Source organism: Peromyscus leucopus, chromosome 13 (genome assembly GCF_004664715.2).
Source record: "Peromyscus leucopus breed LL Stock chromosome 13, UCI_PerLeu_2.1, whole genome shotgun sequence".
In the NCBI taxonomy this organism is placed as follows: Eukaryota; Metazoa; Chordata; class Mammalia; order Rodentia; family Cricetidae; genus Peromyscus; species Peromyscus leucopus.
Genome location: NC_051074.1, coordinates 6117659 through 6615574, shown reverse-complemented (window position 1 = coordinate 6615574; position 497916 = coordinate 6117659). Strand labels below are relative to the sequence as shown.

Genomic DNA, 497916 nt, shown 5'->3' with positions numbered 1-497916 from the left:
AGACCCTGGTCAGAGCACTGGCCTGTGGATAAAAGGGATGGGGGATGAAGGTCCATGGTGGGTGAGGGGCCCAGGAGACAGAACCGGATGCACTGAATGGACTTTTGGTGGGAGTGGAGGGTGGCCAGATGCTGGGCGGCTGTTACAAGTTCATCTTTCTCTGTTACAAGCCACCCCGACCCCCGTCCTTATTTGACACTGAGTAGATCTTGCAGGAAAAGCAGCATGAATCGGAAGGAAGAGCTCAGAGGAAGAAGCCATCTTCACAGAGGCCAGCCTTCACGTCACCCGTGGTCACACTGGCTAACCTTCAGAGGTCTTGCTTTCCTGGAGGGTTGATGATGATGTTTAAGTCATGTGTTACCATGCCAGCTGAGCCACCTGGCAGCCTGCTTGGGACCCAGGTGCTCAGGCCACCGACTGAGTCCCCCTCCTTGGGCAGTTAACTCTCTCGGAGCCTCACGCTTCCCATCAGCACCTGCTGGACTGATGTAAGCAGAAGTATGTAGAAGAGGACGTACAGTGAGTGTTTGTCAACAATGGGTAGTGTTTCTACCGTTATCTTCGCAAAGGCTGGCTCTGCGGCTGCTGCAGACAGAGCAGAAACCAGAACTTGGTGAGACATTTCTCCCTGGCACCGCGCCCCCCCCCCCAATCCGTCCCTTGTAGAGATGAACTGGCTGGTCCTCTTCACTCACTTGGTAGACAGATCTCAGGTCCTGCCCCTTATACTTTCACACCAAGAGCTTGAGGTGCGGTGCGTGTAGGTGGGGGACTGCTGGGGCTGGGGACACAGTGCCTAAGGACAGGTCAGTGGGATGGTGGCTTACCTCTTCAACCCATAAAACCACCTCCGTCCAGGCTTTCCTTGTAGAACAAGCTCACTCCCCCACACATTATCTCACCCATCCTGTAGAGAGTCTGAACTCATTTAGGGAGCAAAGTATGGGGATGGGAGCTAGTCTGTTGGCATCTCTCAGTGAATGTGTAACTCCAGTGAGAGGGAGAGACTTCATCCCAGAAAAGCCTCGTCACACCTAATGTTTGCACAATTCCACGGGCCCTCTCGTCTCCCTGCAGAGCTGTCTGGTGGGTTATTGAGAAAGCTGGCGGGAACCCAAGCATGGTGAAAATGAAGTTAGGAATTTAAACATTATGCTGTCGCCATCCTTAGTCACAGAGTCCCCAAACCAGGCAGGAGCCAGGCAGACACATCATCTGGCTTTTCTGGCCCACTTAGATCAGAATGTCCACACGTGCAAGTGTGCAGTGATTACATTTACACACTTCAGGTGCTGGGTCATCTTAAAGGCTTCTAGTGGTGTGTTCAATAGATTTCCATTCTCCATGACTGTGGCCAGAATTTCCTCCCAAATAATTTTCATATTTCATAATGTTGAAGGCTATACATTGCCAAAAAAAAAAGAGACTGATAATTGCCCATCTTGGAATGAGAAATTGTTAATTTGGGATTTATAAAGGACTTTCCTTGATGAGTAGTAGTGAGGATAGATCTGCCTTCCTGCCTCATTTTGCACGGTCACATTTGGATAGTCAGGAGGGTTCTACAAGGGAGGTTCTATCCTGGAACCAGGTTGGTGCACTGTGGTAACACCCTTGCCTTCTGGGATTGGGAGGGTGGTAGCCACATAGCTTTCCTGGAAGCTGTCTTCTAATATGACAATGCCAACAACATGCAGACCTTTTCTTCCTGAGTTGACGACCTTGGAGACAGGACAGATTTTACGGTATAGGAATGTCCATGCATGCCAGAAATACCCCAGTCATGTGATAGACCAAAGTGTCTCCAACGGGGCAAACATCCACCCGCTGGCATCAGAGACCCACAGATACCTGAAGAAAGACAGTGAGTAGTGAATTCCTCCAGTGTTTGAGGACTAGCGTGGCCTAAGGTCTGTGGGAAAGTGCTCCATGTCATCAGTGTTTGGGGTGTGGCCTAAGGTCCTTGGAAAGACTCTCTATGTCCCTAGCCAGCAAGAGCAAGAGGCAGGAACAGCAAGTCTGCTCTGAATAAGGCCAAAGATGAGCAGGCATTAATGCCACCAAGCACAAGCTTTTTCCATCAGCTTCCATGGAAGACTCTGGTAGAAGTGACTCCACATCTCTGTGGCTTTGGGTCAATACAGCAAGGTCTGCATCCAGTCCCCACGCATTCAGATCGGCCACCTGAGACTCAATGGCATCCTGCCGTCAGGGGGTCACTGTTTCCTCTACTCAATGCTCCCTCAGAAGCCTTGCCCTGTCCTGTTAGCCATGGGAACAATCTCATCAGATCTCAGCAATCACATTCCACTAGAGAGATGCCCTGAGGAGGAGACAGATCTTGGAGTGCCTGGGCTTTGGAGTTGACCCTGGACATGGGGCAGTTCCTTGTGGCCAAGTCTGTCTAGTTCCATTTCAGGAGCACCCCTTCTTTTCCCAGGGCACCTCCCTACCTAAAGCCTAGGAATTTTATAAGTGGTTCACAGTCTCAAACCCTTGGGTTTATTTCTAGGAGCAGAGAGCTTCCCTGGTGGCAGCCTGGAACTTCTGAGGAGCCTGGGGTGGCCATGCCTTCCGGTTGACCACTCGAACTTTAGGAAGATCCTCTCAAAAGGAACGAATGAGCCATGGGGATTGATCATTGCTCTTTCCCCATATACATAGTCCCAGGCCCTGGTCACCCAATGGCTAGCAGAGGGAGGGGCCTTCCAGTCCAACTTGGGGATCAGCACCGTCCAGGTAACAGTATACTGAGCCTACAGCCTGCCAGTGCCGTCTTGAAATATTCACCTCCTGAGTATTTGCTCCCTGGGTTGACTTCTGCTTGCCGGGCTGTCTGTGTCGTGAGACCTGAGTTAGTAGGAGCAGCCCCTTGCCCCTGGGTCTTACCCGGGCCCCCAGCACAAGCTGGGATCTGCTCTTCCTCCTCCTTCTCCCTCACAAGCTGACTACCCCAACTGTGCTGGGCCCTAGGAGGAGGCTGCAGGCACAGAGAACTCAAGTGTGCTTGGCTGGGGACCATGAACATGTCAGAATCCCAGTGGCTCTCTGGGACTTGACTGAACAGACCAGAAGCACACCTGGGAGAACAGGCAGAGATGGGAGTTGGGGAGTTTTGAGAATGGAGGGTGCTTGCTTTCACAGAGCGAATGCCGACCTGAGGCTAACAAGCACTCTCCTGGACACTTGACACACTAATTAATGGAATCGTAACCAAATCTTAAGAGGGGGATTCCATTTCACAAGCCAAAGTTAATGTTTTTGATGATTCGGGGCCCCACATAGTACAATTGTGAGGCAGCAAGATGGCTCAGCAGGTAAAGGAGCTTGCTGCCAAACCTAAAAGCCCCGAGTTCAATTCCCAGGACTCACGAGGTAGAATGAGAGAATGACTCTCACAAGCTGTCTTCTGCCTTCCACACACATGTGCTGTGCATAGGCACACACCCCCCATCCCACACCCACCCACCAAACAAATAAACGCCTGCAGGAAAAGAAAAGAACAGTTCCACATTCTTCCTTGCATCTCATCAGGCTGGCCACTGGTAGACCTATGATTTCAATCTAGGAAGGCTGAGGGCCAGGCGTGGTGACTCACACCCTTAATCCCAGTACTCAGGAGGCAGAGGCTGGCAGATCCCAGTCAGTTTGAGGCCAGCCTGGTCTATATAACAAAGTTCAGGCCAGCTGGAGATACACAGTGAGACATGTCTCAATTGAGCAAAAAACCAATCAACCAACCAATCAGTCAATCAATCAATCATCAATCAATCAACCAATCTAGTCAAGTCGAAAGCTGCAGAGCCTATGCCTTGAGACGGCAGTCCACAGCTGACCCCTTACATTACTCAGGAGCAGCCTCTCCTCCACAGAAAAGTGGTATCTGTGATAGCTTATGGAAAAGGAAGCAATCTGTGATTTGGAAAACTGGCTAATTGGGAGAAGGACAGAAAAGACTGCACTCCTCTGCCTGCCACGTATCAATTACAGATGGATTAAAGAGTTCAGCGGTCTAAAAGAACCCTCCCAAACGCATGGCCAGGATTAGCTTAGTCATTATCCGCCGGGGTGGGGGCACCGGAAGAGATGAGATGAAAAGCTGTCCACCTGGAAACTGAAGCTTTGTTCATTAAAAATTCATAAAGTGATGAAAACGTAAGAACAACCAGGGAAACACTTATTGGGGTCATAAGGAGATGTACTAGTTAGTGTTCGTCCATAGATAGACCATAAAGAAAAACAAAATAATGCCTGGGGCGGGGAAGGGGAAGAGATGGACAGAGGACTCATGGGGGGGGGGGAGGTGAAGAGGGAAATCGCTGCTCCAGTACTTGCCAGATACTTGGAGCTGAAGCAGGCCCTGTATGGGGACGAGCAAAGGACATGTGCCATGAAGACTTGAGTGACAGGAAGGACAGACAGTAAGGTAGAGGAGGGAAGGGGTGGGGAGTGTGGTCCTCTCTTGGAGGAGGAGAGGGTGTAAGAAGATCTGGGGAAAGAGTTTTCCATCCTGAAGTACAGGCCAGAAGAGGAGGGTGGGGCTGAGGGTTTGGAGACAGCCAGGAGCTCAACCTTGGACCTTGGAGAGGATGGTGGTGAATTGAGTTCCAAATGATACAGGAAGCCATTGGAAGAATTAGGGCAGCTGAATGAATTTTTATTTGCCAATAAATAAATATATTGTTCACACTCAAAGAGGCACAATTGAAAATGAACTAAATTTGCAGCACCACATAGACACTCATGAGGTGCAGTTCGATGGACATCCAAACATAGCTTTACCAATAAAGATCTTTACCAATAAAGATCCTCGGGCCAACAACCATCAGCCAGACAATCTTTGAGGTCCTAGAGGCAGCAGCGGGGGAAGGACAGAGGGATCCATGTGGGAGAGTAGGACAGACATTTGTTTCTCAGCTTGTTGTGTGTTTGTTAAGCAAGAGCTGTAAACTGTATTGTCAAAACCAAGACTAGGAAAAGCAACATTACCACTGTAATTAGAGATCCTTGCCATAGCAGTAAGGCAGGAAAAATATGTAAAATACGTAAAAATATGTAAAAGGCATAACACTGAAGAGGGTCAACGTCAAATGGTCACCCTGAAAACAAGCAATATGATATGGACTCAGTAGGTTGTATTTAGGAATGTGTGTGTGTGTGTGTGTGTGTGTGTGTGTGTGTGTATACACATATATGTATGTAACAGCAATTAATGAAAAAATAGGCCACAAATTTGAAAGAGAGCTAAGAGAGGTACATGAGAAGGTTTGAGAAGGGGGAAGAAAAGGGGAAGATGATGTAATTATATTATATTCTTAAAAATAAAAAATATTTTGTTGTTGGGGGTTTTTGCTTTCTTGTGGGGGGGCTCACTACCTAGCTCCCAAATAAATCATATACTGAGGCTTATTCTTACTTACAAATGCTCAGCCTTAGCTTGGTTTGTTTCTTGCCAGCTTTCCTTAACTTATCCCGTCTACCTTTTGCTTCTGGGCTTTCCCCATTCTCTTACTTCTGTAAATCTTACTCTTACTCTGTGTAGCTGGGTGGTTGGCCCCTGGAGTCCTCCTCCTCTCCTGGCTGCTAGATCTTCCATCCCTCCTCCCTGATTTCTCCCTCTATATATTCTCTCTGCCTGCCAGCCCTGCCAATCCTTTCTCCTACCTTGCTATTGGCCAGTTCCTTATTAGGCCAATCAGGTGTTTTGGACAGGCACAGTAACACAGCTTCACAGAGTTAAACAAATGCAACATAAACAAAAGTAACACACCTTAAAATAATATTCCACTAAAAAAATATTCCACTACAGTATTTTTTTTAAAGAAAGATGCATTTAGAAACAAAGCTATGCAGCTAGAGAGATGGTTAAGAGCCCTTGTTGCCCCTTCAGAGGACCAAGTAACTCCAGTTCCAGAGGATCTGATGCCTTCTGGCCTCTGCATGCACCAGGCATGCACGTGGCACACAGACATGCATGATACATGTACCTCTCTTAGCTCTCTTTCAAATTTGTGGCCTCTTTTTTCATTAATTGTTGTTACATACGTATATGTACACACACACACACACACACACACACACACACTCCTAAATACAACCTACTGAGTCCATATCATATTGCTTGTTTTCAGGGTGACCATTTGACGTTGACCCTCTTCACTGTTATGCCTTTTACATATTTTTACGTATGCTCAGACACATATTTTACACTCAGACACATAAAATAAACCTGAAAGAAGAATTTTGCAAAAATTTGGCATGATTCTAGTCAATATGTCATCAGGATATTTGAATAATTGGGGTTAAAACTCTCTTTGACGTATGTGAAGAGGAAGGTGGCCAGAAGGACCAACATAGATCTATAGGATCGATCCTAGAGCTCAGCCTCGGAAGGTCTAAAGCCTGAGGGAAGCCACACTGAACAATGAAGTCAAAGAGAAACGGAGGAGGAGGAGAACAGCTTGGGTGTAGATGTGGACACTTGCTTTATGACGGAAACTTCGATTCTTTCTCCAGAGAAAAGGGAGAAGAAGTAGATATCGCCTCCACACACACCACATACAAATGTACAGGCTAATAAGTTACAAATATCAATAAATAATTAACATACATTACAGATATTAATATAAACATTTTAAAAGAAATTTGCAAGAAAATGTAGATGAGTGTATTTTCCAGGGCAAAAGGTTTCTTTCTTTCTTCCTTTCTTTTGTTCTCCCTTTCTTTCTTTCTTTCTTTTTTCCTTTCTTTCATCTTTTTGAAGGCCTCTCTATCTCTGGCTGTTCTAGAACTTTCTATGTACAACAGGCTGGCCTTGAACTCACAGAAATCCACCTGCCTCAGCCTCCTGAATGCTGGGATTAATGGCGTTTGCCACCATGCCTGGCTCTGGGCCAAAGACTTCTTTAAATATCATTTATGAGAGCACTCTTCATTGGGAGGGGCTGACCTCACCTTGCTATATAGCTCAGGCTGGCCTTGAACATGTTGGAATCCTCCTATGTCAGCTTCAGAGTAGTGGGATCACAGGTATGAGCCATCATGTCTAGCCTCTGAGAACATTTTTTTTTTTTTTTTAGCTTCAAACTAGAAGACATTTTTGAAAGAAATTGGTATTAAGAATAATTTTAAAGTGGGTGTTTACAGAGGAGGAAACATGACTCATAAGTATACTAATTAGTATATAATTTTATCTCCTTCATAACCAGAGAAATCCAAGCAAAGGTCACAATGCAACATTTTACATTTCTCAGACTGGCAAGGATTTAGAAGCCTGGCAATACTAGTAGACACATCAGGAACAATGCAGACCCCTTAAATTCCCTTTCATACACAGAACAGGAAGTGTGTGCCAGGTTTGCAGGATTGCATGGGGAAATAATTTAGCATTATACTGTGAATACATGCATCTCCTATCACATGGCAACTCTACCTTCCTGTATCATGTTATGTTAATTCTTGTCACCATGAGCTATAGCTGAGAAAAGCATCTTTAGAGTGTTGTTGTTGTTGTTGTTGTTTAAATCTTGGCTCACAAGTTCAGAGGTCATTTCACAATCCTGGGCTCTGTTGACTGTGGATCCAGGAAAGCAGAGTGTCACAAGAGCGTCACAGTCATAGGAGCATATGGCCAAAGCTACTCACCTTAGGATATACAGGAAGCAAAGAAAGGATGAGAGAGACAGCAACACACCCCTGACTGACCAACTTCCTCCAGTAAGATGCTAGCTTCTAACACTTCCGGAACATCCTGAAACCATCCAAGGAGCTAGAGACCAAGCTGGAAACGTGAACTAGGGAACATTTTATGCCACAACCTTAGCGGGCAGGCATTGCACACAGTGGGTACCAACACAGTTGTACACGATGTCTTTCGGAGGAGTTGTGAGAAACGATGGCTTTCAAGATTGTGTATTTCAACTGCATTTCTCCAGTTCCTTCCCGTTCTCAAGTCTTCACCCTCCTTCCCCTTCCTCACACGAAGCATCACGCAGGACGTAGAAAGTCCAGGCTGTCACACACAGACACAGTAGGCTACCAACCCTAAGTGGGGAAGAGTGAATGGCTGGCCGTCGCCTCATAAATCAGCGAGGTGAGCAGTTTCCAATGACACCCAAGAACGGATGAAGTTATCATTAGACCAACCAGTCATTAAAAACAATTTTAGTATTTAGAGAAATGAGGGCACAGGAAGTTAAGATAAATTAAAAATTCATACCAGGCACATTTTCCATTGCAGACAACTATAGCCAGGTGATCAATGAATGGTTTTTATTATTTTAAAACTCTCTGACGATTCTGTACATATATTTGGGTCATTTCTCACTTCCCACCGCCCTCCCTCATCCCTCTCCCATTCCTCCTCAACAAGGCCCCTTCCTGTTTCATGTCCTTTGGTTGTTTGGTGACCCACTGGATTTGGTCATGGTGGCTTGCCTGAGCAGGGGTAGGTGGGTTTACTGGAACAGGCAACATCATTGGCTGTGCTTCTGAAGAAAGTGACCCTTCCCTGCCACCACACACACCCAACTAGGAACTGCCGGCAGCTCCTAAGCCAGGGGTGGGGTCTCCCAGCCCCTCCCCCATCATAGAATGTTGATGGCCCCATCCTGTGTAGGTGGCCACAGCCGCTATGAATGAGTTCACGAGGGCCACGGCTGCACATCTAGAAGCTAGTGCTTCACGGCTATCCTCCTGATCTGCCAGCTCTTAGATTCTTCCAGCCCTCTCTCTTCCATAAAGTTCCCTGAGCCTTGGAGGAAGTGACAGAGATGTCCCATTTAAAACTGGGCATGCAACGGACCCTTATTCTCAGCACTTTGACTGGTTCTACGTCTCTGCATTGACCACTGCTGACAGAAGGCTCTCTGCTCAAGCGCCGGAGCAGAACTAACATGCCTGATGATGATGCCGATGATGCCAGCCGCCCGCCGCCGCCGCCGCCACCGCCACCGCCGCCGCCGCCGATGATGATGATGGTGATGATGATGGACTGTCTTGTGTTCCTTGCCTGCTGCTGGGAAGTCCTAATTTTTTGTCTTGTTTTGTTTTGTTTCATTGAGGTTCTTCTTGTTTGATTACTTTTTGAGACAGGGTCTCATGTAGCCTAGGTTGGCCTTGAACTTGCTAAGCAGCTGAGACTCTCTGACTCCACCTCCCAAGTATTGGGATTGCAGTCACATGCAGCATCATGCCTGGATATTTGGGTAAAATGTGGGGAGATGTGAATGAAAGCACAACTTTAAGGGGGACATGGAGTGCTGTAAGATATCAAAGGTGTGAAGATCCCGTTCACGGGGCTCCAATGTTGCGTCACTGCCTGCCACTGCGACATTTGTTTTTTTGTTTTGTTTTCTGTTTTTCCAGAGAGGGTAACAGTCCTGGCTGTCTTAGAACTCGATTTGTAGACCAGGCTGGCCTCGAACTCACAGAGCCTGCCTCTGCCTGTGCCACTGCCACTACCACCCAGCCACCATGAATGTCTTAAAGGGAAAGATTCATCTTGACTCAGGGTTTCAGAGGTTTGCATCCGTGGACACTTGTTGGGTTGCTGTGAGATTGGTAAGGTAGCAGGGCAGAGCTGCTTGCCCCTGGTGTCCAGGAAGCAGAGCCAGGAAGCGGCTGGGATCTGAGTATAATCCCCAATGGACACATTGTATGACAGACTTTCCTTGGGGACACACAGCACACAAGTCCACTCACCCCAGATAGGAAGCCCAGGACAGACCAAACTACAAATACCACCACAGTCCAGCTTGACGAACCAATGAATTTTAATGGGGCTACTTACAGGGGTGTGGGCCAGGGGTTATTTACAGGAGCAGAAATGACTCAAAGACAGCCACGTCTCCAAACTGACAGATCACAAAAGCTGGGGACCTGGAACACACTGCACAACCTACAGGCAGCTCAACAGGTTGGAGAGTGTCCTTTCCAAGTGACTCAGCTGGTCTCTGTCTCTTCCAGGCACCTTGACTGGTCTCAGTCTTCTCGGCAGTGTGGCTTATCTGACAGGAGCTGTTTGTATAGTCCTGTGGTGGGAGGAACTTAGTGAATCTGGTCGGTTTCAGGGACTTCCTGAAGCTGTTTGGAGTTGTTTACCTTCTGGGGTAAGGAGCTTCCGTGCAGGATGGAATATTAGGTCAACTACTGCAGGGCAGTGACAATGGTTGCCGGTGACCTATGTCCTTCAGCTGAGCCCACCAGCCAAAGCTCCCAGCACATCAGAAGATGGCAGCTCTTCAGCTGGAGAGATGGCTTAGCAGTGAAGAGCGCTTGCTGCTCTTGCAGAGGATCTGGGGTCTCTTCCAAGTACCCACATGTAGTTGGTTGATCCCAGCTGTCCAGAACTCCAATCCATGAGATTCAATATACTCTTTTGGCCTCTGTCTCTGTCTCTGTCTCTGTCTCTGTCTCTGTCTCTGTCTCTCTCTCTCTCTCTCTCTCTCTCTCTCACACACACACACACACACACTAAATCTGAAGTGCCACCAGCCGGGATTGTCTTTTGACTCCTGAGCCTGTGGAGACCTTTCCTATCCAAACCCTTGCCGCCAGGGATTTTGTGCTTCACTGGACAGGTTTTTAAACTCTGCAGCTTGAAGAGCCGTAAGGCCTACCTGTGCACTGGAGGAGGCAAACATGTATTTACGGAGATGGTGTGGCAGTACATCCTTGTAATCCCAGCTGCTTCTGAGCAAGTTCGAGCCACTTAGCGAGCGGAGGCTAGCTTCACGGATAATTTAAATAGGGGTCCTGGGAATGTAGTTCAGTAGTGAGACACTTACCTAACATGCTCAGGACCCTGTTGGCGTGTGTGTGTGTGTGTGTGTGTGTGTGTGTGTGTGTGTGTGTGATATGCACATATGTGTATATATAAAGATATGCATTTATTAGCTACTAACCATTAGATTCAATTATGCTTTACATATTTGGCAAAATTACCTGCTTTGTATTCCTTATAAACTGGAAGGGACACGTAGAATACAGTGAAACAAAATTTCCAAAAAATAAAAAAAAAAACCCTAAAAGATGTAATTGTTTTATTTTTCAGTGCTCATATTTACAGTGTGTCAAAATTACATCTTTTCTAATTATTAAACTTACAAGTTAAAGTACTTCAACTTTATTATTATTTTTTTTTACATTTAATTCACTGGTTACTGTGCGTTTGTTTATTGCACGCATGTGCACACGGTGGCCTGTCCGTGGAGGTCAGTGGACGGCTTGTGGGAGTTGGCTGTCTCCTCGCACCACTCGGGGTCCAGGGCTCCCCCCAGGTTGTCAGGCTTGGCAGCAGGCACCACCTGATGGATCTTCTCATGAGCAGAGACTTCAACTCATCTGCAGGAGGATCTGTGTTCCCCCATTCTCCTCGGGAGCACGGGAGGGCAAGGTGGAAGGGACGAACCTGGGGAAGCTTTCTCACACTGCCAAAGTGGGCGAGAAGTGTAATGGCACCCTGAAGATAGGAAAAAGGGGGACTCTGAGAGCAGAAGGGATTTATTGTGGCACATTCCAGAACTGAGCAAATGAATGGCCCCTGGTAGCATGATGTGGACAAGTTCTAGGAAAATCTGTTGAGAGGAGATAAACTAATTTCGGTTTTAGAAAGTTCAGAAGCAAGCAAGCCTCTTATGCGACTTGATTTTTTGAGGTGGGGCGGGGCAGGGTAGGCCCAAACTGCCAGACTCTCTACTGAGTTGAGAAGGACCTTGAACTTCTGCCCTGAGTGCTGAGATAACAGCCATGTGTCACCACGCCCAGTGTATGTGGTGCAGGAGATCGATCCCAGTGTGTGTTATGCCTACACCCCGCAACCCTTTAACTATTTTTTGGGGGAAGAGAAGTTGCTACATTGAAAGCAACAATTACCCCTAGGGGAACGGTCACTCTGGGATGTTGGTGATTTCTGGCTCAGAAGTGGGCCGATGAGCTAGCTCATCAGTCACAGCCACAGCCTACATAGTGTATGCTGCGTTGCGTCCCGCCTGGTCCAACCTAGCCCTCATCTCTTACGTAGAAACTTTTCAAGATCCTAGAAAAGTAAAACCGCAGAGAACAAACGTTGTGCACTGTGCCTACGTTCCTCAGCTCCCATGGTTTGTCGTCTGACTATGCGTGTTTATCGTTTTATTTATTATTTGTATGTGTGCACATGTGGGCACGTGTGCCACAGCAGGCATGTGGAGGTCGGAGGACAACTCCATGGAGTCAGTTCTCTCCTTCTGCCTTTATGTGGGGATCACTCAGGTCACCAGGCTTCAGCAGCAGGGGTCTCTACACACTCCATCTAGCAGGCCTGCATGCACATATTTTGAGGCTAAAGCCAGCGGACTCTATTATTCTGCGACTGATGTCTACCTAAGAGAATAAACAGTAATTCTGAAACAGATTTCTTATTCAGGCTACATTCATTATAGAATTTCCTCACTCATCTCAAATTCTTACAGCTGTTCAATTGAGGTGCATGAATTATCTCTTGATGAAATTATGAATTTCAGGCTTATTCTAGAACAATGCCCCTTTCGTGACATTGACCTTCTGAGGGCTGTGCGTCAGTGTTTACGCGTTTGCCTTGTGGAGCTGGGGTGGGACCCTGAGCCTCGTGCACTCTGCCGTAGAGTGCCGTGCGGTATCCCGTGTGTGTTCTTGCAGACGCCCTCCCGACCACACAGCCCAGCCCTCTCTGCTTCAGCCTTCCCGCGTCCTGCTGGTGACGCTAGGCTTGATCTCTTGATTAAAGTGCTGAGGGGGAAACAGCCTGTAAGAGAAGACAAGTGATGCATTTTATTGTATAATTTTTATGGAGTCGAATCTGTCCATTTTTCTAAGCTTTTGATTTTTATGTCTTGATGAGGCAAGCTTTTTTCTGTCCATTATTATAAAAATATTCCTCGTTTCCTAATGTCTTTCTTCTTTTTGTTTTACATTGTATTTTAATTTGTTGGAGTTTATTTTAATCTATATAAGTTGTTCTAGTTTCTTCTCTGTTGCTGCGGTAAAACACACACACACACACACACACACACACACACACACACACACACACAGAGAGAAATTTAGGTGAGGAAAGCAGGTCTATGCTTAGCTGCCTTTCTCACATAGTCTAGGACCACCTGCCTAGGAACGGTGCCACCCACAGTGGGCTTGACTCTCTTACAATTAATAAGACAGTATCCACAGACATGCCTGCAGACCAACCTGACCTGGGCAATCCCTCCATTGAGACTGCCTTCTCAGGTGACTCCAGGCTATGTCAAGTTGACAGTTACAACTAACTAGCAGCCAGTCAATGGTGGCACACTCCTTTAATCCCAGCACTCAGGAGGCAGAGGCCTGTGGATATGAGTTCAAGGCCAGCCTGGTCTACAGAGAGAGTTCCAGGCCAGCCAGGGCTACACAGAGAAACCTTCTCTCAAAAAAAAAAAAAAAAAAAAAAGAAAGAAAGAAAGAAAAAGGAAAAAGAAAAGAAAAAAAAAACAAAAATTAGCTGGGACAGCAGTGAGAAAATAAACATGTTCCCAAATGGTCGGCCAAATGTCCATCCCTATTCATTGAATATTCATTAGATACTCATTGATGGGAGAGCTGTTACTATGGATCAGGAACTGAGCTCTCTCTTGGTTCCCTTCCTTCCATGTCAGTCACACAGCTTGAGTTTCTACAGTCAGTGTGTCAGCTGGTACCTTAAGTCCTTTCTCATTGGTCTCCATGCTCAGTTTTTCTTAGATCATTTTCTTCTCCAAAAAAAGTTTTGGAACAATCTCCGAGTTAATTTCAAAACCCATTTGGATTTCTGTCTGCCTTGAATTTATAAGCTACAGGGGGGTGGTATTATTATTATACACTGAGTTTTGTCAGTCAGAATCATGATCCACCTCTCCTGCTCTCCAGGACTTTGCTGGGCTCCCTTTAACATTTAAAATTTAGGGGCTTGAGCGATGCTCGGAAATTAAGAGCATTTGCTGTTCTGGCTGAGGACCTGAATTCAGGTCCCAGCACCCATACTGGGTGGCTCACAAATGCCTGTGACTCCAGCTCATGGGAACCAATGCCCTCTTCTGGCTTCCATGGGCACTTGCAAACTCCCACATGCACACACAAATAAAAAAAACAGCATAAATCCTTTAGAATCTGGGGGCTGGAGAGATGGCTCATTCATAGGGTGCCTGCAGTTTGTACCCAAGTTCAGATCCCCAGCATCCATGTTTACATGGATGTCAGGCCTGGAATCATACACGTGCAACCCCAGCTCTGGAGGTGGTGAGGTGTGGAGCTGGACTCCTAGAGCTGATAGCGAGGCAGACTAATCAACTGCTGAGCTCCAGTTTCAGTGAGAGACTGTCTCAACTAATAAGGTGGAGAGAGATAGACGAGGACACCAGATGTCAACCTCTGGCCTTCACAGGCACATGCACACACACACACACACACACACACACACACACACACACACACGGGAGATTTAGAACTTTGGAGGAGTGATGGATAGTATAGCTTAGTGGTTAAGCCCTTGCCCGGCAAGATTTAGAAGTTTCCTTATCTAGGCTTCACTTCGACCTTCTTGGGTTAATCTCCAGGTATTTAAGAAACAGGGTTGGAGAGACGGCTCCGCAGCTGCTCTTGCAGAGGACGTGGGTTCGAGTTCCAGCATCCACATGGTGGCTCACAACCATCTCTAACTTCAGTCCCAGGGGATCAGAAACCATCTTCTGGCTTCCTCGGGCATTGCACACACGTGGCACACAGACATACACGCAGTCGAGATACCTATAAACATTAAATAAAAATGCAAAAACAGAGAAACACTAGTTGTTATTATAAATGAGAACTTTGTGCAATCAACATTTCTAGTGGTTTAACCACATATGATCATAGTGCGGTGCTGGTTATGCTCCATTGGATCCTTTTATTCCAATGTTTGTGCTTTGTGGCTTGAATGAGACCAGCCCCCATCTGTCTGAGTGCGTGGTCTGCAGTTGGTGACCAAGGATTAGGAGGTGTGGCCTTGATGGAGAAGGCGAGTCACTAGGGTGGGCGGGCGTTGAGGATTAGAAAGCCTACACCGTTCCCAGTTAGCTCTCTCTGCCCTGTGCTCGTAGGTCTGGATACAAGCTTCTGCTTCCGCTCCATCACCACGCCTGCCTGCCTGCCGCCGTGCTCCCTGCCATGACGGTCACGGAGGACTCTAACCCTCTGAAGCTGTGAGGCCCCAACGAACACTTTGGCCTTAAACTTCCTTGGCTGTGGTATTTTGTCATGGCACTAGAAACCCTAAGCCATGCTTCCTTTTCATTCTTGTCATATGGCACTGGCTAGACAGGCCAGTAGAATAATGAACGGTGTGGTGACAGTGTGCGTCTCTGAACGCTTCTGGCCTTGATGGTGCGTGTTCGAAGCTTGGGCCCCGGAGTTGTGCTGTTTATTGGGAGGTGGAGACTTTGAGAGGTGCAGCCTCAGGGGAGTGATATAATCCGAGGAAGGGACTCAGTCTCGGAACCCTGGCTGTTTCCTCTTTCTCTTCTGTTTCCCAGGCATGAGGTGAGAGGTTCTGTCCCACCACATGCTGCTGTTGTGATGTTCTGCCTCACCAGAAAACCAAGGCAGCAGAGACACTTCATCACAGAGTGAAGCCTTGGAAAGAGCAATTCTAAACAAACCCTTTATCAGTCGACTTCCTTGGGCAATACCTTCGAATAAATGGTAAGCGAGGGGGGTTTCTTCCCATTTTCAAATCCATAGCCACCTGGGGTTCAAGTCTACAACGGTATATACAGACATGCCCCAAACCAAGGCTCTCCTAGGGGCAGCTAATAATATCCCTGAAGTGAGTTCAGACCTAGACTAAAATCCAACCTTTGCCTTTATAAAATGGTTTCGCCTCAGGCAGTTTCCTGACCTGTCAAGGGCTCCCCCCGCTGCTCTGTAAGAGCTGAGGGTGTGAGCCTCTCCATGAGGACCGCTCCAGAGCCAGCAGGCACGTCTGTCTGTCCTGTGTCAGTCGTCTTCGTCTTTACAGGGCATGCGCGGAAATTGAGAGCCTTGCTGCCTCGCAGACCATGTGAAGGGAGACCAGCTCACTGAAGGAATGTCTGCTGCAATCACAGCATGGCCATTTCCAGGCACCACTCTTGGTTCACCTGTGCCCGATGGTGAACTCTCTTGCTCCTGAGATCCAGAGTCCTGGACAAATCCACTGGCTACCCAATCCATTGTCATAGTGCCTGCTTGAAGTGGAACTCAATACACCGTTAAGTGGAACTCTCTCAGGGGGCTTCAGTAGACATATGTGGCCACAAGGTCTTTTGGGATGAAGGCTACATGGAGCAGGTGTGTTGATAAGGACTTAGAAGTAGAAATGTGCTGATTTACGGTGTGTGCCAATGTGCCAACTTATGTCTCCTTTCTTTTCCTTTTCAGACAGAGTCTTGTGTCCCAGGCTAGCCTCAAACTTGTTATGTAGTTGAGAATGACCTTGAACTCCTGCTCCTCCTGACTCTACCTCCCAGGTGCTAGGATTTCAGGCATGCATCACCATGCCTGGTGTGTTTACCAGCTTCCGTGGTATAAATATCCAACTTGAGGCCAACATTCAGGCTAGTCTGGTGATGTCAGCTGAGCCAGCGTCAGGAAGACTCTCAGGATCCTGCCTGCTCCCAGCTCATGACTGCTCAGATAACGGAAGTCTTACAGGACCTTGCTGCCCAAGGAGCCACAGTGACACCATGTACTGTGCCCAGTACAGGTCACGGGATTCTGTTTCCCTGTGTTGGTATATAGAAAGGAATATGGACGTTAGCCATGTGCTCTGTTTTACACTAGCAAAATAATGTCATTCCGCACCCTGACTTTGTGTAGTTAATATCTTCTTGGTATTTTCTCCATCACCCGATCCCATGGAAAGGCCTGTGTTGTGTGGACAGCAGTCAGGCATATTGTGCTGGCGATTGTTTGCCTGGCCCAGGCGCTTCTTAACCAGCCCCCTGCTGTTGTGTGCTGCAGTGATTTCCAGCCTGGCCTGGGTTAGCCAGGCCTGCAGGAAATAACTGCTCTCTCCAGATTCCTCTTGAGGATCCACTCAAGGAAGTAGGTTCCTCCCTCTTGCTCTTCTCCCAAGGACGTCTGCAGCGTGGCTGTGAATGAACCTTCTCCGGGTGTTAATGCCCAGTAATGAGCTACAAGGTGCCCTTGGCCAAGCTATTGGTGCTGCCCCCCTCTCCATGCACACTCCTCTGTGAGGCCCATGTGCTCTCAAGATGCCTTCACAGCCCCATCCCCAGGGCCAACTGTATGGGCCTCTGCAGAGCATCCATGCTTGGAGGAAGGAGAGAGAAGATGGTGGGGGTGAGGGGTGGGGTCTTCTACAAAGCTACGACACAGAGTAGGATGTCCATCCTCTCCCTTGATGGTCACACCGGCGGGAAATGACAGATGTGCAGGATAGGTGAGGCCACAGCAGGTGCAAGCATAGTACCAGTCTTTCTTTTTTTCCTTTTCCCCTTGGTTTGTTGAGTGAACAAATGGTGGACAGCCAACCAGTGTTCCCAAGTAGATCCAGCATGGCAATGTGGTAGATCCCGAACTTGGAAAGGATGTGATGGCGGAGACCACCAAGGTCCCCAGGACCTACCCTTCCATGATAAATTGCTTTGCTAAGAGAAAGGCTGTAGCTGAGAGCCCCCCTCCTCTGCAGGCAGGAGTGTGAGCACACGGCCCGTCTCCTCTGCAGGCAGGAGTGTGAGCACACGGCCCGTCTCCTCTGCAGGCAGGAGTGTGAGCACACGGCCCCCCTCCTCTGCAGGCAGGAGTGTGAGCACACGGCCCGTCTCCTCTGCAGGCAGGAGTGTGAGCACACGGCCGGCCTCCTCTGCAGGCAGGAGTGTGAGCACACGGCCCGCAGGCAGGAGTGTGAGCACACGGCCCCCCTCCTCTGCAGACAGGCTCTAAACAGTTCAAGGTTATTGGTGTGTCTCGTCGAGTCTGGGGACCCTGCAACCTTTTGTCTTTTCTTCATCCCTCTTCCTCAGTCTGCTGTGCCTTAGTCCCCAAGAATCAGAGTCACACTCTAGTGATGGGGACCGCTGGGTCTGATGTCACTCAGAATCCTGAGGCTGGCTCTGGATGTGTAACGTGTAACATGGTGTGTAACAAAAGCTGCGTCTGAATTCCAGTTGGGTGGTGCTTTTCTGCATCCTATCTGAAACTTAATGAGGAAGCCCATGAGGGGTCCTGTCCACCCCTGACCCTGCTGCACAGGGAGAACCATGAGAGATCCCAAGGACCCTCTTGATACCACAAACCAGGAACAGTATGAATGGGCTCTGCATTGGACTCTTTAAAGTGTGAGTGCAGTGGGCAGCTACAGTTGGAAATGAGCTGTCTGTACAAGTGGGTTCCTGGGACAGCAGGTTATATCGGGAGGGATAACGGATTTCTGCTCGGGGAGTTACCCTTGAGATGGACACCAGTACTTTGAGGTCTGGGCACCCCAACACCTATTCCCAGCCTTCTTTTTTCTTTCTACCCACAGCAGGGAGGCCAGAAGAGATTGATGCTGTCTTCTACAGACTCTCTTGCAGGTAAATTTGCTCACGTGATCAAGTCACAGGGTTAAAGTTTGATCAAGAGTGTTAGAGAAACTTTTTTTTTAACTTACATAATCTATATAATTATGTAAAAATGCACACACATGTGCACGGCACACACACACACATACACACACACACATACACACACACACACACACACACACACACACACACACACACACACCATACTGCATGTGGAGGTCAGAGAACAACTTTTTGGAATTGGCTCTCTCCTTTCACTGTGAGGGCTCTGGAGACTCAAGAGGGCTGGGAGGTGGGGACAGGTCAGGCTGGGAGGTGGGGGCAGGTCAGGCTGGGTGGCAAACACCTTTGCCTGCTGAACCATCTTGCTGGTCCTGTCTTGACGCCTCTCACAGAAAGAGAGCCTCGGCCAATTCTCTGCTATTATCCCAAGGTTCATGTCCAGGGTAGGAATTAACTGTCTGGAGGTGGGGGGCAGTCCCCTTTAGACTTCGAGGGGACAAAACTGCTTGTTAATGACAGTGGAGAAATATGAAGTTCTTAAAAAACTAGCACTAGTGAATCTCGGGCCAGCTCTGGGCTGCCGCCTCTTAAATACCTTGTTATGTGTATAATTAAGTCTTTAAAGATGGATTCTGTATTCTGCTGTTTGCAACTTACAGCATTCCTAAGTGCACAGCAATACCTACTCCTTGTGGATGTGAGATGTAGAATACAGCTGAGGCCCAAGGCAAGAAACATAAATCAGGAAGCCAAAGGCAAATGTGGAAATCTCTTGGACTAGCTGAGTTTATCCACCAAACCCCGTGGGCAGGAGAGACAGTAGGGGGACTGAGTCCTTTGCCCAAAATAGATGGGTGCAGCAAGTCAAAAGATAAAGGATGATCAGAAGGGGCCAGAGAGGAACAGCAGAACATGCTGTGCCTAGGTCTGAGCATGCAGCCTGTGATTGGGACTCATGGGTTATATGTGTACAGGCTTTTCTGCAACTTGAATTTTCTATTTAACAGTATGTGGTGAATATCTTCCTGTGCCGTACACATATCAGGTCACATGATCCTTCTTAGTGAAAAATTCTAGTCTGTTGTATGGGGCAGTCTGTAATTTATGTGTTATACATTGAAACCTGCTTCTGGGCTTGATGCAGTGGCGCACATCTTTAATCCCAGGAGGGAGAGACTGGTGGATCACTGAGTGTGAGCCCAGCCTGGTCTACAGAGTGAGTTCCAGGAGAGTCAGGGCTGCCCAGAGAAACCTTGTCTTAAAAAAAAAAAGGAATAGACAGAAAGAAAATAAGAAAAAAGAAAGAAAAGTGCTTCTGGAGGGAATGGATGATGGTCAACTGGCTGCTTTTACAAACGATCTGCATTTGGTTCTCAGCGTCCGTGTAGTTGCTCACCGGGGGATCTGATGCCCTCTTCTGGCCACTGTGGGCACCAGGCACACATGTAGTATGCAGACAACCTACATGTAGTCAAAACATCCATACACATAAATACACGAGCTTTAAAAAGAAAGAAAAATACTTCCAGTATGAATGAAAATGCCTGTCATAGGCTCAGATATTGAAATATCTGATGCCCAGTTGGCCAGACTGTTTGGGAAGGATTAGGAGGTGTGACCTTGTTGGGAGAGGTGTGTCACTGGGCTCGGAGGTGTCTAAAGACCCCCACCGTTCCCAGTTAGTGCACCTCTGCCTCATGGTTGTTGTCTCAAGATGGAAGCTACTGCCCCAGGGCCGGCCTGCCTGCCTGCCTGCCTGCTGCCATACTTGCCATCATTATGGTCATGAACTCTGACCCTCTGGAACTGTGAGCCCCAAATTAGACACTTTCTTTTATAAGTTGCCTTGGGCACGGTGTCTTATGACAGCAATAGAAAAGTAACCAAGACCCTACTTAGTGTTCTTTTGGTAATTATCTATTTAGAAAAAAATAAATGGACAAGGACTGAAAGCTGTAATAAAGTACCCTGAAACGATGGAGTGCCCTAGAGAAATTGACTTTGCATAATCTTGGCAAAGAAGAACGTTTTAGGCTTGGCAACGAAGGCAAGAGCCAGATAGGCAGAGACCTATTAAGCACAAGTTGTAGTTCAATAGAAGAACTTAGCATGAACAAAGTCCTGTGTTCAAACCCCACTAATGGAAGGAAAGAAAAAAAGAAAGGAGAAAGAGAGAGAGAGAGAGAGAGAGAGAGAGAGAGAGAGAGAGAGAGAGAGAAGACTGACTGCTTTGAGGGCACAGGGTAAGAAAGAGGGTGGATTGAAAAATAAAGGTGGCCGGAGAGATGGCTCAGCAGCTAAGAGAATACACTGCTCTTGCAGAACTGGAATTCAGTTTCCAACAGGCTAGTCACATCTCCAGCTTCAGGGGATGTCGCCCTCTTCTGGCCTCTTCATGCACATGCATGCATGTGCACACACACAACTTACAAAATAAAGTAGATCTTAAAGAAACACTAGCAGGTTAAGATGAAACGGGAGCCTGGAACAAAGCTCACAGCACATCACGACATGGAAAGGGTGACTACCACCTGAGTTTAGACCCTGATAAGAACAAGGCAGAAAGCCCAGAAGAAGAGCGAGTGAGGAATCAATATACTCCAGACTGCTTTTGGGAGAACCATTGCACAAATCAGAACCTGGTCCCTGCAGGTGAGTGTTCAGTTAGCTCTGTTGTCACTTTTCATGTGGAGAGTTGCCTGTGGGGGCCAGAGAGATGGCTCAGTGGTAAGGGCACTTGCTGCTCTTGGAGAAGATCTGGGTTTAGATCCAGCACCCATCAGAGGGCTCACAACCATCTGTTACTCCGGTTCTGGGGGAACTGGCGCCCTCTTCTGGCCTTGCTGTGTATACCTACAAGAAACATGCATGTTTTATTTTTTTTAAGATTTATTTTTAAGATTTATTTATTTATTTATTTATTTATTTATTTATTTATTATGTATACAGAAGAGGGTGCCAGATCTCATTACAGATGGTTGTGAGCCACCATGTGGTTGCTGGGACTTGAACTCAGGACCTCAGGAGGAGCAGTCGGTGCTCTTAACCTCTGAGCCATCTCTCCAGCCCAATAATAAGTTTTAAAGAGTTGCTTGTGTTACGTTTAAAGATTAGGTAATGATGACAGTTTAGGGCTCACTGTGGCTATGGATTAGCTCCTGGACAAGGGGAAATCAGCCGTGAAAGGGCATTATTCTGACAACTGAAGCAGCTTGCACACTGACCACAGATGGTGTCACAGTGGAAATTCTGGGGTGTCACTAGGGAGAAAATCCTAAAGTTTAGTTATTTATTAAGGGAGAAAAGTTGGTCATTTGCATTTCAGTGTCGCAGAATGGGCTTTTAAAAAGATTAATTTTTTTTATTTGAGTGTCTGCATGTGTGTCTGTGCACATGTATGCAGTGCCCACGGAGGCCAGAAGAGGGCATCAGATTCTCCCTTGAACAAGAGTTTCATATGGTTGTGAGCTGCTGCGTGAGTGCTGAGAACTGAACCAAGGTCCTCTGGAAGAGCAGCCAGTGCTCTTAACAGCTTAGCCATCTCCCGTCCCTCTTTTTTCTCTGTTACTCATCATCATGGGGGTGGGAGAGGGAGAGGGAGAGGGAGAGAGAGAGAGAGAATGAAAAGACAAAGAGAGCTTTCTAGTATGTTAAAACATTAGCAATGCAGATATGGCATTGTCTTAGTTAGGGTTTCTATTGCTGTGAAGAGACACCATGAGCACAGCAACTCTTATAAGGAAAACATTTAATTGGGGTGACTTGCTTACAGTTTCAGAGGTTCAGTCCATTACCATCATGGCAGAGAGCATGGTGGTGTATAGGCAGACATGGTGCTGGCTATATCTTGATCAGAAGGCAACAGGAAGTGGACTGTGTTACTGGGAGAAGCCTCAGTATAGGAGACCTCAAAGCCTGCCCTCACAGTGACACACTTCCTCCAACAAGGCCACACCTCCTCCAGCAAAGCCACACCTCCTAATAGTGCCAGACCCTGTGAGCCTATGAGGGCCATTACATTCAAATGACCACAGGCACCTTTGGGTGTTCTTGGATAGATATTCTATCTTCCAGTTCCTCCACAGACTTAGACATTTTTTCTTTTTCTTTCTTCTTTCTTTTTTTTTTTTTGGTTTTTCGAGACAGGGTTTCTCTGTGTAGCTTTGTGCCTCTCCTGGAACTCACTTGGCAGCCCAGGCTGGCCTCGAACTCACAGAGATCCACCTGGCTCTGCCTCCCAAGTGCTGGGATTAAAGGCGTGCACCACTACCGCCCGGCTTGACTTAGACATTTTCTTTTTTTTTTTTTTTTTTGGTTTTTCGAGACAGGGTTTCTCTGTGTAGCTTTGCGCCTTTCCTGGAGCTCACTTGGTAGCCCAGGCTGGCCTCGAACTCACAGCGATCCGCCTGGCTCTGCCTCCCGAGTGCTGGGATTAAAGGCGTGCGCCACCACCGCCCGGCTTTTTTTTTTTTTTTTTTTTTGACTTAGACATTTTCAAGGGCCCCCTGAGGCAGCAAAGAAGATTACTGGTTCTTGTCCCCAAAACCAACAAACTGAGTTTGAGTTCTGGTGCCCACATGGTGGGATGTACCTCCACACCCATCCTTATACATAGAATATATAAATAGAATGTAAATAAAAGTTAAAACATTCTTGGGACTGCCCAAGGAAGCCGGGGGCTTGATTTGTGAGCAGGGCCCTCCCATCTCCTGACTGCACAGGCCCCAGCAATGGCCAGTCTGTCCTCGGGCTGCAGAAGTAGCAGAGAACACAGGGTAGCCCGGATGGCAGCCTGTGTGTGACGTGGGCTGGGAAAATACAACATCTTGGCCTTGACAAGCTGCCTCTCAGACCATACTCCTCATCCCATCTGCAGAGCGTTCCAGAACTTGTATATGTGTGCACCCTGTATGTATGTGTGCACACTTGTATGTATGTGTGCACCCTGTATGTATGTGTGCACATTGTATGTATGTGTGCACCCTGTATGTATGTGTGCACACTTGTATGTGTGCACCCTGTATGTATGTGTGCACCCTGTATGTATGTGTGCACACTTGTATGTGTGCACCCTGTATGTATGTGTGCACACTTGCATGTATGTGTGCACCCTGTATGTATGTGTGCACCCTGTATGTATGTATGATGGCGGTTCCTCTCTCATGTAGTAAATGAGGGTTTTCTTTCTCCCTCCAGCGTTTAAATTCAACAGATCTTGCGAGCTAGTTGCCAAGATCGGTCAATACCATATGCAAATAAATAAGTGCTAATTGCCTGCAGTGTCTTTGGGTGTCAGGTGCGGTTACTGGACCACATTTATGGGCCAATTAGGCGCCTTACCGGACTTTCGCGGTGATAAATTGTGGCTTAGCCGCTGCTTGGAACGTGCTGGAGACAGCGGGCTGGGTGTAACTCTTTCTGTTCTTGTTGGTTCAGACCGGGAAGCTTTCGTCCAGAGGCAACTGTGCAGTGATCTGTGAGGCCACAGGACACACCGGACAGGGCAGGCTGGGGGTGGGGGTAGGGCAGTGGGACCCTGGGGGGGGGCAGACACCCATGTAGATGGGCAGGTGAGACCCCAGAGTCTTGTATATCAACAATGGTGTCTCGGTGCTGGGGGCTCCCCATGGTTGAAGCTGGGCTGAGGTGCTGAGGGTCACGGGGGAGGAGGGTAGTGAGAACCACAGGAGGACTCTCCCCAGTGCGGGGCAGATGGCTCTCAGCATCATCTTGAAGGGCTGCCTCTGGACCGGTTTCCTTCTCAGCCCTGCCGCAGCCACACTTGAGGTTGGTTTCCTGAACTGACCTACACGGAAGGGTTTCTGTAACTGGACGCTCACCATGCGCATGTTGCAAGGGGGCCAGAGGCTGTGTTTGCCTCTCCTTCCTGTGCCCACGTGGAAACACGGGCTGGGCCCTGGCTCCCAGGATGGCCCTGACAGACTGGCTTCCTGGGAGCTGACAGGAGGTGCCACAGAGGACTTGAGACCTCGTGAGGGCTTGCAGTGGCAGGTTCCAGAGCTCCGTGGAGGTCAGGTCACTAAGTGTCACCTTTGAGGAAGAGCCATTTTATCTGAGACCCCCTCAAGGTAAGGCACTGGCTGGCAGGTGGGGCCTTCCAGGGTAGGAGAAATGGTGGGCAGAGGGTCCTGAGCCGCAGACCCAGGGTGTGGGAGGGCCGGCCAAGGACAGCCAAGCAAGGGGCAGGGAGAGGAGGAGGAGGCTGTGCGGAGGTGATGGAGCTTGTGGCGTTAAGACTTTGGGACGGAACCATGAAGGAGTTTCCAGTAAGGAGAAACCAGGTTAGATGCTCAGGACAAGAGAGAATAGCTCTGCAGCCAAGCTGTGAGGGGCAAGGGTGGCCAGGGCGGAACATTCAGAGCCAGCCTGGGGCCCTGTGGGAGCCGAGGAACTGGGAGCAGGGAAACGTGTCCATGCACTTGGATCCAGGTCCAGGGATTGAGGAGGTCCCTGGCAGGCCCATGGTTCTGGATGGTTCTGGCCACATGCTGAGGCTGCTGTGGAGGTCAGATGGAGCCTCAGCCCTTGGCTTAAGCTTTGCCCCTCACCCTAATGCCTCCTAATTCCTAATCAATTTGTTTCCGTAACAAAATAATCAATTAGCCAATTGGCTCTCCAATCTCAGCATGAGTGAACAGTATATTAGTAAACAGTCCAAGCGCTTTCCTCACTGCGGGGGCAGCCAAGAGCTTCGGCCTGCACTGAAACTCTTCAAATGCCTTTGGAGAGAAGGATAAAGGAAAGAACTTGGAATTCAGAATACTCAGAACTCCGTCAATGTTCTGAATCCCCCAATAGATTAAATGGTTATTTACGGAGTTCAGTCTTAAACATACCTTGCGCCCTTCGTTTTTATTTATATTACTCCCTCGAGTGATAAACACACTTTGAGGCAGGCTCCCAGGTGGCTCAGGTTGGTTTCAAGCTTGTTATGTGGCTTAAGATGACCTTGAACTTCGCACCTCTGCCAGCCATCTCTGAAGTGCTTGGGATCACCGGACCTTGATACCTACACCTGGGGTTCAAACCCAGGGCCTCATGCATGTTAAGGAAGCGTTCTACCAAATGAGCTCCATCTTCAGCCCCAAGCTCTCTCGTCTCTCTCTCTCTAATGTGTTTTGGGGGGTGTGTGTGGCGGTGGTGGCGGCACTGGGGTTGAATCCAGGGTCTCATTCACACTAGGCAAGTACTCTATGTCTATATCCCAGGCCCCCAGGCCCCAGCCAACCGTGCCATCCTCATTCCCCCCTTTATATGTTGGCCTGAGAGTTGGTCCAGTTTTCTTGTAAGGAGCACAGTGATGAGCACCTCACATGCAGAGGTCAGAGGTCGTCCTCTCCTAGGATTCCCAAGTGGTAGATTCAGTCAGCTCTTCTGCATGCTCTCGGCTGGACCCACAGTGACAACCGTGTGTGTCGCCTGGATCTGTGGTCGAGGGAAGAGCTGGGGGACTCTCACATTCCGCATAAAGTCCCTCACTATTTGTACAACTGTTTGCACGAGGGCCTGAGCCTTGCGTGGGTGGCTGGTGGGCCAGGGTAAAAGCATTTGCTATGTAAGCCGGACACGAGGAACCCAGGTAAAATGATGGTGGTGGCCTGCCTCTATAGTTCCAGCTCCTGTAAGACGGGAGACAGAGACAGGGGGATGGCTCTGAAGCTCTCAGCTAACCTGGAGCAGATCTTCGTGCATTAGTGGCAAGAAACAAGAGACCCCGCCTCAGCCGGGTGGATGGAGAAAACCACCTCTCAAAGTTGTCCTCCAGTGTCTGCACACACCCTGTGGGCCATGGGTCTGAACGTACAGACAGGCCAGGCTGGGACTCAGTGGCAGGGCACTTGTCTAGCATGGGTAAGGCCCAGGATGTGATCCCTAGAACAAAACAAAACAACAAACAAAAAGCTTGCCTCAGTATCTAAACAGGGTTTTGCTTCTGACCCTAGAGTATTTCCCAGAGCACTGTCCTGAAAAGGGGGTTCAGAGCCCACCTCTGGGGCCCTGCAGAAGCTGAGTCCTCCTGGGTAGGAGACCTCTCTGAGGTGGACCTACAACTTTGGAGCACTGGGGACAGACAGGTGGGAGGGGAGCTGGTGCCGCCTGCTCGCAAGGCCTCTCTGGAGGAGTATACTCTTTGGACCACAGGATGAGTGTGCATGTTGGCTGAACAAGAATGGGATGGCAGAGACCATGGCAACCACTGTACCAACCACACACCCTGGCCCTCTGTGGGGTCCTAAGTGACCAGTGGTACAGACAGAGCCACGAGCGATGATTTTCACTGTGCTCCGCTTCCATCTGGAAGGCATCCTTGAGAACAGCATTCTAGACACTGCGGCTAACAGTATCAAATGACTGGGGGAGGCCAGGCGGTTATCTGTGAGGAAGAGGGAACGTCTGTTTACTCATGCCGTTTTGTAAATCTCTCATGGGAGAAAAACCCAGCGTGTGTTGGAGCACCTCCTGAAAGCCTGTCTTTATTTCCCAGAGGACACGCTGCCCTAGGAATGGAGTCACAGGCTGATGACTGGGATGGTCCATGTGGCAGCCCAGTACCACAGGCAATTCAATTGTGCCGTGGGAAAGGGTCCAAAGACAGGATTCTCACAGAGGCACCTGTGGCATTCCTTACCTGGAACCTGGTGCTGAGGGCTGGGCAGGTGTGCAGAGGGTGGGTGTGTACGGGATGGGTGTTCTTGCTTTTGTAATGTGTGAGTGATGATATAATGTATTTTGTGTGAGAAAGCTGTAATAATACTTTTGACAGTAGTCACATTGATAGTGCAGGTCCGAGCGAGATTTTTCTTCTAGCTGTCCACTGCAGCCCTGTCAGTCAGGTGGGGAGGGTGGGCAGGGCAACACTGAGACACACAAAGCATCCGGAACTGCCACTCACTCTCTTGGGCTTTCCACTCGTGTTGGAAGATATGGAGGAGACGCCTGTCCAGCTTCATGGGTCCCACTTCTGGGTCTCTGGCTGCAGGCTGAGGGACTGGTTCCCTCAAATACGGATGGTCTGTCTCTAGGACGTTTCCCTCGGGCAATCGAAGCCCCTCTTGTCTGATTTACCTTCCCGGGAGTGAGAAACCAATTAATTGTGACAAACTGCTACCAAGAAGACACGTCACAGAAGCCGTATATACATATTTTCATTTCTTTATTAGAAAGAGGTCTCTACACTATAACCACCTCTCTCCATTACTTTACACACTTTTCCTTTGCTTTTCCCCTTAGAATACTGTACAGCTGACACAAAATCCCAAGGCAAGAAAATCCAAACCAGCAGATTGAACCCGAACAAGGTCGCATGAACAGACGAGCGGAGAGGATGTCTGTGGATGGTTTAATTACAGGACAAACAGCATAAATAAAGCCATCGGTCATCGGAAACATGGAGTTATGGAATGAGGTAATATCAAAATGCCCCAGACGGACCCCCCCCTTCGGAGAAGCCCCCACTGTGCTTCAGCCTTCTAGATGGGTCTAGGCAGGTGAGGTGGCCTTCTTTGTTCCCACCCAGAAATGTGCCATTGGTACCCTGCCTTGCCCTGGGTTTTCTCTTTGCAAAGATGCTCCTGTGGCAAGATGAGGACTCGGGGGACCTGGGGGGAAGGATGGGAAGAGGGCAAGAGAGGATGCCGGGGACTCTGTCCTCTGCAGGTCCAGCCTCGGGCCACTGTAGGGGCCAGCCACCTCCTGTGCCTTCCTGGAGCTCAACACCCTTCCAGTTCTCAGGGCTGGTGGACCAGTTCTCATCTTGAGAACTGATACATTTTAGAAGAAAACTATCACCCCCCCCCAAACAAAACAAAACACCAAACAAAAAACCCCACAATGTGGGGAAGGGAAGGGATGGTTTTTAGGTATAAGAGGAGGGTTATTTTCAATAGGAAGGTGCAGATGTCTTTCTTTTCTGGTCACAGGGACGTTTTGAAAGTATCTTTTGTCTGCCTGTCACACAAAAGCCAGGTCTCCACTCGGCTGCCCTGGGTACCCTCAGTACCACCTGGGTAAGAAAACTTCAGGACCTGGTAGGTGAGCAAAATGTGCGTGCCAGAGCAGGTACTGGAAGCCACATGTGGACTGCACAGCACCCTTGGCCCCTTCTCTGCCCATCCTGAAGAGGCAGGTGGGTCCGGTGTCTTGCCAGCCTCTCAGCTATGGATAGAGGGCTGTTTACAGTTCTGTTCTGGGCTACATAGGTCTTTCTCCTCAATGCCCTCCATTAGTCCACACGACCCACCCAGCAGTTTGCTAAGTGTGTCTTTTTGCAAGCATTTGAGAGCCCTCTCTAACAACCACACGAATATTTGGGCTCCTGTGGCTACAGTCCTGAACCTGGACATTGGGGTACAATGTGATCCTAGGATGGGTTCCTAGGGTTCCTAGCAGCAGCGTGCCAAGGGACTCTCCTCTGGGCCTAATCCCACCCCCCACCCACTCACACCTCTTGGTTCCTTCATCTCACCCACAACAAGACAAAGGCTATGTAATTCCCTGCACACAGAATTCCAGATCAGTCCTCCCCTATGGCAGGAGAGTCCATCCTATGGCTTGATTCATGACCCCCAGGGGGTCCCCTGCAGATGCCATGTGCCCAGCAAAATAAAGACAAGCCCTGAGCTGACCTCTCTCACTCACCAAGGCCACTTGCTGGGACCCAAAGCGGCAGCCTGTGCTGGGTGCCACACCCACCCGAGGCTCACTACGGAAGAGGCCTCAGTTCAGAACGCCTTCACCAGACAGGAGCAAACCCCAAACTAAATACTGCTCTTCTACAGGAAAACAGGCCTCTTGGGGTGAGGGGAAGGGGGCAGCTTCTCCACAGGCCTCCCTGCGCATTGCCTGGGGCAGGGGGTCACCGGGTGGATGGCACGGAAACACACCTGACCTGGGTCTGCTAAAACCGAAGGACGTAAGCTTTGTTGGCTGTTTAGAATCATCTACGATGAAATGTTCTCTCTCAACTCTGACTCAGGGTGCAAACCAATGTCTAAAGAGCAGCAGGCACAGGAACTCAACAGAAATCTTAGCATCTGAAGAAGCCCCACAGGCCAGGAGTTCTGAGCAGGGAGAGACTGTGTCCTGAAACATTAAGGTCCAGATGGCCGGCGGTTTCTTTCCTCCTGAGGATAAGCCCTGACTCTGGGTGCTGGCTTCTCTTACAGATGTTCCAGGGGTGGGAATGAAAGCCTGAGGACCTGGGCTGCAGAGAGGAGCTGGGCCCTGGCCCTCCCTCCCTTTCTCTCCCCTCAAGGAGGAATGTTACGCTTTGGCCCCAAACCCAGCTACCTCAGTGCTTTAAAAGAGAAGGCCCCCAAACAGGCCAGACACAAACAGCTGGATCGCGTGGTTCTCCCGTCCGTCCGTCCGTCCGTCCATCTGTCCGCTGTGTGCCAGCCAGGCCTGGCAGGGGTGGGGCCATTTAGAATCCAAAAGATACAATGGAAGAGAAGGTCGCACGGGATACCAGTGGCCCTGACAGCTTCCGGTGAGTGACAGGAGTGGAATCATCTCCAGCTGTGCCTTCCCAACAGAAGCAGTGGGGGATAAACTGTTTTTTTTTTTTTAAAGGAAAGATGTTCATCGGTGTCACATTTCTGTAAATCCCTTCCCTGACTGCTTTTCAATTTGTTTGCTTCAAAGCCATAAATACAACCCTGACGTGGTTCTGGCAAAGCCTCAGGGACCTTGTAGGGTGTGACCGATGGAAACGGAAGAGCTAAGGAGAGCCCACCAAAAGGCATGGGCTTGCCTCTCAAAAACCTCAGGCTCCCGGCAGCTTGGAGGCCCTGATCGCAAGCCGCCTCCTCCTCCTCCTCCTCCTCCTCCTCCTCCTCGTCCTCCTCCTCCTCGCTGTGGTGCTGTAGGGTCCCCAGGAGCGATGGAGATTGCCCATCTCAGCCATCAAATAGCCTAAATACAGGGAAGGATGGTGGCAACCTCGGCAACTAAGAGCACCGTGGGGCTTGACAGAGCAGGAGGATGCCACAGAGCGCTCCGACCATGCTCTTCTGGGGACAGTTGGGGCAGTGAAGCCCAGGGCCCGAGGTGCTATGATCCTCAAAGTTAATGGGAACAGCGCACTGACAGCGCGCGCGCGCGTGTGTGTGTGTGTGTGTGTGTGTGTGTGTGTGTGTGTGTGCACGCGTGTCCCAGCAGCCTCGTGGGAGCTGCAGGGAGGAGATTTGATGAGCCAACAGCAGAGGGACAAGGCTGGAGGACAGGAGGCTCATTTCAGGCTTGAGTGACACTTGGGGATGGTAGGAGAGCGGTGCTCAGCTCTTCTCTGTAAAGCAAGACAAATTGGGGGGGGGGCTTTCTCAGAAGTGGGGAGAGTAAGGAGGGCTTCACTTTCCTCCCGATACTGTTCACAGGCCTGGGGAGGACATCAGGAGTTCAGCTGAGGTAGCCACAGGCTAGACCACCTCCCCAGGACAGGTGATGGACAAGTCGCAGGCCTGTTTGCTGTCGGCCCCCAGCTGACTACGTCTCAACAAGAGAGGAAATTCGCCTGGAGCACAAAAGCTTGCATGGTTTGCAGGGGGCTTCTCACATCCGTCACTTCCCAGAGGCCCTCGCTCCTGGAGGAGAAGGGGTCTCAGCTCTAACACTGCATCCGGAAGGAGCGTTCCCATGCTCCTTCCCCTTAACCTGCTTCTCTGACTTGTCCCACTTCCTGTCTTGATTTTAGTAAGTCCACCGGACCACCTTCTTCTGACGTGCTCCTTAAAAAGTGTCTCACGCTGAAGGAAGTGCTGACTGTGGCGGAGTTTTCCACAAAAACCCCAACTCCCTTCCCCACACCCCTCATCCTTGTTTGACCTCTGCCTTGGTGTCAGCTGGAAAATGAGAGAAAGAAGCTTGTCATTGAGGGAAGGACTCGGATCCGGAGGGGAAATAGAGGCGCAGGCTAGGCCGCCTCTCTCCTTTATCTGCACAGAAAGCTCTAGAGGCCCCTCTCACCATTCTCTGTTGTCAAGACTCAGGCTTAGGAGAGGTGGGCTGCCTCCTGGACAGGCCAGCCCAGCTCACACTGCAGGGCAGGGGCCGTGTTCTGAGGAAGAGCTGATGATGTCCGAGTGACTGAGGGAAGGAGGGAGGCAGGGAGGGAGGCAGGGAGGAGGGAGGGAGGGGACCAGAGCGAGCAACTGAGCATTCAGGCAGTGGAGGGCGATGTGGAACAAGGAGTCATTCGGGAAAATATCCTATTATAAACACATAAGAATATGTACACACTCATATACACCCCAAGAGAAGCTGGAGGAAGGGTCCCACGTCCTTCCTGCAGTTGGCTCCCCGGTGATAAAAGCACTCCCATAGTGGGAATCAACTACACTGAAATAATTTAAGAATCTCTTTAAACTCTAGCTGTGTTCTCTACAGACGTCTATGGTAAAGGCTACGTGGAGGCGAATGTGGACTGCAGGGTCGGATGCTAATGCATTCTTCAAAAATAGGCAATGACAGCTTGTTTTCTCTATTCACATTTGGAGTAACAACACAGTGGTGGAGAGCAGGATGAAAAACCAGATGGAGGGCTTGTGGCACTGAGCTCAGGAGTCTCAGACCTGTGGCTTTCGCACCTGTGACGTGTTTTTGGACACCGGTCAGTTCCAGCTGTGTTGAGACTGGAGGTCTCCACAAGACACTTACCCACAGAGAAATGCTGTGCAAGGCTTTACTTCTGTTCCCATCTACTTAAATTCTTTTTTTTAAAAAGTGAAAGAAGAGGAAAAACTCTTACAAAATATAAAGTTCAGTATATGAGAGCAAGGAGCCTCTCCACAGGTACCAGGGGTGGCTCTGCCCAGTGTCCTGTCCCCCAGTGTGCTGGCCTTCTCCCCGCCACGCCGCCACGAGGGCTCTCGGGCAAGGCTGCTCCCTCATTTTTTTTTTTAAACTAAATAGTGTCACGGTTTGGTGTTCTTGACCGCCATGCTGAAGGTGGCCCACAATGGCAAACCAGTCATCCTGTTAGAAACAGACGGGGTGGACCGGAGAGTCCACAGGCTCTCAGGAGCCGGCTGCCCCAGAGCGGTCAGCAGCCACTCACAGGGTGCCTTTATGGGGCTGGTGTTCCCCAAATCACCCCTTCTTGCCACAGCCCCTCACTTTTGCTTGGGAAGAGTGGTCTCGGCTCTAAATCCTGGCTTTGGGATGAGGACTCAGACGCTCCTTCCCCTCCCCCCTTCCCTTCCTGATTTTAATAAACAAATTGTACCCCATTTTATTCTGATATGCACCTTTAAAAAAGCTGTTTATCACATTAATGGAAGTGTTTACTGCTGGGGGGCACTTCCCATGCACAATGATCTGTAACCCTCTGATCTCAACTAGTTGCACATTATTAGTTCCCATCCAGCTCAATTTATAAATTAACAGAGGTGCTATTTGTCTGCACAAAAATCAATGCATATTTATGAACTTCTTTTATTCAAATAGATTTTCACACATCTTCTCTACGACAGAAACGCGGGTAACTCAGACCTTGTGGATCGGGAGTGACTGAGGCCTGACGTATCCCTTGTGGTCAAAGGACAGAAAATCTCTCTTAGGGGAAAAAATAGCATTTTCTATATTTACTTAGTTTTGGAGCATACTTGAGAAGCTATTTTCAGCTGGATTCATGATTTCTTTTTGAATTTCCAAGTTATTCTTATTTATTTATTTTTTTTCCACTTTGTTTTTGCACCAAGGGAGGAGGATTGCAGTCAAATAATACCCGGCAACTGATTTCCTCTCTTTGGGCTGAAAAATTAAACAGATACTAAATTATGACAGTGAATTTAGAAAGGAGGGCTCCAAGGGCTGGAGAGACATGTCTGGGATAATATGATGCTTCTAAGCGCACTGCAATCACATCGTGGCAATCACCGGAGCGTGCCGTGTAACTACCTCCTCGGCTAATATGCCTTCTTCCCGGTGATGACTAATCACGTTCTATTAAACAGCGGTAATGCTGGAGGAACCCGACTGTACGAGTGTAATGAAGCCAGTATTCTCCCTGGACAGATTAGCTACAACTGATTTGACACCTACCATCATAGGGGCTTCAGACCTGACAAACTGTGCTTGCTGCTGATTTATGCCGTCAAGCTCCCCCGAGAAGACGTGAAAGCCAAGCCTCCTTTTGGTCGAGGTGAAATGTACTGATGTGCTTAACTGCCAGTTAGGGGAAGCTGCCCCTTCTCCTTGCTGCTACCCCTCGCCCTGTGCTCCCGGTCACCGGAACAGGGGTCCCCCGCCGTGTGCTATCCTCAGAGCCGCGAGGTTCTGGTCCCTCCTGCGCTGCTTCCGGAGTGTGGGGAAAGGGTTCAGTGCTGTGGCCTCCAGCCTCCTCTTCTCCCCTTGAGGATGTCCGGGTTTGGAGACTTCGGGTGGGGTGTGTGAGTGGCAGGTGGGTGGAGGTGACCACCAGGAGGAGGGAGGGAACTGAGGGACTCACGTGCTGTGCCGACAGTCGGTCCGGAGCGGTCCGGAGCAGTCCGGAGCAGTCCGGAGCAGTCCGGAGCGGGCGGGCGGGCGCGGGACCCCAGGTGCAGGGCTGGCTGAGCTCAGATGATGCTGGGCGCCCTCCCACCACTGTTGTTCCTGCTGTTGTTCTTCCGGGACAGGTTGGGGGTAGCCATGAGCACGAAGCGCTCATCCGGGCAGCCGTACTGGAGCAGCACGTCGATGCACTCCTGGCTGGAGGCCTGCCGGGCATAGGCCAGTGCCGTGTTCCCGTGGGCGTCGCGAGCCATGACGTCCACCCCGTACTGTAGAGGCAACAGAGAGCAAGTCAGTGTCCACGGGGTACCGGTGCCCCTGAGGGCAGGCAGGGGGAGGCCCCAGCCTCAACTCCCACGTGTGGACTGAGCTGAAATTGAGACACTGGGGCCGAGGACTGCAAAGGGGATGTTCCGATGTTGTTTAGAACAGGCTGGATAGATTAGGGGGGTTAGGGGGAGAGACCCCCCACCCCCATTTACGTCACACAGACATATCAAAGAGGCCTTCAGGTTTGCTCCTTGTTTTACCTTTCCAATTGTATACCCATGGGGAAGGCAGGAGGATGGCTCAGAGGGTCAGGGTTCGTGTCAAGACTGAGACCGGAGTTTTGTCCACAGAACTTACATTATGAGAGAGAGCATCAACCTCTGCAAGCTGCCCTCTGACCTCTGCAAGACTGCTGTGCCGCATGGGTTTACATGTGCACACACACACACACACACACACACTAAAGGCAAATATTTAAAAGACAGTAACATTTAAAACAATCTCAGCGGCAGCTCCGTTTCACTGCAGAAAGTCTGTGAGAAGCACACATGAGCACTCGAGGAAGAAGTGACTGCCAGCAGTTGGCTGCTTCTTTCTGTGCCCCTCCCTTAGTACTGGAGATGAGCTTCCCGGCTTGGCACACGCCAAGGGAAGACCCACTACTAAGCCACGCCCCAGCCCTTTGTAAGGAGTTTGCTTTGACTCAGAGATAAAACCAAATAATTTGTGCTTTTTTCTTTTACTGAACTGGACTTTGGTCATCTTCTTACATTATCGAAAATTACTCAAAGCATGGCTCCGAATAGCCACGTAACCTCAAAACACCCGAACCTAGGTCAGTTACTCCGTCCTTGGCTGTAGCACATTCTGTCCAAAAGTAGTCACTGGCAGAGCCAGTGAGGAGAGGTTGATCTTCAGCCAGTCTTCCTCAGTAGCCCAGGGAAGGCCTGAATGATCCTGCTGAAGATCAGGCCAGGGTAGTACACTTAGCCACGTGGCACAGGAATGGGGCTGGGGTGGGGTCAGTGCTGGTGTCCTGACCTAGCACTCACAAATAAAACAGCGGAGTCAAATAACGGGCTGGAGAGACGCACAGCGGCTAAGGGTTGCTGCTGCTCTAGAGCCCCAGGTGAGTTCCTGGCGGCCACCCGGGTGGCTTACGACTGTCTGTAACTTAAGCTCCAGGGGATCTGGTACCCATTTTTGGCCCCTATAGGTACCTGAATACACCTAAAAATAAAATAACCGCTGTTCCACAGGGTGTGAATTTGGATCCTAGCGCCCAGGCTGGATGGCTCACACCCATCTGTAACTGCAGCTCTAGGGTACCTGACCCCATTTCCGGCCCTCAGGGGCACTGGTAGATACCTACATACATACACATGAATAAAAAAATGAAATAAATCTTTAAAAAGTTAAAAAGCAACAATCCATAAACACACACCACACACACACTTTTAAGTTTCTTGCTCATGATAAGTGTAGGTTCACACATGCCTGTGTAACTTGGTGTATGGGTGGGGGATGGGGTGGGGTGGGTGTTCAGACACTCAAATAACATGGAGCACTGTAGTTGACAGCTTCTGGCCACCGTGAGAAGGAAATGTGTGCACACGGGTTATGCCCCTCCAATTACTACGCTCAAGTTTTAAAGAGTCCCCCCCCACACACACACTTTAGACTGGGACTCCATCTGTCCGAGCTGAGAAGTCCAGTGTCCTGAAGGAACAAGACACCGGGAGGCACACTCACAGAAGAAACCACATGGGGCCACAGTGAGGTCCTATCTGCTAGCTGAGGAGCAAAGCCTCATGGGAAACAACCCCCCTGGGTGTTTTGATGTCTTTAGCTTCCAGAGCTATGAGGGCATAGTGTCTGTGTTCTGCAGTTTTGTTACTGCGGCCCCAGCCAGCCACACACAACTGTCATCTAGTGACCATGAGGGTGAGGCTGAATACTGAATTAGCCTGACTTAGTACCTGCCTCTACCCAAACTCTCTCGCTGTACTCCAGAGAGCGGATTAAAAACAGGAAGAAAGTGGGCCGAGAGATCCCAGTCAGTAAAATGGCTCATCTCCCAATTTAGAGGACGCGAGTTTGAGCCCTAGAACTATACTGAAAAACACAAAAACCTGAGTGTGGTGGTGCAAGCTGGCACTCCCAGGTGCTGGGGAGGCGGAGACGGGGTTCTCTGCCGCTTGCTGGCCAGCCAGCCTAGTCTACTTGGCCGGCTCAGGGCAATAGATACCCTGTCTCAACAAATGAACAGCAGCAGCAGCAGCAACAACAACCGTAACGTGTCTAACTCATGAAGACCAACACTTGAGGTAGCCTTCTGGCGCATGCGCTCACACACGCGCACACGTAAACGTAGAAATGCCTCCGTCTTCAGCTGTGTTGTATTCCTGTCACCAGAGTGGGGACGGAGGAGAGGCCCCAGGGTATGTATGAGTGGCAGATGTCCCTGAGAGGTGTTTAGGAAGTTGCCTGGGGACATGGCATTAAACATCTCAGCTCAGCCCACAAAGGCAGGGCTTCTCTGTACAACCGTGTTACCCAATTTCAGTTTCTTAAAAAGTTCAAATTCAAATTCACATTTCAACAAATTAAATTTTTTTTTCCAGAGCAGAAAGTCATTAACATAATGCAAGAGAGGCTTGGAGACAAACCCCCACCTCAGACCTCGGTGCCTAGGGCCAATATTCTTGTGTTATGAGAATAAAAATTCAGAGGCTTGGCAAAAGGCCTCCTAGAGGCCGTTCAAGTTATTCATGCCCCTGCCCTCACCCGCTAGAAGATGGCATTGAGAAACAAGTCCACGCCCCCCCCCCCCAGAAGGCTTGACTGGAGGGGCCATCAGAAAGACACTTCAGAAAACTCTAGCAAACAAGTGTCTGTTTCATTTCTTCTCTGTACCCAGAATTCCCTGCTGTTCTATACCCTCCTGCAGGTAAGTCCAGATGGAAAGCTCAAATCCCATTAGGGCCAGCTCCCAGGCACAGTGGTCTTCTACCGGAAGGAGAAGCAGTAGCAGAATGCATTCTGACCCCACAGGAGCACCACCCTCCGTTGGGCATGTGGCGGGCACCCAAGCCACCTACCCAGATTAGCAGCTGAGCCAGGACCACGCTGCCCTTGCGGCAGGCCAGGTGCAGTGCCGTGCGGCCGTCTCCTTCCCCACAGGTCTCATTCACCTCATCCCGGGAGCCGTGGGCCAGGAGCAGGATGACGGCCCGCAGGTCTTCCTCCGCAGTGGCCCGCAGCAGCTGCTGGCCCAGGGAGAACTCTGTACATGGCAGGGGGGCCAGGAAGAGTTTCTGTTCATACTTGGCCCGGATCCATCGTTCCTTCTCTTCCCTGCAAAGGTCACCAGACAGGCACACTCAGGACTTGGCGTTAGAACAAGGCTGGGACCCTCTGCTCTGGCAGCCGATGTGGTCAGGAGGCAAGGGCAGGGGGCAGAGTGAGTCTCCTTTGGGGACAAAGCCCCCTTGGGGAATGCTCCACTCATGGTTTCAGAAGTGGCATCCTTGCTGCCTACAGCATCCACTCCCGATTCCAGTCCGGGGTGTATTTGCAAGTCATTGCTGGGCTCCTGTTAGCCTCTGAGACACAACATGGGCTCCACAGCTCAAAGGTTTGTGCTTTCTGTGAGCAAGGAAGGAAGGGGACACCCCCCCCCCAACAAGACGTGCTTATATTGACCTAAAAGAAAGGCCCCAGGTGAGCGGCCCTTATGCTCTGGGGCTGGCAGGTGACGAGGGGTGGCAGCAGAGGTTTCCTCTGAGGGGCTGGTGTCTCTGCTTTTAACTCACGCACACTCCCGGATGGGGACACGTGTGAGTCCCCACGGGTGTCCCGCCACTTCCAGCTGAAGGAAACACTGGAGATGACACAGGAATCTGGGAAAGGCTTGAGGGGAGGGGCAGAGTGCGGCTTTCTGAGGAAAAGTGTCCCAGGGCCCAGCTCAGGGAGAGAAAGTGGGCAGTCCGAGGCTGGGGCAAAGCTCGGGACAGGGCAGGGTGAGACCGGAAGGATGTGGCTCTGCTGTGTGGCAAGCTCGGATGAGGAGATGGACACAACAGTGTCTTATCCCCAACTCCCAGCACAGCCCGAGTCTAGGAGATCCCGGGCATGGCTCCCACGCCCAGGGCCTATCACTTAGAGAGCACGGCAGAGATGAGGAGGAGGGGGTGGGGCTGGAGGAGGAAGGGAGCAAGAAAACCTCCTAGGACGCTGTGTTTATACTGATCGAGGCAGGCGTGTTGGGAACAGTGGCATGCATGCCTTTAATCCCGGCATATGGGAGGCAGAAAAAGGTGGATCTGTGAGTTCAAGGCCAGCCTGGTCAACACAGTGAATTCCAGACCAGTCCGAGGTACACAGTGAGAGGCTCCTGGCGAGCTGCCTTTAGGCTCTGGAATAGTCACATGGGTGCTGGTTTCTCAAAAACAAAAACAAAACAAAACAAAACAAAACGACAGACAGGAAGTATGAGACACTGAACTCCACAGTCCTCCCGACTCGGCTCCCTGTTAGGAAAAGAGGCAGGGTGTGTGTGTGTGTGTGTGTGTGTGTGTGTGTGTGTGTGTGTGTGTGTAAGAGGATCTGCGATTTCACGAGTAGCCCTTAGAATTTTCCCAGCAGCCTGTGGTGTGTTCCTGAGGCCTGAGCATGGCTTTTTCACGAGGACAATGAAGAGAGCAAGCCCCCCCCCCTCCCCGCCAGACTGTAATAATCTCAGATTCAGTAAGACACTGACTCACAATGATTTCTAAAACCCAGCACCTCTCCCAGCAATAATCAGAGCACACAGCCTGCAGCCGCAGCCACAGGGAAGAACCAAGCGCCCTCCCCAGCCCTCCAGAAAGAAAACTCATTCCATTTCTGCTTCCAAGGCCCAGAAGAAAGGCCTCGTTTACAGCCCTGCACCGTGTTTACATTGCGCCCAGTGACCCAGTGTCAGGTTAACCCTAATCTGTTTTTAAATACTTAGGCAAACAGATTCTTCCAGGAGTAAATCTGGATTAGTTTTGCTTCACTTCCTGGTACATGTGAGTGACCCCCAAGTGACCCCCAACTCTTCATTCAGAGATTTCCAGGACAAACACTTGGCTACAGCCGAGATGAACTGGCTCCCAGAACGGCAGCAAAGTCCTCACACATCCTTACTTAGGCAGAAAGGTGGGGGACAGCCAGGAAAGGCAAGACCCAAACCCCAGTGGTTCCGATTCTATTTTAGGAGCTTGTTTATAATATGTTACACGTTTGTTGATAGAGGTCATAAATCAGGAAGGAGAAAGAGCAAGGCGTGAATTAAATGAGAAGGGCTAATGGTGTAGGAGACGTCCAGACCTCCAATTTCCAATCTGCTAACTCTCATTTTTGGGTAGGCATTAAAATCAGACTGTCTTATTCTGCTCCGGTTGATTTTAAAAGTCATTGCCAGATCATCCAGGGGGAACGGGGGAACTTCACATCAGAACTCTGGTCTTAACTGCAATGATTAAAATTTCATTTTAATATTCCAATACCCAGCCAAAGACTGAGCACAGGTCCCTGCCTCCACCAAGGACAATCCCGAGACCCACTCGGGGTGCGGCTTTCAGCATCAGATGCAAAGGCTCTTTACTGAATCTCCGTACACTTCTAAAACACAAAACCCTGCAATGCCAACTGCTGGGTCCTCTGGCCTTCAATCTCACCAGAAGTCTAAGTGAGGCTGCGGGCTTCGTGCCTGCATCAGATCTGACTTTTTTTTTTTTTTTTAGCTGAAATTCATTTAGTTTATAAACAGAGCCTGGCCCAGGACAGTGGAGGTTTCTGGGTGTGAATTCTGTTGCTCCCACCAACTCCCAAATTCTCCCTGTTGTTCAGAATCTGTCTTCTGTGGCCACTGCCCATCCTAACAAGTGCACGCCCCCCCCCCCCAACATGGGCTTGGTGAGCTTTCTCCAACAGCTGTAGGGAGGGAAAAGGAACCCCATGGGTGCTGGGCTGTGAGGCTTCATTCTCTCCTCTGCGGAGATCTCATGGTCTTAGCACTTGCTTTTCTCCCCCAGACACCTGTTTTGCCATCTGTAAAATGGGTCTGATGACACTTATTAAAGTCAGGGCTGTATAGATACCTGTGTGGTCAACGCACTGGCCACAGCAACCCTTCTTAGCAGCAAACTGGAGAAAACCTATCTCTAACCACTCAGGGTCAGTTACGGTCAGGCACAGCACGCACCAGTGTGGTGTCATGTGATGGGCAAGCAAAGATGCCCGTGCTGTGTTGTGGGTTTCTACTCTGTGGCTGCCTGTCACTGTAAGAGTCCCAGAATTCATCATGTTGAGCAGCTCTTGTCTAGGGGCTTTAGTGATCCCTGGAGGGTGTTGGAGGTCCCCGGATACTCGGGGCAAAGGGTCTTGGTTAATTCAAAGGGTCCCACGACTGTCAGTGTGGCTGGGGCTGAGTTTGGGGTGTGTGGATGCACAGGCCTGAGAAGCCTAAGGCTCCTTGTTGTCATGAGCCAAACTGGTTGACTCCAAGTTCACATGTGGAAGCTGTAGCCACCAGTGTGGCCTTCATTTGGAGACAATGGGAGTTAGGGAGTAGATAAGGTTAATTGGGGACTTTGAGGTGGTTCTCCAACCCAGTATGGCTGGGGTCCATAAAAAACAAGAGTTACTAGCTACCCCTCTTCTCCCTCCATGCACAGCGGAAGGGCCATGCAGGCCAGGAAGGGAGGCCTCCCCAGACAACTAGCCCTACCCACCACGCACCTTGATCTTGACCATGCACTTCCAGTCACAGAAGCCTGCATATGATGTTCTGCTATGGTGGCTCAGCCATCCTTCTCCACAGCTGTCGCCAGTGAGAGAGGACACTCTGATAATAGTTTCTGCTCCATTCTGTCAACACTGCCACCCCAGGAAACCACAGTGCCAAGGCACAGCGACTCCAATTGTTATTCTCAGGTCCCTTGGCCATGCGCTTCATTGTCCCCAAGGAAGGCCAGTTCAAGAGCAGCGGAGCTGGCAGTAGATCACCTCTCCTCGTTCCAATGCCCTGGAGGACCACTGCTCACAGCCTCTGTTAGCTAATGAGCTAAAAAATGAATTATTGGCCCGGCTGCCATCGGCAGGGAGGAGGGGCTGGCCCCTCATCAGGTCTTGGTGCTGACACACCTTTAAATAAATCAACTGCAGAGAGGGAGGGAGGGAGGGGGAGGACTCCGTCAGAAGACAGATACCAACCCATCCCTAAAAACACAAAGAAGAGACGTTTTCAGGAGATGCCCTCTCTTCCCGAAACTGGAGCCCGTTGGGAGTGGTCTTGGGCCTCCCTCTGGCTATGACTGTGAACTGCCTGGTGTTTAAACCACAGGCTAGCAGTGACCAAACCTAAGACTTGGGTTTAGAGAATGGGTACGACTGGGTGGCAGAGCTAGAAGCCCTGCAGGTGTCTCGGTGTCTACCGGGCTCCGCCAAGGATGCTCTGACACTATAGCTTGATGGATGGACACAGCTACTCCTGACCTTAAGGAGTGGTGACTTGGCCAAGTGCCCAGGAGCCACCACAGAAACAGCTGCCTAGTGTCCTGGCTAGTTTTATGACAACTTGACACAAGCTGGTCATCAGAGAGGAAGCCTCAGAAGAACATGCCTCCACAAGATGGGCTGTGGTAGGTAAGCCTGTGGGGTATTTTCTTAACCAGTGATTGATACACAGGAGGAGGGATTCGGCACATTGGGGGTGGAGCTACCCCTGGGCTGGCGGTCCTGGGTTCTATAAGAAAGTAGCTGAGCAAGCCATGTGAGCAAGCCAGTGAGCAGCACCCCTCCATGGCCTCTGCATCAATGCCAGCCTCCAGGTTGCTGCCCTGTTTGAGTTCCCGCCATGGCTTCCTTCATGATGGACTATAACATGAACTCTACGCCAAATGAGCCCTTCCCCCTCAAGCTCTGGCTATGGTGCTTTGTCATGGCAACAGGAGTCCTAATATCCCCAGGTCACGTCTCACTCGAGGCCCGTCAGCCAGAACTGACAGTTGCTAATATGGACTGCCCAGGGATTCCTCCAACTGAGCAAGCGCTGCTGGAGGTGGGATACGACTGACTTCATGGGCCACCGTCTCCTGTGAGTAGAAACCAGAGGTCCCACAGATGGAGGACCACTGACCCAGCGGCACCAGAACTGAGGCGAAATTCATCAGACCTCAGGATGGGGACTGAGGCAGATAGAATCACTGCTACGTGTGAGGGAAAACGTGGAGTGTGAGCGTGTAGAAGACTTTACCACTTCTGTGGAGACCTGGGCCAGGAGCTCTTCACTGTGTGCAGGCTGCACTGTGCTCCATGCTGGACCCCTGGGGTCAGGTCTTCGCATGAGCTTCCTACTGTGTGCAGGTTGCACTGTGCTCCATGCTGGACTCTTGGGGTCAGGTCTTCACATGAGCTTCCTACTGTGTGCAGCTGCACTGTGCTCCATGCTGGACCCCTGGGGTCAGGTCTTCACATGAGCTTCCTACTGTGTGCAGGCTGCACTGTGCTCCATGCTGGACCCTTGGGGTCAGGTCTTCACATAAGGTCCCTACTGTGTGCAGGCTGCACTGTGCTCCATGCTGGACCCTTGGGGTCAGGTCTTTGCATGAGCTTCCTACTGTGAGCAGGCTGCACTGTGCTCCATGCTGGACCCTTGGGGTCAGGTCTTCGCATGAGCTTCCTACTATGTGCAGCTGCACTGTGCTCCATGCTGGACCCTTGGGGTCAGGTCTTCGCATGAGTCCTCTGTGCTTAGTGCAGGCAGACCCCAGCTGGAGCATTCACAGCAGGGACTGTCACCAAGGCAAAGGCAGCCAAGTGACAACACTATCAATGGCTAGGATGGTAATGACCGCGTCTTGTCTGTCCTCAGGTGACTGAAGGTGTGTCCTGAGATGCACATGCTCCCCGCATTTCCAGCTGCCCAACACTGGTGTCTAGGTTTCACTTCCTCCTCAGAGAGGAAACTTGGCGGCAGCTTCCTGACATGAGTTCAGGAGGGCACTACCTCAACAGCACTGGTGACTGGCATGCTCTGCAAGTACATGTCCCCACGCCTGGCTCCTCTGCTGAAGTCACAAGCCCCAAGGCAGAAGATTGGTGTCTTATCTAAGATGCCCCAAGGAGGTGGCTTGTTCCTTCCATGGTGTGAGGACTCAGAACTGAATGTCATCTGTGGGGCAGATACCGCGCCCTCGCCAGATGTCCAATCTGTTGGCACCTTAATCCTTAACTTCTCAGTTTCTAACCCTGAGCAGTACATTTCTAATGTTTTACAAACTGTCCAGTCTAGCTTGGGGTGTAGTTTGATAGCTCGAATGTGGGGGATCCTGGTAGTTTGATAGCTCGAATGTGGGGGATCCTGGGCCCTGTCTCCAGTTCCCACACTTTCCTTCCCTCCAAAATTCTTCAGTCTAAGGTATTTGTTGCAACCATCCACACTAAGACAGACTAAGATCTAACCCCTCTGTATCATCTCCTCACTTTTATTTATATCCAATGAGCCAAGTGGTGGGGATGGGTCATCGGTCCAGGAACGGATGCTGGAACGAGATGACAGGGTCTGAGGGCCGGGTGGGGTGGGGTGTGAATATGATCTCAATAGCTGTACTCTGTTAGGCAGCCTAGGCACAGGATGAGGAAGGCCTCCAGCCGGCCCCCACTGAGGACGCTACAGATCTAGAGTGTCTCTGCCACTGCTGAGGACGAACTGACAATCTGTTCAGTGCCCCCCACCCCAACTTTCTTCCTTACTGAAATCATTCCACAATCATTAAGAGCAACCATTTACAGAAAGAGCTTTAAAGAGAAAGGCAACTACAGCTATGTGTGGGTGTGGGGGGCCGAAGCCACTGTCTGAGGCTGAAGTCCTAGGAGTGCCCAGTCACCTTGCCTGGGACCCTACAGGCGAGGACTGTCATTTGAGCACTGGCAAATTCTTGGCCCCAGAGAAGAGGAAAGCGTAGAGTGAGACCCTGGGGTGAGTAAGAGAGAGGTCTGGGAGACGCAGAGGTCACACTATGCACGGGACACCTTTCTTAGAGAAGGGCTCCTTTCTTCTGTCTTTGTTTGGTGAGACAGAGCTTCATGTAGCCCAAGCTAGCCCTGAGTTTACCACACAGCTGAAGCTAGCCTTGACCTCCTGGGTGCTGGATTACAGGTGTGCGTGACCACGTTTGGTTTTATGCAGTGCTGGGGACTAAACCCAGAGCATCATGGGAGCTAGGGGACACTAACAGCGGAGCCTCACCCTGAGCCTGAGAGTCTTGATGCAATGCCTCCTCTCAGCTCCTGCTGCAAAGACTCTCCCTCCTCTCGGCTCCTGCCGCAAAGAGGGCGCCCTGCTAACTGTCGCCAGCTGTGTTTTGGGTCTGGCGGGGAGGGCGCAGCACACTGCCAAGGGGTAAGAAGGTTAATGGGTTGATTCCCAGAAAGAAAAAGTTTTTCAGAGAGCTTGTGACTGGCTTTCAGCACCATCCTGTGGATGTCTGGGAGATGCGTCACTGAAACACAGACGTGGGGGTGGATGGCCAGACAACCCTTGGTCCTCCAGGGAGCCTGCTGCCCTGGCTGGCCATAGTGTTTCTGGCCTGGTGTGATGAGCTGTCCCTCGGTGGTATGGTCCTCAGCTGTCAGACCTCACAAAGCATAGAGGCTCTGGAGTACCGGGGGCTTTTCCAAGAAGTCTACTCGCTGTGAAGTCCTCTGAGCCCGTTCCTATTTGAAGCGTCCCCACAAACGGTAAAGGAGTCAGCAGTCAGTCTGCATTTGCACACGTCACTTATCACAATGCTCCTTCTGGAAACATCTTTTCTTCCTAAAGCAAGCAAGGGGATTTTTTTTTTTCAGTAGTGATTTTTCTAGGCCATCCTGGAGGAATGAATGCCCTTGGGGCGGGGAGGCGAAGCTGGAGGAGCCGCACACGGTCCTGAACTGGTGACAGATGAGGAGAGGAAGGACAGAGAGGGAGAAAAGAAAGGGGCTAGCAGCAAGGAATGTGTAAAGTGCTTCCTGCCTCAAGCCAAACAGGAAGAGGGAGAAGAGGCATGGAAGAGGGGGCTGGAACAATATGTTCGGGAAAGAGGGGGGGCCCCCTCCCCGCGGGGCAAGCCCAGGCCCAGGGCTAGCTGAGCACCAACCCCTGCTCACATGCATGCCTTCTCCGGAGCTGCGTTGCTAGGGGGTCAGGCCACAGCGCCGAGGATGGCCAACAAAGACCGATGGATATTTATTCCTTAATTACTGAAAGCTTTTAAGAAACTGGCCACTGTAAATCCCACATGCAGGGAGCGGGAGACAACAGACGAGAATTTATACTCATGGAGCAAAGACAAAATAAATATCTGGCCTGACTTCTGATCAATATTATGAGTGTTTTTTTGCCAACCTGCAGGGTATTTTATGAGCATGGGGGAACAGAACAGGATCATTATTAATTAAATAAAGTCAACCGTATTAGGCTTATTACTTGTGGGAGTCACAGTTAACCGTGCTGGGCCATGGGGCTGGGCAGATCTACAGGCAGGTCCAGGTCCAGGCATCGGAAGGTGCTAAGTGCCTCTCCCGCCCGGTGTTCCTTCATCAGTATTATACTGCCTGGTGGAGCCCATGCCTCCCAGAGGGTACCTGGGTAACAGTGTGGTTTTTAGAGGGCTGAGTTGGGCCTCAGCCTGTGCTCTGGCCCGGCATAAGGCTGACACCGGGAGCCCTCACAGTCATGCTGTCTCCACATGCCCGGCTCCTCTCCACACCTGCCCCTTAGCAACCTGCTGGAGCCACTAGAATTAACACTGGCAAAGGCCCAAAGAAGTCTCCAGGTCACAGCTCAGCAGACAGACATTCCTGGAGTTTCCTTGTAAACTACCAGACCCGAGAACCTTCTTCAGCTCCAGCCGTGGTGATTGCCAGGATGTGTTTCCACACAGGAAAACAGCCAGAGCAGACAGCCTGTGCCCAGCCGGCAGAGGGCTGGGGGAAGCAGTGAGGGGCCAGTGGAAAGCAGAGATGGATGGGAGAGGGCTCTGCGTCCTGGCTGGCTCTGCCTCTAACCAAGGCAGTTCTGGTTCTGTACATCAGCCTTTGTCAGAGTCCTAGGTACCAAGTGGCTAAGTACTGTGGATTCCGAGGTACTAACCTCAGAGGCCTGTCTCCCTGGGGACCAGAGAAGGACACGGCGTCTGTGAGAGAAGCAGATACCCTGGGTACTGACTTAAGAGGAACCATGTAGGAGGCTGTAGGAATGAGGTCTCTGTCTGGAACTCTGTTTGGTACCTCTCAAGAGTGCTGGCCCCAGGAGCTATGGCTGGACCCAGTCCCCTGACAGGCATGCTCGGAGCCTCTTTTCTAAGTCCCGGGTACAGGACTCTGGGAGCAGACCAGCAGCTTATATTTCCTCAGTCCTGGGTTCGAATTCTCCCTTAGACTCGGTAGAGTGGTATCAGGTTCCTTTATCTGAAGAAATGGGAATAAAAGTATCCACACAGTGAAAATGGAAAGAGGTTATGTATGGTGTGTGTGGAGGGGTGCAGAGGCCAGAGATGGGGTGCTAGGGTATCTGATGAGGAAAGAGAGCCAAGACCGAGCTCTAGGCTGAGGCCAGGGAAGTCCAGTGGGAAGGTAGCAGACAGGGCCGACCCTGCCTCAGGTGACATGCGGAGGGCTGACGGGCACTGGATTAGGAGCTCAGGGTGATGGACGGGAGGGGGGGGCGGGGGGGCGGGGGGGGCTGGGACCCACCCGGCCAAAGGGCTGTGAGTGACTGCTGTGGGTGACATCTTTCCTTTTCCTGGGAGGCCATGGGGAGCCAGGAACAGGGAGTGACGGAGTCCCTGATCAGTGTCGAAGGAAAGGAACCCCTTCATAGAAAGTAGGACACAAGAGGCAGCAGTGAGCAGGGCTGTCTTGGAGAGGGGAGCCCAGGAGGCCGGGCACAGGGAGCAGAAACCCAGGCTGGACTAGCAGGGGTGGGGGGGTGACGGACACCAAAAACCATTACAAGTGTAACTTCCCAGCAAATGACTTGAGGGAATGCCACCCTGTCAGAGAAAGGAAAAACCCACTTTAGTCCAGAATCAGCCAAGATAGAATGTCAACATTCCCTCTCCTTTCTATCCTACTAGAAAATAACACGGCAAAGCACAGATGATACTTCAAGGACTCCAACCCCAGGCCCACCTCTTTAAGCACAATCTCTCTAGGCGTCTCTCAGGCCTGTGTGTTTGTATAGGAAGACCTCTCAGCTTAACTAGCCACATGCACAGTGGATGCGGCTGAGCCCCGACACCAGGAAGAAACGAAAGAACTGTCTGTTTTAAGGAATAAATCCAGGAAATCTGTGCCAGACGAGAGCGAGCCTGGGCAAGTGGAGCGAGGCAGATCTAGATTCCGTGTAATGTGGCATGAAACGCAGCCAGACCTCGGTGGCCCTCCAGGCTGCCCTGGTGGTGGAGCCCCATCACAGTGAATTAAGTCCGCCATAACAGTGGCTGATGTGATGGGCTTTGGAAGCGACCGCATCATAAACAGATAAGGGAAGAGAAATGGCCCTTTTCCTCCACCCGGGATAATGTAAGATGGATGCAATCCCTTCCCTGGTGTGCACCACTGCCCTTTAAACAGCAGGGAGAGGGAAGCCCAAGGCCCCTTCTGCAGGGAAAGGCCAGGAACAAGAAGAGCCCCAAAGCACAGGCTCCACCCATGGCTTCTGGAAGTGGCCCTCAAAACAGGGTCGGTCCCAGATTGCTAAGCTGAAGCCCATTAGCGAAGTCACAGGAAGTCCTGAGCAATGTTCTGCCATCAGCTGCCAACTGCCTTTAAGAACATAATCCTTGGTAACACTATTTTAAAAAGACGTAAGACTACTGATTTTGAACAATATGGTATCTTCTTAATGTAGCTTTTTTCTTTTGAATCTAAGGGTGGGAAGAGATTCCATAGTCACAGTTACCAACCATAACAATAAGGACACAGGCTTTCCAGGAGGGGAGGCATTGAGAGTATGCAAATGCAAAGACACTTAAAGGTAATATGCGTTTTAACTTTTTCCAAAGTCGGGAAACACGGAAGGTGCTGAGGATATGAACAGGATTAGTAGTCTGGGACCTGCTGATTCCTCCCAGTGGGGACCACAGACAAGAAGTTCCCTAGTGGAGAAGGAAGGCCGGCCTTCCAGCAGCTATACTAGCTGGGACAGGCTCTATTCCAACTATGGAGACCAGATACGGCTTTTTAGAGGAAATCTTACAGGTGAGCAGCTGCTGGTTTTTCTTCTCAACTGATGTCACAGACACAAGCTCACGGTTGGGGAGACAGCGCAGGTAGCAGAGGTCTGTAAAGCATGAGGACCTAAGTGTGGGTCCCCAGCACCTACATAAAAAAAACCAACAGTGCATGCCTGCAATCCCAGCACTGGGTGGGCAGAGACAGGAAGATCCCCGAGGCTTGCGGGTCACACGCACGCACTCATGTACGCATGCTCAAATCCAGACACCCACTAGGTAACCTTTCCAAGTGAAGCTAGCTCTGTTGTGGGGGACCTGGCCATAGAACAATTCATCTTAACGGTAAAAATTCATTCTCTTTGTAGAGAAAACATTATTACTTAACAAGGGCCAATGAAATTCTTTCGTTAAACTCACCAAATCTCTAACTAATGGGATCAGGAGGCAGACATTGGCCAGATACTTCATTTTCCACAAGGGATGTAAACTAACCTCCCTGACGTCATCGCCTCCAGTGGGCAAAGTGAACTCTGAGAGGTGACCTTTCTCATGGAGAGATCTCAGAAGTGGGGCTGGAGCAGATCCTGGTCCTGGCCACAGCATGGCCGCCCAGCTCTGTGGTGGCACAGGGAAGTCGGGGACAGGAGAGCCCTCGTTTTGGGGAGACTCTGCTGTCAGTGCCCGAACTGGACAGTTACTGCTCAGGGGTCCCAGGAGTGCTCCAGACAGTCCCGAACAGCTCAGCTGACCGAGTATCAGCCGATGGTGGTGGAGTTGTGGACAGTCGACCGAGAAATGGCAAATTTAAACTGGAAGATGAAGACTTGGTGAGCAGATTCTGAACCCATCTACCCCACCCTCTCTCTGCGGAGAAGTCCCTGACTGAGATATTCGATCGCTGGCCGCAGAGCTGGCCACAGCCTGTCTCTGTCTGGAGCCCAGGGTCCATCCTCATTGAAAGCCTTTTTATCAAGGCTCTAGAAATAAAAAAGATTTCATTGAGACAGTCATTGTCAAAAATCCACCATGTGAGGAAACAGTATGGCAGTTGTCTGAGTGATAAACCAGAACTACTATATGCCCCAGCACTGCCCCTTGCCAGGAGGTACTAGAACCGCACGAGGAACTGGGACTTCGTAGCTATCCAGGCCCACGGAGACATGACTCACAAGAGCTACAGTGAGGAAGCAGCTTCAGGGTCCATTTTGAGATGCACTCGTAAAGAAGTTACACTGAATATCTTCAATGGCAGGCTACCCACTGCTCCTGCAAAGGACGGAACTACAATGGATACACTCTGAGGACACTACGCTAAGGGAAATAAGCCAAACACAAAGGCCCTAGGAGTCAGGTTCACAGGAACAGAGCAGAAGCTCCTGGTTGCCAGAGGATAGATGGGAAGGGGTAGGGAAGGAGGAACTTGTGTTAAGAGATAGTTTTAGAGGCTGGAGAGATGGCTCAGCACTGACTGCTCTTCCAGAGGACCTGGGTTCAATTCCCGGCACCCGTCAAGTCCAGTTCCAGGGTATCCAACACCTCCTCTAGCCCCTGTGAGCACCAAGCATGTGTGTGGCTCATAGATGTACACAGGCAGGCAAAACATCCATACATATGAAATGATGACAATGATGATGATAAAGACAGTCCCTAGGATAAAAGGTGCCTATGGCTGTATATGATGTATAGCTATGCTTAATGCTAATAATGTAAACTTTAAAAGAGTTAAGGTGGTAAATTTTGGATTATGTATATTTATACTACAGTGCCCCACCCCAAAGACAGAGTCTCACATAGCCCAGGCTGGCCTTGGACTTCTCATCCTTCTGCCTCCATTTCCTAAGTGCTAATATTACATGTGCCACCATGCCCATTTCATATGGTGCTAGAGGCTAGACCCATGGCTTCAGGCATGCTAGGCAAAGACTCCACCAACTGAGCCACCCCTTGATGTCTGCAGTGTGAGCTACTGTCTTAAGCTACTTTTCTATGGCTGTGACAAAACATCATGACCAGGGCAACTTACAGAAGCAAGCGTTTAACTGGGCATGCCGCTTCAGAGGGTCAGAGTCCAAGATGGAGCAAAGGTGTGGTGGCAGGAACGGCTGAGAGCTTACACTTCATCCACGAACAGGAAGCAGAGGGCACCGAGAGTGGTGAAGGTCTCCTGCAACCCCAAGCCTGCCCCTCAGGGACAAACCTTCCCAAGCAGGTCCACCAACTGGGGAACCACGTCTTCAAACACGAGCCTATGGGGCCGTTCTCATTCAAACCACCACAGTTATTGCGAGTGAAGCTGTCATGGAGTTTTACGCATTGTGTCAAGAAAATTTTTTATTTCATTCGAGTACTAAGTAAGTATAAGCCATACAGGAAATATGCATATATCCATCAACCTGTTCTCCAGACTAGATAGAAGTGATGAGCACGATATGATTTTTAAAGTACTATTTGATAAAAACCAAACACGAAGATGATAAAAAAGTATGTTTTAGAGGAAGTGATATCCCTGTACCAGTGTGCTGTAGACTCAGTCCAAGGTGGCCTCCACCACATCCCTACAGAAGGTGGGACTCTCACAGCCACAGCTATGGCAAAGTGTGCTAGGAACAAAAACAAGCAAAGAACCCAAAACAAAAAATGCTACCCAAGGAGAAGAGGGCACATAGGTGTTAGGTGACACACTTGTAAACATGTTTCAAGGGTTTCTCAGTGTGCTTAGGGGGTCACGTTTATAAGGTTGCCGATAACACTTGTGAGACACTCATGTCTGCTGGCTTTCAGCAGAAAAAGGGTGTAAGAAAGGCCAAGAGCTGAGCGGTGGGAAGCATCTGAGTCAGGGCAGGGCCTTTCCCAGCACTGCGAGGGTCCCAGCCCCTGGACGGCTCCGTCAACGGCCTGCTTTTCCATGCCTCTCCCTGTCTCTTTGTAGTCTCTTTGGGGCACATTTGGAAATTATTGAAAAAGATAAAATGACCCTAATCTGTTACCAATTAGAAGAAACGCGAATATTATTTTCTAATTTGTGACTCTTGAGCATCCATCTCAAAACCCCAAGAGAAGTCATTGGAATAATCACAGCCGCTCCTGAATATTCCTATTATGCTCTTGAACTGGGGGGGGGGGGTGACTCTGAGTCATGTGCCCGGGGGCTGAAGGTGTCTGTAAGACATCAAAGCCCTGGCTGTGAGTCACATTGCTATCTTGGCTATGTATTGGACCCCGCGCGGTGGGTACCCTGCTCTGGGCAGGAGCTAGGGGAGAGGAGCTGTGATCGCTGGCAAAGACATGCTCCCCCCTGCAATGCCACCCACTCCAAACTTCCCCATCCTGGGGACTCATTTGTAGCTAGAAAACCTGTCTATGGATGAGCCTGATTTATGAGAGGAGAATATGGTTTTTCCCCTCCTTCCAAACCTAGTTATCCTGCGACTTGAGTGACTACCCCCCGAAAATTGATAATTTCTTGGTGCTTAACAGTAGCAGGTCCACCAATGAGGAGCGTGGCACACTAATAAATTTATAGGGCGTTATAGCCAATTAGAGCGCACCAGCCATTCGACGCCAATCAACTTACCATTCCGCAAACGCACTCTTTATGGCCCACTCTTGCGGTTCCATCCCTCATTTATATGTTTGAAAAGCAGCATATTAATGCTGACGGTACAGGAATCTGGAATTTGCAGCAAGCCTTCTGGGGGAAACATCCTCCCCTTTCCTCAGGGCAAACTTCTCTTTGTTCTTTGGCGGGAGGTGTGGACTTTGAAATGGGTAAGGCATTTGTATGGAATAAGATTCACTGAAGACTTTGGGTATTACCCATGAGTGCAAGCCATATAGGCAACTTCCTGCTGACACCTGGAAGGTATATTTGTTTTTTATATCTCCACTGCATATTCGCTGGGCAGAGACACAGAGTGCAACTGGAAATAGATAGGCTAGGGAAGTCACTGGGTATGAGGAGGAAACAGAAGTGTTCAAGTCCAGTTTTTCTGCAGAAAGCAATGACTGGGATGTTTTGTTATTTCTGTGTGTGTGTGTGTGTGTGTGTGTGTGTGTGTGTGTGTGTGTGTAAGCTGCCCACACGGATTTGGGTCCAATGGCTTGGGTGCTGCCAGTGACGTGAGCAGTCTGGCTTGACCTTTCCCTCTGGACGCGGTGGATGTCCGCGGTGGATGTCCTTCTTGTCCTTCCTGAGGTGTGACATGGGTGCCCCTTCTCCCTGGCTGTTTTCAGGGAGGGCCTTCCGCCTCCCTGCCTGTTTTCCAGTGCTTACCCGTGTTGTCCACCCCGTCTAAAGGAATACCGGCAGGGCGCGCTCGGCACGTGGATGTCACGTGGCATCCACTGGGCCTTGTGTGAGGCTCTGGAACAGGTGGGTGGGGGCAGGCAGAGAGACATGTGTCATAACGAGAGTGACATTGGTGAAAAGAAGTACTGTGATGCACGGGAGTAAAACCAATCAGGAGAAGCCATGGCCTCGAGTTTCTAATATGCAGGCAGCCTGGAATTCATTTACAAAATAAGACCCGGGCCAGGAATGAATACTGCTTCCTTCAGCTTAAGGAACATAAAAGACACCAGCAAAAATTAGGACATCAACACACTGAACCCAGGTCACCAACACAAACCGGTGCTTGCAGAGGCAAGCTCTGTGTGTACCCATCCTTTACCAACCAAGAGTGGCTCACACCAGCCAACAACGTACACTCTCCAAAGTGTTTCCTGATTCACCACAGTAGCGGCAGAGTGGGAACCAAGACTCAAACTCTAAGTTTCCTTATTTTCTATCAGAGCTGGGGTCCCAATACTCTCCCTTGGGGTACAGATGGAGCCCTTACCTTTGCCAATTTCCAAATAAAAAAATACTGATGACTTCTCTTAGCAAGGGTCAGGGGTTACTCTCTGACTAGACCATGACAGGGAGGAGCAAGGCCAGGTGCCTGGGGTCTGGCTGGTTACTTCAAAGTGAAATGCACACCAGCCTTTCTGGAAATGAACATTATCAAGACTGAGGGTCTTTGTTGCTCCAAAGTGAGGTCCTGCCCCGAGTGTATGTTAATATACTGGAGAGATGACCCTTCCCAGGAGGTCAGGGATTCTGAGCTGGCCTTACTGGGCTTCTGAGCCAGAGCTGTGCTGGAGGCTGATGTTAATCCAAGCGGCTACGTCTCCACCGTCTTCACACACTTCCAAGGTGACACAGACAGAGAATACGGGACCCCCTTCTTACCCCCAAGATCTCCGGACTGCCATTTCCCACCCTAGAGCCTCATGGTGGGAGCTGGTGAATCAGCTTCTTCCTGATGGACAGAGAGAGTAGCTGTGCCCTCTGGCAGACGCCACAGTACCGCATATAAACACAGAAAGCTAGTCGAGGACAGGGTGGCCAGGCCAGGACATCCACAGGATTCTGCTCCGAATACCACAGGTGGGCAGATTCTACCACCTCCTTCCCATGCTGCACCCATCAGTTAACAGGGACTGTGGGTCAGGGACAGGCATGTCATGGTAGGGTCACGACAAATGGATGGTCATAATATGCGAGGTAAATGGCCCTGAAAGAGCAACAGCTCCTTTACAGGAAGGGGCAGGGGGACTCTTTCAAGAATGAGCATGGAGCACACAGAACGCCGTCCCCCACCCTACCCCCACCCGGGGCCTCAGCTTCCTCTCATTCCCACCTCACCCCCTAAACAGCACTGGAATGCCCTGTCCCCTGATGGGCTCCATAATGAGAAGTACTGTCAATCACAGCTCCATTAGCCTGGACAGACTTTCAGTTCCTGAAACAATTTATTGGATTCCCAGAAGCAAATGGACCTTCTTCCTTTTCAGCTCTGTTTTTAGGGAGCTATTCAGAGGGAGTGTGTGTCCCCTCTGTCCCTGCTGGGCCGCCTTTGTTCCCTCCATCTACTCATGAAAACAGTTTCCTGAGTCTACCTACCTCCTCTGTCCTGGGTTTCCCCAGTGTTTGCCAAATCTTCTCTCCACTGTTCAGCTGCCACACAAACCCACCAGCTGTTTCCAGCTACTGAACCAGGGAGGCAGCGGGGAATTCTATTTGCAGATTTTTTTTTTGGAGGGAACCAGAGCAAGGGGTGGGGGAAGGGAAGAGGCACACACATGTGAAATTAAACCGAAGTAAAGGAAGAAGGAGATAATGAATGAACGGTAGAGGCTGCCCATCTTGTCCGTAATTCCCAGGTCCCTCCCCTCCCCTTCCCCACCGGAATTTAACAAACTCTATAAAGAATGGGGAAAGATGCAGCTGCCAAACTTTTATCCCACAATTAGCGTGTCATTTGCCTAACTTTGAGGCAGGATACAGCAGCCCAGGCTGGCCTCGAACTCTTGACCGCAGCCTCCAGGGTGCTGGGATTCCATGCATGTACCATTCGAACGCTTGATATTCACAGCGTTTTAAGATCTATGTTGGTGATGGTTAAAGTTACGTTCCGAGAAAATTTTCAAGCAATTAAAAAAATCAACCCAGTAACTGACACTTAAGATCTCCATTCCTTCCTGGCTTCTGAATAGAAGAGGACAGAGAATCACATCTGATAACATTTCTCTTCACTGCTCCTCTGGAAGAACGGCACACTGTGCCTCTGCACCTGAGCAGGAAGGCGCTGCCTTCTAGGCATCAATCATTTTAACTTTTAGCCTGGGAAAACAGGCTGCAGAAGCGGAGGGCTAGGCCTTGCCTTCTGAGGCTCTCAAGTCAATAGTAAATTGGGGGACACCATTGTGCCACGGAGATCCAATCAGGATAAAATTATGCAGTCATGTACGAAATAATATCTATTAGGCTAATTTAATCACCGAATACTTTACAGATGAATTAGAATTTAGAATCCAATTATTTCCAACATTCGGACTGTCAGAGCCTGTTTCTAGGCAGGAGGAAGAAAAAGGAGAGAGAGAGAGAGAGAGAGAGAGAGAGAGAGAGAGAGAGAGAGAGAGAAGGATGATTAGGGCAGTTTTTAAAAATGCAGTCAGCAAGGCTGTGTGGGACCCAAGGGAGGAATGATGGATCTGATCAGGGGTTCACAACACCCTGCCCCACCCTACTGGGCCCAGGACACACAGATTCGGTTAGCCCTGATGGACAGCCATTGTCCTGGCTGGGAACCACACAATCCACAAAGGAGCCCTCCTCCTCAGGGCTGGCACATCACAAAGGCAGCTGGCTGGGCCATATCCTGAGGTAGCCAATGATGCAGACCAGCTCCTGGGCCTGGGAGTCCGCAGTGGGCCCCAGGGGCCACCCCAGGAGCCAGGTGGCCCCCAGGAGCCAGGGTCACCTCCTGGTGATCCTGCCTACCTGCTCCCAGCCCCGGCCTTCTTTAGGGCTGCACTACCTTTCATGGACAGGAAGGTTGTCTGGAGACTGGGACAAGCTGAGGAAACAGAAGAGGCCAGGAGTCTGTGGACCTCTGGGATTGGGAACTTGTTACGCCACGTGAGAGGCGGTTTACTACTTTTCCTGTAGGGGGAACTGAGGCCTGGGAAGAGTGGTTAACACCAGATGCCGGGCTCATCTTTAAAAAATGAAAACTGACTCGGCATTCTTGATTCACTTTCTATGCACGAAAGTATATGTGTGTACATGTATGTGCCCATCACAGGCATGTGGAGGACAGAAGAAAACAGGCAGGAGGCATTTCTCTCCTACCTCTGAGTTCTTGGGCTTGAACTCAGGCCTTTCAGGCTTGGCAACAAGCACCTTAAACTTGTGAGCCATCCTGCCAGCCAAGCTGGGTGCTTATCACTGCAAGAATAAAACTTAACCGTGGAGACTATCCCTCTCCCACACAGAGAACATTCTGACGGTCCAGTTAGTGCTGAGAAGATCAAGGTGGTGGCTTTTTGCTTTCCTCTTTTTATAGGTTAGTTCAGGCAGCAACACATTGTATAAACAACTATTTTAAAAAATTAACACTTGAGTTAATTTCCGAGTTATAAATAGGAATATTTATTTCAGGGTTTCAATTACTTAAATCCCAATAGAGATTTTGTGAAAGAAGATGGCTGAAACACATTTTTTTTTTTTAAATGCTCTATTTTCTTTGGGGAGTAGAAGCATTCAGAGGCCCTCTGCATCCTGGCTCTTTTGCAATTCTTAGGAATCTCCCACATTTCCAACATAGAGTGGGAATGTTAGGGAAAACCCACCACTTAGTAATGCCTTCCAGAATGATCCTTACAATGAAATGAACAAATGAACTATATATGCATTTACACTTTAACATGTCAGCAGGTTATGGAGCTGTTGTCAAGACCCCGACCGAGTACATTTGCTGTTTAAGGTGGCCAGGGAGACCCTTGTTCAGGAAGGCACAGACACAGTTAACCTCCTTGCCAAAGCCACTGTCCAAGGGCCTCCCCGCCCACTGGAAGGGGGAGGGTTCTGGCTATCTGCAGGCCTCAGGGGGTTTATGATGGGGGCTTCCTGCCTGGCTGAACAGAAAGCCTGACCCCATAGACTTTGTGGGTCCTCCTGCTCATTTTCTTCCTCTTGGCACAAAAGGTATCCTTATTATCCCTTTAATTACTGAGCTGGGTACTCTGCTGGGCTCGGCCTCCTGTCCTCAAGGACTTTTGTATGTGCTCCTGGGTGGGTGCACGTGTGTCCACATCTGCCTCTTTTATTCATTTGATTGAGGGCAAGGCTCTGGGTGGGATCTCTGAGGAGGCAGTTCTTGTTTTAGGACGGTTTATTGCACCTTTTAATAACGCCCGTCCAGGGGCTGGAGAGTTGGCCCAGCCGGTAAGAGCACTGGCTGTTCTTGCAGAGGACCTAGGTTCATTTCCCAGCACCTATATGGAGGCTCACAACCATCCACAATTCCAGTTCCAGGGGACACAATGCCTTCTTCTGTCCTTTGTGGATACCAAGCAATCATGTGGTGCACACGCATGAACACAGGTAAAAAAACTCACATACATAACCATCTGTAAATAAACAAATCTCAAACAAAACAAAGAAACACCGGTCTCTCAGCTTATCCTCTCCTAAGTAAATATCAAACTGTGTTCAGTTTCTTTAAAGTCTTAACTTTTTTCTTATGTAATTATTAAGAAAGAAAAGAAAAGAACCTAGGATGTGGCTCAATGTAGAGTGCTTTCCTAGCATGCACAAGGTCCTGAGTTCGAACCCCAGCATGGCAACTACAAACCTACCAACCAACAAAACAAAAACACAAAAGAAAACCTCATTACTGTAATGATAGAAACTTGGCTGGATATGCTGGCACACCTTTAATCCCAGCACTCAGGAGGCAGAAGCAGGTAGATCTGTATGTGTTGGAGGCCTGTCTGGTCTACAAAGAGGAGTTCCATACATAGTGAAATTCTTTGAATAGAAAGAAACTGTACTTAAGAATAGTTATAAAGGGACAGTGAGATGGCTCTTGGGTAAAGGCATTTGTCACCTAGTCTGATTATCTAAATTTAACTCCTGAGACTTTTGAGGAGGAAGGGAGGAACTGACTTCTGCGCATGCCATCACGTACCTACACCTCCACACCAAATAAATGCAATAAAAAAATTAAAAAGAATATTCACATAACCTCTGTCCCAATTTGGGGTGATTGCTTGAGAAGAAGAGGCCTTTTTATTTAAAGCCTGTGTATGAAGGGGAGCCACATGCAGCGTTTCTATATCATTTTGATAGTCAAAAACCAAAGCAAACCAAACAACAAAAAACCCCTGTTTCCTTATGGAAAAGGAAAAAAATCCTTTCTCCTTCCTTTGGGGAAGTTACATGGACAACCTTCAATGAGACCTTGAGGAAGACGTCACCTCGGCATTAGACACTGACCCAGGAACTGGCCACACTGCACCCGTGACAGGTTCACCCGGACATTCCAAGACCAAAGCTAAGGCGGGCCACATGGCGCTGTCTCCGGCAAGCTCGGCCAACCCATTCCAGTGGACACTGGGGCCTCTTGAACTAGGTGAGTTTCACACACCAGGCGTCTCTGCAGGCAGGTTGTTTGCCCCTCAGTAGCCTTCAGGGCCACACCTTCCTCTCCAGAGTGACAGAGGAGTAGCCCTGTCTCCCTGTGACCCAGTGGGCAGCAGACGCTTGGCAGGACCTGGTCGTCAGCTCCCACCACATGCCTAATTAATGACCCTGCTGGTCGCAGCTGGAAGAGCCGAGCTGGGGGTGATTAATTAAATTAGCTGGCAGAGGAAATTACAGTGGAAAAGCCAAAGTTTGATTGCTCCATAATTAACCGCAGCGCAAATAATATCTGCATCTATAACTTCCAGCGATGAGATCAGAAGCCAGTTGAATCTGGCGCTGATTGAAGCTGTAAATATCCTGCGGTGAGAAATGATAGGTTTGTTCTAGAGGGAAAAACTCACAGAAATGGACTGCTAGCAAATGGGATCGGGGAGGAAAGGGCAGCGGAGGAAGCCGCGGGGAGGAAGCCTCACCTTTCATACTGCCTTTGGCCAACATTAAAACAAGTCTTTTCATATTTCCTTTGGATTGGTGGCGAGACGTGCCAGCCTACGTGCCCTAGCTTCACGCTTCCGATCTGACTTCCCATGTGCAGGACCGACACTGGGGTTCCATCCCCACCTTCAGTCTAGGGATTAAAACCCAATTCTAAAATAATTTCATAGGCTAATAGAAGGGAATACTTTCATCTCCCCAAGAAGAAGAGAGGGCTCTATTTGGGCCACCAAATGTGTGCACTGTGGCTGCTCTTCTGGGTAATGGCATTTCGTCTTTGCAGCAATTCCATGTCCAAAATATGGTTTCATTAGCAATAGGAGTCTACTTAAAAGGAAAAAAAAAGTGTTTTATACAGATAATTGCCTTAGGAGAAAAAAAAAAAAAAAGACCTGCAGAACTTTCAGCAGACGAAAGCATTACTTTTTTGACCGCCCATGTATTTGTACCAGTGAGTCATTTTGAGGCTGAAGTAACCATATCAAGGAGGTTCTCAAAGTGATGATGGGTGGCTCTGGGTCATAAGGTCTGGCTTCTGCCTGCTCAAGAACAATTGTCCCAATCTTGATATGCAAGAAGCACTCATTCCAGTGGAGGAAAATACCACGGTCACTAAAATGGGATGCTGTTCCCATGACTCAAACACAGCATCAGACATACATGTCTGGGTGTCTCACCATGGAGCTTCACAACCAGCAGGGTAGCAGGAGGGCAATCTCTCTGGCCTTCATGAAAGCTGAGGCTCCAGGTATGAAGAGCATGACAGGAAATGGCCTAGTATCCTCAAGCCAACCCAGACGTGCCTTTTGCTACCATACAGTGTTGCTAACAACAAAGGGCTGCTCCTGCTGCACCCTCCTGAGATGACCCAGAATAATGAATCTAGATGCAAAGAAACGAGTGGACAGAGCCCCGACTGGTGTGTGTGTGTGTGTGTGTATGTGTGTGGGGGGGATTGACGGCAGGGCCTCGGTCCACAGGAAGCTGATGGCATGGGCCAGTGTCTAGAGGAGACAGAACGATGTGGCAGACACAACACTGGCTCCCAAAGAAGTCTACCCCCTAATTTTCAGAACTTGTGAGTATGTGAAGGGATGCAGACATACTGGAGATGTGATGAGGTCAAGGTCCTGAGGAAGAGTTACCTTAGGATATTTAGGTGGTCCACATGATCCCAAGGGTTCATGTGACAGGTAGGCAAGAGGATCAAAATGAAGAGGTCAGGGTCGAAAGTAAATGGGCACCTCTAGAAGCAGGGGAGGTGGGGCTGGTAGAGTTCCCGGAGGAGCTCCATTGAACAGGCAGGCTGACTCTGAACGTCTAATCTCCAGGACTGTTCGAGAATAAAACTATGTGCTTTCTAAACACAAATGTGTGGCCATTCCCTGTGTGGGCAAGAGGAGTCACACATCCATTCTGTGACAAGGGAAGGCTTGAGAAGAGAATTGCTGGGGTGGGCAGAATATCTGGGGTGTAGTAAGGGTTGACCTTGGTGGCAGCCACTGGTGTCAACACCTGACGACATCAGTCCTCTCGCTCTGTGTGAAATCACTCCCCTTGGCATGGAAATCACACAGTCCTCCCACACTTGCCGGGCCACGAGCCCAAGCTAGCATTGTGGAGGGCTGTGGAGACAGCGACCGCTTTTGTGAGACGCTGCCTGATCCTTGTCCTTCTTCTCGGTGAGGGGCTGCTCTCCAGGGCTCTCCCATGTCTCCGTGTCCTTCCAGCATGGCCGTGAGTGCCTGTGTTCTCCACAGCTTTTTCAAGCGTGGGCGCAGTGGGATAGCCTTGCAGTCCATGGCTTTCTCCGTGACTCGGGGCAGCTGTGAGCGTCGTGAAAGCTGAGCTGGCTCAGGTGCTGAGGTACAGGCTCTGCAAGTGTGAGGCCCTGAGATCAAGCCCCAGAGCTCATGTCAAAGAAACAGGCGAGTGATGGCCTGTGTCTGTAATCCCAGTGCCGGAGCAGCAGAGAAAGGAAGGTGCCCGGGACTCCCTCGTCTGTTAGCCTCTGTGCTAAGTTCTAGGCTGGTGTGAAATCCTGTCAAAAAAAATGTGGACAGCCCCCGAGGAATGCTGCCCGAGTCTGTCCATCGTCTGTCATGTGTGCCTGGACACTCATGCACACCTTTACGCACACACAATAAAAACTTTGGCCCCTGGGCCAGGCTCCTCTTCTACCACAGAACCTACTATACGCAGTGCCCACTGGCCTCAGGCCTCATCTCAATGAGGGAGACAAGGGCTGATACTCTGGCCACTACTTCTGCCTGACACACTTGCCTGCATTACCTGGCAGGGTCGTGTGCCAACCAGGCACCACTGACAGACAACTGGGTACAATTTCAGACCCTTCACACTTGCTTCCTCCCTTCCAATCTCACCTGGAGTATTAGTCTCTAGCAACAGTGAAATGGACATGGCTGAGCTGGGCTAGGGCCCCGTCCCATCTTTGTACAGCTGTCCCGTCTAGGGCCCTGGGTGACTGTCTCAGCTTCCTCTGCTCACTCCAGCCCCCTCCTCCTCTCCCTCACCACACTGCAGTGCATGCACGGGCCATCCAGTAAGCGCTTCTCCCTGTGTGGGCCTCTTTCTTTCTCGGCGCTGGCCTCCTGAGTGCAAATCACACACAGGACTGGGCGAGGCTGGCAGAAGGGATCCTGCTCCACTCTGTGTAGATGCGGCCTATGACGGGGCAGGAATCAGGCTCCCGCTGCTAACTTCCGCCCTCGGCTGAGAACGGGACTGTGGTTTCACTGCATAGGTCTTTCTTCTGGAAGGAAGGGCAGAGCTGGACGTGAGGGAGGTTAAAACAGCAGTGGGCGTGGTCACGTATGTACCAAGAGGGATGGAAGACTGAAGGGTCCGTCTAGGACCAGCTTAAGGTTCCCAAGGGGAAAGGAGTTATCAGGTCCAAGCCACAGGAACCAGGTAGGGGCCAAGCTATGAGTAACAGCCCTGTGGTGGGAAGGGATCTATCTACCCGCTCAGGAGAGAGAGAGAGACAGACAGACAGAGAGAGAGAGACAGAGACAGAGACAGAGACAGAGAGGAGGGGGTCTGTCACATCTGTCTAGGAAGAAAACTCTTCAAGAGGCAGAGCTCAGTAAGATCTCTAGAATGGGATCCTCCGGATGGTTCAGAGCACGGCAGGTGTGATGGTCTATCTCACAAGTCCATGTGGCGGAGCCTAGGGTCCAGTGATGCTGGGGGCGTTGGGTAGATGTGAGGCATGCCATCTGGGCTGTAGAGTTCATGTCCGGGCCAGGGCTTTAATAACAATGGGGTATGAGTGGGCTCATCAAGTCAGTTGAGGGTTCTAAGGAAATGCTGAAGTCCTGGACTAGCCTACTGCATTAACTCCCTCCTGTGGTCTGCTCTACAAAGAGATAAGCCAGTTCTTTCTTTACACACCCTTTGTCCTCTTCTTCGCTGTCCTCTGGAGCAGGGGTGGGGCGGGGGTGGGGTGGGGTAGGGGACCCAGTAGATCTGCAATGAGCAGCACTGGGTCAAAGTGTTAGAATCTGTGTGATCTGGGATGGGCTCCAGGGATCTGGGGCAGCAGTGAGAAAGGACAAACAGATGGGGGGTGGGGGGTGGAGCCATGCTGAGCAAAGATTCCCAGCAGCCTATGGCCTCTTCTTAGGAACCCATCATCCCAAAAGGCTTAGCAGGCCCACAAGGGGTACACACAGGCCTGCCCATCCCAGCACAGTCAGAATCTCAACCTCATCAATTCCAAGTGTTCAGTGTGGAGGTGAGTGATTAGACACCCCCTGCACACATGTTATGACGCCACTGAAGAGAACAGAAGGGAAAAGTCAGAACCCACAGCCTCGGACACACTTGGTGAGCGCTCCAGCTGTGGCTCCCAATGCAGAGCTTCAGAAGACAGGGGAGAGACAGATCGTCTCAGCACCTTGAGAAACAAATATCTCAAAAAAAAAAAAATGTATTATTTTGTTTAGCCTGTAAGTAGGTCTGTGCACCACACGTGTGCCTGGTGCCTGAGGAGGTCACAAGATGGTGTCAGATGCCCCCAAACTGGAATGACAAGTAGCTGTGAGCCACCATCTGATTACTGGGAACTGAACCTGGATCCTTTGGAAGAGCAATAAGCACTCTTAACTGCTGAGTCAATTCTCCAGCCCTCCCAAACATTTTTTATTAATTAAAAATTTTCAGGAACAGTCATTAACACTGAGTCTCTTTATGTCCAGAGCTCACTAGGTACCTTAGGATGGCCTTGAACTTGAGATTCTTATGCCCCAGCTTCTCTACTGCAGTGGTGTGTACCCCCAGGCTCAACTCCCACTGTTTTAAAAATCAGTGTTCAAGAGAAATCTGCATGGAACATGATATAAGAAAACAAACACTGAGTATTCTGTGGCAGGTGTGTGTGTGTGTGTGTGATCAGTCCTGGATATCTCCCTCCCACCCTCCCTCCCCCTCACATACACGCCCCCCCCCCACGCTCTCATAGGTCACAAGTAGCCCTTAGGAAGGGTCTTCTCTACTGCTAAGTCTATTTGGGAAATGCTGCTGAGGCTGGTGATTCAACAACGGGTCATCCCTTACCACCCTGACACTGCACATGCCAGAAAGAAGCCTCTTTCCTTTGTTCCTCTCTCAGTTTCTAGAAACATCTATTGGACTAAAACTCACAGGGATGTATTCAGGTTTCGTACTCTGGCTTGGGCTGGGAATCCTGGTTCATGTGCTGCCATGGTCAAGATGGCTTCAGGAGTTGGGGATCTGCCTTCCAAGTTCACCTCCAGACTCGAGCTCTCTGAAAAGTCCACACTCTATGAAGGGGCCCTGCAGGCAAGGACGGCCATGGCAAGGAGCCGAGTGTCTGTAGGCTTGGGTCCGGGACCCACAGGCTCCTGGCCCCTCCAGGGCATACTTCTCTTGAGATCCAAGCCTCTCTCTCTCTCTCTCTCTCTCTCTCTCTCTCTCTCTCTCTCTCTCTCTCTGGTTTTTTTGAGACAGGGTTTCTCTGTGTAGTTTTGGAGCCTGTCCTGGATCTTGCTCTGTAGACCAGGCTGGCCTTGAACTCACAGAGATCCCAAGCTACTTTTTTATTTTTTTTTTTTTGGTTTTTCGAGACAGGGTTTCTCTGTGTAGCTTTGCGCCTTTCCTGGGACTCACTTGGTAGACCAGGCTGGCCTCGAACTCACAGAGATCCGCCTGGCTCTGCCTCCCGAGTGCTGGGATTAAAGGCGTGCGCCACCACCGCCTGGCCCCAAGCCACTTTTTTAAACACAGGTTTCAGACCTAGAATCAATGGTGGTGGGCCTGAGGGCACAGTGTGTGTGGGCGTGTGTGCATGTGTGTGTGTGTGCGTGTGCGTGTGTGAGACCTAATTATTGTGGGAAGGCTTGTGGAGGTGAATCCGGCAGGTGAAGGGAAGCTTCTTCCTACAGGAGGATGGCACGGAAGGCATGCCTTGCAGTCCACCAAAGACCACCACGTATCCTCGGCATTTCCAGATTGAAGAGGCCTGTATTTATCCAGGAGGTCTTGAAACACTAGGACACCAGGTCTGGGGCCAGATGGCCTGTCCGCTGCGGCTGGGGTCCCGCTCACAGTTATGGCCACGAGGGGAAGGGAGTGGGTCCTTTTGTGCTCTCCCTTTGTGCTGCCCTTCTGTTTTGCCCTTTCCTAGTAAACTGGGACCCCACCCCCTCCAGTGGGGGCGGGCAGTGCTGAGTGCTGAGTCTTTTTCTTCCCTAACAGCTTTATTGAGGTATAATTTACACGCCATAAAATTCACCTGTTTTAGATATACAATACAGCAGTTTTTATTAAGGCCACAGCACTGTGCAAGCATCTTCTGAATATGGTCCCAGCCCGTTCCCACCATTCCAGAGGGTTCCCTGTGCCAGGCCGGGACTGCCGACCCCACACTAGCCAGCTCCCCTGTGCTGTCCGCACAGCTCTGCCTTCTCTGGCTGTTCCACATGGGGGAAATCACACGGTGCGTGAGCCTTCTGTATCCAGCTCCGTCAGGAAGCTCGGCCTTAATATTCAGCGCATACACGTGAATAAGCAGAAAGGGAATTGGGAATAAAAACACACCTCCAAGTGCTTTGCCAAGAAGGAGTTTCTGGTGCCTGCTAAGTTACTTCTGTGAATGATGTATAGGAACTCTACACTTCTATTTAGGTTTGGAATGGACCAGAAACACCTACTATGTTAGGTGCTAGGTTTTATGTGGTCCACTATTTAGTAAGAACAAATAAACATTTTTTTTTTCTGATCGAATAAATCTGAAATTGCCGAACTTAAACTTAGGAGAGTTAAGAGCTGGACAGAAAGAGCATGAACTTGCAGGTGTGGCTGCACACTCCTACCTCTGCTTCTGTCAGGCGGCTGAGGCCGTCCTCCCATTCTAGAGATGCTGACGGACAGACGCAGGAGATGGCCCCCCTTTACTACCTTTTATCCATTCAGCCTAACTCATACCAAAGAAGCATCTACACCTTCCAGAACTGACTATTCAGGTGTATGGTGGTGTAAGTGAGGAGGAAAGTGCAGGGTGCTACAGGTTTCCCACACTTCAAGGGGCTCCTGCTTTTCTTGAATGACCCAAGTGGCTGAGAACTCAAAAAAAAAAAAGTCACTCCGGCTATCTGTGAAGTGGCGCCCTCCAGTGGCTGGGATGCACAACGTGGGCCTGGAACAGATTTTAGGAGAACTCGGTAATGAAAGAAACCACCGGGTTTTTTCAGGAGGGGGCTGCTATTGTTAAGGGCCATCTGGAAGTCAGAAGTCCTGGGGTGTGTTCCCGGAAGCCATCTCCATCATCCTCTGCCTTTTCAGAAGCAGCTCTGACTTCTCTAGAAGTGAACATGCTTCCTGGAACACATGTGCTCCGGAATAGGGGGCCGTGGAGACCAAGCCAGGCCTGGGAAATTTATGTACACAGCTCCAGGGCTGCCCTCCAGAAGGGTGTTTGGATAACGGTTTTGAGGACACTGAGCTGGTAGCTGCAGGGAGCGGTGGGCAGCAGCAGGGTACCAAATGTTTCCCTGGCCACACAGGCCTGGCCCTGGCCGCTGCATTGACACAAAAGGTCTCGGGATGGACTCTGACACTGGTCACGTCCAAAGGTGGGGAACAAGCATGACTTATCCGAAGAGCAGACAGCAGGTCTGGGGGACAAAAACCCAGGGCTTGGAGCAGTAAGTAGGACTCAGGGTATTGGAAAGGCCATCGAGGCATAATCCATTTGCTGCAGTCTGGACGGGGACTGGGCCTTCAAGATTCAGGTGCCGTCATGGACTCCCACTTGAGAGGGGCAGGACCTCAAAGAGGTCTGACTTACAGGGGTGTCACAGGGTCACGAGGCATGGCCCTTCTGAATGAACTCATGTCTCCTCTCCAGACTGGATTAGCTACTGCCAGACTGGGCTGTTATGAAGGGGCCAACACAAACCTTACCCGTGCTAATCGGGTACTCTAATCCCACAGCTGCATTGCGAGGTGGCTGAGCAGGTGGTACTGTCCTGACACAGTGCTCAGATCCATGATGTCCAAATGCTAGTGTCTACCGGACACCCGAAGTGCGGCTAGTCCCACTTCAGGTATGTGCTGCGAACTAACAGACTGTTAACGCAGACTCAATTCAAAAGAAGAATTTAAATAGCTCACCGATACTTTAAATTTATCTATTTATTATTTATTGTGTACCGTGGCATGTGTGTAGAGGTCAGAGGACAACTTACAGGAGTTAGATTTCTCCTTTTACGATGCGCGTCCTGGGGATTGAACTCGGGTCATCAGGCTTGGCAGCAGGCACCTTTACCTGCTTGTTAGCCCTCCCAATACTTTTCTATGGTGATTACAACGTTGGGGTTATCACATTAGCCGAAATGACTTTCACCACGTTCTTTGACTTCCCATGACTACTAGAGAAGCGACCAGTGAGAAGGTAGAGGAGAAAATGCCAGGGCTTGGTAGAGAGCGGGCTAGCACCCAGGAGACCCTGGCATGCAGCATCAAAAGAGAACAAGGAAAAGACAAGACACGTCTGTACGAGGAAATGAAAGGACCACCGGTATCTGTTCCTAAGCAAGCTTAGATATCTCCTGGAGCTGGCCACCATTTGAAGGGCAGTCACCGGGCCTAACAGTGATTCTTACCAAGGGTGCCCAGCTCAGCATCCACTTGTCCAGCAGAGGCCCCAGAGCCCGTGTGCTTCCTACCACCATTGGTTTTTGTGAAAACTGTATCCTCAATTCAGCTCTTCCAGATGAAAAGCCGAAGTCGGCCAGCGGCCACAGGGCTCAGTGTCCCGTAAGTGAGGGTTTCTTTGGCGTGCAATTCTGGGTTTTAGCTCATTATAAACGAGGCTGGGAAATGAGGGGAAGAAGAGAGAGATGCTGTGCTGTCAGGACACAGCCCTCTACCCAGCCAAGAGCAGGGAGGGAACACACGCGCCACTGCCTGCCTGGCTCCCTGCTTAGGGAGTGGCGCTACCCACAGTGGGCTGAGCCTTCCCATGTCAGTGAACAACCAAGACAGTCCCCACCACAGACAGAACCATAGGCCTATTGACTACAGTTTCTCAGCTGAGACTTTGCCCAGGTCAGTCTAAGTCCTGGCAAGGTGACAGTTAAAACCAACCATGACACTGTTCTCACAGCACACAAGCCCTCCCTGTGGTCTGTCTCTAACCACATCTTTTGGAGACCTCAGAACCTCCATGCATGCATGCCTTCAGTGATTCTTGGATCTTTTTGAAAGAATGCTGGGGACAAGATCATGGGTGCCAAAGAAATGAGTCTGAGCTGCTTCTCAGCCTGATGGGACTTGTGATTCCCCCTTGAGATTTTTAAATACTTACTTCCTGTCCCGGACAAAATAGCTTTCTCCGGCCCAACCCAAAACACCAGAACACATTGTTTCTGATTTTTCTCTTCACTGAAAGATTGGCATATTCCTATCTTTTCTTTACTGAGATGCGACTCACACAACGTGTCATTCTGTCAGTTAGTTTGAGTATTTTGCAGTCATGTAACTATATAGAACATTGGTATCACCTCCCTCACCCATGAGCAGTCACTGTTTGCCTCACGCAGCCCATCTGCTCCCTTCCAGAACGCACACCTAGGCCACACTGAACTTACCTGCTCAACAGTTACAAGTTGCTGGTTGCCACTTCTTGGCTGAACCATGTTGCTACACACATTCATACACAGGTTTCCGTGTGAACATGCATTTTATTTTTCTTTTTAAATATTTAATTCTCTAATGTTTTGCCTGCATGTATGTTTGTGTACCATTTATGTGCCTCGAGCCCCAGGAGGCCAGAAGAGGGCATAGATCCTCTGGAACTGAACTTCTGACCATTGTGAGCCACCATGTGGGTGCTGGGTATTAAATCTGGGTCCTCGGCAAGAGCAGCAAGTACTCTTGGCTGCTGAGCCAACTCTCCAGCCCCTGGACTGGTCCTTTCATTCTTCTTGACTCTATACCTGGAGGGGGAATGCTAGGTCAGACTGACTCCTGAGTCGCTCACGGGGTTGTGGATACTGTCACCTTGTGAAAAGGCCTTTAGAATCAGTCTGTGATGGTCTGGATGTGGTCCCACTCCATCTTATTCACAGAGACAGGTGAAGCAGGCCATCCGAAAGCTGCCTTTGATCCTATGACCCACTGAGATCTCATCTATGGGAAGAGTACCTCTTAAAAGAGGGAATAGGTTTGAGGAGGCCAGGGCTCAAGTTCAAGTGTGATGACTCTTCCAGCCTCAGTGTTCTTAGCACAGGCTCCAGCCAGTGCACAGGCAAGTATGCTACTCACCTGCTCACATTTGGTGAGATGTACAGGCATGTCACTCGTGTTGAAGATGTCCCCTGTTCCTCTAAGACTTTGATCTCACAGGCATCTTATACGAATAGTGGCAATTGACAATTTACAGTACATTTACAAAAGGCTTTTGACTTTGTATACTGTGCCCATCTGTCTGTTATGACATTTCCAGTTGCACTGGATGTAATGGGCTAAAATGTCATATTGTATATGCTAAAGGATTATCACATAGAAATAATGCATGTGTTATACTCTAAAAATGTATGACTGAGTAATTGCAAGTATTACAATATACTATGTGACTACTACATGGCACCTATGTATTATATACATAACTATATAGCTGTGTACATATATATTACACTTAGATATGATTTATATTTTACAGAATGTGGCATAGACAATATTTTACATTAAATTATTTTGTATACTGGGCTTGATAAAGTTGTTCAGTGGGTATAGGCGCCTGTGATCAAGCCTGAGAACCTGAGTTTGATCCCTAAGACCCACATGGTAGAAGAGAGAACTTCTGAAAGTTGTCCTCTGACCTCCACATGTGTGCTGTGACATGTTCCCCCAATCCCTGCCAAATAAATAAGTTCAAAAAAAATTAAAGTAAAATATTGCATATACTTCAATATTTATCTACTTTGGAGTTCTGCTTTGTTTAAAGCTTGGCTTTGTAAATGCAGTAATGCAGCAGGATGTTTTGTAGATGCACACAGCTCTCACTGTTCTGGGTAAGTGCTAGAGAAGGCTCTCTGGGTCAGAAGCCACATCGCTGCAAAGGCTGTGGATTATGTTGCCAAGCTTCCAGGAAGGTTCTCAGTTTTTACTCTTACAATCAGTGTTGGGAAAGGCAGAATGCGATATGGGCACATTTCCATGAAGCCTTGGCCACACTAGGGATTACTGGTTTTTTTGGGGGGAGGGGAATGAAAGCACACTTGTCCATTGGATGTTTCACACTGGACTGCAGCTGCTGCTAATTATCTGATGTCAGTAAGGGTTTTTCTTGTTATAGGAACACATGGCTTGCTCTCCTCCTGCTTGCTGAGATAGGTGCAGGACCCATTTCAAAGTGACCTTGAAAGTCCACAACAGCTGTCCCTTGGGAAATGGTGTAGAGTACGCCATGGGGGAACAGTTATTGATCTGCTGTTTCCTTGACTCGCCGTGGCTGGGTCTCACATTCCACGAACCCAACAGGCTGGCCGAGAGGCCATGTTTCTATCCAGAATGGGGAAACAGACCCTCTTTCATTATTTCAGGTACAAGTAACCCTTGGTTTCAGTCCATAGTTCAGGGCATATACTATTTCACATTATTCATTGACAAAGTTATTAAATTCTCCCTCCCAAAGGGAATGGCTCAGTATTAGTTGTTGCTGTAGAGAATGATGGAGTGTGCTGATCATTTGATGTAGGAAATAGTAGTAAATGAGACATACCACATGCCATCTTTATTTCTTATTTTAACTGCTCTTTGTTTACTGTGCATGGGTGCTTTGTCTGCATACATGCTTGTGCGGCATATGCATGCAGTGCCTGGGGGCCGGAAGGGGGAGTTGGACCCTCTGTGACAGGAGTTAAAGGTGGGCCTAAGTTTTCTTACAGGTGCTGGGAATCAAAGCCAGGTCCTCGGGAAGAGCAGCCAGTGCTCTTAGCACCTAAGCCGTCCTTCCAGTCCTTTCCCTGTGATTTCTGGGTTCAGTCTTGGGATCAAACAATCACCTATAGTCGGTATGTGCTCCACCACTGAGCTGTATCAGCACCACCTTCGGCATAACTTCTTGCCAACACGCTCACCCCACACTGCATTCTTAAGCTATGTCTCTGGACTTTCCCCAAGTATCTAATCTATAAAGCCCCCTAGCCCCCTTTTAAAAGCATGTTGATTTTCCTTTAAAAACAGACGACAGTTACATTGAATTTATAGCTTCATTTGGAAGATTAGTCATAGCAACAAGTTGCACATGCTGCTAATTTAATTCTCAACATCATTCTAGCAAAGTAGACACCAGACAAGTCCTGAACTTTGCAGAATGGGGCAGTGTGTCACAGAAACGTCAGACACCCATCCCATTCCAGTACATCCCAGTACTAAGGGCCTGACCCAAGGTGGAACAATCCACCAAGATTCTAGAACCTGACCGACACTTTGGGATGGTGAATGGCTAGGATGGTGATGCAGAGCGCTTCCACACACTCCTTTGTGAGAATACACAAAATGTATCTCTGGTAGATGCACACTCCTTTTCAACCATACTTTTTTTTTTTGTTAAAACATAATTCTTTATTGATTCTTTAGAAATTGCACATCATGCACCCCAATCCTTCTCACCTCCCAGTCCCTCCATATCCGCCCCTTACCACTGCAGCATATCCGACCAAATTTCTGCACTGATGCTGAGGATCCTAACAAAAACAAACAACAACCCACCTGGCTCCTCCATCTTCCCAACACCTCTTCATTCACCACAGTGGCACCGGGAGCTGCAGCGTGTCACACAGGGTACCCCTTTTGTCCAATCAGTCCCACCCACAAAATGTTCACTGCAATGAGTCATTGCTCTGGTTCAAGGCACACCATCATTGCTGGGCCCTCATCAAAACTCCTCCTGTCCAAGTATACTCTTGTAGTTCTAGAAGCCAGGCACGGAAACACTGCTATATCTGATTGACAACTTGCATTAAGAAATGTCTTGGGCCGGGTGGTAGTGGTGCACACCTTTAATCCTAGCACTCCGGAGGCAGAGGCAGGCGGATCTGTGTGACTTTGAGGCCAGTCTGGTCTACAGAGCAAGATCCAGGATAGGCACCAAAACTACACAGAGAAACCCTGTCTTCAAAAACCAAAAACCAAAATTAAAAAAAAAAGTCTTGGGGCTGGGCTGGGAAGACGGCTCAGTAGATTAAGGGCTGGTGGTGCAAGCATGGGGACTTGAGTGTGGATCCTCAGCATCCATGCAAAAGGCTGGGTGTGACGATAGTGGTATTTGCTGCTCCCTTGACCTTGGACTATACAGCCCCAAAGGAGGTGGTGCTTCCTGCCATTGTGTGTGACCTTTGATAAGGGAAGGGAGAAGGCTCACTAAGCCTTTTCCCTGCTCCTGCCTGCGAGGTGGATTCGCTCCTGGTCAGATCAGAGGATGACTCCAGCTGTCTACTCCATTCTGTAATCCTGAGTGTATTTCCTCAATTTATGTCTTAATAAATTCTGTTACCCATTTAATAGACCCATGTGGATTGATACATGACAGAATGTGCCTGTAACTCCTGCGCTGGGGAGGAAGAGAGAAGGGTCCCTGGAGCCTGGTGGCTAACTAGTCTAGACAAACTGGTGAGCTCCAGGGTCGGTGAGAGACCCTGTCTCAAAAACATAAGGTGGAAGACGGCCAGATGCTCAGAGGTTAGGAGCACCTGCAGAGGACCCAAGTTTCATCTCCAGCATCTCATGGCTCACAACTGTCTGTAACTCCAGCTCCAGGGAATCTGGTCCAGGGACTTGCATGAATGTGTATTTACTTATATACAGATATGCGCACACCCATAATTAAAAGTAAAACAATTTTGTAAAAAGGAGACCCACTAAGGAAGACATGAGGTGTTGATCCCAGGCCTCCGCATGCATGGACATGCACATGTGCAGATGTACCCATCACACATTAAAAATTTAAGGGTGTCTAACCCATGGGCAGCATACAACCCAGGATGGCTCTCTGTGCTACAGTATTACATAAACCAAACCTGTGTATGGTTTTGCAAACTGTCAGCCACAGGATGGACACCCCTGAATTTAATATGTGGCTCAAGACATTTCATCTTCATCCAATGTGGTCCCTCAGGAGAAGCAAAAACATCGGACACTCCTGGAGCCTAGGGCGACAGTGAGGCACACTTCCTGTGGACAGTGAGGCACACTTCCTGTGTGTATATGAGGGTGTTTCCAGAGAGTCAGTGAGTGGAAGATCTATCTATCCTAAATGTGGTGGCACCAACCATGGGCTGAGGTCCTCAATTCAATCAAAATGGAAGGGGAAGAAAGAGCCAAGTGTCCCCCCGCATCCCCCTACACCTGCTTCCTGATCTCCTGAGATGTGTGCAGGAAGCTGCTGCATGCTGCCACCACCAGGCTGCCCAACGCCATGTCTTCCCTGCCATGATGGATGGGATCCCCTCAAACTCAAGCTAAACAGGCCCTCCCCTTCCTAAGTTCTTTCATCATATCAACAAGAAAACTGATACACATGCATACCACATGATTCCATTTATAGAGGTTTTTCTAAGAAACTCAACTAACCTGTGCTCTAAGCACCCGATCTGCAGCTGTCCTGAACAGGGAGGGCGAGGAGGAGGAAACTTCCAGGGGTGACGGAATACCACCAATAGGTCCATGAATGCAGGTGTCGAAACTGACGTGGTGGCACACCTAAGCCGTGTGCAATGCACACGCAAACCTGACCAAATTTCAATTTCTATATTCATTTTCAAATTATGTGTTTATGTGTGTCTATGTGTGGGTATTAAGTACAGGTGCCTATGGGTCCAGAAGAGGACATTGGACTCTACAGGGCTGGATTTGTAGGCGGCTATGAGACACCCCAAGTGGGTGCTGGGAATTGAACTATGGTCCTCTGTAAGAGCAGTATGTTCTCCTAATTACTGAGCTATTTTTTCCAGCCCTCAAAACTTTAAGTTTTTTTTTTTTTGTTTTTTGTTTTTTGTTTTTTTTTTTTTTTTTTTTTTTTTTTTTTTTAAAGAATCAAGTAGAGCCAGGCACAGTGGCACACTCCTTAAATCCCAGCAATCAGGAAGCAGAAGCAGGTGGGTCTCTGAATTTGAGCCTAGCCTGGTCTGCATAGAAGAGTTCCAAGATAGCCAGGACTACATAGAAAATCCCTTTCTTAAAAACAAGGAAACCCAACAACAAAAACAAAACTAACAGAATACTCTAGCTGCCCTCAGTGATCCAACCGTTCACAACTTATATCAACAACAAGGATGGCATTCTATTGAATGTTTCGAATAAGGCATTTATATTTCAGGTAACAATCTTGGCATATTCGCTCCAGCTGGCTGGTCAGTGAGCCACATTTTAACAAGGAGATCTGTGCGGGAATGGTGGTCAGTCCTGGAAGGGGACTAACATGGGGTCAACTGGGCTAAGGATATTTTTTGAGGGTAGGTGGCATGCTGGGCTCAGACAGCTCATCCTCCAGGGTGAACAGGGGACTCTAAGGCTACTGACGCAAGCTGGCACCATGGAGCCACTTCCTGAAATCCCAGATGAAACTCTGAGGGGAAAGTCACACTTACTGTAAACTTTATATTTATAGCAAAAGTGATGTCCCAAAGACGAGGAATGTGATGGACAGCACTACGAGATTTCAAAGGTGCCACAATCCTCCACGGACTGTGGATCCTCAGCCTTTCACGTAGCAAGCAGTGGTCTGTAACCCAATGTGAGGTGATCAGCAGAGAGCCCTGTTTTTAAATGGGCTGCTCCAGCAACAACTGGCCCCTTCATCCTTGCCTTTGAAACAGGGTTCCATTGTAACCATGCGTGAAAAAAAGGCACTGTTCCCTTTCCTAGGCACTCTTAGCTCTGTGAGCCCACCTTCAGGCATCACTTGGCTGACTGTGGCCTGGCGAAACTCAGGTCTGATTGATGTAAATCAAATCCAAAGGTGTGCTCTGAATGTGTGCCGCTTAACTCACCTCGGATTACTGTTTTGAAACAGCAAGTGGGAACACTGTGTAACATGGATTGCTACAGTCTTATAAAAAAAGCCCAGAATTCTCAAAAGAATCACAAATGGTTGATAGACATTTAAAGAAATGCTCAATATCCTTAATCATCAGAGAAATGCAAATCAAAATGACTCTGAGATACCACCTTACACCTGTCAGAATGGCTACGATCAAAAACACCAATGACAGTCAATGTTGGAGAGGATGTGGAGCAAAGGGAACACTCCTCCACTGTTGGTGGGAATGTAAGCTTGTATAACCACTGTGGAAATCAGTATGGTGATTTCTCAGAAAATTGGGAATCGATCTACCTCAAGACCCAGCCATACCACTCTTGGGCATATACCCAAGGAATGCTCAATCATACCACAAAGATACATGCTCAACTATGTTCACAGCAGCATTATTCGTAATAGCCAGAACCTGGAAACAACCTAGATGCACATCAACTGAAGAATGGATTAAGAAAATGTGGTACATATACACAATGGAGTACTACTCAGCAGAGAAAAATAATGACAGCATGAAATTTGCAGGCAAATGGATGGAACTAGAAAATATCATCCTGAGTGAGGTAACCCAAACTCAGAAGGACAAACATGGTATGTACTCACTCATAAGTGGATACTAGATATAAAGCAAAGGACAATCAGACTGCAACCCACAGAACCAGGGAGGCTATACAGCAGGGGGACCCTAGGATGACTGTGGCTTATACTAAGTTTTAGTTTTACTCAATTACTGGGCAAGCCTCAATGAAACATTTCACTATTAGGTTAAGATTTTATACTGTATCAAGCTGATATTAGAAAAATAATTAAATAAATAAAAATGAAACAAAAACAAAAAACAAAATGTAGCCAGATATTGGGGTAAAAGCCGAAAGATCAGAGAAACAGAACAAGCCAGCCACAAGTTCTTACCTCTAGGAAATCCTCTAGGAAGTCTCAAGACAGTTCCTGTTTCCTCACATCTTATATTCTTTTCTCTGCCCTGCCATCTTACTTCCTGAAATTAAAGGCATGTGTGCTTCCCAAGCAAAGGTATAAGATCTCAAGTGTTGGGATTAAAGGTATGTGCCACCACTGTCTGGCCTCTATGTCTAATCTAGTGGCTGGCTCTGTCCTCCAATCCCCAGGCAAGTTTATTAGGGTACACAATAGATCACTACAACACTGTTCACAGAGACTCTGCAACGTCGTCCTGAAGCTGGTGGCTTCTTCGTGCCCTGGCAGGGTAAGAATGGTGGCTTCTGCCGGTGAGGTTGTGTCTGCACCTGCTTCACCGGCCGGCCCCACTGTGCTTGCACATAGCACCAGAGGGCAAGGAGGGATGGGGGCCGGGCTTTCTACTGCCTCTCTGCAGCTAGCACCAGGCTCTTCAGGTTCTTTGAAGGCTGTTGGAATCAACACAGCTGTTTCCCTATGTGGCCTTTCTGTGATAGACACATGTGGAGGGTGCCAGGTGAGGACGGCAGCCATAGAGTCTGAGGGGACCTGGGCTCAGGAACTGACTCCAGAAAGCCAGTTAAGGGGGGAGGCCAGATTCTTATGGCAACAAAGTATGACCACACCTGCCCGGTCAATGGCTGCAATCTATAGCTGCTCCCAGAAGCTCGGAGTCCAGGTAGAAGAGGTCTGGGCTGGTGTAGCTCTGTGTAGGCCTCTGGCCACAGCATGAGATTTTTCTGCTGGCCTGTGAGGGAGCACTAGAGGAGAGGAAAGTCAGGGGCTAACAGACCTCGCTGGACACTGAGGGCATAAACCTCAGTGGCATCTCGGCTGTGTGTGGTTCTTGTGACAGTGTGGCTGATGCCCAAGGCTCGTGGAGGTTAGAAAAGGACCAGGGAAAAGAGCAACTTTGCCTTCCTGAAATCCCCCTTTGGTCTGGCATTCTCCACACTAGTACCCTGGGCTCCCTCCGGCTCTCCTGGTGACTGTCGAGTGGGATTGTCCTGCTCTGGGCCTCCGGGCATCCCTCAGACCCTGGAGAGCAGTTTAAGTCACCTGACGTGGGTGCTGGGAACCGAACTCGGATCCTCTGGAAGAGGATTAGGTGCTGAGCCACCCCTCCACCCAGCTAAACGCCTTTTAAACAAGCTCTGGGTCACACAGCAGGCAGCAGCGTGTGCAGGTGATATGCTGGCCTGTTCTGGAAGTCACCATATTCTAAGCAGTCTTCTGCAAGACAGATATTCTGCAGAGCACTTAGGGGTCACCTTAACCACGTGTCAAGGTCCAAATTTAGCTTGTATTTTGGGGGTAGAATTCCATTACAAAGTAATCTCTCAGCTACTAGCTGAGCATGTATCATGTTCTTCTGGAATGCTATAGAATGTGTGACTACTCTTGCCTTCATTTATCATTATTTAGAGAGTTATTAGCAATCTAGAGTGAAAATACATTTGTCTTTCTCAGTTCCTACGGGGCCTCGAGGAAGCTATCTGAAGGACACTGTGGAGTTTTAATGAGAAATGCCTGCCGCAGTACTGGGCATCTGGACACTTGGTCCCCAGTTGGTGGTCCTACTTGGGGAGGTTTAGGTGACACAGCTTTGCTGGAGGGAGAATGTTACTGGGGGCGGGCCTTGAGGTTAACAGCCGAGTTTCGCTCTCAGTTTGCTTTCTCTGCCTGTATGTTAAAGGATGTGCACTATCAACTTCCTGTCCCTGCCACCATGGCTGCTGCCCTGCTTCTCTGCCAGGATGGACTCTTCTGGAAGCATAAGCCCCAATAAATTCTTTCTCCTAGGAGTTGCTTCTGGTCATGGTGTTTTATCAGCTACAGGAGAATAAATAATACAGAGTCAACCACCTGGTAGAGAGCAGATTCTGGATGCTTCTACAGCCACACAGGTTAGGTTTTTGTGGGCTCCTCCTATGGCCCTCAGTAAGGGTACCAAAGCCATTTCTTGTTGCTTAGATCCGTCCTGGGCCTCAGCAGTCTCTGATGACAACTTTTGGAGTTCTGAGGAAGAGTAGCACATGCTCTTGTAATTACAGGCATGTGAGGAGTATGCGGAGACTCTCTGAGGACCCTCAGGTGACAAGTCCCCAAGTTAACTTAGGCCTGGTCCAAATCACAAGTTAGGTTATAGGCAGCTCATTTTCCCTGATGGAGGATTCACACGTGCAATTTCAGTAAGATAACACAAAGCAGTGTGTAAACACTGTGGCTCCCCTTAGGGGGCCCTTGAGAGACTCCAGACAAGACACAATGGCAACGCTTTCATCAGTGAGTGTCACCAGCATTCATCAGGAAGGCTCCAGATACTCTGGACCACTGGATCTCTAAGACTGAGTGACATGTACTCCTGCTCGCACTGGTCTTTTGGACTTCAGAATAACTTTGTTTTTCTTGAGATCAAATTATTTGGTCAGTTTTATAGTCTCTCACATTTCTAGGTCAATTATATTTCTATCAACTTGTCCATTTTTTTTTGTTGTTGTTCTGGTGAAAAGATAAAGAAGGCAGCTATGATTGTGGGAAGGACGTGTGGAATTCACACATCAATTTGGGGGAGCTGCCATCCGAACAATATTAACGTTCCAGACCACAGCCCAGACCCTGACAGCTAATGCTCCTTTGATCTCTAACAATTACACTTTGTAGTTTTCTGTGCACAGGCTCAGTTCATTTTTATGTGTGTGTTTTTTTTAATGTTATTTGTAAATGGAACTGTTTCCTTACTTTTATTTTGGTTATTTACTGCTAGTTTTAGAAACATGATTGAGTTTTGTACAATGCTCTCTCGGCCCTCAATCTTGCTGAGACCCTGCTTGTTAGCTTGTGGTTTGTGATTCCTTAGGATTTTCAACATAAACATTATGGCATCTGCACGTTGAGATGTCTTATTTTTGTCTTTCCTCATCTGGAGGTATCTGGTTTCTTTCCACTGATAAATTCCCTGGCTTGAACTTCAAGCACAACGTTGAAAAACAGTGGGGATATTTCTGTCTTGTTCCTAAGCTGAGGTAAAAGTTGCCAGCACCTTACCACTTAAGGATGAGGAGACGTGTTAGTTTTTCATAGATGTCCTTCATCAGACTCAGAAATGTCCCTTTTACTCTCTTTGTAAAGATTGCTGGTGTTTGGATCACAAAAAGGGGTTGGGTTTTGTCAGAAGTACTTGCTCTATTTCCTGAGGTGATTGCTGTGGTATCTCACACACACATGTGTATGTACTTGCATTTGTTGAACCAACCTTGCATTCCTGGGAAAACTGTCACTTGAACATAGTGTGTGAATCCTCTTCTAGGGGGCAAAGGGATGCTCTGTGGCTGTAACTCTTGCTGGGATGACATTCTGGACATGCCAGGCAAAATTGAAATGTGGCAAAGGATGACAGATGGCTTGGATCTCAGGAAGTACAGAAAGCTGTCTGGAGGCCTGGGCCGAGACAGTCCACAGGCAGGGTTATCGACATTCTGATTATGGAAACATAAGTTTCTTGGACTCCAGCATGTTTTAGAATCACATCACTGCTCTTTACCCCTGGGTGCCAGTTGCACAGGCTTGGGGTGGGTCTTGAGGATGTATGTTTTTAGGTGGTACTGATGCTGCATAAGCCAGTGTACAGATACAGAGTAGAATCACCGACAACATTCTCCATGCTCAGGGGAGAGCAAGCACACAGGCCACCTGTTCCTCTTACTGGCAGCATGCAGGACCCAGGAACAAAGCCCAGGGCACTTTCTAGATAAGAAGGGGCCGAGGAAATTTCATAAATATTATTTTCTTTTAGCATTAACTCCACATGATTAAGTGGGTAGGTATAATGACTAGTTTCATTTTACAAAGGATCAAACGCCCTTGCTTTGAAAACCAGAATCACAGAAGATGCTGAACTACAAATCCTCTGGCCCAGCTCCATCTTTCATCATGTAGATACAAAATGATGGATGGGTGAAGTGCAGCATCCACATTTTTGGCAAGCAGAGGTCAGGAGTTGGGTCAGGGACACAAGCAGAGCGAGGCCAGGTCAGGAATATGGCGTAGGCATGTGAAAATCTTGGCCAGCACCTGTGTTGGCTGGTCAACTGTTCGGGTTCTCGGTGCCATTTTCTGCATGAGTACTTAATGTCGGCGCCAGCTGCAGAGAACGTAGACTCCTGACTCCTGGGCAGAGTACGAGTTCAGGCTGGCCACACGGACGGAAGGAAACAGAAACAAAGGGCACCTCACTGTTCTTTCTGTCTTTACTGAGTGAGGCTCTGGGAGGTTATTAGTGGGAAGACACCGTGGCCATACTCCCATCTACAACGAGCTTACACTAAAGCCCACACGGGACACAGGATGGCTAAGGACAGAGAAACTGAGTGCAAGCTGGGCTGGCCACTGCTAACATCAAAGCATCTCCTGCTGCTGTGTGGATATGATCTTTCCCGAGCTACACAGCCAAGGCGAACAAGTACCACAGGAGAAAGGAAGGTGTCAGGAGTCAGGTTCCGGTGATCAGTGTGATCCCAGACAGGAAACACAGGGATCCCATGCCTGCCTTGTCCTCATTTGCAAAACACAGTCTCTCCAAGCTCAGGAAAAGCACAGGGCACTGAGGACACCAGGTATGTTCACCCTCCTTCCCTTTCATGATGGGTACAGAGAGAGGAACATTTCCCATATGGAACCACAAAACTGCACTGAAAGGACGACCCTTTAAAAGATGTCACGAGAGTCAAGAGAAAGCATTTGTTGGCTCATGGTATGTAATTCAAGCCTAAAACAGTTATCCTCCCTGTCCCCTTCCTTCACAAGATCTCCCCAGAGGACAGAAGCTCAACTGGCTGAGGTGCCTGAGAGACATCTTCCAAGCACGATCAGAAATCTGAACATCCACAAGCCCCTCAACTGTCTCCATGGATACATTTCAGAGAGTCAACAACACAGGTTTCTACCTCAAGACTGCTTTCTGGCAGGGAGGCTGGCTTCCAGCTCCTACTGGCTTCCCACAGCCAACAGATAAATAACCAGGCTCCCGGGTAGCGGGTGGCGTGAGAAAGCCTGCACATCACCCTGTCCAAAGGCAAATGTGAGTGCAGGCAGCCTTTGCAAACTGAGACCCTTTCTGGTTAAGCTTAGGAAGACTCTTCTTCAAAGCATCCTTCTCATGACAAGAGCCAGCCTGTTAGGGCTTTCTGTACTCAGAACAAGCTCCCTGGCCTCAGCTTGGGTGAGGCAGGGCTCTGTTTCTTGTCACAGTAATCTATAGGTATTATTTCTAAAGCAGTGTTAATGTACTCTTCATCTGTACGTTTTCCTAATTGGCTTAATATTTATAGTAGAATATTTGGGATCTGGGCCCAGCGCTCTAGTAAACTCCAGCGTATTTAGCAACGTGCTAATGAGGCCCGTCCAGACAGGAAGGGCTGCACCGTGAGTTACGGCACTCTCGGTCAGATTCCAACTCGGCTGCAGAGAAGTTGCTAAATATCTTAAAGTAAAAGCGGGTCCCCAAGCAGCTGTTGGGCTTGTAGAGCTGTGGATGTATAAACTTTATTGGCAGTAAATGTCACTCCTGCGAGTAGACAGCGCGCCCGCAAAGCCTTGGCTCCTCAGGAGTCTGCCGCCGCCGCTGCGGGGCTTGGGCTGGACACACAGGGGACAGGGAGGGTGGCCTTACTCTGTGGCTGGGGCTGGGGCACGGCTGCCGACAGGCATGCGATGGTGACAGAAATTCACTTTGAGTTGCAATTAGTGGCACTGTCATTTTCGGGGGGCTCCTGCCAATTAATTAAGGCTGTCAAACAGAAAAACCACAGCGCTCACATGGTAATTTATATTGGAAGAGACAGGCCTCGGAAGCAGAGCGGCGTCCTCCACAAACAGCTTTCTCCCTCAGAGCGCTGGAATAAACACGGCGAAATAAGCAAGATAAAAGCTGCGCGCGTGTGCACACGCGTGCGAGGGGGTCTGCGTGGGCAAAGAAGAAAAGTTAAGCTGCCCTTGTTATAACTGCTAACTCTGGTCGCCAGAGAAGAAGACAGGCTGATTAAAACTCGGAATGAGCCCCCAGCTCCCTGAACCCTCTGCGTCCAGGATGATAGAATCAGAGGAGTTTATTCATGCCATTAAGCCCCAGAGAACTTAATTGAAAGAAGAGCACAGCCCGGACCTTGACAAGCGGGAGGTCACAGTAATTGCTGCCGGACATATTTAACATTAAGATAATCAGGCCATTAATTACCCTTCGGATCATTAAATCAGCCAGTTGCAAAATGAAATTTCTGCCTCTATTACTCACTTGAGAGACCACAGGGGTGGCCTTTAATTTATCAGGGAGCTTGAGCTACAAAGGCTGGGGCTGGGGGAGGGCAGCCAGGGAGGGGGCTCCCCCTACACGAGCGCCGTGGCAGTGGTGGCCGGGCAGGCATCAATCCGCCATGCTTGGTGATCGTGGCAAATTAACTAGGTAAGATAACCTCCTCGTGCAAAGGCAGAAGCTGGGGGTATGTAAATAGATGAGGGCAGACAGGGAGCTCAGAGTGTGCACACCACTTAGCAAGATAATAAAGGGAATCATCCTTGATTATCAGTGCTAATTTGGACACTGCCGGTAGCTTGTTATGCGTGTTCTGAGTAGCATTTAATTAATTCAATTGCTTGTTAATGAGGGAAGTGACATGTGGGGAGCAGATGCCACCCAACTGCAGATGGACTCTGGTCAGCCCAGCAAAGGCCTTTTTTCTGTCTCCGACTTCTCCCCCTCCCCATTTTTTTTTTTTTTTTTTAAGAAAGAGAATAGAGAAAGGTGTCCAGCATAGAGAACACTCAAAAGACACAAAACATTGACCCCAGCAGGCCAAGAACTGTTGAAAAATAATCAGAGGAGACAATCCTGGGGCCGCGTGGGCAGTCATGTCCCTGAGGCCACATTTAGAACAGCGCATCTTTATGCCAGAAATTTGAGCCTGAGATTACTATATTGTGATCTTATGATCAAACCTAACAAGACAAAGACTTGGCCAAGTGGGGCTGCTTTTAATATCTCCGAGTCAGCTGCGGGGATCCAATTATTTTCAGTTTGGATACATTTCCCCTTTATCAATATCTCCGTGTGCATAAATAAGATAAAAGTGGCCCTGCGGAATCAAAGGAAGTGGCACTCCTCTCGCCGGGCAGACTGGTGGGGTCTGGAAGTGTGTGGCCAGTCTTCTCCCACGCAGGGTTCTGATGTGGGCCCTGATCTTCCTATCGATGGCCAGAGACAAGAAGGGAGTTTAGGCAGGGAGATGAAGTTACAAATAATGAAAGGAGGGTGGGGAGGAGGATGCTGGAAACAGGAAGAGAGTGCGCATTAAACCCGCCAATGTTCCCTTCCCAGTGGCATCAAAGGGGGAATGGGTGATTTTAGCTCTGCTCCGAGTTTCTCTCCTGAGCTGTTCCTGGAACTGAAAACACAGTTTGGCATTCCAACTTCCTTTGATTTCCCAGCCCAGGGCGGCAGGTGCCAAGCATCGCATAAATAGGCTACCTGCACTAAAATGTAAATAGCGTGGTCCCCGCTGACCCTCCCAGGCCAGACACCATTAGGGAGGCAAAGACAGGAAGCCAGTGGAGTGGGGACAGTTACACCACCAAGTCCCCTGGCTTCGGCCTGGAGGTCTCCGCCCTGTTGGGGGGGGGGAGTTACCTTCACCTAAGCCTCCGCAAGCAGCGTCCACATGGGAGGGCGTGACAAGGAGGGGACAGCCCAGAGTGGTGCGGTGCCACACACAGCCATGAGGACAGGAGTCCCCGGGGTTTGCCGGAGCAGCTTGGCTATGCTGCAGACTCCCAAGCCTCCTTTCATTTCCGGGAGGAGCCAGGTGGTGTGGCCGCCAGGAGAACACCCGACACCTGGGTGACAGTCAGGTGACCCTGTTGTGTGTTGTGCGTGGCATGAGCAGCCATCTGACTCAGTGCCTTCACCCTAAAGGCTGTTTTCTTTTCCTTTCAAAGGGTCACCAATGATCTTGGCACTCTCCCCAGCGACAGTTAATTAGTCTCTTCACATTGGAACCCAGAGCCCCGAGCACCTGGTGGCTCCAGACTCAGCTGCTCCAACTGTCTACTACACAGCATGACACACACACACACACACTCCGAGGATCACAAAGCACACCCATTGCTATCCCCAATTCCAGATAACTCTGTCCCCTGCTGCTGCCTCTCCGACCACCTGGACACCCCCATTTACAATCGACATTTTAAGTGTGTGCTTAAACGGTATCAGTAGCAATGCGGGAGGGGGGGTTCTGATTCCAGCCCAGATGTAGTTAATTGTTACCACATCGATCTCCCCTCTAACATGATTCTTCCTCCAAATCAAACCCCCATTACAGAGGGGTGGAGGGCATCCTCTCCCCTCCTGCGACAATAAATTTAATATCGAATGTACTGGGAAAAAAATGGCAGCTGTTGCAGAATCCATCCAAAAAGATTTTTTTCTTTTCTTCTTTTTTTTTTTTTTTCCTGCTTCCTGGGAGTAATTAAAAGATGCTTTCCCTGACTAATGATCCCCCTGTTTAGGAATGGGAAGTCGATACTGCTTCAGCTGTCGTCAGCTCCGATTGATCACGATGTTGCTCAAGTTGGAACGGCAGTTCTCAGGGCGGCTGAGGATCGCTGGAACCAATTATAGGCCATCCAGAGCTGCCCTAATAGGGGTGTGGGGACAACAGGCAGAAGGCCGGCCAGCTGTGCCAGGCGTCCGTTCTCCCAACCTGCCTGCAGTCCTGGACGATGCCAACGCACGGCTGTTCTGGGGACTGGCTGTTTCTTTATAGAGAGATATGGTGTGGGTGTGTGTGTGTGTGTGCGCGCACGCACGCGCGCATATAAGTATGTCTGTGCACATGTGTGTCTGTGTGTTTGTGTGCTGAGGTGTGTAGATGTGTTGTATATATGTTGGAATGTGTCTGTGTACAAGTATGTGTATATGAAGTGTATATACATGTGTATATGTGTGTATTGGGATATGTGTGCATGTGTGTATGTATATTTTAGGATGTGTATATGCGCGTGTTGTATACATGTCTGTATATGAGCAGCACATTTTTAATTACATTCCACAGTCAGAATGAATCTCCTGAACCATGCTGAACACAGACCCAAGCTCTGTGGGAAAACATTTGGGCCCCTGTTTCAAAGAGTGACATTTGTTTTTTTCTTGAATTAACATCAATATTCATGAAACTATTTCTTTTTGGGATAGTTTCAGGCCTCGCAATGCTTCTAGAACCGGCCTCTATTCCTATGGAGAAGGTGGGAAGCCTGGGTGTTGGGGGGGCGGATAGGCATCTAGGACAGGCAGTATCTAGACTAGATACCAACTCTCTTGGGGTGAATTCCAGACCGATTCTAGCCCAGACTGCCAGGCTTTTGTTTCTATTTGGGGAAAAGGTGGGAGAAGGTGAAGGCGGGAGGCGGTGAAGGCGGGAGGCGGTAGGATCTCTACTGTGTATGGGCTGTGGTATTTCTCATTTATGGTGGTGTCTCTAGGGCTGGTAACCTTCTAGGTGGTCCTTGGCTCAGTCTGTCTTGGTCCTTTCCAATCGCCCTGTTGCTGACTTCAGCGTTCTCGGGAACAGATGGAATGTGGTCCAACACAAACGCAGACTATTCATCCGACCCAAATCCCTCTGATATCAGCCACCCAGGCTCAAGAGCTTCCCAGAGCAAACACATCCTTGCTTCTTGTTCTGAGGAGGTCCAGCCCTGCAGGAGGCACGCTGCTGACCATGTGTGCTGCAGGAAGGACCTTCCTGCCTCTGCCTAGGCTGCCCTATCCTCCTACACCTCTCTCCTGGAAATCAGCCATGGCTATGAACTTCCCGGAGCAGGTGTCCTTAACTGGCCCCCAAAGGGTCCACATGTCAGGATACTCATCCTTTATTCATTCCCCCTCTTCTTAGGAGTGTTTGGTGAACGTTTATTGAATTTAACCAGACAAAAAAACTTCCTGGGATAATTTTACCAAAGACACAAATAAGCCTCCAGATCTCATGCCTATCTGAAAATACAGAAATTCCAAAGTCAGGAGCTGCCACGGCCATCATGCCACATCATTACAGCCCTGGAAAGGATTACTGACTCAGGAAGGCTCTTGAGAATATCCAGTGTGACCCAAGGTGACAGGTTCAACTGCAGTCATCCTACTTGTGAGGGGACGACTCCTCCCACCTTCTCTAGCGTAGACGGCGACATGCGCAGTGCTGGGCAGAGCAGAAAGCCACAGCGCCACAGCACGGGGCACGCAGCGGCCAGAACCGAACACTGCCCACCAGCAGCCACCACTGCCGGGTACATGAGGACAACCACAGATCAGCTTCCGAGTGTTCGACACTCTAAAGGAATAGCAGATGTTCCTAAGGCACACCGTTAAACACAGTCTATAGGTTACTTTTAAACCTAAATGGTCAGGTGCATAGAATTCATTTTTTCTAACGCATTTCAATGTTTTTCTTCATACATTAAACAATTTAACTTCCCATCATCTTTTCATTTTCAGATCGAAATTTAACTACACTATGGGAAAAAAAACCCACAATACTACAAAGCAAATTAATGTTTTAGGATTGAGTGAATAGCCCAGCCGACTTCCATGTGAGTGAAAGATAACAGCTTCTCGAAGGGCAGCGTATCTTGTTTGTGAGAATATCACTAACTGTATTACACAGACTGACTCATAAAATGAGGACCTGTCCCAGCAAACCTCCGTGATTGTAACAAGCACACCTTATCACCTTGCTGGCCCTGCCTTCCTGCCAGCCATACACAAACAGGATTATGGTACGGCAGCGTCACTTCTGATGTGCACCAGAGGGGGCACCACGCATCCATTTTGCAGTGTTAGTGAAATGAACCCAGCGGCAGGTCTCAGGAGATCACTGGCTAGGAACCTGGACGTGCGGCCTAACCACTGGTTTATAGCCACTCGGCTCTCACTGTATCTCAGCAGCGAACAAACAAACTTCCGATGCTCAGCAGGACAAATTCCTTTTCCTCCGGTTACCCTGAGAAGCATGGCAGAAGCAGGCCTCAAGCCGGAGGCGGGGGCGCGACAGTGGGAACACAGAGCACCCAGTACCTTTTCAGATGTTCTTGGTTAGACCAACCAGAGATGAGCTGACCCCTCTGCTACTATGAAATAGGACTTTGAAAATGGACTTTCAGCCACCTCTTGGGAGGATTAAATATGTATGCATATCCTCAAAAATGGTTTATAATCGCTGTAAATGAAAAATGAGAAACTAAATGGCCTCAAAATAAATGCGTTTTTATCCTGGATAACAATTAGCATTAATGAGGAGTCACCATACATTATGCTTAACTGTACTTAATTAAATGTGTTAGAAGTATATTTTAGAAAATAAAATACATTTTCTTCATTATAAACTCACTTGTTGGCAGGAGCAGGTGAGGGGGTTGGTTACCCACAAGATGCTTACCAAGGGTGTACGAAAGAATACAAAACCAAAGAATCAAAAATTTATAATTAGTGTTAGCACAGCTTGTGCCTATTAGAAATATATTAATTAAAGTAATATATTCATAAGATTAGAAGCCTAATACATTTCCAAGAGGGGAGAGGAATCCCCAAGGCCTAAAAATAAACATAAAAAATTAAGGAGTTTGAATCATCCAATCTGCTCCAGACCAATTTCAAATACGGATGCATCTACTCTAGGCTAATCGGCATGCCTATTGGTTGCCAAGGCAACCACTGCAGCTGCCCCTGAGGTCATCCCCAGTTGTGTAGCTGCTGGTGGAGCACCTGCGCATTCCTACCTTGTGGAGTCCAAAGAGGGTTTTGTCCGTCCCTGGCTGCTCTCTTCCCACACGCTGTTGGCCAACTCATTCCCGATGGACGACATCACCTTGATCAGCTCCATGGGCCAGTCATCAAGATCTAGAGATCGGACCCGAGAGAGGTGGGTGCCAAGATTCCGGTGGATCCCTGAGCACTCGATGCACATGAGGGCTCCCAAGTTCAAACTGGCCCAGTTAGGGTCTACAGGAAGAGAAACAGGAGCAAATTCCAATCAGACCGCCACCATTCATTCTCAATGTTCCCGAACTCTCAGGGACATCTGACCAGGCAGTCCGTCCCCCACCGTCACATGACTCGGAGCTGTTCCTGGTGTCAGGGAAAACATGGTATGTTGCTTGCAGCTGTGGCAAATCCAGTTTCCCAGAACTGGTGTTCATTTGGACAGAGATACCTCTTCTGATACTTTAGCAGCATTGTTCGGGACTGGTGCACATTAGAAAAAAAAAAAAAAAAGTCATGTGTGTTGAGATGTCCACTATGGACCTCTGATGATGGAGTAAGAAGCAGAGACAAGGCATCTGGGTGCCACCAAGGCCCAGGTCATGCCTGGAGGCTTCACTGGCCCTCATAACCCCGTTCTGCGTCTGTTAGCCCAGCTTGGTTGTGTTAACAAATTTCAAAGACGGAAGAGGCACATTCCTGTGAGAAGGTATGGTCATGCAAGGGTACCCATTGCAGCGATTCACAGGGTTTCATTGGCCACTGGCAGGTGAGTGGGCAGGTAATACAGTTCTATCAGGACTCAGTTCCCTCAACCGTGACTTGAGGAGTGTATGTTTCAGGCTGGGTTGATAGGACAAGGATACAGTTCTGTGGGATGGTGGGCTTGTGTAGAGAATGGCTGGGGATGGGGGGGTGGGGGCGCTGGGACAGATCTGTCATTGTGTGGTGATGTGTGATGATATCATCAGATGATCTGGAACTTGGGCCCAGGGCTGGCTTTGAGCTTACAATCTCTGGATGTTTTGCAAGGACAGGCTGACCTTGATGATCACCGGCTCTCACTGGTACCAGGAAGAGAGGCTAAACTCACACAGGTAGAATTGGCATTTATTCAAGTCTACCAGAAGAGTCAGCAAAAACTGATCTGACCCCTGGGGAGACTTCCTGGGCTCTCTACAGGGCAAATGACCATGGATGGCTGCATGGTAACTAAGCAAATGTCAGCAAGCCACTTACTTAACATCAGTACAACTCAAGGAGGGGGCTGTTTCATACCCCAGAGGAGGCCTGTGATCTCAGAGACGTTCTGATGGGGAAGGGGAAACCTAGGTCTCCAACAGAAGCAAAGAGAACAGGATACAGAACCATACAGACTGTGTGAAGACGAGAAAGGATTAAGTTACAGGCAGCAGAAGACACGTGTGTTGTGGTTTGGATGTGAGATGCTCCCCCGCAGGCTCCCATGTTTGAACACTTGGTCTCCAGCAGGGGGAGCCGTCTTTGGTGGGTGTGAAACCTTCCACAGGTAGGGTCTAGGTGGAGGAAGTGGATCTCTAGTGGGAGGAGCCTTGAGGTTTGGGGCTGAGCCCCATTTCCTGTGCTGTCTGGGCATCCTGGTCCATGGAGATGGGACCAAAGAGCTGGGCCAGCAGAGGATTCCCCATACCCATCACACTACAGACTCAGCTCCTCAAACTGAAGTCAAAACGAGCCCCCCTTCCTACAGCTGCCTCTTGTCAGGTGCCTGTGGTCACAGAAACGAGAAAAGCAATGAGTGGGAACAGCGTGGAAGGCATCACGGACGCAGGCCGCTGGACGCAGTGGTGAAGAGCTTGCAAACACTTCTCAGCAAGGCTCTCGCCTGGTGTCTGCAATCCCTCAGAGCTGGGCTTCTGCTCTGCTGTCCCCATCAGCTCTGGCCACCGAGACAGGGCTGTCATAGCTGCCGGCCACCTCCATGGTTACAACCCTTCAGTCTACTGTTGGTCTCTTGCCCACTGCCCATTTCCTGATGCTGAACTCTGATGCAGTTGGAGTTAAATGTCTCTTTGGGATTTTCTCCCTAGTTTTAGTCTTATCCCCGGCATTTCCCCCTCAAATTGGCCCACACCTTGGCTCCTGTAATCTCCTCTCTTCTGACACCATTCTCTCTTCCTGGCAAAGCCAGCTTGACCTTGGCTTTTGTGAGAACCCAAACTCTAACAACTGTCAACAGCTCTTACCTCTTCCTCGCTTACCAGCTGAAAAATTCTGTACAGACCCGCCTGACATCAGCTTGCCCCATGATGGTTTCTTCTGTCAAGCTTCTTTCTACCTCTCCCAACGACACCAATGCTCTCCCAGGACCTGGGGAGTCGACCTTCCTTCTAACACCACCCCCAGAGATGCTCTCTCCAATTCAAGCCTTCTTGAACGGAGCCCCCACTCTTGTCCTTGGTGGGACTATCACAGCTCACATCTGTATGTTCATATCCTGACCCCTGCAGGCCACCTCCCAACAGCAGCCATGAAATGTAGCAGGCCCAATCATGTAACACAGCGACTCAAAACCTGCTGTGGCTACCACCTGCCACTGGGATCAAGTCTAACCTGACCTGACAGGATCGGAGCTGAGCCCCACCCCCTTTTCCCTGTCTCATGTGAGACCCTCGCTGCCTTCATCCACCTGTACACGACACTCACTTCCAGCTCCGCCTGGCATGTTGCTCTCTCTTTGGTCTCAGCTAGAATTACCTTCCCCAGGACAGCTCACTTGGCCATCTCTCCCCACCCCCACCCCCAATGTAGTAAGGGGATATCAAGAGCCTTGTCTCTGCTTTGGACAGAGCTTTGTGTGCCCGCTCTTCCTCGTGGCTATGGGCATTCGAGGCTGTGACAACACACTGTAGCTGGGTGCATACAGAGGAGCCCCACCGGAGCAGAGCCCACATCTAAGGGACTGGAGGACGGTAGAAGGCAAGGCTGGTGGGTGAGACAAGATCTCCTGGGAACCGACAGGGCTCTAGCCGGATTGTACGGGCCGCACTGACAATGACGGAGCTTCGTGGACAAGGAGCCAGAGGCTGGGCTGCCTCTCAGCTTAGTCCTGGACGGGCCGGCATATTGGTGTGTGTGTGTGTGTGTGTGTGTGTGTGTGTGTGTGTGTGTGTGTGTGTGTGTGTGTGTGTGTATCCACGCACGTGCGTGTGTCTCCAAGCTCTGGGATTCCCTAGGTCCTTTTCTGGACATGTTGCTGGTGGCTGGCAAGTGGTACCCCCAACAGAGGTTTCCACTGTCAGTGGGTTCTTGAAAGCTAGGCTGAGCCAGGTTGCAAGTTCACTCTAGGGCAAAATTCTCAGATAGTGATGGGCCTTTCCCTGAGAGGTGGATACCACTGACTTTTCCAAATTCACTGGACCAGAATCTCTCTTTATAGACAAGCAGCCGACAGCCAAGGGGGCCCATGGCCCTCTTTGGAACCTATGAGACAGGTCAAGTGTACAAAACGGAGGAGATACTTGGAGATCTGCAGTAATTGTGGCCTTAAACCCCACATGAAATGGCGGGCCAGGGAGACTCTCTAGCAGGGGCTTTACCAGGAGGCACCATGTCTGTTACACCACTGACATGTGTCACCAGTACTTCTTCCCAGCCTCTAGATGTGGGGTGGCCCTGATTTCGGTCCACAGAGTCCTGGAGAGGGACATCTTTAAAGCTGGTGTCTGCTCCTTTCCTGCAGAGACCTCCTTCCTTCCCACTGGGATCCTTCCTAAGGGGAACTGATGCGGTCAAAGGCACACAGCCGTCACAGGCTTAGACACACTGCCCCGACACCCCGTGAACAGGCTCACATCTCACTGCCAGGGTGGGCTATGTGGATCTCATTGCTGGCATTTACACTGGGCATTTACACTTCAAATTCCTCCCTGCTTGCTCACACAGTTCACATTGGGTGCCCCAAGCATCTTAAGGCCTCTGAGGAAGTAATAGGCTGGCGGAGGGTGTGGGCTGAACTGCGCAGTACTGCTTGCTACCTCAGTAACCTGGACAAACTGCTGTAGGCCCAGACTCTTCCTTCTGTAGGCCCAGACTCTTCCTTCCTTGTCCTGTCCTGTCCATGGGCCCATGACAATACCAACTATCACTCTTTAGAACTCAAAACGACAACACATGCGTGGACTGGATACAGCATACTTGGTGAACGGCCTTCAAACCTTCTTTTCTGAAGCTCCCAACTCTGCTTTTACCATCTCTGTCCCATCCACTCACGTGGCTTTGTCTCCAGGCGGTCCCACAGCCTCCCCTTCCTGACCATCCTTAGCATGCATAAGCCCGTCTCTTCTCAGAAAGGACCTGTGACCTCCAATTTGCCACATGCCACAGATTCCCGTGAAGCCACAGATTGGTTTCTTTTTGAGGAATCTCTAGTTGCATGCTGGAAACAATTACAGACATCAATCTCTGGAATTTTTTTTTTTTAAATATGCCTCAGGTTTTATGCTTAAAAAAAAAAAAGTCTGGTTTAAGGAAAGTTTTGGATAAAAAAACACTTCAAATAATGTTCTTTTCTCTCCATCTCACATTTTGAAAGTAAAATTAAAAAATTCAAACAAAGAGAGAGACTTTAAAGCAATGCCCAAAGGAGTCTGTGGAAGAGCTTGCCCTTCCTGCCCTGAGGACGGGCTCCCGCTGGGCTATGGTCAGTCAGGCCGCATGGACAACCTGCTGGCCAGGGCCCTTGGGGGGAGCTCAGCTCTTCCCCTTTGTCCGCAGCAACCCTAGGCCAGTGCTTCCGTGTCTGAGGTGAAGCTCACATTCCACCTGCTCTGACTCAGTCTGCTGTCTTCTCACAGAGTGAGCTGGTGCAGACAGGCAGTGCCTTCCATAAAACAGCACAGTCTCTGCTGTGAGACTCGGACAGTTCACACCCTACAAATGCATAAGGACCTCACCATCCTCCATCGGCACCCACGTATCTCCATCGTCTCCATCCTTTCCGGCCTGAGATGCCACTCATTTTCCTGGCTCACCCAGGGAGGTCTCTGTGAGGCTGCAGCCTCCAGTGACACCACTTTCTCCCCCCCGCACCCCCAACTCTTCCTCAGAGCCCTTCTGACAAGCCAACTCTGGCGGGAAGCTTGCTTTGAAGTAGATGATCTCAAAGACCTAGGTCCCTTGTGCTCCTTCCCAAGGCTGTAGACCGTGTGCCCTGGTGGGTGGGGTTTCCACCTTCAAGACCCTACCTAACAACATGAACGGGCAAAGGTTCCTCAATATAGCTTCTGAGGGGGCAGACATAAGGCAAGGCTTTGTGTCCCCAGGATATAGGAAGGGAACTTCACTCTCAAAGGGAATATTACCTTTTACAAGTCAGAAAGTGTGACATGCGGGGGTAACTCCAAGGGATGCAGTCATTACAATTTCAGTCCTTCACTCATTGCAATGCCCAAGGCTTAAGAAACGCACACAGTAGTCCAGTGTATAAAAGGCACACTTAAAGCACCAGACGGCTATGTGCAGGACTCTATGTACAAACAAAACCCAAATTCAAATATATCAAGCCCTCAGTGCCAGAGCCGACCAAGATCTGGGGGCACCGTGTACTTACTTTGGGCGTCACAGTCCACACAGTGGGAGTTCCCTCTCATGTTCCGGATGGACTGCAGTGCCATGGCCTCGCTCTGGCTGGTGAGTCGGGACTAGGCACAAAGGAAGACAGAAAATACAAGATGTGAGCAGACAGGAGAAATCCACAATCTTCTAATGGTGTCAGAGAAAAACCAAAGAGATTACGCACAGGTGCAGTGGTATGCAATTTCCAAACACTTACTGCTTTTCGGATGTCTTAGGGAAGTTTGTGAGGGAGAGCAAAAGGTCGTATGTCACGATTACTCACTGAGAGGGACTCTCCCTGAAATGAGCCAGGTGCTCAGACCTCTACCATTTGTGAATGAACCAGAGACTGCTACCCAGAGAATGTCGCTGGCCGGTACACCTTCATGGGCATATAGCTACTTGGTATGAAGATTAAAGAGTGAGAGAAAAAGAATCTGCGTATCAGCCAAGGGTCAGGCCTCCATCAACATACATAGAGCCATCTCCTGGTTCTTCATCAGAAAACTCCCAACCATTCCACACATCACGGCCAGGACAGTCTCTCTCTCTCCCCCACGTGACGATCACTCACTTGCTACAAAATCGAAGTCACTCATTGGAGTGAGGTAGGGGTATTCATTTTTAAGCATACTTTACAGTCTTCAGGAGAGATTTTTTTTTAAAGGTCCACCTAGTGCGGCAATGTTAGAAAACATGGGCAAAGACACGAGCATTTATATGCCAGGATTCGATCAGTCAGAGATGCTCTGGCTGGTTTTTCTATCTGTATCTGTGCACACAGGCCCTGCAGGAAAGGCGGATGGGCAGGTATGCATGGCCTTGCAGCTTGCCTCTCCTGCCTAGTAATTACTATCTGTCCACCACTTGTCCCCAGAGCCTCAACCATCATCATTTACGTACATGCACACGAGTCCAGTGAGTGAGTGTACAGCAGGTGCCTTGGCTATGTACTGGACTGCTCCAGGCAGCCTCGACCCTGGACAGTGCTGTAACAGGCATGCTTCCTATAAATCACTACACACATCCCTGACTACGCAGTAAGGATGACATCCCGGAAGCAAAGGGGCAGAACGGGAAAGAATATGCATATTCAATATGCATTTGATGTTACAGTTAAAGCAAAAGCTGCTCAGTTTCAGAACTTAGAATAAATTATTTTGTGTACAAATTCTTCACAAATTGAGGTATCTTGTGTTAGATAGATGTGAAACAATTTATTGCTTGCTACTTAATAGTAAGTTATCATTTATTTATTGCTATTGTTTAATTGGCATTATGTACTAGTGTGATGGGTTTTTTTTAAAAATAATTTATTTTACTTTATTATGTGCATTGGTGTGAGGGTGTCAGATCCCCTGTAACTGGATTTACAGACAGTTGTGAGCTGCCATGTGGGTGCCTGGAATTGAACCCGGGTCCTCTGGAAGAGCTGCCAGTGCTCTTAGCTGCTGAGCCATCTCCCCAGCCCTACCGTGTTTTTATTTCCTTTAGGAATCAGAGAACATTAACAACTTGAATTGGCATCTGGAGGTGTCACACACTCATATGTGGATGGTGGTGGGGGGTCTACCTATCTCCATGTTTCTTTTTCCATATATCTGAAGAATTCTGTGACTCACTGGTTGGTTGCTCTATCTTTCTGGGTCAGTTCTGGATTATCCACCAGGAGCTGAAATACTAGGTACTTCTCTCTCTAATGGAGTCTGGATTTTCCTCCCCAAGTCAGCCATGGTGGGAACACTATGTCCCATTTTACCCTCTCACACCTGGTCAGTAGCTGCCCAGGTGTGTGTGTGTGTGTGTGCGCGCGCGCGCGCGCGTGATGTCCTTCAGCTGCTCAAGGGAACCTCCTCTCAGGGGAAGCCATTTCCACAAGTATGCTTGCCCATGGATACAGAGGGCAGCTTTGGTGAGCTGGCATCAGCCTCTGGTCCTTGACACCCTACTGTCTGGATTCAGAGGAGCAACCTGGAAGAGGCTCTCTAGGAAGTGAAATGGGAGAAGCCAGCACTAGCCAGGGCCTCTGGAATCAAGGAGAAGGGGCGTGGCTTCCGTCAGAACGTGTGAGACTCATTTCTCCCTAACACCTGGAGACGTGCTCGTCTGATCAGCAGCATGTGCCCTCTTACCTGCTCTGAAACCAGACTTCCAAGCCTGCGGATGGCAGGTGTCACCAAGCCCATGGCCGAGGAAGGGAGAGACAACATGGCTGGGTGGGGAGGGAATATGACCCGAGAAATCAGGGAGCTCAGAATAAAAGACAGTGGTTCTTCCCAGTTGGGTATAAACTGTCTTCCAAGAGAGAAGCAAATTACATAATAATAATAATGACTGTGGTCTGGCTTACCCTGGCTCAAGAGGGTAATAAAATAATACATCCTGTCTCTCTGAAAAACAGACTCCCTTCTTAATGACAAAGCTGGCCATACATCACGGGCAGAGGTTTCTTTAAATGCTTATAAATGAAACTGCAGGTGGATGGCAATGTCTTTCTTTGGTTTCCAGTCAGTCACAGTTTGAAAAATCAAAATGCTCACCAAGAATCTCAATGGGTCAGCAAAGCGTTCTGTGTACCTGAGGGTTCAAAGACTGCAATGGAAAGAAGCCGGCTGGGAAAGACAGAGCCACTGTAAGGAAGATCGCCGAACAGTGGCCCAGAAAATGCAGTGAACACACTTTTATTTCTGGCCAAACAACTGCTGGAGAACTCTTTTTAATTACTGAATGAAACATACACCAGACTTAAAAAAAAAAAAAACCAGAAAATTCACGTCGCCCAAACTCCCTCTATCTCCCTTGCGTTTCGTTTGTATCCCTGTGACGTGCGAGACATTGATGAGGGCAGGATAGGGCATCTTTTAAGCCAACGTCTCTTTTTCTGATTTATTCTGCCTCAAACAATAACAACAAAAAAAATAAGTATGGACGCATAAGCAGGCAGAGTCCAAAAGGCTCCGTCGCCCACAGAGAGAGACGAGCCCGTCCCACGTGGCGCTGGCTGTCACAGCAAAGGCTTCATGTTGGACATCCTGCCACACACAGACGGCCGAGCCAGGACACCAACACATGCATGGTGTTTGTAGATACAAAGTGGTTTTATCTTTTCAATTACTTAGTTTTTTTTCTCCTCACAAAGCGTACCTGGGTCTTGTCATCCACACAAGCCATCTGACGCCCCTGTGTCGTCCCCCCCACCCCCCCTGGGGCTCCACTTGGGCCTTCTTTCCCCTTTAATGATCGGCAGCCTTGATTTTGGGGCAGCCTGCTGAGGGCCTTACCTTATTCTTGCTGCTCTCGCAGGACTGCAGGCTGGCTAGGATCTGGCTCTCGATGGCTTGGACCCAGGCGTCTCGCTCCTCGTACGTGGTAGCTTCAAAGTGCCACGTCTGGCCAGTGAGGGACACAATGATAAACTCAAAGTTTTCTTCTTGCTCTGGAACACAGAGGTGGGATGAAGAGCTCACTTTCATGAGACAGCAGCGCCCGAGCCCATCCTGTCACAAGTGCCGCCGCCGGATCCAACGGCACCGGCATGGGGCTGGCGGCACACGCCGGCTGGGAGCGCTGAGATCTGATCCACACACCCGCCAACACTCAAGGCCGGCTTCCAAAAGCCAGCAGCGGTAACTAGGTTTCAATCAATGCTCGGGGGACAGGGAGAAAGGAGAGACAGCGTGGGATGTCAGGGTCTCTGTGTGGGCGCAGACCAAGCAACTTAGAAAAATAAGTTTGCAACTTCCTGCTGGCCCTCGGATCTGCGGGAGGAAAATGGAGTTAGTTCTGCTAGATGTGAAACGGGACTATGTAAGCATTTGAGTATGGATCCAGGTGATCTACCCTGGGAACACCAAGGTGGGTGTCCTTCCAGGGCCAAGTAAATGTCAACGGGAGCTTTAATTCTCATTGTGCTAAGACTTGGACAAAGTGACTCCAGGCAACTCGGAGGACTTCAGTGGATACAGGTCTGGATGGGTGGCCACCGAGAGACACCTGTTTCCAAAGGGGACGAGAGGCCTGTGTCCACACCCTGCGATACTACCTGCCCCTCAGTCTTAGGTAAGTTCTGCTCTCAAGGCTCACTTTCCTCCCCTGTGGATCGGGCACAGGCAGCTTCTACCGAGTTTATCATTAGCTAAATATTGTGCATGAGCACAGCAGTGCATAGCCTGGCCGCAGGAGACTGTGTGCAGTCAGTCAGTCCTTATTCTCAGGGCCTGACTCACAGGAGGCACAGCTTAGGAAAACGCAGCCGGGAGTCAAGGCTGGACCCTTCACATGCCTCACTGGATGAGGAGTTGCTAACATTGGCCTGGAACTGGCTGTGTGGTCATGTGTAGTCACAGGGAAAGAGTAACCCACAGACTTGCTTATCAACGAAGTCATTCCTACCCCGTCACTGTACTGATAAGGGAGCAGCCCCTTCCTTCTGATCCCGGGGATGCCATCAAGTCCCACTCCCAGGACCTGGGACACCACCCAGGAAGGGGAGGCTCTGGTCTTCAATGTGAGACTTCTGAGACCACCACCACCACCAGCCGCCGCCACCACCACCACCACCACCACCACCGCCGCCACCGCCGGTGCCATCACCAATTGCTATGACACACTTATATGGAGTCTTTGTGTTCTGAAAGTAACAAGATTAAGCTTCGAATGTAAGCTAGGTGGCTCTCTCTGAACTTTTAAACTGATGAGCAGGCCTCAACCCGAAGTCCGAACACCACCCGGAAGATGGGCAGGTGAACACACCTGTGTGTAAGCCCCCTAGTTTCTCCCAGACGGAATGAAAACGACAGCTAACAGAAGCGTCCACATCCTCCCACACTGCCAAGGCCCGTGACTCCCCTGCAGGGTGAGAGCTGCTGCATTTCACTCATGCTCTGTAGCAGCGATATGGGTGCCGAGGAGGGGCCAGGCCTGGACCTTACCGCCATGGCTCTGGCCTGTCAGCCCTTTTGGGGCTGAGCTCATGGCAGGGCCACAGTGTGGCCTGAGCTCAACATGACCCTCAGGCAGCCCAAGGAAGCCGTTAGCTTGCTTAACACCGGGCACGTGCGTCTCCCGAGTTCTTTCGTGATCCCTTTGCTTCTCGGATTTTGGAGCTTGAGTCATAAGAGTTCAGAGCGCAGGCGTTAGCCGGGAATGGGACTCAAAAGAGGCCCCTGTCTGTGTGGAAGCAGAACAAGTCCACCTACCGTGTGGAGGGTGGCTGGGGAGGAAGCTCTAAGGCCTTTGGACATGGGAACTAGCTGAGGTTTTCATTAAAAAAAGAAAAAGACTATACAGTAATTTCAGACAGGGTTCTCCACGGCTGGCCTGCAACCGCACCCCGCAATTACCACCCGAGCCATGGCATCTGCGGGCTTGAAAAGACCTGTTCTCTTTATCCATGGGCTTCTATGTCATGATACTACTCATTACAACCTTTACACACAGAGGTCTCAAGACAGCACCCGATTCAGTACCTGAAACTCCTCGTGAAGGGAGAGGTAGGGCAGGGACAGGCTATATAATGTATGGGTAGAACACAGGACACTCGGTCATTCACGGGCGGATGTTAGTTAGGACTGGTCGTTAGGACAGTTGTGCACAGCCTCACATCACCGTACATCTGTGAAACTCAAGTACGGTAAGGCTTCCTCTGGTCGGGGTTTGCTGCCCGTCCAGTGAAGAAATGACAGCCATAAGCCTCGCAGATGGATCTCTGTACATGGCTCTCCCTTAGAGGATTTCTCTTCACGTTTCTGGCCTGAATCATGAGCTGCAGTGTGAGCTAGAAGGCACAGAGCCAAACTGGCTTGAGTGGGGTCCAGGTTGGTCCCGGGGCATTCAGCTACCTCCTTCATTCCTTGGGTGTCGGGGAGGCAGAGGGTGGTCTGTGAAGGACCCTACTTAGCAGGGACATGCACACCCACACGTGTGGAGGACAGAGCGCGAAATGACGGAAATGGCCGGGTACCCGGGTCAAGTGCTACACAGCTAACCACCAAGCTTTCTGCCTCCTTCCGATTCCAGCTTGGGCAGCGGTAATGTTCAGATGAAGCCGCAGAGATGCAGTCTGGCTCTGCCTGTCCTGGGAGCCCTGCCCTCTCTCTCCAAAGGAGCCCACTGTGCCACACGGCCAGTTTTCTGTCCGATGGACAGGTTCCCCGCGGCAGCCTCTCTGCGCTCAGCCCTTCCTCCCCCCTTTCTGCTCCCAGGTGTTCTTCCCGTGGCTCCTCTCTGCTTTCCTCAGGGCTACCTGACATATGCTCTCGGGATCTAGACTTTGGAAGGGTTCCTCACTCTACGCCAAGCTCCAAGCGTCCCTCTATAAATGTGCTGACCTTCCTGTGGGATGTACACCCTGCAGACAGACCTTCCTGTGGGATGTACACCCTGCAGACAGACCTTCCTGTGGGATGTACACCCTGCAGACAGACAGACCTTTCTGTGGGATGTACACCCTGCAGACAGACAGACCTTTCTGTGGGATGTACACCCTGCAGACAGACCTTCCTGTGGGATGTACACCCTGCAGACAGACCTTCCTGCTCCACCCATGCAGCGTGCCACCTCCCACGTGATGGCACAGCCTGTCAAGCAGCCACACATACTCAGTTCCTCATGAACACGGCGGTCGTCTTCCCTCTGGCACCTCACTTCCAGGCCCGTGGAAGAGTGCCCAGTCAGGCCATGGCTCGACGCTCTTCTTACCCTCAAGCCCATCTCTCTGGAACAGCTGGCACTGTTCAACACATCTGCCGTCCCCTGACCTCGGTCATGCTGAATCCACTTGGATGGGAGGAAGGTATGGACTGGGTGAGTGAAAGGGAGCTGAGACAAGTTACACTGAGCAGTGACTCTCTGGAGGCTTCCATGGAGCGCGCCTCCAGCTCTTAAAGCCGGAAGCAGGCTGTAGGACCGCCTCACCAGCCTGTACCTCTCCTTTCACCTGATTCATGTTTTTATCGGGGTTCTGAGTGAAGTCTGTTGGTTGCATTTTGAAAAAGAGGAGTTTTGGGGAGGACAGCAGAGCCCAGAGTGAATGTACTGCGTGAGGCTATAAGGCAATCTGAAATCCGAAACTTTCTGAGTCCTGAGGTAACACTCACACGTTTAATTCACAAAATCTAAGCCTGCTGTGTATCCAGGGCAGGGTGTGGCCCTGCCCTCTCCTCTGGTGGAGGTCACTGAGTGACGCCAGCACACTGCAGCCCGGAATCAAAGTACTAGGAGGCCCAACACCTTCCAGGGCCCGGGCCCAGATGCCTCTCCAGCCAGCTGCATCTCCCGGCCCACAGCTGGATATGTGGGATATTTTTATTGTCTTTATGACCTTTCCCCTCTAAAAAAGGTTTCTGTCACTTGCACCAATGTACGGGTCCTGGCCGGGCCTGCCAGGTGACTGTCAACACTTACTGACGGCACCTCAGAAGACTCCTGACTGGATCCATGCTTGTACTTTGGCAGTGGCCGTGACTGAGAAAGCAGATGACGCAAGGCAACATGCTCCTTCCTCTTAATGCTCAGACACCTCACCAGGTGACACAGTCCCATCAATTCCCCAGTGGCCAGAAGGCTGGGCAACTTTATAAAACGACAGCTGATAATACCAGAGCTTTTTTTTTTTTTTTTTTTTTTTTTTTTTTTTAAGCAAACGGACTTTAAAAAATGACCATACGCACAACTGGCGGTGTGACGCTGGTCGGTCAGGAAGGGCTGAGCATCCTTTATTTATTTACTGGCTTTTGGAGACTGGGTCTCACTCTGTAGCCCTGACTGGCCTCAAACTCATGATCTCCTGCCTCGCCTCTGCCTCCCAAGGAGTGAGATGGTGAGATGACAGCCGTGGCCCCCGCCCCCGCCCCAGTGATAAATGCTTGAACAGTGAGAAGGGCCAGTTCGGGTGTTTCATTCTCCAGTGCCGCTCACAGCTACAAACCCATACTCACGACGGGCACAGGAGCAGACTTCCTTATAAAGAGAGACTCAGGCTGTAGAAGATACTGCTGGCATGTACATTAGAAGTTTGTTCTTAGTTCGAGACAGACACACAAGCACAGAGTTACTCCCTACCCAGAGCAGAAGCCCAAAGGCCACCTCACCCCAGTCTGAAGCTCCAGGCTATGCGCAGTCCTGGTCCCCAGCTCACCAACACAGTGATTGTGCTCCCGGGGGTTTAAACCGTTTTCTGTGTTTAACGGTTGGCTGTGGAAAGGTCCACTATAATAGTATTTTAGAGCCATGAACCTGTCGAGACCAACCTGCCCAATTATTCCCAATGACATTAATAACACCGGATATCGCACTAATTGTGTCCAGTTTCTATGCAGACGAGGCCCCGGGGGGCTAATTTTGCCTCCTCAGGGGCGAGCATCTCAGCCATCAGACCGACTTCACAGGGAATCCCTCCTCATTACACAAGTCTGGGCTGTCAAACTTTTTTTCCCTTAAAGGTTAATGGGCCAATCAGTCATCAATTATTTTTGTGGAATTCCAGCAGACAAAGGGTTAAAGGGCTACAGACAGCTGAAAATAGTTCAAACATGTGGCGGCTGTTTTTAACAGGAGACACCTGATGGGGATGAATACCGAGAAGGAGGATGGGGGAGAAGGAGGAGCTGGACACTTGCAGACACTGGCCTCATAGAGAGGACAGGAAAGAGGGCCTTCACCAAGGCCAAGGCCAAGGCCTCCCAGCCTTTGTCCTCAAAGCTGTGCTCCACATGGTGGGACCAGAACAAGGGAGCTGAGTGGGTTTGTTTTCCAAGTTGAAAGGATGAATGGGCTGCAAGGGTCACTTATGCCAGTTTCTTACTGGCCACATGTGAATCACCATTCTGGTGGGAGAAGATGTCTCCCAGGCTTCCTGGAACCTGGGCTCCTGACCTGAGGTCCACCCAGCAATCCAGCCGTAAGGTGGAGCCTGCTTCCTGCTGCACTGACTGACAACACTTGGCAAGAATGGCATGTGCTTTTGGCGTTGCCTAGAGAAGGGTGTTCAGGTCGAGAATGGCTGACGTGGACGCTGAGGGGAGTGAGCCTAGAGGTATACAGATGGGTACCACCGAGCATGATCAAAGATAACACAGCCCAGGCCGTCAGGGAGGAGGGCACCCTGTCCTCAGCTCCTGCCACAGAAGGATGGGTCTTTGGTAGGGCACACCATACCTCTCTGCTCAACACACAGACACTAACTCTGTCTTTCGCCATGAGTATTAGCAAGGGGTTTCTCCAGTGGGGCATCTACCTGGTGGAGAGGGGTTTCCCTTATACCCTGTTTCATGGGTGCCTGGAAGCAGGCCACCCCACCTCTTTTGAAAGATTCCTGCCTGTGTGAGTGCAGGTACGAGGCCAGAGGGGATTCTCCCGGAGCAGGCAGTACAGTTAGCTGTGAGCTGCGTGGTGTGGGTGCTGGGACCTGGACTTGGGTCCTCCGCAAGAGCAGCATGTACTCTTAACCACTGAGCCATCATCGCGACACCTTTTTGGTCTTCAGCCACACCAGCACTAGCTAGCTAGGGATCACCAGAGCATGCTGTCCCCACCTTCTTGTGGGGACATCCCTGTGATCTAAAGAGGCCACTGGCCACTGTCATTGATGTGAACTGTAGACAAATGGTCAATATTCACAGTTTCAATCTCCAGGTCTCCCACAACCTGGGCCCCATGGGGCCATGTTGAGACAATGCCATACACAGCCTCAGGCTTATACGCTCATTTTTTGAGCAGTACATTTTGTAAAATGTTTCAGCGTGTCTATTTTAAAAGCCCACATTCAGTCGGCATGCAGTTTAGGCATTCTGTCTGATGGTGGAAACCACCCGTTTAAGATGTCGGCTCAAACCCACCACAGCACAAAGGTCCACTTCCCCCTCACATCTCCTCCTTTTTAAAGGAAAAGATGGATGTGACAGATGTGATGTCCAAACATATCTGCGTGTTTCCCGGTGGGATGCTGTCCACGTCTTCCTCATTTAGGGTCCTGGGGCTCCCAGCTGCAGGCACAAGGGAGTGAGCTGCGCTGGGGGGCCCAGGTCTGTCAGGGACTATCACCAGCCCCTTCTGTTAGTCCGGGTGTGCCGAGCTGCCCAGCATGGCCAGCTTCCTTTTCTCTCCATGAAGCCAACAGCGGAGCTTGGATTTCCCAATCTCGCTGTAGCTCCTGTGACGTTAATGAGAATGGACGCCACAAGCTCATGTTTGAATAGTTGGTCCCCAGTTGGTGGCACTGTTTGGGAGGGGTTAGGAGGTGTGGCATTGCTGGAGGAGGTGTGTCACTGGGGGTGGGATTTGAGGTTTCAAAAAGCCCACACCATTCCCAGTTAGTTCTTATTGCCTTTCTTTCCGCCTCATGGTTGTGTCTCAAGATATGAGCTCTCAGCTACTGCTCCAGCGCCATGCCGGCCACCATAATGGTCATGGACTGACTCACTCTGAAATTGCAAGCCCAATGACCTCTTTCTTCTATAAGCAGCAGAGCAGTTGCTGAGACAGCTGCATTAACACACTGCATGCTTGCTTCTGCCAATCTGTCCCTATACTGGCAAGTGACATTCCACGGAGTCTGTAGGTTGAATTTTAGTGATGCAATCAGGACACCACAGACCAGATTTTGCTTGAGCGGCCTGTGCCACACAGTGACAGACCCACTGTGGGTTTCCCTCTGCCTGTCTCTGGACAGATTCCAAACCCACACAAATGGACCTTTGCAGACAGAGGAGGACCACAGGGTCTTTCTGGACTTTGGGCCACTCCTGAGTCGATGGGCTCGGCACACACCAAGCAGAGCTCACTGCTCCCAATCCCTCCACCCTCTGCTATACCCCATATCAGAAGCTCTTCTCTACGTCAAAGAGGCTAAGAGCTGCCAGAGAGTTCCTCTGGTCCCTCAGCTGGTGAGTCCACCTGGCTCTGGCATCTGGGGTAGGGGCAGCCTTATTTACTATGTCACCCTCACCTGGAAGGATACTGTCAGAGGGCCTGTTTTTCCTACACAATGTCTCCTGGCTCCTAGGCACTCTCTCAGAAACATCTGCTACAGAGGCAAACAGTGGAGTGACACCTAACTCAACCTGACGCCTACCCCGCTTCTGCTTGGGCTAGCAAGAAGGCTGGCTGGAGAACCACACCGCTAACAGGCCTTGGACCCTGATATGAGACTGCAGCTGGCTCTCAAGGGTCGATCAGTAACCCTGACGGGTGAAGGAACCACCATGCTTCTTTTCTAATCCATGCCTGTCCTTCTAATAGTCCATTTCACGCAGTCGGGGCCCGTCCACCGTCGCCCCTCCCACACGGATCTGGGAGTGGAGGTCCTGGAGCAGACAGAAGCTCAGCGCATGGTCTGTGGAACTCACCACAACCTCGACTTCCTGTGTGGAACACAATACCTACCTGGCAGGGCACTGAGAGGATCAAATGAGACAATGTGGTCCAGGGGCCAGAAAAGCATGTGTGTCAAAGAAAAAGGCTTCAGTAAGATCACAGGGCTCCAGGCACAGCCTGTCTGTCTCACAACCTGTGTCCCCGGGAGGGTCCCACAACTTCTGAGCCAGACTCAGGCTCCTACCAAAACTTGGGTTTATTAGTTGGTCCCCGTCCCAATTAATAAACCCAATTTTTGTGTCTAGGGAACTGAACTCTGGTGTCAACTTTATTTTTGGTATTTTCTGGGAATCCTTGAATAAATCTATAAAGTAGAGCATTTTAAGAAACACTACATTTCAAGATGGGTACCTTTCAAATTATCTAACAGAAGATAGAATCTTTAGCACACACATTTTCATGAAGGGTCAGTTTACAGCGAGTAGTCATGTGATAACACCATATATTAAAAGCCTGGGATCAGAAAGCTATTTTGATAATTTATGGAACTATATGAGTTCTGTAACAAATTATTCAAAGTTGTATGGAACGAGGCAGGACGCATACACACACCAATGAGGAATGGCCATGTTGCTCAACTGAAATAAATGTAACCACACATGGAACAGCTTACTGTTGCTGGAAATCGGGCAGAACCGGAAGTGTGGTCACTGCCTGTACCCCGAGCCTCATGGCTACCTGTGTCTCAATTCCCACAGCTGCTGCACCCTAATCCCCATGGATACCTGTGGTACTCACTCATCTGGAGGGACCCCAAGTGTGTTGAGCTACTGAGGATTCAGGAGTGGACTTCATCTAGTCATCTTCTGCCCTCTGCCACCTCTAAGTGGCCTCCTGCTCTGAAGCTCTGGCTGCCTTGGGTACCAAGTCCCCTGTTACCTGAGCGGTGAAGACTGAGAAGCCAGGCTTCCCGGGACACCTTAAATGCACACAGTGTCAATCCAGCCCACCAATGTCTTCTGGGGGGCCCTCAACAGGTGATGAGCAGGAAGGTTTAGCCTCGAAGCTATGACTATATAAAGCTACTGTATGGCTTCTCACTGCTCCCCGGTTTTATATGCAATAACATTTAAAGCCAACGTCGCAACTTTCTTTAGTTTTTAAGGAAAGAAGTCATCAATAAAGCTATAACCCACACCATATAAAAGAAAGACACCCTTGACAGAGACACAGGGCAGAGAGATGATACATATCCCAAACCAAACAACCAACTAAACAAACAAACAAAACAAAACAAAACAAAACAAACCCCCCCCCAAAAAAAAAAAACCGTGAGGGATCGAATTGACACCCTTTACGCTCAACAGAAAGAATAATTCTAACTGATGAGATTCCTAAATTCCTGTTCTGTCTGCTCTGAAGGGAGATGTGGCCGGGCCAGGGTATACCTATACCTGAACCAATAACCTCCTCTCCATGAGTGGAAACAAAACTGTGATTACAAAATGGCTCTTTAACAAGCCGCCCTGCGAGGGTAGCTTTTGTTTTGTGCATTCATTTCTGTTCAAGAGCGGGGCTTTTGGTGGTGAAGCAGGAGTAATTGTGAAGGGAAGAGAATGAGGACGGGATATAAATCAGGAAAGGTTAATGACTGGGATGTGAAGAAGGGACTTGTTTACAGAAATAGTGTGCAATTTAAAATTTACAGGAGATTTAATGCCACTACTTGGCAATCGCTAAAATCAACAGCCCAGAAAACAGTGACATTAAGAAAAATATTACAGTTATAATCATCCCCAAATAAGTCAATTAGTGTGAGGGCACGAGCTCGCCATTACTTGACCATTTGGCTTGCACTTAAGTGAAAACGAAATCCCCCCATTATACCAAGCTCGCTGGATTGTGACCTGCTTTGCATCGTGTATTACCCGCCAGCCTCTTTTCCTATACCTGGGTGGATGGCGCTGGTTCTCCCTTGCCTGGTATCAAAATAATTCTGACCCTTGACATTTGTAATCATAAAAAAAAGGCAATTTATAATTGTGTTGTTCAAATGAAGGTGTGGGGGGGGGAATTCAATCTGCTATTATACAAAAGCAATGACGGCTGTCTTCGGTGAAAAAGCAACCCAAGTCAATTTGTGAACTTTGGCACCAGACGACCTTTAGAAACAAAACAATATACGGAATTTACAAGCAATAGCAGCCCATGCAAATGGCCCGGGCCTGCCTGCCTCTGGATTAGAGCTGCAGAGAGCATTATGGAGAATGCTTCCACAAAACAAATTAAGACTGTTACTTAAATGTCACGGCACACTATTGTATTTGGCTACAGATCATTACACCTGATACTAACACTTTTAAAAACTGTAATAACTTGGGAAATATTACACTGAGTGCCCACATGTATAAAGGAAAGGGGGGAAAAAGAGGAGAAAATAGGTTTCCAAAGTAATTTAAACATCACTACTCCACGACGGAAGGGAAAGGTCAAAATTTAAGTAAGCTGAAAGGAACATGAATGGTAAAATAGAACACACAAACAAAAGGATGAAAAGACCACAGGGCCGACTGCAAACACAACACGGAGCATGCGGCTGCGGGCGGGCGGGTGCATTTCCATGTCCGCACGGGGGAGAGGGAGGGAGCGGGGGCGGGAGCCGGGGCGGGCGGGCGGGCGGGGTGCGGTTACCTTCGGTGTTGGTGCTGCTGCTGCTGTATATGTTGCGCAGGCTACCAACACGGTTTAGTTTCCATGCTTTGCGTTTGGCTGCATCCCGAGAGCAGAGAGGGCAGGGGGAGAAAGAGACGACAAAAAGGAAAAGAAAACAAATGAAAAAGGGAGAAAAGAAACGTCAAAGCAGCGCGTGAAGTCACCTGAGTGCGCGGCAGCGGCAGGGGCAGGTGGGGAGGACCAGGGGCTCCTCCACTGGCCCTCCACTCCCCCCAGGACAGCAGAGGTGAGGAGGGTAGAGGTGAGCCGGCACCCAGGGGAGTGCTCACAAAATCAAGGATGTCCCCAGGCCCGTGTGCAGGCGCCCTTTGCTGCGCCGGGGCTGCTTTGTCCAGGGCCAATGCTGGCCTTCTGGCTGCTGTGGGCTGCGGTCCAGAGGCAAGCAGCGTCGGCCTGCACGTTTCAGAAGCAGGTCTTTTATAACAAGAACATCGCTGTCAACTCCTCCTCAACCCCATTTGTGAGATGAACACTGGCCTAAAGCAGAAGGGCCCTAGGACCAGGTGGGCTCCCTGACAGCAGATGCCTCCTCAAACGCCTCACAAAGGACAGATGCCAAGTCACTTCTAGGGGAATGTTGGGGTTAGGAGTACCAACTGGATATAGTACAGCTGTATGCTGCCCTACAGACATGTGATAAGACACTCCAGGGACACAGACATGCTCTCCATTCCATTTGGCCCCTTCCTTCTAGTAACTACCTTGGACAGCGATGTGTGTGTGTGTGTGTGTGTGTGTGTACACACTACAGGTACACACACCTCCCATTCACACACACCCCACACATATGTACATGCGTACACACACACACACACACACACACACACACACACACACACCACAGACATGCACATATGCACACATGAGATACCTGAGGCTTGAAGGACAGTTTGAGGATTCCCTCAGCCCTTGCAGATACAGGTTACAGAACCTAACAAGAGTTGACAAGGTGGCTCTGGGAAGCCTCAGACAAGTAGGCAAAATATTTAGCAGGGGTGAAAGTTACCATGCTCCTGAGGAAGGGCACCATGGGCCATCTGCTTCTCAACTCCACAGCCAGGAAGAGAACCTGCTGGAAGCTTCCAGCACAGAGGGGAGCATGTGCTGGAGAAGGGTCAGCTCTGGTGCGGAGGCCTCCCTGACTCAGGAGAGGTTAACCATTTCTATTGGTGGCTGTGTTCAAGTCACTCAATTGCAGGCAGTGTGGTGTCAGGCCCTGGCTAGGACGTGTGGACGCCGGGTCTCTGATGGGCAGAGAGTGACCTTGGGAGATGTCTAGGTGAGTTCAGTTGCCGGTCACTGTCATCGGGCTTCTTTATATAGATTCATGTGAGAAACCTGAGCTGTCAAGGAAGCAAAGCTCGTTCTGAAATACACCTTATATATTCAGAATGAAAAAAGTGTAATCATGAGAGCAGACAGCTGTGAGTTCACTGCCCATTGATTTAAAATGATTAAAGCTGCTATAATTAAACACTTAAGGCTCACTTTGCAGCGTGAAGACCAAACAAATAATTTGGGAAGAAATGTAATCCCTATCCAGTAAATACCTACTACAGCTCCTGCCTGGAGTCTTCCGCTTATTGTATGTGGACTGAAATTTATCTTTTCATGGTCGGGGGAGAAGGGTAAAGGGGTTTTGCTCATCGCTGGGTCTTTAAGGTCTTGTGTCCATACCAGGAAACACCACATCCGGGGAGGGTTGTTTAGGTATCAGCCAGTACTGATGTCAACTCTGAGCAGTGAAGGAAATCCAACTGCTCACAGTCTTCCAGGACAGTCAAAGGATCGGTGCTCCTCACACCCCCTCAGGTTACACTGTGTTCCTACAGCTGGGCACGGGCTTCATTTTTCACTAGTGCATGCTCCCAGAGTCTTGGGGCATATTTCACAAGTTCTAGAAAGAAGTGGTTACTACAAAGCTTCATGGGGAAGCGGACCTCCTTCTAGACATTTACATATAAATAGGCAGAATCCCGGCTGAGCTCTGCGGAGGGGTAAAGCTCAGCCTGGAAACCTCTTCCTGGTTGCTCTGCACTCTGCATTTTTCATGCTCTGTTCTCCCATTACGGTTAGGATGTATAACCAGGAAGTGAACTTACAGCCTGGGTTTCTATTAACCTATTGATGAAATAATCAATTCCAACGTATAAAATGCCACGGCTTTTTCTTCCTCGTAAACAAATGGTGGTTTTCTGGCTGGTACCACGGTCCTGATGGAAGCATCTGTCTCCTGGGGCATTGACTGCTTAAGTTGTCTTGTTCAGGAGCTTTCCAACAAGAACTACCATCAGGATCCTGGGTAACGTTTCAGGGGAACAGCCACATGGTACCACACTGAGTTCCCAGTACTTCAGCCTGATTCGGTGGGCCGACCATCAAAGACTACCCATCAGCCCCTGGTCTCAGACCTGGCAAGAGGTGTGATGCCTAAGGCTGCCATGCTCAAAAGATGATGTTTTCTGTGTAACCCTTACTTATTCTTCCTCAGAGGGTCTGACCATGCATCCAGCCTCAGGCCACAGACATGCAACATTAGACCCCATTTGGATAATCTCTAAATAAAAATTGAGGGTTTTCAAAAACTTTTATGAACATGTTTTTTTTAAACATTGGCTAACATTTAGATTTTGCTATTAATGTTACTTCTCAGAATTTCACGTGTAGCTAGATAAAAGACAGCATGGTGAAAGCAGGTGGTTGCACTTTTTACCCTATGGCTGTGCTTCTGGGCTAAGCCCAGGTTTTCATTTGGATTAGGGCAGGTAGCTAAAGACACAAGGCAGCAGCAGCAAGGTCTCCCATGTTAGACACCTGCATGGACACGGCATCCCAGAAGACACAATGTTGGACCTAAATACACACCCCGGGTGTGGTCTCTCCCTTTTCACTTCACTTTACAAATAAACCTAAGTGTTCATTTGTAACACACAGCTTTGAGTGCGAAGGACCACGGTCGCCCTCCTAACAACAACAAAACACACACGGTCAACTCAGTCACATAGGGGCTTGCTGCAGGACAGCCAAAGCAGGGGGCCCAAGAAGCAAACAAGGTTGATGGCCGAGTACTTAGGGGAGAGATTTGAATGTATCATCCCTGTATTGAATAATGAATGCCTTTCTCGTTGCTGTGGGGAAACATCCAGCAAGTGCAATGTAATGAAGGGGTTAATTTGGCTTACAGTTGGAGGGCACAGCCCGTCATGGTGGGGAAGACAGCTGGTCACCTCATATCCCGTCAGGAAGCAGAGAGAAACGGATGCTGTTGCTCAGCTCCTTTTCCCCTTGCACTCAGCCCAGGACCCCAGTCTGTGGACGGGTGTTACCCACAGTAAGGGTTACACCCTTAATTGTCTTCCTTCCTCAGTTAACGTGTCTAGAAACTCCACCACAGGGACGCGCAGCTGTCTGTCTGTCTCTAGGGTGATTCTATGTCATATCCAGTTGAGATCACAAGGTCCACTGGCTGCCAAGTTGTTTTCTAAGGACTGGAAGGACTAAAAATTGGAAAAGCTCCAGCTAAAAGGGCAGAGACACCGTTGGTGCCCATGTGCTTCGCCAATGGTACCACTGATTTTCTTTGAAAATATGCACTTCTTAGGAGTACTAAGCTAGACGGAGAGGGCAATCCTTGGGGACTAGGAGATGCCCCCCACACACACACTGGAACCCGGGAAATCAAACCACTAGGAAGGATGAGAGTGTTGATACCCATATTCGGCTGTTTGGTCATTTCTCTCAATAGGCTCCAGGTTGGCTATGAGGTGGATGCCACCCTGTATGTTCAGATCTGTAGAAGAACGCGCCCACGCCATGCTCTGAACATGAGTGACGGGTATAACCGCCATCACAGTGTGTTTGTAAAGTGCCTGTGAGTGAAGAACCCGGGGTCTGTCTGAGCAAACGAGCTATGGCATATTACTCTTGACTCGTGGTAATCACTAACAGACAGCCTCGGTCTTTTCAAAGACAGAGGAAAGAAAAATGTGTAAATTACGGCTTTCTATGAAGAGAGAATGACTGGAATCACTTAGCATCCACAAGTCTCGATTGTTGCACACCACCTTACTCTTGGAAGCTAGCTTTTCATATGGATTTGCATCGCCCTGAGGGACTCAGAACTTCATTTTGAAGTTTCTGTTATTCTGTTTTCCTAAATAAAACAATCACTTCATTTTACCACAGCATGAGAAACAACCAGAACGCAGATTCTGAACCAGGGCTGAGACATCTAAGCAGCTCTTTATAACCAGAAGAAAAATATTCCTTAGTCTGTTGGCATGTTCAAGCCAACAAGGTTTTACCTTCAACTCTTTCTCCATCAGCGCGCCAGGAAGACAGACGGATTAATTAATGTCAACTCTGCTCTCCTTCCGACAGTTGTCTTTGTTGATTAGATAAATATTCCCCGAGCAGCTGATTAAAAAATGATGTAGCTATGAGGAGGTTAGGTCCAGGCTTGCAGGCCATGTTGGATGTTCCAGCGCACATGAATTATATCCTGGGTACACACAGAATGGCTGATGGAATGTGGCTGCTGTAGCCCTCAGAATCAATTCTGAGAACTAGCTGGGGCTTTGTACCTGAGGAAGGGGCTGGGCCACTCACTTCTAACAATGTCTCATCTCAGAAGGAAATGAATAACCTTCTTGCTCATACAAGGGAGCGTAACTGACGCCTTCAGGAGAACTCACCATCACCTCGTCAGACAGTGATTTCTTGTCCACAGTGGACACGTATAAATAAATCTAAAGATGTTACCAGCACAAATCCTATCAGTGCAGAGGATGGCACCTTTGTGCCTCAGTCTGAGGGCTGACTGTGGCACCAGGGCCTTTATGTGACGATCATCTCCCAGGAGCCTCTGCAGGCAGTGTGTGGGTGACACTGGTTTTCTGTCACTTCCAGTATAGTCTGCCCCGTATCTCATGAGCTTTGGTCTGTGGCAACTATGTCCTGAGATTAAGGAGGAATCGAAAGAAATTAGGAATTTCTTTCGTCAGGCTGTGTGAGCATTCATTTGCTCAGACTGTGCAAATGTTTACTTCTTTTATAAACAAGGCAGTAACTCCCCTCACAGGATGCAACCAGGAGGTTGTTAGATTATGTGAACTCACTACTTGAGGTGTGAGGGGGCTTTATGTACTGGCTGCCTCCCAGAGAAGAAGTCCTGGTGAAACAAAAGGGACTTTGAAAAGATTAAACAAAATCTGAGGCCAAGCAGGTGGATGCAGCACACCCATGTTTAGGAGACAAAATACCTTCAATGCGGGCAGCATCCAGTGAGACCCAGTCATCTTCCCAACTCCAAACCACAGGTAGTAAGTTATCCCCCAGAAGGATACTACTGGAACAAGCCATCGATCCTTAATTGGAGAGTTTCAATTTAATTTCTAATAGCTAAGAACACATAGCTAAGAAAAAATAGCGTTCTTTACCACATTTTATCTAGAGCACACTGGCTTTGAAAACTGAGAAAGGCTTTCACATAGTGGGCCTATGCAGGTACTCAGAGAAATGTCACTAAACCTGGCAGACAGAGAGAATAAAGTCAATGAAAAACTCCCTTGATTTACTAGAAAACCAGAAGCTCCCAAGAAGGGGATGGGGGGACTCTTTCTGACCGAGAGATGTACTGAGCTGCAGAGGGAGAGCTCAGGGGGATCTCTAGTCAACTGGACATCCTCCGTCTCATGCTAGAGTATAAATGTGACCTGGGATAACTGTGGGATGCAAGTGTCAACAAGAATTGTCTCCAGGGTGCATTCACAATGTAGATTCTGCTGTCTGGCCCATTCTCAGATTCGAAACTCGGTGGTGGTGGTGGTGGTGGGGGGGGGGGGGGAAACAACGGGACGGGACAGGACGACTGAGACCGGGACCCCATGACCTCTTGGCTTCCATGCTCACCTGGGCCCATGGAAAGAGTGGAAGACAGGACCCTGGAACTGGGAAGAATACTTTACCAAGGTTGTGCCACTGCGTACTGCAGGGCTGACGCCTGGCATTCAACCTGTAACATATACTCATGCACATGTGCACACACATACCATACACACGTACACAGAGAGCAAACAATTCTCAGTTCACGAATGAGGGTTTACCAGTTCCCCAAACCCTATGTGGCATCGGGTCACCAGCCAAGCAATAGCAGGGCTGGAGAGTGGTCAAAGACCCCCGCCTTCCTTCACTTCGCCAACGTAAGGACTACATTACCACCCCGTGGAGTCAGACAGACGGGGGCTGGGGAGGAGGTACAGGGTGCTGGGGCCCCTCAGTGTTCCCGACTCAGAAATGAGTGAAAATGGGAAACAGTCATTCTGTCACGTTCCCCCTCTGGGGGCCCTTCCCTCTCTTCTCATCTTGCCTCCTCTGTCCTCCAACAAAAATATATTGCTGATTTTTTTCTTCTCTTAAACATAAAATCTTTTTAGACAATTCCAGGGAAAAATTGTTTTTTAATAAAACTCCAAATTGTGTTATCATATTTCAAAGCAATGACCAGTTAAGGCAACTAATCAAAGGCATAATTATTTAATGAGCACTGCTCAAGCTTTTGCACAGGGCTGTAATTGAGTGGCTGTGATCACTGGACCACCGGCCTCAACGGCAGCAAACAAGGCCTTGGCATTTGATCTGCTCTCTCTGCGGCCGCGTTCCGAGGGGCGGGGTGGAACACTCCACTCTGGGGCTCCCTCCCACGTGGCATCTGAACCTGAGAAGACTTGCTATCAGATAAAGCAGAGACAGGTCCACTGTTTCCATTTGGGGCCAGCTGCAGAATCCTCCGAGACCCGTTGCTGATGTGTGGCTTCAGGAGACACACGGAAGTCAGTGTGAAAAGACCAGAGAGGAAGAGAAGTCTAAACTCATTCTTCCTGCTCACAGAGACATTTATTCCTTCACACACTAACAATTTCTTCCCATAAAACTGCTTTGACCGTAACGTCAGGGCTTCTTTAGCATGCTCCTTAGTCAATGGCGAATGGTTAAACAAGGTCATTACCATCAAAGGGGGGGCTGGGAGAAGTGCCGCAGTGCTGAGCCATCAAAAGAATAAAACGTCAGCTTACTTTCATTAGAAATTAAAGACACCAATTTGATCCAGGCTTAACCAAGAATGCCTGGGAAGGCTACTTTACTGTTACTGCTGAAGTGAGTTGACTTCCTGTTAACAGCCAGCCTCTCCTTCCCACATTCCCTTCAGAGGGATTTATCACATTGGAAGTGCAGAGCTGAGGTAGGTAGAGACGACTTTTCAACTGAAGGTGCCGGATAAGGCAGCTACTCAAACACCCCTTTATCATAGAGAGCATCTCTAAGGCCTTGGGCTAATTTTCTAGGACCACCAAGGAGGGGGAGGGGAAGGAGAAGGAAGGGGAAGCAGGTAGGTGGGCCATGTCATGTTTCCTATTCTATGCTATGTACATACCATAACTTATTTCATATAGAAACATGGGATCACATATTGAAACATTTGCGATGCGGAGTTTACCCAGGCTAGTGGCCACAGACACACCTGTTTGCCTTGCAGCCAAGAAACCCAGGAGCAAGAAGCGAAGGCAGACCTCAGTCTCTTTTACTATTCTCACACATAAAGAGCCAGGGACATTTAGAGAAAGGGCTGGTTCTCAGACGTGCAAGAAAACTATAAGGTGAGCCTGGAATATCTCATGGTGCCAGAATTTGGTGAAAAAGCATAAAAACAGAACACCCGCACCCCCCACCCCCGATAGGGCTACATTGGAAAGGTCACAGGGCCATTGTAAGGGCCCCTGACTACCACAGCTGGGATGCTTCAAGAGCCAAGTTGGGTTACTAACTAAAACATCAAATAATCGTGGTTTCCAAACATGGTAAATGACTGAATATATTAATAGTAATGAGTGAAGAAGAGATGAGTATTGTCGTGGGAGGATTACAAATCATTTCCGTAGCTCCTCTGCTCTCAGTGTAGGTTGGGCACAGTGACTTCCCTCCAAAAAGTTCATGATGGGGGTAAGGACAGAACAATTCACAGACTGGGGACTTAAGTGTGACAGCCACAGGCCCCATGAACAAGGACAACATGGGCATCAGCAGACAGAAATCACATGGACAGTGTGGGGATGGATGGAAATGGTGCTTTATCTGAGTCTGGAGACACATCAGACTTAAAGCCCCTGAATGGTCTGAGGAAAACATGAAATAAATTCCAGTAGTGGGACCCATCAGAACCCCTCTGTGACCGACAGCTTCCCAAGGCAGTGACTGACAGACTCCCTTGTCGATGAGGTGGAGCTCATCAACAAGGGAGTCTGAAAAAATGCCCCAGGCAAGAGGAGTCTAAGGCGATGGAGAAGAAGGCTACCAACGGAAGGTAATGTGGACCTGGACCAGAAGGACGCATTAGATAAGAACTAAACAAATCTCAATAAAGAATGGACTTTGAGCAGAAGGTATCAGTCCAGGTTCATCAGCTACAACAAATATCACATTAATGAAAGGCTTAAAGGGGAAACTGTGTGTGTGTGTGTGTGTGTGTGTGTGTGTGTGTGTGTGTGTGTGTGTGTGTGTAGGAGTACATGGGATTGTTTCTACTTCATCTTTTTTAAAAAAGAGGATATCTGTCTCACTCGTTTTTCAAACAAAATCATTTTACTATAATCACACAGCTAGTTTAAGAAGCCACTTGAACATGTGCCCATTCCTAAACTCTTGTACATCTCTACAGTTACAAAGTTTATAACTACAACTTTTTTTTTTCTAGAAAGTAAGATCTATTAAAATACTCTTAATGAGCATATTGGACAGGAACATGACATTTCTTTCTTCCATCTACACTGATTATAAAGAACAAAATGTTGGTGGTAATGCTCCTGAATTCAGGGCTACTAAAATCTATGGTTTGAAATATACACAACGTTCCATCTCCTCTACTCAATGAATTTTGCAAGCTGAAGTCAACTTGAGATCTTACGGTATATGCCGAAGTGCCACCGAACCAATGGGATGATGCTGTGGGTCTGGGCACCCGTGACACACATCTGCGCACGTGCATTCCTGGGAGGGCCTTGTGTACTCTTTCTTCTTTGCAAACTGTTTCTACAGAGGGCTTAGGCCTGCAAGCTTCCGAGAGAAGGGAGCAGAATAAGGTCCAGAGACCTGGGGTTAGTTTCCAGATGGGAAAATGACACCCCAGATCAGCATGGTGGGCTCCATAGCATCCTCTCCCAGTAGTGCTGGCTTCCAGGGAAGAGAAGAGCGAGTAAAGAACGACAAGGAGAGAGGACAGGAAGCACAAGCAGTCTGGAAGGGCTGGGGCCCCCTCTGTCAATGGCACAGGTGGCTGTGGATTGACTTGGGGCTCCGTGCCCTTGACCCCTTGTCTGTGCAGGGAGACTCCATCTCACTGAGACACATCAAGAAGACCATATGGTCAGTGCCTGGGGACATGCTGATGCTTTCCTTGGCTGTGTGAGGCTGAGCCCATGCAAGGCACAAAGAGCCACAAAATAAAAGTAATGCAAGGAATGAGAACATTGTTCAAAGAGACACACAGTGACTTTGGGTTCAAAGTTCATTTCTCAGTTAGCTTTTGCATTTGTTCTGAGGACATACCCACCAATCTCCATTCTTTTGGGGAGCAAAGTGGAATAAGAAATGAAGCCAGCAAGTATTTTGTGCAAATCCAGCTGCTCTGGAGCCTTCAATTCTGATACTCTATGGATCCTGACCTTAGAAGTCACTAGTTTTCAAAGTGTACCTGAGATGGCACCAAATGAAACTAAAGAATGCTACAACTACATTTCTCTAATTTGGCAAAAGTCAATGGTTTTATGAAATGCTGTTCTTCAGGGTAGTTCTCATCTCTGTCCATCCTGACCCCTCCAACATTTAAGTGTCCTGTACTCACCTTGGAGGGACAGGTAGGGAAAAAATCACCCTCAAAGGCAACAGCCTCTGGTGGAAAGAAACAGATGCAATTGTTCTTATGAAGAAATCTTACAACAGGCAATGGTTCTCTTGAGAAGGGGGACAGACGGGGATGAGGAGAAGGTTCAGTCAAGTAAACATGCCTCGTGCATAAGCCAGAGGACCCGAATCTGAATTACCAGCACCCACAGAAAAACCGGGTGTGGTACTTGTCTGTGGTCTCGGCCCTGGGGATGGGGTGTGGGTGTGAAGACAGAGACTGGTGTACCCTTGAAGCTCATTTGTCAGCCAACCTAACTGAATTAGTGAGCTCTAGGTTCAAGTGAACCATCCACCAACCAACCAACCAACCAACCAACCAACCAACCAACCAACCAACTAACCAAAGCTGGAAAGCAATGGAGTCAAAGTTGAATCCTGGCTGCCACATGAATACACACACCTCCCCACGTCCACTTGTTGACATTCATGAAGGTTGAGACGACACCGTCAACACACTCTTTCCATATCTCATTGGTTAAAAAAGCAGCATCTGAGGCCATGTTGGAAACACAGTTTGTCTTCCTCTCTTTCTCCCCCTCTCTCTGTAGCTACTGCTTGTTCTGCAGAAGTCAGCTCCCCCTGGCACACAGCTGAGAGAATCTTCTCATTCTCTCCCATGGCATACCCCCCAAGCTTGGCTGTTTCTCATGAAATCCTCACTCCAGATTCTAGGACCAAGCAGCTACACAGCAGGGCCTCAGCATGCAAGCCTCACTTGGGATTGAGAAAGATCAGCAGAAGGAGCGTGTGGGTACTTAGTGATTTGGGTGACTGTCAGAGCAATGGCATTGTCAGCTGTAAACCAGAAGCCTGGCTCAGGCTCAACCAAGGGGTGCTGGGAGATCTTCAGCTGAGCATCTATTACTGACAATGCTCTTTTTTTTTTTTTTTTTGGTTTTTTCGAGACAGGGTTTCTCTGTGTAGCTTTGCGCCTTTCCTGGAGCTCACTTGGTAGCCCAGGCTGGCCTCGAACTCACAAAGATCCGCCTGCCTCTGCCTCCCAAGTGCTGGGATTAAAGGCGTGCGCCACCACGCCCGGCCTGACAATGCTCTTAAGGCAGCTGTCAGTGGCTCCTGGACACCTGCCTCGTAGAACATTAACAAAGAAAAATAGAATTCCATAACATGCCTTCTATATGTATATAACCCAGTTAATAGAGAGAGAATAAGTCAACCTCCACCTCTCCAGGTGTGCCTGCCTTCAGCTCTGAGCCTTCCATCTTCCTGCCTTCCCTCTTCACACATCATGCCCTCCAGCAAGTTCGAGAAGCTTTGCTTCCAAGCCAAAGTGGGCACTCCACCTCTTCTCTCTGCCGTGCCTGCTGGAATGCAGGGATGGTTCCCTGCTCCTGCCCTCCGCAGTGCGCTAGGTGCAGCCAAGTAAGGGACATCTGTGCACCGTTCACTGAATGCAGCAGGATCCTGCCTTGTGGTGGCCAGCATGGAGTAATACCACAAAATGGGTGGTTCAGAACGACATAGATCATTCATCCACTCACAGCTCTGGGGCCAGAGGTTCCAGGCACAGTGTTGCAGGGGGCTGTATCCTACGGAAGGCTCTAGAGGATGGTCAGTCAGTTCCATGCCTTTCTCCTGGCTTCTCATGGTGGCCATCCTCTTTGCCATTGTCTCATAACTGCACCATGCTCATCTACCCATCCTGCCACATAGCCCTCTCCTCACCACCTCTATCTATAATCTTCTCTAGCATGAATAATCACGGTGACAATGACCCTATTTCCAAGGAAGTTGTGTCCCCCGGCCCTGGGGCTAGGACACTCCTCCTTGGAGGGGGTGCATTAAGTCTTTGATACAGAGTTTCAACAGTCCTCTGTGATCTCCACACTCTGCCTTCCTCACTAGCAGCTCTATGGGCTTAGGACCACTCTTGTTTCTTGTCACTCATGGCTCACCTGGATGCCTCCTCTTTAGAGAAGGTCCCCTGACCTCCTCTGGAAGCACAGCTGCATTAATCAGCACCCCCGATGTGGGCACACGCCAACACCCCACCTCTACACTTCCTAAGATGTTGGTGTCTCCACCGTCATCCTTTGTTTTCCTCACTGAACACCTCCCCAGAGGGGACAGGAACACAGGAGGCCAGTCTTGTCATGTTCCTGGTGGTCCTGGCAGAGTGGTCACAGACCTCTTTCTACAACAGGGGCCGTGATGAACCTCTAAGAGGTGGCCTGGAGGGGGATAAGCAGTGAGATGCAGCTTAAAAAAACTAACTAACTTTCTTTTTTCTTTCTCCCCACCCCCCAACTGACTTCTCTTTCTCTGACAGGGTCTTATGTAGCCCAGGTCTTGATTTTACTATGTAGAAGAGGCTGGTTTCAAACTCTTTAAAAAGATCATCTATTTATTGAGTGTGTGTATGCTGGGGGAAGATGCCTGGTGTCTTCCTCTATTGCTCTCTGCTTTAGTTTTTTGCGGCAAGATCTCACACTGAACTTGAAGCACACAATTTTGTCTGTGTTGACTGACCAGTGATCCACTGGGATCCACCCACCTCCATCCTCCAACAGTGGGGTTACAGGCACGTGCAGCCATGCCTGGCTTTATGTAGGTGCTGAGGATTTGAACTCGGGTCCTCTTGCTTTCAGGACAAATGCTCTTCCTCATGAATCATCTCAGCAGCCCGTGGCCTTGCTCTTGGTCCTCCTGTCTCCACATCCCGAGTTCTGGAATTACTACAGGAATGGGCCACTCCGAACACCCTTTCCCTCCCTCAGACTATCTGCTTTGCTATGGGAGTCGTCACAGGTCTGTATTATTTTATAATTGGAAAGATAAAAATAAGAACCTAACATGTGGCTGTCCAATGATCCAGAGACGAAGACTAGCCCAGAGGGATGTGATCCTGACAGACGCTGTAAATCTACAGCTGTAAACAAACTTTGGAAGGATGCAGCAGGCAGGATGATACTGAACTGGCCTTAAGGTCTAACTTCTGACAGTAATTAGGAGCAGGATCAATTGGCTGTTGACTACTGCTAATTCACGGCTATAAAACTCCATCCACTCTTGGTGTAGGCTTACACTGGGCACCCCAAAAGGATTAAGTCATTACATACAAGTATGAGTGAAGTCAGAACACTGCTCTGCTTGCCCCGCAAACACCCCCCCCACAAACACACACTAATTAAGAAAGAACAAAGGTACAGACTCTAGACAACCTCGGGCTCTCACTGCTTATCACCAGCCAAAGTCACATCGACCACCAGACCATGATGACTGTTGTGAAGCCACGGGCATCCCTGCTACCAGCATTATCATCACTGCCACTACCACTGCTCCATGGTCACCGTCAAAGCCACTAATGACTCCAATCACTGTCATCACCACTGCCATCTCTATCGTAACATCCCCACCATCACTACCGCCATCACTCCCACCATCCCCACCATCACTATCACCATCCCCACCATCACTACCGCCATCCCCACCATCACTATCACCATCCCCACCATCACTACCGCCATCACTCCCACCATCCCCACCATCACTATCACCATCCCCACCATCACTACCGCCATCACTCCCACCATCCCCACCATCACTATCACCATCCCCACCATCACTACCGCCATCACTCCCACCATCCCCACCATCACTATCACCATCCCCACCATCACTACCGCCATCACTCCCACCATCCCCACCATCACTATCACCATCCCCACCATCACTACCGCCATCACTCCCACCATCCCCACCATCACTCCCGCCATCACTCCCACCATCACTACCGCCATCCCCACCATCACCACCACTACCACCATCCCCACCATCACTACTACCATCCCCACCATCATTACCGCCATCCTTCCCTCACCAGCATCACTTCACCGCATGACTCCTACCACCATCCCCGTATTACTGATATTAACAACGTCATCATCACCTCCGCCACCCTCCTCCTCAGGATCACCACCAACCTCACTGTCACCACCATCACTAACTGTGCTAAGCTGAGCACAGTACCGAGAACTTAGCACAGCTGCCTCCCATTCCGTCTCCACAGTGAATTGCTCTCCTATCTATCTGCACTTAATGAGGACCAGGCCGAAATCCCCACAGCTTTCCCATGGTGAAGGTGGCTCAGGGCTCAGGCAGACTCCAGAGCCTCTGGGCTCCGCTCCTCTACACTCGGATCCTCACCACTCAAGGGGCTCAGGGGATGTCTAGAGCCTCAGACAGTCCTCCCTCCCGGGTCTCGCCACACACTGTCAACAGCACAGACCTTCCTTATCTCAAATGAAGCCTCTGTCATCCACACCCGAGAAGGGCTGTGACTCGAGGCAGTGTCAGTTATTAGCTTTATTAGCCAGAGCTGATGTCCTTTCCTCCTGTCTGAGCTGGCAGTCTCTTTCAGAGGAAGGAAGGTGATGGATGGTGGCAGTGATCGATCACACTAAACATCCTTGTTTTGCCTATCACAGGCCAGTTCTTCAACCTGTTAACATTGTCAGTTCCTGGGACTGAACCTGGGTGCTATCTTTGCAGGTCCAATTCCCCCACGAGGGGCTGAGATATTACAATTAAAGGAGCACACTAGAACTTGCCATGTGAGATGACTTTGAGTTTGTAGTCACCAACAGTACACGTTTGTTACCGTATCTGGAAAATTGTATGTCCTGGGGAGTTTGGATGGCTTGGAAGCTATAAAGACCATCTTTTCTTAAACAGTAAAGCCTATGCCTTACCAGAGGTTCGCCTGATAAGCCAGTTACCACACACGTGATCTTCAGGAACCAATAGCCAGAGACCCTGGCAGAGCCCTCACCGCGTGTCAATCAAGCTGCAGAGACACTGAAGACATATCTGAGGACAGCAGAGAAATGTCTTTGGAAGTATCAGAAACACAACTCATAGTAATTAAAAAAATTATGCCATGCTGTTTCAAAATCTATACATTACAGTAAAGGCGGTAGCTTGCCCTTCCTTGGGGGCTGCCATCCAGGACCTGCAGGACACACTAAAATGTCAGTAGTAGCAAACTGTTTTTTCTTGTACATAAACAGAGGTGCTAAAGATAAATTTATAAATCAAACAATGCTGACAATAACCAAAAATGCACTGTAATAAAACTGCACTAATCATCACTCTTGTATTTGAGACTACTACTACATCAAAGGAAAGCAAGGTGAACACAGTCACCCAGATTGGTGGCAATGTATGTGATACCTGCGATGGCCCCCAAGGCCACATGCTACTGCGTGGGCAGCATACAGGCCGTGGATCTGCTGTACACACAGTCATTTACGTTTGGGCTAGATAAAACAGGATTTTAATCGTGATGCTAGAAAAAGGGTATAATTGAAAACTTATAAATTTATTACACATGACCCATTTCAGTATTTTCAAATCAAAGAAAGATCATAGATATAGGATAGATACACACTACTGAATACAAATATGCACTCATTTAAAAAATGATCCAAAACCTTAGCTACTCCTCTCCCACCCTCAGTTAGCAGTAGCATTATTTTTTTTTTCCACCAATTACATTTACTTGGGTGAAAGGCAAAAGTTGACAGCCAATGTCTCTCAGTAGTTCCCAGTTTAAAAAAATGCAGATGCCCAGTGGTGGTCACATTTCAGCGGCAGTCTGAAAGGACTGTTTCCTGGTCAATCACTGAATGAATATGTGCTTACTTCCAGCTACACTAAGGAATCCTGGACCAGACCTTGACATCTGTCTTAGTTTGCTCTCTGTTGCTGTGATAAAACACCATGACTAGAAGCAACTTGGAGAGGAAAGGATTAATTTGGCTCTCACTTCTACATCACAGTTCATCACTGAGGGAAGTCAGGGCAGGAACTCAAGCAGGCACCTGAAGGCAGGAGCTGATGCAGAGGCCATGGAGGAACACTGCTTACTGGCTGGCTTCCCATGGCTTGCTCAGCCGGCTTTCGTATATCATCTAGGCCCATGGACTCAGGCATGGCACCACCCCAGTGGGCTGGACTTTCTGACATCAACCTTCATCAAGAAAATGACCAACAGACTTGCCTACAGGCAATGTGATGGAAGCATTTTCCCAACAGAGGTTCCTCTTCCTAGACAACTCTAACACGTCAAGTTGACAAAGTAGCCAGGACGTCTCTGGAGGTCTACCACATAGACCTAGGCTGGAAGCCATGCCACTGTCCTCCTCCATCCTCCAGACACATTAGGCTCTGTGAGGACGGCAGGGCCTGGCCACCACCAGCTGCTGCTGCTACCAGAGTGTTAGGAACAAGAGGGTACCTCTGCAACCAAGGTGGCTGGTGTTTAAATCGAAGGGCAAAACTGTTCGGACAGAAGGTCCAAGAGGTCAATGAAAACTTCCCAGCCATTCGTTCTTCTCAGAGCTGGAGCAGGGCACGCCAGGTGTGGAGGTGCTCACATGCAACCCCATTACCCAGGAGGCTGAGGCAGGAGGACAGTGAGTTTGAGGCCAATCTGGACAACACAGCGAGACCCTGGCTTGAAACATCACACACCAACTACAGCAGGAATGAACTATGTCAGAGCCCAATAATGAGTGTAAGGACTCAAAACATGCATGTCAGTTCCTCACTCTACTCTGCTTTGTGGGTGACAGCAGGTGGTGAGGTCAGACGGTCCATGAGAGAGGAGGGCGGAAGCAGACGGTCTGCTCATGCGCAGGTGCGATGCACTGCCCGGCCAGCAGCCAGCAGCCGCAGCGGCAGCCGCTAACCATGGATGACTAAGTGGCGACGCTCCTACTAATCATTTATTGAATAATGGAAATGACACAACTGATAAAAGGTTTCAATTTTGAGAAAAATGATGTATCATCTTTCAGGTTAGTGGCACCGCTATTTGTGTGACAAACGGCTGGCGAGCCCCCAGTTAATCTCTGTGCATCTCCAAGCCCGCTGCCGAGACTTTGGCGGCGGCGCACACAACCAAACAATCAGGAATGGCTAATGATACCGTTCTGAGGCTGGGAGGGCCGAAGCTGGTCTTTCATCAAGGCTGATCTCCAAATCAATTTGCACAATGGTTTTTGGGGCCCCGGTGAGAGAGAGGAGCGAGCGCGACTGTCCCAGAGGCAGAGACCAGAACCGTCAACAGGATCAGAGTGCAGGGGACTTCCGGTCTGTTCTGTAGTGCTCACCCGTCTCTGTGATGGTAAAATCTGATCGGTAGTGTCCAAGTGACTGCCAGGGCTGTCTGTCCCAGGGGAAGGCAGAGCTGCCGGGCACCGTAAAATGCCTTCACAACCCTTTCTGTGATGGTCTACTTAACTAAAGGCTTAAGTGACTAACAATACTCCAAACACCACGCTTCTTCCACTGTGCATGATGTAACTTGTTCTAGTGTTGGGAAAAAAAAAATCAAATACATTCAGCATGATCTTCTGAGAAATCCATGGGACATGGACTTCTTGCTCTCTTGCCTCCTGTGTGGTGCCTGCATACCACGATGAGAGAAGCTGGGACTGAGTGGGGCAATGTTAGGACCATGGTCAAGCTCCAGCTAGCTAGAGTGTAAACACGACGTACATACACTGCATTCGATGGTGATGGTAATGAACTTCTCGGAACCTAGGGAGGAAGAACACGATTCTGTTCCCCTGTCTCTTGTCACTCAGGTGTCACTCATGAGGACCAGCACCAAAGGCTTCATCTGTATGACAAGAATGAATCCTGAGGTGTGCCTTACAAACTGTACACAACCTCCATCATGCTGCATAAGGATAACAGGGAACGCCTCCATGTGCTATCAACATAAAGGACTGCAGGAAAACACACTGACTAGGATAGATGCCAATAAAAACAGACGGGCACGTTAGGAATGTGTTGTCTTGTTGACAGAAGGAGATAGAACCACACGGTCATTTCAAAGAGCATATTTAGAAGCATGTTTTGTGACCTGGGTGATGTATAAAGAAGCTGGAGCCCAGTCTTAGTAGAGCAGAAGGCAGGGCACAGCCAGCTGGCTGCTAGTGGAAGGCTTGTGTGCCGGCCGCACAGGTCTACTGTGGCCTGCTTTGCTCTCTAGTGTTGTGACAAACACCAGGACCAAAAGCAGCTTGGGAAGAAGGGGTTTATTTCAGCTGACACTCATCATGAAGGAAATCAGGGCAGGAACTCAAGTCAGGAACTGGAGGCAAGAACTGAAGCAGAGGCCATGGAGGAACACTGCTTACTGACTTGCTCCCATGGCCTGCACAGCTACCGTTCTTACACAACCTAAGACAACCTGCCAAAGGATAGTAACGCCAATGGTGGGCTGGGTCATCAATCAAGAAAAAAAAATGCCTCGACAGACTTGCCTTCAGGTCAATCTGATGAAGACATTTTCTCAGTTGAAGTTTCCCCTTCCCAGACGCTTGTGTCAAGGTGACAAGAACTAACCAGGACACAGGGGAGACATAAGGTCCTCACAGCACCCCACCACTGGAAAGCACTCACCCAGGATCTATGCATCTTATGCGAGGATCTGGATTTTAAACTAATGAAGTTCTACTTGCTCACCAGCTATCCCACATGGAAAACGAGTCTCCACAGTCCCCCCCCCCCCCCCCCCGTGCTGCAGGATTAATAACAAAAAGTGGAGTCTTCAGTTGCCCCAACATTTCTTAAGTGTGTCTCAGGACATAGCTCCTGGGAACTGAAGGAGCCAAATGGAGGGCATGACCTCTTCACAGGGCTTAAGTCTGATGACTTAAGATTTCAGAAGGTAAGCAGACTGCATTATTCTTTGAGAAAACTTTTTCATTTCAGGTTCTGCTGGAGTTTGTGTCTGGTTTCTATCGTCGAAAGCCATATTACAGAGAAGAAATACACTAGAAATCACTTTAGCACATCCATGAAGGCCTGGGGAGATGCCCTTCTTCCTCCAAGAGCTGGTATTTGCCAGGCTGCCAGGAAGCACAAGGCTGGTCTATTTCTTCAGATTATCTTTCTCTTCTTTTTTAAAATGTTATTTGAGTCAAGCTTTTATGTAGCATAGGTTGGCCTTGAACTTCCTAGGTAGCTGAGGATGACCCTGAACTGGTCTCCACACTTCTCTCCCATAAATGCTGGGATTATAGATTGTATCACTATCCCTGGCTAGTCTTAGATTTTCGATCTCATAAATGCATGAGACTGACTGTGCCACATACCTAACACAAGGCTGCCCACACAGAGTGACTGTCACCCACACTGTGCGGTCCAATGTGAGAATCCCAGAAGGTCACTGAGCCCCTCCTCCAAAAGGGCCAGGTATTAACTGTGTGCCTGTCAACTGCTGCTGTACTTTACAGCCCCCACTTGCCTTTTAGTGATGTGCACTCTCTGTATTTGCTAACATGATTGTCAGCTACACTTAGTTTCAGGCTATATGTACTGAGAGTAGGAGCCTTAGAGAGACGAGCCACCTCTTCAGGGAAGCAGCCTGTCTGCCCACATTTTTTGGTCTACTGTGTCACAGGGACAAGGCCTCAGGCTGGGATACTGTGGGAAATGTGTGAGGCATCCTAAAAAGTATCAGCTGATGCATTTTTAGTGTATGCCCATCCAGACACCTTTCTTGGCCAGTAGGAGTTGTATGCATACTTGGAGAAACCTGGCTAGCTACATCACCAGGAAATGGAGCAGGACTCCTGGCTGAGGCTCCCAGCCACCCCTGAAAGCATCTTCCAGTCACTGCTGTTGCTGCTGCCTTGTGTCCTGATCTTATATGGCCACCTGCCTTGTCTACACAGGCTGGACCCTCTAGGGAATGAGGAACAGCTGTGAGCAGACTCACTGGTACCTGAATGATAATAGAAAAATCTAGATACTTTGCAATGTCAGCTGACTCACAATTCAAAGCTAACATCACCAGAGACATTCAGAGGACAAGCATTTTCCAAAGCCAGGGCAAAGAGAAAAGATAAAGCCCTTACAGGATATACAGCAGCAAAAGAGAAATTTCTTCTTCAATAGTCTAAGGGATTGCAGAGTGTAATGTCTTAACTGCCCACGAAATGAGATAACCTTGTGGAACGGCTTTCATCATCCAAGTACAGAGAGACAATGACTGGTAGAAGATGCTCACCACCTTCCCAACTGTTGGAAAACTCTGACCTCATTTCCCAAGCTCCAAAAATTATCCCATGTGGAATCAAACTACTTCAAACCTCTTCTGTACCCTGTCTTTTGTTTGAAACTGAGTGATAACATGTATTCCTAACACACCCCCTTGTATGGAATGGTTCTTTGCACCACTTTCTTAAAACTACACAACCTTCTGATTTCTCATGTTGTTCGGACATCATAAATCCTGTGAGTGAGTACCAGTGTCTAGCTACAGATCACGAAGAAAGCAGAGGGTACTGAAAAGGTTTTCATGTTGTCCCCTTAAAAAATGGAGAAATAAGAGAGGCAGACATCCTTTAAAAACATGTCTCCCGTTACATCCGAAGAGGACAGTCACAATACTGAAATGGAGTGAGATGGCCGACCTTGTCTATCAACCTGACGGGCATTAGAGTCACCGAGAAAGACACACCTCTAGTGCATCTATGAGGATGTTTCTGGGGAGCGTATCCAGGGTGCCGGCTAGCTTTTCTGTTCACTTGACACAGCTAGTGTTATCAGAGAAGGGAACCTCAACTGAGAAAACGCCTCCGCCTACTGGCCCATGGGCAAGACTGAGAGGACATTTTCTTGATTAATGATTGATGTGGGAGGAGTCAGCCCTCTGTGGGCAGTGCCACCCCTAGCCAGGTGGTCCTGGGTGGTATAAGAAATGGAATTGAGCAAGCCAGGGGGAGTAAGCCCAGAAGGTGGTACTCCTCCGTGGCCTCCGCTTTAATCCTACCTCCATGTTCCTGTCCTGACTTCCCTGGATGGTGGACTGCACACTAAAATAAACTCTCTCTTCCCAAGTTGCTTTTGGTCATGGTGCTTATCACAGCCATAGAAACCTAACCAGGACAGGCGAGACAACCGACCCTGAATGTGGTAGCAACACTATACGAGCTGGAATCCGAGGCCTAATAAAATGGAGAAATTGCCAGGTTCATGCCTTTAATCCCAGCACTTGGGAGGCTGAGGCAGGTGGATCTCTGAGAGTTCAAGGCCAACCTGGTCTACAGAGCAAGTTCCAGGACAGCCAGGGCTACACAGAGAAACCATGTCTCAACGCCCCCCACCAATACACAAAAGGGGGAAAATTGAAGGGTGCAAAGATAGTTCAGTGGTTAAGAGCACTAGCTGGTCTTGCAGAAGACCAAGGTTTGCTTTCCAGGGTCTAAATGGCAGCAAAGAGCAGCCTCGACTGTCTCACGGGGAGGGAGTTGGGGAGAACAGGTACAAATAAATACCTGGCAGTTTTCCTCTGGTCTACTGCTCTCTTCGCTGTGGGGGGGGGGGTATGTTTGTTACATTTTTAAGACATGAATGTTTACAATTCACGGGGAGCCTACTCACAAGAGCTTCTGCAGTTCCATACTACAAACGAAAAATAAAACAAGGCCAGACTGATGTCAGGAGCAGAGAGAATTGGGCAGTTCCACAAAAAGCTAAAGAGAATTAGCACGTGAAGTGGCAATTCTGCTTCTAGGTATAGGACTGTAAATCCTGAGCCCAGTGATTCACAGGTGCCCCCCTCCCCAGAGATGCTCATCCCAGCGTCACATACACCAGCCAAAGGGAGAAGCAACAGAGATCCACCAACGGTGAGAAAGGATGCAACACAGTCCTGAAGCCCCGTCCACCTCAAGAGGCTCAAAGACGGGAATGTGGAAAGAGGCTCAGGAGAGGGGTGGGAGGGGAAGGAGGGGGCGGGGAAGAGTAAACAGAACCATCACCTACGGCTGTGACACTGTCAAAGAACTCGATGAAAAGAGAGAAATGGCACACACAATGTGACAACGTCTAACACACACGATAAGCCAAAGACACCAGATTCGGAAAGACACGAGTCCCCTTTTCAGGAAATAATCTAAACCAGGCGATCCCCCAAAGCAGACAGCGGAGAAGGGACTGCCCAGGCTGGAGGGGTGGGGCAGAGGAGAGCTAAGGCTCAGGGTCACAGAGTTTCTGCCTGTCCTGAGGCACTTGGAAGCAGGCAGGTGACGCTACAGGACTGTGAACGGGACCAGTGCCACTGAGCTGTACATGCTAAGTAGCCTCAGTGGCACGCTGCCAGTTCCACACTTTGCCATAAGCAAGAGTCAACGAAAAGAAAAGGGAAAGACAGAGAAGGAGGAAAAATAAGTTTATGGGGTACAGATGGGAAAGAGAAAAAAGAGAAACGCGGAACATTTACAGAATGAGGAGAAACCAAGGACAAATGAAAAGCACTGTACGTGGAGAACATGGGGTCAGCTCTAAACAGGATGCTGGACTCAAATGCTGGAGTCGGAGGGTGCGGCCAGGCGTGTGCCCTCAAGTCTGAGCCTTCCCCACAGCGCCGGCTGGGGCTGCCTACTGACAGGGTTTCTCTCCAGCTGTGGCTGGCTGGCCCTCACACCGAGCCCTCCCCATTTCCTACCCAGTTTCTCCCTCTTCCCAGGGGCTGCCCCCCCAGCCCCTGCATCCTGGATGGTTTCCCAAAATCTGGTTAATCACTACAGTTCTCTGTCTGTCTGTCTCTGGGCTAACAGCACTTCTGCAGACCTTGGGAGCTACAGAAAGTAACCCCCAACCAAGTTCTACAGTGTATTCACAGGTTCTGATAGGGAGGAGTATTCGAAGTATTTTTTTTTTTTTTTTTTTTTTTAGTACTTTGAAATGAAAGCAGGAACTAGATCTGGCCTAAAAATCCATGCTTTTCAATTTGCCTTCAACTCTTCTGACAGAAGAGCCTGGGAGAGACCCCACCCCAAGCAAACTCACGATATAGTAACTCTCACACTGGAAGGAACCAAGTTGCCTGTTAAAGAGACTGGAGCCAGTCATGAAGAGATGGCTCCTGTCACCCAGTGGTGGGGTAGGGATGGGGGCGTGGGGTTGGCTGTTTCCTCCCTTCCATGAACTGGAATTCCATGCCATTTCTTGACAAACATGGGTAAACCAACTCCATGTCCCATCCCTGAGCCTAGGATGGCAAGGGAAGAAAGCACATGGACATATCTATCTTCAGTCACCACCCACCAGCAGGGACGACCACATACACTCAGGCATTCAGGAAGACCGAGAGCCAGCACACCACAGTGAGGACATCCTGCAGCCTAGGTGCAAGGCCAGGGTTCCTGCGGCCAGGTGGGGCCTTTACCCCAATCTTCTAGCTCAGATCACATCACTACAGGCCCTGAAAGACTAACGTAATGCCAAGAGGGATCAAGAAAATAGCTAACAGATCTCAAACTGCGTGACTGGGTCGCGGGAATTGCCAGAGTGTCATAAGCTGTTCTGCATTCACTTAGTAAACTGTTCCCTTGGGCCCACCAGCTCTCTATTTCTCTTTAATCCTGGGAACTGGATTCACCCATTGAGGTAAAATAACCCACATTTTGTCCATCTGCTGATACGCAGTCACGGGTCAAATTACGTTTTTGAGGGGTTGGCTATTAACTTATTAAAATGGAGGAGAAACATCCTTTTGATCATCCTTTCCTTGGTATGAACTGAATCCACAAGAGTGTTAGGTAAGGCAAGATCTGAAGGGAAGGGGCAAACGGTCTTCCCGGAAGGGAAGGTCACTGCGGAGGCAGCTGGAAGCAGTACGCAGAGCAGTGGTGCGTCCCGTCCCGAGTGGATCTGAGGTGGCGCTATGTCTGTGGCCTTGAGCAAGTTAGTTAAAGTTTACGACCCTCGGTTTCCTGGGCTATAAAACCAGGCATAACGGTACCTGCCTCGCAGGCTCCCAGGGATTATGACAGGACACACAGTACTCATTTAACAGCACCGCCTGGCACACAGCAAAGTTCAGCAACTATCTGCAACCCTACCGCTAACAGACTGTCAACAGACTTCTCATTTTATGACTGATTGTCTCTGTTAAAGAGGCATCAACGAATCGAAATTCTGATAGGACATTATTTTGCTTTTTGGTGGTTTCTCTCAGGGCAGGTTTGGGAGCTGTGCCTAGAGTACATCACGGCTTTTGCTGGGCTGACTGCAGAGGGAAGCAATTCTCACCTGAGACATCATGAAAGACCCAAATGAAAACCAAGTAAAAGAACAAAGCTTCCAATTTATCTCATTAGGAAGAGTCAAATCAAGTTATTGAGATACCCAGCGGAGCAAGCCAGGGCTCTTAGTTCACACATCAGCTCAGTGACTGGAGGCTCCCTGATACCATGCTTTTGGTGACTTCAGAATATTTTTCAGAATACACTACACTGATCACTTACTCTGAGGTGCTCAATTCTGTTTTCTCTCTCTCTCTCTCTCTCTCTCTCTCTCTCTCTCTCTCTCTCTCTCTCTCACACACACACACACACACACACACACACACCTACACACACTTTCACACACAAAAACATGAAAAGAAAATTTGAAATTCTCCTGCCTGAAAGTTCTAGCATTATCTATGAGCCAAGAATCAGATGTAAGAATCTGACAGGAGGAAGGAAGCAAAATTCTTGGCTCCTCAGTCTCCTAGACATGTGGTGATTTGTTTAACTGCATGCATGATCTTCAAACCAGGCAAACATTCCAAGCTTTCAAATATGCCTGGACCACAAGACAAAGACAGAAAGGCCAGAATCTTTTGGGACAAAAAGCAGAAAAACACATCTCACAGTATCAAGGACAACAACCTCTGCCATCACTAAGGGGCAGCCAACTCCATCAAGAAGCATTTCTCCCATCTTCCTGCAGAGAAAAGCATCTTTGAGTTACTTTTAGGAGAAGGCAGACATTGATCCACAGATCACCTCAACGCTGCGATCTGTCGGAAGGCCTGAAAGAGATGGCCATGTGATTGAACCTATCCAGCATGCTCAACACGCATGCTTGCAGGCAAACACGGTGAGGTGTCCCACATATTAGCAAACATTACATCATTAAGCAGAAATTAGATGGAAAGGAAGGGAGTCTAAAAATTGACTAGGAGTTCGGATGCTCTAAATGGCTAATGCGGCCATTTTTCACCTGAAGCCCTCTCCAAATGCAGTTTTGCTATTAAGCAAAACCCAAAGAAAGGTAATCAATTCCAACTAAAAAGCACTTATCCTGAAGACGGTGTGTGCAAGGCACTTCAAACTCCTGGCTGCCTGCCAAAGCCAGACAACAGCCATCAATGTTCCTGCCTATCCGAGGAGCACAGGGGCCATGCATAATTGACTAGAAGATGGGCTAAAACTGTGCCCAATCAGTGTGTGATCAAAAACGCGTGGAATATTCAGCGCCACTTGATTACACGGGCCTCCGTCCTTTCACTCTCCTCACGGAATCTCTTCAAGGTCCACAGTGCTGTAATAAGATCATTACTGTCAAGCGGTACGAATCGTGGGCAATGAGTCTTGGGATGGGGAGTCATACTTCACAAGCTCCCCTGGTTTCTCTCTCCCTCTCCCTCTCTTTTTGTATTTTACTGCATGCAGAGGCAGCAGGGCGACGAGGTGGCGGATAATGATCATATCACTGTGTGGTAACTAGAAAGGCACTTTTAAGAAAAAGCTGAGAGAAATCAGCTTAAGAGAAACTAAAACATTTCCCTTTGCTTTTTTCCCCCCTTAAAAAATTAAATAGAATTAAACTGTGTGCAGTAGGCACGCTCTTCATGAACTCTGATATAAAGTCATTGCATGTAACCATTTGATAGATTTTCATATTGCACAAAGCCCATTACCCCACAGACAAATGGCCAATTTGCTCCATCTCCTGCATACTGAAGATGGCCCAGTGAAGTGGGGTGCGTGCAGGCAAGGCCTGCTGCTGGAGTTCCACTGTCTTCCCTTCTTTCATGGGAGATACGCCCATGGCGTCATACCTGGTGCTTATTATTTGAGAAAAGGGTGTAGCTGAAAGGCCGGAAGACAGAGTGCCAAACACACTTGCACTTCACCCTGAATCATGCCTTCTCTAGAGGACAGGTAAGACATCTCAGGAACACAAGAGGTCATCATCATCCGCAGACCTGGAGCTAGGGCACACAGGTCTTTGAGCAGTACCTCAGTCAGCAAAGCAGAACTCCTAGGAATGACAGAGGGCTCAACCAATCACTCCACGTCTCCTGCTAACCTCAAAGTGCCCTTGAAATGCTCACTCCCTTCATCCAGAACAACCAAAAGAACAAATATTATTCCACACAAAAACTGATTACGTTTCCGAAGAAACTGCAAGAGAGACCGCCCCCAGAAGTCAGCTGGTGTTTAATCCTGTAGGTTCTAACTGCCTGCAAAGTAGCTGAGCAGTGAACTGGGCCTGTACTTGGATCAGAGAGGGCAAACACATACAAGAAAACGAAATGTTTGCACCCGAGCCAGGAAGAGATCCAGTCTGAGAAGGATTGTCTCCTAGTCTCAAGAGCAAGTCAAGAGTAGAGAGGGCAGGGCCCCTTGGGGTTCAAACAACCCTTTCATGGGGTTTGCCTAAGACCACTGGATATTTGCATTACAATTCATAACAGTAGTAAAATTACAGTTATGAAGTAGCAATGAAAATAATTTTATGGTTGGGGTCACCACAGCATGACAAACTGTATTAAAGGGTCATAGCATTGGGAAGGTTGAGAACCACTGCTCTAGGGCTTATGCCCAAGAGAATAACCACGCACAAAGCCAAACATAGACTACCCTGACCCAGCGGCCTGACGGAGCCTCTGACCTCAGCCCCCATCTATGGGACATAGCACTCACTGCTCTACTGAACCTCTGTCTGCATTTGTAAAACAGGAGGAGCTGCCAGCCCTGCCCACCCACAGGGATGGCATGGTGGCCCCACTGGGGCTTTGTTGGTGGCTGAGGATGTATCTTGACGATGGAGCCCATGGTTTGGGAGGGGACCATCAGGATTTGTTCACAAGTCCCTGGCCTGAGGTAAGATGAGGTGCAGGAAGTAGGTGAGGCCTGGGGAGAAAGCAGTAAGCGGAGGGGTACCACCGTGAGAACCAGCGCTGCCTCTCTCCTAGATGTGACCATGGTCTCAGGGGTTACAGCTTCATCACTGAGTTAAGTGACAGCCATGGCACCTGAGAACGTCAAGGCAGATCCTGACTGGAATGCTAGCAGACCCAGGAGCTCCCAGCTGGACAGAAGAAATCACGGTATTCCAGATTCTTTAGGAGGAGGCTGGACTGACAGAGGTCCCCAGGCGGAAAGAGCACCTCCAAGTATAGGCAAACAGCTAGGTGTGGAGGCTTGCTGCATATCTGGATTCCAAAGTGGAGTCTTGTAACTTGTGTTTGGCAAGGGTGAGTTCATTCTCCTGTGTGGCCGGGGACAGGGAGCTTGAACTGACCACGTGTCCCGTCACACTACAGTCTCCTCAGGACACTGAAAGGGCTCTAAGCCACTTCCTAGGACTGATCTCATTTTCACTTAACAGAATTCCCCTACGTTTGTGCCTTAGGAGAGTAGACGTTCCATGCTCTTTCAAAGGCAATGGGGATACTGTGCCCCTTTGTGGAGTCTCCCGGGCAACCAGGATGTGTGGGTATCAGTAGCACAGCACCAGCCACTGCCTTCTACAGCTCCATCAGTGTGCCCTGCTCTTCTAGTTTCCCGCTCAGTATCAAGCACAGCACTTGGCATCCAGTAGGTGCTCAATGCACTTTCATGGTCCTGAAGCTAAGCCCGTCAGTTTGTGGGGACTTACAAAAGGACCACGAATCCTCTCCTATTGGCAGGTTTGTCGTGGTGGGAATCCTCTGTTCCGGCTTCCCCTGCTGTAACCGACTCATCTTTGTTTACTTCCAACCTGCTGACTTCCACAAAGGATCTGAGAGCACTTACAGCTTGTGTGTGTTTGTGATGGCCGGACTGTACCCCGCAGGATGGCTTTTGAGTCAACTGTGTCCAACGTACAATGTCAACGTCTAGAGCAAGCTCAGCCCTACTCACTTTCAGCAGGTTTGTTCTCTGGGAAGCTGGAGTGACTGTCCGAGGACTCTCTTGGAACAGCCAAGCTGGTGTGTGGTTAGAGAGTCCATCAGGGCCCATGGTGTCTCCTAGAACCCACAGCTTAAGGGTGGGGAGACCCTGTCAGCCTCTGGCAGCCTTGGGCAGAGAGTCAAAACCACTACATTTCTTTTTGTGTTATCTTTGGGAGGATGGTGGAATTCTTGGTTTTTGACATTTTCTGTACAACTCAATGACTCAGGACCCACCGCCCCCCCCCCAGTTCAATACAAGGGAAAGTTCTGGGTTTCAGGCATGAAAATGACTACAGATCATGCAATCTCCATGCTGTTGACCATGGAGACATATAGAGGGCTGGTGAAGTGTTCCCAATGGTGAGAGCGGAAACGGAGTGACAGATGACAGCATGAAAGACCTGCATGGTCACCTCTCACAAGTGCCCCCCCCCCGGAGCTTCTAAACAACACAAAATGAAGTCTGAAAACGCATGTAGGGTGGGATCACATCATTGGTCCTGAGCCCTGACTTCCGTCAGTCATGTATGTCATGCACGTCACTGTGAATAGACACCCACAAGCTTGTCACACTCTCCTAATGGCAGATAAGACCCCCAGCTCACTCCTGACACCCAGAGAGCATGGCGATCAACATGGTCGGAAGGCCAGGCATGAGCTAAGAGCTGTGGGTGCCCAAAGGTTACTTGCTAATAATCCCAAAGAGGGAAGTAACCACATGCCGCTCAGGCATGATTCTTCATCTTCTCCGCCAAGTGCCTTCCACAGCATCAACTTACACCTACCCCAAGGCGACCAAGCTGTAGGAAGTAGGAAGGAGAAAATGTCTTTCCAAGTTGTATTAAGAACCACTGTGTACTAAACACAACACTAAGTTCTACACAGGTCAGAAGAGCTTTCCCTCACACTTATCCTGGGCATGTGGCTATGCCTCTGAATGCCACACCTTTCTTGAGTATGCCTCTGACACCCTAGGGAGGTACCATTTAGAGTTTATGTTTTGAGATATTAAGGGTCTGAACCCCCTGGGGGAGCAAGCAGATCTCAGTTTTAACTCCCAGTGTCTCCAATGTTTCCAAAGCCACTGTGTTTCCCCATGGTGGTTGCTTAATATTTGATGGGAAAAAAGAGACATGATTCATAATTTTAGGGTCTTCTCTGAGTGAATAAAGAAAAACCAAGTTGAAGGTGACCTTTGCAACTATGGAGTTCATGGAATTTGTCAACATGTTGGGCCTCACCTGTGACTGCTCAGTGAGAGCAACTGGGATGAGCAATTCATTTTCTACTGTGACAGAGAGGCCCGTGGGTGACTTACCTTGTCTAGGATAATCCTTTAATAGCCATTCTGAGTCAACCACTCAATGGTTCCTAAAGACCCAGAAAGCGCTGAAGAAATAGGATGAGAAGGATGAAATAAATTCCCGTTGAGACCTTTTACACAAAGCACTGTGAACTTGGGGGAGGTGTGGAGGGGGGGCAACACCAGGAATTCTGCAGTCCCTCTTGTATAATAAGAGTGGGGACATTGAGATGGGTCCTGCATTTTTAAAAAAGATCTTTGCCACACAACTTCTAGATGTTCAGACCTATATGAAAGCCAGTGTCTTTCCGTGGAATCTGAGAAATTCAAGGAGGCTTTTCAGTGTGCTCCACTCCCAGATTCAAAAGCTGTTTCACATAGCTCAAAGCCTCGCTTTCCGCCCGGTGGAAAGAGTCGAAGGCAGCGAATCAAGAGACAGTTCTATCACCTACCAGCGATCTGACCCTGGACAAGAAAGCCACTTAACCTCTCCCTACTTCAGCCTTTTCACTGGGGAAACAGGGAAATTAGCACTTGATGCAAACGCGCATGAACGTTGTAAAACTAACGAAGACCACCAGACTCGGGGCCACAGAGCAGGGCTCCCGGGCTGCAGCTTCCTTTCACCACGGATGCATAACCTTACTGTTGGATGACAGTTAAGAAGGAATCCAGGAGGTGTCCAAATTCAAAGACAATGCCCATGGTTAGTAAGTCGTTAGGGACCTAGAGAATCCTCAGCGCTTTCCCAGACACACACGGGTAAGCCGGTCCTGGAACTCCGAAGATGGTACAGACCCCAGAGTCCTCAACTGTGGCCTGTGGGCTGTGGCCTGACCCACCCTGCACCCCACTGCAGGGCTGGCGCCATCTCCTCTTAGCACTGTCTGGCTCTTAGCTTCCTTCTAATCCAAAGTCATCTCCTTGGGGCCTCCATGCAAGGGTCCCACTGACACTTCCTAGATTAGTCAGGGCCACCTAGCACTTGACAGCCATCTTCCATCAACTGAGCATGCCCTATGTCCCATGTGACTATTCTCTACGTTTCCAGGGCTCCATAACAAGGCGCACCTCCATTTCTATTCTTTCTAGGCTCCTCATTGGTCCATGAATACAGATCTCAATGATACAGGCAATTTCCTCAGTCTATGCAATCCTTCTCCACAAATAAAACTCATCTGAAGACCCAGAACACCACTGGTGTACTCAGTCAGTGCTGGTGATGGTGCGGGGATCGGGACCACGTGGACATGAGTGGGAACAGGTTTCAAGGAGAGGGGACAGTGGCTTCCACTGTGCCACCTGTGGCAAATGTCCTATGCCCAATGCTTTAGTTAGCAGAAATTAAAAAAAAAATCTAAGTTTTTTTTTTGAACAAGAAATCATAGAGAAAAAGTCATCTCAAAAGACCAGCCTGTATTTCCTCCTGGTAACTCAATTACTGGCAGGATGTAAACGTTCCCTGAGGAAGGGTGTCACAGACTTGGGGTGTGTGTGCATGTGTGTGTGTGAAGCTTTCACAGGTGCTGTGCAGGTGGCAAGAACAGATCCGCGCTGTGGGAGACTCCTGACATGTGGCTACTGCGCAGACCCGAGAGCACACAGCAGCACTTAGGCTCCTGTCTGAGGAGTGGCCACGCCCTTCACTGGCTGTGGCTGGTAGGCTCGGGTCTAGGGTCTGGAGACACTGGACATGTGCCCACGTTTCTCAGGGGTCCATGTGTTAAAGGAAACACCACACAATGGGCGAGGGTGAGTCCTCTGTTCTGTCTTGGCCTTACCCACCTCCAAGCCTTCCCAGGGCAGGGTGGAGGATGGGGTGGGCTCTACCTGACCTCCACATCTTAGGATTCCTCTGATGCCCATAATTACTTAAGAGCCTAGGGAAGGGCTTGATCTCCCCAAATCTACACTTAATCACTAGATATGACTACCAAATTACCTTGTTGGAGCCCTAATACCAAGATTTTTTTAAAGTTGTTTCTACTTCTGTAATTTACCATGTTCATTTGATTCATTTTGTGATTAGTTTTTAGGTTAGCATACAATCAACAGGTCTGCACACATAGGTTTTTAGGCTAGTATACAATCAACAGCATATGCACACTTATGTTTCAGTATTAAAATCGTAACAGCTGTTCTACTTAAGCTTGGTAAGGCATCTTCTGTCACACGGTGTAGACTGCATTGGTGTTCATCCCCAAGAAAGACTGGAGCTGAGTGCACTGGAGCTGGAGTGGCTGTTTGTGTCACACTGAGGAACCAGTCAGGCACTATTTCTGAAGCTGAAGCAGCATAAATATTGACACAGTTCTCCAGCCTGCATCTCTGACTGCAGAAAGCACAGAGGGAAACATCCCAGGAAGCCTGTGTGCAGCTCTTGCATGCAGCTGGGGATGGCCCCCCGGGGCATGCAGGGAGTCCCGGGGCTCCACTCATGCACAGCCTACCCCTTAGCTCTCCGAGGCTTCTGGTCTGTGGCATGTGTGAAAGAGGACTACGGGCAGGCTTTCTTCAGGGCTGTGCAAGGGGCCCCGTGGAGCAGACAGGGGGGCCAGCAGCTTTGAGGCTCGGGCCTTTGGCTGTCGGTTCACTTATACTGAGGACAGGGTGGAGGAGATGAGGTCATGGCTGAACTGCACCCATCCCTCTATGGAAGGCCACAGCATCTGCCAGGGACACTTCCCTCCCCAACTCACTTCCTCTCCAGGTCCTTTCTCATGTCTCCAGAGTCCCTTCGGTAAATCTGTACTGACCAGCCTGAGCACACCACCAGCTTTTCCCCTGACTGAATTAGCTATCAATGGGATTTTATCTTTTTTACACTATTAAAATGTTTGATTGTAGTTGTTTATTGCCATCATGGAAAGCGGAAGGCGGAGAGAGCATCCAGCTACCTCACAGATACTTTCTATAGCCCAGCTTCTTACACAGTGGGTCCATGACCCCAGACAGTGGCCTTTCTCTGGACTGCAGTGTTTACACTGTACGCTTATAAAAATATAAGGGACATACAGAAAACAAAGACTTAGTATTTTCCTACAGGCATTCCTCCGAGTGTCCATATCCAATCAGTCTATCTCTGAAAACTGTTAGAATGCCTGGGTTTAAAGACTACCATTGGAGTTGCTGACTTGACTTCCATTAAAAATAAGATCATTCAATGCATTTTTGGCTTAGGGTTGTGACAAATTTTCAAACAATTTTGAAAATGGCCCTACATACACTCTACTATTTTGTAGTATGTATTTATGCAAAGTGGCATTCCCAGCTCTGATGATTATAAAATCAAAACATCTATCAAGTCTGAAAAATGTTGAAGATGCTCTACATCTTGTGGTATCTGACATCCAGCCGAGATTTAATTTTTTATGCAAAAATAAAGAAGCATCCATCTCATGGGCATGCAGATGTGCTTTTGTCTCTTAAAAATGTTGTTTTTAATTTGTGTGTGTGTGTGTGTGTGTGTGTGTGTGTGTGTGTGTGCGCGTGTGTGTGTGTGTGCGCGCGCGCTATGTATATGCAAGTGCCCCTGGAGGCCAAAAGAGGGCACTGGAGCCCTTGGAGCTGGCGCTGTGGGTGGTTGTTAGTCATCTAACATGGGTGCTGGGAACAGAACTCTGGTCCTCTAGAAGAGCAGCAAGTGCTCTTAGCAACTAGGCCATCGCTCCAGCCCCACTTTCATCTTTAATAAATATTAAAAATTATACATCTGCAAAAGAATCATTTTAAAATACATTCATCATTTATTATTTATAGATCTGAATACCTATTTTCTCTCTCTTTATACCTGGGGCTGCAAAACCCTTTTTCAGGTGGAAATGAGTCCCAGAAGGGGGTCAGAAGCCCTGTGCTGGGGCACTGTGTGTATCTCAGATAGCAGAGGTAAAACAGGAGGCCACGAATAGGGGACACCTGAGGGCACCAGCAGTCAGCACCACCCCGGAGTGAGCAACAGAAAACATGCCGTTTTCCTTCTTACATTTTTAAAGAGTTGATTTTTATTTTATGTCCATTTATGTTTTGCCTGCAAGGATATCTGTGTTACTGGAGTTACAGACGGCTGTGAGCTGCCACGTGGGTGCTGGGATTGAACCCGAGTCTTCTGAAAGAGCAGCCAGTGCTCTTACCTGCTGAGCCATCTCTCCAGCCCCCAGAAACATAGTCTCACAACCAAACAGCACTGTTAACAGAAGTGTTTGAGCAACTGGCTTTAATTGAGGGCAACATTGCTTGTCAGACTTCATGTTGTTGTCATCTAAGGAACAGAGAGGCCTAAAGACCACAAACGGCGCGTCAACGGTAGAGTAACAGCACACAATCTGATGTACACATGCTGCACTCAGGAGGCTGAGGCAGGAGGATTGTGAGCTTGAGGCTAGCTGAGGCTCCATAGTGGGACCCAGACTCAAAAAAGAAAAGAAAAAAAAAAAGGGACATTAAAATGTGGGAAAAACATTGTCATAGACTAGATAACTACATACAGGCCTCATAAAAATGACATGCTGGCGGTGGGGCAGGTTAACACTTCCGGGGGAAATTATACAGATGGCTGTATTAGAGCTTCCTTCCTATTAGAAACTGACAGTGAACTGAGGGTAAGTCTCCGCAGACCCATCCAAAACTTCTGAAGATGTGCTGCCCACTCATCCAGCCTAGTTTGAGACACTGTTGTGACTTTCCAATCTATGTGTTTCTGTGGTACCTATATGCTCAGGCATGCTCATGGGGAGGATACAGGACAATCATTCCTGAGGCATTGTACACCTTTTTTTTTTTTTTTTTTTTTTTTTTTGCTTGTTTTGGAAGCAGGGTCTCTCACTGGCTTGGAAGTTGCCAAAGCAGATTAGGCTGGCCTTCCAGTGAATGCCAGGGATATGCCTGTAATCCTGGTGCTAGGGTTATAAACACATACCATTATGATTGGCTTATGTAGGCAGGTTCTGGAGCTCAAACTCAGTTCCCCATATTTAGAAGGCAAGCACTACAGAGTTATCCCCCAAAAGCTGCCATCTGTCTGTCTGTTAGGATAGTCACCCTATCCCAGCTTGATGGCACACTACTGCATAGCACCCACCAGATGACCCCATGAGTTCAGAAAGTCAGCGAAGGTCACTTTCCATATTCCTCCCAACACCCCATTGGCTGAACACACTACTGCTGGATTATCACAGGCTTGCTCTTACAGCTTTAGGCACAGATCATGTGTGTAGGTGACTGAAGTGCATGTGAGCACCTATAGAGAGAACTGGCCTTCAGTTGTGACATTAAGAACAAACACCATTTGGAAACGTGTGACATGTTCTGAGACTTATTTGTTACCTGACAGGCACTTTAGGACACTAGTTAGGGAAACTCTTGCTTGGGTCCCTAGGCTGGAGGTTAGAATGGGTGGCAGTGCTACCATCTTGTCCCAGCCTCTCCTTGGGGCAGGTTGGAGCTGACATCGGCCGGTGGCTCTTGATGAGGTCTCACTAGCTCTCAGCATTTGAGCAGAACCTTTCCAGGGGGAGCTAGAGTAGCAGCATCTAATCCAGTGCCCGCACCCTTCAATATTACTTTCCATGACTGCTCACATGGCAGATTCATCCTTATTTATCCCCAAATAAGAAAACTGGTCTTCACGGCCTAACCCTGTCAGCAGGAAGCTGCTGGGGACAGAACCGGATGAACCTTGGTGAAGGAGAAGAGCTTAGGGCCTTGCAAGGAACCCCAATCTGCGAGGCTCTGGACTCCAGCTTCCTCATGACGATACCCAAAACAACATGGCCCAGCTCAAATGATGGGGCACCCTGCTGAGCCCCACTGGTCCTTGTTGCTTGCTATGTGCTGGGGACTCACAAAGCCTCATTGGGAGCAGCATCTTGCAATCCATACTTCTGGACACAGAAGGAGAATGTTCAGGGAAAAGCTTGGCGTACAAGGAAAGAGAAAGGATCCGAATGACAAGGTAGTCTCTAAGAATGGGAACCTTTGCTCAAGCCAAACTCTGTTACTGTCCATCTCACTAACAAAACATGCTGTTAATACAACAATGTTCTGAATTTTTGGTTTTCTTTTGAGTATTTCTTAAGTTTAGCTCCATTCACACCTCCCATCTTTGTGTGCATGTGTGTGTTTGTATGCATGCACATATCTCCACATGCACGTACAGAATAAAAACATACTAAATTCACTTGCAGAAGCCACTTCAGAAAGTCCACATCTGGCCATTAGGTAAATTGCGGTCTTCACGAGCAAGGACATTTCCGCAGTGCAGACGCCCACCCTGGCAGCCTGGGGACCCTTACCTTCAGCTGCGCCCGAGAGCCCGTCAGCCTTGAAGTTGCTGGTACTTTTCTTCCTCCGGTGTTTCTTTCTGTTGGCGTGGGGGGAGGGGGGCGGGTCAAGCTTGGGGCTGGTGCTGCTGGAGATACTTGGGCTGGAACACACCGAGTCACCCAGCCCCGTGTCTGCAACCGAACCAGAAAAGGCAAAAGAACGCAAAGGTGAGCTTGGAGCACAGAGCAAAGAAAAGGAGGTGACCCCCCACTTGAGCAATGTCCTCCAGCATTAACACATGAGATCTTTCCGTCTTTCCTGAGACACATGCACACAAGGGTGGCTGGGTTGGAGGCCTGGGGCTTCGGCAGGGCACAGATCTAGGCACAGATCTAGGTGACTATGTGCACCTCCCAGCCCAAAGCAGGCACTGGAAATCCTCTGTTTCCGGCAACTGGACTCCTGGAACCTCACAGGCTCACACACGACATCAGGGACAGCCGGATGGCGAACTTTGGATTCTGAGTGTTCCCTCTCCTTCCCTTACAGACCCTGATGTACCAGGAATGAGATACTGACACATACAAACCCACGGAGAGACCTGTCCTGAGTGGGTGTAACCTGCACACAAAGCGCGAATAATTCCTGACTTCCTTCTCTTTGCAGCACTACACGCGGCTGTGACTTCACTTTGTCATCAGTGGGAGGTGGTACAACACGCCACAACTCTCATCAACAGCCTGCAGGAGTGTCTCCAAGCCAGTACCGTACAGCTGCAGGCGAAGAAGAGTCCCTCTGGCTCGGCTCCATAGAGAGGCTTGAAAGCCAACGTGCAAATCCAGTAAGTAATTCCCGTTAAACAAAACTCAACTTGTTATTTACTTTATCTTTACCAAAAAAGAAGGGCCAAAGTGGCACTAGAAGACTGGGAAGAGTCAGAATGCAAGTGCAGAACGGTACACCGAGCAGGGGACAGGAACACGGGTGGCGCACCTCCCCACACGCCAAGTTTTCAGAGTCCCTGGGTCATGATTCAGGAGTCTTGTACCCCCACGGACAGAGAGGCTCACACTGGCTTCTATCTGCTTGTCCGCTTGGCTCCTGCTTTCTGAATACCGCCAGCCCTAGAAGCTGGGGATCCAGCCCTGAAAAACCATTCCGAGACCCTTCGGACGAGCACCACAGCGCTCTCGAATGGATACCGACCACCACCTTCTGGTCTATCCCGACGCTGCCCCCCTTCCACTCCTACCCGGCTCCAGCATTTCCAGCTCACGCAGCTGGTTCCTCTCCCGGGGTGATCTGCACCCCCGGGACAGCCGGCAGTCCCGAGCCCCACTTCAGGCTGTGGGGGGCAGGCTGCTGCAGTGGTGGTGGTGAGGATAAGGGTTGAAATGAAAACAGTGGCCCCTAGCTGGGCACGGTGGCACACACCTCTAACCGAGCACTTAGGAGGCAGAGGCAGGAGGAGCTGAGAGTTCCGGAACAGACTTGTCTACACAATGAGACCCAGGCTCTCTAAAATAACAAAACCTACCTACCTACCTACCTACCTACCAACCACCAGCCAACAAACCATCACCACCAAAACCAAGAAACAAAACAACGAAAGACAACTTCCCAAACAGTCTGTCCCCAAAGCCCCCATCGGATCCCTAGGACAGGTACCAGACTCCAAGATGGTCACCCACTGTGGAGCTGCCCTTCTGCAGCTCTCCCGTGCTTGACAGTGAGCACTTTTGCTCTTCTTAAGCATTTCATGCACAGATCTAAAAAGATGGCCCCCACCCTCCCGCCCACCCCATGCCAGGCCCACTGACAGTGGTCCATGCCATCCTGTGCCCCACCAGAGGACCCACTCATCAGGCAGGGAGGCAAAGCCACTCACTGCTCCTCTCCAGAGACATTGCCATGTCACAGCCCGAGTGTCCCACTGTCCTGTCGCTTCAGCTCTCTGTGACTGCCAGTCATTCTTTCTCCTCGGCTACCAAGTTACATCTCTACTCCAGGGGTCTGACTGGGGACACTCCGCACTTGGCTGTCAGTGGTCTGAAGCTAACTAGAGCTTCTCCAGGGCAGGGGTGGATTCTCTCCCCGGGGGTCCTGTAATGCCCAACACAGCGGGGCGGAGAATTGTTACTAAACTACCGTCTGCTATCCAACACAACACCAACATCTCTGTGAGACGATTAGAGCACACACACGAACACTCCCACACATGGGCTCCAACCCCATCCCTCTGTCCTCTGAGGGCTCTCGGCACAGAGGCAATCTTGAGGGCTGTGGCTCTGGAAGCTTCCTGGGTTGTTATGCACAACTTCCTTAGCAGGTCTCGGTTGTTCGGAACACAAACCTCTACGTCCACAGCTGAGTCACAGTCCTCAGCAGGGTGCAGTTGGGACAGGCTCACACCGCCACTAGCCCCAGTCCACACATGGAGGCTTCTAAGAAGCAGCACTGAGCTCAGACAAAACACTCGCCTCTGTCTCCTAGCCACCTGCTGTAACGAATAATGGAATGGACGTATGAACAGCTCTCCCACAACGTGCCTCTGAACTCGCCAAGGAATAAACGGAGCAAGGGGACACATACCTATAATCCCAGAACCCAGGAGGCTGAGGCAGGAGGAAGACCATGAGTTTGAGGTCAGCCTAGGCCACACAGCTGTTACCAGACCAGTGAAGCCTACCTGGTAAGACCCTGCCTCAGAAACAAAATAAAACAACAAGAAATGAAATGAAAACCAATAAACCATTTTTTTCAAATACTACCCCGGAGGCCAGAGGTACCCAACTTATACAGTTTTGCGAACCAAGAAAAACTAAAGGGGCACAAATCCCAGTTTTTCCTCTTAGTGAATCGTCTCTGTCAAACGAGTCACCTTTTTCTGTGTGCCTGCACATGCCCATTTGAAAACCTGGGCAGGCCTTGAACTCACGGGCACATGGATCAGAATTTTCCTTTCTTGGGACGAAAAGCAAATGTGTCTGTCTCCAGGCAACTTCTTCCCTTCCTTCCACAGAGAGCCTTTTCTAAGATAGCAGGGGGAGCACTCCTTCTCATCTCCAGGTGCCTCAGTGCCTACAGACTGTCATTATTCTGGCAGAAAGTCTTGACTCATGGAGGCGTGGCAAGCGGCAGGTCTTGAGAAGGTGATAATCCTGGCAAGAAATGCCACCCACCTTCTCGAGAGCCCAGCGGGTCAGGGCACTGACTTGCCCTGCACTCTGGCTTTCCCCCACAGGCATCCTTCAGCATGGTGCTTCCGGTCTGTTCCCAGCGTCTCTGCTGGTCTAGCTAGCTCCTTGTTCTCAATTAGAAGCATCTCCCAGGCCCCCATGGCAATGCTGAGACAGATGTGAAAACTGCAGTGAGCAGGGTAGTGGTACTACAGGAACCCCACATCCCGAGAGGTTGGGAAGTGCCCTTCCCAGGACAGCCCCAGTTCACGGGACCCCGGTCAGGACGGTCCCTCTTCCTTTGGACATCCTGACTTACAGGACACTGTCTTCTTGGAAGGCTCGTTCCACTCTATACTCCCTGGAAGCCAGCTCTCCTGGAGACAGGACTCCCACCGTTCACACTGGAAAAGTCGAGGCTCTTTCTTTAAACCTAACCGCCTGGAGCTATGCCGCTGCATGATACTCTACGGATGCCGCGTCAGGGATCCTCCAATTCCACAACAGCTCCCCAGGCTCTTGTGATGCCACTCTACCTGCCCAGGTGAAGTCTGGTCCCCATCCCTCCCCCTGCCAGACCCTTTCCTTCCTGATTCCTCAGCAGCCCCCCTTCCCGGGTGTCCTCAGGGCTCTGCCAGCTACCTCTCCGACTCCCACAGCTCATCCACCCTCTCACCCATACCGTTGGACCTTCATGGCAGGTCCCAGCATCCTTCACCACCGGAATCATCTTTGAAAACTCAGCTTCCCAAGTTTCCCTCCATGGTTCCTGACAGGAAGCCTAACTTCACCTACTTTTCTTTTTAGGGCCATGGAGACAGCGTTATGCAGATTCTGGGTCCCATGTGCCTGGGTCCCATATGCACCAGGACCCCTGCTGCCCTGAGCTTCTCACACTTCAATTAGAAATCCACCTGCCACTTCCCTAGATGCTGGTCCATGGCTTCTCCTATTCCTCCTGCATCCCTCACCTCACTCCAACCCCCACCATCTAACTGAATGAACTTTCCCTCTCCTTCTCTCTCCCCCACCTCTTTCGAAACAAGCACCCCACTTCTCCCCAAGGCCTGGCAAGCTCTGGAACTCCTCATCCTGTGAGCCTGGGGCCCACTCTAGCCTAGATGGTGACTTTGGTCCCAGCATCCATCCCTCCCTGCCGACACCGGACATGCCGGATCCCCTCCGACCTCTTATGGGGTGTCTCCTTCGCCCTCCCTCCCTGCCGGCACTGGACATGCCGGACCCCCTCCGGCCTCTTACGGCGTGTCTCCCTCGCCCACTCTCCCGTTTTACTACTTGGTTTCTGCTGCTCTCGGAAGCCAAGTCCACTGAAGTGCTCCTCCTCACTGCTGGCCACTGCTGGCCTCCCCAGTGCCCCTGACAGGAGCCACTTCAGGGCACAGGCCTCCAGGGGCAGCATCTGTTTCTCTGCGTCTGCTGTGGCCTGCCCCTCCATCCCCCGAGGGGAAGCTACAGTGAGATGTGCATCGGGAGGTAGGGGCACCGCAAAGCACAAGGCCAGCCCAGAACCTGCCCAAGCCACAGCCCCTCCTTACACCATCGACATGGCTCTCCACATGGTGACAAGCGTCTGTCACAAGAACATCGCTGCTGGCTGTGATGTGAGCTTCACGGATGCAGGCAGGACCTGTGTTTTCTCTCTCCACCACGATGACAGCCATGGGGGAATTCTCCCCGCACCCGCCAGTTTGACTGAAGAACCGACTGCCTGAGGTGCAGGCCCAGGTGGGAGAGGACCCGTGGTCCCCAGTGGAACAGCAGAGTGCAATCAACTCTGTCACATCCTTAAAAACTCACCACAAGCATGCTTTTGTGTCCAACACTGTCCTGCACGTTTCCAACCGTCTGGAAGCTATTTTGAGGTGAACGGCTACAGCCATGAATGGGATCTATTGACAGAAAGAGTCTCCCTTACACTCAGCCGATACTTACTGAGCATGCTCTCTGAGCTAGCGACTGTCAAAGAATAAAGGGCAGAAGCCCCGTCCCCACGGAGCCCATTTCTAAGGCCTGAAAAGAATGCCTATCTAATTTCTTGCTTGATGCCTTCAATGAAAGACTGTTCTTCTTGGGGCCTGCCACTGGAGCACAGAATGCTCAGGAGCCCCCACCTGGAGCAGGCACTCACACCCCACAGATAAACAGACTGGGGGGGGGGGGAGAAGACTCATCCCCAGACAAGGACTGAGACTAATGTGAAGACAGAGGTGCCACTGTGTCACGGGGAGCGCGTGGGGAGAAAAGTGCAAGAGTTGTCTCACACTATGGAAGGCTTGGAAGTGTTTTTAGATCTGACCAGTGAGGTGGAAAGCAACCCCGACATCTGTGACCCCTTTTGTTCATTCTTAGACGAGGACAGGAGTGAACCAGGCACTGCTCTGTGCCTTGGGGTGCACAGGGAACAAGACCCCAAAAGGAGGGGCCGTTCTTGTTCATGCAGACCGAGCAGGAGATGACTCTGTAGGTCTGGTCTCTTCTCTTGTAAGAGAAGGCAAAGTCCACCATCTTTCCATCTGCATCTTCCCATGTGCCAATGCCCAAACACTCCACGGCTCAGGGGATGGAATCCACCCCCTCCTGTCCAGCTTTCCTTTCCCACCAGTGGGGTAGGCATCGATGTGGCACTCTAGGAGTTTGGCCTCTTCACCAGACTAAGGGGGAAGTACGGTACACAGCTACCTGAGGGACCAAATGCTGGGCCAGACGTTCTGGGTCAGAAAACAGACCTGCAGCCAGGCTTCGGCACATGACTCCTACGTGGAGACGTGCACAAGGCTGATGTAATCAGGCACTAAGAGGGCGACAGTGACGATGAGGAATGATGGACATCAAAAGGGCGGCAAAAGCCTTGCTCAGAGGAGACAGGAGGAGGCAGGGAAAGCGGCCTTGGCTTGAGACCTGAGTGGGCTAGACTGACAGCCGCCTCATAGACACGGTGATGGGTTTCTAGTTACTTCAGTCTGCACACAGGCACCTGCAGTCCAAGTATTTATGCCCTGACTCCCAGAATCCCCAGGAACTGCCTAATATCCCCCTGATCTAAAATATGAGCAGTCAGTGTGTGTGAGGCTTCTACATCTCACCCCCGACTGCTCCTCCAGCCTGACAAGATGTCCCTCAGCCTCACCCTCAGAGTCCACCACTCGTCCTGACTGCCTATGAAGAACACATTTCATTTTGTATCAATTACTAGGCAGTAAGACAAGAGACTGCCGTCTGTGGCATTAAAATACAGGAGAGAAGCAAGGCGATCAAATTAAAAAAAAAAAAAAAAAAAACAGCCAGTGCCTCATTACTCCATGTTTGAATCTGCTCTGTCTGGTGTAGGGATCCCCCAGATATGGGTTGTTGAGCTAGGAAGGGCAGGCCCATCCTATGCTTTCAATGTTGCCTATTAGTTCTTCCCAATCGGGCATCAATGTTCAACACATACCCCCCAAAATATATAACATGAGCAATAATGATCACAATCTGCAGTCTCTCGGAGCTCCGGCATGTGAAGTATGAGTCCAAGAAGCAGTTTCACTTTTCACTCGGGGAGCTGACAAGCATGACCAGAGGGAGAATAAAATAACATTCCACTCGCATAAATATCAAGCAGCCTGCTCGAGACTGATGGGCCAGGAATGTATTCTTAGCTATCATTCCGGCAGACAGGCCCAAGGACACTCATAACTTATTTTACAATCATTTAGTTTCAGCTCAAGTGGAAAACGTGACAACTTATCTCGCCGACAAGATGCTATATCGAACCTCACAATTAACTCTCCTCCGATTATCTGCCCAGCCGATCATTAGCTGAGCCCATCTCAATGGCCTGTTGTGGGGGGCTCTTCTCGGGAAGTGCCTCTGCCAGGTACACAGAGGGTTTCTAATATCCAGGGGCATTTTCACAGACAGGGTATCAGCTCCTCGCTCCCACATTCCATTGCTTCGGTGGGTGGAGAGCCAGGATGTGTCTGTTGGGAACACCTGAACTCTTCAAGAATTACTCTCACCTCTGTTTTTCACATGTGAGTCCCAAGTCACACCCTGGGTCTTCTAAAGCCCTGGCAGTTGACATTTCAGACAGTATGGGGGATAGGGAGAGCTTCCTGGGGGATATCTCTACCCACTGTCCCTCAGGGGTGTGGTTGGGGGACGGGATGATGCAAACTTGCTCCGAAGAGCCACTATAATCCAGATGAGTGGCTGACGAGACGAGTGGCCATCACCCGCAAGTGTATGAATTACTTTAAATTGGGTGCTCCTCAGAACCACGTTTCCGTGAACAAAAAGGGGGAACACCACCAACAGGAGAGAAGGGAGGAACAAGGGTGGCATGGGCACCTGGTGCTGACGGCGCTCTGGTGCCCACAGGTACCCTCACGCACTTCTTTGGCTGTGTTCGGTACAACACATCGCTAAAATCTTTTAGTTTTTTTTTTTTTTTCCTCCCTGTATTAAAAGAATTCAGGATTTTCAAAGACAGAGCCATTTGGCACTGCCAGGGGGAATCCGCTGAGGGCTAAGGCCTTCCACAAACTCAACAGCAAGTCATTGTGGGAAGTAGAAAATTAAAGGCCACTTGCTTTGATCCAAGGTCAACAATGGGAGACTCATTTGGATCTTTAATAGGGCCTCTGTCCCTTCTGAGGCTCAGAGGGATGTGTCGGCTGGTAAATAAAGAAGCAGCCACCTTTGCCATCGGAGGAAATCACAACATCCCGGGTCCCTGTTAAAAGGTGAGTGTGAAGTGAAGTTCAAACCCTCGCCCGGAGCTTTTGACGGAGCTTTCAGCGGGAGGAGGCTGACTTCACTCCCATCTCTGAAGATGGTTCAGAGACTGCCATTATTGTGTGCTTCCCTTTGCAGCGCGCGCAGGGGTACACAATGTCAGAAGGGGCAGCGGGACGCGGCGGGGGGCGGGGAAGATGACAGGTGTCGGGCGAAAGGAAAAGACAACACAGTGTCAGGCGGAGTGACAAAAACGGGGAGGTGAGGTGCACAATAGGGGGGGCCCGCGCAGAAAGGGGGGCCGGCGAGAAGGATTCCTTCCCTGGCCACTTTCAATTACACCCCGGCTCTGCGGAGGAAGTTCACTTTAGGAGAGCGGGAGGACGGACGGCCAGCTAGACGACGCTCTCGTCACCAAATATGTTTACAGAGCCTCTTAAAAAAGCACCAAGTGGGCTCACTGTTTAGGGCCCAGGGCTTCCCTTCTCAGGTAATGAAAATCTTCCGAAGTTGACCTGGGAAAGGCTGCCGAGATCCACAGCTGCTTTACAAAGTATTAAAGCACACTTCAAATGAGTGAAGTGAGTCACGTGAATTTCACCTACAAAGAAGTAGATTTTAATAAAGAAAGAGAGACAGAGACAGAGACAGACAGAAGGGAAAGGTCATTGTCTTAAATACTACAAATCAATTAAATAAAAAATGCAAAAAAAAAAATCCACTCTGTAGTCTAGGGAGATGGGGTAGGCATCTGAGCTGGGAGTCCCCAAGTGGTTTGGGGGTCCTTGGGAAGGGAGGGAGGGCAAAGACCAGCCCCAGGCTTGGGCCATCAGACTGGGTTCAGGGTAGAGAGGGAAGCATCTGCCAGGCTGGGATCTCCACAGAGGCAGACCAACGCTCTCTCTGCCCGTGGCGGCCCTGTATGTCATGGGCTCCTTTACTGTCCTGCTCCCCTGTGTCACTGCCCTACTGGACCCCACTATTTCTCTGCACTCTGTGGACTTCTGGGGCTCTCTAGGTTCTTGTTCATAACCAGAGGCTTCAGGGAATGTACCGCAGGATGAGGATGTATGGGCACCAAATAGCACCCCAGATTTCTGAGGACCGTACAGTAATCAGGGAGGCAGAAAGTCAGAGGAAGTTGGGGGTAAGCCTGTGCCATGACGGGAAGCGATTGGCTATGTCAGTCAGGATTTGATATTTAAGGGTCAAAAATCAAACTGTTCTCTAGTTGATTTTTAGCTGAATGCAAGCTGCACCAAGTTTAAATTAATCTAGTGTACTTGGAAAGACGTAAAGGCAGGCTGAGCAGGGCTGGGAGGTGGAAATGAAATCATTTCAAGAGATTTCCATTCCCTTCCAGCCTCATCTCTTTTTTACATAATCAGCCACAACCATTTTTCAAGTTTGGTGCTTACAGCTGCTAAATTACAAAGAGTGTGTTTCCCATGGAGGGCTGCCCTGGCTGAACAGGCTAGGGAGAGATCAGGCATGTCTACTAGGAGAAAACTCTAGAAGTTAATTAGATGTATGATTGCTCTTTGATAGCACGATTCCACTCCCTTTCTGAAACTGAGCTGTATCTATAAAAGTCACAAGGATTTAAGAAGTGATGTTCTCAGCAGGGGCTGAAGGCAGGCTAAAACCAGGCCCCAGATGTCTCTGTCCAGGGTCCTGAAGACATCTAGGTTCTAGTTCTGTGCAAAATGCACAAGTAACTTGCAAAATATGCAGATACACCAATGTAGCGGCTTCCTTGCGGCCCTGCCTCTTTACCCGCCACCTTCTGGTGGTAGTCCTGCAGTAGTTTTGTGCAGACCTGACATACAGAAACCCAAGCTTGAAAAAGAGTCAAGCTGGTTTTGACATTTTATCCCAACAATTCAGGGTTAAATGTCATAAAAAATGTAAGTGATCGGATTCATTCTCTTTTTTCTCTTTCAGATCATAGGCCTTGGTTGGCATGATTATTTCCCACTGCTTAGATGGGCTCTAAAGTCATGAATCAACACTCTTGTCTATTTAAGCATTGGGGCAGTCTTTAAGACACGGGTCCAGGAAAACAGCTACTTCCAGGGCGTTGGATGCACACCACTAACCGGTTTACAGAAAAGTTCAGGGCTTTTCCCACCAATGACCTTTGGGGACAGTCAGGCCGTCACACGACATGGTTCCAAAATGAGGGCAGTAAGAGAGGAGGGTCAAATCCAGCCTGGTCCTGCTATGCTGCCGTGGTTCTAACACATAGTTTAATTTCCTCCCGTGTGAAACAGCCAATCCTCAGTTTTGCTCTGGACCTGCCTCATCTCCACCGGGGCCAGGACCACCCCCACAAGTAGTAACACACGGACCTTCTGCCACGTGGCCCGTGAGGTACCAGATGGATGGATGGATGAACAGATAGACAGACTCACTCTCTCACCAGCCATGTTCTGCAAGCGGCTGCAGCACCACAGCAAATAAGATATTTGCTTTCCCCAGCATAGTTAACTTCAAGACGTCCCAATCAGAGCTGTAACAAAACAGACACTGATATGCTGAAGAGTGACCATTTCACAGGGAAAGCCTTGGTAACTGCTGGAGAGGCTTTTGGGCAATTTACTTTTAGAACTGTCACAATTAGAGCTGTGTGAACCACAGTGAGACCACAGCCTCCCAGCTCCAGTAGCCATGAGGATGGGAACCACTTCCCTTCAGTTCTGTCTTGGTCTCAGCCTCCTGTTGGGGTTTCCCTACCCTCCTTATGTTTTCATATCAATTTATGTGTACGATTGTTTCATCTCTCTCTCTCTCTCTCTCTCTCTCTCTCTCTCTCTCTCTCTCTCTCTCTCTCTGTGTGTGTGTATGTGTGTGTGTGTGTCTGCATACAGACACGAACCACGTGTGCCTGAGAAGGTCAAAAGAGGGGCTTCAGATCCCCTGGAGTTACAGATCCTGTGAGTCACCATGTAGGTGCTGGGAACTGAACCCGGGCCCTCTGGAAGAGCAAGCAGTGCTCTTAACCACTGAGCCATCTCTTCAGACCGCCTCCTTTTACCTTGAAACTTCTTTTAATGCGACTATTGTACAGAAGACATCCAGCACCAAATGGATGTTTAATTTAAAAAAAAAAAAAAAAGAAACTAAATATGCCAGGGGCTGTGGAGACGGCTCAGTCAATAAAGTCATGCCTTGTAAGCATGAGGACCTGAGTTCAGATCCCCAACTGCCGTGTGCAGGCTGAGTGTGATGGTACATGTCTATAACCTCAGCACTGGGGTTGCGGAGACAGGAGGATTACAGGAGCTCATGAGCCGGTCAGTTGAACCAAATTGGCCACCTCCAGGGCCAGTGAGAGACCTTGTCTCAAAATATAAGGTAGAGAATGTTCAAGGAACCCAACTTTGACACCCGGCCTCCTCCACATGTGTACATACATATACATGAAAACACATACACACACACACACACACACACACACACACACACACACACACACACACACACAATCTGCAAAACAAGATAAGTGCAGTATGAAGAATGAAACCAAGTCTTTGACTGCAGGAGAAACAAAGATACCCAGTATACCCATATGCAGTAGACTTACGGGTGAACATAAAACCCAGGGCTTCTAACTACCAGTTGATAAATCTGCCTACATGTCTTTATAGCCAGAGCAATGTGGAGAATAAATTGCCAACATATTATGATGATGAATTAGAACTTATTTTCCCTTGGGGGTTACATGCAACCTTTTGTTATGTTTGAAACTAACTGTGGAAAACACCAGGGTATTAAAAAGAAGAAAAAAGAAATCAAATGCCAATTTGTAAAATCCACGCCCCTTGCCCATACTCAAGAAAATATCACCTTGTAAACATCTATGATGAGGCCTGAAAATCTCCTGTGTGATTCCTAAACAGGAAGCAGGTGGGTGGGTCATGAAGCGGGAGCCTCGTGGTTCCCAAGCCTTTGTTGAGAGTGGGTGGCATACCACAGCCAGAAGACAGAGATAACATCATGGTGTCCGGTGCCTCACAGGGCAGGCCTGGCCACTTGAAAGACAGCCTCCGCTCCCCAGCCTGTCTGCCACACCTGGGCTCTGACAATCGCCCCAGTCAAGGGCTGGAGGTGACCCAGTGGGACGGGACACCCCTGCCCTTCAATCTCTGCTCATGGGGAATGCTTTGAAGGTTCTGGTTCCTCTGGGAATTTATCTACAATGACCCTGAACAGACGGCCCTCCAGCTGCAGCAGGAAAGGTGGGTGGGTCGGGGTGAGGCTCAGCTTCAGAGGGGCCACAGCACTGACGACACTCAGGAAGGGCACGTGCGGAAACAACAGAGTTGCTGATTTAACAAGGACAACCCTGTGTCACCCCCTTCCCCCCACAATGTGTGTGTACACACGCGGGTACAGGGCAGCTCTATCTTGGGTCTGGGAAAGCTAGTGCAACAAATCCAAATGACACTATGTTACAAAACTAAAACCAAACCAAACAAGAAGCTGGACAGACTGGCACATGCCTGCAATCTCCACGCTCTGGAAGTTGAGTCAGGAGGGTGGTGGGCTCCAGCCTGTGCCACAGTGAGACCCAGTCTACACACAGAAATGACACGTTCTGTAACATTAACCCCTCACACTAGTACAACCCTGTCCTTCACTGGGAGGGACGGACGGGCAGATGCGGAGACTAACTTTAAAGTATCTCGGCTGATGGCGCTTGGCAAGGTGCCTGCTTTCAACATGTACAATCTTAGAATAATCTAAACAATTTTGATAAAGATACACTCAAAACATCCCGTTGACATTTTGGGGATTTGCTCTATGAAACTGAGAAAAGAGTAAGTTAAGTGGAGACTTCTGCAATGAGCCCTGAACGCCCCACTCTTGGAATTTTGCTAGACTGCGAATGACTGTTTCTTACTTCACACAGGCAGGGGCTGAGGCTGGAGCCCGAGGAGCAGCCAGGTATGCCTACCCCTGCCTCTGCCTCTGCCGCTCCAGTAGCACGTGCACTTGAATAGAGCAGTGGGGAGATGGGGACGTGAGGGTCACTGCACTGACAATTTGCTGTGTTAATGCCAATGCTGTCCTCTGGTGTGCTGGTCCGCTTCGCCAAACGTAACCGAAGAGGAACGCACGGGAAGGTGAGTGCCCTCGATCTCTGAGCTGCTGGATGAAGCACGATCTTCTGAAACGACTCAGTGACATCAGACCAATGTGTCCTCCTGTCTTTCCCACCCGGAATAATAAGAAGTGAGGACACAGAGGGGGCTGAGGAAATGGCTCGGCAGTTAGGAGCACTCCTGCTCTTCCAAGGGACCGGAGCTTGGTTCCTAGCACCCTCATGGTACAGGTCATAACCACCTGTAACTCCACCTCCAAGGGATCTGACACCCTCTTCTGGCCTCCAAGGGCTCTTGCTCCACTTGAAGCACACACTCACAGCTACACATGAAAAATAAAAATAAACCTAAAAAACAATCAGGAGACCGTCCCTAAAATCCACACTAATGTTTAATAACCAGGACTGGGGGGGGGGGCATGTGGCGCAGTGATCGAGGGCTCACCTGCCATGTACAACAATTTGGGCTTGACTACTTTTGTACAGGAAAGGAAGCTAAGGCTAATATCACTTCTGGCAAGGGACACCGAGTAATTCAGCACTCACGTTAGACCACTCAAAACAACTAATGGACTTCATTTGCTCTAGTAAACCTCATCATGTTATTCTTAACACTGACTTTGAAATTTGGGCTTTGTTCTTGGAGGGGAGGGGAGGGGAAGAAAGGGGAGGGGAGGAGAGGAAAGAGAAGGAAGGGAAAGGGAAGTAAGGAAGGAAGAAAGAAAGAAAAAAGATCCATCAAAGTGTTCCAAGAACCAGGGTCAGATTTCTTGGGGTTTGAAACGTTTTCTTCATCATGGCTAAAATTTTGTCAATACACTTCAGTCAGACCTGATGGCTGATCTTTGGGAAAATTGCTTTAAAAATCCAACAAAAAGACAAGATTGTGTTCCAAAACATAATAACTGACATTTCCTCCTTTTTCCTTAAGCAAAAGGCCCAGCCCGCTGTGGCTGGGCAGCAGGGTCAGGAGTGGGTGCAGCAGAGGTGGGTACAGGCTCGCTCTCCATCAAAGCACACCTCATTCCCATTCCTCTCCTCCATGGCTGCCTTTGATCCCCCGGGGTGAGGTTGAAAGCAGAGACTACCTGAAGCCTCCCCAGCCTAGGAGGAACCCCTCTCCGCCTGCCTGCACACACTGCTCCCTGCTTCTGACTGCAGCCCTATTCCTAGGATGCATGACCCTCCTCTGCTCCCCATACCGCACAAGGCTCATTTTCTCTCTCCCGATTCATACCTGCCTACACACCTGGGATGCCCTCTAGCTGGGCCCTCCCTGGGTCCTGCTGATTGGCAGCTTGAGTGGTCTTGATGAGCAGGAGGAACCTCAGTTACCACCAGGTGAGAGAGCTTTCCCCAGCTTAGTAATCTGGGCCAGGTACCAGGGGTTTCTCACTCTGGATTCCTCCAGGTGCACCAGGACTACAAACCAGACCAGATATAGCTGTCCACCATATCGTCCGAGTTCTCAAACTCCAGCACAGATCTTCATCACGATGGTTAATACTGTCCAGTTGACACAACTGAGCATCACTCAGAAGACACCTCTGGACACATCTGCAATACTGGTTCTAGATCAGGCAGAGGTGGGAAGTGACACCCTAAATGTGGACAGCATCATTCCATGAGTTGAGGCTCTTGGACTGAGTTAGAAGCGACCAAGCAGCATTCATCTCTGCTTCCTCACTGCAGATGTCATGTGACCAGCCGCCCCCCCCACTCCTGCCACCATGCCTTCCCCCAAATGATGGACCATAACCCCAAACCATGAGCCAGAATACGCCATTTCTTCCTTACGTCGCTTCTGTCTGGATTTGATCACAGCAGTGCGACAAGTGACTGATGTATTCACACAGCCAGGCAGGTTCCTACTAGCCAAAGACCTCACTTTCCCAGGGAACAGCCTCAAGGCTATTTTTAGCATCTCCCCAGTTGGATCATAGCGACAGGACAGGAGGCATTAGGTGTACATCCTTCCATCCAATTCCTCACCTTCTGCGGCAGTGGGGACTGAACCCACGGCCTCAGCCCTTCAAGTGGGCTTTCTCTTTCCAGATCCCAGCACACCTTCTTCTGGGCAAATACCTCATTATCTTTTGTTTTTTCCCAGCAGAACTTTCCACTGTTCAGAAACAGAGACCCTGAACCCGGGCACTGTGATTGTCAAGGAACTCAATGGGCAACCCACACATGAGGGGCAGGCAGCGGGCAGCTCTGGCTGGGTCTTCTAGGGGGATTTAGGCCACTGGACTAGCTTGTTACAGTTGGTTCTTACTTTATGAGTAGCAGAGGAAATGAAAAACCATACCCAATTGCTGATAGTGCAGAGAGTGCATGGCTCACAGGCTTTATATGGAAAGTGGGCACCTAGGTGTAACCCATGGGCATGCTCAACCTCGACTGCACGGGGGATTCCTGTTGCATCTGCTCACCTGTCAAGAACAAGCTCTGGGAGACAAGGGGGGCACAGCTGGAGATGAGGCCTGGTTGAACGTTTCACTGGATGCCGAACTGCCAGCGTCTGTGACCACCCACTTTGCTGGGCTGTGACTACACTGCTTATAGATTATACTTTAATACATGCTTCTTGGGGGAGGGGGGAAATCTCAATGACACCATCTATGCATGTGTGAGCTTGCTTATAACTGAGGACACATCTGAGCACTTGCAGAAACAAGTCTCTGGACTCCACCAGCTAACGGGCTGGAGAAGGTTCTGGGGCTGCAGTCCTAGCTTGGCAAGTCAGGGTGAAGCTGGGGGTGTGGCTAGGGGAGGAGTGATACTTACTTCACCTGTGGCCATTAATACAAAGCTTGCCATCAAACCAAGGGCCAATAGCCGGCTTAAAGTTGAGTGTCTACTTTTGAGAACTTATGCTTAACTTTTTTCTTATAAAGAAATTCTGTTCCATCTGTAGAAAAAACTCCAGTGCTATGCTTACCTCGGCTATGTGCAGAATCCAGAGAAGGATTGAGAAACAATAACAAAGAAACAAACAACAACAACAACAGAAACATAGCATGCCCACCTAGAAAAGCTAACCCAGAGCTCTGTTAACATGATGAATGCTTTGGACAGCTGTTCACACACTGGTGCCGAACTCTTGGAACTGTAAGCAGCTGTGAGAATCATGGGAGTATGCTTTTACTAAGCCCTCCCCCACTCTGGCTTTGAACTGGCATTAAGATCATTTTTCTGCAAGTAAGTGCGTGTGTTAAGAGATTGAAATAGACAGAGAAACACTTCCGTGCGACTGCAGTAAGATTTTAAAGACCCCACTGCAGAGAAATAATGTATCAATTAAAATAACATTTATAACTAAATATGTTTAAATGCTTCTTCATAAAAAGGCTAAAACTTAACTCATTTTAAATAACCATCTGCTTCTGTGATATAAAAATTTTAGTATCATTGTATAATTAATATTAATAACACTTTCTGTTAATAATCTTATCTGTCAGATAATCAGGCAGAGATTTAACGTAAGATACATCCATTGACAGAAGTTTAAGGATGCAAAGCTACAGACTAGAAACATGAATGGAGACACGGACCTGAGGCTGGCCCCAAGCAGACCCAGCCGTCCTCGGCCTCTGAGAGTCCATGTCCTCCCAGACATCTTAGCTTTCTAACTGCTCTTTCTCATGGCTCATTTCTATTCATTCTTCTTCATGCCTTGTTTTCAGATGCCCTTTAGGCTCGACACAATTACAACTCTAACACAGGAAGCAAGGAGAGGCTGAAAACTCGGATTTTACCGAGGGCTGTAAGGGTAGCTCAATCGGTAAAGCGGTTGCCATGAAAGTCTGAAGACCAGGGTTCAATTCTCCAAACCCATGTTAAAAAAAAAAAAAAAAAAATTCCAAGTGCGGTGGTGTGCACTTGAAATTCCAGAATTTGGGGCTGCAGAGATGGCCCAGGAGTTAAGAGCACTAGCCAGTCTTCCAGAGGACACAGGTTCAATTCCCAGCAGCCACAGGACAGATCACAACTGTCTTTAATTCCAACCCCAAGGGATCCAACAACCTCCTCTGGCCTCTGTGGGTACCAGGCACACACATGGTGTATACTCAAGGCAAAACACGCATAAACAAACAAACACACAAACAAACAAAGTTCTAGCACTGGGGAATATATCTGAGTGAGATATCCCCCATATGTCTTAGGAATTCGAATATCGGGTCCTCACTTGTTGGCTCGAGTTGCTGGAGGAAGCATGTCACTATGGGTGGGCTTTGAGATTTCAGGAAGCCACAGACAGGCCACTCTCCTCAACACTCTGCTTCCTGTTTGCGGTTCAGAGATGTGAGCGCTCGGCTGTTGTTCCTGCCACCTGCTACCCCTACCCTGCCATCATGGGCTGTTACTACCCTGGAACTGTAAGCCAGACAAAGCCTTTCTCCTCTAAGATGCCATGGTTGGGGTGTTTTATCTCAGCAACAGAAGAGTAACTAAGACCGGAAGGTACAGACAGGTTGGCTGGCCAGCCTAACCAAACTGGGGCATGCCAAGCAAAAGTCAGAGATCCCCATCTCAAAATACAATGTGGACAGTGTCCCAAGGAACAACAAATGAGGCTGACTCCCCGGCCTCCACCCACGCACGCACGCACGCACCTGTGGGGCCTAACTTTAGGCCAACAGCTGATGACTGCAGGGGATGGTAGGATTAGTTTTTCACATTGCTGGATTCCCAGATTGAGTTTCTGACCAAACCACAGAAATTCCAAATTTGTATTTTCCAGGCCTAAGAGTTGCACCCAACTACGGGACAAAGTCTTGTCGGGTATGCATGGACGATCATCCAGCCTTCTTTGAAGAAATAACACACGCACTCAACATGCCATTTATGTTTTCCCACCAAACTATAATGGAGGCTCATGTCGTCAACCTTAAACCAGTCACACCAAGCCCAAAAATTCGTAAGTGAAAATACAAGGGCCCAAAACAACAACAACAGACAAAGAACCGAGGCAACTAAAATACAGTTCTGTGTTAGTGAAAAATGGCCCCGTGCTGGCAAATTTTGTGTCAACTCGACACAAGCTAGAGTCGTTTGAGAAGAGGGAGCTGTAACTGAGAAAATGCCTCCATAAGATCAGGCGAGATGCAAACCTGTAGAGCACTTTCTTAGTGGTTGATATGGACGGGCCCAGCCCATTGTGGGTGGTGCCATCCCTGGGCTGGTGGTCCTGGGTTCTCTAAGAAAGCAGGCTGAGCAAGCCATGAGGAGCAAGCCAATAAGCAGCACCTTTCCATGGCCTCTGCATCAGTTCCTGCCTCCAGGTTCCTGCCCTGTTTTGAGTTCCTGTCCCGACTTCCTTTGGTGATGAAGAAGTGTAAGCCAAATGATCCCTTTCAGCCCCAAGGTGCTTTGGTTGCTCTGTAACATAGCTCCTAAAATGGGGACTGAGGAACACCACAAGCTGTGTGACGTTGGTACTGGACCTACAGTCCCAGGAAGAGGATGGGAGATGAGACAAACTGCCCTGCTGTTCTTGCCTTGGGCTCTCACTCCTCGAACGATAACTCACGTGGATTCTGACCTACTTAAAAATGCCAATACTGCCGTCTCCCCGGAGCCATGGGCATATCACTGCCACGTCAGGACTTTCTGTGTCTCGCCCCCACCTGCTGCCCTGATATCCACCCACTGAGCTCCAAGGATGCCTTGTGCCATGTCTCAGTCACCATACACCCCCCCCCCCGCCCGCCCCATGTATATACCACAGGCTCTCAGCCTAAAGAGGTCTTAACAGCACTGAGATCCATGTGCTACCTCTCTCTCTTCTTGAGGACCACTACCAACGTGTGCCAGGGCCCCACTGTACATGGTGAAATGCTTACTGCTGTACTCTTCCCTCGGTATCTGGAAGGGAATGCCGCCAGGATCCTCTGGAACACCAACAACAGTGCATGCTCAAGTTCTTCATACGGAAAGAACTTGTATACATTCTCCCATATACCTGAAGCCCTCTCCGGACCATTCAATACCCCAGAAGCACGGATGCCGAGTACATGGGTGCTATGTTTTGGGAACAATGATATGTCTGCACCCACTCAGTACAGATACACGGTTTCCCCTAAATATGTATGACTGGTATAGGATTCAAACACAGGCACCAGGTCGGAGGGTAGTCTGGACCTGCTGAATGAATGAATGAATGAATGAATGAATGAATGAATGAATGAAAGGTCTGCCTGTGGTCAGTAAAAGCACGCTTAGTAACCAGCGCGTGCAAGCGTGCAGGACGGCCCGATCATGAAGACGTCTCTGACCCTCCTCTCACTTTCTCGCCCCTTGACAAATACATTTCAATTTGTCTCCTCATCGATTACCTGTCGCTCTCCACCCTGGAGAGACTCTGGGATTGTGTGGCTGCTACTCCACTCCCAGGCCCCAGGGTGGTGGGTGGCACGGGAAACCGTCGCCGAGCACTCGTGGGGCCAATGGCATTAGCTGCCAGTTAGGCGAGGGCCGTGAAATCCGTGTCATCTCCTCGAGCGCCACTGAACTCGCCTCTGACTTTCCTCATGACTCACGCACGTCTCAGTCTCTTTTCCTGGTGCTGTGGTAACATATTCTGACAGAGCAGCTCAGGGGAGAAAGGTCTGTCTGGGCAAGCGCCGCAGTCCACCACCAATGAAAGGAAGTCACAGCTGTGAGATGGAGATGCACGGCCACACTGCAGCCTTCGTCAGAGCGAGGCTGGTGCTCAGCTGGCATGCTCCCCACCGGGGCTGCCGAGCGGCCACGCGTTCGAAACCACCGGGGAACACTGCGATGCTCTGGGTCTGTCTCAGCCCACATGAATCAGCTCTCCAACTGTCCTAGAAATTGCTATTTATATATTTAGAGATAGGGCCTCACTCTGGCGGTTCAGAATGGCCTGGAACTCACTATGTAGCCCATGTTGGCCTTAAACTCTTGACAATCTTCCTGTCTCTGTCTTCCAAATGCTCCATTGCAGGCATGACCCAGAGACTTAGGGGTTTTTAACAGTACCCAAGAGGGCCGTGTGCAGGGAGGCTGAGAGCCATTGTGTAGAACAGGAAGGTTGGAGCTCCTGAGGCAGGGGTAAGGATTAAGTTGCAGCCACCATATAACCGCCAGCCTCCATCTTCTACCATGCTCTCAACAACAGAAGAAACTTTCCGAGACTGTTCTGCCTCCCGCCATCTGCTTTCTGGTCTCAATACATCCCAATTTACCCAAATCTTCCTGGAAATGTAACTCCACAGGGGAGCCCGTGGGCCTGGGATCACCCTGCAGACAAGCCATGCTTAACCCCTGCTCCTGACTCAGGGCTTGGCGTCCCCCTTCCCCGCTGTTTGTACAAGGGGCTTGGGGAACCGGAATTCAGGCCATTAGCTCCAACTTCTGACTCATTTTCAGTTCCAGCCTGGAGACTGAGGACTGGGTAACAGCCAAGGCCCATCTCCTCTGCTCTTTGCAACAGTACCAACGGCCACAGACTGCCCAGGTAAGCCCTCTCCTGGCTCCAGGGTCATCCCAGCCCTTGAGAGAGTGGTTCCCCATCCCATACAGCATTCTTGGTGCAGACGAGCCCTACTGGCTAAGGGGACAGCGGAGGGATGACGAACTCAGCATCTCTGAATCCAGCCTGACTGACGTGCTCCCCACCGGTTAGGCTTAGATGCCCTCTAAGTTCATGTCTGCCTCTTGAAAGAGGCCTGCGTGGGCTCTCCTCTGCATCCGCTCCTGCCTCCAGGTTCCTGCCCTGAGTTCCTGCCTTGGCTTCCCTCAATGAACTGTGACTCAGGATGTGGAAGCCAAACAAACCCTCTCCTCCCCAAGTTGCTTTTGGTCACGGTGTTTCATCACCGCGACAGGAACGCGAACTGAGACAGGCCTCGTCAAGCAGGAACTACTTAGTAAATGTCAGGCTGTGCCCAGAGGTGGCGGCAAGTGGATGGCCACTGAGCTACGGATGCCACCATTTCTGCTGACGCAGTCGTGGGAGAAGCCGTGTAGAACTGACTGCCGACGAGGCCCTGTGGTGACTCTCAGGGGAGAGAGTTGGCTTCCATTTCCTCGGAGGAACTCTTACTGATGCCTGCGAAAGTGTGGTAGCCGGAGCTGGAAGGAAACACAGACCTAAAGACCATACACTGTCTCAGGCCAGGCCACTCCTGCTATATGGTTCAGCTAACCCCTGCTCATGAAGCTCTTCTGTGGTGGGGTACTTATCCATTAGATCCCCCTCTTGAACCACTGCTACTATCAAAAATGACTCCAAGCATCCACGATTATTCCCTGGGTGGCTAAAATCACTCCTGGTAGAGAACCAGTGATCTAGAAGATTCTGAGCACGAAGGCTATGATGACCCATGACATTGGCTATCTGTTTCCAAAATTCCTAGACTTTTGTCTGGCAGTGTTAAAAGGCCTGCTGGCCTTCAGGCACAAAAGTCACTGATCCCTGTCCTGGTAGCTGGGGTGGCATGTGGATGTCCTACTTCTCCTGGGTCAGCAGCTACTGCTGGAAATAGCTGAGAGCCGGTACTAAGGAGGCAGAGTACAAAGTCAGCGAGCATTCTGATCAGGAGGGAGAGAAAGCCACCCTTCCTCCTATGGCTGGCTACCCAGGAAGCTTCTGCTTCCCCTCAGACCACATGCAGAGAAGGGAGCCTGGGTCATCCTTCTAATGAGGCTGCCTAGCATGGTATATGGAGCAGACCCCTGCCCTGCAGGGGGCCGAGACAGAGTGTCAGCCTTTGAGATCTGAGCTCACAGGGGCTGAAGGTTGACTAACCAGGGGACGGTTCTCCAGCGCAGGAAGCTTTGGGAGGGACTGACGAGGGTCTGCAGGGTCCATGGGAGAAGAGCAAACACCCATATCTTCATCATACAGGATCTTAAAAAAGTAAGCACTACAAGAAAGACAAGTAGGAGCTGGAGGGATGGCTCAGCGGTTAAGAGCACTGACTGTTCTCCCAGAGGTCCTGAGTTCAATTCCCAGCAACCACATGGTGGCTCACAACCATCTATAAATAAGATCTGGTGCTCTCTTCTGACAGAACGCTGTATATATAATAAACAAATATTTTTTTTTAAAAGACAAGTAATTTGTAGGATACTATGTCTTAATTCTACATGGGAGTCCTGTTTTTGAAAACAAACAAAACCACAGAAGGAAAAGAATGTGTGGGTACTCACTAAAAGTGTGGCCTTAGCATGTCACCGTTCTTAGGGAATGAATGTCAGACATGAGGCATGAAACAGGGTCTAACCCTCCCTCCAATTAAAGCTGCCTAAGTTAACAACTTGGTCAAAGCTAAGCAGTGTTACACTACTGCCACCTTCTGGTCAGTTCCTGGAATTGCCAGTAAAACAAACAACAAATGCCCCCCTCCCCCACACGATCAAATTAAAACACAACAAAGACACTGAAGAAGTTATAGTCTTTATCCACAGTGATTGCTGGAGCCCCTCTGTTCTCAAATTCAAGGTTGCTGACCTTTCTTGGATGGGGAGCAGCAGAAGCTATGAGATAACAACAAACAGCCGATCACCAGAGCTCCGGCGCATTAAAATAGGCATGCAAAATATTTCCACAATGGGAAAAAGACTTGAAAATTAGCAAAACAAGCACTTCCAGACCAGGACACACTGACTAATAACCACAGATCTGAGCAGGAAGGCATACAATTGACTGGAGCCCCACCCCCAGAATCGTGCAGGCACGCGGGTACCAGTACACACACAGAGACATCGGGTTCAACTTCCCTGTAGAAACATAAAAGACCGAATGGTGTCTCTGTGCTCAACACTGCCAAAGCTGCATGAACCCGGGAGCCTGAAGGGAGACCGCGGAGTGCTGAGAAGTCATATGAAGAAATGTGTTCGCCATGGCAGCCAGACACTGAGGCAGAAGATGAACTGTGGGACGGAAGCAATCTGGGGAAGGGTGGGGCTATCAGAACAAGCTGACAGTCGGGGAGGAGGGGTAAGGAGGGCTGAGGCCATCAGCCAGGGCTGCCACTTGCAAGGGATGGTGAGGGTATGGGTATTTGTGGCGGCGGGGGGGAGTGGCAGACCTGGCCAGACACTCCAGAACACCGGAAGACTAATGCACGGGGGCCTTGACATTGGTTCTCGCCCTTGGCACAGAGGTGATGCATCTAAAACAAACATCTTGCCTTGAAGTGGGCGATGACAACCAAGTCCGCTATAGATGGCCCTCCAGGGCCCCCGCTCGCAGCAGGGTGCTCGCTCCTGCCTAACCCTTCCAGAGAAAATTACTCGTAAGAAGAGGATTAATAACAAATAAAAAATTACAGGCTTCCAGTAAGGGCTGAGGAAAGCCTCAGCCAGTAGTTGTTGCAGAGATAATTGTTCTGAATCTATCAATAATGCTAAGTCCTCTTCATTGACTGCAAACACCAATTTCTTTCACCCAGGATTATAAGTTGGTGTTCGCGGGCTCACTACTGCCATTACGGTGATAAACAGTTGAGACCACAACAGGATCTGACATGTAGATCAATTCTGGGTCCATAAAGCGTCTACACAAGAGGTTCCAGGACAGGAATTTACAGCCACCAGTTTTTATTCTCTCTTGCTGCAAAAATTACTTCTGTCAAACACTTAGGAGAGTGAGGAAAAATGTAAAAAAATTAATTTTTCATGTACTCCTGGAACAGCCTTTTCCAGTGCAGAAGTGCAAGACGAATACACTCGGCGTTTAAAAAATTACACGGCGCAGCATGTGGTACTTAGTGGGAGAGGGATCCAATCCCTGGTGCTGCTCGCGAGCCAGCAGACAGCAATTTGAAACCCTGAACAGAGCTGTCTGGATTTTCTCTGAGGGCAGATGCCGGGCTCACGTTAGCAATGCCAAATTATATTAGACGTTTAATTTTAAACCTCAGGTATTTAAATGTAAAGCCCTCCAACAGTAATAGCTATAAAGCAGTGGGGCATTCCATCTCACAGAATGGGTTCCTCTTGCCTTCTCCTCTTAATTCCGCCAGCGCCTCCTTCCTCCAGTTCTACCCACTACAAAGTCATCCATCTAATTAGGAGGTGCTCGCAGCTGCTTAGAGGCAGAAGCCTCAGGGGTACCTGTGTGTCAAAGGGGAAAGATTGAAAAGTTCTCTGAAGCTGAAATCTTAATTCGGGGTGGACGAGAGGGCAGAGAAAACAGACTTCTAGTGCCGGGCCGGAAGACATAAGCCCTTCACTATGCTGGTGGAGGTCAGGTCTACCGCTTCTGGGCCCTGGCTGCACCACTGCCGTGGGGCAGCTGCTGATAACCTTGACACACAGACCAGAGACCAGTGGTGTGCGTGGGGTGAGGTTAGGTGGTGAAGAAAGCGAGCATAAAAAGAAGGGTCTGGTATCAACTAAGTAAACAGAAGACATGATGGACCGCCCACATGCTTGTCTCCTTGGTTACTGCCATGAAGCACTGAAGGGGAGTATTTGGCGATGGGAGGCCTTATTATGCACGCGTGCGCGCGCACGCACGCACACACACACACACACACACACACACACACACACACACACACACGCTTTACGTAAGTGTCCCAGAGGATCCTGTGCTCCTGTGTTCCTTTAAAATGGTGGGGGTTGGGGCTGGCCCCTGATGGATCTGTGCACTCAAGGTGAGACCGTACACACCGGAGGGAGGTGGTACATGGTACTCGAGTGTTTGGGAGCAGCCTGGCCTCCTGCCCTTCTGCCAGCTCCTGGGAAGTGTCTGTCAGATACCCCTTGGTCAGATCTCCTTTCCTGACCTCACTCCTCTCTTGCTTTTGGGCAGTCTGGCCTGGAAGCATCTGCTTGGCCCCGTCTGCTGGAGCACCGTGGAACAGGCAGGAGTGAGATGGTGTTTACCCAAAGCCAGAGTCCTGCTGCAGCAGCTGGTGGGTCCACAGGGAAGACCTGACGTGGAATCTTTTAATTAGAACAAATTATGCTAAAATGACTCTCAAACCCGATCTGATGGATTACATACAACAGAGGGGATTCCCTTAAATACCGGTGAACAGGCCACAGACAGAATGCCACAGGCAAAGTGAGCTGCACCAGTCAGCCCACGGGCACACACTGCATAATTCATGTTGTCACACATACGTCAAAAGGCCGTCTCCAGGGTGCCGCATCTGTCCCCCAAGAAGCAGGCCACACTTGTCAAAAACTGTGGGAATCCAGGAGAGATGATGGCAGAGGGGATTCCCCAGAACTTAGAAGCTACCCCAGGAGCCCTGAAGACTAAGAGGCAGAATGAACTGACTGAGCAGTACAGACGATGTGCAGATGGCGAGACGCTGGCGATTCACACAGGGCAGGAGACTGGCATGAAACACCCGACCCCCCCTTTCCACCTCACTCTATTATCCCTGTTACATAGCCACAGGCGAGAGACACTTGCCCCGTCCGCAGCCTGACCGTCCAAATCTGACCAGTGAAGAGGAGTCAAGGTCTACACCCTGACCAGAGAACGGATGAATGATGGGATGTGCATGAGACAGAGAGCAAGGACAGAGTGCTCCTGGATGACTGGTAAGACATGTGTGCCACGGTCATCGCAGCCCCAGGGCACCCATGCTCCCCGGGGAGCATGGATGCCCCGGGCATTAAGCCCAGCCCGGGGCCTTCACAGAGGCCCTGGGGATGGCCACGCTCTGCGCCCCCTCTTACCACTGCTGATGGCGGAGTTTGCAATGACGGTAGCGTCACTCCACTGGTCGGCACTGGAGACTGAGTAGGAGCGTTGGTGCATGCTGTCGGGCCGGCTGTTGAAGGAGACCAGGCTGATGCCGCTTGCCATCTGAGACCCAGACGCACTAGTGACATTCCCTAGGAATAAACAAGTCAGGTGAACACCACGACGGACTGCGGACCACACAAGCCAGCAGGACCTCGTCTACGGGGCTTCACGCTGGCACACGTACCCGACCTGCGCGCTCTGCTGTCAGCCTGCCCACGCGGCACATTGACGGACGCATCGTACAGCACAAGATTGTGGAAGAAAAGGGTGCCGTGAGCCCCCATGGTGCCCCACTGAGCAATGGTGAAGGAAGACAACTGCCCACAAAACTATGACAGATGGGTGGCCCTACTACCATCTCTAAGACAAGAGAACCAGCCAGTCCAGGGAAAAGAGCCACCACAGGATCAAAAAGAATACCATGGGAAGCTGCTCCTACTAACCCATCCACACAGGCTCACCCACTGGGAGTCAACTGTCTGGTACCAGGGGACCTTGTTCATGGAGCAGCTATCCTGTATGATCAACACACACCCTGACTCCTGACCTTGTAAAGACTGCAGAATAAAAAAGTCACCCCAGTGGCTTCAGAGCTCATACTGACCATGAAGAAAAATAGTTCTGTTGTAGGCTTAATGACCGGATTAAGTTGCTCAACATCAAAATACGTTATTGGTCACACCAATTTTAGACTCAAAAATATAATTAGGTGCTTTTTTTCTAAGGCTCAACCAATCATGCCCACAGCTTGTGAATGGGTCTGTTAGAGAGATATGTGGATCTTTGGAGATACTGTTTTTTTTAAAGTCAGGGTCTCTCTACATAGCCCTGGCTGTCCAGAATTTACTATGTAGACCAGCTGGCCCCGAACTCACAGAGAAGGTGTGCCCAGCTACAGGTGTCATAATTTTTAATTTTCCTAGTTGTTTTGGTTCAGAACCCAGTAAGTACTAAACTGTTTCAGTGGAAAGTTTTCATGAGGTGGGGTGGTTAAGTGAGTGGTCCATTAGTAGTTCCCAAGTCTGGTCAACTTTCAGATTTTTCTCCTTGAAAACCAGGTGCTTAAAAAAAAAATAAATCAGAGTTCTGATTTTGGTGGATAAGGGATAGGGCTGAAAGAATATGCACTCTTATGTACTCACATGAGAATGCGCGCGCGCGCACACACACACACACATACACACACACACACACACACACACACACACACACACACACACACACACACGAGTTAGAGCTCTTTGCTAAGAGGCAGTATGGAACAGCCACTACGATATGCTAAGTGAAGCCTGCACTGATGATTTTTCTCATTGCCATGACAAAACGCCCGAAGAAGGCCACTTACGGGAGTGAAGGGAGGGACTCCTCCTTGGTCTTCCAGGCCCTCTGAGCCTATCCAGTCCTCAGAGACTCCCGCCAGTAAGCAACATGTCAGGACGACTCTGCCTACACACATTCTAAGGCAGCTTTCGGCCCACTAGGCCCAAACACCTAAGAAACTCAAAACGAACGTGTCCATCTTTGGTCCATGATGATGATAATGCTCGCCACCACAGCCTATGTTTCCTCTGTCCATTCTCTAACAAGGATGTCATGATGGTCAGCTGTAATCACCAATTTGACATACTTTAGAGTCACCTGGGAAGGTAGCTTTAGTAAGCGTGGCCTGAAGTGGGTGGCTCCATTCCCTGGCTTTGGGCCGTGTACTGTAACAAGAGTATATGAAGTGTGCAGAACAGTCAGGAGAGCACACTCATCTATCTCTCTCTGCTCCTGACTGTGGATACAATGTGGCCAGATGCTTCAAATTCTTGTCCTGACTTCCCGCCAGGAAGGACTACAAGCTGGAGCTGGGAGCTGAAATAACCCTTTCTCCTTGAAGTTGCCTTCCACCAGGGCATTTTATCACAGTGACAGAAACGAAACTAACAGGTGTCCAAACTTTTGACACTGTCATCTACAAAGTTCACACTTGAGATTGGGGTAATCAAGTCACAGTGAATACACACAACTGCCAAAAGCTTAAGTGATTGTGTGTTCGTCTACATTCATGACCTTCTTCAGCCCCGTGTAACCTGGAAGCTGGACACCCTTGCTGGAGGGTGGGTCTACATGTCACAGACCTATAACCTTCTACCGTGGTTTTCCTGAAAGGCCAAGGAGAGGATTCCCAAGTCTTTGTCACTGTCTACGGAAACGGAGGGACACTTGACTGCCCAGGCGGCCAGTCCTTCTGGACACACAGGAGCACAAAACATTCAGATGGAGAGGTCAGAAGGACCAGCTCAGGGTTGCCCGGGCTCTGTCTGGAGGTTGGACGGCCAACTCTGGAAATGGAAGGCAGGCTTTCTTAAAGTCCACGTGCCACAGAAAGCGCGCGCCTGGCTGCTTATGCACTCCTGGCTGCTGCTCTCAACTGCAGGCCTCCTGCTGTTTGCCAAACGACATTTAAGCACAATCTAGATGCATTAAGATACTGGCGAGGCAGCCCCGGGGTCTGGCACAGAGCTCACCTTCTGAACAGGACGGAGCCCCGGGGGACCAAATGGAACCTTAGGTGACCAAGGATCTCCAAGCCACCCTAGCTGCTCTGAGAAAGCAGGTACCCAGAAGCCCTCGTTTCCCCAGATACCCCAGATCCCAATGGCGAGACTACACTAGAACACAGCTTAAGGTGTATGTGACCACAGTTTTGAAGGTAGAACTCTGAGCTGGGTGCCTAGACCTGTGGCCTGGAGGAGTGCCCAGGCAGTGCTCACAGGTAACATTGTGCTTAGGTACCCTAAGTAGAATAAAATTTGGGAGACTCCGTCTCAAAACGACAACCACCACCACCAAACGGTCCACAGTTGGGGTAGCAATCGGTTCAGCGGATAAAGACACTGCTCTCTGAGGGCTTGAGTTTGATTCCTGAGACACACGTAGAGGAAAGAGAGAACTGACCCTCTCAAGTTGTCCTCTGATCATAAAATGCCCCAAGAAATAAAGAATTAAAGTTTACGGCTTCCGGAATTACTTGGCCATGCCAGTGTCTGCCAGCTGTGGCCCTGGCTTTGCTCCTGGCACAATGAGCTGAGACAGTATGGGCTGACTTACCCACACCACGGCCTGCCCACTGGTTCCCACTCTCTCAGGACTCAAAATTAAAGAGTTTTCCGAACACAGGGGGAAATATGCTAGAAAGCTAACAATTCTGATTCTCCTCCATGGGAGTAAAACTCTGCACTTATATGTACTAACTGATTCCACTTCCACGTGAGTTAAGACTTGTACCGATTGTGACACAATAAACCAAAAACGTTTTCTTTGTAGGCGTGGTGACACACACCTACCGTCCCAGCACTCAGGAGCCAAAGGTAACAGGACGACGGTTGCAGATCTGATGCCAGCCTGGCCTCCAGAGTGAGCTCCGCGCTTTCTAATGAGATCTCATCTCAAAACAATGACAACACATTTAAAAAAAAAAAAAAAAAAAAAAAGATACCCTCAGGGCTGACACAGGAATGCATTTGTCAAACTGAAAATAAGAAAAATATGAACATTACGAGATGACGTTTCTACATCTAATATACAGTTCAGAAGTCCACAAGCAAGTATTGTTTTTAAACATAAATATATAAGGAGAAATGTGAAACTTGGGGGCAAACCACTGTCCGGGGCTGCACAGAACACATGGAAGTGGTGAGCGGGCCCATTAGGGCCAGGGTACAGTTCCCAGGATGCACATTTCTGGCCAGTAGTCACACTTTGAAGCATTTCTATGCCTTCATAAAGTCTGCCAGGCAAAGGAGCCAAGCCTACAATGTTTACAGAGTACTTTATTTTTTAGTACCTATACCCATTTCTAATTGTACCCAGGGCACAATTTCTATTCTTTTTTTTTTTTTTTCCTGTTGCTATAATAAAAGCACACCAACCAAAAAAACAGAAAAAGCAGCTTAGGGGAGGAAATTCTTCATTTAGTTGATAATTCCTGGTCACAGTCCATCACTGAGAGAAGTCAGGGCAAGAACTCAAGCAAGAACTTGAAGCAGAAAGTATGGAGGGACACTGCTTATTGGCTCACAGACTAATGCATGTTTAGTTAGCGTTCTTACAGAGCCTAGGGGATGGGGCTGCTCACAGTGGGCTGGGCTCTCTGATTTCAAACAGTAATCAGGACATCCACCACAGGCATGCCCACAGGCCAATATGATCTGGGCAATCCATCAGCTGAGACTCTCTTCTCAGGTGGTTCTAGGCCCCGTCTCCATGACAGTTAAAGCTGACTAAGGCAGTATCTAATGCTTCTTTTTTCTTTTTTAAGTACACCCACGAACATGTAACATGTAGTTCCATTTCTGTTCCCAAGTGACCATCACTAATTGACCCAATATCACTGTCCCCATGGCCAGTGTTCACAGGGGAATATCTGGCAGGACCTGCCTATGACACCACATAAAGAGCTCACACTTCTGCAAGCACCTACACACACCATGAGCGGCTACACTTTAGATACTTTCATTCTCCAAGCACTCGAGGGATAGGGCTCTCATTGGATGGCAATTCACTTCATGCTGGCGAGTTATTAATTAGGCCAAGAAGCGGGAGTCCTTATCTAGGAAGGATGCTGATGACTTTGACTGTCTGAGAGCTAAGGACCTTGACCTCAAGACCACTTAAGACAGAAGTGTGTATAAGCACCGTCTCAGATACCTTCAAAGCCATGCTGAAGTATGCCAGTGAGGCAGGGGCTGGCTCTGCTCCCTATCATTATGTTGAAGGGCTGGGGACCCTGTAACTATATGGTGCTGATGTTGTTACACAGTTACTGAAACCTGTACCTACACCAGCTATGACTAGAGTATGTTCTGAGCTCTTGCTATCAAGTATTAGAATAGCCAAGTGCATGATGGTCAATAGGACCGACTACAAACTAAACATGCCAGGAGACATGCAAGACACAATCACACCCCAAGCTGGAGCTGCTGGCTCCAAGCTGAACATGTCCATGGCCTGCAGAGAGCCCCAGGAATGCCCAGCAGAAAAGTCTGGAGTGGGTCTCTGTTGAGTAGGCAACCTCTTAAAAGATCACATGCATGCTGTGCTAGACAGCATTTTGTTGGTATGCCTGGGATGTGGAGGAGTTGGCAGCCCCAGAGCTGGTACTTACTGAAAGCCATATTTAGGTTCCTCTTGGATGGTTCTGGGAAAGAGGATGGACCTGTGATCGGTTCTGATGCACCAAGCTCAAGGCAGTCACAGACAAGGGACTGAAAAAGAAGCCTCTACTCCCTGGGGCCAAGTGGCCACTGGTTTCCTTGGCGATGAGTCTGCTGGATTAAGGACATGGGCCTCTTCTCCTCTTGCACCTGACACTCCTGTGGCCTTTCCTCACTTCTGGGCCCCACTTAGTGATGGTGGGCAGGCGGCTCTCTCCGGACCTTGGTCTTCCTCACATCTCATGGGTGTAGTCACCAGCACCTTCTTGTTTTGTGTCATTTTTCCCCAAGGGTGTCTCGAGAGCACACTGGTGACAGGACAGTGTACCCCCAGAGAAGGGCAGAGTTCCTGCCACCTGTGAAAGCATGTCACCTTCTATTGCAAACGCAGGGATGACTGGTTTGCTCCCCACCATAAAAGACTAGGGAACCCTGAGTCTGGGGTTCTGTACTGTAACCCTATGCTATGTGCTCTGTCACCCGGTGAGAACTGGGCCTGGGCTGGTGACAGTGCCGAGCTTTCTGGCTACCGCTGTTTCTGGGACGAGCTGTCATTTGCTCTGGCTCCTAAGTCTTCTCAGCCACTTAACCGGTTGGAGCACAAGGAGGGTGAACTTGACTCCTGTACTGTTCTTGCCCCTGATTCCTGGTACTGGCCTCTTCTTAACATGCCCTGGTCTCATCACACTCAGTCCCTCTGCACCAGGTAAGCATGTCCTTAGGAAACCTGTAATCTGGTTTACCTGAAGGGATCAGACAATCAGAGGGTCCCCCACTCACCGCAGAGACACAGAAGCCTCCAGAGGGTGTAAGGGCAGGGAGCTCCCCCTGCTGGAAGGTCCTGGAAGGCCTCCTTGGAACACGGCAAGGCTGAGTTTAGACTCTGGAGAGACGGAGGACACACTGCGCTCTCTTTTGACTGACTCCTCTCAAGGCAAAGCTCCACGGAACGTTCTAGTCCAGTTCACTTCTCTCGAAGTTCCGCCTCTCCTTTCAACCCCCAGCCCTCACCAAGTCACATGCCCAGAGAGATCCAAGCACGTCTACTCAAACGCACAAAGCTGCTCACTGTGGTTGCTCGTCGTCGTCGTCTCACACTGGATGTCAGCAGCTGTAACCCACTTTCCAAGGGCACGCCACACCAAGAACGGAGGAGCCACTGACCATGGGGCAGGTGACGGCAGGGAGGAGGACTCAGGCTGCCAGGGCTGGGTTCTAGAGGCATGTCCTATCCACGGCATGCCCAGCCAGAGGGGCCACCCGTGTGTGGACTGGGGGCGGGCACAGGAGGGCCACCGGGGCTGCCAGTGCTGACCACATGCACGCTCAGCTGCGGTCCAGAAGATTTCAATTTCTTCAGATATTTTTCGTTAATTAAATAACTAATTTTGTTTGCGTGTGTATGTGTGTTGGTGCGTCCTTGCCATAGTGTGCATGCGGAGGTCAAAGGAGCGAGCGAGAGAGCTAGCTCCAGAGCGACTTCTCACCTTTCACAAGGTGGGTCTCAGGAATCAAACTCAGGTTGTCGGTCATGTGGCAGGTGCTTTCATCTGCTGAGCCATCTCGCCAGCTTGGGCTTTCCACTTTTTACACAAATATTACATCAGTCACATTTACCCTCCTCCCAAAGTTACAAAACAAAAACCACTGCCCTGGTAGTAGTGAGTCTGAGGACATGACCCTGCTCTGAACAGTTTGGGAGGCTGGCGTCCCAAAACGGTCCCTGAAGCACCTACTTGGCTTTTCATTTGGGAACTGCCTCCCAAATATTCCCAAGAAATCCAGGGCTTACTAGCTACCTGGCTAGCTCTGGACTCAGGGAGGGAGTTTCCTGGAAAACTCCCTTCTGGGATCAGCTGGTGCTGGCCTGATTAGCAGGGGCAGAAGCATTACCATGCTAATCCATGTCTCCCCAGCTCCTCTTCCTTGATATGGATATGTGCGTGTGCTTAGCCACCCGTCTTGATGAGCACAAGCCTCCCTGTGTCAAAAGCCCCGATTCTCTCCAAAGAATAATTTTCCTTGTACTTACCTCCTTAAAGTGTAAGAGTTGATTTGAAAAGATACTTACCTCTACCATATGCTATTTTTCTTTAAACAATTTGCATTTCAAAGTGAACATGGCATTTATATCTGAATGAGCATCAGTATGTTGCCTGAACTGATCTCAGACGAGCGTGAAAAAGATGCTGCTTGTCTATTGAACAAGGATGTTTTCATCCCCCAAATGACATCAAAGGCACACTTCCTCTTTTAAGCTATAGGCTTAGTACATTAAAAATAGCCTGCTCTGATTAAAAAAAAATACATACTCTGAGAAGATGGCTTTCCACAGCGTTCAAGTATACATTCATCAACAATCATCCCTTTAAAATACATTTTCATCACCTATTCAATTTCTGTCTATCTTTACAAACAGGATATAACTTTACCAAAGAGTTTAACTAAAGAGGGGTTAAAAAAAAAAAAAAAAAAAAACAAGAAGACTTGGCTTTGGCTTTACTGATTAAATAAGGATGAAACAGTTAATTGCTACAGTTATTAGAGAGATGACCCTGAACTTCCATGCATGCCAGGAGACGGGGTGAGGCCTGAAGAGCCCCTGTAAGCATCAAGCTGGAAACCGAGAGAGTAGAATTCTAACATTAAACCCCCAAACCAAATCAAGATCAGAATCTAGTGGAAGAGAGTCCACTTCTCAACCGGGGCCTTCGCTCTACAGCCAGCCAGAGAACATGTCTCAGGTCCAGGCTCTCAAAGCTGACGGGGTCACTGCAATCACTGTCGGATAACAGAGGCTATTCCAATGGTCACATCACTTCAAGCTAGGCCTTCGCCATCTGCTCCATCCTCTAATTACAAGCCTGAAAAGACTATAATTCACAACACTACCATAAAAAGTGAGATCCAAATGATTTAAGTGCCCAGGAGAGGGGCTGTTCGCTCCAGTATTTGCATTGGAAAGCTGCCCTCCTTTTGGTAACCAGATTTCAGTCTAAGAGGATTTGTTTTTTCCAAGGACATGTTCAGTATCTTTTCTTCAGGTGCCGGAGCCTGGCCCTGCATGCTATGTGTGGCTCCTGTTTTGTAGACAGGTGCCATTCAACATGCTCATTACTAGACCTGAAGCTGAGATTATTTCGCTGTAGGGAACTAATCTTTCTGCTACTATACTTCCTATATTGTGTTTCTCAGAGAAAGAAAAGCCGGTCTAGACTTCAGTGCAGTAAAATGTATCTCATTACCAAATTCTCAGGATGACTACGCTCATATTTCAAAAGCCTAGAATCAGAAAGTTGAGTTGCTCCCTAAAGTCTGCAAATAGATAGTCCTAGTCCGATTTCTCTTTATTCATGATGCCAAAGAAAAATAACAAAAGCCTATTTTATTGCATAAATGCCTTAAAACGAACTTTGCCAGGTGAGTACTGTGAGTTAAGTCTGTTGGCATTGTACCAACCAGGACAGCATTTTACTGAACACATGCAGGTGTCTTCCTTAGCTATCACCATAGGAAAGATATTTTATGTTACACAGCTTGTACAAAAAATTATTGTGTACATGTGTGTGGGCACAAGTGTGAATGAGGGCCAGAAGACAATCCCAGGAACTGAACTCAGGTTGTCAGGACTGGTGGCAACCTTGACCTGCTGAGCCATCTTGCTGGCTCTGTGTTAGACATCTTTGACAGGAACTGTCTTCCTACACTGTCACACAGTCATCATGGAATGTTTAAACCCATACCTTGAGCTTGTTGATTCACTGTAGGCAGCAGGCATTAGTGCACTGCTCGTCAAGGCAGCTCTGGTTCCTTCCTCGGTCTCCCGAAGGACACTGGTTCGGGCTCTCCCAGCATAACTCCCAGAGGGTCAGGACTGGGTGAGCGGGAGATCTTTCTATGTTCTGGATAGATTTTCTTCTCAATGACCAGTGCCCCAAAGAGGACTGGACAATATTAGAACAAGGCGCTCCACAGTTTACAAAACAGATAAAGAACGTGGTAATGATGGCAAGATCATCCTGTGGATAATAACATGATCAAATTATGCAACCAGCCAAGCCTCTGAAGATCTTAGGAGTTAGGAGTCTCACCAACAGTGGGCTTTCCTTTCCCCTAGAGTCTATATACTGACTTTTAAGCAAAAGTTTAAAAAATGGCGGCACAGCAAATCCTTCAAGATCTAGGAGATCTGTGTGTGCTCCTCGCTCGTCTGGTGGCAGAATCTCACTGTCCCATCTGGTGACTTATGTTTGCTCTGGGGTTGCAGCTGGCTTCACTTTACATGAGCTCACTAACTCATCGGATGATGCCACCAGGGAGGCACTCAGCACTGGGGACAACTCAGTGACAGGCTCACTATTACCAAGATGCCAGAGGTCCGGTGATCTCTGTGCTAATGTGGCCAGAGGTGCGGTTTATAAAGGGGGAGTCGAGAAGGGAGATGAAGGTGTACGTGGGACACAAGGGGCGGTAAGGACTGGCAGGGGGTGACAGTGAGGGGAGAGCAGACTAGCCGCTAGCATTCCATCGCCAGTGACGAGTCTTCCTCGGGATGGCTACAACAGAGTACTGGCACAACTCAGGGGACAGTGATGAGCATCTCCCAAGGTGAGTTCCCATCCAAGAGACCTGATTTAGAAATACCTTCAACCCGTATTCCCATGGCAACGCCTGTTTTTGCCCCTAGCCACACCACTCAAAGTTCAGCCTTACAAAGCCTCCATTTTGCCGGTTTTCATCTGCTTACAGAGCCTTTGCTGGGAAAATCCTGAGGGCATTTAAGGAAAACCATCCCGAAGCTTGCTTGGCTCCAGCCCATTTCAATGGAACCACTATATGAAAGGATATCAAAACCTGAGCTTTTTGTATAAACCAACAGCATACAGTCATGTATTCAGAAAATTAGGTTCACAAAAACCTCCCAGGTTATTCATACCAGGCCCTTCTTATCTGGCTCAACTTCTAAAGAACCAAATATGTTCAGTCTCATTTGCCATGCCTAAATGTTCTTCTTTTTTTTTTTTTTTTTTTTTTTAATGTGTGTAAGTGTTTTGACTGCATGTTGCACACCACACGTGTGCAGTGCCTGCAGCAGAGCCCTGGACCGGAGTTGCAGGTGACTGTGCGCTGCCATGTGGGGGTGCTGGGAACCCAGGCCTGGGTCCCCTGCAAGAGCAGTCAGTGTTCTTAACCCTGAGCCATCTCTCCAGAACCCTTGAAAGAAGTCTTTCTCCTTCACGTGATCAGTGCAACAGGTGCCTTACACACAAAAAATACGTTGATTTCACAGGAGTATTTTGAGGGAGTTGGCTCTCGTCGCTCCCCCGGAAGAGGCCACAGTGGCCCTGTGGCTTTACCCTCAGAGGTATAACTATACCTATCTCCCTCTCCCTCTCCCCCACCTCCATCCCTAGCTCTCGTAGAACACATCTCATACCTCAAACAGAATGACATCACAGAACAATAAGCAATAGCGCTCTCATGGGAACTAAGGCTTTCCCCATGGTCTAGATGCGTTTCAGAAAGATAAAACTGTCTGCATGGTGGGTCCACACAGAGCCAGCAGCCAGGAGGTTGGGAGATGGCAAAATGTCAGGATGACTTTCAGTGGCTCTCCTGTGTCAGCTGGGAAGGCTGGCAGACTGAAGACTCAACTCCTACTGAGCTTCTCCCTAGCCCATGCTGAGGTCTGTCCACGGGCTGTTTTTCTAGAAGGCTGCTGGGGCAGCAACAGGGACCACGGCTTCTGCCCACCCCAGGCTCCTCGTACTGGCATGTCCTACAGTTTGGTTAGAGGAAGCGCTGAACCCATGCTTTCAAGGTGAGAAAGTTTCCAGAGCCGCTTTTATTTACTTGCAGGCTCACAGGTTACCATAGAAACGCATAGCTCAGGGCCCACAACATCCATAGCACATCTTGCATGGCGATCCCGTAGAATCTGGCTGCTTTGTCAGAACTTACACAAAATAACACTTCACCGATAGTTCAAGTTTCCAGGAAAGGTCTCCCAAAATTGGAAGCATATTCCCACTTCCTCTTGAATTACACACCAATGGTCTTGAGCAGAGGGTATGTCATTCAGAAGAAACAAACAAACAAAAATATCCCTTCCTCAATATTTATCACTTGTTTCTCACATTATGGAAAAAAAAAAAAAAAAAGCAGCTGGAAGATGAAGAGTGAGAAAAAGCAGCCTCTGCTCCAAAGGCTCAATCTGCCGGAAGCTCAGCGCTCGGAAGCTCAGCGCTCTGACTCCCTGTACCAGCACCCCATGGCCTGGAGACTTCAGTCTCAGAACCCTCACCAAACAATTATTTCTTGCCCAAAATTAAAGGGCCATCACAGCTTATTCTAATAGATCTATTTCCCAGAAGCAAGTATCATATGATAATTTGTATCTTTTTTTAAAGGAAAGTAATTCCCAATCAATTGCTTTGGGTGTCTAGTGTTCTTCCATGTTTCTGAAGGGTGTTTAGCAGAAGTGTCCATTTCCGTATCAAGGGTAGAGTGTTGCAACCAAAGTCCAAAGCATGGGGAATTCTGGGTAAGCAAGCAGCACCAGGAGAGGCCAGGCTGGAGGACCTCGGACCTGGTGCCGTGCTACAAACAGGCAGGGGACCCGCGGACCCGCGCTGCCCACCCATACACTGGAGTTATTAAAATGTTTTCTAGACCATTTGAAACTAAACAAAGAAAAACTTTGTCTCTCTGACACAACAACGGATCTCATTTGGACGCTGTGTTATTATTTTTTTTTCTTTAATAGCTATTACCACTGTAACAGCAGCTTAGCGACTCCTCGTCTGCAGTGTGAGCAGTTTTGATAAACAGCCTCTGCGGGCCACACAACGGGGATAATGTATCCTTAAGTACCGCCAATGAGCTGCCATTCTGCACAGCCAATTACTTCTGTGCGTCTGTCACTCAAAGGAAAAATGACTGAGCCCATTAGATCAAACCTTTGTCACTGTTCCTAATGCACTCTTAGGCCTCATTAATCTCCGGGAGCAGCAACAGAGCCGCCGGTGCCTCGCCGCCTCCCCCGAACAGGCCCACGTGAAGCCTCTCATGTCTCCCCCAAGTGCGCGCGTTAATCAAGCTCTCCTTATTGCCCCGGTCCCTGTCACGGCGGAGAGCGCTCCCTCTTAAATGCTCTCATTATGACCCATCCTTAGAGCCGGCTAAGTGGAAAAAAAGAGAGAGGGAGCGAGGGAGGAAGAGGACGGGAGAGAAAGAGGAGAGAGCAAGTCCAATCCCATTAATATTCATGACAATAATTAGTATTCTAGGTCACTGAATATTCATGCTATTAGTTTGGTTTTTTATGGGTTTGCTGGATGTCCTGATTGCTGAAGTGTGGAGAAAACAGCATGGTTGAGACTGTAGATGTCAACGGCAGTTCAATACTCAAAACACATTCCGTGTCCGCCCTCCCCCACGGACTCAGAGCATCAGCCTAGCCCTCCTGCGGGCTGGCCTGCCTCCAACTGCTGGGGACCTCAAGTGGGGGAGGCGGAGGAAAAGGGGTAAGGGTCCCTCTTATAGGGCTGAGGTGCCAACCTGGGCAGGATGAAAAAAAAATAATTGCAGAAACTCAACCAAGATACCTGCCACAGGAACAAGGAGATAAGCTGTGGTCCCAGAACAAAGATGTCGCAGCCAGAGTCATCCACAAACAGATGTCAGGGCCCAGAGCAGGGGAGAGGCCTCCATGGAGATGGAGAGAAGTCCCAAAGAACACTTCCCAGGCCGCCGAGCACTGCCATGTCAGTAAGGTGTCCAGTGGGGCACAGGATCCAGATATGCCATCTGTCCGTACCAAGCATTTCAAACATCATTCAGCCACCCCTCCCCCAGCTCAATTACTGTCACAAACCAACGAGAGGACTCTGGAAGTCAGGAGGCCAAGAGCACAGAGGTTAGAGTCCGGGGAACTGAGGGAGCTGGGGACAGACCCGCATGGGAGGCCCTAAGGTGCTGTTCAGTTCTCTGTTTCTGCCTGGAGAGTGGCTACACTCGGCTTGCCTACGTTCTACTGAAATATCAAATAACCCTAGGGCTGACAGAATTCTGTCACGGGTGTACCTACATTTGCCAAACCAGGTTGTGGCTAAAAACCCAGTAAAGAAAATATGAAAGGATATTTCAGTTCTTTCTCTGGAAGGATTTTAGGAATTAAAATTTGGGGAGACTCTCAAAATGCGGCTTCCGGTAATTCCCTGTTACCATGGCAACTCAGAGACTCTCCCATAAGCTTATAGAGGAAGAAACAGAAATGAAGCCCCTGCTGGGCATCCTGAGGGAAGCCACCTCTGAAGAGGGAGAGATGTGCCATGCAAGGGATTTCAGCCAGGTTGCAATCATTTTTTTTCCCCTGGATGCTTTCATTTTATCATTTATTTTTGCTGGAGCAGATCCTTAAGTAATTTTTTCAAAAACCTATTCAGACAGAAATATTCTATACCTCCATATGTAGCCAACCAAATGTCTTTATTATTATTATTTTATTATTATTTCTGTCCTTATTGGCTAGTAACAGTCAGGCTTGGAATAGGCTTCCAGGGGTCAGGGTTGTTTGTCCTGAGAAGGAGCACCCACACTGTCCCCCAGCATTCTGCACTGCTCTTAGAGGTCTACAGCCCTGGGCTTCTCCTTGGTTAGGGCTGCTCTCCCATCTCAGCATTTTTTAAAAAGGCTTTTTTTGTGTTGTGTTTGCAGAGTTTTCTCTTCTACCCCCTCAGTGTTTTGGACTTTTGATGGCCCTGCTCAATGGCAGTAATTTTTTCCCCGTAATGTCTTCATCAAAATTGTCTTCAATCATGCTTATTTCTACTTGATAATGTTTTAAACTTTTTTTTTTTTAACATTTATTTATTGTGTGTGGAGGTTGGAAGACAACTTGCGGGAGCTGGCTCTCTCCTTCCACCAGGTGCATCCTGGGAACAGAACTCAGGTCGACAGGTTTGGTGGCAAGTGTCTGTCCCAGTCAAGTCACCACACCAGCCCTATTTATTTACTTATTTGAGATGAGGTTTCTTGTATTTCAGCCAGTTCTCAAGGTTGCTAGGTAGTCAAGGATGACCTTGAACTTCTGATTCTCCTGCCTCTACATCTCCAATGCAGGGACAACAGGTATGCTCCACCAAATCCAGGTTATGTGCTGTTGGGGATCAAACTCTGGGCACCATGTATTAGGCAAGCAGGCTACCAGCTGTGCTAGGACCCCAGAAACATATGAGGAACACAAGGTTAACCAGGTAGCTATCATGATAATGTGCATTTCCTGTTTCCCAAGGCCATGGCAAAGCTGGACATTAAGATTATAACATTTCCAGCATTTTCAATGTGTGACATGCAGTCAACACTGCCATAGGGAAAAGGAAAAAAATCTCTAAATTTAAAGTTACAAAATGCATAAAAGTAAACAATGAACTAGCACTATATCTGAGAAACACAACACATTGATATCCCCAATACAAACGAAAACACAGCCCTGTCTAGGTGTGGTAATACACACCTTTAACCCCAGCACTTGGGAGGCAAAGGCAAGAGGACTCTGCGAGTTTGATGCCAGCCCAGTCTATACAGTGAGTTCCAGGACAACCTGGGCTAAACAGAGAGACATTGTCTCAAAAAAACCAATCGACCAAACAACAACAAAACCAAAACCCTGCCAACAGCAGATGCACTGGTCTGATGCACCGACTGATGGTTGCACTGACCTTAGCTGTGTGCTTATCTCCTGATTCTTTGATCCCACTGAGGCAGTGGGCTCTGGAGGGATAGCCTTGAATGGTTCCCCTCACCCTGTCTTCACAGCATTAATCAGGGCTAGGCACATAACAGATCAAATAACCACAGAAGGCAAAAGAATGTGTCTAAATCAGAAACTGGATGGTAGAAATTAAGTCAGCTCAGAACAGAGTTAGGGATTATGGCATTGGAACTGGGGATACATTTTTGGATTCAACTAAAGCAACTTCGATGACATGGCTGGATACTGAAAAATAAAAACGAGGGGCTTTCTTCTATGGTACCACCTAGATCACGTAACAGAACTCCTCAAAAAAAAAGATCAGCATGGAGTGCCGAAGTTTTTGAAGATGGGGGTTGACAAACCCTACAGGAGTGGAAGGAGGAAAACCACTGGCCAATCCTGAGGGTGTAAAATTAGTCTAAAGAGACCCAGAGAGAACAACGCAGCCCATCCCCTGCAATCAAAACCAATGCCAGGCCCTGGGATTCGGCTCAGTGGGGAGAAAGCCCGCCTGCCTAGCATGCACAAAGCCAGGGGTACTGTGCCCATCAGAACTACATAAGCTAGGTATGCTGACACAGGCCTTTATTTCCAGCACTTGAGAGGCAGAGGCAGGAGGATCAGCAGCTCAAGGTCACATTCAGCTATGTACTGAATTCCAGTATAGTCTAGGCTACATGAGACCCTGTATTCAAAAAAGGGAATAAACAAACAAACAAATAAATAAATGAGAAATAAATAAATGCCAACCAAGATGGGATTATTTGGTGGTGTATGGGGGTGTTTTGAGTCACTACGAGGTTATGTGAAAATAGAAATAAGTAGCAACCAATTGGAAGAGCTGGAGGTATGGGTGGGATGTTCAAGTGTTACACTGCCATACAGAACTAAATCTAGACCTAATACAATGTGGTAGAGTTACAGCATAAGACATCCATAGGAACAGTGCATGGAACAGATTAGAACACCTGGAAAGTGCATTTCGTCACGTGATTTAGTTGTACACAGAAGAGACTTAGAATTAATGAAGATCTTCAACATAAGGACATGTGGCTGTTTAAATAGACAATTTGCTTATATTTCCTATCACATATAATGGATCCAAACAAATCAAAGGTGAATTAGAAGTTAATGATATTTTTTAAAGGGAGAGGATTTAATAAAACAATAATAAAACTTGGAAATAAATGTTACTCAGCTGTGAACAGACTCCAGACCACTAAGGATCTTTGAATAGCTTAATGTAGAAACCACAGACATCTGAGTCACAATTTGAACAAATAGGAAAAAAGAAAAAAAAAATACTATTTGCAAATAAGACCACAAAGCAAAAGTAAATGAACTATTATATTTTAAATTTTATACGTATTAAAAAATACCAATATCTTCAACATATAAAGAGCTTTTCCATATCAACAAGAAAAAGGATCTATTAAGCACATGAGACGCCTGGGTTCACAACTGTTGGGAGAGACTAAACACACACAGCATGAGTTGTTTTTACCCTGTTGGTTCTGAAAATGACAATTAGAAGCAGCATCATGTGGGTATTTTATAGAAAATATTTCTAGACGTTATTTTGGAAATATACACCAAGAAGCTGACAGGCTCACTGGCTGAGCCACGCTACTCATGGCTACTGGCTGAATCAGGAGGCATTGAGTGCAGAGGCTTAGGTATGTGCACACCCCAGGTCAGCCAGATGGATAGATACCTCAGAGGAAGAAAACCAAATAACAAAGAAATCACCAAGGGAACCAAACATTCCCAGCTACTTCAGATTCCCCAAACATCCCCACAGCAGAATCCAAGAATCGAGAGTGTCCTCAATCATCATGTTCAATTATTTGACAAATAGCTTCAAAGAACTATTTTTAGCTCAAGTCCATCCACATCGGCAGAGCATCGGTCCAGTTTTCCATGCCACCACTCTTCACACTGAATGTTTTATGAATAACAATATCTCAAACACAGGGAACTCGACTTTCAGAAGATAACTGATAGGATGAGAATTCAAACCCAGCAAATGTGTTGATTTCTTAAGCAAAAAATGTGTTATTTTAATGTCCAGGTCTAAGAAGTCAATAAATTAAAGTTTCACAACATTTTGGTGAAATAGCCATCTCTTACAGTACTGGACTCACAGTCCTGCCTCATGACCCAGGGAATAGACTGGCAAATACCTGGGGCATGTTCTAGAGGTCTTACCAACTCTTACTAGAAGCAGACAATGTATGCCTCCTGAGGGGGCTGCACTTCCCAAGTATGACTGGACCTGAGACACGATGACTAATGTCACACCCCTACTTCCCTGTTCCACCTGACATCTACAGAGCACAGAATCAACCAGGTGCCCTCGCAGATTAACACAGTAGATGGTTGTCAAGATCCTTTGTCATGAACCTGAGGGACTTGACCATGCAAACGGGTCTTACTCATGCCTCAGACCCTGAATCTGCCCAACAGCAAGGCTTTTCCTGTGAATGAATCTGAGGTGGGGACGCATAGCTCCAGTCCTTAGAAAGATCCAATGTGTGGTCTGGTGTATGTGCCCTTTTGTATTTCTCACTTGGAGAGAAACATTTCCAGCTCCTTAGGACTATCATCATGCAGCACCCAAGGAACTCAAGTCTCAAGACTAAAGGTCTAGAATCTTAACTTTGTGCATTGGTTCTTCCGCTCACCATTACTGTTTCCTTATGTAGGTTTCCAGGAGGTTCCTGTCTCCCACTACCTGGAGCACTTCCCTAAGCCCCGCCTCTCCTTCCAGTCACAGAGCTCTCAGCCCTCCACAGCTGCTACCTTGGACTTCCTGTGTCCACCCCCAACCAGAGGGACAGCCTCCTTACAGTCTGCAGTCTGCGTCCCTGGGTTCAGGAGGGTGGGGAACACTACAACGTTGGGAAGTGACTTCAGTCAGCCACTTAATGTCTACAGAGTGCCAGTCCTGAAGGACAAATACCTGTAACTTTTGTCAATTTAAAAAGAACTTTCAAAGTATTACAGTCCCTTAACAGTTATCGAGCGGGTGTTCTGGATGTTTTCACAAAACTCCCACATATAGGTTTATTAAAAAGGGACGTAAGTAACTGCTTGCTGCCATGAATGAAGGGTGGACGGATACAGTGTGACGAGGTAGCTGGCAGGTGACTGCCATGTACAGGGATTCTGGAGGTCAGGGAGTCCAAAGCCACAGTGACAATAACTTTTGGAACAAAACTGGCCAGTGATAAACATCTCATGACTACATGAAGGGGTGACGTCATGTAATAAAGTACGGAGACTAACTTTCTCTTCACTCCAGAGTTTTTCTTCTTCCTGGGGCACCATTTTCCTCATCATCGTTTTGGGATTGATGGGAACAGGTTGGAGAGCATCAACCTTACCCTTCTGGAAGGCGCTAGTCCTGCCCTTTGGAGAGGCCAATTTTTAGCTTGATTACTGTCTTCAATGGTGCTGACTTGGCCCCTTCTGCGGGGCTTTCTTCTGGCTGTTGACACAAGTAGGCAGCATGGTAAAGACCTGGCTAAGATACCAAGAGGCACTGTCTGGGGGAGCCCACATTCGGCTCTCTGTTACTCCATGTTAGCCAACCAGTCCTTCACAGTACTGGTGGTTCAGAAATGAGAGAGTATTCCCAGAAGCCAATACACACGCTAACATCTCCCGCAGAGCAAGCCCCAGGAGACTGGGCCCAGTAGGAGAAGGGCTTTGTTAGAGGAAACAAGGAACCCTCCCGAGCAGCTTCCAAATGCTGAGAGAGGACTCCAGCTCTTTACCTGGCTCCTCTGAGAAGCCATGGCATGAAGGCCCAAACTGCTGTCAATCACCTACAAAGACACTTCAGGAAAAACAAACACAATGCCAGGTGCTGCGAACACTCGGAAGCTGAGAATTTCCAAACACACCAAATTCTTGCAAAACAAGACTTTCTCTAATCCCGAATGGAAAACCAAACCAAACCAAAACCAAAGTTCTTGGAAGAAGAAGGAAGAACAAAGTTGCTTTAGCGGACGAGAGACGCTAGTGAAGAGAGCCAGGGCAGCTGAGCCGTGCACAGGTCTGCGCACCTTGCTCACAGCTCTCCCAGGACTGTATGTGGAGTTACCAGACGCTCTACCTTTACAGCCGAATCCTCTCCTTACACGACCTCGGCTAGCTGATCCACACACGAAACTGCTCTCAACACCCAGCCCGGGAACTCCTCGGACAGCGAAGCTTGTGCGGCTGTAGCCTGCTTGCTACCGTTCACAGAACAGATGCACGGAGGAACCAGCCCAGGGACGCGGTTTCAAGCCTGCCCGAGGCTACCCCGTCTACCTGCAGCAGGACCTCGCTCCTCAGGGGCACCTGAGGTGGGAGCTTACCTGAATTTGGTGAGATGTGTAAACTGCTCATGTCCTTGGACAGGCCATTGGTTTTGGGACTGGAGATGGGCGCACAGGCTGATGTGGCTCGGGGCGGCCTCTTCCCTGGCACTTTCACAGTGGTTCTCAGGAGGTCAATCTCTTTGCCGTGGACATTCTGCATGTAATCCTGTGTGAATGTCAAACACCCAAGAGAGATTAAGGAGAGGGTGGGCCACAGTGCGGGACACAAGGCCCTACTGATGTCATGAGCTGCAGGATGTGGGTGACATCATTCTCATTGAAACCCGGCTAGGCATCTATGTTCTGATCTAACCTGGGACCATGAACGGGAAGACAAACAGCACCAAATCCTGGTTCTCTGAACTCCTGCTTTCTACATCAGCTTAGGAACCTAGGCTAGTGCTGTGACTTCTGAGTAACAGTCATGGGGTGGGAGGAAAATTCATGAGAACAGTGTCCAAAGTTTAAGGATGTAGCTAAGGTGTGCTGACTAGTTTTATGTCAACTTGACACAAGCTAGAGTTATCTGAAAGAGGGAACCTCAATTGAGGAAATGCTTCTCTAAGATCCTTAGTGATTAATGGGAGAGAGCCAGCCCATTGTAGATGGGTTCCATCCCTGGACTGGTGGTCCTGGGTTTTGTAAGAAAGCAGGCTGAGCAAGCCATGAGGAACAAGCCAGTAAGTAAGTAAGCAGCACCCTTGCATGGCCTCTGCATCAGCTCCTGCCTCCAGGTTCCTGCCCTGTTTGAGTTCCTGTCCCGACTTCCTTCAAGGATGAACAGTGATATGAAAAGTTTAAGCCAAATAAACCCTTTCCTCCATAACTTGCTTTTGGTCACAGTGTTTTATCACAGTAATAGAAACCCTAACTAAGACATGAGGACTGGAGGTGTTTGAGGGACTAGAGGCAAGGTATTAACAACAACAACAACAACACACTCACAAGTGGACACCAACAACAACACATTCACAAGTGGACACCAACAACAACATATTCACAAATGGACACCACCACCAACACATTCACAAGCGAACACTCACAACAACACATTCACAAGCGGACACTCACAACAACACATTCACAAGCAGACACTCACAACAACACATTCACAAGCAGACACCAACCAGGATGCATGTTTCCCTTTTAGCATCAGAAACAACACCCATCAAGTCTCACCAACATGATTGCTTAATTGTGAGCTGAACAAGGAGGACAGGGACAAACGTGCCAGACTGCATGGGAAGAACTACGAGCTCTCAACCCTACACACAGAACTACAGGCATGTGAGGAAGGCCGGGAGGAGGAGAGGTGCCTTCTCCAGAGAAGGGCACACCGATTGGTTGTCCAGTGCCAAATGGTCAGCCCTGGAAAACACGCATACAAGCAACATTGTAGACTTCAAAGATTTTATTTGGGAATGTAGATGCAGGTACAAATACATATATGCATGCAGTCACAACTGATGACAGAAGATGCCAGAAAACTGAAGGAGAGCAGGGAGGGTTTGGAGTGAGGAAAGGGAAGGGAGAAATATCATAATTAAAACACAGTTTCAAGAACAAACAAACCAACCAGAATGAGCGTGCTAGGGCTTCCACGTGAAATGCCCCACAGGCTCATGTGTTTGAACAACTGGTCTCTGGCTGGGAGCGTTGTCTGGGAGCGTTGTCTGGGAGCGTTGTGGGGCCTTTAGGAAGGGAAGGCTTGCTGGAGGGAGCGAGTCACCAAGGACAGGGTGTAAGGCTGAAGAGGCTGGCCTCACTTCCTGTCCACTCTGCTTCCTGAGTGCAGACACAACGTGACCAGCAGCCTCCCTGCTCTGAGGAACTGCCTGCTGGAACTGTCAGCTAAAGTAGAAACCTCATCCTTCCCAAACTGCTGCTCTTCAGGCATTTGGTCACACTTAGACAGGAAACAAAATAAAGCAAATCAAAACCTAGAAACAAATCCATCAGACCCTCGGCCCCCGTGTCAGAAGCCAGCAGCCAACAACTATCAGGGGGTAGCCTAGGCTAAATCATGTAACAACCCATTGCACAGTGGAACCCACACGACCTGGGAATAGCTGAAGGAAGGGGATGGCAGGCCAAGAGTTTGGGTGAGCATCTTCGAAAATGGACCATGTGCCAAAAGCTTAGCTGTCAGGCTGTGGCGCTCTCGGGCGGTAGTGAGATTTTAAGAGATGGGAGCTGGTGGTGGTGGTGGGGGAGTTACGTCACTAGAGGTGTGCTCTTGAAAGGGACGCTGGGAGGCCAGTCTGCCTTCCCTCCCTGATTCCTGCCGTTGTGAGGTGAGCAAGTGTCCCTGGCCACGATGCGCTGCTCCAGGCTCAAGGCAACAGGGTGAAGTGACCATAAGGAAAACTACAAGCCAAAATATAACACTTTCTACCACAGAAGTTGATTGTCTCAGGAGGATTTTGTCACAGTGATTGAAAGCCGAGGAGTACAACAACTGATCCAGGGTGCCGGGGCTGCTGGGAACATGATCCTTCTTCTCCATCATCACCACCACCCTCATCATCACCACCACCACCATCACCACCACCCTCATCATCACCACCACCACCACCACCATCACCACCACCCTCATCATCACCACCACCCTCATCATCACCACCACCCTCATCATCACCACCACCATCATCACCACCACCCTCATCATCACCACCACCCTCATCATCATCACCACCACCCTCATCATCAACACCACCATCATGACCACCACCCTCATCATCATCACCACCACCCTCATCATCATCACCACCACCCTCATCATCAACACCACCATCATCACCACCACCCTCATCATCATCACCACCACCACCACCCTCATCACCACCACCACCCTCATCATCACCACCACCCTCATCATCACCACCACCATCATCACCACCACCCTCATCATCAACACCACCATCACCCTCATCATCACCACCACCATCATCATTGTCACCAGCAGCACCACCAGTACCATCATTGTCTTCTCAGTGAGGCCTCTTACTTACAGACAGACACAGCATTTTACACATTCTGGATGTCACCCCATCACATACCAGAGAAGGATCTATCCTGAATTACTCTTAGGTAAATAATGTTTCAAGTATTTTAAGAGGAAGGAGGACTAGGAAAGAATCGGGAAATAGGATTTTGGGTAGACCCAGAAATTTGTGTTTGTTCTCAGCGATTACATCCAGGTTGGGGTAACATTAGGAGAAGCGACCATCTGTCTTACATGTTGGCTGAAGGGCCCAGCAAGCTGGAAAAGTGAGCCGGTTGTTCTGAGCACCTAAGTGTACAGCGAACAGATGCAGACAGATAACCCATACAAGCAAAATGGGACGGTCAGGGAGGGGCCTTAGTCTGCTGGAGAAGCGCGAGGCAATGCATACGGACGGGGTCGTGTGGGCACAGTGAGCGGCATGGAAGTCATGGCAAATCTCCCAGGGCTCCTGGGGAAGAGGCAGCCATCTCATGTAATCGCAGAAGGATGGCCATGGCCTAGCAGACAAGTGTGGGGAGGCACCTAAGATGGTTAGCTTTGACTGTCACCTTGGTTAGGCTGAGAAGTGTCTAGGAGCAGGATGAACTGAACCTCAAGGTATGCTGTCAGGGAGTTTTGGAGGCTTAGCGGAGGTTGGAGGACTGTCATGGGCACTGGAGGCACTACGCCACATGGATAAAGCCGTTGCGGGATTTACTCTCTGGTTCCTGGCCACCCTGATGTGAGCTGTAGTTCCCAGGCCCCTCCTCCACAATGGAAAGATGTGGATCAAAGATGGAGGGGGTTACCCTCCCTCATCAAGTCAGTCTGAAGGACAGTGTGGACTCTGGTGGGAGAAGCCGGCCACTGAAGACAGCACACGGATGTCCACCGGGGAAGAAAGGGTCGTCAGCCAGGGCAGGTCATTAGAAAAGAAGGCTGCTCTCATCTCCGATGCCGGCTGCCATTAACACCCACCCCGACGACGACGCAAGCCCAAGTTCCCAAACAGAGTCATGCTTGCGAACGGCGCACTCCTTCTTGCACGGTTACTGCTTTAAAACACCAACTTGCTGTAACTTTCTCCTTTAATGCCAATTCTTAACAAATTAAAATACAATAACAGGAGTGTAATTGAGCATTTATTGCTTATGAGTTCTAAAATGAGGCTAATCAGAGAGTGACTAAGCCCCAGCGTGGGCTCTTCTAATAGGCATGTTTTAACATACAATAACCAGGATATTTTACTTAAAATTATTGTAGAAATGTAGAGGCTGCTTTCTGGATCTGAACACGCCAAGGGAAGACATTTATCTTGAGCCCAGCATGGGCTGGCCGATCTGTTTTCTTGCCTGTGTTAGGCAATGCAAGCTTCAGAATTGGCTCGAAGAAACTTGAGCCCCAGAGGCCTGGGAAGATGGCTCAGTGGTAGAGTGTTTGCTGGGCCTGAGTTTGACCTCTACCAGGCTGCCTCTGCTCTCACTGCTGGGGAGGCCTGGACAGGAGCACCCTTGGGCTACCTCCCCAGCCACGTTAGCTGTGTTCCAGGTGGAAAAAAAACTGAGGAAGACACTCAACGCTGACTGTTAGCCTCTGTAGATCTGAGCGCGCGCGCGCGCGCACACACACACACACACACACACACACACACCACCCAACAGGATGGAAAACAGACATTCACTTGGCAATTCCTATATTTCCATTCCGCCTAGTTTCTTCTCCCAAGAGAAAAACTGCCCGGAGTTTGATCCTGCTTCTGCAAGAACAGGGCCTTTTCATCTCTCCCCAGCTTGGTACTTGAGGAATTAAAGCTGCAACCACTAAACAATGTGGTGCCTTCAGAAGCGGACAGGCTGTGCAGACCCTGGGTGGGTGGGAGGTAGGGACCTCGCTGGGTGAAATAAAGACAGCAAGCTTATTTTGATATGCAAATACTACTCAGCCACCCTTCTCCACGTTAGCAGCAGAAAATGCTGATCGAAGATAAAAGGGGAAAAAACCCTTTAACAAGGCATGAGGGTAATTCAAAGCCAAGTACTTTTAAACAGCACTTAACAAGTCCCTGGGGCCCACTCAAGAGCCAGGCCCCCCAGACGTGCCATCTCCTGCCCCTCAACAGCTTGAAAAAGTAGTAATTGCAAACCTATTTGCATTTTTCTCCTCAACTTGTCCACGCTTATCATGCGGATTCTTTTTTTCCAAGCAGGCGCCAGAGCAAAGGGACCTGTTCCCGAACGCGCCAACAGCTCGGCGACCATGCCTTGCTGTCCCCCTGTACCCTGAGCCTGCACCTTTGCCTTCCCCTGTTTTTTACATTTTGCTCCTAATTATGTTGCATCTATTGCCGTACACTTAATTAGCTGCATTAATGTGATTTCTTTTCACATAGTCAAGCAATTAAGAGCTATGATTGAGTTTCATTCAATTAGCCTCAACAAACATGCTAATTGATGTCCCAGATGCAAATGAGGTGCAATGAGAGAGACCTGCTCGCAATTGAGAGCCACATCAGAGACCCAGAGCTTTCAGCTTGCTGACAGAAGCACAGTTTATCGCGGATCCCGCCTTCTGTGGGGGTGGCCTGAGGAGAAAGGCAGGGGCCATTAGCGCCTCTGTGTTCCAGATCATTCTGGATACTGAGAATTCACTGTTTGGCTGCTGTACAATGTGGCCTCACACTTCACAGACAGGCGTCCCTGGACTGGGAGCTGATCCGCTGGGTAACGTTGGGCTGCCGCAAACAGACGGCTGCTGCACAGACCCCATCAGCAGACAGTTACAAGTCTGTCAAGAAATTTCCCCCCAAGAACTTCCAAAGCAATCGCAGCCATCCCCGAGCCCTCTGTGTGCGTGATGGCCTAGATGTCTTCAGTAGAGGGGAAGTTCATCTTCGTCACCTCTGGGGCATTGGGCACTTGAGTTAAGCACAAAATACAGCAATCCATCAATAGTCCCTAAAAATATTCTTAGCAGATCGATTCCGGCTGCCTTGCATCTGGAGGTTCCTTTCAGGCGTCTGTGAAGGATGGTTTGCTGATGCACTCACGGGCTTAGCCGGGGCACTTGACACGATCTGGAGGCTGGAGTGAAATGCACAAACCATGATCCGCACCCCCAAACTGGATCTACCATAAACACGAGGCCCGGGGACCACAGCAGCAGCTCTACTTACTGCAAGTCCAGTTAAGAGAATCAATGAATGCCATTTTTTTTTAAACAGATAATTTTTTAAAAGAATTACAGTGCTTAAAGTCAAATGTCAGACCAAGTAAAGGAAATCATTGTTGCAATTAGATTTTCCCAGGATGCTCTGGCTCCTAAGCATAACATGTTGGTAAAGTTGCTGCTTTACCACAAAACATAATACTTTGAGACAGATAATTTTTATAGACATGTTGAAATTTGTTTTCAATTTAAGATTACATTTATTATCTTTACTTACTTTATTATCTCTCTCTGTGTGTGTAGTTCAGAGGAAAACAGCACTCAGTTCCTCAGGGTCGGCAGCAGAAGCCTTTACCTGATGAGCCATTTCCTTAGTGTTACTTTACTTTTGGACACAGCCAATCTAACTGATCTATCATCCTCTCTATAATTTATCTTAGCAGTCTTCAAAGTGTGATCCTCCATGCCTGTCAGGGGTTCCAGAGGTCAGTGAACAGCTCAAAATAGTTCCAGAAGGTAATCCCCCCCCCCCTTTTTTTAAAGTTTTTAAAGACAGGGTTTCTCTGCATAGCCCTGGCTTTCCTGAAACTAGCTCTGTTGATCAGGCTGGCCTTGAACTCACAAAGATCCACCTGTCTTTGCCTCCCAAGTGCTAGGATTAAAGGAATGTGCCACCACCACCCAGCTAATTTGCTTTTTTATAAATAGGGTAGAAATTTGTTCCGATGTTGCAAGAGTGACTGTAAACTGCAAGAGCAGTTTACCTACGACAAAAAGCTACTTTTCACTTTGTGAATTTCAACTGGTGAATAAACACTTGTCATTTTCTGAGTGCTGTCCCAGGCAGGGTGCATAAAGCCTTCCTCCAGGTCTGACAGTTACTGGGTGCCTCTTTTGGAATTGCCAGCTAAACTAGCCACTTTTTAACAATGTTCTCACCTAACATAACAACTGTCACACAGACTACATTTATCCTTTGGGAAATTACATGTATTTTCATGAAAAAACAAAAACAAAAACAAAAAACAAGAGTCCTTCAAGGAAAATATCAGATAGTATTGGTGACTAATGATGAAACTTGAGCTTCCTTGCAAAGAATAAAAAATTTAAAGCCTTGTTTCTTTCTCACCATGAGCCTAGTATCTTTCAAATACTTTACATTTTCCGAAAAGACTGGCTGTGGTATTAATGAAGTATGTGGATATTATAGATTGAAGGGAAGTGTCACTGTTCGGAAAATCTACACACTTCATTTCAGGAACATCACTATAGAAGTGACCGATGCATGTCGCCTTGTGCATGGATGCAGGTGGCAGGCATGTCTGCATAAAATACACAAAAAGGTCATCCACAGTGCAGTGCAATGGGCATTAATGCATCAGAGAAGGCCGTGGTTTGAGATCCCACAGTGCATTCTGAAGCTCTAAGACGCACATTGTGTTTCAGTGCATCACTAAAGAGCCACACTCAGGACAAGCTGAAATGGTACTTACTATACACCCCTCTTCTGCCGTGCGAGTGGACGCCTTTGTCCTACGCTCCAACAAGACTTTGTCAGGTCTTAAAGAGGTTTGGACGAGTGCAAAAGAACATTGCTACTTCACGGCATTCTTTTGGAATCTCCTCCTTTTGTCTTGTTTGAGCGATGTTTATTGACCTAAGTGGGGGAGGCACATGTGTGGCCAGGAGACGGCTTCTCTAGTGTCTTCTCGCCCTCTACTGTGCGGCCTGCTGGGATCCAACTCGGGTAGTCAGGCCTGGCAGCAAGCACCTTCAACTACTGAGCCATCTCACTGGTCCATGAACTCTGTTTTCATAAAACTATCATCTACATGAACACAGAATGTGTGGGGCCTTGTTTTAAAATGAACTTCAACATTTAAAGATCTTGTTTGAATGTTTGATGTGAAAACATAAGATTGAGATCTTATTTTCACTATACTTTGAAAACATCCAGGTTCAAAAAGGAAGCCTTAGTTCATTAACTTCTATTCTAAAAAAAAATCTCACACAAAAAGTGTATGTAAGAGCAGCCATTGTTAGGTACACTGCTATTCCCAAACTCCATTTAGTATTTTTTCAAAGGAGACTAATCCATAAAGACAGATATAGCACCAGCCATTCACTGAGATCAAGCGCATGTGAGAGCCCCACACGTATGAATGATAAACAATAGACTCATGCATAGTCACGGGCAGAGGAGAGGCACATGCCTAAAAATACCGTGGTGGAAATGCTCAAGGACTATGAAGAATCTTCAGGCCACATCCTTTCAGATCATGGAACTCAAAGACGACAATTTCTCCTTCTCTCCAAAGGGTCCTGGCCACAATAGCAAGGTAGGAGGCAGCTTCAAAGCCACACAATTTCTATGAGGAATAATTTTGTTTCCCAAGACAGCTGACAGAATTCCAGCGCTCTACTTTCATAAGGGCCGTCCTGAAGAAGGCCACTCGTCAGTGCACAGGCGCCTGACCCTGGACCACTGTGGGGAGAAGGCAGCTGGTGAATGAGAATCTATCAGTGACCGGACTAAGGTATCAGTCAGGGGACTGTGTGTTTTCTCTGATGAATTGGGTCTGGGTAATTACGGCACTCATGGTGGCTGGTGGGACATGGCTGGGGTTCAGTGGCAGCACACTTTTCCTACAATTGTACAATGGTGGCCTCACTCCTGCACTTCGGCAGGGCAAACCTCTCCATTCTGTGGATTACCGCAGCCAGCATCCAACCATGGTGGGCAAAAGTCCAACATCAGCCCAGGGGGATAGGTTATTGTAATATAAATCAAAATAGCAGAAAATCCCACAGTGAATTATGAATATACCTTTGGCCCCTTGATTGAATCCGTCCTGATTGACTTACTCTACCCAGAGTCTTCTCATTTGAGGCTCGACTGAATACTACCCAGCTGTAACCCATGCGTGCTCAAACTTAGTCTGTACCAGGCGAATGCTTCCGCTACGTCAAAGACTGTCTGCCTCTTTAGGAGCGGCAGGCACCTCGGAGGGCAGGGCAAATTCTACCACAGCAAATTGAAAGGGTAGGGTAGTGGCCTTTGCTAGTGGAGGACTTTAATATTTAAATACCAGCAGAGCAGTGGGTGATCTTCCTTCCCATCTGTGAGTTCTATAGAAGTGTTCATCACAGTGGTGGCTGGCTAGCCCGGAAGTCTTGAAGACTTCAGACAGTTATGGAATAAACTGGCCTAAAGAGATGCTCCCAAACGAAGAACTGACTCAGGAACAGCAGGCTTTGACAACGGAGGGTACCGCGTCTCACCTGTTACTTGACCTAAGGGGGCACTCAAAGGTCCCAACGGAGGCACGTTTTGCCCACCACGGATTTTAAGTACTTCTAATTTCTAAGCATCCACATAGGCCTGCTTAGAAGGATCTGTTTACATAGCTTTCCAGGTGCTACTTTCTCAGAAGCTCCCCCGCTTCCTTTCCTGCCCATAACGTAGTTTACAGCACCCCAGACAGCTCCAACTTGCATGAGGCACAGTGACTCATGATTTCCATAATCTTATCTCTCGCACAGAGCTATGTTTGGAAGACAACATGGCCTCTCCCTTAACTGGAGCACAGGTCTCTTCTGAGTGGCCAGAGTGACACCCCCCCTCCTCATTTGCTGTGCATGTGGGGCAGGTTTCTTCGGTATCCCGGTCTATGTGTCCACACAGATCAAGGTGCCAGAGCTCTTAATAAATAACGCTCTCACTGCACTTTCCCAGGAAAAACACTGACTTTCTCTCTTCCACTTTATACAGCTATTTCTTGAGCTAAAGGTGTTATTCCCAACCTTAGATAGCAGTTCTGACGTGAAAAGCCATTAGGGGTGACTGTGAATCAATTTTTCACTTTACAGTATAGGGGAAGAAATTCCTTGAAATGCTGACATTTTCTACTTTTTCTCCCCTCCTCTTTTTGGTGGGGGAGGCATGGATCTGGCAGTCAGACATTTTTATTGCAAAACGCTGTCTGGAAAAGATGCAAACTAAAACCTGCTAAAATGCAAGGGCAGAAACCCCCCACAAAACTAAGGGGGAAAAACAAAAGGCCCCTTCCCTTTGCTTATTGAGTTCAGAGGCATAACAGGCTGCACCCTGCAGCAACCGGGAAGCTACACTAATTTTAAAGCCATAAAACGCTATCAAGTGCCCCGCGGGGCGGGAGACTCTGAAGCTAGTGGCACCTAAATAAGACATGGTTCATTTCCTTCGCAGCTTAGCCTAATGTAATCATCAGCGGTTTCTTAGCCTAGAGTTGTTAACAGGCAAGTAGCCGGCGCAGAGGCGGCCCTCCCAGCCACTGAGGGGCCGAAGCTAGATTGCTGTTGATTAGAAAATTTTTCAGTTTTGACAAGCACTTAATGAACATAAATCGCACCTTGATTGGTTTCCTTTCGGGGCCACGGGCACACCTGAGCAGATGGGAAGGGGCCTCGCCGGTGCCACCCCGCCCTACCTTGCGAGACCCTAGCAACAAGCCGGCAATCAGGTTATGAGCCATAGAAGAAAATATTTATAAAATAGAATAATGAAATTCAATTTCGCAGAAGAAGAGGGAGAACATTTGCTACCCCCTCGGCCAGCCTCTCCCACTGAGACCTCGGCGGTGACTGTCACCACAGGAAAACACAGGGTTGTGATTTATCTGCCTTTCTGGGGAATTTCTGGCCACAATTTGTAACACTAAAAGGAGAGAGAGAGAGAGAGAGAGAGAGAGAGAGAGAGAGAGAGAGAGAGAGAGAGAGAGAGAGAGAGAAATTGGGTACAAAGGATGGCCATTGCCATGTGAGCTGTTATTTGGTGTACTGATAAGGCAATGTCTCCTGGAGTCTTCTAGAAGCCTAAAGACTCAGACCGATGAGCCCCACAGTGTGGTCTGTTCTCTCTCTCTCTCTCTCTCTCTCTCTCTCTCTCTCTCTCTCTCTCTCTCTCTCTCTCACACACACACACACACACACACACACACTTCACTTATTCATTTTACTAAAATAAGCAAGAAGACAGTTTTCACCTCAGGAAGCAGCTCAGGTGGAAATCTGGACATCTGTGTTCCGTTTTGACAAGACTGTCCACTCTTCCCCACTCACAATAACCCTCGTCGACATCAAGACAGGATGGATGCAGAGGGAGCGGGCACATTATTTTGGCCGTTTGCATTGACTTAATCTGGTGCGTGCCTGTGTCCATGTATGTGGGCTCACACATACCACGGTATGCATGTGGGGGTCAGAGGTCACCCTCAGGTACACCTCACTTTCCACCACGAGAAAGTCTCTTCTTGTTCTCGATGGCATTGCATTAGGTTGGTCCTCAAATGCATTGGAGGGAGACTCCTGTCTCTGTCTCCATCACATGGAAGCAGCCCTGGATTACGCTGCGGCTCCTGTACTTGGCTTTACATGGGTCCTGAGGATTCAAACTCAGCTTTTCCCACTGCACACAGCATGTAATCTATCCACTGGGCCATTGCCTCAGCCTCACTTTATCTTTAAATCTTAAATGCTGCCCAAGACCTGGAGCAGCATAAACAAACAAACAAACAAACAAACAAACAAACAAATTCCTCAGAGAAAATGAGGCTTTCATGAAGACTGACTACGTGTACAAAGGAGCCTGGGTGTCCTGGGGGCCTGCTTCCCAGTCACAGTTGCAGATATCCCCCAAACACCGACACTGTCACATCAAAGTCATCCCACGGCTGTGGCACAGGTTAAATGCTTTTGCAAGGGATTTGGATGAATGGTAAAACTATTTACCAGGTCACCCAAAGCACAGGTAGAAGGTCTCCCTTGTCCTGGGGGAGACCGTGTGACCATGGAGTGGCTGGAGAGAGGATTCTGGATGGCCAACGGAGTTATCAAACTTCCATGATTTATCATACTCATGACTGAGCCTGGAGAATGTCCCGTGGCTTCTCTCAAGCAGGGCCCTGGAAGGCTGGGTGACTCTACAGTACAAACACTTCTGTAGCTTTCCCACAAGTAGAGCTGAACACTGAATATCTCCAGCTCTAAGGAGTCATTTCCACACTTCTCCCCTGTGGTTTCACAAGTCACTTTCCCCAGAGGATGCATGCATTAACTCAACATGCTCTGACCCTACCATGGAGAACTTGGACACGCCAGCTAAGCAGTCTACCATGGAGGGCCTTAACGGTGGCCGAACGGCCCAGCTGTTATGCACATTTTATTACAATTAAAAAGCAAAGCAAGGCACCCTCCAGCTCCTCTCCATCAATCACACCGGGTCCTCACAGAACAGAGTCTACAGGGACTATGTAATCTTCCTGTTGGCTAAAGGCATCACTGGGTAGATTCTTCTCCTATGACCTCAGGAACTCTACCCCTGCAGACTTAAGGGCAGGCCAAGTGTGTGGGTGCACTCTGTGCCAGCCCATCCATCCATCCATCCATCCATCCATCCATCCATCCATCCATCCATCCATCCATCCATCCATCCATCCATCCATCCTCCTCACCCCACCACCCGCTCACTCAGCCATCCATTCCTCCACCATTGGCTCACCTCTATCAACCAGTCCACCCATCCCTCCACCAACCTATCTCCTTTCTCATTACCTGTCCCCCTGCCCATTTATCCACCCACTCTACCCACCTATCCCTTTATCTACTCTGTCCATTCCCTTTATCCACTTACTCACCCAACCCCACCTGACAGACACGAGAGATATGTTGGTGGTATTATCCACAAGGCCTGCAGCCACAAGTTGCTCCCAGTCCTGTGGAAGAATTTGGTTTTGGAAAAAGCCAAGAGAACAGAGAAAGGACCCCATGAGGCAGGGTGAGGACATGCCCAGAAGGGCACTCCAACAGGTCTGATGAAGGGCATGTCCAGGGGTGGGGGCACAGGAAATGATCCTAGCAGAGGCAACTGCTCCTGAAGATGTGGGGGCAGGAAGACAGGCAAGTAGGAGAAGCTGAGAGGAAGCTCCGAGGTGCCGGAGGCAAGAGGAGCAGGCCAAGCTGAAAACACACTTAGGAGCCAGGGTGCCACCCTCAAGGCTGCGGAGAGCTCGTGTGGTGTGCTCATGTCTGGAGGACTACATGGAGGGAAAAAGAAGAAAAAGACGAGAATTCCACGAGGAGAGGGAAAAAGCCAACACAGAAGTGATGCTCTTCTCCGGAGAGCTGGAGAGCAGGCAGGCTGCAGCCAACTTCACAGCAGGGGGTTACTCCAAGCAGGAGGCAGGAAGGGGGCCTGTGAGTTCAGGGGTGGTAAATGCGACACTTCCTCTGTCCCTGTGACTCCTGACAAGTTCATGTAAGAGGAGAATTGCTTCTGCTCACAATTTCACTCTGGGCCTGAGGGCAGGGCTGTGGGAACATGCGGCAGGGGGAATGGTCACGGCATGATTCTGGGAAGCAGAGAGAGAGAATCAGGAAGGGGCCAGGCCCAATATCCTCTTTCTAGAACCTGACCCCAACGCCCCTTTAGAGGTTCCATCTCTTCCCAATGGAGTATCAGGACTGGAAACTACACCCCTAACATGGCTTTTAAGGGACACTCAGCAGAGCATCAAATGTCACCTGCAGTGACAATATTCACGGGTCAAGGACCTTGAGGTGTGGTCCACCCACCATGGGCCCACAGTCAGGCCCCTGCTAGAACGATGGCATGAGTTTCAGGGAAAACAGGCTTCTGCACATCCAACACTGAGCCTCCATCCCAACACGGAGGGAGCTTTGCCCCACGAGGATGCACTCTTGAGACCCAGAAAAGCCGTATGTCCCTCTGCTTCCTGCCATGCACAGAACTCAAAAGAAGTATCAGTTGTGGTGTGGTCTGTCATTTAGAAAACTGTTCCTGTTCCAAAACAGGTGGTTCAGAGCAGAACAATACTGACTGCTGGCAAGGAGATCCCAACCTTTGATCTCCCACATCTATAACATAACATCCTAATCCAACTCTGGGCGGGCTCTTTGTATTATAATAGCACTTTCAGGTGGTGAGCCATTGTGCTGTGGCTGGCGTGCGTGCGTGCGTGCGTGCGTGCGTGTGTATTTTCCCCACCCCACTAAGTGACTTCACTATGGATCTTACTGTGTGTGTGCACATACTGTGGTCAAAGATCCACATGGTGAGGTATGGAACCCAGGCCATCTTGGAGCAAGGACCCCACAAAGCCACATAACCCTGATGTCCACGCTCTGGGCAATGCTGGCCCCCAACACTGAGCAAGCTTGTGCAAAGCACAGGCCTGACAGATGGCAGCGCATAGCACAGAACCACGAGGTACTTACTCACGGAGAAGCAAGATGAAAAACCCCTAGTCATAAAATCAGTGACACACACTGAAGCAGTGTGTCACCAATGTGACTCACTGACTATGCTTATGTCAGAGACACAGGAAGACTAGCCATTTCCTGTCAAACGGCTTTCCATGTGGGAACAAGAATAAGGTCTTTTGCACCTAGCTTTTCTGATTTCTGCATGCTCTCCATCTCAGGAAGTGGGAGGTCCATGCTGGCACAGGTGGGCTGCTGTGGGAAGGCATGACCAGAGAGTCAGTCTCCTCCAACCCCAAGCCTCCATGTGATGAACCACCAGTGTGCACCACCTATAGGGGGTGCTATAAGAGGAGTTTCTTGCTAACACAGGTTCTTTCCCTGGAAAGATGTCTTTCAGAAGATCTAGTTAGGAACCATCTCAGATCCTTTTCTTGATGCTGTGTTAGTCAAGCTACTTCCTGTCTGCCTGTGAAATCTGGAGCTATTAAAATCTGCACTATGATGACAACTTCCAGAGTCACCGACTACTGACTCAGAAAAGGTCCGAACTGAAGGTTCACAGTACACGTAACCATCCCTTGCTATAAGCAGAGCAACGCAGTCACCAAATTGCTAATGGATCTGTGGAGCAAAAGATGTCCCTGCTTGAGCTCAGTTTCAATTTTGTTTATCAAGGAGAAAAAAACAAAACAAACAAACAAACCCAGGGCTAATCTGGTTTCAAGAGGGTACCAGGAAGGAGGAGAAGGGAATCTGAGGAAGGGGGAAGCAATCCATACACTCCAGGCTGGTCTGAAACACAGGGGAGGGCTGGGTGCAGCTGCCAGGCGGCTGGCAAGGAAGGCAGAGCTGGGCCTGACTGCAGCAGGCTTTCTCAGCCAGGGTCCCATAACGTGATGCCCATGGTTCGCGGGGCTCACTCTTACAGGCCCACTTAGGAAGCCCACCAGACAGAGCCGACTCCAAGAGCAGGATCGTCAGCCATGCACGTGGCTGTTCCCCCGACACAGAAGATGAATAGGTGGCCGTGCAGCGCTGCAGAGCCCCAGGGCAAAGGTTCTTTCTCATTATCCTCTCCAGTTTTTCCATCATGGTGCTCCCTACGGCTCCTATCTAAGTCCACAGAGAGGGGACCTAAAGATCTCACAACACACTGCCCTGCACCCACCCCATCAGGACCCAGCAATGAGTCTTAAACCCATGAGACCTTCAAATATATCTCCTCCTCAGGGCCGCTAAGTGCTCTGGGTCTTGGGAGTCTTAGAGATGAGTGATTTAAATTTCTTTAAATGATTTTATTTCATGTGCATAGGGGTTTTGCCGGCATGTGTGTCTGTGTACCACAAACCCAAGGAAGCCAGAAGAAGGTGCCGGACCCCCTAAATTGGAGTTAGAGATGGTTGTGAGCCATCCTGAGGATGCTGGGACTTGAGTGAGCCAAGGTCCTTTGGAAGGACAGCCAGTGCTCTTAGAGCTGAGTCATTTCCCTGCCCCCAAGATGGAGATCATCATCATCATCATTATTTATTTATTTAAAAACAGAAACTACAAAAGAGCAAGCCATTGAGTCAACAGCCTAAGGCGCCAGCAGGTTTCAGAGAGAACATCCCATGGTGCCATTAGGCTCTCTCTTGGTTGCTTTAGTTTAAACGTCTGGAGCTGTCAGGACACAATCTCCAGCAGCAGATTCGGCTGGTCCGTCTTGGAGCAGGGCAGCGGACTGCCCATGACCCCTGTAACTTCCAGGGCACTGTGTTCCCTGGAAAAGCGTTCATTCTGACTTTGGTTGAGTGTTCTTCCTGTTACTAGCCTGGGTTCTCAATTTTATTCACTGAGCATCAGCTGAGAAAGAAAGAGGAAGGAACGGAGTGGGCTTTGGGGGACTCCAGTTTTAGGCCAAGCGTGTAAATAAGTGATTCCCCTCGGCAGCTGTCATCTTTGGGGAGGGCTTTTCCTTGGCTATCTGACTCCATTAGCTCAGCTTGGTGGAATTTCTGGGTCCCACACCCCGAGGGTTAGAGGCCACCCTGAGGGCAATATCACCAAACTTTACCCAGCGAGTGATGCTCTGGGTTTCCAGAAAAGACAGCTGCCAGCCAGACTCAAGGATACAACGGAGAGCAATGGCTACCAGTGTAGGGTCTAGATGCCAGTACACAACTTCCACCTTCTAGACAGTCCATGCAGACCATGCCGAGTGTTGACCTACCGCGGAACGTGTGGTAAGTGAGGGGGCATTTCCCCAAGCTGGCCTCCAGCTTCAGCATCCGGAGCCCCGTAGGGGCCCTGCAACTATGGTACACACCAGTCTGGAAACCACTGTTTTGGAGAAGTTCGCCATCATTTCCTTCTCCTGTGCCCCTGCCTTCTGCTCTCCACTAATAAAGCAAAGAGGACCAGGGCCAGTTTGGCTCCCAAGCCTTGGGGGAAACCAGGAAAGGTAGCAGAAGGGAAGGGCAGGGTGATGGCTAATAGATCACTGGACAGGAATGTTCTTCTGGAGACACGGGGATCCGCAACAAGAAACTGAGTAGTTCTCTTCCATATATTCCATGAGGACAGAGGCAATATGGTGTAGGCTTGGTTAAACCAGGGCAGAAAGAAGGTGAGCCACCAGCCAGATATGACTTATTACTGGTCACCAAGTCCCAGCTCTGTTCTCTAAGGCACATGATGCACCAGAGCTGATAATGAGGCCTTTGGTTTCTGACAGGACTTGGGGAAGACCCAAGGCAGGGCAGCCTTCCTTGTAGATTGGGTTGCTCTAGGGATGGGGAGGGCCTGGAAAGGCACTGCTGTGTGTGCTTAGTGATGGAATCTGAGCGTGAAGGGACTGAAGAAGCACAAAGCCCCAGAAGGGCAGTTCTGGAAAAGGCATGGGCCCTGTCCCAGGTGGGTCTCCAGACACAGGCATTCAGCAGGGCAGTTCTGGAAAAGGCATGGGCCCTGTCCCAGGTGGGGCTCCAGACACAGGCATTCAGCAGGGCAGTTCTGGAAAAGGCATGGACCCTGTCCCAGGTGGGTCTCTAGACACAGACATTCAGCAGGGCAGTTCTGGAAAAGGCATGGACCCTGTCCCAGGTGGGTCTCTAGACACAGACATTCAGCAGGGCAGTTCTGGAAAAGGCATGGGCCCTGTCCCAGGTGGGTCTCCAGAAACAGGCATTCCATCCTTCTGCCATCAAGGCCATCTGGAGAACCAAATCTATATCCAAGGTAAGCTAGACATAGAGCCACACAATGTTTCATCTAACCAAGAACATCTCTCTACACACGAATACACCTATACCTTTAGAATATACAAGAACCTACGAAGACATCTATCATATGTACCTTGCAAACACAGATGTGCACACGCACACATATCCCTTAGGGTGAGGCTACATACCAATATATCCATTGTCACACTGAAAACACCACAAGTGGGGGACTCACTCAGTAATTCCTCATTCTATGGGATGATGTCCATCTTAGTCTAACCTACCTCAGTCCTGGGCAGGACCTGCGTGCACCAGCCTGCACTTAGGCAAATCCATCTGAGACAGGGTCTGTTTGACGGTCACATGTTGACTACTTTCATCGCTCTGCTGACTATGGTAGGGGGTGTGACAGGATGGCTGTGTGGGAATGCTTTCACCCTGCTGTCCAGCCAAACATCCAGCATGGGACTGCTACAAGTTGACACTGCCTGCAGACTGACAGCCAGGTGTGGCAGGCACTCTCATTAGCACTAAAAGGCAGCCAGGGATCTGGACGGAAGCACGTGCTTTCTAGCGTGGTTCTGAAAGGTACAGCTACTGCCCTAGGCCAAGGGGGAGTCACACCAGCAACAATCCACAGGAGGACACTATGTGTCACCAGGCATGCCGGGGGGGAAAATGTTTTTTTAAGAGGTGAGTGTTCTTGAGTGTTGCAGGGGAAGGCCCCTCACCAGAGGTTCTTTAGGGAGACAAATGTTCATATGGGTCCTAGGAATCTGACAATGGATGCTCAAGCCAGTAACGTCATGGAGACCTTACAGCTCTGAAGACTGATGACTGGGAGTCTGTCTTAGGGAAACAGACAAAGACACAGATATCAGGAGAAAGCCCGTTCAGAGTTACTTATAATAATGGGGAGGGGGTGTCAAATTCATTTGTCAAATGTCGTGTTTTTGTTTTGTTCTGAGATACTGCTGAAGGATTCATGCAGTAGGATAGTGGAATACTATATAGACATCAAAATGGTCCCATGCATTTGCAGTCATGGAGAAATGCATGGGACCTGTCATTAGTGAGGTGAGCAGCCTGTGGGATGTGCTGTGTCTGGGGAAGCACCAAGCCCACACGCACGCAGACACAGGTATCCACACTCCCAGAATTCACAATCACATGGAGTGCTTTCAACTTCTACTCAGTATGTGTATTTTTAACGTTTTGTTAACAACTGCAATTTCAAAGTATTTCCGTTTTTAAAAAGGTAACAGCTTGGTAAGAGTGGTAAAACCCAATGATTAGTGGTGTAGGTTTTAATTCTCAACCTCTGCAGGAGCTCATGGAACCAAAGTGGACAGTCCACCTTAAAGGCGCTCACTGTGGACAGAATGACCAGATTCCGGTCAGAATAACACTGAGTCTGCTTTCACAATCTTATGGACATCTCGAAGGGAAGGTGACATCCTGTGGAGAAGCAGCTTCCCCGCTTTCTGAGCTGGTGGCTGTGCTTTACCTCAGCATGAAAACCGTGGCAAACCACACCTAGGCCCGGCTTTGTTCTTAGCTGCTCAGAGCTGGGCCCCGGGGTCAATTCCGCTGTTGTAGCTTAGGTCTTCAGACACTCCCGTGGCTTCTCACGGCTTGCCCACCTTGCCACTCCCATCTGAAGCTCGACTTCCTATGCACGTGGCACTGTAACCCACTCCAGAATGGGGAGTCCGAGATTAACAGGTGAAGGGGGCAGGAGGGCAAGACACCTGAGCTAAAGGAGCCCGAGGAACTTACTGCATTACAGACACCTCAGGGGACCTAATACCACTGTCCTCTTCGCACGGAGGCAGAGGGCGGGCCCTGGCCCCATGCTCTGTCCCATGTCCAGGTCCCTGGGTAGTGCCAACTGCTCCGCGGAGCTGTACTCACATGTAAACTGGGGTGGTAGGTCAGCACGCCGTTGTCGCACAGGGTGACGTACTTCTTTTTCCACTCTTTGTTCAGCGACTTGCCACTTCGCTTCAGCAGCATGCCCTGTGGGGGAAGAGGGGGCAGAGGTAAGGTCCTGTGGGGTGCAGAAAGGGCTAGCGACACCAAGGGACGGGGACACGAGAAACTTTCTCTGGGATTTGCATTTTTTAGAGGAGATTATCCTTGTGTGTAGATTTAATTTGGGTTTTTCTGCTCTCTGGCATTCAACCCGGTGGGAGATTTGAGAGCTGAACTTCACTATGGACTCTGAAGATCCACCGTTGATGAACAGTTGCGGTGGACATCCTGGCTGTCCGTCAAACTCCCCACAGCACTGAGTCATAGCAAGTGGGAGATGTCTAGTGGAAAGACGCTTTTATTTTTTACTTGTTGGTTTCTGTGGCACTGGAAATTAAAACCACTGTACATTTGAGGAAAGTACCCAACCAATGAACCCCAGTTCCGACCCCGGCCCCGGCCCTAGGAGTAACATATTAAAGATAGACCCCAAGATCAATGATCTTCTCCCCTTAATTTTACAAACACAACGATTTCCTGTTATAATTTCTTCACAGGATTTTAATTTATTCAAACTGAAATTCCATTTGCAAACTTCAGTAACAACATTGGGTGGGTGAGCTGTAATTCACCTCAATCGATTTTTAATGGTGTCCCATTAGTGTCTCTGGGAAAGCTTTCAGAATTGGAAACTAACATATTTTGGAAGTCATATGTGGCCTCGCCTTCCCTGGATAGCTGCTGTGGATGTGTTCCTGGTCTAAGTGCCAAGTCCCAGCAACCCTTGCATCTGTTCCCTGGCTTTCCTAGGTGAGGACAATGGATGGGCAATCCTGCGTAGGGTCAGGCCAACACTCCAGCCTTGGGATCCCCCGCTTCTCAAGCTGCAGCTTTTCTGCCAGCTGTGCCCACTCCTGTGCATTCTAATTCTGTCCGTGTGCAGTGAGGAAACCTTCGGTCCGTCCATCAAGAAACTGCCCGGATTATAAAATGGCTGAGAAGGCATGCACCTAACACTAGCTAACCCAGCCAGACTGACGAAGCACCAAGTTATAGGTTCTCAAATACATCATGACCCCTTGGGGATGTGGAGGCACCCTCCCAGCCCTGCCTTCCTGATCCTGCTCTTCTCCAGGGATCTCCCTCTGTGTGGGAGAAAATCGGGCCAGCCTGCACAAGTGACCGGAAGGAGCTCACATGTCAATCAACACTGTGAGAACACAGCAGTGTTTACTCAGTTATAAACAAGCTTCAAATCCCAGCGAGGGGATCTGGTCCATTAGTACCTGTTACTGGGAGATCCAAACAACCCACAGAGGAACCTTTGGAAGGCCACTGCTCTGTAAGATTTTATCATGTAAAGAAAGCATGTGGCAAAAACTGACACAGGAAAACGTTTATGCTGCACACCAAAGCAAAAGAAGCTCCCCTGAGAGGAACAAATAACCAGGCAACTGTGAGTCACCCCACAGACACAATAATAAACCAACGTCCTTCAAGCCCTCACGTCCCCTCCACACGGACAGCTCCCATTCCTAACCCAGCAACACAAAGCCGCACCCAAGTTCTCCAGTGGGCTCACATTTTCCCATCATCCACTTCAGATGGAATTTCAACAATACAGAGGGCTGAGGGTCACTGCCATGTCACTGGAAGATTAGGATGCTGCAGGCTTCAGAAGGCCATGTCCCTTCCTGCTCAGGCAAGCGCCTGCAGATGGCTAACACGACTCCTCTGGGAGGCTGGTGGGCACTTTCATGAGCCAGCCCCACACTCCTAATTATCTATCCTTCCACCAGTGGAGGCTACAGAGGAAAAGAGGAGAAACTGGTCAGACCAGAGGCCCGCGGAGAGGCCCTCACAGTTATCTGGGGAGCGGAAAAAAAAGGGATCCATTTTTAAAAAAGACTTTTATGTTTAACATTTATTTATTTATTATGTATATATTTATTATGCCACAGTGTGTGTGTGTGTGTGTGTATGTGTGTGTGTGTGAGAGAGAGAGAGAGAGAGAGAGAGAGAGAGAGAGAGAGAGAGAGAGTGGGTGTGAAGGGTGAGAGGCCATGTATGTTGTGTGTATGAGCTTGTCCATGCGTCTGAAGGGTCAGAGGACAATTTGCAAGAATCAGTCCTTTCCTTTCACCATGTGGGACCCGGGGATTGAACTTGGGTCAGCAGGCTTGGCAGCTAGGGTCTTTACGTGCTCACCCATCTTATCTTGCTGGTTCCAGGCTAATCTATTTTGATGCCATGAAAGTAATATTACCAGGAAGGAAAACACGAATGTTGAGAATCATGAATAAATCCTCCTGCTCCTTGGAGGACACCGTTGGCTTACTCAGTTGGATTAGCTCACACTGTGAGAGTAGGTGGGCCTGAAGAACAGTGACCACCTGTCCAAGGACCACCTCTTTCAACATGCCCGTCTTGACCTGCACCCTTCAAGGTTGTAAGAGGGGCTGTGCCCCTCATCTCCTGTTCACATGTCCTGGCTGTGGCCAGCAGGACCTCGAAGACCCCTTCTGTGGCCTAAGCACTGGCCCAGCACCTGGCCTCCCTGAGCACTGATTCTCTTGCTCTCCACCAATCACAGGCCAGAGGTAGCAGAACCAGGAGCACAAGGCTCCCTTGTAGACGAGACTGGCCACACAGGCAGAGCCATGTGGTGCTACAGTGAAGCGCAGGCCTCCTGTCCCTGCCCGTACCCTGGGCCGTGAATTCCGTAGTTCCCAGCTACAGTGAACATCCTGCTCCCACAGCAGAAACTCCTGAGCGTCTCAGCCACGGCCTGGGGCCGCTGGTTCCCCCTTTCTGAAGCACAAATGTAAGGGCTGGCACCTAGCATTCTCAGTGGGCACCTGTGACTGGGGTTCCCTCCAGAGCAATGCCAGATTACATACTGCAGGTAAGCCACCAATTTCACAGCACTCCACAGTTTACAGAGATGTTCTTCAGCTACCAAGAAATTCCAGCTTAGCCAAGGGACAGGACTGGGTGGGGCTTCCTTTTCGGGTTGCCCTGGGGAACCCATCCAACTCTCAAATTTCTACAGAATACAATGTATTCAAGCTGGGCACTGTGGCACAGGCCTTTAATCTCAACACCAGGGTGGGAGAGGCAGCCAGATGTCTAGGAGTCCGAGGCCAGGCTGGTTTACATAGTGAGTTCTATGACAATCGGAGCTAAATAGTGAGATTGTCTTAAAAACAAAAACAAAAAAAGCCGGGTGGTGGTGGCACACGCCTTTAATCCCAGAACTCGGGAGGCAGAGGCAGGCGGATCTCTGTGAGTTCGAGGCCAGCCTGGTCTACGGAGATCCAGGAAAGGCGCAAAGCTACACAGAGAAACCCTGTCTCAAAGAACCAAAAAAAACCCAAACAAACAAACAAACAAACAAACAACCCCCCCCCCCAAAAAAAAACCCATCATGTGTTCAGAGTGAGAAAAAGGATGGCCACCCACTCCCAGCTGCAGAAAATGCAGACACTAGACTGTAGACTGCAGCTGGCTGCAGAGGCAGGCCGGGCTCTGTGGACCACCCGGAGAGCAGGCAGGAAGCATCCATCTACGAACTTTTCCCAGGCAGGAGGAAAACAAGGAGCCCGGTGGGAGTGACTCTCAACCTACAAGCCAACTCAGGAACAGGGTGGACAGGGTTGAAGGAGCTAGACGTCAGCCTCGCTGAGAGACCGCGGCTAGGACACGGCACATCATGTGTTACCACTGTGGGGATGCGGCAGAGATCCCGGAGGGTACGCAGTCCTGTTCCGTCTAGATGTCTCCCCGGTACAAGCAGCAGCACCGGACTTGCCTCAGAAAGCTCCTTCGTTGAAAATATTGGCAACAGCTCAGAAGAGTTTTGCACAGAACACAGATCAGTTTGTCCTGAGCAGGACAGCTAAGGAGGGCTATCTGTTTGAGACTTCTAGACAAGAGTCCTGGCTGCACCAGACACTGGTTTCTTAGAGCCTGGCAGCAAATGTGGAGGACTTGTGAGATAACCCAGTCCAGGAGTGCTGGGAGACAGGGTGAGTCAACCCTGGATTGCAGGCTGCAAGCGAGAGCTGCAGACAAGACACCGAGAGTCACAGTCCAACACACAGCGAGCCGCAACTTCCTTGGATAGAACAGGTCTGCAGAGCACGGAGCCCCAGACAAGGCTCCAGCCTGACAACCAGCCTGACTGGCCATTCGGAGACACCCCTGTGGCCACATCCTGGCCCACGTAGGGCTGTTACTCAAAGGTCTCATACATACAAGCATTTGTGTCTTGAGTGTCACCTGGCCTGGGAATTCTAAAATGTGAAATGTGTACAGTGAGCACTTTCCAGCTTGCAGACACAGGGGCAGGGCAAGGTCGTGGTACAGTGAGGCCAGAAGCGGGCTGAATTACAAAACAGCCTTAAAACCTGTTTTACGAAGAGCGATCTCCTTAGCAGCTCATACAGAGGCTGGAGGAAGACATGATGTGGCTCCTTCCACCTCAGGACCGAAATGTATGCCTGGTCCAGGATTCTCCTGCAAAGCCCCATTTTCAACAAGTCCCAGGACACCTTTTGGGCCCATGTCATCGACAGTTGCTCCCCTGAACTACTTCCACGTTATAAGGCCAAGTTCATTTGATGGGGTATAATTAGAGCCACCAATGGGGCCCAAGTGAGAGCACCTGGCTGTTACATGATTAAAACATGTTTCCTTTTTCTTTTGTCATGTACAGAGTGACAACCATTGTTCCACAATCTAATCAACCAGAAGTTAAACCACAAAGCTCTATGTGTACTAGGAGGGTAAGGTGCAGTCTCTACTTGGGGTCCTCCAGGCTCTACTATGACATGGAGCGGTCAGGGAGTTCCAGGATGGACAGGGCCTGTGGTGAGGCAGGCAGCTCCATGCTCTGCCATCCTGAACTCTCACCCATCTCTAATAACCAAGAAAGAAGCAAGCCAAATAAACGGTTCATTTTAAACTTTCAGAGGACACAAAGCCACAGTCCCCACAGCCAGGAGATGACAGAGGCCGGAAGGCTCCTGGCTGTCTAGACACAGGCGGGCGGCTCCCGTCAGCGCGTGCAAATGGCCCTTATGATTCTAAGTCTCTTTGAGTGGCTGTAACCTGGGGCAAAACTGCACAGCAGAACGTCAAGACGCATCCTTCGCCCATCTTTCAGATGCCAAGCTGGTACACGGGAAGACAATCCTTGCTTTCAACAGTCCTTGCCGACCAGCACAGCCATCCGTTTGTGAAGGCTTCATTTCCCTCTCAGAGGCTGACACATTCATTTGGGTGTTTTAAGTTGCAGGACAATATTGGGCTTCACTCAAAAGACAAGTCTGTTCCCGCATGTGCAATCGTTAGTCTACTGGAAGCCAGAACCCGCGACCACGAGCCTGCAGAAGGCTAGTGAGCATCTGCACATTGTGTGAGTCCATCATCTCGCACTGTCTCTGTGCTGCCCAAGACTGGCTTCAACCCACGGCACCCAAAGACCAGACACTGTCCATGTAGATCTAACACTTGTTATTAAAGCCGGCGAGGAGGCTGGAGAGATGGCTCAACAGCCGAGCGCAGCTGTGCATCTTCCAGAGAACTCAAGTTTAGTTCCCAGCACCCACATGGGATGACTCACAGTCGTCTGTAATTCCAGTTCTGGGGGATCGGACCTCCTCTCCCGTCTTCTGTCAGCCCCTAAACTTACATGCACATACCCACATATGCGTGCGTGCGTGCGTGCGTGCGTGTTTGTGTGTGTGTGTGTGTGTGCCTGCTTTAAAAAAAAAAAAAGGCAGGGCAGCTCTAGCACAGGTGAGCTCTGTATGACTCTGCTTTGTCCTCAACCATGATGTCACAAGAAATGACAAAATGACCGATCTCTCAGATCAGTCCATTCCAGGGTGGAGAATGCAAATTGGAATCTCATACCACTGTGTTTGGAAAACAAATACCCTGTGGCACGGGTGTGGACCCAGTCAGCTGGGAAGCCAGCAGGACTCGGGAATGTTAGCTCTGAGGAGAAGGAGGCAGCATTGCCTGAGGCTGGGCAAGGGTGGCCAGGCCACAGGCCAGCAGAACCTTCAGTAAACCCACAGACTAAACGCCATGCACAATTCCATCATGAACCTGTGCACAGGGCAGCAGGATTTCCACACTGGACGCTGAAAGCACTGCTGGACCCAACTCTGGGGAGAAGAAAGGGCCAAGTGAGTTCCCGAGCAGAAGCAGAAAAGACATTCCCAAGTCCAGACACCAATGTACCCATCACAGAATAGTTCCTCGGTGCCTGCTCCTCCAATGGTGGAAACCTTTGGAGAAGTCCCAGCCTCAGAGCTTGGGTCAAATGCACACAAAGATGGCAGTTAAGACCTGGGCACAAATGAGGGTCTTATGTAAGATGTGGCAGTCTGACTCTTTCTTGAGAACTTAAGAAAAATGTCAATAGCCAGTCAGTTGCCTTTTGTGTAGAACTGGGGAGATAGCGGATAGGTTTCTGTGCCTTAGAATGGCCTATGCCTTGATACAATGAAGGCTAACAAGAATTTAAAAAAAAAAAAAAAAAAAAAAGGTTGTATAATCTTGAACTAAAATGCTAGAAGGTTCAAAAAGAAGCCTGGGGTCTGGACAGTGACTCCTAGGCACAGCAGGAAGGAAGCAGGGGGAGATGGCCACACAGCAACTAATAGAGGACACTTCTTGAGGAAGAGAGAAGAAAGGACCCAGGACTCCCTGTGTCTAGGGCAGGGGGCATTAGGAGCAGGTACCTGGCTGAACCTTCAGAACACCTGTGGGCCAGTTGTAGCCATGTGTCTCCTGTTCCTTTCCACCTCTTTAGAATGCAGGGATCTGCTGCAGTTCTGTCACTGGGCTACTGCTACGTCCCGTGGGTGTAATTCAGCTCATCTTCTGAATCCCTGTCTTAGACAGTGCGGGCAGGTCCAAGGACTTCACTCAGGTGTGCCTGTGCAGACGACCACACCATGAACTTCCAGTCTGAAACCCCGAAGACTTGAGACTTCGGGGATCCTAGGATAGGCTGTGGGAGGGCAGGCAGAAGCCAGAGCCTTCAAAGAAGACCTACAAAACCCCAGCCCTGGTGGTGCGCACACCCCGTGACCCCTGGTTCAATCTACCTCGTGGAGTGTGGTGGGGATCATCTGTGCTAGTTCCAGCCTCAGCCTGAGAGAGCCGGATAACTCTGGCTTTTATGCCCCATGGGATGTCCCGGGACTCTGCCTGAGAGAAGGACGAGGTACCTAAAGGACGACTGTCATTGCCTTCTTACTGACCTCTGACCCCTCCTTTGCTGACACTATACACGTGAGAGAAGGGCTTTGATGCTCCAGCCAGAGGTACCTGTGCTGCACAGAAGAGCCGCTGTCCCCAGGACCCCCAAATACGACACACAACAAGCCACTGTGGTTTTAAACCACCAGGATTTGGTTCAATTACCCAGCACCAGATAGCCAAAGCACCAGGCAGTGACAGAACCAGGCACCGGCGCTTCCGCCCGCGGCCAGAGGCTCTGTTGCCTCCCTGGGAACCACTTCCCCATTAGACCGACTGCAAGGCTCCCACAGCCCCTGTTTGTGGAGGAAGTTTAAGGGCTTCGTGACGGCCTGTATTATTCCGTGGAAGTGGCCAGTGTTGGTCTAATTGCTACACCTGATTCACTGATGCACCACAAAAATCTGTGACTAAAATGATCTACAACCAAAACATCAGGGTCCCAGGAAGGGATGTCTTGCTCTTTGCTCAGGTATCCTCTATGGCACAGGAGCAAAAAGCCGGACCGTCTCCCACGCTGCAATCTCTTTATTCGTCATGTGTACGCTTCTAGTCCCAAGAGGTCATTGAAAGCCAAAAGCAATGTTAAGTGTACAAGCTTTAAATAACTTACTAAGTTAATGTAATGAATGTAAGTGCGATCTGAAATCCATCACTCACTGCTTGCCGCAGCCCCAAGCTGTGATAAAACACCACTCATAAATTTATATTAAAACTCTGCTCGATAGCAATTATTTACCAACAAAGATTTATTGACTGCATTAGAGTCCGGGGGTCTTTCCCAGTCAAATCAGTCTTTGAGTCTCAGGGGCTGGATGGTGCTGGTCCCCGCTCGGAGAAGGACTGTCGTGACAAACAGGGAACATGATGGGAGGCTCCACCATGGCAGTGGAGCACCAGCTGAGACATGGCCACCCATGTAAAGACGGGATGACCAGCCAGCTTGACCAGCCCAGGTCCCCTCCCTCCCAGCAAGGGCCCCTTACCTGGTTAGACATACATCTGGGCTATGTGTGTATCTGGTTTAAGAAAAGCACACACATGAGATTTAACAGGGACAGAAGATGAGCCGCTCTGTATCTGAGAGGGCGCTGACATTTTATCCCCTAATCAAGTATAAAAGTTACCAGTTTGCTAGAAATGCAGGAAGTTTCTACTCATCCAAAACAAGTGAGGTTTATCGGATGGGCTTACTACAGACCCAGCTGCTCAGAAGGCGACATGTGAGTCCTGGGGCACACAATGAAAACAACTCTCAGAAGAACGCAAAACCCAAACAAACACAGAGTGCGGTCTGGGTTCTGTGTAGTTCTAAAGCAATCATGTGTCATGTCTGAACTACTTGAGGAGATTCTCATCACAGGAACTAAAGGCTCCTCTGATTTGCTTCAACGTCTCAGAGAAAAGTGAGCTTCCTCAACTGACATCCCCGAGATCTGCCTGCCAATCACTAAACTGTTGAATTTACAATAGATATTTTTATTCTAACTAAGATTTCCCCCAACATTGCCAGTCAGCTTGCTGTCACCGTGACACATGATGCCGCAGAGGATCACTCCATGAGGAATGCTTACTTCAGCTTCTGGTTGTAGGAGTTTCATTCCAGGGTCTCTTGGCTCCGTTGCTCGGAACCTGTGGCAGTACAGCTCAACACAATGGGAGGTCACAGTGGCCTGCTCACCTCTCAGTGGCCAGGAAGCAAAGAAACAGACCGGAGTGGGTGGATGACTAGTTATCTCCCTTTAGGACACATATACCCAATGACCTAGCTTATTCCATGTTTTCATGGTTCCACCATCTTCTTAGAGTGCCAGAGATTGGTGACCAAGCCTTCCAAACATGGGACTTGGGGAACACTTATACAAACCACAGGATGCATGTTACAACTTGCTGTGAAAACCTAAGAAAAGTGGTGGGTGGATGGAATTCCATTACTAGAAACCTGGCCGGCCGCACAGGGGCCGTGTGGAGGAGCCCCATGTGTAGCGTGTTTAAACTGTCCCTTGCATCCAGAACAGAAATGTCTCCACCCTATTCTATCATCTCAATATGTGAAGCCGCCTCATGCCGGTGACAGTACGCAAGTTTCCAGGGAGAGGCCTGGACCTCAAGGCATAGGAAACGAAGGTGCTGCACCTCTGTGATGGGCTGAGGGGGCTGGGCACCCCTCCTGCCGGTCAATCACTCTGGCACAGCTGGAGTCAGTGCTGATCCCGGGCACCAATGCGTACTTACATCCCGACCCAGATCAACTGGAAGGCTTTCATAGCCTTTATCTGTTTGCATAGTAAGAAATTTAGGTGTTCTGCAACACCTCAAATTACCCCTCTTGTCTTACTCAGAAATGGCCAGGGTTGATCTAATTGCTGCACTTCAGTTACTGATGCACCAGAGAGACTGTGATTGTAATGATCCCCAACTAACACCCACAAGGGTCCCAGGCAGGCGCTTGCATTTTGTTTAAGACTGTCTTTGGTACTGCAGTCTCCTGTCATATGTGATCCTAATTCCTGAATACAGTTATCTTATAGAAATTATCTTCGCATATGCGTGTTTTGCTTGCATCTATGGATGTGTACAATGTGTGTCCCTGGTGCCTCCAGAAGTGAAAAGAGGGCACTGGATCCCCTAGACCTGGACTCATGGTTATAAGCTACCATGTGCGGGTGGGGAGCTGAACTTGGGTTCTCGGTGAGAGCAATAAGAGCTCTTAACCACTGAGCCATCTCTCCAGCCCCCACACATAGCCATCTTAACTGTTTCCCCCAACAAACACACTCTCGGAAAGGGTACTAATGCTAACACTCTATAGGACCATGGCTGGGACACGCCAGCCAGCAGGCCTGGTCTGACCTTTCAACTCTGCTTGTAAATACAGTTTTATCAGAACACGTTCCAACGCACTATATCCTGTACAGAAGAGAGAAGCAATTCAAGACGGATTATTTGTCTTGGTTTGTTGTGATGAACTCTTACCAAAAGCAACTGTGGAAAGAAAAGAATTTACTTCGGCTTACAGGTTACAGTACATCCTTAAGGGAGGTTAGGGCGGAAATGCAGGCATGAGTCTAGCAGAAACCAGTGGCGGGAACCGAGGCAGAGACCACGGAGGGATGCTGCTTACTGGCTTGCTCGGCTTGGTTTCTTAAACAACCCCAGGAGCACACGACCAGAGACGGTACTGCCCACTGTGGGCTGGGACCTTCTACATCAAACATTAATAATAATAATAATAATAATAATAATAATAATAATAATAATAAAATGTCCCGCAGACTTGCCTACATGCCAATCTGAAGGAAGCATTTTTTTCTTATCTGTTTGGTTGTGAGCCATCTCTCCAGCCTGGGAAGTGTTTTCTCAGTCCAAGTTCCCTTTTCCCAGAACTGTCTGAGTTGGTGTCCAATTACCAGAGAGCGAAGCAGCACAACCCCACAAGCTGGGGCGCCTCCCTCCCTCCTGCTCCTTCCAGAGAAGGCTGGCTGGGACCGGCCGCGGGACGGAGAAGATGGAAAGAGCCCAGCAGCCATCTGCTCAGAACCCTAAGACCCCGCCCTTTCTCTTCTCCTTCCCTAGCATCCTATCTGCCCCTTGGCTTCTTCAGGGAGCCGCAGAGTCACAGGCTCTGGGCTTCACAGTTTCCGCTTAAACAAGCAGAGACATCCCCTAGCAGCCGCCGCCAGGGGCTTAGCTGTGCCCACCTCCCAGTCCAGATGTGGGGTCCTAACCCTCAGCTCCCCACAATGCTGACAGGATCTCTGCAGACGCAATTACATCAAAGTGAGGCCACCGTGTTGGGGAGGGGCGCTAATGAAGAGCACAAATGTCCTCATGAGAACAGGGAAGTGGGACATGAAGACGTCCACCTACATACAGACCAAGGGAGAGGCCTCAGGAGACACCAGTGTTTTTGCATCTTGACACCTGACCTCCAGACTGCAGAACAGCGAGGAAAATTTGTTGAAGCCTCAGCCTGGGGGACCTCCACATGTTGGCTTCAAACGATCAGCACACGGGTGTACGGACAGGCTGTGCAGTGTTCCGGGCAGAGACACCGTCAACACTAGACATGGGAGGTGACACACCTCTCTCACCACACACAACACGCAGGCTGCATTCTCTCTCTTCGGTCTCCCTCCCATGAGGAGCCATACTTGATGGTGTGTCTCAGGTTCTTAGTGACAGCCCACTCTACAAGACACATAGTACGTGTGTACTCTGCTTCCCGACTCTAATGTCAGTACCTCACAGGGGTCTGACACTGACTGGCACCTCACAGGATGTGGTAGAAACGCCAAGACCACCGATTCACCATGGATCAAGACAGCTTGTCATGATCAAGATCAAGACGGCTCTTAACCAGCCAAAGGCAATCAATAACAGAGAAACCATTAGCTGTGTGCAGGAAAACATTCCCAATTACCTGGTATTTCCACATCACCCCGAGAGGAGAGCTTCTGGAAGATCGCTCACAAGGTGCTCAGATCTACCTTTGGGTGGATGACGGCCAGCTGACATAAGCTCCACCCCCTTTCTAAATCAGTTCAACTTTCCCTCTAGTTTAGAGTGTTTCCATAGAAACAGCAGGGATGCCTCCAAAACTGTGCTCCCTCCCCTCCCTCTTTCAAGCGGGCCCTGACACTGCACAAGCAGAGGCCTCTTCCCCAGCCTGCCCTGCACAGGGCTCGGGTGGGGGAGGGGATGCAGGGATTATTCTAGATCTTTACCCGGCTCCCTGGTGCCCCCCTCCCTGTTCTGGTTAGTAATATTTCTGTCATTCCGCCGGGCTGCCGGGTACAAAGGGTTACACTTTAATTGAGCTGTCAGCATCTCCAACCATCCTGTAAAGCCCCGATTATGCACGGCGGGGTTAGTGACACACTGGTTATTGTGGATGCCCTATTTGCGAAACCCAAACCTGCACCACGCACAGGTCAGATCACCCGCGCGACCTTCCTGTCATTAGCCGCGTCTATTCCTACCTCACCGCTGAGAAAATCACACGGCATGGGCTTCAAAGCGCAGGCTGGGACTGGCTTCGACCAGGAGCTAATCACCCACAAATCCAGCTCAAATGGCAACAATTGGCTAAACTGCTCCCCTCTCCAGAGCTCAGCAGTAATTTGGGATCATAAAGAAAAGAATTATTCAGCTAACTGCCCTGAAATGTATGCTTTGTGACCGACACACTTCACATTTTAATAATGATGGACAGAGGATCCAATTTAGTACAGTCACACGAATAACGAGACCAGGGACCAGGACCACAGACGTGTGTGTGTGGGGGGTTTGCTGTGCCCCCCTCTCCTGAGGAGGGAAAAAACAAGCTGACCATGAGCGTCGCTGGCATCAGGCTCAGCTAGCGCCATGGAGACTTGGTTCACCTCAAATGCGGATGGCAAGAAGAGGAGAGAGGAAAGAGAGGAAGGAGAGAGAGAGAGAAAGCACCAGCCGAGAAACTGTTATACAGTGCAGTGTAAAAGCAAGACCCCCTGAGAAACCCCCAAACCATGTCATCTAGGAAGCGGCACTTCCCCGCCAGGCCTGGCAAACCCCATATTTATAGTAAAAACCCCATGGGTTGTGTTGCTTTGCCCCTCTTGCGTCCTAGGGTCCTTGATTTGAGTTTTCAGCACCATGGATGCTGTTTTCTGCCTTGGTTGCTAGGGGACACCCCTATGTGTTGCTCTTCCATGTAAAGGGGCACAGGGGCACCTGAACCCTTTATCACCTCCCGCCTACTTGTTCCTCCTGACCACCGTGGAGGCCAGACCCACAAACACAACCAGAGGTTCTTCTGGCAGTCTGCAGACGGACCTCCCTCTCCCCTCCTGATGCTACAGGAAATCATACTCAGCCGCCTCCCTGTCCTGCTGGCCTAGGAAGCACGTGAATGCACCCGGCCAGTCTTACCCAAGGCTACGGTGGGAAAGTCCAGCCCCTGGCAGGAGGGCAGGAGTCTCGCAAAGATGCTAACGACTTTACCAACTGCAATGGCCGTGCCACGGCCGAGAGGAGGCCTGCACACCAACAACAAAATCCTGCTGCTGCTTTATTCCAGCCCCGACCCCTGAACACCGCCAGCACGGCAGGTATCACAGGCGCACAGCGACAGCCTATCGATTCCCGCGGGAACGGCGAGTCTGTGAGCGCCGGCCCCACCTGTTAGGAGTCAAAAGCTAATGTGGCAGGTACGTTATGGAGTTGATTTTTGTATCTGCATAATGCACTTAGTGTCTGCTGCACGGGAGACACGTCCTTTGTGCACAGCTCATGCTTTCAACTACGCAACAGTCTTAGAAAACACCCGATGGCAGCCTTCTGTGGCTCTCCTCCAGGCCTCGGAACTTGTTGTCTGCCTGACTCTGGGGTGCTGCCACTCGTGTCTTAGACCCATTGCTGTCCACATCACACTCACCCCCAGGAGGATTCTGCCTCCCCCACAGCAGGGATCTCACTGTGCTTACCCAAAGGCAGTCATCACCTGCCCCGACTTGGGGATCTGAGTTACCTTCCCTGCTGCTGTGACAACGTAACCCCAGCAAAAGTAACTCACAGGAGAGGAGGGGTTTAGTCTGGCTCAGAGTTCAAGGCTATGGTGTAACCGTAGGGAAACCAAGGTGGTGGCTGGTCACACGGCCTCCACAACCAGGAAGCAGAGGGATGGCGGCAGGCTGCCGCGCATTTTCCTTCCTTCCCTCCCTTGTACAGTCCAGGATCCCAGCCAGGGCACGGTGCCGCCCACGGTGGGTGGGTCTTCCCACCTCAACAACCCTTCAAGATTCTCTCCCAAAGGCATACCCAGAGGCTCATCTCCTGTCTCCCAGGCGACGCTAACTGGCAATGCTCCTGTGAGCCAAGAGAGGAATCTCGCAGGGACGGAGTGTGAGCTGAACTGGACTGGACTGCAGGGGCTTAGAGGTCAAAGGTCACTTTACATATGACTCCCATGTTAAATAAAACATGCCGTCAACATTAACTTCATTTCTTATTCTTCTAATGTAAAATCCCCGGAAAGACCGGGTGGACTGCACACTTCTCTACTCCATGCGGCTGTTCAGCTAGCACCAACCCAGTGGTTCGGCCTTAATCTCTTAAGTTACTGGCTTTCTGGACAAGCCCATTCTCACCTTGCTAATTCTGTACACTCAAAGCCATGCAAGTAAACATTCATAAGTGCTCAATGAATGACTGAATGCTTACAACCACTGTCATGAGTGGGGGCTAAACACTGAGGTCAGAGAAAAGGAGCAGCGAGCAAGAAAGGCCCAACTCACACTGTCTGTGGGCTCCACATACACAGCAACACACACACACACACACACACACACACACACACACACACACACACACACCTGGAAAACACACTGGATCTGATGGTCACCACACATCTGGCTGTATATACAGAGAGTTGCCCATGGACACAGACACAGCAACTTGGGTGCCCTGACCTCTCCTGCACTCACTTTCTATGGAAACCAGGTAACTGCCAAGGGACACATTCCTCTGACAAAAGGAAATGACACAAATATAGGCACTGAGGACTCCCAGGAGCAGGGGACAGGGCCGTTGACAGCCCCTACCCTTCTGGGTGTTTCTCTTACAGACTCCAGGGGCTTCTCCATTAGTTTCATGTGGAAATGCCAGCAAGCGGGAGATCACAACTGACTGCCAGAGTCATCTGGCAGGCTCAGGCTTTGGATAAATAAGCAATGAAGGACCACCAGTCTCCAAACTGTTACCATCAGTGGACAAGTGCCCCAGCCTACATGGACCTAAGGCAAAGCAGAGAACTGCCAGCACACATACACGCTGCAAACCCCACGTGAGGGTCCAGCCTACAGCTAATCCAGGGAAACCTGAAGGTGCCTCACCTCTACCAAGCATCCCTACGAGGACCCCAATGTCCTCCTTGGAGGCTGTCACACAACCAAGTGCTATTGCGGAGGGCATGGGACATGGTTCCTGGTGAAGCCAACGACCACGGTGCCCGAACACCTTACTGATGGAGACACATCTGGACGAGAGAGCCAGAAGCCATCCAAAATACAGCTGGAAGAGGACACACGATTAGACTTCAAGTGCTCAGATGCCCACCCATGGTCATGAAGGAGGGTGGGGTCGCACCAAGCCAATCCCTGGCCTATCACACTCTTAAAAATGGACAGCAATGGCCCTTCTCAAGAAACCGGTTGTTAATCAGGGCAGGCTGATGATGAACAACAGCAAACCTTGCGTCAGCAAGTTAAAAATGGCCTTATTGTTTCCATGTGAGAATCACTTAGTGCACACTGTATGTAGAGACCGCATTTCACGCCCCATTTGATGGAACATATTAGTGGATTCAGTCATCAGGGAGCAAGCGTCCCCTTGCCCAGCTCAGACATCGTGAGGGCGTGGGAGGGGCTCCTGGGTGGAAGAAGAACAGGGCTCGGCGGTCCCCTGGCTGTGCGCGGACAGATATCTGGCCCTCCTCACTCCGTGGACCTGTCAACAGTGTTAAGTGATTGCATGTCAACACTGCGGCAACAAGTCTTAGCAAATCCTGATTCCACAAACATGCTTACTAATTGAACCATTATTTGGTGTGTTGTTCTTCATCTCATTTACCTGAGATTGCTCCAAAAGGACCACTGCATAGCACAGCCTTCCTGCAACTACTTGACTGATTTCACGTCAGCACTGAAAACGTCGGAAATCGTTGTCGGGAGAAACGGAGTGCTCAGGGCACAGGTCTCTGCCAAAAACCACAGTCTCTTAGGAACCCCTCTGAATCTCAGGCAAGGGTCGCTCATCATTGCTGGGCTGAGGAGGGGGCAAAAGAGGAGGCTACTTCCCTGGCTGGATCCCATTTGATTTAATGGTACCTATCTTAGATGCTATTACCAAAGTGTCTACCTGGGACCCGGGACCAGAAAATTCAGAGAAAAGAAGGTGGTCAGAGGCCTGTGTGGCTACAGGAAGGTGGCCTGCACATTGTAAATGCACAACCCACCTGATAAAACAGTTACTTACAACTCATGACTTCAGCTCATTCAGGATGGACCAAAAGGAAAGAGAGGTGGTGCTCAGAGAACGAGTTTTTGAGGGAGCTTGCAATTCTATTGTCCTTTTCACCTTGACTGTCAGGATGCTCAGGTGAGCCACACTTAAAATGACCAAGTGGGTATTTTCTGGGATAATGCTCTTTCCTGTTGCTTAACGCTTAGCTTGCTTATTGTTTTAATGAGTATTTGAGCTACTTTCTGTGGGCGGGTGGGCAGAAGACGAAAGAGAAGATGTAAGGGCTGGCTTAGCACTACTGAGAACCTAAGCTAGGCAGGTAGGTGGTGTGTGTGTGTGGTGTGTGTGTGTGTGTGTGTGTGTGTGTGTGTGTGTGTGTGTTGGGCGAGGGTGACTGTGGGTTGGTGAGCCCAGTCTGGCGCCTTCTCAGGAGACCTGAATATAAGTGTCTGGCTACTGGAGGGTATAGCATCAGGCAAAGACTAGAACCCAAGCCACTGTTCCTCGATACCCACAGGGGCGCTGGTCTGAGCATCACATGACATCCCATCAGTCTTTTGAATCATGCGCGGTGCTGTGAGGTGGGGGGGGGGGGGCGGCAGCTCCTCAGACAATAGTTCAGAACTTATTCAGCAAAGCTTGCTATTTTTTTTCCTTCAAAGGTTGAAGTTTGTTCTGCAGATAAAAGCAATGCCTTTGGGAAAATAACTCTAAGGTTTTCCTTCTTGACAAATGGAGGTGGCTCTGAGAATCAAGTCACCATTGTGCAGGGTTCGGTCAACTGTGGAAATAACAGGAAGGCAGGGGAAGACAGAACTTTTAAAGAAACAGCTCAGGGGGAAAAAAAAGAAACCAAAAAACAGGCAGCTAGGCAGCCGATGCCAATTAGTCCTCCTACCTCAATGCTGGCTGACCCAAAATAGTAGCCAGTTTGTAGAGGCGAGATGCCTCCATTCTGGACGTGGTGGGGACAAAGACCAGGCCTTGCACATGTAGACCATGGGTCCAATGTGGCTGGGAAGAACCCATTCCTCCAACCACAGATCTGCTCCTGGGCCTCCTCAGCAAATATTTCTTCCTATTTCGCTTCTTTTAAAACTTCCCATGGGTGGGGAGAAAGTTAATAAAAGAAACAATATGTATTTAAAGGAGAAAAAAAAAAAAGCAAGGTGCCCAGAGTACGGCTAATGGAATTTGATGCTGGCTTTAATTTTAATGAAGAAAGTTGCCAGTAGCAACAGAACTGTCAACCGCCGCCGAGCGCCATTAATAAAGATCCAGACAACATTAGTGCCCGGCTCCAGTACAAAAGGTTCCCCTCGCTTCATGCTGTGCTAAATTGGCTGCCCAATTTTTCTTAAGTGTCCATTCTATTTAGAAGACAATTTATTAATTTTTGCCATTCATTGTCAGTTGACAGGCCATCATTTTGTAGCCCGAATTTTAGATGAAAACTAATTGAAAAGACTGGCAGTATTTATGAGGGGTATTATTTGTCAATTACAGCTGCAAATACTCCTTGCTCCCACCAACTTTGATGCCCCCCGTCCTCTGGGTGAGGGCACTGTGACGGCTGGCATTAAAATATGAGCTGGTCTCACCCAGCTCATTAATTTCACAGGCATGGAGGAAAAGCACCTTTTCTGTTCTGGGGACCCTTCATGTTGGAAGGAGACACTGAAACTTATGACAAAGAGTAGGTCTGGATTACGTAACAGTTACAATCACGCACCAAACAGCATTCTCTGAGGACCAATTCACACTCATCGCTGTCTTCGTTTCTGCCCGGCTGCCGGAGTAACCCCTCAAGGTCAGTAGCCCAGACTGTGCAGCTCTGAAATGACTTCTGCCCTCAACTCGGGTCTTAAACCAATTCGAGCAGAGATACACAGAGGTCCACTCAGATATTTGCCGGCACACTCACGGGCTGTATGCACCGACCTGACAAAATGAAAACAGCGCGGTGCCTTTGCTTTAAGAACGATATGCCTTTCCTTTTCAGAGGAAAGCGTTTCTCGTCAGCAAAACGCCCCCAGAACATTCCAACTAAAGGGTTTAACAAGTTTATTTCCACAGAAAATGCTAGGAGGCCAGTAAGATGGCTTAGTAAGTATGGGTACTTGCAACTCAAGCCTAGTGGCCTGAGTTTGACGTCTAGAACCCACATAAAGGTAGAAGCAGAAAACCAACTCTGCATCTCTCTACACACACACACACACACACACACACACACACACACACACACACACTAATAATGCTAACTGAAAAATAAAAATGTTATGGTACACATTTTATACTTTTTAATGAGTGCTACTACAACTCCAACAAATGCATCTTAGAAATAACAGCAACATCAACCAAAGAAAGATCTAAAGAATTATGGACGTATGTGACTAACTTAACTTCCCTTCTTGGGATGATGCCATTGATGGGGTCTGGTGAGGACTCCTATGCAGCCTGCATGACGTTCAATTTTCATTTACACAAAGTTCAAGGTCACAGCTATTAAGATGCATGCTTCCCAAAGGAGTGAGAAGAAGCTGAGGGAGGGAGGCTGCTGCGCCGTCAGGCCTGAAGCAGACGAAAGTCCCTAAGGTCATTAGGGCAGTGGTGTCGAATGTAGCTACAGGCACCCAATGCAGCTGGCTGGTCCCAGAGGACCCCTTCGTGCCCTGTTCCTGTTCACCACGTCCAGGCACTCATGGCTGCTTCCAGTCTTCCCTTATAAGACTTGACCTTGAACCTGGGGTGCTGCTGTATCACATGTCAGTTGTGCACAAGGAGAAATGAATGGCGTGTGTGTATGCATGCATGCATACATGCACACACACACACCACACATACCACATACATACATACACACACACACACACACACACACACACACGTAAGAGTCATGCACCTACCTTTTTTCTTAGCTTCAGTTTTGAAAGCAGCAGCTGCAGCAAGGGTAGAGAGCCTTCACAGATACACACACTTTACTAAAACACTGAATGGGAGGAGCTGAAGCCTGGAGCGTCCCCAAGGTATTCCATTAGGAGGCAAAGGCATACCACCCCACGTTAGCACAGGCCCCTTTGTGATACAGGACGCCACACTAGCCTCTGGGTGTGGGTCCAAGAGGGCACTGTGCAGGGAATACCCATTAAACATGGGCAGACAGGACAGGAGAGCCAGAATTACTTGAGGTTTATGTACAAGAAAGCCTGCCTCGCCTGGTTCTCGGAGCTGAGGGTAACTAGTTTCCTTCCATGCTAATGCCAGGTGAGGCAGGCTTGCTTGTACATAAAACCCAAGTAATTCTGGCTCAACTACTGGGTATGAGGACAAACTCAAGAGGAAAGTCAAGAACTAAAAATATTCTTGGTTAGCTTTTGAGGCGAGGCTGCTATCTGGGCATGCAGCAGCCTCTAATCTAGGCTCCCTATGCATAAATTCTGCTAAGTTCAAGGGTATCTCCTCTCCTTCACAGGTGCCTTACCCACACCAAAACCATCCTCAAATCCCTAGGAATGCCCACTGACTTCAGTGGAGATGCTCAGGCCTCCAAGTCTTTGCTGAAGGGTTGAGGAAAAGAATAAGACAGGAGCAGATGTGCATCTACGACATAAAAATCCAAAGTTCGGGGCCACGAGTCCACGGGAAAAATGACTGATACGTTCTTGACTCTTCTACCAGGGGCTGCTCTATTTCACATTTACCAACTCATCTTTTATGACTCTGAAAGCATACCAACAGTTCTAGAACTCAGATACGAAAGATAACAAACCCTGTTTGAACAACCCTTTAAATAACTGTGGTAGAACTTAAAACTTTCTTTGGTATTTAGTCCTGCACACATGGGATGGTGACTGGTTTTGGACCACTAGACACTGAACTCTCTGGACAACCGAGTCACCATTTTCCAGGTACTGACATTGACTGGACTCTTCTCTGCTGCTGGCCACCAGGGACAGCGGATCCTACATCAGCAGCCCATGGCTGAACATCTATTGTGAGTGTCTTCCAAGCTAAGTGACCACTGTCTTGGGGAGTTCAATAGTGCCCCCCCAACCCAGCAATAAGCTGGGTTTACCCGCCTTTACAGACAGGCAGGGAGGGAGGGAGATCCTCACTGCTCACTACCACCTGATGACTTTACACTTGGCCCGAGGAGAGGCTGGGGCATGTGGAGGCCTCGGCTGGTTGGAGAGGAGAGCACACACCCCTATTATCAGTCCCTTGCCTAGGCTCTGCAAAGAAGCCCAAGGAACTCATTTGGCTCTGTGGAGTGAACTCGGGTGGAACTGTGTTTCCCCCCGGGGAGGAAATTTTAGCATCAGCATCACATTAACAAACATTTCATCTTCTGTTTTCCTTTGCCTTTACAACTGGGTTGACCAGTACTTTCTCCTACGAAATGATGTGGATATGAGTTTGGAAGTGCCCAGTGTAGAGAGCAGACGGTCCTTTGACCACAGTGAAAGGAAGGACGACCGTATGTCTGTGCCATGTCAGTGGATGCCACTCACACCGTCCAGGGCGCTTGGCAGGACAGCACTCTGAGAAGGATGATGTAAGGAATGCTTCTAGGAGTTTCCTGCATTAACTCAGATGGGAGACAACAGTGAGGGGACGACACCGTGAGAGGCCAGGTGGCCCTGGGGTTCTGCCAGGCCACTCCTACCATCCTGACAGTTCCGCACAGTACCTGTGAGGGCTTGGCAATGTGACTGGATCGGGCCTCACCGAAGAAACAAGCTTCTGGGCCAGTCTGTGAGGGGCTTTTCTGAAAGCCTTAACTGAAAGCCAAGTCCTTCTCCCAGAGTAGGTCACACCTTCCCCTGGAACGAGAGGTGCAAGGGACACACTGCTGCCTGCCCCACTTCTTGCTGGTGGCACGCACTGCCACCAGTCAAGCCTCCGATGACATCAGAAAACAGTTCCTTTGGCCTTCCAACATGGACTGCAAACCAGTGACTCTCCGGGAGCCCTCCAGGTCTCCAGTGCCAGAGCAGGACCATTGAAGTATGGGGCCTCAGGGACTGAGCTGCTACCGGGTTCTCAGACCCCCCAGCATGCTGGCGGCCATTGCTGGACAACCCAGCCTCACTGTAGAAGCCAATCTAAGTTCTCTTTATTGGTTTTGTTCTAGGGAAATCGACTAATCCAACACTCCACCTGTGTAAAACCGATGACATGAGGCTTCGAGAGATTCAGAGACATCTTTAGTTCACTGAGTGGGAGCACTTGGCAGGGCCTGGCAACAGGCTGCATTCAAAGCCTCCAGTGTCCTGCTCCCAGGTCCCGAGCTAACACCTATCTGACAGGGTAGGTGCCTCCTTCCCCTTTCCTCTTGCAGGGACAGTGACAAAAGCCAGAAGGAGACTCAGCCCGGCCAGGCCTCTGTGAAATGGTAAAGTGACCAGGTGGGAAGAAGCCCGTCAGTGGCTCCTGGGACATCACTTAGACACATTTCCCTTGGGAAGGAGGGAGGGAGGGAGGAAGAGGGAGCCAGGTTCCAGGTCCTGTGGTCAGCTGATGGGAACAGGACCAGGCTTTACCTGGTAGCAGAGGAGGGGCCGTGGTGTCTCCCAGGCAGTATTTTCTGTTGACCTTGAATGTGAAACTGGGCCTAAATTTTCTCTGACAGGAGCTGATGAGGCCTGACCCTGGGGGTTTTCAGATTGGGTTTTCTAGACGTGACCCTTGAACTCCGGGAGAGGGGAAGGCTAAGTAGGTGGAGCCTGCACGCTAATGCCAGACATCTGACTACTACACCCAGGTCTCCATCATTCTGTGAGCCTGTTCATCTGATTCCTTTCCCTACATGCAGAGCAAGCTCTGGATGGACTTATTTCCAGTTACCTGCTTCATTAAAAACTTAAGAGTCATTAGGTATGGCTCAATTACAGCATCTAGTGTTTCTATATTGGATGCTAATGAAGACGGTCTACATTTATTAGTACTTTCTGCTGAAGCTAGTACTCTGATTAATTCTGTGCACAGCCTACACTGACTTGCAACCAGCATTCAAACAAACCAGCACCTGTCCTTCCCCACCAGAGCCCGACCGGCCGGCCACTGCTTCCTCATCTCACCCTTCAGGAAGTGAACTAGTCTGCTGGGTATCCTTCAGCCTTTCAGTACCAGGACCATCCTTCATTGCCGCAATGGGGCTGAAGAACACATTCATCTGATTAAATTTTCATTAGCATTTGAAATCAGCACCCAACCATATTATCTTATCAAACATTCTAGCTTTTGAGCACCCCAGAGGGACACCACGGGGTCTCAAAAAGTGACAACCAACAAAGGGAAAGCAACTGTCCTTTATGATGGTTGGATCAGAGAGCCACTGCGGGAGATGGGAGGAAAGGCCCAGCTATGGCTGCCGTGTCCCAGCTGTGAGGGGAGGGGCTGGAGCATCTCTACCTGCCGGAGGCTCATTAGGAAGAACCACAAGGAGATTGGCATTGCTAGGTCAGAAGTGGCTTAATTCAGTATCCTGAGCAGAAAGCCACAGTCTGGCTCCTAGTCACAGGTCCCCCTATGCTGGCATCAACTGGGTTTACATCTTGAAAGGCAGCAGGGGTAGCCATTTGATTTTAAAGCCTCACTTTTGAGCACTGATTGTCTCCAAAACATGCAATGTACCAATAAATGGGATTTTCCTTTTTCCTTTCTTTTAAAGAAGTTTCCTCAAAGAGAGTGTAATCTCCCATTGATTCCATCTTTTGTGACGGGATTGTCTGCTAGAGAAATTAAGGGTCTTTTGTGAGTTGCCCAACTTCTCTGGAGAAGGAGCCATCTCGGGGCTCTCTCTCCTCTAACCTCTTTGTTGCAAAGTGTCAAAGGTCCATCAGAGATGCGCTGAAGTCAGGACAAACCGAGTGACCTGCTGGCTATCGGCTGGGGGATCTGCAGTCCACCTCTGTGTTAACTCCCACCGCTAATTCATCATGGCCCGGACAGCTGCTCTGATTGTGGAGCCTCCCAGCACAATGTGGGGCTCGGCTGCCCATCCCTCGGCCCTGGCCAGGGGGAGGGCTGATGGGCACGGGCTCCGGAGGCCCGAGATAAGTGCTGGCTGTCAGAGCAAGGACAAAGAAGGGCAGGCCCTGGGGAGAGAAAGGAGATGAAAAAAATCCTCCACAACTGCTTTATCTGATGAGGGTTATGGCTAATTAATTATAAACTCAATTACCTACCCCTTACTTCAGCAGTCTCTATTCATTAAGAGATAAAACTTGACTGGCAGCTAACTTTCTCTCACACACACTCGGCGGCGTGCTGGCTTCAATTTACACTCACTGACACCAATTCCTAAAAAGATCAACAAAGACACCTATACCTGTCAGGCACTTGTCAACACACAGGCTTTCTTCGGGGATCCCTCACCCCTCTCCCCTAAACACTTTCCGACACCCCAGGAGGGCCTGACCCCACGCTGGGCCCTGGCATTCAAGAGCAAATACAGAACTAGACAATAGACGTGATGTACTCCTGTGCCCTGCGGTGCGGCTCGCACGCCTCTGCTACATTTCAAGACAATCTTTAAATCTGGGCGCTAAATTTGGGGCAACTGACTACAGAACCACGTCTCCTCTCCCCAGCTGGAAGAGAGAAGGCGCGAGAGCTTGGGCATCTATTATTTTAAATACAAATTTCCACCGTCCCCGGCTCCGGCCGGGCCTGACCTCCCGCGTCAGCTCCCGCACCTGGTTTCAGAGGCGGCAGTCACAGGCCCGCTTCATCAATAGGCTCTATTCAGGGGAGGTTGTTAATCTCTCTCACCCTCTCTCCGCTTTGCCCACTTTAATGTATTTTCATGTCTATAAGTTCTTTTAATAAGCTGGGAGGGTCTGGGAGAGAAATACTTCAGGTTTCCTTCCTTACTGCTCGTCGCCAAAATTACCTCTGGCAGACTGTGGATGAGATGTGCTGGCTGTGCGTCCCAACACGTGGGTTTATTTCTCTTGCTGATGGAGGCACCCAGACCCCCGGGTTGAGTGTCAACTCAATTATTTTTATGGCGAGGACTCAGAAGCCTCCCCGTCACCCTCTTCTTTCTGTCCACAAGCTCGAGACTGACCCTTGTGTTTCCAGGAGCTGTCCTGGGTGGCCGTCCTCTGGCTGCAAACACTCGAGTGTGGGGGCCATGTAGGGGGGATACAGGCAGAAGATGACTGACTGCCAGATCACACAATACACTTTCCTTGGAAAAAAAATTCCAGAAGCCAGATTCATCCCCGTGCCTCTGCCTGCCCCCATGACACACTGGTTAAAGGGTAAGGGCAGAAGGAAGGAGCAGACGACAGAGGGACTGGATGGGTGAGCTCAGGCCAAGCTGCTTCTGGGCTTGCAGGGACTGGCCTTGCAGAGTGTATTCGCCTCTCTGAGGCCTTCAGGCCAAACTCTGTAGCTGTGGAGAGCTACTTTGGTGCCTTGGATCAGGGAGAGCACCCGGCAGATATACAGCATTGGCGTCTTGGCATGACTTGGCTAAGAGATCGCAGACCCAAGGCTGGACTGGACCATTTTTCCTATGGGGGTGTCCTCTGTATGCTAATCCAGCCAGTATGTGGCCTGGGAGGGAGCTCAAAGGTTATGCAGGGCAGCTGGGGACAGTAGGAAGTCCCAGGGGCAAGGCCTGACATTGTCATTCCCTTGCTGAATTACTTCCAGGATGGGTCAGCTGGCCCAGCCCACAGGAGGCCACAGGTCTGGAGGCCGCTGGGGCTTGAACCTAAGTACCCACTCATCTCCTGGAATGGGTGGGCTGTGGGTGAGGCATGGAGCCCCCAGACTGCAGTGCAGTGGTTCTCAACCTGGGAGTCAAAGGACCCTTTCACAGGGTCATCTAAGACCACCAGAAAACAGATGTTTACATTATGATTCATAACTAGCAAAATGACAGTTACGAAGTTACAATGAAAATAATGTTATGGTTGGGGTCACCACGACCTGAGGAACTGTATTAAAGGGTCGCAGCATCAGGAAGGTGGAGAACCACTCTCTAGTGCAATCCTTATCTGGAATGTGGAAGTCATCACCCCACAGTGTGGGGCAGCAGGAAAATGACTGGAAACATGAGCATTCCTGGCAAAGAAGCTATGCCCTAACTACCTGCAGCCTCAAGGTATGGGTTCCATGTTCCAATGTGGCCTCCCACACCTTCCAAGGCCACATGGGATAATGACTTGGTTAACAGTGCAGACACCACCACGAGGCACAGCAGAGCCACTTGGCTGACGCATCACACGAAGCCGGTGACTCCCAAGTGCTGGTCCCCAAGGAGAGCAGGTCGGGACTGTCTCTGGAAGGTAACTATTTTAGAGCTTGTGAGCCTCCATTAATCTGCAAAGCCAGATTAGTGGGGGGGGGGGGGGCACAGTCAGTCACCGGGAACTTGACATTTCTATCAGACCCACTCTTTAGAAAACAGAGACCACTTCCCATGATGCTTAGCACCCTGCGCCTCCATGCAGTCATTGTCCCACAGTTTTCGGGTTGTCGGACGCAGAGGGAGGTGAGGCAGGCAGGCAGGAGAAGGGACGGGAACAGCCACAGGCGAGCACTGGGCTAGACCATCTCAGGGGACACTGGACTTCTCCTGTTCTCTCCTTGTCCCTGATCCCCCTCCGCCCCACAACACCAGAGGGGAAAAGGCAGGGAAGGAGGGAGAGAGTGGGACCAAGAGAGGCTGTGCTGACAGAGGAGAGAGGCACAGCTCTGTGAGGTGAGAGGGTTCTCTGCACGGCCAGGGAACCACCATCTTCTTCCATCAGAGGCTAGGTGGGGGGAAGACGGTGAAACAGAGACCTGTCATGGAAAAGGAGGACTGGCCGGGTGGTTGTGAGAAACAGAGGGCAGCCAAACCAGGTCTGGTGAGCCTCGAAGCTCCAATACCTGTAGCTGGGCGGTTCTCCCAGGGCAGACACAGGACAAGGGCAGGGCACCTCCCAGAGCCACACACAGAAGAGCTGAGGGCACACTCGAACCAACCCTACAGGCCGCCACGGCAGGCAAGAGCAGCGGAGGGCAAGTCCGCGTGGCCCTGTTGACATGAGCGCCACTGGGATGGGGGGGCCACCCTCCACTGCGCTGAAATGATGAATGCTCGGAGAGACAGTCAGAAACAAACCAGTTACAGTCCCAGGTGCAGCCACGAGGGGCCCTTGTCGGCCAATAGAGGGAAGTCGTTTGCAACTTTCCTTAGGAAATTATATTCTGAATCCTTGACGAGGTGGACCTCGTCCTTTTCTGAGAAAACGATGGCGGTCTTTAGTATTCACTGGCGTAATTAGGACTGCAGTTAATTTCATTAAATTCTCTTGCTGCTAAATGAAGCAGATTATGAGACATCTTTTATTGCAAGGCGTGAAATTACAGCCTGTCAGCTGCCAATGGTGGGGTGAAACTAATGAATTACAGGGTAAATAACACCAGAATTAACCAGCCAATTTAACACAGCACCGTGGAACAAAGTCATTTTTACTTGGGAGCTTCAAGGAACAACACGGCCAGGATACCTCTAGACTACACGGATGAACAGGAAGTGGGTGCGGAGAGATGGGGGCGGGGGGCAGCAGTGGCTGCAAGCCCCAGGACCCTCTGGCACTGCCGAAGTATACAGAGCCCCAGTGAGAAAGGGGCTCCAGGTACTCACAAGGTGGGGGCAAAGTTAAAGAACTGAGTGATCTAGGGAAGCTGCATTCTCGGGTTTTGCCAAAGCCCCGAGGGAAACCTTTTCTGGGTGCAAACTGTGCATCTCAGTGAACATTAACGGTGGGATCTGGACGAGCCAAAATCCCTGAACATGGCGCCTTCCACAGATGATTTGTATTCTTTAGGGACGAGGTCTCATCAGAGGCTTCACGGTCAGTGGGAGGTAAGTTTCACGGTGAACTGTTTCCCCTTTCAGGTGAATCCAAATCCTTGTGAGAAGTCAGTTTGCCTGCCCCGCCGCGCCCCGACACTGTGTAGGCTCCAGATCTGCCAGGGAGAGAAGCTATCCTTTCTGAGTGTGAGAGCAGCCACTCAATCGGCCAGAGACCATCACAGTACTGTGCTGGGCAGGAGAGACACGGGGGGGGGGGGGAATGTGGGACGTTCCCTAAAGAGGCTGATACTGGAGGACAGTCTGAAGGCCACACACCCGTGTGGCTTAGTGGTACATGGGATGCTGGAGGCACCAACCAATGGCCCCTGGCTCACGGTGGGATGGCTGAGGGGGCTGCAGCGTGTGGGAGGACCCTGTGGCAGGATGGAGAGTGACCCTGTTTATGAAGCAGTCCAACCAAACACGGTCACCGCCCAAAGGTCTGTGCCAGCGGCATGCGCTGACAGTATTACCTATGGCACACTTTATGCCAAAGGATTGTAACATGTTCCTACCTCACCGACCAGCCTGTGAAGGTACAAGAAATGAAGGCAAGTGCCATTACAAGTCTACCTCCTACAATGTATGCCGGGGACAAGACCACCTGTACCCTCAGAGCACACGTCAGGTGTGGGTCACTATCAGGGCAGACACGTGGGGAGGCAGGAGTTTCGGCATCCACAGGCAGAAACAAGGGCAGACACTAACTCTCCCCAGAGCAACAGCAGCTGAACTACACTTGAGTGATGAAGACTCAAAATATTGAGAATTTTTCTTGTTTGATAAAATGACACAGATTAAATTACTCTGGCTGAAACAGTTTTACGATAAACTTGATTCATTTTAACCCTGTCATATCTTTTCAAAGATGTAATTTTCTATACAAAATGAACTTGGGGCTAAATAATTGATGAAGTGGTTCACATTACTTATGAATCCAATAGAGAGTGTGTACACTGCAACAGCATCGTTTCCATTGGGAATCATTTTTCTTCGGGACCCAAACTGAAAGTAAGAGCCATGTGAAGGCTAGAGGGCTCCGTGTTTTGGCATGGCATGGAGAGGCCGAAGAGCCACGCGCCACACAGACACCAGTCAGCAGGCAGTCAAAGCCCCGCTCTTTCCTAAAGCTGGTTCTCTCTGCACCCCACCCTTTCCTCCCTCTGTTCACAGCCCCTCGGGGACTCCATCTCTACACCTCTATTCACAGGGTGTCCCATGCCACAAGTGTGCTGGCCACTCCCTCCGCACTCAGCTCCACAGTCAGCTGAGAAGCACTGGCCAGGCTGGCTGCCAACCTCGAGGAGTGGGAGGAGGAGAAGGCCCCTCTCAAGACTGAGAAGACACACACAAACTCTCGGGCTTCAGGGTGGCATCTGAGGAATCTCCACTTGTACAATAGACAAAGGTACAATCAGTCTATAAATGGATTGCTTCCAAATTGTCCTCATCGCCCTAGTCCTTGATTCAAGTTCCAAACAGACAAGAGAGCTGCCAAGGATGCTTCTTTTAAACTTGATGTTTGTGCAGAGTAAGTGGGCTGACCAGCAGCCCTCCCTCACCGGAGGGATGGGAAGTTGCCCTTTACGTTCGTGTTCATGACCCATGATCAAGTGAACAGCTCAAGGATACTAAACAAAAAGCTAAAAAACTAGCCATTTCCAAGATTTACATTATACATTCTCAATAATGTCACTAAAATCTCACACCACCCTGCCTCATCAATTCTGGAACGTCAATCTTCCCTCTTGCTCCAGAGTATCCAGGGGTACCCTGCCTGCCCCCACCCACCCACTAGTTGCTCTGAACCATCCTGCTTATCAGAGCAGTTATTAATAGTATCAGAGTATTTTATTTTATTTTTTATGACTAGTCCCCAAACACAACGTCCCTGGCAGAAAAGAGGCACCACACAGACAGCAGGTTAACTCTGATGCTAAGTGGCATCACTGTAGGGTGATAGGGAGGAGGAGTATACTATCCACAGCTTCAGGAACTCACTATGGGTCTTGAAACCCATCTGCTAGATAAAGGTGAGCTACTGTATAAACAATCACAATGAAATATGGGAAACATGACATAGTAAGAAGATGTTAAAAGTAGTTACAGAGAAATTTCTAGAAAAGTCATGTCTTTTTGCCTGACTAGAGTTGGTATGCTTGGGGTCTTGCTAAGTATTGCTATGCTGACAGTTCATAAGGAAAACTTGCCAGGATCCCGACCAATGCTGTTATAAACCTGAGGACCCAGGCCAGCAGCGAGCAGGAGCCAGAGCATCACAGCGGCTTCAGGCACAGGCTTCTGGGGCTCTGGAGGTGAGTCACACACGACACGGTTCTCTGGCAGCCAAGGGCACCAGCAAAGCTGTCCACCAGGGAAGCTCGTTATATCTGGAGGCCTGGGGTGCAACTGGGTTTGTTACATACACAGGTACCCTGTGCCCAGGACCGAACTCGCTTTCAGACTACCAAAGGCACAGCAAGATTATCCTCAGTGTAGGGAATGGTCAGACACGTTTCGGCCACTGCACTGGGTGCCCAGAGGTTGTCCAGGGACAACTTGCAAGCAAGCCCTTCCTAAAAGCAGCTAGTTTCATCTCAACTTGACACAAGCTGGAGTCAGCTAGGGGAATCTCAATTGAGAAAATGCTTCCATAAGATAAGCCTGTGGGCATTTTCTTCATTAGTGATTGATAAAGCAGCCCCAGCCCATTGTGGGTGGGGCCACCTCTGGGCAGGTGGTCCCAGATTATATAAGAAAGAAAGCCGAGCAAGTCACAGGGAATAAGCCAGCAAGCAGCGATCCTCGGTGGCTTCTGTATCAGCTCCTGATTCCAAATTCCCACCGGGTTTGAGTTCCTGCTTTGGCTTCCTTCAGTGAATGTGATTCGGGATATGTAAGCCAAATAAACCCGTTCCTGCCCAGGTTGCTTTTGGTCAGGGTATTTCACTGCACCAACAGAAACCTTAACTGAGATTCACGAGGACTCGACACTATTTGCAAATTCAGACTTACAGCTTCTTTGTAAGTTTGAGCCGCCCAGGGAAGCAGCGGCCACCGAGTAGGATATGGAAGCGACAGGGGTCCTTCCAGGGAAGTCGAGGCTGGCCTCTCGGCTGGTCATGACTCTTGTCCCCCTTCTTCCTCGGTAATTAAAAGTCTATGTTTAGCGGCCCCCTCAGGAATCTGTGTTACTACTCACTTTCCAAACTCCCAAAGACAGGGGGAATCCAGAGCAGGAGACAGAGTATGCCAGGCATGGGGAGGTGTGCGGGCAGCCGACTTACAGAAGCTGCAGCCAGGAGGCTTTCCTGTGCAAGCCAAGGTCTGTCACACACAGACAAGCAAAAGCTACGAGAGCCTCTTCAACAGGAGACTTCACCATGGCGTGACACGAATTGCTAAACGGTCTTATTCCTGAGCCAGATACTGGGGTAAAAGTTGAAAGATCAGAGTGGCAGATCAGGAAGCCACTAGTTCTTACCCCTAAGAAATCCTCCGCTGAGAGAGAGACTTCCTGTTTACTCACGCCTTCTATGCCTTTCTGTGCCCTGCCGTCTTCCTTCCTCCCTAGTGCTGGGATTGAAGGTGCGAGCCACCACGCCTGGCTCTGTTCCCAGCGTGGCCTTGAACTCACAGATCCAGACGGATCTCTGCCTCCCGTGTAATAGGATTAAGGGTGTGTGCCACCACTGTCTGGCCTCTGTGTCTAATCTAGCAGCTGGCTCTGTCCTCTGATCCCCAGGAAAGCTTTACTGGGGTACACGATCTCTCGCCACACGACAGTAAAGAGAGTGGACACAAGAGGCCACGTCAAAGCTAAGTTGTCACTGGTGGCCCATGGTCAAGTTCTAGGAGCTCAGCCAGAGCAGCGGGCAAAGGCTGAAGAGCCAGGCCTTGTATACTTCTGACCTATCCAGCTCAAGGCTGTGCCTCACACAAGGCTGTCCCTTCAGCAGCTCCCACCAGAGGGGGGCCTGGGAAATGACCCTGGGTCAGTACAGTTGTGGGAACAAGGGATAAGGAAAGGCGGCAGGAAGTCTCCGTGTTGTCCCAATGCTGCCTGTGGACATGGCCCGGCTCGGCGCCCCGAAGGGACCTCACTTCCTAGATGACAATCCCCAGTGGCTCTAAGAGGTGCGGGTCTGAAAAGAGGCTTCTGACTTAGGGCAGGCAGAGAGGAGCTCCCCAGGTATGCAGCCAAGCTGGAGGGAGCAGACAGAAGAGCAGCGCAGCAGCGCGTGGAACGCTTCAGGGACCTAGAGGGTGCCCCACGTTCTCAGCGGCAGAGCTCAGAGGGCTGCAGCATGATGCCACAGCACCTTTGTGAAAGCAAGATGTCACCCACCAACCCAGGAAAGTCCAGTTCTGCAATGCAAGCTGGGTTCTCTGACGGCAGAGGGTACCGAGTTGCTGGGGCCGGCATGGGGCAGAGCTCTCACCTGTGTCCTGGCACAAAAACGGCAAGCATGGGGGGGGGGGCGGTGCAGGCCAGCAAGGACAGAAAAGGAACCTTCCAGCAGGAAAGGGGTTCAGAAGGGCAGGGTAAGCAACTCCAGCTCATCTTCCCAAGCCTGCCTTCCCACAGGGAAGGGGTGGAGGCGGGTTGGGAACACGGGTAGCGGGGAAGCACTGAGCTGGTGTCACGGAAGCCCAGCAAGGCACTTGGACTTGACGGATGCTGCAGTGAGGAACCAGGAGTGGCACCAGGGCCACACGATTTCCGTTTCGTTTTAGCATCGGTATCCTTGACTTTAGTTAGTATTTTATCAGTGCATGAAAATGTGTTCAGTTTATAGAAGTGACTGACCAGGAAGCCAGCCCACGGGGAGGCTAAACGTGTGTGTTCTTTCTTGGTTCTACCCAGAAGAACGTGATTCATGGTGATGTCTTGAAAGTCAATGGATTACAAAAGAACCAGCTACATTGAGATCCACTCCTTAAAATATAAAAACTGCTACAGAGAGGAACTGAGTCTTCTTTATTAGGACCTGCTGAGATACTCAGGTGGATTTAATACCTATCAGACCTCCAAATGATAAAGGCCACCAGCTACAACAGAACTACAGGATGATGGGAAATAGCTGAGATTTCAGGGGTGACCAGGTCACAGGGTCTGCTAAGCTTATTTGAAGGTATTGTTGAATTTCTTGCTGATCACTTCCCCCAAGCTACTTATGGCTCCCTAGATTCCACCACCAGAGTCTTGGCGGGGAGCGCCCGATCTCAGCGATCACTCAGACCAAGCCATCTGCTGCAGCAACAGCGGATCATAAGCTGTTCGCGACCTTGGTACTCTTGAATACTTGGGCTAGACTCTGAAACTAAGAAATGGGAGAGAGGGAACCGCAGTGTTTCCAATGACAAGGCGAGAGGTCTTCCATGTAAGTGACACCTCACATCAGCAGACAGTGAGCCAAGCACCGAGGTGAGCCAAGCACCAGGGTGGGTGTGGCCATGAGATTTCAGTGTGCAAACTCTTATGTTAATGCTCAAAACCCCTGCCTGGGGAGCTGGCAAGGAGGGGAGAGAGCAGAGGGTACCGAGGCTTCAGGCGAACAGAAGAGATGATACTCAGGCGGGACCCCAGGAAGGGATCGGATCTACACTTACATCTTTTATTCTTTGTCAGAAGGTGGCAAAACCCAAGCAGTGTCTGGGAGGAACCAGACCCTGGTGGCAATCAAAGAATGCATGACATGCAGAGTGTCCTTGATGGGTGCTGGGACTTCTTACAAATCGCTAAATGACAAGCTAGTTACTAATCTTAAACTAAATGTGTCCCACTCACCACCGATCACGTGTTAACTAGTACCTCCTGGTCCTGTTCCCCCCTCCCCTTTTTTTAATTAGGGCTGGGTTTCTCAGTATCGTCGTCCTGTCTTCCACAGCCTGCCACCTACTTCCTCTCCACGGCTCTAGCGACACAATGAGTAGATGCTTTCAGTCTCTTTCCTGTTGGACACCTCTCTCCCGCCCTTCCCCCCCTCTCAATTTCTCCTGCTTACCTAGACAGGGGTTTCCAATTTCCTATCCTTGACTGCATGTGTATGTGTTTGTGTTCACTTGTGTGTGCTGGTGTATGTGCACATGTACATCTCGTATGCGGAAGTCAGAGGTCAACATGGTAGAGACAGTTTTCTCCCTTTACATGGGTTTCAGGGATCAAACCCAGGTCCATCAGACTTGTGTGACCAGCACTATACTGTCTGAGCCAACTCTCTGGTCCAGTCAAGCTGACTGCTTTTTAGACAGGGCCTTTCCCTGAACCTGGCGTTTCCCAGCTCAGCTACAGTAACTAACTGGCTAGTGAGCCTTAGGGATGCTCCTGTCTCCATCTCTCTAGTGCTGGATCACAGGAGGGCACCACTGCTTAGGGATGCTCCTGCCTCCATCTCTCTAGTGCTGGATCACAGGAGGGCACCACTGCTTAGGGATGCTCCTGTCTCCATCTCTCTAGTGCTGGATCACAGGAGGGTACCACTGCTTAGGGATGCTGTCCATCTCTCTAGTGCTGGATCACAGGAGGGCACCACTGCTTAGGGATGCTCCTGTCTCCATCTCTTTAGTACTGGATCACAGGAGGGTACCACTGCACCCAGCTTTCTATTGTGGATACTGGGGATGGGACTCAGGTCCCTCATGCTCGCAGAGCTGGCACCTGACTGATGGAGCCATCTCCCCTCCCCGGCCTCTGTGGTGCTTCTTCACTGGCCCACATCCTTGCCCCGGTGTCTGCTTCATGCCATGTAGCGCCCTGATTGAACAGGCTTCTCGATCTCTCCCTGGGGTGCTGCTCCCCCCATGGGATCCTGCCCCGCTAGCCCAGCCTCCATGGCAAGGAGACCAAGCAAGAAGACAGGCTAGGGAATGACAGTTCCCACCCGGTTCTGCAGCACCGTGAAAAGGACATGCAGTACCCCAGGGACTCTCCTGTCTCCACCTGTCCCCATCCAGAGCTTCTCAGTCTTGTCTTCTAAACAGTTACCGCAGTGATCAAGTCCACTAGACTGCTGCTGGACAGCCCCTGTTCACTGTCCTGACGGCCCAGCTAGGCTTCGGGCAGGCCTTGAACTGCCCCAATCACAATATGGGCTGATTACAAACACTCTTCTCAAATGTTTTGAATACGAAGCTAATACACTCTTAGCTGGAGAATTATTTTGCCCATAAATTATTTCAGATTTTAATTTTCCCCTTTTCTGGTTATGTTGCCTCCCTTCACTGACTTTCTCATTTCAGGAGAAGTTCATAATTCTTTCTAACTTTCTCTCACCCTGTGTTGGTGACATCTATTTCTGGGTTGAAATCAAGCTACAGAAATGTCTTTCAATGATAATAATCTGAAAATAAGGAGCCACTTCACATGCAAAATGGCAGAGACCGCTCCCTTCCTTAAAACTCCTGGAAAAGGAGGCAGCAGCAGCCCCTGATAAAATGTTTATCTGGAGAAGGGGCTCTCGTGGGGAGGTAGACCAAGAAAGAGCAGGGGTTCTCACTGGAGGGGGTACACTGGAGCATAGGTCTGTATGGGGGAGAGAGACTTAGAGCAGGGTTCTTTCGGGGTGCAGACTTGGAGCCGAGTTCTCACGGGAAAAGCCAGGCTCAAAGCTAGAACTCTCTCTGTCTCTCTCTCTGTCTCTCTCTCTCTCTGTGCGTGTGCGTGTGTAGTCAAGCATGACAGTGTATATGTAGAGGTCAAAGGACAATTTTTGAGAACTGGTTCTCCCCCTCCACTACATGGCTTCTGTGAATCAAACTCGGGTCGTCAGGTTGGGTAGCAAGCACCTTCACCGATTACCCCACCTCAGCTGCCCTTGGAGCAGAGCTTCTTGTGTGTCTGTGAGTGTGGTAGATTCACCTCCTAACGGGAGACGGCACTCTGAGCAAGGGGTCTCAGCACCCTGAGCGGAGATTCTCCAGGAGGCAACGATTCAACAGAGGTCTCACGGGGTTGTCAACGCTCTAGGAACCACTCACAGAACCCGGGTCTGGCTTCTCTAGTTCTCTAGCTCAGGGGCTGTCATCATCCTTGAGGATCATGAGAGGAACCCCAGCCACTCCCCAGGATGGAAAATCCCCGAGTGGTGCCTGTCTTATATGTATGCACACACACCTCAAGGCTGCAAACTGCGGAACCGAGGCTTTGCATCCCCTGGGAAATGTTTACATGGAGAAGTACAAACATTTTATTTCAAACATATGCTGTTATTTTTAAGCTTGTTTCCATAAAAAAAAAAAATGCTTCCAAGGAAACACAGACTGGGCTCCTGGGAACAGGAACACCACTGGCGAGACTTCTGACATTTAGATTTCTCGTAGTAAATATACAACACGGTTGATTTTAAATATGAAAACACCTACAAGTGTCTCTTGAGTAAATTACACATTCATCCCAGTTGGCTGAAGAAAAAAAAAAAAGGCTTCATGTTTCAAAGTAAATCCCTAAGGGGCAACGTTTAAACCAGAATTTTAGAAAACAGACTGTCACCTAGTGCCCCAAATTAAAAGCGTTTGCTTCTAACTCGGGCTTAACCTTGAATCAGTCAGGATCTGAAAGGGAAGCTGAGGCTTCCTACACGTCATCTATGAAAACGGCCCATCCTGGGGATGGAGGACATGCACACAGCACTGGAGTGACTGGCCCCTTCGGCGCCCCTGGGCACCTCTTGCAGGGCCCGACCTAGGCCACAGCTTCGGAGCCTGAGTCCCGACCTTCCTCCCAGGTTGTAGGTTCTTAGAGGCCTGACAGAATCTGTCTCAAATCTGTTCCCCCTTTGCACTTAGAGGAAGGCAGCCAGCACTCACACCAGAAAAAGCAGGCTTCGTGGGTCTGAGGTTGGGTAGCAAGCCAATTTCACTAAATTTTCCAACTACTTTCTCCTGGGGAGGGGAGGAATAGGTACTTCAGAGAATGTGGCTTCCAGCCATCCTGTTGCATGGAATGTTCTGGTACATGACTTGAAAATATCCTGAATGCAAATATTTACAAGACCAGCCTGTTTTCAATCAACACTCCCATTAATTACACTCATCAGATGGTTCAGCTGTCAATTAAGCATCCCCCCACACACATACTTCCTTTGTGTTACTTTCTGTGGCATACGACGTCATGTGTGCTCAATGTTTTCAAATTTACCTGGGATTAAGAAGAGTAAATTTACTGAGGAGAAAGGAGGCATCCCCGTGCACGGTCACCAGGATCTGTAAAGGTGAAATACGGTACTAACTCATAGCGGCTGCTACCTAAGTACAGAGGCAGAGCTATTGGTGTGCCACCTGAGTCACGTGTCATGGATTATCTTCTTCCATCAGCCAAACCTAGAGATGAAGGCCCATCTATCACCATTTCCCTATGAGCTCTGATGGTCTGTGAGAGGGTCACAGCTACGAACCTCATTCCAAAGCTCCGAATGGTCTTTATACTCAGCACCCTTGACCTTCCAAGCAACTCTAGGGTCAAGGCTCATGCCAACGCCATGTGTTTTGACCTTTTGATAAGAGTCTCACCTCTGAGAGACCCTGCTTTGCTGAGTTCAACTGTTCTTCAGCATACTGAACTTGAGCCATTCTCGAATTCTTTTGCTCCCTTCTGGCCTGCCTGCTGTCCGAGAATCAGCCAGGCCTGAGGCATCCACCAGCTCCCTCCATGCATGCGTATGGGTTATATTCTCTCTTGCTCTGTGCTAGCTCAGAGGAGGGCTCTAGCTGCAGCGGAGGCTAGACGCTTGGGGCTGCTGGATGCAAACAGCACTGTGTGAGGAGGGTCTGCTTTGGTCTTCTCCTCTTGGTCTCAAAGAGGGTGGACAGGTGAGGCCAGATCATCTGAAATCCTCCATCTGATGAGTTTGGGGTAAGATTTGTCCTTAAGGGCAAAGCTCCACACCAGCAGAGTCCCAGAGGAGCCAGGGTGCCAGAAGCGAGAGCTCATATTTCCGGGCAAGGGCTTGTAGCATGCAGGCTTAGACATTCACTTGGCATTAAATGCACACCAGAACTCCAGTGACAGAAAGTGGCCCGACATGCTGCTGCTGTGCTCTCTCGGAAAGAGGTTTTCCTTAGGAACTGGGACTGCTTCCCACAGGACCCTGTGTTGGAGGTTGTCTCCTGCTGTGTGTTGGAGGCTGTATCCTGCTGGCTTCCTGACTGGTTTCATGAGGCCGACCTGCCGGGGCTCGGGGTTACCTGCTGCACCTCTCTATCTGACCAGTGATCAGTCTAGGCTGCTCTCGACCACTGCGCCTTTACTGAAGAATTAAGGTAACGGAAAACGTGGAACAATATTTACAGTGTCAAAAGTTTGCTTCATTCAGAAACCGGCTAAAGGGCTTTAGATGCTTGCTGTTTAGTTTACTCTTCTGATTGCTTTGCTGCTATGTAAATCAATTTGTTAATGTTCCTTACAAAATGCATGAGCCAGTTGTACTGACAAACACACAAAGCTCATTCGTAATTAGCAGTTAATTAGTAAGAAGGAACAGATGCTGCCGGAGATTCAGCAGGCGAACAGGTTCTGTAAACAATGCTTATAAATCTAAATGAATTTATTAACCACAATACGACTGTCAACATTTTTTTGGCAACCATACAAAATATGGCGGAATCCCCAAAATGTCTTTACAACGTATTAATAATCGCGGTGACAGCCGAGTCACTCCAGCCAGTGGTGGTGAGCTGTTCCCCAGCGCCTTCCTCGCCTCACTGAGAGGCAGCAGAGGCTCCATTACTTCCCACCTTCATCTACACAGGCTGATTAACACACGGCATGAACGGCATTTAACGCGATGTGAGCGCTCTGCAACGGAGGCGCGCTCCCTTCTGCAGTGTGCGGCACTTGTCAACACGGGGCGAGTCCTCTGGAAACCACTGTCTCAGGAGAGCCCAGGGGAGCCGTCCCCCTGGAAACAGCACCTGGGCTGACAATGGGTAAGGTGCTAAGAAGCAGCCATGGGTGGGAGACGCTCTTGCCTGAGGTAAACCAGAAAGGTTTCAAAACAGAGAGAGCTAGGAAGAACATCTTCAAAAGCGACAAGTTTACAAGACAGGGAATGGGTGGATGAAGATAATCGGAGGTTTCTGCAAGCCGAGAAACCAACCCATGGGAGCTACCACAGGCGTGTTAGTGTCTGCACACCAGGAAACGTGATGGGGTATATGGGAGCTTGCAGGGCGTGCTGGAGGGGGGTGAGACTCCAACCAGGGCTCTGGGCCTCCGAAGGGGTCAGGACACTTTAGGGCAGGCAGTGGGAACCGTTGAAAGGTCCACATCAGTTGTGACCAGATCCTTGTCACATTTTCTGGAGGCTCCCTGTGAGGGTTAATGTTGTCAATGAGATTTACTCTTGGAGAAGGTCTGTGAGGGCGGTACTTTTTAAAAACCAATGTATGACTATCACTGTGTACGGGATGGATGGATGTGCGGGTGGCTGTAACTGCCACAATACACACTGGAGGTCAGAGGACAGCTCGGGGGCACTGGCTCGCTCTGTCTTTCTGTAGGTTCCAGGGACTCAAGGCGTGCTTGCAAAGTCAAGTGCCTTCACCTGCTGGGCCTCCGCGCAGGTTCCTGTGAGGGGTTTTCTAGATGGTGTTAACTCAAGTGGGCAGACGCCCAACGGTGGGCACCAGCCCATGTGCTGTGGTCCTGGGCTGAATACAAAGAAGAAAGTCAAGTGAGCCACGTTCACACCTCTCTGTGCTTCCTGACTAGGGACACAGCATGAGCAGCCTCGAGCTCTTGAAGCCGAGGCGTCTCTTCCTTAACAGACTGTACCCCCAGACTGTAAGCCAGAATAGACCCCCTTATCCTCCTTCAGGTCTTTTCATCTGAGATTTTCGTCACTGTGAAGAGAAAGGTAAGTCGGCACCCATGGCCCCCTCCGTGGGAGTACTACCCAGAGGAGAGCGTGCTGGAGGGCCCGCGGTCCACCTGGGGGCCGCTGTGTGGCGGGCGAGGGCGGAGAAGCGAGCGGGAAGGAAGGGGTGTGTGTGTGTGTGCAGCCGACCGACGCAGGGGAGCACAAGGTGACAGGTAGTCGTCCTAATTCCTGAAAGTCACTACTGTCTACTGCAGTTCATGAATTGGATGCCCTCGTGATGACACAGGGATGAGCCTGGCATTTCCCCCAACGGAGTCCGTTCCGCTCGCTCAGAGTTCTAAGAGGGGCTGCGCTGTCCCCGAGGCCCGGAGCTGTGTCCCCGGCACTGGCGGTGGAGCCTATTCTCTGCACAGGGTCCCAGGAGGTGAGAGGCTTCCTGCCACACTGGCTGTCTCTCCAGCTGCCTGTCTCATTTCAGAGCCTCTCCTCCTTGGATGACCTTTTATTTAAATGATATTTTCCTACCCTCTCATGGGGACCTCCTTCATAATAGTCTGCTAAATGAATAATTGACAAAAATGGATGCGAACTCCAGCGTAAGGTGCCCCAAATATGACATTCCAGATAAAATATTTTCTCAAGGCAGGCTTGAATGTGTGAATTAGGAGTTATAATTACGACTTGGGCTGCAGAGAATGGGAGGACTCTGCCCTCCTGACACACTGAGACTTGGTATATCCAGCAAGGTTAGGCAGCTTTGCCGTTTTACACACGGCCCAGGGAGGCAGGCAGTTGCTGTGCAGGCTGGAGAATGCTGAGTGGAGAACAGGGAGGTGCATGAGAATACCCAGGGTGACAATCTACCCCTGCGTTTTGTCCTTAGGAACTAAAATCTTGAACCAGATACTAGATAGGATGAAACGGCTCTTACCTGTGTGTGTGAGTGAAGAAGACCCGAGACGGACCTTCCTCGCACAGTGCTCTAAGATGGGAACCCAACTGTCTGCAGCAATTCCAGCTGGCCTAGCTGACCGAAGTCACTGTGAGGGTGGATTTAACCCTCAGGCTCAACACCACACTCAACCAGACCAACTCAAGCTGGAAGGAGAGCTGGTGCATAGGAGTAAAGCCAGAGTTAACGACCACAAGGACTTTCAGACTATGATCCCCAGACAATAAGCAGGTCGGACAATCCACCAGAGGCTGTGAGTAGCACTTACACTAATAAAGCAGGACAAATGAGTGAGGACAGGGTACACTGTACTAGAGGTGCCTCTAGAAGGGCAGAAATGGGCATGGGATGTAACTAGTGTACCCCGCTGCATGGTCCCACCTGCAAAGCACATTTAGATAGACACTATTGTTTCAGGAGCCAAGACTGCATGCCTATGTAGAAGCCAGAGGATGGGGGACCAGCCTGGGTGGCAGCAGGAAGTGCTCTGAGGAGGATCTGGGTTTGAGGGAGAATGGACAGACCCTTTAGTGTCCCCTCAGTGCTGATACACTGGTTACCTCTGTACTCAGAAGCCTTGAGTACCCTCTGTACTCAGAGCCTTGAGTACCCTCTGTACTCAGAGCCTTGCTGACCCCACGCTGCCAGCAACTATGCCGAAGCCACCCACTATGAGGCTGCCCAGCCATTCCTGTGACCCATCTTGCCCATCAACTGCTCCACGCCATCTCGGCGCCAAGTCCCTGACCCTGGCTGAATTATAGGGTTAGAGGGAGTATTACTGCCGTGAAGTAGGTATCACCTGCCCTATGCCCAGGAAGGAGGGGGACAGATACCGTCTCCTAGCATCTTTTCTTCTCTCCCTGCTCACAATACCCACTCACCCATGGTATGTTTTGCTGATGTCCACCTGCCTTCCTGTCCACAGGCTGTGCCCCTCCCCCAGGCTCAGCAGAGAGCCTGGTCTGCACACGGTCACTCCAGCCAGCAAAAACAGAAGCCAGTAACCTCTGTTACTGAGGTCAGTAACAGGGACAGGACAGGTGAGCATGATTCTGCACGAGAACGTTGCACAGTCCTGAATGCTTATAAACTGGAATTAACTTTGAACATCCTCAACATGTAACTTCTAACATGTGTCACCCATCCTGATGTCCTAGCCAATTGAACCATCCAGAGTTGAGGAAGCATTCACTCATCAGGTTTTAAAACACTAAAAATGGCTGACATTGATTCCACTCAACAGTAAGGAAAATGCCAATATAATATTACAGCCGAAACTCAACAAGCCTGAGATCAGAACGAAAGCACACATCAACAGATCCACGGAAGGACACTAGTGAGGACAATGTGTTCACAAACGACACACACCACGGGGGCACACCACCCGAAGCACACTGTGGACACCGAGAATCAGCGACAACATGAAGAACTGAAGCCCCAAATGGGCAGCAGACTGGAACAGAGGGCCCACCAAAGAGAATGCAAGGAGGGGAGGGGGGAGCAGGCCGCGGCATGCAACGCCCTAGAGACTGCTAACCTAAGGAGATCCGGCTATAAAAGTGATGGAAATGCCGAGGTCTGCAACCGACAACAGGAAGTGCTGAGGCGCACCTGGGACAGCAGGAAGTCTGTGCCCTTGGGGATGAAAATGCAGGACAGTGCAGCCACTTCGGAAACAGTCTGACAGTTTCTTATGAAACTAAAAGTTCTTCCCATACAACCTGGCAATCATGTTCCTTGGTATTTGCACAAATGTGTTGAGAATGTAGGTCCATAAAAAACCCTTGGACACAAATGCTGGTGACAGCCTTAACCATCACTGTCCAAACTTGGCAGAACTCAAAAGGCCTTTCTAAGAGGTGCATCCAGACCCCTGCGGCAGACTCTGACAGCAGCACATTACTAAGTACTAAGAAGAAAAGGCAATGAACTCTCCAATCATGGGAAAAGTTGACAGATCCTCTAAATGTGAGTGAATGCCATGACCCCTAGTTTCATTTCTGAAGCCATGATAAAAATGCCGACAAAAAGCAACTCTCAGGAGAGAAATGGGTTTATTCCAGCTCACAATTCCAGGTTACAGTCCATCACTGTGGGGAAGTCAAGACAGGAGCTTCCAGCAGCTACTCATGAGACACCCAGTCAAGAGCAGAGAGAAATAACATGCATTCATGCTTGCTTGCTTATGTGTGTGCCTTCAGCTCCATGTTTTCACTCTGACAAAGTTCAGAACTGCCTGCCTAGGGAATGGTGCCATCCACAGTGGGCGGAGTCTTCCCACATCAGGTGTCTTAAGACACCTCATAGACATGCCCACAGTTCAACCCAATGACTACGATCCCTCACTGAAACTCTTCCCAGGTGAATTCAGGGTGTCTCAGTTGAAAATGAAAGCAACTACCACATCATTTTAAAAGGCTGCTACAAGATTCTAACTATATGGTTTACACCTTGCAAAAGGCACCATTATGCAGATAGTAAAATGGTCAGTGGTGCCTGGAAATGGGGAAGGAGGAACAAATAGGTAGGAAGATTCCAGAACCTTGAAGGCACACACTGTAGTTACTTGGAATGATAATACAGTGCTAGTGTATTAGTATATATTGCCCAAACCTGTAGAATGCACAACACTGGGAATGAAGCCCTCCTGTGAAGCATGGAGTCTGCACAATGGTGTGTCTTCTGTGAGCACAATTTGTATAAAATGGAAACTCAAGTGAGGACCCTAGCAATGGGCGTCCTGTGGAAATAGTCTCTGCATCTTCCCACCACGAGGCATGTCTGGGAGTCCTCACTAGGACAATGATGACAGACCTGGGACTGGACCTTCCTGGGCTTGCCCCAAGAAGCCAGCATCCTCCATGATCACTTGTCTCAGAAAAAGTTCCGAGCCCACAGATCCCCTGGGATCCCACACTGGATTCTGGAGTCCACGACAGCTTCTTCCCCTTAGAACCTGTTGTGTCCCCAGGAAAGGACAGACTTTCTCTGCAGCTTTCTGTGTTACCAGACGGCCAGTAGAACGGTGTTCTGACAGGACACAGCAGACCAATCAGTTCCAAGCCTTCCTGTGCCAGGCTTGCTCTGACCCAGGGGGTGGGAGGACCACTGGTGACGACAGCAAGAGGAGGGAGGCTCTTGGAGATTACCACAGAGCAAAGAAACCCTCAGCCTGGTAAACACCTAAGTGACCCTTTAAATAGAACTGACTTATTAGTACATGGACCCACCAAAGGCAGTCAGCCCACCTGCTGTCATGGAGACCCCTATGGACAGCCAAGTTCTTCCTTGTCCAAGTCTTCTGTGGTCCTAACCCATCACTCCTCATGGTTCCTTCTGTTTTAATCCCACCAGCCTTCCAATGGACTTTGTAGATGGTCCCCAACTTACAATGGCTCAGATCAAGGTACTCAACTCTATGCTAGTACAAACATGATCAATAGGAATGATACCTTGAGAAGCTTGTTTGTATAATTTCCAGCAGGGGTCACAGTTATTGGTAAGCACTTGACCAAAGAAGAGGCTTCTAATATAGGGAACAATTGTCCTCTTCAATCCACCATGCAGTGGGGAAGAACACACATATAGTGTTGAAGGAGCAAGGAAACGCCCACCTAGACGGCCAGGTGAGGCCAATCAACCCTGGCCATCAATGGCGTGACTGACACTGTGGTCAGAGAGTCCTCATCCATGTCAGTACTTTCAATTTTGAAGTCGGCATTTTTTCCCTCGGCTAGGGATGAGGATCAGTGGTCCCATCTATCTTTAAACACTGGGCAACACCAGCAAGTGCAGCCCCCATCGGACCCAGGATCACAGTGGCAGCCACCCCACGTCTGCTGTGTACTGTATAGGGTACTCTTCGGCTAGAGGCATTAAGTGCATTTCTGACTCGGTATTTTCAACATATAATTGCCATCAAGCCTCAGTGTGAAGTAGGGAGCCCTCGGCAGCTCATGAAGTCTCAGTATTCTCATTCTTGAGCTTGGCTAAGGATCCACGGAACTTGTATCCCGAAGACACATCTGTCCTTGCAAACTGAAGGGACAGTGCTGCCCGCCATATGCAGGACAGCAGAAGATAGACTGACTCTGAGAGAGGTCAGAATGCCCCCGATGGCTGCAGAAAATGAAGTGCCTCACCACCAAGCAAGGCCAGGGCAGCTGGGCTGACCTCCGTGGATTCCAGTAGCCACTGTGGCAAAGGCTTGTCACTATAAAAGATCTGGTGGTACCTTTCACCCCCAACCATCCAGAATTTGGCTGCAGAACGGCTCCAGGAATGCAAGAGCGCTTGGCCACTGATCAGCCCGTGTATAGGGCAGGAAGCCACTGATCAGCTTGTGCGTAGGGCACGAAGCACAGTGGTAAGGTAATGACACCTGGTCCTCAACACTGATGATCAGAACTTGGGGGGGGGGTAATCAGGGTCCAGGAAATGTGTCCTAAGAAAAAGGGACCCCTTACTTTCACCTTCTCAGACTGAAAAGGGCGTATAAGTGCTGCAGAAAGGCAGCCTCCCCTCTGTGGGAACTAGGGACACCAGAGACAGCAGAAGTCAACTCACCTATCTCAGAATGTAGCTTAGGCATGGCCTAAGACACCTTAAGCATTTTCTGTAAACCTTCCAGAACACACAGAACTCGGGCTCCCCACTGAAATCTTGAGGGCTACAGCACTGCCCATTCCAAGCTTTGTGGCTCCAAGGACACAGCTGACCTTCCCAGATCACTTTACCAGGGAAGGCATTAATCCGTATCTTCTTAAGGTGGTTGTGGAAACAGAGGTTCCCCAAGTAAGTACTTACTGAGGGCTGCTCTGGGAATTTTGGATTACTAGTGAGCAAATGGATTAATACTGGATTCTTGACCTGTGGTCTGTACACCCCAGGAGGTGGCATACCCCCCCCCACTAGAGTGCAATGGCTCAGATCAAGGTATTCAACTCGATGCTACTGCTTTTGCTTTGCTGTAAAATAGATTATTTGTCTAACTATGTAAAGATGGGTTGCCTTTGTTTGTGTTGCAGGATAACTGTTAAGCTATGTAAATGTGTTGCATTTGCTTATGCTGCATTTGTTTAACTATGTAAAGATGTGTTGCTGTTTCACCTGGCCTGCCTAAGGTACCTGACTGAACTAATAAAAAGCTGAACGGCCAATAGCTAGGCAGAGGGAGGAATAGGTGGGGGTGGAGGGCAGAGAGAAAAGGGGAGCCAGCAAACCAGCCAGCTGGGGGTCAGAGAGACAGACACAGAGGAAGCAGGAAAGCAGGATGGACAGCACACAGATGAGGTAAATGAGCCTCCGGACAGCACACAGATTAATAGAAATGGGTTAATTTAAGTTAAAAAACAAAAAAGCTTGCTAGAAACAAGCCTAAGCGAAGGCCGAGAATAATTATTAAGTCTTTTTCATAATTAATAATAAGTCTCCATGTCACGATTTGGGGGCTGGTTGTCCAAGCAAGCCTGCTCCAGCACTTCCCTGTTCTTGGAACTCTAGTGTCACCTGTGCCCAAGAAACACGTTTTCCAGAAGCCAGAGAACAACTAGCAACAACACCCCCCCCCACCCCCCTATCCCACCCCACCCCCGGGGCCAGGAACCTAAAATCAAGCTCACTATCCACACTCACCTTCCTCTGGGAGGTTTGTAATAATTACATCAGACCACCTTTCTGCATGAAGGTGCCATTTCAGCAGGCTGTTCAGTGGTCTGAGTAATAGGCCTTCTAGAATGTTCACTGCCACACAGGAACCCTGTCAGGTTTGCTTTTCAGGACCTCCAGAAAGCTCTTATCAGTTGGTCCTTCCTTTGTGATAAACTTTGAAGTGGATCTCAGGGCACAGAACATGATTCAGTAAGACACCCATCACAAACAGCTCAGAGCACACGCAGGCAGGGATCCATGTCCATGCCCTCTCTCCTCCTTTCAGGGACCATGACAAAGTACCCTCACACATTAAGAACTTTTAAAAGTCATTGATAAGGTTCATTAATGTATCAAAATGTCACCTACTCAATGTGAGCCATTAAAAATTATTAGTACAAGTATTAGGAAAAATAGTCATCAGAGTGCAGAAATACCAAGCACACACAGCCATCACCTTGGAGGTGCCCTGCCCGTCCTTCTCTTGTACCAGACCCTCAGCCGAAGACCTGAACCCCAGCATGCACAGGATGGGTCTTGGTGGAGAACCAAATTCACAGAAACCCCTGAAGAAAAACAGTCTGTGATCCCTTGGGAAATACTAGAAATTCTCTTCAAACACGAGCTGCTTAGAGAAAAAGGAAGTCCTATTTGTAACATCCGATGTTTACAATTGTGTCCTCCCAATCTGAAAGCCAATGTATTTCCTTTCCTCTGCAATTTGGGAAAAGCGCAAGCCTTGGTTATCAGGAGCCCAGGGCTGTGCATGCCCCTTGCTTCTTGCATCCCTCAGGTCGAAGTGGGACTTTCTGCTGAATTCTCTAGAAAGTGGAGCTCCTGCTGTGTTATCTGAAAACTGAAGGCAGATTGGTCAAATGTACGGGGTCAGTGGAACCAGGAAGGAAGATAATAAAGCCACTGCTTTGGGGGATGCTGTCTGAATCCTGACCTTTTAAAATCTGGTAAAAACAAAGGGACGAATCTAGGTATCTATGTAGCATCTTCTGGCAAGTGCAGCACAGTTGGTTCTGTGGGAAATGATGACATTTAAAAACATCTGGGGAAGTGGAACAATAAGGATGGAATAAGGTAACAAAACTAAACTCAAGATGAAGAGCTCCCCTTTCCTTGATGAAGGACACCAAAGTATCAGCATCTGAGTGACAGACGCTGTATACTGTAGGACCTTAACAGGCCACACTAACTAGTGAGCAATATCCCATCAAATGGGTTTCTCAGCAGAGGGCTGGGTGCTATGTGAAGCTATCATCTCGCTACCTCTATCCAATGAGTCCAGCTAACACAGAGAAGGTATTGAATTTTATTGTTTATATTGACCAAAGGGCAACTATATCTACCAGATGAATAAGGGAATAAGTGTGCCTTGATAAAGGACTAATTAATCCCAGCTACAGCCTTATACAGAAAAAGAAATTGTTAAATGTGAATATTGTCTGTTGTTCTTAACTGAAAATGAAGTATTATCTGGGCTCGAGATGCATGCAGCTCCATGACAGAGTGCTTGTCTACTAGGCATAAGGACCTGGGTTCAATCCCCAGTACGGGGACAAATAGTCTCTACTTGGAAAAGTAGGTTCTAAGATGAAGTATGCTGAGTGCCATAGGTGAGTGAAGCAAAATGATATTTACACACACAGGTGGCACAGGGCAGGAGAAAACACAACTGGATAGTTTAAAACCAATGGAATCACATTTCCCGGCAGTCTCCCACATTGCTTACTGGGTCACGAGTGCAGTAGCCCACAAGATGCTAAGAACGCCTTCCTCCAAAGAACAGTTCTGTCTTACACAGAGGCAGCACTATGAGTCTTAATTTTAATGTCCTTTCCTTTGAGTCTTTAGGCAAGAAGGCAAAGGGACCAACCAGGGCACAGGAAGCCATTTCTGAGCAGCCCAGCCGTCCCTGGGTGCTTCTTTTATGCACGCTCAATTTCAGTGTAGGTAAACGGGCCTCATCGTCTTCAGAAATCATTTCCAGGAGCAATGTGCACTTTCCTACAAATGGTCTTGTGTTTAGTCTTGCCAAATTGCAAACAGTTAAGAGTTGCATGAGTTAATTCTAAGGAATCTTCCCTACTGTTGATAAAAAGGAGGGATTCCATTAGGGTAGAGTTGGGGGGGCGGTCTGTAACGTGAGACATAAGAACACACTCTCCTTCTGCAGGAATTATTCTGTCTCACCAAGGCACTGGCCACCGTGGCGGGAACAAAAAACCACAATCAACCTGGAAAGGCACACTGCAGTTGAGGCAGGTGCTGCAAATATAAAAGGAGGCAGTGTGATGGAAGGGCATTACCTAATCTAAGTGTGAAAAATATTTTTATTGCTCTGGGAATAGTCACTGTTAACTGAATGCAACAACAAAAGGGGGGGAAAGAGCATGCGGGCCCGAGGGGATTACCAAATCAATTAACAAGTAATTCAGGAACTAATCTCTATATTGCCTCTTAGCACAAAATTGTATCTTTAATTTCTCCTGCAATAAGCATCCCTGTGATGGCCCTAACACACACTGCCGCTGTAAATGAGTTTACAAGTATCTCTTTTTGATTGGCTATACAGCATTATTTCTTCACAGTTCAATGCTGCTGCAGCCAAGTGCTCTGAAATATTTAATTACGCTGGTAGCTACCGGTTACCAATTTGCAAGACCCACAGTGAGTACAGTACATTTTAGAAAACTAGTAATCAGCTAATTAAAACCACAGCGAATTCCAGCTACTCCAATTACCAACACCGGCTGCTGGATACACTCAGAGGGCTTGCTTTCGGGAAGGAGGTATCCGGGACTAGCTATCCCCAGGAACACGGATGCCACGCAACCCAGACTGCTCCTGACAAGCTCTACTCAGAGACTTTTTCCACAGCTGTCCTGGGTACCATCCTGTGCCGCGGGCGGGCGGGCGTTAATGTAACTGGTGAAGCTGCAGTGGGGTGGCGTAGCGGGTTTGGGGAGGAAGCAAACTGGGCTGGAATCTTGCAAGGTGAGATTTGGCCTTCTCATCTGTTAAAGCTGTTGGCTTTCGCATCTGTTAAATGGATGAATGTCGCTTCAGCGCTGCTGAGGGGACTGTGAAGCCTGCTAGATAAATACACACACACACACACACACACACACACACACACACACACACACACACACACAGAAGTGGGTTGGGCTCTGCTGTGAGAACCAGGTCTTCTCAAGGGCCATGTTCTTATTTATTCCCTTCTTCAGCCAGCATGAGGTTTAAAGAGAACAGCCAGTTACAATGCTAACAAAATCTGGCTTGTGACCGGCAACATTATTTACGTATGTCTTCAGGTGAACACACAAAAAAAGAACAGCCCATGGTGTTTACCGTGGACAGAGCTCTGGAAACGCTCCTGTAAAGATGGGTCCTAATCCGCCACCTATGAGAGCTTGGGTCAGTCTATTCTTCCCGGGACTCAGTTTCCCTATATGTAAAATTTCTCAGGTTTACAAGCAGCTATTTTACCAAGCTAGGATACTGACTCAGAAGGAGGCCACTGGGTTAAGTGGGAAAATATGGGAAGACAGCACATGAAGGTGGGTGGGAGGGGATCTTGTGGTTAATGTATCATATTGGTGTTGATTAGCATCTATCAGTTTAACTAATATGCTTCATAAATGTATATATAAATACATATACATTCTTATTCACCGAGAGTATTGCCTAAGAAAAATTAGTTAAATCCTAAGTAGTAGAATTTTTAATTCCAATGGGAAAAAAAAAAAAATCACATGACAAACCCCAGGGCCGATTTGGCTAGTGAGGACCCTTAGAGGAGGTGTTCAGCAGCTTGACCTCAGTGGAGGGCAGTACCACAGTGGCGCTCCAACCACATCTGCAGGGTGAGTGCTCCAAACGAAAGGAAACCTTGGCTAAGGGCAGAACTGTCCACCAGGTACAAGTCTCTGGCCACCATTCTGAAAGTCCACTCCCTCCAAGTCTACCTGGAAGGTCCTTCCTACTGGTCTCTTCTTTACTCCTAGCCTCTTCTCTACTCCTAGCCTATTCTCTATAACACGACTCTCCAGCATGCCCTCCACTATGGGATGAGCCCAGGAAATAGCAAATCACTGAAAATTTAAAAAACAAACAAAAAAAAACCCCCAAATAATCCACTGTAACAACCGAGCGCTGAAATACTCCAGTTGCAATTCAATTTAAAGTTCTGATCGATATTGGAAAAAAAAATAGTAGTTTATGTACTAACGCCCTTGATATCCTTGTATAAGAGCTGGGAGATAAGCTCTGCTCTGCCTACACACACACACTTATACACAGACACAAAACACACATACATACACATATAAATGCATGTGTGCGCACACACACACATAAACAAATACATGGTACACAGGGCTTAGACATGAGAAATTTTCAGAAGAAAATAATTTTCTGTTAAACTGATCTATGATTGAATACAATTCATGAAAATAGTTTTACAGACTATGGCCACGGCGTCCGAGTAGCAACTCAATGTCCTCACCACTACCTTCACCAAAGGGGAAATCAACAGTGACTTCCCTTTGAGAAAGCTGCCAATCCTTGCCTCTCCAAATGATGGCACCCAGGGCCACAGACTACAGCGGCTGAACCAGGACCTTCCTCCTGCACACACCGAAGAGCAGGTGCTCTGTGTCCTCCCCACTAGAAACTCACGCCCACACCCAGGAGCTGTTCAAGAGACATCAGATGGTCCAAGATGGCTGAGCAATGTTCCTAACAAAGGCTCAAGGTTGTGAATGGCCAAGAAAGACCGGGGCACTGTTAGAAAGTGCAGGTGGTGAGGAGCATGCATACCCTTTCTAAGGTATTTTTGCTAAGCTGTCCTCCAAGAAGCCTTCAGTAGCAGAGCTGCATAGTCCTAACATGTCAACTCTCCTGATTTGTTTGCTGATTAGTGGTTAAACCCAAGTAGGAAACCATTACCCAATGGCTAACATCTCCATTGCTTTAGACAGGGCCCTGGCACCTACTCAAGACTATCTTCTCTTCCAAGTCATTCTTTGAGATAGTGTTGGAGTATCAATAACGTCTCATTAAGGAAAACTGGTCAAGAGAATAGAATCTCTGGCCTATATCTCTGGCATAATATTCCAGGTGGGTGGGACCAATCAGAAGCCAAGGGACCACTTCTAAGAAGGCAGGCTCACCTTAAGCCATGCCAAAGAGATAGGTGGGAATAATTAGTCCTTCAACGAGGTACTGTACTTTTCCTTCCCAGAATGCCCACCCTAGTGCAGAAGCTTATAGGGGCATGTGGCCCCAAGTCTGCCTGCTTTTCTGAATAACTAGGAAAGATGGTAACTTCTCCTTCTCTTCTCTCCACCCCTGCTGTAAGCACGCTTTCCCCAACACTCTGTGCTTCCTTAGTTTTCTCAAAACCACCCCTCTCCGCCATGTGGTGGCTTGTCCATGTCTGTTCTCCATGCCACCCCAAACAGCATAGCTTTTTTTTTTTTCCTTCCTCCATTCTTCTCTGGGCATTTGCTGGGATTTACAGCTTGCTTGCCCTGGGGTGTTTTAAAAATATCCTCACATATCATTTGAATCTATTCTTAAGTTCTTTTGTTAATGAGACTAACAACCCCAAGAGGGGACCCCCGATTTCCTCAGTATCATCTGGTGACCCAGATGGGAGTCCCCAAAATCTGGTAACAGTATCAGAAGCATCTTGGCTTGTGTATTTTTTATGTAGCTGCCACAATACTTACAAACTTTAAACAACTTTCTATAGAACAAAGTGTTTGGTGGAGACTGAATATCTGTATGGTATTTAGTAATGAAGCCATAGGCAATGTAATCAAAACCTGTAGGTTTGCCGGGCATGGTGGCGCACACCTTTAATCCCAGCACTCAGGAGGCAGAGGCAGGCAGATCTCTGTGAGTTCGAGGCCAGCCTGGTCTACAGAGTGAGTTCCAGACCTGCCATGGCTATTACATAGAGAAAGCCTGTCTTAAAAAACAAAAACAACAACAACAACAAAACTCTGTGGGTTTAACATTTAAAAATTCCTCAGTAAAATGATGAGCATGAAGACATTTATTTAGAGACAATTTTTCCAAATGAGTTCTAAGAAGTAGAAAAGGCTGAAAGAAACCAGTTGTCTGAGAAGATTTCTGGGCTACTGACAAAGGCTTTTATACTTTGAAGAATAGACGGAGAATGGCCACTTGTGTAATCCAAATATAGCATCTTATATACATGAAACAGAGTTAAATATAGAGGATGATGGGTTAAAAATTATACCGTTTCTAAAGTGTAACAATGTATAGCACAGCTTCTTAAATGTTAACCAATTCTTTTAGAAGAATGTTAAAATTCATTTGAGGGAAGAAAAAACGTTCATATTATCAACTTACATGCTTATCACCACTACTGTCACCTCCACTACCTCTACCACCACCACCATCACCACCACCGATACCACCTCCACCACCACCTCTATAACCATGATCAATATCACCTCCACCACCACCTCTATAACCATGATCAATATCACCTCCACCACCACCTCTATAACTATGATCAATATCACCTCCACCACCACCTTTATAACCATCATCAATAACCACCATCAATATCACCTCTACAATCATGATCAATACCCCCTCTACCACCACCTCTATAACCATGATCAATACCACCTCTACCACCATCTCTATAACCATGATCTTTACCACCTACACCACTGTCTCTACAACCATCGTCAATACCACATCTACCACCATCTGCATAACCACCATTGATCAATACCACCTCCACCACCATCACACCTCTACCACCATCATTACTACATCTTCACTAATACCATATCCATCACCATTACTATCATCCCTACCACAATCATTACCAAACTCAGTAATACCATTTTCACCACCATCACTACCACTTCCACCATTGCCACAACTACTTCCACCACCACCAGCCTCACCTCTATCACCGCGTCCTTCTATCCACTTCCTCCTTGCTCTTCAGACACCGTGGAGACAGCACTCCATCATGGGTACACAAAACAGGGGGAGCAGAAAGAAGACCCCAGTGTTCAACCAAGTGTTGGGAGACGAACAAGGAAGATACCACATCTCATCAGATGTAAAGTACACCTTTCTGGGATCGACTGTGACCCTCAGAGGGGAGAAGCCCCAGAAGACCCCATGTGCCTAGATAAGGGAAGCTCAAAAAATCATCAGCATCATCGAGCACACGGATGCTCAGTTTACAGACTCAACCTTGCAACCCTGACTTACACATCACTTTCCTCAGGGCCCACAGTAACACTGCAAGACCTCATCTGGTCCCCGTCTAGGTCCTACACAACAAGACGTAGCCGCTGGCACTCTTGAGGAGAGTATACTGTGAAATGCACAGTATTAGATGGGAAATTCAGCTGGGAAGACTTGCCGAAGGCATGCCATAGGGCTGGGAGGCCTGAGTCCCGGCTCCTCTGTTTGTTAGTGCTGCGACCCTGGTCTCTCAGAGCTGCAGATTGCTCATCTGCAGCGGGGCCCAGGCAGGTAGAATTTAAGCAGGGCTCTGATCTAAAGCAGGATGATGTCCTAACACATCAGAAGCCTCCCTCACACACACAGGGGCCACTCAGCTCATCACTGCCAGCCCCTCACTCCAGACTGCACTCAGGAGCACGGGGCCAATGCTAATGCTGCCCCACAGGCAGAGAGATGGGAGTCAGTAGGGCAGGTGAGGGTCTGATGCAGTGGGAGAGGATTCCAAGACGGCAAGTATTTAGTGCTTCCATTTTCTCTAGTCTACAAACAATTCTTGTATTAGGTACTTCAAAGGAAATGAAGAAACCTATGAAAACATTTCCCAAGCTCTTCCATGTCCATTTTAAATGTCACCAAGCTTCTGTATATTTAATTATAGCTGTCAGTGCTGGTATCAAGGGAAAACGGTGTACTTGACTTTAAAACTTGGCCATCAGTGACTCCGTTAAAAATAAATTCTCTTCCTGAGATGGAGGAAAGGAAAATGTACTTTTGCTATGACCTGATAAAACTGTCACTGTGTGATGCCTTTCTTGAAAAGCTTAGGACGGACACCACTGAGGACTTCTTTAGATGTCCCCTTCTCAGTGGAGCAGGTCCCCAGGGGAATCTGCTGTCAGGAGTGAACACGGCTGAGCGTGGCAGGGGCATTCCATTGCAGATCACATGCAGGAGCACTGTGGCCGGGATGCTGCTGCTTCAGGCCGAGAGAGAGACAGGAGTCAGCATCATAGGTGAGGGGTCCGATGTACGTCTAACGGTGTTTACCGTGTTCATTTACACCCGTCTACAAACACAACTCCGATATTAGATAATAATATTAGATTTCAGGTGGATCCCCGAACTCTTCCAAGGTTGCAAATGAGGAAATAGCAGAGTACACTGCAGACACCCCAACCATCTTTTGGGGTGTCCAGTCTGAGAGCCAGGCCATACACCCCAGGGGCTCACTGTTGCTGTTTCCAAATAAGAAGTTTTTGAGACAGATCAGAGGGACCATTTCTCCCTGACACATGGGGATAGGAGTTAAGCAGGGTGGGCAATGCCAGATACTGTACATGCTGTTAAATATTACAGAATGGGAAATCACAACAAAATGAAAACGCTGTAGTGAAACCTTTTGTATGACTTGAAAAATTAAGAGTTTTGAGTTTAGCGCTGAACTTTTGCTAAGGCTTTATTCCAAACACTCATAAAATGTTTTCTGTGAATAATTCAAACCCTCAGGGATAGACCATCTAACAGGCTCTTCCCTTACCCTGGCAGCCTTGAGCAGGGAGCTGCCAGCCAGGCAGCCCCTTCACTGGTCAAGTGCCCTCTGTGGCAGCCTGGCTGAGAAATCTCTCAATCTGAGGACACCCCGACATCTATAAAGGACCACTCTAGCAACAGCCGCAGGCACACTCCAGTCATGACCCCCTTGCCTCTGAATGAATCTGCTTGCCCTCTGCGATTCTCATGGAGGCCAGAGGGGGAGCTCTTCCCCTGATGGCCCAGAAGATGGCCCTAGACACACCCCCGCCCTAGGGAGGCAACCAGGCTGGCTATTCAGCCCCTAGGGCTGTCTGCACTGAAATACTATGCCCCAAACACCGCTTCTCCCAGATGATCTTCCCGTTGTACCGGCAGGTAACAAGGCCAGCGGTGCAGAGGTGCTGCAAGACTCTGCCATGCAGTGACAGATAACAACCTGTGACAGTACGTGACTGCTGCTTCATCCTCACTCTCAACCTGCCTGGATTTGGAGACACCCGGGAGACACACCTCTGGGCGCGTCTGTGAGGGCATTTCTAGGGAGTAATCCCACTGAAAAGAAAAGCCCCCTTGAATGTGGGCAACATCATCTGATGGGTCAGGATTCCAGAAGTAAGAAAAAAGGAAGGAGAGAACTGAGTACCAGCCTTGGTCACTCTTTGCTTGCTAAAGGTACAATGTGACCAGCTGCCCCACACTCCTGCTGCCATGATGGACCACACCCTGGAGCTATGACCAGAATCAACAACGCTTCCTTCCCTTGGGTTCTTCTGGGGGACACTTTGTCACCGTGGTAAGAAAAGTAACTAATGCCCCCACAGTACTGACAGGTCACAGCATACCAACACTCAAGCCTTCTGGGCAGAGCGGGAAGGTGGAGGGGCCAGTACAATGATATTAGGACGAGGGTAACCACTGATGGGAGAGTAAACGGCCTCCTGGACTTGAGGTCCACAAGACAAGTTCTTTCTCAATTGCAGGGAATGTGTCCTCTGAGCCATAGTAAAGATGGAGGATGAAGATCCAAAGAACTGGAAACTGCTTGGAGAAACCCCAAGGAATGAAATCATGTGGGCAGTGAGGACTCGGCGCCCTCCTCTTCAGAGCTCAGGCTCTCTACACACACCTCCCTGGGGTTCTGTGGTGAAGTCTAAATCCTCTCAAAATACCAAAATCATGAATCAAATAACAAGCCCAGGGCTTCCAAAAGCAGAAGGCAGAAGCAGTGTTTTGCAGGGCTTTGCAAAACCTCCCCCAAGCAAGGCCACCCCAGGGAAAGCTGAGACCGGCCTGTGGGGACCCTGCACTGACAAGGTGGGGTCTTCACCGGGGCCTGATTTCAACATCAAAGCCACTCTGGGTATGGTAACAGGAGGGGACCCTGAGCCTATCTACCTGCAGCTGGCCTGCAGGAAGAGTGAAGAAAAGATCCCCAAACAGAAGCCAGCTAAGCGGAAACGGTATTTTCACGTCTGGAATCTCGGAGATGACTGCGCAGGCCTGTTTTTGTTTGTCCCCGCCAACCGGAATCCAAATTCAAGTGTGGGAGTCTGACGAGCTAAAGTGACCTCATGCCTGCTCCTGTGTACGCGTGTGTGAGGCATGCTCCTGCCGTCCCTGACTCTCAGCATGAGCGTTGGGCCCTGGCTGGGAGTCCACGGGAGGGGAGGAGGCTTAGGGCTGTGTATCTGCACTCAGATATAGAGATTAAAAACCGCTAAAGAGAAAGAAGAAAAGCGAGTACAGCTGCCGTCCCCCAAACAGACCTCCCATCTGCCACCCACGATTTGCATGTCACCTTCTCCGGGCTCATTTGTACTTCATTAACTGCCATTGACTTAACAAGATTTATGCAAATGACACTGTAGGAGCTCCCCAACTCCCACTGCAATCAAGTGATTATGTATGTACAACTTGCCACGGCCATGAAAAATTAATACGTGACAAGCCCACTGGCCGCTGAGCTGGGCCGCTGGCTTTTATTTTCCTTGCTTTGCTTTTTAATTTCTACTCCAATAGTAATAGAAAAGAAACAGGACTCTCTAAATCCATCCACTCCGGGTACCCAGACGGGACAAAAGAGGAGTTGGAACTAGATAGAGCCTGAAGAAATGAAGTTATCGTCCAGAAAACAATTCCCTGCTCTTGAGGAACCTTTGATTGGGGAAGAGAGAAATAAAGTCACCTGTGACGGTGACGTGGCCAGCTACCTGTGACAAGGTAAACAAGGGGACCCGTGCACATGGGCAACCTGTACAGCCACGAGGGAGGTCGCAGGCATGCAGCTCGCCCTCCTCGATTTCTAAGCACTCGCAGGATTCCCGCGGAGGGCAGAAGAGTCCAATGGCCCCAGCACCAAGTGTTCAAGGACAGGGGCTTCTGAAGTGACTCCTCTGCCTTGAGGCCAGCGGACCAGCAGCTGGGTGGGGCTCTGACAAGTCTCAAGCAGGATCCGTTGAAGACCAAGGACTCTGCTGCTTTGGAGAGGGACAGAGCGGGTAGTTGCAAATGACCAGCAATGATTTCCCCTGAGGACAGACGCACATTCCTGCAGCGTCCCTGCAGTAACACACCGCTACATGCCTAGCCTTAGCTGTTTCTTCTACACAGCACGAGGTACTTCTGTATGAGAGGAGAGTTCCCATGTTTGATTTAACACTTCCAACTCAGGGCTGAAGAGATGGCTCAGGGGTTAAGACCACTAAAGGCTTTCACAGAGTACCCAAGTTTGGGTTCCAGCACCCACATGTGGCTCACAACCACCTGTAACTCCAGTTCCAGGGGATCCAATGCCACCTTCTGGCCTCTGTGAGTACCTGCATGCACATGGCGCACAGAAAACTAACACAGGCACACACACATAAAAACAACATCCTTTAAACTGTAACTCTGCTTTGGAGGCTTTTTGTCACCGTGCAGTGGAAAGAACACAGATGTGAGGCCCTTGGCTTCCCAGCTACCTAGTCCTGAATGTTCATCCTGCTTAACTTACAATCAAAACAACCCAATGGCCCCACTCTGCCATGCTAAGGGTTAAGCGGAACTCTACATAAAAAAAAAACAAGCTCTCATTTAAATGTTCATTGATTTAAGAAGTCCACCTGTGCACTTTCTAGAATATTCTAGACAGGTCCTGTGCCCGAGGCTCCGCCCTCCCAATCCTCTCGTTTCCATGCAGAGGTCACCACAGCAGGGTGAGGACAGTGAGGAGTGCAGCTATTCTCAAAAGGTCCACGTGCCTTGAAAATGTGAGCATACGCAGCATGCAGCGGTAGGTCACTGTAACTATTCAGACCACCTACAACCTCTACCTTACTCCACAGAAAGTGCAGGATGGCTCTGACCGGGGGACCCGGAACATCACAGATGGATGGAAACATTCTCTGCAGAATGTCTAGGTATGACATGAGGGGTGTGAGGCCTGAGCATCAACTTCAGTGGGAGCACGTGACGCTGGGAGCAGACCCTGGTAAGAGTTAGTCCATGGCTCCTCACAGTGGATGAAACCAAGTACTCTGTGCCCTGGAGTCATGAGAAAACCATGGTTTGGATTTCAACAAGAATGTCATGAGCATCCAAGAGTGCAAGGCTTCCCAGGGAATGCAGGGCCTGCAGTTTACACTGTACTGTCACCTCCGGTCTTGGCAAACTGAAAATCCAGGTTGAGAAGCCAGTCCTGTCCAAAGATGAGCAGGGAACAAATTAAGCGAGGCTCCCATTACATCAGGGCCTGGCTGGCTGGCTCCCCAAGTTTCCTGCTGAGAGAGTGAGCTCCCCCCTTCCCCATACATACACATACACACACACACACACACACACACACACACACACACACACACACACACACACACACACACACGAGGAGCCAGGAATGGACAGGAACCAGGAAGATGATATACATGAAGTAGCAATCTTCTTCAATGTCCCAACACCAGCTTCTCGAAAGAAAAACAGCTCCATAATTTTTACAGCCCTACACGAAGTAACACTGAACAGAAACCTTACATTAGAGTGGCTCTGTGTGGAGTCGGATCAGAATCAAATAAGCAACATGAGTAAACAACTATGTACGCGGCCCTCAGAAGTAATAAACCTGTTTACGAGGAAAACGCCGCCCATCACCAGGGAGGCTGCTTGCAGGGAAGGTGAAAAATTTTTCTTCGAGGTGCTGCAAGCTGGCCCCAAATCTGTCACCCAGTGCAGTAAGGGTGGTCCTGCGCAGAGGCACAACAGCACTGACTAACCTGTAGGCCTCCCTGCTCCCTTGGGTCAAGGCTCACACTGCCTTGTGGGCAGAGGGTACATGTGGCACACAGGCCACTCTGGCTGGCAGCTGCAGTAGTCTTGGCTTCTCAGCCATCTGTGGCTCTTTAACTCACACATCTTCAATCTGAAATGGTCCAGCTTCTCACGAGGGCTGCAGCCATCAGCTGCAAACAGGTCAGACCTGCACGGCTGAGGAGAGCCCGCTACATCTGCATGAAGACTGCCTCTCCCTCAGAGCCCACGCGCACAGGCCAAGGGAAGCTGGGTGGCAGCTATGGAAAAGGCGATGGACGCCCTAGATCAACCAGAGCTACGAATGGGCCACCAGCGTCATCCATGGAAGGCAGAGCTATTTCCTGCTCACAGATTTCCCGCCCCCACCCAAACAGAACACACTCTAAATCAATTGGCTTTCTTTATCAACCAAAAAAGATGACATTTCCAGAGCCGTGGAGCAGGGTTGAACTCTTTATTCTTATTGTTTCGGAAATGAAGCAGCAAAAGACGTCACACGTGAATTCCAGTGTGTCTTGCTAGAGACGTGAAGCAATTTAGGAGCCGGTTTCCGGGCTAATGAAAACCCATTTCAGGCTAGCAACATTGGCCAAAACAAATGCTTGAATTCAAGTCCTGTTGTGTAATGGGGAAGTTTAATTAAGGCCCCACATTACAGCTGTAAATGTTCCTGTGTATAATAAGGTCTAAATGAAACTGAACCTAATCAAAGTTACAATCCCTTCATTAGCAAATTACAAACAAGAGCGCACAGCTGACATGCCAGCGATGATTATTACAACTAATTGCCTCGTTGTTACAGACCAGCCTGAAACAGTGTTCAGATGTCCGTCTGCAAGAGCAAATTAGGGCCACGTCAGGCTATTCCTGTGATCACAAGGGGTTCTTCTACAGCGATCTGATTTACCCCTGTCGCCTGGCGGCCAGCGGCCCAATCAAAGCCGCGCTACAAAGGCAGCCTTTGAAGCCAGTGCGGCATGGAAACACACTCCATATGCAGGCGGGCAGAGCGCACTTCATTAGAGCTGTTGTCCTATTCCCTCTTCTTATTCTAATGATCCCATTTTAATACTCACAGGAACCCCTTCTAATTGATGTCAAGTGAGTGACTTCTACATTCATCAACAGAGCACATCAAACAAACCCTGGTGCCCGAGCCAGCACCGGCTCGGGCTGCACCGAGGTGTGTCTCCAGCCAGGCGGGGAAGGGGACAAGTGTACCTGTTTAATTGGGATGGCTCGCCCGCTCCCGATGCTGTCCGCGCGGCTCTCCAGGCCTTTCTTCTCTTTGTCTGGGTCGCTCCCTTTCCTAGACTGCAAGCAAAAGTAAAGTTAGCATTTGGGCAAGGGTTGTGTCTGCCAGACGGGTCTCGCCCCAACGTCCAGAGCTCCCGCCAACGCGATTCAGAACCGCCGCCCCCAGCTGCTCCTCTGCACTGACTCATCATTCCAAAGAGAATTTTCTAAACTTTCCCCCTGACTTTTCTACTGCGAAATTATCTTTTAATTCTTTTTTAAAGAGTTCAAAACGCAATTACTAGAAACCAATGGACCATCCAGGAAAGCAACGCCCAGCGAGAAAACCTTCCAGAGCGGCAGTGAGCACAGCAGAGGAGGATGAGGTCCTCGAAGGTTATCTGGAAGCCCAACGACAGAAGCGTACGGATTAACTGACCGTCTGGACGACCGACTTACTGGTACACCCACCCCCACGAGCTGTTTCTAGGGGCAAGCAATGCTTCCTCTCATTGCCTCCGGATGGTTAGAAAGCAGCAATTCAAAGTTAGAGCAGGCTGCTGTGCAACAAAATGATAAGGAGGCCAACACTGAAAATCTCTTTCTGACAAAATGTCAACATTCGGGGCACAATGAGCAACTGTTTGTTTGCCAGGTTCCCGAGGCAGTTATCTTGGACGGATTGTTGATGCCATGTGAACTGCCGGGTAGCTGGCAGGTGTGGGGAGGAGGGCACTTGGGGATCGCTGCAGGAGCGCCCGCCACTGTCCATGTCCCGTCTCCTGCTGGCATGAGCAAGTGTAAGCATGGCGATTGTCTGACAGATTTATTTTATTATGAGAGAAAGATCTGAGACTCGTCCTCCTTAATAACGGTGCTGACAAGTGACAACTTCACTCCATTACTTTTCAATGGGAACATTACTCACGCAATATTGAAAATGGAGAAACATTTTCCTGTGCTTTTCAAATCTGAGATGATATATGAAACGGAGAGACTCGGTGGTGTCCAGTGCTGCTGGGAGCAGCTAATGAAATTCAGATTCAAAAGGATGTGGGATAGAGCAGATGATGCTTCTAAAACAGTGTCCAAAAACGAAAAGGCCCTGAGATATAAAACAAGCAAGGACTGATGGGATGGACTTAAGATTCCAGGACGGACTACTGCCGAAAGACCCAGAGAAAGGTGCCTGTGATATCACCCGGCGCAGGCACTTCAAAGGTGGATTTTGCCGCCTGGCCGTGCATGTGAGAAAGCGCACTCTTAGCTGATTACAGGGGCTTCCGCATTTATCAAATGCCTCCTCAGTGCCCCACGCCCCTGTACCTTCATCATGGATCTCAGCTATGCTACAGAAAGTCCTTTAGTTTCTTTACTCTTCCATTAGTAATGCATAGCAAGACCCCACACAGCCAGTTCTTTGCCCACGTCAGTTCTGGGGAAGGTGGGCACATGAGGTTTCCAATTAAAAAATTAAGTTCCAAGGCTCATAGCCACAACATTTTAGAAATTCTGAATCAATGAAGAGCATAAAGGGCATTTTGGGAACTTTATCAGTTCTAAATACCTAAATCTGAAAATCCATCTTCATTATTCTCCATTAAGCAGAATAATTAACAAAACAAACATTTTTAAAAAAATGAACATTTTCCTGGAGGCGGCGCATCTGTCCCTAGTCGCTGTTCTCAGAGCAGAATTCCAGATTCCTCGGAAGCAGGAAGCAGCAGCCAGAGTCGCTGCACACAGCTCCAAACATGTAAAGAAACAGGAGCCATGCTCACACAATCACAGGGTCAGAGAAAAATGAGACAGAAACTCCGGATACACACTGGAAAAAAGGAAATCCACCAACAAGGATTCCATTTTTGTGGAAAGTGCCATACAATTAAAGGGAAGAGCTCCAACAAGCTTCTGGGCAGAGGGTTTGCCGTCTCCAGCAGGCTGACTCCAGGAGACCGGAACCCAACAACTAAACCACAACCCAATCCACTAGCTATGAAAGCCCGAACCTCCGAATCCCGAGGGAAGACTCCTTGCTGTCCTGCCCACTTCACAGAGTCGCCAGTGGTGCATGTCCTGTGTCGTGCCCCGCCCCCCCCCAAACTGCTCATCAGAGGCCGCCGGCAACCCTTGGTACCCATTGCTATATCCAGCCTGCCGCACTCTTCAGAACCAGAGTTTATCACACCCGCCGCACTTCGGGAGACTTCAGGCCACCAGAATGACTGTTGAGCCCCACAGACACCGAGGACAGAGGGAAGCGAAGGATTATCTACTTCATTTCAAACGTGTTCAGCTCCCTATACATAATAAACCAAGTCCCTTGTACACTGGGCAGAGAGGGGTGTCTGGCAACAGCGCCCATCACACAGAACCTGCTCTCTCAGCTTCAACCAAGAAGGCAGGAGCAGATGGAACATACCGTGCCAGGCTTCAGGGCTCCTGTCCTCCACAAGACACCAAGTGTCAATCCCTTTACACTGTGGATTTCACTGTCCTCTTTTCTCTGAGTAGATCCAGGTTCTGGGCAATCTTTGGGTTCTGGTGTACTTAACTGTTTAATGGTATCAGCATCACACAGCAAGCTTTTAAAACACCACGTAAAGACCCAATTCTTTAAAAGCCAGAAAAGACATAAAGCAATGCCATACAGAAGTTAGGGAGCCTTGCTAGCTTAACACCCACAAATGCAGGCAGCATGTACACACCCATTCAGGTAAATGGCAAGCCCTGGAACAGAGGCAGAGGAACGGATGGGGAGGCCTGGACTTCCACTGAGCATGTATGTTCTTCATGAAACAGTGGCTGCCAACTGCTCAACCTTGTGATTATTACAGAGACGTAATACACGTAGGGTTTTTTTTCTTCTAATTCTTATATATTTCAAAATGTTATTCAATAAAATAGTTCATCTACATGTAAATCAGGCTACTAAATGAACTGTTCTAAAAAATTCTGAATTTCTAAAGCAGACATGCAAGTGGGTCATCTTTTAATGTTTCATTTCTCAAGGCAATGGCCTTACATAAAAAATTAACAAAACATGATACAGTTTAAATTCCCACTGGTAAGGCAAACATAATTGCTGCTGCAAAGTAATGCATAACCTGCTACGACTGGAGAGATTTAGTTTAGATAATTTCATACAAAATACATGGGATTTATTGTATGTTTGCAATTTAAAACATCTGAGAGCTGGAGATGTTATCCCTTTGTGGCACAGAACCACTTTAAAGGATACTAGGGCAGGATGAGAACTACGCGCCTACCCCTGACCTCCAGCCCCTTTGGAATGGGCTAATAGATAAGTGGACGGTGCCCACCAGCTGCACATCTCCATTCTGGGCTGCGGAACAGTAACTAAGCTGGTTTGCATCTGGAACAGCTGTTGACAGGTCTAAACACATACACACTTTGACAACGTTAGTCAAAAGTCACCCACAGCAACAGATACAAAGACTGCAAAACTGGAAGTACTTAAAGAAGCTGTTTCCTACTGAAATCTGGATTCTTAATTGCCTAGATTTCAGGATTAATTCGCCTTCATTTCACTCCTTGTATGACACTGACATCTAGTGGAGTCGATGCTTCCAAGTCCTTGAACTTAAAATGCTCATCACCCACCTCCATCGCCATTCTGCCCAGCGGCAAAGCCAAACCTGGGGACAACCTCCACGTCGGCCATTCCCTGGAATTTCAGCTTGTTGATCCTTACACGCCACAACACAAACCCGGTGCAGCACTAAATCCCTGCACGACCCCAAACTTCTGTTCCATGCACCTTAGCTGGGCAGCTGGATTCAACTTTCCGAATGCTACACTCTCAAACTGTCTTCTGACGCTAAGGAAGAGATGAAACGCGTTGCAGACACGCAGTCGGAGGCATCTAAGATCCGGCGTTTACGATGCAATTCACTGGGATTTCCAGTCACCGCGTTCTCACCAGCTTCAGTAAGGCCTGTAGCTCTGTGGCTTCCTGGCCTCTGTTTTCTTTCAGTGTGGCCAGCTCTGGCCACCAGCATACTTCCTAGACACTTCTTCTTCTTCAGATCTTAAAACTAAGAGTCCTTCTGTGAGCTGTCAATCATCCAGGTCATGGGAGTTGTCAATCATCCAGGCCCCAGGATCTTTTTTGGATAGACAAGACAGGCTCTCCTTACAAATAGTTCTGTTTAAAGTGGTATTTCCTGGTTTCCATATTTCTTTCATGTGGTAGAAAACAAAGGTAATGTGAACTGAGGTGCTAGGCAGGAATCACAGGCTGGGCTTCCACAGCCACTCCTAACAAGTGTGGTGGTGGGGGATACAGAACTTCTCATCCGCCACTCTTGGACTAGTACATTCTTGGAGTCCAAAGCCTCTGAAGCCAGCTGTGGCTTCAGTAACTGGTTTTTCTGGACCCATTGAGTCACAAGTGAATGAGCACCTTTTGGGGAGGGGGCACCTTCTTAACCAACAGTCCTGCTCTGAGCATCCAGCTAGAAACCAACTGTTAATGTGACTGCTCATGCTGTGTGTCGAAAAAACTTTATAAGGCACAACCTTACATCCGTGCCACATGTTACTACTGTAACATATCAGATACTTGCTTGTATGTACAGAAGCCAAAATGACCACTTCAGGCCTACCCAGCGGCCCTTCCAACTACCCTTCCAACTACGTCTGCTGACTCTCACTGGTGTCCATGCTCCTGACTTCAACAGCAGTGGAAAAAACCCCCACAAATAATACCACTAAGAACCCCCTGCCTCTCTGGGGAGTGCTCCCAGCTGACAGCCCCATTGAAGAATAGCTACTGCTCCCAGATCAGAGAGGTCCAGTGATGTGTCTAAGGTCAAACAGCGGCCAGCAGTGTCTGTCAGAGCTGCAAAGGAAAGGACAGGATGGCTCAAAGGGGGACCCTCTGTCACCAGCAGACAGGGGCATGAATGTTCTAACAGAGACAGTCACAGAGAAAGAGTGAGGCACCCACAGATCTGGCAGGTACCCACAGCATCATGTGACCATCTTCAGTTGAAGGCAGCAAGTCAGACAATGAACTTCTAGCTATTCCTTTAGGTCAAGATAGGAATAAGAAACTTCTTTGTGACTCAGTCAATAGGGACCAACCAAAACCCGAGGCCAAATGATTTGTACAGGTTTTAAGTGTAGACATTGCACAGAGCTGGCCAGAGAGAGAGAGAGAGACACGTCCTGAAATCACACCACAATAGCTCTGGGCTGAACTGCGAAGCCATCCATGATTGATTGGTGATGTCTGCTGGACAGAAGAGGCAGGAAACAGTAGGTCTGCCTCTTCTGTAGTTCAGAAAGTATCTGTACCCATTAGCCCAAAGAGCTTGTAAAAGTACACATGCCTGGCCCCACCCTGGACTCAGGGTATCTAAATCAAAGCTCAGATTTCCAATCCAGGACATTCCCTGGAGGACTTTGAGGACAGGCCAAGAGAAGCCTGTGATCGGGAGTCCCTAGAGGACAGGCCAAGAGAAGCCCGTGATCGGGAGTCCCTGGAGGACAGGCCAAGAGAAGCCTGTGATAGGGAGTCCCTGGAGGACAGGCCAAGAGAAGCCTGTGACAGGGAGTCCCTGGAGGACAGGCCAAGAGAAGCCTGTGATAGGGAGGCCCTAGAGGACAGGCCAAGAGAAGCCTGTGATAGGGAGGCCCTGGAGGACAGGCCAAGAGAAGCCTGTGATAGGGAGTCCCTAGAGGACAGGCCAAGAGAAGCCCGTGGCAGGGAGTCCCTAGAGGACAGGCCAAGAGAAGCCCGTGGCAGGGAGTCCCTGGAGGACAGGCCAAGAGAAGCCCGTGGCAGGGAGTCCCTTGGAACCCTGGAGAGAGGAGTGGGGTTGCAATATTGAAGGAAAGGCAAGTCTTAATCCCATGCCCACCCCTGGGGTCAGTTCTCAGACCCCAACAGATGACCGGGCGATGGCTAGGGCCTCTCTGTGATTGGTCAGATGCAATGGGAATCCCCCAAGACCTTCACTACCTCTCCATGGATAACACAGGTCTCTAGTGTGAGACCATGAGGATGCTGGGAGGGTAAAGGCTGCGCACAAACTCCTCAGGATTTGCACTCGGTCCCCACCGGGTAATCCCCATTCTGCTCAGGACTCCAATCTTCTTTTCTTCTCACAGCTTCCTCAGACTCGAGTCACTGTGACTCTCGTTCAATTTCGATTGGATTCTGCACCATCACTGGACCCTGGGACGGACCTCTTCCTGTGACTGAGATGCCGGGTGACGCTGAGAGGCTGGTCCCGAGGACGGACACTCACCGTGAAGAGGTTGGACCTGCGCTTCGACTGCTTCCGGACAGGCGTTGGGGTGTTGGCAGTGGGGGGGACGTCGATCCGAAGCTCCTTCTGGCTGGTGCTCGGGGTCGAGGGGACGGAGGAGGAGTAGTCACTTAAACTGCCGCCTCCGTTGCTTGTCTGTAAAAATTCAACAAACGAAGACACAAAATCAACGTTCTGCGAACGAAGCAGCGGAAAAACCACCCAAGCGGGGTCACAGCAAGAAAACAGCAAGGGACAAAGAAGCGTCTGGGGGACGCGGTGTCGACTCCCTGTGCGGGGCCGGTTTACTAAGACCAAGCGTTGCCAGAAGCAAGCGTTGCTCTGTCTGAGAAAAAGCACCTCAGGTCTCCATCACGGAGCTTGAAATCTTCTTCCCGCTTCAGAGTCGCACTCTGCAGCCTAGGCTGACCTAACACTCACTAAGTAGCTCGTGCTGGCCTTGAATTGGAGCAATCTTCCTGTCTCAGCCTCTAGACTACTCAGACTAGAAGTGTGAGTTACCACACACAGCGAACTTTGAAAAAAAAAATGGGAAAAAAAAATAAACCAACAATTATTCTTCCTCTGAAAAACAAAACTGTAGTTAAAGATGGCCTTATGGGTGCTTCACTGTTCCTCCTGGGATGAAGAAGGAATGGCCACTCAGAACACCAAGCAATCATTCTTCAATGACATCTCACAAATCGGAGTACTAGCCTAAAATGATTTTAGATCACTCCAACACCGAAGACACCCATCGTGAAGGTGTTCAGGGCTAGACCATCCCAGGCCCGAGTGGTAAGTGCACCAGGGAAGGCTTCTCAGGCAAACTGAGCACTCGCAAGAAAACCTTCTCACTGTGCCATTTGGAAAAAGCAGCAGTGGGACTTTCACCTAAGGAGGACCGGCCACAACACAAGGACCAGCAAGTCACCTGCTCCTTACGGAGGTCCTGGGCGGATCCCTGGGACAAGCACCTTGCTTCTCAGTTAATAATTTAGCAACACTATTTAGGGGAGGCCCAGGAGGTGGGAGTTATAAGTGACTTCCAGATCTAAGTGTAAGTGCATTTCTTAGCCAGTAAGACTTATTAACTACTGTTCACCCTATAAACTGACCAAGAGCAAAGCCTATGATTTCGATCCACAGCCAAGATGGCAGCATACGTCTGTTGTGGGCTATCTGTACACTGTGTGAAGATATATTGCTCTGACTGGTTTAATAATGAGCTGAATGGCCAGTAGTTAGGCAGGACTTCTGGGGACAGAGAGGACTCCAGGGAGAAGAAAGACAGAGACACCAGGAGACACAGAGAGGAAACAGGAGATACACAATAGAAGAGAGGTAATAACACCATGTAGCAGAATGTAGGTTAATATAAATGGGTTCATTTAAGTTATAAGAGTTAGTTAGAAACAAGCCTAAGCTACAGGCTGAACTTTCATGATTAATAAGAAGTCTCCCTGTCATTATTTGGGAACTGGCAGGTGGGACAGAAAAAGACTTCTTACACACACCTGGCATCACCTCATGCCAGCATGCCTTATAACACAGGCAGTGTGCAAAGAGAACATTAAAGATTGACTCCCATAAAGCCGACTTGGCCACAACAGCTTCTGAAGGAAAATGGGAAGTCAAACACAAACACACTGTTATTTACAAAGTTGGAAAAAGAAAAGCAGATGCCAACAGCTTGGGTACTGGCTGTGACCAGTCTCTGCCCCGCGTCTGGCGTGGCACTCCCTCGCTGCCTCACCTCCCGCACCACCTTTCGTACCTGGCTGATGTGCACGGCTGACACCTGGGCGGAGCACACAGAGGAGTGGCTTGGAGAGTTGGGTAAGGACTTGCAGGGGCCTATGGACAGCTGCTGCTTCTTCCTCGTGGCAACAATCTTCTGGGCAACTAGTGGACACAGAGACAGGAGACATCCATGTGAGGCTGGTGGCCAGATATGAGGTGAACCACAGGGACCTCTGATGATGCCTGGCTTCTGCCATTCCTGCATCCATAGCAAGCTTCATCTGGATACCTGACCACTGGAACAAATAGGACATTTCCCAGGGAGTCTGAATTCCTATACCCAGCTTATGGAGCTAAATACGGTCCATAAGCAAATAAGCCCTGGCCAACAGGACCAGAGCACAAGCAAGCCCTGGTAAATGGGCTTAGAGAACACCAAGCCCCAAGCAATGGGATTAGCACACACACAAGTCCCGGCCAATGGGACCAGAGCACACATAAAGCCTCATGTGGCTTTCAGGACTTGTCTCCAGGTGAGGGCTGCTCTTTGCCCCCTTCTTCTTTGTCTTTTTTGCTTAATCTCTCTGAAATGTACAGATGTGACACTTTGGCGCCAGGAGCCACCCAGGACCGTTGGTGACACAGGGATGGAAGCGACATCAGTGAGACAGGGTGTAAAACAGACCAGTCCTGACCCCTGAGGACTTCAGCCAGCCTGCTTGGACTACCTCAAGGGGACTTAAATGTGCAACAAGAACACATGCCCACCTCACATAGGCTACCCTAATAAACCAGTGTTTTCCAGTTATTCAAAGGTAACCCCAGATAAGGAAAACTGAACCAAGTCCACTTGAAAGGGCTTTTTTTGCACTGCCTAAAGAATGACTTGTAACTTTTTCAGGCTGTGTAGACTTATACTCAAGCAAGAATAATTACAACAAGGACTTTTTTTTTTTTTAATTCTAACATAGGACCACATCCACTGGAAGTTTATCTTAATCGATACAAATCTAAATTCAACCAGCCATAACATCTCAGCAAACAGGCTTGCTGATAAAGCATACGGAATTTAAAGGCAAAGGAAGCCAACAATTAGAAAAACACTCTTACACCAATGGGTGTCACTGCAGGAGAGCGGCTGAAGTTTGTACCTTGAATGGGGGCACGTCTTGGTGGAGGAACCTCCCCGCCCTTGTCTCTGCACATACCGCTGCTTCTGAGGCACTCTGCCACTCCAGAACCAGTGGTTACAGGAGACAGAGGCCACAAAGTGCTCACAGATAATCTCACTTCCAAACGAACACAACTCTGAGCAGAAACTGGTGTGTGCACAGCTCGTGGCTTTCGCGCAAATGAATGATAGTGTTAAATGTGACTAAGTGGAAATGCAATCTATAAAAAATGGTTCCCAGAGATGAAGCAGCAGCTTCATCAGTCACGGCCCACCTCCAAAAGGCTTCTCATCACCCTGAAAGGATGATATCAATTAATTTATCTTCCCTCCATGTATTGATCATAACCTTCATCAGCTAATCATGTTTAAATTACAGAGGAATATCGTGGTACTCCGTCATTTCAAAGCCATTGGTGTATTGATCAGGGACTGTTGAAAATGTATATTAGACTACCTTAAAAAAAATCATTACGTGAACTCAAAAAAGATTCTAAGTCTGTGTCCAAGAACTGCAAAGTAAATAGAGAGTAGGGAGGGTCAAGACCCAAATGAACCCAAATTCCAAAACTGCCTAAGTGCCGTGGCTGGAATGTGGAAGGGCCCTGTGGGCTCCTGTGCTTGAAACTTGGTCCCCAGTGGGCAATTCTGTTTGGGGAGGTTCTGGGGACATTAGTAGGTGGAGCCACGCTGGAGAAAACAGTCACTGGGGTGGCCTTGAAGTTTGTCCAGCCTGGTTCCACTTCCTGCTCTCCCTCTTCCTGCTTCCTGTGTGCTAAGGAAACGTGATCAGTCAGCTTCCTGACTGCCAGGCCGTCTCCGTAGCCTGCTGCTCTGCCTCCCCTGCTAGGATGGCCCCGTCCCCTCCGGAACTGTCAGTCAAAACAAACAGTCCCCATCTCAATTTCTTTTTGTCAGGATTTCTGTCTCCACCTCAGAAAAATAACTAATACACCCTGTGACTAATCGTTTGCAAAAAGAGGTTCAGATGATCCGCTTGCTTCACCCCAGTCTGAGTTCCCACCCATCTGGACCCACAATGACTTAACCACGAACTCAGCGGAGAGGCACAAGACACGCTCAAACCATACTCTTAAGCGCTTTCTGGACACCTGCCATGGAGTTCCTCCGCTAGAAGGGAAGGTTTAGGAAACTGAGTCAAGCATGTTATGGAAACGCGCATTATGTGGAACTTCAAAAGCAGATCCCCAGTGTCCTTCTTAGAAGGCCCTGGGCAAGGACACGGGGATAAAAAAACCAGCTCACAGCAAAGCCACATGGGTGGCACCGAGTGTGGCCGCACACCACGGCTAAGCCCGTGTCCCCGGGAGACCGCTCTTCCAACCTTCAGGACCGAAACACAGACCCACACCGCTCACAACGGACTGCACTTATTCTTTTTTTTTTTTTTTGGTTTTTGGAGACAGGGTTTCTCTGTGTAGCTTTGCGCCTTTCCTGGAACTCACTCGGTAGTCCAGGCTGGCCTCGAACTCACGGAGATCCGCCTGGCTCTGCCTCCCAAGTGCTGGGATTAAAGGCGTGCACCGCCGCCGCCCGGCCTGCATTTATTCCTACCACATTGTTTTTCGTGTCCGACCTGCTTCCTCAGTACTCTTCTAACTCACAGACACCAATCCTGGAAAGAAAATGATTTTACAATGTCTTGTTCTACGGTGCCAGGAGAACTCTGGAAAGATAGGATAAAGGATAAGAACGGGGCAAATTTCCTTAATGAAGGACAAGAGGATTCTGGGTAAGGGTGAGAGTGAGAACGGGGGTGGGTGAAGGAAATCCGCGCTGTGTTGTGGAACTTGTCACCTTTGCGTCTAAGGGGAGAAGAGCATTTACTCTACAGTCACTGCTCACTAACAGCCGCCGCCGCCGCCTGCTTTGTCTAACCGGGAGGAAACAGCACACCCGAGGGCCCTGGTTAAAGACTTTCCTAAAGCCGTCACTAGGTGAGTAGAAAGTATAGCGACAACGCTGGTCAGGAAGGGACCGTGCTATTTATTACAGGATCATGGCCACCAATCACGGGACTGTGTGGAAATGCGGGCAGATCCACAGGGGCCGTGACCCCAACAGGTGAGCACCGGCCCTTCTCTATCCACTGCTCTACGGCATGGGCCACCAGGGATGGGAGGCAGGCCCTGCCCCTTTCAAACTGTAATTAACGGTGATCCTCGAAATACGTTATGTGCCGGCAGGTTCAAAGATGCAACTCCAGACTCCGCTGGCGGGGGGAATCTCATCCTCTGTGTTTGCTAGTACCTTGATCATTCAACAAATACACACTGTTGCACGGTTTACACCAGTACACACACGCAAATGTCTTATTTAATGTGCTATGCATCAAACATACAAATACCCAAGCCTGAAAGAATCGGCTTTATTTATTTTTTTTTTTATTATTGAGATTTAACAGTCTCTCACACTTGGGATTCCGGACACGATTTGCTGTGTTCCATCAAAAGTGTCACTTAGGAAGACATGACCACTGCCCTTTTACCACAGGGGCCCACCAATTCCTCTCTTCTCCTCCACGGTATTGCTTTCCTCTACAATTCAGCCTTCTGTTTGGACTTGAGTAGGAGACAGAAACAAAACACACCCCTCCCCTTAGCCAGCCCTTCAGTCCTACCTATGGATTTGATTGCACAAGGCTCACAGGGCAAGCAGTCAAGCTCAGGCAGAGAAGTGATGTCAGAATGGCTCCACCTTATGGAGGAGGTGGGTTAGTGCCTGCGACAAAGGTCCCCTCCAGGCTGGAAAGGCTCCGTCCTAACTCCACTAATGTATGACATCTTTAGACTGAAACATATATCCATGTCCACAGCTCCATTCTCCAATGGAAAAGTTACAGACATTAACAACAAAAACTGACATGCACGTACTTGCTTTCTCCACAAACTGTACATTTTCTACCGAACAAGAGAGCACCCCAAAACTCTGAGATGGACTGCTCTGCTCAACCCTCATCAGACACCCCTTATCTTCTTGCAGGACATTCCTGGGTCATTCACACAAATGCACGCATCACCTTCCCTTGGTCCTGCCAGGAGAGCGAGCCCTCTGCTCACAGCCCTGGGACCATGGACACGGAAGTCTTTTGCCCTGCCTCTGCTGCCTGAAGGCTGAGCATGGTGGCAGATTACACCCTCACTCCATCCGGCAGATAAAGAGGACCCAGTGGGAGCCAGTTGTGAGGGCTCCCTGGTCCCGCAGAACCTGAAAGACTGAGGCAGGAGGAGAAGCGCTCGGTTCTGGCCAGCCGGGATTACCCAAAGATCGAGCCAATCTCAAACAAGCAAACTACGCCCCCAACTATAACAAGTGATCAAAACACAGAGCAGAGAGATGAGGACAGCGGCTCAGACAATGGCTGGAGGGCTCGGGCAGGACCGCCAGCCCAGCCTGCACTGTCCCAGGACAGAAGCTGGGCAATCCCTTGCTCTGCACCACTTCCTGTTTCTCAGGGGACCTCCATAAATGACTGTGGTGATTTAAATGAGAAATGGCCTCCACACTCTTGGGCATTTAAATGCTTTGGTCCCCGGGTGCTGGCACTGCCTGGGGAGGCTTAGAGGGCGTGACTTTGTGGAATACCCTGAGAGTTTAAAAAGCTCATGCAACGTTGAGTTCTCTTTCCGTTTTTGAGCTCTCAGCTTGCTGCTCTAGGGGCCACCGAGCCAGATACTTCCTTGTCGTGATGGACACATCCCTCTGGAACTGTAAGCCCAAATAAACTCTTCTATGACTAATACAGAGACACAGGGAAATGAGCTTGTCATCAGGACAATGGTGTGTCACCCAAGCAGAGGCATGGCCTCTCTCCAGCAGTCTTCCTGCAATCTGTGTCCTTGGCAGAGGCCACCTCCCCAGTCCCGAGTCCAGCACCTCAGGGGCTGGTCTCTCTCTGTGTCCTGGTGTGGTGCCCAGGGAGCTGCCCGGAGGCGACACCTGTTCCTACATGGGCCCTGGGCAGTTGGTGCTGCGGCTGGCCATCCCATCCACCCCTTCCTTGTCCCAGAATACACTAGGTCCTTGGCCTCACCCTCTGCCTGGAACCCCTCAAGCTCCTTCGCTGGCTTCTCACAAGGTGCTTCCAGGGTCATCAGCCCTGTCCAGGCTCCAGATTCTCTCTTGCAGAGACAGCTACACATTCATTTAGTAACCACATCCATGTGAGGACTCTCAACAGGGATCCTGTCTTGAGGCCTTCCTACAGTCTAAAACTGCAAGAGCAAGGCCAGCTCAGCAGCTGACTGTGTCGTGCTGGGGCACTTCCAAGTCCACACTGCCCAGGCCACGCCTCCACCCTTTCCTCTGCGACCTCAGCTCCCCAGCAGCAGCCCCTGGCCCCAGCCTGGGCAGAGAAAACAGCAGACTACTGGTTCAGCCACCAGACTTGCTCCCAAACTCACCTTCACAGGCAATGTCCTGAGCAAGCCCTCCACCTCCCAGAGCTGATTACAAAGCCTTAAAGGACCCCAAATTACAGCATGAGGCCCAAGCACACCGCGGCGTCATCTTCTCCAAGGCAAATCTGACTGTGACTTCGTTCTGCTTGGATTTTCAATGGCTTTGGTCACACAAACCCCATGTGATCTAAGAGTGGGTTCTGCACTCCTGTGATAGGCCCCAAAGTATTTTAAAAGCCTGGTTTTTTGGAGTCAAAAGTTAATCACTGTATGACTTGTGATTCCCTCTTGTACCGTAAGCCCCCAAAATGCCTCTTACACCACAAGGCCCCGGGGGAGAACCGTGAGGGGCTCACCTGGGGAACCCCCATAAATAACAAAAACCCACTGCAGACTGTGAATCTTCCACTAATGACTCTACTTTAAATTACAGGAGAATGATCATTAAACTAGCTTATTAATTAAGAAAAAATTAATTATCAAGTTACCTATATAGCTCTGAATGTGTGACTGAGAAGTAAAAATAAGAAACCTACGGTGGAGTATTTCTCACCACAAAAAACGGCAACGTCAATACATGTTAGAGGGGGCATGTTCGGTTCTGCTGGGGACCGATCTGTCTGCCGGCGGCGGCGGCGGCGGCGCCTCTATATTACCAGGTTTTGAGTAAGGATGGAGCTATGGATGCCAGAAAAACCAAGAAAACCGGAGCAAGGCTGGGAGGCAGCTTGTTTGGTAGGGAGCGGGAAGCCCTAGGCTCCAGCACAGCATGGTATAAACTGGGCGAGATGGTGCACGCCTGTAATCCTGGTACTTGGGAAGTGGAGGCTAGGGGGTCAGGAGTTCAAGACCATCCCTGGCTACATGGAGACCTGAAGGCTAGCCTGTGCTACATGAGACAGTGCTTCAAAACCAAACCAGCAACGATCCTGGAGCAGAAGCAGGAAAGTGTATGAGAGGGGTGGGGGTGGGGAGGACGGGAGAGCAGAGACAGCGCATGCTCTGGAAACTGAGATTTCCAGTGTCCTCCCTGGGGACACTTCCCAAGCCCGGGGACAGCACAGCCTGCCACCTGAACACCTGCTGGGATGCAGTTAATGCTCGCATGTGTCTGGAATGCAACGTCACCCGCACCCAGGGAGCTGCAGGATGACTGATGGGGGGGGGGGCAGAAAGGTTAGAACAAATGAAGGGAAGAGGAGCTCTGCAGGGCACAGAACCCCGTTTCTAAGGCTTCGATACGCAGAGTGCTGTTGGCAGCCTGAAGGCAACAAGGAACCTTCCCAGCTGCTCTAGAATACACTGACAAGACCCACACTTTGGAAAGGAAACTAGTGTGGCTTGCAAGACGCAGGTCATTCCCACCTGGACACTCGAGAAGGGGACCGTGAGAGCTGTGCATGGGATGAGATGGGCTCCAGGGACTGGAGACACCCCCATATCTACTGTCAGTTTGTCCTCCTAGTTGGGTGATGCTCCGCTGGCTGACTGTGCATCAAAGCTGCCAGGAACTCTTTCAAGGGGTCACAGTTCACACTATCTTAACCCCCCCCCCCCCAGTTTAATGTACTTGGGGCCTTTCTGTGGGCATGTGACTCTGCAAGGGAAATCTCGTGATCCTACACCTAGAACAGTCTTCACCCCGCTGCTCGTCACCATTAGAACCAGCTCTCAGCTCTTCGCAGGTCTAGTCCCTTCCAACCACGCTAAGTGGCCACCAACTCTGCCCTCCACAAACACTATTTGGGCCCAACTGCATCCGTGTTTCCTGGAAAACTACCACTTAGCCATCAGAAAAAATACTAAGAAGGTGACTTTCCTGAAACTGAACATTCAATACTCAGGCCTTGTCGACCTCTGGGACTGTGCTTTTGAAAGCCTCGCCCGTCAAAGCCCAGTGAGAGGCTCTGGTCAGAGCTCCAGGGCTGCAGACCCATGCCACCAGCCAATCAAGAGGATCGATGGTCAGGATAGAGACCCTGCTGTGACCTACCTTCATCATAACCAAGACACAGATTAAGACTATGCATGTGCCTATCTCTCCATCTACCAATGTATGTATGTCTATCAATAGATCGGTGTGTATGTGGGTGTGTGTGGGTGTGCACACACATGAGCATGCACTCGCACGTGCACATGTGCATGTCTATTAATCAAGCAAGAAGGTTTTATTTTCTTGATTTTCAGTGCCCAGATAAGACCCAAATTCTTCTATTTGTTTGTTTGTTTTTCGAGACAGGGGTTTCTCTGTGTAGTTTTAGTGCCTGTCCTGGATCTCGCTCTGTAGACCAGGCTGGCCTTGAACTCACAGAGATCCGCCTGCCTCTGCCTTCCAAGTGCTGGGATTAAAGGTGTGTGCCACCACCACCCGGCAAGACCCGAATTCTTGATCATGCTAGGTAAGTACCCTGCCCCTGAGCTAGTCCACGACCCCTACAATATTTCCATTACATTCTTTAAAATAAAAAGCCCTCTAATCTAAGACAGGCTATGCTTAAAAAGCCATGCTGTAATTTCTTCTGGTGAGGCCTTTGAGTTTTTCCTGAAGTAATGAAGTCTGAATTCTTAATCTGAGATTCAGTTCTTATCTGTATTCTTTTTATCTCGTTGTATTAAAACAAATTTATCTTCATTTATGTCGCAATTACCTATTAGGGTTGTTAATTTGCTGGAAATGAAGCTATTGTTTAATTGCTCCTATTAATCGGGGATTTAAATGCCGACTGTAATAAACAGTTACCTTCAGGATGGAGCAAAGTCAAGGCTGCTGACATTAATTTCAGAATTTTAGACCGAGGGGGAATTTCTGCATTCAGGGACACTGGATTTTCTGTTCACAGAAAGTGAAAGACTACTCAATACTCACAAGAGAAACTTAACTGGACAGATACAGACTGCTGGCTCTTTTTCACACATGTAACAGATTGTCGTGTAAAATGATTGTGGCAAAAGGGCAGGAAATCCTGCTGCAGGAAACACACCCATCCCGCTCTCATGGCTCCGCACACACGATTCTTTAACATTTAATCTCCAAGCAGGTAGCTGGAAATGGGCATGTCTCATTCAAGTGGTGACCCTGAGCTCTGTGCCCGTGGAGAAGGTTCTGCAGACAACTCAACCGGGTGCCAGCCTATGGGGGAGAACGTAAGCATTCACTGCTCTGAAGAATGAGCCTCACCCCACACCCCCTGCGGACTGCCGTGGGCTGGCTCTGTCTGCAGGCAGGATGGACACCGAGCTTCGGTGGGCAGAGCCCTGCACCACACACTTCTCCCAAAGCTTGCTGGGAAAAGTGTGCCTGTCAAAGCCGATACCCTCCTGAGTGTCCTTTAGTCACATCTCAAGGCCCAGCCCGTCTCCCTGTGCACACAGGTCCGAACATTCAGGGGTACACCAAGATGCTGGTGGGTCCCCCAGTTCTCTCCCACCTGCCTCCCTCAGCATCAACACTTCCACACCTTCTTGTTTTCTCACACAACCACCCCTCTCACCCCCCCGGATTACTGTGAGTCCTAAGGAGTATCATCAGGATTCCTCCCTAACTTTCAGTCTCCCTTGTCTCCTGCTTTCTTTAGCTTCCTCATCTCAGTGAACCTTGGCTTTGGTCTGAAAGCCGCATCTCCGACTTGCTGTCCAGCAGCCCTGAATGATGCTCTGCTTCCCTGGGCTTTCACTGGTCTCAATCCTAGGTGCGAGCACAGCCTTCCTAACCCTGCCCACCATACTGGTGTGAGCCCACCCTCAGGACTAGACTGGGAAGACAGGTGATGCCCACATGACTAGCATGACTCAGAGCAGCAGCCCCAATACCAATTCCCAGAAGGTCCCAGAAGGTTGTTAGTCATACTGACGGTCCCACAATGCTCTTGGTGGTACTGTTCTCAGCACACTCTTGGTTCAGGAATGCTCCTGATCATGTTGGCGTCTCTTAGTGACACTGTCGGTTCTAGAATGCACTTAGTTATGTTGCTGGCCCCCAAACACTCTTGTGTAGTCTTGATTGGTGCTCCAGCAGACAGAGTTAAGCAGGCTGATGTCCATTCCATGTCTAACATACGTGGAGTTGGCTGCTTCGCCAGAATGTACAGCATCCCTCCCTCCCTCCCTCCCTCCCTAACCGTTCCATACACTGTGCCACTGAGATGGTGCACATATCGGTGCGTATTCCTGGGGACAGTGGAGACTGACAAACTCAGACAGATCTGTCAGCAGCACTGGCCAGCCACCAGCATGCTAGTAAGTACGCTTTATTGACCTTCCAGCCAGCCCAAGCATCCCATGGATGTAATCCTTCAGGACTCTGTTTCCTTGACTCTCAGGAATCATCCCGGAGTCTCTGCTTCTTGACACCTGTGTTGGAATTCACTTCCTCCTGGCTCCTTCCTGCTTGGTGCCGGATAATACAGACAGTGCCGCAGGGTGGAAGAAGCATGTGGGAACTGTGTGCAGGAGGGACAGACAGTGCCGCAGGGACTGTGTGCACGAGGGACAGTGCCGCAGGGTGGAAGCATGCGGGAACTGTGTGCATGAGGGACAGACAGTGCCGCAGGGACTGTGTGCACGAGGGACAGTGCCGCAGGGTGGAAGAAGCATGTGGGAACTGTGTGCATGAGGGACAGACAGTGCCGCAGGGACTGTGTGCACGAGGGACAGTGCCGCAGGGTGGAAGCATGCAGAACCGCGTGCATGAGGGACAGACAGTGCTGCAGGGTAGAAGCATGCAGGAACTGTGTGCATGAGGGACAGACAGTGCTGCAGGGTAGAAGCATGCAGGGACTGTGCGCATGAGGGAAACATTGTGAGGTGATAAACACCACAGAGAAAACTACGACAAGCAGGAAACATTAAGGCAGATAATGAAATGTGAGGGACGTGCCCAACCCAAGGAGCAAGCAATGGTGAATGCACAATGAAGAAAGGTTTGGGTGTTCTGCAAAGCTGCTGTGCATGGATGCAGCTGCACCAACAAGGGCTATCACAGTCCCTGTGTGCCCACTTCTCAGCCAGGATCAGTGAGGAAACAGATATAAGAAACCTGTGTCCAGATAACTAGAGCCAGACCTCCAGAAGTGCCCAGACCACAGGGGGCAATAGCTTCCTCAGAGATGTTTAATGTAGACGAAACTAGTATATGCTGGGAAAAGCCATCCTGGAGAACCAGGAAGACTGACAGGTGTGGAAATATGTCAAGCTTCTTATGGAACCTAGAAGGCCCACTGCACAGCAGAGGAGAGACGCTTCCTCTTCCTGTAGACGGGCCCTGCTCATTGATCCTGTTCCCTTCAGACCCTCAGCGCTGCTCTTCTTCACGGAGGACCCTAAGGACAGAAGGCTGCTCACAGCTCCACTCACTGCCTGGTGAGCATTCGTCACTACCACACATCACGGAACCACATCACCCTCAAAAGGAGCAGAGAGCTGAGCACACACCACCATCCTGGCACTCGGGAGACTGAGGCAGGAGGATCACGAGTTTGAGGCCAGTATGAGAGTCGGACAGTGATACCTTGTGGGGTGGGGGAAGAAGGAAGGAGAGAAAGGAAACAGGAGGGGGAAAGGGTGAGTGAGAAAGAAGAATGAGAACAGCAGAGCTCAGAGCCGCTCCCACAGCTTGCATGGTCTGACATGAAGGAAGGTATGCTCGACGCATGAACTGGGGTCCTCGGAAGAGCGCACCACGTGGACTGAGCATCCTATAATCACTGACTCAGTGTGTCAGTGAGTGCAATACACACGCACACTGATTAGAAAACGTGTAACATTTCAAACACCACAATTAAACACTGGGAAGAATCTGTTCAAAAGCCCAGGGGATGATTAACCTCCCCTCTCACTTGTCCTCAAGTCGGATGCAAATCAGTGCCTTCTGAGCCCAGGCAAGTGAATATCCCAATAAATTGGCAATACAATTCGGATGGCAGGCATGGAGCTCAAAGATAAATGGCTTAAACAAAGAGGGGGAAAATGAACCTGTCACTTCTCCTCCACTCATCAAGCTGTCTCACACAGAAGCGATGATCCTGGGCCAGAGCTGCTTCTGACACCCCGAAGCGGAGTCTCCCCCGGGAATTCTTCAATCTGCAGACTCCCAGCTCACCAGCCGCAAGTAGAGACCTCGCCAAAGACCAAACTGCTCACAAAATACACCAACACACTCTTATCAGTTACATCAAAGAAAGCCAGAAGGGAGATGTGAAGAGTATCGCCGCCATGAGCAGCCTGCTAGAGATCAGAAAGGCAGTCAGGACTGGCTGAGTAAGGAAGGACGGACGGACGGACGGACGGACGGACACACACACACACACACCAGGGCATGCAGACACACAGACAAGACAGACACACACACACACCCTCCAGGGCAGACAGACACACACACACATACACACACCCCACCAGGGCATGCAGACACACAGACACACAGACACATACATACACCCCCACCAGGGCATGCAGACACACAGACACACAGACAGACAGACAGACACACACACACACATACACACACACACACACACACACCACCAGGGCATGCAGATGACCAGGTAAAGTACTGACGTCAAGGCAACAGCTCAACATTTGAAAGAGCAGCCTGAGGAAATCAAGGTCAGCTGTGCTCAGGGGACAGGCAGAGCCCTACATAAGGGCAAGCATGCAGGCTAGCAGTTCTGCCACCTAAAGAACCTGAACAGACAAGGTTCAGTGCAATCATCGGTTCCCCCTTCAGTGAGCCTTGACTACTGTTTTCCTAAGGGAAGTCAAAGGCCTAATCTCCGAAGATACCCACAGTAACGGAGAGCGAAAGCACTCAGACCGGTCTCCAACCTCTGCACCCATCTTCAGAGAGCTTTCAACACCCCAGAAAAAGACAGGCAAGCGAGGTGGCTCGGCAGTTAAGCACCTGCTGCCGAGCCTGGTAGCTGGCGAGCCTGGTGACTGAGTCTGATCCCCAGGGTGCACACCGTGGACGGAGAAAGTGGAATCGCACAAGCGGTCTGTCGCTGGCCTCCACGTGCATGCATGCACTTGAAGAAATGAGGCCTCTCCTCCCAGCTCTGGTAGCCACGAGGCCTTGCTGGGAAGGTCTGGGGACAAGTGACAGTGACACACAGGTTGAATTATACAATGTATTGTGATGTGATTAGAAAGAAGGATGAGGTGACAGAACAGATTTCCACTCGGTCTTCAGCATGGCTTTGTGCATTAAGACACTGCAGCCCCTCCCCCAACACACACACATCAATTATTATTACCCAGCCAACACCACCCAGAGCCCTGCCCTTCCTAGTGCCTCACACAGGATTCCTGATGGGGCGGGTCGCCTTCTGGGACCCTACAGTATGCTGGCCACGTAAATGAATGAGGTCAAAAGTGACAAGACTGTTCAGTGGGTAAAGACCCTCGATGCCAAGCTTGATGACCTGAGGTCAATCTCCGGAACTCACATGGTAGACGGAGAGAATGGACTCCTGCAAGTTGCCCTCTGAGCATGAGTGTGTACACACACACACACACACACACACACAAATAATCTTAAAAAGGGAGGGCCTGTGATGAATCTAAAGAGCCTAATATAACAGAGGATGTAAACTTCTACAGAATTAACATAAAAGCCTCAACAGTTCTTTTGAATACACTGCAGCTGCCAAAGGGTTAAGCACCTAGTGGACAGAACTTTCCAACATTTCTCTCCTTTAATGAGAAATTAAGTTTATCAACTGCCATTGTAATTACACACAGCACCTCAGGTAATTAAAAGGGATCTAAATCTAATTTTATTTACATTTAGAATACCTGAGGTCATCTCCGATCAAGACTTCACATTCGTGACTAATAATACTTCAGTGTTAATTAGAGATCAGCAGAGAATGCTGACTGATTGTACATCTATAATCTGCAGTGGTTTAGCAACATCGAGAGAGTCCAGGCACCTCTTCCTGGAACACAGCGGTTCGTACCATCGACAAGCACCTTCCAGAGTCACCGGTACTTCTAACTCAGCAATGTCTCGGAAGAAGCAGGGGCTCTAATGATACTGTGCGCTTCTACTTGTGAGAAAACATCTCATATTAAATACAAATGAATCCGTCTTTGTATGGAATGGCTATGGCGGTGTTTTAAATAGACTACTGTGTTGAGTTGTCCCTAAAATGTTTATAATACAAGTTCTTATAGTGCAATGAACATGCATTTCTGTCCCATGTAGAATTGATGGCGGCAAGGTGCTATGTCTGTCTCCTTTACTGCATACCTATGCATCCATCCTTCATCCCTCCATCCTTCATCTCCCTCACTACACTGTCTGATGCCCATCAAGCCTCATGCAGGCTTCAGTCCACTCCCAAACATTTCACCGCAGCCATAAATAAAAGGTTATGAAGGCTAGACAACCAAAAGGTCAATCCATTTCTCCTCAACTCACTGTCTTTCTACTCAAAATTCTTGCTTTAATCTATCCTAAGGAGATAATCCTTTGTCAACAAAACAGTGGGAACATCAGGGCTAGAGCCCCCAGGGAAATACAGGATTTTAAAAGTCTGTGGTGGTGGTGGAGGCTGGCTTTACATTTTCAGGCCTGGTCACCAGACTGCAACATAAACACACACGTGTACAAGAACATAAACCACCATATCTCCTGGTTTAAATGCTAAAATCTAAAGAGGAACGAACAGACAATCTGCTGACTGCGGGTGCAGAGAGCTGTCCAATCTGATGCTCATGCTGCTTCCAACACAAGCACACGTGCACAGACCTCAACACATCTCTAGGCTGGCCTGAAGCTGGACGCTGATGATCAGTAGTGTCAGGCTGCTGTTCTCTGCCATTTGGGGTGTTGTTTACAAAGAAAAGAGTATTTTTATGAGGTGACTCAAAGAAGGCAGGTTTTTCTTTGGAGGTTGGAATTCTTCCGTTTATTTAGCTGAACATCACAATTTATAGAATTAATTTTTTAATTACACGCATGTGTGTATCTCTTTGTGTGTGTGTGTACTCTCAGAGTCCAGCAAAGGTGCTGGATTCCTTGGAGTAAGGCAGTCTCTAGCCACTTGACATGCATGCTGGAGACGGTACCTGCTCTGAATTGTTGAACTATTCCCACATGACATTTTATGTACTAACAAATTCTTTACACACGGGCTTCTCTCATGCGGCTTCTGGGAGATCACCTTGAACACAAGTGCGTCAAAAGAGCTTGCTTGTGCCGGTTATTAACCCAAACCCTTGGCGCTGCCTCAGACTTTCTTCCCTTCATGAGGGTACTCAAAAAACCGCCCGTGGGTGAGACACACTGAGTAAAAGGCAAATCACAGCTGGGGAATTTAATGTGCCAAATGGTCACACTGTCAAGCTCAGGATCCTGGGCATCCAGTGGGGTCTTTCTTTCCCTCCTCAAAAATGCATGGGGAAAAGGTGACGAAGGCACCGTGTGCCTTTGTTTCTAAAACAGATTTCTCTTTTCATGAAAAAAGCATTAAAAGGGGTGATTACAGATACATAGAGTAACCACACTTGTCCCCCTTCAAATACACTGAAATATCCAGAGCCATGCTCTGAACCATGGTCCACTGAAGCAAGGAACCATCTGTCCCTGCAACTTCTTTGGAGGTCTGTGCTTTGAAAGAGCAAATTCACAGCCAACCCAGCAAAGGGGCACACAGTCCGAAAGGTGCCCAGCGGCACTGGGCCTGGGTGAAAGGGAACCGTAGCCAGGAACGGCAGGCATTTCTTTCAGCCTCCTTGAGCCATAAAAGCAAGGCTGAACTCCTTGTGGACTGAAGACATCCCGCTAGAGGAGACGGCGCGCTCCCCCAGAGCAAACCGAGATGACATGTTGTTTCAGTATTTTTAACTTGCTTGTACTGGCTGGCCAACGGTGAGGACCATACCCTCTCCAGGCCACAGACAAGATGGGCAGCGTCTGGCTTGTCAAAGCCTCTAGATGCCTAAGACAAAGCCAGCTGGGGAGGGACAGGCATCCAATCAAACTAGGGTTTCCTTTGGGAAGCACCATTCAGTATCCAATAAACGTGCAAGTCTTCCTGTGTGCCTTTTTGGCCTTCATAAGCATCTAGCTGTCATAACATCTATAATTCAGCATAGAAAAGGCACCACAGAGCATTCATTATCAATCTCACCAAACATATAAGGCCCCTTTGCACCTCAATCATTTGCTAACAGTTACAATAAGATTGTATTAAAAATTTAAACTGCCCTACTTAAGCAATTTACCTTCAAACGTCCATTTCCAGGGAATGAGTCCGAGGGACATGAATGTCGAACCCTTGTTCAGATTTATTGCGCTGGAGAATATTTCTCCTGATAACGCTCTGACGAGTGAAGTCTAATGACTTTAGTTTTATTACTTTTTAAGCACTTAATGGGAAAATTTAGACATTTTCACAAGACTGAGCTTCAGCACGAATGGTACCTTTAAAAAATGACAGGCAGAGGCAGGTCTGTGAGATTACTACAGACACGGCCAGGCTAGTGCAATCGAGAGATTTGAAGTCAGTGACTAACAGAGCAGGCTTGCCTCTGACATTATCAGTCTGAGCACCACCCCCCCCTTTGCTTTTTTTTTTTTTTAACTGTCTTCAATAATAGCCCAGAGAATATTTAGCAAAGACTAGCTGCGGAGAATTTTATCATTATACATGTAAAAATTTAAAGCCATTAAAAAAGCTCACAGTATTTAATCTTTTCCCCTGCACTTATAAACCACCTTCCGTGGGGAAGTTACGGGGCAAACACCATAATTATCTCAGTGTCATTACCTAAGCCCTGGTCAGTTCTGGCTGCTTCTACCACCAGCCATCCCGACAGCGGGAGAACCACCTTTGAAACACGGAGAAACACATTTGAAAGTTCTCCTTCACTCCAAGCCAATTTCCCTCAACTTCAGCCACAGCTGTGATCACTCAGACTTCAATTAAAGCGGAGGCAGGAATCCTATCAATCACGAGGGACGATAAATTTCTTATCTTTCTCATTAGCTACCCCGTCGTCGCACAGCTTAAATATAAACATACCTTGCAACAGGACTGTAAATTACTCAGCCCTTGGTGACTGTACTCAGCATCGGAAGAGGCAGGAATGATCTGAGCAAAATCCGAGGCACCATCACCACACTAAAGCTGATTTACAGACCTCAGAAAAATAAAAGGCCTCCAAGAATCACACTGACAGCGGGTCTTTCTGAGTTTGTTTATTTGGCTTAAAACTGGTAATGACTTGTCTTTATTAGTATGACTAAGTTTTATGTGCAAAATCCAATTTTCTGTAGAAATATTTTTGCTGCATCTGCCAATAATATCTCTTGCAGTTACCCGTAGCTATTAATTTTTTTAAAAGCTAAATTCCTCAACATTTTTTAAGCTTTAAAGGGGGGAGAAGAGTAGAAGACCGACAAACTGTTTTTTTTCTCAGGATAAAATGGAACACAAGCGGATCCAGAGACAGGGGAAATGGCTGGGGGGGGGGAGGCCTCCCACAGAGGCCATCACTCAGAGGCCCCACTGAACAGCTTTACCTATTTTCTCTAATCCTGTAATAAGATGTGGGCGGGGGTGTGCAGCTCCCGGGTGCAAACTTCATTCCGAACACAAACTTTCTGCTACCCTCCCGCTGAGCTGAGGAGCTAAGGCGTGGAGCCGCTTCCACCGCAAGGAAAGCCCCTCGGGGCTCGGGTGTGGGCTTCCAGGTTCCCAGCACACCACCTGCCCCGTGTGCCCGGCTTAATCAACTGTATCTTTCAAATCAAAACGGGGGCAGCACAGGAACCTGCCACCACCCTCGGCCCACAAGGCAGGCAGGTTTCTGCGGATCGCACCTGAACCCAGGCATGGCGGCAAGTCCGAAAGGCTAAGCTCTGAAAGGGCGGCCCTGGCTGTGACAGCGCTGCCGCCTAGTGGCCTGCACTTGACTTACCTGGCTGGCACAGCCACGGAGGGAAGAGGGCTGGCCTGACAGCCCCAGAGGACGCATTACAGAGAACAAGCTGAGATAAAAGGCAGAAGCAAAGTCAGGCCAAGACAGCCCCAAACCAAACACTGCCACCTTGCTGGAGCTGACAGTGTGTGGCCGACGGCTTAGGACAGCTGTCATCTGAAATGCACAGCACTCCACACCCAGAACGGCTACAAATCATCTTCAAGAAGCTCTGATCTCTCCAGCCACCGAGACTCTTCTCTGACTAGTGGAGTTTTCAGTGAATACATAAGTTACAGGCCGCCCAACAACAGTGGCCAGTGCAACGGAGAATCCTGGACACAGAACTGTTAGTGTGGCAATTTATGACCAGTGTGAACTCCGGCAGGTACCTGGCCGTCCAATGCCTCCGTTTCCTTACTGAGAGGTACACACACAGCATCTGTATCCACTGGCAGACGTGAAACACAGCCTGGCAGTGATCATGTGGCATGGGATATAGAACAAACGTGGTCCCTGCAGACACTCCAGGAAGGCATCTGCCATCACCCTTTCCCTCCACCAGCACCCACTCTAGGCTTCCACAAGTGCTGTACCAAGTACATCATGGCCTCGAGAGCAGGAGCTTGGACCCTGTCCAGCTCAGCAACCCTGGCTGCAGATACAAGCAAGACCTGAGGCAGGTAGAAACATGGCAGACATTTCTGTAAGCCCCCAGTACTCTGCTGGAACCTGCCAGAGGCAAGAGCAAGCAAGGCTGGAAGGAGAAGATTCAGAAAGATGAAGCATAGCTTCCCCAAGAGTGATGGGGCAGCGGGATGTGGGGCTAGAGCATGCGGATTCTTGGGACTAAAGGACTGGCCTCCGTCCAGAGGTACCCTCTGATTACACCTGCATTACAAAGCCCTCTGGAGGGGTGGGAAGAAAGCTTAAGAAGAAAGCTCAAGATTAAATGTGTGAACTCCCACAGGGTGGATGAGGTGGGCTCAGGAAGGAAGAGTAAAATGGAGTCAGAGCTGCCTCGTGGTCTTAGGTATCAGAACGGGAAGCTACTACTCCTTGCGGAACGACGTACCCAGAGTCACTGAGACACCCAAACCCTGGCCCAGCACACAAGTCTGAGCTGGAAGAATCTCGAGAACCCTGGTGAACCCCAGTGCGAAGGCAGAGGGTATAGTGAGGATGGGCATGCACAAACCCACCACCCATATGCAACAAATATAAATGTTTCCCCTGTCTGTTTCAGCTCTGTACTTCAAGGGAATCCACCAGGCCTCGGGCATCCCAGCACCACTGCCTTGGTGGACATCCTTCCCAAGGACACTTCTTGCATGACCACTAGGCCACACTCACAGAGGAGGTCTATGTGTCCCAGTCTGTGAGGCCAAGACCACATCGAAGAGTACTAGTGGCTAGGATTGGGTCACACTCTGTCCTGCGGCAGAAGACGGAGTAGGTACCGGTGCAGGGCCTGCAGCCTGCTGCTGGGGGCTGAGTGTGCTTCTCAGCTGAACACATGCTGCCCTGGGCTCCAACAGACAGCAAGTGTGGACACGGGGAGAAGGAGCCAGGAAGGACTCTCCCAGCTGCACACCGCCTCTCTGGGGTGGCTCTGCACCTACTATTTCCTGGAAATAGGACCTCTTCAGCTGTTCCGCTCACTTCCCTGCCCGACTCAGACCGTCTGCAGCAAAGCTGCTCATGTAGGCGCTACCGAGAGGATGCGGCCAGCTGGACTAAGATGAACACAGCCCAATCTTTTCTCTTCAGTGCTTCCAAGAGTGGAGGAAGCAGAAGGGGATCTGGGCAGCGGAAAGATTCTGGAAAGGAGGCTCCAAGCTGGTGCTAGCATCTGCTGTGTGCAGGGCCTGGCCAGCTGTACCTGGCCTCTTGGATTAAGGCGGCCGTGGCAGCTTCATGCAAATGAGTACCAAGTGTAAGCCTGGATGCTAGGTGACTGCACCCCAGTAGGGAGGAGGTGTTCTGGCTACAGCGGCGGACTCTCTAAAGTTTCACAGAGAGCCAAGAAGGTCTATCCAGGGGCAGCTGAAAACCATCCAGTGTGGGTGGTGGGAACCGCACTCTGGTCCTCTAAAAGAGCTGCTCCTAACTGGTGGGCCATCTCTCCAGCACCTCCAATTTTGTTTTAAAAGTTTTAGAAATTGAATAGAAGTATAGTAATCATAAAATGTTAGGCTAGGACCGCAGTTCAGTTTTTAAAGTGCTCGCGTGGCATGCACAAAGTTCTGGGTTCAAACCCAGAACCACGTACACCAGGTGTGGAGGCACATGTAATCCCAACAGTCAGGAGGCAGAGGCAGGAGGATGAAAGGTTCAAGGACACCCATACACAGAGTCGAGGCCAGCCTGGGAGACAGGAAATCTATCTCAAATAAACTAAAATAAAATGTTGTATCTAATGGCATGGACCATTTTTATTGGCATCTTCATTGATTATTGTTCCTAAAATATTTCAATTGGAAAAATGCTAAAATGTTTCCAAGCAGATACAAAATATACACAAATCTACAGAAATCTATTTTACTAGAAATAAATGTGAATTTCAACTTTGAAGGCTCTAAGATGTAATGACATCAGCAGAGAGTAAAGTCTTTGGCCTCCCAGGGCCAAAAAACGTGCCCACCAGGCACGTTTTCCCAGCGGCCAGTGGCGAAGTGTGAGGCGGCAGGTGACTCAGTTACTATTCACACAGCAGGCTTTTAAAACCTACCCTGTTCTGCAAGTGGCACTCGCCGAGCTGGCTGCCTGCTGGAAGGGCGGCCTCTGCATATCACCTCACACCTCACTCCCTAACACCTTCCTATCAGCCCAACCTCACACCGCACACCAACTCGAGTGGCGACCTGGAGGCCAGAAGCTGAGCCAGTGAGGCTCTGGGATCTCTGCTGCTGCTTGAGCGTGGCTTAAACATTTTAAACTCGATGATCACGGCATGTGTGTGGGCAGGTGTGGGCATGCACCACAGCACATGTCTGGAGGCCGGAGGACAACTCTGCAGAGTTGATTCTCTCCTTCCTCCTACAGGTGGGCTCCGGGGATCAAACTCAAGATCATTAGGTCAAGTCTGTGCAGCAAGGCCCTGTCCTCACCAGGCCATCCCTCCAGCCCCTAGAGCCCAACTTTTAAAACCATGTCAGTATTTCCCACCATGACAGCAGAAGACAATCCAAACTGAGAATATTCTGTGTACGAGCTTCTGGCACCCCCTAGTGGCAGCTCTCTAGACTACAAAAGCACTGAACCCTGCCTGCATTCCTTGTGGATTCTGTGAAGAAACTGCCCGTGTGGATAGGTGGAAATAGTCTGCATGCTGGCTACAGCCAGTTAGTCTAAGAACTCAGCATGTTCAAATATGCCGATTCTATGAAACACAAAGAACCTGAAGCATTTTGGTTCATTACCAGGTAAGATCTTCACCACAGTATGCTAATGTGGTTCTGGTAATGTGCTTGCCGAGCTTGTCAGAGGACCTGGGTGTGAGTTCCAGCACGGCACAAGGTTGGTGAGCAAATACACACATAATCCAGGGCTTTCAGCAGGACACTTAAAACCAAGGCAACAATGAAGCCAAAACACAGAGCTGAATGTGCCTGCTCTGCCGAGCTCGCACCCCGCAACAGGGCGGACGGACGGACGGAGCCTGCTCACCTAAGAGGGGGGGAGGGTGAAGCCAAACAAGGCCGCCCGGTCTGTAAGTCAGGCAACAGGTGAATCCACACAGTAAACACTACTGGGATCTGCACATGACAACTCTTGGTGCAAAGACGGGGGCGTTTCCTAGTACAGTAGTGCGGACATTTGCACTTTCTCACTACTCACTACAAAATGAGATCTAAGGGGCTACCTGAGCTGTGGGACCAGACCGCACTCACAGTCTGCACCTGAAGCACAGGCAGACAGAAGAGGGGGGTGAGGTGACACGGAGCAGGGCTGCGGCACCTCCCACAGCAGTCATGACAGGATGGGCGCTTCATCCCCGTCCCTGCTGCGCCCCTGCTCTGGGCTGAAAACGCCCCGGAAGCCTGGGCGACTCCCACTGAGCAGAACCTCAGTTTGAACATAAGGTACCAGGGATGGGTTCTCGGTGAAGGAAGGGGCCAGCACCCACGGGAAGCTGTGACGGAGACAGGGGTGGGACCTGCAGGAGACAGGTGCAAAGTGAGCCATCAGCCACATGCACACTCCCTGCTGTACCCTTCTGGGAAGAGAGCCCCCATGCCCCAGGTGGCCATGGAATGAGTCTTTTCATCTGGGGTGTCAAGATGGCTCAGCACATAAAAACAGTGGCTGCATAAGCTTGACAGCCTGAATTTGATGCCCAGAACCCATGGAAAGCTGTCCTCCACCCTCCATACATGTGTCTCCTGACCAGCTCCCCCAACAATAACAATAATATATTCAACAATCTTCAAGTCTTTACTCTTCACTGCAATGACTTGCAAGGCACCATGACTTGCTGGAGACAGATGTCCCAAAGATGGATGACGTTCAAAGCCAGCCTGGACTACGGAATGAGAACATGGCCAGCATGGACTAGAGAGTGAGACCTGTCTCAGGAAAACAAAACAGGACCTAAAATTATGCCAGTCTATAATTCCACAAGTCTTCAGTTCTCACTTTTGAGGGCCACTGTGGTAGGAGGAGAGCTATCTGGTAAAGAGTGCTGTTAACCAAAGCACTGAGTCTGCGAAGAAATTAACAAAGCAGGCAAACAACCGAGTCTACAAGGAGGCCAACAGCTGTCCTACCCACTCACGGAACCAGGGCAAAGACCGGCAATCACAGCGTGGGAAAGCACCATGTCTGTCAAGCAGGTCACGCACCTGCATACATACCATGCCTTAGAAGGAACTGCCACTGAGCCTCATGCCCATGATGTAGGTTCCCACTTCCATCACTCATCTATCTCACACCCCCTGTGGTTTATGTCTCTGGGGACAATGAACCGTCTCTCCTTATTCTCCTGCCCGGAGCTTTACAGTATAACAAATGGGTATGTAATCCACTCTTCATGGTTTACTTTGCCTGAATCAGGGAAGACAGGATAGCTGTTTGTACACTGTACAAATGGTTCTACCCTAAATAGGCACCCTAACCCCAGAATCCAGAGCTCATCTTCTGGGGACACCAGTCATCTACTCCAAGCTCTCCAATTTCTGGGGCCAAGACCTGGCCAGGATCACTGTTTGCGTCACAGGAGGAACTGTCATGATAAACACTTCCCACCTTACAAGGTCAGTATCCTGAGGACCACATCTACTCCTCCCCTGTGAACTGGGCGAACGGAGCGCTGCCGACCACGCATTGGTAGACGGTGCCTTAATGAAGGAAGATTACTCAGGGCAGAGGGGTAGAAGAGCTAGCCAACCACGAGACCTCAAACGAGTGGGAACCATCAGCTCCACACGGTAACCGCTCCTGACTGTCCCAGGGAAGTGACGTCTCCTTATTCTTTTGATCAGCGCCTCCATGCAGGGCTAAATAGGTCAAAAAGCACATCACTGTTCAATCATTTTAAAAACATTAGCAAGAGCAGAGCGCCACAGCATTATGAACAGATTATGAACAAAAATAAAAGCCATTTGTATGCATTAATGATACATCAAGCTAATTCAAGCTGGCGAAAGTCATTAGGGGAAAATCCTGGGGCAAAACATGGTACTGATGCCGAGGCAAGACTCGGATTAAAATAACCATTTTCTATGTCATTGATAAAATTAATTCTGCGAGCCTGGGACGAGTCTTAACATGAAAATCAAAAGAGAGAGCCGTCGCTAATAGTGTGCTTAATGATCTAATTCTGGCGGCGTGAGAGTTGACACTGGCGCTTCTGCAGATACAAGCATCCGGGTACAGAGCGTTTCCCAGCAGAGAGGCACAGCATGCAGACTTCCAGACATGGGGTAAGAAACTGTCATGACAGACCACAGCCTCCATTTCTATACCACCCTCCACGCAATCAAACAAAAAGGTGCTGCTGTCTCTGCCTGCAGCGGGGCTCTGCTGTCTTCCTACTGTGAGTTACTGAAGCGCATGCTGGGGATGGAGAGCTTATGAAGAAGCAGGGTTGATGCGGCTCACAGTTTCAGAGCTGTACCCATGGTTAACTGGGCTCACTGCTCTGCCCTCAGACGAGGCTGGCACGTCCCTCTGGGAGTAGGTACTAAGCCATGTGGCTAGAACATGAATGAAAGCAGAAGGGACCATCGTCTCAGCGTCCCTCCAAGGGCAGAAGGGACCACTGCCTCACTGTCCCTCCAAGGCAGAAGGGACCACTGCCTCACCTTCCCTCCAAGGGCAGAAGGGACCATCGCCTCACTGTCCCTCCAAGGCAGAAGGGACCACTGCCTCACTGTCCCTCCAAGGCAGAAGGGACCACTGCCTCACTGTCCCTCCAAGGCAGAAGGGACCACTGCCTCACCGTCCCTCCAAGGCAGAAGGGACCACTGCCTCACTGTCCCTCCAAGGCAGAAGGGACCATTGCCTCACCTTCCCTCCAAGGTAGAAGGGACCATCGTCTCACTTTCCCTTCAGGGGCCTGAAGCCCTCGTACCAGGCCCCATCCCTGAGAGGTTCCATTTCACCAGCAATAAAGCTGAAAGCCAGGATGTTAACACAGGGACCTCTGGGGACGCTTTAGCTCCACAGTAAGACAGAAAAATGCCTTTGCTCAAGAGTGACCCAAGAGGAGATGTGAGGCTCACAACCCAGCCCAGGCTACATAGTAAGATCCTGTCTTCACACAAAATCAAAACCAAAGAACAGGGGCTGTAACTCAGCCCTGGGTTAATGTCCAGTATGGCACAAGGGAGGTCCAGCAGCTCGCACCAATGATTCTAGCACTTGGGAGGTGGTGGGAAGGGGGTCGGATCGGGAGTTAAAGTTCATCCTCAGCTACACAGTAAATTCAAAGGCATCCTGGGCTACATGAGACCTTGTCTCCAAAAGAAAAAAAGAATGGCCAGGTTTCACATCTGACCCCAAGTCATTACAGCCACAGCTGTGATCTGGACCACAGGCCTTAACAATCATTCTGACAATACCCACTGAAACATCCATTTTGCATGGGTGACTTTAGACAAACCAACTAAAAAGCTAAGGAACGAATTCTTTAAAAGTCAGTCCTCTGAGTCCACTGAACACTCCAATGGACCAGAGATAAAAATGGCAGGTCCAATAAAAATGGAAATATTTAAAACCTGAAATGATATGACTCAGAAACTCTTGGCTAGCTCAGGGATGATCACCTCAAACTAATCCCAGCTCACTCTGGAAAAGTTCCCTGTCACTCAAACTCATCTCATCCTATTTACAGAGTGTAGCAGAAACTCCACCAGACGTGGGGCTCGTCCAGGGGGCATGTGCTTGGTTGGAGCACAACATGGGTATCAGGATTTTTGAATTCAAAAAAAAAAGCTATTTGAGTTTTTTTTTCTTTTTCCTTTTCACTTTTAAAGACTCTGAATATGTGTTTTATTATACAAAAGCTTATGTTTTAGTGTTGATACTATGTCTGTGGTTAAACCTCGGATATGAGAAAATTTACTGGCTTTGAAGATGTTCATGCACACAAAGGTTACTGGCAATATCATGTCCGATAAAAATGGTCACTATAAGACACGCATATATGCAGGGGCTGGAGAAGTGGTTCAGTGAATAAGAACACTGGCTTCTGAAGCCATGTTCAATTCTCAGTACCGATGTGGTGGCTTATAACCATCTGTAACCCCCCTTTGGCCCCTGCAGGTACCAGGCACGACAATGGCACACAGACATACAAAATGCCCATACATACAACACATATGCACATAAATCACATATGCACAGAGGAAAGAGGTCCACCCTGACTACCAAGCTTTTTCCCACCTATGGCTGGAGCACACGTGAGCAGGAGAAGACCTTTCCACCTAGAGAGAGTTCCCGAGCCCGTGTGAGTGCCTGGGAGACAACCTGCTGATTCTTATTTCTGTGGGATTGTACTGTGTGAGGTGCCACCACGCATGATGGCCGGAGACACTCACTGTTGATAGTGACAGCAAGGTGGCCACCAATCATCTTAGGAACCATCTGAGGAGGCTCACTGGCTGCCTTTAGAGCTTGAAACAGGCTTCCTGTCTCTCTCTCCACTTCAGCAGAGTCCAGCAGCACTGAGCCTCGTGTGGGAAGGAATTTCCCATCATCACCTTTCACTCTTGTAAGTTCTGAGATGCCAGACCCTTTAACCAAGTGTCACTGGGACACCAGACCTGCCCCATCCCACCCCACTGCAAAGCCAACCCTTACTGCTGTTTAGGAGACTGGGGTTCAGTTGTGACAAGTAAGGGAATCTTAACAAATTGTCAACACTGAGGCTCGGTGAGCATTGTGGGGGACAGGAGAATTGGGGGTGACATGGAAAAGAGCAGGCAGGTACCAGTGGGGCAGAGGTATCATGTGCCACTAGGAGTGAATGCCTGTGTGTGTGGAACAGGCCTGCCTGTGTGTGTGGAACAGGCCTGCCTCCTTCACCAGACCCAAACAGGGCCGGGCTCATCAGCTCCCCTTTCCGATTATATTCAATGCCTCAAACGCTTCCAGATCACCTACGGCTGGCTGGCTTGTTTCCAAAGACGAAAGATCTCACTTGAATGTATCCTTTTGCCAAAACACATTTAGTTTTTCATGAACGAAGAAGAAAACCAACAGTAACAGAATTAACTAAATAACCCCTCTGCCTCCTACATGAGGACTAGGCTGACTGCAAGGAAGGATTAGGCAGGCCCAAGAGGCATCTCTGCAACGGTGCTAACCGAGGGCTGTGGCATCAGCAACAAAATGGTCTGAGATGCTCCAGCCCAAACAATGATGCTCAGGCATGCGCCATCGGGCTCCACAGGCAGGCTCCTTAACACAGCCGCTTCGGTGATTAGGACGGGGCGGCTGCAGAGGGCGATGTGGGGGTGTTTCAGTCTGTGGGGGCAGTAGATGTGAGGTAGACTGAGGCCTCCTATGTACCTAATGACCAGGAAGAGGCAGGAGATCTCTCACAGCACTGGTTTCCAGTCATATTTTCACATAGGCGAGTTGTTGCCCATTAGGCAGGGACAGAAGACAATAGAATGACTAAGAAGTGCTTTCCAGAATGTTAACGGAGGCATACGTGTAACCCAGCTAGGATGGTAGAGTTCAATTAGAGGACTGTCACACGCCTTCCCAGAATAGGGACCACTCTAACAGATGCCGTCCATCCACCAGGATGATAGGTATCAGCCCGCAAAGGAAGCCCTGGCGAGTGAGGGCTAGACACCTGACCAAGGGTGTCTGGAACCTTCCGACATGGGGCTCCCTGGTGGCCTGCATCCAGAGCAGAAGCGCTTCTTTGACAAGAACAACACATCTCAACAGGAAAGGACTCCCATATGAGATCTGTGGTGGTCTGAAGAGGAATGGCCCCCACAGGCTCATGTATTTGAATGCTTGGTCCTTGGAGAGCGGTACTACGTGACAGGGATGGGTGATGTGGCTTTGGTGGAGCAGGGCTTTGGGGTTCCAAGTGCTCAAGCAGGCCCAGTGTCTCTTCCTGCTGCCTGCCGATCACATTGTAGAACTCTCAGCTCCCTCTCCAGCACCGTGTCTGCCCGAGTGCTGCCATGAACTAATTAACCTCTGAACTGTAAGTCAGCCCCAACGAAATGGCTTCCTCTGTAAAGGTGCAGTGCAGTGCTCATGGTGTCTCTTCACAGCCAACAGAACCGGGACCAAGACAAGATCGTTCAGGACTTTTTCCTTTTAGATGAGTGTGGGGACACTCGTCTGTAGTCCTGGCACGTGGGAGGTAAAAACAGAAGGAACATAGTTCACAGTCATTCTCAACCACACAGGAAGATCAAGGCCACTCAGGGCCACAGGGACCCTGCCTTAAACCTCTCCCTGCTCCCTCTTCACCCCCTGATCCCCCCCCTCTTACACACACACACACACACACACACACACACACACGCACGCACACACGCACGCACGCACGCACACTCACTCACTCACAAAACAAGCTATTTTTAAAATTCAATATTAATAATGACCAAAACTTTTGTTTTAAACAAGAAAACACAGCAATAGAAAAATCATGTCTGCAGACAGAGCCTAATTTTTCTGTAGTTCATATTTTTACATACCCATTTAAGCCCTAAGGGAACAGAGCACAGACTCTTGAAAGAACTTAATGCTATCACAGAAATGACCTTTCACTTTGAAAACATGGAAGCCAGTGTGCGGCTATCTCCCAGACACCCCGAGCAGCAAAGAACCGCGGAAAAGCAGACAGACTGAGGACGCTTATTTTTTAGAACTTCTCTTCATAGAAATGAAAACACTTGATGGACAAACACAAACCTGCCACGCGTTTGGATGTTCCGGCACCGTGGGCGTTACTTATTTCTGAGACTCTAAAATGCAAACGCTTATTGTGTTTGTTCTAGAATAAGAAGTAAAGTGAACAGAAGTCTGAGGCCTGTGAAAACACACCTCAAGAACACACCGTGTGACCTCAGTGAGAGGCCAGGGAGTGGGTCCACGCCAGCATTCCTGCAGTATTTTATAGTCCCGGCATTTGGAGTGAGCATCACCCCCTTGGCAGCCTCCTGTCTTGGAGAGGACAATGGGATGGATGGACGCCTCCACCCCACAGATGGGTGCCAGGTGTGACCCCAAGCCTTCTGCTGCGTGCTGGGACCTGAGCATCTTCGGTGATCAAACTCCTACCCTGAACTCTTACCCTTCCCTGCCTTCATGAAGACACTGCAAACAGGGAGACAGACCCTCCCCAGGCCCTTGAACTTGGGCTTTGAGTTTCCAGACATATGAGGAAATGCTATCTACTGTCGGAAGCACTCCATGAGAATATGCTGCTGTATCAGGAGTGAACTGAAACGCTTCCATGGTCTTGATGCTACCAATTACCAATCTGCAAGATTATGTGTGTAGAACTGGTTCCTGTCATTATGGAAAACCCATGAGCATTAAACAGGATAAATGTAAGAAATAAGGAAGTTGTGGAAGAGAATGAAGCCACACAAGCATGCTCTGGTAGCCCACCTAAGGAACAGCCATTTCCTGAGGGCTGGGGGTAGCTGTCTTAGGCCTGGCAGCATGGTGTCTCTGCTGGAACTCCTGTGCCCTCTGAGTCCCAGAGCAGATGGCTGCATCAGAAAAGCCCATCTACGTAGAAACAGGCAGTCAGCTAGATCTGCCTGTGACCCTGCCCAGGCCTCTCCAGTCCTTCAGTCAACTCAGTCAGCTCACACAGGTGTCTGGGTCATGCAACAGGGAGTGTGAACTTTGCTGTGTCAGAATCCATGCTGTGGAAAGACCTCAAATGTGTCCTTGCTTGTCTTTACAGCTCGCAGCCAGCCCTAGCGCACCTCGGGCCGTGAGGCTGACGGCAGGGCAGCTGCGGACTACATGCTGCAGGCAGAGGTGCCTCGGGAGGCCTGGGATGCACGGGAATGGGGAAGGGAGGGCGGGACCCAGCGATGCCACACTTCTCAGGGCGGGACCCAGCTTCCTTGGATTTGGCACCAGGAAGGATGAAAAGCAGAATGAGACAGAAGGAACAGAGCAGGACCAGGGGCCAGAAAACACGTGACTGACTGTGAGGCAGAGGAAGAAAAGGGATGGCAAAGTTCTGGAAGGGCCTGGCTGCTACTATAACCATGGAAATGAGTTGGTCCCCACAGTCTCAGCTGGAGTCCATAGGATATCCCAGGCCGCTTAGTCGAACAGTACCAAGATTAGCTTCCATTTTTCTGACTGGGTCTCATGTAGCCTAGGCTAGCCTCAAACCTGATATGTAGCTGATCCTCTTGCCTCTATCTCCAAGTGCTGAGGTTACAATCGTGGGCCACACACCTAGTTTATGTAGTGTTGGGGGTTGAACTTAGGGCTTCGTGCATGGCACACAAGCATTCTGCTGACTCAGCTACACTCTCAGCCCCAGTTCCCGGACTGGGTCGCTGGAAGCAAGTTTTCTTCAGGGTCAATGAGCAGCAAGGCTTTTGACCTTTACCCTTCTGTAAGGATCCCAACCTGTCCCACTCTGCTCCCTGCCAACTCCCACCACATAAGCGAGGGACAGAAGCGACCTGCCGCATGCAGACTTAGACCAAAGGGCTTGGGGCTGATTTCCCCCAGGGGCCGGCCACCAGAAACAGACACTTTCCTGGAGCGTCCTCCTAAGACCTCGACTCTAAGCCCATGTTGCTCCAGAATGTCTAATCCCTGCGGCTGGAGGCCACCCTCCCTTCCGTCCTGTTTAACAGAGTTTTTCATAACCAACAGCTGGCATCACCATCACTGACATGCCCCCTTGGATGGAAGCCGGATGCCCCCCTAAATTCAACTGTTCCTAGAGGTGGGCAGCCAATTAATAATCCAGGTAAGATAAAGCAGTTCCTCAGGCTGGCCCACACTTTCAGCCCCAAGTTCTAATTTCACTGTCTGGGGTTCAAAGTTTCCTCTTTCAGTTTTAATTCCCCAGGGCCAAATGTCAAATACTTAAGCCTTTCTTTCGTCTTAAAGACAAGGCCTGGTTAAGAACGGGCAGTTACAACCACGAATCTGCACACAGTGGAGTTGTTCCTTTACGCAGAGCAGGCTGTGTGTGTGCGGTGTGCCACACAGACGCCATGGAGGACTGCTCTACACCTCCTCCTCCTCTTCTGAGCACAGCTCTGAAAGTGGAGTGCCCCAACACTGGCGTCTACATACTGCACGGTGGGCTTCCGTCCCCGCACCCGTGTGTGACTATTCTCCCAGAGTAGGGTGTCCGTGTGTCACTGTGTGAGCTGCAGAGCCCTGGCAGTCACAAGCTGGGCATTTACCGTCCTGGAAGACCCGCTCCACGTTGAGCCCATAGGTGGCGCACGTCTCGTAGTACGTGCACCGCTTCAGGTCATTGGAGAGCTTCCGCGCCCTGGCGTCATCGATGACCCTCGGGTTGGTGGAACTTATGGCATCTGCAACAGACAAGGACAGTGTGCTCATTAGCAATTGCTCCCCGTGACTCTAGAGCCCACGTGACCCAAACCTGCCCCCACAGCCGGTTGCCTTCTGCCGTTCTGGGGGCCCTTGCAACTCAAAACCCAGTGCACGTATCATTCCTCCCCGGAGCCGGAATTCCAAAAATAGTTCACCCCCAAAACATAGGCTCAAGCTACAGAATGGTGAGGGCAAGGAGGCCCACGCCAGTCCTGACATTTGGGAGGGCTGAATTCAAGGCTAGCCTAGAGAGAGACTCATAAACCTATCCTTTGGGCTCACTTCTTGGTGCATTTCCAAAAAAAAAAAAAAGTGTGACTTAGGGCACTTGCACTTAGTGTGATGTGACAATACCATCCCCAACCGAGGTTCCTCAGGTACAGCCCACCAGGGAACACTTCATCTGTCTCGCTGGACAAGTAAGTACATCAACATATCATTCACAACAAATAGGGAAAGAGGTCCTTTATAAAGGTCTAAACACTCCTTTAAGTAAACCAGGGAGGAAAAAAGTTAGAAACCCCCATTTCTCAAAGCCCGTGCGCTTCTAACCTGGGAAGCCCAGCCATCGAGTCCCCACCTGGCTCACAGTGTATCCCGCCCGGGGGCCCCCACCTGGCTCACAGTGTATCCCGCCCGGGGGCCCCCACCTAGCTCACAGTTTATCCTGCCTGGGGGCCCCCACCTAGCTCACAGTGTATCCGGACCGGGGGACCCCACCTAGCTCACAGTTTATCCTGCCCGGGGGCCCCCACCTAGCTCACAGTGTATCCCGCCCGGGGGCCCCCACCTGGCTCACAGTTTATCCCGCCCGGGGGGCCCCCACCTAGCTCACAGTGTATCCCGCCCGGGGGGCCCCCACCTAGCTCACAGTGTATCCCGCCCGGGGGGCCCCCACCTAGCTCACAGTGTATCCCGCCCAGGGGCCCCCACCTAGTTCACAGTGTATCCCACCCGGGGCCCCCACCCTCTGCAGCTGCTTCACCCCCAGATGAGTGCAGCTCGTCTGTGTCACGGGTGCCTCTGTGCCTGCAGCTCAGCCCGGCTCTGCCCAGTGCCATCTTGCACCACTTTAACTTGGCGGTTTTCCTAACGCTGCTTCTCCTATTTGCCAGTCTTTGGGGGCAGAGCTGGCCTAACGGGCACTGCAGGGCCCCCACTCACCCATGTGTCCCCACTATGAGAAGGTGCACTGAGCCCAGCAGCTCTCACAGGCCTGGCCTCCTGCCGGCCAGGTAGTCCTAAGGGTGAATGGCGGCTCTTCAGTTCTTTCTCTGGCCTCTGAAATCACCCACCCCAGCCAGCAGAGAGGAAACCTCAGGTACCTCCTCAGATCACTACTTATGTCCCCAGCCTCACTGCTTGTGTCCCCAGAAGTGGCACAGGTGTCTCAGGGCCCAGTGTGCACACAGCACATGGTTACTGACAGCAGATCATGAGGAAGCCACACACAGTCCAGTTTCCTGCCATAGGTGCCCGGGGTCCCTTAGCCCATCACCAGCAAGGTCTAAGCAGGGCCTCAGAACAACTGGTCCCATGTCGAGATATAAGGGGTGAAAATGAACCTCAATCCAGGTCAAGTCCTGTGTCCACTGACTGGTCCTTGACACATGACTACATGCCTTCCATCCATTCCTCAGTTTACCCTCCCAGAGCACTGAGAGGCAAACGGGGTCACCTGGCCACCGCAGCTCTGGTCTAGGTGTGTGTGAGCCCAGCGCCTGGGCTCTTCCTCCGCCTCTCCACCAACAGCAAACAAAAAGTGGTGAGCATGAGAACACGCAGCCATCAAATCTGTTCTTTCCAGCCCAGCTGTGAGCCATGAGTCACAGAGCGTCCACGGTGGGACAGCATCGTGTCTCAGATGCAGGCCCACACGGCTCTTCAGATACCAGGCCAGCTGCTGGGAATCTCCTGGTCAGCCACAGGGGAAGTACTCGATCCGAATTCCGCTCCTGCTCTAAGACAGCTGTGGGGAAACCCTGCCTGGGAGATACACTGGCTTTAAAACGCCATTTGAAGACTTTCCCGAGCAGGCGCCTCAGCCATGCCACCCATGCCGCTCAGTGCCATCCTCTGGGAGAGGTTTCAGGCCTTTCTTAGGTACACAAACGCACAGACATCCCAGCCCCTTCCATGAGATGGGGCGACACCTGACTAGGACTTGTATTATCTGCTGTGGACTTCAAGTCATCCCTGGGTTACCTACGATGTCTGTACAGTACATGCACCGTGTACAACGCTCACAAGTTCAGAAGAGGTGACTTCTTCTTCCCCCTCTTTCCCCCTCTTTAGATAGGGTCTCACCGTGTATCCCTAGCTGGCCTGGAACTTGCTACAAAGACCAGGCCGGCCTTGAACTTACAGAGATCCACCTGAGTGCTGCTGTGAAAGACATGGACCACCACACCAGGACATTGTTTTGTATTTTTGAGACAGTCAATTCTATAGCCCAGTCTAGCTTTTATTGGCAATCCGTCTTCCTCAACCTCCCTAGTGCCAGGATGATTACAAGTGTGCACACTACACACATGGGCCCCAGGAAGGCAGCAAGACTGCACCACAGTAAGAACCAAGGCACTGTCTCCAGGTGACCAGCAGAGGGAGCTCGAGGAACAAAGCTGTCTTCACTCTGGTTTTAGGTTCTGTTGCAGTTTTGAGCCACAGGTTTCCGAAGCAGGAGAGACAAACTGACTGGCCACTGCATGCAGCAGAACACAGAGAGAAACAGTGTTCTCCGTGAAAACCCGACTCTATTATTTTGCAAGTGACAAGCTGAGAACATATACTCCGTCCATCAATACACTGCTTCTCAAACCCTGCCCAGGCTGAGTCTCGCCTGCACTTGAACTGGTCAATACCAGACTTACCAGTTCCAATAGAAATAACAAACGCAGTTCAAAATTAAGAAAACTCCAGAAGGGAGACTATAATTTTGCTTAAAATCTTGGCTGGACTCCAGTGGCCAATTCACGAGTGCAAGTCTTTGACCGGGGTGAGGGTGCTGACTGTGCGACAATCACCTTACTAAGAGGCCATCTTTTAAGTGACATGGGACACAGTAAGAACGAGAGCCCCAGGTTCCCTGGACAGAGAATGAGCTGCTGGGTGGAAAAGGAGAGACCAAGAGACCCCAGGAAACAGAAAGGGTGAGGCAAAGCTCAGCTGTGTACCAGAGCTGGTACTACTTTAAAGGGGTACTGAAAGTCAAAATAAATCAGATATTTGTTTTAATAAAAATAAATATTAGCAACTTGATTAAAAGATGTCTTGTGCGAAAGGTAATTAAGGCATCACAATGTAGAAAACACAAGAAAGTGGGTTTTCCTAAAGCCTCTGGGGTGTGCGGGGTGGGGGCCGATGTCTGTCTAGGGTGGATTGACTTCTCCATAGAACCAATCAGGAAACGCCTCAGCCCCCATTTCCTGTTTCAGGTCATTTCCAGATCCCTCCATACTGAGAACATGTCCACGAAACCTTCGAAAACGCCAGTGGAAGGCTAGCACTCACCCTGGGTCCCCACCAGCACGAGTGGGATCTCGCTGGTGTTCCTGTAGTTGGCCATTCGGCTGTAGTAATGGTAGACAGTCTGGAAACTGATCTCATCCTCCAAGCTGAAGACAAAAATGACCGCATCCACCCACATGGCAAACTGCAGAGAGAAGAGCGGAGAAGGGGCAGCTGAGGGGGGTTCAGGAGGAGGTGAGGGCCACACCTCTGTGAGCGTCGGGGCGCCCCTTACCGGCTGCCTGTGCACTGTGGCTAATCACTGAAGTCTTCTATGTGTACATGGGCACGGGACACCCTCCTCTCCAGTGTTTCCACCAGGGCCCTTCGCGTTCTGAGAACCCAGTCCTGCTGTTTCCCCGTGGTCACTGCGACTCTAAGTGTCTATCTACCCATCTGGGACCGGGGTGTGTGTGTGTGTGTGTGTGTATGTGTGTGTGTGTGTGTGTGTGTGTGTGTGTGTGGTGGAGGTGGGGTTAGTTCCACACAGCGTCCTCAGAACCTTTGAAAAGACTTAGTGGACTAGAGGTTGAGAGGGTACTGCTCCTCTGTGCCCACCCAGTCTGCTCACAACTGTCCTGGTGCCCACGCTGCCCACCACTTGAGACTGACGGTGCCTTTTCCAGAGAGTTCCTGGTAGAGCAGAGGCTGGGGCGTCACTAAACTCACTCAGCCCCCTGCGGGGAAATTACTACTTATTTTTAGGAAAGTTAAAAGGGGAGTGTAAGGCTAATCTATACTCAGTCCTCTCGGGTCACCTTATTTACACCAGCTCCCTGGGCAGGGTGAAGCTGAGGGAATGGGGCTCCCCACAATGCTTCTCTCAGAAGCTGACAGGACAGCTTCTAGATCCTGTCTCAGTCTGGTACTAAACGCTCTTCTCTCTACGTGTACAAACAAACAAGAGAGCCCCTTCTCGAAAAGAAGCTTATCCAGGGTAAGTGATTATGGCCAAGGCAAGGCACCCAATTTGTGTGTGTGTGTGTGTGTGTGTGTGTGTGTGTGTGTGTGTGTGTGTAAAGGAACACCTACCACAACAAACCGTAATCATTTAAATGTGGAATATTTACACAAGAGACTCCACACCCTTGTGTTCCAATGGCACGTACACACATTGAGAACCCTTCTTAGAGAACACACTCCTCATCTGCCAAGCCACGTGAAGAGGAGAGATTTTTGCCTTTGGGTGGCACCGGTCAGAAGACAAACGCTGCAGTGATCCAGAAGGTGGAAGTGTTCGGGGAGCATGCCCTCTAACTGCTACAAAACCAACGTTTTTCACTTTCAGCATGCCTTCACAATTATTTTTTCCTAACCATCAAGTACACTGTGTGACGGTTCAAGTCCATTTGTCAGGATCTAGACGGGTCTCTGAGAGATGGGTCTCTGGCCGTATCTGCTGGCGATTACTCTGACTGAGTTGAGGTGGGAAGACACGCCCACTGTGGGCGGCGACATTCCCTTGGCTGGGATCCTGGACTGTGCAAGTGGAGAAAAGGGGGCTGAGCAGCAACTTGCGGTCATCACTCTGGGCTTCCTAGCTGAGGATGTGCCGTGACCAGCTGCTTCAGCCTCCGGCCATCTGGACTGACTGTGCTCTTCAACTGTGAGCCAGGATAAACCCTCCCTCCCTCCCTCCCTCAAGTTGCTTTTCCTAGGGCATTTTATCGCAGCAACGGAGAAAGGAGCTACTATCTCAATGACATCAAGAGGATAAAATTTCACCTTGGTGTCTCTGGCTGTGCCTCCTAACCGCTTTTCACAGCTTCGCTGGCAGCCTTCTCCTAAACTTAGCTGGTGTTCCACAGTGACAGCAGCACTTACAGCGGGTACTGGGTTCTTCAGCAACATCTGCCCTAGTCACCACCACGATCCCAGCCAACAGGGAGAGATGTTCAAGACAGAAATGCCCTATGCGGCCTTCCCTAGCGGGGTGTGGGCTGTGGTTAGGTCTCAGCTCTTTTCATGGAGAAGATCACGGTGTAGATGTAGAAGACAGTAAGCCGGATAAAAGCGGTGCTGCGACCTCTCTAGATAGAGTTCAAGGGGATCACAGTACCCTAAAAACTAGTTGTTCCCTGGGGACTGACGTGGGCTAAGAAGCCTGGTGGGAGGGCGGGGATGTCCACGCCTGTCACTGCCACAAACAGCAAGTGGCTAATCCCACCCAGCAGACTTTGAAAATGATGTTACCCTGGGATCAAATGGGGAGGTGAGCGGGAGAGACACGGGGACAGGACGATTTTTTAAAAGCACAGAAATTTCTAGAAGCCACCCTGACAGTGTGCCACACAGATGCATCTGCTTTTTCTTCCTTCTTAAAAACTTAAAAGAATCAGCCACACAGATCCAAACTTCATGTGTTTCTAAATTCCCTTATTTTAAAACATGGCATTCCTTGTTCGGGCTTTTAGATAAGGTCATCAGCGAGCAAAGGACAGTCTGGCTTGGGTGTGCATGCAGTACTCACCTGTGCCTCAGGGGGGCCCCCTTCATCCCTAATCAGCAGCAGATAACTCTGGCCATCCACCACAATCTCCTTCTTGAACCTGCCACCTGCCATACACAAAAGGCAACGTTACAGAAGGGCACGGAGGGTGAGGGGCAGACAGACACGGGCTTCGCTTGCGGAAAACTACACTCTAGCCAGGTGGCTGCAGTGGGCTGGCTGGCTGGGAGAACTCAGGAGTCGATTTTAGACATCTCCCACAAGCGCTGCATTTTTAGAGCTGAACTCCGATTGCAGTATTTATTTAAGAACCCGTGCTCCCTTCTGGTTAGAAGGCACGGCCTCTGGGCAATGCCAGGAACCCTGGCCGAGGCGTGTAGACTTTTCACGTAGAACTTAATACGTGAATGGACAGCTTCTCGCCCCCTGGCACACGGGCGGGGGCGGGCTCTCAAAGCCCGGCAATGCTTTTTCATGCTTAGCAGCACCTGAGAACCTGCATTCTCCTCAAGGGAAACCCAGTGCTTGGGAGGGCAACAGACAACGGCATGAGGATGGTGTCTCCAGAGTCACAGGTCACAGTTAGGGAGGGATGCCCGACTACCACACACGTTAGACAAAGCTACCGAGGAAACTGCACAGTGGAGACAGGGCGGTGCGGCCGACTGACAAGCGGGGTTAGAGACCACACGGGTTAGCGAGAACCGCCTGGGGCCTGCGGGACAAAGGGGAAGGGGGCCCAAAGGCGGCCCCCCAACACAGCCAGGACTGGACGATGAGGTCTGCACGGGGGAGACATGTCACCTCCAGAGACACGCTGCTTAGACAAGTCCCCTCTGGTCGCTCCCTCAAGGGCTTCTGTCTTACTGTGGGGAATGCGTCAGTTCCTGGCTCTCATCTTGGGTCCTTTGTGTGGATGCCTCACAGGAACCCCAGGGAACCCACTGACCTCGAAACAAGTCTGCAGGCACCTTCCAGAGCCACTTCTGGCCCAATCACGGGTCTGGGTCACTTCATCACCCACAAAGCTGAATAACTACATCCTCCACACCAACTCCAAGTGTCCAAGGCCTTCATTAAATAAGTGGTTACAGAGGCCAGGGGGACTGGCCGTCCTTCCTACACAAGCACGCAGCACAAATGTGGACACACACACACGGACACACACACACACAGACACACGGACACACACACACACACACACACACACACACACACACACCAGTCCTCTCTTCTCTTGTGTCCACCTCATCTGACTTAACAAGGAGTTCTGCTTGCCTGCCTGTCCTCCCTTCCAGCTTTCCAATGACAGAATATAACGATCCCTTCCAACACTCCAACACACAGACCCACTGGTGCCGGCATCTCCCATCCTGCCAAGCAAAGGGGAGCGCGGGAAAGGGTCCGGTGGAGATGTACCAGCGAGTGGGGTCTATGTAAGCAGGGACAAGACAGCTGCCCCTAGACAAGCTTTAAAACTTCCCACTAAAACTTTAAATGTCCAAGCCACAGGAGAACTCTGCGACTTCAGGTCCCCAAATCAGATCCTTCAGCTAGAGAGACGACGTCCCTTCTCAGAAGGGCTTCCTTCCGTCACACCTGACACAGAGCAGACACCCCCAAGGACAAGAGCTGAAAGCTCAGCTGTACCCACACTCTACCACTGTTACCAACTCTGTCTAAACCGGGGCTACCCCACCAGCCTCACCAGAGCCACCTCCCTCCACCTCAGTGACCCCAGCCAGGAAATGGCAAGGATGCCATCCTGGTGAGCAAGAAGTAGAGTGTCACTCAGGCGGTGTGCGCAGCACCGGCTGCCACGACTACGGCTAATAGTCACAGTTTCAGGCAAGGGTCAGCACGTGCTTCTACCAGGACATCCCAACGGCCCAAACCTGCTCACGGGGGTGAACGCACACAAGCTGGGGTGGCTGTCAGCATTACTTCCTTGATTTTACTTTTGAAATAAGAGATGGGAACCCAACGTTTCCTGATGAGACAGCTGAAGTCAGACTTCAAAGGAAAAACAGCGTTTGCAAAGCAATCTGCCATTCTTGGCGCTGGGAAAACATAGAGATCAGGTCCAGGCTAGGCACACTCACCAGGGTCTGGGGAAAGCAGAATTTGCATGGAGATTGAAAAATCTTTCCCAGGGTCCTCTGAGCTCTAACTTTAATGATACCTGAGTGACGTGATATCCCAACTGCAAAGAAATCATCTCTGTGGGTCACTAGCAGGCAAGCCCAAAACACACATGTTCTTGAAGCTCTGGAGTGAGAGACGGTGTATACGTGGGCTGACCTACGGGTCTCCAAGGGGTTTCTGGGTTTGGCTGGGACAGTGGTGGGGTGGGGCTGACCTAGTGTCGCTCTGCCTATGTTCTGTCCTCACCCCAGAAGTGCCACCCAGTCATCCCGGCAGCCCCTGGCCAGTGCCCATGGAGGTAAACTCCAGGGCTGGATCTGTATGAGGCTTGTCTTGCTCTGGACCGTCTGGTCTCGTGCTCCTGTCCCTATTACAATGTATTGTCTCTGCAGCAAGAGGCAAAGAATGGGGACCCTAAAATGTCCCACCGCAGCAGCCTTGGCTCCCTCCCCCTCTTCAGACATAAGCACGTCCACGTACTCTCTCCAGGGACTCTCCCGCAGCAGGTGCCCTACACACAGCTCCTGTCTACTCCCTTGGACCCTGCACAAAAGCTGTTTCTAGACAGCTGAACCACACTGGACCCTCACAGGGCTTCCCCAGCTTTACAGAGAAGGCTGGCTTTACAGGAGTCATGGCCCCAAGCGAAGGGCTTTCAGACACATCCCCACCACCTCCAAATACAGGAGGGCACCTCCGTCCACCCACAAAGCCTCTGACAGCTCTGACATCACTTACACCCCGAGATACACAACACACGATTCCTATTTCCACACTTCATTTCCAGGAACACCCATGGATGACAGGCTTGTGTGGAAGGCTCCAGAAATACAGCAAAATCGGGAAACGAAAGCCAACTAGAGGGGAGTGCCCTGAACCCAGAAGTTTAATAATGAGGTAACCCAGCCAAGGGCCTGGGAACAAAGACTGTGAGGAAGCAGTCCACGACTAAATGGGATACTATCACCGCTTGGTAACTCTGCTGGAAGAGACACCTGGCTCCTGAGAAACCAGGCCCAGTAAGCTACCTGAGTAAGACACTGACCCTTGTCCTCCACTGTTTCCCAAAGACGGAAATGTCATTGGCAGGGGGCTGGTGGCTGGCTAGCATCTCTGCTCTGAGGTCGGAGACCCCAAGTCAGAAACACTAGAAACGGGAATCACAACAGCTGGAGTTCAGGACTATTTGCCCAGGTTTCACCAGCTGAGCAGCTTTGACCTGAACGTCTGACATTTTCTGAGAACCAAAAGTATTGTGGATTCTGGAATACTTTGGATTTCTGGGTATCATTGTTCGCTACTGAAAATTTCAGGATATAACTAAATTCCAACTTCATTGCTTGTTTGTTGTTTGTTTTTTGAGACAGGGTTTCTCTGTGTAGCTTTGGAGCCTGTCCTGGATCTTGCTCTGTAGACCAGGCTGGCCTTGAACTCACAGAGATCCGCCTGGCTCTGCCTCCCTGGTGCTGGGATTAAAGGCGTGAGCCGCCGCCGCCTGGCCCCAATTTCATTTTTAATGTGGGTTTTTCTGAATGGTGTCATGCAAATCTTCCCTGCTTTTCTAACTTTAGTGCATGTGTTGCCAACACACATATGAGCACTTAGAGCAGCATGGCTGTCCTATAAAGCCATCCCAGAATGACTTCCAGCCTTCTCGACGAGTGGTTATGATTACCTAGCATGACACTGCACTACGGTAGTTCATTTTCAAAGGGTGTTGCCAATCTCCACCTGACCTCTCTGGTAGGTCTCAACGACCTACGCCTGGCTCACTCCATGTGTGTGTGCGTGTGTGAGGCCGGGGTGTGGGTTCGCCCTGTATCTCAGAGCCCCACACAGTTGCCTCCCAGGCTGGGGACTGAGACGGCAGCACAGCCGGTCTTCTCTGGCTTTCAAGCACACTTTTAAAGGTCTGACTAGGGGTGTTTCTCGCCCCCCAACCTCAGCCCGTTTCAAGGTGACTATTCTGAGACTCGCACAGCAGGAATCAGCTCCAAATCTGGGACACCACATGCCAGATAACTGGGTTCCTTCTGCTGCAGCTCCTGCCGGGAGGAGATGCCACAGTGTATTCCTCTGGCATGCTGGGCCAGGGTCCCATCTCTGTCCAGTTCTGCTTTAAGGGGTAAAAATCAGAGTAAGTGGAATTTTCCCGTTCCAAAAAAGGAGCTGCCCGGAGTAAGCCTGCCACAGATATCTGCTGTTCCTGTTTCATCGTTCTCAGCAACTGGACTGCAAGCTGTGACTGCATCCTAACACTTCTCCAAGCAACGAAGAGTGCGGACGACGGCAAGTGCCCCCACACCGACACCGCCAAGCGTCACGTCGAGTCATTCCCCACAACGGTCTTGTGACGCAATCATCAAAGACAAGCCGGGGCCTCCTGGGAGCCATTTAGACAGGAAGGTACAGAGAGACCTTCCCTCAGCCGGCCTGCAGGAAAGCCAGAGGCTTCCGATTCCCCAACCTTCCACTCTGCCATGTGACCGCCAAGTTCCACATGACCCTAACGTGACCCTGTCTGCCAACGGTCCAGGAGTCTGTGTGTCATTCTTCTCACCCTTGGGGCTGGTGTGGAAGGATCTGAACAAGCCTTCTCCACGCCACACTCAGTGGGCTATCGCTCAAAACCATCCCCTTGCCTCGGAGACCAGGACAGATCCCTTCAGAAACAAACCATCAGGGCATACTGGTGCTGACCGTCTGCTTCTGCATGCACAAGCGAGGGCCTGAATAAAGTTACTCTGAGCCTGGAGCTGCCTTTTGGGGCCACTGCCAAGGGGGGACTCATTCTTGCATCTAAACCTAACCCAGTCACCCTCGCAGCAGGTGCCAGCTGGCCCAGAGTTCCAATCCCAACTAGGGAAGAATAACAGAAATGGATGATGCCAGGTCTCCTCCTGCCTCCGTTCAGAAGAACCGCGTCTAAGAAGGTAACTTCCTTTCCCCCTCAGCTTCATGAGAAAGCAGGAGAAGTCCCCACAATGTCATGGTCTCCTTGTTATCGAAGCAAAGGGCACTGGGAGGCGCCAAGGACCGCAGGCCTTCGGGCTTCTCCCTAAGGGAACATAAAACAAACTAAACCACACATGTGCTAAACGCCTTTAAAAATTAATGCGGCTCTTAAAAACTATGTTAAGTCGGCACTTCATGAGATTGGGGCTTTGGAAAAGTTTAGCACTGTGATATTTAAAAGGAATTTTGGAGCACACAGGATTTTTACAGTGGGAACACACTGGTTTGTAAAACTTGCCGTGCTTTTTGAGCTTGCAGTGGAAATACACCATGACAAGAGCAGCGTGCTAAGAGAGAGCGAGGCGCTCACGATGGAGCCTGCTGGGGCTCTGTGGGCAGGACACTGCGGAGGAGCCTGACTTCACTGAGCTCAAGTCCATGTCAGAGGATAAAAGAGGATAAGGAAGGAGAGGGACGTCTCAGTCCCAAGCTGGGCTGGCCCATCAGAATTTCACAGGGCCCGAACTGACTCCTCCATTCCTGGAATTGGCGAGGAAGGGCAGCATGAGAAGGACCAGCACAGGACAAGGCTGTGGGGATAGCCTGAGACCCCACGGGAGAAGCAGAGTCCTCTCGCACACCTGGCTCCCCACTTGCAGATGCAATGTCCGTCCCCAGCGATCTGAGGGAAAGGCACTGACATTCCTCACCCCAGGACACATGATAGATGCTGGGAGAGAGCCTTCAGGAACTGCACAGAGCCCCGGTCCCTAACAAAGAAAGAGCTACCTTCCTGGGGAGGCAAACAGAGAGGTAGGCAGGATACCTGCAACCAATCTGATAATCTGTGATTATCGAGGCTGGTGATGTTTAGCTCTCAGTGAGGCTCACCAAGGCCCTCCTCCCCTGCAGCTGATGAGACACGTGACAGAGGTCTACAAAAGGGCATTTTGGAGGAACAGGCACCACGGTCTTGCAGCCTTAGTCAGTGTGCAGAACCCTGACTGGTACAGATAACCTCTACCCCCTACCCACTCCCCTAAAGCCAATACAACCCCAGTCCCCAAGAGAACGACTGGGCAGCAAGGGAAACAATAAGGACAAGATATTGAACTAAGATCCCACTGGGAGTGTGTGTGTGTGTGTGTGTGTGTGTGTGTGTGTGTGTGTGTGTGTGTAGCAACCTCAGAGGAAGAAGGAAGCCACACACCAACGTTTCACATTTCAATGTGACACAGCCAATAGCCAGGTGTCCAGTAAGAACAAGGGATGCAACAATAGCACCTGGGGGCCAAGACAGGGCGTGCTGGGGCAGCAGAAGCTGGAGCCGGAGACCCTGGATTTCATAAACTGGTGATGATACCACTGCTTTGCTAGGCTGTGTTAAGACATCTGGTGATGTCCACGTGGCGATGACATGGCCTAGAGACCCATTTCTGAGATGATTCTGTCACTGAGCTGTGCCTGACTGTGCTGTAGAAGAAGCTATTTCCATAAAAGACTAGAAAGGAAGTATTTTAGGCTTTGCCAGTGACTATTTTTATTTCTTTGTGTTAAAAAAAAAAAAAAGACAAAAAAAAAAAAAAAACAACCCTCTTCTTAGCTCACAGGCAGTAACAAGTCAGGTCCAGGTGATGCCTGCTGGAAGGTTTCTCCAGGTGCCCTGCCCCTCCCATGCCAGAGACAGAACCCGGGTCTCAGCCAACCAACACTCCTGACAGAACCCAGCTACACGCCAGTGTGCACCTTGAATATTCCTTTCGTAGATGCATGTACTTAGTGTTCTGGAGGTCACACTCTGTTCTGTCCCCAGGTCTCTGGGACATTATTTGTGTCACGATCCTATGTCACTTGTTTACTAGACGGAATGCAGCCCAGTTTGCCTCCAGGCTTCTGCTCCTCCTAAAGGGACTCATCACTATGAGGACCAGTACCTCATGCAGGGGAGCACCTACCACCACACCATCTGGGAAGATCCTTGCTGGCAAGATGTCCTTGTGCCCTCTCTTCCTGGGGCTGGAGCTACTGGCCCTAAGGCTCAGCCCAAGCCTAACAGACCTCATTTTCTCCAAGACCAACCTGCATCTGGAACATCTTAGAGCAAGGTCTATGTGGCACCAATACTGGTGTGCCGGCCCCAAGCTGGCATGTGCTGAAGAAGCCAACAATCCTGATGGGACATGAGAGTTGATTGAGTGCAGAGGGTCCTGGGTTGTTGGGTTCTATCAGATCACCTCTACCATAATCCAAGTCAGTCCCAAGGCCCAAAGGGGCTCTGGGAATTCCTGTCCACCTCCACAGTCACCTCCGAAGCATGTATGCTGTGGGATGTCTTTCTGTACGCTGAGAGTAAGTGGTGCTCTCATTGGTTGATAATAGAGCTGTTGGCCAAGGTCGAGGTAGAATAAGGTTAAGCGATACTATCAAGCTGAAGACAGAGATGAAGAAGGGCAGAGTCGGGGCAGCAGCCAGCGGCCGCGCAAGGAACAAGATACCAGAGCACCAGTAAGCCACGAGCCACACGGCGATACAAAGATGAATAGGAATGGGTTAACTTAAATGTAAGAGCCTGAGCCACTGGCCGAACATTTATAATTAATGTAAGCCTATGGGATGGGGCGGGGCAGAGAGAGCCTGTTTACCTGTACTACGCACAGTCACTTCTAGTTGATGGTGACAGTTGTGACAACCCTTCAGGGGCCCTGTTCCAGTCAGGCATCAAACTTGACTTCCCGCAACCTAAGCCATCTTCCTATCCGTGCCAAGGGCAGGCACAGGCAGTGTGGCCTGGTTCTGTCGTCCAGCCCCTCCCCTCGCTCCCCAACGGCTCACACATTGGCCTTTCAACACAGCTGGCTCACTCACTCGGCCCTCACCAACAACTGCTGTGCTTCATTATTTCTTCTTCTGTTAGTCAAGGTGTTCACTTTTTAAATGTTTATGAACAGGCCGTGGGGCTTAAAAGATAGAAACCGCTGGCCACATGTGATGATGCCATGGTCACAGGGGCAGACCAGCCTCAGGCCCGGGAGCAGTCGTACATCACACACCACAAGTGTCTCTGCCTAGATCCCGCCTCAGAATCCTAACACAACACACCCTGGAAACCTCTATGGACGGAGGCAGGACAGCACCACCAGCTCTGTCTGGGCCAATCACAGATACAACAATTACACAAACTCATTACAGTCACAAGGAGCTGTCATTCATAGGCCACTGTCGGGGGGAGGCTCCATCTGTGCCGAAGTTACACACACACAGTGGTGGACTCAGGCCTCCTTGGGTACTGTGATCTGTAATCACGGTAGTATTCTCCCAGGAAGGGAGATATTTCCAGGAAAGAGCAGAGCACCCTAGGCTTGGAGAAGCCACAGGAGTCAAGGAGACCCTTGCGTAAGCCAGGACTGGGGCAAAAGGACACAGTGCTTTCAGACCCACATTTGCACCGTGTATGCCAAGTGACGGGAAGCTGAGGTGCACTGTGCAGGCCCATTGGTTAAAATTCCCAAGAACACTTGCCACTCTGTAGATACGGCACAGGGCTTGGATCTTCCTTTACATCCAACAGTCCAGGAGCACACAGTGAGGAAGACCTCACTGCTGCTGTTCTCCAAGAGACTGGCTGATCAGAACATTTCCTTATGCCCAAACATGCGAGAGATAGGAGAGAGAGAGGTGCCCCATGAATCGAAGTGTGTCGAAGATGCCCCTGAGCTGCTCCAGGAACCTAAGTCAAGACGCCGACCCTCCCTACCTGTGCCGCTCTGGATGGGTCTCCTATCCCTTGCCCCTAACCTGGGTGCAAACTGATCCAGTGAACGCAGTTTTGTGGCAATCAGATCTCAGCGGGCTGTTGCCAGGAGGTGGAGGCAGGCTGCCCACTGGAGATCAAAGTCACAGACAAACGACACAGCAGACCCAAGTACTTCATGTCGGGTCCAGGAATAGCAGATTCCCAATCGATGACTGACAGGTAAGGGTGATGGACTTGCAATGTAAGAAACACCCATGGAGGTAAAAATCTCTGGGAAAAGAACTCGCAACTATAAATGTGAAACTGTCTAGACGTGCTATGCCAAGAACGGTTGCGCTGTTGGACTGAGGATACAGCCTGGGTGGTAGAGCGCTCGTCTAGCATGCGTGGAGCCCTGGTTCTATTTGCAGCGTGCATGAACTAGGCCTGGCGGTGCACACCTGCAATCCTAGCATGGAGAAGTAGAGGCAGGAGGATCAGAAGCTCAAGTCATCCTCTGCCACACAGTGAAGTCAAGGCCAGTCTAGGACATGCCAAGCCCTGTTCCAAAAATAATAATGAGAAAACAATAAAGGCTATGCTCAACTCTTGGGGTTGCTGGGACAGCAACGGCCGTATGGAAAGCCAGCCTGGCTGTGTCTGACTCTGGAGCCCGGTGGCATCCAAGTGCACTTCTAGTGACCATGAGGAGCTGGATCCTTCCCTGCACATGCCAGCTGGTCTGCCCTAGCCAGAGAGCTGGCAGACCCACACCTGGCCAGGTGTGAATCACTTCCCTGTAATTTACCCAAGAAACAACTTCTTCCTGGATGCACACACCAACCCCAGGCCCCAACCAGCTTTCAGTGAGTCCTCGGCTTCTTGCTGAAGTAATGATAAAAACATGGACAATCCCTGAGTTCCTGCCAACCACTGAAAAACACATTTTATTCTGCCAGACTCACGGCTGCCAGAAACATGACAACCACCTCTTTCTGGCTCTGTCGCCTTTCCCCTTGTTCACAGCATACACTTCTCTTTTGTTACGTCCTTCAAAATCTAGTAAAAAGTTCAGTGTCCTTCCCCTGTCTTACGCAGCATCTTATGCAGGTTCTACATCACTGGTTGAGTTGCAGACTGCCACACACAGCATGACAAGTTGGAAGGGAAGGTAGGTGACTTCCCCGTCAGGGACCAGGTTAGCACCTCAAATCCCCCAGGAAGAGCAGCTGAACTGGAACCAACCAACCATCAGGCCCATAAATCTCAAGACTCACAGATGACCCTGAGCAGTTGCTTTTGCTAAAACCCCTTGGTTTCAGCAACGTGGTAAAAGTCACATTAAAAAACATAAACGGGTAGATTTCCAAACCACTCCAGTTTTATTAGGGCTGTATGGATTTTTGTTCCGCTCGAATGTCAAGCAGGATCCAAGAACAGTTTGAAAAGAAGCCTAACATCTGTGCAGTGATTGTGGCTGACTAAAGTTTTTAAAAGGTTACTGGATTTGGAAAAGGTTCTAGGGGCTGACAGCTTAAATGTGTTTCAGCGTCCCTGAGAAATCAGGCTGGGTGTTTACCACAGCATTTGTTTCTAGGAGACTAGGTAAACATCCATTAACAAAATATTTCAGAGCCACGTGCTTCTGAGAACACACTCACTAGCCTGATGCTAGCCAGACACATCTGTTAGGAGGACATTCCAGGCAGGCTCTTTGGGGGAACATCAAGACTGAGGCATGGGACAGGGGCTCCAGGCAACTGCTGGATGTAAGTGACCACCAGGAACCTGCTGCAGCCACGTGACATCAGCAATTGAAGAAAAAGAGAGAAAGCAACTCAAATAAAGCCCACACAGGAAACCGAGTGCCCTGGTCTCTCCGCACACAGCATCCATGATCCCGCACCTATCCATGAAGGTAGCAAAGACCCTAGAGCTTCTAGACCCAGGAGAGAGTACCAACCACCTTGCACCCTGTTCTCTGGTCTAGGTTCCTGGTTGTAAGCTGTGGTCCCAGGTGACGTATAGGTTTGTGCCTTTATTGGTCTCACCTCCACTCAGGGGGATGTCTGGGATGCCATGAGATGTCTGATGGCCTCCTGTGGACAGGACAGTGAATGGGGGCTACAGACACACCTCTGGGAACACCAGCAGGAGCTGAGCTTGCCAGAGCAGAGGGTGCAGAAGGAGCGGAGGCGGAGTCTCTCATGGCACCCACAAAGGACAGCCCCACGTAAGACAGGCCCACACAGGAAGAGGCCACCCATGGCTCTGTGGAGACAGGGCTGTCATTATACAGAGGCTGAGATTTTCTGAGTGCTCCACACAAATCACTCTGTGTCTTCATCACATGCGGAATGTCGTAAGACTGCTCAACGGCAGAGAAGAGCCGGGAACCCTGACTACCTTCAGCAGCTCCCGGCAGTCATGGGGGCTCTTAGCCAGCCTCTTCAGGGCACCGCAGGAATGGGTAGGGCGGACTGCAGAGCAGCCCTGAACTGCACTGTGAATGTTGCCAGGTGATGGGGTGCATCTGGTTCCCCTCCGGCTGGCACCCCTCCTCCCTTCCTACAACCCCCCCCCCCCCAAACACACACATCTCAGCGTGTCTTCCTCCCAAAATGTGGACTGGACTCTTCTTTCCCACAGATCAGCCAAGTTTCCACCAAACCTAAACCACTCTGTAGGGGAGACTGGATCACACTGGGAACCCGGAGTTGGCATTTGCACTGATTAAATAAACTTAACCTTGGGTCAGGAGGCTGAGTTAGCAACTAGTCGACAGAAAGTAATCAGAGCATCAGAGGACATCCGGGAGAGAGCGAGCCACCAGAGACAGTAGGGTGGGGTCTGGAGTAGCACAGCCTTTTCTGGTTTGGCAGAGAGGAAGCAGGGGTCTTTCAGAGACGCCAGCAAGGAGAGAGGGCCAGCTAGTTGCTACTCAGCCTCTCTGAGCTCGCAGGTTTTCACCCCAGCCTTTCGATCTCAAGTCTTGTTTATAAACAGAAAGCCAGAGACTTCGTTAGAGCTACCTTTAGTGGCAGCGACAGGGCCATGCCTGGGGGACAGAATTTCCTCCAGGCTGCTAGAGAAGCAGGCCAGTAACTGCGGAGCTGCAACTGTTGACTAAAACAGACTTAGGTGAAGGTGCAGCCACTGTACCGAAATTAAAACACCACTTCTCCATCAAATGTAAACCCACGGCATACGCATAAGCTCTGAGCTTCTCCGAAATGAAGAGCTGTGACCCATCGTCTGCCGGCTCTCTTGTTAGCTGGGCATAACAGAGAGCACGGTCAGACTTCTAGTGATTTAGGCTCCAAGAGTCTAGTTTCCTGGCATGAGTTATGAAACTGCTTCATTGTGCTGTCCTCTGAGAAAAACAACTGCCATCTTTATCACATGGCTGTGCCTTCCTCCAAGAGTCACCACTGGTAGGCCTGTGGTCTGTGACACTCAGAGATTAAGAGGGAACTGGGAAGGTCTGGTCCTGCCACACCTCCCAGCCATTTGTCTACAAGTGGCTCTAACTGCACACAGCGTCGGGGTCTCAGGAGGCGCCAGTGCCTACAGGTCTAGAAAGGTTAATGGAGCGGGGCTCCATCTGCATGGCTATGGGGAAGCCATCATCCACGCTGGGTAAAGACTTTCTAGTGCGGCTACTTTGGGGTCATCATTCCTGCCAGTTAACCCCTTACCCATGCTCTGTAAGGAAGCCCAACAATCTCATTGGTTCTTCTGGGTGAACCGTGGTGGATCATGCTTAGTGGGGCTTGTCACTGGACATTCGTGAGGAGTGTGCAGCATCATTTGGGGCTTCCCCGGGCGACTCTCAGGACAGAGACCTTCTGACTCAGTTCACTCAGTCTCTCTCAGAATCTACTCTCCATACTCACTGCTGCACATCCACAGACCCAGCCAACCTAGGTCAAAATATCCGCCCAAATAAGTCATACCCAGGGAGCATGGACAGACATTTTTCTCATGCCACCATTACCAAAACAATATAAAACTGCAGCACACGTGGCATGTGCCCTGAATCCTCAGTCACCCAGGGCATCTGGAATACACGGAGTTCAGGCACAAGTCACACACAAGGGCCATGGATGTGAAATAAGATTTGAGCCTCTGCAGGTTGGGAACCTGAAGAGTCCTAGACCTGCCCTATCCATGGCTACCTAGAGGACTGTAACGACCTCACCCTCCCCTGGTGGTTGTGACTCAGTAGCACACATCTACAGCTTTCCTGACAGGCAGAATGTGAAGGCTCCTTTACCTCCCTCAACTGCTTCAGTCTCTTCCTTCTGCAGGAACGCCCAGGCTCCTCTTCCAGGTGGGAAAAACACTGCATTCTCTTCCTTGTGTCTCCCTAGTGAAAGATCCACCTTGAATTCTCTGCCTGGACTCTAAGCTTTCTTGGCTTGTGACAAAAATGGGTGATTTGGGACCACACTTCTGATTCATTGTTTTTTGATTCTTCGGGAGAAGAAACCTGATGTGGGGATCTCCAGGCTGTTGTGTGTCCCCCCTCACCGTGTGTAGTTGTGGGCACTGTGCATGAGGCCACTATGTGTCATCGCTTCTGGGATGATAGTCAGGAGAGCATAGAAACTGGGCTGGGGCAGAGGGGCGGAGCCAACACAGGGCTCCTGGAGGTGTGTCCCCATCACCCAGCTCCTGGCCGGCCACCTCCGGGACAGATCCAGGGCAAGCACAGCCTTGAAGCTTTTTGCCTCCAAATTTGAACTGGCTGAGAGGTAATGAGCAAAGAAGAAGTCAGTGGCAAGAGAAACAAGTGTCAGGTGAGTGAATCCTGCCCCCGTAGACTGGAAGGGCATGTGCTCCCTGCCACACCTGGATCCCAGACGCATCACTTCTTCACAGCCTTTCCCACAGCTGGAGCAGGTGACAGTCACTCGTGGAGTGAGCCTACTGTGCCTGCTCTCCTGCCTCTTCAGGCACCGGGAGAGCCCGGCAGCAGGCGGCCTCAGCCTCTGTTTACTGTATTGTTACCTAGACGTGGGTCTGTTTAACCTGGATCTGGGTCAAAGATGAGGGTCTGCCGGCAACAGGACACAAACCCACGATTTAACCCTGTCCTGTCGGCAGGTTTTGGCTCAAGTATAGCGAGGGGTGATCAATGTATCAGTGTTCTCCTGCAGGAAGGCAGGCTACGGCCACTCTCAGGAGTGATGCCTTTAACATTAAAGCTTTCTATCAATCTATCCCTACAGACACACCCCCACCCCCACAGTGAGGCCGCTGGATCTTAGATCTTCTGCAGTCTCTGCTTCCGTTGGGGACCACAGTCCACAAACAGGAAGAAACAAGACCCAGGGACACTGTCCAGGGCCCAGGGCCTATCATCCCTAAAGGATACAAAGGCAAGTGTCTTGGGATGAGGCATGATTCCCAACACCTCCCACATGCTGCTGAAAAGCTGTTTATTTTCTCTCTCTCTCTCCCATAGAGTGTTAAGATTCACATAAAACACAAGGGTCTGGTATGAGGGAAGGCGGGTGCACGGAGCATGCTAAGCACCTAACACATGAGGAGGAAACTGAAATTACAAACACCGCTCATAACTCTAATTAGCAGCTATTAATAGGGCCTTGAAAGGGAGGTGTGAAGGTCACACCCAGGCGGGTCCTCTCCTGTGGGACTCCAGTGCCAGGAGCACTAATCAACCCGTGCCCAGGAGAGGAGATGGAAAGGACGCCTCCTCCAGAGCTCTGGGTATGGTGCCTGGGTAAACAGCATACATATGGGGTAGAGCTGTGTCCCCAAAAACGGTCCATCCTAACCTCACTACTAAGCCAACTGTGGCTGTAACTCCAACACTCAGGAGGCTGGGCCAGGAAATGACCCCAGTTCCAGACTAACCTGACGACAGAGTGAGTCTCAAGGAACAAACCAAAAAATAAAATAAAATAAAATAAAATAAAATAAAATAAAATAAAATAAAATAAAATAAAATAAAATAAAATAAAATAAAATAAAATAAAATAAAATAAAATAAAATAAAATAAACACAACAGCAGCAGAACCTCATGCCGGGTACGAGACAGGACCTTATCTGGAAACAGCCTGCAGCGGTAGAGTCTAAATGAAGCCACACTAGGGTAGGCTAGACCATAAACCAAAACCAAACCAAAAAAGAAAATGCCAACATGGGAAAACAAGGTGTGACCACAGAGGCCGAGGTTAGAGGGGCACGTCAATGCCCATGGACGCCTAGAACTTCTGGAGCCAGCGAAAGCTGGAGATGCCAAAGGACAGAGCGCACCAGTCAACACCACCACTGAGCTGCCCTGCCTGTCTCCTCAAAGAAGCCAAGTTGCCAAGGGACTTACTGGGTCTCTGGTGTCAATCCTACATCACACACATTTACAAACGCGCTCACTCCTGACGGAGACTGCCTACACACAGACTACACTCTTGGAGCTCCCTGCTGAGACAAACCGGTTTGCCCCGAGTCACTAATTAAAAGCAGCATCAAGCATAAGTTAGCGCACAGTGCTTTCTCTGGACTACATCTCCAAGGCTCTCATGTCAACTCTCTTTCTCATAGGATAAAATGTCAACCAAAAAGGTGTCACTCAAGAAAGACAACTGAGCCACCCTGTGGGGTGACCCTGAGAGGTATCTGAAGAACAGTCCGGGATGACTGCACCGGGAACGTTCCTGCCAAGAGGCAGCTCTCCTGAATGAGCGGAGTTCTGTTTTAAGCTCCGTGACACATTATCCCTCCCAATACCCAAACTTCCCAGGGGCAAGTCGGGATTACAACAAAGGATATTTATGTGTGTATTAAACCAGAGGAACAACCCCCCCACACACACCATGAACGAGAATCCAGTGAGCTGCAGACTGGCAGACACACAGCCATGTGGATGGCAGAGTAGCAGCTGTCCAGCTGATCGCTCTGGCATTCGGGGTTTTCGGTGGCTTGGACATGGTTTGAGTGTGTGTCTCCAAAGGTTTGTACACAGGAAGCCTGCGTCCCAACCACAGAAGGCGGTGAATCCTTTCCCAGGTGGGGAACCGTGCAGGGAAACTACCCACTGGAGATTCCGTTCTCAGAAGGGATGAGTGTGGGTCTGGAAGAATTGTTGGAAAGAACAGCACTGGCCCCGTCCCACACTCTGGCTTCCTGTCTCATCACGACCCTGTCATACACGCTCTGGCTGTGAGGCCACCACGAGGCCTCACTAGACTCCAAATGTGGAGCTGACCAGTCTTGGACATTCGGCCTCTCCAACTGTGGGCTAAAATAAAAATAAACCAGTTTTCTTTCTAAAGCAATTAACCTTGGGGACTTGTCATAGCGATGGAAAATGAAGTGTCACAAAGGACAGATCGAAAGGCCACAGGAACACAAAGAAATCGAAGGTCACACAGCTCACTCCAAACCCTAAGTTTCAGCCAGGCACCAACTCCGTCCCTCTTCCATGAGCTGCACCTCCCACCTGGGTGGTAAGGAGTCACTGGAGGGAAGGTGGAGCTACTGCTGTCCTTGACAACTTCCTGCACACCTGATGACCCACATCACCTCCCTCTCCACACTCTGGACAAAGACAGTAATCAGCTGCCAATCCCACTGCTGTCCATGCAGCTTCTCCGTGTCAGTGAGCATGGGTAACCGGTTACAGTAACTCACGGGGAAAAGACGGCAACCATCACCCAGCTCTAAGTTCCCAGGCCTCACAGAAGCAGCTTGGGATTACAAGGCAGCTGTAGAGGAACCAAAGGCTGATCACACACGTTCCTTTGCCTCCTGCTGCTGGTGTAGGACCCATGGCTCGTGGGACAGGAAATAGAAACCAGCTGTCAGCTCTTGAGAAGCACAAGGACTATGGCTCTACCTGCTACATTCCAAACAGGAACACCTGGGCAGCACTAAGGGAAAGAGACCTGCCTAGGCCAAGGGGCTTCCAGGCACACAGAGGCCTCCTCATTCACAGTAGATGGAGCTGAGCATCCTGCTGGGTACACCCGGGCATGCTGCTGCTCTAATCTCCTCCATCACACAGAACAATCGCCCTAGGTACAAGGTCCACAGCAAGAGGATGGACAGGTGGGCAGGGTGAGGGTGTGAGAGAGATCCTGAATTCTGTCTCCCAGATCCAGGAGTCCTCAGCTGTGTGTCCGCCAGTGGGATGATATACTCCTACTCTGCAGATGATGGGGGGGGGGGTGTTAGCAGCCAGGGAGGTCATCTCACAGGGTACATTTCTACTTCTGATGTGTGAATATTCAAGAGAGATACCGCTGTGTTGATCAAAATAGAAGGCCGTGTTCTACACTGCAAATAAATCAAGTTGGACACAGGCGTGTTAGGACAAACTGGATGTCCAATGGGAAGATGACAGACACCACAATAATGACCAGAAGTAGATGTGGTCCTGCCTCTTCCTTTAGAATCAGCAACTTTGGCACAACCTACCTCTAAATCCCTAGACTTCTGAGCCACAGAATGAGACAGAGACCAGGGGCGGGGCTGGCCTGAAACTTCCAGCCATCCTCCCCCGAACTGTGGATGTTGGAAGACGTTCAAAACAGGGTTGTCTAAAAAAGGCGTATGCTTGCCTTGCAGGTGGGTTAGCTGCAGACCCTTGGTAGCTGGTGTCTACCAAGTGTACGACAGTGAATCCCGCAACACAGAGCCCCGAGATGGAAGCACTCTAGACTCCAAGTCTAGTCCAGCTAGCTGTGATGACCATTCACACTCAGGCACAAAGAGGCCCTGCCATGGCCCTCAGCGGGACCCGGGAGATACAAATACTCCCTTTCTCCCTCCTCCACACTATGAGTTACGAGTACCTGGTCTGTAGTCCCCACAAAATCGAGCCTTTGTCCATTTGGTCTCATTCATAAACCTTTGTTTGAATCCTGTCCTCTTCCCAAATCATCGATCCACGGGGAGAGTTTGAAAAGTGGGCACTTCCCTGACGTGACAGCCATGAGGCTTCCTCAACATGGCTGGAAAATACTGCAGAATGGTGGCAGAGCCCCAAGCAAGGCCCTCAGAATTCTGTTCTTTCTAGATGGTTCCACAGTCTTTAGGACAAGCGTTAAGGGGCTAAAACATGTGTTACAGGGGACACGTGGAGCTACTTAGGACTATACTCAAAAGACAGCTAAGGGACGAAACAGGGTGAGATGGCGAACTTAAAGAAAAAGGTGAAATGAAACAAAACAGGATGAGACACAGACCGCGGTGGGAAGGGAGCGCTACAGTACAAGGTTGTGCCTCTCCTCTCTCCAGAACGAGACAAGCACTGCCATGAAGAAAATGTATAGTTACCTGCGTCCATATCTGCAAAGAATGGAACAGCCAGTAAGAAAAAGAAGGAACCAGAAATTCAGTGTCTCAGAGTTGGATTTCAAAAGGTTACATGGGGAGAAAATATAGTTTAGAAAATGGCTTGTGGGCTACACTCTGACTGGGGGGACCACGGGCTTCCTATCGCCCCTGTCATAATCTTCCTTAAAGTAAAAACCAAACAGAACCACAGTCAGACATGGATATGTCAACGGAAGAATCAAAATGTCTAATGGCAACAGAAATGCCCAACTCACATGCAAAATGATTATTACATGTTTGTAATACAATATAAAGGGAAACATACTCAAACACGTGGTGGGGTGATCTGGATTGTATTTAGAAATGCTGGTGTCTGTGACTAAACAGCATTACGAGGTCAGTGTCCAGATCAGAGAGATGTCCGAGCCATACTCGAAGGAGTAGCACTGGACTAAGGTTCGAGAGGACATGCCTTACAGTGGAAATGCACTCAAGAACATCTCACGGTTAATGCTCAAAATGCTGGAGTGAATGCACTAACGCCCTATAGGACGGAGAGCCTACATAAGTCTCTTTGATGCTCCGTGCCTTTCTTATGGCCTTGGCATGGGTCATCAATGATTTAGAATATGCTAAAAAAAAAAAAAATTTAAACCCTAAACTCTAAGCTGGTAACTAACCACCTGCCCAACAACAAACATACCTTCTGGAGACTCCTCCTGCACGTATGTGCCAGTCAGGTACCGGTGCACCAGTGCAGACTTGCCACTGGCCAAGTTACCCACAATTCCCTGCAGCAAAAAAATAAATAGAGAGAGAGAAAGTAAGAGAGAGACAACAGTTAGGAGTGGTTAAACCATTTATTTAGTTTTTCTCACACAGCAGTTAAAATACGCAGTAACCCCACACAGGGTTTAAATCACCCTGCCAAAACGCTGGAGAGAGACTGAAAAATGAATTCAGCATGTATTTCTATCGGAGACAGAGTCAAGCCTGACTTAGCTGCTCCTGTCCTCACCAGTCCCGGGTGCTGCTAGGGTGTCGGCATGCTGGCCTTCTTCCGGGAACACCCATGCTAGCTTTATACGGCACATGTGTACTGGCTCAACTGTCCACAGGGGTAGGAGCCTCCCTAAATGCTAAGATGGAAAGGTTCCACCCGACGTGATGCTACAACCCAGAGCCCTGTGCAGACGGGGCCATCTGGTACATTCCACCTGAGGAAGGTGAACTTGGGCAAGCTGGAGGCTGGAGTAACCGGGGTGGGGGAGCGGGGCACAGACAGCAAGCTTGCCTCTCAGAAACACACAACCAAGAGGAAAACAAGAGTCAGGCTGTGGCAGGGACAGCCAAGGTGACCACAGCAAGCGGAAAACAACAGGAGAGGGCAAGGGTACGTGAGTGCCACTGTCCGGCAGTAACCAGAGAAGAGAGGCTGTCACCAGGGCTCTGGTGAAAGGGCTCTTATTTAGCCTGTGCTAGGAGCCCTACATCTCCCCCCCCTCCCTCCCTCCCTCCACTCAGTAGCCTTGTGCATTCTAATTTTTGCTCAATGACCATATACCAATGCCATGTTCTTCCCTCCCAAGCACCCCTATCGTTCACTGGTCTGTGTGAGGATCCCCAAATCCACGAGCTGCCCAGCCCTCTCACTGTGCTTTGCGGCCCCCAGCCTTCCTACTTCCTGGCCTTGTCTCCTAGGTCCAGAGGCCTCCAATCTCATCTCGATAGGCTGTGCTGTCTCCAGGGGACTACAACTTTCCACACTGATTAGTCATGGCCCCAAATCCTACTCTAGCTCAGACATCACAACTCTGAGAACCAATTCTATCGGTTTCTGAATCCTTGTGTTCCCTCAGGCCCCAGGAGATGTATTAGGAGGTAGGGCCTCTGAGAGGGGACAGGTCACAGGGACACTATCCACATGGAAATCAGCATACATGTGAATGTGGCCCAGCAGGGAGGAAAGGGGAAAGAACATCCTACCTGTAATCTACAGAGCAGATGACCCCTAAGTCCTCACCAGCCCTCAAACCTGCAGGTTCCTTTGCCTTCCAACCTCTAGAACTATGAACACAGGTTTCACTGTTCACAAGGCACCATATCTTGTCACAGCAGCCTGGATGGATGAGGACACTTTCAGGCCACAGCCTCACCTGGGGGCCAGCAAGATGCCCTGTTGCTGTACTACAGCACACCATAGCCTTCACCTGGCTTGCCACTCCTTATGGGAAGGGACTGTGTCCTGTTCTCTGCCCTGCCAAGGCACCCAGCCCAAGGAAGATGCACAGCCCCCATGGAATCAGTGTGTGGATGGCTGATGGATGGATGGATGACTACCACTAGTGAGTATAAATGAGCTCTCTCTGCCACTGAGAGCTGGGCTGAGGGCCAGAGCATGTGGACGGCTCCTGCACAAAGCTGTCTCCCTTCCAAGTCCAACCTGAATCTTCCTACCTTGAACCTCCACAATTTGAGAGTATCTGCCTATTAATTATTCTTTTGCTCAAGGGCACCTGCTGCTCGTAAGCTTCAAGCTGAGAAAATCCAAGCCAGTAAATGCCACAGAAATGAAATGTTTAATTAAGATCACTTTCTCTTCCTGGAGGAAGAAACCCAGCACTGTGCAGCTGGGCTTTCTCTGTGAGGTGACACCTGCCACTCTTCTCTGCGACAATGGGCAGAGGTATGGCACATCCCTGAGCAGGCCAGCGCCATCCACACTGGGCTGGGGACGGACGGACGGACGGATGGAGGGTGCCTGGCTTACACACCCATCTCACAGACTGTGAGCAGCCTTCTTTCAAGTTGAAACACCGGCAGAGACTGCCATCCGCTAGGATGTGGCCCTCCTGTGGGACTGTGACAACCTGAATGTCACCTGCAGAGAAGCAACAAAGGGCTTCATGGGCAGGAAGGGGGTGCCCTGTTGATGACAGGAGCTGTCACCTCGTCTCACCTGTGCAAGCCATCAGTCAGGGCTCTGCCGCCATGCTGTCCGCCAGAGGAAGCCAAGCGGAGCAGCACCTTTATAACCCGGTTCTCCAGCACCCTGGGTTTTCTCCCCCCACTAACACCACTCTACTGCAGAACAAAAGAAGCCCTTTACTCAAAATCCCAGCTCAGAGCACCAGCAAAGGCAACAGTGGCAGCTCTGTGGGCAGGGTCTGCCGACCGCTTCCAGCCGGCCGGGCGGGCGGGGCATGGAGCCTGTGCAGCCTGACCCAGGTCTGCGGGCCTCCCGCAGCAGCTACGGCCCATCCACAGCACATCCAGGAGCCCCGGCAGAGGCCCACGGCTCTCACAAGGAGCACCGCTGAACTCTACGTCCTGACGGAGTCCAAAGGACGCACTGAGAAACACTCCATGAAAGGTCCGCCGGGAGACCCAGTGACGTCATTCCATGGCTACTTTTCCAGGCAGGGCTGAGGGTCCCAAGGCGATGACCCAAAGGGCCACCAGTCTCGGGTGCTGCCTGAGGGCAGAAACAATAACAGCCCTGTGGGCATGCGAAGGGAAATGCTTCACAGAACAAAGGCGTGTTTCTTCGGACCTGAGCATCCTCACCACACAAGGGTGGGCTGAGGTGCCCTTGACGACGAGGTGCCTGCTGATGCCACCACGAGAGGGCGCACACCACAGCAGAGCTCGTGGCCCGCCTCAAACCACGGAGGAGCCCTGGACTACAGGACAAGTCAAGTGCAGAGCCTCAGGCTGGCCCAGCTAGAAGAAAGTCACATTTAGAAGAACTCTACACTGACTCTTTAAATATCAATACTTGCCATATTCGTATAACAGAATGTCACATAGCGGAAAATAAGCTTTTGGTAGCACTCACCCCCAATTATTACTGGCTGAGAAGAGTATGTGGACCAGACCAGGTGTTGTGTCACAAGCCTGTTTAATTCTAGCACTTGGGAGGCTGAGCCAGCAAGAGGGTAAATTAAAAGCTAGCCTGGGCTACACAGTAGCTAAGTACATAAGTAAGATACTGTCTTAAAAAGCCCAAACCAGCCAAACAAAACCCACTCAGGCCCCGAACCCTGCAACACCTTTTAGTTCAGGCAGGCTCTCGGGAAGACAGCCCCCAGTAACACCTGGTCCCCAGCCGTCTCTTGAGCTGCCTGGAAGTTGAAGCGCAGCGTGGCATCCCACCCCACCCCATCCCCACCACTGTGCTGACTTCACCGGTCACCTGGGGCCACTCCAGCAATAGTGGGGACAGACACACAGGAGGCTCTCCAGGGAAGGGCTGGCTTCCGAGGAAGCTCTTCACGCCCCAGACCTCATCTGTGACAGAGGCTGACAACAGGCCCTGCCCCTCCGGGGGTAACTGTCAGGACTGAAGGCTGTAATTACAGGGGACCTGCAGGCAGAGGATGCCCAGAAGTCATGCAGCCTCCTAAACGTCTGGGCAAACACCCTGGCCTTGTGGGTTATCACTGACTGTAGAACCAGAGGGGTCGGCACCTGGGGTCCCCACCAGGAGGATCGGAAACTGGCCAGTCTTTACGAAACGGTCCTGTTATTGGCACGGGCACCCTCTGCCATTCATTCATCAGGTATTTACAGAACACGCTAATACTGTGCAAGTTATAGTAGCTATGAAAGACAGAAGACAGGTGAGGGAGCTACGTCGGGGCTCAGGGCTGGCTTCCATAAAGGAACAACGCCATAGGCAGGCACTGCTGAGACACACCAGTGTCCTGGAGGAAGTGGCTTACTTCCATCTCAGGTGTGAGACACAAAAATCCTTATCCCATCCTCTCTGCATCACTGAGGCTGGGACAGCAGGTATGGGGGACCTTGGAGGTTCCGACAGGTCACTGGGAAAGTGGTTGGACAAAGAGTGAACTAAATGAGGAGATGCACAGTGAGTGGGCAGCCCACATGGAGGTCCTCCACCATCCAAAGGTTGCTAACAGGCAGGAGCTCATCTGTCTTCCAGCAGGTAAGTTAGAGGCCAGCACAGGGCAAACAGGAGTGCGTGCATGTGCGTGTGTGCGCGTGTGCATGCATGCGTACAAACACAACCAAGAGCCCCACATCTCATGACGAACAACACTACTATTTAAAATGTGGGCTTGTCCCTTCCCTCCATGCTAAGGTCAGAGGCATGCAATGGAGCCGAGCTCTAAGAGACGACTGTCGTGGACATTCACAGAAGCCAGCGATAAGCTTTAGCTCTGCTGAAGTTGCTTTTATTAAAAGCAGAACTCTTGACTTATGCCAAGAGTTCACAATTGTATTAATAGTCATTACTTTTTAAAAATTATGACTATGAATGGCTTGTTTCAGACGTTGTCATAACACCCAGCAAGGGACAGGTTAAGCCCACGGTGGCACGTGCATACAAGTGTATGTGTGTGACGCAGACACAGAGCGGCTCCGAGCGGGGTGGGGGAAATGCACAGAGATAATGCTTTAGTCCTGTACACAGACCACCACCTTCTGGATGGCAATTATGGCTCTGCCAGGCACACTCAAAGTTCTAGCTCCTATCGCCAGTGAGAGCCTTGCCAGGTGCACACGCCCCAGAGAGAGCACGTCCCACCCTTCAGGCCCCAGGAAACAGAATGGAGTAGGTACGGGCAAGCTTGCAATCTCACACCCTGCTTATTCTAAGTGCCTCCCTCCTACAGGCTAGAGGTGCCACTCACCACTTTGAGCTCCGGTACAGATCGGCTGAGTGTCCATTCCTGGCTGTTCACGAAAGCATCTGCAATAGAAGATGGAAATGTGAGGTGCAAATCAAAGCAAAATCAAAATGTCCCCTAGATGTCATTTTTGGAAGGGAGGAAAGGGCACTAATGAAGAGTCATACCAGCCCCCTACCTTACTCCTACCCTGGAGGCCATGACCTGCCCAACTTCACACTTTCTGGCCTCAAGGCTGCGGTGTGTAATCCACACCCCAGCAACGCTGAAGGTCTCTCGTGCTGTCCTTTCCTCCCCCTGCTCAAGCTCCAGGCCTTCCTCAGGTCCACAGCAGACCTGACGGCTTTCCCGATTCTCGGCACAATGCGGAGACACTGTGGCAGAAGCCTGACCTGCCTGGACCTGCCCCTGTGGCAGGCCAGCTTTTCATCTGCAACAGTTACCTTTCTGAAATCTCACAGAGAAGAAAAAGACAGATGCTAAGCAGAACTGGTTACAAGACTGCAGGGTGCAGACGGAGTCTCTGCGGGATGTGAAGATCCTCAGAGAGACACCAGAGAGGTGATTCAGCCAGGGTGGGTTGGGGTGTGTCAGAAAGACGAGGAGTCCCTCGGTCCTGGGGGACTCAGCCATGGTGCTTATCCCCCAGCCTGCCTCACACCTGACAAGCCCACAACCATTGTCCATGGCTTTGCTCACATGACTTTCACACTTCCCGTGTGCCGTTTCCTGTCAGAAATGACAGCCTGCGGTAATGGCCACCACAAGGCAGCCACAGGTTACACTTTCCAATGTAATTCACTCCCGAGTCTTCCTCAAATGACTCCTGTTATCTCGTCAGTTGCAGAAAGCAAAGTCACTCACACCACATTCAAAGTCAAGGTGGTCATCATTCTCGGAAGGGTACACGACGCTCAGACCCAGCAGGAGTCAGGGCCGGAAGCAACGGCCTGCTGCTCCCCCGTAGGATGCTGGACAAGGGTGAGAGGTGCTTAGATGAAACCAAGCAGACCAGGAAAAGACAGTCCCCCCGACACCAAAGAGGCTGCAACCAACGCTGGCCAGATGTCACTGGACCTGCAGTGACAGAGAAACCCTGGTGTCTAGGGAGATCTCTGCTCGGGGGAGATCTCTGCTCGGGGGAGTCCAAGCAGGAGGAGCCGGGTGGCCTGCAGAGGCTGCAGAGGACAAGATGCATCCTTACAAAAGCGCTGTGGCATTGTGGGGCATCTTTTTATCTGTCAATACATCCACGTTCAAACGGTATGTTCATTTTTGTGGCAGCTAGGGTAATAAAATATTTGACTTAATTGGTGAAGAAAAAAACCTAAACACTAAAGAATTAACACAGCTTTCATTAAGAAACCTTTCTTTTAAAAATGTCTGCCCAGTCTGAAGGGAAAGTTGGCGTACTCCAGACCAAAAGAAAAGAAACAGGTGCTTTAGTCAGAGACATCTGCATGGCAAGCTTCTGCCACCTTTCTCTGTGTGGCTTTTCAGTGGCCGAGCCTTGTGCAACAGAGAGCACTGGAAATGCAGGCTATGTAACACCCACCTAGAAACTTCCTCAACCCAGCAGGAAGGGGCCCGGGCAGACCACATCTCTGTCTCCCTCAGTCTCCAGGGCAGCTACCTGTTTCAAGGAACAACTCTGGATATGTCTACACACACTTTCCACGGATCTTCCCAATGGGGAGGACACAAAAGTCACAGATGTCTGTGGGCTTGGCTACTAGCCTATGCTAGGTCCAAGATTCAACCCCCTGCAAGGAATAAAACTGAGTGTGATGCATGCTTGCAATCTCCACACAATGTCACAGAAGGAACTGCTGTGCCCCACCTAACACCCCACTCCCTGGAATACACATTCCACATATCAGTTGTTTAGATAAAGTGCTACTGGGCTAGAATTTAACGGTAGGGCAGAGATTACCACTGACAGGCTGTGGGTTCCACCGAGCCTCTGATGGGTGTGGGCCAGGCTACCTGGCTCCTGCTTGATACCACAGGTGTTCACCACTGTGGCTCAGGACAAGAAACTTTCATCATTCCTCATCACCAACCTAGTGCTAGGCTTTTATTATTATTATTATTATTATTATTATTATTATTATTATTATTATTATTATTATTATTATTAAAGCGCAGAGCATCCAATCAGGACCTCCTGCATGCTAGGCAAGTGCTCTAACAAGCTACATTCCCAGAATTTAACAGTCTTTATTCAGTTCAACAAAAGAAAGTGGGTGCTGTGTCCTGGCCCCCCTATAGTGACTACCGGGATTCCAGATTAGACATGTAACGTGACATCAGGTTCCTTCACTGGTCTCTAGTGATCATGACCAGTGGACTATAAATAATACCCATGACCAGTGGATTATAAATAATACCCAAGTGGACACAAGGAAGGACTGCATTGCCCACAATGAGCTCCAAGATTCATGACGACACACTTCAACTGTAGCATGTGCTGGCAGATGATAAGCAGGAAGGCCACAGACTAGGCTTGAAGGGCCGGGGCGGCCTCCATGCTCCTTCTGAGCAGCTCGAAGGGCAGCTATTGCCCCACGGAGGGCCACAGAGGACCTGGTTCAGCAGAAGACACCACACATCCCCATGGGGGCCACCCACTTTAGAAATACTACAATGCCATCAACTCCACTGTGGACAGATGCAGACAGCAGCCTCCCCAGGCCTCTGCCTGGACCTCCCCTAACCTCAGTTCCTCCAGACTAAGAAGTGTTGAGGCCAAAGGCATCCTGAACCCTCCTTTATCTGAGAGGCCGAGGATGCTGAGCTAGCTGGATGTGACCAAAGATCGGACATAAAAAGAAGATGATCTCCCAGCTCAGACAAGCATGGAAAGTCAGGCCTGCCCCGACCCCCACACAGCCCTGACCTACCCCCTGCACCACGCCAGGCCAGGTTCATCCATCTCCCTACCTTGCCTGAAACACAGGCACAGCTTCCGGGACCCTGGAGACTGGAACTTGGAAAGTCTCAGCACAGCCTCCTCAGAACTATCACTCACTAGTAGGCTTTGTCCCTCTGACGGCTAGTGTTGGTCACAAGAGCCCAAGCAATGACAATTTCACTTGGTTCAACCCACAGCACATAAGCATGGACACACGGGGGTGGGGGAGGGGGAGATCCATGTGATATGATAACAAGCATCTTAAAACAAAGACCCTCTGGTGAGCCGACCCTTGCACCGTGCCCAGGCAAGGTCCAGCAGGGACCAGAGAATAAGCAAGATGACTGAACTGGAACCCAGGCAGCCAGGACCCACGGGCTTCTCACCTGTAGCCTGGAGGAGCCTGGCTACAAATGGCATGTTTCTAGGGAAGCCTTCAACTCCATATAGCTCCACTGGGTGCCTTCCTGGGGCCTCAGAACCTTGAGCTAATGGCTTATAATATTCTTTATCACTGCCCCTCCCCCCCCAGTCCAAACTGCATCATTTGGCTGGTGGACACAAGCCCCAGCAGAGCCAAGGCCAGAGATAAGGTACTAGAAGCCAGGTCTGCAGAACCACAGTGACTTCATGCACCCCAACTCCACCTTGTTTGGCTTCAAGGACCATAGATACAAGCTCTAGCCACAACTCACAGAGAAGCTGCCGCCAGGGTAAAAAAAAAGGAAACTGAAATTGTAGGTGAGGGAAGAAAAAAAAAACAACAAAACACCAAACACTGTCTCAGGGACTGGAATGCTCTCGGAACCTTAAATTCTGCAAAGGTTTTTTAGAAATGCACTCTGTTTAGCAACAGACATGATTTTTTTTTTTTTTTTAACCTGAGAACATTTGCAAAGCCCTGAAATAGGAAACAGAACAAAAAAAGAGAGCAAGTCTGCCCAGAGACCAGGAGGCGGGGAAGTCAGGTCCGGGCCCTATCAAAGCCTTGCTGGGGAGGGAGACAAGGTACCTCCAGAGGAGTCAGAGCTCTGAGGCACAGTGCCTAATACCCAAGGCAACAATGACTTCCAGACCTGTGTGAGGCGGGACGGCAATTTCTTATCAACAGCCTCCACTGCCAGTGGAGTAATCCATGAGCAAACCCAGTCCTCAGGGGTACAAGATGACTGCCAGGTTCCCTTGTGAGTTCCAGCTGCTCCTCGGTGGCCCCAAAGATTCACAAACAAGATGGCTCCCTCCCCAAGATCCCTGACACCTTCCCCATTTACAAGACCTTTCCTTTGAAGAGTGGCAAACGTCATGTCACCAAGGTACCGCCATGCCCGCCCAGCCTGCAGGTATGACCACACCACAGCCTCAACCCCAAGCGTCTTTCCCGAGCCCTGATGTGGCTCAAGATCCTTCTCCAGTAGAGGTCCTTTCTCTTCTCCCTTCAGTCTCCAGTCAAAAGGCACCGGCTGAGGCAGGATCTCAAGGACTCAAGGAACTGACTCAGGGACACAGGATTCCCTTTAGTGACTTTCCCCCCACGGTGCCCTTCTTGGGAAGGTGTTCTAGGAGCATGCCTAAGGCTGCATGCCTATCAGGAATGCCTTGAGAACACAAGTCTGACAAGGAAAAGTGGAAAATGTGAGGATGTGAGAATGGAAAGGAGGGAAATATTCCTCTAAACGTGAAAACCCAGGCCAGAGCTCACAAGCTGAGGGGAGCCAGGGGCAGCAACCACGGCCTCCTGTGTGAGCTTGGTATGTCCATGCTCCACATTTCCTCAAGAAAGATGTGTGCTGGGTGAGCAGAGGCTGCAATATTCCGACTAAAATATTGGCAGCTCTGAAGCCTGTGCCCTCATTCCATCCAATTTTCATTCACTGCCGTCACCCAGGTGATGAAGGCATTTGCTATGAGCATCTTCCCCGGGCAGGCTACAGCTCCTCAGGGAGAAAGACTACAGCCCCAGCTCTTTCTGAGGAACAGAAAGGATCAAGGGCATTGCGTCTCCACGCCCCGCAAGGCCACCTGAGGGCTGGGGTGTCTGTCACTGACCACCCCCAGGCCTCCTCAAGACCTGTTGCTAACCTGGCACCCTCGGCAAAGAACGACACCTTCCTGTTGCCACAGGTCTCACTTGCAGCCTGTTCCACACCTGAATAGCACACATGGGTACAGGCTTCGAACACTTGGTCCTAGCTGATGGTGCTCTTCTGGAGAATTAAGAGGGAAATGACAACCCGTTTCCTGTTTGCTTTCTGTTCCTATTCACAGTTAAATATGTGATCTCTCAGCTCTGTGGTCCTGCCGCCATGGCCATGGCTCCCCCCACCCCCACCCCACCAATAGACTCTGATCCCTCTGAAACCGTAAGCCAAAAATAAACTCTGCCATAAACCGATTCTGGTCGTGATGTTTCATCAGAGCAACAGAAAAGCCACACAGGCAGTCATTATGCCCAGCTCGACAATCCCCGGGCTCTGTGTTCTAGTGATCCAACATGCCCGCAGGGTCTCCCTGCAATATTCCACCCTGTCACCTTTGGTCACTTTCACCCAGCAAGGTGCCCCAGCTGCACCAGCCTCATTCCCTGGGTGTCTGTACCTAAGTGACATAATACAGCTCTGCTGGGATGGTCATATATGCTTGAGCATAGGCCTGGCCCCGGCAAATACTATAACCCTGAGCAAATCAGGCTCCTCACAGGCCAGGTTCTAAAATAAATGTGGTATAACATATGGAGCACAAGAACTAGGTCACAGACATGTGCAACCGGCACTCAGTCTGTCTACCGAGTAATTAACTAGGCAGAGTGTGAACAACATAAAGGATGGTGGGTGGAGGGATGGCCGGCGAGCCGCGGGGGCTGTCTGGGAGACTAGCTGTGGGGTGTGCCGGTCAGGGGTGGTCTCTCAAGTACTGACATTTAGAAGCTAAGGAAGGAGAGGCTGGGGCTAATGTGGGAAAGGAGGGCACAGGAGGGCACGGCGGGGGTGTGGTGGGGTGGGATGAAGAACAGTACGGCCTTGGTATTGGGACAGTTTGCTTGAGTCACCCGGGGCTCTGAAGGGTGGGAAGATGGGACAGGAGTCACATTCTGCTCTCGAAAAGACAGAGATGTGATGTGAACCTGGGATATGGAGAAAGCAGAAGCATGCAGACTTGAAGAAGAGGAGCCATCAAGGATGAGCCAAGCGTGGACAGAGACCAGGTGCCTGCTGGAGCAGCAGGTCTTATCTAGGTGCCTGCTGGAGCAGCAGGTCTTATGGAAGGTGGTGCAGCGCCCTCATGATGGATGCAAAGCCTGAGGGCTAAAAGTGTACCCGTGCATAGAGGCTCCCCACTAGGGAGCACCCTGAGTTTGAGCTATAATATAAAAAACGAAAGTCCCATTGGTTACATAGTCAAAACAGAGCTCAACATGCAACTTGGGGTCTGGGATTATTCTGTTTCATTGGTTCAGTCTCTTGGGAAATCTTGGTAGTTTCTGGTAAGTCACACCGCCCTGCAGCTCACTGGCCAGCCTCTGGGTGCTTGTTTCTTTGACAAACTCACAATACACTGAATGTCTGTCTACACTGAGGAGCTTAATCTCTGGTCCTGTCCCACCAGCCACTAGCTGCCGTCTGCAAGCTGCCCCGCCCAGTGTTCCTCCTCGTGAGTGGAGTGGCAGAACAGGGTGAAGGAGTCCATGCAGTGAAGGCCGCACTCAGAACCAGAGGAGCATGGGAAGGGAGAAACAAGGGCCCCCAGAACAAGGTCCCCGGACTCCTCTGCAAGGCCCTCTGCAGATGAGACGAACCCAGAGCAGGAAGGATCTACTGAGCCCTCCTGGGCATCTACAATCCAGTTCCTGTCACGTGACCCTGTTATGGTCACATGCTCATATACAGTCATTTCATCCTTGTACACCTGACGTGGAAATGAAAAAGAAGACCAGAAGCCAATTGTGGTTTCCTCAGAGCCTGGGGAGGTGAGGGTACACCCAAGTGACTGCATCAGGATGCTATAGCTCTTCTATCCCTCCACATACGCATCTCTATAGACATTAATTCCACTACTCTGCGGGGCAACAGTCTACTGAACGGGGCTGTCAGGACAGTCCGTACACTGCTGAATGCCATCTTCTTCCAATATACACAGCCTAGCCACAGAACTTTAAATGATACCCTTTCCAATCCTAGAATAACAAACAATAACAGCAGTATCCACAGGTAGAAAGGCTGGCCTGTCCCTGGAGGTGACAGCTCCATAGTTAGCCACATGGGTCTAACTACACACACAGGCTGGGCAGACTCGGGGCCCCAGATCTGGCCTCTCACCAAAGTGACCAAGGCCTCGGAACCATCTGGACAGGTTTTCTGTGGCTACAGATCTTACTGTGACCCCCTCCCCCAGTGCTCCGGGCACCCCCACCTCAGCGGGCTGAGATCCCAAGCTCACAGCCTAAATGGAGAAGAGCCCACAGTGAACAACTTCCAAGGCTTCTGGCATATCTAAAATAGCAGCCCGGAGTCTGTGCCAAACCCTCAGCCCAGGCCCAGAGTGTTTATGTGGCTGAATTTAGAACTCTGGATATAAAGCCATCGATTTCAACTTCTTGAAACCAAGAGTAGATCCAGACAGGAGAAAAAATAAACCACGCAATAGCAGCAGGAGGGTGTCAGCAGAAGCCAACTTAACAGCGACCATTTCAGACCCACACACCCAGGGCCAGGCGGTCCGGACCTTACCCAAGTGGACAGCCCAACACACTGGCTCCTCATATCACTGCTCTGCTAGGGGCCCAACAAGAATGCCATGCTGCACAGAACCCACACCCACGTGCAGACCCAGCCCCTCCCATCCTTCTTGCTCTCACAGTTCCTAACTGTGTCCCGTGGCAGGTAGTCTCAAGAAGTACTACTGAAATATAGTAGGGTGGGGGCTGAGAACAGGAGACCCACAGCTGCAGCGCCTGGGCAGCCGCAGGCTTATTTCTCAAGCTCCAGGCGGCTCTCTAGACCCCTGTAGCGGCATCACTACAGACAGTAATTCCTTTACTCAATGGGGTAGTAGTCACTGCACACGGCTCAGTATAGTCAGCACATGGCTGGCTGCCACAGGCTTTCACTCTACCCAGCCTGGCCAAGGGACCAGAGGATGTGCTGGCTGCTGCTGAGACCGCTTGCTGGGACCCAGCAGCGGAGCCAGTCTAGCAATCAGGTCAGTGCCTTGAATGACAGTGACAGGCGGGTGAGACGAAGGCACCAGGGCGAGAGGCTGGGTCCGGCCCGGCCCTGCTCCCCTGCAGGTCTCCTGGCACTCTAAAGCCTTTTTCTTCTGTGGTTGATGAAAGGGACAGTGGTTTCTACTCATCAGTGGTCACTCCCTCTCAAAGTCCCAGTGGCTGCTCTCAGAGTTACAATCTCCACCAACAGGAAACATTCTAATCTCTACTTGTCCACTCACGGGAAAGAAAAAGTGAGCATGGGCAGGCTGCCTGCAGACCCAGCCCTTGGTGTGGTGGAATCGGAGCTTTCCTGAAAGCCACCTCTGCTGCTTCAGGGAGAAGCAGAAAGTTCCAGAAGCGTGCTGGAGGCGGGGTGGGGGGCCTATGAAAGGCAAATAAGGCAACAGGTCCCCTGCCAGCTCCAAAGAGCATGAAAGCCCAGTGCTGGTCCAGAACAACGCGGGGAACAGAACTGAACCCAAGTACTCAGCCTCAGGACCCGTCCAGAGGGAAAATGAGGGGTCAGACACACAGACCAATGACAGCTCCACAGGACTATAGACCCAGGTGTGCAGAAGCAAAGTTCTGACTCAACTGCCCATGTCAAGAACAGAAGTTAAGAGAAGAATCCACGAGGATCTGGTAGAAGTCCAGATTCACCAGAAAACACACCTTCCCTTAGGAAGAGACACTTAGTGAAGTCCCTCAGACCTCCCCGGTCCTGCTAACATCCCAAAGGAAGCCTCCAGCAATGTCCTGTGTGTGGCTAACTTTGACCTGAGTAAAGATGGCTTCCTCAGGCGGTGGTGGCTCACATCTTTAATCCCAGCACAGTAGATCTCTGAAGTTCGAGGCCAGTCAGGTCTACAGAGTGAGTTCCAGGACAGCCAGGGCAGAGAAACTTTGTCTCAAAAACAAAACAAAACAAACAAACAACCAAACAAGATTCCTATTTATGCTGGAAACACTGGGGAGTAAAAAGGCAGGCCACGTAGGCCTAGGTCCTGAAAACTATTCACACTTCACACATGCAACGACAGCATTTGATCTTCACGTTTTATCAAATTAAACACAGAGACACCCAGTAAATATGTAGAAACACAGATTTTATTTTTTACGAAGACAAGGTCCTATGTAACTCAGGCTGGTCACAAACTGGCTACACAGCTGAGGCAGGTACTGAAGCAGTCCCCTCCTGCCTCTGCCTCTGCCTCCCAAGTGCTAGGATTGCAGACAGACACACAGACAGACACACAGACACAGACATAAACACACACCTGCCTCTGCCTTCCAAGTGCTAGGATTGCAGACAGACACACAGACACACAGACAGACACACAGACACAGACATAAACACACACCTGCCTCTGCCTCCCAAGTGCTAGGATTACAGACAGACACACACATACACACACATCTACCTCTGCCTCCTAAGTGCTAGGATTTTACACACTTACACACACACTTCTTTTGGGCAGCGCTTGGGATACAATCCAGACCTTCTGCATCACCCAAGCCAGCACTCTGTCACTGATCCCGAGCCCCTAACAGATCTAATATTTAAGATGAATGATCTCTGTGTGACGTACTTGGCCTTACACATCCAAAGCGAACTGTCACTGCCATAGGTTTATCTAGGACAAATGAACAGTCATGCCTAGGAAGTTCACAGAGCTGAAATTCCGCACTGGTCAGCACTGGCCCACCTGGAAAACAGAGGCCGAATGACTGGGCCTGAGGGAACCGGAGTGCTTTGCCTGCTAAGAGACCGGAGCTGCCTTAGTCAAGAAAAATGACTCAAAACTCTCATGCACTGTGGAGATCAGCTGTCTTTAAAATGTGAATGTGTGTGCCAGCAAAAGCCTACATTCTGCCAGCACAGAGCAGCTGAGAACGTGTTTCCTTTCAAGGCAGGAGATGTCTCATTGTAAACATAAGGAAACTGGGGCCAGCAGGTTGCTCTCAGCCCCTCCCTATGGCCTCCTCTCTGCAGTTCATTGAGCACCCTTGTAAGTGGTGAGGCCACCAGATCCCTGGGGATCCAGATGGGAGAGCCGGAGAACGGGTCAGCAGATAGATGGTGAAGCCCGAATCCTCAGAACCAGAACCTGGAGAGTGCATGTGCACTTGTCAGTGGCTGTGATCAAGCTCACACACCTCAGCCTAACTCCAAGTGCACCATTTAGTCCTCATGTTATGACATGGGTGGCATTAGAAATTTTATCCTGTAAAGCAAATATTTTACAGTATTAAAACTCCGCCTTCCTTATAAGCCACAGAGAAAACGCCTGAGTAAACCCCATCATAAAGCACACTGCCAAAGAATGGAACTGCATCATCACATGCCACCTGCCTACTCACCTTAAGCACCTCCTCCTCTTTCCCGCCGGGTGCCCAGCCTGCTGTGGGCTTTGTCTGTCAGCTGCCAATCAGAGGCTCCTGCTTAACTGCATTGGACACTTCACATTCCTAAAACGCGCTCTGGCGTTAAATATTTTTATTTCTCAAGTTCAAGTGTTGCTAGCAACACATCAGAAGTGGGTGCAGTTGTCTCTAAGTGGGCAGCAACGATGGCACTACTGCCCCCGTCACCCCACTGGTCAGGTCTGGTCGTCAGTGACATCAACTACACGGTATCTAGAACACCGAGGAGACAGGCCTTTGGGCACACCGGTGGGAAATTATCTCCAGCCTATAACTGAGCGGGGGAGACCCACTCACTGTGGGTGGCACCATTCCCTCACCAGGATCCGGGACCCTACTACATCCCTGGCACGGGAACGGACAGTAGCATGTGTTCATCACTCTTGGCCTTCTGATTATGGGTATGGCGTGACCAGCTGCTTCAACTTCCTGCTGCCTTGATTCCCCAGCCATCATCGACTGAGTCCTCCAACCGTGAGACAGAGTAAACCCCTCTTCTGTATCCGTTCCCCTCACTGGCTGTTCGGAATAAACCCTCCCTCCCTGCCTCTGTCAGAGGGCTTTATCAAGGTACAAGAATGTAACTAAGACATCAGGCTGAAGGGGAGCTGTGGCCACTGCAGGAGCCACTGGAAACCAGGAGCACAGCAAAGAACACCCAAGCTGTAAAGGCCCGCGTGCTTCTCCATGAAAGACAGTGGAAGCATCCTGGGCCTGAGACTACAGCAGCAGAGAGGAGCTAGCAGAACTATGATCCAGAGAGAGAACTCCACTATGCAGAACATCAGAAATAAACTGCGTTCTGCTAAACATCTATAGGATGAATGAGCATTTGATTGAATGAATGGGAAGGTAAAGAGATAACAAAACTGCCCCAAGGCAAGGCAGGCAAGAAGACCAGAAGGCCAGGCCCTCGCCCAGTCACTAGCTCCCCAGAAGTGGGCACCACATACCCCTTGCCACCATGATTTTACAACTGACTCTCCAGTCTCAGTGCATCCAGAGAACCTTCACAGTCCAACAATCACACCTCTTGGGACTCTGACTATTATGAACACAAAAGACTACACAGCCACACTATGGTCACACAGCCCCTAAGGCTTCAAGATGGTCACAAGCCATCATACACCAGCCCAGTGACCTTGGTAAACACTACACGATCCTAATGCCCCAGGGGACTGCCCTAGATGACTCTGTTAGACAGCCGCAATTCTTCAGCTCTATAAGATCCTCTACCACGGAGATGTGACACCCATAAACCACTGAAGTGGTGTAGTTTGGAAACACAAGCAGAAACTGATGGCAGCTATCATCAGAGAAGAAAATGCTCCATGGTTCCTTTGTCTGCATTTCCTCTACCAGCATATTCCTACCCATGATCCAGAAGAAATGTGTTTCCAACATTGTTCCTAAGGCATGCTACCATGACATGCTAACACCCTGAACTGAACCTGACATGCTAACACCCTGAACTGAACCTGACATGCTAACACCCTGAACTGAACCTGACATGCTAACACCCTGAACTGAACCTGACATGCTACCATGACATGCTAACACCCTGAACTGAACCTGACATGCTAACGACCCAAGTCTCTGGTTCTCCAAAGGAGGCTGCAGAGGAGCTGAATCCCTAAAATGAGACTTGAGAATTAACAAGCAGGAGCTGGTCGTGGCTCAGTAGTTAGACTGGCATGCCGGGCAACCAGGGTTTCATTCCTCGCAAGGGAACAACCAGAATTAACAAGCACTACATGTGCCATGGGTGATGATTACTTTTGTCTAGCTGGCAGCCAACCCCAGGCCAAAAAGGGCCGAGGAAATGTCCTCAATGCATGTACCCTCCACCTCAGAGTTTCTCCCCTAAGAGGTCACTGTGGACTTTCAAATCGTAAATGTAACAGATTTGTAAATGTTAAATAAAGTTTATAAATTTGGTTTTTCGAGACAGGGTTTCTATGTGTAGCTTTGTGCCTTTCCTGGGACTCACTTGGTAGTCCAGGCTGTCCTCGAACTCACAGAGATCCGCCTGCCTCTGCCTCCCGAGTGCTGGGATTAAAGGCATGCGCCACCACCGCCCAGCTAAAGTTTATAAATGTATACCATGTATAGGTATCAGTACAATACATAGTATCAAATGAAACCTGAAGAAAGTTTCTCTCTGGCTCTCAGACTAGTGTGGTTTGGGGGCAATGACTTTAAAAGCCTCGCATCCACTCCTCCCTCGCCTCCCTCCCTCCCTCCCTCCATTCCCCAATCTCTCTGCCTGTCCATCTTCCAGTACACTGTGGGTCAAGGAATGTTACTTGACAATTCAGCTGCTCTCAGGTTGTGTTTGGCTTGTAAGAAGGGAAGTGACTCCATGTGGTACAGAGTGACAGCCCTTCTCCAGGGACAGGAACAAAGGGGGAGGGGTGCCGAAGCCGGCTTCTCCCCGCTCACAATCATAAGGTATGCTGGCCAGTCGCTTTAAAAGCAGCAGCTACGTGAAGGCCGTGGGAAAATATAAACAGGTAAGGGAAGGAGACCCTGAGGCTAGCTTAAACAGGAGTGTCATGAGCGAGACGCCCACCCACCAAGTGTGCATCCCGACCATAACCCCGAGCATACCCATGGGTCCTTTGCAAAAAATGTATCACAGGTAAATACAGTGAAGCCTTGATGCTGAGTGCACAGGTTCAAACCTGCTGTCATGCCTGCTTCTGCAGCTTCTTCACAGGAATGGGGGGAAGCCTGAAAGAGCTACTTCAGCTCATGGGACCAACTGAGCTCAGCGTGGCTCTGAGGCCTGGCTGGGCCGCCTGGCTAACCGCATGCTGTTGCAGCTGAGACAGAACCCCATGGCCTGCCTGGCTTGCTCCAGGTGGCGACGGAGATGTAGCCTACAGCAGAAATCTCCCTCCTCTGTTTCTGGTCGTGTTACACATCTCAAAACAGAGAGGAAACATGCGGGAGAAACACGTGAGGGTCAGGCTTGGCCACTGCTCTCACCTGCACTCCAAAAGAACTGGCTGATTAGGTCTTCGAAGGGCCCAGAAAACACTGCCCATGGGGGACCCTGCTGGAGAAAGGGGAGGGCAAAATGGTTCATTGTTGCCAGATCCCCGCCTGATGGTGGGCAGGATAGACACTAAACCTCCAACAAGCCAAGAGAAGCCAGTGAGAAACAGAGCGAGAGGGGAAGGGGCAGGCGTAACAGGCCTCCCCACCGAGACACATTCGAGACAAGCGCGTCCTTTCTGCACACTGGAAGCAAGCCACCCCTGGGAGAGGACCAGGTATAAATATCATCAGAGTCCTAGGTGCCATGTCCAGTCTTCTGACAATGTGCCATGATCAACATTGTCATTTCAGTTTATACTTGAGAATGGCACAATCCAGTCACCAACGGAAAAACAAGAAAAAAAGAATCTCCTGATAACGTCAGGTTGACAATTCTGTGTTGAGTCTCGTTCAGAACCCGCCTTGGCTGTGTGGAGACTGCAGGCCAAACAACGCCCATGAGCCAGCACCCAGGAAAATGCTGGAGGAGCAGCACCTTCGAAACTCCAATCACAAACCCACAGCCCTCCCTGCCACCAATCTCCGGCCTCAGCGTCCCAATGATGGGACCTTCCCACCCATCCTGGAGGCCTAGGACAAGGTGGATGCTGTGCTGTGGACACTGAGTCAAAAGCCTCCGACCCAGGAGTTTAGTGAACCCCTGCTGTGTAGCTGCATCCTGGTTCTGGTTCCGGTTCCGGGAAGAAACCTGCAGGTGCCTGGTCTTCTCTTCCAAATCACAATTCTCGGAGTCTTCCTTGAATGTGGCTTCCACATGATCCCAGAGGCCAGGTCAGGCTCGGCCTTAACTTCTGACTCCTGGCTACCCTGGCAGACCCTTGAAAGTCTGAAGTTCTGGTGTGGGGACTGAAATGACCAAAAGAATGATATGCCCATCCACCCTGGAGCTGTGCGTTGAAATGTGAAGCGTTGGGCAGAAAGACCAAGACCGCAGTACCGTGTGCACTGCGGGCAGCTGTCCTGCTTCAGACGACAGGACTCGGCTTGTGGGACACAATTACTATGCTTTTTCCTTTGAGACAGGGTCCCATGTAGTCCAGGCTGGCCTCAGATGAGGATGACCTTAAACTTTTGATCCTCCTGCCTACACCTCCTCATTGCTAGGATTATTGGGGCGCATTATCACATCCGGTTTATGTGGTACTGGGCATAGGACCCACTGCTTCACGCACACTAGGCAAACACTATCTACTGAGCTGTATCCCCTGAAGTTAGAAAATTTTTTAAGAGCTCATTGGAGCAACAGGGTAAACACACTAGATAAACCCCGTCTCCCATCCCAACAGAAGCAGCATCAGCATCAGTCTGCCCTGGTAGAAGAACTAATGAGTGAAGGCGGGCCCTCACAAGGAAGGCTGCTGTCATTGTTCATGGAGTCAATTCCCGAGTGTCTGACAGTCACAGGCCCGTGTGCAGTGGCAGGCACAGAGGACAAGAGGGAACACAGGGGTCCCTTTGACAACCGTCTCACACAAAAGGACACCCAACCGCATCACTTGAGCCCCACTGTTCCGCACCAGCCATGCACTGGACAAAGAGAGCCTTCCCGCACGCTGACCACACCAGCTGGCATGCCACATCATGCAAAACCTCACGTGGAGAGGGCATCGGATCGAAAGGGATGCATGGCTTCTCCTGGGTGAGGGTGGAGTGAGAACTCGACCCTCTTTTCCCCTGTCACTCCCACGGACAGAATGCGCCTGGTAAAGTTATCTTCACGTGCTAGATAAGGAGAAGCCAAAAGAATCTGGTCCAGCACTGGCCCTGGTGCGCCCTGGTACTGACAGTAAGGATGGAGATGGCTTTCCCATCTTCTGGTCAGAGCAGCTCACTGCACGCTGAACTGTCTGAGAGCATTATACCTGTTAGTGATACCAGGGTGGGAAGCAAGGAGAAGTGGGACAAAAAGCAAAAATAAGCAGGGGGGTCTAGAACCCACTTCTAAATTAAAACCAGCCAAGTGGATAGCATGCGACTCCATTCTTTTAAACTGCAGGGGCACTTTTTAAAGCAATGTCTCAAAGAATGACCAGAAGAACAAGCTAAGCCAGGTCCATCAGGAGGGGTGGAAGCCCAGGGCTGTCACCCAGGACAAGCAGAAACTCAACGCTCATCATCTACCATGGGCAGATGGTCCTTCTCTAAAATAATGAAAAGATAATAATCTCCCCTCTTTTCTGCTAATCTGTTGACCTTAATACCAATTCTGCCCTTAATCATGTGGAGCGGCCGCAGAGCTGTAGTCAACCCCAACAGTGAGGCCACTTCAATAAGAGAACACTTCTCTTTCCTTCATGATCTTACTCACAGTGACATTTTAAATTAATATAGCTGTTCCAACTCACTGCACTGGAAAAAGAAAATTTTACGCCAGGAACATAAACATTTTTTAGAAGACTATACAATTTCCTTTTCTCTGCTTCAAGTTGATGTATTAATCACTAACATGTATTAGATCTGAGGACAGGGTGGGGTGCTAAGCAGTTCCTTAAAGGTATCCTAACCAACCTGCAGGTGGGGAGTTCTTTCTTCATGTAGTAAACTCCTGATGATCCTGCCAGGTCCAGCTCATTTTACCCTCATGAGGACACCGGACAACTTCTTCCCCAAGGACACTGGCTCTACCATTTGTGTCCCCTAGCTCTCTGCTCCATCCTCCCCACAAGCATTTCACAAGAGCCTGTGTGTGTGTGTGTGTGTGTGTGTGTGTGTGTGTGTGTGTGTGTGAACAGTGTCTGTGCTCCATCGTCCACAGAGGAGTAACACCAGCAATGGCCCAGGAGGAACCCACTACCGAGGCTTACATGTGCTTGCATGAGAAAGCCAGTGTATGTGACACTGGGGGACAGTGACAGCTTGCCTGAGTACCCTGCAGACTCACTGTAACTTCTCCCTCTCCCCCAACCTGCTGCTCATCTCTGCTGACTGGGAACTGTGCTTCAGTCAGATCTCAGATTCTGATGCTCGGAAAATGCAGAGCACGCTGCAGATGCCCCATGGACGTGTTAGTGCACCACAAAAACAAGACAAACAAAAATCAAAACCACAGCGCTTCCAAACAGAGTAGCCGTTAATAACTAGACAGCCAAACAGGTTGCTGCTATGGGCACATCTCTGAATACTCTCCTCCAGCAGCAGGATGCTCCAAGCCCAGGTTGTCAGAAGAGAAGAAAAAAAAAAAAGATGTAAGCTGGTGACCTAAACTGAAATGAAGCTCCAACCAGAGACCAGAGACCTAGAGGAACACAACACAAATCCTGGTTGCCCAAAGATTACCAGGCTGACCTTCCAGGCCACTCTTCAGAGCATACCCAGTGCAGCAGCTGAGTCTCCAGGAGAGAGCGATTCCCGCCCATCCTTCCGAACAACAACAAAACCCCCAATCTGCTGCTCATCTCTTCAGACTGGAACTGCGCTTCTGTTAGATCTCAGATTCTGATGCTTGGAAAATGCAGAGGCTGCTGCCATCAAAGACTGAGTAGAAAATCATTCAAAATGTTTCACATGAAAGGCTGTGAATGACACAGTTTCATTATAAGCTATTTGCCCTGTCCTTAAACAATGTACCAAGTTACAGCAGCAATTTTCTTTCATTTAATTGCTATTTCCTTCTTCTGGCCACTAAAGTTTCTTGTCCTTTGCTTGATACTCTAATAGCTTTTCATTCCATCCTAACTAAGAGATACAGAAGCAAGGGAATCAGAAACTAAGGAACATGGCTACTGTTGAAATGTGCTCTCAAAAATCAGTTGTAAATTACTAATTTAAAAAGCTGGTCCTAGCCAGAGCTATCAAGGAATCACTTTATTGCTGTAATCAATCCTCCCACATAGTAAAAGACCCTGCATGTAGCTCTAGCCTGGCGGCTAGGTCCCGGGAGAGGCAAGTTAGTCTAATGGCACCTGTCAGACACAGACAGCAGGCTCCAGAGAGCGACACCCGTCAGTGCTATTAGCCACTTACAATTTTGTCTTTCCTTGTATTGACTTATATTTGTGTCAACAGACTGTCTTAATACACGTGTGTCACATAACACAAAACTGCCCTGGATCTGACACGAGGGCTTTCTGAAAACTGTGCCTAACCCATGTAAACCCGGGGACTCCAAACATCAGGGAGAAGAGCCTGTACAGGCTGAGAAGCCCAGTGAGGCCTCCTGGGAAGGTGGGCTATTTCTATCCTTTCACCCTAAAGCTCTTAAGTTAGAAATCCAGGGAAACCAACTACACATCTGTCCAGAGCCTCTGTGTGTCTTAAAACAAGATTGTAACAGTTTTGCTTGTGCCTGCGCTAACAGAGACATCTCGTCTAAGACCAGCCATGTGTTCTAAGACAGGGAAACTGTTTATCGTAATACCAATCTTAAAGTAACGTTTCCTGCAGCCAAGTCAAAATCAATAGCTATGAGAGAGAAAGCGTATGTGGGTGTCGGCACCTCTAATTCCCTTTATACTCATGAACTCCAAACCATTATGCCTACATTTAAAGGAAGTCATCGAGGTGGCTGGTGACGCTGATGGTGTGTGTTTCAGGTCTGCAGAGGCTTAAGCCTGGGGTGGTAAAAGCAGCTTGGAACTGGCATGGGCCTGGTGTTCCTCACTGTTTAGCCAAGCTCAGGCTTTGCTCTCAAACAGCAGCCAGCTGCATGCAGATGTAGGGAGCCCCTGACCTCACACTTCACATTTCACAACAAGCTCTGTTCTTCCTTCCTAAAAATACAATTTCTAAGTCCTGCCAAGCCACCTGAGCCCCAAAGGAAGCTTAGGCAAGGCAGGATGGGCCTGGCCCTGGCACTATTCACAAAGGGAAACCATGGCATCTGGGGCCCCCCACCATAACTTCAGAGCAGGGATTTTCACATAACACTTAAGTTCTGAACAACAACCTTTAAGAGCTAGTTTATTAGTTATGTGTATTTATGTCTTGTATGAATATGCACATGAGAGCAGGTGCCTGTGGAGGCCGAAGGCATCAGATCCCTCTGGACTGATGCTCCGGGACATTATGAACTGCCTGGTGTAGGTGCTAGGAACTGGGTCCTCTGCAAGAACAGTTACATATTCTTTTTGTTTGTTTTTGTTTTTGTTTTTTGAGACAGGGTTTCTCTGTGTAGCTTTGGTGCCTGTCCTGGATCTCGCTCTGTAAACCAGGCTGGCCTCCAACTGACAGAGATCCGCCTGGCTCTGCCTCCCGAGTGCTGGGATTAAAGGCGTGCGCCGCCGCCACCACCACCCCACCAGTTATAATACTCTTAACCACCTCTCTCTCCACCTCTGCCCCAGCAACTGACATTCTAAGAAACAAATACATAAAAAACAAAACAAAGAGACAAAACCAAAGCGCACAGGATCCTGATACAATGGTAAGACCTGAAAGCTGGGGTTCTGTAACACTGGCTCTAACAGCCAGAGAACTGGCTGCTCCTAAGTCTTGAGGACAGTGACCTGACACCTCTGACATTTTCAGCAACGGCAAAGATTTTATCTGGATGGAAGGTGTAGAGCTTTATTTACACATACATACACACACATGATCCAGAACTTTACGATAATGTGAGGCCCAGAGTTCTGTGTATATGCATATGCTATGACCCAGTACACTTTTTTTAAAAATGCTATTTTCAGTTTGGGTATTGTTTTGGTTTTTTCCCCTTTTCTGAGACAAGATGTGATGTATCCCAGTCCTCAAAGTTGATATATCTCAGAGGCTGATCCTCCTAATTGTACTTCCCAAGTGCTGGGATTAGAAACACATACCATCACACCCAGCTTGTGGGTTTTCTACATGACCCATCAAGTTTGTGGTGATGGTCTGTCCACAGAGACAACCAATAAGATCATTACTACAGTCATTACTATTAAAAACTTGTATCCCTAGGGGGCGAAACTTCCAACACACTTAACACCTTTACTATTGCAAACCCCTTGCAAGTGTTTGTCCCAAAGGACGCATCAAAACCTTAAATGCTTTTAACTTGTACGTAGGTGCAGCTAAAGCAAATTCATGCCAATCATGTCTGTGCTTCTCCCCCATCTCTGTAAGACAGGTACTTATCTGGAAACCAGGCAACTAATTACAGTTTTCTACCAAGTCCACAAAACAGAGATGCAAGCCCGCTTGTCAGAGTCAACAGGGACCTTTCAATTTTCACTTCCTCTGTGCAAATGACACAACAGCCACTTCACGCAAACCAACTCTTTTTTCCTTCATTTATTTATTTTCATGGGTGAGCTTGCCGATTGGCACGGTGGTACACGTGGGAAGGTCAGAGGACAACCTGCGGGAGTTAGTCCTTCTCTCTCGCCGTGTGGGCCGTGGGGATCACACCTGCTCACTAGCTTGGTGGCAGGTGCCTTTACCTGGCTGAGTCAATCTCACTGGCCCCCAAACTAACTCCTGTCGTTTTTAACACTTGAAAAGCATATTGGGAGAGAGGGAGGGAGGGGAAGCGAGAGGGATTAATGGTTGGAGCGGAGCAAGGCATGTTAAAACTAGACGGCTTCAAGGCAACGCAACCAACCAAGTCTGGTGACAGGTAACCTCCCAGCAAAACAAAGAAAACAAGCAGGCAAGCATGACGTGGAAGGGTTGGCTCCAACCCTTCTCTGGCTCCAGAACCACAGGCAGCAGCAATATGAGACTACTTTGTCTTCCACGGGTCCTCTGCCGAAGATGGTTTTAATGTGAGCCTCGACCTAGGGCAGTCAGCTAGCCTGTCAAGTCCAGCTGGGAGAAGCTCTTTCCAGGGCGGCGGGAGCCAGCCGGTATTGTAGAAACCACTGTACTCCACTGCTTCTACCTTCGTGGTCATCAGAAGCCTTTTTTTGTAATCGGAAACAAGATTAAAGAGTTGTCCTAGTAAAATGCCAACCTCCCCCACCACACACACACACACACACACACACACACACACACACACAACAATTACTCATCCGTGTCCAGTCTTTTCCCTCCAGGTGATAAACAGAAACCAGATCCATGTTTTGTGGTTTCAGGAGGTTTCTGACCCCCAAATGCTATCAATCATATGGCTAATTCACCGATTTCAGAATCTAGCCCCAGAAATTTCTCCACAAGACCCCAGTAGGCATGTGAGAGACAAGAGACACCTTTAGTTTCAGGATGGGCTGCAGGACTGGCCCTTATTCCCTAATATCCATTACCCGGCTTGCTTTCCCCAGTGACATGTGGAGGCCGAGGGGCCTGGATGCCCGTCATCCGCTCTCACTGGCTAGGAGCTGACAACCAAAAGCTCCATCGGTAGAACCACCCAAATCAGCCATCACCGTCCTCGGATAGTGGAACCAACAGCAGCCTGCTGCGCTGAAGGAGGGGATCAAGGGTAGACTCGAGAGGAATGTGGGCTCCTCTTGGCTGGCCAGGAGCTGCACCTGCTATGCCCACCCCAACCCCCAAGCCCGGTCTGAGCAAAGGCGCGTTCCAGCTCCATCCATCCTAGCAAGAGGAGCAGCAGCAATTAATTGGCCAGCCAGGTGATCTTACCCTAGTCAAGATCACTAAGACCAGGTGATAGACCCAGAACTGCTAAAGCACATAAAGCCTGGGGTGATGGCATTCAGGACCACCCAGGCTGCCACCCAAGCTGGACATCGGGGAAGGCAGGTGTCCCCGCTGCTCCCGGGCCCTAGTGTGCTCACACTTGCAGGCTGCCAGAGCGCAGGCCCAGCCCCCACAGCTCTCTTGCTTGTCCAAGAGCCTACCCCCACCTCCCTGCCACCCCCGGGCTGCCCACCTCTGCGCGGGGACCCCTCGATGCTCTCTGCGCTGGACGAATGTGTGTCGGCCGGGGCCCTCCGCAGGCTGAAGTAACCGCGGGAGCGCAGGGCACCGCTGCGGGGTGAGGGCCCGCCGTCCCTGCGCGCGAAGATGCCGCTGAAGAAGCGCAGCAGCCGGTGCTCCGAGGCTGCCCCAGGGCCAGCGGCCGCGGCCCGCGCACGCTCTAGCCGCTGCAGGTCGCTGTTGTCCAGCGTGCGGTTCTTGCTCTTGCTGCGCTCCCAGCGCTCCAGGTCCGAGAGCGCATCGTTCTTGCTGAGCACCTCGCCTACATCCAAGGTGTTGCGCTTCTCCGTCGCGGGCTGCGCTCCGGCCACCGGCTCCGGGACGACCTCAGCCTCGACCTCGTCATCAGGCGCCCATGCCAGGCTCCCGGAGCTGCTGTGGCGCCTCCCGCCGCTCAGCGCAGGGCTCCGCGGCGCCTCGGGCTCGCTCCAGTGCCTGAAGCTGAGGCTCCGCCGCAGGGGCGCGGCCCGAGCCTCCTCCCCATCGGGGCTGCTGGGTCCCTCGGCCGAGGGGCTTCCCATCAGGTCCGCGGGCTCCGCGCCGCGTGTGCATGGCCGCAGCCGCCCGAGCTCCAGCTGTCCGGTGCTGCGTGTGCGGAAAGCGCGGAAGTCCCAGGCGCGCGGCCCGGCCTCAGGATCCTCAGCCGCCGCCTCCTCGGCCTCCTCTTCCAGCCGCCCGGGCGCGTCCGGAGAACGTGCGGGCCGGGGCCGCCGAGCGGGGCGCGGAACAGGAGCGGCCAGCTGCTCCTTCCTGACCATGGTCACCGAGATGCGGTAGACGGTCTTCCTGGGGGGCGTCCCGCGCGGCATCGCGTCCGCGGGCGGCGACGCGGGCTCGCCGCTGCCGTCCAGCAGGTACATGTCCCCAGGGGCCGCGGCCGCCGCGCCGCTCTCCCAGGCCCGACTGCATCCAGCGCCGCCGGCCGTCGGGACGCGCGCCGCGGGCGCAGAGCCGGCCAGGTGCAGAGCCCGGGCCGGCAGGGAGCGGCGCCCACGCCCCCCGCGCGCAGCGAGGCCCGCGCTTAGGCTGCGGGAACAGCGCCCCTGGAGTCCGCCCGCCCGCGCGCCACGCGGCCCGAGTGCCGGGGTCCGCGCCCGGGGAGCCGAGCCATGGGGGGCCGGGCGGGCGCTCAGGCGCGGAACCCGCCTCGCCGGCAGGTGCGGCCTGGGCGCGCAGGGCCCACTGCGGGCGGCGGTGCCCGCGGCTTCATTGTCTAGGGCGCGGGGCCCAAGCGCATCCCACGGCCTTTTCCTGCACAGCTCGGCGGTCCCGCAGCCTCCGCCTCTCCCGGGGATCGGGACGCGCGGGTTGCTGCGCCGGCCGCGGTCGGTCGAGGGGCGGGCGGGCGGGCGGCGGTTTAAAATGGAAATGCGCGCCGGGGCGGGGCGGGCGGGCGGGCGGAGGCCGACGTGCGGAGACTGCGGGCCGCGCGCCCAGCGGGGCCAGCGGGTCCCGGGAGCGCGGAGGCGGCGGCGAGCGCGGCGAAGGGAAGGCCCAAGCGCTGGGCTGGATCCCTGCCGCGCGGAGTGGATCAACCCTGCGCAGTAAACCTATATCATGCTCCAGGACCTGCTGCAGGGTCATCTGGGGCCTCCGCTATCCGTGCAGCTTAGAAGATGAAACTCAAAGGACTTACTGGAAAATACTCCCGAGGCTGAGGCAGGAGGATCGTGAGTTTGAGGCTAGTAATTCCAGACCACCCACCCACCCACAAGGAGAGACAAGTTCTCAACAATAATAGATTTCTTTGAAACCTGTAACCTCTAACAGGTAATTCCTAGAAAATAAGAGAAGCTGTTAAGAGAACTGACTCTCCTAGATCGAGTTTGGTTCCCACATCCCACATACCAGCATCACAACCATTTGTAACTCCAGTTCCAGGGGACCTGATGCCCTCTTATAACCTCCAAGGGTACATTGTGGTTGGTGCACATAAATTCAAGCAAATACACATAAATAAAAAATAATTTTAAAAGAAGACAACAAAAAGTCGCTCCCTGAGGCACTGGGCCAGTGTGTCTAAGATAATTTATAAGTTATTTTCCAAAATATAAGTCTGCTGAGTAGCAGGCTTAGAAGCAGGAAGAGCGACTTGCCAGGCTCCTCTCCCTCCTAACCATCTCGGTTCTCCGACGGTAAGATGGAGGTAACAGTTATCTATCTTAGATGAGCACTTTTGGGGTAACTGGAGCTGGGTAAAATGCTATGAACCCATTGCACTGCCCTTCACCCCCCTGCTTAGTGCCCCTCGCCTCCCATACGTGTTCATCTGGGACCCCACCTCCATGTTCTAGAGGATTTACATACAGGCATCCACCCAGTTCAGACCATCCTGAACACAGATGTACTGCCTCTGCAGTCTTGTTTACAGGGTCCAGCAGGAAAATGCAATATATACACAGTGCCCACTAACCGGATGCTGAGGGGGGTCCTCTCTTGCCCTGAAAAGGCCAGAGTTCCCTGGAGGGCACACCTAGGCAAGGTGCAGGTGGCTGTGAAGTTCGGCACTTCTCAGGCCTCTCCAGCTAGTACTGTAACCTCACTACACAATGTTGGGGGTATCTGTCCTGTTCATGTCAGTGAAAGTGGTGTAAGAATGAATGGGTCAGGTCTCCTGAAAGAGACAGCAGTTTAAGAAACTGGGGTTTTTAAAGAAAAAGATATCAGAAAAGTTTCTATATGGTTCATTTACTTATTGCTTGCATGTGGGTGTGCATGTGTATGTGTGCATGCACCTGTGAAGGCCAAGGGTGGATGACAGGATCCTTCCTCAATCACTCATTTTATATGTTAAGGCAGGGTCTCTCATTTGAACCCTGAACTTGATTTGGCTAGTTGAGCTAGTCAGCTCGTTCCAGGGATCCCCCAATCTCTGTCTCCCAAGGCTGGGATTACAGGTGGGTTGCCACATCCACCTGACATTTAAGTGGGTACAGGGGTTCAAGGTCCTGTCCTGGGGTTCGTATGGCAGGCACTTCTCCCACTGAACCATCTCTCAACCTCCTTTTTTTTTAAGATGCTTGAAAACAGCTAACCACCACCACCAGTGACTTCTACCTCAATCATATGACCCTTCCATCAGCCCCAGGCAAGGTATAGCTTCTGTTTGAAACTCTTGATCTCTGCGGAGGTTCTTCAGACACATCATTCAAAGGTCAAGGCCATCTGACCCTCTGGTTCAATAAAGCAATTCTCTCAGATAAAACCCAAGAGACACCAACTATTCTAGGGTGGAAGCCAGGCATGAAACATCTATTAAAATGTCTCGATTCATGCTGGTAGGAGGATGTTGAGGCTCAGAGAGGGTGGAGACATGCCCCAAGACTACACAGCTCCTGGGTGAGAACGGAACTCCTCAGTGCCCATACCTGAACTAATGTCTTCTGTTTCAGCAGCTTTATTAGCAAGGAAGAGCAAACAAAACATGAACATTACTGGCCTAGACTCCATTAAAAATTAAACAAAACCCTGATGTTACCAGGAAGTAATATTTTCATTGTTTTTCTACTGGTTCATCAAAGTGTGTGTGTGTGTGTGTGTGTGTGTGTGTGTGTGTGTATGACATACAAAAACACAAGGCAGGGTCTCGTGCCTCAAGGAATTCACAAACTTATAAAACTGATGTTTGTAGTTCTAAAAAGACTGGAGGACAGTGTCAGAGAGAACAACAGTAACCAGCGCGCTGTCCAGCCTATAAATTAGTACCACCAGGACCTGGCAACAGTCTAACCTTACAGCTGTGGCTGTACACACGCCCGGCTCACAGGTCTGCGAGCTGAGAACCAGGAGCTGCACACTGTGGAAGGAGAGAGCCTTGCCAGGGGTTCTCACTGGAGCCCGAGGCTAACTCTCAGTGTGCAAGACGGGGCTTCTTGGAAATGCCCATGTGAACCTTAGTATCTACTGCATAGTGAAGACAGGGAAACACATTTCCTTATTACCTGAGGCGTACTCAGCGCCAAAATGAGGGGTTGGGGGAGGGGGTGCTGGGGTGGGAGGTGCGTTTGCATTCCTTTAGAGCTTAAACACCAGAGAGTGCCAGGCCACTACGCTTTCTTGGTATGGAATCCATCCCGGGTTTTGTGCTTCGCCATACTAGGATGCAAGCTGCAGAGTAGAAGAATCCATTCCATCCACCTCAGATGACACACGGTCTCCCAGGAAGACTCAGAGCACCCAGCCAGCCGCGCCGCTGCTCTCTCTCAGCACTCTCTCCCCAGGAGGAAGCACAGGCTCCACACACCAGTCCTGAAGACTCCCCTGAAGACCTAGATATCCTGGCCACAGCACATGGCCTCTCCCCACAGCCCTGGAGACTTGGGCTCTCCCAGTCTCAGAAGACACAGGATCCTGAGCCTGTCACTCCAAAACCTAAATCCCCTGCACAAAGCCAGACCTGCCTCTGCTAAAAGAAAACGCTTCCCATGGCATGCTGAGTGTGCCTGGGGTATTTTGTTGAGTGTTGTTAAATGGATACTAGCAGACCACATCATGAATCTTCTACACCATCCAGCAACACACACACACACACACACACACACACACACACACACACACACACACACACACCCTGTGTCCTTGATCTCTTTGATCCATCCTTCAAAAGCACATGGGCAGGGCCTGAGCACTGCACTGACTGCTGCTAAATAAGAAGGCCCTAGAGCATCCAAATAGCCCTTCGAATGCCCCAACCCTTGGAGGAGCCTTTGGCCACCCTCCATGACCTGTATCCAGTGCCATTTCTAGCAGGCCATCCATTAAGCCTCCTTTGTGAACATCAGATTTCACCCAGTGTTGGTTAGGAAAGCCTAGAAGCCTTATTTAAAGGATCTTCTCTGCGAGTCAGCAGAGGCCATCTGCTTCACAGGCCGACTTTCCAAAAAACACAACTTGATAGCTAGAAATCCGGCACACTGTCTTTTAGATTCATGTCTGTTGGCAGAAACCACCGAGCATGGTCCTCTCCTGGCCTGGGCACAGATGCTGAGAGCCATAAAGAACTATTTGCTGGGTCTCAGGAGCTACCTTCTGGTAACTGGCTATCTGACAGGGAGATGCTGCAAGAAGAAAGACATGTATGTATCTGACCGACACTTCCAGATCTCAGCATGAGCCCCTCCATCCCATCATAAAGACTTTGGAAGGATTTCTGATTGGAGATCTGTCATGATGTGTTGGATGGCCTGGGTACTGTCCCCACCTAGGATGTTGCAGTCTGTAGGGACCCTAATTTTCATATTTTATAAGCTGAAGGTTGCAAACAGAATCATGTCAGACCTGTTATTCCAGCTACCTGGGAGGCTCAGGGGGACAGCAAATTTGAGGCTTGCTTGAGCCACAGAGAGAGTTCAAATTCCTCTGGGCAACTTAGCAAGGCCCTGCCTGTCTGGAAACCAAACTACAGAGATGGCGTTGTAGCTCAGTAGTCTAGCAGGTGCAAGGCCCTGGGTTCAGTACCCATAGCCATCTCCCCCAGAGAAAAGGGTGGAAAGGTAAAGGAAATGTATCGGATCCTGGAAAGCTGGGCAGAAGGGCAAGGGTGCTCTTCTTCAGGGCAGGGACATGCTGACTAGACAGGGGGAAGGACCATAGGTCCTCTGAGCACCATCACCCTTCCTGAGCTGTTCCTCACGCAGCAGCCACAAAAGCAAAGGCTGCCACCAGGCAGGCCAGAGCCATGGCGGAGTGTGGTCAGAATACCTGCAGGCAGTACGCCTCTGTGAGCTTTTCAACCGTGACTGGGGTGGGTCCTGGCTGTCACCTCGGTGGCAATGCCACCATGTTTTAGACATTAACAAGGATGGAAATCCGGTCAGGGCAGCTTACCAAAACCAAATTTGGCTTGACTCCAGGAAGATGGGTTTTAACTTCCACGTCCTGTCAGTAGGCAGTATGGTAAGGATGAGTGGGTACCAATCCCCCAGTGAGAGGGGAAGGACAGTGGAGAACAAGGCACCCCGCTGTGCCCCTGATAGTATAGAGTCCAGCTCAGTACCCTGCCAGCCAACGCCTCCTCTGGGCTGCCTTTCCAGGGATTCCTAGACGCCAGGAAAGCACCACCCGAGTTGACAAACACACCTGCATGATACAATGGGCAGGGCCGGTGCCCTCTATCTACAGAGGGCTCAGCCACCAAGTCAGGCAGACCTGTTCGTCCAATCGGGTGCCAACAAACTTCGAACACAAGGCCACCCTGCGTTCACCTGCTGCTACTGCAGGTGCCATGGAGGTGGCCTCAAACAGTCCGTAGGCCAGGCCCCGAGCTTGGGGCAGGGAGAAGGGGAGCTGAGGGGCAGAGGGTTACAGAGAGGCGGGAAGCTGTTCACTGAGGCTGAGGCAAGTACCAAGTGCTGCAAGAAGGAGGTATATGGCGGCCATGGTGCAGGGCACAGCAACACTGAGGGGACAGAGGTTCCAGGCCAGGCATCCTCAATGCTGTGACACTGAGCTGGCCAGTCCTTTGTTACAGGGCTTTCTTCCAGGCCTGACCTCTACTCACTCGATGCCAGTAACAACCTTCCCAGCTATACCAGTAAAAACGCCTCTAAGGGTTGTCAAATGTCTCCTGAGGACGAGCCTGCCACGGATGGAGAACACCTGCTCCACAGGTACAACACTGAGTAGAAAGTACAGGATGCTTCCCGGCCACACCTTCCCACCTCTGCATAGGTTCACAGTACGGAGCAGCTCTAGGTGGGGTTTCTACGAGAGAGGCTGCCTTCTTTCCAGGAACCAGCCCCACAACAGAGCAGCAACAGTGAGAGGCAGGCCACCAAGCCACCCACCATCCTTCACCCACTAAAATTTCTCTGAATGAACAAGTATCATGGCCAAGAATAAAACGCGGGGGAGGATTTTGTCTACGCCTAGGCAACAATATGTTCCTCTACAAAACAGCCCCCATTAGGTGTGGAGGGGTCAGGAAAGGCCAGCACTGACTGGCTTCTCCGAAGCCTTGGGATCCTCTGCTGTCACCTTCACAGAGATGCCGTCCTGTGACACTGGAGACCACCAAGGAACAGAGGATAACTGAGCCTCCTCCCTGCGGGAGAGCCAGGGAGGAGCCCAAGTCTAGCCACAGCTTCCAGCCTGGAAGAGTGTACCCAGAGGACAATCCCAAACCGGGTAGAAACCTCCCTCCCCTTTCCACCACGCTCTGCAGAGCACCTGCTGTGAGTAGCCTCGCTATCACACATGGAACGTGTTCTAGGTGTCAGTGAAGACCTCAGACAGCAAGTCTGATCTATGAGCCATCACTTCACACAAATGGGTTCAAGCAACACTTAGCACAGTTCCCACTGGGAGGGACTCCCCGGGGGCTAGGCATGGCCACAGCCAGAGCACACCAAAGGATTCCCGCTCCACAGTCCCTCCCTCCAGCCTTCCACACATCAGCTCCGTGCACATGCAGCCGAGGAAGAGGAATCGGGAGGATCAACCAGGGGACACGGGCTTCTGTGGCTGTGAGGCAGGCCCTGGTGCTGTGGGAGCTCTTCCCGAGAGGGCTGTGAACATCTACCCTTTCCTTTAGAGCACCAAAGACACAGTACTGCTCCACTGAGGAGTTGGCCGGGCTTTCAGAGCATGGGTGAAGGGTTACTACCAGTGCAGGTAACCCTAATGCAGCTGCCCAACCATTACATCTACCCCCAGCATGAATGATGACTCGCCGCCATAGATGCAGAGATAGGGCCCCCTTTCCGGTAGCCTTCCCCAGCCGATGGACTCTAGCACCTCCCCAGACCCCAAGGCCACATGCAATTGCAACAGAATGCCATACAATGGCTGTAAAGCACAGGACAGAGGCATTAAGACCCCGTGAGAATCCAGTGGACCTCCTCCATGAGAGGCACTCTTCTCTGAGCGACCATCCACGGGGAAAGAAGCCGGATCTTGAGGCTCGGCTGCCCTGATGAAGACCATGGCAGCTGGCAGAGAGGAAGACAGTTCTCAGCAGGCGTTAGTAGAAAGCCAGTAAAGAATCCTCTCGAGCCACCTCACCTTCCTACATTGCGAGGGTTTCACAGGTTTTCCGTTAGATCTGCCGACCTCAGAGATCTAGACACAGTGCTCTTTACACGAAAATCAAAATCTAGGTACCAAATGACGCCCAAGGTCTGTGCAGATACACACAGAACCAGGCTTCCAGGAAAGCACATTCGATCGTTACCACTTCTGCACTTTGGTAGTTACCACTACCAGGCTGGGTTCTCTCTGGAATTCTCTACGACCAGAGGCTTCAAAGGAGGATCCATTCTCCCGTGCTAAACGTCAAAAACTGTCTAAGCTGCCTATTTCACCCTCAATCCCTCCCTCCCTCCGTCCCTCCCTCCCCTGACAGCAGACATACCATCACAACCCTGCCCCTGTCAACCAGTGGATCCCTTCAGTGCTCCTCCGGCTCCAAGGATAAACAAACTCAGGCAGTAGACAGAAACCACTTCCCCTGGAGGTTTCAATTTGTATCCGAGCTCCTCGGAAGAGAAGGACAGGTGGCCATATGCTGGCCGACACGAACAGAAACGAAAACATCCATAGGTTCTTATCCACCTGCCTCCCACCTGCTCCCAGGGGCCCTATGCAGAGATCACGCTAAGCATCTACAGTAGCAGGGCATGGAGTCCGGGGTGGAGGGCCTGAGGACAGAGGACTCTGTCAGAAGCCCAGGCACACCACAGCCGCTGAGCGGCTTCTCTACACTCTGATGCGCAGCTAGCTACCCACGACTCTTTCCAAAATCTTCCAGAAAGAAGACAAACTGAAGGAGAAGGGTGAACTGAAGAGCAATGGGCACCAGTTCAGTTACCCAGGACTTGTAACGGTTCTCCCACCAACTCTGCACTTGGTCTCTCGGGGGATGTTAGAGGTGGAGAACTAGCTGGGCACACGCAGATAAAACTTCCAGGATCTGGGAACAGAGCGCCTGGCTCTGGGCACCGCTGGGCAGTGCCCTCTGAAGCAGGACTCCGAGACACCGCGGCATCTTTGCAGTTAGGAACGTGGAAAGCGGGGATAACCCTTTTACCTCCGACCCCCACCTCAAGACCAGCCCACCAGCAAAGCAGCCAGGGGTTTCAGACCACACCTGCCACCTCAGCCTCCCCTCACTCCAGGCCTCCTTCCTTCAGCCGCACGGGGGCCATGCCTACAGCTGACGGGGCCCTGTAGTGCTGGCTTTCTCCTCACTGTCCAGCAAAGAACAGGGGTCACTACGGTCCACAGCAGGCACTTTTCTACCTGCCCTGGCTACTCCAAGATACCACACCTGCTCATGGCCCAGAGACCCTTCCAAATCCCAATTCAGACAGGGCCTTTGGATCAGCATACTGGTGTCACCTGGGAACAGTCCCACCCCATCTTTATCCCCTGGGAGGGACACTCTAGGACATGTGCAGCAGCAAAATGTGTCACCCACAGAACCAGGGCCTCACCGCAGCCCTGGCCAGCTCTTCCGCATGCCAGTGACTTCAAGCTGCCTGTCCCCTCTTAGATGACCTCGGGTCATCCATTTGAGCTGGCAGATGACTGTGTTGTTCACCATAGTCACCTCTTCTCCATCAGACTTGTTCTCCACAAAAGGAAAGAGCTCTTCCGCCTGCAGGTCTTCCGGCCAGCGCCCACCTCCTTCCGATCGAGGGGATCCGCACTCCCTCACCCATTCCACACAGAAGGACTTCCAAGGCCGGCCCAGCCTGGCCCATGCCTACCCTCAGCTCCCTTCCCAGGACCAGTCCTCAGTGCTGCTCTCAGGGCTTCACGGCACAACTGTGCTCAGTGACCACGTCCTGCCGACAGAGCAGAAGGCACGCTCTGCAAGTGGCACCAGACCTGACACCTTCAGCCACGCCGCAGAACACAGTGGCTCGGGCCAGGTTCCACGACTGGAACGACACGGAGCCAAGAGGCCCTGAGTCTGTGAACACACGGCAGAGCTATGACGGCCAAAGGGATAAATCTGACCTGGTGCACGGAGTGTTGATCTGGTGTGTGTTTAATGCAAGTGTCTGCCCCATTTCCTCACTGGCACACCTTTATCTCCTTTCTCACTCCTAACCATGGCATATGCAGTCACCTCACTGACCAGCAAAATGGAGCTAAGTCCAACTCATCACCAGGGCCTGATACAGGGCTCTTCTGCTGGCGCTGGCCATGCCCTCCCTGAAGAAGAGATGCTCTTCCCTGTCTCTGCCCCAGGAACTTAACAACCTCCCACCTCCGTGGAGAGCAGTTTGACCCCTCCCCTACCGGTTTCCCGCTAGACCAATCCTGCTGGCAGATGGTTCAGGATCACTTCTGCTGGGCAGCAGTCCTGCCCCAATCATGTCGCAAACCAGGTCAGCTGACTTGCACTGCACCCCCATGAGGCCCCTTTTTGGACCCCTCCCCCACAATGCACCTCACCACTGCATGGAAGTTTACCCACACAGTCTCCAGTGGTTAGGGACAGACACAGGGACGGAGAGATGGTGAGTCACTTCTTCCCTGACCACAAAAATCCTCAGCTGCAGCTGACCCTGGGTGGCCGCCCTCTGCGATAGCCTGTTCCTCCCTCGGTGGAAACCAGGAAAACATACTTAACTGTGTGTCCCGGGGGGAAGGGTTTCTCCAAATATGACAGCCTATGGAGAGCCCAGGCCTTGCTTCATCTCAGGGAACAGGGTGACTGGCATCAGGGTGGGGCGTAGAGGCTCCAGGGAGCCCTTTATGTTCATATCCCAGTTGGGCACATGGTAGGTAGGACCCATGCCAGGCCCATCCTTGGCATTCCTAGGATTGGAAGTGGCTGGCTGGTCCACCAAGACTTGACATTCAAAGGATCTACAGAGATTCAGGCCCAGGGCTCAGAAGAGCCAGAGAAAAGTCTTGGAACAACCTGGAGCTGCTTCAAAGGAGACTGGCGGCAGCTGTGCCCGAGAGCTGGTGGTGAAGCCTCATCCCGAGCCGCCTGCCAGCTCTGCACGCTTTCCCGGTCACCACTGTCACTGCCCCAGGACACGCAGGAGTGGTCACGTGTAGATACGGGGATCCCAAACTGGCTCCCAGAAAGAATGGGGCCCTCGCCTGCTGCTCCCCTGGCTGTCAAAGGATTTCCAGAGAAGCAACAGCCACTGTGGGGAATTTCAGGCTAGAGAGGGTGGCAGAGAGCTAGCAGCATGTCCCCCTGGGGACTTTTCTCAGGAGAACTTGGGGCTTATATCCAGGGGGAACAAGAGCCTAATGCATCCCTGAGCAGCAGTGTGGCGAACATACTGAGCTCAGGAAAGCAGGCTTCTGGAACTCTGCAGCATTCCCTGGCTACCATCAAACACCAACAGGAGCAGGTAAACATGGGATTCACAACCCTACCAGTCCACCTGACCTACCCTCCTGCCCTCCTGCCCTCCTGGCCAAGGACAGACCTAAGCAGGAGGCAGCATGCAGCTAGTTCCTGTAAGGAGTGCATGGAGCACTTATACCTGGTCTGATTCAAATAAGGTACAAGAAAAGAGACCAGAGACTCCAAGGCCCCAAAGAGTATGCCACGTGGCTCTCGGTGAAACAGCTCATCTCTGGAAAGTAAGACCACTGCCAACCCAGCGTCATCACGATAGGGGCAGACCCACTCCCAATCTCTCTGCAGCTAAGCGCCCTGTATTAGGGTTCAGCTTGCCCCTCCTGAGTGGCAGACCAGTATTTGAGAAGGGCATTCAAGGGCAGGTGTGGCTACTATGATCCCTACTTTATGAAATAGTCACGGATTCTAACTGTGCCTGGATCCCACAGAGGATGATGGAAACTGGCTCAGGCCCAACAACCCATGGGAATCGTGTTTCAACTATTTGCTGGGCCGCCCCACCCCCACACCAAACTCCAACTCCTGATTTGAAAGGGTGTACTGAGTGTTACATGGTTGCATCTCCAGAACACTGGCCAGAACTAACTCAAAGTGCTCTACCAAACGTTGTTTTGTTATGTTGTAACTTTTAAGGGAATAAGCACGAGGGGAAAGGTCAACCCATGCTTTGTTAGAGCTGCAACTTTGTTACCAATCTGTCTGATGAGTGGTCAGCTTTGGCAGATGCAGAATGCATGGAATCTGTGATTGTGCGGGCCCAAGTGTAAGCAAGAAGGAAGAGGAAGGAGGAAATGGTGGAGAGGAGGAACCGAGAGAAGGGAGGAGGCAGCATGGAGAAAGATGCAGAACAAGCAGACAGAAATGGTAACTGAAGGAAAACATGGAAGCAGGTGGCCTGGGGCCGGAGCTGAGGGAGGGAGGAGACCAGGGTCAAGCCCTAAGGTTAGGACAGTCCCCAAGATCATACCCCATTCCCCTTGCTCTACTGAGCTCCTAGAGTGAAACCAACCAGGCTCTGAAACTACCCCCTTGTTGGCTTTCCATTGGCTTCCGCCCTAGTCCCTCATGTACCCCCCCCATCCCATAGCCCCATGCCAAGCCCACACCCTGCCAGGGTATCTGCTGCCCTGCCCACCCGACCCTCTGCCACTGTGGGGCCCCAGGCTACACTGGGCTGGACTCTGGCATTCATCCTCCCAGGCTCCGCCCCCAGCTCGGAGGGCAGTAAGAAGGTCTCCCAATTGCCAACTTCCCTTCCCTAAATCGGAAACATTCACTTATAAAGCCATAAATTCTTTCCCACAGAGGCATTCCGGATATAATTAGAGCCCTACCCAGGCCTGGGCACGAGAGGAATTGCTTGTTCCTCTGAATATATACAGACTCTTGCAGGTGCCAAGGGTAGCTACTCTATTATTTCTGCTAGTGCAGGCATTTCTCACCCTATAGGCCACGACCCCCCTGGGGGAGGGCAAAGGACCCTTTCACAGGGGTCACCTAAGACCACCAGAAAACACAGATATTTATTACGATTTATAACAGTAGCAAACTTGCAGTTATGAAGTAGCAACAAAAATATTTTTATGGTCGGGGGTCACCACAACATGAGGAGCTGTATTAAAGGGTTGCAGCATTAGGAAGGTTGAGAACCACTGTGCTAATGGTAGCCCTTGCCCTAACAGAAAAAGATGCACACATTCTGCAGGTAGGAGAGGAACATAGAATGGAAAAACTTGCATAAATATGGATGGAGCTGCTCACCAATATCTTAATGGCCCCGGCAAGAGCCACCCTCGGTTAGCTAGGGGCACCCTCACAAAGTTCTACAGGCTGGGGCTTCAATAATGGGTGAAATGTTCATAGCTCTATAAGGTGGAGTCCAAGACCAAGACACAGGCAGAATCAGGGTCCCTCTTAGCTAGTGGATGTTGCAGGCTACCTATGTGTCACATGACCCCTTCCCCCATGGCCTCCCCCACGTCTATCATGTTCTGATTTCTTAGAGCCGTCAGTCCTACAAGGGCCTCATGTTAACCACCTTGTTAACGTCTATCTCTACATGCAGTCACTATTTAAGGAACTTGGAGCTCGGACAGCAGCATGCAACCTCTGGGATCGACACATGCAGCCCACAGCCGTCACCATCTGTTGTAGTCATTGACTGACAGAAGTACCCTAGGGAAGGTTTACTGGGCTCAAAGTTTAGGTTACCAGACCATCATGGCACAGGAGCGGGATGCGGCTGGTCGCATCACATCTGTAGCTCTTTTTCAATTCAGTCTGGGACCTCAACATATGAAATGACACTCTCCACATTTAGGGTGAGTCTTCCCACCTCAATTAACCCATCTAGAAAATCATTCGCAGTCATGCCAAAGGTTTCTCTTCCAGCTGATTCGAGATGCTGGCAAGCTGACAATGCTAACCACACCTTCATAATGTCTGACTAATATTGAGGGTTTTCTCAGTAAAAACTCAGGACAACAGCAGCATCAACGGGACCGTGCGCTCGTGTGCGTGTGTGTATGTGTGCAGCCGGTACCTGTGCTCCAGCAGCTGGAAGTCACCTTGAGATGGCAGGGAGACCTCTAGTCTCTCAGGATGAAGTCCCCACCTCTCTGCTTGGAAGTAGCAGAGTCCCTTCACAGCTCAAAGTCACTGTCACCCACTTGGGAAACCAACTGCACCCAGGTGGGTTAGGGCAGCTTATCTAGACTCTCCCTACCTCCTGATGAAAAAAAGAAAACAGATTCGTTTAAAGCCAGGCACATGCCTTGCTCAAATGCTGTAATTGTGTTCAGCAACGCCAATGACAGATCCTTGTGCAAAGCTTCTCCCTTGCTCTGAAGGCTGTGGTGTGACTCCCACGCATTCATGCAAACCCAGTCTGAGGCTGGAATCCAAACACAAGCACACTGGGCCTGCCCAGCAAGGCAGCTGCATCTTCCTGGATCCAGGTAACTGGCCCTGCTAGGGCATGAGGAACCAAGACAGATGGTGGCAATATTCACTCCCTACATGTGGCCTCATTAGCCAGCCAGCAGCAGACGCAGCCCTGGAGGCATCAGAATGGAGGTTGCAGGCTGCAGGAAAGGACAGCCCTAGGAGCCTGGAAAGGAAAGACTGTTCCACGGTCTGCCTTCTCTGGACATGGCATTTCCTTGCCTTTCTTGGTTGAGCTGTGTTGCCAAGATAGTTATTTGGTAGGGAGAAACAAAGCTCTAATCACTGTCGGCCCCCCTCCCATTTCTATAAATCCCTAGAGCAAAATCAGTCTCATACTCCATCATCAATCAGCCCAGGGCATTCATAACAGCACCACAGGCACTCATGCATACACGGGGGGAGGGGGGAGGGTGTCGCGACACAGACCCACAGAGAGAAGGGGGAACAGGCACACACCCCCAAAGGCCTTCTAAGTCTCCACTGAACACTTGTGTGCCAGTGAATCCTGTGAAATGTGTTAGAAACGCACGCCTGGCACTAAAGATTCCTTCCTCAGCAGATAAGGAGCCCAGCTCTGAGGCGCCCTGCAGAGCAGCATACTGAGCCAAGGCCCGGCCCCTGCGTGACTCACACGTGACTTGCCAGAGAAGCCCCATAACTGGCCTTAATTGATGAGATGAGAGCACTCAACGTGGGTCTGTAACCCCGACACCTTCACTTTGGAAAGTGGGGGTGGAGAGGGCAACACCGAACACACACACGGGAAAGACCCCCACGCAAGTATGCTCTGCCCACTGAGCTTGACTTTCAAAGATGTCGCTGAACTCCCCTGATCTTGAGGTCACCTATAAGCAGAGGCAGGACCTCACTTTGAGCCTGTCTGCTATCACATTCACCTGCTCAGTCTGGTGATACACAAATGGAGCATCCCGGGCGCTGACCTCCCGATGGAATAAAGCGCTTTAAAGAACAAAAGCGGAAGCCGCGGCCGCCTGTCTTCCGGCACCTGTACACCTCGGGAACTACTGTGCTCAGTTCTAGGATGAATTACATTTCAAAGCTTCCGCCTGCTCTTAAATCTACCCTGACCTTGTACTTCTAGATGAATACACAACTCCGAGAGAGGCGGGGCTGCTCTGGATACAGCAGTAATTAATATTCTTCCTTCATGGGAGACATTTGTTTGAAATGATAGGATTCCATCAGAAAGTCATTTCCTTTCGAGTTCGCTGGGCTTCCTATATGAATGCCAATAGCGGTGACCGAGAGGGACTGGACCCACACTGTTTGCTCCTTGCAATTGTTTGACTTTGGCCTAGACACAGCTGGAAGGAACAACTCAAGAGGTCCCAATAGACTATTTTGGATATTTTTACTCTAATTTGGAAACCATTTTGCCTACATGTAAAATAAAGCAGAGATCCAAGGCAGGGAGCTTTCTGAACAAATTATAATCAAGCAGTGTTATGCGGGAGGAAAAAGGAGTAGTCTTAAAACTGCTGAGGGCTCAGGACGAAGGCTGTCAACATGGGTGGCTGGGGGCACCACTGACTACTAATAACCACTGGTATCTAGTGCACGTCACATCAGATGTGTCACCATCTTGGGATCGCTCGTCCGCGGTTACACCCCACACAGGGATGACCTTCACCTTGGCTGGCCCTCCACTTCACTTTGGTGTCTGTATGAGGACAGTGGTGTGCCTATGACCGTCTCTCCTGTCATCCTGCCATCCATGGTAGGCATGACAAAGAGCACGGAACCGCCTTTCTTTAGTGACTGCACAGGAAACATTCAAGTGACGACGTCTCCTTCATCTCTCGGTTGTATTGTCGGTCCAGAGCTAAGCAACCCCAACTGTTTGGAAAGCTATTGTGATAATACACTGCTCAGGGGATATGGGGTTCTTGCCCCAGATTCCCACACTGCAAAGGAGCTGGGGAGAGGACACCCATATGGCATTAAATACAGAGCTGTAAACAAAATCCACCCCCTACCCCTACAGCCTTTCTTCACCCATTTATTATTTATTTATTATTTTTGGAGCTGAGGATCGAACCCAGGGCCTTGCGCCTAGCAAGTGCCCTACCACTGAGCTAAATCCCCAATCCCTCTTCACCCATTTAAATCTACGCTGAAGTGAGCATCCAACAGACTGCAAGGGCTGGACTCTACCCTGGGTAAGGTCTATTAAAGGCCGCTTTCATGATGTTTGTTTTATGTTTTGAGACAGGGTAGTGGAGAAGGACCTTGGATTGCTGGTACTCCTTCCTCCAGGTCCCGGGCTGAGACTGCAGACGCGGAGCTTCCTGTGGCGCTGGGGATCAACCCAGGACTCTGCTGTGCCGCGCAAGAGGCATGTTCCAGTGAGCTACATCCCCAGCCCTAACAAAAGCTATTTTTAATTTTAAAACTTGCATGTAAACTGGCTTTTCAACAATTGTGTTTATGCTCTGAGCAAAAACATAAATAGCTTTTAAAAACTATCTTTACATCTAGCTCTGTGGTTTGCTCGGGCCTAACTATCTTGAAAAGCTTCCCCTCTACTTAACCCATCGATGGGGGCCGGGGAACAACAGAGTTGAAGACAGCAGGTACCAAGCAGTGCATCCTCCCTTTTCATTTCGGAGAAGCAAGGTTTACGTGCTCTCCACGGCAATCAGTCCCACTTCCTTCTCCTGGAAGGCAAAACCAGCTTTGAGGGGCCTGTGATGCATCCATGGTCAGGGAGCTAACTCGGGGCTGGAGACAGATTCAGTGACATAGCCCCACCCCTCCCACCCCCTCCCACCCCTCCCACATCCTTCCACATCCTCCACCCTCCCATCCCCTCCCACCCCCTCCCCCTCCCATCCTCTCCCACCCCTCCCCCATGCACACTGCTGAGCGGCCAGAGCACCACCACTGACGGTTTCTATGCTCCTGTTAAACTCTAGCCATAAGCTCTCTACCCATGAAGTTTTGGGGTTCCAGACACCCCACCCCAATAATCTTGCCCTCTTCACACAAGCAGCACTGTGACCCCACTGACAAGGTGACCTGGGGAGCTGACAGAGTCACCGAGGACAAAGAACGTTCAGAGTCAACAGGAGGGCTTCGGGTGGGATAAGGGGACCAAATGGCCAGGGTGATATTTACTGATAAATATGGAAGTCAGGGTCCCACCACAGCCCACAGGAGCCAGCTGGGCTGTGCCTCAAGACACACTGTGCCTTTGATCGAGCTGAGAGCCTGTCAATAAACTCACTGCAGATACTGTCTAGGCCACTCAGAACGCTGGTCGGCTAGACTCCTAACTAGTCCAGGTATCTTCTAAATAAATGAAAATAAGCTGACCCCCAACTTCACTATCACCTAGAGTTATGAACCCTGCTCTTCCTATCCCCATTAGGCAACGGTTAGAAAACAGTTCAAGACATAGAAGGCATGAGGCTGAGAAGCTGTCCTCCTGGGGGTAGTACCTTCATGTCTTTACCCTCATGTCTATCCCTCCGGGTGGGTTCATGTCATTTGTACGCCAATCAATGGACATCAACCCAGAGTCATAGAAAAATTTAATGACTTTCGGTTTCAGCAAACTATCCCTGGGCCAAATCCTGTGGCTCTTTTCTGTAATCCCATTCCCAAACTTGGGAGGGGTCAGCAGGCCCCACATGAAGGCTGCTTCTGATATGAGCCCACCCCTCACCCATGCTAAGACCACAGGCCTGGACTCACTGAATCTTTATCTAGCATACCGTTTCTAATCCTGGCTTCTCCGGTCACTACAGGTACCTGAGAAGAACTGGGTTTGCCCACTTGCCTGTGAGGAGTTTTGTGTTTGCATGTGGTCTGTTTCCAGACTTGTTTTCTTGAAATGTATCTAAACAGAGATTCCAGGACGTCAGCAGAGGGCCCTGGGAGCTTGCAGCTGGTGGATATGTGGAGCAGTTTTCTCAATGGTCCGCAGCTCCTCCTGTCTGTCCTCCTGTCTGTCCTCCTGTCTGTCGTCACCCATAAGTCACTTCGCATCTCATCCACCAGACTCCTCTGCTGCCCATAAAAGTCTCTTTATCCCTGCCATCTCTACCCATGCCAGCCTCCCGTCTCTGCCTCTGCTTTCTTAAAGCCTACGGCACCTGGTATTTGTTCTCAGGAAGTCTCCTATCCACGGACTAACTGAGCCAAACCCTGCTCAGCTTCCAAGATCAGAGACACACAGTCAGGGTGGCATGGCTCCGGTCCCCAACCTTACTTCTGCAGCATGCACTGGCCCTTTCCAGGACACTGTCCTAGAATACATTCTTCTGAGCTTTTCACTCACTTAAAGCTGAGCTCAGGTTTGGAATCTGCAAAACCACACTTTTCCCATTCAGAAAAGTAGTAGTTCTTTTTATTTTTTTTCTTGTGCCCCACTGAATAGTGGAGTAGGAAGGAGGATAGTGAGTGAGTTTATAAGACACACCCACCCACCTCCACCCCTGCCACCAGGCCCCGGAGGCTCTCAAGCTACAGTGAGAGCCCATCCCATACCCCTGCTTAGAAGCAACCGAGAATATATTCAACTGTCATATGCCAGGAGAAAGGGGTGGGTGGGATGGATGAAGGAATGATAAACTCCTGGTGTAGCAATAGGCTGCCTTGCAATCTCCTTATGCACCCTCCAATCAACCCTTATTTCAGCCTTTACAATCAAAAGACCACCCTCTAATCAAAAACTGATTTCTTAACTAGATGTGAGTGAGGGCTCAAGCCAATGCTCTGAAGACTGAGCCAGAGGAAATGTGAATTCAAGGCCAGCCTGGGCTATACAGAGAGTTGTCATGAATTCAAGGCCAGCCTGGACTATATAGCAAATCCCAGACAACCAACCAGGGAGGGATGCACAGAAAGACACAGCCTCCCATTTCTCAAAAGAAAAAACATGAGTACTTATCTCTCTGATGATACAGTGCAGCCACACAGTTTCACTGACTGAAATCTGTCCCCTGCAAGTGCTGTAACCCAAGCTGGACACTAAAAGGCCACTCTTTCCAAGTACAAGGCACTCCTCAGTTGAAGACAGAGATACCCATGCCTGGAGGCAGGGGCTGCTGTGGTCCACCTGATTCCATGTTCTAGAGGTGAGAATTAGTAAATTCCAGCAAATCTGAAACTGCCACGTGCAGACTAGGCTTTGCAGGAGAGAATGGAGGCTGGGGCAGCCCTAGGTGAGCCCGGTGAAGGGAAGAGGTGGACACTGTCAGTTCCAAGGCCCTGAACAATGGTGAGGCAAAGCAAACCCTGAGATCTTTTACTAGCGGATCAGAAGTGGGAGACAGGGAGGTGAGACGACCTGAACAAGGAAGGCAAGAGACAGGGCAGGCACACGTTCACTTTCAGCTCTTTCTCTCCCATGGTTAAAGCCACCGACTTTTCAATGACAGTTCCCAGCTGCCTGGCTTCTGAGAGGGCTGATAAGGAAAGCAGTGGAGGGGACCAAGACACAAGACTGGAGTCAGGGTCACTGACCTAAGCCGCACTCCTGACCTCCTTCCTCCTTTGCTGACTGCCTGTGGCGAAGGAAAAGAACACACTTAGCTCTAACCTCAGCCTGGTTAACAAGAACAAAAATTAAGGGACCTCCAGGCTCCCTCCAAGATTCCCATGCAAGAGCCAGGCTTGAGCCTAGACAACAAAACAATGATAGGATTAGAACTAGGGAAGGAGCTGGGGGTAGAGAGCTTGGGATCACACTGTAGGCTCTGGGTACCAACAGACACATTGCAATTTTAAAAAAGAAACTTCCAAAATAAAATAGGGTGCTACACAGATGGCTGGGCAGGTAAAACCACTTGGGGAACTAGCCCTGACAACCTGAGTTTAATTCGTGGAAACCATGTAGAAATCCAAACGTAACCCCAGAATTCCCACAATGAGAGGGGCAAACAGAGATGGGAGAATCACCCAGAGTCATGGGCGAGGTATCCTGGAGCATGGAGCCTAGTAGAGGCAAAAGATCCTGCTCACAGGAGAGGTGGGTGAAAGAAGTTCTCTGACCTCCACATGTGCATGTGGCAACTGCATGTTTGATTGTGCGCTCGCTCTCTCTCTCTCTCTCTCTCTCTCTCTCTCTCTCTCTCTCTCTCTCTCTCACACACACACACACACACACACACACACACACACACAACTTTTCAATGCTGAAATGAGACTAGAACAATTTGCTCGCTCATGGGCACCCAAAGTTCAACCCTGTGCGCAGCAGAAGCTCTTGGGCCCCACAATGTGATCCTAGAACTGAAAACCTCTGAAGAGCAAGTTCAAAGGGACTGTGGGATCTGAGACCCTCACACCACTGGGACCCTCAGGTAAATGCCTTGGTAGATCATTTGAACACCTTTATGGTAGGGTGCAGAGTGCCTAATTACCAGCTGACAATTACACAATCCACTCACCTGCAGCTGTGATCAGACTTTTTACAACGAAAGCCACCAGCCACCCTGGTGCTGCGGGACAAACTCACTGCCAGAAACCCTGCCTTTCCATGACAACGAATTTCCTCTTGTCACAGTCATCTTGGAGCCCAGCCCCTGGCGTTTATGGAACACTTTGGTGTACATCACTCAAGGTCTAAAGGTGGCCCCATGAAATGCTCCCCAACTAAGACTCCAGCACTGACCATCGCCCTATGAAAGGGCACAAAGGTGGAGAGATCAGGTGCGGAAGAAAACTGCAAGGTAATGCTGTAACAAGCCTCCACCCCTCCCAGACATAGGACAGGCAAGTCCGCTGGTCAGACCTCCGATGGGAGAACAGAGCTCATGGGAATGCCTACCTTCCCAAAATGAAGAGGAAGATCCCACCAGCCAGGGGCAGCAGAGCCGTTCTGATGGCAGTCAATAAAATTATTCCCCAGGCACACGGAAGAGTCAGGGTCAACCGCAACTCGGGGCATCTCTTTGGACTTCAGTGAAGGACAATGAGCTTGTACTTGGTTAGCCACTGGGGTCTGAAGGTTTCTGCTCCAATCTAACAAGCACAGAGAGCTGGAAAGGCCACTGCTGACAACCACCTTCACCTGGACTAAAGCTACCTTCCTGAGCAACTGCTAAGCCGCTGTGCCAGCCCATCGTTTGTTTCAGGTACAGGTCATCCTTTTTCTATTTTAATTCCATACTGCCTTAAGACAAGGCACAGGTCTGAGGCCAGGCTCTGCTAATGCTGCCCTACCGCACTGGAACATGTCTTGTATAAGTGGAATCCGTGAAGGAAGCAGAGGTGAGCAGAGACTTGTGATGTTCAGAGGGCGGGCACACAGCCCAACAGAAGCCACAGTGCAAGGAGACAGGACTGAGCACCAGTCTCTGATTCCAGTAACCAACGCTCTAAGCAGACTGTTTATTTCAAGCAGATGATGACGATGAGCGGCTAGGGGATAAACTGGGGTGCGCCCCTGGGTTTCAGGGCGTAGACTCCTTGAAAAGGCCTGTGCAAACACAAGTTATTCAGGGAATAAACATCAGGCATGGACTCTCAGAGAAGTCCCCACAGACAGACACACATCCGCCAACCCCTCACATGACAAGGGTCTCTGGAGGAGGCGCAATTGGCAGAGTGCTCTCTTCCTCCTTCTCAATCTCCCTCACATTATCTAACCAGGAAGAAATCCAACTGTTCTTCCGGGCTCATCCCATCCTCTCCTCCAGTCTCCAAGGATTACATCCTCTGTTTCCCTAGCAGCACTGGCAGCCAGAGCTTCTGGAATCATCCTAGGTCATCTTCAGGGCTAGCACTGTGGCTCCCAACAGTCCTTCAATGCACAGCATGATCTGCTTGGCAATACGGTGTCCACCCCAACAACATAGCCAGGGAGCCATCTTCCTGCTCACTCCAGACCTCCTCTGTGACACAGCCAATGAATACAAGCAGCACACACCACAGCCTCTGTCCTCTACTTCCTTTGACTGAAGAATCTGTCATCGCCCCCCCCCCCCCAGAGGATGAGCAGAGGAGAGAGCAGTGTGTGTGGACCCAGAGACGAGGAAATCACATGGCAGAAAGGTGAGTGGTTTTTACAAGGCATATTTCTAGGCTGTGTGTCAACAGTGTGTTGCTCAGTTCCTGACTCCCACTCAAAGAAAAGCAACAGGGCTATGCTCAGGTGGAGATGCAAGACGATCTTACCCTGCAGGGCCTCTGCGATGGGGCCAATATTCCCAGTGACTTTCCCAGGGAGATGCTGGGAGCCTTACTCGGCAACAATAAACAGTGACAGAAATCATGAGTGTTTTCCAGTTCCCTTCACCTCCCCAAAGCCATTCTAACTCTCCTTGACACACACAAACAGCTGTAGTTTAATAGTACAGCACATGCTTAGCATCCCCCGAAGCCCTGGATTCAGTCCCTAATGCCAAACAATGATAACACAGGGGAAATCTGGTTTCTCTCTCTCTCTCTCTCTCTCTCTCTCTCTCTCTCTCTCTCTCTCTCTCTCTCTCTCTCTGTGTGTGTGTGTGTGTGTGTGTGTGTATGTGTGTCAAGACTGTAATGACCCCTGTAGTCATGTCTACTTGCCCTTCTTCTGCCTCAGTTGTCCCCTCTTTAGTGGGGAGATCGTCCTTCTAAGGTTGGATCCCACTGTGTCTGGCCATTTCTTTCTGGGAAACTTCTGCACACCTGACCCCTCCTATCTTGAGTGTTCCTCCTCCACACAGAGCTTTACCAGGGCCCCGCTGTGTCGGGTCTTGTCCAATGGAAACCAGAGTCAGGCCCCAAGAGATGCATGCAAGCCTAGCAGCTTAGACTCCTCCTGCTGTGTGTAAAGCTAAACCATCTCTCACCCCACAGCCAAGTCTCTCCTGCAGAGCTGCATGCCTCTCTAGGGATCCCCCACCTGTCCACTGGTGTCCTGTGTTGTCTCCCGCTCCCTTCCCTTCTGAATGCAGATCATGGCTGTGCTCACCTCTGGGACAGAGCCCTCTGCTGCTGGTGCAACTTCTGAACTTCCGGAAGCTGGAAGACCCAATGGGAGGCAGAGACCAGACACCCAGAGCCAGAACAAAGGAAAGAAGAGCAGACTAGGACCCACTGTCCCTTGGTGGGGCTCCACAAGACCAAGAACCAAATCCTTGTCCTGGACCTGCAAGGACAGTCCTTCCAGGCAGAGGCCTCACCATGTCCCTGAAGCAGTTGCAAAACTCCCTACCAATCATGTCAGCAGTCAGGGCTGAAGGTCCAAAGGTAGGAACGGGATACAGAAGGCCTTGGCCTTGGGCTCCTTCTGTACATCCTTCCCAGGGAAGGTACCAGACTCTTATGTAACACATCAGCACCACATACAAGACAAATCCCTAAAGCCAGGCAGGCTGCGTGTGTTTCGAGAGCAGGCAGCCATTGGATGACCCTGCTCTGTGAATAAGCAGGCCGAGTCCTGAACCCAGGGACTGAAGCTGATATTCTGTGCAGGCTAAAAAAGGCAAGATGCAGGAAGGCATCTCCAGAGAAGGGCAGTCTACACCAAGCAGCACAGATGCTCCCAAGGGTGTGGAGACAGGCAGGTGCCAGGACACCTGCTTCAGGGCTCAAGTAATCATTGCCAGGATACACAGCAGTCAGAGGATCTATGAAATAAAATGTGTATTTTTTAAGTTGGGGAGGTGCTTGTCCCTGAAAATATTCCAGAGGCAAAGTAAAAAGTTTTAGAGAGAGACAGAAGCCTAGGGCCAGGAAAACAGCTGGCAGGCACAGGCAGGCCAACACACCGCCCTGAACCTCCAACTTTTTGACATTTACCAAAGTGCTGCTTGAATTATGCCCAGGAATGCTAGGAAGGCATTCTACCCAAAAAAGGGGGTGGGTGGGTGGAGACATCTACTTTCTAACCCCAATTTTCCCTACAACACAATCACAGCACATTGAGAAAAGGAATTCCACATTATGGAAGCCTGTATAGGCTTCTGCTCAGATCTCTGTCCCTGAATTTGTAAAACCCAAGAGTGCGTTGTCTCGAGGGGAGCCTACTTCATCCAGCCTAAACAGACTGGGATTACAGGGTCCAAATCCAATGATTCCCACCCAGCCACCTTCCAACGTTTCTCCTCCTCTAGGCAAGAGAGAAACCTGCATCCCAGAATCCAGGAGGCAGGCTCCAGGAGGAAGCCTTCCTAGAGTGAAGTTCAAAGGGTTTGCTTGACACTAGGCTTCAAAATTTGCTCCAGGACACTCATAACAAGACTGTAGGAGAATAAGAAGGGTGGCAGGTAACAGGAACAGACAAATGGGCAAAAGAAAAGACGCCAGCCTGTCCCACACATGCTTCCCCTTGCAATCCCTCCCAACTAGACGATTTAATTACAGACTCAGCTTACGCGCTGCCCTGTGGTAAACAACCAGGAAATGCAACTCTGCCTTACTCTCTAATTAAGCCAGCCCAGTGGTAGGGAAAATGGTATTCTGAACTTAAGGATTTCCTTGTTCCTGAGTTCTGAGTTAGGAGTTTAGGAACTAGGAGGTGAGGCAGAGTTCAGTCCTTTTCTGGAACAGTCCTTCTATGTCCAGTTAGAGGCTGGACCCTTGAACTGAGGGGTGTGTGGAATGGCACCTTCCCTCCTGGCCTGGAGCCAGCATGACCATTAGTGATCATCTGTCTTCTGACTATGCGGTAGAACCTCGAGGGTGTAGGGAGCTGGGCCAATGTGACTCAGAAAGCAGGAACTACGAACATCTCAGGCTTGTCCAACACACTGTAATCTCTATCTGGAAGCTAATCTTCACACTGGAGACTGGGCTCTCCGTAAATGTCCCCCTCAGTCAGGGGCTGAGAACACCAGTGATACATGGTATTCTGCCCACAGGAAGGGAAAGAAGTTAAGGGCCTGTAAACAAAGCACTACAATGAGTATGCCCTGGAGGCTGGTGACCCCCTCCTAACCCAGAGAGGAGCCCATCCTGTTGGACTTGCAGGAGCCTAGACTGCTAGGAGCACCCTGTGTGGGTCTCAGAACCCCACATGGACAAATCGCACTATGACGAAGGAAGCTGTCTGTTCTTGACGGCACTATCCATTCTTGGTCCCCTCAGGGCCTTGCAGATAACCCAAGGACAAAGATCGAGGGCAGCTGAACCTTTCTCTATGTTTTCCTCTCAGCCCCCGAGAAGCAAACTGTGACCTCCAGCTCACAGAACGGAGAGCAGAGCGCCGAGACTGAGCTGACAGAATGAAGTGCAGCAACGCCGGCAGCCACTTTTCGAAAAACATTCCCTGTGGTTCAAGTCAAGCAAGCACACCTCTCAGACGTACCCAGAGGCAACGAAGGTGATAGAGGACGGGAGAAACCCCACCCTCACCATGAGCTCACCCACCCCGGTTTCCACATCTGGTCCTGAACATCTTCCTCCTCCCACCTCCTTGGCCAGAGTTGCTGAGCAACAACAACCAAGAGAAACAAACTCCCTTTTTTTGACTCTTCTTCCCCTGGAAAGACTGGGATTCCCCAGGTTCTCTCCCAGGCCACGAAGTCTCTGGCCACACAGCCACCACAGATGACTTCATCCACCCCCATGGCTTCCTCCTGACCTCCACCAACCTTCAAGTGGACTGAGGGCTCAGCTCTAGGCTTGAGGACCTTGAACCCTGCCACCTCCTACATATCTGCAGAAGGCGGTCAGCATCACAGCCAACGGAACCCCGACAGCGGCTGTTCTCTAATCCCACAGCCAGGCCCGCCCCACCCTTCAGTCTTGTCTGGTATAAGCCTGACCAAAAGCTCTCCGGAAGTGTCCTCAGCTCTCCAGCCCTGGTCCGTCCCTTTAGACCAGCGGTTCTCACCACAAAGGACATCTGGTCTGGACTGTCGATAGGGTTAGAAGGGCGCTAGCGGTACGCAGTGTATCAAGGCCAAGGACGCCAAGACTACAATAGTCAGGACACCCCACAACAGGATGGCCTCGAACAAGACGCCAACTGCACCCAAGTTGACAACCCCTGCCTGAGGCCAGCGCCATCCCTCTCAGCTCAGGGCCAGCTTCTGTTTCTCCTCTGCCAGTCTCTGTTTCCCCAACCTGCCATCCCCTGAGAAACCAGAGCAATCACCGGACCCCATCACTGGGTTCCTCTTCCCCTGATCCTGAAAAGCAAAGCCCATGACTGGGAACGTCCTCACCAGCTAATCCTGTGCCCTCCCCTCCCCTTTTCTGGACCGCTGTATAGCCTGGAAGAGTCTGAGGTTTGTCTTTAATACTGTGTATGTGAGACATTCAATCTATTGTCTGTTCATCTGTCTTACTTCTTGTTTAAGATTTGTGTGTGCGCACATGCGTGGGCCTGCACCACACAACACACATGCAAAGGGAAAAGACAGCGTGATGGAGTCAGCTGTCCCTCCACTTTCACATGGATTCAGCCGACTGAACTCAGGGCATCAGGCCTGCGTGGCAAGCATTTTGACCACTGGGCCATCTTACCAGCCGGCCTTGATAAAATACATCAACATTTTCCACCAGTGTTTCTGATACTACACTTTCTGACTCTTGGTCCTCAGCTCAGTCCTCACCTCCTCGGCAACGGCAGCAGCCTCTTTCCCGGGCCCTCGCTCCCCCTAGCCTTTCCCTGCTGCCGTACACAGCCTAGCTGCTCGTACTTGGCCCATGTCTCGTCTTCTCCGAGGTTCATGTGTGAATTTCTGTTTACCTCCGTGACAACAGCCTTTCGAAGACCCCAGGCACACACACCCTGGCGTCCCCTGGGGTCTGGCAGCACTGCCATCTTCAGATACTTTGTCATTTATTTACATTTGGAAGGAAACAGCTTCCACGTGTTTACTTGCAGGAGTGATGAACCCTGATGATGCCAGTCTCCAAGTCCTGTGGATTTTCCTTGAGCTGATCGCCTGGGCATCGCTGGCAGATTTGCATAGGAAGGGAGTGTCACTATGGACCTGTCAAAATATTTTTTGACAGGCTAAAGACACATTTTACGGCAGGCTTTGCAGTTAGCAGAGGGTGTTTGGCAATCTGTTTCTGCAATCTGCCCAGCGCGCAGAGGCGGCTCTTTGTTTTCCTCAGGCTGTGGCTCACTGTCACCCGGGCGTTCATACATTATGCAGACCCCAAACAGTGGGGCCAGCACACAGACCTCGTTCAAATAATTAGGAGGAGGCTGCGGGGCTGAGCGTTGCCATGGCACCACGGGGAATGATGGTCGCATTCCGAGGAAGAAGGTGATGAGAGGATGAGAGGACGCAGCAAAGGAGCAGTTACCTTCCACGAGACCTGCAAGGGAACTCAACCCCGCTCCCCAAACCTACTCCCTAGTTCTGTCCCCAACAGAACTGACAGGTAGCACGGATTTGTCGGAACATGCTGTGGGGAAAACGCTTATGCGGTAAGGGCGAGGAACCCTATCTCGAACATCTTTTCAAATGATGTACGGAGACATGGCGGGGAGGAATCCCACCAGAAAACATACAGGGGATGTGTGATAAGCCTCCGGGCTTCTAAAACATAACTTGTCCTCCAACGCTTGTTTTATTTGGCACAGAAATATTTTCCACAGAACTGTATTTTGAAGTCTCAAGCTCATGCCATTACCATATGGTTGGAAAAATAAAATGCAAAGAGGTCACTTACATGAAGTGATGTGGTTGCTATCTTGCTTTGATAAGGCATAAAATTCCCTTGAGTAAGGATCGTTTCTTACCTTCCATGAAGTCAATCCATGTCAGATGATCAATGGTCATTTCTTTTTTTTTTTTTTCCAGTTTTTTGAAACAGGGTTTCTCCATGTAGTTTTTGGTACCTGTCCTGGATCTCACTCTGTAGACCAGGCTGGCCTCAAACTCACAGAGATCCGCCTGGCTCTGCCTCCCGAGTGCTGGGATTAAAGGCGTGACCCGCCACCGCCACCCAGCCAATGGTCATTTCTTACTCTTAAGAGCCCCTACATGGTCCCCGTGTAAACCCTTTTATGTTAACAGACTGGTCACTCGGGCCTCAGGCTGGACACTGGGGCTCCAGCAGGCCACTTGCTCCTCACACTGGGCATGGGCATCAGCTGCCAACCTATGTGCTTCTGTCCTGCCCTCCCCCACCCCAGCCAAGAAGATCCCAACTGCCCACCATCCTCCTCATTCCCCACACCCCTTATCACGTTGCGTCTAACTCAAGAGACAGGCCAAAGCTCCCCATCCTCTCAGGTCACCCAAGGACCCACCAGTCCTGTCCTCACACTTTCCTCCCTGGGCAACACCACCCTGGCTCTTCTGCAAGCCTTTCCACCCAGCTTCTCTTCTGCCAACCAGTTCCCCGGAAGCAACCAAATCCATCCTTTCTGTCTCGCGCGTGTCTAAGGAGGACACTTGCGGCACTCTTCCTGATGACAACAGCACATGCGCGTGACAGTGACTAGGTGTGGCACTCTCCGCTCTTACAGAAGTTCCTCGGTCATCCTGAGAAGAACCACTGACACAGGCATCGTTCCCCACACGGTGGCGGACCCACATAGGCTGGTCACCAGATCTCTCTTCTCCCCACTCACTGACTGTGGTGGTCTGAATGAAACTGGCCCCCCGTAAAACCATAGGCAGTGGCACTATTAGGAGGTGTGGCTTTGTTGGAGGAAGTGCGTCACTGTGGGAGGTCTCCCACTCTCAAGATACCACCATCCGGTGTCAGACACTTTCTGTTGCCTTCTGATCAAGATGTAGCCAGCACCATGTCTGCCCGAATGCCGCCATGCTCACTACCATGATGAGAATAGACATAACCTCTGAGACTGAAAGGGAGCCCCCTCCCCCCAAATTAAATGTTTTCCTTGTAAGAGTTGCTGTGGTCATGGTGTCTCTTCTCAGCAATAGAAACCCTAACGAAGACACTGACCAAATGAAACACTGTGGGGTCTTTGCTCCTGTCCCCTTCCACTGGGCCTGGACCTGCCTTGCCCCGGTAAAGAATGTGCCCAGTAAGTGAGCAGAAGGCCAGGACCCTCTTCTTTGTGCCTGCTAGGGACAGGAGACCCTCCATTCTCTCCTCCCTTCTTTCCACCACACACACCACTTCCTTTCCCAGTGATCTTCTCCCTCCCTCCCTCCAATGGAGAAGATTCCAGGACATATTTTTCCCATTCTGACCTGGCCCCCATCTCCCCTTGGCTAAAACTCAAAAATAACATTCAAACCACTGAGAAAAATTATCAAGTGTAACTATTTCCGGTCACAGCAATAAATGAGTCCTAATCAAGTCATTTCAAATGGGAAAGTGCACAGCAGATTGGAGGATCTAAGGTGCACATGTGTGCTCTCACTTGCACACACACACACACACACACACACACACACACCTACACACACACACACACACATACACACACACACACACACACGAAGGCATCTGCTGGACATTAGATGCAGAACTGACGTCTGGTTACCAGGTCAGCTGAAGTACACCTGGGAGCAGGGCCACACTTCCTTTTCCTGCCCTTAGCAGTTATTGGTGGTAGGTCCCCCGGGATGGCTTACAGACACGTGGTATGACCTAACATGGTTGTGCGACAGTATAGACAGAAGTGCTTTGAAACATAAACAGAACACACATCATCCCGATCGATATATGTGCGTGCATGCATATATACATGTATTTGTTTTTCCTGCATGTTCTGTAAATACTGAAAACACCAAAATGCTAAGAAAGGAAAATCTGACTGGAAACTAATGGCAGGACGGCTGAAGGCAGAGAGCGACAAACTGTCCACTCGGAAAACATGTAAAAATCAAGGCGCTCGAAGCTCCCAAGGGAAGCCACACTCGTGGCTTTATCCCGCACCCCACATTCTCAGTCCGGCCTGGCTCCACCAGCAGCAGCAGCTGGCCAGAGAGCCACCCTGGGAGGACCCAGCAACGGGGAAGGACAAGGTAGTGAAGCGCGTGTCCTTGGACTAGCCGAGCTGGCTCATGTCATCCTGAAACCCCGAGGCAGCCGCGCCAGCAGCCGCTCGGTGCAGAACAAGCAATCTAACAACCCACCATTTCCCAATTAACTAATTTTCCATCCCCAAAATGTTTTGCTAATGTTTGCACAGCGAGGCAAGCGCGACTCTCCATGTGCAAGCTGACGCCCGGAGATGCCTTTGTTGTTCCCGACAGGCTCCATCGACAGGCAGAGAGGTCAGCCTGCAGGAAGGGCCCAAACCCCTAGGGCAGCACGCCCGCTCTGGTGTTCAGAGGCACTGTTTCTGCAGCTGCGCTGACGGTTCCCAGGGAGAGGAAAGTCACATTTATTCAAAAATATCATAACTGTAGCGGCTGGAGAACACACGGCAATCGACAGGAAAAGGAGCTGCCAGTGTGCCCTCCCCAGAGGATGTCCAGCTGGCTCCTGACATCTTCCAAATATCCAAACCCAGCAGTGGCCACTGTGACGTAGCTGTATCCTGCTCCCGAGTCCCTGTGGCTGTGAGTGAAGAGAGCTGGGAGCAGAGGTCACGGCCACCAAGAGCATGTGCTCTACTCCCCTTCTGTGAAGCAAGTTCGCCACCAGAGATGGAACCATCGCGTGTGGTTCCTGCAGCGATCTCCAGGGCATGCGTGCGGAGAAGAGCAGACTGTCATCCTAGGGACCCTCGCTGCAGAGCAGGGCTGGGGGACAGGTCAGTGCTCGGACCCAACCAGCCACAGCTGCTGTGTACCAGCTGATCAGAAGACCGGAGGAGCCGCGAACCACCTGCTTCTGCCGGTTTGATGGATTTTCCCAAACTGATGCTGCCAGTGGGGGAGGGGGGGTCACAGTGGATTTAGTGAGCCCAATGACAGGAGTCACTGGGCCACTGAGCTTAGAGATCAAGGGACCCACGCCATCCTCCTCCGTGGCTGCTTCAGAACCAACAGGCCTTTCTGCAGAATGAGCACTGTTCACTCATCAACCCCGTGGTGCGGGCACACAGGTAAGGGGAGCAGCGGTCGGGAAGCTAAGAGGTCACTAAAGGTCCACTGACTGGCTAGATTCAGAGATGGGGAGCCTATTCATGGACTTAATTCAAACCTACACCACTATGAACACCCACATAGGCCATGAAAGAGCCAGAGGCTGGCAGATGGCCACTACCCTTGGGAAGTAAAGGGTGATGGGCTCTGGTTCCAGCCCAAGCCTCAGGAAGAGAGAAGGAAACACCAGCTTCCAGCCAGGCTGCTTCAGATGACTTCCTGTGTAGCACTCAACACAGCACAGCAGGGAGTCTCCATTCGGCATCTAATGGGTGGGCAGGCAGGGTTCTGCAGGAGACAGTGAGCAGCAAGCTCTGTGTCAGCCAGAGAGGCGGGTCTTCAGCTGCACGCCATCATCTGAAAGAAAGAGACAGGGTCTCCAAGAGGGATAGGAAATGTCCATGAAGGACAGGCTAAGGGGGCTCACTGGGTAAAGGCGCTTGCCACCAAGCCTGACGACCTGAGAACTTCTGCACGGTATCCTCTGACCTCCACAAGCACATATATATACACACACATATATATTAGTATGCTATATATATGTGTGTGTGTGTGTGTGTGTGTGTGTGTGTGTGTGTGTGTGTGTGTGTAAGAAGAGACAGTGAAGACAAAGAGGAGGAAAGGGAGAAGGAAGAAAAGCAATCCAGCACACAACAAACACTCCCGGGGGCTGGTCCCCACATACTCCCTCAAGTACACTGCAAGGACCTTGGCAGTGATGGTCACAGATCTTCTGTGTTCTGATCCATGAGGTATAAAATGTGAGCACATCCCGTGCCTAGAGAAATGTGAGCGGGGAGACGGGCGGGCTCTGGGGCAGTGCTCCACACGGTACCCTGATGGCTAAGGGGAGGCTGATTGGGCTGGAGGTACCCCGACTGTCAGGGGGAGACCACCACAGAGGTGACACACCCAGCCGGGCAGTGCAGGGCCAAGGGGGGCAAGAAGCCATCACCCTGTGCGCTCTAAAGCACCTCTGGATGACTCCGGATGCTACACACCATGCAAACCCCAGGGCAAGTCACCGGACTCCGTGGCTGGGGCAGTGATGCCAGAGCAGATGATCTGCACGTGTTGTGGACAAACGCGGGTTTCGGCCTGAGCCTAAAATCCACCGTTGGAACCGGCGGACAGGGTGTCTGCACACCCAGCAGGCTGAGGGGGACAGAGGGTGGGGGCTGTGACAAACCTCCAGCACAGCAGAGCTACATAGTGACAGAAAGGCCCCAAGACCGAGGACGAGAGCTATCAAGGCCCAGCGGGCAGTTCTACTCCAGGAGACACAAGCCACCTTGGATAGTAGCCGTTGGCTACCAAGGCCAGGGCACACACAGGCTCAGGAAACCTCAGACATTCTACCCAAGCCTACGAGGAATGCAGAAAAGCCTTGGTTGCAACCTAGAAAGAATGCCTAAGCTCTGACCCAAAGTGAGCGCCTGAGCCCTGTGACAATGTGCGGTATCTCAGGGACAGCGCAGCCACCGTGACCCTGGAAGGCCCAGGGCCGGGCACAGGAAAAGCACCTCATGTACACCCAGCCAACACTCCGGACCAGGAGCCTGTAGCAAAGAGCTAGGAGTGTGAGCTCCACCCCGGGGCCATGGCTGAACTCAGCGCTGGCTGCTCCTGTGAGAGGTCACCAGAGTCCTACGGAGGTCACCGGTCTATTCCTACCTGGGTCCTACTCTGCACTGACAGGCTGCTGCAGACACAGTGACTCAACAACATGCAGCATGCCTTAAGTCCAGAGCCAGGGTCAACGACACTCAGCTGGGGCTTCAGATCAGCAGTCGTGTGTCTCGGGCTCTGTGTTAAGCTGCTTCCTCTTCCTGCCCCCTTCCCTGGATCACAGCCCCACCACTCCAGCTTTGGCCTCCGTGGCTGCAGCCTTCTCAGTCTCTGACCCAGAACCTGGTTCTCGATGTTGCCCTCAAACGAAGTCTCCTCAGGTGACACTGAGCCCACCAGACAACTCAGGAACACTTCTCATCCCGGGCCCGCTCCTTATCCCTTCCGCAGTAGTAAATAACCTCGCCACAGGTTCCAGGGGGCTACACATGACGGACTCTGGCTCATCTGCTATGTACCATTATTTATAATTCCAGAAATGTTGTTTGTGTTAAGGATTAAATAAAATAATATATGCCTCTTTAAAAAATACCACTTGTTGAAGAGTCACTATTAAAATTTAAAGTCTCCTAATTTCAGGTGTTTACAATACATGACCTATGTGTAAGCTTAATACTGGGTCTTATTAATGAGATGAAAGATGAAACAAAAATTCAAGTCTTTTGAAGCTGCATGCCTAGACCGGGCCTGAAAACTATCCCCAAATGGAAAAATAGGTCTACGGCCACAAAGAGTTTAGGGAAAGGACAGCCCAGAGGAAGCCAGTCAGGAAGGTCAGGTCAGAGATCCAAAATCCAAAGATGGATAAGAAACCAGATATAGACATGCATCGCCCCCAGAACCCATCGACAGTAGCAGGCAGCAGAAAGGCGGAGCCCACAAAAGCCAATTGCTCCCCCAAATCACCCACAAACCTGCTAGACTGTCACCCTATCAACAACAACGATACAGAAAATACTAGACAAAAATATCCCTCTCTGGGTCCCAAGCAGAACAGGGTCCAAACAGCTCAGTGACTGGGACACAGTAGACTAGACAGAAGCTCCCAGCCACAGTGACAGTGCACACCCAAAGATTATTCACGCGTGTGACATGAAGCCTTCCCAATGTTGGCGCTGTGATACCAGTAACATGCCCACACTCTCAGTGACTCCCACATGAGATACTATTTATAATTCACCCTCCCAACTCCACCCCATACAAATGCGACTCGGGATCCCAAGTGATGTAGAACATTATTTTAACTAGGCAAAGATGTGTTACATTTGTTTATGCTGCAGAATATTACTTTAGGGCTAGAAAGATGGCTCAGTGGTTAAGAGCACTGATTGTTCTTCCAGAGGTCCTGAGTTCAATTCCCAGCAACCACATGGTGGCTCACAACCATCCATAATGAAATCTGGTGCCCTCTTCTGGTGTTCAGGCAAACATGTAGACAGAATACTATATACATAATAAATAAATAAATCTTTAAAAAATTAGAATATTACTTTAACTGTGTAAAGGTGTTACTTTTGTTTGTGCTGCATTTAAGGATGTGTGTTTAATCATGTAAATATGCATTGCATCTGTTTCACCTTGCCTGCCTAAGGCACCTGACTGGTCTAATAAAGAGCTGAACAGCTGATAGCTAGGCAGAGAAAGGCTCAGAAAGAAAAGAAGGACAAGAGGAGGAGGAAAGAATAAGAGAGACATCCAGGGCAAGAAGCCAGGAAGCGGCCAGCCAGCCAGCAGGCAAGAGAAGCAGAGAACATGAGATAAACAGAAGTAAAGGGGGAGGGGAGGGATAAAAAGAAACCAGTTAATTCATGTTTTTTTTTTTTTTTTTTTTTTTTGGTTTTTCGAGACAGGGTTTCTCTGTGTAGCTTTGCGCCTTTCCTGGAACTCACTTTGGAGACCAGGGTGGCCTCGAACTCACAGAGATCCGCCTGCCTCTGCCTCCCGAGTGCTGGGATTAAAGGCGTGCGCCACCACCGCCAGGTTCAGTTAATTCATGTTAAAAGAGCTAGCTAGAAACATGCCTAAGTTAGGCCGAGCACTCAAAACTAATAATAGTGTCATGATTTGGGAGCTGGTTGGTGGCCCTAAAAGAAAAAGCCTGGTACACCCACATTAAGTATTTAAAATAAAATAAAACGAAGTACAGGCTGGGGGATGGCTCGCCCATGAGGAGCACGCACGCTGCTCTTGGAGGACTGCGGTTTGCGGCACCCACATGGTGGCTCACAACCTCCTGTATCTATCTATCTATCTCTCTCTCTCTCTCTCTCTCACACACACACACACACACACACACACACACACACTGATGCACACATCAATCTATTTTAGAAATCTGATTTCCTATCTCATAATTAAACCTTAATAAAAGAAAAAAGAGAAGGAGAAAATCACAACCTCATGTTTGGGTCACTTCAGTGTGCCAAAAACAAAAGCCAGTGCTTCTCTCCTCCTGGCAAACTCATCAGATGTGAGCCCCACCCAGTCTCGAGAGAGCTGCTGAAACTCCAACTTTACTATTCAGTCAAACTCGAGAAAATGAAGGATTCCCATTTATTCACTTCTGAGCATCTCTGGGGATGTTAATAATGGCATTTGGCATTACACAGCCCCTCACCCCCACCTGCCCCATGATGATGCAATGAGGGATATCTTCCCAGAGCTTTCATTAGGCTACGAGTGAACTTCCAAATTACCCTCAGGATTCCTTCCCGACTATTCATTTCTCCCACATCTGTTTGGGACAAAACCGTGTATTAACAGTCTAAGTCAGCCAGGAGTAGCAACGAATGCCTGTAACCCAAGGAAAATGAAGATTCAAGGCCAAACGGTTTATAGAAATAAAAATAAAAAAAACATGAATTAAGAAAACAATAAAGTCCACAGATGGAGTTGAAGCATCAATCTTCGGCATTTTCTCTACAGTCACACAGACGCTCTGTTAGAGGACCGTATTAATCTGGGGTGAGGTTAATGCAGAAGGGCCATTTCCAGGTAGAAAACTACAAACATCTTTAAGGTTTTCACAAGTCTGATATATTCTTCTCCATAGTTATCTCACTTTCCTCTCCTTACACAGTGTAAAAAGAAAACAGTTCAATGGACCGGTTCCATGAACTGAGCTGACTCAGAGTCTCTTAGTTTTAATATTAAAATGTCAGCCTATCATTTTAATTGTTCGCTAACACAGCCAAATATATTTACAACTTATTTGCCCATGCATTTTTTTCTTTTAAGGGTTCTATGCACATTTTCTTCTGTTGTGGAGTTTTTCTCATTGTTTTATAAAAACTGTTTACATATGAAAGACCATCCCTTGTCTACACTGTAAATACTTCATACTTGCCCTTTAATTTTGCTTAAAATGTTTGTAAGGGCAAAAAAATTATTCAATCATTTGGATACTGTCAAAGCATAACTCTTTTTCATACTGCCTCTGATGTCCATCCCAAGAACATACAAGCACACAGGGAGGCACTTTTTTTCATGAAAGGATTCTGTCTTTGGAATAGACCAAGGCAAAACAAAGAAAAACAATGACCTGACCCAGTTTTGAAACAGCCCAGCTCCCCAGAGACAGACCACATAGCTGTCCTATGAAGTAGCAAGCAGAAGACAGCTGACCCCCTGCCTGAACTTTCTCTTAACATTTAAAAAGAAAAAAAAAAAAGGTCAATAACAGCCCAGCAATGAGAATACCACCAAGCACACATTGGATTCATGTCCACAGACAGATGTGGACATATGCCACAGACCCTCTGCCAGCCACATCAGATGATGTGGCTTTGGAAAACACCTTTCCTGGTGTGTGGAAAGACGTGGTCATCGAGCCTGGCCACCATCACAGACCATCCCAACATAACCCGGGCTGGCATGCTGCTGGGAAGACACCGTCAGGCAGAGCAGACAGAGATGGAGGCTGGGCACTGTGCTCTAGGAGGCCAGGCTCTCCCACTGCCAGCCTGTGACCATGAATGACTCAACCATAGCTGTGGAGACCAGGGGAAGTGACGAGGTCCAACTCCACCAGTCCTTCTGGACATCAGAGAGGAAGATGGCAAAGCTGCTTCATTTGCTCTTCCTTAGCAGCAGAGAAACACAGAAGAACCGAGTACTCTCCACTCAGCACTCATCCACAGAGAGTGACGAGGACTGGGCTATCTGGAAGTTGGATTTGGGATTACTGAAGCCAAGTGAACAAAATCTGTGCTGGAATATCACTCAGTGACAGACACAGACACAGACACAGACACACACACACACACACACACACACACACACACACACACACCAGGACTTTGAGCTCTAATGCAGGGACAGACAGACAAGACACCACACACACACCAGGACTTTGAGCTCTAATGCAGGGAGGGACAAACGGACAGACAGACAGACACAGACAGACACACACACACACCAGGGCTTTGAGCATTAATGCAGGGACAGACACACACACACACACACACACAAAGGGCTTTGAGCTCTAACACAGGAAGCCTCCAAGGTGACTGATAACCAGTGAAACACACTTATCAGCTCCCCCCCTCACCCTGAAGTATGAGGGGGGTGTGATCCTGTTCTTTTTCACACTAAAGAATTGTGATCTGTCATTTACCATGCAGCCTCTTCCCTGGCATTGTGAGAGGTGTGTTCCCCAAAGTAGGGCATGCCCCAATTCCCAAGCTAGTCTGCACTGGGGAGGGGGGAGGTGCGGGGAGGGGGGGAATGATCTGAACTCCTGCAGAGACCTCCTAGCGCTGTGGGTACAAACCAAACTGAAAGGATACGTGTATGTCGGAAACGGAAACACTGGGGGGGGTGGCCCACTGAGGCAGGCTAAACATTAAAGCCCTGCCCCTTCACACTTTCTGTCCTGAGCTACCACAGCCTTCTTCTTGTTCCCCAAAACACTCCTCCCACAACAGAACCTTGGCACTGTCCTTTGTAATGGCACATTCTTGCTCCCATTGAGTTCTGAGCAAGCAGCAGCTGCCTAGACAATGTTCAGCTTCCAGCAAAGCCCAAAAGGACCCCAGGACACTGACTAGACTGTAGTCACACTGCTCACTTTATGGCCACCAGGGTGACCCTGGCTAACATCTATGCGTCTAGTACCGCCATGTCAATGTCCTCCCTTGCAGTACCCAAGGGCTGGCACGCTTGCTCAGTGAACAGCCAATGAACGGGAGAGAGGAACTAAGAGGCATTTTAATTATTTGGCAGAAGAAAGACACAGGCGCCCACCCCAAAGATCCACCACATTCTGACCAGCAATGACTTCTGCTACCCAGGTGTCATGCCGTCATGCAGACACCACAGGCTTGCTCCCCAACAGCAGATGGGCAAAGTCCCCCGCAGGGGCCCAGCACTACTGTATGCTAATTCATGGTTAATTGCAAAGGACCGGGGCCCTACAGGGAGGGCTGCGCCAATTAGGCCAGTCACAGAGGAATACGTGAGTAATTACCAGCTTATTCCAAGCCTCCCTTTAGCCTATCAGTTCACACCTGGAGGAAGCAGCGGTGGTGGGTCTACCTAGTGATGTAGGCAATATATTTCTCTTTTCACTCTCTCCAGCCAGTCTCCAGCCTCATTTGGGGAGAACAGGAAGGAACGGGGTGTCTAGAGGAAAGAATGTCTGAGTATTTAGTAGAGCATTTTCCCCTGGCCTGCAACTCTTTCAGAGGAAGAGGGTGTTCTGTCCCTTTCTGAACCCGCCGTCTCCACTCATTAGGAATGGGGGGGGGGGGCGGGGGGGGCCGTGCACGCAAGCATTACAGGCACACAAGTAAGGGTCACACAGTAAACCCCACTATGAAAATAAGCTGCCAAATTAGAAGGTCCGAAAATCTCTAGGGTTGTCTGCTTCGAAGCACTCAGAAAGGGGCTGGAGAGATGGCTCCGTGGTTAGGAGCACGGCTGATCTTCCAGAGGACCCAGGTTCGATTCCCAGCACCCACATGGTGGCTCACAACCATCTGTAACTCCAGTTCTAGGGGACCCTAAGCACTCTTCTGCCCTCCTCCAGCACCTGGCATATAAGTGGTGCATAGACATACAAGCAAAACACTCATACACATAAAACAAAAACTAATACGTGTATCTTTTTTTTTTTTTAAGTACATATTTTTTTTTTTTACAAGCTATATTAACTGGCTACTCCTGCCTTGGGAAACCAACTCTACCTTCCTATCACAAGATGGGAGATGATCAGATACAGGTCGTCAAATGTTGTAGACTTTTATCTTAAGGTGTGTTGCTTTTGTTTATGTTGCATTTATTTAACTCTGTGAAGCTGTGTTACAGGGCCCATGTAAAACACCTGATGGACTCACAAAAAGCTGAACAGCCAATAGCGAGGCAGGAGAAAGGATAGGCAGGGCTGGCAGGCAGAGAGAACATATAGAGGGAGAAATCTGGGAGGAGAGATCTAGGATCAAGAGAGGAAGGAAGAAGTGGCCAGAGAAGGAGGAGGACTCCAGGGGCCAGCCACCCACCTACACAGCAAGACACGAAGCAAGAGTAAGATTTACAGAAATAAGAGACGTGGAAAGGCCCAGCAGCAAAAGGTAGATGGGATCATTTAAGTTAAGGAAAGCCGTCAAGAAACAAGCCAAGGTAAGGCGGGGCATTTAGAACTAAACATAAACCCACGTGTGTGATTTATTTGGGAACTGGGTGGTGGGCCCCCTAAAGAGCAAAAACAAACAACAGTCAAAGGTTACAGAGAGGGCTGACATGCATGTCTCATGGAGGAAACACTGGAACTTGAGCTGCTGGACTGGGCGTGTGCAGGGTCGTGCCAGCTGGGAGGGTAACTGAGAGTAGCTCGGATTCAAGGTTTGCGCCCCCCGTGTATGTATCAACCTGGACGGGACTCGTGGCACAGGTATCTTGTCTGGCTGTAGATATAAGGCTGGAAACTGTCCGCCCCAATCTCAGCCCTCCTTACAGGTTCCACAGCTCTGTCAGCGCTCAGGGGCGAAGGGAAGTCGCCTCTCAGTACCGCACATCTCCCTCAGCGCACGAGCGCCATCGGCTACTAAGCGTGTGTTTGTCAGTCTGAATAAGCACAAAGGTAAAGGGCAATTCATAGATCATCAGAAGGGCCCGGGCGTGCCAGGCGCTGCCCCTGAGAGCTCATTACCAGCCGCCATGAATTATTTACGCAGGCCTGGCCCGCTGCACACACACGTCACATGCTGCGAAGGGGCACCTGGGCCTGCCTTAGCTGCCCCCCACCAGAGGCCCCTCCTTGCTACCCTTCCCCAGGAGAGGGTCAGTCACTCAGTTAAGGAGACCTGCAGGGATGAGAGGGTCTATGGCCCACATGGAGGGCCTCCCTCCCAGCAAGAGAACATGCCCAAAGTGCACCCATCCAGCTGTGAAAAGACGCCCACTGGGAAACAAAAGGCAATTTAGGAAACAAAGTCTTGACATTGCACTTGGGCGACAATTAGGAAATAAAGCCATTCTCTAGGGACACAGGAGGCTGCAGGCCAGAGTGATTTTTACAGAAATATTAACATTAACAGTGAGGGAGCGCTGCCTGTCAGGTAGCCTGTGTTCTGACCAGCAGCCTGGGATTCAGTGTTGCCCTGAGAAGCTGTGCCCCAAACAGGGCATTAGCTACACTTTCTGCCACAGAACACCAGCCAGACATTCTCAAGCTGGGGCAGCCAGGAAGGTTTCTTTGTGTCATATGTAAACATATTTATATGAAGAGCCCACAAAGGTAGGAAACTGAGGTCCTACTTGAAACTCCTGAATGTTTCTCAAAGAAATGAAAGGATTCACTCCAAATCTAGACCTCGGGGTCCTGTTTCTCACTCCAGCTGTGATGGAGACAGCTGTTCTTTATTCCTGGCTTGGTCTCCTGCTCACCAGGATAGCACCCTTGGTCTCCTGGCTGTGAGAGAGAACACAGAAGTCTTTCATTACACCTGCATGTGACTCAGGCCAGCCCCAGCAAGGAGCTAAGTGCACAGGCACCATAATCGGCCTGAAGGAGGGCGGAGCCACCTGCCCACCCCAGGTGATGGAGTGCACGTCCAGTTGCAGGCAGACCACTCCTGAGAGTGAGCACTCATTATGACAGCGCTTAGGATGGCATGACCCAGAAGTACTGCCCAGGCCCCCACTCTGTGTTCACCACTCACACGGACTTCACAAGGCTTGTCGTCTCAAAGAGGGAATCCGTCTTCAGGGTGTTAGCTCACATGGGCACAACACAGGAGCCCCAGCCTGGGCAGACGGTGAGGTGCTGGGTGTGGAACGCTCAAGTGACAGAATGACAAGTGGGGCTGACGTCGAAGGACAGGGTCCTCACCCAGGAGCTGCGGCAGATGGAGGCCCAAAGTCTAGAGGAAACCCGCTATCCAAAGGGAGGGGGCTTCAAGGAGCGATGAGGACTCCTGCCCCCGCAGGAGATGGCTGAAAGGACCAGAACGAGAACATGGGGAAGAAGGGCTCCACAGAGGTGGTGCCCACAGGGAAGATCCCAAGTCCTACTGTGAGTTACCTCTTCTCTGCCTAGACTCAGCTCTAGCAAGGTGGAGAGGCCAGGGGGGCTCACTGCATTCAAAACTGTTCAGCCCCTCAGAATGAATGGGGGAAGGCTACACCCTCTGGCTGGAGTGAGATCGATCTAAAACGTGTTGGAACCCCAAAACAGTACTATAAGTGAGGTTCTCAGGAGGCAGCTGGGGCTGGATGAAGGCATAAAGATGGGGTCCCCCACGACAGGATTAGTGTCTGACAGACCCCAAGCGCTGAGTGCGTGGTCCCCGGCTCCCTCTCCATCTGTGTCGCCCCTTCCTTTCTTCCCTTCCTCCCTTGTGCACACAGCCAGATGACATCTAGAAATTTGGAGGAGGTTCTCACCACATCCCTCCCATGCTGCCTTCTCTGAGCTCCAGGAAGACAGACTTCAGTTTCTGAAGCCTTCTGGCCTCTGAATTTTTTTTTTTATCATGCCCCTCAGTTCATTTGCAATGGTGTTCAGTTGTTCATGGGGAAGGAGATGCTCATCACTCTAAGGAGGTCCGATGAACAGCCATCACCTATCCCCAGGCAGGTGACTCAACTTCTTGTAACTCATAGGCCAACTTCTACTTTCCTGACTCAAAGCCAGAAGTAACATCTTCAGCCCCTCTAGACAGGTCCCCACCCTTCTCTGTACTCCCTGGATGCTGTGGAGTCCCAGGAAACCACTCGACAGACCGGGCCTGTGATTCTGAACACACACAACCCATTCCAGCTGTAACCGACCGACAGCTGTTCTCTGCACCTGGCTCAGTCTCCTGCTCGCCAGGCAAACACCCCTGGCTCTTTAAGGATGCAACTGCTCAGCAGATTGTGTCAAACACACAACCCTCTAAGCAAGTGTTCCCGACCAGAATGAAGAAGCTAGGAGATGGGCCACTCCACCAGACTAGGTGGGACTAACAGACAATGTCCTTGGCCATTGTGGTGGAACATTTGATGCCCAGCTGCTGCAGTTTGAGAAGCCTGGGGTTAAGACTGGGGTTAGTACAGCCTTGCTTGGAGGAAGCACATCACTAGGGATAGGCTGTGAGGAGGAAAGGCTCCTACCACATCGTTGGCTTTCTGCCTCTGCTTTATGCAGAAGATGGATGATGGACTTTCACACCCCACCCCACCCCCATAAGTCCAAATAAACTCTTCTATAAGTTGCCTTGATCATGGTGTTTCACCACAGCAACAGAGAAGTAACCAACACAGCTATGCCCCGTGTGGGGACGGGATAACAAGGTCCAAACCAGAACTGGGCATTCTGTTGGCTGTCAGGTCACTGGGAGCAGCTGGGCCAGCCTCCGCCGTGCCCGTCTGCTGCCGCCACTTCACTGCCTGGCCCACCCCCAGCCAGGATCAGCTTCCACTCCTATAAACCTCAGTCGGGCAGTCTGCATGGTTGTCTGTCCACCTGTTGCTGGAGCTTCCTGCTATTCTCCAGCCCCCCATCATTCCATCCCCGTCTCGCCCTGCTAAGGGACATAATGTCACCATGCTCCCCCGCAAAGCTGCTGGTCACTTCCCCTTCAACCTCTTCTCTTTGAGTCCCCACTGCCAACCTGACAACTATAACCAGAAATCAAGCACTCAGCCACTTCACTACTGGTCAAGGAACTCTCCCTGCCTAGCAAGAAAACAAGCTGCCTACAGAAATGGAGAGGCATCCTTTAAAGTTGCAGAGCTTGAAAACCCTGCAGAGCTCAGTCCCTCCCCGACTCCCCTGTGGCTTTCCCTCCAGACACTGTGTGCTGCTGTTGTTACTGTGACTGCTCAGGCGGCGGCGGCTGCTACTGTCACTGTCGTGGGCAGTCTGTGGCTAAAGGGGCACAGGGACAGCAGAGAGAAACTAATGGCTCAGGACGAGAGCTTCGCAGGACCGCACATTTCAGCCTTCTTCATCGCGTTGTTTTTGTCCCTCACAGGTCTCTGGCAGACAGACTGCAAGGCCTCTCATGAGTAATGACTCCTACAAATTGTTCTTCTCGCCCATTAAAAATATTGGGAGGTATTTTAAGAATATTTGGGGAGTGGGAGAGAGAGGACTCAGCTGGCAAGTGCTCGCCACATGTGCTGGTTGGTTTTTGTCAACTTGACAACAACCCAGACCTCTCTGGAAAGAGGGAATCACAACGGAGACATTGCCTCCCCAAGACTGGCCTGTAGGCAAGCCTGGGGGGCAGCTTCTTGACTGATGTGGGAAGGCAGGCCCAGCTCACTGTGGGAATGCCAAGCCTGGGTAAATGGTTATAGAAGAAAGCAAGCTAAGCAATCTATGAGGAGCAAGAGCGTAAGAAGCATTCCTCTATGGCCTCTGCATTAATTTCTGTTTTAAGTCCCTGTCCTGACTTCCTTGGATGATGGACAAGCTTAACTTGTCCATCCCAAGTTGTTTTGGGTTATGGTGTTTTTCTACAGCAATAGAGACCCTAACTACGACAACGTCGAGAAGACCTGGCATGTTCTACTAACCCCAAAACTGGGGAGGTAAAAACAGGAAGTTTCCTAGAGATTCCTGACAAGACACTCTAGCACCTGGTGAGCTCCAGATTCAGCCAGAGAGCCTATCCCAAAAAGGAGAGCATTTATGGAGGAACCCGCTGTCGACTGCGGGCCTCTCCACCCTATATAGACACACGTAGCTTGAATCAGACATTTGAACACTGGGTCTCCAGTTGGTGGCACTGTTGGGGGAGGTTTGGGAGGTTCAGTCTTGATGGTGGAAGTGCATCCCTGGATGCGGGCTTAGAGAATATGTAACCTCTCCTCCTTCCAATTTGTTCTCTCGGTATCACGGGAGCTCTCTGCTCCCTGCTCCCCGCACCCTGCCTGATGACGGCTGCCACGCTTCCACACTGGAACCTTAAGCCAGAATAAAGTCTGCCTCCTCTAAGTTGCCTTGGTCATGGTGCTCTATTGAAGCAACAGGAAAAGAAACCATACAACGCATATGCATCACACCACACACGCAGAGAAGAATCTTCTGGGCAGAAGCCAAGGAAAAACAGGCCACTGAGGGGTCGAGGGCCCCTGTTCAGCCCTGGCTGTCCCGTCTTCCAGGTCTGGGGCACTGGATGGATCACTTGACCATGTTACTTCTCTACGCTTCATTACCTCCCAGCATCCTCTTCATCCCCCAGAAGGCTAGCCACATAGAGAGAGGGCAAGCCAAGTGCCTCAGCCCAACACTGAGCAGGGCAGATCACTGTCTCCACCCCTCCCATGGACTCAGGGCCTAGGCACCAGCCTCCCTGGGCACCTCCCAGTCCCTAGCCTGGGACAGCTCTACCCACTGAGAGCTCCGCCCATAGACTCTCCACCAAGTCCTTGTTGGTCATAGTAATTGGCAGGTCTCCTCACCCCAACCCCAGCACCAGATTACAACAGGGGGTGGGAGCGAAGGTGGGGGGATGACAGAGTGGAACTTTACAAAAGCTAGCCATGAATCCAGCTGGCTCCATCAGCCTTCAGCACTGTCTGCCAACCCTCTGTCCCTGGGAGAATAAGAAAGGACTAGATACGTACCAGGGAGGAGCCCAAAAGAAAAAGTGAGTAAGACTAAGAACTCCACAGTCCACCACACAGGGTGTGGACTCCTTCACACGACAGGGCACCCCGCAACACACAGGGGTCTGCACTGGGTGGGCATCTGTGAAGCTGGGCAGGGACGCACACATGCCTAGATCTTCTCACTGTGATGCACACACTGAGAAGAGCCAGATCGTTTCTGTCCTAACATATGTTCAGAGCAGTGATGTCTCTGCAACAAACACAACATGTAACTCTTATCTGCCTTTGAAAGTCTAAAATACTAGCAAAACTCCCAGGAACACAGGGCTTGGGCGCCTTCTCTCTTACCTCCGCCACCATTCCCGAAAGCCGTCCTTGGGGTGCCCTTCAGCTTTCCGCACACAGAGAATCAGCACTACTATCTGAGCCATCCCCCCAGTGTGCCAGCTGAACTGGGCCCCTCAGGAGGATCGGGGTTCGGCCCGCTCTGGTTACACGTGAAACTGAAGCTGACGGAAGGCCTATGAACTCTCCGTCCTGACAGTGAACAGCCAGGCTCCAGGCCTCCGCCCCACACCCCACTCCGGACTCCATGTGGTCACTCACAGCAGACACACTCCTAGGGACAAACAGGACTTCGGAACAGTAGCTGTGTGTCCTAGCCAGGTGGCACCCACTAAAACCATGCCTCACCGTTTAGTATAATGCCCACGTCTAGGACTGCCCTTGGTGTAAGCTGGGGGAGACCCAAGCCCAAGACAGACAGAGGGGGCTCTGTCCCTGTGCATGGGGAGCTTCAGGCCAGCACTCTGAGGAGAGGGAGTACTGTGCTGACGAAGGCCTGGGTTCCCAGGGCCCACAGTGCTCTGCGGGAATGCTCTTTGAGGTTTTATTAGTATTTTAGACTTCTTTCGAGGGGAGATAACATCTCCATGCTGTTTCTCCAAATGTGCTCTGCTGTGCATGGGTCTGGGAACCCTCTCTCCCCCGAGCCACCCGCTCGGCCCTTTCATCATGGGAAACAAGAGCACCGGCTTCAGTTCCCACTCATGCCCGCCTTCTTGGCCAGGTGAGGCTAACCGCGTAGCCAAGTCTAGTTTAAGGTACTAAGTGCTGCTTTTGCTTTGAAACACCACGCCTGGTGCTCCTAACTACTTCTATTAGGAGCAGCTTTAGAGCCCATCAGAAGGTGTAGGGCTCACTAGGATGCACAAGGTGCACTGTTCCAACGCCACCTTCTAGACTCAAGAACCAGACCTCCGACACGAAGCAGTTTGTGTTCTAGGGCAGGGGTTCTCAACCCTCCTAATGCTGTGACCCTTTAACACAGCTCCTCATGCTGTGGTGACCCCAACCATAAAATAATTTTCATTGCTACTTCATAACTGTAAGTTAGCTACTGTTATGGATCATAATGTAAATATTTGTGTTTTCTGACGGTCTTAGGCCACCTCCGTGAAAACGTCATTCGATCTAGTGAATGAGGGCTCAGAGATTCTGCCTGTCCTATGCAAGCAGGTGCCAGCATATCTGGATAGCTGCAGCCAGAGTTCTGAACTGATGAGTGCCAGGTGCTGCCAAACCCAGAGTGATAGCAATGAGCAAATAGCTGAGGGGGTGACCAGTTAACAACTATCAGAGGCCCCACAGACCTCTGCAGACACAATACTACTTACAGTCTAGAAAGCTCTTCCAAGCAAAAGGAACACACCATAATCCTTTTGGCACCGTGTTCACTGGTAAATAACTGTGAGTGCCCAGACCAGAGGCTGTGGACCAGGGGTGTATCCTCTCTCCTTCCCAGAGAGACATCTGTATTCCAGAGTCACTGGCTGCTGGGCAGACCTGAAGAGCCTTTCCACAAAGAACCTGCCCAGACTTTCCTGCTTCTCCTGAAAAGTAGAGTCCAAAACCATGACACGAACATGTGTGTGCACGTGTGTGTGCATGGGGGCAGGGGATGTTGGTGAAATTATTAAGGCCACTCCACGTAGTTAAAAGGAAGGTTTATTTTGTGGGGTAACTTACAAATGAAGGGGTAGGTAACAGGATCTGGGAAAGACACAGCGCAGTTGGACAGTGTTCTCGGGAAAACTCTGCTCGGTCTACCTGTAGTGTCCAGGATCCAGGAACCAAGAAAGCCGGCGCATCCGGAGCTAGGGTCTTCAGGGCCCTCTCTTGGCCCCGCCTCGGCGTGATAGTTACCGAAGCCTTAATGGGGGTTGGAACTTCCAGATCAAAGCTGGAATGGCTACCCACTATGGGGGGTGGGGGGGGGGTGGACAGACAGACAGACAGACAGACAGACAGAGAGGGAGGTGTGTGTCCATGGTGCACATTTGTGTTTCTAAATGCTGAGTTCTTGTTCTCCTTTAAGGGCGGGGATCTGAGAGACTGACTGTCATGTCCCCACACTTCACCTGGCAACAAGGCCACAGGAAAGTAAGTGGCACGATGACGCAGATGAAGCCACGCTGAGCCACGTGGCAGCAGACCTTGGGAAGAACGCTGTGGGACTCAGCTCTGCCAGGAACTGGCTGTGCATTTGGGCACAGCTGCAGACCCCCGAGCAGGGCTGCCCTCATCTGGAAAGTGGGGACAAGAACATTCCTGAGGACAAGTGACACAGAGCGTGTGGCACGGACACCAGAAAGCTCCCATCAGTGTCAGCCCTACTAACCATTAACTATCCCTTCCAGGGGCTGCAGGGATGGCTCAGCGGTCAAGAGCACTTGCTGTTCTTGCAGAGGACCCAGGTTCAGTTCCCAGCATCCACTTCAGGTGGCTCACTACCACCTGTTACTCCAGTTCCAGCTAATCTGATGTCAATTTCTGGCCTCACTTTGGTGGACACCTAAACACACATGGGGTACATATAAACACTCAGGTACACACATATACATATACATATACATATACATATACATATACATATACATATACAATAATCATCTACAAGAAGTATGAACATGATCCCAAAGATCATGGCACCAGGAGTGAAGCAGCAGCCATATTCCTTTCCTACATCTACCAGGAAAGGAAGGAGAAATTTTGGTTAAATTGCTTTTCCAAATCTATTCCTAATGCCACCTTCTGGAAACTGCCTTTATTCCAAGTATAATGATTATATTTACCTTATAGGGGAAAAAATAAATGAAGAAACAAACAAATTGCACAGCTCGAGAGCGTCTGACAAGATTCAGCTGCTATGGACATTTTTCCATCTACGTTCTTAGATTAGGGACCTATTAATAGCAAGCTTTCCCAAAACAACAGTGAGCGAGCATGGGGATGAGCACTTCAGGAGGCCCTCACACCACAGGCACCGGAAGAGACGGCCAGCGTACCACTCCACTGGATGCTCATACACACTGGCACCGTGTGCCAGCCAGTGAGTGCATGCCTTGCTTAGAGGTAAGGATGGCACTACCCCAACCAAGTGCTCAGGTTGGAGAGACTCCAAAGCCAGAACAGAGTCGAGCAAGTCTTCACAGGCAGAAGAAAAGACTGCAGAGAGATGCTCGGTGTCTCTGAGTGGACAGGGCAGGCAGGGCAGCACTGAGGTCTGGCTGCAAAGGAGAAAATTGAAAGCCACACCATGCGTGTCCCGAGAGGGAGAGGACTTGAACGTGCCCAGTGTGAAGAAACAATGCAAGTTTAAGATGGTGGAAATGCTACCTACTTCACTATAGTCATCCCATATCACATACGTGATCAGAGCAGTACTATGTGCAGGTAAGTATGTACAACTCTGACGTGTCCGTTTGGGAGCCGGAGAGATGGCTGGCTGGGTAAGAATGCTGTCTGAACGAGGATGAGGAGCTGCCCTAGACTGCTTTGTGTCGATGTGATAAACACCATGACTAAGAGCAACCTGGGAGGAAAGGGTTCATTTCATCCCACACAGCTTTATGGTTCACCATGAAGAAAGTCAGGGCGGGAACACAAGCAGGAATCTGGAGGCAGGAGCTGAAGCCGGGACCATGAACAGTGCTGCTTACTGGCTTGCTCCCCTACATTTGCTAATCCACCTTTCTTACAGCCAGGACCACCTCCCCAGGGATGGCATGCAGAATGCAAGCGCATGCGCGTGCATGCGCACGCATGCGCACACACGCAATTTTATCTTTCAGTGACAATGAGGCCTCCTAGGGCCATCAGATCCCATGGGCTCTTCTGCCCCTTCCCACCTTCCAAAGCCTCTGAGGACAACGCTTTGATCACAGAGAATACAAAATGAAAAGGTAAACTGCCTGTTTCACACCTGGTGTCTCTGAGGAGCGTCTGAGAGACCCATGTGCCTCAATGTACACCAGTTTTGACTTTGGAAACACTCCCAAGCATTAAAATCCTATCATTATTTATTCTACATTAAACCCTTCAACAACACAAACTAAATGTTCCTGAGCTGGTTCCAACGGCCATGGCTAGACATCAGCGCCTTAGGGGATCTCACAGACCGGCAGTGGTGGTCGGGTGAATACAATCCTCACAAGTGTTAGGTGCCGGGCTGCAGAGAGATCTGAGAAAGAGCACATAGGAGCTCACCTTCCATCTCCAGAACCATGGTTTTAGAAAGCCAGGCATGGGCCGGTGAAATGGTTCAGCAAGTAAGGGCACTTACAAATACGCCTGACCACCTGAGTTCCATCCACAGGACCCGCATGACGGAAACTAAGAACCAGCTCCTTCAAGCTGTCCTCTGACTTGCACACCTATGCCCACACATAAAATAAACAGAATATAATTTAAAAGAAAAAAATTAAGCCAGGCATAGCCAGGAGGTGAATGGGTACTCAGGGTGGGGCGTAAGGAAGAACAGAGGCTGTGAGGTCTGTGGGAGGATCGATCAGGAGAGGCATCAAGCTGGAGTGGGGGGGGGGGGTTGGCAGGGGTGGAGGTCGGAGTAGGAGCCAAGAGGCTGAGCAAGAGATTAGCAAACTTCTGTCAAGGACCAGACAATAAACAGTTTAGGTTTTGTAAGCCGAGAGATACAACCAAAGAATTAGCATGTCTCTCTAGCTCAGCTCTGTAACTCTACCAATTCCTTGTGAATGCAGCCAGACAGCACGAGACACCAGGCATGATGTGGCTCCATGAAATGGCACACGGGGGGCTGAGATCTAGATCCCGTCTAACTTCTCTGCACCACAGGGCTGTCCTAAGAACCTTGGCTCACCATGTAATCCACAGACACGGTCCTGAGCTAGAGGACCACGCACACACAGGTCAGGGTGGTCTGGCCCGTGGGATGAAGGCTTCAGTCTAAGATAGGGCCTGGGTCTTCACTGTATGCCACCAGGAGTCACCACAGAAAGAGGGCCAGAGGAAGGCCACGGAACTGGGCTTCATGAGTACCTCGGGGAAAACTGGCTGGAGTTCTGGATCGTGGGGGAGACAGCACGGACCCACAAAAGAGACCAGTGGAACATCCCAGGTCGGCTGTGCCACTGTCCAGGCGGAATCATGCTGATCCACTTCTCTGACAGGACTGCTGGGGACCTGTTCTTCAGAAGGTAATCACAAGTCATTACGTGAGGCCACGGGGCAAGGCTCAGGTCAGATGGGCCCCGGTGCTCCTTATAGGAGGAGTGGGAGGAGGGAAGGGGGGCAGCAGATCTTATCCCCCCGACTCAGGTCAGTTCAGAGCAGAAAGGCCAAGTGAGGACCTAGAGAGTTGTCGTCCCAGAGCCAGGAGAGATGACCTCACCAGAAATGACACCCTGGCCTTGGCCACTGGCTTCCAGGACCCTGGGGAAAAGGGAAAGGGCTGAGTTATTATTTTTTTTTTTGGAAGCACCCCCTCAGGGCCTGCCTCGGGGCTGAGTGACACACACGACTGTGAGCTCCAGGGGACCTTCCCATTCCCTGGAGACCTATCTCAGAAGTCATGAAGAAAGGGTCCATAAAGAACTCTGGGGAATAGAGCAACAGAGAAGCTAGCTGGGAAAACAAAGTGTCCAGGTGAGCTGGGGGAGGGAGGGAGACACAGGAGAGGGTGCGGGAACCAGGAGAGGATGCCCTGAGCATGGCCCGCCACCGTGATGACCTGCCATCATAGAGCTTATATGAAGACACACGAAAACTAGTGAACAACATCAGTGACGGAGTCCTCCTACCTCTGACCCATGTCCTTATGTCACACCTGCACGAACAGAGGCAAGAAAACACCAAACGCCACCTCCCCAGAGAATGTCAGCCTGACGTTACTGCAGAAGGAGGTCCGGGAGCCTCCCTCTCAGACTTTGGACAGGGGGTGTGAGCCTGCATTTGGGATGGGGGGCTCCCTAGAAGCCACTCCTGTGGACACTGATAAATTGAGGATCACAGTAGCTACAGTTTGCTCCCCACAGCTTCTTAGAGTTTGTCAGGCAGAACTACCTACGAACCCCCCTGGTGCTTCTTCCCCCGCGAGCGCCACTGGGCCAGTGTCACGGGACCAGCCACTGCTCCAGTCAGGACTCACCCACATACCACAAGCACACAAAGGAGGCAGTAAGAAACCCACAGGAGCTTGGAAAGTCATGACCACAGGCGGCCCAGCCTCCCCAACGTGATGAGTGGAGAAGCATCACTGTTGTGTGAAAGGCACTCTGTGGCATCCATTCTGGAGGCTTTTTCGGGGTTTATTTTGGGGGTCATGGCTGACAGCCACGTGTTGAGACCCACACAACTCTGTAGCACTTCCATTTCACAGCTGACACCCGCCGTGTCTGGGTATTTAAACACACCTTCCTGAACAGTTCACTAGCAGGGACCACATCCTTGCCCTTCCCCTGTATGGGGTACCGGGGTGAGAACACGTCCCCCGCCTCCCTGGACATCATCTCTTCTGTCCTCTGCTTCCTCCTGGGTATGACTAAATTAAGGAGAAATACACATACAGGAACACTCACGCAGATATTCACCCACACACCCACACACGCACACACACACACACACACACACACACACACACACATGCACGCACACGCACAGAGGGATCTACATACAGACTGTGTCAGATGCACTCTCACACAGGCTGTGTGTGCATGCGCCTACACACACTGGAACATACTCAGTTTGTACATCCTTGCTGACTAGATCTAAACACATATCTGCAACACACACACACACACACACACACACACACACACACACACACCCAGCACACTCAAAAGCAACTGGCACACGCAGGTGCCCCACAAACATCAAGAAGCTTCCATGCTGGCTTCACACATGATCGCCATGGTGAAAACACAGAAGCCAAGTGTCAGCTGACCCAAGTGAGTGCATTTTCATCTGCTCCAGGGAAAAAATAAGCTCACTGGCACACACTGGACACTACACTCAGGGAGGCAGTCAGGCCCCCACCCCCTCAGCTGGCCAAATACACAACACAGCTGAGCCCAATCACAGCCCTAAATATTTACACCAATGAGTGACCAACTGGTGCTTCATGTGCTTTTAAAATAGCTCCATGATTCCACACACAGCCAGAAAGGGGACCGTGGGGGGAATCAAGCGCACTCCATCTCTCTGGGTCTGTCTATAAACAAGACGTAATCACCCACTACCCTCATCCCTAGGGAATTCAAGGTTTATCCAAGGATAGCAGCTCTCTGTGACTGGCCAGTAATGGACCCATGATGTGACTTTCTCATCTCCCCTGGGCCACACCATCCAGGACACCACACAGCTGGAAGTGCCCTGCTCTCTGGAGGGAGGAAACAGCTCTGAACTCCTCCCAAGAAACAGGCTGCACTGAGATTTCACTCCAGCACAACCTGACTAGACCTGATATCGTCCCCGATTCTCCCTCTGCTGGGGACATCTAAGCATAATGACCACTAGTGTGTGCTTTCTATCATCTGTGGGGGCTCCATGGTCCGTGTTGTCCAAATTCAAGGTCTCTGATGACCACACCCAAGCTCCCTGTAACCTAGCCTTGTGTGCTCGTCCCCTGTTCTTCATGGAAAGCAAACGTGATCAATTAATTATCTAAGCAAGTACCCAGGGAAGAGTGGCCCAAGGGACACCCTGCAGGCCACTTTCGACAGCCTTAGGTGGGAGGGGTCTTACAGATGCTGTCACCTTTCCTTATATTAAAAATACCTTCTAAAAATAATTAACATTAAAACAAAACCAAAGATGCTGCCAACTGAGTCCAGTAGAACGCAATGCGTCACCCAGCCATCCCAGGGCACAACCTCGGACTCCTGCCTGGGCCACCACAACCAGCCACACACCCAGAGGGCCAATGGAGCTCTGCAAAAACACCCAGCACAGTTCTAGTGAGCAGGGACACTTGAGGCCACTGCACCCCACTTGGCAATCAAGGTGAACGACCCCACTGCAATGAGGCGGAACAAGTGAGGCGTTAGACACACTGGTGAAACACGCACCTCAGTCACTCCCCAGCACCACGGAAAAGCCACTCAGAATGGGACGCAACGCACCGGACTTCAAATCTCCTGGGAGACAGGGGTCAGAGTACAAGAAAGGCCGGTCTCTGGGAGATGAGAGGAGCGGGCGCCACTGCAGGGTGGTCTGAAGGGCTTCGCTGTGTGTGGCCAGGGGTCAAGCCCCGACCATGACTGTTCTGATCCAGAGTGAAGTCACTAGGTCCAGATCTCTGGGAACTGCATGGGAAGAGCGGAGTGCTGAGCCCCAGGACCGTCCGGAAGGAGCCCTTATTGGGGTCAAGGTGCATTCCGAGCACAACGCCTTCAGACAGGAGTCTGCTCACTCTCATTCCCTCCGCGACAGAGCTGACTCAAGTCTGCCTGGGCTGCCACAGACTGAGTGACTTGACCAGAAACAGGTGTTCTCAGAGCCTAAGTCCAAGGTCATGTGCCAGCCAGGACACCGTAGATGACAGGCTATCCCTTAAACTAAAGAGTATTTAGTTTATGCCTCTCAGTCAGAGCTGGGGACACTTGCCTTGCTTTGCTGGGTTTTTTTTTTTGGGGGGGGGGCGGTCCTCACTATGTTGCCCAGGCTTCCTTCAAACTCCACAGCTCAAAAGATCCCTACCTCAGCTTCTCAAATGCCAATACTATAGGCACCGGTCAATCTGCCCCAGCTTCCTGACCTAATCCTTAAAATCACAGCTCAGTCACCATCACCAGATGTCTAGGACTGAGGTCTGAAGAAGGAGTGAGAGCCATCTCCAAGGTTCTTCTCTAGAAAACTCTGTTCGAAGTCAATGAAACCCCAGCATCTCCTCCTACCAGCCTGTCGAATACACCAGGAAGCTCCGAGGGTACCCCAGCTCCTCCTGCATCCACCCAGACTAAGAAGCAGTGCAGAGCACTGCCTGGAGTTCCCCAGACAGATTCTAGGCATCCCCACCTGCCAGACTCAACTCTGCATGGAAGGAGGTTCACTGGGACTCAGCAAGTGGAGCTAGAACAGGCTGGACCACAGTCCCGTCCCGAGGGGACCCCTATCCCAAAGGTCCAGGGGGCTCCAGTCTGAGCCACAGACCCTCTCCAGGGACTCCACAGGGTTGACCCTCCTATGCCTGCCCAGATCCTACCTCCCAGGTGTGAGCAAGTGTTGGCTGAGAACACACAGGAATACAGGAAATGGTCTGCCACCCCACGTGTGTCCTGGCTGGCACCTCAGCATCATGGCCAGCTGTGCCACTTCACTGACATGAAATCTGATCAGGGTAACCCCCCGAGCATACGGCATCCCTTCAGGGGTGCATGCCCGGGTGTTGTCCAACCACTTCCAAAGCACAACCAGGTAAGTAGAAGTGCCCGCCCCCGCCACACAAACATGCATGACGGTATACCATCAACCTTGCGGTTCTCCACCACATTTCTACAGCCCACTCTGCGGCGGCGGCTGACGTAACCAGCACATGGGTGTTTGCAAAACAAGTGAATATGTACATTTCCCTCCACTTTCAAAGATGACTAAAAAATGTCCATTAGCAGCCTTCGCCACTCCATATTGCTACCAACAGTTCATTCCTGCTGACTTCTTTCAGCTATAAACACTCAGCCACACCAGCATGGCATAGATTAACACACAGCTTTTAGGGACCGTCTGCCTGCCACAGACACCAGGCAGGGGCGGGACAGCACTCTGCGCTCACACGCCTCGCTCCCTCCATCTACTGGTGGCTGATGGAAATGGGTCGGCCGAAAGCCTGGCTTCAGAGTTAAACCAACTGGTAAGATCACATGGTCCAGGCACACCTAGGAATCTACCCAAAGGACCGAAGCACTCCACAGAGACACCTGCTCACCCAGGCCTACCGCAGCACTGTTCACAACAGGCCAGGTCTGGAAAGAGCTCGGGCATCTGGCACCAGATGAACTGATAAAAGTAGTATATATACACACAGGGGTTTTACTTGGCCATAAGGAGGAAATAAAGTACGTTATCGGCAAGTAAGCCAGACCCAGGAAGACAAACACAGCATGTTTTTTATCATATGCAGAGCATGAGTATCATACACACCACACCTCACACACATGCAGAGCCTGGGTGTCATACACACCACACCTCACACACATGTAGAGGATAGGTGTCATACACACCACACCTCACACACATGCAGAGCCTGGGTGTAATACACACCACACCTCACACACATGCAGAGCATAGGTGTATAACACACCACACCTCACACACATGCAGAGCCTGGGTGTCATACACACCACACCTCACACACATGCAGAGCCTGGGTGTCATACACACCACACCTCACACACATGCAGAACATGGGTGTTATACACACCACACCTCACACACATGCAGAACATGGGTGTCATACACACCACACCTCACACACATGCAGAGCCTGGGTGTCATACACACCACACCTCACACACATCATGAAAATGGGGGAGGAACTATTTGCAAAGAGGAGGTACCAGACTGGGGAGAGACAGAAGGGGGTTAAGGGAAAACAGATGATGAAAGTGAAAGCTACACTTGAAGATGCGATTATAAAACAAATTCATCGGACAAATATAAAATAATTTAAAAACTCAGCACTAACAAATGTCCACAGCATAATTTTGGTGACAAATATAGAACCGAATAATGTAAAGCATCACACTCAATGAAGTCAAAACATGAGCAGACACATGGACACAAGAGTAATGAGCAAGACACATGGACACAACGGTGATGAGCAGACAGACACATGGACACAACGGTGATGAGCAGACACATGGACACAACAGTGAGCACTGGGAGAAGGCAGCTCCACACCTCACTCCCTTCTGGGGATGTTTCCCTGCATCCTGGATAGGGGTGCTGGGAAACATCCCCAGATGGATAGGTGATGGATGGTCTCCATCACCATCCGCAGTGAGCAGAAGCATCCTCCTCCCAGGATACCCGCTGTTCTGCTCTGAGAGCTGGCCTATGCAGGAGTTAGCACTACAGTCAAACAGGCTCCCTCACAAACCCTTGGTCCTCACCACTTCTACACACTTCCTGGAGAAATCTGAGCTGTTTCATCTGAGATCCCTCCTTCTTGTCGGCTGACCTGGGTCCTGACTCTAGGCACTGCTCCTGGATGGGGGAGGTGATGCCTCCTTCCAGGCTCTTATCATCACGGTTCTAACTTTTTTTTTTTTTTTGGTTTTTCGAGACAGGGTTTCTCTGTGTAGCTTTGCGCCTTTCCTGGAGCTCATTTGGTAGCCCAGGCTGGCCTCGAACTCACAGAGATCCGCCTGCCTCTGCCTCCCGAGTGCTGGGATTAAAGGCGTGTGCCACCAACGCCCAGCCACGGTTCTAACTTTTAAAAAGAACTGGCTACCTGACATGCAAGGATGGATGGATGGATGGATGGATGGATGGATGGATGGATGGATGGATGGAAGGACGGATCGATCAATAGATATATAGAATAAAAAGAACTAGCAGCTTACAAAAACACTAATCACTCACTCAATTCTTCTTTCAAACAGGAAAATAAAAATTTTTAAAAAGGTGAAATCTCATGAACTAACTCCATAGGTCAGCCGAAGGGCAGAGGTAAGAAACACCCAGAGAGGAAAAGACTATCATTTAAGAAGCCAGAAGACCCTGCTTAGTCCTGGGGAAGAGAGGAGGGCCGCAGAAGGAGAAAGAGCTGTGGAGCTTATGCAAACAACTGCCAGTCCACTTGCTGCAAAAAGCTGAAAATCCACAGTGCAAAGTCTGACAAAGGCCAGCAGGGGGCAGCAGAGGCGAGCGAGAAGGCAAGTCTAAGACTTCCCCTAGCCACTTAGATTTCTCAGGCCCCGCTTCCTCCCTGCCCCTGAGAGAGCCTTATTTGCTGAACGTGAGTTTACAATTACTGCAGAACAAAAATTTTAATCTATATGTACTCTTAAAATTCCCCTAAGAACGTGACTCATCTTTCTTTTTATACTACTTGAATAAACAAGTCTGAAGGCCTCAAAGCCAAAATTCATGGTATAATATATCCTTGAGTGTATGTCTGTTTGCATGGTGATGTGTTTGTGTTACAGTCAGGAAACATCACTGGCTTAAATGAGGCAAAAATCTTTTTTTGGAGGGGGAGGGGGCATGTCTCAAGACAGGGTTTTACTGTCTAACAGTCCTGGCTGTCCTCACAGAGATCCCAGAAATCACTGAGGAGCCTCTGCCTCCCTAGGTAGGATTTGTACACCACCACAGCCCAGCAACAAAAATCTTGAAGGTTTTTATAAAGTTCAATGGAAATATTTAATATGTAAGCCAAGCAGTAAAATGTAAATTAAAGCAAAGACAAAAGGAAGCAAAAACTCATTAATACCACCATAACTCACCCTACGATTTGAAGCCATTGCTTTAGAAATTCGACTCTTAGATCTCTGGAGATCACCCACCCACCTATAGGAGAGTGGATGACCCCACCCCATCCTTTCACCACAAACCCAGAAGGCTCAGGAAAAGCTGATCATGTGCACTCCAGCATGGGAGCCCGGAGTAGCTCTGACAGCCACTGCAGGGTGAGGCAGGCAGCCATCATACAGGGCCACAGCTGCAGCCCACAGCTGGCCAGCCACCTCATACCCAGGTAAGCAGGGGGCTGGCAGCTGGAGGGAGCGGAACTCAGAAGCTCGGTGGCCCCTGAGGTTGTCTTCCGTGCCACAGTCCCAGGCCCCTTTCATGTGATCACCACAGACAGCAGTGGGGGGGAGGGGGGGAAATGTGCCTCTTCAGGGCGCCAAGAATTCTCTGCCCACCGTCCCTCTACTTCGTGGTCAAACAGCCCACCCAGCACCCTCGGACTGAGAGGATGCCGCTTCCCCGGCAACATTCGCAGCCAAGGCCAGGCTCTGGCTCCCACCAAGACCGTCTCCCAGGAAAGGACTGCCTGGGAAAGCTGGCAGACTTGTATCCAGGGTCAAAGAAACAGGTGAATTTCCGTAGAAAGAGAGCTGAAGAACAGACACCAACTGCTGAAAAACCGAGAGGCCAGCTAGAACACAGGAGCCCTCTCCACCAGAAGAGTCTTTAAAAGTTCCCTCGGCAACAGCAGTTCCCCCCCCCCCCCCCCCGCACTGTGCAGCAGGGCACAGGGTGTCTGCAGAGTCAGTGTTGGTGGACTGGTGGCAAGCTGGATCTGTAGGCTGGCAACCTCAAAGCAAAAAACACCCTTGAGAGAAACGGGAAAGTGATTACTGGTCTCACGCTGTGGACTGAAGGAAATGCAGAGGCCGGCCAAAAAGAGAATTCAGGAGTCCCAAATCAATGACTATGGCTTCCTCATGAGGTGGCCTTCGGAGGTTCTAGGAAAATCCAACGACTATTTCGTACCCAGGTCTTGCTATTCCGAGAGAGACTGGGTGAGGGAGACACCAATGCCTCAGCATGGGGAGAGGAAGGAAGGCTGTGAGAGACTGGAGGCCCAGCAGAAACAGTTCTCGGGGAGGAACCGTGTTCTCTGTCCTGGGGTAGTCACCAAGAGTCACCCGGAAAAGGACCTGCCCTGCAGTTCCCATCTAACACTGTTAGAACTCAGCTGTGCTCCGCAGAAAGGCTCAAGCTTCCGGCTGGAGTAACAACCCCGCCACAAGCCTGCTCTCTGACAGAAGACATGGTTTCAAGGCTGTTGTGGGGACCCTCTCCCTGGAGAGACAGGGCATTGTCTTTAGCCCCGCCCCCCATGGGGCACCAACAATAAACCACACAGTAAGATCCCACTGAAGCCCAATGCGAACCAATGAAAGCAGTTCCAGGGGCGTTAGTAACTCCAAAGCTGTCCACCCCAGGAAGCCTCACCCCATCATGGATGAGGGCGTCCCCACAGCTGCCCCGAAGGAGCTCTACTCCCCAGGTAACATCCCACTGTCTACAGCACTTCCCCCAGACCAGGAGGCCATGCACAATCAGGGAGAATTAACATCTAAGGCACAAGTGGCCCCGTGGTGCAGAAGGGAGCGGCGAGATCCGGTGAGGGTCCCTCCTGCGATGAAGGAATGTCAACCAAGTAGCCAGAGGGGGCAGCGCTGCCCAGCAGACATTGAAAACCCAATGGTGTCTTTCCATCCTCTCAAAGAATGCCAACCACACCCAGCAGACACTGCCCAGGCTGAGCCTGGAATCCCAGCCTCGGACCTGGGACTTGGACTTGGACTTGGCAGAGCGCAACTCAAGGGCAGCTGCGCCTCCGGCTGCCTGGCTTTCACTGGCCAGCTGTCTGGAGCTCCGGACAGGATTCCTCACCCTTCCGTGGACTCTCCTCTGCCACCCGGGAGGCTTTGCAAGTCGGCAAGCTCGGTGGACAAGGGGGTCAGAAGTGATTCGGTGACTTTCTCCATGTTTATATATGGGTAACACATTCTCTCTACAAATGACTCAAAAAGATCACTCAATTCAAGCCAATGGCTTTTCCAAGCAAGCGAGGATTTAATGAGCATTTCCGCTAGGAAAGGTCAACTACAAGCAGAGTTCAATCAAGTAAGTGAAGTGTGGGGCTCGAACCTGGGCCCTGGCTGCTCTCTGAGTCTAGCATGGGGAGTTTTCTCAAGTCATCCATTCATGTGTGCACTGGATATGAATGACAGCTCTCGGGTCATCCCTGAACAGCTGAGACGGAATTCCTGTCAGGGATCTGAGGACCTCTCCCTGGGGCGTGTGGTCTGACGAAAGAATGTGCCACACCTCCAAGCAGCCAGTTTGCTCACACATCAAAACTGCTCTCTAGGGAGTCCTGGGCAGCCTCCTGTCACAGGACACACAGGAAGGGCTGTGAGGCCAGAGTTCAGGACAACAGGTGTGTGTATCACTGCCCGGAAACCTCAACCGACATGATCTGGGACACACAGAGGGCACAGGGTTCATCAGAGGTCAAGATCAGCTCCACCTGTCACTTGAGAAGCAGCTACTGACAGGGTCTGCCCTCCAGCCTGCCCATAGGAGGTTCCTAGGGAAGGAGAAGTGCACAGGTTCCCATGGGTAAACTCACACACCTCAGGTCTCCTGGGCTGGGCCTCCTGCACACGGTAGGGTATGAATGTGAGGTCAGTGTGGGTAGTATAGCCAGCGAGAGCAAACAGGTCTGTGTCTTTGAGATAAAATGTCCAAAAGGCAGCCAGAGAGCTCACCTAATATGTTCATAAGTGCTCTGGACTGACTCACACTCAAAAATCAATAAAAATCCTTAGTCTATGCTTTTCTCCAGGAAAAATTTCTCAGCCCCCCCCCCCACTCCCCAACCCATCAGCATTTAACCAGTTGGTCAATGAAGTTCCAAACTTCTCTTGGTTCACATCCCGTCTTAGTTAGGGTTACTACAGTTGTGATGAAACACCATGATCAAAACTTGGGGAGGAAAGGGTTAGTTCTGCTCACAATTCCATAGTACAGGTCATCATTAAAAGCAATGAGGGTAGGAACTCAAACAGGGCAGGAACCTAAAGGTAGGAGTTGATACAGAGACCAGGAAGGGGTGTTGCTTACTGGCTTGCTCCTCATGGCTTGTTCAAACTGCGTTCTTACAGAACCCAGGACCACCAGCCCAGGGATGGCCCCACCCACCACGGGCTGGGCCCTCTCCCACTGATCATTAATTGAGAAAATGCCTTATGGAGACATTTTCTAAATTGAGGCTCCCTCCTCTGTGATGACTTGTGACATAAAACTAGCCAGTACACACCCCTTGCCTGATCTGTCAGGAACTTGTCTAAACATGCCTGAGTGACAGCTGACACCGGGGAACACAAGGACAGGTCTGACTTTTACTGCACTTGCTCCTCCTTAACAACTTGCCCATGACCTCAGCTTTGTCCGGTAGACCCAGACAAGGAACCTGCCCTTCTTTCTGCCATGTCTGTACACAGGGAACAGGACACGGAGAAGGAAGACAATGGTGGGCACTGAAGGTGGTGTAGGAAGTAGGAGAACACACCCACTACTGGATTCTACCCACACGCCTTTAACAAAGTAAAAATACAGTTAAGTAGGATGCATGTGCTCAAACAACTACCGAGCACAGAGCCTGAGAATCTGTAGCTTCACTTGATAGAAATCACTTCCCACATGTAATTAGGTTAAAGATTTTGAGCTGAGGCTTTTTTTTTTTTTTTTTTGATGACTCTGAACCATGGCAGTGACCCAAAGTAGCCCTTAGGGTCATTAGGAGAGAGAAGTGGATGAGGGTCAGGGTTGTGGAATGATCTTTCTGTACATTGTGAAGATATGTCTTGGCCAAGGCGCCTTCTGGTTGGCTTAATAAAGAGCTGAATGGTCAATAGCTAGGCAAGAAGAGGTTAGGTGAGACTTCTGGGCAGACAGAGAGAAGAGGAGGTAAATCTAGGTATGGGGGAGATGCCAGAGGACATAGAGAGCAAACAGGAAGTGAAAGATGGAAGAGAGGTTAAAAAACATGAGACAAAATGTAGATTAATATAAATGTGTTCATTTACGTTATAATAGCCAGTGGGACAAGCCTAAGCTACAGATCAAGCCTTCATAATTAATAGTAAGTCTCCGTGTTGTTTTCTGGGAGCTGGCTGGCAGGACAGAGAAAGACTCGTTAAATATGGTGCCCAATGTGGGGCATCTATCTTCAACAAACAGGCCTAGAATATCTGACAGTTTTGTGACAGATTTCTTTGTGAAATCTGAAACCACTGGACAAATGAGACATCTGAACGAAGAATCATCCAGAGAAAATGCCCTAAGAAAAAGAGTAAGTTGGCCTAATGGTATAACATAGTTCCAATAGGATAAAATCTCATAAATCTTCCCAAATGTTTGTCACAACTGCTCTCTACAGACATATAAAGCAAACAGTCTTTCTGTAGTCCCAATTCAATTAAAAGTTGGCTCTGGAGTCGGATGGAGCATGGCTCTCTCCATCTCTAAACTCAAGCATGCTTGTTAAAGGAGAATCCAAAATCTCTCTCTCATGTCAGAAGAGCCACTTGGTATGGGGCAGAATAAAACCTAAAATTAGGGACTATTCTATTGTCATTAATCTCGTAATCCATTGGTTTCAACTCTTTAAAAATTTTCTTAAGGTATTAATATTATCTCAAAATATATAAGATTAATATATGAATATATATTTAAACTTTCTGTTATGATATTTATGGTCATATAGAACACTAACGCTAAATTTAGGCTTCATCTAGCTCCTGCATGTGATTTCAGGCTTCAGTCTGAAGCAGATAATTAGGAATTAAGCATGTGTATCCAGTGTATTTAATAGATTATAGTCCTTTAAGCTCTCCCAGATCTGCTGCATATGACATTTAAAATGTTGAAGTTTTCTGCAGTGAACCATGAACATTCCTAACAGAGACCTTTGAAGTCTCCAAAATGATGATGGGATCCCACAACAATGATTCCACCTGGATTACAGTAATGCCACTAAGCTGACAACACCATCCAAAGATCAGCTTTGGAGTACAAACTGCTCAGGACAGTTTCAAGGTGGTTAGCTAAGATGGTCCAGCCTCACGGACTACTCCAGTCAGGACTTCAGATAAGCCTCGTAACCTCCCATCATACCACAACTGGACAACAGCTAGCTCTCCCAAAACTTGATCTTTATCTCAATTTTTTCAGGAAATCCTAAAGATGTTGTCGGCCCCAGATAACATCTTAAGAACACAACACCCACCTTCCCAAGAGGCAGGGTGGATGGTTTTTCATCATCCAATGGATGTTTGTCATCGTTTAGGGGGGGCTGGTCACAAGTTGTTACTGGTCATGGTCAGGGAGGAAACTAAGCAAAGGAAATTAGATTCAGGGATCTCATTCTGAAAAGAAAAAGGGGGGTATAGAAATGATAGGATAAAGGGTAGATTGTTGTATCTACTTTCAAACTAAAAAAGCAACTACTATTCTCAAATATTTTACACTGGTATAGATTTTTGTATACTGAAACAATTTTAAGTTTATTTTTGTTATATATGTTTCTACTCTTATTTTTGTATATTGATACAAATTTAAGGTTATTTTTGTTATACTGTATTATATGTTTTTATTTCTTGTTTAAGGTATTGTACCTATGTAGCTCATTTAAAAATGTAAAGTTCTAGTCCTTGAAAGCTATTTAGGATAATTAAAAAAACACACACAGGTTAATAGTTAGTCATCTATAACCATTAGACTTATAGTCATGTTAGACATGTTTTCAAGGTCATACAGAGATATATTTTAGATACATAGGTGACCTTCAAGCACTTCAAAGACCTACAGAACATGGCATTTAAAATGCTTTAAAAAAATTAAACCTTTTCATGACAGTGAAACACGTTCTGGCAGCACCAATTTACTTCAAGTAAGGATGGTGGGCATCAAAGAACCTCCATATGGAGTTTGCTTTCCTTGTGGCAAAAGCTAAGTATTTGAGCAAGAAGTGCCATTGCCTAGACTCCTGACAGAATGCTGTCCAAACTGGACAAGCAGGACACAAAAGAAAACTGCTGAACTTTGCCAAGATAGGGTAGGACAGTCCTTCAAAATTCCTGCTTCACAGAAAAATCTGTCAGATAGTTTAGGCCTGTAGGCCAAAGATAGATGCCCCAACATTACAGAGGAAGCTTGGGTGACCAGGCAGCCAGGTGTTTCTGTCATTTCTCATAGTTTTTGAAGTTGTTTAATGGGTCCTTCCTGTTTACTCTGTTAATATTATTTCCTTCTCAGGTCTCTGACTAGATAGTTATAGTTTTTGTTGTTAACAAATTCAGGAAAAAAGGTCACAAAAGAGGTGTAAATTGTATAAGGCTGAAGGACATAAAAGCTTAAATTGTTTATCTAAGAAAATGTTTTGAGGTCTAAACGAAAATAATTTTGGGTTGGTAATACAGGTTAGGGTAGAAAGTAGATTAGGTACAAAACTTTGGACTCATCAAGGTAGGATAAATAATGGAGTATTTTCTCTAAATTGCCAAATACAAATGGACTGGCCACTGTGAATGTAATTCTTAGCTAATAATTGTTCTTACTGTATATAGTTTTACTATGTTAGAATTAAAGCCTTCCTTTTAATTTAGACAATGCCTGATAATTGTTTTGTTTTGTTTTGTTTTGTTTTGCTGAGACAAGTTTTCTCTGTATGACAGCCCTGGCTTTCCTGGAACTCGCTTTGTAGACCGGGCTGGCCTTAAACTCACAGAGATCCACCTGCCCCTGCCTCCCAAGAGCTGGGGTTAAAGGCATGGGCCACCTCCACCCAGCTGATAATTGTTCTTATTGTATATAACTTTACTGTGTTGGAGTTAAAAGCTTTCTTTTTTATTTAGACAAAACAGGGGAAATGTTGTGGAATAATCTGTACATTGTAAAGATGTATCTTTGCCAAGGCACCTTCTGGCTGGTTTAATAAAGAGATAAATGGCCAATAGCTAGGCAGGAAGAGGTTAGACAGGACTTCCAGGCAGAGAGATAGGAAGAGGAGGTGAATACGGTGCGAGGGAGATGCCAGAGGACACAGCAAGGAAACAGGAGTTGCAAGATAGAAGAGAGGTAAAAAGCCACGAGGCAAAACATAGATTAATATAAATGGGTTAATTTAAGCTGTAAGAGCTAGGGGGACAAGCCTAAGCTAAAGGCTGAGATTTCATAATTAATAAGTCTCCATGTCATTATTTGGGAGCTGGCTGGCAGGACAGAGAAAGACTCGGTACAGGTCAGAGAGGGTCACATGGCTGTAGAGGCAGAGGCGCAGGGGGAAGGAGAGCTTTAAGCCAAGTCAGGAACAGCGGGGAGAGGCCAGTGCAAGCTCCCCTAGAGCCCCCGAAGGCCCACAGCCTTAGATGCAGCCCTGTAAGCCGCATTTTACACACCTGATCCCCAGAACTTGAAAGTAACAAACTTGTGTTGGTTGAGGCCATACACGCATTCAGATGGCTCTATAATGACCAGCTAGTGTGACAATTCAACAGTGAAGTGGGAGAGAAAGGTCTCCAGAATTCGCTCAGAAAGCCACTGCTGGAGGAAATCTACAAGAGGCTTGGTGAGAGAGGCAAGGAGGGGGAGAGGACAAGGAGAAACTCGGGTCAAGAGGGGAAGGATCCACAGTGTCACGCCAGATCTGTAAGTACAAGATACCCAGTAACCTCTACTTCCTCGGAGAAGTCATACAAAGATCACTTAGTAGCTGAGGGTGCAGAAAAGAGAGCACAAAGATGCAGAGCCTGTGGCTGTGGGTGCCTTGGTCGTTATAGACAGATGTGCACAGCTGCAGGTGGGCTGCTGGGGTTTTAGGCCTTCAATAATGAACCGACCCAACTGGAACAGTGGCAATTGATTCTCACAGGTCTGGAAGCCAGGAAAGTGGCCTTGCTCTTCATGAAGGCTCTCGCCTCTCCCTGGCTTCCTGGAGTCCACCCTAGGCCTTAGGGCTACAGCTCTCCCTGGTCCCTCCCCTAACAGCTTCCCTCTAGAACAGGAGCCTGGGACAACAGGGTGCTGCCCACATGCCTTTCACCACAGTGACTTTCCTTCTTCACTTTCTTGCCAAGTTGATTCAGAGGGGGTGTCTCTGAACTTCATCCAGTAATGATGGAACCCCAAATTCTCCCCAAGACTTGGCCTATAAAAGGTAGAGAGGTGAGAAGACACAAAATGAATATGCCTGCCTCTACCTGCAGGTCTGGCAGGCAGAAGGGTTAGCACAAGTGTACACTACAGACCCTAACCACTGAAAAGCATTGTGCTAGAACATAAAAATGTATTTGAACAGCTTTTTTAATGTGGTAAATACAACATATACACAATATAAAACTCACCATCCTAGCCAGATTTTAACACACAGTCCACTGACCATAATTACATTTATACTGAGTTGTGGTTACTCCAGTTTTTTGTTTTGTTTTGTTTTTTACAATGTAATATTTTTATTAATTCTTTGAGACTGACTCTGAGGTGCTTATCCACACAGTGTTTAAAGAAGTCCCACACTACTGGCTTCTCCTCAAGCTCTCAGTCAAGGGTCCTTGCCACAGAAGTGCAGGGTGTGACTCAGCCAGGGTCTGGCTGATGGTGCCTGAGGCCACAGCTCCCACATCTGTGCATCCTGCACAGCTAATCTCTGGGCAACTCCCAGGATCCTGCTTCCTCTGAGATTCTCTGCTCTTACCTGGGTCCTCAGACCTCCTGTCAGGACAACACTGAGACCTGCTTCTCACGAGGGCTGGTGTTGACTGATGCCACCCACATGGTTGGGTACCTGGGAGGATCTCTGTGCAGGTAAGGCCCCCTAAGCACAGTGCGCTCTCCTCTGCTCAACAGTCTCCTTTACACACACACACACACACACACAGAGAGAGAGAGAGAGAGAGAGAGAGAGAGAGAGAGAGAGAGAGAGAGCGCTCCCTGTCCAGGCCTTGCTAGTTTGGTCTTTCCATTCCATACAAAGGCAATCTATTAGGTCCAAGCCTACAGACATGAGGCTTTTGTGTAGCACTGAAAAGGGGATCGAATGTCAGGAATAGCAAACCTACTCTCTCCTGGAGGAGGGTGCAAACAAGGCTGCTGAATGCACTTTTTGTTCACTGGCTCAATTAGCAGAGCCATCGAGGGGATGACGGCGCACTCTCTCCACTGAGCCAATGCTGGGGATGCTCAGAGTTCACTGGCCCAAGAGGAGTCACTGGGGGAAGGAGGAACAGCCAAACTGCCTGCTGGCCACCAGCCACACAGCCACATTCTGGGCAGCAAGGAACTCCCAGACACCACCATCCTGCAAGCAGTCAGGGTCCGGGCACTTCAGGTGAGCCGGCAGCAGGGTCTCTAGCAAGGGCCCTGAGCTGAGTGGAGATGGACTCTACATCCTGTCCGGCGCCACAGCTGCCAGCCACACATAGCTAAGAGAGCCTGCAGCAGGACAGGCTGGAGCAAAGGCTGCATGCAAGAGGGAGTACACATGCCGCCCGCCGACGGAATCCGCTAACTGCATCTGAAGTACACATGCCGCCCTACAGATGGAATCCGCTAACTGCAGCTGAAGTACACATGCCGCCCTGCCGACACAATCCGCTAACTGCAATTGAAGTACACATGCTGCCCACTGACGGAATCCGCTAACTGCAGCTGAAGTACACATGCCGCCCCGCTGATGGAATCCGCTAACTGCTGCTGAAAGGGCAATGTGTCAATCCGTCCGATGAAACCGTTTGGTCAGGTTCACATTTCTTTGCACTCACTGCTCTTTCATGTGACTACTAGAAAGGAGTAAAGGACATCCGTGGCTTCATTCTATTTCTAACAAACTTCAAGAGAGCCCAGGCGCTAGATGAGGATGAAGAGGTAGAACTTGGGTGTTCACGGTTGAGTGGCAGGGGTGTGTCTGAGGAAAGATCTGGAACTGGGATGGACCTGAGACAGGGTAAATGTGATGCATGCCAATGCACAGTGTCATCTACAGAAATGTAAGCCCAGGATGGAGGGAGGGGCCTGGGAAACTGTGAAGTTCAGCCTGGACTATACGTACAACTGCTCCACATCTTCTGTGAAGACACAAACAAGAAGATGGCTTTATCTGATTCAACAGGCCATTCAAAGAAGACGGGCCTCCCTCCCTAAACCCAGGAAAGAGTTAGTCATTTTACAGAAAGAGAAGGGACCTCCTGAACTTCTAGAAGAAAGTCTAGATTCACTGCCTCATTCAAAAAGAAAAGCTAAACGGAATCTTTTCCGTGAAGACATCTCTGGTCGAACACCCCCATCTGTGCTTCATCTTCCAGCAGCTTCTCTTCAGGTGCCAAGAACAGGTCCGGCGTGTGTCTGACTCCGGCATCAGCATTGTTAGTATCAGCCTGGGCCCCGAGGGCAGCCGAGACTCTCTCTCTCACTGCGCACTGAACTAGAGAAGTGGCCAGGCGGAGCAAGAGCCGGGGGAGCCACACTGGTGCTGAAGCGGCAGGCCTTAGTCTGGGGTCCCGGGCTCTGCCTTCCCATCCTGGAGCACTCACAACCTCCCCGGCGACGCAGGCCACACCCACCACCATCTCCACTACCACCTGCTGAGACGGACGCCCTTCAAGTGCCTCTCAATTCTTCTGCCTCTAAGGGTAAGCCGGGCAGCAGCCCGTGGTATCTTTCTAGTGCAAACTAAAATGTAAATAAATAATAAGCACATACCACATACTGAGTGCCCACTTCAGAATGTTCAATTATACCAAGTTACGCGCCATCCAGCCTCTAAGCCGCGGGAACAGTAACGGAGCCAACCGTCTCTCCCCTCCGCTGGTCATTCATCCGCAGTCCACATCCCAAACCAAAGGCGAGGCCTACACAGTTAGGCGCCTCGTCCTGATTGTTTTCCTCGCTTCTCCCTCCTGTGTCTACCCAGCACATTCCTGACCTCAAGTCCCTTCCTCCCGCGCCACTCGGTAACTGGCACAGAAGGGCTCTCTCAATATCCACTGAGTGGACGGTGCGGAATGACAGTGAGAGTTCTCAAGGTCAAGGAGCCAGTGGGGCTCGGGGCGGCAGAGGTGAGTCACTAGGGACAGGCCTCTAAAGGTTATCAAAAGGCCCCTCGTTTCCGCTGCACTCTGTGCATCCTGACCTGTCAACAGGTGAACAGCCACCGACACACACTCCCACCGAGTCCCTCGGTCCCTTTGAACTACAATGGATGGCAACTCTCAGAAACCGTGAGCTAAAATAACACACACACCCCTGCCTGCCACACACGCGCGCACACACACACACACACACCCTGTGTCCGTCTGGTAGTCTAGTCACGGGAGCACAAAAGCAGCCATCACAGCTGAGCGTGACCACAGAGGCAGGACACAGACGTAAGCACCTGTGCTCACAGCTGCAGTTCACTTTATCAGATAATACAGGCGAACTTCATTTCATTAAACAGATTATGTGTTTAGCCAAACAACATATTTAACACACAATTAACTCCACCCACTGGCACCATCCCATTAAGGGGAGGGAGCTTGTCTGTCCAGGAATCTTTCCTGATGACAGAAATGGGGTAGGCTTAATGGCTGTTGTTTTGTTCTGTTTTTCAATTTTATTATTTTATATGCATGAACGTTTTGCCTTGATGTATGTATGTACACCACACATGTGCCTGATGCCCACAGAGGCCAGAAGAGGGTGTTGGATCCCTGGAGCTGGAGTTAGGGATAGCTCTGAGCTACCATGTGGGTCCTAAGAATTCACCCCAGGCTCTGTGCAAAGGCAACAACAGAGCCAAGGCCCTGCTCCCTTAATGGCTGTCTCTGGAGTGGACATCCACAGGGTGTGCACAGTGGAGCTGGAGAAGGCTTAGAGGGTCCGGTTTCAGAGCACATCGCTGACTAAATCCCCAGTGTGGAGTCATGCTGTGAACCAACAGCAACTTCAGAGACATCTCACCAAACTCCAGCTCCACGTGCTAAAACCCCAAGGCACCCAGACAGGCCTCTCGGGAAGTTAGCAGTTGAGAACACAGGGACGGGGCAGGAGGGCCCTCGCCAACCCAGGACAGGCCACTAAGTGAAGAGGTTGTACAGACAGTGGGGAAAGCCAGACAGATTGCCAGAACCTCTGGAGCTGGCTCCAGCCCCACCTAGGGCAGAAGGTGACAACCTCACAGCCAGCAGGCTTCAGTGCTGGGCACTGGATGTAACTGGATTTTAGAAACATACACTGTGCAGGGTAAGGCCGCCTGCTCTATCATCCAGGAACTGAGTACCCACATAAGCAAGCACTCCAGTCCTACAATAAATACACCAGCCAAGCTCACCTTTGTTAAGGTGGATGGTTGCCTCACCTACATGCTTCCACACCCACCAAGGGACCTGGAACTAGAGACCAACCATCCTGCTTCCAAGCTTATGTTTCCTTCTAACAGTAATTACATCGCTTAATTAAGTATCACACCAACTGCTTAAATGAGTTTTAATAAGACTAACCGTAATTGTATCATTTGACAAAACATTGCACACATGGACTAACTCACTTCGAAAACAGATTTTCCTATGAAAAGCCAATAGAACCCTTTGGGAAGACTCAATGAAGATGGGGGGCACACACACCATGACATAGACACCCTATGTGAACCCCAGGATATGGATGGTCAACAACCCCAGGATATGGAAAACAGCCCCAGGGGAGAGCAAGCAGAACACAGGAAGCCTCTGCTGATGGGCTCCATAGGGGAAGCCTTCAGGCCAGGGCTGCCCAGAGGCCAAATGCCATTCCCAAAATAGGCTTAAAGAAACCCTGAGTCACAAGGCACAGCTGGGGTCTGGCAAGTGGTGCAGCCAGTTGCCAGGGAGGCAGGGCAGCCTCCCCTTATTCTCAGGAGCTATGCTTCTTCGCTGTAGCTGTCAATCAAAACACACTGAAGTTTGGACCCAATCACCAGCCACGTTCCCACTCATGCCAACAGCACAGGTTTGTGTGGAACTAAACCTGGGGCTGTCCAAGACAGGAGGACACTTTCCCTTCCTAGAGTGTGTAACTGACCCATCTCTAGACGAGTGGCCCTGGAAACAATTTCACCAAGGTCTAAAATGTATAGGGAACCTACCAGGTGGTATAGACTTGGAATCTCAAAACTCAGGAGTCTGAGGACCATGAATAAGACCTTGTAGACTAATACAAAACAAAACAAAAGAAAATAAAATAAAGTACTGGAAACAGTCCAAGGTCAACAGAGGTAGCTAGCTATTCAGTGAGCATGGTTAACACCCTCTGTGGCCACACAACTGTCCTGGGGATGGTAATAGCCCACAGCTGTGCAGTCCAGAAGGGTCACCACAGCAGCACATGGCTGCTGAGCCCTCAAAATGTGATTCCCAGGAGTCAGGCAATGGTTTCTGGTTTTGTCTCTTATGAGACAGGGTCCCGTGTAGCCCAGGCTGGCCTCCGACTGGCTATGTAGCTGGAATTACCCTGAACTTCTAGGCCTTCTGACTCCACCTCTGAGTGAGGACAAGTGATGACAGGTATAAGCCACCATGCCCAGGGCTTCATGCATGCTAGGCAAGCACTCACCATCTGAGCAGTGTCCCCAACACCTAGAATGAATGGTTAATGGAATTTAAACAGCCAAAGGTAGCTAGTATCTGCCATATGTAAGCCACTGAGCTGGGTGATTCCTGGATCCGCACAGCTCCAATGTTCCGCGACAAGCAAAAGACACCTGAGATTTCTCCAGTAAGTGAGCAGGTGGAGCCGGCATGGTGGGGTACACCTGTGATCCCAGCACTGAAGAAGCGGAAGCAGAAAAACCGCTGCAAGCTCCAGGCCAGCCAGGGATACAGAGCAAGGCTTTGCCGCCAACAAACAAACAAGTAAACAAACAGATAAACAAATAAGTTAATAAGAGGCAGATGCCGGGTGGTGGCGGCGGCGGCGGCGGCGGCGGCGGCGGCGGCGGCGGTGGCGGCGCACGCCTTTAATCCTAGCACTTGGGAGGCAGAGGCAGGCGGATCTCTGTGAGTTCAAGGCCAGCCTGGTCTATAGAGGGAGCTCCAGGAAAGGTGCAAAGCTACACAGAGAAACCCTGTCTCGAAAAACAAAACAAAATAAATAATAAATAAAATAAAAAATAAGAGACAGATGAAGAAGCAGATGCTATGCATGTAGCAGTTAAGTTTAAAATACATCCAAAAACTAAGCCAACTGGGGGGTAGGGACAGACAAGGAAGAAAACAGGGACAGCTCAGTGCCGCTCACAAGCATTTACAGTCCACATGAAAGCACTCACTGTAAAATCCTTGCCATCCTCTGTGCATTTGAAATGTTCAAGAATATAACATTGTAGAAAAATAATAACTCAGTAGCCACATCCTTGTAAAGTCTTTACATCTATGTTACGTGAGAATATTTCCACATGAGTCAGGAAGAAGTATCTTCACACTGCCATCAAACACAGGTCTTACACACTTCTCTCCGCCGTCCCTTTCCTACATCTCACTACTAATTACACCAGGCAGGGGTGAGCCCTGAAACTGCTGGGCAAAATGCTGAGAAGCAGAAGCTAATGAGGTGAGCATCCCCTTTGCTCCCGAGAAAGACAGCGCAGAACTACATGTATCGCCTTCACCGACCGCCTTGGTTTACAAATGCCCCAGGGTCAATGACAAGGTCACACCTGGTCAGCCCTGGGTGAGTCCAGGCTCACACTCAGCCACACATCAGCTCCAGAGTAAACAGCTGAGCAGTACAAGAACATGAAGTGGGCACAACGTGCACTACAGAGCATGCTGGAGCATCCGTCGGTCAGTCGGTCCAAGAACAGACTCCGCAGAGAGCTGTCAGCTGTCTCAAGGATCTGCTCTGAGCAACTGGACTGTGATCCTCCCTGAAGTGGAGGCACCTGAGGCCTCCCAGGCCTCACTGTACATCAGACAGAATCAATGTCCCCGGGAAATGACACTGAGTAATAGCAGTCACCTCCCCAGAGTGTCTGCCTGCTCAGAGCAAGCTGGAAGCTGACATTTAAATCCAGCGCAAGGCAGCATCACAGGCGTTCACTCTCAGTTGTCAGTAGACGGGCCTCTGGAAGGTTCCATAGGTACAGGCTAGGGCTGTGGTCATCCGCGGAGCTTCAGAGGTCATGTGGGCTGGCAAGAAATGGTCCTTACAAAGAAGGTCCAGAGACCTGTCAGGACCCACATGCCAGGAACAGCACCACACACTCACAATGAAGGCCCAGGAGAGGGCCCGAGAGCCAGGCTCTGGGAACACAAGACCCATTCCCCATCTCCTGGCTTCCTATCAGAGCCAAGTGACAGTGACCCTTAACCTACCGGAGCCTCAGTTTCCTTCTCTGTAGAGACAATGACAGTATCTACTTCACAGGGTAGTGACAGAGTTAAATCAAACATAACTGAGCCACGAAGAACACAGCACCCGACACAGAAGCCCCCAAGTGCAAAGCCTGGCCTGTTTGTCTGTCTCTCCTCTGTCTGTCTATCCCTCCTTCCCTCCCTCTCCCTGACCCGCCCGCCCCATTCAGGTGCTGCTCCCTAAGCCATAATAAAGGTCATTATAATGAATATGGAGAAGTTACTCAGAAGTCCAAACTTATCTTACCCAAAGAACAAGATGCCCTGTATTAAGAAGAAAGAGTCCCTGGGTTACAATCTATAAAAGAAAAGGTCATAAAACTCTAAGGTCAGGCTGGAAAAACAGAACAGTGTGTGTTGAGGACCCTGGATCCAATTACTTACTCACTTCCTCCACAGAAGGGACCAAAGCGCCTTAGCGTCCGCCCTGTCAGGGCTGTGGGACTACAGAAGCCAGGGACCTTTCCAGCAGTGAAGACAGCGGCGGGGCAGGCGCTTTAAGAGATAGGAGGAGGAGAAAAGCAGCAGGACAGACAGACACTGCCGGGGGGGGGGGGGGGGCACCGCACTGACCTAAGGGCAGAGGCGAGGACTGGCAAACCTCCAGCCCCAAACCTCACCCTGGGGCACAGTGACTGCACCTCCTGACCCAGGCAGGGCATGGAGACTTGAGGAGAAAGCTGCAGCCACCCCAGAAAGCAAGCAAGCGAGCAGACAGGCTTGCTGTTACAGCCCACTGCACAGATGGGCAATGGAGCGCCCCCCCCCCCCAAGCAGAGCAAGGACCACGGAGTGCAGAGTGCTGCACAGGCCAGGTTCTTGAAGATGACTTCCTAGTTTCACACCGAGGAGGGCTTGGAATAGGAGGGTAGCAACAGACTTGAGGGGGTGGGCCGGACTGAGGGAGAAAAACAGCACACACCCCTCACACATCATGCTCGAGGCCATGTGCAGAAGCTCTCTCTGCTGTGAGAGAGACTCACACAGAGGCAGAGTTAAGTGTCTCTACAGTGTCTGCAGAGAGACTTCACAATAGAAGGCCTGTATCCCATCCCGTTCCCACCCACAGCAGTGAGAAGGATCCCCAAACACTGTAATCACTTGATTACAGTCATAATACATTCTGATTTGACTACACAGCTCGCTTATTATGGCATGAGAAAATAGAGGAACAGTTTCAATTACACTTCATGTAAGAGATGAATAAAAGGAGTAGCTTTCAATCGTGGTGAACGGGTGTGAAAGTTCATTAAACGCTGATTCCTCTAAGTCGACTCCTGAAGATGATCCTCTACAGGCAAAATTTTAATGCGTACTTACCCCAATCTCTAAGCTCAAACATTTTGTCACCATTTATGGAGATTAGCATTTTTATTCATTTCAGCAAAGCTGTGATATTAGCTAGTTTGCTTTGGATAAAAATCCCAAGCTCATCCAGGGAAGACCCAGAGATTTAAGTTAAAACTAAAAACCCACATCCTGTAAAACAGGACAAAAGTCCAATTTGGGAGGACTAAAAGAAGTCACATTCCAGCCAGACTAGAAGCCAGTAACCTTCCTCCGAAACAGGACGGGCTCAGCTCAAATCCATCAACAGCTTTTAAATCAGAGGCCTGTGCTTCTGCCTTAAATGCTAGGTCAATTAGAACTCTAATCCAAAAATGGTACTTAATGGGCCTAATTAAAGTTCACAGATACTTGTTCCAAATGCTGAGCTTGCTCTTTAATCCTCCCCCATCCTTACCAGAGAAGCTACTGAGCCACAGCCCAAGAACACTGGCTAGGCCCAGGCTGTCTAGGATACGGCCTCAACCTGAGACAGGCACACGCACGCGCTTGGCTCTCCCCTCCTCTCATCTACCCTCCAGCTCGGGCACAAAAGGAAGGAAGTGAAAAGATAATGGGTGTCTGTCACCAGGCACGCACAGTTGCCTACTGCAGGGCGGTGCATGCCTGTTAAAAGCTGGGTGTGGTGGTGCACATGTGAAATCCCAGTGTTCGGGCTGCGGACAGGTGCATCCCGGAGCCCATTGGAAGGTTAGCCAGCGTAGCCTGGCTGGTGAGCTCCAGGCCAATGAGAAACCCCGTCTCTCTGGCTCACAGTCTGAGCACTGTCCTGGTCACTCTGCACCCAGGTGAGCTCCAGGCCAATGAGAAACCCGGTCTCTCTGGCTCACAGTCTGAGCACTGTCCTGGTCACTCTGCACCCAGGTGAGCTCCAGGCCAATGAGAAACCCTGTCTCTCAGGCTCACAGTCTGAGCACTGTCCTGGTCACTCTGCACCCAGGTGAGCTCCAGGCCAATGAGAAACCCCGTCTCTCTGGCTCACAGTCTGAGCACTGACCTGGTCACTCTGCACCCACAGCAGAGAAATGGACTGAGGAATGCTGGTTACATAGCTCACTTCCTCCTTTTGATACAGTCCACGACCCCAGCCTAGGGAAGAATTCATGCCACACACAGCAGCACTAACAGCAATCCTACCTCAAACTAATCGAGATATTCTCCCCAAACAGGCATGCGCAGAGGCTGATCTCCCAGATGACTCTATACCCTATTAGGTTGGCATGAGATAAACCAACACACTAAATTCTCTTAAAATCAGAAAGTTTAATGCACCCAAGAACACTAAGAAGGGCACAGAAAGGCATACCACAGACTGAGTGACTGCATCCATGATTCCAACCTGAGAAGGGATGGCTACCCAGAATACATGAGGAACATTTACAACTCAAAAATACACAGTCCAATTTAAACACAGTCAAAAACCTTAAAAGGCAGTTCCCCTTAGAAGATACACAAACAGACAAAAATCACAGGAAAAACTGTTTGACTCTATTAGTACTGGGAATGCAGTTCAAACCTACAATGAGACGCCCCTTCTGACCATTTGAGGCAGCCGCAATGGGAGAGACACAGTAACAGTATGAAGGTTGTAGAGAAACTAGAGCCCTCAAAATCTGCTGGTGGAAACTAACACAGCCGAAAGGCAGAAGCAATCCAGTGCCTACCTATGGACAAATGGATAAGCAAAAGGAGATACATGCATACGATGAGCATGTTCAACCCCACCTCTAAGAAACTCTGATACATACTATGACATGAGTGAGCCTTGAGTGTATTATGGTAAGTTTAAAAAAAAAAAAAAAAGGCCAAAGGGGCCATATATTACATGTTTCTATTTATATGAAACTGCCAGAATAAGTAAATCCACAGAAATTAAATGCCGCCAAGGCTAAAAGGAAAAAGAATCTGAGGGTGACCAGTAACGGATCTAAGTTACTTGGAAGTGACATCAAGAATACAGACTAGATAGTACTCATAACTTTATGCATAAAATCTTTCAATCCAACATCTTGAGATTTTTATTTTTAATCATGTGGAGGGGTGCTCTTGAGTGCAGTACCCATGGAGACTAGAAGAGAATACCGGATCCCCTCAATCTGAGGGGTTACAGGAGGTTGTGAGATTCCCGACATGGTTGCTGGGAACTGAACTCAGGTCCTCTGTGAGAACAGTATTCATTCTCAACTGCTGGGCCATCTCTCTAGCCTCAGGCTATACACTTTGAAGAGGATGGAGTTTAAATGGGCCACTGGGATGTACTCTAGAAAGGGCCATCTTTCCTCCTCCCCATTCCCCTTCTTCCCTTCTCTGCTTCTAACACAGGGTGGGCATCTCTATTCTGTCACGCCTTCCTCACCATGATGCATCTGCTGGCCCCAGACAGGGAACAGTCCAGCCACTGACTATGGCCTGACACCTCTGAAACCATGAGCTGAAAGAAATATTTCTTCCCTAAGTAGCTGCTGTAGGGTATTTTACCATAGCAAGGACAATGTAACACAACCCTCAAGACGTGGGGCCTGTTCAGTGGTCTAGAGGTCCCTGGAGGGCTATGTTTGCAGGATACAGTCCATCATCCACTCCTGTCTCCTGGACATAAAATGAGCACTTCCTTCCATACTCTCCTGTGGTGCTGGCCTGCCACAGGCCCACACAACTGAACCAATCAATCATGGACCAGTACCTCTACAACTAAGAGCCGCTGTCGTCAACAACAACAACAACAAAACAAACAAACAAAAAAAACCCACAGCTCTTAAACTCAAATGAGTAAGAATTTATTCCAAAGCCAAATATGAATGGCCCAGAAACACAGGTTCCCTGGATACTGTGAGCGACCACGGCCCAGGAACACAGGTTCGGGTTGCTCGGCTCCCATGTGGTAACCCTTTCATGAAAAGCTCATGGCAAGAGAACGAAGTTATAAGTCAAGACACCTTGTAAAAACAGTAGGAGACACACAGGCAGGTGGGCAGGGCAGAGCAGGGCAATCTTGCCATAGATTGAGATTCTGCCTAACGCTATCCTTAGCCTTGGGCTGAGGGAAGCCAGGGCTGTTTTGTACATCCCAAAGGGTTTGCCTACTCTCGCAGGAACTTAAGTCACACACAGAGGTGGGCCAAAATGTCCACTGAGACAAATGATAACCCAAGACCACTGGGCTCTGGACCTGCAACACTCCTTACACTGTGATTTTCGAATCAGTCTTTGTACACACAGCTTCCTTCTGGAGATTTTTGTTCACATCCACAATAAACATTTCCTGTGAAGTCAATGATGTCTGTGTTCAGAAAGAAAGATGAAAACTATCTGAAAGTATGTAACACACCAGGGACCAGAGGCTATGACTAGAGATCTGCATGAAGAACCACAGGAAGGACCCCTCGGCATCAAATTTCCATCAAAGGTTAACTCTTCCTAAGGGCGCTCGCTCTTGCTCTCTCTCTCTCTCTCTCTCTCCCCCCTCCCAGTCTCTCTCTCTCTCTCTCTCTCTCTGAGTGTGCATGTGCATGTGTGCGTGTGCATTTGTGTGCATGTGTGCGTGTGTGTGTGTGTGTGTGTGTGTGTGTGTGTGTGTGTGTGTGTGACTGACCTTACACCTGAGAGAACAGCCTCCGGCAAGGCCGCCTCCACAGTGATCAGCCACCAAGCAAGGGCAGCACTGTCAGCATGGAAGCTCCATTTGTCAGAGGCATGCACCAGGACACATAAGACAATCTCCCCCATTTACCCAAGACTCCCAAATTACCCCATTAACATTTGGCTGGCAACATTTTTTAAAATCTTTCATTGAAATGTGCCATAAACATTTCCTTATGAAAAGCAGACCTGTTCAGGGCTGCAGCGATCTTACATGGATCAGATCTGTGTGTGTTCTACTTCCACCCAGACACCCTGGGGTTCCTCAGAAAACCAATTTATACTAAGCTCCTCGGCTGCCAGCCTGGCTGTGTTACTGTTACCAGGGCTGTGGCAAGCGGGTGCATCTTTCGAATTCAGCATCTCAAGGCTGAGTCTTTGGTGAGGAATGCAACCCCTGACCGTCAGAACACTCATCTTATGGGAAAAGCAGACAGGGCTTCCTGGAACTCCATGGGAGAGGTGGGAAAGCCTCTCTGGGGTCCTTTTATTGCTCCTGATGGCAGGAAAGGGGGAAAGTTGTATTAAAGCAGAGAGGGAAAGGATTGGACGGAGACATGAGAACATTCTGGAAGGCCTCAGTATTTTCAAGGGCCCTAGAGGTCAAATTGCAAAACATTTGGTTTGTCTGGTTTGTCTGAGAACTAATTGCATGCATGAGAGGTACTAGGCGAATGGATACCCAGAACAAAGCAAAGACATCATCAGGACCACCACTCATCAGAGGGAGATGGGCGAGAGTGCAGAGGCCAGGAACGCTTTCACAGGGAAGGCAGAAATTTAAAGAGAGGAAGGGCCAGCAAAAGTGCTCAGTGAAGCGCTGGCTAGGCAAGCCTGCTGACCTGAGTTCCACCCCCAGAACCCATGTAAAGGTGGAAGGATAACGAACTCCACAAAGTTGTCTTCCAACCTCCACACACACTGGCACACCCACATATACATAATCACTTCTTTAAAGTGTTTTTTGGGGGGAGAGGGTGATAAAAGTTATCGGTGTGACCATGTTATGAAGGTAACATAATTAAATCAGCCATAAAATAGGGAAATAAGCGCATGTGTGCGCTCACGCACGCCAGCCTCTGAGGACCTTAATCCCCCCACGTAAGTGTTGGCAGACAGCAGATAGCATGCCTGCAGGAGTCAGGGCTCTCTGAAGAAACGGCCGATAAGACGAGAGGCTTACATACTGCTGTCTGGAGAGGGCAACAGCGCTGTCTCCCGACGGAGAGCCCAAGAATCCTCCGTGCTTGTTTCTGACATGGGACTGGATGTCTCTGTGTCCCAGTCCAGTGCTACAGTCTTAAAGATTCCTAGAAAGCTGCTGGTCTCCAGTCTATGTTAGAATCCTGAAGAAGCAGGTTCTAACACCAGAGAAGGAGTGTTTCAGGGCAGATGAACTCGCCAGTGAGAGAGAGGGCAAGCAGGGAGAAACAGCAAAAACAGCCTTATTCCTCGTCCTCCTACACGGGCTGCCTCTAGAAGGTGTAGCCCAGACTTAGGGGTTAGTCTTCCCACCCCAAATGATCCAGTCCAGCTGCTTGGGTTCCAGTTGATTCCAGACGGAGTCAAATTGACAATTGAGATTAGCCATCAAAATATCTTACACAGACAAGCACACAGTGAGGCCTTCTCTGTCAGGTGAACGGCACTCTCCCACTGATAAATGAGGCAGAGCTCAGGAAGACAATCCTGAACCCCCACCATACCCCAGGTAACATATGGGGTGAGGCCAGGACCTTGCCTGTCGTATCTTCCTATCACGACCCAGTAGTCAGTTCAAATCTACCATTTCAAGAAACTCACCTGTCCTGAGCCACAAAGTCTCATGTATACAAGGGCCAGGGAAGCACCAAGAGGGGCCTGAACTGTTGTGGGGGTGTCAACAGTCAAAACCACAGCCAGCTACATCTACCTTCCCAGTAGATGTAAGGCCTTCCCAGTCTTCAGCCAAGAGGCAGACAGCCCCCAGGCCCAGTCTGCTACCTCTGAGTCCCAGGGCCAGCTGGGAAGACAAACCTGACCTCCCATCCTCACCTCCAACTTTCAAAAGATCCCAGGCAACAATGGTGGCTACTTGATGCTCACTGGCCTGGGAAAACCGTATTGCCAGATTCCAGTACAAAGTCACTTCACATTTCCATGAGTGTAGTGGGTATCTGTTCTGTCTATGACCTTGAAGCACCACCCCTAGAGAGGCAGCAGGTGACTGTCCTACCTACCTAAGACCTTGAGGGACCTGCCTCTGGGGCGTGGCCTCCAGGCTACCCTTAATGACCTGAGACGCACATGCGCAGCTCTCTTCTCTCCCTCATGGGTTGGATACTGAGACGGACTCAGGCGGAAGAACAGCGTGGGACTGTGCCTCGGCCTTCCAGGACCCTGAAACAATTCGGTTCTGTTCGGTGTGTCTTCCTTCCTAATAAATGCCTTTACCCTTTAAGCAGACTCCATGGATTTCTCATAAGTGAGGAATAACAAAAGATCGTGCTAACGGTTCCAGTCAAAACCAAACTCCAAAGGCACATCACACAGGGCACAAAGCCCCCCAGCAGCGAAGGGCCAGGCCAGCCGACAGCAGCGAGGAGGAGAACTTCCACAGCCCACTCTGTGGTCTTGCAGGCTGTCTCAGTCACTGTTCTGCTGCTGTGAAGAGACACCAACTTATCAAAGAAAACGCTGAACTGGGGGCTGGCTCACAGTTTCAGAGGACTCGTCCGTGATCGGCACGGCAGGAGTGTGGCGGCGGCGTGCAGGGTGCTGGAGCGAAAGCTGAGAGCTACATCCTGATCTGCAGGTAGAGAGAGAGAGAGCCTCTGGGCCTGGCAGGGCTTCTGAAAGCCCACCCCAGTGTTACACTGCGTCCAACAAGGCCACACCTCTGAATCCTTCTAATTCCTTCCAACAGTGCCACTCGCTTGTGATTGAGCATTCAAGTCCATGAGCACATGGGGGCCATTCCCATTCCAGCCACCACACGGGGGAGCGGACATCATCGGACGACTCTGTGTCCTGGGCCAGCTGGCAAGCTACGGCGGTCATACTCACACCCATCGGCTTCTGCCGATTTCTATGTTCACACTGTGAGAGGCACACAAGCAGGAGAATCAGGCCCAGCGCCCACCAAGCTACTCAGGCTGCTCCTCCCCAGGCAGCCATCCTGGGGCCGACATGCCTGACTGAGCTGGACAAGGCCGGAGTTAACACTACTGGCCTCACTGGAAACCTTCTCTCTGGTTTGTGTCACGTGTTCCCCACAAGGCAGGTGTAGCACAGGCCAGAATGCCACACCTCATCTCGAGAGGCCTGGGTGAGGGCGGTGAGGAGGCAGGATCAGCTTGGCTTATGCCCTGGGGTCAAATTTCCTCTTTCTTTAGCTACTAACACAGTAGCTTCAACATGGAACACAGAAGGCAGATGCAGGAGGGCAAGGACAAAGTGACCAGGATGATCATCACAGCCCTGCCCCAGTGGTCAGCCAGGCTCACCAGGAGGCAGCTGCAAGCAATGGGTAAGTCCAGAGCATCTATAAGCACACCTTCCTTCTTCCCTTGGGTCTCAGAGAGACTTCCAGAAAGCTTCAGGTTCTCTCCCCACTCACTGCCCAGTGATCTCCTCAAGCACAGCATCCTCCCATCCCCCAATGCTCTCCTGCACAGCATCCTCCCACCCCCCAATGCTCTCCTACTTAGTAACCTCCCATCCCCCAGTGCTCTCCTACATAGTAACCTCCCATCCCCCAATGCTCTCCTGCGCAGCATCCTCCCACCCCCCAGTGCTCTCTCTCCTGCACAGCATCCTCCCTCACAGCTCCTATGATGAGTAACTGCCACCAGCCCACAGAGAGACGTATCAATGACAGCAGCCAAGTCTATGAGGTTCTGCTTTGCAGTGGTCTGTCACTTTGCCTCACTGTATAGGTGGCACAGAGTAGGTCTGCTCCACAATGCAACCAACCAATTTATCAGCTGACCTTCCCAAATCAGCGAGGTAGCAAGCTGCCTAGCTAGGTAGTATTACATCTCATTCCAGTGACAGAAATGGTGATTAACTCAACCATGGCTTCACTGGAGGGGAATCACAGAACAAGTCAAGACAGAAGTCAGTGACTGTGATTCAGGTCCACCTCCTCTGATAAAGACGAGACACTGCACAACTCCCACAGAGCCAGACTCCACAGGACTCCCTGGTGTTCACCTGGGGTGTCTGCGGAGGCAGGGCACACTGCACCTGCGTTCTTCACTTGCCCCAGTGAACTCTTCCCATGAGATCCAGCCCTGGGTGTGCCATTCCTGGGTTCCACCCACTCCACCTGTGCTCGCTGTCTGTGTCTACCGGCAGAGGCCAGGCTGCTGGCGGCCTTTATTTAAACACTCAAAATGGAGACTGCTGTGAACAGTGCCAGGGGACTAAGGAGGTAGGCAGCAGGTTTTCTGCATCACAGAAGGGAGGGAGACAGTGAGAGCACACTGCATACAAACAAGCAGCTGGCTCCTTTAAGAGGGTCCTCTTGTCATGAGCCCAGATCCCTGAGGATGCCTCCATCTGCAGAACAAAATCAAGTTGGTGAAACCATCAGGTGCTGGGATTCTAGCCACGGACTAGACCATCCCACCTTGAGCCCTGCCTGGCTCTACACCATCGGCCCAGGGTCCAGACAGCCGAGAAGCCAGCTTTTTTTTCCCCCTTGGTTTGGTTCTTCTGTGTAGCCCTGGCTATCCTAGAACTCAGTCTGTAGACCAGGCTAGCCTCAAACTCACAGAGCTCCGCCTGCCTCTGCCTCCCCAATGCTGGGATTAAAGGCATGGGCCACCACCACCCAAAAAAAAAAAAAAAAAAAAAAAAAAAAAAAAAAAAAAAACCCACAATCCCTAACACATGGAGGCTTAGTGGGGTACCTGGGACTTCTGACTGCAGGGCTCCTATAGAATAAATACTCTTGCTTTTCTCTCTAGAGAACGGCTGAACAGACCCTGAACAGTGGCTGTGGACAGGAAGAGATCCTAACTAAAGAGCTGTAACATGGCAGCCTACGTGGCTGTGACGTTTCTTTTCCTTCCCAGGAACACTCCAAGCGTGCCCAGAAGGCCCAGGGGATGGTGCCTGGTCCCACCCATAGCTGCCATCAAGAGCTCAGATATCATATGACACAGAGATAGACCGCACTGTAAATGTCATTCTGCCGGCCCCTGCAAACTTCCTACATCAACATCCTGAACAAGCAGGCAGAGCAGCGGACCAATACAGGAGCTGCCAGCCTAAGCACGGCACTAATTCAAACACAGCACCTGCGAGCAGGTTCCTAACAGCCCGCAAATTAACGTCCTGTCCCATGACTCCCTGCCTCAATACACCTCTCTCTCTCTGAAGATGGCTTCCCTCAGAGGGCTTCAGCAAGTCCCCTGCAGCCACCTGGCACTCGCTACAACAGAAACTTACATCCAAGTAACTCCACCAAGAGCCTCTGCCCACCCAAAAAGGGGCCCCAGGAGGGCTGACCTCAGGCCAAGCGGGGCCCAAAGTGGTAGAACATAAGAAAGGTGCTGATGGACTGATCCAAGGTTAATTGAGCTCCAGTAAATAGGAAATGTGACTTCAGCTGGCTGATCTGTGCCCATGGCTGTGCTACTCGGCTCTTCTCTCTCCCTGAGGGATCTTAGCCCTGGGCTCCAACCAAATCCAAACCCTGGGAGGGTCTCAATGATCCTACTGTGGCTGTGAATGGAAACTGCTAACTGGTGCCACCAGTGACTAGGCCAGAGCTTCCAAATGTCAACCAACAGGGCAGGCAAAACAGCTTGAATATTAAAGTGCTCGCCATAAGCCTGACAACCTGGAGTTGGACCCCCAGGACCTACAGGAACAAGGAAAGAACTGACTCCCTCGGGGTGTCCCTCTGACCTCACCTCTGTACCATGGCACTCCACACACCCAAGAAATACATTAAATGAAAGAAAAAAATTCAAGCAACAGGACAGGGGACACCACAAACACACACTGGCAGTGACGGAGATGCTGAGTCCAACGTCAGCACCCATGCAGCAGGCCACTACTATGAGCAGAGAGAGACCTTAGCACAAGTCTCAACCAATCCTCAAAGACAGGGGCTGACACTGCCTGCAGGTGAAAACCTGGGGGGCAGAGTCTCACACTGAAGGTCAGGTTAGTCTCATAGTGATCGTGTCTCAGCCTCCCAGATGCTAGGGATACAGACATGAACCATGATTCCCAGCTTTGTGCTGCTGTTCTCAGTTAGTAACTCTAAAAATGAAAAAGGGAAGTGTCTCTACCACATACAAAGGACAAGTCTGGGTGGAATGGGAAGCAGTAAAGATGGTCACAAAACAGCCTCATGGGCAAGAATATTAAAATGGTGAATGTTATCCGCCAGCTGCTAAGATGTACACAGCACGGCATGGGACTTTATTTCTTTTAATTTAAAAAAAAAAATGCAGAGAGAAGTGGAGAGATAGAGACACACAGAGACACAGAAAGATACACACAGAGAAAGAGAAAGCACTCACAGTCAACAGCAGCTGCCCACAGGCTTGCAGAAGATTAACCAGCAATGCAATTCCCCAGCGACACACCTCTCAGCTAGGGCAGGCCTGTATCTAAGAACAGGCTGAATGGGGAGGGCCACAAAGCTGATGAATACCCACATTTCCTCTGAACCTCAACAACTACCCTCTTCCTAACAAAGAGATATGCTCCAGGGACCTCTACTCTATCCTTAGGGAGACACCAATTTCATGGAGCTATACATACAGGCTCCTCCCAACCACCTCCCACCTTGGCATTATTAACTACCTAAGCCAACCTCTTCTAGTGCAAGCTCTTTACACACAAAAGGTCTACAAAGTACAATTCGTGTAGTTCACCGTTTCCAAAGTCGGAAACCATAGAGCATCAGTAACTGCATAAGCTCCCAGTGCGCCAAGACTGCCTCCTTCCCTGCAGACACAAGCCCTGCTGCCTCAGAGCAGGGCAGATGTTCCCAAGGCAGGCATTCAGCAGTTTTTCTACAAAGGGTCAAATGCCATGCAGACCAGCGGGCACGGGCAACAGGTAAATAAAGGGCAGAGCCCCGTTCTAATCACAAGGTTCCCAGGCTGCACTCGGCTGCCCCTCCCTCTAGGGCTCCTCTTCAGCGAACGCTGGCAATTCGGGAGCAGACTGTGCACACCTTCATGTGCATGGCCACAGACTCTCTGCCACACACCTCTGCCTAACAGGGGAGCTTCATTCAGGGCTGCCCAGTTCCAGAGGAGGGCCGGGGCCATGACACAGTCAAAGTAACAGACGAGGGTCAAAAAACCCTACGGGAAAGAGGAGAGAGTGAGCTAGCTGGCCTCGGTGTGCCATGTCACTTCTCAGCACTGAGGAGGGAGGCCTAAGACCGGATGTCACCTGTGGGTTCTACTCCTCGGAGGGGAGCTGGTGGGCTGCGCCCTTTGTGTCCACAGGGCGGAACCTGGCTGCTCCGGAGCCATCAGAGCCTCACAGCACTCCTCCTGTCCTCAGAGATGCAGACGGGCACGGACTCCTCCTGGGCTCTCCACCGCTCAAAGCACAGAGACCCCAGCATTTCTCTCCAGTCAGCTCCACTACAAGCGTGCCCAGCCCTGTGAACCTGGTAAATACTGCAGCATGAAAACATGAGAGGGACTTGCATGGAGTGTCTAGGGGTCACTACTGTCTGCAATTCCTGGGAAAAGCAGATGTCCTACAACAGACCGTGTGGTCGTGTGGTCACCACGGTGAGAGAAACGAAACATGATGGTGTACTGCCGATATCAAAGTACCTTAGAAGTGCTGGGGCTCCAGATAAGTAGGAGGCACAGAGTCCGCTGCCCCCGAAACTACTACCTGCTTGTCTAGGCCTTCCGGCTGCCCTTCATTCAAATCGTTTTTCTCAATATAGGCAGCAGGCCACATGACTATATACACTGAAGGGGAGGTAAGACAATAAAACATAGGTGATGAATAGGAAAGACTGTATGGACCTCCCTCAGAAGCCAGCAAACGGCCAAGAGGAGGAAGTAACTTAACTTGCAAAGAGGGAGAGAGGAAGGACTACTTCTCACCTATGCATCGGACTGCTATTTTTTCTTTCTAGGCTGGCACCTGATCTCGTAAGATCATAAGATAAACTGCCTCACTTAGTTATTATGATGTGAGGTTCTGTTTCCTTCCACACTGTGACAGAACTCCGAGCAAGGCCCATGCAGAATGCCAGACACACTGACATCTGTGGCAGCGAATCCAAGGGAGCTCGGAAAGAGCATTTAAAGCCTGCCCTTCCAACCGGGGACTCCTCATCTCTGTGCTAATCCATCTACACGGCAACAGCAGGCTTTCCTGTGCAGGGCTTCAAAGTCCCACCTCCTGGGCCTGCTGTCTCGCAGGCCTCTGTTCAGTGCCCCAGGATGGCTTACCAAAAACCCTGGGCTAACATGACCGGCTTTCCCTTATCATTTTACAGATATGGTCAGACATCAGGATGGGGAAGCTGAGAGGGAGCCCAGGCACGTTCTCTAGAGCTATGGGAGGTTGGCAAACAATTCAGACATCAACAGGCATCTTGAGGAGTGAGGGGTGGCTGGCCAAGCACCTGGGGCAGAGCAGTAGGAAAGACAGGGATCGCAGGGGAGCAGCCCGGTAGAAAGCACGGTTTCCTGACCACTACTCACGATCCCTGTGCCGGCCTTTCCAGTCACCTTCCCTTCCCCATAAAAAGGCAAACACGGATGCACGGATGCACACTCTGAGGCCAGCCACACACTACCAGTGATCCCTAAGACATTCCGCCTTCCCTCTGCTGCCTACAGAGACCGGCGTCTATGGTCAGCTCTGTCCTCTGGTTCTGCTTGCCCCACGGTGCCAGAAGCCTCCCCCACTTCCTGCCTTGGCAGCCAGTCATCAACAAGTACCACTTGGTGCTCAGATAGTCTACTGATAAAGCAATGCATGTTAAAAGGTAGGCAGGTCCTTTCAAGACTAAAGAGCCAAATCCAGCTCTGTCTATGATCCCACATCCCACAGAGCAGACTGTCACTAAAAGATGGGACAGGTAGATACAGATGGTATCTAAAGGGAACATTGGAGCACCTAGTTCCAGACTCGGGGTCAGATGGGAAAACCCTATCAGTAACAATGACACACAGCTCTGGAGATACATGTCCAGCAGCCTCGGGAAGCAGCTGGCTTCAAGAACCCGATGAAGCCTGTCTAAACGGGACAGTGTGCAGAAGAAAACCCACCACCATTCCCCTGCTTCCCTTCTTGCAGCGCCTAAAGCCCAGGCAGGCTTCATCTCCGAGTCCACCCGTGCCCTCAGCAGACCTGCAGCTGAGGCTTCCCACACTGGCCCCAGGACCTCACCAAGAGCAGGATGGATGCCCAGATGGGGCCAGACTGTGAGAGTGAATGAAAATGTGCCGTGCGTATGCGTGTGCATGTGTTCTATAGTGTATGTGTGGGCCCCTGTGTGTGTGTGTGTGTGTGTGTGTGTGTGTGTGTGTGTGTGTGTACTATAGTGTATGTGTGAGCTCCTGTGTACAAATCCAGAGCAGACATCCATGTGTTCCTCCACTGCTCTCTGCACACTGCCAAGAGACAGGGTCTCTCACTGAACCAGCTCACCATTCTGCTAGGCTGATTCAAGATCCACTTGCCTCCATATCGCAGTATTGGGGTTAAAGGCTCATGCGGCCATACCCAGCTTTTTACTCAGGTGTGGGGGATTCAAACTCAGGTCCTCATGCTTGCAGACCTCTCGCTGGCCCTATGAACCATCTCCCTGGCCCGTCTGCACTGTTTCAACATAATGAAGAAGTGAGTCGGAATCATTTTAACCAGCACTTCTGAGCCTGATGCTCAGAGAGCGGTCCTGGGAGTGCCCACAGCACACGTGCATGGGTCATATTTCCACCCAACAGATTGCCATCTAAACCTCCAACGGGCTAACTGTGACCACTGTGGCAGCAGAGACAAGACTGGCATGGCCCCTGTGCAAAGATGACACACAGTTAGGAAGCGGTCCACACTAAAGATGGGGGGGGGGAGGCCATGTGAACTGCACAGGCACAAGGCATGCATGTCAACAGGCCTGCTTCGCTCCACACAGCACTACTTAACTTCGCCAAGCTTAGTTACAATGACCACTAAAAACTTCTGTCCATGGGGATGCAAAGCAGTTCTGAAATCTGAGATCAGAGACCAACAGTCTCCCTGGAATCCACATTCCAGCAGGGAGACAGAGTCTCTCCTTAGGCGGACTGGAAATTCAAGTCCAGCAGCTTGGCCAAGGAAGACCTGCAGGAGAACTCCTGGCTACAAAGAGAACCTTGGGTTCAGGGGCATCTATGATGAGAGGGGGTAGTCCAGAAACCGTGTCCGGCTCCACCAGGTACAGGACATCCTGAAACCCCAGTGTGCACAGACCAGATGGGAACAAAGTAAACAGGGAAGGGTTTCACAGGTCGGCCTGCTGGCTGGACTCGAAGATTCCCAATCAGTAAGAACACTTCTCCCAGCCTCTGGTTCGGGAAAGATTATGTATGTTCAAAACCAGGGGCAACTGTTAGGACCACCCCCCACATACCCACAAAAGTATCCTGTCCTTCTACCTGGCCTGAGAAAAACTAAACAGAGACACTGCACAGGTTAGAAAGGCACCATTGGTGGGACTCAGGCCTTCAAAGTGACTCGTGAACGTACAGAAGCAGGGCCCAGAGCATGCAGCCTGCACTGGGAGGTTCCATTCCATCCTGCCTACGGCAGTCTCCACCCAGCTTCAACAGTCCGGGAAGAGCACATCCATCCTCCCAGGGAGACCACACAGAGGCTTCTGGTCACTCAGAAAGACAGGTGACCCCTTCACACACACAAAGTCATTTCAACATCTAAACATCTTCATGGTGGGCTCCACAGAACTGTCTGTCACTATCACTTGGCACGCAAGCATGCCGTCTTGAATAAAGATGTAAGTGCTTGGCAGTCAGCACTGGAGAGACAAGGGACAGACACGAGGGTGTCCCAGACAACAGACACATGAAGCCTACGTGAGGCCAGATGTGGCTGGATGTTATCTTAGGGTGTGATTCTCTAGTCTCTCTGTGCATCTAGAGAGTGCATGCAACCACTGGACACCCCAAAGTCTGTCTCCCAGGACCAGGGCCATCCATCATGCCCTCTAAGGAGGCAGAGGCAGAGGCAGGACCTTCCAACAGCCCCTAACGGCATGGCAGAGACTGAGGGGGCAGGGCTGACAGGGCTGCAGCTCACTCAGAGGTCGGCTCTTCATCCCGCTCTGCTATCAGAGCCTGAGGCAGGGCTGGAGGCCAGGGGCTACCCCATGTGGCCAGGCAGGGCCGTACCTCTCACCTGGATGCTCTGACACATCCTGTCTTCAGGTTAAGATATGTGAGCGGAACCACCGTCAAGACCCTTGCCTGAGTTCAGCCTTCTCCATCACAGCACGCGCCCACAAAAAAAGTGAACCCCAACGGGACCTTTTATCCCGGGAAATGGCTGCATTTTAGCTGTGGCTATTTCTCACTGAAGCTCAGCTCCCAGGTCCCTGGCCTAAGAAAGTCCCCACTCAGAACCGGCAGGTCATACTGGGCTACTGTGGCTGGCAGGGCAACTGGCCTCAGAGCCTACCCTGCACCCCATTGTCTCCTTTCTTCAGGGAAGCCCTGGGGCAGGATCACACAATGTCCAGGATCTACTGTGGCTCAACTGGCCCAACAGGTCTCAGCCCTCCTAGAACTCAGTGGGAGTGCCCCAAGTCCTGAAACCCCAGACAAAATCACCATGGCAAGCCGGTGGCCAGGATCACACACGTGACATCGGGGTTGGGTGTCTCTCTTAAGAGCCACTGGGGCTATTGTTAGGAAGCCGGTGGAGACGGGGGAGCAGGAGAGAAAGGAACACTGGGATAACCCCCATCTGCATTAGGAGAGAGCCCAGTCTGCAGTGAGACTGAATGAAGGGCGTGGCGTCTGCAGGACTTTGGGGAGCTGTTCATAGGTCAGCAAACACATCTAAGTCACAAACGGACAGAAAATGAGAATGTGACAATGGCTCAGTGGGTAAAAGACCTCACTGTGCAAGCATGAGGACCTGAGTTCAAATCCACAGAACCCACATAAAGCCAGGTGCAGTAGTGTGTGTGTATGTGTGTGTGTGTGTGTGTGTGTGTGTTTACACTCCCAGAGGACCTGAGTTCAAATCCACAGAACCCACATAAAGCCAGGTGCAGTAGTGTGTGTGTGTGTGTGTGTGTGTGTGTGTGTGTGTGTGTTTACACTCCCAGAGGACCTGAGTTCAAATCCATAGAACCCACATAAAGCCAGGTGCAGTAGTGTGTGTGTGTTTACACTCCCAGAGGACCTGAGTTCAAATCTACAGAACCCACATAAAGCCAGGTGCAGTAGTGTGTGTGTGTGTGTGTGTGTGTGTGTGTGTGTGTGTGTTTATACTCCCAGAGGACCTGAGTTCAAATCCATAGAACCCACATAAAGCCAGGTGCAGTAGTGTGTGTGTGTGTGTGTGTGTGTGTGTGTGTGTTTACACTCCCAGAGGACCTGAGTTCAAATCTACAGAACCCACATAAAGCCAGGTGCAGTAGTGTGTGTGTGTTTACACTCCCAGAGGACCTGAGTTCAAATCCATAGAACCCACATAAGGCCAGGTGCAGTAGTGTGTGTGTTTACACTCCCAAGGCTCCTACTGCAAAGTGAGGGGCGGAGGCAGGAGAATGCCCAGCAGCTCAAGGGCCAGCTAGCCTAGAGTACACAACACAGCAGCAGACAAGAGACCCTGAGTCAAACAAGGTGAAAGGTGAGGACCAACAGCTGAGGTTGTCCTCTGACTTCACACGTACACACACACACACACACACACACACACACAGACACAAACACACACAAAAATTAAAATTCTTTTCAAAAGATCATATTGAAATCCTCTCAGAGTAGCATATTTTGAAATGATTTCAAATGCTAGGCACAGGGTTTCTAAGCATTTTTAAACTCTGAATGTACGTATCAAGCATACATTATTATCAGGTGGCTTTGCAGGGTGCCACACGGGTCTAGGGGTTTCCTGGTACCGACTGATGAGCACTAGCAGAAAGAACAAGAGCTTTGTTTGGGGCAGCAGAGGCTGAGAGCTGATGGGCTCTTCTGATCTACTGCAGACAGAACAGCCTGAAGCAGCAGGGGACAGCCCACCGACGCTTCCTTTCCTCTAATGACTCTGCCTCTCTGGTCTACGGGAAGGGCTCTCTGATGGCCAAGACCAAGCCCCCAGCCCTGAGCCCCTTGCTCCATGTTTCAGAACTGCAACACCTGCTCTGACAAGCAGCCCCCTGGGGCAACCGCTGTCCGGACTGCACTCTGCTCCCTAGGTCCTGCTCTGAAGCCAAACACTATGAATGAGGGAGAAGAGCATAAAGCATACCCACAGTCCTGGCCAGCGGCAGCACCGTTTCCACGAAGAGTATCAAGCCCTCATTCATCAGGCTAGGTCCTCCTTTTAAAATGTCACCTCTGATCAACATTAACATCATCGTCATTGTTGTCATCGTCATCGTCACCATCATGTCATTGTCATCACTATCATCATGCAGCCATCATCATCGTCATCATCACATCATCATTGTTGTCATCGTCATCGTCACCATCATGTCATTGTCATCACCATTGTTGTCATCATCATCACCATCATGTCATTGTCATCACTATCATCATGCAGCCATCATCGTCATCACCATCATCATTGTTGTCATCGTCATCATCATTGTCATCACCATTGTTGTCATCATCGTCATCATCATTGTTGTCATCACCATCATCATCATCACAATCATCATTGTTGTCATTGTCGTCATCATCATCGTCATTGTCATTACCATTGTCATCGTCATCATTGTCATCATTGTTGTCATCACCATCATCATCATCACCATCATCACTATCATCACCATCATCATCATCATTATCATCATCATTATCATTGTTATTGTCATCATCATCGTTGTCATCATCACTATCATCATCACCACCATCATCAGTCAGCCATCATCACCATCATCATCATTGTCAATGTCTATAATTCTTGCTTAATAATAGTTTTGTTATATGTAATTTTACTATGTTAAAGCTAAAACCTTCCTTTAAAAAAATAAAAAGGGAAAGTGCTGTGGGTATCGCTCTGTGTGTATGCTGTAAATGTGTTGCTCTGATTGGTTAATAAATAAAATGCTGATTGGCCAGTAACCAGGCAGGAAGTATAGGCGGGACAAGCAGAGCAGAGAATTCTGTGAGAGGAAGGCTGAGTCAGTAAACACCAGTCCACTGTCCAGGGAGCAGCATGTAACAGCACACAAAGCCACAGAACACGTGTCGACACACAGATTAACAGAAATGGGCTGAGTTAAAGTGTAAGAGCTAGTCAGTGGAAGGCCTGAGCTAATGGCTGAGCAGTTATAAATCATATTAAGCCTCTGTGTGTTCATTTGGGTCCAAGCAGCTGCAGGAGTGAAGGACTGCAGGAGCCAGGTGGGACCAGGAAAACTTCTGGATACAATCATCATCATCATCATCACCATCACCATCATCACAATGTAGCCATTAAAAATAAGCACCCAACAAAAATAAATAATAAAATTCCACAGTGGAATTTGTACTGTGGACTTCTACCATGGAATGCTACCCAGCAGAGAAAATGACAAGTACAGGCATATGCATCATCACTGGCCACCCAAGGTCCTATTTAACCAAAAAAATTAATCACCGATTAAGCTGCTCTTGTGTAAAGCTTATAGAACTGGGCAAACGAGGTACACAGATAGATAAGTGGAGAGGCAGGAGGCAGTAAACAACCTGTCAGAAGGGGAAAACACCAATTCTGTGGATAGGAGGTACTTGGAACACTGGAAGGTTCTAGAAAGCATGCAGCATGGCATCACAAAAAGGACAAAAACTTCCAGGCCAGAGGTTGGTGGCACAAGCTCAGGTGACCCCGAGCAGAGACAAGTCCAGTCAACCACACCCACCCCTCAGGCTGGGCTAAGCTTGAAATCATAGACTCCCTAAGAGGTCAGTTACCTGCCACCACTGCTCTCTGTCCTCAATCCTGTCTTTTGTTTGTTTGTTTGTTTGTTTGTTTTTGCAGTGCTGACCATTACTGTTGTCTGAAGCACAGTCAAGCCAATGGGTTCCAGAAAGTTCTACCAGAGAAGGTAACACTCCTATAACACATTTCTTCCCTCGCAGCATTTGAACACAATATTGATCACAGTGGAGTGCTGGCATGTCGGCGAGAGCTCCGAGGCAGCATGGGTGTTTCCAGAAACAACCAAGACCACCTTCTAAATTGAGAAATAGTAGCCACCACCGAGTCTCTACTCCATCTGAAAGCTTGTGTGTGGGAACACAGGTACTCTACAGCACAGTGCAGCATAAAACTCTCCTCACTCTAAAGCCATCAATCAGACATGACCAGGCTTTTCTCTCTGCCTCCCACCAGGAAAAAAAGCAGTTTTCAAAAGCTATAATAAAGTAATAACTGGTTCAAAACCATTTTCCATTAATGCAAAAAAAAAGTTTTAAAAATCCTGCAATAAACAGCCAAGTGGTGGAGGTGCATGCCTTTAATCCCAGCCCTCGGGAGTTCGAGGTCAGCCTGGCCTACAGAGTAAGTTCCAGGACAAGCTCCAAAGCCACAGAGAAACTATGTCTCAAAAAAAAAAAAAAAAAAAAAAAATCCTGCAATAAACAGCAAGTTTTAAAAGTATCTTTCCTCTGGTGTTTTGGTCTCCTTTAGGTGACCTGATTATTACACTGTCATTCCGTTAAGTCTTGCACCAGACACTAAATGCTGTCTGGAACAACAGACTTCAAAAAGGTCCCTAAGAGAGAGGCCCCATCAAAAGGAACACTATGCTTAGGAAGGAAGGAGAGGGGAGAAAAGGAGGGAGAGAGAGAAATAAGCAAAGATAGTTCAGTCTGCAAAGAGGAAAGTGGGGGGTTCCCTCAGTGGGAAGACCCGCCCACCATTTGCTCCACACCCTCCACACGAGGACAGCCAAGAGTTTAATTCTGGGCTCAGGCACCACCCTTCCCACCCCTGCACAGGATATGCACAGATACACGCAATCACAGCTGAATAGCCGAGGGTCCTGCAGAGCCAGGGGGAGACAAGGCATTCTGACAGAACCAAGGCGCTCTACTCTCACATAGACACAGTATGCCTCAGCTACAAACAACTCTTGTCCTGCTCGGGAAACAGATTCCACACACAACCATAAACATGCCCAAAACCTTACTGAATTCTCCTTATCACAATACAGATTAGATTTTGTTATTGTTTTAAATATAGATTCTAGGGCCTCAGACTCACTAAGTAGCTATAGATGCCCCTGAACTCTTGATCCTCCACCTCTACAGTGCTGGGGTTATAGGTGTGCACCACCACATCCAGCTTACACAATACTGGGGATTGAACCCAGGATCTCATGCATACAATTCATGCAACTTAACTACAACTCTGGTTTAAACTGTGCAAGGAATCTCTGCACTTGGAGAGAGAGGGCGCGAGCGCGTGTGTGTGTGCACACACACACACACAGCACAGGCTGAGTGGTCAGCGCTTACAACCACACCATCACATTCACAGCTGGAAAAAGTGTGAGTTACACTAACAGGGCACCACTCCATGCGGTTGGCACGTGCTATCAGAAGACGACTTCAAGCCTGTCATTTGAGGGAAAGCGTGCCCCTTTTCTGATGACAGAAGCACAGATCCTCCATGTGGACGAGCTGGCTTACCGGCACACTAATCAAAAGTGCACAGGCAAGAAGACGAGAAGGAAAACATGGGAGACTGTGGTGAGTGGCACAGATCACTCAGTTCCAGCAGCCTCCGAACCCCGATGGCACACAGCGGCAGATCGCCAAGATAGCGACCAGCTGCATTTGGAGTCCAACGCTGAGAGAGGAAGAGAAGCAAAGTGAGCCCTCCTGCAGGAGCTGCAAGGCCCTGAGAATGCCCATGTTTTCCAGAGCCTCGATGGGGGAGATGAAAGTGGGCTGCATTGTGGAGTGACCGGGATGCTGCCCGCCTCCACCCACCAGGATCCATTACACCTTCCACACCTCTATGTACTTGAGGCCCCACGTCACCTGGCCACGTGGCGTTCCTGAACTCTTCAATCCTTTCCTGCTGGCAACCCTTGAGTTTCCTTAAACCTTCTTCCTGGGAGCCCCAACCATGCATGGTGGGGCATGGCTGTCCTTGGAGGCCACTGAAGAATTCTAATCAGGCATCCCTCATGAGAGGCACTCAACAGGGAAGGAATGACTAAATGGACCCATGGACAGGTGGACAGAGGAAGGAATATTATGCACCCTACCGCCTGCCATTGGCTCAATGACCTGTCAGTCTGTGGAGCTGGATGTGGGATAACGTAGTTGCTACAACTTAGCAAAGATGGCACTTGAACTTGGAAACCACTGCGTAGAGACACCTGGTGGGAAACTCAGAGGAAGGTCCAGGTCTCTCTCACTGCAGGCCACAAACCAACGCCGCCCACGCCGCAGCCTGCCCAATGCAGGAATATCTGCAGCGCCAAGGCAGCGGACTACACACACACACACACACACACACACACACACACACACACACACACCTGTGCACAGTACACAGATGCAGTCTGAGTAGGTGCTGACTTAGCCACGAGGGTCTCGAACAAGGCAGACACCCAATCTCCCCACAAAAGAGACAAAGCAAATACCTTATGTGGAGAATGTTAACCTTGACCTGCCCTTAAATGTCTATCAGGACAGTGGCTAAGGGAGACAGATTATTCTGACTGGAGGTAAACTGTCAAGAGCAGGAGAAACAGTAGAGAACCTACAAAGTCGGTCTTACAAAGCAAGGGACACTCAGGACCCCCGGAGGGACAGTGATGGAGGCAGAGATGACCACACCTCTCCTGTGACCAGACTCCACAGAGTTTCGAAGGACAGGCTAACCGAGGGGTTGAGCGTGCCTCCCACTACCAGCAGGTTCTGGAAAGTGGATATGCAGAGACTTCCAAGCCCATTGTGTGACACTTATTAGGCATGAAAATAGAAGTTTTGCTCAAGGCGGCAGAAAGGCTTTTCTCTGGGAAATGAAAGTGCGCGCGGCAACAGCGAGAACCATGAAAGGGCTCAGCTCAGAGGCAATGCCCGCCTTGTGCGGCCCGTCGGCCCAGGTCTCTGAGGCAACCTTCTGCCACCTCGCCACTCCTTACCACCTGCGGTGCAGAACAGAGAGGAGGAGGATGCAGAGGGCAAGGACTTCACTTCATGTGTTTTTTCACATCCCAAACACGATCCTAAGATCATCCTCCTGCACCTCGATGGGGGGAGGATGGGCGGGAAAGTTCTAACTTCATTTAGTAGTGGCTGGTATAACGAGGGTCAGACCCCGGCGACCTCCACACCCTCTTCAATCAACGTGCGCACAGGCGCTGTACTTCACTCTCCTGAACTCAGTTCCCCCTACGCAAGTAGAAAAGCTGGCTCACAGGAAACAGGCCTGAGCATTGTCTCTCCCCACAAAGGGCAGAAGCCACCAAGGCAGGACCCAGGACTGAGGGGCGGAGGTGGGGGTGACTTCTTCAGCTGCCACACACCTCCGAGCCTTTAGTGGCAGAGACTTTCACATCTCAAACACACCCGCCTGGCTCCTCGGAGGAGATGGAAATAAGCAAAGGGCATGCGCAGAACAATCCCCCAGGGCTGCCCTGGAGCAGGTGTTTGCTTCCCACTGCCACTCACTTGAGGACTGCACAAGAGGCTGGAAGTATCAAGACTGCAGCTGGTAGCTCACCCGGGGATCCTGGAAATGGAAGACCAGGACACTCGAATCAAACGCCCTGGCAGTTAAGAGGCTTGGCCGCTCCCTATGTTGTATAAGACAGCACATCCCAGGGCTACCCACTGCTCTGAAGAGGTACTATTGGTATCTTCGTGCCGTCGAGGGGAGAAAACAAAACAGTCCGTCCCTGAAAGGTAACAGAGTAATGTGCAGTGGGCATATATTAGGATCAAACTAAATAATCTAAAGACGAATGTGCGTATAGAAAAACCACCCATCCCATACGTTCATCAAAGAAAGTGCATGACCTTGAAGCTGAAATGCCTTATAGAGACCAAGCTAACCTGCCTAAGGCTGAGACACCCAAAACCCACGGGATCTGTAAACACAGCACACTGCCAGGTGCTGGAGGCAGAACCCATGCTCCTTGGGAAGTGTGATGTTTAGCCAAACGAGCCCTCACAGGGATGCTGACCTACAAATGATGGAAATGCCTTGCCAAAGCCCTGGTACCAACACAGCAGCTACCTCTCATTCAGCTCTTCCGGGCCTCAGGGATGTGACAGCAGGCACTCAATTTCTTCCCGTCTTCACCACACACCCACAATGTGTTGTTAGCTGTCTGTCTCATTTTGCAGAGAAGAACACGGCCCGCATTAAACCCTTGGCCCAAGCTCTGCACAGCCAGCAAGGCCTGGAATCTGGAGACTGATGGCACTACTCACAAGCAGACAGAAAACCCTCAAGACCACACCTGCCCCAAGGTCCTATGGCGCACACTGTGACAACACCATGTGTTATAGAAAGGGTACTCAGAGCTCTTCCTTTCCCTTTCCCAGCCCACCTCACTTCCCAAAGAAGTTCTTTGCAGGAATTACTGGTTTGGTTCAGCACCTAAAGTGAGCAGAGCCCAAACAACCAGCCCCGGCCCACCCCAGCTAATCAACTCATCATTGCTTCCCCACTCCCAAAAAAGACGCTTCCGGCCGGGCTGTGGCGCATGCCTTTAATCCCAGCACTCGGGAGGAAGAGCCAGGCGGATCTCTGTGAGTTTGTGACACCAAAACTACACAGAGAAACCCTGTCTCGGAAAAAACCAAAAAAAAAAAAAGAGGAGATGCTTCCAGCACCAAAGTGTTATGGAATATTATTTGAACTAGGTAAATATGTGTTACTGCTGCAGAATATTACTTTAATTATGTGACATTTGTTACATTTGTTTCTGCTGCCTTTGTTTATGTTGTCAAAATGTGTTACTTTTGTTTATGCTGCATTTGTTTACTCATGTAAAGATGTGTTGCATTTGTTGCACCTTGCCTGCCTAAGGCACCTGATTGGTCTAATAAAAAGCTAAATGGCCAATAGCTAGGCAGGAAAAGGGATAGGCAGATAGGCAGGGCTGGCGGGCAGAGAGAATAAGTTGGAGGAGAAATCTAGGCTTGAGAGAGAACACACCCAGGGCCAGAAGTCAGGCAGCCACCAGCCAGCGAGACACAAGAAGCCGTGAAAATAAGATACACGAAAGGAAAAAGAGGCAAAAAGCCTAAGGCGAACACAGATGAGGAGATCAGGTGAAGTTCTACGAGCCAGTGGGACAAGCATGAGATAAGGCCGAGCACTCATAACTTATAAGAACGTGTCACAATTTGGGAGCTGGTTGGTAGCCCAAAAGAAAGTCTGCTACACCAAGGGTCAGGTGAGGAGGGATGTAACCCCACGAGGCCAGCTAAGGAATGACCCAAGGGGTCAGTAGTATGTCAACTCTTCATGGGTGAAAAATTCCAACAAATATTTCTCGCTGGCCTCCTACACAGATTCCATGAGCATGTCTTCTCATTAGGGACCAAGATCATACATCAGGATAAGATTCATGCCTTGTGGTCCATCTCAGCCAGAGTAAAATTCTCCAGCATTCTAACCAAAATTTTGGTGTTAATCCTTAGCACAAATACCCCTCAGTTTCTAATCACCTAATGTGCCTCTAGACAGTGTTAATTATGCAAGGAGTAATGGCCAGACATGTTTCCCTAGAAGTCTCTACTTCTCTGTTCCAGAGCAATTAGTCATTATGTTTTCTTATGTAATTACCTATTAAAATATGCCTGATTTCCTGCCTGCCACTAACATGTAAATACTCACAAAATATAAAAAGTAGAAAGTCAAAGCCTCCTTCAACTAGAGGTGGCTACCATGGCTTTCAGTGAACTTGGCCACTTCCAGTTTTCCCAGCACATGCAGACTGGTATGCTGCACATGCCTGATGCTCCAAACTTCACAAGGTCATGACCGTTGCCATCAACACATCTCCACCACGCCCAGCCACAGGGAGCTAGGGGTTGCAGAGGGAAAGTTTTGTTGGTTATTTTTTGAGTTCTGTTTGTTTTTAAATGGTAGTGGTCTTTTCTTCCCCTTTCTAAAGATTGGTAATAATTTATTGATAGATATTCATTGATTTTTCCCCTTCAAGTAAACAATACCATAACTAGTCTGAAGCACCAGTAACAACATGAAGTCAAGAGAAGCCAAACTTACACTGATTGACGTTCAAAGGCACATAAGTGGGGTAAGAGACTTTGCAGGGTCAACACTGGGAATCATGCCAGCCACTCGTATGGAGGCCTCAGCCTGGAGGTACCCACTCCCATGTGTTCTGTATCACATGATACAAGAAGGGGTCGGGGGCAGAGATCTTAGTTTTCTTTTTTTTCCCCCTTTCCTTTTTTTTAAGATTTATTTATTTTATTTTATGTGTATGAATGTTTTGGTTACATGTATGTCTGTGTGCATGTGTGCCTGGTGCCTATGAGGTTAGAAGACGGTGTCAGATCCCCTGGAACTGGAGTTATGGGGGGGTTGTGAGCTGCTATGTGGGTGTTGGGTATGGAACCCTCTGAAAGAACAAGTGCTCTTAACATCCAAGCCAACTCATCAGCTGTTTTTTCCTCTCTTTTAAACCTTAACTTTTGTCAGTTTTCACCAAAAGCATTCAAAAGGCTGAAACCTAGGAGGAGTCCATCTCTACACATGACTAAATATCATGCCGTCATTTTCAAAGAAAACAGCTGATGCAGGTGTTAGGAAGCAGGAAAACATCACCTGTGATTACAGCAGAGAAGAAACCCAGTCGCACCATGTCCGTGAGACCGTCCCAAACCTCGCCAAGCACATCACAATCAAAGGGAAAGACCATTTCCCAAAAGGTCTTCTTCTGACCAACTTTCCCCTTTCTCCTGCAGCTCCTTTTAAAATTCTAAACACAATCCAGGTCCTGCCAACACTTCTGTCCACTCCTCCCAGACGTGGGTTCCTGCTCACAAGGACAAGGAGAACAGAGAATGAACAGGGTTGGCACAAGCTTGAATCGCTACCGAATCCCCAGGAAGGAGGCAGCGGGCAGCCTTAGGGACAGGGAGCTCAGGCCACTACCACGTGGCAGATAAGAATGAGCGGCACCAGGCAGGGCTGACAGGAAGGACAGACTGGAGTCCGGTAGGTATGGGGCTGCTGAGTGTCAAGGATGATACCTGAATCTACCTGGCTGGGGAGAGCAGAAGGGAGCCAGAGCTCTCCCTGCAGCTGACTGACCAGTTAGGGTCCCAGGAGATCCAGAGAAAGCCCCGCCTCCACAGCACAAAGCAGGGCGGGTGGCAGGCCCTGGAGGGGAAGAGCAGGCTGCGACTTCCACGTTGTCTTCTAGTGCGGAGCTAGCCGCGTGCACACAAGTGTCCGTGTTTAGTTTCAGACTGCCTAACTGCACTCCCCGACTGAAAGGTGAGTCACAAGTGCCCCCACCCCCGTGTGCTTCTTGCCCCAATGACAAGAGGGTATAAGGCCCCCATCTCCCACAGTGGGATGATGAAGGGGACTGGAGTGGGTAGAAGTCCGGTGCTCTAAAGGTGCCCATGCCCGCTTGCAGATGCACCATGGTAACAGACTTAAGACAGAATCCCTGCTGGAGAACCCCCATGGGCAAAGCCACCGTGGGATGGACAGGAGAGGTAGCTGCTACTCTGCTGCCTGTAAGGATGGAGCCGAGGCTGCAGACAGCTTCAGGAAGCTGGGAAGGACCCTGCCCTGGAGCCCTGCCAACACTCTGGGTTTAACCCTCCCAAACTGGAGAGGTCTGTATCGTTTAAACCACAAGATCCAGGAAACTTGTAAGGGCAACAACAGAACACTGGCACAGGGCAAAGGTCACTGAGAACTAGCAAGAGCCTGAAGAGTGGGCACGTGTTTCAAGCCAAGGCAGTCAGGTAAGACAGACACTGGCCCACACTGGTCAGCAGAACGCTCCCTTCTCCTCCCAAGTCCAGAGGAAGCAGGCTGGGACTGCCTCCGTCTCCACAGCAGGGCTCCCACACAGCTCACCAGCCTGGTTCTAACACCTGCATCTTTGGGGTCCCCTCCCGTAAGTTCTGGGGGACCACTACTGGACCAAAGCTTGCTGTACTGTCCAGAGCTGTCCTGTGCTTTCTCGGCCTAGACACTTAAGGCCTCTTGCTTCCCAATCCCCACTGACCCCAAACCCATACGAGGCTTAAGGCAGAACAGGCTCCAACAAGTCTTATTTCAAACTCCTAGACCCCATGGGACAGGCATTTCACAAACTCCACCACCAGGTAAGGGAGGTGGATCCAGGCCTGTCCATGACCCGGGTAATAGCAGTCCCAGCTGCAAAGGCTCCGGGGGCAGACAGGCCTATAAGGGCCTAACCTTACAATCTGAAGATACAGGTCACCACAGTGAGGAAGGCATGGGGCGGAGCATAGGCCGCTTGCTCACGGCAGGGCGGCTAAAACAGCAGTGAAGTCTCCAGCTGGCTTTCCTCCTGTCCTCTTTATCCGGCCTTGCCTATGGGATGGTGCTGCCGTATTCAGAACGGGCCATCTTTCTTCAGTTAAGCCGCCCTGGAAACACCCTCACAACTGCTCCCGAAGGTCCGATTCACCGATGCCCGAGGTTTTCCAGAATCCAACCAAGCTGACAGTCAGAATTAGTCTCAGAGCCACCACCTGGATTCCTGCCAGGCCAACTTCACTCCTCCCCTCCAGTGCCCAAATGCTACTACCTTCTGTGGGCCTCCACAGCCTGCCCGACCCAGCTCGAGTCAGGTTAAAGAGGTGAGGTGCATGCTGGTCCCTCACTGGGGGCAGAAGAACACAGTCATGACATGACCTAAGTGTAGAGGCTCTGTGCACCCTCTGAGCTTGGATTTGGAAGTAAATGAACAGAACCTGCAGAGAGACAATCACTCACAGCAGGTCCTCAGGACCACACACTACTCAGCTCCTGACCTGGCTCTCCGGGGGTCCCCTGGAGATGGGGTGTTTCTCATCTTACTAATTTCAGACTTAGCAGAGTCCACATACACTATTGTTTTGAAACCCAAGAAATCAAAAAACCACAACTCTGGGGTGAGGGCGATGGCCAGTGGAAGCGGCAGATGGAGACTGAGCCGGCCAGGGACTGTTCAAGAATGAAGGGCCTGGACAGCCTGGAGCACCTCTCAGCTCAGCTCAACCAGCCTCCCCTCAGAAGACAACGAGCGCCCAGTTTGGAGGAGAGCAGAATGAAGGCCCAGATTATCCTGGCTACAAAGTAACCGGTATAAAATTCCAAGCAAACCTTTGTGTCTGCTGAGACACTGTAGCTCAGGCTGGTCCCAGCTCACACTAGCTCTGGCTGTCCTCCCAGTGCCAGGATTACAGACATAAGCAAATGGCTAAATGGTATGTTATTTTTATTTTTTTTTTAAGATGACAGTTTTTTTTTAAGATTTACTTATTTATTATTTAGACAGGAGAGGGTGCCAGATCTCATTACAGATGGTTGTAAGCCACCATGTGGGTGCTGGGAATTGAACTCAGGACCTCTGGAAGAGCAGTCAGTGCTCTTAACCTCTGAGCCATCCCTCCAGCCCCTGTTATTTTTATTTTTAAAAAATTTAATAAAGCAATTACCTACTAGGTCAATATTAAAAAGACAGTGGTGAATGCCTGTAACCACTCAGCAATCAGAAGGCGGATCCATCACCATGAGTTCAAACCAGCCTGGGCAAGATTCTGTCTCAAAAAAAGGAAACAAAACAAAAAGAAGAAAAACAAAAAAAAAAATGAATTCAGAAACTGTTAATTATGAAAATATTCTTTACCTGACTCAAAACTTAAACATCCAAAATATGCTCAGACAAGAAACATCTGTTTACCTAGAAGATTGCAGAGAAATTGATAACGAAGCTGTATTTGCAGGCCAAGTAGCGCAGTAGCCTGTGTTCAAAGGTGCAGCCCACAGGATCTGCCAAGACATGCTCAGACACCACAGCACCGAGTGGGGAAACACTGGGCAAATTCGAGGTGCAGAAAAACGCTAGGCTATAGGTGGTTTTCCCCAGGTCTCTACTCCGAATAATCATACAATGAACACAAATTACAGACATTTAAAATAACTGCGTGTTTAAAATAATAGGATAGTTCGGGCAGACCACAGTAATTGAGGGCTATTGTTCCCAGCATTTTGCCCGTTTATTAGTAACATCTTGATTGAGGTCAATTTCAATGCATAACTAGTCACACCTCCACACTGAGACTCCCAGGACCGCCTGGCTGGTGCTGACTCTGAAGCCTTCTCCAATCACACAGCAGTGACCACTTCCTGCTTCCGAGGGATTTACCAATATCTGGTCCCTCTTGATGGACAAGAACAAAGCGGTGACCCCACACAGCAGCCACAGCTTCACGGAGTCACTGATGCTGATCCAAGTTGGACAGTGTTTCCATTTCCAAGGAGAAACAACTCTGCAGGCCTCCACCCCCAAATGAGACGCTCGCTACCCCTCCATTTGGTCCTTTGCTCCAGTCATCAATGAAGGGGGGGGGGTGCTATCAAAACTTCTCAGCCTAAAGAGGTAACAGTGCCCCGAATACCAACCATCTGACTGGCCATGCCTGTTCCACGTCACCCCCTAACTCATGTCTTCACCTGCATTTCCCTGGGACGTATTTACAAACAGTCCTCTTGTTCATTCCTATTGCTTATAAGGTAAGGTTTTTTGTTTGTTTTTTTATTTCCTTCTTCATCTACTGTTCACAGAAGGCTCATTAAATTGTTGTATGCTCAGGTTTTCAAGAGGGTTACACTTCTCCAAATGACTCCCTTGGTTCAAAGAAACTGAATCCACAGACTCCAAGTTAACAAGGGGTGAAGATAAAGCAGACGCTTGAGCCTTGGCCTTCCCAGGGCAGGAGGCCCAACACAGCCGGGGCACCACCAAAGCCTCCCCATGTCCTCCTTCCAGCAAAGTTGCCGGATGAAGAGCATGCGGCTGGGCCCCTGGCTCAGCCCACCAGAGAGCCCAGCCACGCCCAGTGGCTTTGAAGCCAGCCATCAGCTGTAACCATTCCACCATCCACCTCCATTACACACCACCAGCCCTCTTATATCAGAGACATTTGCTTACAATCACACCAATACCTGGACTTTTCTACACAGGCACTGGCATAAATATAAATGTAATATTCAACCATCACCACCACCCCCGGGGTGGGGAGTGGGGTGGGGAGGGAGTGAAAGTAATCAATCTCAATTTTGTTTGCCAAATTTCATGCCTGTCTCATCTACTAACTGTGAGAAATTTAACCCTGACATTTTAAGGTGACATTCACATTCTGCAAACTAAGAGGGAATACATGATAGATATTTTCTAATGAAAAATCCCATTTTGCAATGAAGACATTTTGCACACAATGTTTCTCCAGAATTTAATAACTCCTCCGCCAGCAGCATCCCGGAACCAGGAGGGGTGGGAGGGCTCAGTGGGTAATGCACTTGTTACGCAAGCACGAGATCGAGTTCAGATCCCAAGTCCCAAAGCTGGGTAGATGCGGCAGTCCACTGTAATCCCGGCTCACAGGGCAGTGGACAGGCCCATCTGGACTGCAAGAGGCCTGACGTTCCCTGGGTTACTGCTGGGTTCGGGGTCTGCTGCACTCACTGCAGACAACCAAGTTCAGTCAGATCAAGGGGCAGTGGCGCTGTCCACCAGTGGTGATGCTAACGGCACAGACCGTCCATGCTCCCACAGCATGACTCACACCCTTGGACACTCCCCGCAAGCTCAGAGCAAACAGCCATCCTCACTGTCGCTGAGCAGAGGGGAGAATGGAGAGCAGCCCAGGAACCCTGGCCAGGTCACACGGTGCTTGCTCTGTGGACCGTTCATTTAACTCCAGGGCAAAGCCAGGTGTGGCGGCACAGCAATGCAGGGAGAAGACCGGAGCTGAAGGCCATCCTGGGCTACACAGTGAATTCAAAGACAGCTTAACCAGATCCTGTCTCTAAGTAAAAAACCTCCAGCCTGCCTGAACACTCATCACCCATGTGGGGCCTCTCTGGGGACAGTTCTTTACCCTGAACCGTAATCCTCTCTCACTGGTTGGGCAGAACAATTCCCAGGGCATTTATCATGGTGAGGGTCACCGAGAGCTGGAGAGGAACAAGCGGACAGCTCCACCCTGCCGTGGGTAGTTTCTATGCATGGAGGCTGGCTCTGTCTCGGGCCATCATAACAGACCTGCTGGAAAACTGTCCCCTCCCCCGAAACACTCCAGCTATCCAAAGGTGTTCAATAACCAGAACTGCACAGGGAAGGCATGGTTTCAGACAGAAGGCCACCCGTGACTCCACCTGAGGCACAGAGAAGTGACACTGGATGCCTCGTACCCACCCCGTTACCCCTGACGGCCAGTGCACACCAGAAGCCACAAGCTGCAGCCCTAAGGCCTGGGTGACATTAGAAGGGTTTCAGGAGGTGACGACATTTACATGAGGCCATGGGGGGATGCCCATGGGAGAGACAAGGGCCACACTTACTCTCTCGATCCCTGCCACATAAAGACACAGCAAGGAGGCAAGGCCCAGAAAGGAGACCGCCCCAAGCTGCCTCTGCCAGTATCCTGACCTTTGACCTCCCAGTCTCCGGAAGGAGAAGTCGGGACTGTTAAGTTACTGCTGCAGCAATCCAAGCAGATGAATACACCCACACTATCTCCATGCCAGCCACCAATCCCGAACACAAGCAGAACGATGCACCCTCCCCCGCCCCTGCCCACCAGCTGCCCAGAGATGCAAGACAGTCTAGAACAGCATCGGAAAGACACTGCCTTAATGCCAGGGCCAGGTCTCACTGCACCTCCACTCTACCAAGAAAACAGGAGCAGGCTCAAATACCACAACTTCCTCTCCTCCTCCTCTGCAGGCTTGTGTCCCCATTCTGCCATTTCCACGCTCCCTCTCTGCCTTCTCTGAGCACGCACACCCTCCGCCCCTTGCAGCCAGCAACTTCAAGCTTCCACAGGGTTCTGGGAACTCCATCCTGGGCTTCCTCCTCATTACAGAGCACCAGCTGCAAACCAAAGTCTGACGCCATCCAAGTCCATACTTATAAAGCATGGGTTACTTAGAGGCACGTGGGTGGCCTCGAAACAGTCACACCAAGGTTAAGTCTCACTCCAGCAAGGACAACTCTCCCAAACATGCACAGACCGGGTCCCCAACTCAGTCCACCTTCCATTCCATCTACTCTAGCACGCCCCAAGACCATGCCACTATGTACAATTAAGGCAGGACTAAATACCAATGGCTGGGATGTGCAGGGCCGAGTAACTGAGACAGGGTGAGAGTCCAATGACCCTCTCCACATACCTTCTTCTTGGAGGAAATGTCAACAGCCAACGAGCCTCAAGGGTCTCTTACGGGCAGTCACGGCTGTTCTGATAAAGATAACTGTTAAGGTTGGAGGACAGAATTCTACCACAAAGGGGTTCACTGTGCCTCCCATGTCCTCCATCTCTGCAATCTTAGGGGCCTGGGTGCATCAGGCACCCTCCCGCTCACCCCACAACCTGACCTTCCTCATGGCAGGTCTTCCTTCTCTCCCAACTCGGCTTCCTCAGCGTTACCTGTAGCTCTTTCGGCCTCTGCATTCTCTCTCCTCTCTCTCATCACCATCTGCACAACCATCCCTACCTCCAGCAGCACACGTCCATCCACAGGGCACAGAGCTGCATGAGAAGGTAAAAGCTAAGTTGCAATGGAGACCCCTGAATTTAGGTGGTACCATCCCACAGGCTGGGGTCCCCCATTGAATAAAAACGACAAAGTTAACCGAACACAGCCATCTTCCTGACTGCAGAGACAATGGGACCAGCTGGCTGGAACCCCTGCAGCCATGATGGACTGGCGCCTAAAACCATGAGCCAAATAGACCCCACCTTTCTGAAGGTGCTTTGGGGCAGGTCCTTTCTCACAACAACAAGCACATTAACTAACACACGTGTACACACATGAGCACAAGTACCCCTCTACATAAAACTCTGTACGCCCTACATCAGTCGGTGCCCCCAGAGGACGTGAGATTGGTCATCACTCAACATTCAACCTCAGATCCTGACATCTCCAAGTGGAGAACGATGTCTTCAGATTGCTGAGGGAATTAAAACATTAGAGAGCACAAACTTGGCCGCACAGCATTCCAGTCGCTGCCACTGACACGGTACCAGTGGCACACGGGGGAAGTCCGGTATGAGCACTGCTCTATGGAGTGGGACCAGCAGACCAGACTCTCCTGTCAGCCCCAGCTGCTGAGGCCCGAGGACACAAGACTGTCTGCCAGCGAAGGGTCAGTGTGAGTGAATAATGAGACCCGCAGAACTATTACAGTTCAAATCCTCGGGTGACACAGGAGGCAGAAGGAGAGAAGGGTGTGTGGAGATTAAATTGTGTTCCCCTCCCAAATCCTATAGTGAAGGCCCCCCACCAGAAAGTGACTCTCACCAGAAATGGAGGTAATGGACTGATTGACGTCATAAGGAGAGACCCCTGGCGATACGACTGATGTTCTTAGGAGAGGGAAGGAAAGAGGGCTCCCATGCATCTGCTTGCAGACCATGCAAACAGAGAAACGACCCTGAGAGGACGCGGGGAGAAGCTGCAGCGGCCAGCACCTTGCTCTGGAACATCGATCGGCCTTGGGTCCACGAGGAGTGCTTTCACATCACTGATCTCCCTGGGGTGGTTTCTTGCTCTGGCCACCACTTGCACAATGTGGTGCGCCAACACCAGCCTCTCCCAGTCTCCAGCAACCCCATCAATCGGCCTTCACCTTGCCTTGCAGAGTCAATGCCTCCACCTGCCTTGTGCAGCAGGAACATCTACATGCTGACTGGAGAGATGTCTAGTATGAAGGACACTGACAGGAGAGGCCCACACTCTGTTCCCTGATGCCGGGCAGCTACCACACTCCCTTCCAGAAGATCTAACACCTTCTAGGGAGGTTGAGTGGACCCACATGCACCCATTTGACCACACCCAGGATTTCTGGCTGTGGTAAGAGGCTAGGGACACAAGCTAAGAACAGACACCAACTTGGCCCTCCTGTTGCCCCCTCCCCAACCCCACCGCCCCAGTGCAGGCAAATGGCCTGGGACAGCACTGACTGTTCTCTAGGACACAGGGGACAATCCCTTACACTCATTTCCTTTGGACTCGAGTTAAAGAGTCTGAGATGGGGTACAGCCACACGGTTGCATTTATTTCTGTGGCTGGAAGGAGCAGTAGAATGTTCCGGAAACATTCATTCCACAAGCACTTACTACCAGACACGCACAGGAGAGGGATGCCAAGTGCCAGAAGGACGGGAAGACAGCAAACTGTGACCAAAATGTCTGGGAGGGAAGAACAGGAGCCCAGCCAAGAGGAGCTACGGGAATGGAACGCCCACTTCAACAGCACCACAGCCTGAGGGGCCCATCAGCAAGAGCCGGGACCCGAGCACAGAAGCAGCCCACCAGCCACCATGGTCCACAGAGTGACCCGGCCAGGAAGGACCCACGCAGTCCAGCAACTGGTCCTAGCAGACCCAAAAGTCCCTAGGTCAACCCTCCCTGAACAGGACCCCAACCCCAACCCCAACCCCGCCCACCCTTCAGTATTTCCCCAGTTCTCCCTGAATGTCATCTCCAAGCTTCGTTTACAAGGAGCTCAAGATGCTGTGAGCAGCGGATTCGTTTACCCACCTGTGTCAAAAGTCACCCACACAACATCCCCCTCTCCCCTGCTTTACATGTTATTACACAGTACTCAACAACAACCCAAAGGCTCATGCGGAGTACACAGTAACTTGGGGGTGTGCAGAGGAGCTTGTGAGGAGCATCTCACTGCAGGCAGGAGAGCCGTGGAGGCAGGGAGGCACACCATGAGCGGACTGTGCTGTTCTGTAGCCCCAGCCCTTGGAGCACTTGGGAATTTGTTCTTGAGGACCAGCCTGCTCTTCTCTATGCTGCCATCCTGACGAAGCTGTCAATAAAATCCTGCTCTGCCTTGCCCTTTCCAACCAAGCACTGGCAGAATCCAGAGGAACAACTAACTCCAATAGTCCCCTGATGATACAAGGGACGTACATGGGCCTGTCCCTTGGACCCCAAGTTCAGCCCATCTTAATGGCTCTTTGGTCAAAGCCAAATCTTTCCGCCCCCATGTAAAACCCCAGGTCATCTTGCAGTATTCACAATGGACTTCTTTTTTTGTTTTGTTTTGTTTTGTTTTTTTCGAGACAAGAGTTTCTCTGTGTAGTTTTGGACCCTGTCCTGGATCTCGCTCTGTAGACCAGGCTGTCCTGGAACTCAGAGATCCACTGGGCTCTGCCTCCCGAGTGCTAGGATTAAAGGCATGCGCCACCACCGCCCAGCTTAGAATGGATTTCTTAGACTTCCAGTCATGGACCCAACTAGTTCCTAGATGGAGGTGAACAAGTCCTGACATTCTTAAAGCAAGAAGTATGTGCTTACAAAAGAGGTTTTTTTTCTCTTTTTGAGACAGGGCTTCAAACTGGTTATGTGGCCAAGGCTGACCCTGGACTTCTAATCCTCCTGCTCTGGCCTCCCAGGTACTGAGATTACAACCGTGCATCACCACACCCAACTAAAGGATCTAACCCAGGGTTTTATGCCTGGTAGACAAGTACTCTACCAAGTGGGCTACTTCTCCAACCTGAGATTTCCTACATTCGAGGACTTTACCTAGTGCCATAAACTCTGATGACAAGTCCCTAAGAGGATCTTTCAATGACAGTCATGGCAACCTCCGCAACCTGAGTGCACAGCCTTATCAACAGGTCAATATGGCATGGTTCCTTCCTTACCTAGCCTCAGTCCTTGTTACCACACAGGTGCAAGTGGCCTTCAAGGCCAGAAAGGGTGCCTCCCCTCCCCCACAGTCAGGACGCACAGGGCAATCTCTGCATGCCCAGTACTGGGTAAGATGCTGGCTTTGTCACATGACCACAGTCCCTGAACACTTTGGGCCCTTGCTGAGGAAGTATGTGCCACCACCCTTAAAACAAGGTGCACAGTCACATGAACCCACAGGCCCAACCCTGGCACAGCCATCAGAAGCTATCTACATGGACTCAGGGAAGCAGTGACTTCACCCATCAGGCCACTGAGAGTCAGGCCAGAGGTGACCCAGAGCCCAGGGTGGAGCCGAGGGCAGATAGGAGCCAGCCAGGAAGAAGTGTAGGTGGTACCAATGTTGTCCCCTGGAAATGAGTCCACAGGCAGCTGGCAAGACCAGGCTAGAGAGCAAATGGGCCCACTGCAAAGGCCAGGGTGTTGAGCTGGGTGACTCCATCTTTATTTCTTTATTTGCTTCATGACTTAGCCTCAAAAGCTTTCAGGGCGAGGCCAAGAATGCCATTTCATTCTGGAGGCCCCGGTGGGCCTTCTACAGGCTTGGGCAGAGCAAGGCCTGGCTAGGTTTATGTTTTCAGATCTATTTATGGATTAAGTAGTTAGCTGATCAAACGTCATTCTCCAGGGGGAGACGTGTGTGTGCACACCTCACTGGCACACAGAGGTGGGGCTCGCAGAGTCACCTGTGTTTGGTCACATAAACACAAATGCAAGGCTATGAACTACACATACCAAAGGCAGGAACATTCCAGCTGGGGAGGGAGGGCGGTCCGACTGGTAAAGCGCTTGCCTTGTAAGCATGAGTTTGATCTCCAGAACTCAGGGGGAAAACTGGGTGTGGTGCTGTGTACTGATAATTCCAGTGCTGGGACGGAGGGATGGAGATGGGGGATCCCTGGAACTTGATGGGCAGTAATCAGTCTAACCTAGCTGGTGAGTTCCAGGCCTGTAAAAGACCCTGTCTCCAAGGTGGCAGACAGCCTTCCTAAGTCATGACACCCGAGATGCACGCGCATTCACCTGGACACTCATTCATGTGTATATAGGCATGTTTGTGTGAGGATCTGTGCACGTGCATACGGGCACCCACCACAAAGGCCAAAAGACACGGTATCACCAGGAGCTCCAGCTCCAGGCAGCTATGATTCACCCAGCATGAGTGCTGGGAAGCAAACTTAGGTCCCCCGTGAGAGCACCAAGAGCCCTTAACTACTGAGCCGTCTCCCCAGCCTCAGTGGTCAAAGTGACAGCTTGAAAAGCTACAAATTCATGCCACTGGAGAAGAAGAGTCCAACTCAGCCTCAAGAAAGCTGAACGAGAGCAGGCACTGAGCCTTTGGGCTTTCCACTAAAAAGGCACGAGGAAAGATCCAGACACACAGGTATCACAACATGGCACGTGGGTCCACTACCACCTAAGCAGGAAGATGACAGGAATCACCGCTGTCCCCAGACTCAGACCCTCCTCCTACTCCTCATACCATGGCAGCTGGACAGGAGGCTCCCAAGGGTCCCATCCAAACCAGCAGTGCCCTACCTGGGAACTGACAACAGGTTGCGCACCTAAGTACCACCCTGACCTCCCTCGTCGACCTCCCTTGTCGACCTCCAGGACTGAGGAACTGAACAATGGTCCCTTGATACCATGGGGCTGTTTCTAGAACTTCTGAGAATACCAAAACCCACTGGGTTCAAATCCCATCTCTACAACGAGCTGTACCTGCCTGCTGCCTACGTGCAGGCTCTGTCACCTACAGCACTAGTGTAAAGTGGGCGCTGTGTTTAAGGAGTGGGGTGGGATCCGTGCATCTGAGCACAGATGCAACTTCCATGAATATTCAATCCACAGGTGGCTGAAACCACAGACGCAGGAAGATGCTGGTAGACAAGGAGGTTGCACCCTATGTGACCACGTGGAAAATGGGGACCACGGTGCATACAAGCACGCCACAGTCAGAGTAGGCCTCCTGGACATGGAGTGAGGAGGGAGAAAATGACCAATCTTCTTTTTCCAACTTCATCACATCCAGGTTATTCCAGGATCAAGAAAGAGCCGGGAAGCCATGTTTGAATTAAGAGTGTGGGAGGAGCTGCTGGAACTGACATGAAACTCCCTGAGGAATACCCCTGATCAGACCAGGACGCCACTCTGAGAAGGACTGCCCAGGCGGAGGTGCCACACAGCCAGAGGCCCACGCTCTGATTAGAGGTGAGAGGCACTTATTGAAAGACGACTTTTAGTCACCTATTTTCGTGATTTCCTGGATGGGGAGGCTAAGGCGGGCTCTCAGCTGGTACAAAGGTTACATACCAATGAGGGACAAAGAGGCCACGAGGCCGTGACTAGCCAGACAGAAGAACCAGGAAGTCCAGCATCTGCCTGGCAGCGGCACACAGCAAGGCAAGCCCTAGCAGGGAGAGCAGGCAGGTCGGGAGGAAGGGCAGGTGTGAGCGCTGCCCTAAGGTCTGCACAGCCCTTGGCATTATCCCCAATGGAAAGACAGCCTCTTGACCAAGATCAAAGGCAGCTTCCCAGGACTGCTGAAGCAGGGTCAGGTCAAGAAGGGCTCAGAGACATGGTCATGGGCAGTGACTGACCACACACTCCAAATGGGGGTGGGGGGAGAGACAGACAGATACACAGAGACAGACAGACAGACATGGAGAGACAGAAAAGGATGGGCAGACACACTGGGAAACAATATATATATATATATATATATATATATATATATATATATATATATATATAGAGAGAGAGAGAGAGAGAGAGAGAGGGGGGGGAAACAGACACACACACACAGAGACATGGAGAGACAGAAAAGGATGGACAGACACACTGGAAAACAGAGAAAGAGAGAGAGAGACAGACAGAGTAAGACAGACATGGAGACAACACACACACACACACACACACACACACACACACAGAAACACAGACACTGAGAGAGGCAGACAGACACACAGAAAGAGACAGACACACCAACCAACATACTGAACCGCTCCAAGGGGCCTCTGTGAACCAAAGTCCCCAACTGAGGAAACTGCATGGGCTTCTCTTCCCACCCTGTGAGTTCCAAAACCAAGGCTCTAGAATGCAAGCTATCCAAAAGGTCTACACATGAAGGTTTCCAGGAGGCTTGCTGTTGGCCAGAGAGCAGGCCAGTGATGTAGCCAAGCAAAGGTTAATCATCAAAGAAGTTCCTTAAAGGCTTAAGAATGCCTACCAGGTGTCAGTCACTCAGCCCTGCGGGGGAGGGGAGGGAAGGTGCCTAGCAAAGTCAAGCTGCGTGGCTGCCATCCCTGGGCCTGGAGAGGGCAGGCAGGCAGATCCGAGGAAGAACCAGACCAGGAATCGCAGGCAGCCCTGGCTACACACAAGGGCTGGGTCACTCCAGCACACAGGCAGGCACACCTCCTAGAAAATGCCACCATCTCCAGCTGAGACGGGTGCGGAACCTTCCCTAAGCAGAACTTAGAACACTGCAGACCAGGCTCAGGGGAGCCCAAGACGCCCAGCCTCAAACTACTGTAACTCTAGGCTGCCCTGGCGCCAAGACGAGTTAGCAACAGCCCTGTTCCCCTCTCCACCCACAAGGTGCCAGTAACAATCCTCCCCTAAGGTTGTGTCAAAGACAAACAAAAAAAACCCTACACACTGCCAGAGGGTTTCTATGGAGGACAACATGGCTTCCGCACCCACCACACCCTGCACCCCTAAATGGAAAGAGATCTTAGTCAACACCTGAATTTATACGCAGGGAAACTGAACCACTAGGGAAGGCAGAGGCATGCTGGCTCTTGTCTGTACTTTCCGACCTCTAAGGCAACCCTTTCCCCGCCCTCGGGTCCTACAGCCAGCCATGCTCACCGCATGCTGACACTCAGGAGCCGCGAGGCACAGTGGGAGATCCTTTCTGAGAGCAGGTGCTAACCCTGTTGGACCTATACCGAGTGGAGAGTCAAAACACATGGCTGGTGAGAATCGGAGTCCATACGGAGGACGGTAGGGCGGTGTTCTTCAAAGTTAAGCAGATGCCCACCACACCTCCCAGCCCCTGTCTTCCTAGATATCTACCCAAGAGCAATGAAAGTACCTGCCTAGCCGAAGACACACATATCTGGTCCTGATAACTTTATTTGTAAAAGACACAAACTGAACACAGTCAACCAATACCCTTACCACCAACAGGGTAAACGAAACCTGAGTTCAGTCAGTGGAGTATTCCTCTGCAATAAAAAGGAAAGGGCAGACACACAGAAGGGGGGTGCATCTTCAAAGCAGACTGAGCAAAAGGGGGCCTCTGCTGCACGAGCCCACTCCTCTTTAATTCTGCAGAAGACAGAAGGACCTGAGCTGACAGAGCATGAACCCAAGCAAGTGGGCAGGCAGGCAGAAGGGCAAGCCACAACGGAACAGAGGGCCATGAGAACAGGCTGCAGTCAACCATGGCTTCGTGGGTATGTCAAAAACCCATCAAACTACCCCTGCAGGACGTAAATCACAGCCCTCAAGTCACAGAACTTGACTGCACGCAGAACAAGAAGCGCTGGAGGTGTAAGGCTGAGCCAGTGCCATCCTGCACTCGTCCACCTTCCAGGTGAGTCCTGCTCCAGCCGGGTAAGGATGATACGGTGGGCCCCTCCACTGTCGGACACCAGTGAGAGGGAAGGGGGTAACATGGTCTCGTCTACTCCTCCCACAGAGGCGGCAAGCCAGGGCACTCCCTACACACAGCCACCTCCCCCGTTACCTCCCTCTCCAAGCTCAGGTGCATCACTTTCATTCTGAGGGCATGGATTTCCACCAGTTATGCTGTAAGTACAGGTCAGGACTACATCTGTTAAAAAGTGACTTCCGTGGGTAATGGAGGTTGGTCTCAAGCATGAGGACCTGAGTTCTAGTCCCAGCAGCCACTGAAAGGGGGCAGGCACGAGGTATACTCTAATAAACCTAACACTGGGGGAGGAGGGACGGTAGAGACAAACATACATCCCCAGGGCTCGCTGGCCTGTGAGAGACCATCTCAAAATACAAAGTGGACAGCTCCTGAGGCATGACATCCAAGGATGACCTCTGACCTCCATCCACATGCACACACATGCGCGCATGCGCGCACACACACCCACACACACACACTAAACTGCTTGCTAGTATCTTCAATATTAACGTCATAGAATGTGTGTGGCTTGAGTTTAAAAGCTATCTTCTCAACTCAGCTGCCAGCCAGGTGAGTTTCAGAGGCACACACAGCATTTGGAAAGCCTCCTTCCTCCCAGATGGCAGAACCTGTAATCCCAAGCAGCCAGCTTGCCGTGTGCCTCCTCCTCATGCAACTGAAACCCTCCGTCTGGGCGCTCAGCCCCCACCAAGGCGCTGAGAGAGGAGCCCTGCTGCCTCTGCATAACCTCTGAGCGGCAGCGCAGCCCACAAATCGGAATGCGTGGAGCTGAGGGAAGCAGCCCTCGGCCGAGTCTCAGGCTAGCCTCGTTTGCTTCTGTCTTAGTTCGGCTTCATTCAGACACCACAGCCACTGTGGCTGCTGTCAGCAGTCCTGGGTTCCGATCCTGCCTCGGCCACTGACTGCCAAGAACACGTGACCTGAAAATGGGGTTCCACCACTTCCATCACCGGATCAACCCAGGTGACAAGGCCCCATCCTTAGATGGGGTCCCACAGAGCGCGCTCAGCAGGCAGTAGACAAAAGGATGAAATCAGAGGAAAGTAAGTAGTACATGAAGTGCTTAATAGAAATTTCGGGAATCCAGAAGCAGGAGCAGCTGTCGGAGATGCCTGCAGGCAATGGTGTCATTTACAAGGCAAAACCAGTCCCTGCTGCTGGAGCAGAGCTGATCCCAGGAGCCAAGCCTGCCCACCCTGGCAGCTGGCCTCTCCCTGGCCCTGCACTCAGCAAAGCTCACGCCCTCTCTTCCTGAGAACTGCTCGGGATTAAACCTGAATGGAAGCCCTGGGGAGGCACAGGGAGGCGCAGGCAGGCGACAGTATGCACCTTGTCCTGGTTACTGCTCACCTCTGCATGGCAAGGCAGACGTGGGCCAGCTGCTTTTTGCAGAGCTCTGCAGATGCATAAATGACAGTACACCACTGCAAATGAGCCCCCAGAGAAAGGAGCCCTGGCCCCTGCAAGCTCAGGGGAGGACACCAGAGATCTTAACACACAGATGGCAGGGCTTCCAGGAGCCTGGGGCGGGGATGGAGGGGCTGGTCATCTCCCCTGCCTACCCTAGCCCACCTTTCCAATGTTCATAAGGAACAAGGGCCAGAATCTGGGCTAACGGACAGGCAATGGGGCCTGTGGCCCTGAGCCCTGGTACCCTCTGGAGGCACCTGACCAAGAACAGTTCCGTGACATCATGGTCTGCAGCTTCTCAAAGAAACTCCAACACCTAATGAAAACCTCTAGTTTTACGTTCAGAATAAATAAAGGATGGCTCAGTCTTGTGGCTTAGGTCATATTTTTCAAAAAATGGAACCTTTCAGTTGAATCTGAATCTAACAGGAGTTATGTAACAAGAGCCAAGGTAACGGTAACCATGGAAAAAGGATCTTCCAGACATGTTTCTGGAAAAGTTCACCATGACTAGCTTGACAGGGCATCTTCCTCCAGAACCTGAAGGCAGGTGCTGTTTCAAAAGGCAACACTCGGTTACAGGATGCAGAGTGGTGCCCTCTGACCTGAGCCAGGCCAGTGCTCCACCCAGCAGGGAGAGAGGTACTGCTTCATCCCATCCCCTCAGAAGACACCTGCCACAGATACAGGGCCAGGCTCCAGGTCCAGCTGAGAGCAAGACAGACGCTGGCCTTGCCCTCACCGAGAGAAGGTGTACACACACACACACACACACACACACACACACACACACACACACACACTGGCCTTGCTCTCACCGAGAGAAGGTGCGCGCACACACACACACACACACACACTGGCCTTGCTCTCACCGAGAGAAGGTGTACACACACGTGTACACACACACACACACACACAGCTTCAGTTTCCACACCTGATACAATCTTGGTGCACCGGGTCATGTGCAGACACTAATTACTACTTCTGGGATATCTCCCCGGCAGACCTGTGCACACACTCAAGTGTCCCAGCAAGATCTTGGGTATGCACACTAACGACACATGAGTCTCTATCAGCCACATGCCACACACATGACAGGCATACACCGTGTATGTTCTTCCTTTTTGGACATTACTCTTCTGAGATCACCCCTCCTCGGGACAATGTCTGCTGTGGAGGGGGCCTACGGGAACACTTGGTGAGATAAACCAGAACAGCCCTCTGGCCTCTCTCAATTCCAACCACACCAGGTCAATGTGGTCCTGAGTTTGGGAACAAAGGAGTAATGGATGAGTCATTTCAGGGTCAGGAAGACCCTTAAGACCAACACTGGAGCAAGGTGCTGTGGCTAACACAAGTAATCCTAACACCATCAAGTCAGGAAGATCCAAGTTCCAAGCCAGCCTGAGTGACTCAGCCAAGAGCACATCTCAACTAACAACAAACAATAATAGTACTGGGTGTGACACATGCCTGTAAAACTAGCACTTGGGAGGTAGAGGCAGGAGGACCTACGGGTTTAACATCATCCTCAGACACTTAGGGAGTCTGAGGCCAGCCTGGGATGCAGGAGGCTCTGCCTCAAACAAATAGAATATAAAAATAAAAAGGCTCAAGTCCGAGCCCAGGGGTCTTAGACACGGAAATGGAGGCACAGAGGAGTGAGTCCTTCCCTCAAAGGCCCTCTGGCAACTCGGTGTGGTAGAAGTCTATCCCGGATCTGCAGGTCAGCACATCTGTCCCCAGCAGACCACACAGAGCCACCAAGGCTGTGATCCTAAAGGCATCATCAGTTTGCTTCAAGAAATCAGTCATGGCGTTGCAGAGACACCTCTGCACTGTGACAGAACTGTCATAAAAGCAGTCTCAGGACACCCCCCAAAGCCACCAAGGTCCAAACATGGGTCTGCCCTTCCACTGTGCGTGTGCGTGTGTGTGTGTGTGTGCGTGTGTGCGTGTGTGTGTGTGTGTAGTGTGTGTGTGTATGCGTGTGTCTGTGTCTGTGTGTGTGTGTGTGTGTATGCGTGTGTGTCTGTGTCTGTGTCTGTGTGCATGTGTGTGTGTGTTTGTGTGTATGCGTGGGAGTATGTGAGTGTGTGTGTGTGTATGTGAGTGTGTGAGTGTGTGTGTGTGTGTGTGTTGCTGTTACTTCAGCCAGGCCACAGGCTTCCCTCTGGGCTCATCTGTGAACTGTCCCAGGGTTACTACACACATAAAGAGAAACTGTCCTCCCAAGAGAACGCTACACCCATATCCCCAGAAAAAGGAGACACCCTCTCACTCAACCCCCACCTACCAGGCATCCTGTCTGCACGGTACCTACCCACACATGTGGACCCTCTGAACTCCAGGCCGCCGCTGGATCTGTCTTATCCTACGTTGTCATGGACAAAAACACTGTCCGTTAGGTTGCGCTCTAGGCAGGTGGAGAGAGGAACACAGGCTGGTGCGTGGAAAAGCTCGCCCTGCAGCCGTTCGGCTCCTCTGCGTGCTTCAGGTTTTCATCTTAAAATGTTGGAGGAAAAGTCTCCCTTAGGACGTGCTGAGTTAGCTATCAAATCGCTTGGTTAAAGCTCACGGGGCCACACAAAGCCACTGTCCAGTGGAAGACACAACTTACTACTGCTCTCGGATAGACAGACCTAGACGGCGCTGGAGAAGGTGCCACGGGAGGGCTGAATCAGTCAGAGGAGCCGTGCACTCCAACCACACCCTCGACGGCAAAAGCAAGCCAATGCCTCTGGCCACGGGTGGAAGAGTGTCCTAGCTTTCCACAGAAGTGAACCTTGTGGCTCTAACTTGGCTTGTCTAGCTAGGCCACCTACAACCCCCAAATCCTAAGCCTGACAGTCACCTGCATCAGGTGTGTGGGGTTCTGGAAAAGAAGCCCCAGTTACGACAGCTCCATGTGGCGTTCTGAATCCGGCTGTGTCCACTTCCTGAGCCTGAGGCTGCATCTGAGGACTCAGTGCCTATCCGCCCTCAGTCCCACCATGCCATAAGCTTTCCAACCTTCGGTCATCCTCCACAGTGCCCACCTCAGCTCACTCACAGCAGGCCAGAAAGAAGCAAGTTCAGGACTACTGTACCTCAAGGCCAGAATTCCATGGATTAAAACCTTTATGTCGACACCTGAGGTTGACAGATGTGTCAAGCAGGCACCATGTGGCAGATAGTTAGTACACTGTACAAAAATCTGATTGGATAGGAGACTTCGGGGAGGTTATGTCAGATGTCGGTTACGCCCCAGGTGGCCTGTAGAGTCTCAATCCGTTTAAGCACTCCTGGGTCAATTCCGCTCATAGAGATGGGCAACAGTAGCCACATCCACAAGAAACTCGTGTATACCGCACCTCAAACATCTGTTTAATAATCCACAGCCAGCAAGAGGCTGCACCACTGCACCTGCCTCCCCAGACTTCCAAGCCCATCCCTGCAGACAGACACGTGTACAAATCCCACATAACCAGTGACCAGCCACCTCCCTTCCTTCCACCCAGACCTCACAGCCCCTGCTCCCATGTTACCAGGATAAACCTCAGCCTCCTCACCACCTTCTCCTGTAGCCCAAGGCTCACAGGCACCATTAGGCTGCCCCCCTGACCCAGTTTTTAGAATTGTCTGTTTCCCACCCACCCAGACCCCTGCCTGGTCTCCTACCTCCCCCTTCACTCACACCCCCTCCCATTGCCTACCACCTGAGCAGGGCTACACAGCCGCACCAGCTCTGCCCTGCACAGTGATCCTGCTCAGCTCCTGGCCTGGGTAGGCCTGGACAGCCCTCTCATGCCCTCCTGCTTCCCAGCTTCTGCGGCCCTCCCTCCCCCTCCACAGGAGAGCAAAGCACATCTGCCGGCCCACCAGCCTCAGGGCGCTGCCCTGCCTGCGGCAAGCAAGGCCTTTGGATAAAATCTTCCTACGGCTCCCACATCAGCGTCTTCCCATCCCAAACAAAGTGAGGATGAGGGAGGCCCTCCCACCGCCAGCCCTCAAAATAAATATTTGTCTTTGCAAAGCCACTGGAGAAATTCACACAGCCCTGATCCACGTCCCTGCGTCCTTCCTGGTTGGCCCGGGGCAGTCAGGGCTGTATAAGGGGGAGGGGCCACTCCTGGGACAGGGCAGAGAGAACAAAGAAAACAACCCCTTGAGAATCCAGTTGGCAACACTTGGGCTTTTCTTTCTTCCTTTGTGACTTAGCTCTAATTGTACAAACAACGGCAACTGAATAGTGTTAATACGCTGTCATCAGGACCACAGACAGCTGGGGCCAGACTCCATGCAGCCAGTTGCCTTTCAAATACCAAGGAGAACATAGTGCTCAACCCCAGGGCAGGGTGCAGAGGGTGAGGGGCCTCCAGACCAACAGCTTGACCACATGCCCCGACTGCCCAACATCCACCCGAGGCCTGGCGGGGCCCATGGGGGCCAAACTCCAGTCCCACCCACAGGGCAGGGCTACTCACTGCAGAACCGAACGGCTGCACACAGACAGCGTGGTGTTCAGTCAAGGGAGAAAAGGCATCGGGCAACCCCAGAACTGAAAACTTGATGCCGAAGCCGGACAGAAGAGTACCGGCCACTCAGATCGTTAAAGCTACTGGTAAAGAGGATGACCTCTAGACGGGGAGGCAACAACCTGTCCGCCATCCCGAGTGACTACAGTGAACCCATTCTTGTCCAAGCGGTGGTGTCCTGACGACTTGTGTGCAGCATTGGAGGAGGAAGCCAGGGGACCCTACTTCCCTTCCAGCCTGTTCCCAAGTGGGCAAAAGATTCGTCTGAGAGCATGCCCTGCCATGTCGGCACCCACGTGCCAGCTGGGGGAACAAGAAACACACGGCACCGCTGAGCCTTCCCCCCCCACCACCACCCATGATCAGTATGCAAAACCTCCCTCCCTATAACTTGGGTGTCCTTGTTATAGGTCAAAACAAGGGGTTCCCAAAAGTGAGGGAGCCTGAAGCTCTGTTCATCCCGCCATTCCCAAGTCCCCAGCAGTGATGAGGCCACTGACTTAGCAAGAGTGGGCAGGGTGCTGGCTCACAGCAGCCCAGGACCTCTGATCACTGCCAAAGGCGGGCGGGCGAGCAGGCTTCCAGGAGCCACCCAGCTCACCTGGCAGAGCTTTAAAAAAACAAATGCATGACAGTTAATACTGACCACCAACCTGACAGGATCTAAATCACAGGAGATGAACCTCCGGGCATGTCTGCCCGAGTTTCTAGATTGGGTTAATTGAGGTGAGAAGACAGGGTAGATGGAGACGACACCATCCTACAGGCTAGGACCCCAGACTAAATAAAAAGGAGAAAGTGAGCTGAGCACCAGCATCTATCTCTCTCTCTGCTTCCTGACAGTGGTGCAATGTGACGGTGGCCTCACTCCCCTGCCGCCGTGCCTTCCTGCTGCAACGGACAGCACCCTTCAACTGGGGGGATACAGTACACTTGTCCTTCCCCACGACAAACGCAACCACTACAAGTCTCCAGTACCGAGAGTGAGGAGACTCTCGTGAAAATAGAAATAACAGTGCTAAGTTCTCTCCAAACATCCTCAGTTAGTGTGCCCATGTTAAGTCAAACTGAAGCGCTTGCATTAAAACCAAAGGGTCCTGAAATGACCACTTCCCTTTTAGACTGTGACCTGAGGCGATGGTTAGGAGGTTTGGTGAGGCCTGGCCTAAGCTGTTTTCAGCATGGTCCCATTGGCTAGAGCCTGTTGAATACTGGCATGACAGGAAATAGACGTCTGTGAACACGGTCAGGAAGTACTTGGAATTCTTCTCCCAGAAGCAAAGTGTCTCCCACCCTTAAAAGCTCCTACCCATGATGCTAATGACAGGCAGCCAGCACGCGCAGCTTTAAGGATGAGACAGTTGCTTGTATAGAAACACTGAACAAACACTCCAACACTGCGGCCCGAAAAAGACAATCCCCACCAAACAGCGTGAGAAGTGTGAAATGTGCAAATGAGCCTGCTTAAACAAAAACCCAATCTGCTCCCAGAGCGTGCAGGGTGGCCACCTGTTCAGGGCTGGTGGAGTCCTGATTACAGAGGAAGAAACAATACCAGGGAGATGACAGACCCCTCTTGGGTCCTGGTCCCCACCCTCAAGCCTATATTTAGGCTGCTATCTATGGAAAATGTCCCGACCCTGCACACAAACAAACTGTTTGCCTGGTTATTCACAGGCTCCATTAACAACCTCTCCTGTCCACGTGACATTGCTCTCCTCCCTCCCTGGTCCCAGAGGCAGCCCCGACGCCCCTCTGGCCGCTGGCCTTGGTCAGCTGGGAGCAGACGGCATAGAAAGGTAAAGAGACTGCACCTGAAAGACTGCCCTGGCCCTGGCCATGGGCATCTCCGATCTCAGGAAGGCACATGCCTGGGTCCAGGTTCCAGAGCACTAGACAAGGGGGACCAAAAATCTCTCCCACCCCCTCAGAGGCCAGGACTCCCTGCCGCACCACACAAAGCCTTTCTTCTCCAATCCCAGAACAAAAATAACAGATGCTGCAGAGATTGGAGATTAACATCTGCAGAGTGCATTTTCTCTCTCAGGGAAAGGTACTCAACAAAGAGAAGGAATTATGTAGCTAAGCGCCAGATCAGAACCCCAAACTTGGGCTTAAAATAACTAAGCCTCATCCGGCTTTTCCAGACTCAATCACTTAGGCTGGGGATGCAAAGGTCCCTGAGTGTCAGGAAGGGGGCCCCCCCCCCGAGGGGACGAGGGTCTGTGTGAGTGCTGGAACCATGAAACAAAACCAACAGAGAGGGGACTGGCAGGTACAAGCGACCTGATGGGAGAAATGGGAAAAAGAAAGGCTCTAATTAGGGAGAAGGGGGGAGGGGAGTAAACACAGAAGAGGAAGGGGTTAAAACTACAGTGAGGATGTCTGAAAAAGTCCTAAGGAATCACACACTATTATATATCTAAAAATACTTATCATATATGCAAGTCAGTGTATAAACATACATAGTTTAAATGAAATTTTCCCACCTGGGCTGACAATTCTCCCTCCAAAAGCCACAGAGCAGCTACCAAAAACTCCCACACCAGACGTGACAGCCTTAGACGTGACAGCCACTCCTCTGAGCTCTTGTTCAGGATTCTCCACCAGACTCTCAAAGCAGTGCAGGCCCTGCTCTTGCCCTTGGCTGCTCCCCAGAGGTGGAAGGAAAATGCCATTTGCTGAAGACATCCGTGCACTTCAGACACATGACTAAGAGGACCCAAGTGAAAGCCTCCTCCTCTAGGACTAGCTTACAGTACCAGAAGGCACCATGCAAGCTTCCAATGGAGGGAAGGAACCGAACGCCCTACCCAGCGATGGTACCTATGACTGTAACAAGAAACCTTGCCAGTGATCCAGGGCTAGGAAGGAGGAGGAGAACTTACAACCAACACTCTGCTAAACCAGCACAAGGCTAACTAGTTCTGAATATTTATCCTCATACCCACAGGTCAGTGCAATCCTCACCCCTCATCAAGGAAAGTCCTCTTTGCAACAGACAGAGACCATTACAGAAAACAATCATCAACCAAAATGCAGAGTTGTGGAGCCAGTCACAACTGACACGCAATCCACAACACAACTCCTGGACCTAAGACTCAGAGAGCTTTGCAGGGCGCAGGGGCATGGGGGTGTGTGTATGGAAAGACTGTAAGCGCCAGAAGAACAAGAAGTCTGCTGTGAGGTGGTGTCTCCTAGGGGCATCTGGCCAGCGTGGCTCCCTGCACATGACTTGAACACAGATGACACCAGGAGACACGCTAACGTGAAAGAGAGAAAGCTCAGAGGCCTCAACCCTAGACAAAAAAGAAAAAAGGAAAAACTACAGGCAACTAGGAAATGCTGAGTGTGGGAGAAACAGTCTCCCCAGGAAAGAGCCCCCCAATGTGTGACCCAATACCAAATGGCCAGCCCTGAAATCATATACGTATGTGTAACATTATACAGGCTAGGCAGGGTGTATTTATGTATTCGGGAATACACACACACACACACACACACACACACACACACACACACCAACAATAAAAGAGGCCATGAATCTGAAAGAGTCGGGGTAGAAGTAAGATGGGGGGAGGAAAGAGAAGTGAGAAGTGAAAAAATATGCATAATCTCAATTTTTTAAAATTACTTTAAGAAAACAATAAACAGCCGGGCAGTGGTAGCACACACCTTTAATCCCAGCACTCAAGAGGCAGAGGCAGGTGGATCTCTGAATTAGAGGCCAGCCTGGGCTACAGAGTGAGTTCCAGAACAGCCAGGGCTACACAGAGAAACCCTGTCTCAAAAACCCAAACAACAAAGGAAGCATCCAGAGAGCTGCAGGCAGCCAGTGTGAGACTTACAAGCTGACCAGGCCTGCAGGGCAGCCAGGGAAGGAGTGATGTGAAGCAGGGGACCTGTGGGCAGCAAAGCCAAGGTCTGGGTGGGTAAAAACAGAGGTGCTGGCAATGGGGCCCTGGGTCTTCTTGTGTCCCTGCGGCTGCGGGACCTCTCTGCCCAAGCCACTTCCTCCAGGCTCCTCCAGGGCTCTCTGAGCTGCAGATGACACGTAGCACCTCTTTCACAGATGCTCTCAACTGCTGGGAAATCGAGGTGACACAATGTATCATCTACAAGTTACCCTAGGAAGCAAAGATTGACGAACCCCATCTAAACATGCATGAGGCTGTGCTCCAAAAGCCAGGGGAAGAAGTCCACTGGGACTTAGAAGAAATGAGGCACCGGGGGTTCCACTTCCCACTGGACCCTCATCTAGGCCTACTGTCCCTGACTCCAGAACTCCACACTCAGACAGTGCTCACTCCTTCTATGATCATCACAGCGACAAGGTGGAATTGCACTTGAAACCATTCAAACTGGCTTCGAGTCCTTCATCATTGTTCAAACTTTTTGACACTGCCAACTTCCTGAGGAACTGGTGGGGACCCCACCGCCAGCTATGAACACTGCAGGCCAGAGCAAGTGTCCTCCCTCTCTTCTCTTCTACACAACGGGGTCCCTGGACTACAGACCTTCTTAGAAATGCAGGTTCCCAGGGCCACTCCAGCCCCACAGAACCAGGAAGCTGCCATCTGTTTCTGCAAGCTCTCGACATCATTTGCTTACACACTCAAATTTGAGAACCACTGCTGAGTGACACTCGGTGCTCCATGGCATCAGTGACACAGCCTGTCACTCACTGATCCCTCTGGGCCACGGTGATTCTCTGAATTTAACGGGCTCCTGTCAGAAAGAAGTGCCAACCTTTGCAGACCACTGATTTAGAAATGCCGCCGAAACCAAGCTTCTCCTTCCCCTGTCTTCAAACAGTAAAGAAAATAGCATGATGTTTTGGTCCCATGAAACTAATGATCTATAGATCCAAAAGTTGCCCAGTCCCAACTTCTATACTCTGGATACAGGTTTCGCTGCTGCAGGAGGATAACCCAGTTCACACCCCCAATGAGGCAAAAAGGACCTGTGCCTGGGAGGAAAGGGTTGCCCAATGCCAAGTCCGGGGCGTTCTCCAAGTGTGGATACCATCCCATCAAAGTACTGAGGACTCAAATGTGAGTGAGGGCTGAATTCTCCGGGCTGGCAGGAGGGCAGTAGCTGAGCCAAGGGCCACCAGACACAGAGCAGGGGGACCTTAACTCCAGTGAGGCAAGGCTGGCTGTGAGCAGCCCTGACCTGGACCAGGCCCCATGGCAGCTCTGAGAAGGAGCATCCGTGACATACCTAAAAGCCACCAGATTGGGAGGACTCCATTGCCGGCTGGGCATGAGGTTTCAATGGGAAGCAGCACCTGGCTAACAGGGCAGTTTCCAAAGGAGGTGGTGAGAGCGCCACCCTGGATGAACCCTGAACCAGCACCGCAGACAACGTCCAAGGAAAAGGACATCCACCCATGGCAGTGGGGAGAAACGTTTTTCCCTAAACATACACACCTGCAGTAAGCAGACTAAACAAACGCTTGCCAAGTTTACTGTATTAAGCAACTCTATGGAGAACAAGACGCCTTGGTTACTTGGGGCATCCCCGAGCCTGTCTCTTCCTAGGTCAAGGGTACAACATCTCAAAGGCCCAGACAAAGGACTATGGGAATTACACATAGCAGGAGCTCTCCATTCTACCTCACACAGTGAGGTTTGGCCCAGGCTGCTCCTCTCTGCCAGGTAACTTTTCTACACTTCCTGGGTTGAAAGGTATATTGCAAAACAGTTTCCTCTGAAATGGAAACATCCCAACCTGCAGGTAAACATTTTAAACCGGAAGGTGAACAACTCAAAACAGCTCCAGGAAGTCCCTGAAACTGACCAGATTCACTAAGCCCCTCCCTGGAAGAGGTTTAGACCAACGGAGTCACTCTGGAAGGACACTCCAACCTGCTGAGCTGCCTGCAGGCTGTGCAGTGTGCTCCGGGTCCCCAACTTCTGTGAGCTGCCACCCACACTATGGTGGGCTTTAGTGATGCAGCTGCCTTTGAGTTATTTCTGCTCCTGTAAGTCACCCCTATAAAAGTTTGGTCATATCTGTCTGTCAGTCTGTCATGAGATCCCTTTCCAAGGTGAGTGTGTTCTATCTCCTCAGGGAAAGTTTTGCCACACAACAGGGTGGTAGCCATGTTTTGGGATTACCTCTCGATGAACAGACATAATACAGGTTAAGTACTCAGCACCCCACTGGGCACAAATGTTCAACAACACAGTTGCATCATGGGACTGAGCAGACTCCCTGCCATCTTTCAAGGTTCCCCAAATGCTCAGGCTTAGATGCTACGGAAGAGCCATCAAATGTCCACATATGCGTGTACACTTAAGAGGACCATGGAAGGCTCATGCCCTCCCTCCCATAGTCCTCCTGTGGAGGATCAAGGTAGAAGATAGGGGTCTACAGATCAGCCACCTAGTAAGGACAGCAGCATGAACACTAGTTGAGGACATGGGGTCTCAAGTTCAGGGACTGGCTGACTTCCCCAGCAGTGCCTGAGAAGCTCAGAAACAAGCACACAGCTGAGCTGAATGAGCGAGCACTAGGCAAGCACATGGATCCTGGCTCTGCTGCTGGCCAGCTGAGTTACAGTGTGTGACTGCTAATAGAGGTTTGAGGCTTAAAAGAACGACCGGCTTTATTTAACAAGAGAGGCAGTTGGCTGGTGCGCTTCAATCCCTCCACCCCAGACAGTGTCTTTGACGAGCCAGAGAAGAAGCTGACACAGGAGCTTGAGCAGAGGTGAGGTAGGTCCCAGGCTCACTTCTGAGCATGGGATAGTACATGCCACATCCCACAGCGGGCCAGGCCCCTGCACCGCACCCCAGAAATCTGCTGGGCTCAATGTGAAACCAACCATTAATGTTTCCTTATATCCCAGAGATTCAGGAGTCAAGAAGATTCTCAGAGTAAGACATAAAGATTAAAGAAAAGTTTTAAAAAACAAACAAAAACCAAGGGAATGTTTTTCAACAAGGTTGAGGAGGGAAGGCACGTGGACCCCAAACCTACAGACAGTATCCCCAACACACCGTTTTGGGAATTTCAGTGGGCTCTTGCAACTAAATAAAATACATCTTGTCCATCTTTAAAAGAGATTTTCCAACAAGGTCAAAATTGACTCACTGTGACATGAGCAGCAACCAAACATCCTCCTCTTTCCCAAGGTCGTCCCTCACCCCAAGAGCAAAAACTCACGGAGGTGCCAGAAAACAGCGCGGTTTTAAACACACTATGGCAGAGCCAGATGCTGGCGTGCAGTGTCAACACAGAAACCGTATCTTCAAAAGTCCGCCTAAGCTGGAAAGGGCTCCTGTTATAACAACCCAAAGGCCTTGATAGGGGGAGCACATGGGAGAAAGGTCTGACTAGATAGCTTTGGAAATGACAGGTTTGGTTTTGTGAGGCAAGTGGGTTTTTTTTTTAATATTCACAATGATATGCATATCCTTTCCTGAAAGATTCACATTTTGCAGTCTCTTGTGCTCATTCCTAGTCACATAGAGATCTGGGTCTGCCTCTGACGGATGAGGTTTCACCTCAGTTAATGTGGTGGTCCAGCACCAGTCATGGTTTCCCGTGGCATCTTGTACCCACAAGGCAATTCCTTCCCAGCTCCCTATCAGTGAATTTGGTTTTGTTTAACCTTTTTTTCTTAAAATTTATTTTACTCTGTGTGTGTGTCTATATCTGTGTCTGCATATACCTGCAGAGGTCAAAAGAGGGTATCAGATCCCCCTGGGGCTGGAGTTACAGGCACCCACCTGACATGGGTACTGAGAACTGAACTTAGCTCCTGCTCTCGGAAGAGCGACAATGCTCTTAACCACTGATCTATCTCTCCAAACCCCCCCCCCAAGAGTTAATGATCAGTGGGAAACCACAGACACCCCTGAAACAGACCCTCCTCACAGGCTACTACCATCACTCTTAGTTAATTCTTAGACTTTGATAGTAAGACCCTGCTGCTGAAGACACCATATACTTAAGTCATAGGACATGAAAAAAAAAAAAATCAAGCTGGTATTGACCTTGGAGTTGCATCCTCACTAGCTAGCTTTCATAGTGCTGGACGGTTCTATTTATGCTACCGAGGGTGAAAAGAATTTGACAAATTTAGCCAGCTATGAATCCCACACGCTACAACAATGACTGGCCCAGGGAGACATATCCACTGGCACAGAGCAAGACACGCGTTAGTGGCACAGACGCTATGGGAGTAACCAACCGCTTTCTGGTTGGAAATAAATTCTGTACCTCGAGACACACTCTATGCGTGGTACTGTAAACAGGCCCCAAAACTCACAACCAGCCGGCTATCGGCCCCAGAGGAGAACCTAAGTTAAACAGACATAGTTAACAAACTGCCCCCTAAATTAATCTTTATACCCATAGATTAGTGCAGCTCTCAGGCCTCATCAGAGAAGCTTCTTTCTGCAATAGATGGAGATTAGTAGAGACCCACAGCAGGTCAGTGTGCAGAGAATAAGAGACTGGGAGTGCTCAGCTCCAAATGGAACATCTGTATAACACTCCCTCCCTCCCCACAAGGCTCGGGAATCATTGCAGCGGAGGGGTCAGGAAGACTGCAGTGGATGTTTGCAGGGAAACAGTGTTTGCTGGACATGACAGCATCGCTGCACGTGACCAAGTGGCAGCCGTGACAGCACACACAACACCCAGCCTGCCAAAGTCCTAGCATGGCTGGGGAGGGCGTCATGAAGTCCCAACCCTAGCTTAGAGCTCCTGGCACCTAATGACTGCTATGGAAAGATAGAGTCAGTTTTCTTCAGGGATATAGCCCCTAAAAAAGCAATCCATGCTCCAGTGGGCAGTCCCACACCCGTGTACATACATATCCGTGTACATACACACACGTGTACATACAGACAGCACTAAATGGACTCAGTGTGCTTTTAAAGAGAGAGTAAGAAAGCACATGAAGTGACTGGGAGGTAGAGTTGATCAAAATGCATTATACGCATATGTGATATTCTCAATAAAAAATACTCTCTTCTCACTCAAGCGTATCATGCTATCACAACTCAGCAACCCTCTCCCATGCCAAACAAGAATGGAGCAATGTAAGACCTGCCCATATCTTAACACTGACATGGAAAGACCATTCCATTTTAACAAATGAATTGGGATTTAATTAAAAGAGGCAGGGTGAGGTCCTGAAAGAGTGATGCTTTGGGAAGCCAGAAACCCAGGGCCTAAATCACTCCTTAGTTCAGAGGTGCCTTTGAACAACTTCCCTCAAATGTTCTGGGGTCATCACCCTCCCATACCTCCACCCCCTCCTCTATAAGACAGGGCCATTGTGAATACCAAAACATCTGTGCTCAAGTTCTCCACAAATGAGCAGTGTACCACGGTAGATAACGGCAGGAAGAACAGAGGCAGATACGAAAGCTTCTCCAGTCTCGCTGAATTTACTACAGTCCTGGCATAATACAGGCATTCCTAGTCCTAACAAAAATGATAGCATTATCAAAGTCTCCAGCAGGATCCATCCATCAGTTTAAGTTTTACTGAGAATGACAAAGGTTGTAGCCAAAAAGGAGCTTGATAGCATCTGCGATCAAGAAAGGATCACTGTGGAAGGAACAATTAAAAAAAGAAAGAAAGAAATGTAACCACATCCTCCTGCTAGAAGTCCAAAACCCCAGAGTGCAGCTTTAAGAATGGGAAATGAGTCACACCCAGCTGGAGGCCTTCCTCTCCTCGGGAGCAAGGAGCTCCAGTCAGGTGCATTCCATCTCAGGCACCAGCTTTCAGAGGGTTTCATCAGACTTCTGTATACGCAACCACAGAGCTGAGCAGAGTCATCTGAGAGGAATATGAGCACTTCCAGCACTTTCCGACAGGGACCCAGACCATGCTCGACATCTCCTCACCATCAACTGAGGGGTGAAGTGGGGGGGGGGGGTGCCCATCCTCAACCCCATAAGACTCCACATCCCTGTGGCTCTTCATGAGTCTGGAAGCATCTGAAGTCGCCACAAGCAACCATGAACAGCACTCAGGGTGCCCAGGTGCATTGAGAGCCAGTCCTCCAAAGGACAGAACTTGCCGGGCCCCTCCCCTGGAATTATACTAGATCCTGTGGATAGTCAGTCAGTCTCCCAGCCTGCCTGGGATGTGGTTCAAGTACATGAGGCTGCCAAATGCCAAGGGGATCAGCAACACAGCGTTCACCTTCTCCACCCCAGCAGCCAAGTTTTCAACCCAAACACTTCAGGGTTAGAAGTTCAGACCGCACAGGAGCCAAGCTTTCCTGGGGGCTGAAGCCTTATGTGGAGGGGGGGGGGCAGTACCTGCACCTGTTTTGAACACACTCCTGCTGGACTTGGAAGGCTCCCATGCTCCTCAACAGAGGGCTCACCAGCCTTTGGCAGGCACAGGATTATACTAGGACAAGCCACCTGCAGGCCTTTTGATGTCACTGGCCAACAGCAACTCAAGAAGGCAGGCTGCTAATCCCCTGGCTGGACTATGAGACCACATTACCCACTTGGATACCACCTGCTCCCCTCAGGTAAGTGAAGGCAGGCCCAGAGACACAAAACAAGCCAACAGATCAGGCACCTAGTAGCAGAGAAACAGGAGCCATTTGTGGTCCAAAGAGAACACAAACCAGGGCAAAGCAGCCAGCTCCATCCTCTCCTGCAGGGATACGGCCCTGTCTGACCCCGGGGGTCAGGGCAGTGTTCGGCACACCCAGGCTTACAGGCAGCAGGATCATCCACTTTTTCTCCTCCTCTTGGGTGGCTCCCAAGTGGCAGGTGTATTATAAAAGTGCCCCCTTTAGCAAGAGAGTGTGGAGGTGTCCTGCCTCCCTAGAAGGGAATAATTTGACCCAGGACTTTGGTTTAAAACGCCGAGCGTTTGCACACAGGCAGGCAGACCTGCACTTGGACATGCTGCTGCCTGGGTCCCACTGGCTCCCTACATGCTCCAACTCCAAATGTCTCTCCTGTATCCGCGGACTGGGAAAAACGACAGCCATGAAGCAACTGAACAGGCTGGCCAGCACAGCACCCCCAGCAGCGGCGCCTCCAAAACACATCTTCAACGTCCATGCAAGACGCTCAGGCCCAGCCTGATAACCTGTCACGGATCGAGTGGCGCCATCCCAGGCAGCTGCCCCCAGGCGTCGGCTGGGCCCGGACGGGACATGCGGGCGGCCCAGTACGCAGCGGCACCGAGCCACTTTCTCACAGGAGCGACTCTATTGTCCATTATCCAATGAACACTGATGATCCATCTTCCCTGGCAGGCTGGCTGCACCGCCGGCCTTGCGGGGCAAGAGGCACCGCAGTGCTCTCTCGGCTGGGCAGCCGCGTGTGTACACACGCACGAACACACGCGCGCACACACCCCGCCGCGCCAGGGGCGCCCGCTCCCCCGTGCTTTCCAGAAGCCCCGGGGCGGCCTGGCCCTCACCTTCGATGGCGATGACGTGCTCCCGGATCTGGTTCTGCAGCACCGGCTCCTCCACGCGCTCCAGCAGCTCGTAGATGGAGTAGATGTTGGGGTGGACCGACTCGAAGCGCTGGATCTCGGCCCGGATGGCAGCCGAGTTGGCCAGCTGCTGCTGGTAGTTCATGGTGCAGGCGCGGCGCCCAGAGCCGCGCGCCCCCCGTCGCCGCCGCCCGGCGCCCCGGAGCCCGCGGGCCACCGAGACCCGGGGCGCCGCAGCCCCCGGGGAGCACGGAGCCGGGGAGGCGCAAAAAAGAAAGGCGAGGGTGAGGCAGTAGAGGGGCTCAGTTCATGGCCGGGACGCGCGTCCCGGGTCAGCGGGCCGTCCGGGGAGACCGCGGCGCCATGGAGCGCGACCGGCCGCGGAGGAGGCTCGCTCAGGCGCCTTCCCGCGCCGCAGCCGCCTGCACCCTACGCGCCGGCCAACCGAGCAGCCATTAAAGCGCAGGCAGCGCGGCGCTCTGAGCGCCGGGGCCGAGGCCCCCGGGCAGTGGCCGCTCTGCTCCGGGGTGCACGGCTGCGGCTGAGTCCGCGCGCTTGTGAGTGCCGCGCTACCGCGCGCGCCGGGCCCCTCAACTGCCCTGCGCCGTCCGCCAAGCCGGGACCGAGCCGTGGGCGCCTTGCCAGCCGCGGAGACCGCTCCGAGCGCCGCCCGCCGCTGCCCGGCCGGCCCCCTCCCTGGCACGCAGGGCCCTGGCCCACGTCGGCCCCGCCCCCGCCCGCGCTCGCCGCCCTCCGGCCGCCGCTGCGTCCTCCGCGGCGCTTCCCAGCGCGCCGGATCCCGGGGAATTGCGCCAGACCCCGCCCCGCGCTGCCTCTGGGCTTGCTGGGACTTGTAGTCCGTCACGCCGGCCGGCCCGCGCGCGTGGGGTGCGCTCTGCGCTCGCGTCGCAGCGCGCTGGGCGGGCCCCGCGGGGCGCCGGGACGCCACTCCTGCGGGCCTATCTGCAAGCTATTCTTGACCGCCTTGGGCGCTCTCACTTGTTCCCACTGCCCGGTGCCAGCCCCCGCGCCAGGACACCGGGAAGGTGGCGTGCCAGCCCGCCCGCCCGCGCTTTTGTTTGCCGGCCGAGCTCTTGAGGAACCTCTGCGACTCTCGGGGTCCCCTCCCCCGTCTGTCAACTTTCCGCCTCCTTTTCTGAACCCAGCAGGAGAGTTGCTTCCCTTCCCGTGGGATACATGGGGGCCCACGCTTCATCAATAAACTGAAGTTGAGGATGGGATGGTAAGCGGGACGGGATTCTCTGGGGGCTTCTAGGCAGTCTTTCCCACGAAAATGTTGCACAACTGAGTTGTAGCCTCTAAGCTGCAGTCCTCCGAGCGCCGCCGCCTGTTCTGCCCTGGCCCCTTGCAGGCTCGCCCAACACTAACCCCTCTGAAGCTCAGCCCGGGAGACTATGAAGCTAGACCGCACTGCAGCTGAGAACTCATCCCAGCGGCTCCAAGTGAATAAGATTATTGTAGATTTTCAAGAATCCAGAGCGAGCCCAAGGCCCCAAAGGTCCAAGATCTGTGCACTATGGCAGAGTCTCTGTATCGCCATCCGGGGTGTTTCATAAATAGCCCCACATCCCTGATTCAAGTGTCCTGTGTCTTACCTGGTTCAAATTCAAGCTAATGGGCAGTCCAGTGACCCAGGCACCCAAACTCTTGGGTTTCTCTTCCAGATTTCAGTATCTTTTTCAGGCAGATGTATTGACCCTTTCGATAATTCAACCCTCCTTGTCCCTGACACGGCAGAGGCCTTGGCTTGTTCTGTACCTTGCCTCTGACTTTGCCCTTAGCAGTAACACTAAAAGAGATGCTGACTTGTGGCTTCATCTACTGTTAGCAATTTGAAACCCCAACTCTGTGAAATGGTTCCAGGCCTCCCCTGCCCCCCCACATCTGGCTTCTCAATCTCTTTTAGGGTCCTTCTTTACTTCTCTAAGCTCTAACTGTGGATGGCCCTGGGACTTGTCCTTAGACCCATCCCGTTCTGTTTGTGTATCTTATGGCTTTGAATATCATAAGGAGCTTGATGATGTTAACTTGTATATCTCAAATCCAGATCTCAGCCCTGAGCACCAGACATCTCCACCTGTCCCACCTCTTCTCACCCAGCACCCATGTAGTTTATCCCATGTTGGACAGCCTGTAGTCTCAGCACTCCAGAGACCGAAACAGGAGGATTGCTGTGATTTCAAGGCCAGCCTGGACTGAAGATGAGACCCTACCTTTAAAGATAAATAAGTGGGACATCTTTTGCATGCCTGTGAGCATCTTCCCATGTCAGTCCAAGACAGTACAGATCTTTGTTCACCAATCTGATAATTCAGTGTGGTCCTTTGCCTCCTGTCCTCTTAAATCCCAGAATGTCGGCTCTGCCTTTGGAAAATCCAGAATCTTCTCACTTTCCATCACTCTGCAAAGGCTTGACTATCCAGCCTCTGAATTGTTGATAGAGAACTAACCTAGGGATCTGCCTCCTTCTGATTTCCTCACTGACCATTTTCAAGAAGGTAGTTCTGGTGAGCCTTGTAAGCCTAAACATGGCTCTCCTCTGCTTGAAATCCTCCTCCAATGCTACCCCGCCTCCCTGGCTTCCAGAGCCCTCCTGGCTTGCACTCTTACCAAGAGCTAGGCAGAATCTCGATTCCCTCCTCTTGTTTTGGGGGTTTGTGGTTGTTTGTTTGTTTTTGTTGTTGTTTTCATTTTGAAACTCACATAACCCAGGGTGGCCTCCGACTTGCTATATAGCCAAGTTGACCTATATTTCTGATTCTCCTGCCTCCACCTCTCAAATTCAAAGATCGTAGACATGTACCACCAGCACCTAGTATATGCTATGCTGGGGACCAAACTCCAAGCTTTGTATATTCTGGGCAAGCACTCCATATCTGAGCTACATCTCCAGCGTGCATTCTCCTAAGCTTGTGAGTTGGCCTATCACAATCTCAAGGACCCTTTTAGAAGACACAGACTGCATCGTTCATAGCTACAGCAGTGAACAGAGTCGTGATGGTCCCATAAACTGAATTCCAAGGGTTGCATCAGGGGCCAGGTGATACTGGGTGGCTCCAGGCAGGCAGAACTCTGAGCATAAGAGTCCATGTCCTTCAGAAAAGAGTCCTGAGTATAGATGGCCCATGTCAGAAGAGGAACTCTGGATTTCAGGGCCCATCGCCTTCTCTGGAGCTCAAGCTACCATTGGTAAAGCTCCCCAGGCCACAAGACTCAAACAGAAGATATTGAAGATCAAGGTGTCAGCAAGGTTGACTTCTATGGGGTCCCTCCTGAACTTGGAGATAAAAGTCTTCTCCCTGTGTTCCTTACCCAATGTCCTTTGTGTCTACATTCTAATCTCTTCATTGAATGACATCGGTCCTGTTAAATTGGGGCCAGCCCTATTGGCCTGTTCTTTACTTAAGTGCCCTCAATATGTCCCATTCTAGGGTCATGGAGATAAGAACTTCAACATAGCATCTGAGGGACACAATTCAGCCACAAGAACCTCTCTCACCAGACCACCTCTGCTTCCACTTCGCCCCATCCTCTCCAGGCACACTGACCTCCTTGCTGTCCTCCGAGGACAGTTGTCACCAGTCAGGAACATCTCCACTCAAAACCTACACCAGCTACATCACTTCCTATATGGATTCACTTGAAAACCACCCTCTCAGGATACCTTCCCTGACACCTTGTAGGAAGTGGTATCCCTGTTCATGGCACTAGCGTCTCACCTCCTTGCAGATAAAAAGAACACTGTGTTCTAAGGATGTCGCATTGGGACCCTGGAGCTGTCTTGTAAGCTCTGGAAGGGCCACAGCCCTGTCAATGTGCTTGGGACTTTTGACCTTTGGAACTGTGGGATCATCAACTTCTATTTAACATCAAATTTATGCTAATGTTTCACAGCAGAACACGGCACCAGTACACTTGCTTAGTTTTGTTCTTACCAGTCATCATATCTAGCTCACCACTCTACTTGCTTAACTCGAATGTAATGTCCCTGAGGGCTTACGATTCCATCTGTTTTATTCTCCATCCCATCCTCAGCCCCTGGAACAGTGCCTGATAGAGAGCAGGTGTCCAAGAAATGGCTTCCCCATTAGACTTCAATCACCATGAAGAGAGGGACCACCGGTCTCTTGGGCATTCTGCAGTGCCCAATGTAGAGGGCTGCCCTACTCATCATGCCCAGCACATAGTAGCTAGATAAAGACTGGTCCAGTTACAATGGAAGCTCTCTTATCACTACCCCAGGAGTATTCATCAGGCTGTCACTACTGATTCCTCTCCTGTAAAGACAGCCAAACACTGTGATTGTTCTTCATGTGATGGTCCTTCTAGACATTGCAAGTTGTGAGTGCAAGTCCCTTGATGAGAATGAGCTGACTTTTAAAGTGGTCACTAGAAGTATCCAAAGTTGGGGCTTGTAGGGCTGGAGAGATGACTCAGAGATCAAGAACACACACTACGCTGGGTAGTGGTGGCATGTGCCTTTAGTCCTGGCACTCAGGAGGCAGAGGTAGATGGATCTCTGTGAGTGCAAGGCCAGCCTGGTCTACAGAGTTCTAAGACAGCCAGGGCTGTTACAAAGAGAAGCCCTGTCTCAAAAAAGCAAAACCCAAAAACAAAAACACATTCTGCTTTGCAGAAGACCCAAGTTCAGTTCCCAGCATCCATGTCAGGCAACTCGCAACCACCTGTAACTCCAGCTCCATGGCCCCTGATGCCGTCTTCTGACCTCCATGGGCTCCTGTACCCACAAACACATGAATTTAAAATAATAAAAATAAATCTAGAACTTAAGAGAGCAAGCAAGGAAGGCAGAGAAGGAGTTGTTTAGGTTACGGTTCCAGGGTACTGTCCATGATGGCAGGGGAGACATGGCCGCAGAAGAATGAGCCAGCTGCTCACATTGAGTCCCCAGGAAGAAGGGGACTGGTATCCACCGTAGATTTCTTCTCTTTATTCAGTCTGGGACCCCTGCCCATGCAGTGGTGCTACCTATATGTAGGGTGAGTCTTTCCCCCTCAGCTCAGTCTAGAAGCTCCCTCATAAACATGCCCAGAGGTCTGTCTCCTGAGTGATCTAGGTCCTATCGAGAAGACATACCTGTGTTGTCCAAAGCTCAGCCAGGTGAATTGTGGCCTCTGTAAGGACAACTTCATAGGCACACTTTAAATATTGAAATGTTCCCTTGAACACAGCTTCACATCCCTTCCTCCCACAGTATCTGCGAGGAGCATTTGAGAAATGCAGGCAGCCTCCTGTGTCTGGGGATTTTGCTGTACTACATCCGCTTCCCTGCACTTGACCTGGTTTTGTTCAACTCCTTGCCACGCTCGGCTGAAGAGTGCTGAGACTCCTCTTTGACTGTGTGTGGCAGTCATGTGAGCCTGGCATAGGTCTTGATGCCCAGTAATGGGAAGTGTCTTATGAAGGTTCCTGGTGGCCCTGGGGGAGAGGTCACAAGAGGAGAGGCAGGAGGAAGGAGAGTCCAGAGAGCAAAGAATTTCTTCTCAGGATTTTACCCCTGTCTGATGAAGCAACACCACAGGGGAGAGCAGAGCAATCGGCGTGCCTAGATGTTTGGTAGTTGACCCGAGACTGTATTGGTACCGGATGCCACATAATTGACACCCACCATCTCAGCAGCACTGCATTGAACATTTGATCTGCACAGACTTCCTTCTGGATCGGTGGATGTAGTTAGTCTAGGCTCTGTCCCATGAAGCCTTCTTCAAAGCCACGGATCTCTTGGAGCCTTTGTTTTCTTAACCAGAAAAGACAGATCACAGCAGCCACAACCTTGGGTTATTACAGCAGAAAGAGTGGTGGTCAGCACCTCGAAGCCTGCCCTCCCAACGGACTGAGGCAGGATTTGAATCTATAACTGTTTTACTCCACACTTTGACGGGAGGCCACAGAGAGCTGGTAACCATGTTTTCTTTACCTAGAACACCTCCAGTCACAGTGCGCAGGAAAAACTTGGAGGTGAGATATGTGAGCTTGGAAACATTGACGCTCAGAGTCTTGCAGTCTCTTCCTCTATCTGTCTCTATCTCCAGCTTGCCCTTGGCCACCATGATGTTGAAGAGGCCCAGCCTACCCAGAGAGAGCATGTGTGAATACAAGCCTCTCTAGATGGTTCTGGCTCCAGTTCTTTCTGTTGATATCCACATACCATGGGGACAAGCCATCCTGTCTGTGCCTCCTGTTTAATCCTGACTCACAGACACTCAGAGATAAGTGCTTATCAGAGGCTAACATTATTTAGAACACTTTAGACGCTACAATAACCTGATGTAATTTTTTCTTATTGTTGTTGAGATAGATCTCTAAAGCTAGCCCAGGCTGGCTTCAAACTCTGGCTCCTCCTGTCTCCACCTCCCAAGTGCTGGGATGATGCATACGCACCATTATACCCAGGTAATCCGCTCTAAATTTAGACACACTACAGGGTACCTGGAATGCTGTCAAATGCAGAAATGTGGTGTGTGTGTGTGTGTGTGTGTGTGTGTGTGTGTGTGTGTGTGTGTGTGACTATACTTGCAAATGGGTGTCCTCTTTACTTCTCCCATTTATCAGGCTTTGCATGTTGTAAAGGTCCCTGGGATGTCTTCTCCCTGACCTCTGCTTGTCCTTTCCAGGCAGCCCTTGTTTGGGGGTGGTGGATCACCTGGAACCTCATTGCCAGATTCTCGTGCTTTCCCAGACTCAGTGACATAAACCCAAAGACACGTCTGTGGGTCAGCTCTCAAGTTAAAATCAGTATGTCGACCGGCTGCAGGCCCTTCGGAGGGTCCTGTGGGATCTCGGCTTTTAGAGGCTATGGAGAACCTTGGCTTGTGGCCTTCCTCCATCGCTTTGCAAGCCCGCAAAGGTGAGAAAAGTCTTCCTTACACAGTCACTCTGACCCCTTCCTTCTCCTCCGTCCCCCACTTCTTCAGGACACTCAGGAGTGGATGGAGCCCAGGAAGATAATTCAGGCTCATCTCTCCACTTCAAGGTCATCGGAATTGGCACTTTTAATTCCACCTGCCTCCTAGACTGCCCTTTGCCACAGAAGGTAACACAAGGCGGGGCTCCAGAGGGGCCGGGCTAGGACATCTGTGGAGAATGGGCCCACTGTTCTGTCCATGACACATTAATAAACTCTCCCCTGTCTGTTACAGATCTTGGATTTATAGATCAGAACTGGAGCTGCACGAAAACACACAACCAGAAAAATATTCCAAAGAAACACTGGGCTGCCGGATTAGTCTAGAGCCAGCTACAGTAACCTCTGTGGGGTCTCTTCAGCTTTGTGTGACCTGATGGGTCAGCCACGGCTACCTTGTTCAGACTCTCCCTCCAGGACCTTGTGTCCCACCCAAGACTGACAGGGTCAGAGCACAGGTGGGCATTATTAGTTTTTGATGGTTCGTTCTATGTCACTGTTGCGTTACTTTGTTTATTATTATTGTATATGTGCATAATGTGGGCTGAGGGGCACATGTGAGCCGTGAGGCCAGCATGCCACCGCCAGAGTGTAGAGGTCAGAGGACAACTTCGTTCTCTCTGCTGCTTCTGCTTCCACCTTTATGTGGCTTCCGGGTGTTGAACTCAGGCCTCCAGGCTTGCGCCATAAGCACTTTGCCTACAGAGCCGGTTCACCAGGCCTGTCTTTATTTATATTTTTTGAGGTCTTGTGTGTCCATGGCTGGTCTTGAGTTCACTGTGTAGCAGAGGATGACCTTGAACTTCTGAACCTCCTGCCCCAAGCTCCAAGTGCTATGATTATAGGCGCATATCACGATTCCTAACTCTGATGTCTTACCTCGTTTGCACTGATGTTTTTAGGCCCGCGCTTATTTTTAAGGACACAAAGACTGCCTTCCTGCCATGTAAACAGTAGGCAGCAATACTGCTTAGCGTAAGATTATTTTTTCAAAGACTTTCACGTTAATGGACCAGCTGTAAGATTGATTTAATGGGCTACTTTGTTGTTGAACATCCCTAACCCAAAAATCCCAGGGTGGAAATTCTCCAAAATCCAAACCTCTGCAAGCACCAAATATTATGTAAAATGACCTCCAAGCCATATGAAGTTATCGTGAAGCGCTGTGTTCCAGGTACCACTATGATTATCCACAAGAGCCCTTTATAAGAGTCTGTGCCATACTTCTCTCATAGAAGTAAGGGTGGCAAGGATCATTAGACCCTAACCTCCAATTCCAGTGCCTCTCTCCCTTCTGCACCCCTGACCCAGCTGCATGTAATGCTGTCCCAGTCATCTTGGGAGGTGCTGGAGTATACAGAGGTTCACTGAAGGGGGCTTCACCCATGCAGCTTCCTGGAGGTCATCACCCATGCTAAGATGAGATGGGACTTTCAAGTGATATAGCTGTGTGGGGTCACTCACACTCCTGTAAGCAAGCCCTGGCCAGTGCTTCTTTAAAATAAGTCCCATAAACTCACCCATTGACCAAGCTGGACTTGGATGGACTCACTTCTGTCAATCATTGATGCCCTGTCTAGGGTGAAAGGACATTTCTTCATGTCTCCAAGAAAAGGTAATGCAAGCCGGCGTTGGTGGTGCACGACTTTAAACCCAGCACTCGGGAGGCAGAGCCAGGCAGATCTCTGTGAGTTCGAGGCCAGCCTGGGCTACCAAGTGAGCTCCAGGAAAGGCGCAAAGCTACACAGAGAAACCCTGTCTCGAAAAAAAAAAAAAAAAAAAAAAAAGAAAGAAAGAAAGAAAGAAAAAAGAAACGGTAATGCAACAGAAAGGTATGCAAAGGACCAATGTGTTTTATGCTTATCTGTGGGTCCATCCTTCAGATTTCTCACTACACAAAAA

At 50.1% G+C, this 497916-nt stretch overlaps 1 protein-coding gene and 1 long non-coding RNA gene across 9 annotated transcripts; one reads left to right on the top strand and one right to left on the bottom strand.

The window, feature by feature from the left end:
• Positions 1-27736: 27736 nt before the first annotated feature.
• Positions 27737-489297, bottom strand: Agap1 (ArfGAP with GTPase domain, ankyrin repeat and PH domain 1). 8 transcript variants are annotated; one of them, XM_028880390.2, is made up of 20 exons: positions 489051-489297; positions 335424-335482; positions 330467-330554; positions 329764-329775; positions 311645-311730; positions 309178-309319; positions 305511-305645; positions 275153-275280; positions 273376-273531; positions 267083-267175; positions 207157-207261; positions 187627-187795; positions 168232-168390; positions 142566-142727; positions 106997-107074; positions 96274-96428; positions 92988-93078; positions 87415-87637; positions 37460-37715; positions 27737-34357 (listed from the first exon to the last, which is right to left on the bottom strand). In XM_028880390.2, exons 1-20 carry the CDS (start codon positions 489211-489213, stop codon positions 34154-34156), a joined length of 2664 nt encoding a protein of 887 aa, XP_028736223.1. In that variant the 5' UTR covers positions 489214-489297; the 3' UTR covers positions 27737-34153. The 8 variants fall into 8 exon arrangements, with proteins under 8 accessions (XP_028736223.1, XP_028736218.1, XP_028736224.1 ...); XM_028880385.2 differs by lacking the exon at positions 489051-489297 and adding an exon at positions 356778-358161; XM_028880391.2 differs by lacking the exon at positions 329764-329775.
• Positions 489298-495854: 6557 nt separating this feature from the next.
• LOC119088936 lies at positions 495855-496885 on the top strand. The gene is made up of 2 exons (XR_005092697.1): positions 495855-496143; positions 496250-496885. It is a non-coding gene; the product is annotated as an uncharacterized LOC119088936 (long non-coding RNA).
• The last annotated feature ends 1031 nt before the right edge of the window (positions 496886-497916 follow it).

Coding starts and splice junctions, on each gene's coding strand:
- Agap1 (XM_028880385.2), bottom strand. CDS start 357,684: ATGTACCTGCTGGACGGCAGCGGCGAGCCCGCGTCGCCGCCCGCGGAC. Junction 335,483..356,777: donor CGAGGGGTCCCCGCGCAGAG/GTGGGCAGCCCG, acceptor CTTCTATTGCAG/ATGCTTTCGTGAACAGCCAG. Junction 330,555..335,423: donor CTGTACCGGAGCTCAAAGTG/GTGAGTGGCACC, acceptor TTTTTGCTGCAG/GGAATTGTGGGTAACTTGGC.